Here is a 576,716-nt window from a genome sequence, read left to right on the forward strand (position 1 = left end):
AGAGAATTGCAAACCAGCGATAATATCCATAAAACTAATATTTGGGGGCATCAGTGAATTTATTCTTATTAACCTTTTTCTGCACAATGTTTTATATTTACATACATCAGAGAATTGGTTGGGACTTAGACTCAGCTTCTGAGAAATGTGTAATTACACAGTAAAATCATTTATAAAGTGCTCCAGGAACTTACAGCAATTTTTGTACCATGTATCATAATTGTTTAAGTCACAAATAATAATACCTTTCTGCAATTTTGGTGGGGTGTTTCGGGGCATTAACAGTATGATGGTATTTAACACCATCAGAGGTGCAAATGAATAAATAAATAATGCCTTATGATGAAGTCACTGATGGGTCAGCTATTTTATAACACTCATTAAACCACCTTAGCTGATGTTAAAAACATCCTTTCTGGGAGTAGAAAGCATCCTCATAGCAACTGGAATTATATAAATAATCCCATGCCTATGACTAGAGAATAGCAAAGCTTGATTAAATATCTACTACAAATCAGACCCAACTCCGTGAAGTGGCACTCTAAGCTCATAACCACTACAGTTCATTGTTGTGGTTATAGAGTAAGGAATGTTGGCATATATCCCAACATTTCAAATGGACTAAGAGAGACACTTTAATTTTAGGGTTATGAGTGGAGGTGTGGCCAGGGGTTACACACCCACTCCCAACTCTAAAATGAAAGTTTTTAGATACCTTTATAATAACACAATGAAATGTTTTAGATACCTTGCTTGTAACAATTTATGCAACTAAAATTGCTGTGTGTTGCTGTATCTGTCATGCAGAGAGAACTTGCCAGCATTTCGGTTCTGGACTGCTCTTATGGGTGTGATTAGCCTGATGTGCCATAGAACTGGTACTCTCTGTTATGGCACAAGTGAACAAAAACTTTTTTGAGATAGATAGGTAGAATATACTGGCGCTTTTGACAGAATCCAAATACACCTAGTAGCCGCTATACCACCAAGTGTAGCTTCCCATATACACGAAATACAAATACCAAAAAAGAAAGGTGAAGCGCTACATACAATACTCAAATAAGTCCACACTCTTAGGGGTATTCACTTCCCAAATGATCGTAGGATGGATGGAAAATGAGACAGAATGTTCTGAAAAAGAAATTAGATCCTCATAGTGCAACTCTGTGATTCAATGTATACGTTATAAATTTGTGTATAGAACCACTCACATTCAGTTGAGCTTATAGCCAAGCTCAGGGGTACACACTTTCAGGTCCGTAAAGGCGACCTTTCCCCTTGTTCAGACTTTTCTCCTCGATATGGCTGGAGCTCAAGCGAAAAAATATATAGTATAATACCGTCTATTACCAGTGTACAATATAAAAGGAAATAGGAATAATACTCACAAGCCGAGAGCCAACTATTAGGCTCAATCTCTGCACAATGTGTAGTTAAGGACTACACTCCTTTCAGAGCAGGAACCAGTAGCCCGAAATAACTTTAAAAATATATTTATTAGGTATTATGATCTAAAATTGTAATGGCCAATTACAATATATAAGAAACAATACACTTAAAAATTACTTAGTATACAAATATACTGGGCATAAAGGTGATACTATAGTTGCAATCTCCAGGACGCGTTTCGCCAACACAATGTCGGCTTCCTCAGCTAGGTGCAACAATGTTCCAAGTGTCAAAACTTTTTTGAGACCTGAGCGGGGACTAACCGAAGAGCAAGCTACTGAGTTCCTCTAAGCTTTTGTTCATACTCATAATTCTCATTCTTTGTTCTTGTTCCACTAACTTGGCTCTCCCCAAGTTAAAAGTGTTATCCAGACATGGACCCTGTGCTCATTGTGCCTAGAGTGTTATTAGCCCAGCTCAATTCTGGACTGTCCTTATGACATCAGTTTGATATGGCTTGGAACTGTCTCTCTCTGCAACGGGAGCAAACATGTGAGCAAAAACTACTTTGAGACCTGAGCAGGGATTTACTGAAGGGCAAGCTACTGATTTCCTCCAGGATTTTGCCCACTCTTAGAGTTCTCATATTCTATGTTAAAATAGTTATTTTCTTTTCCGTTTTGTTTATATTGTCTTATTATTGAATATGTATTAAATAAAACTATTTGAAAAGAAAAAAAAGAATTGTAGTTTTAATCCTTCCCAATGCTGGACGGAAGTCTTTCATCATGTGAGCCCCTTACCCTTAAGGACACATGATGGAAAATTTCCGTCATGTACTAAAATGAATGCCAGATCGCAACGGTGATTGTGCAGTTGATGTTGTTGCTGGGTTCCTCTGTGTCCAAAGCAGACCAGCAGCAGATGTTTAAAAACATTTTTTACAAAATAGGAAAAAAAAAAAAAAATCTTTATAACATTATTTAGTTCTTGTTTAAAACATTCAAAATGTTTAGGAAGTTTTGTGCCAAGGAAGTTTTCAGAAGTCTCATAGCAGACTCAGAGGTGACAGACAGTGCCTCAGAGTTTGACGCAGGTTAATGCAGCAATTTATTTTTGCCTGATTCTGCAGGGCCCCCAGCAGAATAGCATTGCACGTGATGCAGATGATTGGGTACTCTCCGATTATTGTACGTCAAATATTCTCTCTTTCACAGCAAATAGTAATTGGCTTGTTAATAATTTTAATTGATGAGTGGCTTATATTTAAAAACAGATATAATTTGCAACCATAAGCAGCTAACATACTTAAAATGAGACATTGGTCAAGTATCAACTTTGTAAAAATATGAAATTGGTGGGTCTCAAACTTTCCCTTTTATTGTTGGGTTATGTGGGTAGTTTGAATTAGCTAAAATGATGGTTAAAACCAGAGAGTTCAAGACTTGCACAAACAATTGAGACATTAGTCTTGGATTGGTTCTTGTGAGGATTACCCCAATGCCTGCGACAGTGGACAGGGCAGGAAAGCCCAGCCAGTTATGATTCAATGGTGGCATTGGTTGAAAGATATTGTCATGATCTTGTGCAGGTCAGATAGGAGACTTTGGCCAGAGTTGTTATTTGAGATTTTATTGGTGCTGACATATTATGAAATTTGAGAAAAAAAAACTGAATTAAGGCAATATTCCACAAAACAGGATACTTGCCACAGAACAGGATACTTGCTAATAATAAAGAAAGTCTGTGATCTCCAGGTAGGGTTGATACAGAGGCAGGCTGGTAACAGTGGAGCAGGGTTGAAGGTAAGTCTGGCGCAGGTTGGTATGGAGCAGGGTTGAGGGTAAGTCTGGAGCAGGTTCACAGGAGCCAGGAACTGAAGTCTTTCAGGCAAATCACCAACTTCAATGTAAAATCCCTGTTGTGAGCAGGGTGTAGCCTTATGAAGCCTCTTCATTAGTCCAGGCAGGTGAGGATGATAAGGTGACCGAGGAGATTAGTGGCTAGGGAGGCCACTAGAGGCAAGAAACAAGTATTACATTAAATAATAACAGAAGAAAATGAAACATGTTCCTGGTTGTCAGGATAGGATCCTGACAGATATACGGCAGTGAGAGAATTAAACTTTATATCACCACCTACAGTACAACAGAACCAAGTACTGCATCCAAGCTTAAGGGCCTTGAACTATGGCAAAATTCAAAAGCCTTTGAGACCCCCAGTTACCTGCTTTGAGTGTGGGGAGCCAGGACACATAAAGGCTCTGTGTCCACATTTGCACAAACTAATGGAATGTGGGTATAATTCTGTAAATGAGGACTTTTGTGGACTGATCTGTTTAGTGGGGAAACAGACTGAAACGTATATATATGATAAAACTGTTTTGTTAAATGGTAAGGCAACTTTAGCTCTTGTGGACTCAGGTAGTGATATTACCCTAGTGACAAGCAGTTTGATTCAGCCTTCTCAATGGACACCAGAAAAGAAGGTTAAGGTACTCTGTGTACATGGCTGCACTGTATCATACCCTACTACTTCTTTAAAAATAGGCTATCTGTGCTAAACATACCCAGTATTGGCAACAGTTTTGCCAAAATTGCCCCATGCTCTTATACTTGGTCAAAATTTTACAGGCTTTGAAAGCCTTATTCAGACCCAGCTTTGAAAGCCTTATTCAGACCCAGTGTGAGTCCATAAGTGAGAGCCCTTTATGTATTTTACCATTTACACACCCTGATGATAAGTGTAAAGGCGCAAGTCAAGGTGTGAAAGAATGGAAGATAAGCATAGGGGCAGGGCTCGAGTCCTGCAGGAACGCATGGGAACGGCGTTCCTGCACTTTTTTCACAGCAGGAACGCCGTTCCCCCTGCAGGCACTCAGGGGGCGGCAAAAAATGCCGCCCCCAATGCCCTGTATTCCCCCTGTAATGGGGGGGCCACCTGATTGCTCCTCTCTCCCCCCCCGGCGGGCGGCTCTCTCCCGGTCACACACGGCGAGGGAGCTGTGTCCTCTCTGCTCCCACTCGCCGCGTGCCGTTTTCTGATGCAGGGAGCCGGAATATGACGTCATATTCCGGCTCCCTGTATCAGCAGACAACCCACGCGGCGAGAGGGAGCAGAGAGGACACAGCTCCCTCGCCGTGTGTGACCGGGAGAGAGCCGCCCGCCGGGGGGGAGAGAGCCGCCCGCCGGGGGGGAGAAAGAAGCAATCAGGTGGCCCCCTTGACAGGTTTCCTAAAAGGTAGGGAGGGTGGGTGGGCAATATTAATAATATTAATTATTTGTATATATGTATGTCTGTGTGTGTCTGTTAGTGTATGTCTGTGTGTGTCTGTTAGTGTATGTGTTTATGTCTGTTAGTGTGTGTCTGTTAGTGTATGTGTGTGTCTGTTAGTGTATGTGTTTATGTCTGTTAGTGTGTGTGTGTGTCTGTTAGTGTATGTGTTTATGTCTGTGTGTGTGTCTGTTAGTGTATGTGTTTATGTCTGTTAGTGTGTGTGTGTATGTCTGTTAGTTTATGTCTGTTAGTGTATGTTTGTGTCAGTGTGTGTGTATGAGTGTACTTACGTCTGTTAGCGTATGTACGTGTGTGTATGAGTGTATGTGCTTCTGTTAGTGTATGCATGTGTATGTTTGCGTCTATGTGCTTCTGTTAGTGTATGCGTGTGTGTGCGTATGCGTGTATGTGCTTCTGTTTGTGTATGCACGTGTGTGCTTCTGTTAGCGTATGTTTGCGTGTATGTGCTTCTCTTAGTGTATGTTTGCGTGTATGTGCTTCTCTTAGTGTATGTTTGTAAGTGTCTGTCAAATCAGTGAGAGTCTGTCATTTAGTGTGTGTGTGACTATTAGTGTGTGTCTGTCAGTGTGTTTGTGTGTGTCTGTCAATGAATTAGTGTGTGTCAGTGAATGTGTGCGTGTCAAATCAGTGACGTCTGTGTGTTTGTCATTGAGTGTGTGTGTTACTGTCAGTGTGTATCTGCCAGTGTGGGTGTCTGTCAGAGAGTGTGCTTAAAGGGACACTATAGGCACCCAGACAACTTCAGCTCATTGAAGTGGTCTGGGTGCAGTGTCCCAGTCCCCTTAAACCTGCAAGTGTAATTATTGCGGTTTCTCAGAAACTGCAATAATTACCTTGAGGGGTAACTCCACCTCTACTGGCTGTCTACCAGACAGCCACTAGAGGGACTTTCGGGTGGTTAGGTGACCAAAAGTCGCCTAACTGATGCTGGACGTCCCCACCCTGTGCATGAGGACATCCAGCATCTGCTAATTACCCATAGGATTTTAACCCCTTCAGTGTTGAGTGGGGGACGGGGGCACTATAGGGAATTATAGTGCCAGGAAAACAGCTTTGTTTAGGTTAGGGGGGTGCTCAGGTATAGTCATGCCTATGGCAGCACAAAATTGAAATACACCACTGTGTGAGTGTCTGAGTATGTGTGCGTCTGTGAGTGTATGTGTGTGCACGCGTTTATATATGCATACAAGTGTTTTGGTTTTTTTTTGGGGGGGGGGGGAGGGGCGGGAGTTCCCACACTTTTTTCCCCAGGACTTGACCCCTGCATAGGGGAACTACAAATGGCTTTGATTAATGATGCTGAGAGTAATGAAGGTGTGGCCTTACCTGGCCCAAGTACTAATTCCACACCTTTAACTAAAACATTTATTGACCCCATGTCCAAACCCTGCAACAGGTTAATATTGAGGACTTGAGGCATTGTCTGAAATCAATTTAGAAGGGAACAAGTTAATGACTTAACATTGAAAAATGCCCATAACCAAATTATATAAATTAATGGTACTAAGGTTGATGGGAAATCCAGAGAGATGTATCCCCATTTCATTGTTAGAAATGACTTACTTTATAGAGTGATCACAGAGGAGGGGCTAGAGATTAAAAAGCTCTTGGTACCCAGATCTTTCAGAAGGAAGGTGTTGGAACCGGCTCATCCTCACTTATTTGGGGGACACTTAGGAGTTGAAAAAACTCAGGAAAGGATTCTAAGGAGATTTTTCTGGCTTGGGGTATATGAAGAGGTCAAGAGGTACTGTGTCTCATGCCCAGACTGGCAACTAGCAGCCCCAAAACCTCAATTAAGGGCACCCTTAATCCCATTGCCAATTATTGAAACCCCTTTTGAGTGAATTGCTATGGATTTGGTGGGACCATTGGAAAAGTCAGCTAAGGGTAATCATTACTTTCTGCTTGTATTGGATTATGACCCACGCTATCCAAGCTATTCCGCTTCGCAATACTGCTTCCAAAACCATAGCAAAGGAATTGCTTCAGGTATTTTCTCAGGTAGGGTTACCGAAAGAGATTTTAACTGACTAAGGTACGACTTTTATGTCCCGACCAATTGAAAGCTCAATTCCAATTATTCCATTAAAAACTTTGAGGACATCTGTGTACCATCCTCAAACTGATGGCTTAGTAGATGTACCATCCTCAAACTGATGGCTTAGTAGAAAGATTCAATAGAACCCTAAAACACATGTTGCACAAGGTTGTAGGTTGAGATGGGAAAAATTGGGACACTCTCTTACCAAACTTGGTGTTTGCTATTTGTGAGGTTCCCCAAACTTCTGTAGGGTTTTCCCCTTTTGAGTTCCTTTATGGTAGACACCCAAGATATAGCGAAGGAAGAATGGGAAGAACAAACAGTGCCAGGAAAGAATGTGATTCACTATGTGGATCAACTCAAAGAGTGCATTACACACATTTCTCCAATAGTCAGGCAATACCTGGAAGAAGCTCAAAAGAGCTAACAGGTTATCTGGGACTCCCATTTGGAAAAGGTAGAAGCCAACATGTTATCTGGGACTCCCATTTGGAAAAGGTAGAAGCAGTAGAAGGTAAACAGTGTAAGGAAAGCTGGTCTTACTGCTAATCCCTCCAAATGTGTAATTGGTTGTATGGAAGCCAAATATCTTGGCTATACTCAGGGGCGGACTGACAACTTATAGGGCCCTCGGTCAATAGGAGATCAAGGGCCCCCCTCCCGGTGCAAGGTCTTTGTGCAGCTGTCATACAGATTTGTGCGCGCTACCCAGCATGGCTGTGTGAGTCATGGCGTCCCCCAAACAGGGCCAGATATACTTTAAAGGGTTAATCCAACCAAAAACCGTGTTTAAATAAAACATTGTTTTTGAGTGGAGTACCCCTTAATAGGTTGCCTTACGCTCCCCCCCTCCCCCCCCCATTAAAATAAAGACAGAAAGCAAATTTAATTAAACACTTCCTCTGTGTTTGTTGGTGACATCACAAGCAGCATCCTCCACATGTTCAACCATACAAGCAGCCTCCAAACACATGTGTTTGGAGGCTACTTGTGTGGTTGCATGTGTGGGATGCTGCTTGTGTTCCTGTATGTCAACATGTTGAATTAGAATTCATTGTTTGACTTGTTTTACCTATTGTACTGCGCTGCAGAATATGTTGGTGCTATATAAGTAATTGTAATAATTGCGTTTGTATGTATAAGGAGGCTGTATGCAGTATTGCCATGCTGGGGATGCTTCTTGTGATGTGTGTGTGTATAAGGAGGCTGTATGCAGTATTGCCATGCTGAGGATGCCTCTTGTGATGTTTGTGTAGGGAGGCTGCATGTAGTATTGAATGTGTGGGAATGCTGTTTGTGGGATTACATGCATACAGTGAGGTTCCTTGTGGGTTTGTGTGTGTGTATGGAGCTGTTTGCAGTGTCGTATGTTAGTGGAGAGAGCTGGTTGTGTTGCAGAGAGTGTGTGGATAGGGGCTGTTGTGTGTGTGGGGGGGATAGGGGCTATAGTAGGCAGCTGGGGGATACTGGGACTGTAGTGTTTGTTTGTGTGATACTAGAGGCTCTACTGTGTGGGGGAGATACAGAGGCTGCAGGATGTGTGTGGATAGTGACTGCAGTGCATGAAGGGGGATATGGGCTATAATAGGTGCAGGGGGCATACGGACGGTGGGGGGATAGCGGCTGCAGCGGGAGCAGTGAGAGATAGGGGCTGTAGTGAGTGCAGGGAGGGATAGGGATGAGAGTGATGAGGACTGTAGTGGGTGCAGGAAGGCATAGCGGTGAGGTGTGTGAAGGGGCATAGGGGCTTAGATGGATAAAGAGGGCAGAGGGGCTGTGAAAGGGGGCTCAGATGGATAAAGGGGCATAGTCACTGGGATGGGTGAAGGGGGCACAAGTGGTGTTATGGGTGAAGGGGGCACAGGGCCTGGGATGGGTAAAGACGGGCACAAGGGCTGGGATAGGAAAAGGGTGGCACAGGGGCTGGAATAGGAAAAGGGGGGCACAGGGGCTGGGATAGGAAAATGTGGGTACAGGGGCCGGGATGGATAAAGGGGCCACAGGGGCTGGGATGGATAAAGGGGGCACAGGGGCTGGGATGGGTAAAGGGGCACAGGGGCTGGGATGGGTGAAGGGGTACAGGGGCTGGGATAGGAAAAGGGGGGCACAGGGCCTGGGATGGATGAAGGGGTACAGGGGCTGGGATAGGTAAAGGGAGCACAGGTACTGGGCTGGGTGAAGGGACACAGGTACTGGGCTGGGTGAAGGGGCACATGTAATGGGATGGTTGAAGCGGCAGAGGTACTGGGATGCATGAAGGGGGGCACTGGAGCTGAGATGGGTGAAGGGGGCACTGAGATGGGTGAAGGGGCACTGGGGCTGGGATGGGTGAAAGGGGCACAGGGGCTGGGTAAAAGGGGCACAGGTACTGGGATGGGTAAAGGGAGCACAAGGGCTCGTATGGATGAAGGGGGGCACAGGTGCTGGGCTGGGTGGGGGGGGGGCACTGGGGCTGGGATGGGTAAAGAGGCACATGGACTGGGAAGGGTGAAAGGGGGCACAGGGGCTGGGATGGGTGAAAGGGGCTGGGATGGGGAAAGGGGGCACTGGAGCTAAGATGGGTGAAAGGGGGCACAGGGTCTGGGATGGGTGAAGGGGGCACTGGGATGGTGAAGGGGGTACAGGGCTGGGATAGGTGAAAGGGGCACTGGGGCTGAGATGGGTGAAAGAGGGCACTGGAGCTGAGATGGGTGGAAGGGAGCACAGGGTCTGGGATGGGTGAAAGGGGGCACAGGGTCTGTGATGGGTGAAGGGGGCACTAGGGTGGGTTAAGAGGGTACAGGTGCTGGGATGGGTGAAGGGGGCACAGGGCTGGGATAGGTGAAACGGGGCACTAGGGCTGAGATGGGTGAAAGGGGGCACTAGGGCTGAGATGGGTGAAAGGGGGCACTGGAGCTGAGATGGGTGAAACAGGGCACTGGGTCTGGGATGGGTGAAAGGGGGCACAGGGTCTGGGATGGGTGAAGGGGGCACTGGGGGGGGTTAAGGGGGTACAGGGGCTGGGATGGGTGAAATGGGCACAGGGCTGGGATAGGTGAAAGGGGGCACTGGGGCTGAGATGGGTGAAGGGGGCACTGGAGCTGAGATGGGGCACTGGGGCTGAGATGGGTGAAGGGGCACTGGGGTGGGTGAAGGGGGCACAGGGCTGGGATGGGTGAAGGGGGGCACTGGGGCTGGGATGGGTGAAGGGGGCACTGGGGTGGGTGAAGGAGGTACAGATGCTGGGATGGGTGAAGGGGGCACAAGGCTGATGGGTGAAAAGGGGGCACTGGAGCTGATATGGGTTAAAGGGGACACTGGGGCTGAGATGGGTGAAAGGGGGCACTAGGTCTGGGATGGGTGAAAGGGGGCACATGGTCTGGGATGGGTGAAGGGGCACTGTGGTGGGTTAAGGGGGTACAGGTGCTGAGATGGGTGAAGGGGGCACAGGGCTGGGATAGTTGAAAGGGGGCACTGGGGCTGAGATGGGTGAAGGGGGCACTGGGGTGGGTTAAGGGGGTACAGGTGCTGGGATGGGTGAAGGGGGCACAGGGCTAGGATAGGTGAAAGGGGGCACTGGGGCTGGGTGGGTGAAGGGGGCACTGGGGTGGGTGAAGGGGGCACTGGGGTGGGTGAAGGGGGGCACAGGGGCTGCGATGGGTGAAGGGGAGCACAGGGCTGGGATGGGTGAAGGGGCACTGGGGCTGAGATGGGTGAAGGGGCACTGGGGTGGGTGAAGGGGGCACAGGGCTAGGATGGGTGAAGGGGGCACGGGGCTGGGATGGGTGAAGGGGGGCACTGGGGCTGAGATGAGTGAAAGGGGGCACTGGGGCTGAGATGGGTGAAGGGGGCACTTGGGTGGGTGAAGGGGGCAGAGGGGCTGGGATGGGTGAAGGGGGCACTGGGGCTGGGATGGGTGAAGGGGGGCACAGGGCTGGGATGGGTGAAGGGGGGCACAGGGGCTGGGATGGGTGAAGGGGGCACAGGGCTGGGATGGGTGAAGGGGGCACTGGGGTGGGTGAAGGAGGGCACAGGGGCTGGGATGGGTGAAGTGGGGCACAGGGCTGGGATAAGTGAAGGAGGGCACTGGGATGTGTGAAGGGGGGCACAGGGCTGGGATAAGTGAAGGAGGGCACTGGGATGGGTGAAGGGGGGCACAGGGCTGGGATTAGTGAAGGAGGGCACTGGGATGGGTGAAGGGGGGCACAGGGCTGGGATAAGTGAAGGAGGGCACTGGGATGGGTGAAGGGGGCACAGGGCTGGGATGGGTGAAGGGCGCACTGGGGTGGGTGAAGGGGGGCACAGGGCTGGGTTAAGTGAAGGGGCACTGGGGTGGGTGAAGTGGGCACAGGGCTGGGATGGGTGAAGGGGACATTGGGGTGGGTGAAGGGGGGCACAGGGCTGGGATGGGTGAAGGGGGCACTGGGGTGGGTGAAGGGGGGCACAGGGGTGGGATGGGTGAAGGGGCACTGGGATGGGTGAAGGGGGCACAGGACTGGGATAAGTGAAGGAGGGCACTGGGATGGGTGAAGGGGGCACAGGGCTGGGATAATTGAAGGAGGGCACTGGGATGGGTGAAGGGGGCACAGGGCTGGGATTAGTGAAGGAGGGCACTGGGATGGGTGAAGGTGGGCACAGGGCTGGGATAAGTGAAGGAGGGCACTGGGATGGGTGATGGGGGCACATGGCTGGCATGGGTGAAGGGGGCACTGGGGTGTGTGAAGCGGGGCACAGGGCTGGGATAAGTGAAGGAGGGCACTGGGATGGGTGAAGGGGGGCACCGGGCTGGGATTAGTGAAGGAGGGCACTGGGATGGGTGAAGGGGGGCACAGGGCTGGGATAAGTGAAGGAGGGCACTGGGATGGGTGAAGGGGGCACAGGGCTGGGATGGGTGAATGGGGCACTGGGGTGGGTGAAGGGGGGCACAGGGCTGGGATAAGTGAAGGGGGCACTGGGGTGGGTGAAGGGGGGCACAGGGCTGGGATGGGTGAAGGGGACACTGGGGTGGGTAAAGGGGGGCACAGGGCTGGGATGGGTGAAGGGGGCACTGGGGTGGGTGAAGGCGGGCACAGAGCTTGGATGGGTGAAGGGGGCACAGGACTGGGATAAGTGAAGGGGGGCACTGGGATGGGTGAAGGGGGGCACAGGGCTGGGATAATTGAAGAAGGGCACTGGGATGGGTGAAGGGGGCACAGGGGCTGGGATGGGTGAAGGGGGCACTGGGGTGGGTGAAGGGGGGCACAGGGCTGGGATGGTTGAAGGGGCACTGGGGCTGGGTGAAGGGGCTGGGCTGGGTAAGGGGGGATATTAGCTTAAAAAAATAATATTTACTTACCTGCTGTCTTACCTGCCAGGGTTCAGCAGATTCTGCAGGACAGGAAGTGATGTAACTTCCCCTCTTTCGGCCCCGCCTCTTCCCCTCACACGGAGCTCCGCAGTCATTGCATGGAGGAGACCTGGCAGGAGCAGCAGGATCACTGCCAGGTCTCAGAAGGTGAGGGTGGAGGGGAGGCAGAGGGGGGAAACAGAAAGAGATAGGTGATAGAATATGTACAATTCTGGCTTGGGAGATCTGTGATCTGATCTCCCCAGCCAGAGCATGTTTATGCAGCCAGCCGGGCCCCTGACTGCCTCGGGCCCTCGGTCCATGACCGATCTGCCCGAGTTGTCAGTCCGCCCCTGGCTATACTGTAGGGAGGGGACCGGTAAAGCCGCAAATCACAAAGGTTGAGGCAATTGAAAACTGACCACGCCCTTTAAGAAAGAAGCAGGTCAAAGCTTTCTTAGGACTTGTTGGCTATTATAGACGCTTCATTCCCCATTTTGCAATGATTTGATTAAAGCAAAGGCACCAGATACAGTGAAATGAAATGATAATGCAGAAACAGCTTTTACAGACTTGCGTAGCGCTTTATGCATGTACCCCGTTTTGGTAGCCCCAGATTTTAAGAAGCATTTCTTTTTGCAAACTGATGCTTCCGATGTAGGCCTGGGGACATTGTCGTACAAACACAGACATACATTCATACAGACAAAGGCACACACAAAAATACAGACACAGACATAAATAAACATAGAGATTGGCATATAGAGACATACATACACAGTGATACAGAGACATACATACGCAGACAGTCATAAAGAGACATACAGACAAAGAACCCTGCACACTGATACCGTGTAAATGCTCCGGCCATCCACAGTGGTAGATGCTCCGTGTCAGGCAGACATCGCTGGATCCACCAGTAAAGTCTTCAAAAGGAATAAATGCAGGCAACACTCCAATAGTAAGGATGGTATATTTATTGATAGGTGAACCACCCCATAGAAAGTGTGACGTTTCGGCTCAGCAGAGCCTTAATCATGCAATAAGGCTCTGCTGAGCCGAAACGTTGCACTTTCTTTGGGGTGGTTCACCTATCAATAAATATACCATTATTACTATTGGAGTGTTGCATGCGCTTATTCCTTTTGAATACATACACAGATCATCATACAGAGACATACAGACTGTATGTCTCTGTATGACGGTCTGTGTATGTACACAGGATGGCTAAAAGATAGATCCCCATCTGTCGTGCAACTTCAACAATGCTTTGAAAGCTGGGGCTCTACCGATTCCCCATGCTTGCAGGATTGTATTTAGCACGGAGCAGTATTTGTGTGTTTGACTGTAAGCATGTGTTTGTATAGAGTATGTTTGTGTGAATGTAGGGGTGAGTTTGTATGTAGTGTTTGCGTTTGAATGCAAGCATGCATTTACGCGTAGTGTTGGTTTTTGAATGCAGGTGTGTGTTTATATATGATTTTGGTGTCTGATACAGAGGTGTGATTGTATGTAGTGTTGACATTTGAATGCAGGGGTGTGTTTGTATGTAGTGTTGAAGTTTGCATGCAGGTGTTTATTTGTGTGTAGTGTTGGTGTTTGAATGTTGAGATGTATGCACATATACACATACACTGCCACACACGCACACACTGTGATACACATACACGAAGATACACACACTGACACACATGCAGATACACATATACACAAACTGATACACATTTAGATAGACAGACACACATATACAGATACACACAAACACTGACAGACATACAGATAAACACACACTGACATACAGACACACTGACAGACATACAGATACACACATACACAATGATAGACATACAGATACACACACACTGACAGACATACACAAACACACACAGACACACTGACAGACACACACACACACACTAACAGTCAGACATACACACACACACAGACACACTGACAGACATATGTACACACAGACACACTGACAGACAGAGATATACACACACAGACACATACACACAGACACACTGACAGACATACACACACGGACACTGACAGACAGAAACACACACAGACACACTGACAGACATACAGGCACACTGACACACACACCCACTGACAGACACACACACACACACAGATACACACACATGCTGATCAAAATATACACTTTTCTAGCCATACACAGGAGGGTGGCTTACCTGGGATCCAGAGTGCTGCCTGCGGTAGTTGGGAGTTGGAGCTAGTCCTGCCCAGCCCCCCTCCTCTCTGCCTTCTCCTGCTCTCTGCAGTCTTCTTGGGAGGAAGTCCTCCCATGGTGATGAGAAGGGGGCCAGAGGTAGCTCCGCCCCTGCTGGGCGCCAGCCGCGCTGTGTGCTATATGTTCATATCCCCGCCCCCTCCACACAGTCCGCGGCACTGCAGGTTAGCGCTCGGCCACGCTACAAGAAGTGACGGGCAGGAGAGGAGCACTGTGCGCTTCACTCCTGTCGGTCACCCGGACATTTGCGCCCCAGGGCCGGTGCACTCTAAGGCGGCCGCCTGTGCCGCATTATGGACGCGCCGGCCCTGTGTGTAAAAGCCTGTATGTTTAAAGTGCTGTGTTTAAACGGTTTAAAACTGGGAACTGGATTAGCTGGCCAGTTGGATAGTTAGCAATACTATTGTTTAGTAAGTCTCCAAGTTGGAGTAGGATTTATTTTCCTACTGCACTATAAATTATAAAGATCAACGGCTGGTGTTACAAGGAAAGGTTCTCGGATATTACTGACATTTTGTGTAGGAAAGTTAATCCCACACTTCTACATGCTTGCTACTCCTCTGCATTTGATCATATTTTTTCCTTCATGTACCATACTACTATTGACTAAAATATGTCTGCTACTAGAGTACATTTAGCTCATATTGGCTAGTTTCCCTGCTGTTTTCATAGAAGGGATATCAGCCTAATCTATATAAGAGCATACAATTAAAATACATTATTGGACTAATTGTATGTTTCTGGTCCTCATGTATTACCAGAACTGAGATTGCTGATATTTCCTGCATGCACTGATACAGTGTATATTCATTTAGATACATTTGTCTGTGTCTAAGGTTTTTTTCCCTACTAACTCATGCTGTATTAGATTGCATGACATTGATTTGTTTACTAATGATTATATCTATTTGATTTTAAACTCACTGTTTAGCAGACTCACCATCTCTGCTAGAAGTAAATGCATTTAATATAGGATATCTATGCATACATATATACCATAAATATTTTAGGAGTTGGTATCTACTCCTGGTTTAATCAATTTGATTGGTTTCATTTTGCTTTTTTCATTTTTGTGTATCTGTATGTCTTTCACTGACAGACACACTTTGACACACCCGCTCGCTAACAGGCACACACTCTGAAATACACATACACTGACATACACTCACTGACTGACAGGCACACACACATTCACTGAGACACAAACTCACTTACTGTCAGACACAAACACATATTCACTGACAGACACATTCACTGACAGATACACACTAACATACACACACTGACACGCACACTCACAAACACACCCATACTCACTGATTTGACACACTTTGACAGACACAGACTCACTCACAGACACTCACTCACTCACTCACATACACTCACTGACAGCTACACACTCATTGACAGGCACACACGCATTCACTTACAGACACACACACACTGGCAGACACGCACACTCACTGACAGACACACACATTCACTGTCAGACACACACACATACTTTGGATGTTTTTCCCTTCGATCATAGCAACATTTTGCAATACATATCTTAGCCAATCAAACACATTACTTTGTAGATTTTGAAAACATCACTCATCATCATATATAAGACACGTGTAACAGCAAATACCCATCAAAATACGAGCTGTTTCCATAATAATAAACTCTGTGAATCTTCTATGTGTACAAAATAGGTTTTCAAAAACTGGAAGTTTTCAGTAATAGGAAAAACGTCCAAGGTTCTCCATACACATTATTTGCTTAAGTTGCTAAAATACTCATGAATCTCTACAGCTTCTGTCATTTGCTTATCTGAAATGTGGCATGTCACATTCTGATTTAATTAATCCCCAGGGAGAGAATGACAAGAGTTTGCCAGAGGAGACACATCGCAGATCATTTTGAAGGTTTAGGGCATCCTAATTGGCTATATGATGTACACAGTTTATTTCTTGCAGACTAAGCTTCGCTGCTATGGCCAAATATACTGCTCCTGTATGAATGTTTTCCTTAAAGGATCACTATAGTGTCAGGAAAAACAAACTCGTTTTCCTGACACTATATAGTCCTTAGGTCCCCCCCGCCCTCAGGGCCCCCCTCCCGCTGGGCTGAAGGGGTTAAAACCCCTTCAGTCACTTACCTTTATCCAGCACCGGGCTCTCTCAGCGCTGGTGACCTCTCCTCCCCTCCGACATCAGCTCCCGGAGGAGCCGAATGCCCATGCGCGGCCAGAGCCGCGCACGCTTTAAAAACGCCCATAGGAAAGCATTTCTCAATGCAATAAAACTGCTATGTTTACATCTGAAGGGTTAAAACCTGGGGGACCTGGCACCCAGACCACTTCAGCTCAATGAAGTGGTCTGGGTGACTATAGTGGTCCTTTAAGTCATTCATGGAAAACAAATCCAATGTTATATCTACAAAGGATTGTTATAAATAGTACACTCTTTAACTTTGCACCCACCCGGGACTGAGATAAGAATTTCAAACTTGCTGTCATGAATTTCTGCTCCTTTCCAGGTAACAATGATATCCCAGATATTAAGTGCTAATATAGTCTATGGCCATTATAGATGAATATATATATATATATATATATATATATATATATATATATATATGGCATGTGTATAGTTATAGGTTCCAAGGTTGTGTGACTGGTTGTGTGGTAATTCAAATATAGGGAATTATAGCGTGGGTGACCGTATAGTTTCGCCAAAGGGCACACTATTAGTTACTTAGTGACTGGTGTAACAGCTGTGTGTGTACGGGAATTCCCTGAGTGTTTTGTTGTGTGCGTTTCACTTAGTAACTGTACCACGTGGTGCTGTTGCCGAGGGAATGGGTGTGACCGTTGGTAGAGTGTTTGTATAGTTTCTGTTGGAAACAACGCTCCATTGTTAAGTATGGGCGCGTCAGATTCGACGATTTTGGATCCCTTAGGATGTATGATAAAGAATTTTAAAAAGGGATATACAGTATGTGATTTTGGGGTAAAGATGTCTCCAGCACGCTTGATTACATTGTGTAGTAGGGAATGGCCTACTTTGGTTGCCGCATGGCCACCACGTGGCAGTTTGGATCCTAATCTGGTACAGCGTGTACACGTGGCTGTATCAGGTAGGCCTGAACTTTACGGCCAGTTTCCATATATTGATTGTTGGAGGCAGGCCGTAAAAGACTCGCCAAAATGGATCCGAGTATGCCACGAGGAACAATGTCGCCTCATGGTGGCCAGGACTCGCTTGTCCACTAAGGCCGTAATTACGCCCATTTTGGACACGCCTCCTGAGTCTGAGATCCCTATGCCGCCCCCTTACTCCTCCTCCACCGGAAGAGGAAGAGGAGGTGCTGCTGGAAACGCTCCTCCCCTTGCCCCGTTGTCCCCACCTACTTCCTCCTCTAGCTCAGAGCCCAGCCCTCTTGTTTTAAACCCTCCCCTCTCAGTACCTACCTCTGTCAACTCCACCTACCCAGATTTGGCGCCATTTCTAGTTCCTGGTCAGGCTCCTCCTAGCCCGGCCCGGAATATTTTACTCACCGACCTCCCCCTCAGTAAAGCGTCCCCATCCCCTTGTCTTACTACCCCTCGACCGGAACCCCTAACTGACGTTCCTAAACGAAGCCCCATACTAACCCGACAATTGACCAGTACCCTACAACCCCGACATTATCAAATGCCACTTCGACTGACACCTGGCCCGACACACATTAACGGTGATGGCCAGATACAATATGCTGATCCAGTATTCGTTTATGTTCCCTTCACAACTACTGATCTATTTAATTGGAAGACCCATAACTCCTCATACACCGAAAAGCCTCAAGCCATGACGGATTTGTTTACCTCCATAGTCCAGACACATAATCCCACTTGGGCTGATTGCCAGCAACTGCTTATGACATTGTTTAATAACGAGGAAAGGACAAGGATAAACCAAGCGGCAATTAAAGCGCTGGAAGAAGTGGCCCGTACACAAAATCAGGCCAATCCGGCAGCATGGGCCGCAGCACATTATCCAAACACTGATCCGGAATGGAATATCAATGGCGCAGATATGGCCCATTTAAAAGCATACAGGGACGCTATTATTGCTGGCATGAAAGCTGGAGGAAAGAAGGCGATTAACATGTCTAAGACGGCTGAGGTATTGCAGAAATGTGATGAATCGCCCAGTGTCTTTTATGACCGATTATTGGAGGCATACCGCTTGTATACCCCCTTTAATCCGGAGGCCCCTGAGAATTCCCGGATGGTTAACTCTGCCTTTGTCAGCCAAGCCTACGGAGATATAAAGCGCAAGCTACAAAAGTTAGAAGGGTTTGTAGGGATGTCCATAACCCAACTAATGGAGGTAGCGAATAAAGTGTACATGAACAGGGAAACAGAGACAAAGAAAGAGGAAGAGCGCAAGATGCGTAGAAAGACAGATATGCTAGCGGTACCTATCGCAGGCGTAGATAGAAGGGAAAAGGAAGTATATAGGGGAACAGTAAGTGGAATGGGGAACCCCTGAGTAGAAATCAGTGCGCATACTGTAGGGAAGAAGGGCATTGGAGAAGTGAGTGTCCGCGAAGGGAACAGTATGAGAGAGACAGACCTAGGGCAGGATATGGTAATTATAGAGGCAGAGCGAGAGGTAGAGGAGGTCCTGGAGGGAATAATGGTAGCAATAGAGGAAGTGTTAGAGAAGACAGGTATTATCCAGCAGCGCAGAGATCCCGCGATAGAGAAGATAGGGACTTTGTAGGATTGGCTGACACGGTCATGGAGGACTATTGATACCGACCGGGCTCCATCCCCCTTGGCCGAGCGGAGCCTATGGTCGATGTATCAATAGGGGGAAAAAGGAGTGCGTTCATGATCGATACTGGTGCTGAACATTCGGTGGTGACTGACCTAGTTGCTCCTCCATCCGGAAGAACAACTGGAAGGAGTGCTGCTAAACCGGTTCTTAAAAGCCGACTCTGTACATTGGGAGGCCACGTAGTAAAACATAAATTCCTTTATATGCCTGAATGTCCAGTCCAACTGTTAGGACGTGATTTGTTGTCAAAACTACAAGCGCAGATAACGTTTCTACCAAATGGAACAACATCTTTAAAGTTCAATGGACCTTCAGGTATAATGACAATATCTGTACCAAAGGAAGAAGAGTGGCGACTTTATACAGCGTTGACTAGCCAAAACCCTAAGAGTGATGAATCCTTGTTTAATATACCAGGAGTGTGGGCAGAGAACAACCCACCAGGACTTGCTCGCAATATCCCACCAATTCGAATCGAACTGAAACTTGGGGTCTATCCAGTGAGCTTAAGGCAATATCATATCCCACAAAAGGCCAAGAAGAATATACAATTGTATTTGGATAAGTTCATACAGTATGGTATCCTAAAATTCTGTACTTCCCCCTGGAACACCCCATTGTTGCCTGTTCAAAAGCCCGGTACAGATGAGTATCGCCCTGTGCAGGACTTGAGAGCAGTCAATGATGCGGTCGTAAGTATACACCCAGTTGTGCCCAATCCATATAACCTGCTTGCTTTAATTCCGGGCGGGGCTACCTATTTCACTGTCTTAGATCTCAAAGATGCCTTCTTTTGCCTTCGAATTGCTGCGGAAAGCCAGTGTATCTTCACATTCCAATGGGAAAATGCGAAGTCAAGACTTACTGGATTTCAAGTCCATCCCAGGAGAGTGTGTACTATTGCAATACGTGGATGATTTGTTGATAGCGGCAGTTACAAGAGAAATATGTCAGCAAGCAACACACGATCTACTACACATTCTCTGGAAGGCAGGATACAAGGTGTCCAGGAAGAAAGCTCAGTTGTGTCAGCCAACTGTCAAGTATCTGGGATTCCATATCTCTGAAGGTCAAAGGATAATGGGGCCAGAGAGAAAAGAAGCTGTATGCCAAATACCAATACCCAAGAATAGAAGACAAGTGCGGGAATTCTTGGGGGCCGCAGGCTTCTGTAGGATATGGATTACCAGTTATGTGATATTGGCGAAACCTCTTATGCAGCTATAAAAGGTACAGAACACGATCCCTTCCTGTGGACCCCTGAACAGCAAAAGGCATTTGAAGATGTGAAGAAGGCTTTGATGAGTGCCCCAGCATTAGGTCTACCTGATCATACACGTCCATTCTACTTATATGTACACGAGCAAAGAAGAATGGCTGTGGGAGTATTGACACAGTACTTGGGATCATGGCAAAGACCTGTTGCATATATGTCCAAACAACTGGATGCAGTGGTCTTCCACCTTGTCTAAGAGCTGTAGCTGCCGCCGCCCTGCTGGTAGCCGAAGCTGATAAGCTCACTCTGGGTCAGGAACTCTACGTGCGAGTCCCGCACGCAGTACAAACGTTGCTAGACTATAAAGGCAATCATTGGTTTAGTAATAGCCGCATGACTAAGTATCAAGCTATGTTGTGTGAAAACCCAAGAGTGCATTTAGAGACTGTTAATACCTTGAATCCAGCTACCCTTTTGCCACAACCTACTGAGAGTCAACATGATTGCCTGGAGGTGATGGATGAAGTGTTCTCAAGTAGACCGGACCTTCGTGATTTTCCTATCCAGAACCCTGATGTCCAGTATTATATGGACGGCAGTAGTTATGTGAAAGAAGGGATTCGCTATGCAGGATATGCAGTGACTACCATAGACAAGGTGATAGAAGCTCGGCCATTGTCAAAAGGAACATCGGCACAGAAGGCAGAATTAATTGCACTAACACGAGCGTTACAATTGTCAGAAGGTTTAAGAGTGAACATCTACACGGACTCCAAGTATGCGTTTTTAACCACTCATGCCCATGGAGCTTTGTATAAAGAAAGAGGACTATTGAATTCAGAGGGTAAAGAAATTAAGTACGCAGCTGAAATATTGCAACTACTGGAAGCCGTGTGGGAACCGAAAGAAGTTGGTATTATACATTGTCGGGCGCATCTGAAAGGAGATGGTGACGTAACCAAAGGAAATCGGATGGCAGATAATGCAGCTAAGCGTGCCGCTGAATCAGGAAGACAGGAATATGTGGAACATATAGCTGCACTTATACCGACTCCACTGTCTCAATGGACTCCAGTTTATACAGCTCAAGAAGAAGAGTGGTTAAAGACAGAAGCTGGGAAATACCTGGAGAACAAATGGTATCAGTTAGAAGATGGAAGAATAGTCATTCCAGCATCACTAGCTGTAGAAATTGTCCAGAACTATCACAACGGGACACATTCTGGAAGAGATAGTATGGAAGAATCTCTCAGAAAACATTTCTACATACCAAGATTGTCCAACTTGACTCAAGCCATTGTACGAAGATGTGTAATATGTGCTAAGAATAACGCAAAGCAAGGACCAGTGAAACCACCGGGAGTCCAGTATATGGGGGGACTCCCTATGTCCGATCTTCAAATAGACTATACAGTAATGCCTAAATCCGTCGGACATCGCTACCTAATAGTAGTTGTGTGTACCTACTCAGGTTGGGTAGAAGCATGTCCTACTCGTACAGAGAAAGCAGGAGAAGTTGGAAGATTCCTGTTGCGAGAAATAATACCCCGATATGGACTACCATGTTCTATCGGATAATGGTCCAGCCTTTGTTCACCAGTGCCTACAACAACTGACTCATATGCTTGGTATTAAGTGGAAGCTTCATACGGCATATAGACCTCAGAGTTCTGGGAAAGTGGAAAGGATGAACAGAACTATTAAGAACCAATTGGCAAAGATGTGTCAAGAAACTCAACTTAAGTGGAATGTTCTTTTGCCTATAGCTCTGTTACGTATTCGTAGTACACCTACCAGAAGGATGGGTCTCTCACCTTTTGAAATCATGTATGGGCGTCCACCTCCCGTACTTGGTAACTTAAGGGGGGATTTGAGTCAGTTGGGAGAAGGAATTACCCGGCAGCAGGTTGTAGAGTTGGGTAAAACTATGGAGGAGGTACAGAAATGGGTACAAGATAGATTACCTGTGAATATTTATCCCCCTGTTCATAGCTATCATCCAGGAGATCAAGTGTGATTAAAGAGTGGAACAGTATATCGTTAGGGCCTAAGTGGAGGGGTCCTTATGTTGTTCTTTTGTCTACCCCTACAGCAATAAAGGTGGCTGAAGTGACTCCGTGGATTCATCACTCCAGGGTTAAACCAGCAGCAGTAGATTCTTGGCAAGCTACACCAGATCCAGAGAATCCCTGCAAGATCTGGTTCAAGCGCATGACTCAGTCGGAGTAACGAGGAGATATTGGGATTACAAGTGTGTTTAAAGAGATCAGTAAGTGAGTGTTTTGTCGGCCATAATAAAGCCAGACCACTCACCCACGTGACATAGCCAGGGTGTCTCGAAGGGACCTCTGTGAAGGGAAGAGAGGACCTGCAGAACTCCATTCCTTGCAGCCCTCACACCTGGAAGCTGAGGTGCCATCGCACGGACGAAGACTGAGGATGAAGACGTCGAAAGAAGTGCTCTTGATAATGTGTATTTTTATGTTTTTTATTATTCTGGAAGGTAGAGGTACCGACACACCTAGCTGTGAGGTTTGCATTAAGACTACTATAACAGGTAATCATATTTCCCAGACCCTAATTTGGCATTCACAATATGAATGTAAAGGATATGTATCAAGGTGTAGATACTTAGGTATAGAGTATAGTGTATGCCATTTAGGAGTAGGCGAACCTAAGTGCTTCAATCCAGAGTATCAACCCCGTACAACCCTCCGGAATGGAGACTCACAAGGGACCCTAATAAATAAAACAGTATTAGAAACCGTACATTCTTCGGGTGTTCTGCTATTTGATGCATGTAAGGCGATATCAAGTGGTAGAAAACCGTGGAATGTATGCGGGGATCTTAAGTGGGAGAGAACGTATGGGTCTAACGATAAGTATATTTGTCCCAGTAGTAAAAATAAGTACGTAAGTCCAAAATGCCCAGATAGGGATTATAGTTATTGCCCATATTGGTCTTGTGTTGGGTGGGCAACTTGGGGACAGACAGTAGATAAGGATATGATTGTTACTAAGTTGCCTACCAAACCATATTGTAAGTCTATGGAGTGTAACCCAGTCCATATACTTATTAATAATCCTGAACAATTTTTAGATAGGTTCGGAAACTTATTTGGGTTCCAGATATATGGGACGGGTTTGGATCCTGGGACAATATTATTTATAGGGATAGAGACCGATACCGTAGCATCCCAAACTCATCAGGTTTTCCATTCTTTTTATGAAGAGATGAGTGTAGAAAATAAGATTCCCCATAATGCTAAGAACCTGTTTATTGATCTAGCCGAGAGTATTGCTGGTAGTCTTAATGTGACCAACTGCTATGTGTGTGGAGGTACTAATATGGGAGACCAATGGCCCTGGGAAGCAAAGGAGGTAATGTATTCTGGTTCTGAGACAATTGAACAGATAACATCTTCTCAAGCCGATTATCAAATGAGTGTTAGAGGTAAATCTGAGTGGCGATTAAAGACCTCCATTATAGGTTATGTTTGCATAGCAAGAAAAGGAATAATATTTAACACATCTGTAGGAGAACTAACTTGTCTAGGGCAAAAAGCTTATGATGATACTACAAAGAATACAACCTGGTGGTCGGCTTCAAATGTCTCAGAACCACCTAACCCGTTTGCAAGTTATGCCAATTTAAAGGACGTGTGGTTTGATATATCTATCACATCTAGTTGGAAAGCCCCAGCAAATTTGTACTGGATCTGTGGTAAGAAGGCCTATTCGGAGTTACCACAGGACTGGGAAGGGACATGTGTGGTAGGTATGCTCAAACCATCCTTCTTCTTGTTGCCTATTGAAACAGGAGAGACTTTGGGAGTTAAAGTATATGATGTGAATCATAGGAAGAAAAGGGGACCCCTAGAGATAGGTACCTGGGAAGATAATGAATGGCCTCCCCAGCGTATCATAGATTATTATGGGCCAGCCACCTGGGCAGAAGATGGTACCTTCGGATATAGAACCCCAATATATATATGCTCAACCGCATTATAAGGTTACAGGCAGTGGTTGAGATAATTACCAATGAGACATCACAAGCGCTCAATCTCCTAGCGAAACATAATACTAGGATGAGGACAGTCGTTTACCAAAATAGATTAGCCTTGGATTACCTATTGGCAGTAGAGGGAGGTGTATGTGGGAAGTTTAACCTAAGTAATTGTTGTCTTCAAATAGATGATGAAGGGCAAGCAATAGCTGAGCTTACTAGCCATATGGTTAAACTAGCGCATGTGCCTACCCAGGTATGGAAAGGGTATAATCCAAGTAGTTGGTTTGGTAATTGGTATGAGCAGTTTGGAGGACTTAAGGCATTGGTAGGTGGAGTCATGCTAATTTTGATGCTGTGCCTTCTCCTACCATGTCTGATTCCTTTGGTAGTTAGGTCTGTGCAGAGCATTATAGAAAATATAGCAGAAAGAAAGGCTGCTGCACAGATAATGGCTATATATAGGTATGAGGCTCTAAATCAGGGAGAACTAGTGCTGGAAGAGGAATGTTGAGGGATTCATGTCATTAGTCGCAAAGTCTGGTCTGGTTCATAGCAACCTGAGGTGTAAGCAAACTATGGTTAAGTGATGCATCTGGAATTTTGAAATATCAGAAGCATCAAAGGGGGGAATGTGGTGGAATCTCAGTAAAAATAAATTTACTAGGACAAGATTGCCACATGGTATGTGCACTTGCATATGTTGATGTACCTGTTAAGTCAGTTACACGTAGCTAAGATACAATCAGTAGTGTAAAGAGCATAAGTAGGAATACAGGATATACGAGTATTTCCCCTCCTCCATTGTGCTGGGCAAGCCATGTGGTCAAACAGGATTTTAGTCTCTATTCGGTTGATTAGATAAGAGTATGTGTAGGTTGAACTGATTATGGGAGGAGCTACATGCCTATATAAGGGACCTACACTGTATGATCAGGACTCAGACTTTGCTGTTTTTTGGTGACATTAGTCCCTCTGAGTCCCGGTCGGTGAATCGAATAAAGAATCTCTTCCTTCCTGAAGAAACCTGTGTCCATCTCTCTGTGCTTGGCTTCCGTCAGTTTTTCCGGTATCACAACTATTTATTTATTTCTTATTCTCAGCCTATTTTCCTCCCTTACTCTTTCTTTCTAGTTCTATGCTTCATTGTGCAAGGTTGTTTACAGTGGCGTACATACAGCGGTCGCAGGGGTCGCAGCTGCCCGTCACTCCAGGGGGCCTGTCCGCCCCCCGTGGGACCCCTGCGACCGTAAGCCCACCACCATGTGTTGCGGCCTCGGCTTACGCGGCAAAACCGCTGGGGCCACGCGTTCAGGGGCCCATCAGGTGGCCCATGCTGTTAGGGCCACCCGATGAAGATGAATTTCCAGGGGGCCCTGGTCAGCGCTGTGGCGCTTTAACAGCGCGACTAAGCTCCCTGTGATGACATCACAGCTGGGAGGAAGTGACTGTCAGTTGCTCTGAGGAAGCCCAGGACTTGGGCGAAACGCGTTTTGCAATCATTCTTTTTTATCCCACAGTGGACTTATTTACTTTATTACTATTTTAGTGGATTTTATCAAGTTTGTTGTTTTTATTTCATTTTACATTGCTGTATATCCACTTTTTACTCTATCAATAAAAGGACTTAGTCCCCAATTCCATATTGGTGTGGACATTCCTTTTTGAGAGTTGCGGAGCACCACCTGCACTTTGGAAGGGAGTGGGATTCCTTCTAACTATCCCACAGGCGTCTGGACTGAGCCATTTCCAATTGGCTCCCTCCTTGTGAGTACTGAGTTATATACTGTATGCTGAATTATTATTATACAGTACAATATTGCACTAGGTGCTTGTACACTTTTATCTCCACAGTTACTCCATCTACCTCAATACCATCATATTTACCCTGAACCGAACCATTCCACCCATTGTATGTATATGATTTTCTGTCCTCTCGTGGTTTTCCTCATATCTCTCCCAACGCTCATTCAGTGTCTCCTTTTCTAATGATACCTTGTCTCCTCGTCCTGTCTCGGTTGGAGTCCCCCAAGGTTCTGTCCTACGTCCCCTTCTATTTTCTCTTTATACTGTCTCTCTTGGCAAACTTATCACCTCTATTGGATTCCACTACCACCTATACGCTGATGACACCCAGATACATCTCTCCTCCCCGGACCTCTCTCCTGCCGTCCTGCAACGTGTCACTGCTTGCCTTTCTTCCATCTCTGACTAGATGTCCTCCTGCTTTCTTAAACTTAAGCTCTCTAAAACTGAGCTCCTTGTCTTATCTCCTCCTAATACTGATCCTTCTCTTTCGCTCTTCCTTCAAGTTAGTGGTATTCACATAAGTCCATCCTTGCAAGCGCGTTGTCTTGGCATCATACTTCGTTCTGGCCTCACCTTTGAGCCTCACATCCAGTATGTTGCCAAATTCTGTAGATTCAATCTTAAAAACATAGCCCGCATCTGCCCCTTTCTTATGCAAGATGCTACCAAGGAGCTTGCCCATGCTTTAGTAATTTCCAGCATGGATTATTATAACCCTCTCCTGATTGGTCTTCCCAAAAGCCGTACTGCACAGCTACAATCCATAATGAATGCTGCCGCCAGACTGATTTTCCTCTCTAGTCGGTTCTCTCACACCTCACTCCTCTGTCAGTCCTTACATTGGCTTCCTGTATCAAGGTACTTATTCACACCTATAAAGCACTTAACAATACTAGCCCCTCTTATATCTCCTCAGAGATCCATAGGTATGTCCCTTCTCAGTCTCTCCGCTCTGCCCGTGACCTTCTCCTGTCCGTTGTTCGCACCAGTACGGCCAACTCGTGCTTGCAGGACTTCTTGCAGAGCGGTTTCCTTCCTTTGGAATAGCCTGCCTACCCCCATCAGACTCTCCCCTAGTCTTCAATCGTTTAAGAAGTACCTTAAAATCCATCTCTTTAGGAAAGCTTATGGCCTCCCAGAGTAACCTCTACCTCACATACCTGTCTCTTGCTCTTTCCTAAAGGGCAGCACTTTACACTCTCCTCTGCTTCACTCCCACCTTACTTGATTGATATTCATGTCCTAATGTGTTCTATACCCCACCTCCTATAGACTATAAGCTTGTTTGAGCAGGGTCGTCTTCAACCTATTGTTCCTGTAAGTTTTCTTGTAATTGCCCTATTTATAGTTACATCCCCTCTCTCATAATATTGTAAAGCGCTATGGAATCTGTTATCGCTATATAAATGGCAATAATAATAATAATAATGAACAATGATGTCACCTTAAAATAGTTCCCATGTGAACATTTCACTTGTGAAGAAAGAAGACATTTGGAGCAGTGGAGAGTCCTAAAGTGCATTCTATAAAATAAATATCATAGAATTAAGCAAAGCATAGTTGGTGAATGTTCTGTTGCTCTGTGGGTTGGCAGAGCACATTACCTATGCAACAATAATGAAGCCCTGGAACATTATGTTAAAATGCATTACCATTAATAGTTTTTTCTTACTATAGGGATAGAACACATTTTGTCCTATTCCAAAAATTTTTAGAGGACACTTTGGTAATAACTGCAATCTTGCAATAATAATCTCAAGGACCTGTTCCTGGTTAATGCTCTATTTAGCAATAATGTAAATCATTTCACTGAACTCCAGTGCCTCCACTAATGAGAAACTGGACACATTTGAAGCTTTCATTTGTAGCAGTGATTGATATTGGAAAATTGTGGTTTGTAAGGAATTACACAACACTAAATATATATTTCAAATGTTAATATTTAGAATTGTGAATGTCACCCATCACTATATTAATAGCAGGGGAATGCAATGTATTTTTATAACTAGGTGGTGATATGGTCACAACTAAAATAGAGTTCAAAACCAGTCTGGAATGTACTCATTCCCTAAGGGGCATTCACTTGTGAACAGCTTTAGCATCATTAATTGGAAAAGTTGTGCTATCATCTTGGGAGTAATATGAGCTACAATGACTAGTATATGCTAGATACTGAATCATTGTATGATGGAGGTTATACTCAGGGCTTTCATCAGACATTTTGGGCCCATTGCAAAAAAGTGCCTGGACCCTCCCTCTAAACACATTCTCCTAGAAATGCATACACATGCACCCACACAAACTTATTGCTGACAGAGAAACACACATTTCCACATAGGCAAACATTTCACACATATACACACAAATATGCATCCAAGATCCAACACACATTGATGCAAACTGCAACACACAAACCCAGATACACACTGCCAGACACACACAGATATACACGGCACACAAATAGATGCTGCCACATGCATACAAAAACACACTTCCACACACAACTAACTTTGAAATATACATTATAAATGTCCTTGCCTCCTTCCTGTTTTCATGTCTGTTTGTAATGTAATGCGTGTAATGTTGCGCAGCATCCTCTGGGAGAAAATGACAGTACATAGCATCAACCCAGGCAATAACAAAAAAAAAAAGAATATTGCTACAGCAAAGAATCACTTTATTGTTCCGTTATTATTTGTTCTCTAATGCTGCTACCTGCAAAAACACTCAGTAACTGTAGTAATCCTTGTCTGGCATGGTTCCTCATCCCCCATCCCCCACCTTAAAAAAATAAATGAAAAAACAAATTAAATAAATAAATAAAGCAAAAACTTACCGGCAATCAGGGGTGGATTGGCCCACTGGAATACCAGGAAACTTCCTGGTGTGCAGGTGCATGACTGCCTAGGGCACTCTGTCCTGAGGAGCGCAATGATCGAGTGACTGGCAGGAGGGGAGCGCACAGCACATCGCTTCCCCTCCTGTCAGTCACAACATATAGCGTGTGTCACGAACGCACCCTACTTTAAGAGTGTGCGCATGGGCGTCCGCAGGAATTTTTCCAGGGGGGGGCATAATTGTAATGACATCTATGCTTGGCCCCTTTTTGACAGTGTCATGAAGGGGAGGAGCATAGTGATTATCACATAATTTGTCCTTCCTGCTCCAATCTCCTTTTCTTCTCCTTCATTTGACAGTCTTCTTTTTCTTCTGACACTGTCTTCTATATTTGGCTCCTTCTGCTCCTTTACCTTTCTGATCCTTTCTGCTTATTTTGCGCCCTTCTGCTCCTTTCTCATTCTGATTCCTTTCTGCTCCTTGCAGACCCTTTCTGCTCCTTCTCCTACTTTAGCTTTGTGCTCCTTGCTGTCCTTTTCTGCTTCTTCTTCAACTTTACCTTTGTGCTCCTTCTGATTATTTCTGCTCCTTTACCTTTGTGCTCCTTGCAGACCCTTCCTGCCCCTTGCTGCCCCTGCTCCTTGCATACCCTTCCTGCTCTTTGCTGCCCCTGCTCCTTGCAGACCCTTCCTGCTCCTTGCTGCCCCTGCTCCTTGCTGTCTCTTCATTTAGCCCCTCCTCCCCCATGCCCCACTTGCCTAATCTATAGGCTGCCCCCCATGCCTCATCTATAGGCTGCCCCCCATGCCTCACTTGCCTAATCTTTAGGCTGCCCCCCATGCCTCACTTGCCTAATCTTTAGGCTGCCCCCCCATGCCTCACTTGCCTAATCTTTAGGCTGCCCCCCCCATGCCTCACTTGCCTAATCTATAGGCTGCCCCCCCTATAGGGGAGTGAGGTATGGGGGGCAGCCTATATATTAGGGCAGGGAGGGATGGGGGGCAGCCTATATATTAGGGCAGTGAGGGATGGGGGGGAAGCCTACATATTAGGGGAGTGGGGGATGGGGGGGGCAGCCTATATTTTAGGGGAGTGAGGGATGGGGGGCAGCCTATATATTAGGGGAGTGAGGCATGGGGCAGCCTATATATTAGGGCAGTGAGGGATGGGGGGGGCAGCCTATATATTAGGGGAGTGAGAGATGGGGGCAGCCTATATATTAGGGGAGTGAGGGATGGGGGGCAGCCTATATATTAGGGGAGTGAGGGATGGCGCCGGTATTGCAGTTAATTTTAAATCTCCCACGAAAAATAGCAGAACAAGCTGAAAAATCCAGGGGGGGGGGGGCAAGTGCCCACCCTTGCCCCCCCCTGCGGACGCCCATGAGTGTGCGTGACATAGTTGTGGAGAAAGGGTTAAAGTTCACTATTTGTCTGCACTAGACCGGAAATAATGACAGAATCCCCTTAAACACCACCCACACTGAAACATAATATTATAACTATTACTATTTTAACGCTGCCACCACCAAGACAATTTATAAATGGGGTGCCTTGGTCCCCCAGGTAAATCAATAATAAAAAACCCACCAAATACAACATCTAAGAAATTGCAACATGCTTATTAGTTTCTTCAGGTAACGTGATTCTTAACCAGACAAAGGTAGAACTTAATAAAGGAATATTTATTATGAGCAAAAAAAATAGTCACAGTGCATACAAAAAAATAGATGAAAAAACAAATGATTGGGGGGCGTGGCCTGGGCTCGGAACGAGATGGCAGCACAGTGAGTGAGCTCCGACCCGCCGGCGTAAAACACAGCCTTTAATCCGACCCCATCAGCATACATGGGACGCCACCGACGAACCGACACCCCCCAGACCCCGAGGGGCTCCCAATCCGGGCACACTCACGGCCCGATGGATGGATTTCTCCAAAACTCGGCCGACATGTGCGAGGAGGCGAGCGGATCCAAGATGGCGCCGACGGAGCCGTCCTCCAGGGAACCTCGTGGCACTACTACACTGGAGCAAATCGGAGAGGAAATCAGATCTATGGCTGCTGCTATGGTCACGAAAGCTGACCTCCTAATGCACACCACGTCCATCCAGGATGCACTACGGGCTGAAATAGCAGGTGTCCGGGCAGAGGTAAATGCACACACGGGCCAAATACAAAACCTAGAGCACTCCCAAGACACACAAGCCACGAGGCTGCAGGCGACTGATATGGCCCTAGCACGCCAAGGGGAGCTATTATTACACATGAGGAGGACAATGGAAGACCTAGACAATAGAGGGAGGAGATGTAACATTAGGGTCCGCGGGGTCCCTGAACCTGAAGGGGAGGAAAACCCTGAAACTACCCTTAATGACCTCTTTCATATGATTCTAGGAGAGGGCGCTCCGCTCACATTCAGATACGAACGAGCACACAGAGCACTACGCCCCAAGTTAGCGGACGGCACCCCAAGAGACATTATATGCTGCCTCAGCTCCTTCCGGGACAAAGATACCATCATGCAGGCGGCCAGATCCCGCCGTGCCTGGGACTACAAGGGCGCGCAAGTTTCCCTCTTTAATGACCTCTCGCCCATCACTTTAGAGGCCAGACGAGCACTGAAGCCTATCACAGCAGCCCTGCAGGAACGCAACATCCAATATAAGTGGGGCTACCCCTTTGCCCTACTGGCACGTCACCGGAATGGCTGGGCCTCAGTCCGTAGAGATCCCGAGATTCCTGGAGGACATGAACTTGCCGCATATCCCTACTCCTGACTGGGTCCTGGGCCCACTAGGAGGGAGACCTCAACAACACAGGGCACATAGGAGGCGAGACAGAGAACCACCGCAAGGCCCAGCACAACGCAGGCGCAACAACCCGGAGGCGCCGGAGTAAGGGGTGTACCCACTACCCCCTGGATATGTCCCCCTGATTCTCACCCCTGCCTGGGGACCCTCCGCGCTCCTTAACCTTCACGACACCTACTTAGACCGCTTGCACCTTCCTACTGCTGAACCTGGGGACTAATCTGGCCTGGCAACGAGGAGGTACCAATTGGGTTATTTCTTCTATTATGATCCGAGACCTGAACACCCGTTTACCAAACGTTAAGTATATGTAAAGAACTTGGGAGGGGGGATAACGGGGGGCACACACTCTACGACACGGACAACATCCTGCGGGTTCATTTGTTCACTGCGATGCAGCGAGATACTTGAATAGGTCTAATGGGGAAAACATTTACCCTGGGGTGTGTCGATACCCACACGCTGCAACCCACCTTTTTGTTTGGGACACATATGCTCTCCCTGATTGCAGCCCTGGACTCCCCACTCCACACCATCACCTATTCAGATGCTCAACGTGGACATACGGTACGGGGCAATGCCCCTCCATACAAGACGCTGGATATACTCGGTCCCGTTTACATACTTATTTGATACTCCACCTTTATGGCCACAGGGCCCGCATGACACTCAGGGACCAGATTACACCCGTAGCCCTACACACTGCCCCTCCATACGTTACAACAGGCACTCACCGGATAGGTCGCAATACCCCACCACACGTTACTCTCGCTCTACCACATGGGAGCGGGGGGGGGATGGTACACATCATACCCCACGCTGGCTTGTGGACAACCAATCTACCACACACAGGGATGGGAGGGTCACGCTCTGCCACTTCCACTGACATAGGTATGAGTGCATGTCATGGATAACCATACAGGTGAATGAGGCTAAGACGTAGAAAAGACACACTCAAGCCATACTTCGGGGACACATGCTACCTCCCAGTAACCTAGAAAGGGTTAGCTGGGAAACATATTGATGTTGTTATATCTGTTATCGCTACATCTATGTGTACACCATTGCAATAATCACATTGCCCCCTGCATATATGTCTACTAAATGTGTTGAGACTTCTCTACCTGTTCCAGACAATACCCCTGACGCCACCGAATAATTTCTTTTCCACCTTAAAATCCACAGTTATCCGGTACGTCTGGAGAGGGGAGAGATCTAGAATACGCTACGACACTCTCTGCCTACCTAGACTTAGAGGTGGCCTGGCACTCCCGGACTTTAAACGCTATCATCAAGCCGCCACTCTGCAACGAATTCTGGAGTGGCATGTAGCTGATTCTCCGAAGCAATGGGTTACCCTGAACAATGGGGAATCACCTTCCGCACTTAAAGCAGCAGTATGGCAAGGAGGAACAGGTAGTCGCACTGGAGAAGGAATAGAGACTCCGACAACACAGACTTTGAAGGCGTGGGACTCGATGCGCAAAAATACGCACGTGTCCCCGATCCCTAGTCCCCTTCTCCCAATAGTTCCCAACTCAAACCTTGCTGGTGGCATCCCAGCCAAGGCCTGGATATTCCTGGAAGAACAAGACTACGTCCCGATTAGAACGGTCCTCCATGGGGGCACTGTTCGGCCCCTCCGCGCATTACTGGCCGATAGACCTAATTCGCCTATGGTATCTCTCCGTTATTTACAACTGACACACTATTATGGGTCTCTCCCGCATAAGGAACGCCTCCACAGGGATCTTACGTGGTTTGAAGACCTATGTCACCGGGGAGACACGCTTGGCAAGGCAGTATCACTACTCTATCAATACCTGCTGGTAGGAAGCACCACGTCAAACAACACGTTCAGGAGACTATGGGAACAACAACTGGAAAGCCCGATCTCGCAACCACAGTGGGACACGGCACTCCTCTGGCAATACAAGAGCTCCTCCAGCTCCCATTATCAGGAAGTCAACTATAAGTTAATATCCATGTGGTATAGAACACCAGTAGCATTACACAGGATATTCCCGACGACACCCCCCACATGCTGGAGATGTCAAGAGGAGAGGGGCACGATCGTGCACATCTGGTGGGAATGTCAACTCATCACCCCATATTGGACCAGTATCAAATATGAAATCAAAACGATGCTGGGAGACGACACGGAATGGTCCAGGGAACTGGCCCTCCTACATATCACCACTCGGTCTATTTCTGGCTATAAGAAGTCCATCCTACGTCACCTACTGAACGCAGCTAAAGCCCTCATACCTGCGTACTGGAAGCGGACCGAGGTCCCCACGGTTGAGGAATGGTTACACAGGGTCGGAGATATACAACTGGCGGAAGCACTACAGGCGTCCCTTGCGGGCAGGGGAACCAGGCACGTGGAAAGGTGGCAGCCGTGGTTCGCATACCAAGCTACTAGGCGATAGACCTCCTGTGAAAGGGGGAAGACTGTGACCCAAACGACAATTAACACTCCACGCCACTGACTATATGGGTAACAGGACATCCACAGCAATAGGGGCACCGCCCTGGACTGGCAGAATCAACATTGTCCCGACGACCTGATACACACGCACACATCCCATGAGGCTTAAAACACAATACCCATTTAAAGGTCCCTCACTTTTACCGAGTCCATGGCGCCGACATGGGCACGAGGTGCGCTCCGTGGAGCTGAGGGGAGGGCCCACTACGATGGCCACCCTAATTCATCCTATTTCTACCTTTCTACTTTCCTATCTCACAATACATAATCGTACTGAAACAATTGACAACAAAGTAATGTAGCGGGAACACTGGATAGCAACATCACTTCGGACACCTTGAGCCGAGAGACACGGGTACTCGCTCAAGGGATAACCGGTTATATTGTCCCGACCGAGAACGTAGACATGCACACTCATCCACCCACTTAATACTCCCTCTGACACATATGCAACACCTCATCATTATATCCAAACTGCCGCCCAGCCTGGTTCTGGCACGATGCACAGTGTTGTTTTGTAGTCAACAAAGTATATGTAGGTCCAGGTAATTCAACTCTTATAGATGCCATGTTACTCTTGATACAACCAATCTTGAACTACACCTTCTCGGCACCATCGAGGTGTAATTGTATTTTTCGTTGGCCTGCGAGCCGATCCTTTCTGTAATCTCTCTCTTTCCCTATCTTAAATAAAACAGATTTCCAAAAAAAAAAAAGAAAAAAAAAATGATTTACACCAACAACAGATAAAAACAAAAGGGATAAAATAACAGAAGTCCTAAACACTTACTCATTTAGGTTTTTAAAGTAAAACTTCTGCCCAGGGGGTCTCCGGCAAGGAAGATGGTAACTTACTCAAAATTAGATTTTGGTCCCAAGCAAGTATACAGACATTTCAGTATCATTGGATATATACCCTGTGGATTACCACATCTGGTCTAGAGGTGGAGTTAAGGCGTACCTATAGAGATAATGAGTGACCACCCCCTTGTGTTCCAGACCAACATCAATCCAAATGGAACCATTTGGTTCTATCTTCTCTTATGAACCTGCCACAGAAATAATAATTGCATCTACGAATTTGTTATTATTTTCACACCACACCATACTTGTGACCCAATATGGCGGACATCACAATTCCTTCCCCTATGGTTAAGTTATGCCAATCATGTTTGGGCTTGTTTAGAAGATGGCGCTTGTCACATTCCAAATATAACAAAATTGAGGCTTAATTATTATTCTGTGGGTAAATATTAATGTTTTTCCTTTGGATTTGATACTGGAACAAGGCTAATGCCCATTAACATATCAAATAAATCCAGTCATCAATTAAAAGGTAGAGGCCATATGCCTGAAACCAGACCTTCAGGCTTTTCAGGTGTAGAATCTCACACTTTGCAGCTTTCACATTCCTATGCAATTTACATTACTCCTTCTGTCGTCTGATCTCTGTGGGGGTCCCAGCTTCAAAAGGAATTAAGGCTATGAATCTTTCACAAAATCAAATGAACCCCTTTTGACATTGACAATATTTCCTCTCTACCAGGTAAGCAGATTATCTTTGCACTACACAAATTACATTAAAGGACAATATTCCATAGGGCACTAATGAGTTATGCACCCTTGCCATGACAGCGAAACCGAGTGGTCCACAGTAGAGGATCTTCTGTATCCTGTACCCAGTCTGACAGGAAGTGCTTACTGAGAGCAACAAACAGCTTTCTGTGAGACCGGGTTGTGGAAACAGAAGTCCCTCTACTGCGGTCCGCCTGGCCACGCTACAAAGAGGAGGTAAGCAGGCCCAGGAGGGGACCTGGATGAGGTAGAGGCACAAAGAGGGGCTGGGGGGTTGTAAGTGAGAGGTAAATGGAGTGGCTGGGGGAAATGAGACACATGGGGAGGCGGGGGAATGACACACATGGAGGGGCTGGGGGAAATGATACACATGTGGGCTGTGAGGGTGAGAAAGACACACAGAGGGGTTTGGGGGGAGACACACAAATGGACTGTGGGGCAGAGACACACAGAGCGGCTTAGAAGGGAGAGAAGTGCTTGGGAGAGGAGAGACAGAGGGACTGGGAGGGAAAGAGACACACAAAAAGGGATGTGAGGGAGGAAGAGACAAACAGAGGTGTTGTGAAAGTGAGAATGAGACACACAGATGGGCTGTGAGGGGGAGAAACCCACCCAGAGAGCTTGTGGGGGAGACACACAGAGGGGCTTGTGTAGAGAAAGAGATTCAGCCCATCTGAAAGACTTCAGGTGGGCTGAAGAAGGGAAAGAAGAGATACACAAGGGGGGGAAATGGGGATAAGACCCACTAGATAAGATAAGACATTAAAAAAGGGAATAAGAAAAATAAAAGGTCCAGAAATTAAAAAGGAGGGTTAAGAGAAACTCTTGAAGAAGCATTTTTTGTGGGGTGGGGGTGGGGATGCATCCCAGAACTAGACTCCCAGAATGGCTAATTTTGCTTCTGTGCATATTACTATGAGAGTGGTCAGCTGACAGTCTCAACAAATGAATGAGCGTCAGGATTTGCATTTAGCTTCTTCAACTCTACAGAAGACGAATGGTATAAACCTTTGTACAAGGGAGACTAGGAGTCTGGTTGGACCAGGATAAGAGGGCAAACTATTGCAAAACCGGGCCAGGGTACTCCTTGCATCATAACTACTGCAGCAGGCAATAGTGGTTATAATGCTTGAAGTAACTCATGAGGTGAGAATTTAAAAAAGAAAAGGCTTGTTTTTCTTGCACTTGTGTTATGCACTATAATATTAATTGTTTAATATGTTCTGTTATGTTATTGATAATTTATATGTGTTTATTCTTCTTATATACCCTCAATGCATGACAACGCTTAAGTTGTTTAGTGAAAATTAAGGGAAGCCAATATCCATTGATGGATCAATTCACATTATCTAGATGGTTTTGAAGAAAAAAATCAATACTGTCAACTTCTTTGTTCAATCATGATGGCAAGAAAAGCATTATGATTAACTTAAGAAGAACGATTCCTCATAATGAGGACTTGAAATTAGATTTTCTTTGATTGGGTTTTTATCAAATTAATTTAAGCTTGCTGACAAGTGTAATTGTCCACATTTGCCCTACAGCAATGCTGATCCTTCCTGTGTTTGAGATAAATCCAGAGGTTACGTGTAGCTAATATTTTCTTGGGCACCATGGATACTGAAATTTCTTCTTAGTAAATGGTACAGAACATGAATGGAATTATATTGTGATCAAAATGACTTCAAGGAAAAAGCCATAAAACCAATGGCAAGGGGCTGTAATACATCAAGCTAGGAGTTAGCTTTTTATAATGAAATGTACTTATTAAATATGATTTCACTTTGACTTGGTATAAAGAAATAAGAAACATCTCCCCAATCAAAATAATTAGTATTAGTAGACCACTATGCTTGGGTTGTCTGTGTATCATTCTGAAGTTTACATTGAAATTCAGATTTGGGGGACTGATGGACCAAAGTAACACGCATCATTAAAGAGAATAGGCCATGGGACAAGGTCTTTTGAATTTAAATATTGTCTCAATCTCAGCAAAACCCCAATAAAACCTCCCGCAGAGCGACTTGAATACTATTACATCTCATTATCAGCTCTGGTGTTAGAGCAAGGATAGCCCTGTGCTCATAACGAAGGAGGACTTGACTGCTGGCACATGTGGTAGGCATGACAACTTGTCAGGGCATTCGGAATCCAAGTCGAAGATGCCTTCTCAACAATTTGTTGTATTTTTCCTACTGGTGTCTTTCCTCATTGTTTCATCACAGCTTGCTGGTAGTTCCTGACCATTGCATTTTGATGGAAAAGGTGTAAAATATGGGTATAGTGACCTGTGGTCTGCCAGTTGCTGATAGCAACAAACTTATGCAAGAGCACATGTAAAATGATAATTGTCTGTTTTGCACTCACCAAAACAACTGACTTGGCAGTCATCTGGGAGTGAAGGGAGCAAGACTCTAAGGCAGCCATATGGGAGTCAAGCACTAGACCCCAAGGAAGCCACCCTTCTGCAGCTTAAAATTAGTCATGCACGAGAATGGCTAGGCAACTTGTGTTTAAATGTTTTTTTTTTTGCGTGAATGTTTACGTGTTGATGTTAGCAGTGTGTATCTGTATGTATGTGTCTGTCATTGTGAAATCTGTGTGTGTGGAACTGTGTATATGTGTTTCTATGACATTCTAGATCTATGCGTGTGTTTATTTCTGTGTGTATGCATGTATTTGCATGTGGGAGTGGGGCAATTTGCATGTGTGTGTTTATGTTTGTGGCAGTGTGTGTCTATGGCAGTGTGTATCTGTGTGTGTGTGTGTGTGATTATATGACTCTTTGTGTGGACTTGTGTACGTGTGTGTGTGTGTGTGTGTGTGGCAATGTTGTTATGTGTTTATGTGTGTGTCAGTGTATATATCTATGTGGCTGGCAGTGTGTATCTGTGTGTACATGTGAATATGTACCTGTGAATTAGTCTGGGAATTGATATTTCTGTGTGTGAGTGTTTGTGCTGCAAGAGCCCAGCCAGTGTTTTTTAGGAGCTCCAAGAATTTTGATAGCAGTCCTGACTAATGGTTGTTTCTCAATGATCTTAAAGCTGTGTTTTCTTTGTGGGGATGATTTATATAGCTCTATAGCATATTACCATGGATGCACATGAATGTGTGATGCATGCTAGTGTTAAAATGTAGGTAGCAATTTAACACAGAAAGTTTAAAAATTTAACAAATATATTTCCTGTTTCAAATGATGTGCAAGTTTAATTGATTTACTTTATTTTACCTTATCTTATTTGATTGAGCTTAGCACACACAGATCCCTGCAATTTCAGTGAGCATTTGAGGAAATTCTCTATGGTAAGAAGAGAATTACCCAGCAAATTTGAGGTGAGGATGCGCTCAACATTTTCCAAAACATTTTTGAAGCCAGTTCTTCCCATCTGTTCACAAACATCCACTTAATGTTGAAATCTCTCTCCATACACACTAAGAGGATCGTGCCAAGAATGCATCTGATATGATTAGGCAAATATTATGAATGGATTTCTGCAATCTGATGTATTTTAAACATATGCCTGGCATTTTTCTCTTACAATTTATTGCCACAATTGTAGATTATGCTAACGCAGTGTACCTATAATCTTATCTTTCTTCGTAGCGGGTATTAAACAGGTAGAAAAAACACAGAAAACGTGACAAATAACATAAGTCAAAAGTTTAATCAAACAATGCCATTCCAAATCCGGTAGGAACTTCATGTAGAGAAACAGAAAGGTGAGTCCGTCCTTCGGAGATAACCAATCACACTGAAAGAAAAAGAAAAAAGTGAAAGGTATCTGAATTGACAAATTGCCTGCATATAATGAACATCAAAGACCTTGTACCAACTATTATGCATGTCATGATAGCAAGAAAACGTATTCTTAATCGTCAAATCTATATAACTGAGATACATAACAATCTTATAAAGTTGACCAGAGACAAAACATAGTGAACTCTACATACTCATACCTACAATTTGAGAGGGAAAAATAGGGTGGGAAATATTCGCCTCCTGTCATTACTAAAATTTTTTTTTTTTTTTTTTTTTTTGTAAATCTTTCTTTTATTGAGGCATAGGGTTATGGTGATACAGAATAAAGAGAGGGAGACTTGCAGGGGTTACACAGGTTAATATCGTCATATCAAGTTACAAAATCTCCAAGAGTTATCCGCCTCATTTTATATATTTTTTTTAAACAAGCTTAAAACATTGAGCCATTCAAACATGTGTGTTATAATGTATGTCTCGGTTATCCTGCTTAATTAACATGACGTTGATACATCAAAACATATTTTGTGTAAAAACATAAAGAGATCGGGCTTTACAATAGTAACACATTAGTTTAAGTACGCTTATGGGTCGTTCGGTGAAGACGATTGTAAGCAAGCTAGAAATAGATGCAATACAGCAAATCAAAGCTTTACATTCAAGGGTATTGTCATGTGGAGCATCTAAAGTGAGTGATTCAGGTTAAAACTGAGCCGTGGAGGCCAAGAAAGGCACAAGTTAAACTGAGACCACAGGATTATAACAGTCGTTTAGTTTAGTTATGCTAACAGATAACAGGTAGGCCAGTATATCGCATGAAATGCCACTTAGTGTCTCGTGCAGTTAAGCCTATGTATGGTGTTTAACGGCCTATGTCAGCCAGACCGGGATAGAGGGTTTACACTGGTTTCAGCAGCCTATTAGCAAGTCGGTTCGCCAGTAGGGGTACCGCTCGAGTGGCCTATGGTTTTTGCACCGTATGGTGGCAAGTAACAGTAGGATATATGTGGGTTAGGAGCCTAACAGAATACACCAGCATAGTCGCATTAGTGTGGGCAGCAAGCAGCTTAAAAATATCGCTGGGCAGGACTGGTTAAAGGGTATACATGAGACATTGGACATATAGAGGAGTCATATATTACATCGCTGAAATATAGGGCAGCATGCATGGTGACTGCCTGGAATAAAAATGTCCCTTCTGTTACTGTATATCGTCCAGTGGAATATGCCTGCTGTGCTCCTGGGTGTATGGGTTCTGTCCGTTGAACCATGGGTCAAGTGTGGTCAGGCTGTCAGGGAGTCCAAAGCAGCCCATAGACAGGTTCCTGTAGGCGGTATCCGGGTTGTGTGGCCCAGAACATGGGTAGGCTTATAGGGGGTCCATATTTGGTGGTCGGTGTGTCTGGTCATCTCGGTTATATCTCGCGCCGGGTGCGCCGTGGTACCTCAGTTGCTTGGTCGTAGGATTTCCCGGCGTTGTGACATTGCCAGCACCATGGGTCACCAGCCTTCGGCCTGGGGCCTTCGTAGGCGCTCGCGCCCTTGCGCCATTGATCCCATCAACAGGATCGTGGGCCCCAGGTTCCGCCGGGTTGCGGTCTGTCCCCGGGGGATATGGCAGGCTGTAGAGGGGATCCTCTCGGTGAGCGCCCAGCCCAGAAGAGGGGTGTGTGGTCCCACAGGTAGCTCCGTCTCCAGGAGTAGAGTGATGCGTGTCAGTGAGTTACCGGTTTTAGATATTGCTGTCCGGTATATGTCACCACAGGTTTGCAGCTTTGTATTCCATGCTGGGTCCTGTCTGTAGTCTGCCTCTGGGTCTGCCGGTCTGGCCTCGCACACGTGGCCGCCGCCATTTTGACTGCGGGTCTCAGGCCTTCTCGGTGGGTAAGTAGTGCCTCCGAGTGTGGTCATAAGGCTTGGACCGGGATCACCCCCCCGGTCCGGTGGGGGGGGGAACAGGGCCGGACCTGCCGATGTGCTGTGCGCTTGATCGGCTCCGTCGGGCAGGATAGCGAGGTGGCGGCCGTCCACCTCACTCACCGCCAGGTCGGGTCCCGCTTGGTGCTGCAGGGATCCCGCCTCCGGGGGACTGGAACTTCAAGAGCGAGCCTCACCCCGACTTCGGTGGTCCGCATACAAGGTAGTTGGTCGCTGGGTGCCCCATAAATCGCGGGTTATAGCGTGTATATCACTCGGTCTGCAGGAGCTGCTCTTCCCTGCGACCGCTCGGCTCGGCGGCCCGGCCCCGCCCCCCTGTCATTACTAAAATTAAGATTACAGGTACACTATGTTAGCATAATCTACAATTTTACCACATGACAGGAGGCTTCATATTTTCATTTTTCATGCTAAGAATTAATTAAAGCAAAGGAGTTATGAGAAGTCTGCTGAAAATAAAACATCCTGAATGTACTCTCGCGCGTCCAATCTGCACAACGCATAATGTTGGCAAGTGTGGCTCCTGCTGAGAAAGCTTGTGAAGCCGCCGCACCCTTAACCGAGTGGGCCCCAAAGCATGGTTCAACGCCGGATAACGATAAAAGCCAGCGGACCCATCTGGCCAGTGTTGTTGTAGACACTGGTCCATGAGGTTTAACGTATGAAATCAAAAGCTGACCCGCCGAAGAGGTTCAGAGAGGAGCTGAGATTTCGATATATCACATTAACGTCTTAACCACACATAGTCTGGGGTCCGCTAGGAAAAACAGGTAAAAAACCAAAGAGGAGTCCAACTTAGTAGGATGGGAAATCGTAAAAGTAACCCCCTCTGAAGTGAAGGAGAAATCGTCGACATCAAATACCCTAACATCTGCCACGCGGTGAAAAGAGACGAGATACAGCAAGAGGGTACGTTTGGCTGAAAGCTGTTTCAGAGAGGTACGAGTTATCCAGCCAATCTCTAAGCAAGCGTAGCACCACATCCACATGCCACAGCTGTGAATATTTTGGTGCTGGAGGTCTTGACAGTTTAGCACCCCGTAGTAACCGACAAACCAATGGATCCTGACACACCGGAACGTGTGCCGCTGAAATAGCTGATCTAACAACGTTGAGGGATTGGTATGACCGACCTAATGAAAACAGATGCGAGAGGTAATTGAGGATTAATGGGACAGGAGCAGTAAAGGAATCGGAATCCCTCTCCAGACACCAACTACTCCAGGTGGACCATGCTGAAATATAGCATTTCCTGGTGCAGGGAGTCCATGAATTCCATAAAAGATCTTTAGCTGATTGCGATAAGCCATGGACTGACCAGGATACCCTGAAATTGTCCAGTCCACTAGGTCCAGCTTCTGATCTAACATGAGGGTTCTCTGCTTGGTCCCGTCAGAAGTAGAGGGAATGATGGTAGGAGAAGCGGAGCATCGTGGGACATCTCCAACAAGTCCGGAAACCATGCCTGACTCTGCCAAAGTGGAGCTATGAGAAGTAGAGATACCCTGTGGGTACGTGCGTGATGGAGCACTCTCGCTATCATGGAGAACAGGGGAAAGGCATATGCCTCGTGACTCGGCCATGTTTGTAGGAATGCGTCCACTGCTTCGCAATCTGGATCCGGGAGTCAGCTGTAGTAGTTAGGAAGTTGGTGGTTGGTCCGGGAAGCAAATACATCTAGAAGTAATGGGTTCTTCCAATGATTCAGTTCCTGGAACACCAAGACATTGAGTTTCCAGTCGCTGTTGTCTCACCAATGGCGTGAGAATCAATCCGCCCTCAGGTTGGTAATTCCCGGTAGGAATTCCGCCTGAAGTGTGATATTGCGAGATAGACAAAACTTGTAAGAGCCTGGGATCTGGCACCGCCCAGGTGGTTGATGTATTGCACCGCCAAGATATTGTCCATGCAGAGCAGAATGCAGGAGTTCAACATGCCTTTGGTCAGGCTGCGGATGGCGAAGGAACCCGCAATCAACTCCAGGCAGTTGATGTGGAGGTCAGTCTCTTCACCCTGCCAAGGAGTCCGCACAGTGGGCACCCCAACCCCAGAGGCTGGCGCCTGACTCTAGGATGAAATCCGGGGATGAGCCAAAGATCACTTTGCCATTCCAGGCTTGCATGTGAGAGTGGGATCCAGTGGTCGTACAAGTGTCTGGAGCGTAGGCATCTCACCTTCAGGCGTTGCATGGCCCTGTAGTGTACTGGTCCAGGAAATATTGCTTGGATGGAGGATAACAGGAGTCCAGCAATCCGAGCGAGCATCATGAGGGGATTCATATCCATCCGGAGGACAAATTTCATCTGCATGTGGATGTGGATTCGCAGAAAATCAGCAAATTGTCCAGATAAACGAGACATTGCACGCCCATGGTTCGAATGTGAGCCATCACTGGCTTCAGCAGCTTTGTGATGCACCACGGAGCCGAGCTGTGGCTGTAAGGCAGACATGTGAACTGGCTTGTTTGTCCTCTCCACCTCAACTGGAGGAAGCGACAACAATCAAAGGGTGACGGGGATTGACAGGTATGCGTCTTTGATGTCCAGACGCATAAGCCAGTCGTTAACGATGAGAAAGTCTTGTAGAAGATGAATTCCTTCCATCTTGAAATGTCTGTATGCCTCGTAATAATTTAGGTGTCATAGATTGATAACCGGTCGGTAATCGCCCGTTTTCTTCTTGACCAGGAAGATATTGCTGAAGAAGCCACCGCCCTCTGACGCATATTGTACTGCGCCCTTTTTGAAGAGGGTGTGGATTTCTTTGTCTACCAGGAGGTCTTGTTCTGCTGACATGTGTATTGGGGGCGGAGGAGAGGCCTGATTGGGTTGTGAGTAAAACTCTATGACGTAACCCTGTACCGTCTGGAGTATCCAGGCATCTTTGGTGATCGTCTCCCAATTCTGTAAGAAAAGAGACAGGTTGCCAGCAGTAAAGTTGGGAACAGGTAGACTGGTATGGGCACTTACCCGTAGTGAAGCGACCACGTCCATGTCCTCTTTAGCCTCTGGCTCTATCCGTGACTCTGTAGAATGAAGATCTTTGAGTCGTGGCCGGAAAGAAGTTGATGATTGTGGGTATGTTCTGGAGTCTGTCCACCAGAAGAGGCTGGCTGCTCGGCTCCCCTGCTGACCATCCCTACCAAAAACACCTTGTCCAGATCGGGCATTAAAGACCTGCTTCAGGAATGCTTGCGCCTTATTTAAGGTCGTAAACAGGCTCACGTGTCTCTTGAGTTTCGGCTCTGAAGGTTTTGCCAAACAATAGGGCTTTAGCTTCTGGGCCGAGTTATTTGGATCCAAGGTCCAATAGCTTGTTTTCTATACGGAGCCAAGCTGATCTGCGCTGTTCGGTGCATAGTGCCGCATTGGAATTTCCCAGTAGGCATATGGCCCGTTGAGCCCATTCACGGATAGCGTGCGGGTCGAGTTGGGTGCCTTGAGAGAGTGCTTAATCCACAAAGTAAAGAATCTTTGCAATAGGGCCGAGCACGTCTAGTATCTTGTCTTGTGTGGCCTTTAGGCCTTTCTCAGCGCCCTTGTGTGGGCGCCATCCAGAGCGGGACATAAAGACCACCACTGTGGCGTTGAATTCCAGGGTGAAGGCCACCTTGTCTTGCAGGAGCAGCCAAGGGCATTTCGAGAAAGCCTGTGGTAAGTCTTACCAGTCTTCATCCTCTGAGAGTGAGTGGTCTTCGCGCCACTCGTCCACGATGTTGAGGTTACTTGGAGGGCCATAGCCCTCCTCATTAGAGGAAGGAGGCGGTGGGGGGACGGGTTCCCATGATTCCGCCCGCTTGGCGCTTGATCCTAGAGGCCGGAGGGCTTGATCCCTTCCAATGTCGCTTGGATTTTGACAGTTCCGATCCCGAGGCCTCCACCAGGTCTGGTGGACCTGCATCTCCATGGGATTGGGGTAGTGCTCGTAGTAGAGCTTTCTCCACCGAGGTCGCCACCGTGGCATTAATCATAGCTTCGAAGTCTTGGGTCGGTTGCGGTGTGTCTTCCATGTCTGGTTCTGTCCTGTGTGTGAGACAGTGACAGTCAGTGGGTGCAATGGTGGCAGGGCAGTTACATAGAGGTGTCAGCCTCCTGGTACAACTGGGGCTCGCCAAGGGTATAGTGGCCCAAATTGCCTGTGAGTGTATAATATTGTGTGCCAATGCTGGAGGGCTCTCTCTCTCCTGATAAACAGGGGGGATACTTTGAGAGATACCTGAGACCTGAATGCCTTGTAGAAGCGGGTGACCCAGGAACTCCCTTGTTTTACTGGGTGCACCACAGTTGTACACAGAGCTGAACCACGTTCATAGATGAGCAATATGCAGTGCATGTAGTAAGCAGAGGCAAGTCAATATCACATAGGAAACTCAGTCCATTAAAATTCTGCCGCAGCAGAACCCGCATATAATAAGCTGGGGTTCACCCCAGGTGGTGTGATGTGATAACCAGAGGACACCCATATTAGTATTTGGCACAATATTGGAAAGACATGGATAGCTGGGGGGTCACCCAAGGTGGTGTGCCATAAAGACCCAGAGGACACCCACAGTAATGTTTGTACTCTTGGTATAGTATATATGTAAATAACCCTGTTAAGGATGACAGTGCATGCACTCAGGCAGCATAAAATACACTTAGTTTCCAGGGAGAAGCCACCTATTTCCTTAGTACGGTTAGTGAATCCTGTATCAATTGTGACCGCGTGATTCCCGATCTGGAATAAAGCAAGGAAATGGCTGCCATGAATCTCACAGTACTAGTGAAATTCAAGATGGCCGCCGCTAACGCGCAACTGTTAGCAAGCCCGCAAAATGCGGGCCCACCAAAAGTCATGAAATAAGCACCCCGGTCTCCCCACCACCCGGCAACCCAAGTCTACTAGCACCACAGCAATATCTCCTAACTGTCCTGCGGCGCCGGCACGACACTAACAGCCGCGACTCCCGCGGTCCGAGAGGGAAGGGGAAGCACTAGTATATGACAGAGGGCTGAGGCTGGATACACGGACTGTAGAAAAGGATACATAAAAATACCTAGGGACAGGTTAAGGGAAAGCCAGGGAACAGAAACAAGTATAGAATGAATAGAAAACAGCAATAGAAATTTCCATTAATAACAATAAACATTAGGGAGAAATAAATACTCTGACCTGTGCCAGGCTGGAGCAGCAAAGAATGCTGAAGTGATGAGACTGTCAGTGCCTTTTATGTATCACCTGACTTTTTTCTGATTGGTTGTTTTGTTTCTGTGCTGCTGGAGATTTTCAGTAAAGAGAGATATGCAAATATGAAGCCTCCTGTCGTGGTAAAATTTGTTTATAAACTTTTATCATATGTTGTTACATGCAAATATATATATATATTTTAAGTGCGCTAATATTTTATTACATTTTGTTATTAAATTCAGCATTGACGTTAGAAAAGTATATCGAGTGAAATCCCTGATCTCAGATTTGTCCAAATAAGAGTCTTATCTCATGCCTATATTTTCAGTTGTTGCAGGAAATGTGCAAAGAAGCATCAATGGCTGAATCCAGCATTTGGGATCCCAATCTCAATTACCATCAATCATGCAGGAAATAAATCATGAAGTCTTTGTTCATTTCGTGACTTTATATAAGCCGCCAAGAGGTGACTCATTGGGAGTCACAATGTTGCCATGTCACTCTCACAGTCTAAAGTCCAGATATATAAGAATTAAATCTCATCTGGAATTAGTTTCCGGTGGTTGCATACAATAAAGAATAGCCATATACATTTGAAGTGTTGTTTAACCCCTTAAGGACACATGACATGTGTGACATGTCATGATTCCCTTTTATTCCAGAAGTTTGGTCTTTGAGGGGTTAGACTGGTGATAGTTGGGTTTTGGCATGGACATCTATTGATGTTGCTACAGCTACTTTACCATATGATGTGTGAAATATACTTGGCAGTACCAGAGCATGGGTCCTAATAAGGCCATTGCCTCAGGTGGCACTTTCACAGGAGTGGAGCTCATTGTGTAGGCTAATAACTTAAGGCAAATCCAATAGGCAAGCAGATGTGATAAGGGGACAGTTGGATGCTGCGGCTCTTTAGCAGCATGGCCTGTCTGTCACGTTTACATAGATTGATATGGAGCGCAACTGCAGATTTCTTAGGATTTAAATTGATGATTAGAAATTTAGAGAACAAAATAGGAATTGTCCTATTCAATATAGGAAAATACAGGTACTGTATCTTTAAATACTTCGCTGTTGGTTCAATTGGAGAAGGCAGCTTCCTATATACATGCAATCTAGCACATTTGGTGTTTGCAATTTTTAGGGTAATGAAGAAAGCTATAGATGAAGTTGTAACAGCAGAGATTCGTTTTAGTTTTAGAGATAGCAGGTCAGGGAGCAGCTGGTGCCTGAATGCTTAACGGGCTTGAGAGCAGGCTGTAGCAGAAAGGCTTGGGGAAACTTGAGAACAGACTAAGGAAGGAATGCTCAGCAGGCTTGAGAGAAGGAAGTTCTTATCACAGATGAAACAATTGACTTAGCTTCCAGAGGGTGAAATTCAGGTTCCGGAGTTCTCCTCCGGGGAGGTTCTTTCTGAGACAGGACGAGAGAAGTCCAGATACTAGCCGTGGTCGAGGAGAGGAGAAGGAGGTTAGTTCGAGTTCCAGTCCGGTTCAGTACACAGGTAGGGTTGCAGAGAGGGTTGAGATGTCTGTGTGTTTGTGTTTGTGTGTGTATGTATCTGTGTGTGGGTATATGTGTGTGTCCATGTGTATTGATATCTGTGTGTCAATGTGAATGTGCATATCTGTGTGTTTACCTGTGTGTGTCAGTGTGAGCATATATGTGTGTGTTAGTGTGTAACTGTGTTACTGCATGTAGCTGCATGTGTGTACTTGTGCATAGATCCCAGAATTCACATTCAAACATCAACACTATATGTAAACACACCACTGCCATCAAATGCCCAAACTACATACAAGCACACTGTTGCAATCAATCACCAACACTACATACCAACAAATTCCTGTATTATAAATGTAATGTTAAATTCCCGGTCATAACCCACACGTGAGAGACTAAGCTCATGGAGCGCATGCAAGAGTCCCAAATGCCCGGCTTATAATCCTACCCCCACCTCTTCAGATAGCAGGAATAACCCAGCGGGCGCAACATGGGCCCATTACACCTACTCCCAATCCGCACGCGACATAACACGCCTAAGTGTCATGCCTTAATTATGATATCCTCTTACTTCCTGGTTCCACGGAGCTTAGCCACACCTCTTCATGACACGGTCTCCCTATTTAATCTGACCGCACCAGCTGATCGACGCTGGATTATTGAACTACTCATGAACCGGCTGCAACATCGTTGTGAAAGCCCTCTGTTACCGGACCGGACTGGAAGACTTCAAGTTCCCTTCACCTTTCCTCATCCACGACTAAAGCTGAACTCTCACCATTCAGGATAAACCGCCTCTGAGGAGATCTCGGGAACCAGTGTTCTATGTGCCGGAAGCTAAGTAAAACCTCTGTGATAAGCGTTGCATCTCAAAGCTGTTATTTCCTGTCTCCAAAGTCCTTCGTTAAAACAAACCCGATACAGCTAACTTCAACTCATACTTTGTCTCAGTTAGCTGCATCTATCTTACTTCAGTTAAAGTCTATGGAACAGCTAACGTAACTTCTTATCACCTAATTAATTACTACTTCTAAAGGACTCTATCTGATTCAGCTATCGTTTACTACTTAAAGCTACAGTGCCTATAATTGTGGACTTCAGTTATCGTTTACTACTTAAAGCTACAGTGCCTATAATTGTGGACTTCAGTTATCGTTTACTACTTAAAGCTACAGTGCCTATAATTGTGGACTTCAGTTATCGTTTACTACTTAAAGCTACAGTGCCTATAATTGTGGACTTCAGTTATCGTTTATTACTTAAAGCTACAGTACCTGTAAATTGGAATTAAAGTCAATACCTTTTACTTTTTATAATAAATATTCAAACTATACGAAATCTGCAGTTGTGTTCCTTCATAACAAATGTTTAGACGTGACAGAATAATCCAGCCATTGTAATGGATCCAGCAGATTTCGATTCTACTATAACTACGCTGAATCAAAGAGTTGATACACTAGCCCAAGGTGTGCAAGACCTGCAAGTTACTAACGAAAGAATTCTCACGTATGTCAGAGATCTACAAACTCATACTCCTCATACTGTTCTGCACTCGGCTAGTGATCCTGCTGTATGTAACCCAGAAAAGTTCTCTGGAGATCGTTCAAAATACAGGGAGTTCCTCAACACCTGCAAACTATTAATTGCTTTGAAACCTCGATCTTATCCTACAGAAAGAACTAAAGTTTGTTCGGTTATTTCCTTTCTAAGAGGTGAACCTATGTCATGGGCCCATTCCTTTCTGGAAAACGACGACCCCATCTTAGACTCACTGGATGAATTTTTTGAAGCCATGTCTCTTCTCTATGAAGATCCTAACAAACAAGCTACAGCTGATTTAACAATCAGAACACTACAGCAAAGAAATAGACCTGTTGAAGATTACATTGCTGAATTTAAAAGATGGGCTGTAGAAACGCAATGGAATGACATCACATTGCGCAACCAATTTCGAATTGGTTTATCTGAAGCTGTAAAAGATGAACTGTCTAGAACAGAACTCCCTACTACTTTGAACGCTCTAATTCACTTATCAATCAGCATTGACAGAAGATTAAGAGAAAGAAAGGCAGAAAAAGCCCTTTTTCATTCTAAAGACCGAAGACCTTTTACTCCCTCAAAAGCTCCAGAAAAGACTTCATTTCATCCTCCAAAGCCTCCTGACAACCCATCCGAACCAATCGAACCTATGGAACTAGGGGTAATAAGAAGTCCTCTCACTCCTGCAGAAAAGAACCGAAGACGTCAATTAAATCTATGCATGTATTGTGCCTCTCAAGATCATCTGGTCTCTGATTGTCCCTTATTAAAACGGACAAAGGCCGGTAGACAAGCCTATACCTCTGCGATCTTCAGTGCACTCCCCTCAACATCGACCACTCCGTTCACACCAATATCCCTTGTAATACAGTGGGATAAGGTGAGAATTGTTACTGAAGCTATCATCGATTCAGGTGCAAATGGAGTATTCATCGATTCAACCTTTGTAACAAAGAATAAAATTCCTTGTGTTCAAAAAGCCATTTCTGTTCCTATTAAAGTGATTGACGGCTCCTTTATCTCCTCGGGACCGATTCTTCATGAAACCATCCCTCTAAAGGTAACCACAAATCACATACATACTGAATTTCTAGTATTTGATGTTATTCCATCACCTCTCTATCCCGTTATAATAGGGATCAATTGGTTAAGGAACCACAACCCTCAAATTTCATGGTCTCCTTTCTCTATCACCTTTAACTCACATTATTGTAAAGAAACATGTTTACAGCAAATTCCTATTCTTCAGATCTCAAAAGAACCAACTATACCTTCTTGTTATTCAGACTTTTCAGACGTATTCAGTAAAAAAGAAGCTGAAACGCTCCCACCTCATCGTTTCTACGATTGTCCTATAGACCTCATACCTGGTGCCCCTATGGATAATTCAAAAGTCGATTGTATTATCAACTGGCCTGTTCCCTCTACAGTAAAAGAATTACAGCGATTTCTAGGGTTCGCCAACTTCTACAGAAAATTTATTAAAAACTTCTCTGAGATGGCTCACCCTCTCAATCAACTTAACAGTAAAAAACATCCCTTCTATTGGAACGAGAAGGCTCAAACTGCCTTCACTGAATTAAAGAGAAAGTTTACAACAGCTCCTATTCTTCAACTTCCAAATCCTTCATATCTTTATGTCCTTGAAACGGATGCTTCGGAAGTTGCAATTGGAGCTGTCCTCTCTCAACACAAAACTCCTCAAGAACCTCTTCATCCTGTCGCCTTCTTCTCACGATCATTATCTCCTGCCGAAAAGAATTATCCTACAGGAGAAAAAGAATTATTAAGTATCAAAGTGGCTTTAGAAACCTGGAGACACCTTCTTGAAGGCGCTCGGAACTCTTTAATCATTTATACTGACCATAAAAATCTCGAATATCTTCACTCCAATAAAACACTGTCTGCTCGACAAGTAAGATGGAATCTCTTTTTTCCCGGTTCAACTTCCAAATCGTCTTTAGACCTGAGTCCAGAAACAAAAAGGCTGATGCCCTTTCCAGGATCCATAAGGACACTAAAATTGAACCTCCTTCGCCTAAAGTCATTGGAATCTTATCTTTTCTTATTGATGACATTAAAGATCTCAGTGAAGATGCTCTCGAACTTCCTAAATCAATTCAATTATCCAAGAAAAACGGTCTCTACTACTTCGAAGACCGGATTTACGTACCTCCCTCTTTCAGAATTAAAGTACTTGAATTTATTCATGATTCTCCTCTGGCAGGTCATCCAGGTATAAAAAAGACCCTTGAATTGTCCAAAAGATACTATTGGTGGCCTCGTCAAGACCAAACTATCGAATCTTATGTCAAATCTTGTCCTGAATGCCAAAGATCCAATCGAAAGAAGTTTTTTGATACAAAAAGACAACCTTCACCTTCTTATAAAATCGGTGATCTTGTCTGGCTTTCCTCAAAGAACATCTCTACAAATCGTCCATCAAAGAAGTTAAGTTCTCTTTTTCTTGGTCCTTTTCCAATAATATCGGTTATCAACCGTAATGTTGTTAAATTGAAACTTCCACCAACTTTAAAGCTACATCCTGTTTTTCATGTGTCCTTGTTGAAGCCTCATCATCCTGACCCTTTCCAAAGAAATGCCACTACTTCTCCTGATCCCATATTGGTCCAGGGTGAAGAAGAATACGAAATTCAAAGTATACTGGATTCAAGGATCCATCGTGGCTCCTTACAATACCTCATCAGATGGAAAGGATATGGAATTGATGAAGATACATGGGAAAACTCCTCTGTCGTTCATGCTGACAAATTAATTTCCAAATTTCACAAGCGTTACCCTTCTAAGCCAAGTCAATAGCACCCAGAGGTTGCTCATTAAGGAGGGGATACTGTCATGCCTTAATTATGATATCCTCTTACTTCCTGGTTCCACGGAGCTTAGCCACACCTCTTCATGACACGGTCTCCCTATTTAATCTGACCGCACCAGCTGATCGACGCTGGATTATTGAACTACGTTCCGTACTCACGAACCGGCTGCAACATCGTTGTGAAAGCCCTCTGTTACCGGACCGGACTGGAAGACTTCAAGTTCCCTTCACCTTTCCTCATCCACGACTAAAGCTGAACTCTCACCATTCAGGATAAACCGCCTCTGAGGAGATCTCGGGAACCAGTGTTCTATGTGCCGGAAGCTAAGTAAAACCTCTGTGATAAGCGTTGCATCTCAAAGCTGTTATTTCCTGTCTCCAAAGTCCTTCGTTAAAACAAACCCGATACAGCTAACTTCAACTCATACTTTGTCTCAGTTAGCTGCATCTATCTTACTTCAGTTAAAGTCTATGGAACAGCTAACGTAACTTCTTATCACCTAATTAATTACTACTTCTAAAGGACTCTATCTGATTCAGTTATCGTTTACTACTTAAAGCTACAGTGCCTATAATTGTGGACTTCAGTTATCGTTTACTACTTAAAGCTACAGTGCCTATAATTGTGGACTTCAGTTATCGTTTACTACTTAAAGCTACAGTGCCTATAATTGTGGACTTCAGTTATCGTTTACTACTTAAAGCTACAGTGCCTATAATTGTGGACTTCAGTTATCGTTTATTACTTAAAGCTACAGTACCTGTAAATTGGAATTAAAGTCAATACCTTTTACTTTTTATAATAAATATTCAAACTATACGAAATCTGCAGTTGTGTTCCTTCATAACAAATGTTTAGACGTGACACTAAGGCCTATGATCCCGGCCCACGGAAAACCCGGATCACTAATACAGGCTTATTAGCCGGGAAACCGGGAATAACCCACCTGACTTAGCACGGCACCCACCAGTGCCACCGATAACACAGCGCTAGACACACAAATATGGGACACACAGAACGCACAGCCCGGGGTATGGTGAACCCTGACAGGCCGTGAGCGCCCAAATAGGCATACGTATTTATATATACACGTGGCGACAAACGTTTAAGGGAGAAACACACCGCAGATCATGAAACAGACTCAAGTTTAATGCCTTATGTTGAAGGTTTATTACTTAACGTATTATATGCACCCCACCAACTGCTCTGCGGACCCATTAACCCCAAGAGCAACCACCTCCCCCAGCATAGACGAAACGGAGGCTCTGAACCAATAATGAAGCACTCGCCCACTTCGGCCCACAAGGCAATCCGCCTGAGCCTCCCGCCAAAATAATCACCTAACACCACCACCATTGAGGTATCTATGCATGGCGCTTGGTGCTTGAGGGCGAGCCGCACCGCATGTTGGGAACCAGGCTGACGTTTGATGCCTGATGCTGGAGGCCTGTACCTCAGTGCGGTGTGTGCTCCCCACCAGATACCCCGCTGACCCATTGGCCCTGGGGGCAGTGACTTCCCCGGGCATGGGGGATGTGGGCCCGCGGGGCGGCGCGCCTAAACTCCCCGCCGACGTGACCACCGGGCAACACCACTGTTGAGAGATCTATTGGCGGTGATCGGCAGGGGGGTGGGGGGGGGGTGAACCGCACTGCGGGTGGTGAGTCAGACTGTGGCTTACAACCTGAAGTCGTCTGTTCATTACTCAATGTACTATGTATACCCCACCAAATGCACTGCAAACCCAACAGCCTTGAGAGTAATAAACTCCCCAAGCATGGAAGACACAAAGGCCCCCACACAACAACAAAGCACCCGCCCAACTCGGCCACGAGGCAACTCGCCTGAGCCTCCCACCAAAAAAAACACCAAATAACACCACTATCGAGATATATATATATATATATGGTGCCTAGCGTTCAAGGGTGAGCCACACCGCATGTTATGTATCAGACTGATGTTTAATGCCTGATGTTGAATGTTTATTATCCAATGTATTACGTGCACACCACCGAATGCTCTGCAAACCCATTAGCCCTGCAAACAGCAGCCCACGCATAGAAGAAACAAATACCCCGACCCAATGACTAAGCACCCGGCCACCTCGGCCCACGAGGCAAGTCACCTGACCCTCCCGCCTAGATGTCCACCAAACAACACCACTATGCCCCAGTCCACTTTGACTAACGACGATAAGACCACACAAGGGCACCTCCCACAACACCCAAATCAGCAGACGACAAACGAGCCCCCAGAGAAAACCCAGGGATAAAACCAGCAAGATCCACGGACCACATCACAGATCATCTTGAATAACGAACCCAGGATTCACCAGTGGGGCAAGAACCCCTTTAGTTGAACCAGGAGATGCAAAGGGGACACCCCATAACACTCCAAGATAGGTACCAATAGGGACATATTACACCGATGGCACACACCGCATCCCAAACCCCCCGCGCATGGGACCAAAACACGTCCCACTCATGCAATGACCAACTCAGTCATGCCCCAGGCAACAAACCATAACGACCCCCAAGTACCATAGGTACCAGACCCCACCACACACCTCCCCACCTCAACGGACACAGACCCAAGGAGAAACAACACCAAACCCCCCCAACAGAACACAAAGCAACGACCATATAAGGGACAAGAACCAAAGGACACTGGAATAATCCTACACGACGGGCAACCAGCTATCGGGGTACACACTCCCCGCACACTCGTCACAGAACCACAGGACGATCTCACAAACCTCCACCCGACTACCCACCGAGCCACACCGAACCAAACTGCACAGCACCCCTACCCAGGGAGGACCAACCAGACTACACAGGGTACCCACCCCCCACCACACCACACGAGTCAGCGAAACATGGCAACCGAAGAATCCCGGGGAGGACAGCGCCTGGAACACCGGACGTCTTCCCCCCGTGACCCCTCACGGATAACACACTCCCGGCACTCTCCCCAACCCAGTTTGGGACAGAGACCACAGAAAGGACACGTAACAAAACAGCAAACACAATCCCACAGACACAACCCCCTCCGCCCACACGACACCTGGCAGTAGCCTAGTAAGACCAGGTATTCCTACCCCACAACCCCTCCCTTTCTTCCCCCTCCTTTCTCTCTCCCTCCCTCCCTTTCCTCCTCTCTCCCCCAGGGCCTTCCCCCCACCTCACCCCCCCTATACTATGAACAGCAGGACACACTTCAATACTCGAACACCTTGAACATGAAAGATGCTGGCCACTCTGACTTGCCTATCAATCAATTGCAAAGGCCTAAACAGTCCCTCCAAAAGACACCAACTCATGCGGTGGGCCAACAACTCGAAAGCAGACATACTCCTACTCCAGGAGACACACTTCACCCAAGCCAAACAGTTTCCTCTCCTGAGCCGACACTATCGGGTGAACCACTACGCCAGCTCCCCAACAGGCAAACAAAATGGAGTAGCCATCATCATACGGAAGTCATGCCCCCTCTCAATCAACCATACCATCGCCGACCCACAAGGCAGATACCTCATGTTGTGGTCGTGACTTAAATATGAATATTAATCTCTTAATACATAATAATTAAGCAATACGGAACAACATTAATATTTTTATAGTTCATGGTATTATGGTCGAATATGTGGATAGAAAATACACAAAACGTTGTAATATTAAATGTATATTTAATATAACTATAATAAATAAACAGATGCTAGCAGAATGTCAATTTACCACAATAATTATACAATACAAAATTACTTACAAAAGGTTACTAAATGTTTTACAAAAGGCTATTACAATTGCTAAATGTTACAATGGATTTATATTACTTACAAGGCCCCAGCCCTTTGGCTGGGGTAAGTCAGAGCTGGTACTACATCTTAGGTCCAGTCAGGTACAGGTAAAAAGAGACAGAGTTTCTCCTACATCTGGTTTTTATTCAGTGTAAGTAGGCTGGCCTGTGATGTCACTGCCAGAAGCACATGTCTTCCTACACACTGCCCCTAGTGGTGCCTCCAAAGCATTACACTAAATATGCTTTATTTATGATGTAAAGTCATTAATTAATCGATACCATTACAAACCACCCTTTGACTTATGTCATAAAACAAGCATTTATAAAACCAGTACATTTTGAATCTTCCCCATTTTAACACTACCTGCCCTACAACAAAACCCACCTTTTGAAGAACGATACCCATTTACCCATTAATTATTACCCATTCACATTTTATTTCTTATATAAATGTTCACCATTGAGCACATGCATTACCAGTTGGGAAACCTTGGCCTAAAGTAGGCACATACCCACCCTTATAATAATGAACAACTCAAACCATGTTTTATTAGATTAACCAATGATATTGTGTTCATGTGAGGATGTGTTTTGGAGCTTAATATAGTATTAGACACCACAAACTCATAACACCTATGAATCATGGCACCGACCGACTCGATTTCTGTAGCCTCTGGCTGGTCTGTGTGCCTGGAATTTTCACAAACATTAGTCCTGGAAACTGGATACTCTATTCTTCGACAGTCTCATAGAACATACGCATAGAGACAGGGATGAATGAAATAATTTGAGCAAACAAGGACGTAGGATTTTTGTATTTACAGTTCATGTGTGCAGGGACTTCTGTGTGTTTGTGGTCAATTGTCACAGTATCCTGCTCTGGCTGTATTATTTTTCCTACTCCCATCACTCGCAGCTTCAGTATTTCTTCTAATAACAGTTCATGTGATCAAGGACTTTTGTGTGTTTGTGGTCACATTGTTTTGTTTTTTCTTTCTTTATACCATTAACCACCATGACGTAACAGTTTCCTGCTCCTGATGCATTTTGTTCCGACTCTCACCACTCTTAGCTGCAATTTTTTTTTTCTCCTTACAGCAACAGTTGAGCACAGTGTCCAGTGCTTCTTCTTAAAATATCCTTGCTTGAAAGTTCTTGAATGAAAACACAGGCAATGACGAACACAAACATAAATGGCAAATAACTGTGCCAATCATCACAAGTACCATTTGATTGTGGTGTCTTAACCATATTTTTCCCTATGGCGTTTGGATAAATACCTACACACCTCTCTTCACATCCAGCACACTCCTGATTCAGAGATAAACACAATATCACTGCTGTATCTACCAATTTAACCCAAACACTCGTTATTACTGCTGCATTTACCAATTTAATCTAAACACTCGTTATCACTGCTGTATTTACCAATTTAATCTAAACACTCGTTATCACTGCTGTATTTAACCAATTTAATCTAAACATTAACCAAAACAATTACATTCCTATTTACCACCCTTCTATTTAAACATGTATAGATAACCCAAAATGCCTACTTTCTCTTATCCCTCTTATCACTCTTCCGTTTTTTTGTTTGTTTGTTTTTTTAACTGCAACCACTCATGCACTTTACACAGACACAAATCAAGCACCTACTGGACAATGGGGTTCCCTCGTTAGAGCCCTCCCACCCCAGTTTGGTTTACACAAAAATACCCCCTGGTCCCTATGGGTCAATTCCCCCCTTTCCCAGGCAAGCATACATACATACAACAATAATACATAAGGGTTTCAATTGCAATACAATCACTAGAAATAAGAGAATAGTATGCACAAAATCATAGCATAGACATGTTAAATAGACAATAAAATAAAACATTCAATAGCTCATCAAAGGTCAACATTTAGACACTGGTCTCCATCTGATATTCTATCTGTGTTCCAATGTCCACCTCTGGTTTCTGCTACATCTGAAAAGGTTAGAAAACAGATCAGGATTACTTTCCTAGTCACTTATAGCGTATACTGCCAAATCCTTTACTTAGCATATATACATATATACACATATAAATAAATTCCTTCAACTTTTAATTTTATAAATAATTTGTTCAACAAGGTAACTTTCTTAATTTTCTACTTGGCTCTTAAAATAAACAATCAGCTAATAGCTGCTCTCTGCATCCTACTTGCAATTCAGGAGTACACAAAACAAATTTATAGCCAGCTTAAACATGTTTAATAACTCTCCACCCTTTGGATAAATTATAGAGGAGTGAACCACAACACCTCTTCCGCCTCTGATGAAAGACTATAGGTCAATATGTCTCAAAGTTCAACACTTCTGACAGCTATGAGTGACTCCCTATTCATTTTTAGCCTTTCCACGGACATGTCTGCACCTCGCGGCTAAGGGCCTGCACAACTATCCACCATTTGGTGGCAGTGGCTTTCCGCATGGGGGTGAAAAGCCCCCTCAAAATTATAGAGGAGCAAACATACAGCAACCTCTTTTCCGGCTCGATTAAAGGTTATGGGCCAATATATCTGCAATTTAACTGCACAACAGCTATTGGGTATGCTCCCCCTTCTCCGGACACGTAATTATAGAGGAGTGAACCACAACACCTCTTCCGCCTCTGATGAAAGACTATAGGTCAATATGTCTCAAAGTGCAACACTTCTGACAGCTATGAGTGACTCCCTATTAATTTTCAGCCTTTCCACGGACATGTCTGCACCTCGCGGCTAAGGGCCTGCACAACTGTCCACCCTGTGGTGGCAGTGGCTTTCCGCATGGGGGTGACCGCCCCCGCAAAATTATAGAGTTGCAAACATACAGCAACCTCTTTTCCGGCTCGATTAAAGGTTATGGGCCAATATGTCTGCAATTTAACCAGTACACTCACGTATCACTTATTGTATATTTCCTGGTCTCTCAGGAATTTCTATTAAATAGCTTATCCCCTTCCCAGGCAATATACAATGAAAACTAGTCACCAAGGGTCTCTATGGTCATGATAGGCCACCCTACCGCTAGTGTAATACGTCCTTATTTTATATATTTCCTGGTCTCTCAGAGATTTTGCATATCCCTTTCCCAGAGCAATATATATAAACTATTACTAATAAGTTACAAAAGGCTACTTATAAGTAATACAGGATTTCAAATACAGGATAGAACTGCACAACAACTATTGGGTATGCTCCCCCTTCTCCGGACACGTATATTCATAGGATGGAAATATTAAAATCAGTTATATAGATGGCTTCTAAAAGAATATACATCTCAATCTGAGCCCATACACTTACTTTGTTAAAAATGCTAACTTGTTAAAATATTCTAAACAGACAAAATAGGACAACAAGGAATTATTTTACCATTTTTTCTGTTCATTTGTTACCACTTCCTGAACACATATCCTGTAGTTCCTTAGTCCTGGATATGAAAGCTGAAAAACACTCCACAAATTGATTAGTTTAGGGAATTACATTTACAAAATAATGCATCCTTTACTATGCAGTTTATTTTCTCATACAGGTAAGACTACCCGCCCCCAACAAGGACAAATTCTCCCCCAGCTGTAACTGAAAAGGATGGTCTCTTACCTCACCAACCATCCCCCAAACATGTGCTTCACTGTTTTGACTAGGATATACACTACATGTTCACACAACTGTTAAATTAAAAAGGTGGTCTTTCCTTCATGAGTCATAATCATATATATATATATATATATATATATATATATATATATATATATCCATACTAATAACTACTAATTTAATTAGTTTAGTCCAAATATCTTTTCAACTAAACAAATCCTTGAATGCCAAACAAATGTAAATTTGTACACAAACAAACAGGGTCCAGTAACCAGCAATAAAAACCTGATGAACAGGTTTAGTGAAAAGTCTTTTTCTATGCAAATGGTATTCACACCATGTGGTCAATGGTGGATTGAAACTGAAACCCACATGGTCAGACAAAAAGTAAAATAGTTTTATTTGTATTTATTTTTTCTATATAAAAATGACCAAAGATTGGTAAAACGTAACAAGCAACACAATAATTCATCACTATGTTCTACAACAAGAGATACCTTAAAAACAAATATCTAATCCCTACTATCTGCATTCATTAAATTAAAACCAAATCATCATTCATTCATCATTACGTATACAGACAGACAATTTACTGTATGATTTAAGCAAAATGCATAACATTTATATTTTCCCCAATATTCAAGCATAATCCTGTTCACAGCGCCATATGTTGTGGTCGTGACTTAAATATGAATATTAATCTCTTAATACATAATAATTAAGCAATACGGAACAACATTAATATTTTTATAGTTCATGGTATTATGGTCGAATATGTGGATAGAAAATACACAAAACGTTGTAATATTAAATGTATATTTAATATAACTATAATAAATAAACAGATGCTAGCAGAATGTCAATTTACCACAATAATTATACAATACAAAATTACTTACAAAAGGTTACTAAATGTTTTACAAAAGGCTATTACAATTGCTAAATGTTACAATGGATTTATATTACTTACAAGGCCCCAGCCCTTTGGCTGGGGTAAGTCAGAGCTGGTACTACATCTTAGGTCCAGTCAGGTACAGGTAAAAAGAGACAGAGTTTCTCCTACATCTGGTTTTTATTCAGTGTAAGTAGGCTGGCCTGTGATGTCACTGCCAGAAGCACATGTCTTCCTACACACTGCCCCTAGTGGTGCCTCCAAAGCATTACACTAAATATGCTTTATTTATGATGTAAAGTCATTAATTAATCGATACCATTACACCTCACAATAACAGGCAAAATCAGCCCGCAACAATACCCATTCACTTCAGTATACGCGCCCAACATACCCACCAGTTCATTCTGGAACACCCTTAGAGCACACCTGGCACTATTCCCCTCCCACCACTCGATCATCGGAGGAGACTTTAACGCCACCCCCTCGCCTACAGTAGATAGACACCGAGCCAGAACCCACGCACAACGCCGACAACCGACGGCAAAAGCCGACAAACTCTTCTCGGCATTCCTCACCCGAACCCACCTCATAGACGCTTGGAGATCTCAACATCCCACAACATTAGACTACACCTTCTTCTCCCATCCACATCAATCACATTCCCGCATAGACCTCATCTTAATATCCCCGGCGATAGCACCCTCGCTCAAAAGCACATCCATCGGCCAGATCACCTGGTCCGACCACGCAGACACTACACTAACATTCACCATCCCAGGCACAGCCCGACCATGGTCATGGAGGTTCAACCCCACTCTCCTCCATTACCCACAGATTCGAACAACGATTGCCCAGGCCATGATCGAAAACTTTGAAACGAACAAAGACTCGGTAGACTCCAAATGCACCTTATGGGCGGCACACAAGGCGGTCCTGAGGGGGACAATAATAAACCAAGCAACCATACATAAGAGAAAACAGCTCGCCCACCTGGAACAAACCCTGGCGACACTCAGAACCCTGGAGACCAAACTAAAACTCGACCCCACACCAGAAGTGACCGCTAAAATTACAAAATGCCAGGCGGAAATCAAGGAACACATGAAAAGGTACTCGACAAAAGCCCTACTGTGGTCCAAACAACTTTTTAAACCATTCTGTTGTTGATTTACTTCTATGCTTTAGTTCATTGTCCTGTTGCAACACCCATCTTCTGTTGAACTTCAGCTGGTAGACAGATGGCCTTAAGTTCTCCTGCAAAATGTCTTGATAAACTTGGGAATTCATTTTTCCTTCGATGATAGCAATCCGTCCAGGCCCTGACGCAGCAAAGCAGCCCCAAACCATGATGCCCCCACCACCATACTTCACAGTTGGGATGAGGTTTTGATGTTGGTGTGCTGTTTCTCTTTTTCGCTACACATAGTGTTGTGTGTTTCTTCCAAACAACTCAACTTTGGTTTCATCTGTCCCCAGAATATTTTGCCAGTACTGCTGTGGAACATCCAGGTGCTCTTGTGCAAACTGTAAACGTGCAGCAATGTTTTGTTTGGACAGCAGTGGCTTCCTCTGAGGTATCCTCCCATGAAATCCATTCTTGTTTAGTGTTTTACGTATTGTAGATTCGCTAACAGGGATGTTAGCATTTGCCAGTGACTTTTGTAAGTCTTTAGCTGACAGTCTAGGATTCTCCTTCACCTCATTGAGCAGTCTACACTGAGCTCTTGCAGTCATCTTTACAGGACGGCCACTCTTAGGGAGAGTAGCAGCAGTGCTGAACTTTCTCCATTTATAGACAATTTGTCTTACTGTGGACTGATGAACAGCAAGGAGTTTGGAGATACTTCTTTGGAGATCGTAGGTCTTCTGAGAGCTCTTTTGTGCGAGGCATCATTCACATCAGGCAATGCTTCTTGTGAAAAGCAAACCTAGAACTGGTGTATGTTTTTTATAGGGCAGGGCAGCTGTAACCAACACCTCCAATCTCATATCATTGATTGGACTACAGTTGGCTGACATCTCACTACAATTAGCTCTTGGAGATGTCATTAGTCTAGGGGTTCACATACTTTTTCCACCTGCACTGTGAATGTTTACATGGTGTGTTCAATAAAAACATGGCAACATTTCATTCTTTGTGCGTTGTTAGTTTAAGCAGACTGTGATTGTCTATTGTTGTGACTTAGATTCCAAAGGGTTCACATACTTTTTCTTGCAACTGTACATATATATTTATATATAATTTTTTATAATTATTTTTATTATTGTTTATTATTATAATTATATATCTGATCCTACTTGATCTCACTTTGTAATCTTGCTAATACAGAAGACATTTATATATATCAAATTAGTGTATTAAAGTACAGCAAAGAAGATCAATGTTTCGACCGTTCAGTCTTTATCAAGAAAGGTCAAAATTTTGATTTTCTTTGCTGTTATTTTTATAAATGACAGCAAAGAAAATCAACATTTTGACCTTTCTTGATAAAGACCAAAAGGTCAAAACATTGATCTTCTTTGCTGTACTTTAATACACTAATATGATTTGTGGAATCCAGTTAGTTCACTCATTTTTTAAATTGGATATATATATATATAAAATGAAAAAATACCGGCACTCCAAGGTTTTCCAATTCAAAGTCTTCTTTATTCTAAAAAAGTACATCAGCGTTTTAGCTCCCCTAAGGAGCTTTCATCAGGACACATAACATATAAAATGAAAAAATGAAAAAGCGTATATAGGACACACAATCAATAAAATAAAATAGGTACTTACAGACCTAGTGGAAATCAGGAAAAAGATCCAAACCGTAGAAACATTACTGAAACTGAGTGAAGAAATCCTCAAATATAAGAATCAACTCATAAAATTCAAACGACAAAAAATGGAGATGGTACAACTTGACTACCAAGAGTCTACTGTTTACAGATGGTTGTCTGGGGAACACAATGGTAAACCGGGGAGATTCCGCAAGAAAATAATAAAGCCAAACATAGCCACTATTGATGTGACATCAGGGGAATCTGCTTCTGAAGGAGAGGGAATCCAGTCTCAAGCTCACACTTCCATTTTTTTAGACAAAGACATGGAACAAAACAAAGTGTTACATTCCACAACGGTCACACGGAACAAGCTCAAACACGGAAAAGGTCCCAGACGTGGACAAAAGGGACGAACCCATTGGTTCCAAAGGCAAACCTCCAATACGCAAGTAGTTCCCGTGTTTAATTTGTCAAAACGAGCACTGACACCTACAGAGATCCATGTACTGAGTAAAGGCCTGTCCTTTATTCCTACATCTCCTTCCAATCAATTCCAATGGGAATTTGGGTTGCTTAAATTTGGCTGTTCTATTAGACTGAAGGACTTTTTCAAAAACTCTCCTTCTCCTTCATTGATTCCTCCGACAGTAAGAACTACATACCAATTCAAATCTCCAAGTACGTTTGACCCCCCTGCCAACCAGATATCCATCAAATCCTTTCTCTCAACAACCAAGTGGGACACTGATGCCATTTTACAGAAACATCGTCCTAGGCACTTTAACCTGTCTAGAGAGGAATATGCCTTGGTTAAGAATTTGGCAGCAGACCCGACAATTGTGATCCGACCGGCTGACAAGGGAGGAGAGATTTTTATCTTGAATTATGATACTTACGCAGAAGAAATAAGACATCAACTGAGTGATACAAAAACCTATATGCGATTGGATGATGATCCTACAAATTCAATTGCAAAAATAATTGAAGATGTGCTAACCTTTGGCCTGCAAGCAGGGCACATAAATTTGGAGTTATTCCAATACCTCCAAAAAAAAAACATCCCCGTACCCCCATAATGTACACTCCCATAATGTACTCCCATAATGTACTACACACATGTAATAATACACTCCCTAAGATACACAAAAATCTGGAACATCTGCATGGACGCCCCATTGTGTCGGCTACCCAGTATATACTGGAACCTATAGCGAAGTATCTCGACTTTCTTTTTAGAGATCCAGTCACATCCTTGGTCACATGTATCAAGGACACTCCAGATCTACTACAAAGTCTGAATGTAGTTGGACCTTTCAATGGTATCCTCAACACCATAGATGATGGGAGTTTATACACCATTATCCCGCATGAAGCAGGGATACAAGCTATGAGGAATCTCCTCACTCACTCATCACATTATCAGGGTACCCCGAGTGAATATGTATTGGAACTCCTAGGCATCGCGTTACAGAACAACTAAAGAAACTGATTGGTACTTACAGATAGCCGGTACCTCTATGGGGGCAGCAATGGCCCCCATGTACGCGAATGCCTTCATGTACGAATACGAGACAAAATATATCCTTGCACGATTTGACCACCAGAGTACCTGTTATTTCAGATTTATCGATGACATTTTAAATTTGTGGGGTGGTTCCAAAGAAGAGGCTCTACAATTTGAATAATTTACCTACACAAGTAAAGATGACTGCTACTGTTGATGAGGATAGCGTCCAATTTTTGGAAGTAGAAATTATGGTCATCAACCAGAAACTAGAGTACTCTAGAGTATTCTTTACTAAATCAACGGATCACAACACTTTACTACACTTTGAGAGCTTTCATCCCAATTCTTAAGGGTAATGAGGAACAACTCTATCAACCAACAATGTGACCAACAATTACATCTCATGTATGAGAGATTCCAATCTAGGGGGTACCCTCGGATGATTTTGGATAAAGTCTTAAATGAAGCAAGAACAGCTTTTTCATCACCTTCCTCTCAACATCTGAAGACTGCTACCACCAGACCCATCTTCCCGGTGCTTTTTAGCACTGCTAGCTCGGAACTGACATCATCTATTTGCAACAACTGGTACACACTGGAACTGGACCCATCTCTTCCCGAGATTTTCCGTCAAAAGCCTATGTTTTGTTATCAACGCAACAAGAACTTGAAGGATTTATTGGTCAAAACTGACCCACAACATTGCTACAGTCCTGTTAAAAAAGAGAGCACAAATGTCGGGTGTATTAGGTGTTTGGGGTGTGTGACGTGCGGTCACATCATCCCTTCTAAAACCTTTACTCAACCCTATACAGGCAAGCTCTATAAATCCAACAGCGCATCCATTGCCGGACTGACTTTGTTATCTATAAATTGACGTGCCCATGTGGCCTTAATTACATAGGCAAAACAGAGAAGGCTATCGTGATGGCAAGTCGGACAAACCAGTGGCCAGACATTTTTTGAAGCTTCGACATCAACTCTCATGTTTAAGATGTGTTGCTATTGAGCATGTTCCCATTCCGGCCTGAGGGGGGACAGAGGTAAACTCCTACTGGGAACCTTGTCACCCAAGGGCCTGAATGAAAAACATTCATTCTCAGTTTTCCTGTAAATAACTTCTCTTTAAGACTATACATTAAATTTGTTTGTACTCTTTGATCTATCTATGGAGGGAATAGGCCACTTTAAAGAACAACATTTTTTTCCCTCATGGTCTAAATATTCGGAATTGTTTCTTTAATTTTAAGGTAGACTGTTAATTTTAGAAGAATAATTATATTTTAATGTACATATATAGGTACTATCCTTTGGGTGTTTAAACAGGACAGATTTTAACCTCAGGGACTTCTAATTATCTTTCTCTTCTTTCACTAATATTGATCGTTCACAATATTACTTTTCCCATTTTAAGGAAATCATAGCTTGCACATAAATAAGCACCCCTCTTTGACTTTTGTAACTATTGAGTATAATCACACATTACAAGTAAGTTCACTTGTTCACTTACACATTAGACTGTGGTGGAATCTCGGTAAAAATAAATTTAGTAGGCCGAGATTACCACGTGGCATGTGTACGTGCATATGCTGACGTATCGATCAGTTGGTTGCACGAGGCAAGATACGATCAGTAGTGTACGGAGCATGTGCAAGAATACAGGATATAGTATTCCCCCTCCTCCATTGTGCTGGACAAGCCATGCGGTCAAACAGGAAGTTAATTCTTATTTGTGTTGATTGGTTAAAAGAATGTGCGGGTGGAGCTTAATATGGGAGGAGTTATATGCCTATATAAGGAGCCTGCACTATTGTCCGGGGCTCAGAACTTGCTGTATTTTGGTGACATTAGTCCCTCTGAGTCCCGATCGGTGATCCAATAAAGAATCTCTTCCTTCCTGAAGAAACCTGTGTCCATCTCTCTGTGCTTGGCTTCCGTCAGTTTCTCCGGTATCATTTGGTGCATTGGCCGGGAAGCTCATCGTTCAACGGTAGCTGAGAGGCAGAGGCGTGAGACGGTCTATCTTTGCCCACGTTCTCTACGGCTGCACCCCTGAACTTCTGCGTGGACCTCCCTTCGTCTCGGCGCCACTGGGCCGTTGTCCAGGAGATCATCGGCCTCTACGTGAGAAGTGCTGGGGTGTCCCCGTCGATGAGTGTGAACTCAGGTTCAGGAACGAGGAGGTAAGATAACTGCTGTTTTAGACGGCAGGACCCACTAGGGGTATACCGATTGTGCGGTAGGCCCAAAGGGGTTTTGAATCTGTGTATCTGCCCCCTCTGTCGGAGGGAAGGAGCGAAGGCGCACCGCTCGATCGAACGCTCTTTAGTCAGACCGTTTGATTTGGTTAGTCAGGCGGGGTTCTGGTGTAAATAGCCCTAGCCGGACACCGGTGTCTTGTCTAGACTAGCGTTCTAGGGTGTATATTACGTTCGCTAGGTCGGAGGGACCGGGAGACTAAGCGGCGCCTGTGTAAATTCGGTTCGCTAGTTCTCATCCTATCTGGGCTAAGTGGGAAGGCGTGTAAATTTGGAACCCACTAGACTTTTGATAGTGCGACTAAGAGGCGCCTGTGTAAATTCGGTTCTCTAGCTCGCTATATATGTGGTGATTGGGCAGTGTGGCTAACCAAAACGGGTGTATATAGTTTTAGGTAGTCCATTCAAGGTACTGGCCAATAGTTTAGTTGGGAATTGTAAATGTGTTAACGATTGTTTTAGTAAAGTGTATATCTTGTTAGATAGCGCGAGCTCAGCCGTCTAGCGAGAGTGTTAATAGTGTGTTGCTGTATTATAGTGCACGGTACCATAACCCTGTATATTTACTGACACTGTATATAAGTACTAATCATTGTCGTCCATTGCATGTTTAACACCATAACCACTAATAATTGTATTGTGACCTTAACTTGTGCTTTGACCTATGCTAACCATACTGTAACCGCTATTTGTAAAAGACGATGTTACTGGGGTGTGTTATAGACGGGTAATTCGTATATAGAGAATTATAGCGTGGGTGACTGTATAGTTACGCCAAAGGGCATAATATTGATTATATAGTGACTGGTGTAACAGCTGTGTGTGTACGGGAATTCCCTGAGTGTTTATTGTTATTGTGTACGTTTCACTTGGTAACCGTACCACGTGGTGCTGTTGCCAGAGGAAACGGGTGTGACTGTTGAATAGTACGCGTGTATAGTATTCGTTGTCGACGACGTTCCATTGTTAAGTATGGGTGCGTCGCAGTCAACGATTCCGGATCCCTTAGGTTGTATGGTGAAGAATTTTAAAAAGGGATTCAAAACTTGTGATTTTGGGGTTAAGATGTCTCCTGTACGTTTAGTTACTTTGTGCACTAGGGAGTGGCCTACTTTGGTTGCGGCATGGCCGCCACGTGGCAGTTTGGATCTAACTCTGGTACAGCGCTTACACGTGGCTGTATCAGGTAGGCCTGAACTTTACGGCCAGTTTCCTTATATTGACTGTTGGAGACAGGCCGTAAATGACTCGCCAAAATGGCTCCAGACATGCCACGAGGAGCAGTGTCGCCTCATGGTAGCTAGGACTTGTTCGTCCACTAGGACTGGTGTTAGGCCCATTTTGGACACGCCCCCTGAGTCCGAGATCCCTTTGCCGCCCCCTTACTTTCCGTTAAGAAGAAGTGACGCAAACGCAGGAAGCCCTGCACCCCTCCCCTCATTACCCTCATCCACTTCCGCTTCCTCCTCCAGTACAGGATCCACCCCCCCTCGTACTAAATCTCCCCTTCCGGAACCAGAACCCACCCCCATTAAAAACGAATATCCTGATTTGGCGCCACTTCAGACTTCCGGTCAAGCTTCATCTAGCTCGGCTCGAAGTGTTTTATTTACGACCTTTTCCCAAAACCAACCTCCCACATCCCCATACCCTACCTCTCCCCGACCGGAACCCATGACTGACGCCTCTCTACGTAGCCCCATCCAAACCCGACAGTTGACTGGTGCCCAACAATTAAAGCACTATCAGATGCCTCTTCGCCTAAATCCCGGGTCAGCTTATATCGATGCCGCAGGTCAAATGGCACACGCTGACCCAGTCTTCGTATATGTCCCATTTACCACTACCGACCTTTTAAACTGGAAGACCCATAATTCCTCGTATACTGAGAAACCACAAGCCATGACTGATCTGTTCACCTCAATAGTACAGACGCATAATCCGACATGGGCTGATTGCCAGCAGTTATTAATGACTTTATTTAACAATGAGGAAAGGACAAGAATAAATCAAGCAGCCATTAAAGCATTAGAAGATAGAGCCCGTGCTTTGAACCAAGCTAATCCAGCAGCATGGGCCGCAACACATTATCCCAACACTGATCCCGATTGGAACGTAAATGGTGCTGATATGGTTCAACTCAGAGCCTATAGAGACGCTATAATTGCTGGCATGAAAGCAGGAGGAAAGAAAGCCATTAACATGTCGAAGACAGTTGAGGTGATCCAGAAAAGCGATGAAGCGCCCAGTGTCTTTTATGACCGATTATTGGAGGCATACCGCTTGTATACCCCCTTTAATCCGGAAGACGCAGACAATTCCCGAATGGTTAACTCCGCCTTTGTCAGCCAAGCATACGGAGATATTAAGCGCAAGCTACAAAAGTTAGAAGGGTTTGCAGGTATGTCCATCACCCAACTAATGGAGGTAGCTAATAAGGTTTATATGAACAGGGATACAGAAAGTAAGAAAGAGGAAGAGCGCAAGATGCGTAAAAAGGCTGATATGCTAGCGGTAGCGATCGCAGGCGTAGATAAACGGGGCCCAGATAGAGGCAATAATAGATGGAGTAGGGAGCCTTTGAGTAGGGATCAGTGCGCGTATTGCAGGGAAGAAGGGCATTGGAGGAACGAATGTCCGCAAAGAGAGCAGTACGAGAGAGACCAACCCAGGGCAGGCTACGGAAACTTTAGAGGCAGAGCGAGAGGTAGAGGAGGCCCCGGAGGGAGTAATGGTTATAGAGGGAGTAATGGGAACAGAGGAAGTGTTAGGGAAGACAGGTATATTCCAGCAGCGCAAAGGTCCCGCGATAGAGAAGGTAGGGACTTCGTAGGATTGGCTGACACGGTCATGGAGGACTATTGATACCGACCGGGCTCCATCCCCCTTGGTCGAGCGGAGCCTATGGTCGATGTATCAATAGGGGGAAAAAGGAGTGCGTTCATGATCGACACTGGTGCTGAACATTCAGTGGTGACTAATCTAGTTGCTCCTCCATCTGGAAGGACTATTACTGTGATAGGAGCAACTGGAAGAAGTGCTGAAAGACCGGTTCTTAAAAGTCGACTCTGTACATTGGGAGGCCACGTAGTAAAACACCAATTCCTTTATATGCCTGAATGTCCAGTCCAATTGCTGGGACGTGATATGCTATCAAAATTACAAGCGCAGATTACGTTCCTACCAAATGGAACAACATCCTTAAAGTTTAATGGACCTTCAGGTATTATGACTTTATCCGTACCAAAGGAAGAAGAGTGGCGACTTTATACAGTGTTGACTAGCCAAAACCCTAGGAGTGATGAGACATTATTTAACATACCAGGAGTTTGGGCAGAGAACAACCCACCAGGACTGGCCCGCAATATTCCACCTATAAAAATTGAACTAAAACTTGGGGTTTATCCAGTGAGCCTAAGACAATACCACATCCCACAGAAGGCTAAGAAGAACATCCAATCCTATCTGGATAAGTTCATACGGTATGGTATCCTAAAATTCTGTACTTCCCCCTGGAACACCCCATTGCTGCCTGTTCAAAAGCCCGGTACAGATGAGTATCGACCTGTGCAGGACTTGAGAGCAGTCAATGATGCGGTTGTTAGTATACATCCAGTTGTACCCAATCCATATAACCTGCTTGCTTTAATTCCGGGCGGGGCTACTTACTTCACAGTCTTAGATCTCAAAGATGCCTTCTTTTGCCTCCGAATTGCCGCAGAAAGTCAATGTATTTTCGCTTTCCAATGGGAGAACGCTGTAACGGGCTCAAAACGCCAAATGACTTGGACAAGACTGCCCCAAGGGTTTAAAAATTCACCTACCCTATTTGGTTCAGCCCTAAGTCAAGATCTACTGGATTTCGAGTCTATCCCAGGAGAATGTGTATTGTTACAATATGTAGATGACTTGTTGATAGCAGCAGTTACAAAAGAAATCTGTCAGCAAGCAACGCACGATCTACTGCACATTCTCTGGAAGGCAGGATACAAGGTGTCCAGGAAGAAGGCTCAGTTGTGTTTGCCAACTGTCAAGTATCTGGGATTCCATATCTCTGAAGGTCAAAGGATTATGGGGCCAGAGAGAAAAGAAGCTGTCTGCCAAATACCAATACCCAAGAATAGAAGACAAGTGCGAGAATTCTTGGGGGCAGCAGGCTTCTGTAGGATATGGATTCCCAGCTATGCGATACTAGCAAAACCTCTGTACGCAGCTATCAAAGGTACAGAGCACGACCCCTTCTTATGGACCCAAGAACAGCAAACGGCATTTGAAGATGTGAAGAAGGCTTTGATGAGTGCCCCAGCATTAGGTCTACCTGATCACACACGACCATTCTACTTATATGTACACGAGCAAAGAAGAATGGCTGTGGGAGTATTGACACAGTACTTGGGATCATGGCAAAGACCTGTTGCCTACATGTCTAAGCAACTGGATGCAGTGGCCAGCGGACTTCCACCTTGTCTAAGAGCCGTAGCTGCAGCCGCCCTGCTAGTAGCTGAAGCCGATAAACTCACTCTGGGTCAAGAACTTTATGTACGAGTCCCACATGCAGTACAGACGTTGTTGGATTACAAAGGAAATCATTGGTTTAGTAACAGCCGTATGACCAAGTATCAAGCAATGTTGTGTGAAAACCCAAGAGTGCATTTAGAGACTGTAAACACCTTAAATCCAGCTACCCTTTTGCCACAACCTACTGAAAGTCAACATGATTGTTTGGAAGTAATGGATGAAGTATTCTCAAGTAGACCAGATCTTCGTGATTTTCCCATCCAGAACCCCGATGTTCAATATTATACCGACGGCAGTAGTTATGTGAAAGAAGGGATCCGCTATGCAGGATATGCAGTAACAACAATAGACAAGGTGATAGAAGCTCGGCCACTGGCGAAAGGAACATCAGCACAAAAGGCAGAATTAATAGCACTAACACGAGCGTTACAATTGGCTGAAGGTTTAAGAGTGAATATCTATACGGACTCTAAGTATGCGTTTTTAACCACTCATGCCCACGGAGCTTTGTATAAAGAAAGAGGACTACTGAATTCAGAAGGCAAAGAAATCAAGTACGCAGCTGAAATCCTACAACTATTGGAAGCAGTGTGGGAGCCGAAAGAAGTCGGTATCATACATTGTCGAGCGCATCTGAGAGGAGATGGTGATGTAACCAAAGGAAATCGGATGGCAGATAGTGCAGCTAAGCGTGCTGCTGAATCAGGAAGACAGGAGTATGTGGGGCATATAGCTGCTCTAATACCAACCCCACTGTCTCAATGGACTCCAGTTTATACAACTCAAGAAGAGGAGTGGTTAAAGACTGAACCGGGAAAGTATTTGGAGAACAAGTGGTATCAGCTAGAAGATGGAAGAATAGTCATACCAGCATCACTAGCGGTAGAAATTGTCCAAAATTATCACAACGGGACACATTCTGGGAGAGACAGTACTGAAGAATCTCTCAGGAAACATTTCTACATACCAAGATTGTCCAACTTGACTCAGGCCATTGTACGCAGATGTGTAACGTGTGCTAAGAATAATGCAAGACAAGGACCAGTAAAGCCACCAGGAGTCCAGTTTATGGGGGGACTCCCCATGTCCGATCTACAAATAGACTTTACAGTGATGCCTAAATCGGGTGGACATCGTTACCTGCTGGTAATTGTGTGCACCTATTCAGGCTGGGTAGAAGCATGTCCTACTCGTACAGAGAAAGCAGGAGAAGTTGTGAGATTCCTGCTACGAGAAATAATACCCCGATATGGACTACCCTGTTCTATAGGATCGGACAATGGTCCAGCTTTTGTTCACCAGTGCCTACAACAACTGACTCATATGCTTGGTATAAAGTGGAGGCTTCATACTGCATATAGACCCCAGAGTTCTGGTAAGGTAGAGAGAATGAATAGAACTATTAAGAACCAGTTGGCTAAAATGTGTCAGGAAACCCAACTTAAGTGGAACGTTCTCTTACCTATAGCTCTATTGCGAATCCGCAGTACCCCTACCAGAAGGATGGGCCTCTCTCCTTTTGAAATTATGTATGGACGACCACCTCCCGTACTTGGTAACTTAAGGGGGGATTTGAGTCAGTTGGGAGAAGGAATTACTCGGCAGCAGGTTGTAGAGTTGGGTAAGACTATGGAGGAGGTACAGAAATGGGTACAAGATAGATTACCTGTGAATATTTATCCCCCTGTTCATAGTTATCATCCAGGAGACCAAGTGTGGATTAAAGAGTGGAATAATGTACCGTTAGGGCCCAAGTGGAGAGGTCCTTATGTTGTTCTTTTGTCTACCCCTACAGCGATAAAAGTAGCAGAAGTGACTCCGTGGATACATCACTCCAGGGTTAAACCAGCAGCAGTCGATTCTTGGCAAGTTACAGCAGATCCAGAGAATCCCTGCAAGATCCGGTTGAAACGCACTACTCAGTCGGAGTAACGAGGAATTATTGTGGATTACAAATTTTATTGTTACAGGTGTGAGTGAGAAGGCCATAATAAAGCCTGTCCGCTTACCAACACATAGTGTATAAGCCAGGAAAGTCTCGAAGGGACACCTGTGAAGACGAGCAGAACTCCATTCCCTGCAGCCCTCACATCCTGGAAGCTGAGGTTCCATCGCACGGACGAAGACTGAGGATGACGGCGAAAGATGTGCTTTTGATTGTGTTTATTTATATGTGTTTTTATATTCAGGAAGGTAGAGGTACCGACACTCCTAGCTGTGAGGTATGCATTAAGACTACGAGAACAGGTAACCATATTTCCCAAACCCTAATTTGGCATTCACAATACGAGTGTAAAGGAGATGTATCGAGATGTAGATACTTAAATATAGACTATAGTGTGTGCCATTTAGGAGTAGGAGAACCTAAGTGCTTCAGTCCGGAGTATCAACCTCGTACAATTTGGTTGACTCTCAGGAATGGAGATCCTCAGGGGACCCTAATTAATAAGACGGTGTTAGAATCCGTACATTCTTCGGGTGTTCTGCTATTTGATGCGTGTAAAGCGATATCGAGTGGTAGAAAGCCGTGGAATGTATGTGGGGATCTTAGATGGGAGAGGACGTATGGGTCTAATGATAAATATATTTGTCCCAGTAGTAAAAATAAATATGTAAGTCCTAGATGCCCAAATAAAGACTATAACTTTTGCCCATATTGGTCTTGTGTGGGGTGGGCGACTTGGGGACAGACAGTAGATAAAGACATGATAGTGACTAAGTTGCCGACTAGCCCTTATTGTAAGTCTATGGAATGCAACCCAGTCCATATACTTATTAATAACCCCGACAAGTTCCTAGATAAGTATGGCAATTTATTTGGGTTTCAGATATACGGGACGGGTTTAGATCCTGGGACATTATTGTTTATAGGAATAGAGACTGATACGGTATCCTCCCAGACTCATCAAGTATACCATTCCTTTTATGAAGAGATGAGTATAGATAATAAGATCCCCCATAACGCTAAAAACCTGTTCATTGACCTAGCTGAAAGTATTGCCGGTAGTCTTAATGTTACCAACTGCTATGTGTGTGGAGGTACTAACATGGGAGACCAATGGCCTTGGGAAGCAAAGGAGGTAATGTCCGGTTCTGAGGCAGTTGACCAACTAATATCTACACAAGCCGATTATCATTTGAGTGTTAGAGGTAAATCTGAGTGGAGATTAAAGACCTCCATCATAGGTTATGTTTGCATAGCAAGGAAAGGAATAATGTATAATACTTCTGTAGGAGAATTAACTTGTCTAGGGCAAAAAGCTTATGATGATGATACAAAGAATACAACTTGGTGGTCGGCTTCAAATGTCTCAGAACCATCTAACCCGTTTGCTAGATACGCCAATTTAAAGGATGTGTGGTTTGATCTATCCATCACATCTACCTGGAGAGCCCCAGCAAATTTGTACTGGATCTGTGGTAAGAAAGCCTATTCGGAGCTGCCACAGGACTGGGAAGGGGCATGTGTGTTGGGTATGCTCAAACCATCCTTCTTCTTGTTACCGATTGAAACAGGTGAGACTTTAGGTGTTAAAGTGTATGATGTGAATCATAGGAAGAAAAGGGGACCCATAGAGATAGGCACCTGGGAAGATAATGAATGGCCTCCCCAGCGTATCATAGATTATTATGGGCCAGCCACGTGGGCTGAGGATGGTACCTTTGGTTATAGAACCCCTATTTATATGCTCAACCGCATTATAAGATTACAGGCGGTGGTTGAGATTATCACTAACGAAACATCACAAGCGCTCAATCTTCTAGCGAAGCATAACACCAGGATGAGGACAGCAGTCTACCAAAATAGATTAGCCTTGGATTACCTTTTGGCAGTAGAGGGAGGTGTATGTGGGAAGTTTAACCTAAGCAATTGCTGTCTTCAAATAGACGACGAAGGGCAAGCAATAGCTGAGCTTACTAGCCATATGGTTAAACTAGCGCATGTGCCTACTCAGGTATGGAAAGGGTACAATCCAAGTAGTTGGTTTGGTAGCTGGTATGAGTGGTTTGGAGGGCTTAAGGCAGTGGTAGGTGGAGTCCTACTGATTTTACTGTTGTGTCTACTCCTACCGTGTCTTATACCCTTAGTAGTTAGGTCTGTGCAAAGCCTGATAGGAAGTATAGCAGAGAGGAAGGCTGCTGCACAGATAATGGCGATATATAAGTATAAGGCTCTAGATCAAGGAGAACCAATGCAGGAAGATGAGTGTTAAAAGATTCACATCATAAGATAAGTCTGGTCTGGTTCAAGGTAACTTGCGGTGTAAGCAAAACTAAGGTTATGTGATGCCTCAAGTAATTGTAAAATATCAAGAGGCATCAAAGGGGGGAATGTGGTGGAATCTCGGTAAAAATAAATTTAGTAGGCCGAGATTACCACGTGGCATGTGTACGTGCATATGCTGACGTATCGATCAGTTGGTTGCACGAGGCAAGATACGATCAGTAGTGTACGGAGCATGTGCAAGAATACAGGATATAGTATTCCCCCTCCTCCATTGTGCTGGACAAGCCATGCGGTCAAACAGGAAGTTAATTCTTATTTGTGTTGATTGGTTAAGAGAATGTGCGGGTGGAGCTTAATATGGGAGGAGTTATATGCCTATATAAGGAGCCTGCACTATTGTCCGGGGCTCAGAACTTGCTGTATTTTGGTGACATTAGTCCCTCTGAGTCCCGATCGGTGATCCAATAAAGAATCTCTTCCTTCCTGAAGAAACCTGTGTCCATCTCTCTGTGCTTGGCTTCCGTCAGTTTCTCCGGTATCAAGACATGTTGAGTGAGAGGGTTAGTTTCCCCTCCCCTTTTCTTTCTGCTTGGAAATCAGCCAAACTGCAGACACTGTCTATATTTAAATTTTTGCTCCATATGAGCTCATACTCTTTACTCTTATTTTATAAGTGATATATTTTTAGTTATTTGTTTTTTTTTCCCTGTGGCTGTGTATCTCCGTTTTTTTGTATATTGTTTAATCTGCCGTTTCCCTCCTAGCCGCTGGGGTGCGCTTCGGTTGCCATGGCAACGCTATGCTTAAACCTAAGGTTGGTAAATCTATTGAAGCTTGTCCCTGATCGGCGCTAGTACATGCGGGAGCAGCCAATGAGACATAGGTGTCTATGGTTGCTCCAGCGACATGACGTGACTGCCCAATCAGGACGCACCATTTGGATTGCCCGATCATGTGACCACAACCCTGGAAGTGCATGCAAGCGTGCAGGCAACGTGAGCGGACCTGGCGGCAGACGGAAATGATGAACACCTGTCTGTAAGTACCTATTTTATTTTATTGATTGTGTGTCCTATATACGCTTTTTCATTTTACATGTTATGAGTGTCCTGATGAAAGCTCCTTAGGGGAGCTGAAACGTTGATGTACTTTTCAGAATAAAGAAGACTTTGAATTGGAAAACCTTGGAGTGACGGTATTTTTTCATTTTATATTATTTAGCTACCAGAGCACCGGGTATTAACCATCTTTGGTTGGAGTGCAGGGGTTAACTATATATATATATATATATATATATATATATCATAAACAATACACAAGATACAGCGCACTCTCCTATCTACTAAACAGCAACTTCAATGTTGACAGATTTTATTAGTTTTTAAAAGTTTTTTTTAAAAACACCTAATCTAGGCAAAAAAAAATAATGGGGATTTAGTTACATTATATGATCATACATTGCATAAGCCTGCCACAACGTCAATGTACCCCATCTTTGACCACTTCCTCCCAGCAGCACTTGCGGCTGCTTTTTTTTTTTTAAAGGGGCCCGGTCGCGCTATACAACGGCCGGGCCCGTGACAACTGTTATGGTTGTCACCCCCTGATGGCGGCCCTGAGTATATTATTAGTGACACTAATCTCTAATTTACCTCACATTAAAGGGACACTATAGTCCCCAGTATCACTGCAGCTTAATGAAGTCGCTCTGGTGTCTTTAGCCTGTCCCTGCAGGCTTTTTAATGTAAACACACACTGTGTGCAGCACTGGCGTTAGTTCATATGGCAGATCATATAGGTGGGGCATTGTGATTTCACATGGGGTGGGGGGGCGGCAAATTTTTCTATCGTCTAGGGCGGCAAAAATCCTTGCACTGGCCCTGGTCCTACTCTAACAGCCTAATGTCTGTTCTTATGAGATTAACCCACTTACTTGTTTTTTTGTTTTTTTATATATACTATATATATAATATAAATATATAATTTCATGCTAACTGGATTTCATAGAATGTAGTACATAGAATTTAAAGCGGCACTGTCATGCCGAACTTACCTTTCCCAAATCGATTCCTCTTCTCTCCCTCTCTCAGGACCTGTTATTCATTTCTTCCTGTCTGCTCTAGTTTTCTTTAAAAATTAAGACAAAGTAGGGACTATTTCTCTTATGGAGGCTTCCATTGTCATGACCAGTGGTGACCAGCGGAGGAGCAAAGTGTGCTTCATTTCCGGTGGTCACAGCAATTTTCCCATAATCCTTAGCTTTCCCACAATGCCTCCTGTCAGTATTGCCGAACGTCCTGTCACTTAGACAGAACGCCGGCAAAACTGCCGAATTGTGTCCTAACAGAATGAGAACAGTTTCTCCATTTGTGTTAGAACGAAATTCGTGACTTTGTTCGGATCGGAATTTCATTCGAATGAATGAAACTCCGATCCTATTCATTGCGGCGACTGCATCTTGCAGCCGATTAGTAGATAACTCCCTAATTCCCATGGAATTAGGGAGCTATCTACCAAAAGGCTGAAAGACCTAAATTGGTCTTTCGGCCACATTTACTAATACTAAGTAAAGATTACTTAGTATTAGTAAATTCTGCCCCTACTCGCTATACCGCGAGTAGGGGCATGGGGGCCATAAATCACAATGGGGGGGCCATAAATCACAATGGGGGGAACCTACTGTCCTCCACCCTGGTCCCCACCCCTGAGCAGCAGGTGGGAGTTCATAAAGATACTGAGGGGGGGAACCTACTGTCCTCCCTCCCCGGCCCCCACCCCTGGGCAGCAGGTGGGGGCCATAAAGATACTGAGGGGGGGAACCTACTGTCCTACCTGCTTGAAATCCATCCAATCACAGTGCTCTGTGTCATTTTACACAGCGTGGGAAAGTTCCAAAGAACTTTCCCACGCTGTGTAAAATGACACAGAGCACTCTGATTGGATGGATTTCAAGCCACCCAATCAGAGTGCTCTGTGTCATTTTACACAGCGTGGGAAAGTTCTTTGGAATTTTCCCACTCTGTGTAAAATTACACAGAGCACTGTGATTGGATGGATTTCAAGCCACCCAATCAGAGTGCTCTGTGTCATTTTACACAGCGTGGGAAAGTTCTTTGGAACTTTCCCACGCTGTGTAAAATGACACAGAGCACTGTGATTGGATGGATTTCAAGCCACCCTATCAGAGTGCTCTGTGTCATTTTACACAGCATGGGAAAGTTCTTTGGAATTTTCCCACCCTGTGTAAAATGATACAGAGCACTGTGATTGGCTTAAACCAACCAATCAGAGTGTTCTTAGCCTAATTGCAGAGCGGGGCAGGGCTTTATAACCCTTCCCCCGCTCTGCAGAGCTCAGTCTGCGCGGAGCCCTCCATGGGTGAAGATGGATTAATTTTTTTTAGCGTTGTTTTTTTTTTTTTTTTTGTCAGGTTTTTCTTGGGGCACTCTGGTTTTTTATTTGGTCTATGGGTATGATGTTTTTTATTTGGTCTTTTTTGGGGCTGAAAAATGAAGATTTTAGAAAAAAGAAGACGTCAAATGGTAAGTTTAATTTTTCTTTACAGGTTAGTTATTTTATTCCCCCTCACTATTTTTAGGGTGAGGGGGGTAGGTAGGGGGTAACTTTTTATGTATTTTTTTGGTAGGGGGGGGGGTGACTAGGGGCTTGGGACAATAGGTCCTCCCCTTATTGTTATTTAGGGCCCGCACCCGCCGCTCAGGGGTGTGGGCCGGGGGGGAGGACAATAGGTCCTCCCCTTATTGTTATTTAGGGCCCGCACCTGCCGCGCAGGGGTGGGGACAGAGGGGAAGGACAGTAGGTCCCCTCCACATTCTTATTTAGGGCCCCCATCCACCGCTCAGGGGTGGGGGCTGGGGGGGAAGACAATAGGTCCCCCGCCTTATTGTTATTTAGGGCCCCCACCTGACACGCAGGGGTGGGGGCCCAGGGGGAGGACAGTAGGTCCCCCCCTTTCACATTCTTATTTAGGGCCCCCACCCGGCGCGGCAGGAGTGGGGGCCAGGGGGAGGAAAGTAGGTCCCCCCCACATTCTTATTTAGGGCCCCCACCCGCCGCTCAGGGTTGGGGGCCGGGGGGAAGGACAATAGGTATTCCATATTTCCATATCCATTTTCTTCTCTCTTTCCTTTGCCCCTCTTCCATATTTTATTTCTATCTGTCACATAAGTTTGCAATGTTGAATAGTGCAGAATGTTTGGCTACGTTTGACATAATACATTTTTGGGGGGATGTTTGTAACTATGCATACCTACATGTCTACATGGCACATTTTATGTACCGTTTAATGTGTTCCTTCATTTCTGTGCTATGCTTTTAAAACATCAAAGATTATACATGGAAAAATAAAGAACATTTCTGAAACGTATCAGTTCTCCTTTAAATTCTAATGTGTTTCCTGTAACTCTCCAAATAGAATTTGTAGGACATATTTGATGATCCTCTTATTGGATCCAGCCACTGCTAGGTTATGTGCAGACACTCCAGATGTTGAACTTTTTTCTGTATAATGTGTGTAATACCCTAAAAATTAAAAAAAATAAGAACGCTGTGCAATAGAGTCAGGGCTAGTGCTAGTTTACACCCTAGGCAAGACCAGCTACTTGCACCACCCCACAGCAAAACTTGCCAACTTTCTGTGTTTCTTTTCCCCTTCCCGAGCCCCAGCCCCTCTCTATGTCTCTCTCATCAGCACCTTTGTAGGTGTTTTTATCCCCTCAGGCCATCTGTGTATCTCTACCCCCAGCCATTTGTGTGTCTCATTGTCTGTCCATCCTCTTTCCCATTCTCCTGCCCCGTCCCCCCACCTGTTTATCTTCATATAGCGTGACAAAACGAACAACCGTGGAGTATCTTCTGTTCTGCTCTGATAGTTCGATTAGTGGTAGCACTGGCCCTGACTAGAGCGTATGTAATTCATTTATGCTTGTGCAGTCATTGCTTGTTAGCTGGTAGTCAACACATTATTAAACACGGAACACATATATTTTTTGCATTGCTCCACTGCATTTCTGCACAGTGTGCCAGCCACAACGAAGAAGGGCATTTGCAACATGCTGTGGAGCATTTACTCAGTGCTGTCAACCAGTCAAACAGTAACAGCATGTAACTGTGCAACAGAGATCTGTTCTCTTGCCCACCAAATCCCAGGGATTAGGTCTCTGTGGAAAATTTACTCAAACATAAACAAGTCACAGATTATTATTTTTTTCAGGAATAGGTGTTAGGAGAGAAAAGATGGGTCAGAAATATCCCTTGTCTAAATGTGTCCAAAGCATGACTCCTGTTCTCTTCTATACTTAGTTTTACATTTTGTGCATATTAAAGGGAAACTGTCACTTATCAGGATATTTAATAGTTTATTTATTCCTATATAGAGCAAATATTTATTTGTGGGTTGTGAAAACTAAAATTAAAGGAACACTCCATACACCTACAGCTATTTAGCATGTTGAAGCTTTTTGTTTGAAGAGTGTATCCTCTTTTTTTCGTTTGAAAAAGTACAGAGTTCAATAGAAATTGACATATTTATAAACTAAACCTATTTACACTCCATCCTACCTGTCAATCAGACAATCTGTTTTACAAATATCCCCCAGGGTGGGCCCTGGTATCTAAGATGGTCGGACGTGTATTTCTGTGGCTTCCATCGACTCACCATAAAAGTGCTTGTTTTCAGCAGAAAATCCTGAAATAGAGATTATTTTTTAGCTGCACCAGCACTACATGCTATACAAGCTTGATTTAGTCTGAAGCATCCTGTGGGTTGCAAAACGCAAAACGCTTCTGTTCTTGAAGCCAGCTTTGCCAGGCAAGTGGATCATTAGGAGAGGTGGCCAAACTTCTGACGCCAAGTGCCCATCACTATAGCTTAGTAGCCCCGTTACTCCGCCCCTCCCCCTTTGGTCCGGTGTGGGATTATTATTATTATTATTTTATTAATTATATAGCGCCAGCAAATTCCGTAGCTCTGTACAATGGGTACAGGGGTTAAGGGCCCTGCTCAATGAGCTTAAATGCTTGAGGGAGTGGGGTATAGTGACACAAAGGGTATAAGTAGGGGTAATGAAATAGGTTGCTAGAAGTGTATACACTGAGAACTTATTTTTGACAGTTGCAGGAGAGGAGTCATGGAGGGGAGGGGGGGGGGGAATAAAAACCTGCTAACAGTTATATTAGCTTTCCTGTAGAAGTGTGTTTCCATGGATGCATGAAGCTGGGACAGGGTGGCTCACTGTTCCAGAGGCAACAGAACTTGCTGCGAGCCCTATGTTACCTGATGTGCACGCGATGCAACATGAACCATGACACCAAACGTCCCTTTGATATGTGGTTCGACACAGAGACTGTCTGGATGCCATGGAGGGCTAGCGGCATTTGGGTGCATACTGGACAATTTTTATTATACCTTTGGTATTGCAAAAGGGAGGTATGCAAGCACGAAGCAAGCAGGCTACAAGAGCGCAATGTGCTATTTTCTTTTCATGTGCCACTTTCTTTTCTTTTAAATGTAAATAAGTTGACTTTTTGCAGTTCTCTAGGCCAATCCCAGCTTAATTATATTTAGATGTCCTCAGTGGTTACACACTCCCCGCCTCATGTAACCAATATTATTCCCATACGCTTCCACTTGCACTGCACAATATACTGGGACAATCTATTGCTACACTTCTACACTTCTTAAATCATTTGCTCAAATTCATTAACTATGTTCAGTTGCAGAACAATCAACCCTTAATAAGGAAAACATGGGTTGGGTTACCCACCTGAGGTAACTTTTTTCTTCTTTGGTTTTTACTGTATGTATTGGGTTGATGTGTACTGTGGTCGTTACTGCCGCGCAAGAGTAGTGGGTGTTTGAGCGCAGGACCTGTTTTTTTTGTATTTTTATTGTATCACACAACTATGTTACAATGCTGCCCAACCCATGTTTTCCTTATTAAGGGTTGATAAGCATGTAGGGGTTTATAAAAAATACCCCTCTCAGTCTCATTAGAGATATTTTTGAAAGAAGCTCAAGAAAGCAAGGTGAAAAGTCAGTGTAGGACCCACCTGAGAGGTCTGCCTTGACGTTGCAGGTGGGCTAAACTCTCATGGCCATTGTAGCAACTAAATAACCTCCATTTGTTTAAAATAGGAATTTGGGAAGAGCGCAGGTAACTTTTTTTTTGGGGGGGGGGGGGGGGGGGTTCTTATATATAGCCTATTGCGAATTTCCTTTTATTTTAATTCTCTAGAGCAGTATGCCAGACGACGTTGTTCACATGTTTCGACTCACCTCTCTCTCACACCCAGAGGAGATGATATCACACATATTTATACTATCCGCTGGAGGTTTCGCTCATTTCTTATATATAGCCTATTGCAAATTTACTTTTATTTTAATTCTCTAGAACAGTATGCCAGATGACGTTGTTCAAATGTTTCGACTCAACTCTCTCTCACACCCAGAGGAGATGATATCACACATATTCAGGGGTCAAGTCCTGGGGAAAAAAGTGTGGGAACTCACCCAAGATATAATAAATGTAGTGTGTTTGTAGTGAGTGCAGAATGTGTATAATGAATGTAGTGTGTGTAGTGAGTACAGTGTGTATAATGAATGTAGTGTGTTTGTAGTGAGTGCAACGTGTGTATAGTGAATGTAGTGTGTTTGTAGTGAGTGCAGAGTGTGTATAGTGAATGTAATGTGTTTGTAGTGAGTGCAGAGTGTGTATAATGAATGTAGTGTGTTTGTAGTGAGTGCAGTGTGTATAATGAATGTAGTGTGTTTGTAGTGAGTGCAGAGTGTGTATAATGAATGTAGTTTGTAGTGAGTGCAGAGTGTGTATAATGAATGCAGTGTATTTGTAGTGAGTGCAGAGTGTGTATAATGAATGCAGTGTATGTAGTGTGAGTGTGTTTGTAGTGAGTTCAGAGTGTGTATAGTGAGTGCAGAGTGTGTATAATGAATGCAGAGTGTGTATAATGAATGCAGAGTGTGTAGTGAGTGCAGTGTGTATAGTGAATGTAGTGTGTTTGTAGTGAGTGCAGAGTGTGTATAGTGAATGTAATGTGTTTGTAGTGAGTGCAGAGTGTGTATAATGAATGTAGTGTGTTTGTAGTGAGTGCAGTGTGTATAATGAATGTAGTGTGTTTGTAGTGAGTGCAGAGTGTGTATAATGAATGCAGTGTATGTAGTGTGAGTGTGTTTGTAGTGAGTTCAGAGTGTGTATAGTGAGTGCAGAGTGTGTATAATGAATGCAGAGTGTGTATAGTGAATGAAGTGTGTGTAGTGAGTGCAGTGTGTATAGTGAATGTAGTGTGTTTGTAGTGAGTGCAGAGTGTGTATAATGAATGCAGTGTATTTGTAGTGAGTGCAGAGTGTGTATAATGAATGCAGTGTATGTAGTGTGAGTGTGTTTGTAGTGAGTTCAGAGTGTGTATAGTGAGTGCAGAGTGTGTATAATGAATGCAGAGTGTGTATAGTGAATGAAGTGTGTGTAGTGAGTGCAGTGTGTATAGTGAATGTAGTGTGTTTGTAGTGAGTGCAGAGTGTGTATAATGAATGTAGTGTGTTTGTCGTAAGTGCAGAGTGTGTATAGTGAATGTAGTGTGTTTGTAGTGAGTGCAGAGTGTGTATAATGAATGCAGAGTGTGTATAATGAATGCAGAGTGTGTATAGTGAATGTAGTGTGTTTGTAATGAGTGCATAGTGTGTACAATGAATGTAGTGTGTTTGTAGTAAGTGCAGATTGTGTATAATGAATGCAGTGTGTGCTGGATGAAGTGTGTGTGTGTGCTGGATGATGTGTGTGCATGTGTGTGTGTGTGCTGGATGGTGTGTGTGTGCTGGATGGTGTGTGTGTGTGTTGGATTATGTGTGTGTGTTGGATTATGTATGTGTGTGTTGGATTATGTTTGTGTGTGTGTGTTGGATGATGTGTGCTGGATGGTGTGTGTGTGTTGGATGATGTGTGTGCTGGATGATGTGTGTGTGTGTATGTTGGATGGCGTGTGTGTGCTGGATGGTGTGTGTGTGTTGGATGATGTGTGTGTGTGCTGGATAATGTGTGTGTGTGCTGGATGATGTGTGTGTGTGTTGGATGATGTGTGTGTGTGCTGGATGATGTGTGTGTGTGCTGGATGATGATGTGTGTGTGTGTGTGCTGGATGATGTGTGTGTGTGTTTGTGTGTGCTGGATGATGTGTGTGTGTGTGTGCTGGATGATGTGTGTGTGTGTGTGTGTGTGCTGGATGATGTGTGTGTGTGTGTGTGTGCTGGATGATGTGTGTGTGTGTGTGTGTGTGCTGGATGATGTGTGTGTGTGCTGGATGATGTGTGTGTGTGCTGGATGATGTGTGTGTGTGTGTGTGTGTGTGTGCTGGATGGTGTGTGTGTGTGTGCTGGATGATGTGTGTTGGTTTGTGTGTGTGTGTGCAGGATGATAGGGGAGAAGCATTTTTTTTAATTCATGTGTGTGTGTATATATTTTTAGTTTATTCCCCCCTCCCTGCTTCTTACCTTGTCAGGGAGGGGGGAGATCGCCGGGTGGTCCGGTGGGGGAGCCAGGCGCTGCACACAGGGCCCATCACACGCTGTGTTCCCTCTCCAGCTCTAACTCTCGCGAGACTCGCCTGTGCGGAGTGTTGCCATGGTAACCCATGGCAACGCTCTGACAGCCGCGGGTCTCACGAGAGTTAGAGCTGGAGAGGGAACACAGCGTGTGATGGGCCCTGTGTGCAGGTAGCAGGGCAGGTCCTGCAGGACTGGGAACGGGAACGGCGTTCCTGCTTTGGAAAAAGTGCAGGAACGCCGTTCCCATGCGTTCCTGCAGGACTCGAGCCCTGCACATATTTATACTATCCGCTGGAGGTTTCGCTCATTTATACTATCCGCTGGAAGTTTACTGTGCTAGCATTTTCCATTATGGATGATGGCATGGGGGGGAGGGATAACATATGCTCTCGTCTTTTATGTAAACCTTTATGTATCCCCATTTTATTTTTTAAATCTTTTGTGTTGCATCAGTCAGTGTCCATTCCTTTCCAATGCCGTCTGTGCCTTACCTCACTCACAATTCATAGGCAGCCCCTTGCAGGGTCATACACACATGCAGATGATGTTCTACTTATACGTGGTTATAATATTCTCTCAATCACCCGGCAAATGATTCATTTTAGTATTATTAGTCATTTACAAGTAGTCTTATTGCATATGTTGATTACGATTTCCTTTTTCACCTAACTATTGTGCATTATTTGTTATAGGCATATTTTTCAAAGCAAATATACAAATCGCTCCTTGCACTCAGGACGTCTGAGAAGGACCCCAAGCATTTTCTTTCGAATTATAATGCCTCTGTGTCATGACTGCAAGTGTGGTCCAGCACGCAGTACTATGTAACATCTACATAGACAGAACAGAAAGGACAGAACATAAACCGGTCCTTAGAATGGCCAGACTAATACATTAAAGACAGAGAATGGTCAAAGGATTGCCGAGGTCAAGGAACCCAGAAATACACAACATAGTTAAACAAGCCAAGTCAGGGAAACCAGAAATCAGAGTAGTCAGGAATAGCCATGGTCAATATACCGGGAATAGCAATAACAGGAGCAGAAAACGCACTCTCGGGAACCAGGACAGGAAACCACGACAGGGCAAAGAACTGGAAAGTTTCAGGGATTTAAATATCCCTCCTTTGACTGTAATTGGTCAGTGGGTGACCTCTGACCCCAGAACGTGCGTGTGCGTCGGCGTTGTGACGTCACACGCACGTTTGTGTGACCCTGGGGGGGCGGAGTCATCGATGGCCGTGACCGCATGGTCGGCGCCATCTTTATTTTGGGCAGGAGGGCCCGGTGGAGTGGCTGCTGACTCGCGGCTGAGCAGGTAAGCTCAGTCTGTCGGCGCAGTCGTGCCGGTCGGGCGCGAACGCACCGCGCGGCGAGCCGGGGGCCGTGACACTCTGCGTAGACAAATGTGACATAAAAATCTGTTTTGGCAATATAATTGCTCATATATTGCATGATATAATAAAAAAACTATTTAAAATAAATACCCCCTCTCCCCCCAATAAAAATGCATAATTAAAGGAATGCATGTTTTCATTGAGGGTATATTTACTAAACTGTGATTATTTATTTAAATTTAATTTGGGCAGTCGAGTTTACCATTTATTATGGAAATCCCCATCCCCTGTATCCTGCAACTGGGAATCTCCATCTTAGTTCTTTGTCAATAAATATTATAAGTGCCTGGCACTCAGCATAGATTAGATGAAAAATGTAACAATAAATATATTTAACCTCCTCATTTGTGATGTTTGCATTGTCTTAACTGGATTATGATTTAATTTGCTAAATCTTTAAAGGGACACTATAGTCACTAAAACAACTTCAACTTAATAAAGCCGTTTGTACATATCGTGCCCCTTCAGCCTCACTGCTCAATTCTTTGCTATTTAAGAGTTAATTCACTTTGTTTATGCAGCCTTAGTCACACCTTTAGGCATGTAACATGCACAGCCTTCCTACACACTTCCTGTAAAGTGTGATCTAATGTTTACACGTCCTTTATTGCATAGTCTGTTTAATTTAGAATGTCTTATCTCTTGAAGTAACCTCCTGTGTGTGATTTAAGTTAAATTTACAAAGCACGTTAAATTAAAAAAAAAATTCATGCAGGCTGTGCATGAAGGTGTGGCTAGGGCTGCATAAACAGAAACTGAAGTGATTTAACTCCTAAATGGCAGGTAATTGAGCAGTGAAACTGCAGGGGCATGATGTATACACTAAAACAGCTTTATTAAACTAAAGTTCTTTTTATGACAATAGTGTCCCTTTAATATAAATGTATATATAATATAAAGAATACCAAGCATCTCATAAAAAGCTAACTCAACATATAGGTGATTTTCAATGTTTTTTCCAATTGTGTAAATTACAGCAAGTGACAGTTCCTCTTTATGGGACATTTCCTCTTACTATTCCATAAGGAAGCATGTTAACAAGACCTAATAATTATATAACAAATATTTTGAAGAACACGTCTCAATTTGTCTCCTAGATCCAAAGATGTCATTATTAATAAATGGTTTCTACAGTTAAAGTCAATTCATATTAAAAATGTAGCAGGTTCCCTGAACTGAATTACGCTGAATTAATCAATAGCCTGTGGGTTTTTAGAAAGGAAATTCTTATCTAGAGATGATTAGGCTTTAGTTTCTGACACTTATTATGCATACTGAAAGATAGTCAGTCTGCCTCATCCAAGCCCCCTCTGTAGCCAGTCAAGTAGGAAAAATCATTACAGTTCTAGAAATTCAAAGGCATTAACTTGACACATAATCCAGTTTGTGTAAAAAAGGAAGTGAAAAACATCCGGATCTGTCAGTTAGTTAGATAAATGTGCTCAAGGCGCATATTATTTTGCTGGTGGACAATATCTGCCATAAATTACATATAAATGCAATATAGTAACTATTATTTTAAGAATGCATTGGGATGAAATGTCATCTTTTTATGGTTTACAGCAGGGCCGGATTAACATAGGGGCTGATGGAGCTGCAGCTCCAGGCCCAGGCCCAGGCCCAGGCCCATGGAATAGGCCCATTTAAAAAAAAAAAATATATATATATATTTTTACATTTTTTTTTTTTTTTACATACTACTCTTAGGTTTGCCACCTGACTGGTATTTTACTGGCACAGCTGGTATTTGAGACTGCCTGTCCAGTGCCAGTATTGCAGTTATACAGGCAATACAAATGCAGGTATTTTTCTCAGTACAAACGGAAATTACTCTGCAATTCCATCACCGGCCAGTAGGGGTCACTGTGTGTGGAGAGAGGCAAGGATAGGAAGTTACAGCATATCCCTCCCTGCCTTTCTCTACTACTCACTGATCCGTGGGGGAGCAGCAACACAGCACAGAGAGTCCAGACAGGAGCTCTACAGCTCAGGGACACTGGGAGAAATGGGGACACTGAGACAAATGGGGACACTGTGAGCCATAGGGACATTGTGAGACACTGAGACATTGGGACACAGAGACACTAGGGACACAGTGTCCCAATGTCTCCCCTATTCTCCCAGTGTCTGTGTCCCAATGTCTCAGTGTCCCTAGTGTCTCAGTGTCCCCATGGCTCCCAGCTTCCCCTAGTCTCCCAGTGTCTGTGCCCCCATGTCTCCCATTGTCCCTAGTGACTCAGTGCCTCCATGTCTCCCAGTGTCCCCAAGTGTCTCAGTGCCTCATGTGTCCCAGTGTCCCCAAGTGTCTCAGTGTCTCTGGATCTCTCAGTGACATGGGGACACAGTGAGACATAGGGACACTGGGAGAAATGGGAACACTGAGACACTGGGAGACTAGGGGACTGGGCGACATGGGGACACTGACACTGTGATACATAGGGACACTGAGAGACTGGGTGACTTGCGAGACTGAAACACTGGGAGCAATCCATCTATACAGCCGAATCAAACTGTGAGTAGTTTGTTGGTGATTTTACAGAATTTTCTCTTATGTCACTCCTTGTGATTTACATCATGTGATGTCACGCATAGGTGAAAGGTGGCAACCCTAACTACTCTTCACATACTCTTGCTTAAAGGAACACTAGAGGGTCAGGAACACAATCATGTATTTCTGACCTTATTATATTAAAACCACAATTTAGCCCCCCTGGCCCCCTCTTGTTTCCCTAAATATAGTAAACTCTTACTTGTATTCAAGTCTGCAACTGCTGGCTCTGTCCCTGTCTGCCTCTGAACTGAAGTGGTGGTCTGCGCAAATTACAATGCTTCCCCATAGGATTGTCGCAGACTGTCAACTAGGCAGATCAGGGGCAGAGCCAGCAAAAGTCAAACATAGCCCTGGCCAATCAGCATCTCCTCATGAAGATAAACTGATTCAATGCATCTCTATGAGGAAAGTTCAGTGTCTGCATGCAGAGGGTGGAGACACTGAATGGCGGTGCTGCACACTAGGCAGTACTGCCCCAGGAGGCACCTCTAGCAGCCATCTAAGGAGTGACCATCAGAGTTATTTTCTCTGAAAAGACAGTGTTTACTGCAAAAAGCCTGGAGGGAATGATTCTACTTACCAGAACAAATACAATAAGCTGTAGTTGTTCTGGTGACTATAGTGTCCCTTTAAGTTTGGAAGCTTAAGAGGGATGCATGAGAACAAAACCTGTGTGGACTGGCTGACAATAAAATTAGTTTAGATAATGCAGGCTTTGGTCTCTCTAACACTGTGGCATGTCCCCTTTTTTCTACACTCACTACATACACTTTTCTCTGTCTCAGACTATATACCAGGAACTTCTGCCTGCTAGTAAGATGATAAGGAGACAAGTGGACATGTGACTGCTAGGGGACAGTCCTTAGAAAGCATGGAGTAGGCGCATCATTTGATGCATTTATGTCAAGCCCAGGGGGCTACCTGCATAGTATGCCCTTAGTTGGACAGCCTGCATGAGTATGTGTTTTCGTATAGCTGCATCCTTTGAGTTTCCCTCCAACACCATCTCCATCAGATACATGATGCTTGGAGGTATGATTGTTTTAGTGTTTTTGGTCGATACGATTCTGTAAATAGGCCCATCATAACTGTCAGCACCAGGCCCACTGTGCTCTTAATCTGGCCCTGGTGACCTACACTGGTATTTCACAAGGAACCTATTGAAGATCATTTGAAAACCAACTATACACAAGAAAGATGTGATTGGACTATTTCAAATCCTAATAATGGACTCAACGATTATGGCATAGCATGCTAGAATCAGACAAAAGATGAGGCAGAAGCTTGTGAAAGACTTTGGATGCACCTATGAAGGTGATGCAAGAAAAGACTTTGCCATATAGTTTATCACTGAATGACTACCACAAGCAGCCTTCTTATGCTGAAAAGAAGTGTTATGCTAATTCTGGACATTGCTATTATGTTTCCAGACAGAAGATGACTGGAAAAAGAAATAAAGGCTGATAACTGTCAACACCCAGTTATTTCTCAAGATGAAACATAGTACTGAGAATACCTGATTGACTATCAAAGCACCTCACAGTACAAGACACAGATTTTATAACATGATGTATTCATATTTGCTTAACCCCTTAAGGACCAAACTTCTGGAATAAAAGGGAATCATGACATGTCACACATGTCATGTGTCCTTAAGGGGTTAAGTCTCTCTTTACTAGAACTCCACAGCAGCACATTAACATAGAGAGAAAAACACCAAAGACAAAAAGTAAGGAATCCATAAAAGGCTCCTCTCAACCAACTATTTCCTCTTTCTTTGCTGCTCCTCAGTCAGTACAGTTCAGAGTACCACTGCCTCCTGTTATATTTGGGTAGCTGTGATTTATTACCGAATTTCTTTGTGTTTTACTGTAGCTTCAACATTTATATTACAGTTTAGATTACTGTTATGATTTCTGTTGCTTGTGCATGTTTCTTAGGCTGTTATTATTTATAATTACTATTGTATTACTGTTGCTTGTGCATGTTTCTTAGGCTGTTATTTATAATTACCGTTTTATTAGTGTTGCTTGTGCATGTTTCCTAGGCTGTTATTTTCTAATTACCATTTTATTACTGTTGCTTGTGCATGTTCTTAGGCTGTTATTATTATATCACTGTTGTGTTAATTGTATCTTGTGCTTTCCTGTGGACGGTCGCCGAGAAGCAGTCGTCCGACCACCTGCCATGCTGACCATCGGGACCGCGGAGTAAGACTCCGGCGGTCCCACGTGTTACTCATGCTGTTTCCCGCCCACCGGCTTCGGCAGCCGAGCGGGAACCCTCTACTTGCCTCCCTGTCCCTCCCCACGCCTGCGCTCGCATTATACCTTCTCAGTCCAAACGGCATGGGTAGGGAGCAGGAGTTTTTTTTTGCTGTTAGCGTGGGAGCGACTGCTCCTGGTCGCCCATCGCCCCGCGACCGCGTGGTCGGACCCGGGGGTGTTCGGCTTTATGCCGGGTTTGCCGCGGCTGACATTCTGTCCTTAAAGGCATAGTGCCTAGTTATATATTTTTGGGTTTCTCAGTTTTCCCTGCTAGTTAGGGACATAACAGCATTTACCTTCTTCAATTCATACATATTATATGTATTTGCAGTGAGTGGGGTGTGTCTGTGCTCAATAAAGTGTTCTGTGTACCACATTTGCATGTCACCTGCATGGGATCCTGCATGTGAACACTTTCCCTGTCGAATGTGGCCCTCTCAACGGAGCGAAGGAAGGCAGTCCTGCTCCATATGGACAACAAACTGTCAGAGCTGGGAGCAAAAGAATTGGGCCCCCTGGCTAAGGGCCTGCTATTCGGGGAGCCATTCATCAAGGAACTGCACAAACAAGTCAACCTATTCACCTCCCTGGACAAAGCCCAGTCCTCCATGAAGAGGGTATTCCGGCCACAGACGTCAGGAAATCTACAGTTTCTGCTTCCAACGCAACATCACTCTACAAGCGGAATATCTTCTGGGGGAACCTGATGGCGGATTAGTTCTCCAGACATTGGAGGGACGCCAGCGATTGTAAACACCTTCGAGCCATCTTCCTCGAACTCACGAATCAGAGGGACCCGTTCACGGTGGATCAATTCGCTTCCAGGACGAACTATCAGATCAAGACTTACTTCAGCTGGCTCCCGGACCCAGCTTGCTCGGCGGTATGGACTTCGCAGGGAGCTTATGCTTTTCCTCCGTTCGCTATGATTTCTAGGGTATTGCTGCAAGTTCGATGTCAGCATGTGTCTTTGGTGTTGCTGACTCCTCTATGGCAGAGTCAAGCCTGGTTTCCGGAGTTCCTGGATCTCTCCCTTTGGGATCCTCTACTCTTGCCGTCCCCTCAGATGCTCCTCTCGGACTCTCGGGGCAACCCGCACGCGCTAGTGAGGGACGGCCACCTGCGGTTGGTGGCTTAAACTCTTTCAGGGGTACCTGGAATGTAGAGGCGTTATCGCAGTCAGCTAAGGACCTTCTCTGGGATTCCTGGGCTCCCGGGACGAGAAGATGCTATCTCTCAGCATGGGGTTCCTGGTGTTGTTGGTGCCTGGAACGGGATACCGATCCCTTTAAAGGCCCTGTAACTAGTGTGCTGAATTTCTTGTCTCACCTCTTCGACCTGGGATGATCGTATCGTTCAGTTTATGTGGCGAGGTCGGCAATCTCAGCGGCACATGTCCCGCTTGAAGGTCTTCCCATCGGCCATGACCCGTTGGTTTGCAGCGAAGGCTCTGGCTCGTTATGTGGCAATTACCGCTCCGCTTCGGTCTTCACATTCCGGCCAGTTGTTGATTTCGTACGTCAAACCCCACAAACCGGTCTCGTCTCCTACCCTAGCTCGGTGAATAAGATGGTTATTGACGTTGGCGGGGGTGAATTCGACCTTTGGTGCGCATTCAGTTAGAGGCGCCGCAGCTTCTGGAGCTTTCATGGCGGGTGCTTCCCTTCAGGACATTATGCATTCGGCGGACTGGTCCTGTGAGGATACGTTTCGCCAATTCTATTTTAGACCGTCGGATCATGCTTCTTTTGCTTTGCTGTTGGAGCGTTAAAACAGCAAATATGAAGCCTCCTGTCATGTTATAAAATTGTAGATTATACTAGCTTTAGTGTAGCTATAATCTTAATTTTATTATTGACAGGAGGCGAATATTTACCTCCCAGTTTCTCCCTCCCCTTGTTTGGTTTGTTTTGACTGATCTACTGTTTATTTGCTGGGTCTCCTGGGCTAGGTTGTTAATCTGGTTATATTCCTAGGGGAGTTGGGTGTTTATCTGGGTTATTGTACTGTCAGTATTTCAGGATGGGAACTCATGTTTTCTCAGAACATTTCATTCACTAATTGGTGTTTTTCGACTCTGTTTATCTCGTTTCAGTTTAATGGTTCGACTACAGTTCTTAGATCCGACTATCCTGCAGGATAAAGGTCAAGATCCCATCCACTGGTTCCACGTTCAATTTCAGATGGCATTCATCATATGTTATATATATTTGTTTCTTCTGTTATTTTTATTAATGGTGTATTGTTCATGTACTTTATTTTGTCGCAGCGTGAAAGAGGAAATAGTTGGTTGGGAGGAGCCTTTTATGGATTCCTTACTTTTTGTCTTTGGTGTTTTTCGCTCTATGTTAATGTGCTGCTGTGGAGTTCTAGTAAAGAGAGACTTAAGCAAATATGAAGCCTCCAGGCATTAATAAAATTAAGCTTATAGTTACACTAAAGCTAGTATAATCTACAATTGTTACATACAATTGGTTAATAGGAAGAAGCAGAAGAAGAGGAATATAGATTTCCTACTGGAGTGAGAAACCATACTGGAACCATATTCTGTAATAATGAACTTTACAATGACATTTGGTGGAATGCGAATTTGAACTTGGAAATAACACATCAATGAAAGAAACCTTGACCAAAGAAACCTTGATGCAATTAATAAATAATAACAAACTTTTTTTTTTTTTGTGCATGAGAATTACAACAGTGCTTGCACAGCCACAATAGCTTTCACAAGCTCTATTTTCATTTGATTTCACATAAACATGGCTTGGAGATATCTTGCACATTTTTTTTTTTAGAATACTATGGTTAGGTATGCATATAACTTCGAGTAACAAGAATAAGTACACTTATGCTTATAATGTGATTTGCAGGTCTTGTGTTACGCCTACCGGAACGTTGGGCGTTTGTGGTAGTGCCCCTGTTAGCCGATGCCCTCTGCTGGGATACTGTCAGTACCCGCTGGAGGTCCTCTGGGTGGCGATTTGATGCGATGGGTCTCTGGGCATGATGGGAGTTGTTGAGGTGGGTCATTGAGCCGGGATATGGCTGCTCTCAGAATGGAGGGTGTTCTAGGTGTAACAGCTCTTGGTTTTGGCGGCATTCTTTTTTTCACCGTTCTGTGCCAGTAGGATGGTAGTTTGGCTCTCTGCTGCCTTCCCGCATTTCTGGGCTGCTTCAGGGCTGTTGGTCGCTGCTGTGGGTGGGGCGGCGGGGTGTGCAGCTTGAGGCAGGTATCGTTGGTGTCCTCTGTCGCAGCCTGAGCTCCACTCTGAGCCAGAAGTCTGTGAGGATTTGTTCCAGGCTGATCAGTGAGCCCTGCCGTGTTGCATGGCAGCAGTCCGGCCGCGTGGTCTCCGCCACCTTTGGCGGGTCTCTCGGCCCTCCGCTCGATTTCCCCTTTGTTGCTGCTCTGTCTGGGAGGACTCCCAGGGGTGGACCGGGATCTCCCCCAGTCGGTCCCCGGGCCGCTCCAGGTTGGGAGCTTGGCCGCCGCTCCCGTCCAGTGCGCTCCAGGCCTTGTGCCCTCGCGGGTATTGCCTGCCGTCTATCGTCCACCCATGGTCCGCATTACCGGTTTACCGTGGGGGCTGATAGCCAGTAAGTCGTTTGGGGTCATTTGCTGCCGCTTATAGTGGATTGAGGGTGCCTTTAGATCCATTTTTGCGCAAATCTGTAGGGAGCTTCAGTCAGGCACGTCTTCCCTCCATGACAGTCAGGCCCCGCCCCCCATAAGTGAAAATTTACCTGAAATACAGTCAGAAACTTTACTTCACTTATCACAAACCTTTATTTATAATGATAAACATGTTCAGTCTGCCAAAACTAAGGTCAGTCAATGGAAGGTAAAATATTATTATGGATTAACCCTTCCAGGTGATATACATGATGAATTTGGAAATTGATAACTTAGGTCACCTATTGCAAACAGGTGAAAAGACGTCAAAGATTCAACATCCATACCACTATATGTATATATATATTAAAATACGTGTGATCAAATATTTTATTTATCTGTTTGTCAAATACCAAGAAAATTTGATTTGGTTTGTGATGATTAAAGGTACATATACCTTGTGGTAATGATCCTGCCACATCTATTGATTGTTTTATCAATACATCATAAATATGATTGTGACGTAATGCCACTTCAACCAGTTATAGTTACAACAGATTCTGATATCTATTGTTATGGAAGTGTTAAAACCACTTATACAAAGGTAGAGATAAAATATCAATACCTTCAATATTGTATCTGAGTGTTTTCTTAACTCCCTTTCAAAAATAATAAAAAAAATTCAAATCACCTTAAGCTCCACCCAACAGCCGCTGGAAAATATACTTAAACAAATAAGATTCACATTGTTAAGCATCCAATCTCACGAACGTGACTTTCCACAATGGCTGTCAGACCTTGGTAAAAATATTTTAAAGAAATTGTTTGGGTGTTTCTGGTATTTTAAGCCACTAATAACTGTAGTTATGATATATTTACTAATTGTAACTTAGGGAATAAGTTGTCTTCTCTCTAATAGGACAAAGAAAGATGAATAAATGTCATGTGTCCAATTATCAACTATTGATTGAAAGATTTTGAATAAAAGAGTATTTTTAACATTTAAAGAAAATGTAATTTTACATACCATTATGAACAAAGGCAGTAAATACTTTGCTGCTTCGAATTATCCTTAGATATCTAAATCATATACAAAGGTGTTTATCTCTAAAACAAAACATTAGAAAGATTAAAGGGACACTATAGTCACCAGAACAACTACAGCGCAATGTAGTTGTTCTGGTGAGTATAATAGCTCCCTTCAGGCATTTTCATATGAAGACTGCCTTTTCAGAGAAAAGGCAATGTTTACATTGTCCCTAGGGACACCTCCAAGTGGCCACTCCTTATATGGCCACTGGAGGGGCTTCCTGGCTCACGGCTGCACAGTAAGCAGCCCTGCCGTTCAGCATCCCCACGCTCTGGAGGTCCTGATTGGTCAAAATAGCATTTGGCCCCGCCCCGTGCTGATTTTAGCCAATCTAACGCTTTCCCTATGGGCTAAAAATCAACCATTTTGGTGTCACAAAGAAATAAGGTGTAAAAATAAGTTTTAAACTTTTATAGGTGGGCTAAGGGGGGGCAAGCCACCTAAATGGTGGGTTTAGCACTATAGGTTCAGAAATACATGTTTGTGTTCCTGACCCTATAGTGATCCTTTAACTATGTTACTATTTCATCTATTATTATTATATAAAGTATAACAAATGTAAAGATTTTTCCACAGATTTTACTTACTTGTTAAAATTTTTAGCACAACAGCACCTGATGTCGTTATATGTCTATCAGTGAGATGTAGAGGTGTTACCAAGATTCCAATACAGCAAAAAAAAGACGTTCTTGAGATACCACTTTGATTTGATTGCTGTATCAACATAACATGTACTATAATGGGATCCATGTCACTTAAGACAATGTCTTGAAAATGCTATCAATTAATTTATTCCTTAAAAGAATATCGGAGAGGGGGGCGGGGCCTGGCCGCCGGCCGGATCAGACACGCTTTGTCTGAGCTCCTGTCTCGGAGCCGAAAAATCGGAGCTAACGGCGGGCCATGGGCACTCAACAGCTTGAAAATGAGAGCACAACATCACCCATGCGATGGAGATTCCAGGGATACCCGATGGGACCCCCAAAGGCACCAAAGTCACACGATCCAGGCCTCACCCAGTTCTCTGGCCGGCGGTCTGCCACCCCCCCCCCTCTGGGCCGGGGGGGTCATCCCGGTCCCCACGGGCGACCACCAACGTACACGGCTGCATTTCCACTCAGGCCGAGCGCTGTGGAACGGACAGCGCGTGCCAAGATGGCCGACCAACAACTCTACGGCATAACAGCGAGCAGCGCACAAACAAGTCTGGCTGTTACCTCGTGGCGGAGAACTACCGACCTCAAGAAGCATCTCCACGAGGCACTGTAACCCGCCAAGACAGCAGCACCACGCCAGACTGCACATATCACCTGAGGTATCGAGGAGATCCCCACCAGCGAAAGGGCGGCATAGGCTGAGCAAAGTGGACTGTGTAGGGGACCGGATCTGACTCAGACCACCCACAGAAGAAGAGACCATACAGACGACAAGCAGATAACTATATAAACTTCTGTGCCTATCTGCTCAACCTCCTCCTTAGATTTTCCACTTGATTTAAAGCGACTAGTACTTAAACCAGCTAGATAGGCATGTCACCTGTGTAAAAGATCCCTCTGTTTAAATCGTTTTTTATGCACATCATAGCAAGATAACATCTGAGACCTTAGCCTGCCTAATTTCGTTACCCGTAAATGCTTTAGTTAACTTAACCATGTCTAGCCAGATAAACAGCCAAGTATGACATGCTTTTGTTTTAAGTTAAATGCATGATTATTTTGGCATGTCATGCTGCAAGAATGAGCAAGCTATTCTTAAGCCATGTTTATACCCAACCTGATGTCAAACCTATGTATACATTAAAAAAAAAAGTGCATTGTTTATCTATTCCCCACTGTAACTAATGTCTTGAAACCTACATATGGATTGCCGTTGGGGTACCATATGTATGCCTGTGATTATTATATGCACTGCAAAAATAAAGAATTAAAAAAAAAAAAAAAAAGAATATCGGAGAGTCTCCAATCTATACACATCATAAACTGTGTAAAAATGTTTCATGAAAAAAAAATATATAAAAAAAAATAAAGACAAATACCAACACCATCACCACTGTGATAACCGATGATGCTGATAGAATATCTGCAACCAATTCTAGCCAAATATTTGGATAGCTGGACTCTACAACCAACACTATATAACTGATACCCGGGTATTTTACAAACACAACCTCCAGCAATGTATCTTAGGAATGTAAACTTCTACAGGCCTTTAGAGACTTTGGATAACAATTCCTATCAGGATCCATGCAAGAATATCTTACTCTGGAACATGATGTCCTTTTTAATTCTTTCCCAGACAAAAGCTTTGCTCATTTTAATCAACCACCTTTACATGCAAAGATCACACTACGGATGCTTTACCGTTACAACTATGATCAAAGACGCTGGGAGCATAAAAACCTAAAGACTGTTGGAGAACTTTGGTTTACTAATTTAAGGAAGAAATACTCTACAATGCCCACAGTTTAATGGAGAGGGTGTTATGGGCAAAATGCAAATATTGTATTTCTCAAACTGTGTAAATTGTCTTTAAGAAATATTGCAAACGGACAAGGTGTTAGAAATGAAACATATTGTTTTTCATACATGTTTCTTTAAGCAATAACCTTTTACCTACTTTCAGTGTATAATATGTTTACGTCATTTTGTCCAAGACGAAATACAATAACAATAATGCATAAACAAGCTTCAAGGCTATGCTACGACTCTTTCAGTACATCATATACTGCGGTAACCCTAAAATGAAGACACCTAAGGTATAAATAGGTGTACTTTTAAATATTAGAGAACACAGAGAGGAGAGATTTGGAGACTGACGCTGCCCCATCTTATAATGACAGAGAGGCTGACATGTTGACATGTTCAGGAGTGTATGTTATTCTATTGCTGATATTGCAAGCATATAGTTTAATCTTATAAACTCTGCTATCAATTATTGTAATGGATTTTATATGTCTATATTTATATTTTTATTTAATACAATATCTAAAAGACACAACTTTATTGCTTCCAAGACAATCCTTATTTTATATTGTATTCTCGATTATTTATATATTTTAAATAGAGGATATCTTACTGACTATATAAAATTATTGCTAAGATATCTGTATGGTTAGCCCTACTACGTTCTATGCTTTAAGATGTTATAGTGGTAAATAGCGGAACCAGCTGCGGTTACAAAGCAAGTCATGTTTTCTCTTCTGTGGTTGTGCAACTTTGAACTTGCACAATATGAGTCTATGTGTCTTGAGGTAAAATTACATGCTTTTGTCTTCATTCCCCTCCCTTCTGTCTTGTGTGTTTATTTTACTTCATTACAGTTCTTTCTTCCATTTTTCTGAGGTGGCTGTCTCCTCCGTCAGGTTTGTGCCATATGGTATACCTTTCCGAGTTCCATTGCTATGTTATGGTTGGGTTTTATGTTGCACTGACATGCTTACTTGGATTTGCGGGATACTTTCCCTGTCTGCCTGATGTGATGACATAAGTTGACTCCATGGTTCATAACCAGGGTACACCCTGTCTTTTATGTTTTTCAGCTTGATGTTGCACGGGCTTGAGCTGCTGGTACATGTTTGCCCCACCACGTTCGTCTTTATGCATTGGACTGCTTCTTGTCTTACTGTTGGAGATACCTGTTTGCTGCAGTTCTGTTTCCTGGTTACTACTGGTCGGTTGCTGATCGGTTACTGTTGGTTCACCAAAGGAAGAGAAAGTTAAGGGGTATGATCCTGGATTATAGGGATGGCTGCTTTTGAGGGGGTGGAGTTTGGGAGGTCTCATATTAGCAATCTTTTTTATTGGTTGTTCTTTGCTGCTGTATATTAAGTAAAGAAAGAGATATACACAATTCTTGTCTCCGTGTCTTTTCGTCATGAAATAGCAAAATCATGTAATTGTTGTCAGTTATTTATCTATACATTAGTTGGCGAGAGCAAGGCATTTTTCTTAAATTAAAGCTTATTATAATTAGCAAGATAACATAAAAACATCCCTAACAACAAAGGGAAAGTCCACAAAGAGGAAACAAACCAGTTATCGGAAGAGAGAGGACAATGGAATAGGTGTAACAATAGCCATTACTGCATTGAAGAGAGGTCTGAATATTTAGTGATCTAGGGGTTTTATAAATTGTTAAAGTGCACTGGAATGTCATAGAGTTGGACCGTCAGGATTTCCATTGAATAGATATACATCCATATGCGTGGGAAGCGGAGCCTTGCGTGTTTTGCTATGGAAAGTCTACCAACTCCAAACATGCATGTGTGTAGCCTTCAGGGCAGTCAGGGCAAAACTTTTAGAATACCTAATAAATAGAGCTAACTGCAGGCCAGATGCTACTGTTCATTCACGAGACAAGCTAATTAAATTGAGAACCTACTGCTTCAAGATCTACACTAGAAGGAATTGCTGGTGCATATGGATTAAGTTTCCATCTCGAGAGCATTTTTCTTTCTTTTTGAAACATTCATTTTTTTCATGTTTAGGATTAGGCTATTAAACAAACTAAACTCAGCTGACACCGAATTAATTCATTCGTGTTGCTAATTTGCAGACATTTTCTGCATCACACTGAATTGACTTTTGTTGCTTTTATGTCTACTACATGACCTTTGAAAAAGCATATTAATAATTTTAAGTAATGTAAAACAACCTCTTTATTTCAGACTGCAAAAGCAATCATCTTTTTGTTTTTCGAGGAGTAATATAATACCAATATTTTATCAGGGCTCAAAGTTCCATTTCTTGCACTACAAGATAAACCCTAGTTAGTTGCCACCACAGGCCTGGAGGGTCCAATTGAATACTAACCAGAGATACATTTCTACTTGCCAAGCTGAATTATGAATGACTTCAGGGTATTTGCTTAAAGACACTCTGCTGCCCAAGTAAAAATAAACAATAAAACCAATCACAATATAGTAAATAAAATCAGGGGCATACCTGGAGCATTTGGCACCAGGGTCAGATCCTATATATGGCACCTCTTCCCCCCCTCCCCCCTCCCTCCCCACACACACCCTCTCTCCCCAACTTTAAAATGTAAAAAAACACCCGCTAATTTTTTTAATGTATTTTAGTGTGGTGTCTCAAAGACCTTCCAGTGGAGTGATGGGGAGGAGAGGCTACTCCTCTCCTTAATGATGCCCCTCTTTCTACTACTGATAGATGTATTTTTTCTTCCACGAGTTGGTTTGCTTGATGTGATACCCATCAGATGGTTTGGTAGTGACTCAGGGATTTCTTTTCCCAGCACGCTTACCCACAGGTTAGATGGGACTGTTATCTGAGCAATGAGGGATATTGCTCGAGATAAAGTATGGCAGGGAGATTGTGCCATACACAAGCTGTGCCTTAGGTTGATTCCTTGGTTTAGGATCAGCCTGTCAATGTGTTAAATTTTTATGATTTTCTTTGTATATATCCTAAGTTATCATGGACCAGATGTTCCAACTAGAGAAATAGAGCCCTTTGAGCTGGCAGATACTGTTAAATTAGGTTAGCATCACTTAACGCCTGTGGGATTAACTCACCTTTTAAAAGGTCCGTAGTTTTGGAATTCCTGAAGAAAAATCAAATACATGTTTGTGCATTACAAGAAACACACTGGATAAAAACTGATAAAATTTATATAAGATCTGTTAAATACCCGCTTATTATAAGTGCGGCTTATAAAAATATATCCATAAATATTAAATATCAAGATATCGACATAGAGTGAAGATATATTATTCTGGTGTGTGAAATGAACAACAAACTTTTTACACTAGTCAATATATATGCACCAAATAAGTCTACTATACAATTTATAAACAGGATTATGAAGAAAATAGATCAAATCAAACAAGGGTGCTATTAATGATGGGAGATTTCAACTGCGTAATAGACCCTCTTAAAGATAGGAAGAACTACAATGGTAAAAGATTAATAAAGGATCTTCAGATAGACTACAAAAATTAATAGATCAATATAATGTGAGGGACATATGGAGAACGTTTCATCCCTTGGAGTAAGACTTCAAATGCTACTTAAAAAACATTTAATTCCTACTCATGAATCAACCTTATTTTGGGGGATGTGGCCATGCTGTATCTTGTTAAAAAGATTGAAATAAGGGATATAACATGGTCAGACCATAACCCAATTATATTGGATTATAAAGATGTATTTGATAGGTTTAGAAGAGACTGGCGATTGAATGATTATATATTATACAAATATCATAATATCGATCAAATAAAAAAAATAACAGAACATTTTTTTGGGGGGGGTAATAATAATAATAAGGGAACAAAAGATACGGTAGTATGGTGCACTTATAAACGCGTAATTAGAGGCCACTTGATGGGGATGGCAGCCAGACTGAAAAAGAAAGAAGGTCCCCCCACTCGAGTTATATATCAGGCTAAATGAATATAAGAAACAGAACAAATTAATACCTTCCATAGAAATGGCAAAAAAACATCAGAAACAGAACAGAACATAAATGTACAGTTAGCCAATAAAATGGCAATAACTTTAGAAATTTTTCAATCTAAATGATATCATAATGTAATAAACCTGAAGCGGTTATGATGAGCAAATTGAAAAAGGAAAAAAATAAGAGAGTGATATCCAGAATTAGGGATAAAGACACATACATAATGGCCCCAGAACAAATAGGTGGAGCATTTGAAAGATTTTATAGAGATCTATATAACCTACCACAGGATTTATTTGGTAATGATGAAGAAATCCAAAAATTCTTTGAAAAGATAGAAACACCCAAAATGCTATCCGACCAAATAGAAGTAGTAGATCAACCTATTTCAGAAATAGAAGTTATCAAAGCAATAAAAAAATTTAAGAATAAACTGCCCTTGGTTCAGATGTATTTACAAATAAATTTTATAAAATTACGAAAGATCAAATAAAAGAAGAACTGGTAAATGTTTGATGAATACAGGAAGATGCCCTGGGAGTTATTGAGAGCAAATATCGTCCCAATCCCAAAACCAGATAAAGATCCAGAACTGATAAGTAATTTTAGACCGATATCATTGATCAACACAGATGTTAAAATTTAAATTGGGGGGGGGGGGAGGGGTGAGCACCGTCCTGCCTAGGGCAGCACAAATCCTAAATACACCACTGAGGGTAGGATGGGCCTTTATGTCAGCCACATTAAAACTATTTGGATTTACAGGTTCATTTTTAAAAACTGTATCGGCTCTCTATGACTCTCCACAGGCAAAAGTCATGGGAACTGGATATACTTCTCACATTTTTTATATCAATAACGGGACAAGGCAGGGATGCCCTTTATCCCCATTGATATATATATATATTAGTATTGGAACCTTTAGCCATTTCTATAAGACAAAATAAAAAAATCATAGGATACAGATATCCGCAAGTGGAGATTAAACTAAATATTTATGTGGATGATATATTATTGATACTAGAGGAACCAACAAACTTCTATTCCAGAAGTTTTAAAAGAGATAAAAAGTTACTCTAGAGTAGCCGGTTACAAAATAAATCTAGATAAATCAGAAGTCATAGTCAAGAACATGAACAAGAGATCAGTTCAGAATCTAATAAAAACTATGGACTTCCAAATGATAAAAAATGCTTGAAATATTTGGAAATAACTATTGTATCAAAGACAAAAGAGTTAATAGAAGCTAATTTTTTACCCTTACTAAAACAAACCAACAAAAATCTACGAGAATGGAGGGGTTTGGGATTTTCGTGGTCGGGTAGAATCAATATATTAACGGCCTATATTTTACCAAAATTGCTCTATTTATGGAGAATGATCCCACTTAATTGCCCAGAAAACTGGTTATCAATGTTACACACTTCTTTTCTAAAAATTGTCTGGGGCGGAATGAAACCTAGAGTTAAAATGAAAAACTGAAAAGCCAGATTAAGACAAGATGGAAACATAGAAACATAGAAACATAGAATGTGACGGCAGATAAGAACCATTCGGCCCATCTAGTCTGCCCAGTTTTCTAAATACTTTCATTAGTCCCTGGCCTTATCTTATAGTTAGGATAGCCTTATGCCTATCCCACGCATGCTTAAACTCCTTTACTGTGTTAACCTCTACCACTTCAGCTGGAAGGCTATTCCATGCATCCACTACCCTCTCAGTAAAGTAATACTTCCTGATATTATTTTTAAACCTTTGTCCCTCTAATTTAAGACTATGTCCTCTTGTTGTGGTAGTTTTTCTTCTTTTAAATATAGTCTCCTCCTTTACTGTGTTGATTCCCTTTATGTATTTAAATGTTTCTATCATATCCCCCCTGTCTCGTCTTTCCTCCATGCTATACATGTTAAGATCCTTTAACCTTTCCTGGTAAGTTTTATCCTGCAATCCATGAACCAGTTTAGTAGCCCTTCTTTGAACTCTCTCTAAGGTATCAATATCCTTCTGAAGATAGGGTCTCCAGTACTGTGTACAGTACTCCAAGTGAGGTCTCACCAGTGTTCTGTACAATGGCATGAGCACTTCCCTCTTTCTACTGCTAATACCTCTCCCTATACAACCAAGCATTCTGCTAGCATTTCCTGCTGCTCTATTACATTGTCTGCCTACCTTTAAGTCATCAGAAATAATCACCCCTAAATCCCTTTCCTCAGATGTTGAGGTTAGGACTCTATCAAATATTCTGTACTCTGCCCTTGGGTTTTTACGTCCAAGATGCATTATCTTGCACTTATCCACATTAAATGTCAGTTGCCACAACTCTGACCATTTTTCTAGTCTACCTAAATCATTTTCCATTTGGCTTATCCCTCCTGGAACATCAACCCTGTTACATATCATATAATGGAGGTTTACATATCATATAATGGAGGTTTGAGTTGCCCAGAAATTCACCAATGTTATCAAGCCAGTAGATTGTTTCACATAATGGTACCACAAAATAGATCCGCAGAAAAGGAAAAATGGCATTCAATAGAGAAATATGGTACTGGGGTGGAGAACTTATCCTCTCTATTGTGGATATTAGATCTCAACAATAAAGCTATTATGGAGGCAAAATCTAAATCACAAGTAATTAAAGATTTAACAGCATGGTGGGATATTTTTCGAAAAAAACATGGATTAAAAAACAAAATAATAGATTAATTACAAATTACAGTGATCAATGATATGCTGGATAATATTAATATTACATTTTGGCAGAGCAAGGGAATAGAAAAAGTCAAAGACATAATAGAGAATTATAAAATTAAGCCCTTCCAGAAAATAAGAGAAGAATTTGGCATCTTAACGAAGGATAACTTTAATTATCTAAGAATTAAAGGGTTTCTCTTAGTACACATGATTAAGAATAGAGAGAGTAAAACAGAAGGGATTTGTCAACTGGTCGAGCAAAAAAACTTTCAAAATATGCTGTCTAAATGCGTTAAAGTTTTATATAAGATAAGACATGATAAACTTTCCGGAGCAATTGATAAGTGAGAAAAAGATCTTCACATCCAAATAGAGGAGGAAAGTTGGAAAAGTTATTTTAATAAATTATATAAACATGTCCAGACTTGCAGTTTAAACTTTCAAATAACTTAACACCAAATCTTTTTAAAAAAATATACCCAAATACATCTGACTGATGTTGGCGGTGCAATATAGATAAGGGTACTCTACTACATATATGGTGGTACTGTCTATACATCTATATCTAATCCAGTAAATATATACAATATATATATATATATATATATATATAATATATACTGGAAAGATATAATTACACTAATTGACCACATCACAGGAAATAAATTGGCAATGGAGCCGGGAATAATTTTATTAAATTTAAACAAATCATAAGTGAAGTTATAGGATTTGATGTTGATTTTGCATATTATCACAGCAGCTAAATTGTTGATAGCACGGAAGTTGAAAAAAGTATTAATCCCATCCATACGAGAAGTAATAGGACAATTAATTTGGCAAGCTAAAATGGAAAGAGGTATTTTGGTGAGCTTAAAAAATCATCATAGACAAATAGAATATTGGAACAACTGGATAGATAAATTAGAACTGGTTTTAAATACACCATAAAGGGCCTCTCAAATAGAGAAATGGATTGGAACTGGGAAAAGGATAAGGGGAATTGCAGATGTAATGTGTAGGAAATAAGAGGGAAAAATAAGGGTTACTCGGGCGTATATTAGAACTTGATGGAATAGTTGATGACAGTAGTTTGACTAAAGAGACTAAAGTGCTCTCTCTCTCTCTCTCTCTCTGTCCACAAATAAAGATTAGGTCTATTAGATATGCGAGTTTTAGTAGGGATAAGAATTTGATAAATAGGATAGGGTTGGGGAGGGGTGAGAGGTAGGGGGAGGAAATAGGGTAATATAGCAGGTAATAAAGGTGTATCCCAATGGTTTATTTCTTTTCTTCTCTCCCTTTGTGGGATATATATATCTGATGTTATATGAACAAAGCAATATTGTATTAATGATGATAGAGTGTCCTTTAAGCTATACACAATTTGCAATAGTGTTAACTGCTATGCAGTGTCAAGGTACCTATCTGAAAAATAATATTAAAAAAGCAACTGTTTTAATGTAAGTAGCACTGAGCAGTGTTTGTGTGTCTGTATGTAAGCATGTTTTTTTGTATGGAGTATGTATGAGTGAATGGATGGATGTGTTTGCATGTAGTGTTGGCATTTGAATGCAAGAGTGCATTTTTCTGTAGTGTGCTTTTTGAATATGATGGTGTTTTTTTCTGTAGTGTTGACATTTGGATGCAGGGTTGTATTTGTGTGTAGTGTAGGCGAAATGCTCAGATGTATGCACATATACACATATACACACACTGGTACACATGCAGATACATAGACACATAGATACACACAAAGGTACACACACGCAGATACATAGAGACGCAGTCATACACAGATACAGAAAATGTGTGTATGCAGTGTGTGTGTGTATAGTGTATGCAGTGTGTGTGTTGTGTGGGATAAGAGCTGGAAAGGTGAGCAGTGTGTATTGTTTGGGTTCCCCCCCTCCATAACTCTTGCCTGCTTACCCCCTTCTCAAACTCTTACCTGTCCCCCCCTCACTCTTACCTGCCCCCCATCCTGTCTCCTACTGCCCCCCCATCCTGTGTCTTACCTGCCCTCCCTCCCTCTCTCTTACCTGCCCCCCCGACTCTTACCTGTGTCCAGGAAGGGGGGACACACTACATTCCCTGGTGGTCCAGTGGCACAGCATTGGTCCCTGGTGGTCCAGTGGCACAGCATTGATGCCCAGAAGTGTCCACCTCTAGCAGCAGCAGGTCCTCTGTTCCCACGATCCATGAGAGTGTTGCTATGGCAACCCTTTACATTTCATATAATTTTAAGGACATCTGTTTCTAGATGGTAGGGGTGAGTCATAATTTACATGTTTTTAAAAAGTGGTTTATTACCATTATGTTTTATATGTTTATTCTTGATGTCATATCAGTTATATCAGTACACGTTATTTTTTACAAAATTGTCCATTTAATTTTTTTAGATAAAAATGCACAAATAAAAAACAAATTGTAAAAGATAAAAGAAAAGAAGAAGAAATTAATAATATTTGGGAGGCTCTAGTCAGAATAAGCACTATTTAATTGTGAGTGCTTCTGTGATGATCAAAGTCTCTGTGATTTATAAATCTAGATGGACCCTGAAGAAAGAGACTGGAAGAAGCAGAGTAGACTATTTTGCCAAAATTGTACTGGGAATTCAGTCCAACAGACAACATTATAGATTAAATGTGTAAGAAAAAAGTTCAAAGTTTCGAATTATATCCTTGGGAACCTAGAGCTTTAAAAGACAGTGGTATATCATAACCTTTCTATATGAGCACAGTGTTATTGTAATGAAAAGGCAGTCAGAAAAGCGTCATGCAGAGAGTTATATGTCACATTTTATCAGAATTTAAAAAATGAACTTCGTAAGAAGAATCTCGGCCTTTTTGTTATACAGGAAAAGAGCCGACACATATAGCACATTTATAGCTAATTGACAGTCTGGAGAGCGGAAGACTTTGCTGTAGATTTTATCATCCCTTTTACTACCAATAACACAAATTGGCTTTTACACATTTTTAATATAAACTATTTACAGTTCATTCAAATGGACATGCCACTGCCCATAGGGGACATATCTAAAGAAAGTTTGCGAAAGCTGCAGCCTTTTGACAGTTGATTTATGGGCTCTCCAGATAAACAAATGGTTTCCATCACTAGCATAGTAATTAACCAACAAAACTATAATTTCACTTTACATTATGCTAAATAAAGCGTTTTGGACCAAGGTCCTCCATTATTATCTTCACTGAGGCACAGCTAGAACAGTGTCACGGTAATATACCCCAACACGCAGGAATAGTTCACAGTCAAGAGACAAGAAACAGTGTTCGTCTTACCGGACCTTAGAATGGCCGGACTAGGACGAGAGAAAGACAGAGTCAGAACAAGCCGAGGTCAAGGGAACTGAGAGACAGCGTAACGTAGAACAAGCCGAGGACTGGTACACAGAGGACAAAACAGCGGATAAGCAAGCAAGGATAAGGAGAGAGCGGAGTCAGGAACAAAGCCAAGGTCAAGCACCAAAAAACCAACTGAACGATACAAGCACTAAAGGGAACTGGACAGAAACCACGATAGGGCAAGGAGCAAGGGGAAACAGGTGAGTATAAAAACCCAAAGGTTCACTTTGATTGGCTCCTGTCATATCCACGCCCCCAAAACGTGAGTGAATGGGGAATGTGGCCTGACAGGGGCCAATGGGAGACTGATTCTAATTTAGTCTCCCACTGTCCCTTTAAGAGCGCGCCCGAGACGCGCGGCGCGCTCTTAGTGTCGGGCGGGACATGTGACCGCTTCTCGCGGTCACTGCCCGCCTGACTGATCCCATCGTTGGCTGAGCCGCGCGCGGCTCGTGCAGGAGCAGGACCGCGCGCGGCGAGAAGGGAGGACCCCGGCCGGCCCCTGGAGAGGGTAAGTACCGCTACAAACAGGCCATCTGATGAATGGTGTTTTCATCACCTATATGGTTTTTTGCTCAAAGGAAACATGTAAGCAATATTTTCCTTTTTTTCCTAATAAATTAATTTAATTGTGGCTTCATATGTAGTTGTTTGAATGTACAAACTTTTTATTCCAACAGTAACCATTATATGTTGCCTTCTTGAGCACTGCCATGTTTAATTATGCTCTTCCAAGAGCAGCACTGATTAAAGATCATTCAGATCATTGTAATGTCTGTTTGATATAATTCATTTTTAAGGCCTGGATAGTATTATAGACCTTGATATGTTTGTAACGGATCCACTGGCACTCCGACTGGGTACCTCCGTTAATGGATGCTCCTAGTGCTTCCTGAGGACTCCAAGCACTCTGGCAGACACCACAATCACCGAATCCAAGAAAACCTTTAAATTCTCCCAAGCATATGAATGCTGTAGACCATTGAATAGGAACCATACGAATAGGCTTGTACTCCTAGCAGTCAACTGGAACAGCATACAATAAATCCTTCCCCCAATAATGAGACGACACATCACTTTGAGGGTAAAACAGGAACTCTGGACTGGCTCATCCAGCCTGGCTTTTATTACACTAATCCACATACAGGCCACACCCAGGGGGAGGCATAAAATAACCAATCACATACATGGTTCAGCCCACACATCCCCTCCCCTCAGATAACATTAAACTCAATTATCCGGTACACTTTTTCAGCCAAGTTCTGGATGTACCCCAAAACCCGGGGGTACACCTTTAAATCCAGCATCGCTGGATAGCCCTTATTCAGGGGGACAACATATCCAAAATTCAAGTAATTCGGATGAATGGTTCGTGAGATATGGGGTTCCAAAGATTTGACCGACCGCATGGGTAAAGTATCCGAAAACAGTTCCATGCATTTTGGCCCTGCGGTCGGTCACAAACAAGGGAATGAAAACAGGCGAATTGCCTGTGTTATAGAGCCTGGAGAGGGTTTGAATGAATTCCCTTGTTTGTGGGGTTCTTTCTACCGAACGGCGGGTCATTCGGTAGTTTCCATACGAATTTCTGGAAGTATGGAGGTCTCAGCGGTGTTTGCCTAGTCAAGTGTCCGATTTTAGTTCCAGACACTCGACGGCAAAACACCGCTGTTCGGTAGTTTAAGATGGCCGCCGCCACGTGTTTGTTTCCCGAATGGCGGCCACCCAGAGGACAAAGACTACATTACACTGATTGCCAATTACCCGTTTGCAACATTGTTGCAAACTGTAATTGGAGGCACACTTATTCCTGGGTGGTCTGGTTGTTCGGTAGTTTCACTCAGTATAATGAATGGAGTGATTCTACCGAACAATCAGTGAATGCTGCATACATATCACCCAGGCTAAACTTAACACATGAATACATATACAATATTACAGGCAGCACACTAGAACATGCTTCACAGTCTTAAAGGGACAGTAGTCCCAAAAGTCCCAATGTGTCCATAGATGCTGTTAAAAGGGCCAGTAGCAGCAATATACCGTACAATATGCCCAAATATAAATCTTTAAGTGTACCAATTTTCCAGGGGCCATAGTCAGCAGGTAAGAGGCAGGCAGCCAGGCCCCTCCAATGTCCAGTTGCGAGGTGGGTTCCGCCACATTTCTCCCCTTTCCCATTTAGACTATCCAGACTCCAGACCTCCAGTCGGTCTGGGGCTCTGATAGTCGGCTGGCTGTCCTTACAGGGGGTAGTTGTCCAGATGGCCCCCTGCCACTCGTGTCCAGTTGTAAGTCCAAGGCTTGGGGAAAAAGTAACCAGGGGGTCCTCTCCCCTGGTTGAACACAGCTGTTGTTGGGGAAAAACGACTGTCTCCCCTTCCGATATTTTGTCTGGCTGTTGTGGACTAGGACCGACTGTCCCTATCCCCAGTGGTGTAGGTGCAGAGACTACGGTCCCATCTGCACGGTTGTGGGGTTTACTGTCTCCCCTTGGTGTGCTAAGCTGCCGCTGGGGAGAGGGGATGACAAACTCCTCTCCCTGAACCGTAGACTGCCGCTGGGGAGCAAGGACGGCTCCTTCAGCTCCCTGTAACTTGGGCACAGAGACCACGGTCCCATCTGTGCTGTTGTGGGGCTTACTGTCTCCCCTTGGTGAGCTGTGCTGCCGCTGGGGAGAGGGAATAACAACCTCCTCTCCCTGAACCGTAGACTGCCGCTGGGGAGCAAGGACATCTCCTTCAGCTCCCTGTAGCTTGGGCACAGAGACCACGGTCCCATCTGTGCTGGTGTGGGGCTTACTGTCTCCCCTTGGTGTGTTAGGCTGCCGCTGGGGAGGGAGGACGCTGCTCTCCTCTCCCTGCACTTTACTGATCCGCCGCTGGGGAGAGGTGGTAGCAAGCTCCTCTCCCCTACATACTTCTATACTCTGTGGAGGGAGACCGACTGTCTCTACTCCCAATACAGTGTCCTGCTGCTGGGGAAAGGAGACTGGGCTCTCTCTTCCCTGCTGGACACTCTGCTGCCGGGGAATGGAGACTGGGCTCCCAATTCCCAACAAATCACACTGCCACTGGGGAGGGAGGACGGCCCCTTCAGCTCCCTGTAACTTGGGCACAGAGACCACGGTCCCATCTGTGCTGGTGTGGGGCTTACAGTCTCCCCCTGGTACATTAAGCTGCCGCTGGGGAGAGGTGGTAACCAGCTCCTCTCCCATTAGAACACTCTGCCCATTGATGATCCGCCGCTGGGGAGAGGTGGTAACAATCTCCTCTCCCATTAGAACACTCTGCCCATTGATGATCTGCCGCTGGGGAGAGGAGGTAACAATCTCCTCTCCCATGCCTACTTTCAGTCTTTGTGGAGGGAGACCGACTGTCTCTCCTCCCAATTCAGTGTCCTGCTGCTGGGGAACGGAGACTGGGCTCTCTATTCCCAAAAAATCACGCTGCTGCTGGGGGGTAGGACCAACTACCTCTGCCCCCTGTAACTCAGCCTGCCGCTGGGGAGGGAGGACGCTGCTCTCCTCTCCCTGCACTTCACACTGCCGCTGGGGATCTGGGCCGACTGCCCAGCATCCCTGTAGGGCCGGTAGAGAGACCGCAGTCCCATCTCCACCTGCCATCTGTGGGTCTTCCCAGGACCAATCCGTGAGGCCCCTCAACATTTGTGAGTAAGGGCCACCTGCTTCCCCACCTGGCAACTCTGGCTGCTGCTGGGGATCTGGGCCGGTTGCCCAGCATCCCGGTGGAGAGACCTTGGTCCCATCTCTACCTGCCTGTTGTGGTTCCTCACAGGACCAGTCTATGAGGACCCCCACTTCGGGTTCCTCCCGCCGCCTCAGGGAAAGACGGCTAACCTCCTCGGATGCAGCCTCTACTCGGCTGCTGTAACGCTCCTGCTGCTGAGCATACTTCCTCTCTTTCGCCAACCGGAATTCTCGGTCCAGCCTTGTGTTTCGCTCAGCCATGACCTGGTTCCAGATCACCCGGCGTGTCTCCATGGGTATATCATCCCCATACTCGGCCACTCGCTGCCTCACCTCGGCCAGCCAATCATCTCCAGAGCCAGAACCTTCCATACTTGTCTGCTCCCAGGGGCGCTGCACGACTGCTAGCGTTGCCCTCAATTTGTAAATCCAAACAGTGTCTCTGAGCTGCTTTACCTCACACTAGGACGCCATCCCACCGCTTGCCACCAATGTAACGGATCCACTGGCACCCCGACTGGGTACCTCCGTTAATGGATGCTCCTAGTGCTTCCTGAGGACTCCAAGCACTCTGGCAGACACCACAATCACCGAATCCAAGAAAACCTTTAAATTCTCCCAAGCATATGAATGCTGTAGACCATTGAATAGGAACCATACGAATAGGCTTGTACTCCTAGCAGTCAACTGGAACAGCATACAATAAATCCTTCCCCCAATAATGAGACGACACATCACTTTGAGGGTAAAACAGGAACTCTGGACTGGCTCATCCAGCCTGGCTTTTATTACACTAATCCACATACAGGCCACACCCAGGGGGAGGCATAAAATAACCAATCACATACATGGTTCAGCCCACACATCCCCTCCCCTCAGATAACATTAAACTCAATTATCCGGTACACTTTTTCAGCCAAGTTCTGGATGTACCCCAAAACCCGGGGGTACACCTTTAAATCCAGCATCGCTGGATAGCCCTTATTCAGGGGGACAACATATCCAAAATTCAAGTAATTCGGATGAATGGTTCGTGAGATATGGGGTTCCAAAGATTTGACCGACCGCATGGGTAAAGTATCCGAAAACAGTTCCATGCATTTTGGCCCTGCGGTCGGTCACAAACAAGGGAATGAAAACAGGCGAATTGCCTGTGTTATAGAGCCTGGAGAGGGTTTGAATGAATTCCCTTGTTTGTGGGGTTCTTTCTACCGAACGGCGGGTCATTCGGTAGTTTCCATACGAATTTCTGGAAGTATGGAGGTCTCAGCGGTGTTTGCCTAGTCAAGTGTCCGATTTTAGTTCCAGACACTCGACGGCAAAACACCGCTGTTCGGTAGTTTAAGATGGCCGCCGCCACGTGTTTGTTTCCCGAATGGCGGCCACCCAGAGGACAAAGACTACATTACACTGATTGCCAATTACCCGTTTGCAACATTGTTGCAAACTGTAATTGGAGGCACACTTATTCCTGGGTGGTCTGGTTGTTCGGTAGTTTCACTCAATATAATGAATGGAGTGATTCTACCGAACAATCAGTGAATGCTGCATACATATCACCCAGGCTAAACTTAACACATGAATACATATACAATATTACAGGCAGCACACTAGAACATGCTTCACAGTCTTAAAGGGACAGTAGTCCCAAAAGTCCCAATGTGTCCATAGATGCTGTTAAAAGGGCCAGTAGCAGCAATATACCGTACAATATGCCCAAATATAAATCTTTAAGTGTACCAATTTTCCAGGGGCCATAGTCAGCAGGTAAGAGGCAGGCAGCCAGGCCCCTCCAATGTCCAGTTGCGAGGTGGGTTCCGCCACAATGTTAAGCCCTTATTCAGATATTTTAAAAACCTCTGTAGTACTCCCTCCTCTCTGGTTCATAATTCAGCATCTTTTACCACTTATAAAGTACCAGGTTGGAATTTCATGAATGGATTGACAAGATATATTGATAGCTGATGGGAGGGCTTGGCTTTGACCTCTTTTCTAATAGAAGACTACCAGAGATCATGAGAAATTAATTAAATACTTTTATTTAAGCCCAAATTACTTGTGAACGAAGTCAAGGACATTATTTCTTTCTTCACTGGCATCTCCAGAGGCGCCTGTGTTTGTGCTCTTTGGATTCTTTCCATCAGCATACTGGATAAAACTTTCTTGGTCAAGGCTACAATTCTGTCTGGAGGTACAATGTAGTTGATTTCTTGGGAGCATCGAACCTAGGCAATCAAGAATTTTTATATGATGATCAGAAAAATAAAATTACCCACCCAACTAAAATTAGTAACAAGTTTACAAAATATTAATTTGGAAAATGATACCATTATTACCCAACCTTCATCAGATAATATAAAAATGTTTTTGTATAAAATTCAGTTGGAACAAATATCTATAGAAAATGTTGAACTTTTATCCAAAGATATCTTATCCCAAGAAATTTCAGAGGCCATTAGAAAAATCTATAGTGATAAAGTGCCTGGACCAGATGGCTTTACTTTTCAATATTATAGAACATTCTCTGATACACTTTTGCCCTATTTGACCAAACTATTTGGCTATTGATGGCATGCGGGAGTTATACCAGAAGAGGCTGTAATAGCCGCCAGAATAGTCACTTTGCCAAACCTGGGAAAGTAATGAGACAATTGTTCTAATTTATGGCCAATCTCATTAATGAATAGCGATATTATATTATATGCTTAAATATTATCAAATCGATTGACTTTATGTGTTTGCCAGCTTATTAACAATTACTAGGTAGGATTTGTTCTGGGCAGACAAGCACCGGATGGAACCAGAAGATTTATTAATCTGATTCACCAAATTAAAATTGATCGGGTGCCTTCTCTCCTATATATGAGAGAGGTGATGGTCAGGATGAACTTTTTTAAGGCCTGGATAGTATTATAGACCTTGATATGTTAAGCCCTTATTCAGATATTTTAAAAACCCCTGTAGTACTCCCTCCTCTCTGGTTCATAATTCAGCATCTTTTACCACTTATAAAGTACCAGGTTGGAATTTCATGAATGGATTGACAAGATATATTGATAGCTGATGGGAGGGCTTGGCTTTGACCTCTTTTCTAATAGAAGACTACCAGAGATCATGAGAAATTAATTAAATAGTTTTATTTAAGCCCAAATTACTTGTGAACGAAGTCAAGGACATTATTTCTTTCTTCACTGGCATCTCCAGAGGTGCCTGTGTTTGTGCTCTTTGGATTCTTTCCATCAGCATACTGGATAAAACTTTCTTGGTCAAGGCTACAATTCTGTCTGGAGGTACAATGTAGTTGATTTCTTGGGAGCATCGAACCTAGGCAATCAAGAATTTTTATATGATGATCAGAAAAATAAAATTACCCACCTAACTAAAATTAGTAACAAGTTTACAAAATATTAATTTGGAAAATGATACCATTATTACCCAACCTTCATCAGATAATATAAAAATGTTTTTGTATAAAATTCAGTTGGAACAAATATCTATAGAAGATTTTGAACTTTTATCCAAAGATATCTTATCTCAAGAAATTTCAGAGGCCATTAGAAAAATCTATAGTGATAAAGTGCCTGGACCAGATGGCTTTACTTTGCAATATTATAGAACATTCTCTGATACACTTTTGCCCTATTTGACCAAACTATTTGGCTATTGATGGCATGCGGGAGTTATACCAGAAGAGGCCGTAATAGCTGCCAGAATAGTCACTTTGCCAAAGCTGGGAAAGTAATGAAACAATTGTTCTAATTTATGGCCAATCTCATTAATGAATAGCGATATTATATTATATGCTTAAATATTATCAAATCGATTGACTTTATGTGTTTGCCAGCTTATTAACAATCACCAGGTAGGATTTGTTCTGGGCAGACAAGCACCGGATGGAACCAGAAGATTTATTAATCTGATTCACCAAATTAAAATTGATCGGGTGCCTTCTCTCCTATATATGAGAGAGGTGATGGTCAGGATGAACTTGCCTTCCTCTTTTATTGATGCGGTTTTCACGCTGAACTGTAGACCATCCGTGGAAGTATATGCATCAGGCCTTGTTTCTGATATGTTCCTGATGTCAAATGGCACCAGACAGGGGTGTCCATTGTCGACATTATTGTTCATTTTAGCTGTGGAACCCCTGACTCAGACCATATGTGGGGCAACTGAAATTAAATGAATTAAAATAGATGGACCTATTAGCTGATGATGTGATTTTATCTCTTGGATACCCAGAATCATCTTTTGGCCCAGTGGTGGACATATTACATGAATTTTAAAATATTGTATTATAAAATAAATTCTCAAACCTTATCATTTCATATTCCAAGGTCAAAGTTGGAAACATTGATGGAAGGATACCAGTTTGATTGGAGAAGGTCTTTTCTTTCTTATTTAGAAATTAATGTGACCCAGTACATATCAGGCATGCATTCATTTGACCTCACCAAGTTGTGGACAGAACTTAGAAAAGATTTGGTAAGATGGTCTGAATTTGAGTTTGTCACCTTGTGGTGTTGGCAATAGGAATTGCCTTCCTAACAGTGATGGAGGTGCAGTGCAGCGGTCCGGCACTGATATACCTGACTGCTGCCACAAATCTGTGCACTGCCACACAGACACACACACAAAGACATACACTGACATACATACTGACATACCCATTGACAGGCATACTGACACACACACACACACAGACACATACACTGACACACACATATACTGACAGACTGTCAGGATCGGGACAGGGATCCAACACACAGAGTACAAACAGTAGCCAGATACGTATACCGGACCTTAGAATGGCCGGACTAACGTAAGTAGTACAGTATAGAATGGTCAAAGACAAGCCGAGGTCGAGGGTAACAGAAGACAGGTAAGCGAGAGACAAGCCGAATCAAGGGTAACAGAGATAAGCAGAGTAAGGTAAACAAGCCGGGTCAAAACCAAAAGGGATAATAGAATACACAAGCACTGAGTGACTAGAACAAGCTAGAACCACGACAGGGCAATGAGCTAATGAAAGAAGCTCTGTTAAATACCCTGTTCAGAGCAGTAACCACGCCTCCGAGGCGTCTTGATTGGTCCTGCAGCAATTGACTGACAGGTCGTTCCGGGGGAGTGTCCTGATGACTACTTCCTGCCTAGATGCTGTAAAAGGCAGTCACTCCCTCGCGGCCGGCCTAGCATGACCGGATAGACCGCGGGGAAGGGAGCCATCAGACCGTCTGGATGGAGGAACAGCTAAGTCTCTACCTCTTTCGGAGGTAGAGACCACAGGTACCCTGACAGTACCCCCCCTCTCAGATACGCCCACCGGGCGGAATGAACCGGGACGAGATGGGAAGCGAGAGTGATACGCCCTGCGGAGACGGGGAGCATGAACATCCTCCTGAGGTACCCAACTCCTCTCCTCAGGACCATATCCCTTCCAATCAACCAGATATTGTACTCTCCCCCGGGAGATTCGAGAATCAATAATAGAGTTAACCTCATACTCCTCCTGACCCTCCACCTGAACGGAGCGAGGAGGGGCTATTGTGGAGGAAAATCTGTTACATATGAGTGGTTTCAGCAATGAAACGTGAAACGAGTTCGGGATGCGTAAGGTATTAGGAAGAGCTAAACGATACGCAACTGGATTGATACGGGTCAGCACCCTGTAGGGTCCAATATAACGAGGAGCGAACTTCATGGATGGCACTTTTAAACGGATGTTCCTCGTGCTCAGCCATACCCTATCACCTGGAACAAAGACCGGAGCCGCCCTTCTACGTTTATCAGCGTGTTTCTTAACCAACATAGAGTTGTGCACAAGGATTTGTCGAGTTTGATCCCACAACTTCCTCAAATTGGCAACATGAACATCAACCGACGGCACCCCCTGGGAAGGAGAATCCGAAGGAAGAATAGACGGATGAAAACCATAATTCATGAAGAAGGGGCTTGAATGAGTAGGATCGCAAACGAGATTGTTGTGTGCAAACTCCGCCCAAGGAATCAAACCGACCCAATCATCCTGGTGTTCAGAAACAAAGCATCGTAAATATTGTTCAATTTTCTGGTTGGTACGTTCAGCAGCTCCGTTAGACTGAGGATGATAGGCAGAAGAAAAGTTTAATTTAATACCAAGTTGAGAGCAGAAGGACCTCCAAAAGCGGGAAACAAATTGGGAGCCTCTGTCCGATACAATTTGAGAGGGTATCCCATGTAGGCGAAAAATCTCCTTAGCGAATATCTCTGCCAATTCGGGAGAAGACGGGAGTTTAGGCAGGGGAATGAAGTGTGCCATCTTAGTAAACCTGTCAACCACGTTGAGGATAACAGTCTGTCTTTTAGAGATAGGTAGATCGACAATAAAGTCCATGGCCAAACAGGACCATGGTTTTTCTGGAACCTCCAAGGGGTGCAGGAATCCACATGGAAGCGTATGGGGTTGTTTGGTTTTAGTACAAACTTCACATGCAGCGATGAACTCCTCAATATCCCTCCGTAAAGCAGGCCACCAGAAGTCCTTAGAGATCAACGCGTAAGTTTTGCGAATACCAGGATGTCCCGCCATCTTGCTATTATGTAAACACTGTAAAAGTTCCAGTTGAAGAGCAGGAGGAACGAAATGACGGCCCGCAGGAGTCTGTTTAGGTGCTAGATGTTGCAACTTAATGATCTCGGCCAGTAATGGAGAATGAATCCTGAGATTCGTATTAGCAATGATATTGCATTTCGGAACTATAGAAGAAAGAACTGGTTCAGGTACAGTAGAAGGTTCATATTGGCGAGATAATGCATCGGCTTTAGAGTTTTTAGAACCAGGTCTGTAAGTCAGTACATAATTGAAGTGAGTCAGGAATAAGGACCAACGAGCTTGTCTAGAGGATAAGCGCTTAGCCTCCCCAATATAGGACAAGTTTTTGTGGTCCGTCAAAATCGTAATAGGGTGTAGGGTCCCCTCCAACAAATGTCTCCACTCCTTTAAGGCTTTAATGACTGCTAACAGTTCCCTTTCCCCGATGTCATATCTGCTCTCAGGCCCAGAAAATTTCTTAGAGAAGAAACCACAAGGGTGTAACGGTTTATCCACCCCTAACCTTTGAGACAGAACAGCCCCAACTGCTGTCTCAGAGGCATCGACCTCAAGCAAGAAAGGCAGAGTCGTATCAGGATGGACTAGAATGGGAGCCGAGGCAAAAAGTTCCTTGAGAGTCTTGAAAGCACCAAGAGCTTCCTTAGACCAGAACTTAGTATCAGCCCCTTGTTTGGTCATATTGGTAATAGGCGCAATGATAGAGGAGTATCCTTTAATGAAGCGCCTATAGTAGTTGGAAAAACCAATAAACCTTTGGATAGCTTTGAGTCCTTTGGGCAAGGGCCAGTCTAAAATAGATTGGAGTTTTACAGGATCCATTTTAAAACCTTCCCCAGAAATCACGTATCCAAGAAAGTCTACCTGAGACTGATCAAAACTGCACTTCTCCAATTTGCAATATAGACCATGTTGAAGCAGCTTGTGTAATACCTTTCTGACCTGTCTATGGTGAGTCTCAATCTCCTTAGAGTGTATTAGTATGTCGTCCAGGTAAACAATAACACAATCATGCTGAAACTCCCTAAGTACCTCATTAATCAAATCTTGAAATACTGCAGGCGCATTGCATAGTCCAAATGGCATTACAGTGTATTCGTAATGGCCATACCGGGTATTGAATGCCGTCATCCACTCGTGACCTTGCTGGATTCTCACCAAATTGTAAGCCCCTCTGAGATCTAACTTGGTGAAGATTTTGGAGCCCTTAAGGCGATCAAATAACTCGGTAATCAGTGGGATAGGATAGGCATTTCTGACAGTTATTTTATTCAAGCCTCGGTAATCGATACATGGTCTCAGCGTGCCATCCTTCTTCTTAATGAAAAAGAACCCAGCCCCGGCCGGAGAAGAAGACCTCCTGATGAATCCCTTTTCTAAATTCTCCCGAATATACTCCTCTAGAACCGAGTTTTCCTGAACAGACAAAGGATATACATGGCCCCTCGGAGGCATAGTGCCGGGTAGAAGCTTAATCTTACAGTCAAATGACCTGTGTGGAGGCAAAGAATCGGCATTCTTCTTGTCAAACACTGCCCTTAAGTCTAGGTAAAGGTCTGGTATTTGTCTTTCTGTGGACTGAGTAGGATTCTCCGGTATGTTAATATTAGCTAATGGAGAAACCTTGCACAAACACCGATCCTGGCAGCCCTGGCCCCACGAGAGTATCTCTCCTAACTCCCAATCGATAATAGGGTTATGTTTTTTCAACCATGGGTACCCCAGAACTATGGGAACGGAAGGAGATGAAATGAGCATAAGAGATAAATTCTCCACGTGTAGGATACCAACATTTAAATCAATGGGTATGGTCTCACGAAAGATAACAGGGTCTAGTAGTGGTCTACCATCTATGGCCTCAACGGCCAAAGGTGTCTCCGTTAGCTGGGATGGGAAATTGTTCTTACTAGCAAAGGCTTGGTCGATAAAATTCTCAGCAGCACCGGAATCTATCAATGCCATAGCCCTTACTACTTCCTTCCCCCAAGTTAAGGAAACTGGTAGCAGAAGCCTGTGATCTTTATAATTAGGAGTAGAGGACAAAATAGAAACACCCAAGGCCTGTCCTCTAGAGAGACTTAGGTGCGAGCGTTTCCCGGGCGGTTAGAACAGTTCGAGAGTAAATGACCCTTGGCCCCACAATACATACACAAACCCTCTCTTCTCCTGTGCTGTCTTTCCTCCTCAGAGAGGCGGGTATACCCTATCTGCATAGGTTCAGTAAGCAAAGATATCGTGGAGTCAGGACTTGGAAAAGCGGGAGCTAACCTAAAAGAAGGTCTCTGGTTCCTCTCTCGAGTGTTCTGTCTCTCTCTTAGACGTTCATCTATACGAGAGATGAACGAAATTAAATCCTCTAAATTCTCAGGGAGTTCTCTGGTAGCAACCTCATCAAGGATTACATCAGATAGGCCATTCAAAAATACATCCATATACGCCTGCTCATTCCACTTGATTTCTGCCGCCAGAGACCTGAACTCTAGTGCATAATCCACCAGTGTTCGGTTCTCCTGTCTCAGGCGCAACAGTAATCTGGCTGCATTAACCTTTCTACCTGGAGGGTCAAATGTTCTTCTAAAAGCAGCTACAAATGCGTTATAGTTATAAACTAATGGGTTATCGTTCTCCCATAGTGGGTTGGCCCATCTCAGAGCTTTCTCAATGAGTAGGGTGATAATAAATCCTACTTTTGCCCTATCTGTAGGATAAGAGCGAGGTTGCAATTCAAAGTGGATACTAATTTGGTTTAAAAAACCACGACACTTCTCAGGAGCCCCACCATAGCGTACTGGGGGGGTAATGTGAGAAGAAGCACCCACTGTGGCTACCTCTAGACCTGAACCGACAGGAGAAACAGGGGTATTACGTATCTCCTCTGGTGGGTTATTGGCACAAGCTAATAGAGCCTGAAGCGCAAGCGCCATCTGATCCATTCTGTGATCCATGGCTTCAAACCTAGGATCAGGAGCAGCCAGCTTACTGTTTGTACTTGCAGGATCCATTGGCCCTGTCGTAATGTCAGGATCGGGACAGGGATCCAACACGCAGAGTACAAACAGTAGCCAAATACGTATACCGGACCTTAGAATGGCCGGACTAACGTAAGTAGTACAGTATAGAATGGTCAAAGACAAGCCGAGGGTAACAGAAGACAGGTAAGCGAGAGACAAGCCGAATCAAGGGTAACAGAGATAAGCAGAGTAAGGTAAACAAGCCGGGTCAAAACCAAAAGGGATAATAGAATACACAAGCACTGAGTGACTAGAACAAGCTAGAACCACGACAGGGCAATGAGCTAATGAAAGAAGCTCTGTTAAATACCCTGTTCAGAGCAGTAACCACGCCTCCGAGGCGTCTTGATTGGTCCTGCAGCAATTGACTGACAGGTCGTTCCGGGGGAGTGTCCTGATGACTACTTCCTGCCTAGATGCTGTAAAAGGCAGTCACTCCCTCGCGGCCGGCCTAGCATGACCGGATAGACCGCGGGGAAGGGAGCCATCAGACCGTCTGGATGGAGGAACAGCTAAGTCTCTGATTTGCAGAGAAATATGTAGATTGGATGGTTCCCCTTTAGACGGAGATAAGGGGAAACTCCCAATCCGACTGGTATTTGAAAAAGAACACTAGTTGTACAAAAAATATATATATACCTTGGGTAAGTACCAAAAAGAAGTGAGAAAGGTATTTATAGGGAAAGCATAGTAACACTAGATAAATATGTATCCTAGCCTAAACAGTGATACACTGTAACTTTATTGAAAAAAACTGTAGAGAGGATACAATATAACTGTGTCCAAGATATGCTTGAGGCCCTTGGAAAAACTCCCCTTTAGTGAAGTGGAGAAAATCTCAGTATCCGAATGACAATGAAGGCATTAGAGTGCTAGGATATAGAGATAAATTACTATTGAGTAATCCACAAAAAGGAGAGAAAAACAATTTGATACCTTAAATACATATAGAAGTTAGATAGATGGGGTAGTAGGGACAGTATAGCATATGCTATACTGTCCCTACTACCCCATCTATCTAACTTCTATATGTATTTAAGGTATCAAATTGTTTTTCTCTCCTTTTTGTGGATTACTCAATAGTAATTTATCTCTATATCCTAGCACTCTAATGCCTTCATTGTCATTCGGATACTGAGATTTTCTCCACTTCACTAAAGGGGAGTTTTTCCAAGGGCCTCAAGCATATCTTGGACACAGTTATATTGTATCCTCTCTACAGTTTTTTTCAATAAAGTTACAGTGTATCACTGTTTAGGCTAGGATACATATTTATCTAGTGTTACTATGCTTTCCCTATAAATACCTTTCTCACTTCTTTTTGGTACTTACCCAAGGTATATATATATTTTTTGTACAACTAGTGTTCTTTTTCAAATACCAGTCGGATTGGGAGTTTCCCCTTATCTCCGTCTAAAGGGGAACCATCCAATCTACATATTTCTCTGCAAATCATACGTAATTACAAGGGTTCAAGCCCATACTTTAGGTGGAACTGGTACCACCGCCCTGACCTCATATACCGGTCCCCAACTCAACAGTTTGTTGGCTAGGGACGACGGGATCCAATACATAGTATCTACAGCTAAGTCTCTACCTCTTTCGGAGGTAGAGACCACAGGTACCCTGACACAGACATACTGACAGACAACCTACTGACACACACATATACTGACATACTGAGACACACAGACATACACTAACAGACACACAGACCTACTGACAGACAGACACACAGACATACTGACACATTCACACTTTTTAAAGCTTTCTCTCAATTTCCTACCTAGAAGGATTGCTGCCCTGGTGTCCAGAGTGGTGGCTAGGACTGCTGGGGGTTGCCAACTGGAAATCCAGACCAGCCCCCCTCCTCTCTGCTTCCCTGGTGTGGTCTCTCCCGTGCGGCTCTCCCATGCTGCCAAAAAGCAAAGGGGCCCGGTCATGCTGTTAAAGGCCCCCGCTCGCGACCGGGCCCCTGCTTACAAACGCCCCCCGGGTGGCCCTTAGTGCATGGGCCACCCGGTGGGCCTCCTTAGTGTGAATCCCCAGGATGCACCAGGGGCCCATGGATGGGGGGGAAGTTGTTGAGGGCAGCAGGACCCACGGGCAGCTGCCTTGGGCCCCCTAGAAGTAAAAGGTCCTGGGGCAGCTGCCTCATTTGCCCGGCATTAAAGATGGCTGGTGTCTATACAGTGCGGCTAATTGTGGGTTTCTGTATGTGGATGCAGTGCTATGTGAGGGGAGAGGGCTGAATGTGGAGAGGGCACAGGGAGAGATAGGAGCTGTAGTTGGTGCATGGGGGAGGGGCTCTAGTGAGTTCAGGGGTATTAGGATCTGTAATGGATGCCTAGGAGTGGGGGCTGTAGTGAGTGCAATAGGTATAGGGGCTCTAGAGGGTGCCTGAGGTAGGGGCTGTAGTGGGTGCAAGGGGGGATGTGGAGCTGTAGTGGATGCATGGGGGTAGGGTATGTAGTGGATGCAGGGGGTAATAGGAGCTGTAGTGAGTACATGAGTGTATAGGGTCTTAAAGGGGGCATGGGGGTACCAGGAGCTGTAGTGGGGGGATATAGGTAGGGACTGTAGAGGGTGCTTAGGTGTAGGGGCTGTATAGGGTACCTGGGAGTAGGAGCTGTAAGGGTGCCTTGAGATAAGGGCTCTACAGGGTGCCTGGGGTACTAGGAGTGGGGGCGTATGGGAAGGGGTTGTAGTAAGTGCCTGGGAGTAGAATTGGTAGTGGGTGCAGTGGGATAGAGGCTGTAGTGGGTGCCTCTGGATAAGGGTACTAGAGTGTCTCTGTGGGTAGAAGCTGTAGTGGGTGCCTGGGTATAGAGGCTTTAGAGGGTGCCTGGGGGGCCAGTGTCTGTAGTGAGTTCAAGAAGGTAAGATCTCTAGAGGGTGTCTGGACATAGGAACTGTAGTGGGTATAGTGATTCTAGTGAGTGCCTGGGAGTAGGAGCTGTAGTGGGTACATGAAGTTAGGGGCTGTAGTGGGTGCCAGAGGTAAAGGGGCTTTAGATTGCACATTGGGGTTGCAGTGGGTGCATAGGGATACTAGGAAGTAGGAACTATAGTGGGGGCATATGGGTAGGGGCTGTAGTATGTGCCTGGGGGTAGAAGCTGTAGTGGATGCATGGGGGTAGGAGGTGTAGAGGGTGTATGGGGATACCAGGAGCTGTAGTGGGGGGATATGCGTAGGGGCTTTAGAGGGTGCTTAGGTGTAGGGGATGTATAGGGCACCTGGGAGTAGGAGCTGTAAGGGTGCCTTGAGATAAGGGCTCTAGAGGGTGCCTGGGATACTAGGAGTGGGGACATATGGGAAGGGGTTGTAGTAAGTGCCTGGGAGTAGAATTGGTAGTGGGTGCAGTGGGATAGAGGCTGTAGTGGGTGCCTCTGGATAAGGGTACTAGAGTGTCTCTGTGGGTAGAAGCTGTAGTGGGTGCCTGGGTATAGAGGCTTTAGAGGGTGCCTGGGGGGCCAGTGTCTGTAGTGAGTTCAAGAAGGTAAGATCTCTAGAGGGTGTCTGGACATAGGAACTGTAGTGGGTATAGTGATTCTAGTGAGTGCCTGGGAGTAGGAGCTGTAGTGGGTACATGAAGTTAGGGGCTGTAGTGGGTGCCAGAGGTAAAGGGGCTTTAGATTGCACATTGGGGTTGCAGTGGGTGCATATGGATACTAGGAAGTAGGAACTATAGTGGGGGCATATGGGTAGGGGCTGTAGTATGTGCCTGGGGGTAGAAGCTGTAGTGGGTGCATGGGGGTAGGAGGTGTAGAGGGTGTATGGGGATACCAGGAGCTGTAGTGGGGGGATATGCGTAGGGGCTTTAGAGGGTGCTTAGGTGTAGGGGATGTATAGGGCACCTGGGAGTAGGAGCTGTAAGGGTGCCTTGAGATAAGGGCTCTAGAGGGTGCCTGGGATACTAGGAGTGGGGACATATGGGAAGGGGTTGTAGTAAGTGCCTGGGAGTAGAATTGGTAGTGGGTGCAGTGGGATAGAGGCTGTAGTGGGTGCCTCGGGATAAGGGCACTAGAGTGTGTCTGTGGGTAGAAGCTGTAGTGGGTGCCTGAGTATAGAGGCTTTAGAGGGTGCAGGGGGCTAGGAGTATGTGGCTGGGAGTTAGCTGCTGTAGTGGGTACCTGGCTGTAGTGGGTGCCTAGGGTTAATAGTAGTTGTAGTGCAGGGGTGTAAGGGAGTATAGGGGCTTTGGTTCATAGGTGGATGGAGCGATAGGAGGTGTGATGGGGCAGTAATGGGGGAGATTACATACTTAAACCATTATTTTTTTTTTTTAATTCTTTATTTTTCCATCTTGACAAATTCAGCGGCAACAATATTGGTTACAGAGATTGCGATATAATACATCTTCTTAACAAGGAGAGTATATGATGCCTTTGTACATGATCTTAGTTTACACAAGTAAGAAACACTTATACTTAAACCATTTTTAATTTTTTTTGTAATTCTTTATTTTCAATGACAGAAAAGGAGAAACAGGTATATGAGCAGTACATAGGTTTACGCAGAAGCCATGATTTGTATTTTACAATGGTTTTGCATTAATACAGAAAGCAGAGAGTATGTTGTTAGGTATAGATGCCACTATGTAAGCTTTCAACTTGTACTGTTTCTTTCTGTCAGGTTTTTTGTTTTTAAAACATAGTACAATCAAGAAAATAAGAAAAATAAAACATAGACTTAACTTTGTAAACATAGAAGGTGATCGTGGGCCGGGGTACCGGTAAACCCGGACCAGTGGTGGGTGGAGGGGAGGGGGGGGGGGGAAGCATCCTGGTTGTCCGTTCTTGTATAGGAGTACGTCTGGTCTGGTTATAGGACTCAACTGTTAATGTAATTTTCCCAGGGTTCCCAGATCTTGGTAAAGGCTTTGGTGGAGCCACGAACTCTGGCCATAAGTTCGTCCATGAGGTGACAGTCCTTGATCTTGTTAATAACTGCGGACACCGGGGGGACGTCTGGCCTTAACCACGTTTGGGCCAAGGCCCTTCTGGCTGCTAGGGTGAGTTTGTTAAGCAGGCGTAGGTCTGATATGGGCCAGTCCTCTACCGGCCTGGCCAGGAGGGACGTCCATGGGTCTATCGTGGTGTGTCTATCCATAACTTGGGAGATTAATGATTGGATTGCCTTCCAGTAAGGTTTAATTTTGGGGCAACTCCACCACATGTGAATATAAGTCCCTTTTTCTCCGCAGTTGCGCCAGCAGAGATCATTGGGTATCTTGTTCATGTGGTACAGTTGCACCGGGGTGGTGTACCACCGGAACATTGTTTTATAGGACTGTTCCTGCATCGTAACGCATATTGAGGTTTTGGTGTTTGCCTCCCATATGTCCTGCCAGTCGGTGCCTTCTAAGGTTTCCCCTAAATCTGATTCCCATTTGTCAGTGTAGTGGAGGGGTCCCCATTCTTGGGTAGAGGAGCAGAGGTGGGAGTATAACTGAGAGATCATACCCCGTTGGTATCGTTCTGCGTGGCAGATTCTTTCAAAGAAGGTCTGCTTGGTTTTGGCGGCTGTTTTTACGGTCCCTAGGTTGGCGTAGTTCCTCAGTTGAATGTACCTAAAAAAGTCTGCTGGGGTTAGGGTAGTTCTGGTTTGTAGGTCCGCAAAGGGGATTATTGTATCTCCAACGTACAGTTGGTGGACCCTTTGTAGACCCGCTCTCTCAAGGCCTTTAAAGTCCCACGGTCGCATACCCGGGGCAAAGGCCCTGTTTCTTAGTATGGGGGTGAGGGGGGAGGTGGCGGAAGTGAATCCGTATTTTATGGCTATTTTGTCCCACAATTGAATAGAGTTAGTGATGGCTGGGCATGATGTTCTTGGAAGTGCCCTGAGTTCCCTGGGTGTCCAAATGTAGAATTGAGGGAGATCTGACTGCATGAGTAACGATTCCAGGTCAACCCATCTTCTAGTGTCTGGGGGGGTATGCCACATCGCTATTTGTGTCATTTGGGCTGCTAAATAGTAAAAGTAGAGGTGGGGGAGGCCTAGGCCTCCTCTCGTTTTGGGGCGATAGAGTATGTTGCGGGCTACTCTGTGCCTCCTGTTTTGCCATATGAAGCGGTCTATTGTCCGCTGGAGTGGTATTAGGTCTTGTTTCGTGACTGGTGTGGGCAGAGCTTGGAATAGAAACAGGATACGGGGTAGGACATTCATCTTGATCGAATGTATCCTCCCAATCCACGATATTGTTTTTTCCGTCCAGGTCTCTATATCTGCTATGAGTTTGGCTATAAGCGGAGTATAGTTTAGGTTGTGGAGCGCTGTGGGGTCCGCCGGTAGTTTTACACCGAGGTACATGAGTGAGGTGGGTGAAATGCGGATGTGGTGCTCTACCGTAATTTGATGAATGGTCGATTGTGTAAGGTGTAACGGGAGAGTGCTGGATTTTTCCATGTTAACTTTATATCCTGATAACTCGCCGTATGTCCGGAGGAGGGGCAGTAGCGCTTGCATGGAGGGAATGGGGTCAGTCATGGTGAGGAGTACATCGTCGGCGTACCCCGAGACCAGGAATTCTTGGTTCCCAATCATAGCTCCTGTTATTTCGGGGTGTTCCCTAATTGCCTGGAGGAGGGGTTCTAGTGTGAGCACAAACAGTAGTGGAGAGAGCGGGCATCCTTGACGGGTGCCATTGCGTATATCGAAGTGTGGACTGTGGGCTCCTGTTATCTTTATTTGTGCGGTGACATTTGTGTATAGAGCTCGCACTGCTGTAATGTATGAGAGGGGTATGTTTATGTGTTCCAATAGCGTGAACATGTAAGGCCAACTCACCCGGTCAAACGCTTTTTCAGCGTCTAGGGAGAGAATTAAGGACGGCGTTTTGGCTGTGGTAAGTGTCCAGATTGTGTCTATGTTTCGTCTGGTATTTTCGAATAGTTGTCTGTTGGGGATGAACCCTACCTGGTCTGCGTGGACCAATTGTGTCAGGTACGGGTTGAGTCGAGTTGCCAATATCTTGGCCAGTATTTTGCTGTCATGATTGATGAGCGATATTGGTCTATAGGCCTCCGGTTGGGTGTGATCTTTGTCTGGTTTGGGCAGGAGTATAATGTGTGCCTGTGTCATGTCTTTAGCGGGGGCTGCTCCATGCATTAGGTCCTGAAATAGGGTTTCCATGTGCAAGAGCAGTTCCTCTCGGAAGGTTTTATAGTAGCTCCCCTCATATCCGTCTGGGCCTGGGGCTTTGTTACTTTTTAGGGAGGATATGGCTAGGTTAATTTCGTCCGTGGTGATCGGTGTTGAGAGTTCCGCAGTAGCTGTTGTATGGAGCTTGGGTAGGTTTAGTCGGGTTAGGAAGTCAGAGGTACCACGATGGGGTCCTGTGCCAGCAGCGTCCCCTGTTGTGGGTTGGTTGTAGAGAGCTTTGTAAAAGGATGTAAAGGTTTGCGCTATCTCTGATGGTGAGGTTTTCAGCTTTCCGTCAGGGGCTCGTATGGATGTGATGTGGTGGCGTTGTGCTCTGGGTCTTAGTGTGCGGGCTAGGAGCGTGTCCATCTTATTGGATTTGTCATAGTATGTCCGTTTGGTCCATGTCAGTGCGCGGGCCGTGTCGTCAATTAGTAGTTGTCTGATGGCTAAGCGTGTGTCTAGTAGGTGTTGTAACGTCTGTGGATTCGAGTCTGTTTTGTGGCGTTGTTCTGCTGTACGTAGGGTGTCTAGTAATTGTGTAAGTCGTTGGGTTTTTAGTTTCTTTTTGTGCGTCGCTATTTTAATGAGGTGGCCGCGGATAACTGCCTTGTGGGCGGCCCACACCATCGCAATTGGGACGTCTGGTGTCAGGTTGTCTGTGAAGTATGTATTTATCTGTTGTTTAACGTCGTCTATGACTTGTTGATCTTTTAAGAGGGACGTGTTAAGTCTCCATGTCCATGGAGTGGGGGCGCAAAGGCCTTCCAGGTATATGGCAATATCGGCATGGTCCGACCATGCTATGGACCCTATCTCTGTTTTTTGGGTTTTTGTGAAGCCGGTGTGGTTGGTTAGGAATAGGTCAATGCGGGAGTAAGTATCGTGGGGAGGTGAATAGTACGTGTAGTCCTTATGACCGGGGTGTTGTGCTCTCCACGCGTCTATGAGTTTTGTATTCTGAATGAAGTGGTGTAGATGTTTGTCTTGTGCGCCCAAGCCGTGGGATCTCATCAGTCCCGGGCGTGTGCTTCGGTCAATGGCTGGTGCCGGGGTGGCGTTTAAGTCGCCCCCTAGGATTAGGATTCCCGTTGGCAATGACAAGACCGCGTCTGACATATTATTCCAAAATTGTAATGAAGGGCTGTTGGGAGCGTAGACATTAATCAAGTGTATAGGCTGTGCGTGTATGTGTCCACAGCTCCCTCACCGCCTCGGATGGGAAGCCGGGGGGGTGTCTCTATTAGCTGGCCAGCAGATCAGCTCTTGCCCTCCCCCCCCCCACTCACACGGGACACCTCAGTGGGCATTTGGGGGACTCACACGGGACACCTCAGTGGGCGTTTGGGGGCCCCCTAAATAGTGCCGCTCAAGGCAAATGCCTAGTTTGCCTTGGGCTAAATACACCCCTGGTGATGTAGAAAAAAACATGAATAAATTGTCTATGTTATTGAATCCCACAAACCTTTATAAGGTGTTAAGACACTGAGGCAAAGACCATTCTAACACTGCTTTTAATTTGTTTGGTCCCATCTGGAACCTCTTTACTGATATAACATAACACAAAAAGTGAATGCTAGCCTGATCAAACAGTCGCTTCTTTAGTTTGCAGTACAAACTGTTCTTGAGAAACATACATAGGATGGTATGAAGATGATATGAACCAATATCTGGTGAGTGAATGAGGATATCATATAGGTAGACAAATGTGAAAGATTGCAGATAATCCCTCATGACATCATTGATAAAATCCTAAAATACTGGTGGTACATTACATAACCCAAAAGGCATGACATGGTGTTTACAGTCTAATTTAGTGAACCATTTAGATCCTTTCAGGCCATCAAATAGCTTGGTGATGAGTTGAATATGATACACATTTTTAAGGGTGAATTTTGAGACCTCTATAATTGATGCAGAGTCTCAAATTGTCAGGATCGGGACAGGGATCCAACACGCAGAGTACAAACAAGTACAGGATACGTATACCGGACCTTAGAATGGCCGGACTAACGTACGGAGAATATAGAGAATAGTCAAAGACAAGCCGAGGTCGAGGGAACGAGAAGACAGGTAAGCGAGGAACAAGCCGGGTCAAGGGTAACAGAGATAAACAGAGAAAGTCAAACAAGCCGGGTCAGAACCAAAGGGATAACAGAAATACAAGAGCACTGTGTGACTAGGCAGACTAGAACCACGACAGGGCAATGAGCAAATGGGAGAAGCAAGTTTAAATACCCTGGCTCGGAAGGGTAGACACGCCTCCGACGAGTCCTGATTAGTCTCTGAAGGATTGAGTGACAGGTCGTTCCGGGTTGGCGTCATGACGTCGGTTTCCGGACGTCATGCTAGAAAAGGAAGTGAGTCCCTCGCGGCGGGCGTTTACGTGACCGGATGGACCGCGAGGAACAGAGGAAACAGCCCGACCGGACGGATGGACGTCTAAGTCTCTACCTCTCTCGGAGGTAGAGACTTCAGGTACCCTGACAGTACCCCCCCTCTCAGATACGCCCACCGGGCGGAAGGAACCGGGACGAGATGGGAAGCGGGAGTGAAACGCCCTGCGGAGACGAGGAGCATGAACCTCCTCCTGAGGTACCCAACTCCTCTCCTCAGGACCATATCCCTTCCAATCGACCAGATATTGTACTCTCCCCCTGGAGATTCGAGAATCGATAATAGAGTTAACCTCATACTCCTCCTGACCCTCCACCTGAACAGAGCGAGGAGAGGATGATGTGGAGGAAAATCTGTTACAGACTAGTGGTTTCAACAATGAAACATGAAATGAGTTAGGGATGCGTAAGGCAGTTGGAAGAGCTAGACGATACGCAACTGGGTTAATGCGAGTTAGCACCCTGTAAGGTCCAATATAACGAGGAGCGAACTTCATGGAAGGCACTTTTAAACGGATGTTTCTTGTACTCAACCATACTCTATCACCTGGAACAAACACCGGAGCCGCCCTTCTACATTTATCAGCGTGTTTCTTAACCAGCATAGAATTGTGCAGAAGAATCTGTCGAGTCTGATCCCACAACTTCCTCAAATTGGCAACATGAACATCAACCGACGGCACCCCCTGGGAAGAAGAAGCCGAAGGGAGAATAGGTGGATGAAAGCCATAATTCATGAAGAAGGGGCTTGAACGAGTAGAATCACAAACGAGATTGTTGTGTGCAAACTCCGCCCAAGGAATCAAACCAACCCAATCGTCCTGGTGTTCGGAAACAAAACAACGTAAATATTGTTCAATCTTTTGGTTGGTGCGTTCAGCAGCTCCGTTAGACTGAGGATGATAGGCAGAAGAGAAATTCAATTTGATACCCAGTTGAGAGCAGAAGGACCTCCAAAAACGGGAAACAAATTGGGAACCTCTGTCAGATACAATTTGGGAGGGTATCCCATGTAATCGAAAAATCTCCCTTGCGAATATCTCCGCCAATTCGGGAGAAGACGGGAGTTTAGGCAGCGGAACGAAGTGAGCCATCTTGGTGAATCTGTCAACCACGGTGAGGATAACAGTCTGTTTTTTAGAGATAGGTAAATCGACAATAAAGTCCATAGCCAAACAGGACCATGGCTTCTCTGGAACCTCTAAGGGGTGCAGAAATCCACAGGGAAGGGTATGAGGTTGCTTGGTCTTAGTACAAACCTCACATGCACCGATGAAATCTTTAATATCCTTCCGTAAATCAGGCCACCAGAAGTCCTTAGAGATCAAAGCACATGTCTTGCGAATACCAGGATGTCCAGCCACCTTGCTGTTGTGGAAACATTGCAACAGTTCCAGTTGTAGAACAGGAGGAACGAAACGTCGACCTTCAGGAGTCTGTTTAGGAGCTAGATGTTGCAGTTTAATGATCTCGGCAAGTAACGGAGAGTGAATCCTGAGATTCGTGTTGGCGACAATATTGCATTTCGGAACTATAGAGGAAAGAACCGGTTCAGATATAGTAGAAGGTTCATATTGGCGAGACAAAGCATCGGCTTTGGAGTTCTTAGAACCAGGTCTATAAGTAAGCACATAATTGAAGTGGGTCAGGAATAAGGACCAACGAGCTTGTCTGGCGGACAGTCGCTTAGCTTCCCCAATATAAGACAAGTTCTTGTGATCCGTTAAAATAGTAACAGGATGTAAGGTCCCCTCCAATAAATGTCTCCACTCCTTTAAGGCCATAATGACCGCTAAGAGTTCCCTGTCGCCAATGTCATATCTACTTTCAGGGCCAGACAGTTTCTTAGAAAAAAAAACACAAGGGTGTAGTGGTTTATCCACCCCTAACCTTTGCGACAGAACAGCCCCTACGCCTGTCTCAGAGGCATCGACCTCGAGTAGGAACGGCAGAGTCGTATCAGGATGGACTAGAATTGGAGCAGAAGCAAAAAGATCCTTGAGAGTCTTGAAAGCAGCGAGAGCTTCATTAGACCAAGTCTTAGTGTCAGCCCCCTGTCTGGTCATATTGGTAATAGGTGCAATAATAGAAGAGTATCCCTTAATGAAGCGCCTATAATAATTGGAGAAACCAATAAACCTCTGAATAGCCTTGAGTCCCTTAGGCAAAGGCCATTCTAAAATGGACTGGAGTTTGTCAGGGTCCATCTTAAAGCCTTCCCCAGAAATCACGTATCCAAGAAAGTCTATCTGAGACTGGTCAAAGCTACATTTCTCCAATTTACAGTATAAGCCATGTTGCAGGAGTTTGTGTAATACCTTTCTGACCTGTCTGTGGTGGGTCTCAACCTCTCTAGAGTGTATCAGTATGTCATCCAGGTATACAATAACACAATCATGTTGACATTCCCTAAGAACCTCATTAATCAAATCCTGAAATACTGCAGGTGCGTTACAAAGACCAAAAGGCATGACCGTGTATTCATAATGCCCATAACGGGTATTGAACGCTGTCATCCACTCGTGTCCTTGCTGGATTCTCACCAAGTTATATGCCCCTCTGAGGTCCAACTTGGTGAAAATTTTAGAGCCTTTCAGACGATCAAACAGCTCGGTAATCAAGGGAATCGGATAGGCATTTCTGATGGTTATCTTATTCAAACCTTGGTAATCAATGCAAGGTCTTAGTGAACCATCCTTCTTTTTAACAAAAAAAAAACCAGCCCCGGCAGGAGAAGAAGATCTCCTAATGAATCCCTTGTCTAGATTCTCCCGAATATACTCCTCTAGAACTGAATTCTCCTTAGTGGATAGGGGGTATACATTGCCCCTCGGAGGCATGGTACCAGGTAGTAAGTTAATTTTACAATCAAAGGTCCTGTGTGGAGGTAGAGTATCAGCATTCTTTTTGTCGAATACTGCTTTTAAGTCTAGGTACAGGGGCGGTATCTGTATCTCTGTAGACTGGGTAGAACTACCTGGTGTGTTAATTACACCCAATGGGGAAACCCTCCGTAAACAATTCTCCTGGCAACCCTGGCCCCATGAGAGTATCTCCCCTAACTCCCAATCAATAATAGGGTTATGTCTTTTTAACCATGGGTAACCCAGGACTATGGGAACAGAAGGGGATGAAATAAGCATAAGCGATAAGTTTTCCTCGTGTAAGATACCAACAGTTAAGCTAACTGGGATGGTCTCACGAGAGATAACAGGCTCAAGTAAAGGTCTACCATCTATGGCCTCAACGGCCAAGGGTGTATCCCTTAACTGGGATGGGATAGTGTGTTTAGTAGCAAAGGCTTGATCGATAAAATTCTCAGCAGCACCGGAATCTATCAAAGCCATGGTCCTTAGTACTCCCCTTTCCCAAGTTAAAGAAACTGGTAGCAGAAGCCTGTGATCTTTATAATTATGCGTAGAGGACAAAATAGAAACACCCAAGGCCTGTCCTCTAGAGAAACTTAGGTGCGAGCGTTTCCCGAACGATTAGGACAATTCAGGCGTAGGTGACCTCTGACTCCACAATACATGCATAATCCCTCCCTTCTCCTGTACTGCCTCTCCTCCTCTGAGAGGCGAGTATTGCCTATCTGCATAGGTTCAGGACATAGTGAGGTAGTGGAATCAGGACTTTGAAATGCGGGAGCTAATTTAAATGAAGGTCTAAGGTTCCTCTCTCGAGTGTTCTGTCTCTCTCTTAAACGCTCATCAATACGAGAAATGAATGAAATTAAATCCTCCAAATTTTCAGGAAGCTCTCTAGTAGCAACCTCGTCGAGGATTACATCTGATAGCCCATTCAAAAATACATCTATATATGCCTGCTCGTTCCACTTAACTTCTGCCGCCAAAGACCTGAACTCTAGTGCATAATCCACCAGTGTTCGGTTCTCCTGTCTCAGGCGCAACAGTAATCTAGCTGCATTTACCTTTCTACCAGGAGGGTCAAAAGTTCTTCTAAAGGCAGCTACAAAGGCATTATAATTATATACCAAAGGCTTATCATTCTCCCATAATGGGTTGGCCCATCTCAGAGCTTTCTCAATGAGTAAGGTGATAATAAATCCAACCTTCGCCCTATCTGTAGGATAGGAGCGAGGTTGTAATTCAAAGTGGATACTGATCTGGTTAAGGAAACCACAACACTTCTCAGGTGAGCCACCATAACGTACTGGTGGTGTAATACGAGAAGAGGCACCTACAGTGGCTACCTCTAGGCCTGAGCTCACAGGAGAAATAGAAGTAGTACGCGTCTCCTCTGGCGGGTTATTAGCACGAGACAATAACGCCTGTAGTGCTAGCGCCATCTGATCCATTCTGTGCTCCATGGCTTCGAACCTAGGATCAGAAGGACCAAGCTGACTGTTTGTACTTGCAGGATCCATTGGCCCTGTCGTAATGTCAGGATCGGGACAGGGATCCAACACGCAGAGTACAAACAGGTACAGGATACGTATACCGGACCTTAGAATGGCCGGACTAACGTACGTAGAATATAGAGAATAGTCAAAGACAAGCCGAGGTCGAGGGAACGAGAAGACAGGTAAGCGAGGAACAAGCCGGGTCAAGGGTAACAGAGATAAACAGAGAAAGTCAAACAAGCCGGGTCAGAACCAAAGAGATAACAGAAATACAAGAGCACTGTGTGACTAGGCAGACTAGAACCACGACAGGGCAATGAGCAAATGGGAGAAGCAAGTTTAAATACCCTGGCTCGGAAGGGTAGACACGCCTCCGACGAGTCCTGATTAGTCTCTGAAGGATTGAGTGACAGGTCGTTCCGGGTTGGCGTCATGACGTCGGTTTCCGGACGTCATGCTAGAAAAGGAAGTGAGTCCCTCGTGGCCGGCGTTTACATGACCGGATGGACCGCGAGGAACAGAGGAAACAGCCCGACCGGACGGATGGACGTCTAAGTCTCTACCTCTCTTGGAGGTAGAGACTTCAGGTACCCTGACACAAATCACCTCTTTCTTTGTGATAAAGAAGAAACCTAAAGAAGGTTGAAAAGGATCCCTTTGTAATGCCTCCTGAGTATATTGCTTTTTTTCAATTTTTATTTATTGAGGTATTGAGCATAAAAATTAAAAAATAATATGCATTGACAGTCAACAGTAGACATCAATATTCGGCAAGTGATGAAGATGTCAGAGAAGTCAGACCTCATTTTCTGTTTTTATAGAGTAACATGAAAATGAATGAACATGAGTTAGTTGGGTATTAGCACAGGATTAAGTATGAATGTGACAGGCCAAGGCTTATACTAATGCAACTAACAACAATGTCAATAATATGCAGGCAGACGACAAGCTAGGCAGGGTTAAAAGTGGATGATCATCTATACACAAAAAAAACTGAGAGCAGAGAGACTTAAATGGAAGCTGAAATGGAAGCTAGTAGTATACAACTTACTGTCATATATAGGCTGCATTGTGTCATATAAGGCTTTCAGAACGTAATATATTTAGGGTGAGATATATTTAGAGAGATGCTGAAGTACGTTATTATTTATTATGTTATGATTTATATAGCGCAAACAAATTCCGCAGCACTTTACAGTGGGTGTACGAACAAACATGTAGTTGTATCCAGACAAGTTGGACACACAGGAACAGAGGGGTTGAGGGCCCTGCTCAATGCTAGAGGGAGTGGGGTAAAGTGACACAAAAGGTAAGGATAGTATCAGACTAATGACAGTTTTAAGAGAGGAATCAGTCGGGAGCTATTAACAGTTAATACGTTTTTTTTATTTTTTTTATTCTTTATTTTTGTTTGACAAGTCAACATATGACAAGGCAGGATATTCCGGTTTAAGCATAAAAACACGTGGTCAAGCATAACACATCTTATTACAGCAGAGGCATTCATTTGGTAGGCTTGATAGACATTGGGTGATACAATACATGCCCAGTACACAAGGCTCTTCATTGGGAGCGCAGACATCGCACATATGCTGTCAATTTTTATTTATAATGCTCAGTGACTCGTTTACAGGTGGCCAGGTGGGAAGGTGGGCTTCTGCGGGCATCCGGTGGTGCCTACCGTATAGCTATCTAAAGGTCTTAGAGTATACCTGGGTCTTGAATTATCTGGGTCTTGATGCGGTATACCTGGGTCTTGATGCGGTGGAGCCGCTAGTAATGTTAGACTAGGGTGGTGGCCCTGCTTGCTTGCTCCGAGTGCAATGTGTCATCTGTACTATGGTACCCATGGCTAACTCCTGCCTTTTTTGTACTCCATTCAGATTAGCTTTGGCGTGTGTAAAAGCCGTACTGGTCCATGGTGCCTACCTGTCTGGCATGTGATTACGTGGGTGTTTGTGCTATTTAAAAGCTTCAGTGAGCTATCGATGCCTATGTGTGCTAAGTATATAAAGAAGTATCGAGAAGGCCCTCGTCTAGAGCGAGTACCCTAGTGAGAAGATGAGTGAGACGTAAAGTAGATAAAGAGGAGGAATAGCAGATAAGAAGAGTGGACCAGGAGCCCGGGCAGGCAGGGGGGGACCCGAGAGGGAGGGGGAAGGGGAGGAAACGGGGGGGAGAGGCAGGAAGGGGAAAAAAAAGTTAGGTGGTGCTTTGGACGGAGATGGAGTGGGGGGGAGAGAGAGATGGAGTTAGGGGAGAGAGGAAGATTGAGCTTGGGGTGAAGAAAGGGAGATGGAGTTTAAGGTAAAAGATCAATATTTCACTTAATGTAATAGATTTCTGAAAGTATTATGCATATATATTAATATATGTGTATTATACTAATATTTACATATGTACATATTATAAGTATAATTGTGTATATGAAGTACTAGTTGTATAATATATACACAAATTTTAATATATGACACACACTATGTACACACTCCATCCCCTATATCCACACTGAATACATCCCAGCAGGAGGGACATAGATGCCCTGACCTTGAGCTGTGTAAGGGGCCTCAAAATTTCTGATGGCAGCCATGCAGGAAGTATATATCCTATGCTGTGATTGGTTACAGAGAGTTGTAAAAGGGTGTGTACACATCATCAAAAATCTCCACAAAGACTGACATTATAAAAGGAGACTAATGAAAGGGTTCCTTGTTTTAAATGACGTCAGAACGAGGCACCAAGATGCTAGGGACGAGTGAGGAACATCATGTTTGCATCTAAACACTAGAGATATCACTTCTGTGATCGCACAGCCACAAAGGAAAGGTATCATGACGAGAAGAAACAGTTCAAAGAAGTTGTACCAACATGAGTGTGCAGATGGATTGTGCTGGGAGCCAAACTGTTTATGTCTCCATGGTCAGTTTTGCATGAGTTTGGATTAGCTTGTTGTTTTTGAAAAAATAAGTCATGACAATCTCATGAAAATTTTCTCTTCCTCTCTCACTGTAGGCGAGTGGCAATTCACTATGTGGGAGTTCGGACCACTGGCAGATCCAGAGACTTATCTCGGGAGGGGCACTCATAGATTATTTAAATATATTATTGTGTAGTTATTTGTGTAGACATGTGGAAAATAAAAGTAGTTACATATTTTTCTCAGATGTGCTTTTTACATCTCGAATGTCCTGTTGGCGACACATGTGATTAAATATTTTCAAAATACATTCAGAGAAAGACAATGGAAGGAGAATAAAACCTATTGAAGGAAAAAAGATATGTTTCTCTTTAATCAAAATGACTTTAATCTCTTTTCAATGGTGTCCTTAAAAAAGGAGGACAGCAAAGAATGGATGAGCTGAAAGTTGTATGATTTTAGAGAGCTTGATAATTTAATCAAGAATCTGCTAAAGCAGACCCAAAGTACAATCTGGTATAAAAGGGAATACTTAATGAGATCAAATGGTTTCGAATAATTTAATTTAATAACATATAATGAATGCTTAGTCCTTAAGTCTAGTCAATCATATTAGCTAGTAAAGTACATTATCATCTCTTATGAGTGAAAAAAAATATTTAATAGAATTATGTATGTAAATAAATGGGACAGTCTCAACACCAAAACCAGAGATGATGTCCTTGCACTGCCACATTTGAAAAAAAGTGCAGTTTTTAAAAAAAATTACAGTTTCCATTTTGCAGTGCCACACGCCCAGGGCCGGATTAACATAGGGGCTAACGGAGTTGCAGCTCCAGGGCCATGCCTATGAAATAGGCCCATTGATTTAAAAAATAAAATAAAAAAATATATATTTTTTTAAACTACTACTCTTCATGTGCTCTTGCTTAAGTATAGAAACTTAAAGGGCCCCTATAGTGCCAGGAAAACAAACTTGTTTTCCTGGCACTATGTAGTCTTTAGATCCCCTGCCACTCCCCCCCCACCACCACCCTAATGGCCCCCCTCCCGCTGGGCTGAAGGAGTTAAAACCCCTTCAGCCACTTACCTTTCTCCAGCGCCATGCTCCCTCGGCGCTGGGGAACTCTTCTCCTCCTGCCGACGTCAGTGCCGAATGCGCATGTGCGGCAAGAGCCGCACTCATTCAAACCGCCCATAGGAAAGCATTACTCTATGCTTTCCTATGGACGTCAGCATCTTCTCACTGTAATTTTCACAGTGAGAATCGCAGAAGCGGCCTCTAGTGGCTGTCAGTGAGACAGCCAATAGAAGCTGGATTAACCCTCAGTGTAAACATAGCAGTTTCTCTGCTATGTTTTCAGCTGCAGGGTTAAAACTAGAGGGACCTGGCACCCAGACCATTTCATTGAGCTAAAGTGGTCTGGGTGCCTATAGTGGTCCTTTAAGAGGGAAGTAGGGGGAAAAAAACTGGTGTGGACTGGCTGACAATGAAATTAGTTAAGGTAAAGCAAATGCTCTTGCTGCATCAGTCTCTCTAATGCTGTGGCATGTTCCCTTTCTTCTACACTCACGGCATTTTCTCTGTCCCAGACTGTACAACAGGAGCTTCTGCCTGTTAGTAAGAAGCCTAGGAAAGGAGTGGACCAGCGAGTGCACGGGGACAGTCCTTAGAAAGCATAGAGCTAGCACATCATTAGATGCATTTATGCCAAGCTCAGGGTGCTGTCTGCACACACAGTATGCCCTTGGTTGGTCATCCTGCATGATTGGCAGGCAGGCTGATGTGCAATTACGCCAGACTGACCATCTAATTCTCCTTGCAGACATGCCACCTTTTTGGACAGGTTTGTCCCTTTGGGCAGTTCTGGTTACATGATTCACATCAGTGACCCACACTCTTATCCCGCCCACCAAAATCCTGCTTCAGTGAGGGTATGAAGATTAAAGCGAGAGATTACCATAGGGTATGTGTTTTCTGATAGCTGTATCCTGTGAGTTTTCCTCCAGCACCATCTCCACCAGATACATGACGCTTGGGAGGTAGAACTGTTTTAGTGTTTTCTGTCAATAAGATTCTGTAATTAGGCCCATCATAATTGTCAGCACCAGGCCCAATGGGTTCTTAATCAAGCCCTGCACACGCCTAATGGTTGTCATTCAATCTGCCAATGGGGACTACAGAATAAAACAGAATCAGTAGGTGATACTATTATATGTCGAGACTCCAGCACCAAAATGCAAAGTATGCTGGCTTCAGAACCAGGTTGTGTAGCCAGCATTTCTCTCTTATAAACCACTACTAGATTTAGTGCTTCTCTATAGAAATTGGCGGATTGTGCTGATCGCCATGTTTGCATCATATGACTGCAATACTTCTCATTGAAAAGCATTTAAATAGACAAAAGCCATCAAGTTTGATGACTTCATAGTTAGAGGATCAGACTGCAGGTCGGAGTCTTTTTTTGCACTGGATTATAGTTACATTCCATTGCAAGTTAAAAGGATTGCAAGCTAAAAGAAACAATTGATAAAGAAACAAAGGGCACTAAAAAAATGTATATATATTTTTTTTATTACACTGTTTAAGTTTTAATAGAATTAAATTGATATGTCTGCCAGTATCTTTACCCACCCTCTCTGGGAATAAGCTTAGTATTTACAGTGAAGGCATACTAATAGTTACTGAAAATTGTTCAATTGTTTGTCTTCTGTTCCAGAAAATCCGAGCAGATTCATTGTATATTAAATAAGAACATTTGACATTTTCTCCATCTAAATATTCTCTTGGTATCATAGAGACCAGATGGTGTGCTAGAAAAAAATATCATTATAATGAAAAAAGTTTCTATGTTAAGCTAGCTAAGTAAATAAATGCTTACCAGAAATAGCTCTGGCCTCCATTCAAACATTAATAAGTCTACGCGTAAGATTTATTTTCTTAAATTCATTTTCTTTAACCCCTTCAGGACGAAGTTAATAGTACACGTTCTGATCAAAACAAAATGTCAAAATGCGCTAAATGTCTGTCCAACTGTAATTCCCCTCTTTCATATTAAGTGCACCCACACTTATTATATATCATTTTGATCAGGAGAGACAGGGCTTTAATTTCTCATGAACTATTCATATATGAAACATAATTTATTATGAATAAAATTAAAAAAAACTGAGAAATTAAGATTTTTTAAAAAATGTTCCGCCTGACATTTTAGCTGTAAATGTCATAAAACTGTTAGCTTTTACTGCAATAAAAAGCACATATTTGTATTCAGCAAAGTCTCACGAGTACAACAGTACCTACTATTAACAGGTTTTACGGTGTTTTGGAAAGTTACAGGGTCAAATATAGCACATTCCATTTTTCAGTTTTTTCACATTGAAATTTGCCAGATTAGTAATGTTACATTTGAGACCTGTAGTAGCCCAGGAATGAGAATTACCCCCATGATGGCATACCATTTGCAAAAGTAGACAACCCAAGGTATTGCAAGTGGGGTATGTCCAGTCTTTTTAAGTAGCCACTTAGTCACAAACACTGGCCAAAGTTAGCGTTCATATTTGTTTTTGTGTGAAAAAAGCAATAAACAAATATTTGGCCAGTGTTTGTGACTAAGTGGCTACTAAAATTGACTGGACATACCCCATTTGCAATACCTTGGGTTGTCTACTTTTGCAAATGGTATGCAATCATGGGGTTAATTCCCTTTCGTGGGCTACCATACAGTTTCAAAGGCAACATTACCAAACTGGAAAACTTCAATGTGAAAAAAATTAAATGCAAGCCTTATATTTGACTCTCTAACTTTCCAAAACACCATAAAACCAGTACATGGGGGGTACTGTCATACTTGAGAGACTTCACTGAACACAAACATTAGTGTTTCAAAACAGTAAAACTTATTACAACAATAATATTGTCAGTAAAAGTGCAGATCGTGTGTGGAAAAAAGCAAAAAACTTAAAGGGACACTATAGTCACCTGAACAACTTCAGCTTAATGGGGTTGTTCAGGTGAGTGCTACAGCTCCCTGCAGCCTTTTTCTTGTAAGCACTGTATTTTCTGAGAAAATGCAGTGTTTACATTGGAAGCTTGGAACACCTCTTGTTGCAGTCAATCAGACGGCCACCAGAGGGACTTCCGAGTTCAGAGGCCCTAAAAAGGCCTCACGTCTGATGCATTCTGGGTGAATACTTCAGACGGGCTATCAGCACACAAAGCACTGTGAACGCGCTTTGTGTGCTGAGGCTGTCAGCACTGCTGTGGGCGTGGCTTCAGCTGACAGCTGAAGCCCGAACCCACAGGGACGCTTTCTGTCCACAATAGTGGTTGAAGGAGGGGGGGACCTACTCCCCCCCAGCCCTAAAATTAAAAATAAGGGGGGGCCTACTGCCCCCCCCGGCCCCTACCCCTGTGCGGCGGGTGGGGGCCCTAAAATTATCAATAACGGGGGACCTATTGTCCCCCCCCGGCCCCCACCACTGTGCGGCGGGTGGGGGCCCTAAAATTAAAAATAAGGGGGGGACCTACTGCCCCCCCCGGCCCCCACCCCTGTGCGGCGGGTGGGGGCCCTAAAATTAAAAATAAGGGGGGGACCTACTGCCCCCCCTGGCCCCCACCCCTGTGCGGCGGGTGGGGGCCCTAAAATTATCAATAAGGGGGGGACCTACTGCCCCCCCAGGCCCCTACCCCTGTGCGGCAGGTGGGGGCCCTAAAATTCACAATAAGGGGGGGACCTACTGTCCCCCCCCGGCCCCCACCCCTGTGCGGCGGGTGAGGGCCCTAAATTTCACAATAAGGGGGGGACCTATTGTCCCCCCCGGCCCCCACCCCTGAGCGGTGGGTGGGGGCCCTAAATACAAAGGGGGGGGGACCCTAGTTAACCCTTCCCCCCCAAAAAAAATTATCTCCCTACCTACCCCCCTCACCCTAAAAATAATGAGGGGGGGACCTTTAACTAAAAACCTGTAAAAAAAAAAAAATGAGATAAAAACCATTCGATGTTTTCTTTCTTGTAAAATCTTCTTTCTTCAGCCCCAAAAAAGGCCAAATAAAAAGCCATAATAACCGACGCAATAAAAAATAATAAAAAAAATAACCCGAGCGCTAAAAAAATAATCCATCTTCACCCATGGAGGGCTCCGCGCAGACTGAGCTCCGCAGGGCGGGGGAAGGCTTATAAAGCCTTGCCCCACCCTGCAGTTAGGCTAAGAACACTCTGATTGGTGGGTTTAAGCCAATCAGAGTGCTCTTTGTCATTTTACAAGCGTGGGAAAGTTCTTTGGAATTTTCCCACGCTTGTAAAATGACACAGAGCACTGTGATTGGATGGATTTCAAGCCATCCAATCACAGTGCTCTGTGTCATTTTACAAGCGTGGGAAAATTCCAAAGAACTTTCCCATGCTTGTAAAATTACACAGAGCACTGTGATTGGATGGCTTGAGATCCATCCAATCACAGTGCTCTGTGTCATTTTACAAGCGTGGGAAAATTCCAAAGAACTTCCCCACGCTTGTAAAATTACACAGAGCACTGTGATTGGATGGCTTGAGATCCATCCAATCACAGTGCTCTGTGTCATTTTACAAGCGTGGGAAAATTCCAAAGAACTTTCCCATGCTTGTAAAATTACACAGAGCACTGTGATTGGATGGCTTGAGATCCATCCAATCACAGTGCTCTGTGTCATTTTACAAGCGTGGGAAAATTCCAAAGAACTTCCCCACGCTTGTAAAATGACACAGAGCACTGTGATTGGATGGCTTGAGATCCATCCAATCACAGTGCTCTGTGTCATTTTACAAGCGTGGGAAAATTCCAAAGAACTTTCCCATGCTTGTAAAATGACAAAGAGCACTCTGATTGGCTTAAACCCACCAATCAGAGTGTTCTTAGCCTAATTGCAGGGCGGGGCAAGGCTTTATAAGCCTTCCCCCGCCCTGCGGAGCTCAGTCTGCGCGGAGCCCTCCATGGGTGAAGATGGATTCTTTTTTTTGCGATCGGGTTTTTTTTTTTTTTTTTTTATTGCGTCGGTTATTATGGCTTTTTATTTGGCCTTTTTTGGGGCTGAAGAAAGAAGATTTTAGAAGAAAGAAAACATCGAATGGTAAGTTGTTTTTATCTCATTTTTTTTTTTTTTTTTTTTTACAGTTTTTAGTTAAAGGTCCCCCCTCATTATTTTTAGGGTGAGGGGGGTAGGTAGGGAGATAATTTTTTTTGGGGGGGGGAGGGTTAACTAGGGTCCCACCCCCCCTTTGTATTTAGGGCCCCCACCCGCCGCTCAGGGGTGGGGGCCCTAAAATTATTGATTGATAATTTTAGGGCCCCCACTCGCCGCTCAGGGGTGGGGGCCGGGGGGGGACAGTAGGTCCCCCCCTATTGTTAATTTTAGGGCCCCCACCCACCGCTCAGGGGTGGGGGCCGGGGGGGACAGTAGGTCCCCCCCTTATTTTTAGTTTTAGGGCCCCCAGCCACCGCTCAGGGGTGGGGGCCGGGGGGGGGACAGTAGGTCCCCCCCTTATTGTTAGTTTTAGAAAGCGAGCTTTCCGCGGGCGGCTGTCAATGCCGCTCTATGAAGAACGCGATTGGTGCAGCGCGAAGCCGCGCATGCGCACCACATTGCGATGACGCTTCTCTTAGAGAAGCGTCCTATTGGGCCCCGCGATTTCGTCATTTTGACGAAAAAGGGGGCGCGGCATGGCTGGGAGGCTGGAACGGAGGTAAGTTTTTAATATAAAAACACTCCGAAAATTATTTTTATTAAATGAAAGTTCATATAAAAGCAAGAAGGAAGGCTGGGGGACCTGCCTTTCTTGCTTTTATATGTTGACTATAGAGTCCCTTTAACTTTTACTGCAAAAATCATCATTGTAATACAATTTATCAATTTGAAACACTAATATTTGTGTTAAGCGAAGTCTCCCGAGTAGTAAAACAATACTCTTCATGTACAGGTTTTATGGTATCTTGGAAAGTTACAGGGTTAAATATAGTGCTTGCAAATAAAATTATCTGCACTTTCTGCCTGGGTTTCCAGGCACGTCAATCAAATTTTAATTAATAAAATCACATAATTATGTTAAAAGATTACTTAAATATACATGTAGAATTTTAATATATATACATATATATGTATTTAAATATTGCATGTATACTTATGTTATCATATATGTAATTATATATATATATATATATATTAATAACAAAATATAGTTAGAATGAAATTACATATGTATATATAATTTATTTTCATTTTTTTTAAATATTTTATTTATTTTTGAATTTTTTATTATTGTAATTATACATATATATATAAATATAATATATATATATATATATATATCTTATATATATGTAACTTCATTCTAAGTATATTTTAATACTAATATATGTACTGATATTAATATTAAAATATACTACGTATGACGTTACATATATATAAGATGTATATGTATTATATATTATATATTTAGTATATATATATATATATATATATATATATACACTTTTAATTTATTTTACAAGTTTAATAATAATTTTTTTTCCACTACCCACCAGTAGGGGGCCTGTATGACAGCCCAGACAGTCCCCCTGCTGGCAGATCCACAGCCAGCTATAGGGGAACATGTGATCGCTCTTTGCCATGTGAGGCTGGCCTGGGCTGTCAGGCAGTCCTTCTGAAGAGGATCACGGTAAGTACCGCAGAGCTCCTGGGGGCTTAAGCCGTTACGGCGTTCTATGCCGCCACAACGGCTTTAAAGCCCATTATAAGGAGAACGGCATAGGATGCCGTAACGGCGTTAAGGGGTTAAACTCAACAACATCCAAAATGATACCAGAAAAATTTACTCTTTTATACAAGTCTTAAATCCTCTTATGTACGTAAAAGATTTCTGACTGATGTTTTCAATTGCATATATAGGCCTCAATTTAATTTGTTTGGATCAGCATTTCAAACTATTGCAATCCATTAGAAGACCTTTCAAATGATTTATCTGCAAAACTTTGCATAGACTTTAATGGATATCATTTAAAAAGTGTTTCTAACAGATTGTGATAATTTGAAATGATGATCCAAATTAATTAAATCAAGGCCATCATGTGGGACAAGGTAAGTCATGAAAATTAGAAAAACAAATTTAAAAGTGGAACTTCAGGTTGGAATTGACCTCCTTTATGTTTAATGAGTTATACAAAAGATGCTTAAAGGGAGACTATAGTCCCCAGAACAACTACTGCTTAATGTGTGTTTGGCCCCGCCCCCTTGCCGATTTTAGCCAATCCAATGCTTTCCCCATTGGCCAAAAATCGGCAATTCTGATGATGTCACAAGGGGACTGGGCAAGTGCCGGCAGACACAAACGGCGCTGGAAATAAGGTGAGTTTTTCATGCTTTTAAGGGGGGTAAGCCACCTTAATGGTGGGTTTTGCACTATAGGGTCAGGAATATATGTCTGTGTTCCTGACCCTTATAGTGTTCCTTTAAAAATGCAAGAATATCTTGCCTGCAAAATTTCTACTTCAAAAAAATATAACAGTGGTGGAATATATCCCAATATAACACCACATTTCTAAAGTCTTACCTAGCTACTACTCTTAATTAGTTGTACAATACCCACAACAGGGTGTATGGAAACTAGTGTGGAAAGATAATATATGAAAACTAATATTTGAGAACTACAACCCATAATTAAAAAATGCACATTGAGTTGACATGCCTGAGAGGTGGAGCTTGCAGCCGTGCTGACTGGTTGCAAAGAACAAAGCTCTAAAATAGGTTTTTTTGCTGCCTTCAAACCAGAATTATCACTGATAGAGTTACTAGAGACAGGAGGAAACCATAGGTTGTTTCTGGCCGAGATCAGATAGATTGCTTTTGTTTAATTTGTCCATTGAAAACAGCTGAAAGTCTGTAAATTTTGACAATAAATCTGATTTTCAGTGGGGTGTTGAATAATTTTGATTACAACTGTACCTCAAGGGAAGCTCACTGACTGCCTCAGCTTGCCTTCTCCACGAGGTAGAATGCTCCAAAATGGCAGTCACACTGTTACAGAGTGGCATTAAATCAATATGGTTCCATGCTAAGCTCCCTGCCATAGCCAGAAAGTATCTTTGAACACTTCTGGGCAACATTGGCAGACCGAGTATCAGCGTCACCTGTCATGCCTCAGGTGGAGGATCGGAGGTGTGAGTTAGGAGAGATGGAATACCTGTCAGTGCTCTTGCTAGCCCTTCTAGGCTGAAGGCCACAACAGCCAGTCCCTGAAGCATCATCCACACAAGCAGAGGACTATTACCTACAAGGCCTTCTGCCATCTCCTGGCTGAGTAGGATTTAGCCTTGAGGAGTCCCAAAATCCATGGTCTGAAGATGCTGACCTGTACAATAGGGGAACAACTCGCTTTTCTCTGGTCTGGCTGTCTCCACCAAAGATCAACCTGCAGATTTTTCATGCATCCCGTTGTCTGGTGTCGGCTGAAGATCGACTCATCTTTATGCCTAAGTCTCACATCGATACAATCTCATAGGACATTATGTGGTAACTGTAATAGATCCCCTATACTCCGGCTGAGTATATCCGTTGTAAGTCTCCCAAATCCCAAGTGAAACAGTGATCAGAGCCCCTGGTTACCCAAACATCAGCCAACACTTGATGAAGGGTACAACAGGAATATATGTTTATTTGGTTACACATGGCTTTTATGCACAGACCCCTACAAGGCAGTGGTGTATTTAGGATTTGTGCTGCCCTAGGCAGGATGGTGATTGGGCTCCCCCCTAATTTAAATTTTCCCCACCTCTTCCTGTCAAGACCACACTTTGACTGACAGACGCACACACTCATTGACAGACGCATACACTCATTGACAGACGCATACACTCATTGACAGACGCATACACTCATTGACAGACGCATACACTCATATACACCTACCCTAATTATCCCCCAGGCACTAGAGTTACAGATAATAAAAAATAAACTATTAAACATACATCTCACACATATAGGAACCCTAAAATAAACCAGGGAAATGTCTTGGGAATAGAAGGCAAAGTATTAATTTCGGCACAAAGTATATGGCCCATAGTCGGTGGGCAGGAGGCTAGCTTCCACACTCTTCCAGGAGTTTGTGGCAAACATCCAGGGTAAGAAGCATTCATCACAGTGACCTATAATTCTACTGACCTGGAGCATAGACTTTTTTCTGTTTGTTTTTTATTTCTTGAAATGAAGAAGTGCAACCCAGTGGGCACAATCTTTTCACTTTTCACAGCCCGTTCCTTAATTAACGCTTAGTCTTGTCTATTGATAAATATATTTTTTTAATGGAAATATGTTGCTCACCAGTTTCAACTTTATCCTAGCTTATCTCTACCATGTCTTTTAATCTGTACCGTTTTATCCATCTTACTAGCTCAATACTTAGACATGCTCATTCCTTACTTAGCTCAATCCTTAGGACGTTTAGCTTGTAAAGTTTTATTTATAACATAAGTAAGAAATAATGCAGCATTCTCAACATGTCATGTTCTATATCTGTCAATATTCTTGTAGTCATCTCAAACTGTACCTCTATGTTTAACACTGCATGAGAAGAAAGTAAAAAAAATAATATTAATTAAGCACAAAATAAGGTGAGATGCCAATGTGTAAAATAGTGAATACACCCCAAAATAACATACCAGCTATGCTTTAATATTTAGAGAATCATTATATTTATTTATGTAAACAGAAATGTGAAAAACATGTTATAGGATAAAGTGTTGCAGATTAAGTTGGCGCTATATAATTACCAATAAATGTAATAATTATAAAAGGCATCGAAATAAAAAAATGCAAAACACAAGTGCGCACTTTTTAGTGTGTAAACGCTTGAGGTTTCCTGCTCCTGTTAAAGGAGCAGTGTAAGCATTGTAATCACTGCACGCTGTTGTAGTGGTATCGTTTGAGCAGGGTCCTCTTCAACCTATCATTCCTGTAAGTTTTCTTGTAATTGTCCTGTTTATAGTTAAATTCCCCCCTCCCCCCTCTAATAATATTGTAAAGCGCTACGGAATCCGTTGGCGCTATATAAATGCAATAATAAATAGTGGTTATGGTTCTATGAGTCTGTGTATACTGTCCCCAAGTTCTAGGTTAAACCATTTTTGAGAGGTTAGACCAAAACCAGGGGGTCTTTGAGCCCAACCCCAATCATGCCTATTTCTAATGCATTAGTTCCACTTACTCATTAGCAATATCATTTAAGTACACATTCAGATTGCACTGACGGGTTGATTGAGAGAAGACATTGTGCCACAGATTCCCAAACAGTGCCCACTGTCTAATAATAGTCTAACAAGAACCTGCAGTATGCTTAGACTGATTAAGACAACTGAACTACAATTACAGAATATAATGTCTATAGTTTACTTCCCTACAAACTGTCCCTATTTAGGAGAAGCAGTCCCTATTTTGGGCCCAAATCCCTCTTTTCTATCTTAATGTCCCTCTTCTAAGTGAGCTCCATATCATCTTGCAGTCCCCTTATATTTATTCATGCCACTCAATGTTTCTTATGCCACCCTTTATGGATTCACTATGGCTCAGGATTTGTCAATATTCACCATAGAACAGAATAGAGAAATCCTTGAATGAATATTAATAAAATGAATAAACTACATTGCCAAATCGTTCTAATTAGTAGTACATCCCTTGTTAAAGATGTCAATACAGAGGATTGGTAATGGTAATCATATATAAAATAGCACAACCAAATCCTTCTAATTAGTAGTAAATCCATTGTAAAAGATGTCAATACAGAAGATTGGTAATGGTAATCATATATAAATAAATAGCACAACCAAATCCTTCTAATTAGTTGGCTACCTGTTGTTAAAGGTGTCAATAAACTAGATTAATAATGTTAAGTATATAAAAACTACATGGCCAGTTCATCTAATTAGTAGACTTGTGTATTTATACAGCATTAGTGGGTTTAATTTAATTCAACATTGCCAGAAAATGCAAGTGTACATATGTGTGAAAATGACTCATCGCTTTATACAAATGATGCAGTACAGTATGCACGTGAATAGATACAATATATTTAATGTGGAAGGAGAATCACTTGTTCTAATCCCAGGCCCTTTCCCTTTAGGTCGCAGGACCAAAATATATATATGTAATGAGAAGGTACTTCGCACATTATAAAGATAATTTAATTTAACAATATTTTTAACCCTGTAATAAGAATAGCAAACATTATAGAACAATTTGCAATTTCATGAGACTTCAAAATCACTGGAAAAAAAGTTATATAAAAGTTGCCAATAAAAATACTGATTTAAAATGTATAAAAATTGTGCAATTATCTGTGCAGGTAATGACAAATGTATACATTTTATTAAATTTGCTTATGCATTTACAGAATTTGTTTTGCACATAAAACAAACCAATCTGTTGAGCAAAGTTAATTGAGCAGATTAAAGTGACACTAGAGTATCAAAACAACTTAATATTTTTTTATTTTTTATTTTTACGTGATAGCAGTACAGTCGGTGAAACATTCTTGTGAATAAGACAGTAACATCAGATACTGAGTGATAACGTTTAACACAATGACATCGTTGCCAATAACAGAGCGTGTGTATATACATTTGGACAATCAATTTAGCCATCACATTTTATGATGAAAAGGCTGGAAGAAGAGATTAAAGAGAAAAATATAGAAGAATGTTCCCTATAATCTGCTTCCATAAGCATAACACTCTTTTACAAGCGAATCACAAGGTGTAGCCCATGATCTTACATGGAGTGCCTGGTGCTATAGGACTGTACTAGCTTGAGGCAATAGTTCAGCCTTCAATGTCACTGAGTACCTTGCCAAAACAACTTCTTAAAGCAATAATGGAGTTATTATGGGAGCTGTAGTCAATGGGCGTCTTTTTACCTGACAAAGTTTTTAAATATTGCATTATACTCCTTGTGGCCCCTACACTAACCTGGAAGGATTGGTTTAGGCATAGGTGATGTTAGTAAATGGCTTGCTTACTTACATTGGGGGGACACCAGAGTACTCTTGGCACCAAAACCTGTACAACAGACCGGACTGGAGTGTTCCTGTAAAAACACTATTTTATTAGACCATGATAGTACTCAGTGTTGTAAGAAGGTTTAAAGTTAATTAAGGTTAATGGGGCTAAGGGTGAAGAAAGTAAGGGTAACTGATGGTTAGGGAGGTACCTGCCCTCACAATGCTGTAGGTGGTAACTCCTATCACTCACAGCCAGGCTACATCTGACTTCTCCCTACTAGTACTGCAACATTATACATTTATACACCCCGTTTGCCAAAGTTAGATATGTGTAATTTGTCTTTAATCTGCCATTCCCATTAAAGATTATTAATACTAGTTTTCTGTGTTATTTCTGTTTATGGGTTGAGCCTGACAACTGTGGAAAGTGACAAATTGGCTAACTACCGTATCTCAGTAAGTACAAGTGGTACATCCTTGTGATATGCTCTTTGGGCCCTTATTGCCTCCAGCTCTCAAAATAATGTTGATTATTACAGTGCAATAGCAATAGTCACCTTCGAGACTTCTATTTAAATTTTTCTATTAGAAATAGAATAGTATGTATTTTAAGGTATAAAATGGTGTTATTTTGACAAAATTCTCTTTGTACAGAAACTACTTATCCTCAAAAGCGTTTGTGATATGCCAGACTGAAAGCCTTATGCTTAAAGGGTTACTCCAAACCCCGTGAACTCTTCTTCTTTTGGACTCTATGTGCAGTATTTCTGTTTGAAACACTGCATATCCAGAGGAATATTAACTTTTGTGTTTGGGCTATTTACACTCTTAGGGCACTTGATTTAGGCAACCCAAAACTCTGTCACTGTGCAAAATTTACATCTCTCATCAGCGTGCACAGTGCACTGACAACAGACATATTGAACTTCTCCTTTGCAGGCATATCCTGTAAGTGGAAGCATATGTCTGCCTGCCACCCTCCCTCCTTAATTAAAGGGACACCCATAGTCACCAAAACAATTTTAGCTTAATGAAGCAGTTTTTTGTGCAAAGATCATGCCTCTGAAGTTTCACTGCTCACCTTTATTTCCATCTATGCAGCCCTAGCCACAACTCTCCTAACTGTGACTGACACAGCCTGCAAGAAAACAAAATGGTTTCATTTTCAAGCAAATGTATCTTACTTTAAAAGATTTTATCTCCTGCTCTGTAAATTTAACTTTAATTACATACAGGAGGCCCTTGCAGGTCTAAATTAAACAGAGTTAGCCATAAAGGAAGTGTAAACATTACATGACTCTTTACAGGAAGTGTTTAGGAAGGCTGTGTAAGTCCCATGTAGGGAGGTGTCACTAGGGCTGCATAAACCAAGTGATTTAACTCCTTAATGGCAGGCAATGGAGCAGTGAGACTGCAGGTGCATGCTCTATACACCAAACCTGCTTTATTAAGCTAAAGTTGTATTCATGTCCCTTTAAATACAGCATTTTCCACCTCACTATACCAGTGCTTGTTTCTTTAAAATAGTTTCCACCCAATCTTGCTCCCAATACACTCATCCCTCTGTGCAAGTGCGCAGAGCCTGCAAAATAGTCTAATCACAGAAGCCTTTGACTCTGGAAGGCCCTTGCTGACAAGAGATTGAAGCGTGGAAGGCAATGCTGGGAGGGAGCTATGCCCAAATTCCAGATAAGTAAAAATATATTTTTCTTAGTTTTTACTGAAAATTACAGCGGGGAGAGGTGACCTACAGAATTGTGCCCAATAGGGCACCTTACATAAGAAACTGATGTTAAAAAAAGATGGTTGGAGTAACAATTTATGGACTTCTTGCGTGCAAAGTTCACAGTATGAGGAGAAAAAGTAAAAAAAAAATGTTTTTTTGCTCTGCTCTTGTTACTCCTTTCAGAGTCTGGATAAATTGCACAACAAAACGAATTGAATTGAGTGGTAAGAAGCAGTCTCAACATGTTAATTGGTACAATAAAGTAAATTTGCCCTTGATTTAATTATTTTGGATAAACTTTTCAGATTATCACAATCGATTAGAAAAAATAATTCTAATAATTTACCTACAGGTGTCACTAATAAAGTCTATGTGATTTTTTTTTTTTTTTTTAAAAGATACATTTCAAAATAATTAAATTGGGGCCTGTGATTGAAAGTAAGATCCATTTTAAGAGACTAGTTGTACTGATTGACTGCATGTGGCAATGTTGGCAATTAAGCTATAGTAAGAAGCTGTTACTACCATGGCTGTGATGTCTGGTGTCTTGGAGCTGCGCTTCATGCTAGGAAAGTTGACCAGACACCATAGATTCCATTTTCCAGTTCCTCCAAAGTTTTTGCCACCAATTTGTAGCACATCAATGTGTATTGTAGAAACACTTTCAAAGATGTCATTATTTACACTACTATATAGAACCCCTGCAGCTTTCCAATGTTCCACAATTGTTTATAAATTACAATAAGAAGCTTTACATAGCTAACAAAAAATGTTGGAACATTTTATGATTCTATAAAGAAATGCATTATGTACATTTTAATAATGAAAAGCTGTGTTAAGTGCTGAATGCATTTGTATGGCAATACCTCAAGTAGAATAACATTATAATTAAAGCCAAATTTTATTTTTATAACGAGCAGTAAAATATACAGTAATTCATATTGCAACAAAAAAGACATCACATACAATTCCAGAAAAATACTAGTACTTCCATTTGTGTAAATCTTGCTGAAATAGTAAAGCCGTTTGCTGAAAATACATAGGTATTTGAAGACATATTAAAGGTCATATTATAGATAACCTGTCTGTAGACCAATTGTGCCAGATAGGATTAGGATTGGATAGCAAGTTGTAGTCCTGGAAAATATATAGGTATAATTATTAATACGTTGGATGCAGAATTTCAATCGCGGTGGGTCTTGTTGGACCAGATCTTGGTTGGAAAGACATTTAATATCCTCCTAAATAAGGATTCATGTTCCATGAGGATTCATTTTGTTTATCAAGAGCTTCTAAAGCTTGAGTCTATAACCCAAATCGTATGTTCCTTTTTTTGTGCATTTTTTCCTATGAATTCTTGAAGGTTCTTTATAGAGCAATACTTAGTGGGCAGAGCTTTTAAATCCTTTCTTTTTATGCATGAATGCCCTAATTTCTAACAAGATTATTTATCTTTGTTCAATGAACTTTTTTCAGGACTACGCACAACTTTGAACTATTTGCGAAAAACCTCTAATTTATCTGTCTTAGCTGTTATTTGGTTTAGCGGAATTTATAGTGTCTAAGTGTTGCCAGGATTATTTTCCTTTAATGATGACAGGTTTAGAGTGCACTATTTTTAACATCTCATTTCAGTGGTTCCAAAAAGCAATCATCCCTTGAACATTCACAAAACATACAATTGCGCTGTCTTTTCTATGCTTTTTTGAGTGGTTGATATTTATAGTATGGTAAGGCATTCTCTAAACAGTATAGGTTATTCAGTAATAATATTTGATACTATTTAGATTTAATAGGATTCATTTTAGTTTTTTTATTATAACTTATAAAAATGAAAATTTCTGTTTTAATGCATTATTTGTTAGCATTTGCATTCAGACTTATATCACACATCTCACACATGTTGAGCTTGCAGAAACACACGAGTAGTAAAATACGCATGCTAGGTCACACACACTACTTACTTGCATTGGAAAAGAAAAACTGGCACGTGCAGAAAAAAAAACATCCTCAAGCTAGCAAAATAAGCCATAACATACCTGTTGCCAGGTAATGCTGAGTGATTCACTGAGATAGAGAAGAAGAGAGAAGAATCACTTCAGCAGGTTCTCCAGTGGAAAGATAAAGATAGAACTCCTACCCTTTGTAGCCAATAATAGACTGGAGACTAACATGCAACACTGTGCCAGCTATCTCCACAGGTGTAGCTAGGTGTCTAAAGTACCAAAGAAAAACATCTTGCACCCCAGACACCACCCTTACTATCACCATAGAATCCAACTCTTATAGAGACACTCAACTGTTCTAAATGTTATTATTTTCAAAATCACTGTTTAGTAGATATATCCTCAATGAAAACATGCATGCATGTAATAATGCGTTTATTTTCATTGGGAGTATATAAAAAATCAGCTCGCAAAATCTGCAGATCTCTTGTCTTCAGCCTTTGCAAACCCTCCACTTCTAACCAAGCCCACACTTTGTGTGACTATCCAATCACAGACTACCCAAAGCAGCTCAATGAGAAGTGTTTGCAAGGCAGGTGCTCTGAGCAATTGCCTACCTACCAGGAAGTAACTGGTTCAGTTGTTTGATTGCAACAGCCAGGGGGTGTAACACGATCAATTTATCAAAGTCTATTAAAATCTGAACTGTTTCTAAAATTAACATAAACCATTTCCACAAGGTAACGTGATTTAGGGGTCTCCATTGTTACTTGAATATCTTAGATTCCCTTAAGCCATACTTTCGCTTACTGAGATTTCCCCTTAAATATATACCTTTTAAATCAACACGGAGGGTGCAGTTATATGGCCACTGAACATAAATGCAAACACATAATGACATGTACATCCACGAAGAAATAATATCTTCCAGGAAAGATCCATCTGCCAGACAAACAGTGTGCCACATCCAAGGCCTCTGAGAAGAAGGAGTAGCACCCCTGTCATATATGCAAGAAATGGGCAAGGCATAAGATATTTAGTACTTTGACTGCATTATCAACAAATATTTTGAGCATTTTGCTAATTTTCAGGACTACTCAATAAAGTTCAATTGAATGAGAATTTTAAACTCAAGGCTACAATAGCCAAATTGAAAAAATTCTCCAAGGCAACTATGCTTCCAGTTCAGCCCCAAAATTTGAAATTTACTTGGAATTCACTTTGAATTCTCACTATAGTAAATAATCCTGTAAGTGTATGAGTTAGATGATGTGACATCTACAGACTGAACAACCAGGGCCGGACTGGCCCACCGGGATACAGGGAAATTTCCTGGCGGGCCGTCAGCACCTGGGGCCGGGCAGACAGCTAGCTGTGCTGGCGGCTGCAGGGGAATCTGTGCTGGCGGCTACAGTGGGAGCTGTGTTGGCGGCAACATTGGGAGCTGTGCTGTTTCTGCTCTGCTCCCCCACCCTCGCGCTCTACTTAATGACGTCATATTCCAGCCCCGGTCTCATTAAGCTGCGCGCTGGGGAGCAGAGCAGAGACAGCAAAGCTCTCCCTGCAGCCGCCAGCACAGCTTTCCCTGCGGCCACCAGCACAGTCAGCTGTCTGCCCTGCCGGTCGCCTACAGGTAGCAATAATGTGTGTGTCTGTTATGGTATGTGTGTGTGTCATAGTCTGTGTCTGTCATGGTAATTGTGTGTGTTTAAAAATAGTATTTTTACTCACGCCGTGCTGGTCTCCCCTCAACTGGCTTGCCTCTATGGCTGAGATCATCAAGCTTGAGGATCTCAGCCAGTCCAATGCTTTGTCATAGGATTGGCTGCAAAACGCTACACCAATCAGCATCTCCTCGTAGAGATGCATTGAATCAATGTATCTCTATAGGGAACATTCAGCGCCTCGAGAGCGTGGAGGCCCTGAATGTAAGTGCTGCACACCGTGCAGCACTGACACAGGAAGCACCTCTAGTGACTGTCTGAGTGACTGTCACTAGAGTTGTCACTAGGAGTTGTCTCTGAAAAGTCAGTGTTTACACTGAAAAGCCTGCAGGGACAGGCTATAGACACCAGAACCACTACATTAAGCTGTGTGTGTGTGTGTGTGCCTGCTAGTGAGTGAGCTTGCTTGCATGTGTGTGTGTGTGTGTGCCTGCTAGTGAGTGAGCTTGTGTTTTTATGTTAATGAGCTTATGTATATCAGTGAGATTGTCTGCATGTGAGTATGCTTACTGTATAATTAAACGTTTTACTCTGAAAGGACCAATATTTTATATTAGAAGAAGCAATATATATATATATATATATATATATATATATATATATATATATATATATATATTAATCATCTGGGGTGGCAAGACATAGTCTTACATATTACATGATGGCTTTGTATCCCCAGTCCGGCCCTGTGAACTACTTCATGTTTAATACGCAACGTTTAACATTTAGAGACTCCATCCTTGAATTCAGAAGAACATGGCTAATGGCTGGCAATCGGTGCAAGTCAACAGATACCCAAGCTTGCGTGGATGCATTTAAAATAATGTCAAACAATTATCCAGCTTAGGTGGGAGGTGTTTTTAAAAGAGTCACTGGGACATAGAAGCTTTCAACAGGTACAACTCCTGAGAAGAATTAAAACTTGTGATATCTTTATAAAAATTTAATGTGCCCACTGTTTTAGGTTCGTATAAGACAAACACGCATTATTAGATATACAAACAGTTTAAAAAGTCTAGTACTAATATTTGGTATATTTGACCAGCAGGTTTGAAGATCAACTTTTGCATAGGGAAATGCCTGTCTCTGTAATACTGTATTTTATTTGCTTATTTTGATGAACAACGTGATTTCTGAGAGACTTTGCCATATTCCATAATTGCATAAATTGCAACTTTTGGCAGGAACCCAAGTAAATGTTCTCTTAGCAGGAGATCTAGAATCAGTGATAATGAGTATTTCCAACACGTACAAAGGAAGACACATTATTGAACAGTATGTCCTTAAAAGCCTGTATAATAAATCTAAATTGTGATGGCACAAGGGTTAAACATTATTGTGGATATTACAGAGATTGAATGAATTATAGATGAATAAATGAGATACATGGTTATGGGAATACATTCTGTATTGATCTCATGCTATTTGAAGACAAAACAAGACTCAGGAGTATATTGTTAAACAGTGGACAGCTGTCATTTCTTTAAAGCATTTTCACTATAAATAAAAGATAAAATCAAAAAATGTATGAGATGGTGTTAGTCTATAAACGTATGTCTTACAAGATAGAATAAAATGTTATAATGTAAAACACAATGTCTTTGAAGGTGCATGTCAGTTATGCTGACTGCTGTCTCTTTGCTTTTATGTATTCAGTGACAGCGTCAGTATGTACCAGCTGTTCTGGCATTGTTATGAGCACAGTCTTTGTCAACTGTTGGTGGGCAAGAGCCTATCACTGCCAAGGCAGTAGAAAACTTGTGTTTGTAATCAAACAAGGGAGAGTGTTCTCAATATATTAGAAGTATAAAAAAAAAATCTCTTACTGCAAGAATTTTGACAGTATACAAGTGTCTCCTAGGATCAGAAATGTAGACACTTTTGCGTTCTGGCACCAACATCTATCCATGATCTTCCAAAATGTTCTCGTGGTTGTCCACAGTCAAACAGGATTATTCACCATAGTGAGAATTCTAAGTGAATTTCAGATTTAATGTAAAAATAGCTGAACTGGAAACATTCTCTAAGTCAGCCAGGGCCGGACTGGCCCACCGGGATACTGAGAAATTTCCTGGTGGGCCGTCGGCACCTGGGGCCAGGGAGACATGTGGGTGTCCTGCGGCCGCATGAAGAGCTTGGATGGCGGCCGCAGGGGAAGCTCTTCTGGCGGCCGCTGGGGGAGCAGGCTGTTCTGTCTCTGCTCCCCCTCCCTCGCGTGCAGCTTAATGAGACCGGAGCCGGAATATGACGTCATATTCCGGCCCCGGTCTATTTCTAGCGCGCAAGGGAGTGGGAGCAGAGACAGAACAGCCAGCTCTCCCAGCTGCCGCCAGAAGAGCTTCCTCTGCGGCCGCCATCCAAGCTCTCCATGCAGCCGCAGGACACCTATCAGTCTGCCCACCCACACAGGTAGCAACAAGTGTCTGTGTCATGCTGTGTGTGTGTCATGCTGTGTGTGTGTCTGTCTGTGTCATGCTGTGTGTGTGTGTGTGTCTGTCTGTGTCATGGTGTGTGTGTGTCTGTCTGTGTCATGCTGTGTGTGTGTCTGTCTGTCTGTCATGCTGTGTGTGTGTCTGTCTGTGTCATGGTGTGTGGGTGTCTGTCTGTGTCATGGTGTGTGTGTGTCTGTCTGTCTGTGTCATGGTGTGTGTCTGTGTCATGGTGTGTGTGTCTGTGTCACGGTGTGTCTGTATCATGGTGTGCGTGTCTGTCATGGTGTGTCTGTGTCATGGTGTGTCTGTATCATGGTGTGTGTGTCTATCTGTGTCATGGTGTGTGTGTGTGTCTGTGTCATGGTCTGTGTCACGGTGTGTCTGTATCATGGTGTGTGTGTCTGTCTGTGTCACGGTGTGTGTGTGTCTGTCATGGTGTGTGTGTCAGTCGTGGTGTCTGTGTGTGTTTTTAAAAATAGTGTTTTACTCGCCTTTTTTTTTTCCAACGTCGTGCTGGTCTCTGCCTCTATGACTGAGATCATCAAGCTTGATGATCTCAGCCAATCCGCACTGACACAGGAAGTGCCTCTTGTGGCCGTCTGAGTGTCTGTCACTAGAGGTGTCACTAGGAAGCAATGTAAACACTGCCTTTTCTCTGAAAAGTCAGTGTTTACATTCAAAAGCCTGCAGGGACAATGCTATAGACACCAGAACCACTACATTAAGCTGTGTGTGTGTGTGCCTGCTAGTGAGTGAGCTTGCTTGCATGTGTGTGTGTGCCTGCTAGTGAGTAAGCTTGTGTTTTTATGTCAATGAGCTTATGTATATTAGTGAAATTGTTTGTCTATGAGGCTGTGTATCAATGAGCTTGTGTGTGTCAGTGAGATTGTCTGGGTCTGCATGTGAGTATGCTTACTGTATAATTAAATGTTTTACTCTGAAAGGACCAATATTTTATATTAGAAAAAGATATATATATATATATATATATATATATATATATATATATATATATATATATATAAACTCAATTATCTGGGGTGGCAAGACATAGCCTTACATATTACATGCGACAATATATGGCGCAATGACTTATGGGGCTGGCATAGATTTTTTTTTCCAGGGCTGCTTTGTATCCCCAGTCCGGCCCTGAAGTCAGCTATGCTTCTAGTTTGGCTACTTTGGCCTTGAATTTGAAATTCACTTTGAATTCTCTTTGCCCTGTAAATCTATATAATTTTTTTTATTATTATTACTGTACCTCTCCATATTGCAAGGTATGAACTCGGGACATGAATGGTCAGACCTAAAGGGATGTGCCAGTGATGCCACTTGTGTCACTGGTGATGCCCAAAATGAATGCACTCCAGGCTGACAACTTACCTGGTTGGCCCCATACAGGGCAGACTATGCACAGAGTGCTGTTGGAAACACCAGGAAACCAATCCAGGACAGCAGAAATGGAGCTCAAATCGGCATGGTCCCACTGGCTCTGTTATTCTTACCCTTGCTGCCTACATAGTATAATTAGGGTTAGAGCTTAGGTGTAGAAACTGGGGGCAGGGCAGGACTGCGAACTAACAGCAGCCTGTGTAGTGGCGGGAGCACTGTGGTCGCACCTGCGACGGGCCCGTCACTCCAGGGGGCCGAGCTGCCCTGCGGACCCCCTGCAACCGGGGTGCCCACGGCCATGTAATGTAGCCCTGGCTCGCGCGGAATGAAATTTGTTATGTAATTATGCATATTGACATATGTATATTTCATATTATTTTTATTTATATATATAAAAAAAAAATTAACTTTATTTTTAATTATTCATTTTTTATAACAATATATATATATAGTTATTATATGTATACGTGTATAATTTTTTATTACTTTATGCATATATTAATATAAAAATACACTTCGTATGACATTATATATGATATACATATTACATATAGCTAAATTATATGTATATACATATCTCATATATATATATATTTTTTTTTTATTTTTTTATTTATGAACATTTTTTATTGTAAAACTTTTTTTAAACTTTATTTTTACTTTTTTTCACCAGCAGGGGGACTGCCTGTCAGTTCAGACAGTCCCCCTGCTGGCAACACTATGGACACCTATTGCGGCCATGTGACTGCTCTTTTAGAGCGGTCACATGGCCCCTGGTGGTCCTAATTTGCAGAGGGTAGACTGTCTGGGCTATCAGACAGTCTCCCCAGACAGAGAAGACCGATCGCTGGCGGGGGAACGGCGGTGATCGAGTAAGTGAATGGGAGGGGGTTAATATTGGGGAGAGGGTTAGTATTGGGGGGGTGGGGGGTTAATACTTTTTTCTTTTTCATTTAATTTATCTTCACTGAGTCCCTCGACCCCTCGAGACATTCAGCATACAGGCAGAGCATCAGAAGCCTGCCTGATGGCTTACGATGCACTGCACTACACTGCCAGGCTCCATGTGGTGAAATCCGGAAGTCATCGCTCCCCACTCGGGGACCTGGCAGTCAGGGGGGTATTGCAGGATGCCTCAAGAAACAGTCATAGTTCCAGGACATTCCTGAACCGATCTGGGTGATTTTTGGATATGTTGTTCACCCAGATAATTTTTTATATTACTTTATTCATATATTAATACAAAAATACATTTCGTATGACATTATATATGATATACATATTACATATAGCTAAATTATATGTATATACATAGCTCATATATATATATATATATATATTTTATATTAACCCCTTAAGGACCAAACTTCTGGAATAAAAGGTTATCATGACGTGTCACACATGTCATGTGTCCTTAAGGGGTTAATTAACATTATTTTTTATTGTAAAACTTTTTTTAAACTTTATTTTTACTTTTTTCACCAGCAGGGGGACTGCCTCCCCCTGATGAGCCTGTGTTTGGTGAAACGCGCGTCGGGGCTCGACATTTGGTCCGGTGTTACATACCTCATATGAACTTTCGTGCTACCTTACACGTTAACTCTGCAGCCATTTCTGCAACACCAAGGACCGCTGGACTTAGACTATTAGATCTTATTCAGCATCCTAGTTTGTTAACCTTTATCTGCACAGGTAGGTGCCCACGAAGGCACAGATTAGAACAATTGTTAGCAATAGCATAGCTTTGTTAACAGCCTAGGTGCCCATGAAGGCACAGTTTATCAAGTACTATTATAGCTCTATTATAAGCTAGGTGCCCATGAAGGCACAGATCAGGATATGAGTACAGACTAGATTGTGGTTTTTAGTACCTCAGCTGGATATTATTTAAACCTTAATCATTTTCATCATCATCATCATCATCATCATTTTTATCACGTTACTAGTAGGGTGCTGACTTATGGCTACATCCTCCACCAATATAATTGGGACCCCGGTGTACTTTATATTTTAAAGCGTGGCTTTCCCTAGGGGGATACTAGCTACGATTTGTATGTCTCTCAGGGCACTTACTTACATCACAGCTCCCACCTCCCATCTCCCAACTATCTTCTAGTTGATTAGACAAATCCCTCATTCAGTAGGGACACTCTTGGCACATTGTAGCCAATTCTGTGTACCTTTTTGATACTTTTGTTACATTGCACTTCTACCTTACGATCTTGCCAGTCAGTTAATCCGGGGCAATAGTATCGTGTGAACTGTACTACTCTTGGGGTGGGGACTTATCTACTAAACCTCTTTTTGTTTTTTGCCCTGACATTGTCTATCTACGTTTTGTTCACTGTCTTCCCGTTTGTATATATTTCTCACGTAGTTTGTCTAGTTGCAGCCACCGTGTCTGCCCCAGGTATCCATTATTGGGACAGTAGTGACTAGCAACTTTGTTAGTAATTGTGTGTGTCTTTAATAATAAACATTTATTTATTAATTTTTATAATTTTCTTACATACTATTTAGGGACAGTCTCCTCTTCTCTCCTTTTGCATTTATCTACTTATGGTTACCCCCTGTGCTGTCCCTTCATTTCTTTATCCATTTTTATAGGGCCAACCCTCTATTGCATTGTGAGTGTATGTGTATTGGAGTTGCATTGTGCTTATCAATGAGCTCTAGTTATTATATATATATATATATATATATATATAAAAAATAGAAAAAAATCCCATGCACTCACGCTTTAATGTTCCTGATATGCCGGGTGTCAAAGCCTGGACTCCAAAGATACATAGAACGACAAATGATAGCTGCTCACCGGTCTTGTTTAAAATTCAAAAGTTTTATTTAATCATATTAAAAATCTGTGACCAACGTTTCAGTCCCCGCTCGGGACTTTCCTCAGGGTCAGACAATAAATGATAGGACAACACATATTGCTTGCAATGTATGTCAATATATAGCCATAACAATGATTGTAAGTGACTCACCCAGGTGCATGGTGTCCTCGGCGTTTCCGCCGTGTGTACTTCCGGGTATGCGCATTAGGTGTCAACTCAGCACTGCCCCCTTTCATCTACGTATCCGAAATTCTGTATTTCAAATAGGAAGTGGGCAGCATATTAACCGTGCGTATGGCCTCAGCTATGCTTCCGGGTGTGCGCGAGCACCTAACCCGTGACTCCACCTCCAGTATGGCACGTGACTGGTATCGTCACGTGACGCGTGCCGTGTCGGAAACGGCAAGCGGGGCGTTGCTAAGCAACGTAGTGCGCATATTACACCGGTTGTATATAAACAAACTCGTGTGTCAGTTATAAGGACGAATGCATGTGAATACGATGTGATGGAAGTGATGTAATATTTGATGTGACATGGTCAGCTAATGAAAACAATAAATATGTATCTAATAGAGACATGTAATATATTTAAGTCAAACTCTATGACACAAGGACTGCATCTCATAGGAGTGAAGCTGTATATGTTATTAAAGTGCTGAAGGAGATACTTTAGCAAGTAATTCGTTAAAGTGATGACGTGCAGTAATTAAAGTGCAAAGAATGGTGCTGGAAACCACGGAGTAATAATGGTGCAAAACTAGTGTGTAAAGAACATAACTCTTAACGTCATAGCCATAACATATCAATTATATCATAAAAATATATAAATACATGTCTACAACGCCCAAATAGAGGTAATAGCCTGTATGTCTAAAATAATACTGGTACTGCATTAAGGGAGCTAAATAAATGAATAATAGGGAATGTTTTCATTCAAACCCCTAGGGGCCACCGTGTCTAACTGATGTATCCAATATGCTTCTTTCTGAATTAGCATTTTGCCTCTGTTGCCACCTCTCTTAGGAGGGGGGATGTGGTCAATACCCACAAATTTCAGGGAGGCTAAAGGATGTCCTTTGTCAAAGAAGTGCTTGGCGACTGGCTTATCACTGAGTCCATCCCTATAGGCTAGCCTGATACTGGAACGGTGACCCCTAATGCGTTCGCATAATTGCGTCTCCGTCTTACCCACGTAATAAAGCCCGCATGGGCATATAAGCTTATAGATGACGTGGGTGGTTCGACAAGTGATGGTGTGCTTGATGTCATATACTCTATTGGTGTGTGGATGATTGAATTTTTTTGATGGAATCATATGTCCACATGTCACACAACCAAGGCAACGAATGCATCCTCGTATGTTGCTCTTGGTTGTCTTGGAGTAACTGGCGATCGGATCCGTGTGCATTAATATGTCACGAAGATTTCTGTTGCGTTTATAGCAAATCATCGGAAGTTCTTTGAAAATCTTAGGAAGCTGATCATCAGTGGCCACCATCTTCCAATTTTCTTTAATCATTGTGGAAACCTGATGTGAAGAATTGTGGAACGTCATGGGGAACACCATCCTCTGTGTCGGTTGCACATTATCTTGATTCGTAGCTGTTTTGGCCTCAGTAAGGGCGTCCTGGAGTACCCGGCTTTCATAGCCTCTATTTGCAAATTTCTGCGTCATAGTATCCAACTGTGCTGCCATCATATTCGGGTTTGAGTTGTTGCGGATCACCCGTTGGAACTGTGCTTTGGGTATCGATCTTTTAAGTGCAATGGGATGAGCGCTATGGGCATGCAGCAGGGTATTTCTATCGGTAGGTTTTGAGTATAAAGAATACTCAATAACATTCTGCCCCCAGGTTAACTCCAAATCAAGGTATTGTGCCTTTTCCGCACTTATGTTGGCCGTAAACCTAATAGGTGATGGTAGATGGTTCAATGTGAATATCATATGTTGTGCCTCTACTTGTGTCCCTCTCCAGATAATAAGCAGATCGTCGATGTAACGATAGTATCCGACGATGGAGTCCCCATATGGCTGTAGGATATGTTCTATTTCGTATGCATACATGTATACATTAGCATACATTGGGGCTACTGAAGACCCCATGGATGTTCCCGCCACCTGGAGGTACCATTGTTCCTCAAATCTGAAGTAGTTGTGATGGAGAATGAGAGAAAGTAACTCCAAAACAAACTCTATAGGTGGGCCATTGTAAACTGGAGAGTTACATAGGACCTGTCGCATGGCCTCTATTCCTTCTGTGTGGGGTATGACCGTGTAGAGGCTGGACACGTCCATTGTAATGAATACCGGTGCAGTGTGGTGTAGTTCTAGGCCCTTGATTCTGTCCAAGAGTGTCCGTGTGTCTTTGACACAGGTAGTCAAGGCCTCTACTGGTTTTTTAACTACATAGTCCAGCCATTGTGCAATGGGTTCTAATATCCCATCAATGGCTGACACTATGGGGCGTCCAGGCGGTCTATTGGCGTTCTTATGTATCTTGGGGATACTGTAAATCACCGGAGTGCGTGGGTGGGCTTTGTTCAAAAATCGATACAGCTCTAATCCTATATAGCCTGCTCTTAAGGCCATATCCAGGACATCCGTAATTTTCCTCTGGATATCTAAGGTAGGATCCCCAGGGAGTGGACGGTATGTATTTTCATCCCGGAGTTGCTGTTTGAGATCTGCTGCATAATCGGTATAGTCCATGAGGACTATGCCCCCTCCCTTGTCCGCTGGGCGGACAACAATGGTGTGATCTTTCGCCAGATTAGCCAGCGACCTTCTTTCTGATTTCGTGATGTTATATTGCACTGTAGTATGTTTCGTGTCAATGTTCTGTGTCATCTTGGCTGTTGTCATAAGAAATGTCTTAATAGAATGTTTATTACTTGGTGGGTCGAATGTTGATTTCAACCTGAATTTGTCGATGTCCGTATCATGGGACCTGATGGTATCTTTGGCTGCATGGTGAAAGTGGTCCTTGAGTCTCATGTGTCTTCCAAATTGAAAAAGTTCGGTGCTCCATTGGAATGGGCTGAGTTTGCTGGTAGGAACAAATGAAAGTCCTTTACTGAGGATGGTAGTTTCTGAGTCACTTAAATGCCTATGTGAGAGATTAAAGATGGGCGTTATCTCCTGAGAGGTGGTTTGCCCCTGGGTGCTACTTTGGCTCTTGCCCCCTCTCCTAATTCTGTGCCTTCTTCGCTTCGTATACGGCTCCTGGTTACTGTGCCCATCTCGGCTACATCTAAAAAAGGTGCCGTGTGTGCTGGGATGTCGTTATCTGACGCCGATTCTTCCGACGTAATGTCTATAGTGGGTATATTTGGGCGTATGACCCTTTTTCGGAAGCGTCTTGGTCTGGGTGGCCGGTCGCCAGATAGCCACCTATAAACACGATGATCTTGGTAGTCTTGCTGTACCCTCTCGTATTTTTTAAAACCAGTAGAGGCCTTGACTACCTGTGTCAAAGACACACGGACACTCTTGGACAGAATCAAGGGCCTAGAACTACACCACACTGCACCGGTATTCATTACAATGGACGTGTCCAGCCTCTACACGGTCATACCCCACACAGAAGGAATAGAGGCCATGCGACAGGTCCTATGTAACTCTCCAGTTTACAATGGCCCACCTATAGAGTTTGTTTTGGAGTTACTTTCTCTCATTCTCCATCACAACTACTTCAGATTTGAGGAACAATGGTACCTCCAGGTGGCGGGAACATCCATGGGGTCTTCAGTAGCCCCAATGTATGCTAATGCATACATGTATGCATACGAAATAGAACATATCCTACAGCCATATGGGGACTCCATCATCGGATACTATCGTTACATCGACGATCTGCTTATTATCTGGAGAGGGACACAAGTAGAGGCACAACATATGATATTCACATTGAACCATCTACCATCACCTATTAGGTTTACGGCCAACATAAGTGCGGAAAAGGCACAATACCTTGATTTGGAGTTAACCTGGGGGCAGAATGTTATTGAGTATTCTTTATACTCAAAACCTACCGATAGAAATACCCTGCTGCATGCCCATAGCGCTCATCCCATTGCACTTAAAAGATCGATACCCAAAGCACAGTTCCAACGGGTGATCCGCAACAACTCAAACCCGAATATGATGGCAGCACAGTTGGATACTATGACGCAGAAATTTGCAAATAGAGGCTATGAAAGCCGGGTACTCCAGGATGCCCTTACTGAGGCCAAAACAGCTACGAATCAAGATAATGTGCAACCGACACAGAGGATGGTGTTCCCCATGACGTTCCACAATTCTTCACATCAGGTTTCCACAATGATTAAAGAAAATTGGAAGATGGTGGCCACTGATGATCAGCTTCCTAAGATTTTCAAAGAACTTCCGATGATTTGCTATAAACGCAACAGAAATCTTCGTGACATATTGATGCACACGGATCCGATCGCCAGTTACTCCAAGACAACCAAGAGCAACATACGAGGATGCATTCGTTGCCTTGGTTGTGTGACATGTGGACATATGATTCCATCAAAAAAATTCAATCATCCACACACCAATAGAGTATATGACATCAAGCACACCATCACTTGTCGAACCACCCACGTCATCTATAAGCTTATATGCCCATGCGGGCTTTATTACGTGGGTAAGACGGAGACGCAATTATGCGAACGCATTAGGGGTCACCGTTCCAGTATCAGGCTAGCCTATAGGGATGGACTCAGTGATAAGCCAGTCGCCAAGCACTTCTTTGACAAAGGACATCCTTTAGCCTCCCTGAAATTTGTGGGTATTGACCACATCCCCCCTCCTAAGAGAGGTGGCAACAGAGGCAAAATGCTAATTCAGAAAGAAGCATATTGGATACATCAGTTAGACACGGTGGCCCCTAGGGGTTTGAATGAAAACATTCCCTATTATTCATTTATTTAGCTCCCTTAGTGCAGTACCAGTATTATTTTAGACATACAGGCTATTACCCCCTATTTGGGCGTTGTAGACATGTATTTATATATTTTTATGATATAATTGATATGTTATGGCTATGACGTTAAGAGTTATGTTCTTTACACACTAGTTTTGCACCATTATTACTCCATGGTTTCCAGCACCATTCTTTGCACTTTAATTACTGCACGTCATCACTTTAACGAATTACTTGCTAAAGTATCTCCTTCAGCACTTTAATAACATATACAGCTTCACTCCTATGAGATGCAGTCCTTGTGTCATAGAGTTTGACTTAAATATATTACATGTCTCTATTAGATACATATTTATTGTTTTCATTAGCTGACCATGTCACATCAAATATTACATCACTTCCATCACATCGTATTCACATGAATTCGTCCTTATAACTGACACACGAGTTTGTTTATATACAACCGGTGTAATATGCGCACTACGTTGCTTAGCAACGCCCCGCTTGCCGTTTCCGACACGGCACGCGTTACGTGACGATACCAGTCACGTGCCATACTGGAGGTGGAGTCACGGGTTAGGTGCTCGCGCACACCCGGAAGCATAGCTGAGGCCATACGCACGGTTAATATGCTGCCCACTTCCTATTTGAAATACAGAATTTCGGATACGTAGATGAAAGGGGGCAGTGCTGAGTTGACACCTAATGCGCATACCCGGAAGTACACACGGCGGAAACGCCGAGGACACCATGCACCTGGGTGAGTCACTTACAATCATTGTTATGGCTATATATTGACATACATTGCAAGCAATATGTGTTGTCCTATCATTTATTGTCTGACCCTGAGGAAAGTCCCGAGCGGGGACTGAAACGTTGGTCACAGATTTTTAATATGATTAAATAAAACTTTTGAATTTTAAACAAGACCGGTGAGCAGCTATCATTTGGCGTTCTATATATATATATATATATATATATGAGATTCTGTGTGTAATGGGGTGAAGCATGTATATATGTGTGTGTGTGAAGGTATGTGGGGAAGAAGTATGTATGTGGGTGAAGAGATGATGTGTGTAAGGGGTGCACTGTGTGTGTATGCAAAGGTGTACTTGTATTGGTGGGCGGTGTACGGTGTTCAGGGGGTGTAGAGAGTGGGATAGGGAAATGCTAAAATAATAATATTCCCATTTTCCTGATCTTACATTGCAGGGAGGGGGTGGCACAATCAGATCTGTGGTGGTTGAGAAGGCTACCTATCCATCGGGTACAGGGGAATTTATGAAATGAGAGCTATCTCTCTTGGAGCTCAAGCACTTACACAGACTGACCCATACAAACTGACCCATACAAACTGACCCATACACATACACACACACATATAGACTGCTCCCCCACACACACTGAGCCATTCATACAGACTGACCCCCCCCCACACACACACTGACCCATACACACACAGACTGAACCCCCCACACACATAAACACACACAGACTGACCACCCCCTCTAGCGACTCCCTGCCTTCTAGTGCCCCATCTTTTCTAAACTTCACCAGCTACACTTAGTATTTGTATAACAGTTCACATCACACTTTAGTAAATAACTCTACGTGACGGGCATTACAGTTCAAAGTATTATCCGCTCTAACGATGCCTGGTTTGATACAGGGTTGCAATGTTCTACTCTGTGTTGTAATGACATGTAATTGTATACTCTATATGCAATATCTGAGCGTCCTGAGAATAATGCTAGATTTTAACTACAAAATAATACCATTAACCTATTTTGTGTACTATATGAAACATAAATCAAAATATATGTTTCTTCAATGCAAAGTAGTTTTAAATACATATCTCTAGCCCAGGATTAGTCCTGATTTGTTTATGTCTATGCTGCGCTGAATATAAAATATAAGTACGGTAGTTTGGGGCCATGGCAAAGTTGGCTATCAAGAGCAGCACGTTTAGTAATTGACTCTGCTCGTTGCCTGCTCGTATTTAATGGCAATTACCGAATAAAGGCTTAGTGTGCTGCCCGAGCACAAAGCAAGTCCCCAGGCGGCGTGCTGTCACAGTTACCATAACAACCAGTCTCTAACATCGAATGGCTAGCGCGGCCATGACAGTCTGACAGGTCCTGCAAGGGTAATAATACACTCCTTCCACGGCTTGCAGCAAAGACCGACACAAATCTATATTCATCAGCATTTAATTTCGTCTTAATAAATTAAGTTTCGAGGAGGATAGGTTACATTTATTTGTTTCCATAATAATGAAAATAATAATAAAAAAGAAAACAAGCTCATGTTGTTAAATAAATATTGTTATTGTATCTGTTTGCAAGACCTGAAAGCGGAAGCGGAAGCAGCATGCTTCCAAGTCCTAAGGAGAGAGGTAGGACATGTGGGTAACTGGGGAGAGTATACTGTGTGACATCCTTGTAGGGACCTGCTAGGACACATGAGGGACAATTCGCATAACTGAGATAGATGGATGTGAATGAAAGGATTATGCAATCAACATTGGATTGGCACCCCCCTGTCCATGTGACATGTATGTTGTAGATATTTTTTTTTGTATTGATAGAGAGAAAGATAATTGGAAGGAATATGTTTTAGCTTAAACGATTTACAACTGATCTTAATTCCATAGAATTAAAAAAAAAAAAAAAATTACTTTATTTTGCACAAGAAAAGCTGTAATTGCAATGCAGTTTACATCATCAAAGAGGTTAAAAGATCAAATTGAACATATCCATATATGCGTACATGAGGCTCCGTTTGTACATGAAAATCAAGTCTTGTCCACATTCATGTCTGGCATTAAAGTGCCTTTATTAACTAGTGTACACTGTGAACCCCTATGTTGCTCAGACATTGTAGGGACAAGTCTGAAAATTGTCTGTATTCCCAAAAATATATTATTCTTTTGCTCCTGCACCCTATTCCCCCCCACACCCAACCCATCAAGGGGTTAAATCAAACTTTTGTTTCACGTACCTGATTCCGACGAGATCACCCAGTACTGGATTGGTCTTCTTCTCCTCCAACGACATGTTGATGACATTAGGCCTTCCCCATAAGAAAGCATCGAATCAAAAAACACCCTGGGCTTGACCCCAAAAATGTTTTGTTTTAAGATAGAAGGAATCCGCACTATTGAAATGCGGCAATACAGGGTGTGAATCCAGAGCAAGACTGCCAAATTCCCATATATAGTAGAGCAGGGCTCGACAAATCCTAGGTGCCAGGTCGACATGGCGACTAGAAATTTCCCTTGGCGCCTGGTATTTGCCAGCTCTTTAGTTAATGTGGTCGCCTTCAAAGGGAGCTTTGAGGCTGAGGTAGTATGGAGCTGGCTGCCTACGCTCAGTACTCTTCCTGCATCTCCTCTCTGCTCCCTTGCGCTGTTTAGTGATGTCGGGAGCCGAAATATGTCACTCCGGCCCCGGCATTACAACAGAGAGCGCGAGGGAGCAGAGAGGAGCTTCAAGTAGATTACTGCTCTCTCGTGCTGGACGAGAGCAGCCCCACTAGACCCCAGGGAAAGATCCACTCAGCTCTCATAAAGGTAGGGAAGCTGAGTGGGTTTCAATTAAAACAAAAATATGAGTGTGTGATACTGTCAGAGTGTGTGTGTGAACCTGTCAGAGTGAGTGTGTGTGAGCCTGTCAGAGTGTGTGCATGCAAGACTGTCAGAGTTTGTGTGTTTAAGCCTGTTGTCAGAGTGTATGTGAGCCTGTCAGCATGAGTGTGTGTGCGCTTAGGTACCTGCCCCCTCCGATCGCATGAGAAAGGTGTTTTTACACACCTTTTTTTCCCACACTATGCCAGTTTTGAGGCGGCTTGTCCTACCTCAATGGCTGAGATTATCAATCTTTATGATCTCAGCTAAGCCAACGCTTTCCCTAAGGAAAGCATTGGGAGGATTTTGTGCATGTGCAGCAAATATGCCAATACGCATCTGTGACGGAACCAACCTCGCCACTGTGAACTGGAGAAGCCTGGTTGCTTGCCTCCTGCCCTGCGACTATGGCCCTGGGCTGTATTAACCCTGTAAGAAAGGTATTTGGGCACAATGGATGTTTGTATGCTGTTCCTGGCCCTTTAAATACTGTGGAGCAGTATTACAACTTTTAAACTGGCACTTCGGATGCAGTCGTAGTGCCGAAGTCGTCGAAGTGGCCGCCATTACAGTCGAACACGTGGCGGCGGCCATTTTAATCCAGTCGAAAACGCGGTGAGCTGTACCTTCCCCTACCCTTCGACACTGCGGCTGGAGACTAAGTCCCGTTCGAAGATTCGAACACACGTTCGAACGGGACTTTGTCATTTCTGGGTGTAAAATAGACCTCTGGTAGACAATATAACACCATGGAAATGCAACCCCGGTTCTACTTCGACACTTCGGCAAAAGTCGAAGTGAGTTCGACGATTCATACGCCGCCTTCGGACGGGACTTTGTAACTTTTCAGGGCAGAAATAGACCGACCGCACAGCCTGAATCTGTGGAACTGTTTTGGGCATGAAAATGTGCTTGCGGTCGGTCATAAAGGACTTCCAGCTAACTCTTTTTAACCCCTGGATGGAATTAGCTGAATTTTGGATATGCTTGTAAGTAAAGTATGCTGATTATTATGTGTTTTTTTAGCAAAATTGAATGTATAGTTTTGGAGTTATAAAAATGTATAAAAATGTCTAAGTTTTATCTTGGAGATAATTGAGTAGATACAGTAAGAAACTCAATTATCTCCCAAGCAGAGGGGAGGGAATATGTGGGATGTAACCGATATGTGATTGGTTAATGCCTAATTGCCTGTGGGCGTCTCCCTTGCAGGGGAGCACTGCATAAAAGCAGAGTACCTGCCATTAAACATCAGAGATCTTCTTGACCCTCAATACGTAGCCTTGTCTCGTTATTGGAGGGAACTGCTATATCACACTGGGGATTACTATGCTCTGCATATTCCCTTGAGCTAATCACTTAACTCTTTTGAGAGTTTGTTCCAGTTACGCTCTCCTGGAGGAGAGGTCTTTCCCACACGGTACTGGATGCTGGAGGTTCATACAGGGTGGAAAGAAGACGTCGAGACTCCAGTTAAGCTACGGCGGTTGTGGAGTCTGCGGTGGTTGTGGTGTCATCTGCAGTGCTGGGAGTCCTCAGGAAGCGCTAGGAGCATCCGTCAACGGAAGGGATCCGTTACAGCATCTCCTCATAGAGATGCATTGAATTAATGAATCTCTATGAGGAACATTCAGCGCCTCCTTGCAGAGCTTGGAGACACTGAATATGGGTGGTGCATACTGTGTAGCAGTGACCCAGGACTCTCTAGTGGCCGTCTGAGTAACTGTATCTAAAGGTGTTACAAAGCAGCAATGTTAAAAATTCCTTTCGCTGCCAGGACAGGCTATAGACCAGGGATTCCCAATTAAATTTTAGTATGCCATCATCATGGAACCCCCCAAAACTATTTTGCGCCGTAGCACAAACCTTTTAATGAGTGGCTTTTTCATTGTTAATTTTAAATATTTTGCTCGTAAACCTTTTAGTCTTTCCTTAAAAAAGGCCAATTTTCTTTGTACTCTGTGTGGTTTTACTCAAAATGACGACATAATTTAGCAAGTACTAACACACTGTTTGGCAATTTTTTTTTTTTGCAAAGTAAGCATTGTGGAAATATACAATGTGACAATCACAACCCTTAAATAGTTAAACAGTTTAAATAAAAGGTGGAATCAAACTTTCCTTAAAAAGGAACTCTGCCCCGGAGGCTTCCTCAATTCTGAAACTACAAATGTGGATCAGGCCCCACTAAATTTTCAAAGACCCAATATAGACAAGTTACATTTTAGACCTGTACCTATTACTGTCATTAAGAAACACCCTAAAAATGAAAAACCAGTCTGGACCTGATCAAATCCTAGCAATGCTGTTGAAATTTAGTGCGCCGGCAATTGCTAAACCCGTCGCAACCTTAATTACCAAATCCTTGGTGTCTGGGTACATACCCAAACTTTGGAAGACTGCAAGAGTAGTGCCTATCCATAAAAAGTGGTGACGCTACTTTGGATTCTAACTATTGCCCAATATCATTGCTCCCAGTATTGTCCAAAAAATCTGTCTATACACAATTATGTGATTATTACTAACAAACTAACTATCTGACCCCTGATCAATTGGGTTTTCGCCCGAATCACTCAACTAGAACTGTCCACTTAAAAGTTTGCAATGGCATCCAAACTGGCATGGAACAAGGAGACCTAACTGGAGCTATTTTCCTTGGTTTTGCAAAGGCCTTTGACACAGTAGACCACGACATTCTACTGCACAAACTTAAAAACTCAGGTATTGGTGATTGTCCGCTAACCTGGTTTCGATCATATGTATCGATCGGATCGCTCACAATATGTGTCCATTTCTGAAAGTGACTCCCTCCATCTCTCAGTCACGTATCGTGTTCCCCAGGTTCTATTCCCAGCCCCCTACTATTCACATTATTTATAAATGATCTGCCTAATGTCTGCAAATCCTCAAATGTACACATGTATGCCAATGACACATTAATCTATGCAAGCAAATCCAATCTACCGCAGCTTGAGGCTGTGCTCCAAGACCAATTCACAGAGGAAGAAAAGTGGATCACAAAAAACAAACTCTTCCTAAAAACTTACAAAACTGTCACAATGATCTTGGGAACAGTACCTAAATTAAACAAGTTACACAATTCCCATCTATCCATCAAAACAAAATCAAATAGCACACTGACCGCAGGCTACTCTTTTTCAAATACTTGGGTATGTTGTTAGACCCCCAATCTATCTTTTGGCATCCACATAGAAAAATTAGCATCTAAACTTTATCCAAAACTAGGTGCCCTGTACAGAAACAAATCCTGCCTAAGCCTTACAGTAAAGGAAAAGATTGTGCAGCAAATGCTGATACCAATCATTGATTATGGGGATGTAGTATATGCACCTGCACCGCAAACCCACCTTAATAAACTTACTACATTGTATAACTAATTCTGCCGATGTGTGCTACAATGTAATTACAGGACCCACCATTGTGACATGCTAAAAGAACTAAACTGGCTGTCACTGGAATCCAGACGCACCCTTCATATTTCCAGCCTTGTATTTAAGAGCTTTTCTGGAAAGCTCCATCCTACCTGAGCAGAATGCTCTCCCCGGCTGTTCCCACCTCCTATAACCTCTGATCCAGTACCAGCACTTTACTTAGTCTACCTCAATACAAAAAGAAAGCAGCCCGATCCTCCTTATCCTACAGAGCACCGCAATTATGAATCGTTTCCCCGCACACTTTCAATTCTTCCCCAAGCCTAAAGTCCTTTAAGAGATCCCTCTCTACATACCTCAAAACAGAATGCAGGGGGCGGGGCCTGACTGCAGAGCGGAGAAGTCGCATGTCGCTGCTGCTCCAGCTCCTAAACGTACATACCGCCGAATATCGACGAACTGAGGCTGTAAACCACCTTCTTGTGACTCCCAAGCGACTGGGGCTACCGAGACCAACGTGTAGACACCAAGCAGGTGGATCTTCACACCGGTTCCGACCCGCCCGAGGTTGAGGCCTACATGCATGGCGGCGGTGGGGGAGACGGCCGCTCTCCCGCCGCTGAAACGAACTACGGGCCCAGCCACATGGCGGGAACATCACGGTCCGCAGGACCTAAACCCTCGCAACCGCAACCCACAAGCCTGGACCTTATATTCCAGCAATTTTGGGATAAGCTGGAACGACTCCTCACAAGGCCCTCCTGGACATATGGAAGCATGACACAGGGGTCGGAGAAGCAGAGACGGATTAGGCCCGTCCCGGGCACTACACACCATCCTGCACCAGCACAGCGCACAGCCTGTCCACCCGGGCCGAGGGTCGTCAGGAGATCAACTCCGCAGCATCGGCCACCGGGGCTTGTCACGGCACCCCAGCAGGGAAAAACTCTGCCTCCATGAGTACCCGAGTTTGTGGCATCAGGATGCAGACCCCACACAAGGCACGGGGCCAAAGGGAAGCCTCACTGTCCTCGCACCGTACCCGCACTCCAAAGTCCATCCAGGTACCAGCCACTACATTGCCACGAGAGGGGATCGGCTGAAGACACTGGCCATGACTCGAGAAGGGGTCTGGGAATGTGCCTTCCACTTGGACCGGCACCTGAGGAGAATCGAGCCGCTGCTGCTGAACACTGTAAATGGACACTACCACAGAACTAACGCTGTATGACTCAATCCAGCTCCTGCCAGAGACTCACATACCTGCGAAAATCCACAGCACACATTATGAGTCCTATAGTGGCAAATAGCCTGAAACGCAACTTAAGTAACTATGCAATGCCTGTTCATTGATATGCCTTATAACATGACAACTTGCCTTACTGCAATTGAGCGGGCATGTATGTTTACTGACACAAGCCTGATGCTCTAACATGCCTTACCACCTCAGACATGCTAAATCAGCCTGTAATACATTTAACTGTATAAGCTTACAACTATGCAGTCATTTTTTTTTTTTTGGCTGCGTTACTTGGCAAGCATGTTACCAACCGGATCATGTGATCCATAGCTTGTATTTTCAAACTAATGAGTCAAGATATACATCAGGCTAAGCAACTGTTTTAGTATATCCTGAACCTTGATGTTTAACCTACTCTGTGCATAGACAGCTCTGGAGGTTGCTACACATGACTGTATGCCCCTCTTTTTCTACATATGTAGAATATTGTCAAAACCTAGCATGCTAATATACAGATCCCTTTGGTATAGCATATCGTTTAAACCTATTAACATACACAGTAGGTACCTCTGCTTGTTTAACAATCAGTTTCTCTGCTTGATGTGCCTTTAGTTAACAGGACCTTATGATCTGTAGCTTGTATCTTCAACATATAGTTTAAAAACCATAACATTTTAAAAATGAGGCATCGCTTCTCTGGAAATGTACCTTAACATTGCTAAACGATGTATCAACCCAATGCTGTAAATCTCTCGTACTTCCCCCCTGTTTTTCTTCTGTACCCCGTCTTATATGCCTTTTAATAAAAGAAAGATTGACAAAAAAAAAAACAGAATGCACCTGTCATGGTTGATTATATATTTCCTACCTGTTCTACGTTACATTTTGTATATATTGTCTATTAATATTGTCAATATTGTCAAATATTATCAATGCCATGCAATGTTTCGTGGACCCAGGACATACTTGAAAACAAGAAAAATCTCAATGTATCTTTCCTGGTAAAACATTTTATAAATAAATAAAATCTTCAAATATAAATACAAAAAACACAATAGGGGTAGCTCTGCTAGGAAAAATGAGAAGAAAGGCACAACATAGTGCTTAACTGTGTTGATTTAAAATCAAAGTTTGGTATAATTGGCCACTCACACTTTAGATGTCAAATTCAAGCCTTTATCATATAGTTGATGATATCAATGTGTGTCTCCTAATTGCTCTTGACTTCAGTATTATTGGACCATAGATGTTGAAAAAATAAAGTGCAAAAATATGTAATGCAAATGCCAATAAAGTGCAAAGAAGATTTGTAATCACTTACATATCAATTGAAAACTGCAATTGTGGTAGTTAAAATACCAGTCCACCAGTTCTACGCGTTTCGTCCCAGCAAGGAAGTTCCTCAGGGACAAGGAGCTGTGCAAACCAACAAAATAAAGTGCAGTAAAAAAAACTCTCCCATCCTTCCCCCTTTTTTAGTCTCCTTAATTGTTTGAAGTTTGTTTCTATTGGTGCCTTCGTCTCTCCAGGTGTTGCTTGTAATCCGTATATGATTTCCTGGTTTCATTTCTGGCTGATGTCAACGCGCTCCAGACGCGATGACGTCATGCGTGCCAGGCATGTGTTCAACGCTCCCATCTATGTGAAGGATTCCTGTATCCGAATCCATCCCTGGTGGTGTAATCACGCTCCATGCGTGGTGACGCCTTGCTTTCCACTTGGGGACCATATTGCAGCATACGTTCTATCCCTGGATCCGTATTGAAACGCATGCGTTCAGTTCTTAGTCTAGGTTTGTGAAAGATAGGGAGAAAAGTAGGGAGATGGTAGGGATTTGATGAATATATTACATAAAATCCTATTTATTTATTTGACATAAAAAAAACATTAAAAGTATACGTTAAAAATATACACAATTCTTTATACACATATAGATATTTAAATCCACATCCATATAAAATGTGCTGGGACAAGAGAAATATCAACTAAATTAAAAAAAATATTTAATCTTTAAAATTGGTTATTCTAAATCTATACATGATTATATATGTAAATAAATCATATATACGAAAAAATCTTAATATAAAAAATGCATATATAAGCTGTCTGTTATTATGTTATTTATATAGTGCCAACAAATTCCGCAGTGCTTGACAATATTATGAGAGGGGGGGATTTAACTATCAATAGGACAAATACAAGAAAACTTACAGGAACGATAGGTTGAAAAGGACCCTGCTCAAACGAACTTACAGTCTATAGGAAGTGCCGCTGTCATCCCAGGGGCCGCCGACCCAGGGGTCCATTGGGTGGCCCATGCTGTCAGGGCCACCCGATGGATGTGGATTGCAAGGGGGCCCGGTCAGCGCTGGGCGCTTTAACAGGACGACCGGGCCCCCTGTGATGACATCACAAGCTGTGAGGAAGTGACCGCACGTCACTCCTCCCAGCTAACACTGAGAGTCGTGCGGTAGGATGCAGAGGGGAACTCTGACTCCCATCCACCTGAGCCGCCACTGGACCCCAGGGAAAGCCACTTCCTTAAAGGTAGGAAACAGGAGGGTGACTTAAACATTTTGTGTGTGTGTGTCTGTCTGCCTGTTTGTATGTATGTATGTGTGTGCCTGTCTGTATGTATGTATGTGTGTGCCTGTCTGTGTATGTATGTGTGAGTGTGTGTGTCTGTCTGTATGTGTCTGCCTGTGTATGTGTGCCTGTCTGTTTTTTTATGTATGTGTGTCTTGTGTGTGTGTGTGTGCTTGTCTGTTTGTATGTATGTATGTGCGTCTTGTATGTGTGTCTGTCTGTATGTTTTGAATATTTTTATTGTTTTCACAATATAAACGCATATATCAAACTGATTTGTAATAAAGCATGTAGTTGCCCGCGCAGGGGCATAAGCATTAGTAAATAAAGGTGTAAACATTTTGTCGCTTACGCAGAAGCAGATTTGTCATTTGCCTGTATAGCTGAACATATTGGTTCATATTGTCAACTGATCTATGCAATTAAATTGGATTATCGCTTCGTGAGTTGATTGTGTACTCTATGCAATCAATTTTCCTTATAAGATCAATGCAAACATTAAAGAATGTAAGTTGTATTCCCACAGTATAGGTTTTCAAGCATCTAGTATTTAGGCTAACGTAATAAAAGGAGCGAGTAAAGGAGAAATTTACATATAAGTAAGAACATTTCCCCCCCCCCCCTTTTTACTGTTAATCTAAATGCTGTATGGTCCGACGTATTGCGCAATTAATCAACTGAGTCTACACTTTGGTGTGTAGTTGTGAGAAGCAAATGTAATTTCTGGTTGAGGCGTGAGTATGCAATTATCTAAGTATTGATCATGCTATTAAATAGGTAAAAGACAGAAGCACCATCTAGGGTAAGCGTTGAACTACACTATTAGCTATATATCCAGTTAATTTAATTAGTTCTACTCTGGCTAAGCCTCATTAAAAACTCAGTAATCAAAAACGAGAAAAGGAATTAAATAAAGGTAAGCCTTGATTTGCATCCCCTTAAATAACACTACCAAAGGAGCAATCTAACCTATGCACCAAAAATGGCACTTCAAGGGTATATTTAGTAATACCGTGCTTAGAGCCTTAATGTGTGTTAACCTTGTCAGTGCCAGTGGCGACATTGCAGCCCCCACTCGGGCACTATGAAGGTCAAGGCATACATAACTGTGGTTTGCTTGGCACATTAGCCTGTTATCCTTTATAAACCAAAAACTCAATTGCATGCATTTTCTCGGTTACCTTGGCAGTTCTAAGAAAACAAAAGGTGCATCGTTTGTTATTTGTAAAGCTTGAAATTAAAGGTACAGACATACCAATATATTGGAGATTGATGGTTATGTTATAGTCTGACATTTCTACCTGAAAAAGGTGAACATAGTTGAGAGGTGCATGTAATTATACTGTAATTGACATCTTGTATGTAACATCTGTATCCTAGCTGCTTGCCTAGAAACTGTGTAAAATAAGAAGCAAATGGTCTACATTAAACAGGCACATGAATCAGAACTACGTGGGTTATGTCCTTGTACGCGGTAGTGCTGCATATCTGATCCACTGACAGGATGGATCATATAGGTCTGAGTTTGGACTGTGGGTGTGCGTGGTGCCCTGTTTGCGTGACATCACATCTCCGGTCAGTTCTTGGCTGGTATCAGTGACCGTCGGCTCTATGTTGTATCTGTCAGTGTGGTTGTAGTGGGTCTGGTTTCAAGTAGCGCGGTTTGAGGTCGCAGCGTTTATGGTGTATATGTTCGGCTGCTTGTGTGTGTTCATGTGTATGTATGTGGTGGCTGGTTGTCTGTATGTTTGTATGTGTGCCTGTCTATATGTATGTGTGCCTGTCTATATGTATGTGTGCCTGTCTGTATGTGTGTGTGTCTGTATGTATGTGTGTGTGTGTCTATATGCGTGCCTGTCTGTATGTATGTCTGTGTGTGCCTGTCTATATGTATATATGTGTGCCTGTCTGTATGTATGTGTATGTGTGTCTTATTTATTTATAAAATATTTTACCAGGAAAGATACATTGAGATTTCTCTCCTTTTCAAGTATGTCCTGTTTTTTTTTTTTTATTTTAAGATAAACTTGTGTGTGTGTGTGTGTGTGTGTGTCTGTCGAGGGGGAATGAGGAGGGGGGGCCACGCATCATTTTCGCACCGGGGCCCCATGGTTTGTGTGTACGCCACTGACTGTAACTTCCATAACTGAGGGCCGTCCAGTGCGAGCAGTGCCGTCCAGAGCGAGCAGTGCTGGTTCCCCTACCCAGTGCAGCTAGGAAGGTAACTGGTCGGTTACAGGGAGCTCCGTTACACCCTCCAATAAATTTTTACTTGTTCTTGTCCCGCAAAATGAAATCTTTCCAATCTTTCCTTTGGACTTTGGTTACAATGTATGGGAACTATATGGTTTTTGAGATGTTTTCTTTATGTGGTTTATATGTTCCAATATTCTGACTTTTAATTTTCTTAAAAGTTTTTAAAGTTCTTCCAACATATTATTCTCATTTTTCCTAGCAGACCTTTTACTTTTTCTGTAAAGTAAGCATTGTGCTTGAGGAATATTTTTATTCCTGGCACTTATTAATCCAAGTTTTAAGGAGCTGCCATCATATTTTCTTTTCTTTGTTTGAGAAGGAGATTGAGTAGCAGTGTGTGCTTTTCTTTGTTTCTTTGACTTGTCACTTGTCTCTGCTATTTGAGGAACAGTAGATTCAGCTATTTTGGACCTGTTTTCTTGATTTCTTGTTGTATTGTCTTTCTCCATATCTATAAGTGTCGAACAGTTAGAAGTAGTAATAATTTTTCTCTCGATAGTTCCTTGTTTTAACTAGATGTCCAAATTCATGGTTGTTGGTTGCTAAAAAAAAAAAAAAACACTTCTCTAACCTGAAAAAATACAGATCTCACTACCCGACTGCAATAGATGCTGTTTTTTTTATAATGCTGTTAGAAAGAACTTAATGTAAGCAGGATTTTGAATCAGTCTTGGAGCAAAAAGATTAGAACACTTTTAAACAGGTCTCACTACCTGACTTTTTAATGAAGCTCCTAGAAAGGAATGAACGTAAGCAGGATTTTGGCTCAGTCTTGGAGTAAAGAGAACACTTTACTACAGATTTCACTACTTGACTGCAAATGATGCTGTTTTGTTAAAAAAAAATCATTTTTGGTATATCACAGATTTCTACAGATAGTACGCAGAAAAAAATACATTTGTATATAAATTTATATTTAACCCCTTAAGGACCGCTGACGGTTCAGGACCGTCAGCGGTAAAACGTGCGTTTGGACCGCTGACGGTCCTGAACCGTCATAACGGTTTTGGGCAACTTACCTGATCGCCGTCGGTCCCACGGCGGCGATCAGCTCTCCTCCCGGTCCAGGGGGACTGCCTGTCTGCCCGGGCAGTCCCCCCTCGGCAGATCAGGACCCCACGGCCATGTGATCACTCGATCACATGACCGCAATAGGGGTCTTTGTATCTGCCTGCAGGGGGACTGTCTGTGCTGACAGGCAGTCTCCCTGCAAGTAAAAAATCATAAAATAAAGTGTAAAAAAAAAGAAATCAGTGTAAAAAAAAATAAAAATATGTGTATATATATATATATGATATATATACATGTATTATATCTATATATACCTATATATAATATATGTATATATATAATATATATAATGTCCCACTAAGTGTATTTTTATATTTATATATACGTATATTAATATAAAAATACACTTATATTTAAATTACACACGAATATATGCAATATATATAATAACTATATATATATATGGTATATATATATTATTATAAAATACAAATAATATGTTAATAAAAATAAATAACAAAAAAATAAATTTTTTTAATAATTAAAAAAAAATTATATATATATATTCAATTTTATTCTAACAGTATTTGATATTGATATATATATTTATATCAAAATACACTTAGAATGTAATGATATATATATCTATGTATAAATAAATAAAAATAATACGAAATATACATATGTCCACATACAAAATTACATTAATAATTTCATAAATATACACGTAGACGTCAAATATATAAATATGTATATATATTAAAATTCTACGTGCATATTTATGTAATATTTTTACCTAATTAAGTAATTTTAATGATTGCAATTTGAGGGACCTGCCTGCCAACCCAGGCCAAAAGTCCAGATAATTTAATTTGCTAGCACTGTGCTTAACCCTGTAACTTTCTATGACACCCTAAATCCTGTACATGGGGGTACTGTTTTACTCGGGAGACTTCGCTGAACACAAATATTAGTGTTTCAAAACAGTAAAACATATCACAGCGATGATATTGTCAGTGAAAGTGAAGTTTTTTGCATTTTTCACACACAAACAGCTCTTTCACTGAGGATATTATTGCTGTGATATATTTTACTGTTCTTATACACTAATATTTGTGTTCAGCGAAGTCTCCTGAGTATAACAGTACCCCACATGTAGAGGTTTTATAGTGTTTGTGAAAGTTACAGGGTCAAATATAAGGCTTGATTTTACTTTTTTTTTTTTTATTGAAATTTGTCAGATTGGTTAGGTTGCCTTTGAGAGCGTATGGTAGCCAAGGAATGAGAATTAGCCCCATGATGGCATACCATTTGCAAAAGAAGACAACCCAAGGTATTGCAAATGGGGTATGTTCAGCCTTTTTTAGTAGCCACTTAGTCACAAACACCGGCCAAAGTTAGCGTTTTTTGCATTTTTAACACACAAACAAATATAAATGCTAACTTTGGCCAGTGTTTGTGACTAGGTGGCTACTAAAAAAGACTGGACATACCCCATTTTAAATACCCTGGGTTGTCTACTTTAAAAAATATGTACATGTTAGGTGTGTTTCGGGGATTTATGACAGATAACGGTGTAACAATGTCACTATTGATACATTTAAAATATATATATATTGAAACAGCAATTTCCTACTTGTATTTATAGGCCTATAACTTGCAAAAAAAGCAATAAAGCATGTAAACACTGGGTGTTTTTAAACTCGGGACAAAATTTTTAATCTATTTAGCAGTTTTTTTCATTAGCTTTTGTAGATAAGTAAAAGATTTTTCAAGTAAAAGTCCAAAAACATGTTTTTTTTTTATTTTTCACCATATTTTATTATTTTTTTTAAATACAATATATGACATAATATAAATACTGGTATGTAAAGAAAGCCCTTCTTGTCGTGAAAAAAACAATATATAACTTGTATGGGAACCGTAAATGAGAGAGCGGAAAATGACAGCTAAACACAAACACCACAAAAGTGTTAAAACTGCTCTGGTCCTTAACGTACAAACATCGCAAAAACAGGCCGGTCCTGAAGGGGTTAAATAAAATTATATGTAAATAATTAAAAATAAAAGGTGAAAAGCACTAATGAAATAACTTGTTTTCAGCTGCAGACTTTTTTTTTTTTAAATCTTTTATTGGATATTTTTTTTAACATTAATCATTTGGTACTGTGTTAGAAAAACTGTGGCGTGGACACGCCGGTCTCATTAATTATGTATGAAATCGAGCTTACAAGTCTCCTCCTCACTTTCCCATGCTTCCCCTCCATATCTGCAGGGGGTCACCCCCCCTGCCCATCCCGTATCCGCAGGCCTGCAGTTCAACCAACAGCCCCACCCTTGTTGGTCTATCAGTCCCCTGGGGCAGCGGTAGAAAGACCGGATAAGGTCTCCTGGTTAAGTATGCAAAAGTAGTAGCGTATGTGTGCACTGTCAGGTTCAACTACCGGCCTATGGGTGTGTGACTAATCCTATTGTTGGTTCCATTGGCTATAGCGTCTACGCATCTGTCCTCGCTATTGTGGTCTCTGCTAAGGGGTTGGGCCTCCACTGTGTGTCTGCAGTATGTGAGAGGGTGCAGTCTAGTGTGTATGGGAGAGCCGTCCTGTTGAGGGGAAATTCAGTTTTGTAAGTCCGAGTGCCGGGGACCTCCTCCCCCCATCCCCGTTCCCGGGTGTGTCCCCCGATTACATGCCCCTTTTTGCAATGTACTCTATCCACTGTCTTCACAACTCAACATGTTTGTCGCTTCGTCCCATCATCAATGCTCTGATAGCCTCTGCTGAGTAAATCTTCTCCATCCGTTCGTGCCATTGCTCAAGTTTCGGGGTTTGTGACCCTTTTTACATTGTTGGCACTTGTGCCTTTGTTGCGTCGATCATGTGTCTCAGAATATATTTTTTTGTATTTTAAAATCGGTTCCGGCATAGAATGTAACTGGAGTTGTTCCATTGTCAAAGGTGATGTTGCCTAAGATTTCCGTAATTTTGGAGTTTATCACATCCCAGGATGGTGTTATGTCAGGGCATTCCCACGATATGTGGCACCTCCAGCATGTTGCTGGGATAGTCGGGAAGATCTGGTGTAGGAGCGCTGGGTTATACCATTGCGACAAGAGCTTATAGTTGACTTCTTGGTACCGGGAACTTACTGAAGATTTATGGTGTAGGATGAGTATCTTTTCCCACTGTGTCTGAGTGAATGCGGTTCCTGTGATGTGCTCCCACTGCCTTTTGAAGGTGTGTCTTTTTGGGTGGTTCCCCCAAAATGGAATATTGGTAGAGGAACGAGATTGCCTTATCGAATTTCGTTTTGTTCAGGCATAGGGTTTTAAATTGTGTGGGGGCTCTGTGGATGGATGGTTTGTCTGGATGGTTTGTCTTTGAGTGAGTTGTAGAAGTACTGTAGTTGCGTGTATCGGAATGAGTGCAGTTGTGATGGGGGTTGATCATTAATTAGAGCTGATAGTGGTTTCACCCCCTTTTCACCCAGAACTTTGAGTATGGTGATGAATTCCTGGTCGCAGAGAAAGCCCCAAGCTTTAGATGTCAATCCGCCGCCGATCAAGCGGTTGTTGGTCAGTGGTGTCATTAAGCTAAGGTTTGGAGAGAAGTGTGTTGCCTTTTGTGTGTTGGTCCATGCTTTTAAGATATGGGCTGCATGGGATGTCTGGTCCTGGCCAACCGGCGCGCGCGTCCGAGCTAACCACACATCTGCAAACAGGTGTGTGTGTGTCTCTAGTAGCCTCATCTAGTTTGATCCATTGATCAAGAATGCGCTGTAGTGTAGAAGCGTGGTGGTATTTCCGTATGTCTGGGAGAGTGAGACTCCCCCAGTGTCGTGGCAGGCAGAGAATTTCGTGCGAGTCGCGGACGACTACCATTCCACATATAGTTTATGATTGCGGATCTCAGAGTTGATAAGAATGTCGTGGGAAGGGACATCGGCAGTGTTTGAAAGAGATAGGAGTCTGGGTAGGATGTTCATTTTTATGACGGCTATTCCCCCTATCCACGAGATATGTTGGTAGTTCCAGGTGCGGAGTTCCTGCAGTATTTTAGTCAGGAGTGGTATAAAGTTGGTTTGATTCAGGTTGTGTGGGTCAAATGTGAGCCAGAGTCCGAGGTATTTTATCTTCAAACCAGTGGATCCAGTACTGTGCGCGTAGGGAGTTGTACTCTCTTCTGGGTACCATAAGGTTTAGGACCTCACATTTTTACAGGTTCAGTTTGGCCCGAGAGTCGATCATAAGTTGTAAAATCTTGCATCAGACATGACACAGAGATTCTGGTTTTCTTGACAAAGAACAGCAAGTCATCTGCGTACGCCGCTGTTTTAGGCGTTGTTCCATTTGTGGTGAAGCCCCTGATGTCCCCGTTGTGTCATATTGCTTCGAGAAGGGGTTCCATTGACAGGGCGAGGGGAGGGCGCCTGAGTTTTGTCCTGCCTAGGGCAGCACAAAACCAGGATACACCACTGCCCGTACCTGTTTCTTGTCAGCATCTGTGAGCGAAGGGGTAGGGGGGTCTCCAAGAATCCACCCGCCCTAGGGAGATACCAAGCCGGATGGGGAAATCGAAACTGTGGCAACTCCCACATGGGGCTCAGTCTGTGCGACCTGTGGTATGGGATCTCATTCCTCTGACTGGGTCAGGTCCGGTCTCCATCTCGCTAGGTCCTTCCCTGTCAGATCCCTGCCACAGCGGCGGGTGGGGTCTTTGTGGCTGCGGCCTTAATTTCAAGGGAGGAAGTATCCAATTTTGGAATGTGATGGGAGGCAGCTCTAACTGTTGTAGGAACGAGGGAATCTCTTCTGGGCTCCGTGCCAAAATCCACTTGTTGCGGTGTGGACTGTGATGCTGAAGGGGAAGCCCCACTTGTAGAGTATGTTCCTTTCCCTTAAGGTGGTGGTCACTGGTCGGAGAGCCCACCTGGCATCCAGGGTCCTTGGAGACAAATCATTCAGTTCCCCTGAAAGTCCAGTGTGAGCGGATTTGAGCCCTCTGCATTATTTGTTCCTTCAAGGGGAAAGAGTGCAAGCAGCATACAATGTCTCACAGCACTCCATCGGCACTACACGGTCTGAGAGCTCTTTCGAATCGGAAGTGATCTAGAGCATCTTTGCGGTGAGTTATGCAGAAGAGCTGGGTAAGGGTTTCTGCTACATTTTCCCCTTCCTCCTCCGACTCCGGGATTCCTCGGATCCTGATGTTGCAGCGGCGACTCCTGTTATCTAGGTCTTAGAGTTGCCGCCGCATGGATAGCAGTAGGGAGGCTTGCCTGTGGATGGCGGTGCCTGAGGCCCTGGCCTGCGTGGCAACCACCTCCGTGTGTTGCTCTACAGTGGCTATGCATGCTTCATGCGCGGCGAGATCTGTTTTCAGTCCTGCGCCCTCCGATTTCAGCGCAGCTTGTAGGGAATAGTGGACTTGCTGGAGGTCGTCCTTGGTGACCATCAAGGCTGTCAGGCGCTTCAGGTGCGCCCCAATGTCTGCCAGAGTCACTGGCTCTCCGTTGGAGCATGTAGAGACTGGGGATATCTGCGCCATCTTGGATGCGAGGGCCTCGTGTGAGGAGCCGGATGGCGTAGCATTGAAGTCGTCCATTGGGCCAGTCTGTGACCCTGCCAGTCTGTTCTTGGGGGTCTGCAGGGAGTCTGTTCTCTTATTCCTCCCCATGGGTGGTCAGTATTAGGGCTGAGACACGCTTTTTGCAGCTTGGTTGTGTGGAGCCGGAGAATCAGGCAGCCATCACACTCGAATCCCAGGACACGCCCTCAGCTACAGACTTTTTAACAGTCTCTACATGACAATAAAAATGAATAAACCTCATGTGCCGCAGTGGGCAGTAATCTCTAAATGGCATTATAAGAAATCATTTTTCCTGTGGCCAATATTGTGAGCTGAGCACCTAGGAGAGGCTTTGATTGCTTCCGCTCTATCAGAAGCAATGTTTTTTTTTTTGTTTTGTTTTTTGGTATATCACGGATTTATACAGATAGTAAGCAGACTATATATATTTTTAAAATAAAATTGTTTGTAAATAAGTTTAACAAAAAAAAGTATGAGAAGCCCAACTAGAGTACGTAACTTGTTTTCTAATGCAGACTTCTAACACAGTCACAAAAACATATCCACAAGATATAATTTTCTTAATTCATATTGTGATCTGAACACCTGAATGCTTCCACTCTCTGTCACCGAGTGGATATGAAATGGCTGATGGAGGGCGGGCTGACAGAGGGCATTAATAAGATTGTGGATGCACAATCTCTGCTGCTTCCGACCTTCCGGGAACAGCAGGAAGCGGTGGCCATCTTGGAAATGCCGGTTCATTGCGAAACCCCAGTTTTGAACACCAATTGGGAAACTCTGCTATAGACACCAGAACAACTACATTAAGCTTTAGTAGTTCTGGTGACTATAGTGTCCCTTTAAGAATTGTTTTTTTCACATTGAAAATGACTAGCTCCTAACTTTTTTTAGCTGGCTCCTAGATTCCAAACAAATTTGTCATGCAACAAAAAAAAAAAAAAACGGTTCAGGCACTGAAGTATGACTAAATAGCACTTTTAATAAAGATCAAAGCATTTAACAAATAGCTGCAATGTTTTGACCTCCAAATGATACCTGATATCCACTTGATAAAGACCTCACCTGAAGATTGAAACATTGCTGCTGCTTGTTATCTGCACTGATCTTCATTAAAACTGTAATTTAGTCATACTTGAGGCCTGGACCATTTCTGTTGCCCCAAAAATAATTTGATGACCACCTACATCTCCACCCCTGGCACCTCCCTAATTCCATTGCCTTCTTGGCACACTGACAGTTACTTACATAGAAATAGACACAGACAGGCATACACAGGTACAAATAGGCACACCTACATACAGGTACCGAAAGACACACAGGCACTTAGAGGCACTCATAGATACAGACAAGCACGCACAGGCATACATATATACACGGAGAGGTGGGGGGCTGTGGAAGAAAAGATCTGGGGCTATTATGGAGTAATGAAGACATTTTTTTTCTTTGGGGGAATGGGTTTTAAAGGTTGAATTTGATAGATTTTTTCCAACCTAGATTAATATGCAAATGCGGACAAAATTGATGTTGCTGAAGTGGAAGGGGCGTTTTCCCTTAGCAATATCTGTTGAAAGGAACTGGACTGGTGGGCCTATGAGGCCCTGGTACATGTCAAACTGCCCCAGCGACATTTCAATAATACTCACATTGTGTTTGTGGAGGATAAACATTGGTGCTCTTTTTCCCTTTTTTTTTTTCTTTCTAAGTTGACAGGTTAAAAAGGGCTTGTAACAGTAATTGACATGAAGCCAATATGGATGCCCAATTCCAAACCAAATTACAGTGGTTTGGTTTTCTAAGTTTCTAATTTTTCAGGCTTCACAACACACACATTAAATACATTGTATAAATAAATATTAAATCAAAATACTGGTAAGGGACAGTTCCCCTGTAGAGTCACTCCCACAATGTATATATTACCATTTTAATGTGTTTTAGAAATAATGCATAGAAATAAATATATAAAAATATACTTACCCCTGAATTTCTTCTTTTCGAGAAATATGATTTTACTCCTTTAATGACCTATTACTGTTGGCTAGACTTACGGAAAAATATGTTGCTGCTGGTATGAACGAGTTGAATGCCTTTTAATCTGCATCCCACAAAATTCCTTGGTCTTGAAATGACTTGTCTTATTCAATGCAGAAGACTCCACTGGTAAATCCCTTGTGGATCGATTCATTGGAGCGCAGATTAGAAGACATTTGAATGGTTTGTACCAGTTGAAACGCATATGTGCACAAGTCTACTGTCTACTGAAGCCTTGCGTAATCCCTGGTCTGTCATTGCTTTCAGTTAGAGAGTTGGTGATATAAGCTCTGAGTTATATCACTTAAGCATGCTACCTAATATCCCATAGGTACTGTGAATACTGCTGACAGAAGACTGATGTTCCTTTCTTGGTGGTCGCTACTCATAGATTTTTTTTTATTTTTTACTATTTTTAAATCTTTTGGAAATGTACATTGTTTCTTACCTCTTTTTTTTTTTTTTTTCTCTCCCTACTTGGCTTTTTTGCATTTGAAGCAAACATTATGCACCTGACTTTATGAAAAAAATTCTAAATTTCTGACAGTTGCTTTTTTGCACTTCGGGTACCTTTAGTGACCCTCTAAGGTTAAAGGGAAACTATAGTGCTAGGAAAACAAACTAGCTTCCTCCTCTTTAAGGCCCCCTCTCCCTTTTCTATGGGGTTTTGTCTATTTGGACAGCCAATAGAGGTGGAGTTAACCCTAGCAGGTAATTATTGCAGTTTCTTAATAACTGCAATAATTACCTGCTCAGGGTTAAGGGACTTGGAACAGTGCACTCAGACCACTTAACTGAGCTGAAGTGGTGTGGGTGTCTATAGTGTCCCTTTGAAGGGACACAAAAAATAATATAATTTTTTAGTCAATATTCTCCCAATAAAACCATGCATGCACTTAATTATGCATTTTTTAAAGTTGGAGGTACAGCTTTCAAATGTGCAGATATCTTGTCTGATACCTTCTAACCCAGCCCACTCTTTCCAATGCAGCTCAATGAGAAGTCTTTACAAGACGGATGCTCTGGGCTATTGCTTGCTACTTGTGTTTAGCTCCACTGAGTAACAGGACCGGTTGTCTGACAGTCAGGGGGTGTAACCAGGTTAAATTATAAAAGTGTAAATTTCTGTTGAAATCTACACTTTTTATAACACTAAAGGCGTTTAGTGTTATAAAACACTATAAGAGTATATATTCTATAAATTATTTTCTGGTTGGTTACAAAACTACATGACAATGAAATAAAATGCAATTATGTTCAACTGGAGTTTTTTTTTTTTTTTTTAACTAGTTTTCCCTGTATACACTTTATATTCCATTTTACCATCTGTTTGGAGAAATTCAGTCTTTGATTGATGCTATTAGACTAAATTTCAAAGCTATCCCACAGTGAACGCTGGTAGTTTAATCAATGTGACTGAGTTACTGAAACATGTGCATGTGCAGAAGCAACAGTATGATTGTAATCAATACTTGAAAATTGGAATTGCACACCACTGGTTTAACACAAATAGTAGAAATTGGAATGTTAGAATGACCATAAACTGTGTAGTAAACTAGCTATTAAACAAATCTAGGTGTTAATTATCAAATGTCCTTTTGCAGTGTGAAACAAAAAAAAAAAAAAAACTAAACAAAAACAAGCATATTCTCTGTAACAATATTTTATTGATGAACCTTCATGATTAAGGCCTCATGGCCGAAACATTGCATCAATTTTCTCATTTAATTTTTTTTATCCACAGCAAATTATTTTCCTTTCACTCTACGTTGTAACACCTGTGGACTCCTGTCTTTACAGAAACACTCCAAGCACTATAGCACTATTACTACGACAGCTTACACCCCCCCTCCCCTTAAGCAGTCAAAATGTTTTAAAGGGAAACTATAGTGCCAGGAAACCAAAGCTGTTTTCCTGGCACTATAGCTCTCTATAGTGCCCCCCCCCCCCCCCCCCCGCTGGACAGAAGAGGTTAAAAATGGCGCTCGTATTAGGATTTCCCCATAGGAAAGCATTATTTAATGCTTTCCAATGGTGGTTGCAGTGACGCTGGAGGTCCTCATGCATAGTGTGAGGATGTTCAGCGTCAGGCGACCAAAAGTCGCCTAACGATCCGGAAGTCCCTCTAGTTGGCTGTCTTTAGAGGAGGAGTTAACCCTCAAAGGTAATTATTGCAGTTTATAAAAAAATAAAAACTGCAATAATTACCTTTCCACGATTAAGGGTGCTGGGACACTGCAACCATACCACTTCAATGAGCTGTCCTATAGTGTCCCGTTAAAATGTTTGATTTCTTACCTAGGGTGGACAATTAAGATTGATTATCTTAGCTAGCGATACCAGCTAGATAGAGGGTGGGTAAAAGGATTTTTGTATTCCTAACTCTATAGTGTTCCTTTAATAAATATTAGTTAAGTGCTATATATATATAGCATTTGAAAATGTAACCCTGACACATCCCTTTCATACAAAATAATATTTCTCCTCAAGTAACTGTTCAGTTAATTTTATAACTAACCAGTTAGTAGAAGAAGAATTAGGCAAGAATATGACTTCTAACTAATTTATTCAGAGCATCACACCATATAGCTGATCATTGAAACCTATGGAGCTGACAGAAATGTGTTTGTCTCATGCTTAAGTAGCACTTAAAGTGGCACTGTCACCCGCACCAAATAATGAGCATTTCATAAAGATAGAATCTTTATTAAATACTAATTTTGACTGTGTTGCAATTTCACTGGAATTCCAAACCAGTCAAGAGTTAGACTGAGACAAAATAGGGACTATTTTGCCTCTGTATATTTCCTCCGCCTGACTTTCTTAAACTCTGGGCGGAGCAACCGAGTCAATCACCAGTGACGGCTGCAGGAAATTGGCTCTGTCTATGGAGGTTCCTATGGTCTTGTCGGATCCTCCATAGACCTCAATGCACATGTGCTAGAAGCTGCAGAGGACTCACTGGAACATGATGGCGGCGCCCGTGAGGGACAGGTTCAGGTAAGTAAATCTCACCTGTACCTGCTCCCTCCTTGCCACTGGACACTCAGTGGGGGTCTTTGCGAATTTAGCAAATTCCTCAGACGATGAAGGTGCCAATATAATCACTCATGCCAATTTACTTCTGTATCCAAATTCCAACTTTATAGTCATCTGTAATTTCTGTAATTTACAGCGTATCAAAACAAACAATAAAAATAATATTTAAGTAGCCAAGCAGATAAGGGAACTGTTAGCATCTTTTCCTCTATGGTGAAAATTAGGTTCCTAAAGTGGCTCTGTCACCTTCCAGGGTCTTAGCATATTTTGCAAGATCCTCGATTGTGACATCTTCACTTGGGGTGTGCAGAGGTGAGTTATTACCTGATGTGTCCCCTGTGGGCACCCCCATTTTCAGTTTTCAGCTCCCAGTACTTAATCTGCCGGGAGCTGGGTGGATTTTATTTAAGTCAAGTCGATTTAAATCGTTAGTCAGTAAGACTCAATTTAGATCAAGATTTTTAAATGTTAAGACTCATTCTTGCTGGTAATTATAATCTTGTATCTTTGCAGCCAGATGAGGATTTCATGTTTAGAATAATAACCTGCTAGATTAGTAAAACAGCTATATCAGGAATGATTTTAGTTCAATAAGTTAATAATTCATATTTGGAGAACTACCTAAATGGTTTTCTTTACTAAAACAATACCTTTATATAGCATATATTTTCTTGTATTTACTTCAACTTCAATGTTTATTAACTGAAGTGGCTCAACAAAATATCTTTAAAATACAATAAAAAAAAACATCAGAAATTTAAACTGAGAATCATCTGGGTCCACATTAAAAACTTAAAACACTGTCTTTTGCAGCTCAATCATCTTCTTTTCCTATTGTTTGCTCATAATCTGGAAAAGAAAAACAGAAGCTCACCTGCCTTTTCGTCCCTCAACTGCTTTCTCAATTTTCTTTTTTTTTAAATTCTTTATTTTTGTAGTGCAAGTACAAGTATACAAGTTGGCAAGAGGTGCCCCAAAAGCAGTCCTCTGGCTTTTCCCACGCTTAACATGCGGGGTACATGCATAACAAGCACAGTTTTTTTTTTATTTAGTCAGGCTTTAACAAGTGGATTAAAACGTAGAATGGAAATATAATTAAGTTAGGACAGTGCAATAACCATGTTATGAACATTCAGATTAATGTGATTACGTATCAGTAGTTATAGAAACATGCTAGAGCTTTAAGAGTGAAAACCATACGTTTGGTATCAATGTGCTGTATTGTCCTGGCCTGGCTGAGCTTGGCAAATAACAATCTGACGGCAAAAGGCAATTTATGCCCTGTCTAGGCTTGCAGTATAGTCGCTGGGTTAGCTATCAGATCTAGGACATATCTTTAAGTTTAAGCTACTCTAGGTGCCTGACAATTTTAAACAGCATATGGATGTCCTACCACATTTTTAAGTGGTGATAGTCAAACAGAGTTAAACATCAGCTTGTAAATGTAGGAGGACGCTACAGTTAGGACAAACGCACCTGTAACATGTATAACGTCAGTTTGGCATTTGTAATTACTACAAATTTTTAAGTGGTGATAGTCAAACATAAAGTAAAACATTGATAAATGGTATAGCAAAAGTGTTCTGTGTTTACAGGCGCTTTGTATAAATTACATCAAGTGCTCTAAAGTGACAGCTGCTCCCACACAAAAACAGGAACTCTCCAATCCTGTCGTAATTCAATGTGAAAAAAATACACTAATTTACATACACAGTATGAAATAGTGAGAGTGTGTAGCGCTTAGTTTAGTGAACTTACTCCACAGGAGATCCCTCAGAGTATAAAGGGTTGATAATCTATTTAAACAAAAATAGAGAAAAATATAGTGCACACTGTGTAAAACGTAGTATCAATACACCACACAATAAAGGACACACTCACGTGGTTTAGAGCCTATTAGGATTGGCTCTGATCACTTGCGCCTTGTGTCCTTTTAGGTGACACACACCTTACTCTCCAAACGAAATTTTTCCTCAAAAGGGAGAGAGAAAGACAGGGGAAAATCGCCCTAGTATTGAAATCTTTAACGTACTCTGGTAGCAAGTTTAAAAGCACATAGGTGAAGATTGCTTCTCACCTGGAAGAGAGCCTGTGACCTGGCTCAAAGTAGATCAGCATATGAGTCCTTTTAGGGATGACTCTTACCCTCTTTGATAGGATGGAAAATGCACCAAATATGTATTCTAATAAAAAACTATTTATTTCACAAATTATAAAATCAACTGATACATACAATATGAGGTGAATCCGAAACGCGTTTCGCCGGTTCCGTCCGGCTTTCTCAATCGGTATTTTCCATCCTGCTTACTTCCTGGTTATAAACCCCGCCTTCCGTCTTGATTGGATGCCGAAAATTTGATGTCATCCAATTACGGGCGTCGCTGCGAGGGAGGGCAGAGTATTTCCAGCTGTATTAATTTATCCCTTAATGCGGACGTCATCACGCACGCACGTATGATCGTGCGGACGGCGTCACTTCCGGGAATGTGAAAGGGTTGTATTTCTCCTGTTGATCTATGAGATTCAATCATTTTCTTCTATACGTGTCACTTCCGGTCTCTTAGGTTCTCTCCTTTAGTCAGTTTATAACAGTTCAAACGTCCATTTTAAGTGATGGCAAAAGTCCTGGAAGACCGGAAAGGTCATCCATAGCATTATAAATATCCTTCAATCCTAGAAATATGCTCATAATGAGCATAGGTGACAGACAATAAAGTGCATTAATGGATTATAAATATAACGAGGTGATACTCCACATCTATACATAGAGGGGGGCATATTACAAGCTAAAAGATTAAAAAATTAAAAATTAAAAAATGCATAAAGGGGGGTATATTAAAAGATTAATAATATGATACATATGTGTTAATGATGTTTTAAGCCACTAAAAATCTTAAAAATAGAAATATAAAATTATCAAAAATGTGCAAAATAGCAATAATCATATAAATAATTTATATGTAAAAATTGTACAAATTATAAAAAGTGGCATAGTTCAAAGTCATCATTAAGACCATATGGTTGCATAGTGTTCAAGTTAAAAATCCATTTCATCTCTGTTTGTCCAATTTGTTTATTGAGATCGCCCCCTCTCCAATTACCTACTATTTTTTGAATTCCCATAAACTCCATTGATTGGGGGTTACTGTTATGTTGATTCTTAAAATGCAGGGATACACTATGATTCAGGAAACCTTTCTTGATGTTTCTGATGTGTTCCTGAATCCTAGTGTTCAGAGTTCTATTAGTTCTACCTACATAGGCTAATCCACAAGGACATGTGATCATATAGATTACTCTGGTTGTGTGGCACGTGATTATTTGTTTTATCTTATAACTTTTGTTTTTATCTTGTGGGTGACAAAATTCACGTAATGTCCTCCTATTGTTGTTGGAGCACTTGCAGGCCACACACATACCACATCCGTAGAATCCAGTTTTTTCTTTGAAAAACTGGTTTCTTAATTTCCTAGATGGTATGTGATTTTTAATCAATGTCCTTCTGAGATTCGGTACTCCCCTATAGACAATCTCCGGTGTATCTGGGAGTATTGAGTTTAATATAGGGTCATTTTTTAGGAGTGGCCAGTATTTTTGGATGATTTTCTTTTAATATACCCCCCTTTATGCATTTTTTAATTTTTAATTTTTTAATCTTTTAGCTTGTAATATGCCCCCCTCTATGTATAGATGTGGAGTATCACCTTGGTATATTTATAATCCATTAATGCACTTTATTGTCTGTCACCTATGCTCATTATGAGCATATTTCTAGGATTGAAGGATATTTATAATGCTATGGATGACCTTTCCGGTCTTCCAGGACTTTTGCCATCACTTAAAATGGACGTTTGAACTGTTATAAACTGACTAAAGGAGAGAACCTACGAGACCGGAAGTGACACGTATAGAAGAAAATGATTGAATCTCATAGATCAACAGGAGAAATACAACCCTTTCACATTCCCGGAAGTGACGCCGTCCGCACGATCATACGTGCGTGCGTGATGACGTCCGCATTAAGGGATAAATTAATACAGCTGGAAATACTCTGCCCTCCCTCGCAGCGACGCCCGTAATTGGATGACATCAAATTTTCGGCATCCAATCAAGACGGAAGGCGGGGTTTATAACCAGGAAGTAAGCAGGATGGAAAATACCGATTGAGAAAGCCGGACGGAACCGGCGAAACGCGTTTCGGATTCACCTCATATTGTATGTATCAGTTGATTTTATAATTTGTGAAATAAATAGTTTTTTATTAGAATACATATTTGGTGCATTTTCCATCCTATCAAAGAGGGTAAGAGTCATCCCTAAAAGGACTCATATGCTGATCTACTTTGAGCCAGGTCACAGGCTCTCTTCCAGGTGAGAAGCAATCTTCACCTATGTGCTTTTAAACTTGCTACCAGAGTACGTTAAAGATTTCAATACTAGGGCGATTTTCCCCTGTCTTTCTCTCTCCCTTTTGAGGAAAAATTTCGTTTGGAGAGTAAGGTGTGTGTCACCTAAAAGGACACAAGGCGCAAGTGATCAGAGCCAATCCTAATAGGCTCTAAACCACGTGAGTGTGTCCTTTATTGTGTGGTGTATTGATACTACGTTTTACACAGTGTGCACTATATTTTTCTCTATTTTTGTTTAAATAGATTATCAACCCTTTATACTCTGAGGGATCTCCTGTGGAGTAAGTTCACTAAACTAAGCGCTACACACTCTCACTATTTCATACTGTGTATGTAAATTAGTGTATTTTTTTCACATAAAGTAAAACATTAGCTTGTAAGCTTATGAAAGAGATTTTTCGGGAGGTTGGAGACAAGTGTTTAGTAATGGTAGGCGGTGTTGGTCCACCGCGGGCAGACTAGCATACGTAAGTGACTCAGCCTAAATATACGTGGTGTATTATGGTGTCCTAACCCTTGGTATGTGTTGTAGAGGCTGGGTAATGTTACACTATAGTCCCTTAAAGCCAATGTTCTACCCTAGAACAAGTATATTCATCAAGACCAATTTATTTTAGTCTATTGTGAGGAACCGTATCAAATGCCTTGGCGAAATCAAAGTAGATCATATCCACTGCAACACCCTGATCTATACTTCTACTTACTTCTTTGTAGAATGCAATTAGGTTAGTTTGAGATGACCAAATTGCATTCTACAAAGAAGTAAGTAGAAGTATAGATCAGGGTGTTGCAGTGGATATGATCTACTTTGATTTCGCCAAGGCATTTGATACGGTTCCTCACAATAGACTAAAATAAATTGGTCTAGATGAATATACTTGTTCTTGGGTAGAACATTGGCTTTAAGGGACACTATAGTCCCTTAAAGCCAATGTTCTACCCTAGAACAAGTATATTCATCAAGACCAATTTATTTTAGTCTATTGTGAGGAACCGTATCAAATGCCTTGGCGAAATCAAAGTAGATCATATCCACTGCAACACCCTGATCTATACTTCTACTTCTTTGTCTGGCAGTTTCACACTGCATTGTGGTTGCTAATTTCCTGTACATCTTTTGTTCCAGGAAGGAAAAATTATCTAATTTCTGTTCAATTGCATACTATGATAATAGCTCCGTCTCACATACCATATTTCACCGCATAATGGTCGCAGATTTTATGCCTATTTCTTCCCCTTAAAAATGGGGGTGCAACCATAATGCGATGTGCGACCATTATGCAAAAGTTTATGGCTTGTGACATTCCATGCGACCATTATGCACAGCTTTTATGAAAAAACTATACACGCAACCATTATGTGATGCTTTCTTTAACTTGTGTTTTGTTTTGGTTTTTATCCTTTATGTTTGTAATGTAGTGATACACAAAATATGATAGGTAACATTGGTGGAAGAATTCCAAAAGTGTGTCAATAAACATTACTTTACAGGATTTAGACATGCAAAATCAAAGTTCAAATTACAGCACTGATCTAAAACTTAAAGTCTCACATCAAAAATAGCAATGGTTAATAAAATCTCTGCTAAGCTACAAGTATGAATTTTAATTTTTTGCTCTTTATTAACACACAAGTGGTTAAGACATTTAACTTAACCTTGACTCAACTGCTCCATAAACAAATAGGAGACAACTTCAAGGTATGCCTGCAGCAGCTCAAACTTGGCAGTGCATCTCTGTGAAGCAACAAAGATTGATGCCATAGAGCTTGAATCTAGCCCTTAACATACCGATAAATAATATGATATACGTTTATGTAACCAGCATTATCATCAGGGAGTCAGTGACTGACATCAGGTGATGTTTTCTACTGTAATAGAGTTTGGCTCATTGGACTCCCAAAACTGAAAAGGATGACCTAGCCCCCTTCACACTCATCTTCAGTGACACTGCATTGAGGTCTGCAGTGCTTGGTGTCATGGAGGCGGGATGCATTTTCTTCCTCTGATATTTTGATATCGGAGGAGGAGAGTGTATCCTGTGTCCATGATGGCAAGGCACCATGGGTCACGGTGTTGTGCTGATGTTGGAGAGTGTGGAGGGGTTGGATATTAGCTCCATGGTATCATGACAGGTAAACCATACTGTGGGTCATGGGATCTCCAACCTTTTGATAAAACCAGTGACCTGATAGACAGTGGGCAGAAACATAGCAAAAAAAATGTCTAAAACTAATTATCTAAGATAATTTTTACCAAAAAAAAATACGTAACTAAACTTTAAACTATTAGTAAACTGTAATCTTGTAGGTGCAAATTTATGATGTATTTTCGTTTTTTCCATTTTTCTTCGTGACAGTTTAGCGAACATTTTTCTGGTTTGAAAAATAAAGTTAACACATTAGTTATTTATTTGTGCATTATAGTGCAAAAAATGGGTCGCAAGAGTATTCTGAGAACGAACAGCAACTAAAATAGCCTGCCCTTCGGTGGATCCCCGCTCAGAACTCAAGCTGGATTTTGCTCATCTTGTGCCATTACAGAGAGAACATATCTGAAGCATATCAGACTGGTCCCACCCATACGGGCAGTCCAGATCTGAAATGCCAGCAAGATCCCTCTGCACGAGAGATACAGCAAACCCAGACGATCGTGTCAGCCTTGGGCAAAAAACGGGGCGCAAGAGTATTCTGAAAACGGACAGCAACTGAAATAGCCTGCCCTTCGGTGGATCCAGTATTACACTTCAGAAAATTGACAACAGTGTTGTGACTTACAATATTTACTAATCTTCTGTGTCCGAAGATTCTGCGCCGGTTTCCTTATCAGACGTGCCATCCTCAGCACCACTCATGTCAGATGTGTTTACTTCGTTATCACTCTGCCACAGTGCGTCATCATCAGTTCCATCTAGGGCATTCGAAATTCCCGTCTTTTTGAAGCTTTTGACGATTGTATTGTGTGGTATAAGGTCTCAACTCTTAATTACCCACATAAATATCAGTTCCAAGGGCGGGTGCTTAATATTTCCAGCAGGCATCAATTGATGATCACCGCTCATCATCCACTCATTGTAGAAACTACGCAGGTGGTCTGTAAAAGGTTTGTTCACACATACATCAAGTGGCTGCAATATAGATATTAGCCACCAGGAATGACTACCTGGTCTGTCTTATTTGCATGGAGAAGTTGCTTCACTTCGTTCACAATGTGACTTCTGAAACTATCTAAAACATGCATAGCTGGCTGTTTCAGTAGTGCGCCCGGTCTATTGTTCCAAACACTTTTAATCCAGTCCACCATGAGTTCTAAGTCCATCCAACCCTTTGGTTGCACTTGTACATGAATTCCACTGGGAAATTGTATTCCCTTAGGCATTGTTTTCCTCTTAAACATTATGTAAGCCAGTAACTTCCCTCGATCAGCTGTAATGGCAAGCATTACTGTGCACCATAATATCTCATTGTCACTGGTTTTCATAGATATATTCGATGATCCTTTTAGAGCAATAGTGCTTTTGCGAGGCATATCGAAAAACACCGGAGTCTGATCAGCATTAGCGATTTGAGCATCTCGGAAGCATCTCGGGAGATGTAGCCCTGATGGCAAACCGGAAGTGACGTTTTGGCAGTACAGACCCGAAGTGACGAAACGGCAATCATAGCCGCAACTTGGAACAGCGGACAATTGCGTATCCTGGACTAGAGATTGGTGGACAAGAGAAGAGGCGGGAAAATGCATTATTCTTAAACCGGACATTGAGACATAAACTGTATACCAATTGAAAAAGCCGACATCAGTGGCGAAACGCGTCTTGGTACGGAAGGAGAGGAAGAGATTCGACTTTTACTGTATTTATTCTCTTTTTTTATTTTATTACTAATATTGTGTTTAATTTTAACTACTTTTTAGTGATAAATAAATACTTTGTGGACATACTTACCTCTCCCTTACATTTTGATCCGGTTGTGGGTAGTGTCACCCTTACAAATAGACACACATGCCAGCAATACTCAGAGCCAGTTAAAAATAGGCTCTCAAGAAGGTAAGCACCTCTTTTTTTTCTATATTTATTGCACTGTGCACCTTGGATTTAGAAAAATCTGCACCCAGAAGTATTTTTTTTCTTTCTTCCATTTTCTTCCTGGAGATCCATATTGGTCAAGAAGAAAGGGGAGGAATAGATTGTAAGAAAACGGTACTGCTGCCTACCTTAAAGGCACGGAGGCGAAAGTGTTTAGAGCCTATACCCATATAAAAGGTTTATATGTTTATCTTCACGAGTTTATCTTCACGTATTAGAAATCAATCACACTTTATCATACAATATTATTCTATGTGCATTTAGTTTTTTCTCATTTTTTACATATATACCCCCTGTCCCACCTTGAGGGGTAAGTCTAAGTTCATAATCTGAGCATGTTGGAATTATATCTATAGCGCTACACTCTTACTAAGTAGTGGGAAAGCTTTTCATACTGACCCACTCTTGGTCATTGTTTTTCTTTTTGTATTTGCATGTTATAGTTGGTTTGTTGGAGTACCCACTGAGTGTTTTTAGCAGCTAAACGGAATTCTTTTACTTTATCAATAAGCACCACTGATTTTCACACCTTTCTTGTGTTTCGATTTGAGAAAGTGAGTATGAAGTTTCCTGGCTTATGCCTAAAACAAATCGATGAAAGTGTTCAACCTTGTCAGTGTAATCAGGTGCCAATTTTTGGCATATTGTGGTTCTCCTTTGTATAGACAGATTGCGTCTTCGCATGAACCTCAGAATCCAGCCACGACTTGCTTTTAAACTGAGTTTTAAGAATGTTGTATTTGCGTATTTGCGTGCTTCCTCCCGTGCCTTCATTTGCAACATCTCCTATGATACACTGCAGCCATTGTTCCGCATTTCGTTCACATACACAAACACTTTATCAATTTGTGGAAACTTCCCTGTTTTAGGACCTCAAAACGCACGTCTAGATAGGTTTGTCTTTTTTAGCTTGGCCAATCTCGCACCAACTTTTCATTTACTGAAAACTATCTTTCTGCAGCTCTGTTTCCATACTGTTCAGCAAACACATGCAGCTTGAAGCCTGCACAATAGTTTTTATATTTACCTATCATCAGAGGATTATCTATCACTGACAGACTAACTGTACAGCTAGCACGGGAAGATGCAAGTCTCACCATTTCACATGCGCAAAGAATTCCACACTCGCATGCGACGATTACGTGATGAATTAGTTTGTGACCAGTTCTGAACGGAAATACAGGGGTGCAACGATTATGCAATGGCAACAAGTATGCAGTGAAATACAGTATGTCGTGTTTTATTTTACGTTACAGAACAATATTTTTGTTATGTTCATTACAGCCTCCGTGCTGTACTAGACTCATTCTTATCTTTTTGGGGAAAACAAAATGAGAAAATCGGGATAGTGAATAAACTCAAAATCTTCTGTATGAGAAGCTTTTGATATGACCTCGCAAGTGACCGGAGTGGGCGTGGAGATCAGCGCAGTATTTGAGGGTTTTAAACATTTTATTTTATTTTTACAGGTTTTGTGGGGGGAGGCAGGGGGCTATTAGTAATGTCCAATAGGGCGTTGTACATCAAAATTAGTTCAATGTCAAAAAGGGTTGGAGTTGGTTAAAGAGATGATCAACACAGCCTCTATTTATTTTATTATTAGCATTAATATAGCGCCAACATATTTTGGAAAAAGGGGTTATTTATAGGTGAAGAAAGTCCTGCTCATACAAGCTTACAATCTATGAGCATTTGAGGTAGAGGGATGTATATCGTTAGGTGTCTTGCCGGCAATCTGGTCTGATTGGTATTTCAACCTGGGTTTCCCAGTTTCAGAACTATATATGAGATGTCAGAAGTTAAAGCACCTTGATGTGATATCTACATCGTGGACTTGCAAATTTACCATGATTGCAAAAGGTGTTACACATCGCTTCAAGAATAAGGCACTGACCGTGCCAGTGATCTTAACAACTGACATATTCTACCTCTTATTGTATTGGTAATAGAGCAAGGAGTGCTTTGACAAAGACTGATGCTATTCTGGCACCTAAAGGAATTAAAATTCATTATTATTCATACAAATGTGAATTGCAATGGTAGGCTCTTGGCAGTGGAGAGCGATGTTTTTGTTTGCTTTTTTGGCACTTTAAAATTATTTTAAAACTGTACCCAAACACCATAAACCACTAGAATAACGCAAGTTTCTTTATTTTTTTAATTTATTTTTTTAAAACTATTTCATTCTATGCAGATAGGTTTAAAATTAATTACATTGGTGCTGCAATAAATTGGTTAATTGAAGCATTCACATAATGAGAAAGAAAAATATTAAAAATATATTTTACCCATCCCTGAGCATAGCTGTGCTGTTATGGTTTCACATGGCGTGGATTTAAATGTCTAAACATTTCAGGAGGTGAGTAAAATGCTTTCCCCAAAATTTACATTAAGATGCACAGGAGGATGGCTAGACATGACTAAGCTTTACTGTGGTTAAGCAGTTCACAAGACAGTCCTTTCAGTTTGAAGACTATTACTTTGTTGACAGTCAATATTTCAACAGAGTTCTGTCAGATTCCATCACCAATTTCAGATATGTCAGCTGGTGTGTGTATAGAACAGGCCTGCACAACCTGAACAGCCCACCAGATTTTTTTGAACTACAACGCCCATGATTCTTTGGATAAAACAGATAGACAACGCCTATGATTCATTTAATGAAACAGATAGCCAATGCCCATGTTTTTTTAATTTTCATGAAATAGATAGCCAGGGAATCTTGGCTGATAGCCAGGTGGTCATGGGATTTGTAGTTCAAAACATCTGGGGGGGCCGCAGGTTGTGCAGGCCTGGTATAGAAGTATTATTGGCTATTATTTAGCAAATGCTTACTGCTAAGTCTTTAAAGATTTGCTAGCAGCAAGAAGCATTGAGGAAGCTCTAGCTTACTAATTTTATGGAAGTTTTCTCGCAGGCAGCTCCCTTCCTATGGAATAGCCTGCCTACCCCCATCAGACTCTTCCCTAGTCTTCAATCATTTAAGAAGTGCCTCAAAACCCATCTCTTTAAGAAAGCTTATGGCCTCCCAGAGTAACCTCTGCCTTACATACCCGTCTCTCTCACTTGCTCTCTCGTAAAGGGGCAGCACTCTACTCTCTCCTCCAGCTCTGCTTCATTCCCACCATATTTGTTTGATATTTCCTGTCCTATAGACTCTAAGCTCGTTTGAGCAGGGTCCACTTCAACTTATTGTTCCAGTAAGTTTTCTTGTAATTGTCCTATTAAATCCTAGTTAAATCCCCTCTCTCATAATATTGAAAAGCGCTACGGAATCTGTTGACGCTATATAAATGGCAATAATAATAATAATAATAATATTGATAATATTGATTTAACTCTTCCAAGATATATCAACAAATATACTTTTGTTTAACTTGAACCTGTCACATGCATAGGCGTTAGGTGTACTTAAAGTGCACTTGTTATTTGTAAACGTATGAAAAACAGCTTCACCTTCAGGTAGGTGTAGGTTGAATATATACAGTTGTCATCAAAATTATTCAACCCCCCCCCCCACCCCCCCATTTAAAATCTGGTTTATTGTCAAAATTTACAGACTTTCAGCTGTTTGCAATGAACAAATCGAACAAAATAGCTAAACATAGCTAAACACAATGAATACGTCAAGTGGTTTCTCAAAATGCAACTGAAAATGAACCTTATAATGATTTCTCCAGTCTCAAAATGTTTCACCCTCCTGAAAAGAATCACTTACAAGGGCACAAATATGCAAAACAGATGTTGCCTCAAGCACACCTGATGCAACTAATCAAGGGCTTCATTAGTTGCACCATCGTGCTTGAGTTAGAACACATGAAACACTGTAACTAGCTAGGGGTTTGTTGGTTGTCACATTTGATTGCGTGTTAGAAAGTATGGTTCACAAAGTTAAAGGATTACTATAGGGTCAGGAACACAAACATGTATTCCTGAACCTATAGTGTTAAAACCACCAGCTCTGGAACTGGTGCTCTACAAAGTACAAAAGATGTTTGCAATGAACGGGTTAATTCATTTTGAGACTGGAAAAGGTGTTATAAGTTGCATTTTCAGTTGAATTTGAAGCATTTGTGTTGAGCTATTTCAATAGATTTTGTTTGATTTGTTCATTGCAAACAGCTGAAAGTCTGTACATTTTGACAATAAACTTGATTTTCAATGGGGGATGAATAATTTTGATTACAACTATACATTGTTCTGACAAGGGACACACCCGAGCACCATAACATTCCTTGGATAATGTAAGAAAGCCCCCTTATATCTAACTTTACATAAAGTCATATAACTACAGTAATTTTCAAAATGTGTCATTGAGAAGCTATGGTTCTCTTTGCTCATACATGTACTTGTACAAGATTTGAGAGGGTTTTCTGTAAGTTGTAGTTCTGCCAAGTGAACTACAGGTTTCAGAATCCCTTATTCTCCATAACCACAGGGAGTGCCCCCTTAAAACGGGGGCTTAGAAAAAATAAATTAGCTATGGGCAACTGGCAAAGTCTGGCCTAGTCCTAGGGGTCACAGATCTGTACTCCCAGACACATGCTGCCACATATGTTTGTACTCCCAGGCACACCTACAACTACAGGACACCGTACACCAACACAGCTGCACACTACTAAACACCTAATGCAACAAGAGGACATATAAGATGGACGTGTTCCCATCACACTCATAGTATTCACCTCTCATCCTTCCCAGGATCTGTAGTCACAGCCAAACTCTTAGTGGTAGATCCCCAGACTTTTAGCCTTCTCCACCTCAGCAAGTAAGGGTCCAGCTGTAGCCCTGATACAGAACAGGCTACCAGCAATCAGGGCTATACAGCGGTATGCCCCAAACTCTGACATACTGATACCGGAGAAACTGACGGAAGCCAAGCACAGAGAGATGGACACAGGTTTCTTCAGGAAGGAAGAGATTCTTTATTGGATCACCGATCGGGACTCAGAGGGACTAGCGTCACCAAAATACAGCAAAGTCTGAGTACTGAATACATAGAGTACATTCCTTATATAGCACTGTAGCTCCTCCCACAATTAACTACACCCACACATACCCTTAACCTATTTAATAAATAGAGTCTAAACTCATCCATCCGGTCTAACCACGTGGCTCATCTGATACAAAGGAGAGGGACGCGTAATTCCAGTTCTTACATTCCTGCACCTGGTCAGTACAGTGATAACAGTATCTTAGCTACGTGTAATTAACTAACTGATACTACAAACACATATACATACATATGCCTTGTGGCAATCTTAGCCTGCTAAACTTGTATTTTACTGGAATTACATCACATTCCCCCCTTTGATGCCTCTGATATTTCACAATTACTTGAGGCATCACTTAACCTTGGTTTGCATATACCTCAGGTTACCATGAACCAGACCAGACTTATCTTATGATGTGAATCTTTTAACACTCATCTTCCTGCATTGGTTCTCCTTGATCTAGAGCCTTATACTTATATATCGCCATTATCTGTGCAGCAGCCTTCCTCTCTGCTATACTTCCTATCAGGCTTTGCACAGACCTAACTACTAAGGGTATAAGACACGGTAGGAGTAGACACAACAGTAAAATCAGTAGGACTCCACCTACCACTGCCTTAAGCCCTCCAAACCACTCATACCAGCTACCAAACCAACTACTTGGATTGTACCCTTTCCATACCTGAGTAGGCACATGCACTAGTTTAACCATATGGCTAGTAAGCTCAGCTATTGCTTGCCCTTCGTCATCTATTTGAAGACAGCAATTGCTCAGGTTAAACTTCCCACATACACCTCCCTCTACTGCCAAAAGGTAATCCAAGGCTAATCTATTTTGGTACACTGCTGTCCTCATCCTGGTATTATGCTTCGCTAGAAGATTGAGTGCTTGTGAGGTCTCATTAGTAATAATCTCAACCACCGCCTGTAATCTTATAATACGGTTGAGCATATAAATTGGGGTTCTATAACCAAAGGTACCATCTTCTGCCCACGTGGCTGGCCCATAATAATCTATGATACGCTGGGGAGGCCATTCATTATCTTCCCAGGTGCCTATCTCTAAGGGTCCCCTTTTCTTCCTATGATTCACATCATACACTTTAACACCTAAAGTCTCACCTGTTTCAATCGGTAACAAGAAGAAGGATGGTTTGAGCATACCCAACACACATGCCCCTTCCCAGTCCTGTGGCAACTCCGAATAGGCTTTCTTACCACAGATCCAGTACAAATTTGCTGGGGCTCTCCAGGTAGATGTGATGGATAAATCAAACCACACATCCTTTAAACTGGCATATCTAGCAAACGGGTTAGATGGTTCTGAGACATTTGAAGCCGACCACCAAGTTGTATTTTTAGTATCATCATCATAAGCTTTTTGCCCTAGACAAGTTAATTCTCCTACAGAAGTATTATACATTATTCCTTTCCTTGCTATGCAAACATAACCTATGATGGAGGTCTTTAATCTCCACTCAGATTTACCTCTAACACTCAAGTGATAATCGGCTTGTGTAGATATTAGTTGGTCAACTGCCTCAGAACCGGACATTACCTCCTTTGCTTCCCAAGGCCATTGGTCTCCCATGTTAGTACCTCCACACACATAGCAGTTGGTAACATTAAGACTACCGGCAATACTTTCAGCTAGGTCAATGAACAGGTTTTTAGCGTTATGGGGGATCTTATTATCTATACTCATCTCTTCATAAAAGGAATGGTATACTTGATGAGTCTGGGAGGATACCGTATCAGTCTCTATTCCTATAAACAATAATGTCCCAGGATCTAAACCCGTCCCGTATATCTGAAACCCAAATAAATTTCCATACTTATCTAGGAACTTGTCGGGGTTATTAATAAGTATATGGACTGGGTTGCATTCCATAGACTTACAATAAGGGCTAGTCGGCAACTTAGTCACTATCATGTCTTTATCTACTGTCTGTCCCCAAGTCGCCCACCCCACACAAGACCAATATGGACAAAAGTTATAGTCTTTATTTGGGCATCTAGGACTCACATATTTATTTTTACTACTGGGACAAATATATTTATCATTAGACCCATACGTCCTCTCCCATCTAAGATCCCCACATACATTCCACGGTTTTCTACCACTTGATATCGCCTTACATGCATCAAATAGCAGAACACCCGAAGAATGTACGGATTCTAACACCGTCTTATTAATTAGGGTCCCCTGAGGATCTCCATTCCTGAGAGTCAACCAAATTGTACGAGGTTGATACTCTGGACTGAAGCACTTAGGTTCTCCTACTCCTAAATGGCACACACTATAGTCTATATTTAGGTATCTACATCTTGATACCTCTCCTTTACATTCGTATTGTGAATGCCAAATTAGGGTTTGGGAAATATGGTTACCTGTTCTCGTAGTCTTAATGCATACCTCACAGCTAGGAGTGTCGGTACCTCTACCTTCCTGAATATAAAAACACATATAAATAAACACAATCAAAAGCACATCTTTCGCCGTCATCCTCAGTCTTCGTCCGTGCGATGGAACCTCAGCTTCCAGGATGTGAGGGCTGCAGGGAATGGAGTTCTGCTCGTCTTCACAGGTGTCCCTTCGAGACTTTCCTGGCTTATACACTATGTGTTGGTAAGCGGACAGGCTTTATTATGGCCTTCTCACTCACACCTGTAACAATAAAATTTGTAATCCACAATAATTCCTCGTTACTCCGACTGAGTAGTGCGTTTCAACCGGATCTTGCAGGGATTCTCTGGATCTGCTGTAATTTGCCAAGAATCGACTGCTGCTGGTTTAACCCTGGAGTGATGTATCCACGGAGTTACTTCGGCTACTTTTATCGCTGTAGGGGTAGACAAAAGAACAACATAAGGACCTCTCCACTTGGGCCCTAACGGTACATTATTCCACTCTTTAATCCACACTTGGTCTCCTGGATGATAACTATGAACAGGGGGATAAATATTCACAGGTAATCTATCTTGTACCCATTTCTGTACCTCCTCCATAGTCTTACCCAACTCTACAACCTGCTGCCGGGTAATTCCTTCTCCCAACTGACTCAAGTCCCCCCTTAAGTTACCAAGTACGGGAGGTGGTCGCCCATACATGATTTCAAAAGGAGAGAGGCCCATCCTTCTGGTAGGGGTACTGCGGATTCGCAATAAAGCTATGGGTAAGAGAACGTTCCACTTAAGTTGGGTTTCCTGACACATTTTAGCCAACTGGTTCTTTATAGTTCTATTCATTCTCTCTACCTTACCAGAACTCTGGGGTCTATATGCAGTATGAAGCCTCCACTTTATACCAAGCATATGAGTCAGTTGTTGTAGGCACTGATGAACAAAAGCTGGACCATTGTCCGATCCTATAGAACAGGGTAGTCCATATCGGGGTATTATTTCTCGTAGCAGGAATCTTACAACTTCTCCTGCTTTCTCTGTACGAGTAGGACATGCTTCTACCCAGCCTGAATAGGTGCACACAATTACCAACAGGTAACGATGTCCACCCGATTTAGGCATTACTGTAAAGTCTATTTGTAGATCGGACATGGGGAGTCCCCCCATAAACTGGACTCCTGGTGGCTTTACTGGTCCTTGTCTTGCATTATTCTTAGCACACGTTACACATCTGCGTACAATGGCCTGAGTCAAGTTGGACAATCTTGGTATGTAGAAATGTTTCCTGAGAGATTCTTCAGTACTGTCTCTCCCAGAATGTGTCCCGTTGTGATAATTTTGGACAATTTCTACCGCTAGTGATGCTGGTATGACTATTCTTCCATCTTCTAGCTGATACCACTTGTTCTCCAAATACTTTCCCGGTTCAGTCTTTAACCACTCCTCTTCTTGAGCTGTATAAACTGGAGTCCATTGGGACAGTGGAGTTGGTATAAGAGCAGCTATATGCCCCACATACTCCTGTCTTCCTGATTCAGCAGCACGCTTAGCTGCACTATCTGCCATCCGATTTCCCTTGGTTACATCACCATCTCCTCTCAGATGCGCTCGACAATGTATGATACCGACTTCTTTCGGCTCCCACACTGCTTCCAATAGTTGTAGGATTTCAGCTGCGTACTTGATTTCTTTGCCTTCTGAATTCAGTAGTCCTCTTTCTTTATACAAAGCTCCGTGGGCATGAGTGGTTAAAAACGCATACTTAGAGTCCGTATAGATATTTACTCTTAAACCTTCAGCCAATTGTAACGCTCGTGTTAGTGCTATTAATTCTGCCTTTTGTGCTGATGTTCCTTTCGCCAGTGGCCGAGCTTCTATCACCTTGTCTATTGTTGTCACTGCATATCCTGCATAGCGGATCCCTTCTTTCACATAACTACTGCCGTCGGTGTAATATTGAACATCGGGGTTCTGGATGGGAAAATCACGAAGATCTGGTCTACTTGAAAATACTTCATCCATTACTTCCAAACAATCATGTTGACTTTCAGTAGGTTGCGGCAAAAGGGTAGCTGGATTTAAGGTGTTTATAGTCTCTAAATGCACTCTTGGGTTTTCACACAACATTGCTTGATACTTGGTCATACGGCTGTTACTAAACCAATGATTTCCTTTGTAATCCAACAACGTCTGTACTGCATGTGGGACTCGTACATAAAGTTCTTGACCCAGAGTGAGTTTATCGGCTTCAGCTACTAGCAGGGCGGCTGCAGCTACGGCTCTTAGACAAGGTGGAAGTCCGCTGGCCACTGCATCCAGTTGCTTAGACATGTAGGCAACAGGTCTTTGCCATGATCCCAAGTACTGTGTCAATACTCCCACAGCCATTCTTCTTTGCTCGTGTACATATAAGTAGAATGGTCGTGTGTGATCAGGTAGACCTAATGCTGGGGCACTCATCAAAGCCTTCTTCACATCTTCAAATGCCGTTTGCTGTTCTTGGGTCCATAAGAAGGGGTCGTGCTCTGTACCTTTGATGGCTGCGTACAGAGGTTTTGCCAGTATCGCATAGCTGGGAATCCATATCCTACAGAAGCCTGCTGCCCCCAAGAATTCTCGCACTTGTCTTCTATTCTTGGGTATTGGTATTTGGCAGACAGCTTCTTTTCTCTCTGGCCCCATAATCCTTTGACCTTCAGAGATATGGAATCCCAGATACTTGACAGTTGGCAAACACAACTGAGCCTTCTTCCTGGACACCTTGTATCCTGCCTTCCAGAGAATATGTAGTAGATCGTGCGTTGCTTGCTGACATTTTTCTTTTGTAACTGCTGCTATCAACAAGTCATCTACATATTGTAACAATACACATTCTCCTGGGATAGACTCGAAATCCAGTAGATCTTGACTTAGAGCTGAACCAAATAGGGTAGGTGAATTTTTAAACCCTTGGGGCAGTTTTGTCCAAGTCATTTGGCGTTTTGAGCCCGTTACAGCGTTCTCCCATTGGAAAGCGAAAATACATTGGCTTTCTGTGGCAATTCGGAGGCAAAAGAAGGCATCTTTGAGATCTAAGACTGTGAAGTAAGTAGCCCCGCCCGGAATTAAAGCAAGCAGGTTATATGGATTGGGTACAACTGGATGTATGCTAACAACCGCATCATTGACTGCTCTTAAGTCCTGTACAGGTCGATACTCATCTGTACCGGGCTTTTGAACAGGCAGCAATGGGGTGTTCCAGGGGGAAGTACAGAATTTTAGGATACCATACCGTATGAACTTATCCAGATAGGATTGGATGTTCTTCTTAGCCTTCTGCGGAATGTGATATTGTCTTAGGCTCACTGGATAAACCCCATGTTTCAGTTCAATTTTTATTGGTGGAATATTGCGGGCCAGTCCTGGTGGGTTGTTCTCTGCCCAAACTCCTGGTATGTTAAACAATGTCTCATCACTCCTAGGGTTTTGGCTAGTCAACACTGTATAAAGTCGCCACTCTTCTTCCTTTGGTACGGATAAAGTCATAATACCTGAAGGTCCATTAAACTTTAAGGATGTTGTTCCATTTGGTAGGAACGTAATCTGCGCTTGTAATTTTGATAGCATATCACGTCCCAGCAATTGGACTGGACATTCAGGCATATAAAGGAATTGGTGTTTTACTACGTGGCCTCCCAATGTACAGAGTCGACTTTTAAGAACCGGTTTTTCAGCACTTCTTCCAGTTGCTCCTATCACAGTAATAGTCCTTCCAGATGGAGGAGCAACTAGATTAGTCACCACTGAATGTTCAGCACCAGTGTCGATCATGAACGCACTCCTTTTCCCCCCTATTGATACATCGACCATAGGCTCCGCTCGACCAAGGGGGATGGAGCCCGGTCGGTATCAATAGTCCTCCATGACAGTGTCAGCCAATCCTACAAAGTCCCTACCTTCTCTATCGCGGGACCTTTGCGCTGCTGGAATATACCTGTCTTCCCTAACACTTCCTCTGTTCCCATTACTCCCTCTATAACCATTACTCCCTCCGGGGCCTCCTCTACCTCTCGCTCTACCTCTAAAGTTTCCGTAGCCTGCCCTGGGTTGGTCTCTCTCGTACTGCTCTCTTTGCGGACATTCGTTCCTCCAATGCCCTTCTTCCTTGCAATACGCGCATTGATCCCTACTCAAAGGCTCCCTACTCCATCTATTATTGCCTCTATCTGGGCCCCGTTTATCTACGCCTGCGATCGCTACCGCTAGCATATCAGCCTTTTTACGCATCTTGCGCTCTTCCTCTTTCTTACTTTCTGTATCCCTGTTCATATAGACCTTATTTGCTACCTCCATTAGTTGGGTGATGGACATACCTGCAAACCCTTCTAACTTTTGTAGCTTGCGCTTAATATCTCCGTATGCTTGGCTGACAAAGGCGGAGTTAACCATTCGGGAATTGTCTGCGTCTTCCGGATTAAAGGGGGTATACAAGCGGTATGCCTCCAATAATCGGTCATAAAAGACACTGGGCGCTTCATCGCTTTTCTGGATCACCTCAACTGTCTTCGACATGTTAATGGCTTTCTTTCCTCCGGCTTTCATGCCAGCAATTATAGCGTCTCTATAGGCTCTGAGTTGAACCATATCAGCACCATTTACGTTCCAATCGGGATCGGTGTTGGGATAGTGTGTCGCGGCCCATGCTGCTGGATTGGCTTGGTTCAAAGCACGGGCTCTATCCTCTAATGCTTTAATGGCTGCTTGATTTATTCTTGTCCTTTCCTCATTGTTAAATAAAGTCATTAGTAACTGCTGGCAATCAGCCCATGTCGGATTATGCGTCTGTACTATTGAGGTGAACAGATCAGTCATAGCTTGTGGTTTCTCAGTATACGAGGAATTATGGGTCTTCCAGTTTAAAAGATCGGTTGTGGTAAATGGGACATATACGAAGACTGGGTCAGCGTGTGCCATTTGACCTGCGGCATCGATATAAGCTGACCCGGGATTCAGACGAAGAGGCATCTGATAGTGCTTTAATTGTTGGGCACCAGTCAACTGTCGGGTTTGGATGGGGCTACGTAGAGAGGCGTCAGTCATGGGTTCCGGTCGGGGAGAGATAGGGTATGGGGATGTGGGAGGTCGGTTTTGGGAAAAGGTCGTAAATAAAACACTTCGAGCCGAGCTAGATGAAGCTTGACCGGAAGTCTGAAGTGGCGCCAAATCAGGATATTCGTTTCTAATGGGGGTGGATTCTGGTTCCGGAAGGGGAGATTTAGTACGAGGGGGGGTGGATCCTGTACTGGAGGAGGAAGCGGAAGTGGATGAGGGTAATGAGGGGAGGGGTGCAGGACTTCCTGCGTTTGCGTCACTTCTTCTTAACGGAAAGTAAGGGGGCGGCAAAGGGATCTCGGACTCAGGGGGCGTGTCCAAAATGGGCCTAACACCAGTCCTAGTGGACGAGCAAGTCCTAGCTACCATGAGGCGACACTGCTCCTCGTGGCATGTCTGGAGCCATTTTGGCGAGTCATTTACGGCCTGTCTCCAACAGTCAATATAAGGAAACTGGCCGTAAAGTTCAGGCCTACCCGATACAGCCACGTGTAAGCGCTGTACCAGAGTTGGATCCAAACTGCCACGTGGCGGCCATGCCGCAACCAAAGTAGGCCACTCCCTAGTACACAAAGTGACCAAACGTACAGGAGACATCTTTACCCCAAAATCACAAACTTTGAATCCCTTTTTAAAATTCTTAACCATACATCCTAAGGGATCCGGAATCGTTGACTGCGACGCACCCATACTTAACAATGGAACGTCGTCGACAACGAATACTATACACGCGTACTATTCAACAGTCACACCCGTTTCCTCTGGCAACAGCACCACGTGGTACGGTTACCAAGTGAAACGTACACAATAACAATAAACACTCAGGGAATTCCCGTACACACACAGCTGTTACACCAGTCACTATATAATCAATATTATGCCCTTTGGCGTAACTATACAGTCACCCACGCTATAATTCTCTATATACGAATTACCCGTCTATAACACACCCCAGTAACATCGTCTTTTACAAATAGCGGTTACAGTACGGTTAGCATAGGTCAAAGCACAAGTTAAGGTCACAATACAATTATTAGTGGTTATGGTGTTAAACATGCAATGGACGACAATGATTAGTACTTATTATATAATGTCAGTAAATATACAGGGTTATGGTACCGTGCACTATAATACAGCAACACACTATTAACACTCTCGCTAGACGGCTGAGCTCGCGCTATCTAACAAGATATACACTTTACTAAAACAATCGTTAACACATTTACAATTCCCAACTAAACTATTGGCCAGTACCTTGAATGGACTACCTAAAACTATATACACCCGTTTTGGTTAGCCACACTGCCCAATCACCACATATATAGCGAGCTAGAGAACCGAATTTACACAGGCGCCTCTTAGTCGCACTATCAAAAGTCTAGTGGGTTCCAAATTTACACGCCTTCCCACTTAGCCCAGATAGGATGAGAACTAGCGAACCGAATTTACACAGGCGCCGCTTAGTCTCCCGGTCCCTCCGACCTAGCGAACGTAATATACACCCTAGAACGCTAGTCTAGACAAGACACCGGTGTCCGGCTAGGGCTATTTACACCAGGACCCCGCCTGACTAACCAAATCAAACGGTCTGACTAAAGAGCGTTCGATCGAGCGGTGCGCCTTCGCTCCTTCCCTCCGACAGAGGGGGCAGATACACAGATTCAAAACCCCTTTGGGCCTACCGCACAATCGGTATACCCCTAGTGGGTCCTGCCGTCTAAAACAGCAGTTGTCTTACCTCCTCGTTCCTGAACCTGAGTTCACACTCATCGACGGGGACACCCCAGCACTTCTCACGTAGAGGCCGATGATCTCCTGGACAACAGACCAGTGGCGCCGAGACGAAGGGAGGTCCACGCAGAAGTTCAGGGGTGCAGCCGTAGAGAACGTGGGCAAAGATAGACCGTCTCACGCCTCTGCCTCTCAGCTACCGTTGAACGATGAGCTTCCCGGCCAATGCACCAAATGATACCGGAGAAACTGACGGAAGCCAAGCACAGAGAGATGGACACAGGTTTCTTCAGGAAGGAAGAGATTCTTTATTGGATCACCGATCGGGACTCAGAGGGACTAGCGTCACCAAAATACAGCAAAGTCTGAGTACTGAATACATAGAGTACATTCCTTATATAGCACTGTAGCTCCTCCCACAATTAACTACACCCACACATACCCTTAACCTATTTAATAAATAGAGTCTAAACTCATCCATCCGGTCTAACCACGTGGCTCATCTGATACAAAGGAGAGGGACGCGTAATTCCAGTTCTTACATTCCTGCACCTGGTCAGTACAGTGATAACAGTATCTTAGCTACGTGTAATTAACTAACTGATACTACAAACACATATACATACATATGCCTTGTGGCAATCTTAGCCTGCTAAACTTGTATTTTACTGGAATTACATCACAATACCTCTCTATTTTAAAAGAGAGGCCTGGTCAAACTAATATGGTTGTATGCGAGTCACATGAAAGTACTGTACTTTAAAAAAAAAAAAAAAAAAAAAAATTACATTAAGGTTGCTTCTTCTGCCCCTGTTTTGGTATTGGGAAAGTGGTAGAACAGCAACAAGCTGTGTTGTATTTTTCTACAATGCATTTTTTTTTTTTTTTTTTTACAATTCTTAATTTTATCTTACTTCTGTTGCCTACACCCCCTACAGCTGGCTCTCAGAAGAGTTAGAACAGTCATTTATTTTGTTTCAGCTGAATTTGCGTAGGGAGCACAGGTGAGAAATACATCAAGAGAACATATTAGGTGGACATGTTCCCATCAAGTCCCCCCCCCCCCCGGTCCTTAAGAAAGCATGGGGATATATGTGTATAAAAGACATGATGCATTGATGTGAACATGGTAGCAAGCAGGTGATATATCTGTATGAGGACATGTCTTCAAAGGTGCAGGTACAAACATGGGATCATGGTTGCAAAGGGAGGATAGGCACATAGAAGAAAAGGAACACAAATATGAATGAGAACATTCACCCAAAATACATGTATGGTACTTGATCATGCATGCAGAGGAACATGGCTGGAGACTTGATTAAGGAATAGATTGGAGCATAAATAGGAACAAGAGTGTGGTAGAACAATTAAGGATTTACATTTTTTATTTTTTAATTACAATTTTGCATTGTGGATGCAGAAACTATTGTGTTTATTCTCCAAAGAATGAATTGTCTGAAATTCAATGTAAATTCAAAGTGAATTTCATTTTTAGCCGAATTGAAAACATGACTGCGAGAATCTTTATTAAAAGGGTGAAATTTACTTTAAAGTCAACAATGTATAAAATATTTTTATAAATGCAACTTTAAAATGGGCATCTGCAGAATTTATGGTATTTGCAGCCTGAATGTGCAGAACTGTTTAACACAGTGTGCATGCATTTTTAAATTTTATTAGTTTGGGTAATTTTAAACATGGTGCCTTGCACTTAATGTATTATTGTTTTTTTTAATGTATGTGTATATTATATAGATACATATATATATATTCCAAATATATTTTTTTCTTTTTCTTCCTTCATTTTAGAATGGGTTCTTCAATTTTAGCTCTCGGTGTTTGTAACTCCTGCCTGAAAGGACGGTTGAATGGCTTTACAAGACCTAAAAACTGGAAGTGGGCTATTGATTTAGGAGCTTTAAGAACTATTTATAGTGAAACTGGAAAATGGGAGAAAGAATATGGACTAGAGACCAGAAAAAAAGTTGAAAATTGGTGGCGCCACAGAATAAAAGATAATTTCACTAAAATTAATGAAGTGGATGTAAGTATTGATGAACCATGTGCAATTCAAGTGATATACAGGAAATATAATATGCAAATTAAATTAAAGTATTATTATTATTATTTTTTATTGTTATTTTTGTTGTGCATAGATATAACAAACATCCTTGTAATGTCCCAACAACATAAGCAAGATTATTGTAAAACACAGCATAGCAGTCACGGGGCATTAGAAAGTTCTGCCCACTTTTTAAAGTAAGTACATGTATGGTAACAGATTAGACCTACAAGTCTAAACTTGAGGCTTAAACTAAGCTTCCCCATGTAGTTAAGCAAAACAGTTAGAAAACATACTTGGCAAATAAAAAAAGAAGAAAAACTGCTGAAATTGCTATCAATATCCCGTCCCTGCATCTGCAAAAAAAAAAAATCTAAATCAAAACAGATATAGAAAACGGGAGGAAAATAGGAAAAGATGGTGTCCACTAAGAGCATGAGAATATTTAAAGCGAAGGTAGGCCTATGCAATACTTGGATTTCCAGGTAAACTGACCCCTAGAATCGGGAACCACCAATAAAGTTGAAAGCTAGCCAAGAGTAGTGATTAGGCCAAGCTGAGGCAAGTCGCCCCTGCCCCAGGCTAGTGTAGTGGCCCGCATTTCTAGGCAACAGACCTGGTAGCTCTATGAGTCCCAAGTCCCTCCTTTACAGGGAGTAGCAGGAGGACCCAGTCTTGCATCCAATGCTTTGGGGTTATACCCCTGTTGGCCTTCAGCCCATGTGGGCTATCGGTATGAGGGACAGGAGCTAGAACAGGCATTAGTCCCGGGTGGGACCTCCCTCCAGATGCATCCCACTTTGCTTCTCACTCTCCAGGGGCAAACACGGTGTAGCTGCTAAGCGCTGCTCCAGTTTCATCAACAAGCATTCCAGGGTGCTTGCACCAGAGCTGTATTGACGCTTCTGTATCAATATATTCAAACATAAAACAATATATATACCAGTAAAGGAGGACCTTTTTGTGACACATTCAAATATATATTTTATAGAATCATATACTTAATAGGGTAGGTATCACACATCAATATGAGGTCCCTAAATTACAACACAGAAACACAACAAACATAGTGTAAATTATAAAAACATATGTAGTTGAAGGGTAGAGTTGAAATCTCAGTCACATGGCATAGAGTTGCATCAGGCTCTGTAATAAAGGCTCCAGGGTGCCACTTATGGCTACAGGATCCCGTTTTCCAAGAACAGGATACCGGACATTAGCTAATTCCACCACAGGTGTATTTATTAATGCAAGATAAAAAACAAACAAATAAACCATATAAAGAAAAATATTTAGATAAAAAACAAACTGGATCAATGTCAGGCCCTCCCGGTGTGTAGATAGCGCGGTCGCCATTTTGGTGAGTGTGAACAACATGACCAGAGGACAGACAGGAGCAGGGGTCGTGAGGAAACACAGCAAGTATTAGCTCCATGCAGACGTGGGAGATCGTACACTTCTCCCATCTTGCTTATAATCCAGTCCTCATGGCGTCATCAATAAAGCTCAGCAGACTGCACTGTTTAGATCCGGTCCAAAGCACCCGGTCTGGTAAAGACAATAAGTTAGGGTAGTTTTCCCAATACCCTTTCACCCTACCCTGCACACTACGAAAAACCATGACAGGAATCGATACACATGACCGGCCAGGGATCGATCCGGACATACCTGGGAGGTATGTCTTAATACTACTCCATTCTTGAGAGCCATATGCTCGCCCTCTGCCCCCTGGACACGCCTAGACACCACAGGAAGGACCACAATAGGAGACCATATGGTTCTTGGGAAAGGCCCAACGTCCTATTGGGGGGTGATAGGAGGAATTAGGGGTGAGAGGTCAAACAATTTAGGCAGCTTAATGGCCTCTGAATGTTCAATGTACATAGGCCGGGAAGGCTCCCGCCTGCCTGACGTTTCTACCTACCTAACACAATTGCGGCAGGTCTTCCTGCCTTATTACTGAGGCGGGCCTGCATACCCATAACTAAGTTTATTTCTGTCTTGCTTTGTATGCTTATTGTGAACTCTGTCATACCAACTGCTGCCACAGACCCAGGGGAACTATCGTACATTTGTTTGTTTTTTAGAGACCTTTTTATGTTGGTACCAGGGAGATCTGTGCATCTCGAATGATCTACTGTTATATTGCTATACCGTTTGTTTGAAACCTGCGCGTTTCTACGTAATTATTTTCTTAACTTTCTTTGAAACACTTGAAAATTCTAAATAAAAAGAGATTCTAAAAAAAAAAATAAGTTAGGGTAGTTTTATGCCAGCTAGAGGTGTCATTAGGTGCTCAGAAGCTATGGCAAGATGCTTACTTTCACTCCACTGAGTTAAACCCTGCCGTGCAGGACACTTCATTGGTTGAGAACATTTTCTAAGTGCCCTCCGCCAATCAGTGTGGCTCTGCAGAGCTGCACTTAGCTCAATGGAAGGAACTTCTAGGAGCAGCAAGCAAGCTCCCTACAGGATCCAGGTAAATTGTCAATCCATTCTTAAATGTTTTAACTACGTAGTAACTGGATATAAAGGTCAGAGGTAAAGGACTGATCCTTAAAAATAGTTATGTTTGAGTTTGTTATTATAGGTTATCTTCTAAAGGAAAGAAAACGATTTCCTCTGAAGATGCAAATGCAGCTTGTTACTTAATCAGTGTTGTTCAGTATTTTCAAGTATTTGTAGTTAACCATTCCTTGAAACGGTACAGTTGATGAGATACAATTGAGTCCTGATATGAACTCCACGGCTGCACAATACCTAAGCAGCACCAATGTTATTGGCATTTTTCGTGTTTTTTTGCCTCACAATCTGGAATTAACATGGATTGTTTGAGGATTTGCGTCATTTTATTTACATTTTATTGTGAAGCAAACAACAAATGTGACAAAATAACAGAAAAAGTCAATGTGCACAACTATTCACCCCCATTAAGTCAGTACTTTGTAAAGCCATCTTTTGCGGCAATCACAGCTCCAAGTCGCTTTGGATAAGTCTCTATGAGCTTGCCACATCTTACCACTATGACTTTTGCCAATTCCTCCTTGCAAAACTGCTCCAGCTCCTTCAAGTTGGATTGAACAGCAATCTTTAAGTCTCACCACAGATTTTCTATTGGATTGACGTCTGGGCTTTGACTAGGCCATTCCAACACATTTACATGTTTCCCCTTAAACCACTCAAGTGTTGCTTTAGCAGTGTGTTTGGGGTCATTGTCCTGCTGGAATGTGAACCTCCATCCTAGCCTCAAATCACGCACAGAGTGGTACAGGTTTTGCTCAAGAATATCCCTCTATTTAGCACCATCCATCTTTCCCTCAACTCTTACTAGTTTCCCAGTCCCGGCTGCTGAAAAACATCCCCACAGCATGATGCTGACACCACCATGTTTCACTGTGGGGATGGTGCTCTTTGGGTGATGTGATGTATTGGGTTTGCGCCAGACATAGCGTTTTCTTTGATGGCCGAAAAATGTTACATTTTAGTCTCATCGGATCGGAGAACCTTCCTCCATACATTTTGGGAGTCTCCCACATGCCTTTTCGCAAACTCAAAACGTGCCATTTTGTTTTTGCTGAAAGTAATGGCTTTCTTCTGGCCACTCTGCCTTAAAGCCCAACTCTATGGAGCGTACGGCTTATTGTCGGGTAGGTGGCCGCCTCTTGGCAGGTTTGATGTTGTGCCATGTTCTTTCCATTTGGTTATGATAGATTTGATGCTGCTCCTGGGGATCATCAAAGATTTGGATATTATTTTATAACCTAACCCTGACTTGTACTTCTCAACAACATTGTCCCTTACTTGTTTGGAGAGTTCCTTGGTCTTCATAGCAGTGTTTGGTTAGTGGTGCCTCTTTCTTAGGTGTTGCAGCCTCTGGGGCCTTTCAGAAAAGGTGTGTATATGTAATGACAGATCATTTGACACTAAAATTGCACACAGGTGGACATCATTTCACTAATTATGTGACTTCTGAAGGTAATTGGTTGCACCAGAGCTTTTTATGGGCTTCATAACAAAGGGGGTGAATACAAACGCACATGCCAATTTTCTGTTTTCTATTTCTAAAAATAGTTTTATGTATATATTTTTCTAATTTCACTTCACCAACTTAGACTATTGTGTTCTGATCCATAACATAAAATTCAGATTAATAAAACATTGAACTTACGGCTGTAATGTAACCAAATAGGTAAAAAGTCAAGGGGGGTGAATACTTTTGCAAGGCACTGCGTTAATAAAAGTAATATTATAAGGCAGTGATGGCGAACCTTTTTGAGCCCGAGTGCCCAAATCGCAATACATGCCAACTTTTTTCCCCTCAAAGTGCCAACATGGCAATTAAACCTGAATACTGAGGTTTAAGTTTAGAAAAAACAACTCGTACAGTTGTCCGAACTAATTAACATCTTTTGTTTTAAAAGAAGAATGTAACAACAGAGTTCAATTATATAAATTTTAAATAATGATATAAATAATAGATAAAATTAAGCTTATATTTATTTGTATCTCCAACAAATGCAATACATACACACACACTGCTGAATAGTCATAGACTGCTGAACACATTCACACACCGACTACTGAATACATACACAAACCGAAACACACACAGACTGCTGAATACACACTGACAGGCCCGGACTGGCTGAGGCCAGCGGGGAGATTACAGGATCTCCTTTGCCGGTCTATGCAGGGTCGGCACTATCCGAGCGCCGGCCTTGCAGTAGTCCATGACGGGCCAGTGCGGAGATCAAAGATCTCCCTCACTGGCCCACATGTAGTGTGATGCAGTTGCCGGCGGGGGAGAGAGGGAGGGAGACAGCAGAGGAATCCGGAGGAGCTCTATTTTGCAGCTCCACTGGGTTCCACTCGCGAGATTCAGAGTGTTGCCATGGCAACGCTGTGGGTCTCGCAAGAGCGTACTCTAGCCCCACAGGCTTGAGTTCATTCACCACTAGCACCACCAGGGATGGCAGCAGCATGATCCCCCCTCCCAGGCTAAAGGTAAGAATGAAGGGGGTATAATCACTCACACACACACACACACACACACTGCACGTTGACACTCACTGCACCCTCACTCACACACACTTCACCCCTGACACAGCACCCACCCTCACACACACACTTTGCACCCCTGACACTCACAGCATCCTCACTCACACACACATTGCACAACTGACACTCACAGCACACACACTCACACATACACACTGCACCCCTGACATTTACTGCTCCCTTACTCACGCACACTGCACCCCTGGCACTCACAACACCCTCACTCACACGTACGCACACTGCAATCCTGACACTCACAGCACCCTCACTCTAACACACACACACACACTGCACCCCTCACACACAGCACCCTTACCTACGCACACTGCACTCCTCTTGCACACACATTACACCCCTAACACACACACACACACTGCACCCCTGACACTCACAGCACCCTTACTCACACACTGCACCTCTGACACTCAAAGCACCCTCACTCACACACACACACACACACTGCACCCCTGACACTCACATCACCCTCACTCACACACACACTGCACCCCTGACACACACACACACACACTGCACCCCTGAAACTCACAGCAGCCTCACTCACACAACCACTGCACCCCTGACACTCACAGCACCCTCACACACACACTGTACCCCTGACACAGCACCCTCACTCACTCTCACACACACACACACACACACACACACACTGCACCCCTGACACAGCACCTTCACTCACACACACTGCACCCCTGACACTCACAGCACACTCACACACACACACTGCACCCCTTACACTCACAGCACACATACACACTTCACCCCTGACACTCACAACACCCTCACTTACACACACTGCACCCCTGGCACTCACAGCACCCTCACTCACACACACGCAAGCACACTGCACCCCTGACACTCACAGCACCCTCACTTTAACACACACTGCACCCTCACTCAAACACAGCACCCATCACTCAGACACAGCACACAGACTACGCCCCACACACACTGCACTCCTCTTGCACACACACTACACCCCTAACACACACTTCACCCTAACACACACACACACACTGCACCCCTGACACTCACAGCAGCCTTACTCACACACACACACACACACACACACACACTGCACCCCTGAAACTCACAGCACCCTCACTCACTCACACACTGCACCCCTGACACACACACTGCATCCTCACACAAACACAGCACCCATCACTCAGACACAGCACACACATTGCACCCCTCACACACAGCACCCTTACCCACACACACTACACTCGTCTTGCACACACTACACCCCTAACACACACACATCACCCTAACACACACAGCACCCTCACACACACACTGCACTCCTGTCACTCAAAGCACCCTTACACACACACACACACACACACACACACACACACACTGCACCCTGGCACTCACAGCACCCTCACTTGCACACACACTGCACCCCTGACACTCACAGCACCCTCACTCTCACACACACACATAGCACCTGTTGGTCCGGTGGTGGTAAGTATGTGCCTGGCTGCAGCTCTCCTGTCCTCCTGCGCAATGCTGTTTGGAGCGTTGCCATGGTAACGTGCGGCAACGCTCCACACAGATTGCTCGCAGGAGGACAGGAGAGCTGCTTCCCAGATCCCTCCCCATGCCTCCAGGTCCTTCTGACACGAAAGCAGAGTAGGCGCCTGACGTTTTGGGCAGGCAGGTGCCTACTCTGCATTGCTGCCGACCGTCGTCAGCGCCCCCCTCCCCCGGCAACCTATGGCTGCGTGCCCACTGAGAGGGCTCGGCGTGCCACCTGTGCCATAGGTTCGCTATCACTGTTATAGGGGATAGGAAATATTAACATACTCATTTCAAAACATCACTGCCCAAACCACATAGTACTAGTGCACAGTGTTTCTCTGCAATATACATTCATTATTTATTATGTTCATTTTTTGCAGACATCAAAGCAAAAGTTTTATGTGTTGTCAATGTTTCCGTACCCTTCGGGAAAACTCCACATGGGTCACGTTCGAGTTTACACCATAAGTGATGCTGTAGCCAGATTTCAGAGGATGAGAGGAATGCAGGTAAAGTAAACCCAGCAAACAGTTTGTGTAATGAGAGGTTTGTAGGGGAAAAGGTTGGTGAGGTCCTGGGATTATGCAATTGTTTTAACTTTCAGACAAATTATTCATTTTCCATGTGAAAATTCTTCCTTTGGTAAAAATGTATTTGTGATGGTAACAATGCATAACTAATTATGTAGGAATAGGTACATGCCAGTGCAAAAGGAAGGATTGTTAGCTTACAGTCTAGCAAGATATGGAGATAATTATGTTTCAAAGGTAAGAGGTCTTAAAAATAAAAAATAACTGCCATGGTACTACCCACTCCCACCTGCTCTCAAATACACATACCATGCATTATGGAATGCCATGCCTATCATTTGTCACTGGACAGCTGCAAATATTCACTTTACATTTTCTTTTAAAAAATAAACACATGTGATCTTCACTTATGTATATAAATATATTTAAGTTCTGTAAACTAAGGTTTCTCTTTAAGTGCACCCATACATAGTACAGTTAGGTCTGTAAATATTTGGACACTGTTGACCAAAATAATTTCCCAATACAGTTAAACAATGAGTATGGGCTTAATGTGCAGTCTACCAGCTTTAATTTGAGGTTATTTACATCCAAATTGGAGGTAGGGTTTCTGAGTTACTGCTCTGTAATATGTAGTCCCCTTTTTTTTAAGGACCAAACGTAATCGGAAAATTGACTCAGTTGCTGTTTCGTGGACAGGTGTGGGCTATTCCTTTTTTAATTTTTCATAATTTAAGCAGATGGTATGGAGTGGATTCCAGGTGTGGCATTCATATTTGGAAGCTGTTGCTGTGAACCAACATGTGGTCAAAAGAGCTCTCAATGCAAGTGAAAAAGGCCATCCTTGAGCTACAAAAGAACGCAGTGGTAAGCTGTGCAACACAAAAAGACCTGGACATCCATGGAAAACAATGGTGGTGGATGATCGTAGCTCCTTTCCATGGGAAAGCAAAACCCTTTCACAACATCTAGCCAAGTGAAGAACACTCTCCAGGGGATAGGTATATAATTATCCAAGTCTACTATGAAGAGAACACATCACAAGAGCAAATACAGAAGGTTCACCACAAAGTGCAAACCATTCATAAGACTCAAGAATAGAAAGGCCAGCTTAGACTTTACCAAAAAAAAACAAAAAAAAACTTCTAAAAAAGCCAGCCCAGTTCTGGAACAGCACTCTTTGGACAAATGAAATTAAAATCAACCTGTACCAGACTGATGGGAAGACTAAAGTACAGAAAAGGCTTGGAATGACTAAGTGTATAGGCATATATTGTCTACTGAGATTGGACAGTGCTTCAGTTTCTAGATGGAAAATGACCCAAAACATACTGCGAAAGCAACCCAGGAATTTTTTAAGGCACAACAGTGGGATATTGTGCAGCGGACAAGTCAATCACCTGATCAAGTATGCATTTTACTTGCTGAAGACAGAACAGAAAGACCCACAAACAAACAACTTGCAGTTAAAGGGACACTATGGTCAACTACAGCGTAATGTAGTTGTTCTGGTGAGTCAGTCCCTGTAGGCTTTTTAATTTAAACACTGTCTTTTTAGAAAAAAGACAGTGTTTACATTTTCCATAGGGACACCTCCAGTGGCCACTCCTCAGATGGCCACTGGAGGTACTTCCTGGATGTGTAGCACTGATGTTCAGCATCTCCCTCTCTGAACTTTCCCCATAGAGATGCATAGATTCAATGCATCTCTATGAGGAGATGCTGATTGGCCAGGGTGGTGCTTGGCTCTGGCCCTCCTCCTTGGCTGAGATCATCAGAATTGACAATCTCAGCCAAAAGATTGTATTAAAAATGGTTGAAATTCCTAAATGTTTCAAACAATATTTATGTTCAACCCTTTGAATTAAAAAAGTCTGCACAATTGCATCTCGGTTGTTTCATTTCAAATCTATTGTGGCTTGAAAAAGGTATGCCTCTCAGAGCTTTCTAATTGCTTGGTGGCACCATCCAGAGCAGTTGTGACTGATAAAAAAAAATATTCATATAAAAGGATGAAATAATTAGTACACAGAGGGAAAATGCATTGAATTTAATTCAGAAAAGGCTGCAATGTTTGTAAATTACAGTGGAGACTGTAGATACCAAAATAGTCAAATTATACAAAATAGTCAAGACTGGCCTTGGCTATATAAGGTAAAAAGAAGTGAAATAATAAAAATTATAGTTGTGTGTAAAAAATGATAATGGTGCATATATCTAACCAAAAAATCATTTATTCTTATAAAACACAATATAAAATAACCATAACGCGTTTCACCGCTGGGGCTTTATCAACATTTTGATAAAGCCCCAGCGGTGAAACGTGTTATGGTTATTTTATATTGTGTTTTATAAGAATAAATGATTTTTTGGTTAGATATATGCACCATTATCATTTTTTACACACAACTATAATTTTTATTATTTCAACTATTTTTCCTGGCATTTTTATACTATATATCCTGAAGTGGGGATTATACCACTAACGCTACCTCAAAAGTGCAGTGTGACCTGCACTTCTTTTGTGAGTATATTTTATCTTATTTTATTCATCACCTCAAAAATACCATCAGAGAGCACTATCTACTGTTTTTATCTTCTTCTTCTGAAAGTTGGACCCAACCCCTGGAGGACAAGCACCAACACATCCTGTAAGCGGGGATTATTCCGCTATATGCCTACAAACCCAGAGCTGGCTATAGCTCATCTAAATGTGAGTGAAATACATATGATTTAATACTACTACATTTACTGTTATACACTCCGCACGATTGGTCCTCTCTTCTTGTGTCTTCCATATCACGAGACGGTGTGAACCACTACAACAAGAGAAGTCACCCCCACAGCGGAATTAGAGACTTGAACCATTTGACCTTCTGACACTCATTGGAACTTATCTACTATTATTATTATTTTTATCATTATATAGTTTTTACTGATTATTTTTTAACTTTGGCGCAACCTTTCTCTGTTTTTTACCTTGTATTCCTTGTATAGAGGGTTAGAGGGTTACCCTCTATAAGGTCGCTGCCTGTCCTATATATTATTAGCGCTAACCTACACCCCTTTTTCTGGCCTTGGCTATATAGTTAGAAAATTGTCATCTGTCTTATAGTGAACATTGGGCCGTGGAGGACACATTGTATATTTATTTTTGAATTTCAAGGGACTTGAAAGATCTAAAGGGTTCAATTTCTATATTTAATAAGATAGCAGTAAATGTCACTGGGAGAAGTACTGTGGAATTGTGGTGCTTTAATCATGGAAACCAATATAATATCAGAAACCATCATTTGGTTTCATTCACGTTAAGAACTTTACTCCGCAATCACTTTTGATAAGATCTGATCCTGTGAGTTTAAGGTAAAAGGGACACTATAGTCACCAGAATAACTACAGCTTAAAGGGACACTATAAGCATCGAGACAACTTCAGCTTATTGAAGTGGTCTGGATACAGTGTCCCTATTAACTGAAATGTTTACATTGCAGCACTAAGACAGCCTTTAGCGATTGTCTACCAGACAGCACTAGAGGCGCTGCCGGAATTATACTGGACTTTTGGTCCACTTACTGACGCTGGACGCTCTGTACGAGGATATCCAGTGCCAGCTATTTCCCCATAGGAAAGCATTGATTCAATGCTTCGCTTTGGGGAGGCCTAATGCTCGTGCGCATTAGTGCCCCCTTGTCAAGTGACGCCGGAGTAGGCAACTCAGACGACCACTAGAGGCGCTTCCTGGGTCAGTGCTGCACAACCCATGCAGTGCTTCTATTATAATTATATTAACATGACATACATACCTCTTCCCTTCTATCTGACTTTTGCTTAAAAATTATTTATATATATTTTTGTTTTCCTCTCAATGGAATGCAATGCAGTAACAGCTACATGGTACAAATGTATGAGTTCTTTGTATGATATATTATAATATATATTATATAAATAACTCATACATTTTTACCATGTAGCTGTTATTGCATTCCATTGAGAGGAAAACAAAAATAGTCACAATATAATCCCGTGCTGACAAAACCCACAGCTTTTCTAAATAAATTGCAACAGTTGTTCTAAGAACCATCAATGCTTGACATATTAGTTTGATGCTATAACAAATGAACTGCAAATTCATCTTGTCACAGTGCTGACCGTGCCAATAAAGATTATGTTTTACAGCAGTTCCTTTATATTTTCTGGCTCTTAGGAAGAATAACTAAATAATACTATACCTAGTTTGATAAGTCCCTCTACGCCAAAGCAGCTTTAGAAGCCACAGAGGCTATAGTAAAGTATCTGAGCTCCTTAATCCCCATCAAATATGATTGAAATTCAGGTATAAAAAAAGATAATATATTGTGCGGGAGAAGTTCATTCATTAAATGTAGAATCCCTCTATTTCTGAATGGAAATCAAATGTTTACAGTAATAGCTCTTAAAACAAATAAATAATCTATTAATAATAGAATGGCTATTGATGGTGCCACCCCTGCCCTCCCTCCCCACCCAATCATAATCTTTGTTGTTGCTTTAAAAGGTAACTACATGAGGGCAGTGTATTCATTTCTTACATTATTGTTTCTGACATTAGCAGCCCAGGATTTAGGGATAAAATATCAGTAAAATCTGGACCTTGTGTTGCCCTTGATAAGACAATGAAATGTAGAGAATATCTAAAACCAAATTCAGCTACATACATTAATTGTTGGAAAAATTTAATATAACAAACCATGAGAGGTGAATCGATTTAAATGATAATCCTCTTATGTGATATGTGTCAAAGTTCATTGAGGGAGCACCCAAAACAAACATTTTTACTCTTAGCATTATTTAGGAATGGAATCACATTGTTTATGCAGTCCTAGCCTAACCTCCCTTTTCTTAGACTCACACAGCCTTCCTCCACATGTCCTGAAAAGTCATTTTTCAGCTTCCCTAATTGCACAGTGTGTTTAATTTAGAATTTATCTCCTGCACTAATACCTACCCACTAGATCTTGCTTCTGTTGTGATTAAAGGGTTACTAAAACACTGTTTCTGAGTAGAGTAAGTCTTCCAGACCTGCCTCTCTGATTAAATGTTACAAAGCTTAAATAGGAGCAAAAACAAAACTAAAGCTAAAACTTACCTCCATTCCAGCTCCAAGTTCTGCCTTCAGCCTGACCCTCCTCTACTGACCTCATTCGCCCTGATCCTGATGTAGGATGAGGATAGGTTGAGTAGAGGACATAGGTGGCAGGGGCTTTCAGGATGCGTGCTGACGTCAGACAGCCTGTCACCAACATCATGCGTGCTGATGTCAGACATGCTAATGACTCCCCAGCGATTCTGCCGGAGCAAGCAAGTCAGTTAAACTCTGTATGTGTGTCATTTTGTAGCAAAATGCAGCATACACGTACTCTAGACACTGAAGTTGTCATGGTGCTTGGAAGTTCATTTAACAGAACAGGAGATAAGAACTTATCCCGCTGTGCGATATGACTGAAAATCAAACCTTTTTTTTTATTTTTATGCAGGCTGTGGCTAGACCTGCATAAATAGAAACAAAAGCAATGTGTGACAAAACCCAGATATTTGCCTTTATTTTGCCTTCCCAGGAGCTGATCTCCTCCTCAGTTAGGGAACTCGTTTTAAACGTTGTTTTTTGCCTTCCTCACATTCAGTATTATATATTACCGAACACCAACCACCCCCCATGCTCAATAACCCCTTAAGGACACATGACGTGTGTCATGTCACGATTCCCTTTTATTCCAGAAGTTTGGTCCTTAAGGGGTTAAGTACAAAGAAAAGTTCTCTGACTTTTGTTACACAAAAGCAGGCAGTGGGATTGGGTCGTCCAGTGTCTGGAACTCTGATGCGGACACTCTACGGCACGAACACCAGTGAAACTACGTGAACGCCTGCAAGCCAGGAGAGTGCTGTTTGGTAGGTTTGTTCGTATGGACCTCACGAACAAACACAACCAGTGAGCCAGGGTAACCGTTCACCTTTTCATGCGTTTTGGAACTCCCGAACAGGACCGACCGTTACCTCTAAAACTATGGAACTATTTTGGGCAGGTGCCTCGCAAGCGGTTGGTCAAAACCTCACCCCGGTGGGGATTTCGCTGTGTTCGTGGGATCTGAACGCTTTTCGGATATGTTGGGCGCTAAGATACAGGCTATCCGGGTATGTATGAACTATGGGGGTTCCTTTATGCGAAATATGTATTTTTGTGTGTTTTCTATAATTTGTCATTTTATGCTTAGTCATGGTGACATGGCATTTTGGGGACATTTTGTGGGTGTGTTTATGTGAGTGTCATGTTTTCTGTGTCCCTGTATTGTATAAAAGCAGGCCATTGAGCCTGGATTAAACAGATAGTTTTACTCCTTCATTAAGTCTAGACTAATGTTTGGGGGATTGGGAGCTATATTCACAACTAATAACTACTGCGCTTGGGACTTGGGAGATTCTTCACGGATGTACTCAGCTGGAGTACTAGGATCCGTTACACAATGTAACTCCTAAATGACAGAATTGAGCAGCGAAACTGCATAGTCATGATCTTTACACTAAAACTGCTTCATTGACCTAAAGTTGATTTGGTGCTTAGAGTACCCCTTTAACAGTTAGCAATGTATAGAAAATCTATTTTATTGTAATAACAAAAGAGCTGTTGCAGGAAACAAATTTGATTGGTGGTCATGATAATAAAATGAAGCATGCGTCATGTGTGATGCCAAGCGGTATTTTTCTCAGTGAGCGGTGGCATCCATTTACAATATTTTCTTAGAAACTTGAAGTTGACAATAGAAGAGCATGTTAAGAGACATTTCTTAAATGTATTATTAGTTTCAACAAATTATCAGTAACGTGATACTTCATAGCTGAAAAATCTTACCACATCTAGAAACACATATTCTTGGAGGAGTAAATTTTAGGTTGGGTACGGGTAGAATAAGGGTATCTTCAATTATTTCTAGCACAGACTGTATGGTGCTCTCTATATCAATCTACAAATCATTCTTGAAATAACTGTGGCTTTTCTTTTAAAAGCCTTTGTACAGTGGAGGAGACAGGTGGGGCAGGGTTGGAGCACTTGACTTTGGATTGTTAAATTGGAAACAGGTCAATGTTAGCATTTTGCAAGCTGCATACATTAAAGTTATTTATATGCAAGAGACATAAACACACTCTCTCCAAATAAATATGAAAGCTAAAGCAGCTAGGTAGTTTTTTTTTAGTAAGTAGCTGTGGAAGCTAGAATTGCAGTAAAAGGGCTGAAGAAAATGCTCGATATCTTTTTGTACAACAAAAATCAGAGAAGGTTACTTTGTATGGATTTTTTTTATGTTGTTATATATATAAAATGGAATGCTTAATATTGGATCAATTTAATATTTTTGCCTTAGCTTTTCAAATGAGTTAATATTTTTTGATATATTTTTAAAATAATTTTTTCAAAATGTTAAAAGTAAAAAATATTTCATATATAAAACAATATATTAATATATTAAAAAAATATATGTAAAAATAAAATAAAAATATATATTTATTTAATAATTCGAAACAGCTTATTTAAAAATCCAGGCCATGGTAAGAAAGCCCATAGTCTTGACCAATTTTTTCCAATGTCCACTAGGTCATTAATCCAATGGGATGGGATGCTTTTGGACTGCCTGCTGAAAATGCAGCAATTGAACATGGATTGCAGCCGGATACATGGACGAAGAGGTAAAAATGTCATCTAATGAATATTTTCTTTTCTTTTAAAATTCATTCAGACATAATAAGAAACATACAAAAGACATGTTAAGTCACATGAAGAACCATTCCAAGTTCAATATAAAAGTAGTACAGTCAATAAGAGGGTGAAAAATCCACAAAAAAGCACCATCTGCAATAGCAACCAAAGAAAGGAATCAAGAGGATTAAGTAAAGGTTGAGTGATAAAGAGGGAAAAAAAGCAGAGGAAGCTAGCTTGTGGCTTAGACCCAGGTAATGTCATGGACGCTATCCATAGTGGGAGACCGCATCCAATCGTTCAAGTATTATTGCTCAGATAAAACTGCCCGGTTCTCCAGCCCTCCTCATACCTGTCAGACTGGCCCTTAAATGCAGCCATACGTTCCTCCATCTAGCAAATTTCTTCCATGTGGTCCAGTCAATTCTGATGCAGCCAGAGCACAGGGATCAGGGATTTGGTAGTGGTTATCAAATGTTTGGAGAGGGTTTTTTATGTTTACAGATGGGTAGTTTAGTACAGCTTAAGAGCGTGTCTGCAGGATGAAATTACACTGCCTTATCCACCCATGTGGTCATCATTATTGTAGACCCTCCTCCACTAGAAAACTAAAATATATGAATATGCAGGCTGAGAAGATATGCAATAGAGGCCTGACTGCCCCCGGCCTCTCCAGCACCAGTCTGAGGCTTCAGAGAAGAATTTGTGTTTTTTGTGGAGCGTCATACCAATTCGTTACTATTTTATAGTTATTTCCATGTAGTAACCATGAAACGCAGTCACTGTCTCCCATGAGAAGAAGGTGATTTTGTGTGCATTTTTTTCATTTAGTGTATTTAGAACTGTTATTAAAATGTGGGCTATTAGTCTACCACATTTGAAGGAGTGTTTATAGAATAAATGCTGGGATTTCAGAAGTTAGTGCCACATTTGAAGATAGTGTTTCTGCGTAAGTTCGAAAATTCATTACTAACAAGGAGGCGCTCGTGATAGTGTGGATCCCATAGTGGTTTTATTGTCGAGTTTCAAGATCTGTAATCCTGCGTATGATAGCCCACATCTTCTCTGACAGGATATTTTTGCTGTGTGAGCATTAAGCGCAGTTGGACAACACATTTCTGTGCTTACCACAACACTATCAGGGAAATGTCTGACCCGTAATGGGTGACAAAAGAGTTCATAATTTCTTGATCCAGAAGTATGGACTCTTTTAAGAGACCGATTTTGTATTAGTCAAAACAAAGGAGCGCGCATGCGTATGGATGCCGGGGAGTGGTCCGTATCGTGCACATATATTGGTGTCTTGGGATACAGATAAAAACTCTTTATTCAGAAATATGAAATCTTTTCTGGTGTAAGTGCCATGCACCATAGAATAGTAAGTGAAATCCATGCCCTTTGAGTGCCCTCCAACAAACGAAGAATTCAAAGGGAATTGCATATTTAAGGTCAAAATAACTAAACTGTAAAAAATATCTATGTCAACTATGTTTTCAGATTGGGTACTCTGGCCCTAATTTTACTTACTTGGCGAATGCGGTGAAACGGTATGACACTGCTACCTCAAGGGGGTATTGAGTGCCGTATCCATTGGGATGTTTAGATCTGCTCCTGCAATTAACATACCCTCCTTGAAGTCAGCCAGCTCATTTACGGTAGCCACTAGGAAGGCATGTTGACCCAAGTTTGGGGGCATGGTATAATGTTAGAAACTAATCTGTCCCTTGACAAAGAGAAACCAACTGTCAGGATTAGCCTTCTGGCCTAGTAGTGTGAAAGGAATTGTTTGTGAGCATAAAATTGCTACACCTGCATTTTTCGTTGATGCATTTGTGGCAAAGTATCCCAAGGGATATGCATTGACTCACAACACAGGCTCAGAGCCTTTCTGGAAGTGTCTTTCTTGTGTCATCACATGACTCTTGGAGTAGTCGAGAACGACGTTCAGGAATATTGAGTCTTCTCTTTGAAAGGGCTGGCAGAAATGTTTGGTTAAACGTATGCAATACATCAAATTAATAAAGGTGTAAAGGGGTGGGTGGTGGAATAGGAAAGGAAGAGAGGGAAAAACAAAACAGTAGACAAAGTAAAAGAAATTTGATTTCACCAAATGGGGAACCACAACTGGCCTCACGGATATCACAGTGCTAAACTGAAAAAAGGAAAGAATTAGCAAGCAACATGCCTTTCCCGTCTGACTCTCTTATTTACAAGCAGCCCACCCATAAGCTCTCTCAATATAACAGTCTTATATCTGATAAAACAAACAACACCCTCCCCCCCAAAAAAAAACCACACAACAATAAATGCATAAAAGCCCCAATCTCCCCCCTCCTCCCCATCCTGTCCCCCCTACCAACTCCACTTCCCAAGGGCAGACCTTGTGTGACATCGTAACAATATGGACCACTAAGAATAGTAAATGTAGTGTATTGCATGGCGACTATGGGGAGCCACGCAAGCCATAGTTAGAGCCACTGGTTATGTAGCAGTTACTACTGAAGTAGCAAGAGATGTATTCCCACTGTTATGAATGTTCAATCTATGACTTAAAGGAACACTCCAGGCACCAAAACAACATAATCTAAATTAAGTTATTTTGGAGCCAGGAGGCCCCTGGAGGTTAAACCGTTATCAAATTGTTTTTTTTTTTTTTATTCTTTATTTTTGTTGTGCATGGTATAACAAATAGGCTTGGTCAGCCACAACAGCAGTCACAAGCAGTCATAACGTGATATATGGGTATACAGCACAGTTTTAAGTTTTGTAAGAGAAAAAATAACACATTAGTTGAACATATATGGCATAAGAGTGTCAGCACATTTTCATATTTTACAGTAAAAACAAGTTATTCTAAAAGATAAAACAGGCTAGTAACATGTGAAGGTCTGTAGCCTTACTGGGTACAGACTAGTTTCGCTTGTCTAATGTGTGGGTCTTGGTAGAGTCATCAAGCTTGTTGCGCGAAACATGCTATGGTTCCAGCATATGAAGTATTTACTTGAGACATTCAAACATTGCCTAATTGGCTGAAAATATGATCGCGTTGTCTACTGGCACAGCAAACTGTGTAGCATGGTGTTAATAGTTATTGTAAGCTCCGTTTGTTTAATTGATAAGCAGTATCATTGGTAGGTCTCCTAATACATGTGACTGATTCTAACTTTATGACCTGTCGATGGACGGCACGGGTGTAATTTTAGATGTGTACTTATGTGTCACATTTAGCTAAGGTCCCGTGGGGTTTTGTGAGGGCCGGTGGTTGTCTCATGTGTGGTGGGATACCCTTTTGGGTATGTGTGGGTTGCTGGTATCGTGGCGTGTGGTTGGGACTGTTTTCAGAGCATCCTTAGGTAGTCCCAAGCGAGGCAGCAGGTCGTTCACTTCCCGTGAGTCCCGAACAGGGTATGCTACGGTGCCATGTTGGACCTCCATATGTTGTGATTTCCATCTGTATGATATGCCTTTGGCTCTGAGCAGGGATGTGAAAGCTTGTAGCGACCTTCTCCATGCCATGGTATATGCCGAGAAGTCCCTATAAAACGAGAGCTGCATTCCCTCAAAGGTGTAAGGTGAATGGTTCCGGATCGCTCCCATGACCGCTGATCTATCCTTGCTGCTCTGGAACCTCACCAGTAAGTCCCTTGGTGCCGGGCTCGGTGCTTTTGCCGATTTTGGCAGGCGGAACATCCCCTCTATGCCAACCTGTTTTGCCTGCTTGGGTGGCAGCAGCGCTGCGAGGAGTCGCCGCAGCATGTGTGGTGTCTCAGTCTCCGAAGTCTCCTCCGATATACCTCTTATTTTAAGGTTGAGACTGCGCCTCTGGTCTTCCGCTGCCGCCAGCTTCTGATCAGTCCTAGCTTGATGAGCCTGCAGGTCCTGCACAACCCGTTGAAGTTGGGCTGTATGCTGGATATTTTCACAGGTCTCATTCTCTATGGTCCCCATGCGGTTTGTTAGGCTTCGTACCTCTTGTCGCAGTTGGGCCATGTCGGCCTGGAGGTTCTGCCTAAGTTCCGCGAGGAGCTCCTTCATAATTGTAGTCGTTACTGGAGCAGAGTCTGGTGGAGAGGTGGAGGGTTTTGTGGCCTGCCGCTCCACTGTGCTCCTCTCTGTCATGCCCAGGGAAAAATCATCGGAGATGTCTGTATCTGCATCTGAGCCGTCGGCCATCTTGGGCTCCCCTCCACTCCGGGCCTGGCGCCACAGGTCGCCGATATTCATGCCCATATGTGGTTTTTTGGATCGTAGCTTTTTGGTTTTCTTCCCCATGACCGGTGAGTCAAGTCTTGGGGTACTTTTCCGGTAGTTTGGGGTGGTAGAAATCCAATATTGCGGCAATACGGGCGTTCGTCGCTCGGAGCCTTAGTGACATGCGGCTGCTTGGATCCGTGGCTTGTTATCAAATTGTTTAACCCCTAAGTGGCCTCCAGCAGTGGTCTCCACACCTCACCTGGCGACATCCGGTACTGAATTTTGAGATTCAGGAAGCACAGAGTGTCACTGGGCATGGGCACTGCTGATTGGTTAAGAGTGGCCAACTGATTCTCTGAGGAAACCATTGACTCACGATTCACTAAACTGGTTTGCAAATAAACTTACCTTTTGCAAGACATGCCTCCTAAAGAATGTTTATTAAAAAGTTTAGAACCATTTAAAGTATTAGGAATACTAATGCAAAATTGTAAAACAAATCAGACCCACCATGGTTAATTTATGGCATTAAATAATACGAATGCCATGTAAAATTGTGGCACACTTAGATCAGAAAATTAATCTCCTCTCTTTACTAAAATTATCATGCCCTTGTTTGCCACTGTAGTGCCAGAGCCATTTTGTTTCCAGGGCACAGAAGTGGATTAAGATTGAAAGCCTTAGATTGGAAAATCCATATCTGTATTCTGAATAATGACCCTGCAGTATCAATCTATTTAATATTTGCAGCACGGCTCCCGGCTGTTGACTTGTATATGACTACACTCTATGCCCCATAAGCTGTAGTTGCCTTGGTCCTTAATGTTCCTTTCATATGTATTATGCGAATGCCTCTCCAATCCACGTACATGTGCACAAGCAGTGGCTTCTGTGATTTTTCAGTGCTCGATGTCTTCTTCCTCAAGGTTATGCAGTAAAATAGGTTCTGTGTACAATGTTTTAAACTCCTGTTTGAAAGATTCACAAGGTTGTGAGCATCTTGAGGACAATGCCGGCACTTTTCAAGATGTTCATCAAACCCAGCGTTTGTGTTTTTAGATATTACATTTAAGTAAAGACATTCATATTTGCCTGTGGGTGACCAAAATAATGTTAAATGTTTCATAATTTGTAACTAGCAGATACTTTCTGTTATTTTATAATGGTATCTGAGAAGTGGACAAGGGTTGTAAAGGGTTAAGAATATTCATTATACATTCTTATCAAAGGGACTTTTTAGGTAAATATTACTCTTTTAAAACGCGGTGTGCTGTAAGGACAGATGGACCATCACAAAACTTATGTGGTCTGTGTATTAGATATATCCATTGAGCAGGGCTGCATTAACATGCCAGGTGCCGTAGGCTCAGAATTTTAAATTCTTAGGGCAAGGCGTGATCTTTTGCAAAAGAAAATATATGGTCAAAGGGAGAAATTGCATTTTTCTACAAAGTGCCCAAAGTGCCCAATAGAGAATTTTAAGTTGCACCTTGCTCCCCCTCAATCAAAAAACCCTGCAAATGTAGATAAAGCTGGTTTAATTAATTTATTAACTGGACATTGCAGGCGTAAAAACCTATAGTTGTGTAAAATATATATGCATATGTGTCAGGGTTATTCACCAAACAAAGAATTCAAAGGGAATTGCATATTTAAGGTCAAAATAACCAAACTGTAAAAATGATCTATGTCAACTATGTTTTCAGATTGGCTACTCTGGCCCTAATTTTGAAATTCACTTTAAATTCTCACTTTAGTTAATAACCCTCTGTGATTATAGTGGGTGTTGACGGTTCCTAGATGCATGCAGAGTTAAAGATTAGAAGATACCGGTATTACAAGTGGTTAGTTCCCTTTTGGCCATTTAGGACCGCGGTCTCAGCCTGTAGGGAATAGAAAAGGTGATTTTACTTACTTTTTCTCCCTCGCAGCGCCGGTCTTCATGCTGCCATCTCCTGGCTGAGATCATAGAGATTCAGCCAATCCAGTGCTCTCCTATAGGAAAGAATTGATTAATGCGGCAAAACTGGTTATATCTATTATATGGTCCCTGTGAGCAGGACCAGATTTACTTGTCAGGCACAAAATTCTAAGGCGCCATCTGCTTCCCAACCCCCAAATAAGGCAGATAAAGTATGATTAATTCATTACCTGGACATTACAGGCCTAAAAACATCTAATAAAAAAAAAAAACAACCTCCAAAACATATTCATATTTGACAACTGCATAAGTATCATCATATTTCTGCACTGCTTGTAGTGAATTTTGCCTGAATCTGTGAGTATAACGAGTGTATGCCCTGTGTATATGCATGCAGAGTTAAAGATAAGGTTATAGGTGGATATGGTTAAGGAAGATTTAAGGTTAGAGAGGGGCTTATGTTAAAGTAATAGGGTGTTTAGTATTTAATAGATTAGTAAGTTAAAGGGACACTATAGGCGCCCAGACCACTTCAACTCATTGTAGTGGTCTGGGTGCAATGTCCCTGTCCCCTTAACCCTGCAATGTTGATTATTGCAGTCGAGGGAGATCAGTCCTAGAATCAGGTAAATATAGTAAGGGTTTTAAGGCTTATTGAGTTTAGGATTAGAGTTGGGTTAAACTTAGTATTTCGTACATAAGGTGTTTATTTTTTTTAATTGGAGTTAAACATAGTATTACTATGTTTAACTCCAATTAAACATAAGCACCCAGACCACTTCAGCTCTTTGAAGTGGTTTCGGTGCAGTTTGTTTAACCCTTTATCTCCTGGAGGGGAGAGGCCGCGAGGGAGGGGCGGGACCAGAGAGGACTATAGTGCGAGGAATACAGGTTTGTATTCCTAGCACTATAGTATCCCTTTACGGTGTAAATATTTATTTTTAGGTTTAGGCTTTTAATGCTGGCTTTTCTTTTATTTACAAAGTACTCTCCCTCCTATGTCTTTTGTAGACCAGTCAAATTAATCATATTACAACTGCAGTAGTATTTATACAGTGTGTATCAGGTAAAATGTCCCTGCTTCTCCCGCAAGGCATATTCTGCAAGAGAGGTTACAAGTGGGCAGAGTGATCCCTTTCTCTTCCTTTCTAGATCCATACACAGACACTGGAGGAGCTCCTCTAAAACTGTTCCTGCAGCTCTGCTATTAAGGTTGACTGGGCTACAAATGACACTGGCCAACGCTTCTGCTACTTATATTTTCCCACCAGCCTATTTAAAGAGACACTCCAGACACCATAACAACTTCACCTAAGTTAAGTTTTTATGGTGCCTGGAGGCCCCCAGCGCACTCTTACCTCAAGGGGTTAAATCATCCCTGTGTGGTTTAACCCCAAAGTTACCCTTCAACGACGATCTCCTCCACTCCTCCCCAGCAGGCATCTGGCTTCTGAAATTCAGGTAGTGCCACTGGGCAGGGGCTCTGCTGATTGATGGAGAGTGGTAAGCTGACACTCTCAGACAATCAGGGACTCCGGATTCACAAAACTGGCTTGGAAAAGGTAGGGCACATAACATAACACCCAGACCACTTCATGCAGGGGCATGATCTACACAGCAAAATCACTCCATTAAGCTAAAGCTGTTTTAGAGCTTGTATTGTCGCTTTAAGTTTTGGAGGGGTTAAATTTAGGGTTGGGGAAGGGTGTATATGGATTTGAAGGGTTCTTTGCACAGTACTCACTCTTCTATTGCTTCTGTAGTCCTGTAAGCCTCCTAAGATTGCTGTTAGAGCTGCAGGAGCCTACTAAGATTGTTGCAGGAGCTATTGTGCATTACTTATTGCTGTCTTATGTGCATCACTGCTCTCCTATATTATAAAGTGTTCATCACTCTGTCATTTCCTATGATATATATATAGTGTGCATCACTCTGTGCTGTCCCTGTTCCCCCTTCAAGTGATCTCTTCCACTTCCTGTCCAGCCTCACACACAGATACTAGAGGAGCTGGAAAACACTTAGTTTTATATCCTCAGGTCTCAGTAACTGTTCCTGCAGGTCTGCTATGAAGCAAAAGTTATGTGGAGTAGAGAGGACGCTGCCAGGGCTTATCCTTACTTCTTATCACCAGCCCACTTAAAGGGAACCTGTAACCATTTACCTTTGCCTCTGCTCCCCCGCCGCAATCTCATTAGAGAGGTCCACCTGAGCTCCTCCTCTGGTGTTCTCTGGTCCGTCCCTGCTTGAGGGCACTTCCCCAAGCAGGGGTGCTGACACACTGACTTAAATGTGACTTATTGACTTATGCCGGTGTCTGCACGGAGTGAAGTTGTTTCTCTCAGTTCCTACACTAGCCCCGGCTTGGGAGTTTCCATAGCAACTACAGTGCATGTACTCTCTACTGCTACCCTTTATGAAACAATTCTTTGACATAGAATTGATTGACAGGCGTGGAAAAAAAAAATTTTAAGTAGATTTTTCTCCCGATCCATACATTGCTAATACAATGTATAAATGGAATTGAATGTTCTTTTTAAAGAGCTATAGTTGTTTGGGGCTCTACAGTTGCCATTTCAGCTCAAAAAGGTATAATATAAGTACTGAAAACAGTAACTGCCTACAGGACATGTGCCTACTCTACAATCTTGCATGTGTGTTGACAGAGATAGAGAAATATTGATTAATTGTAAAGCACAAGTTGTTACAAGAATGAATAGTCCAGTTAAACAGTCTATGTTGAAATTAAGCATGCATCAAGCATTTAGCAGGAGGACAAAAGTTCTAAATCTTATGAAAATTTAAATTCCTAGGGCAAGGCGTGATCTTTTGCAAAAGAAAATATATGGTCAAAGAGAGAAATTGCATTTTTCTACAAAGTGCCCAATAGAGAATTTTAACCACCAGATACTTCCCAATTATATAGCTTGGTATAGTGGCTCTATTCTCTATTCTGTAATAGTTTTGTTAATGATAACTTAATAGTAAAACTCCTATAGACTTTAGTAATTACTTAATAGCCAAGGTATTGTCTGGTGAGAGAATTCTGAGACTGGAATGCGGATTATTCCCTTGATGAACTAACAATTTACTGGAAATAGTTAAATTAAAGAAATACAGAAATAAGAATTGTTTTTGAAAGTTTTCCATAATGCTAACATGCTGCTCAATGTCTCTTTTGGCAGGTCTGAGATCAGAATAGGGAACAGGTGGATAAGATTGACATGTCCAAGATGCAATTAGCATCATGGGTGGTGTGTCATCTCCCAAAGGGGAATCTTGACATGCATGTATTGTTGAGCACACTACATTTAAACAGTACATTATATAACAGACCTATTAAAACTGTGTGTGTAGCTCGTGATGAGCAACATGATTAACTTATGTGTTATTGTTTTCAGTCATATAGTGCAAACATACACTGGTCAGCCACAAAATTAAAATCACTGTGTCACGGGTTTGAGAGTCTATTGCTGTTATTCCTTCATTCTTCCATTAGTCCTAATTCCAGATGTGCTGAATATGGTGAAAGTATTCTCTCTGTGTAAAGTTTCCCCAATATAATGGACATAACCAGTCGTATAAAAAGTATATCCCAGAATAGCCCCGATTTGAGCGCACAACATATCCAAAAAGCACGCAGATCGGTTTGGTAAAACGAAAGTTATGTTTGTGCATATATGAACTGGCTGCCTGGTAGAAGTGGTATTGTCAACTCCAAAAGGGTCAATTTGACTGTATGCGAGGTCAGAGCCCACAACCCAGATTCCTTTCTGAAGCTGGGACCCCAGCAGAGCTGCTCTGGAAGGTGTGAGTAGTCACACCTAATTGGCCTGGAAGTCTGGGACATAATTGGGTCAAGACATAATAAATTAATTTCCTGCTGGACACCAAGACACATAGCACAATAGCTTTTACATAATACAATTAACACAAAAGCTTTCATCCAGCTCAACATTTTACATAATAACGCAACATTAACACAATGTACCCCCATATCCTATGTATCATTTTAAAGTCTGTGAACAGGCCCGTGGGCAGGAGGCTAACTGTTATGCCTCTCCGGCAGGCGTTGGCACGGGAGTTGATGCAAGTGGGAAGTGATGGCTAGCCCATCTGGTGCTATCACACAGAAGAGCTACTGTAGCTCAAGTTGCTTACAAAGGCCATGATAGAAAGGTGTCAGAAAACACAGTATGCTGTGTATGGGGCTGCTAGCCACAGACCGGTCAGAGTGCCATGATGAGCCCTGTCCACTGCCGAAGGCATCTTCAATAGTGAAGTGAGCAACAGAACTGGACCATGTAGCAATGGTTGCCTGATCTAATGAATCACGTTTTATTTAGATCAGGTGAATGACCGAGTGCATGTGTGTCATTTGCCCAAGAAAGAGATGGCAGCAGAATGTACTATGCAAAAAAGGTTGGTTGGTGGAGGCAGTGTTCAGCTGTCTAAGGGCAATGTTCTTCTGAGAATCCTTGGGCCCTGGCAATTAGTTATCTGGACTGCCCGTACGGGTGGGACCAGTCTGATATGCTTCAGATATGTTCTCTCTGTAATGGCACAAGATGAGCTAAAACCAGCTTGTGATCTGAGCAGGGACCCACCGAAAGGCAGGCTATTTCAGCTGCTGTCCGTTCTCAGTACACTTTTGCGCCTTGTTTTTGCTCTCCTGGCAATTATGTGGATGTTACTTTGACACGTACCACCTATCTAGAGATTGTTGCAGACCACGCACACCCCTTAAGGGCAATGATGTTCATTGATGGCTGTTGCCTCTTTCAGCAGGGTAATACACCCTGCCACACTGCAAAAATTATTCAAGAATGGCTGTAAGAACATGACAAACGTCCCCAGACCGTGATCTGATTGAGCATCTGTGGCATGTGTTGGAACATCAAATCCAATCCACGGAGGCCACACTTTGCAACTTGTGCTTGTAGGACTTAGAATCTACTGCTAATGTCTTGGTAACAGATACCACAGGACAAGTTCAGAGGTCTTGTGGAGTCCATTCCTTTACGCATCAGAGCTGTTTGGCAGCATGAGGGGGGGCCAATATGATAGCAGGTGGTTTTAATGTTGTGACTGATCAGTGTATTCTGTAGCAATCATAGAATGGGGAAACTTAACAATGACTATTGACAGAGACAAGAGGTGAATAAAGCCCTGCACAGTCACAGTCACAGTCACAGTCACTTTGTATGAGCTTCATACAAAGTGATCATATGATTTGAGGAATTTGCTTGGTAGTAAATGTGAGTAAACCATCAGTAATTGCAGTTTTTTGCAATTCATGGTTAGAGTTAGTTCTAGACAGTTGTGATATGCAGGTCTTGGTTAGCCCTCCAGTCTCCGTTTATAATTCTTGTCCATTTTGGATTAGATTGACATTGATCGTGTGGAAGTAACATTTATGCCTGAATTGAAGAGGCTCAACAGAGGGAGGTCTATGGAAGTCTTGTAGGTCCCTGTTTTCTCTCAAGCTGCTGCCAAACAGTTTCACCGATAACTAGGGGGTGGCATCTATAGCCATTTATATATTATACCCAGTACACAGAGCTGTAGTGGTTATGGTGCTTAGAGTACACCATAAATGAAATATTAAAAGGACAGTCTAGACTCTCTTACCATTACAACATGCTAAATATCCATAACAAATCATACAAGATTCAGGCAGTATTCATTGGTAGATTGTGTCAGAAGATGACTCTGGTATGATAATGCAGAGGTAGGAATATCTGCTTTATCAGACTAGCTAGACCAGAAGAAACACAGCGCTACACTTAGCAAAGTATTTATCAAATAATTTCACAGATAACCTTTGGGCAATGCTTGGGGATCCCTGGCACTGTAACTAACTACTACATTAGTAGCTCCGGAGGTTATGGTGCCTCACAAGTCCCTTTAATACAGTAATCCTATGTTTCTTTTTCAGGTAGAACTGGGACACACAACAATATACAACAATTCTTAAGCAGCTTTGGACAGTAGTTATTCTTATAAGAAGCTTCCAAATTGTTTTCAGTGTATATGAAACATTTTTGACGGTATCAGATGCAGATTTGTAACATTTTGTTTCCACGTTTTCTTTCTTTCAGTAATATTCGGAATATGAGGGAGCAACTTGACAGAGTAGGACTCTGCTTTAGCTGGGATAGGGTAAGTAAATGTATTCAGAATTGAATGAAATAGCCCTCTACTAATGCAAGCCAAGGCTGCTGATTGCGTTAATTTTGTACATATTAAATCAGGATGGGAAGGATTTCAAGCAGGGTGGCTGTCAGTGATATCTTGGGTTCCTTCTTGGCATGAAAGCTTTAGCTTGGCACACATGCATTTCTAACTGATCTATGTGAGTGTCCTGAAAGTTGGTTTTCCACTGACTTTATTCATTCCTTTGCTAAGATAATGCTATTTTGAGTACAGAATGTATACCCAGGATCTGGTTTAGTCAACTTTAGTTAACTCCTCAATTCCCTGCCACATCCTTTCCAACTGTGCCTACATGTTTTATACTTTCTTTTAATCAGCTCTGTAGATTTTCTTTGTAGTTATCTCTAGCAAAATGCATTCTATTAAAAAGTTAAATATGCCTATTTTTTAAGTGAAGGTTATGAAGACCAGCAGATTTTACTCCTATACTGCTAGGAATAGCCTCCAGTTGCCCGTGATAATGTCTTCCTAGAAGTATTTGTAATTAATATTCTGTTGGAGAAGACTGCCTAGTGTAAAGCATATATTGGTGTTGTGGGATCAGTAAGTTAGTGGAAATGTGTTCATTGCATACTAAAACAAATGTGGATACGTGGGATACCATGGCACTGCTCTAATTTGATGGTCTCTATGAGACCACCTGTTTGAAATAGCGGAGTATTACTCGGCTATTTCATTGGAAGTAGTGCAAGATGATAGTACATATGTAAAATAAGAGGAGAGGAAATAAAACATATTATATATGTTATTGGTTTTCATGCGATTAAACCTTCTAAAAGCAATCAGGAGGGTCCAGGGTAGATAAAAAAGTAAGTACTCTTTTTATTAAAGATAAAAACTTAAAAAAATACACTTGACGCGTTTCCCCAAATAACAGGCTTTATCAAAAACACTTTGATAAAGCCTGTTATTTGGTGAAATGCATCAAGTGTATTTTTATAATTTTATCACATTGTGCAGCACTGCCCCAGGGAGCATCCTAGTAGCCGTCTGAGTGACTGCAACTAGTGGTGCCCCTAGGCCCATGTAAACAGTGCCTTCTCTCTAAAAAAAAAAAAATGGAGGGACAGGCAGTAGACACCAGAACAACTACATTAAGCTGTGGTTGTTCTTCTGACTATAGTGTCCCTTTAAAACCTAAAATGGAAACATTACCATTCCTGGAGAATAGCATTTTTTTCACTTGTAGGGTTAAAACTAGAGGAGCATGGGACCCAGACCACTTAATTGAGATGAAGTGGTCTGGGTGCCTATAGAGTCCCTTTAAGATAGTGGTAGTGTGAGATGCAGAGAGCAAGTTGGGGGCTATGTTTAATGTAATAGGTAAGGTGTGCGAGTATGGAGTATGAAGGGTATAGTAGTGAAAATAATGTACCATATTTTACAACATGCTTGTTAACATTACAGTTGTGCATGACTTTTGGTCACCAAGTGAAATAAATATTTCCAAACATTGATCCCCATTGTCATGTCTCAAACACCTTTTATCACAAACATCTCTTCATCTGGGCACAGTTTTCAGTCTGTGCCTTTCCATGCCTCAATCCAGTCCATCTGAAACCAATTTACAAGCCCCCTCTATAATTCTAAATCCACTAGTTCCTTCCTGCTTTTCTTGTCATCATCCAAAGTTAGTGCACTATCCATATTATTATTTAAACATGTAAGTTCAGCTCTGTCTTTGATTGCCTAAAGTAATATGAACAAGTATATTTCTACTCAAGTTCCCAGCTCAATGTTTTAAATAGGGCATACAATGTCTAATTAACCAGTTCATTGATGGATTTAATACTTGACCTTTAAGTGGCTCTTGATAAACACTAATCAATGTGAAGTTTTACTGGTGATATGTAAAATGACATTTCTGACTCTTAATTTGTCTCCCAATTATAAACATCTTGACATTTTTATAATATATAAATAATATATTCAATACATAGGGAATGAAATGAATACAAAACTATGAAGTATTCCTGAATGTTTTGGGGAGGCGGGAATCACATAAATGCTTATCCAGGGACATTTTGACTGCAATTCAACAATGGATTTTAAATTCAGGTACAGAACGTATTTCAGCTGGACTAAACACCACTGGAAAGCTGAAATCCAGACCGAGTGCTGGAAATTTTGGCACAGAAGCTGGATTAAAAAGGATCCAAACTATTTGGTTGCTGAGAGCACTAGCAGCCAGCGGGGAAATAATAAAAAACAAAACCTTGGCAGAGTTTAATCATAATGTGATATTTGCCGGTGGTTGCGTGATTCACCAGGTCCTCAGATAACACTGATACACATATTTTATATATTGGCATCCACCCTCCTGTTAGCTTACATTTGTGTCCTGGATGGTGGCTTACTTGGTTCTCAGGTCCTGGCAGAGGCTCGTGGGAGTGAGCATGCAGTAGCAGCTCACTCCAGCCTCTCCTCTGCCCCCATGCTGCTGTGTGCCTTTGCTGACTCCATGCTGCCTCCATTCCTCCTGTGCGGCTCTCTGTGAAGCAGGGAGGAAGTGACAGACTGTCCTCACCATAGACATAGAATACATAGACGCCGCACGTCTATGGCATTCTGTGCTGAGCGGCAAGGAATGCGGCAGCCATCTTGGACCCGTCGCCGCTCTACTGAAGCTATTGAAGAACACTTGGAAAGCCCATCTCACTAAAGGTAAGTGAAGGACTTGGGGCACTTATAGCCCTTAATGCCCCTACACCTTAATACCCCTACCCCATGTCATTAATGCCCCTACCCCTAATCCTTAATACCCCTACACACACAGTGTTAATACCTGTGGCGAAAGTAACCTCACCACTGGTTTTTGGAGGGGCCTGTTTGCCAGCCTCCTGCCCTGCGACTATGGCCCTGGCATGTATTGCTTTTTTAGAACTGTATTTGGGCGCAATGGATTTTTGTATGCTGTTTCTGGCCCTTTAAATACGTGGGAGCAGTGTTACAACTTTTAAACTGAAGTGTCGAAGTGGTCGAAGTGGCCGCCATTCGACAAACAAACACGTGGCGGCGGCCATTTTAACTTATTCGAACGCGGTCAGCGGTGTGTGCAGCCAAATCTATGGAACTGTTTGTGGCTACCCAAATGCACGAACACCGCTGACCCGTACCTTCTTCGACACTGCGGCTGGAGACTAAGTCCCGTTCGAAGATTCGAACGCTTGTTCGAATGGGACTTAGTCGTTTTCTCGGTGTAAAATAGACCGACCGCACAGCCCTAGGAGAGCAGCCCCTGACGAGTGGGTAACAGAGCTCAAGAGACTGGTATGGAAGGAGATTTTGCTGGAGGATGCCTACCAGGCCCTCTGGTGGTATACAGTGCAGCATACCCCCGAGATGGAGGAGCTCGACAGGCCTGAGGGGGACGAATACGATGGTCCTGGTCTACTACTGGATGCCATGGAGGAGGAGCCTGATTTCGGCAGCACAGAGGATTTTCGATTTTGGGACATCCTTGACTACAGGATGGGCATGCACTATTGGCCTCTCGACTGCGTGGTGAAACCAGACATGATGCATCTGGCAACCATGGAGTGGGAACTGGAGCAGGCCTACCAATGCCTGCTTTGCGCCATTCAGCCCCAGTCTACCCTGCAAGCAGAGCTAGATAACTGGGTAGCAGAACCAGGTCTAGAGCCCTTCAGCTGGAAGGATATCGTAGCGGTTTACTGGGAGGAACCCCAGCCGGCAGGTAGAGATGGGACCGAGGTCTCTCTACCAGCCTTACAGGGATGCTGGCCAGTCGGCCCAGATCCCCAACCGTAGAGTCCCAGGGAGCTGAAGGTGTCATTCTTCCTCCCAGCGGCAGTGCGAGTTACAGGGAGCTGAAGGTGCCATCCTTCCTCCCCAGCGGCAGTGTGTATCCCAGGGAGCCGAAGGTGTCGTCCTTCCCCCCCAGCAGCAGTGTGTCCTACAGGGAGTAGAGACAGTTGGCTTGTTCCTGCTTCGCTCTCTTGGAGGAGAGGTTCACCCACTGGAACCTGGAGCCTTGTCGTAGGTCCAGGGTGGGTAGGAGACGGCGAGACCCCAACCAAGCTGCGGCGGTTCGTGGGGTCTGCGGTGGTTGTGGTGTCTGCGGAGCGCTTGGAGCCCTCTGTAAGCGCTAGGAGCATCCTTCAACGGAGGTACTCAGTCGGGGTGCCAGGTGATCCGTTACAATACCCCTATCCCTAGTCCTTAATACCCCTACCCCTATGGTGTTAATACCCCTACCCCTACAGTGTTAATACCCCTGTGCTGGGGTAGGGGTATTAAGGACTATGTGTGCTGGGATTGGGGTATTAACACTGTGTGTGTAGGGGTATTAAGGATTAGGGGAAGGGGCATTAATGACTAGGGGTAGGGGTACTAAGGGGTAGAGGTATTAAGGACTATAAGTGCCCCAAGTCCTTCACTTACCTTTAGTGAGATGGGCTTTCCAAGTGTTCTTCAATAGCTTCAGTAGAGCGGCGACCGGTCCAAGATGGCTGCCGCATTCCTCGCCGCTCAGCACATAATGCGGCGTCTAGGTATTCTATATTCTATGGTCCTCACTTCTTCCCTGCAGGCTGATAGTACATGGGCTGGTCGGCTCTTAAAGGGCCAGCACCCCATAAGAACCCTGTTTAGTGAGTAGTATGGGGCATTCGCGGCATTCAATTTGAAAAAGTAGACAAACCAGGGTATTCAAAATAGGGTATGTCCAGTCCATTTTAGTAGGCACTTAGTCACGAACCTTAGTCAACATATTTGTTCACATTTTCACAAATAAACTGCATTTTCACTGAATGTATTATTGCCATTATATGTTTTTCTGCTCTCAAACACTCATATTTATGTGCAGTGATGTCTTCCGAGAACAACTGTACTCCAAAACATTTACAGGTTTTATGGGATTTTGAAAAGTTGCAGGATTATATATCAGGTACTGGCAGTGGCGTACACACAACCCATGGGGCCCCGGTGCGAAAACTGATCCGTGGGCCCCCCCGTGCGCTTACTCTGTGCGGGCTGGGGCCGCAACACATGGCGGCGGGCACCGGGTCGCAGGGCTGCGACCTGTGTGACCGCGGTATGTACGCCAGTGCATGCATAAACACATACACTTAAAGGACCACTACAGACACCAAGATCACATCAGCTCAATGAAGTGGTCTGGGTGCCAGGTCTCTGGTTTTAACCCTGCAGCTGAAAACATAGCCGTTTCAGAGAAACGGCTATGTTTCACTGAGGGTTAATCCAGCCTCTAGTGGCTGTCTCATTGACAGCCGCTAGAGGATTTTCTGCGATTCTCACTGTGAAAATCACAGTGAGAAGACGCTGAACGTCCATAGGAAAGCATTGAATAATGCTTTCCTATGGGCGGTTTGAATGCGCGCGTGGCTCTTGCCACGCATGCGCATTCGGAGCTGAGAGGCGGATCGGGGCAGAGAGATTCCCAGCGCCAAGGGAGTCCGGCGCTGAAGAAAGGTAAGTGCTTAAGACACACACACTCTCATGAACAGACGCACACATTTACTGACAGACACACACTCAGTGACAGACATACATACACACTCACTAACAGATGCACACAAACTTACTCAGTAACAGACACACACACTAACACACACTCTAACACACACACACACATTAACATACACTCACACACACACACACTAACACACACAATCTAACACTAACACACACTCACACTCACAAACACACACTAACATACACTCACACACTAACACACTCACACTATAACACACTCTAACACACTAACACACACTAACATACACTCACATACACTCACACACACTAACACTCACAAACACACACTAACATACACTCACACACTAACATACACTCACACACACTCACACTCACAAACATACACTCACACTCACAAACACACACTAACATACACTCACACACACTAACACACTCACACACACTCACATACACTCACACACACTAACATACACTCACACTCACAAACACACACTCACACTCACAAACACACACTCACACACACTAACACACTCACTAACACACACACTCACACACACACACACAAACACTAACATACACTCACACACACTAACATACACTCACACTCACAAACACACACTAACATACACACACACTCACTAACACTAACATACACTAACACTCACAAACACACACTCACACTCACAAACACACACTCACACACACTAACACACTCACTAACACACACTCACACACACACACACTTAAATACACACACACACACTAACATACACTCACACACTAACATACACTCACACTCACAAACACACACTAACATACACACACACTCACTAACACTAACATACACTAACACTCACAAACACATTTTTTTTAAATCCCCCCAGCCTCCTTACCTGTGGGAGAGCTGAGGGGATTCCCTGGGGTCCAGTGGTGCTGCTGGGCTCCTGGGGGGCCGGTCACCCGGCAGGCAGTCAGGCTGGCCGGTCCTGCGGGCGCGCGAGGGAGCACTGTCTCCTGTGTGCTTCCTCTTCAGCTCCCTCGCGCGCCGCACTGATAACGGAGCCGGAAGATGAAGCACCTAGGAGACAGTGCTCCCTCGCGCGCCTGCAGGACCGGCCAGCCGGGTGACAGCAGGGCCAGCCTCGGGGGGCCCTGAGGTGGCCGGCTCTTGGGCCCCCCAGGAGAAGAGGCTGGCCCAGTGACATACATACCGGGGTCGCAGGGCGGCCGGGCCCCCTGGTGGGCCGGGCCCGGTCGCAGCCGCGACCCCTGCGACCCCGGTATGTACGCCACTGGGTACTGGCCATTTCAATCTTCATATGTGGAAAGTTTTGGGGTTTTTGTCGCCTTTGGAACATTATGGCAGTCTGGATAATACCATTTCCACCATTATGGCATGCCATTTTCAAACGTAGACAACACAGAATATTCCATATGGCATGTTTTGAGATGTTTAGTCTAGGCCCCATATAGTAGTTATACTTTGGTTTATGTTTTTCACACCCATGAATTCCATTTTCACAGAACATTTCTTAATCTTGAAATGAGTTAGTGCAATAAAGCCTCACTATTTTGATTTCACATTGTCTCACAAATATAACAGTAACCCCATGTATCAGTTGTCCTGTTTTTTGGGGAAAGTAACAGAGTCTAATATTTTAGATGCTCTTTACAACTTGGCAATTTGACAACTTGATGGACTTGAGAGGACTGGCGGAGCTCTAGCCAGCAACTCCCCCTGGTCCTCTTGCGGGATTCTGAGCGTTAACGCAGTTACTGCGGCAATGCTCAGATCACGCGAGAGTGAACTCTAGCCTGAAGGCTAGAGTTCACTCTCACCACTGGACCACCAGGGAAGGCAGCACCCTCCATGGCACCACGGCACCCTCCCATGGACCCCGTCTTCCCACCCCCTCCCAGGCTAAAGGTAAGAAGGGGGGGGATATAACCTTTTTTTTTTTATATATATTATTGAAGGTCTATGTGTATATATTTTTATTTTCAGACGTTGACCCTGTAAATTAGAATTAAAGTCTGGAGTCTGAACTATCAGAGACAATCCCAGAGACCAGAGACTGGAGGCTAGCCATTTGGCTTCAGTGATTTTCTATCTGTTTCTGACTTCTTAGTTTGGGAGCACGTTAATGTACTGCTACTTTTTCATTTAGTTATTATTGTTTTTTTGATGTATTACTATTTTCAATGTAGTAAGATTTCCAGTTGATACTCTTGTGTCTGGATCTCCTATCCAGCAGTTTGAGTATTTTTTTGCAGTTATGTTTTTATGCAGTAATATAATGGTTAATAAAGCCAAAGGATTCAGGTACCTCGAATAGCAGATATTGTGGTTACCAGAAAAGATGCAGTAGAAGGTATGTATCCTACTCAGACCATGCAAATCACGATCTCTAAGAAAAAGAAAAATGGCTGCTATGAATGATTTGCAAGATCCAAGATGTCCACCATTCACACTCAAGCTGCGGGCAAGGCCTGCAACCATATGCCCACTGGTGCTAAACAATAGTGTGCCCCGTGCCCCCACCAACCCCAGTACTCTTGACAAAAGCTCCCAAAGGACACCAGAAAAAAATGATTGGGGCACTGGCAGCTACGATGCATGATCAGAGAGAATCAGGCCAGAGGAGCAACAAGTTCCAGGACTGAGGGAGGAAGCACAGGAGGGATGAGAGAGAGAGAAGGGGGACCAGAAAGGCGCTTAGGATGGCAGAGGCAAGGGTACACCAAGAGCTAGAATAATGTAACAACAATATAAACCAAGAGTAAAACAGTTATACAAAATTAGCAGATAAATACAGTCATAAGAGAACAAAATACTCTACCTGTGCACAGCAGGAGCAGCAAACAAAGAGGAGGAGTTAGAGTGCTGAAGGCCTTTTACAGTCTGTATTTATATTTGTTTTTGTTTTTCTTGTTAAGATCTGTGCTGCTGGAGTTTAGTAAAGAGAGCTGAATGCAAAATATGAAGCCTCCTGTCATGTTGAAAAATTACAAACATGTGGCTAATATAATGGGTATAATTTATGGAAATGGGCACAAGTGGAAAAAAAAGTTTGTGAATCACTGCTTTAGACCCAGTACTAGATAATAAGGTATACTTCACTGTTGTGTATATATTATTAGTTTATTATTATTGCTATTTATATAGCGCCAACAGATTTTGATAACACATAAGCTGAAGTAAAGGTTTCACAGTTCAAGGCATAAAAACATACCAAAAGCTAATGCACTTGGAAGCAAGCTTAGCTACAGCGAGCCTTACAGAAAGCTGTCTAATTACTATTTAAACAAATTTAGCTTTGCCTAAGGAACAATCGAATAACAGAAATATTAAATCTGCTTAGTTAATCATCACAAATTGTACTTTAGTGGTTATTTTAATAATCTGTTTATAGGCCCTTTGTTTATTCTTTGCTTTATAAATCTCATTGTGCTCATCTGCCTAAAATCGCTTTTAAAAGAGAAACGTGTAATCACCATGTAATCACCATTTGATCTGCTTCTTATATTTCTTCACCTATGAAAAATATCCTTATATACAACATCTCAAGTAGTCACTTAAAGGACTATAGTGCCCTGAGGGTACCTTCATCCTCATGGTCCCACTCCCGTGGCACTGAAGGGGGAGGAAGGGGTTAATCCCTTACCTTTTTACCAGCGCTGGGCTCCCTCGGTGCTGGGACTCTCCTCCCTCTTCTGACGTCACCGGCTGAATGCGCATGCGCGGAAATAGCCGCGCGCGCATTCAGCCAGTCTCATAGGAAAGCATTCTCAATGCTTTCCTATGGACGCTGGCATCTTCTCACTGTGAAAATCACAGTGAGAAGCGCGGAAGCGCCTCTAGCGGCTGTCAATGAGACTGCCACTAGAGACTGGATTAACCCATATGTAAACATAGCAGTTTCTCTGAAACTGCTATGTTTACAGCAGAAACAGGGCCGGACTGGGAATTAAAAGCAGTCCTGGAAAAAAATATTTACCAGCCCCATAATGCATCGCGCCAGCATAGTGTGCAGATACAGAGTTAGAAAAGAGAACTTAAAATTAAAAACTATTACTCCAACGTAAAGAAAAGCACTCATAGGCTTCAAAATAAACAAAAGTGCTGATTTATTTTAAGCAGACGTGCATGTAATTAATGTTTCGGTCCAACTACCTTGACATATTAAGGAAAGCTTGGTAATGGGACTGAAAAAGTGAACGTATGTACGGCACAACTGTAAAAAATTTACGTTATCTTATTTATATTGAAGTCCTGTGCGCTTCACTTTAAATATGTTATTGTAAATATAAAAGGCATATATATATATATATATATATGTGTGTATATATGTATATATATATATATATGTATGTATGTATATATATATGTATGTATGTATATATATGTAAATAACTAATACACACATTAATATACATGTCATATACCATTGGAGGATCCAGAGCCTGATCCCGGGAGGGGAAAAAATCCATGTACAATAACCAGTACTGCTCTGTGTAGTGGTTATGGTGCAAGGAGTGCCGGGACCCCTTCACAGAGTAAGAAGTCAAACCGTTTAAAACCCCTTAAGGACACATGACATGTGTGACATGTCATGATTCCATTTTATTCCAGAAGTTTGGTCCTTAAGGGGTTAAGAACAGTTTGACAACTTACCTGGGGTCTGCTGGGATATGGGGCTGTAGTAGGGTATAGGAGCAGTGGTGCAATGTGTGAGGGGTGCAGTGTGTGTGTGAAAGGTTCAGTGTATGTGTGTGTGTGTGTGGGGGGGGGTGTAGTGTGTGAATGCGTAGGGTGTGTCTGGAAATGTGTGTATGGGGGGGCTGTGAATGTGTGTGTGGGGGGCTGTGAATGTGTGGGGGGGCAACGTGTGCATGTGTATGGTGTGTGTGTGGGGGTAGTGTGCCTATGGGCCTAGAGTTCACTCTCAACACTGCGACCACCAGGGGAGAGCATCGTGGGGGGGGGGGGGGGGGGGGGAGGAGTCTCCCCTCTCCTTCCCAGTCTCTCTCTTCCCCCTCTGCCTTTCTCCCCCTCCCCTTGTGTGTGTCTCTCCTTTCCCCCTCTGTTTCTCTGTTCCCCCTCCCCTTGTGTCTCTCTCCTTTCTCCCTGTCTCTCTCTTCCCCCTCCCCTTGTGTGTCTCTCTCCTTTCTCCCTGTCTCTGTCTCCCCCCTTTCCCTGTGTCTCTCTCTCTCCCCCACATCTCTCTTCCCCTCTGTCTCTTTCTCCTCCCTTTCCCTGTGTCTCTCTCCCCCACATCTCTCTTCCCCTCTGTCTCTTCCCCCCTCTCTCCCCCACATATCTCTTCCCCTCTGTCTCTCTCCCCCCTTCCCATGTGTCTCTCTATCTCTTCCCATCTGTCTCTCTCCCCCACATATCTCTTCCCCTCTGTCTCTCTCCCCCCTTTCCATGTGTGTCTCTCTCTCTCCCCCACATATCTCTTCCCCTGTCTCTCTATTCTCCCCCCTCTGCCTCTTTCTCCCTCCTTTCCCTGTGGCACCCTCACTCCCCCTCTGTCTCTCTATTCTCCCCCCTCTGTCTCTCTATTCTCCCTCCTTTCCCTGTGGCACTCTCCCTCCCCCTCTGTCTCTTTCTTGCACCCCCCCTCTGTCTCTTTCTTGCACCCCCCCTGTCTCTTTCTTGCACCCCCCCCCAATTCTCCCTCCCCTTCTGTCTCTTTCTTGCACACACCCCTCCCCCATCTGTCTCTTTCTTGCCCCCCCAATCTGTCTCTTTCTTGCCCCCCCATTCTCCCTCCCCCCTCTGTCTCTTTCTTGCCCCCCCATTCTCCCTCCCCTTCTGTCTCTTTCTTGCCCCCCCATTCTCCCTCCCCTTCTGTCTCTTTCTTGCCCCCCCCATTCTCCCTCCCCTTCTGTCTCTTTCTTGCCCCCCCATTCTCCCTCCCCTTCTGTCTCTTTCTTGCACACACCCCTCCCCCCCCAATCTGTCTCTTTCTTGCCCCCCCATTCTCCATCCCCCTCTGTCTCTTTCTTGCCCCCCCATTCTCCCTCCCCTTCTGTCTCTTTCTTGCCCCCCCCCATTCTCCCTCCCCTTCTGTCTCTTTCTTGCCCCCCCCCCATTCTCCCTCCCCTTCTGTCTCTTTCTTGCCCCCCCATTCTCCCTCCCCTTCTGTCTCTTTCTTGCCCCCCCATTCTCCCTCCCCTTCTGTCTCTTTCTTGCCCCCCCCCCATTCTCCCTCCCCTACTGTCTCTTTCTTGCACACACCCCTCCCCCATCTGTCTCTTTCTTGCCCCCCCCCCAATCTGTCTCTTTCTTGCCCCCCCCCAATTCTCCCTCCCCTTCTGTCTCTTTCTTGCACACACCCCTTCCCCCCCATCTGTCCTGAGAGGAGTCAGGGGGGGCAGCGCGTTCCACGATACAGCCTCGCCGGTCCGCCGGCACTTCTAATGCTGGGGGCTGAGCCTGAAGGAGGAGGGAGGAGCATGTCTCTGTACCATGCTCCCTCGCGGTTCCTGTGCTGTGAATTGTGGGAACCGCGAGGGAGCATGGTACAGAGACATGCTCCACCCTCCTCCTTCAGGCTCAGCCCCCAGCATTAGGAGTGCTGCCGGACCGGCGAGGCTGCCACCCGGTCCGGCGGCTCCAGCGTGCAATGCGGCCACCGGCCGACCGGCCGGCCCCCTCAGAGTATGTGCCACCGGACCGGCCACCCGGTGGCACATACATTGCCAGACCAGCCCCCAGGTGCCGCGGCCCACCGGGAAATTTCCCGGTATCCCGGTGGGCCAGTCCGGCCCTGAGCAGAAAGGGTTAATCTTAGAGGGGCCTGGCACCCAGACCACTTCATTAAGCTGAAGTGAATTTCAAAATTAGGGCCAGAGTAGCCAATCTGAAAACATAGTTGACATAGATCATTTTTACAGTTTGGTTATTTTGACCTTAAATATGCAATTCCCTTTGAATTCTTTGTTTGGTGAATAACCCTGACAATAATAGCAAGCTGAAATATGCATATATATTTTACATGAATATATGTTTTAACGCCTGCAATGTCCAGTTAATGAATTAATTAAACCAGCTTAATCTAAATTTTCTGGGGTTTTTTGTTTGAGGGGGAGCAAGGTGCAACTTGGAATTCTGAGCCTACAGGCACCTGGCATGTCAAAGGACCACTATAGTGCCAGGAAAACATACTCCCGCCGGGCTCTAAGGTGAGGAAGGGGTTACAATCTTACCTTTATCCAGCGCCGGGCTCCCTCGGCGCTGGGGAATCTCCTCCTTCTTCTGCTGTCATCATGTTTAATTCTCAATGCTTTCCTATGGACTGCAGCATCTTCTCACTGTGAAAATCACAGTGAGAAGCGTGGAAGCGCCTTTAGCGGCTGTCAATGAGACAGCCACTAGAGGCTGGATTAACCCTTTTGTATACATAGCAGTTTCTCTGAAACTGCTATGTTTACAGCAATAAGGGTTAAACCTAGATGGACCTGGCATCCAGACCACTTCATTAAGCTGAAGTGGTCTGGGTGCCTATAGTGGTCCTTTAAGGATTAAAGATTAATTTCAAAATGTGTGTGTGTGTGTGTATATATATATATATATATATATATATATATATATATTTATTTTTGTGGTCGGAACTAAATAGTATATGTAACAGTAGAAGAGGTGATAAGTTGGTAGTGTTGTGCCGAAAGCCAAGGTACAGGTAGGCCTGTAATAAAGAGGGCCCACCAAGGAAAAAGGTGTAATAATTGAGTTAATTGAGGGGAGCGGTGGGTGGGGTCACCTGTAATGAAAACGGTACAGGTAAGCAGGGGAATTGAGTGGGAGGAGTTTTATAGGACAAACTCCTCCCACAAATCCAGGCCTTTGGTCTTAAACTTGTGATCGGAACTTACTTGTATATGTAACGGTAGAAGGGGTGATAAGTTGGTAGTGGTGTGCTGAAACCAACATACAGGTAGGCCTGTAATAAAAGAGGTTAAAAAGGTATTGATGAAAAACACACTTTTTTGTATAATTATAAAGCTAGACCTGAGCTCTTTCTCAGGTTGCAGAATATATGTATTGTAGACAGAGGATTTCCATCTACCCAATCTTTTGATAATGTGAACTGGTGTGTCCATGCTGGAGGCGGAGAAAGCAGCCCGAAATTTAAAGGAATGTCTGGGGTTATGACCCAATCTCAGCAACAAGGTCCAAACTTAAAAAACAAACTTGGAGGTGGTAAGTGGATGCAAAGGAGAGTTAGGTGGGTAGCTGTTGCGTGTAGGTAGCAATGTATCTAATATTTTAACAGGGCACCAGCTGTTGTCTGTAGAGAATAGTTTGATTGTGGATGGATGGTTAGTCTGGGTAGTTTTGGATGTTTGTAACGTGAGAATGTAGTGATTCTTGTGTTTGACAAGGTCAAATAACTTGACCTGACTTCAGCGTACCACTGTGATATCTCTGGGCCTTAAAAAAACGTAGAAGGCAATTTAAACGACTACCTTAATAACGGCATTAGCGTGGCTATCGAACAGTTTGATATCCAGCAAATCGGATAGGCTCCTGAATATAGACCCGTCTATGGGTAGTCTAATGGTTGTAGGAGGACACCACTGTTTTGTTGATGCCTTTGAGGATGGTTTTGATGGGATACGAAGAAAGAAAGGTGTAATTGGGAAATGTGGTGAGGACATGATGTAGTATTCCTGTAAGATACAGTTTAATGGTGTTATATGCTAGTTTTAGGTGTAAATGGCAGAAAGAGGCAAAAGCCACCATGGTCTCGATGGAGTAGTTTTTCTGCAGGTGGAACTCCAAACTAAATCTATGAAAAACTGATAATGTCCTATTGTTGGGGTTTAATATTACACTGCTGGGCAAAGCTTTCTATACACCTCACTTTTGGACTGAACGTTTCAGTGATACACAGACAATGTGTTTCAAAGTGGGCTACTACCAGTGTATTAAGGGTCAGGCAAACATATTTATAGACAGAAAATACAGCAAAAGTAACATGACAAGATTACATCAGCTAAACACAATATTGCTCATTCAGCAACCAACAACATGTATTTCTGGTAGCGATGTTAAAAGGTTATTTCTCTGAGGGTCTGCTAGTGACCGTGCGTGTATCATCAACTCAGTTAGTCCATACCCAGCTCTGGAAATGCCGGGATTCTGGACGGTTGTTCGTTGGTGGAAGGATGTAACTTAAATAAAATCCTGAAAATTAGATCGGGACAGTGCGTCAGCTGCGGTGTTAGTCACTCTGGAGATGTGTTCAAAAACCAGGTAAAACTGCAATCTGGTGGCAAGCCAGGTCAATTTGTGGACCAACCGCATGATGGTCAAAGAGGAGGAGCGCCCTTTATTGACTATCTCGATCAATCATGATTCATGATGCCATTTCCTTTCTTAGTATTATTATTATTATTATTATTATTATTTTATTATTTATATAGCGCCAACAAATTCCGTAGCGCTGTACAATGGGTGGACTAACAGACACATAATTGAGATCAGACCACTGGACGTACAGGAACAGAGGGGGTTGAGGGCCCTGCTCAATGAGCTTACATGCTAGAGATGATGAGGTCCCATGAAATTATTTGTGGGAGTAGACCTATCCATTTTTTTGAGAGGCAAAACATATATATGAGAATATTACTTGTATGTGTGGAATTTCTAGTTTTGTTTCTTCTTTCTCTGGATATTTTATGAACCTGGGGAATTGTGTTTTCGTCTGTGCTTAACCCCTTAACCCCTTAAAGACACATGACGTGCCTGACACGTCATGATTCCCTTTTATTCCAGAAGTTTGGTCCTTAAGGGGTTAAGGACACATGACATGTGTGACACGTCATGATTCCCTTTTATTCCAGAAGTTTGGTCCTTAAGGGGTTAAAGGACTACTAAAGGCATCCAGACGTCATCGCTTCATTTTACTGACGTCTGAGTGCAGTGCTCCTTTAGTTTGTTAGTTTTGTAAAGCTATGCTTTTTAGTAGATGCAGCAAAGAAGGGTTAAATAAACCTCTAGTGGCTGTCTATCTGACAGCCACTATAGGCGCTTCCACTGTAAGAACGTAGTCTCTTGTCCTCTCTTATAGGGCCACACTCCTATTGTGTTTTTATACCCAACCTCCTCTAGATTGTAAGCTCATTTGAGCAGTGTCCTCATTAACCTATTGTTCCTGTAACATTTTGTCTCATTTATTGTTGAATTCCCCCTTTCTGATATTGTAAAGTGCTGCGGAATATGTTGGCACTATATAAATGCCAATTGTGTAATAATCATAATAGTCAAACTCATTCCTACAGCTAACCTTCAATCAGAGCTCAGTGCTGTTGCACATGCACTTCTAGTCCACAATCCTTCTCTACGAGGAGCAATGGATTGGACTTTTAGAAGTAAAACCGTGAGTTTAAATAAAGAGAAGAAAGCTAGCATTGGGAATACGTATATTCATTACAGTGTTCCTTGAACTAAAATTAATTGTAGATTGTGGTTACCTTTATGGTAACAGTTGGTATTATCATTTCAGGATGATGGCATGTTTAATGATATAGTAATCAGTCCACTGAAATACTTTATTCCACATATCCCCAGCCTTTTTTATTTTAATCATACCTGGACATAGCCAATTAGGATGTAATCTCATAAAAAAGAACAACTTGGTGTGAGTTGAAGTAAAGCTGCTGTATTTATCCCTTGCTGGGTTGATATGAAAGCATTTTTTGCACTTTAGGATGCTAAGAATTCAGCCTAGTTGTTGACAAGTTATGTTTTTGCATTGGGCAGAAGGAAGAAATGGATAAGTTCACTTAACATTTTTATTAGCATACACAGAGCCTGTTGTTTTCAGTGTGCTGCAAAATAATTTAGACAGAAAGGACTAACAGTCTTGTCTTTCTATTTTTCACATCTGAATGCCGCACGCGCGCATTCAAACCGCCCATAGGAAAGCATTACTCAATGCTTTCCTATGGACGTCAGCATCATCTCAGTGTAATTTTCACAGTGAGAATCGCGGAAGCGGACTCTAGTGGCTGTCAGGTAGACAGGCACTAGAGGCTGGATTAACCCTCAATGAAAACATAGCAGTTTCTCTGAAACTGCTATGTTTACAGCTGCGCGGTTAAAACTAGGGGGGCCTGGCACACAGACCACTTCATTGAGCTGAAGTGGAGTGAATAGTGGAACCAGCGCTTATGAAATGTAATAGTAGTGAAAATAAATATATCTTATATCAATTAGTATAGCTGCTAGACATTCAAATATTCCTTTCAATATAACATGTACAAAATAAATTAAGAATGTAGCGCTTATATATAGGAAAATTAATCACCTTTTAGAACTTTTAGGAGCAAAGTTTCACTGTCAAGCCAACAGGAAAATATCTATAAAAAATAATCACATATAGTATAGATCACACTTATATGAGATAGTTAATATTATTATATGATGTGCACACTCACAAACAGAGAGCTATAGACCCAGCTCTGGTTTGGATAGTTTCTGGGTCCATATAGGTGACCCACCCCTCAGTCGGAATATAACTATCTTGTAACCCTGGATTAGCTAAATTACTATGTATAAATGAGTGGTGAGACCAAAAACGATAACGCTTCCCACAATTTGCTACATATAGAAAAATTTGTAATGTGCATCACCTGGATTTGAAAACATAATTTCTCAGAATTTCTGTGGCAGAGGTGGGTTCTGCAAAGGTGATGCACAACAGTATTTTTTCTGTCTTCTGTCTTTATCTGTCTTTCTATGTGCATTGCGCGTGTTTGTGTAAATAAAGAGAGGGAGAGGACAGTAGTAGCAGTAACACAAATAAAAGGTATATTGCATGAATGAAATAAATTCAGTTTTTTAGAATGAAATAATAGCAAAGAAGATAAAAGGCAGTTTTGCTTTAATTTGAGAATTCCAATGAATAATAGCCATTTTGGTTCACCCACTCCATTTCAACCCAAAGAAGTAGTTTGGGTGTAGTGCCCCTTACAATGAACAAAAACATTTAAGTTTTTAGGAAACTGCAATTTTTACATTGCAGGGTTAATTTCACCTCTGATGGCTGTCGGTATGATAGCCGCTAGAGGTGCTTCTGCTGCACTGACCGAGTATATTTCAGTCACGTGATGCGAAAGCCGACTCGGCTGGTGCATTAGGTCCCCAATACTCCTCTATAAGGAGCATTGGATTGGACGTTGGCAGAGGAGTCCATGCCTCGGCAAAGGAAAAGGGTAAGTTGAACTTTTTTTCAAATTTTTATGGTGAACATCGGGGACACATGAATACACCTAGAAAACAAAACCCTATAGCATTAGGAATACAGATTTGTTTTCCAAACCCTATAGTGTTCCTATAATTGGACCAATTAACATCATATTAAACAAAGTCAGCATTTGGTTAGCAAAGCAAAGAGGGAAGCCCCAATAATTGTAGGTTGCATTTTAACCCCTTAACGCCGTTACAGCGTTCCATGCCGTCGCGGCTTTAAAGGGCTTTAAAGCCGTTGCGGCGGCATAGAACGCCGTAACGGCTTAAGCCCCCAGGACCTCGGCGGTACTTACCTCCGCCGCGATCCTCTTCTGGAGGGCTGCCTGACAGCCCAGGCAGCCCTCCTCCGGCAAGTGAGGCCCCCGGGGGCCATGTGATCGCTCTCAAAGAGCGATCACATGGCCCCCTATAGCTGGCTGTGGATCTGCCAGCAGGAGGACTGTCCGAAATGTCAGACAGTCCCCCTGCTGGTAGGTAGTGTAAAAAAAAAAATATTAGACATGTTTAAAAATAAATTAAAAGTATTTTTATATATATAATATATGTATATATATTATATATATATAATATATATATACATATTATATATATATGTAACGCCATACATAGTATATTTTAATATTAATATTAGTATATATATTTGTATTAAAATACACTTAGAATGACGTTACATATATATAATATGTATATATTTTATATATATAATAGATGTATACACATATATTATATATATATATATATATATATATATACACATATAATTACAATAATAAAAAAATAATAAAATATTGAAACAAAATTTAAAATAACTTATATATTCATATGTAATTTCATTCTAACTGTATTTTGTTATTTATATATATATATATATATATATATATATATATATATTAGTAACAAAATACACTTAGAATTACATTCTATATATATCTATCTATATATAAAATACAAATAACCGCAAATATATATAATTACATAAAAGATTACATTAGTATACATGTAGAATTTAAATACCTATAAATGCATATATATTAATTACATAAAAGATTACATTAGTATACATGTAGAATTTAATTACCTATAAATGCATATATATTAAAATTCTGCGTGTATATTTAATCTTTTAACATAATTATGCCATTTGATTAAAATTTGATTGACATGCCTGACAACACAGGGAGAAAGTTCAGAGAATTTAATTTGCAAGCACTATATTTGACCCTGTAACTCTCCAAGACACCATAAAACCTGTACATAGGGGGTACTGTTTTACTTGGGAGACTTTGCTGAACTCAAATATTGGTGTTTAAAACTGGTAAATTGTATTACAACAATGATATTTTAAGTAAAAGTGATGTTTTTTGCATTTTTTTTTTACAAATGAACGGCACTTTTATGGTCTATATTATTGTTGTAATATGTTTTACTGTTTTAAAACACTAATATTTGTGTTTAGTGAAGTCTGCCGAGAATAACAGTACCCCCCCCATGTACAGGTTTTATGATGTTTTGGAAAGTTAGAGAGTCACATATAAGGCTTGCATTTCATTTTTTTTACATTGAAATTTGCCAGATTAGTTATGTTGCCTTTGAGATCGTATGGTAGCCCAGGAATAAAAATTACCCCCATGATGGCATACCATTTGCAAAAGTAGACAACCCAAGGTATTGCAAGTGGGGTATGTCCAGTCTTTCTTAGTAGCCACTTAGTCACAAACACTGGGCAAATATTAGTTTTTTGCTTTTTTCACACAAAAACAAATATGAACGCTAACTTTGGCCAGTGTTCGTGACTAAGTGGCTACTAAAAAAGACTAAACATACCCCACGTTCAATACCTTGGGTTGTCTACTTTTTCAAATGGTATGCCATTATGGGGGTAATTCTCATTCCTGGGCTACCACACCGTCTCAAAGGTAACATTACTAATCTGGCAAATTTCAATTTGAAAATGGAACGTTCTATATTTGACCCTGTAACTTTCCAAAACACCATAAAACCTGTTAATGGGGGGTACTGTTGTACTCGTGAGACATCGCTTATTACAAATATGTGCATTTTTTTGCAGTAAAACCTAAACCTATTATGACATTTACAACTAAAATGTGAGGCGGAACTAAAAAAAATGTTTACTTTTTAAAAAATTTCTCAGTTTTTTAAATTTTATTAATAATAAATTATGTTTCATATATAAATATTTGATATGAAATGAAAGCCCTGTTTCTCCTGAACAAAATGATATATAATAAGTGTGGGTGCATTTAATATGAAAGAGGTGAATTACTGTTGAACAGACATATAGCGCAAATTCCAGTTTTTGTTTACGTTTTGTTTTGATCAGAACGTGTACTATTGACTCCGTCCTGAAGGGGTTAATTAAGGTCCAGTCTCACTTGATTGTGGTTGTAAACAATGCACAGTGAGAAAAACGGCTATTTATATTCTTTAACCCCTTAAGGACAGATGACGGATATATTCCGTCATGATTCCCTTTTATTCCAGAAGTTGTGTCATTAAGGGGTTAAGCAAATTCAATAGCCCTTAATTGTAATTGTGTGCTATTATCTAGGAAATAAATTCTGAGTTTATTTTCAAGCATTGCATCTCACTAATGAACTGCATCTAAATATAGTAAATTGGACAGTTTAGGTAGTGGTTACTGTTGATTTTTGCAGAGCTATGAATAGGCAAGCATTGTGAATATTGAGAAGTATTTAATCTCTGTCTTACATTAAATTTATGTTTTCTGTTTTGTTTTCCAGGAAATCACCACTTGTTCAGAGGATTATTATAAGTGGACTCAGTACTTATTTGTTAAGATGCATGAAGCAGGACTTGTTTATCAGAAAGAGGTAAATTACATATGGAAATTCATTTCTTCACCATCTGCATTTTTATAATTCAGTATGTAAATGATACACTTTTCAACTCATCCTACAAGGTTGGGAAACTAATTAAAGGAATACTCCAGGCACCGTAACAATGTATTTTCTTGGCATATGTTACTGTGCAAAAAGGTCTTCTGTCTGTGTATTTCTGTGCACATACATTTGATTTTTGCTATATTATTCTGTAAAGAACCCTTACCAACAGATATGGAAACAAAATCTCTCTATATCAATCTATAGACCGATTTGTAAATTGTAATTTGTAAGTTGAGCTATGCACGTCCTGATTGTAGTCCCTCCGTGGCTGCTATCAGTTTGTGCAGCAGTTATAAACACATGTTGTTATGAATATAACGGCAGTCAAGGGTTAAACTGCATATTCCCTAAATCCATGCTGAGCAAGGATTTATGAGCTATGCTTGGTACTCACACTGACAAACAATGGGAAGACTAGGATCCTAATCTGAGTAGAGCTGACTGCAGGGAGCTGCACACGTTGGAACTACAAAATTGTTGCTAGAACACTTAACTGTTTTACTCTCCTGGTTCAATCTTATAAATTGAAGACTGAACTTAGATGTTAATATGTATATGATTGTCCATTTAACTCCTTAAGAATCAAATGTTAAATGTTGTTTTTATCACAATACAGTTTCTAATCACAATGAGCCGTGTGGATTTATGGACAGAAGACTTATCAAAGTGTTCTGTTTAAAAAGTGGTCTTCCTCCTTCCCCAGTTTTCTCCATCGCCACACTGGTCTCACTACAGCTGGTGGCGCTGGATATCCTCACACTTTGTATGTGGACGTTTAGCGTCTTCCAAAACCCCACAGGAAGGCAATGATATATTGCTTTTCTATTGGGAAGGGAAGGGCTAATACCGTGCTTATGATGTCGGAGGAGGCAGAGAGTTAATGTAGTGGTTCCAGTGTCTACAGCATGTCCATGCAGGCTGAGAAAAGGCAGTTTTTACATTGCTGTCTAGCAAAAACCTCTAGTGGCAGTCAGTAAGACGGCCACTAGTGATGCTTCATGTGTTCTGCATCTCCACGGTCTGCATGGAGACGCTGAACGCTCCCCATAGAGATGCATAGATTTAGTGCATCTTGATGAGGATATGCTGATTGGCACAGCGCAGCCTTTTGCGTCAACAGATTCCAAGCGCTTTCCAATATTATAAAAGGGAGAGATTTAACCATAACTAAGACAATTCCAAAAAAAACTTATAGGAACGATAGGTTGAACAGGGCCCTGTTCGAACAAGCTTACAGTCTATAGTAGTAGTTTTTTTTTTTTTGTCACACACCAGTGTTCTAATAATCAAATCCTAGTGTCTTGCAGCCATAAACATACACACCATCCGAAATAGCATAAGTCAATGCACACATCTGGACCAATACGCAATGCATATTCACTTCTAAATAGTTATCTTTTTTGTTGTTAATAATTTCTTCGGCAATCGTTTTTACATGTTTCAAATTCAGTTACATATGTGCGAATACATAAGGTTTGCCTGATACTTTAAAATTATTTGCTATCATAAAAAAAAAAGGTATTAGCTTCGTATCACTTGAAATGTATGATTAAAGCCATACGTTATATTTGGTCGTAAACTATAAGTTACACACAAAAGGACCGTTAAATGTATGCCTTCATAAATGGGAGTCTGGCTTGCAAGCTGGGTCAGAGGTTATTCTCAACAGGCCTTCATCCATCATTCTTAACAAGAACCATATGTGGTGATCTTTGGTATACAATGGAAGTCTGTAATACTATCTACATCCTGTGTCTGAAAGAAGTTTGAAATTAATTAATTTCAACTAATTCAAAACTTATAATATTCAGATATGTAAAGTTCATTAAATATATTTCATTTTCCCCGTGATGCTTTCATATTATCAAAACATCATAAAAGCTTACTTAATTTCCTTATTGGATTTTAACTTTGTTGTCAAATTGACATCTGTATTCAAAGTCAACCATTGAAGACTGTATGCAATTTACTCTTTAACACATGACAACTAAAGAAGAACAGTAAGGGGGTTCAGCTGCCTGTATTACTTTTACACCGAGTCCAAGAATGAAGGGGGTCAAATGCGGGCTGTCTGTTTCACATACAATTCTAACTCTTTCATTTCTGGACTCCCCCTAATTTATCTAAAAACAAAATTACCTCGAATTTTTTTTTCACAAATTCATTAATTAACCTTGGGGTTATTATGCTGTGCAATTGTATACAGTTTAGTCCATGAAATAATGTCCTCTCCAATCGAATCCACGAGAACAGTCTTTTGTCCATAATGTCCTTTGAAAGTCCAAACAATTGTTCCCTTTTTAAAAATCATACAGGTTTTTGTCCATGAAAAACATTATTGGTTCTGTAATGAAAAACAGATGGCAGCTAACTATTCTTATACATTAGTAAATTTCATATACATTAGTAAGTTTATTTTACATTGATCACTAAGCACAATAATTGATTTATTACATTTTGTACCAACGTTTGCTTTTTGAACCTGTATGACAGTTTGTCCTAATTTTTAATTTTAGAATAACATAAGGACCTTCCCAAATTGCTTTCCAGAGACCTGGTGTTTTAAATTATTTTACCATCACATTATTCCCTGGTTTAAACTTATCTGCATAGTTCCCCTGTGTTACATATTTAACACATAGTTCACCATAAGAGCCATATTTGAAGCAGCAAACGTCAAATGTTATTGCAGCTGTTCCTGCAGTACCTTCAACCATTCAGCATGTTTTGCTGCAACTTTGGAAGTACTTGGAACAAAAGGTTCATTAGGGAAAGTGATTTAATGGTTCTACCTGTCATTAACTCATGAGGTGACACTTGAGCTTGGAGTTGCACGAATAGGCATTAATACTCCTGGTAAATGTGTTACCCAATTACTCCCTTTATCTTTTTTTTTTTCCAATTCTTTATTTTTGAAAGTGCATTTTTAATTACATATGTCAGTAATACCAAAGGTTATTACAGTAGAAGATTATTGGTGACATTTTGGTGACAGATTCAAGATGCATTGCACTTTTTTTTTTTTTTTTTAGATTAGAAATTCAAGAGTTAACAGAGACAGGCGTAGTAAAATAAAAGAAAACAATAGGTTATTCATGCTGCGTGGAACACTTTAGCTTGAGATAATATTACTAGGTTTGGTCATAAAATGCAAGTAAGTACCATTGTTACAGACAGGCTTGTCATGCCCCAGAAGCAAGTAGAGCCTATAATGCATATAAACATGGTGAGGGCACTTGATGGGACTTGCATATTTTGTTTAAATGGTTAGTTACTCATGGGTTAACGTTTGCTGGAGCTGGCTATTTTCTTTTGCCATTGCTATTGCCAATAGCTTAAAGGGAAACTCCAGTGCCAGAAAAACGATCCTTTTTTCTGGCACTGGAGGGTCCCTCTCCCTCCCACCCCCCAATCCCCGGTTACTGAAGAGGTTAAAACCCCTTCAGTGACTTACCTGGGACAGCGGCGAAACACAGTAAAGGAGTTTAAGCATGCGTGGGATAGGCATAAGGCTATCCTAACTACAAGATAAGGCCAGGGACTAATGAAAGTATTTAGAAAACTGGGCAGACTAGATGGGCCGAATGGTTCTTATCTGCCGTCACATTCTATGTTTCTATGTTTCTATGTCTCCGCCTCCGCGACGCTCCTCCTTGTGAATACGTCGGCCGGTGGGCGAGACTAATCTCGCCCACCGGCCGAGGAGACCTAATGCGCATGCAGGAAAGCATTGAAAAATCATTTCAATGCTTTCCTATGGGGTTTTGAGCGACGCTGGAGGTCCTCACACAGCGTGAGGACGTCCAGCGATGCTCTAGCACAGGAAACCTGTGCTAGAAACTAGGAAGTGACCTCTAGTGGCTGTCTAGCAGACAGCCACTAGAGGTGGAGTTAACCCTGCAATGTAATTATTGCAGTTTATGAAAAACTGCAATAATTACACTTGCAGGGTTAAGGGTAGTGGGAGTTGGCACCCAGACCACTCCAATGAGCAGAAGTGGTCTGGGTGCCTGGAGTGTCCCTTTAACAGTTTAAACTGTGCTATCACATGCTGCAGAAACTACAAGAAGGTAAGCTTAGGTTGAACTATGGGTTAAGTTAAGCTTAGTGCTTATGGTTAATAGGTTAACCCTTTCAGGGGACCTATGTTATGGCGTTGGATTGGATATCTTAGGGACCGTGTCTACATTTTAAACTTAACTTTGTAGTCCAGTATTGAAGAGCTATCATATACTTAGAGTCCTGAGAGAACTTGCTTATGATGTAGGAACACCTCAGCAGCAGGCAATTGAATACCCATGGAAGGATATCCCATGGAAGGATATCCATGGAAGGATGTTAGGCAGGCTCTGTACCCTCAGTGAGGGCAGAGCTGTTTCCTCAAGTCCTCTCTGCCTGGGGTCTGTAGTGTGGATGTGTAAGGCTGGTATGTCCCCCTGTGATAAGGAGTTTGCCTCTGACGCTATCCTCCAGCCGTTGGTGTCCTCCCCCTGCGGTCTGGCTGTGGAGGGTCACTGTGCTGTTGTGGAGGCGTTGCGGGCCAGATCCGTGGGACGGAGCGATGAAGTGCACTCTGTGTAAGTCTTCTGGAGGGTTGTCTGATGGGTCTGCGTAGCTGGGTCTGTGCTTTGTGTGTCAGCTTGTAGCCGCTCCCGCCTTTTCGCCGCGTGTGGACTCAGGGCCTTGGTAGCTGTTTAGCCAGAGACTGAGGCTAGGTGTCAATGTGTATTGGGCTGCTCCATGCAGGTATGCAGGGCCCGGTGGATTTCGAGGGGATTGCATCCTCTTGGGAGCCAGAGGTGACAGTGTGGGTCAGCAGGGTCACTGTGCCGCCATTTTAGATGTGGCTCCCGGTCTGGTCTTCGTTTTGGCTTCCGGTTGGGCTCCCGAGAGCTCCGGTGAAGCAGGGGCTGCAGGGCGTACAGGGTGTGGGCCGGGATCACCCCCACCGGCCCAGGGGGGGAGGGCAGGGCCCGGTCCTCCCAGCTGAGGGAGTCTGGCTGGATATCATTGGGCAGGATAGCGGGCGGCAGTCATCCGCCTCACTCACCGCCTGAGTAGGCCTCATCCGAAAGGAACGATGCATATCTCTCCGAGGGACTAGAACATTAACTGCAAGCCTCTCCCCGGGTCCAGTGTCTCCTCATGTGCCGGCCCACCGCGGTAGGTCGTCAGGTAGATCCAAAAGTGCCTTATTGTGGGCTAATAAGTCGAAAGTTGCTGGAGCTGTTGTGCCATGCGGCCGGCCAGCATGGCGGTCAGGCCCCGCCCCCCTACTCCCTTTATCTTTAAGCATTTTTTTTTCTTTTTTCTATTTAGATTATAATGTAAATTAATTCATATAGAGTACACTGGTCTTTTACCAAAGGTACTCTATGCAATTTTGGTTTCTAGTATTTAGGTCTTGGATTAAATGAAACACCCCTGCTCTATATTTGTACACCTTTGTTCTACCTTGAAGTTATAACATTAATTTTGCAGGACCTTAAACAGTTTTTCTGTACCCAAATGCCCTGTGTACAATGATTGAATAAATCACTAGGTACAATGGTACAAATGCTTGTGTTTCATTATGTTTAGCCTCGTACAAGCCAGTTTCAGTATCTAGATCCATTGTTTCTAGACTGAAATTTACATCCTCATCTCCATTTTGCCTGAACTTTAACAACAAAAGTTAAACCTTTTTTTTTCTCTGCATAATTAAACAGTTCTGCCGGAATACCTGCATGTTTTAAAGCTTTATCCTGAGAATCAACCATTTCACTTTTTTTCTCCATATTGGGAGGTGAAGTGTTAATGCTTTAACTTCATAGCTGCTGTCACTGATTATATTCACTGGGTCATATACTGTTATTTCTAGATCTTTCTTTACGGACTCTAATTCAGCTATCTGAGCAGAATTCAGCTATCTGGCAATCTGTATCTTTGCATTCCTTTGGTTTGATCGTCATGTATGGCATTACCAGTGTGATGTAATCCATCAACATAAAATCTCTTTCCATCCACATACAAACAAGAAATCCCTTGTATTGCTTGTTTTTCAAAGGGAGATCTGGATTCTATTTCAGTTCCTTTTAACAACTCAATGATTTTACTATTATCATGACGCAAAGTCATGATTTTATTAAAGACACGGAGGCGAGTTTTATGTTGCACTCTTTCTTTAATTCCCTCAGCAGCAAAAATAATTGAAAAAACAGGTATAAATATCATAATGACAATGTCCGCCTAATAACATGACCATCCAATCAGCGACATCCTAATCCTATAGTAGGCGGAACATCGATGACCATTTCCTCTTTCTTGCAAATCCTGAAGAATAACTCAAACTCGGAGCAGGAAAAGCAAACAAACCAAACGAGCCGGAACAGGGCATGTGATCCAGAGAGCCATTGCAACAAAGTCACGCTAAAAGAAACAAGAAAAACATGGTAATGTCTTGAAATCATGGATTGTCAGCATATTTATAGGCCTAATCACCTGACTAGTCAATGACAATGACTCTTAAAGGTAATAAGAAGAAACTATCAATCTTAGGATAACAATGACAAACAAGGTCCCTTAATTAACCCCTTAAGGACCAAACTTCTGTAATAAAAAGGAATCATGACATGTCACACATGTCATGTGTCCTTAAGGGGTTAAACTACGCCCTATAGCAATGCAGGCATGTGCTGGCATCAATACAGCCAAATTGAATTTACCATGGAGGACAGGTCATTCAAGAATGAACAAGAGGTTTGTAACTTACCTTGTCCCATACCCGAGCCATCCAATGGCGGGTGGGTGGGATAATTCTCGCCTCGGTGTCTTTAATAAAATCATGACTTTCCGTCATGATAATAGTAAAATCCTTGAGGCTCCTATTATGCTAGTTCAAAGCTGTGATATCAGATTGGGAGTCCGGGAGGAGCTGTGGGTGATCTATAGCCATCTCCAGTAAAGGAGGAAACCAGGGCTCTGATTGGCAGCCAGATCAAAAGATCTCTGGTGGCTACCACGTCATCAAATTTTCTTTTATTCATTTTACCTTCAAAAACACTCGTATTGTAAAAAGGTCCTCTCTTCTCATAATATTTAGTCAAATTGTTAATCAATTTGGCTAATTTGAGAGTATCCAGGTGACCCCTTCCTTGCACAATTTCCCAATTTCTTTTCTATGTCTTTTCTTCTCTCCTACCCTTCTCACAACTTAACCTCTGCACCATTTCATTATCAACTTCCGCTTTCAAAGTAAAATCCAAAGCTTTCTGATTTTTCAACAACATATCTGTAGCATTCCCCAGATTAGCAATATGTCTTTGCAATTCTTAGACATATGATACATCGTTTTATGGGTTCTGTCTAACAGATCAGTCTGATTCTTATGCACTTCTTTAATTATATTTCTTCAACATGACTAAATACTTTCAACAACTGCCGAGAGTCCTACTGAGTTTTTGTTTCAACTATGTTGCATCCAATCCAATAAAAAGTGAGCCTAGAGGGGCAATTTCCCTTCTTTAAACAACTTTTGAGGAGATTTCACAGTTTTGCTAGGGGCTAGGGAGATTACTAGACCTTGCAACAACACATATATTTTTCAATTGTTTTTACAACACATTTCTTTTGTTTTGATGTATTACAAACATAACAATTGTAGCAGAGCCCTAGTCCTAGCAGGGACTTTCCTCCGCTGGGTACTTCAACATATACTCAGGAACAAGTAACACACTCCAATGGAAAAGCCAAACACAGTAAAATAATCCAGGAATCTTCCACCTTATCGCAAGCAACTGGACGACACTCAGCTCTGAGGATATAACTGAATTTTATTGTCACATACACAGCTTTTATGCCATCTCCCATGCAAGGGGTTTCACAGGCAGCAAATGCAAGGGTTTCAATCCCAGGATCCCTTGTGCCTGAGCGATAATTGCCTGAGTAAACTCCTCCAATTTAATTCTCTCTCGAACACAAAAAATCCCCAAAATATCCTGTACCCCAAAAGTCCCAAAAGGAACCCCACCCGATCTGAGTGACCAACATATCCAAGAACGGGAACGGCATTGTGTGGAAGATTTGACCGGCCAGACACAAGGTGTTCCAGGTGTTCTCCTGAAAATAGTTCCAGGAGAATTGGTGCCCTGGCCGGTCTCTGTTCGTGAGGTTCCTGTGCGAAAACCATGCAAGGGAATCTCTTGCTTTCCTGATACAAATTCTCCTCCTGTTCGGTACTGTATATATACCGAACACCGTTCGTGTAGGTGGTCGGGAACAGGAACGGGCAGATATTGACAGTTTACCGATGTTCACGCGAGTGCCAAGCCGAAAATAGTTCCAGGCACTCGACTGGGAACTCACCGTCCTCTACCCACCCTAGACCTATGACAAGGCTCAAGGTTCCAGTGGGTGAACCTCTCCTCCAAGAGAGAGTAGCAGGAACAAGCTCTTAAAAGAGTTTAGTAATAATAATCCCTGGGGAGTATAGTGATGGCAATCCCCAGCGTAGATGCTGCCCTTTCCCCCACACATGAGATGAGGCTCTATGTTGAGGGTAAACCAGGAACTCAGTAGCTCTGAGGGTTTATTGAACAGCTTGGTCTTTTATACAGTTTTCCCCACAAGGTTACCACCCAGGTGGACATTGTGGGGCACAGAGACACAGGAACAACAAGCCAATAAAAACATAGTTTTACATTCAGTCACTCCCATACAGTGTACACAATCCCTCCCCTCTGCCTGTGATATAATTAACGAAGACAATGGACTAACTCAATTAACTGTAAGCAGAAAAAACATACATTTTTACAAACCCCAAAAAGTACCCCAAAATACAACATATCCCCACATCCCCTGATAACCACGATCTGGGTGAACAACATATCCAAAAATCACCCAGATCGGTTCAGGGGTTCAGGAATTTCCCGGATGTCTTATTTTGCCCCACCGTGCACATGGTCCCATGCCCAAAACCGTTCCATACACTCGACGATGAATCACTGCTGGACATTTTAAGATGGCCGCCGCCACATGTTTGAATTTGTTCCAGTTAAAAGTCCAAGGGGCAGAAACTGTAGTTTTGAACATGGGTTATCACAGGGCCCATAGTCCCAGGGCAAGCAGGCCACAGCGGTAAACTATAAGTTACCGTATATACTCGAGTATAAGACGAGTTTTTCAGCACATTTTTTGTGTGCTGAAAAACCCCAACTCGTGTTATACTCGAGTTAATGTCTGTATTATGGCAACTTACATTGCCATAATACAGACAAGGGACTGTTGGGGGCTGGCAGAGAGCGTTTACTTACCGCTGCTGTCAGCTCCCTTCTCTCTCCTCCGGTCCGGTCAGCTCCTACTGCAAGTCTCGCGAGAGCCGCGGGGTCAGAGCTTCGCCCGGCACTCACACCGCGAGACTTGCAGAGGGAGCTGACCGGATCGGAGGAGAGAGAAGGGAGCTGACAGGAGCTGCAGGAAAGGTAAGTAAACGCTCTCTGCCAGCCCCCTCCACTGAACAGCCAATGCCACTGGACCACCAGGGAATGAGAGCCCCCCTCCCTAGCCAGCTAACAAGCAGGGAGGGGGGACGAATACAAAATAACATAAAAAAAAAAATATTAAAATAATAATAATATCAAAAAAAACTAATAAAAATGCCCACCTCCCACCAAGGTTCTGCATCACATACACATACACACACTGCACTCATACACACACACTGCACTCATACACACACACTGCATTCATACACACACACTGCATTCATTATATACACACTGCATTATATACACACACTGTAAATAAATATTCAATTAATATAATTTTTTTTGAATCTACTGTATATACTCGAGTATAAGTCGAGTTTTTTAACAATTTTTTTGTGCTGAAAAACCCCAACTCGACTTATACTCGAGACAATGTCTGTATTATGGCAATTTACATTGCCATAATACAGACAAGGGGCTGTTGGGGGCTGGCAGGAAGCGTTTACTTACCTTTCCTGCAGCTCCTGTCAGCTCCCTTCTCCTCCGCGCCGGTCCGTCAGCTCCCCTGTCAGCTCTCAGTGTAAGTCTCGCGAGAGCCGTGAGACTTACACTGGGAGCTGACAGGTGAGCTGACCGGACCGGCGCGGAGGAGAAAGGAGCTGCAGGTAAGGTAAGTAACAGCTCGCTGCCAACCCCCCTCCTACACAGCCCATCCACTGGTCCACCAAGGAGTGAGAGCCCCCCTCCCTGCCATGTATCAAGCAGGGAGGGTGGACGAAAAAAAATATAAATAATAATAAAATAAAATAATATTTAAAAAAATAATAATAAAATAAAAAATAATAATATAACAAAAAAAATTATGAAAATAATAATTTAAAAAAAATAATAATAAAAATGCCCACCCCACCAAGGCTCTGCAACACATACACAAACACACACTGCATCACACACACTCACACTGCATTCATATACACACACTGCACTCATACACACACTGCACTCATACACTCACACTGCACTCATACACTCACACTGCACTCATACACTCACACTGCACTCATATACACTCACACTGCACTCATACACACACTGCACTCATACACACACACTGCATTCATACTCACACTGCACTCATATACACACTGCACTCATACACACACACTGCATTCATATATACACACACTGCATTCATATATACACACACTGCATTCATACACACACTGCACTCATATACACACACTGCATTCATACACACACACTGCATTCATACACACACACTGCATTCATTGTATACACACACTGTAAATAAACAATTAATATAATTTTTTTAGGATCTAATTTTATTAAGAAATTTACCAGTAGCTGCTGCATTTCCCACCCTAGTCTTATACTCGAGTCAATAAGTTTTCCCAGTTTTTTTGGGTAAAATTAGGGGTCTCGACTTATATTCGGGTCGACTTATACTCAAGTATATACAGTACACACAAAAGTACCTTTAAATTAATGCCTTCACAAATGGGAGTCTGGCTTGCAAAGCTGGGTCAAAGGTTATTATCAACATGCTTTTATCCATCATTCTTAACAAGAACCATATGTGGTGATCCATGGTATACAATGGAAGTCTGTAATACTATCTACATCCTGTGTCTGAAAGAAGTTTAAAATTAAATTAATTTCAACTAATTCAAAACTGTAAAAGCCAGCCCTGCCTGAAACCTAGTATCTGGTCATTTTGCCTGTTTGGTGTTTCCTGCCAGATCTTTGATTTGCTACTGACTGATTTCCTGGACTCTGACCTCTGCCTGATTTACCGACTTTGTTACTCCGCTACCAGCCCTGACTTCTGCTTCTCGCCTGACCCTGCCTTTAGATTTTCCCTTAATCTGTACTGTGTTTTGGATTTTGCCTGCTTCCTGTGCCATCTCCTGCAACTGGGCTCCAACGCCTGGTAAACTGTTCCATAAGTCCCTAGGTGACTGTTACTTAATGACCAGATCATTACCATGGAGCCCGCGGAGATGTTGAATGTCCTGACTACCCTCACACAGCAAGTGACCCTCCTGTCCCAAACCGTAAGTGAATTGCAGCGTGATTTTGCTGATTTAAAGGGGGGGTTGAACTCACTGCTCCAGCATCCCAGTCGGGTTCTCTGCCATGACATCCACCAGGGGGTTCCTTAAGTCCCTAGGTGACTGTTACAAGTATTATGATTATTATTGCTGTGGAGATCTTTTATACACTTAGACACACCAACAATATTGAGTTCCTAGACAATAGGAACATAGAGAGTTGAGCCCGATGTAGCGACTGCCCCTCTAAATATGAACACATGGGAGTTAGAATAACTTATTATTATAAATTAATTATTAGATGAACACGTGAATCTACACAATTCTAAATTTCAGATACAAAGGTGGGGTATTTCTTCTCTTTTCTGTCTTTAAGAGACTCTGGATTCTGGACGAGTAACTGATCATCGTAGATATTAGTCTGTATGACAATTTCCCCTAAAATTTGCCCCAGGAACAGCAATAGCAAGACAGGTCAGAATATATGCCAAGCATTGCAGTGCAGGGATATCAGGAGTAAAATCATTATCTGGTACCCAGTCATCTGCACCATGGACAGCTCCAGGGGCATCAGTGCATTCTGCTATCACCCCTTCAGTATCAGGCAAATAGTCCCAGTCACCCACGTCTTTCTCTGGGTCTGTTGCCTGTGAGTGGGCCATTATAATTCTATTAGCCTCCTCGGCAGTAATCTTCCTAGGCATAGTTTGCAAATTTAACTTTAATGAAATAAAGTCTTTTTTGTTGTTAAACTTTTGTTTATTACTTTTAACTACTAAGAACACTAAACGCTAAATAAAGGGGGTGTTGACACATTTTAATCACGTTTCCTTTACAAGATCACTTTGTATCACACTGATCCATATTATAAGGTCCTTATCAAAATGTCCTCTGTATACAGCTGCTGACGTTAAATAACTAGGCCATTCTAGTCTGACATAGGTAACATACTGTGATGACAGAAAATGTTGGCTCTTGCAGAGTTAATACAATTTATTGCATTTTAAAAGTCAGAGACCAATTGACTTTTTTAAAGCATAGTTTGAAGGCAGTAGCATATTTGTTGAAGTAGAATAACATTCATTTATATTCATCAAATTCGTCTTTTGCACTCACTATCTAGGTAAAAGCAGGTCAGCATTATAAGAGCCGGGATTTACTTGGTTGGGAATGTGCTCTGAATGTTACCATCTAGCTCAATAATTTGGTCTGTTAAGCATAATTTTTAATTGAGATTAAACCAATTTTGCCAACGTTAGCAAGTATTTAATATGTACTATATTCTTTGCATTTCAGTTTTTTCCTTTTTCCTAGTGAAATTATAATCATATGTCCTTAACAAAGAGTAACTTAAGAACCATGATTTTTTTTCCTCTGGTGCATTATTTGCTTATACCCCCTAATACTTTGCAAGACATTTTGAAAGGAACAAATGATTTGGCATAAAACAGGCGCCTGTGAACATCTATATTCAGACATCACTGACAAAACAGTTTCTACAGTACATTTAGCTACAATCATTTATTGTTTCTACTTCTAAATTAAGTATGATTTAACCAAGATGCTGAAGTCAAACTCTTTGTTTATTAGCATGATTGTTTTATTTGTGAAAGCATTTTAGTTTACCATATGCGTAATTAACCCATTGTGACTCAGAGGTGAGCAGCTAATAAATTGAAAACCAAAGTAACGAGCCACTCTCCGGGGCCTGGGCATCGCCCCCAAATACATACAATGGGTAGAGGCGCTCTACAGTGCACCGACGGCTAGACTCCGCATCAACGGGGCCCTCACAGACCTGTTCCACATCCGCAACGGAACACGCCAAGGGTGCCCCATATCCCCCCTGCTCTTTGCACTAACCCTGGAGCCATTCCTTAACAACATCAGAGGCAACGAGGCGATCCATGGACTCAGTATAGGCCGATCACACCACAAAGTCCTGGCATATGCAGATGACCTGCTTTTCATTATACAACAACCGGCCACGACTCTACACACGATCATGACTGAATTCGAAACATATGGCAACGTCTCCAACTTACGCATCAACTACAGCAAATCAGAAATCATAAACCTCAATGTTAGACACACCCAAACGCAGACGCTCAGACGCCGCTTTCCCTTCCGTTGGTGCGCCACCAAGATGAGATACCTAGGGGTATGGCTCACATCGAACCCAGCGGATCTCTACCACCACAACTACCTACTGCTTTTCAAAACCGCGCAGGCCGAACTTCAGGCCTGGAACACCTATTACATATAGTGGCTAGGCCGCGTCAACGCGGTGAAGATGACCCTACTCCCTAAATTCCTCTTAGTCTTCCAGATGATACCAGTCGCAGTGCCGAAGAGCTTTTTCACATCCATCCAAGCGGCAGTCCGTCATTTCATATGGAAGGGCAAGTCCCCCCGAATAGCCCACTCCCAATTGACACTCCCTAAACTCAAAGGGGGACTGGCTCTTCCCGACTTCAGGAAGTATTACATTGTGACCCACCTCACCCGAATCATCGGTTGGTCGACAGGACCAAGAGACAAGCTATGGGTTCAACTTGAAGCGGATAGCTCTGATTGCGAGCTTAGAGCCCTACCGTGGATCACCCCAGAAGCGAGCCGACGCACCCCGCACGCGAACCCATTTGTGAAAGCCACCCTCCGCATCTGGCACCAAAACAGCCCCAAATACTACCTCACTACAAACCCGAGCCCTCTACTTCCACTCAGGAGAAACCCAGAATTCCCGGCGGGAGACATGGGACCCACCCTGAGATTGAGGACCGACACCACAATACCCCGAATGATAGACGTACTCACACCCCCTTGCTCTATAAAGCCAATTGCAAGGGAACAACTACAGAGATATGCACACTCGATCCCACAACGACCGAGCCTTACGTGGGATTGTACAGAGTTTGAGTCCCTGTGCCTGTCGGAGGCACCCCCCCCGAGAGCGATCTCCCAGATCTACACCACACTGACGACTGGACGATACCTTCTGGCACCACCATGCATTAGGCGCTGGGAAGACGACCTAGACGTAACACTCACGGACGCAGACTGGGATAAGATCATTACACTCACCCAGAAGACCCCAGGGTCGGCGAGGCTCCAAGAAAATTTGTATAAAGTATTTACGAGATGGTACATCACCCCAGCAAATCTACATGCTAGAGACAGCACGAAACCAAACACGTGCTGGCGATGCGGAAAGGAGCCAGGATCATTCGTCCACCTGTGGTGGAACTGCTCCCTCATCCGCCCGTTCTGGGAAGCGGTGGGCCGAGTGCTTAACGAAACCACAGACGAAAACACCCCAGTGGCACCAGCACCTTTTCTACTACACCATACAACAACACCCACACCGGCATACAAGCGATCAGTGATACCGAGGCTCCTCAATGCAGCGAAAGCAACAGTCCCAATCTTCTGGAGGCAACCATGCACCCCCTCACTCAAGCACTGGGTGGAGGAGGTGGAAGACACCCAGAGATTCGAGGACCTGAAGGCAATGACAGCAAACGCTAAAGAGAAACATCTTAAGAGATGGTTCTACTGGCTAAGACACATCGCCTCGGATGACTTTGTGACGCTCTTGAATGCATCTGAACGCTGAGAGGAGCACACGGGCAGCGTGTTGGGGGAGACCACCTGGGGCACCGGCGGAGTAGATCTCCCCGGAACAGGGACAGGAGACAAAGAGTGACCGGATGACTAAGATACCCACCTGCCCCCTCTTCTTCTTCTTCTTCTCCCCCTCTTCCTCACCCTCTCTTCCGCCCCACACAAGTACCAGACTCCCACCTTACACGACCACAACCCCTAGAGGGTGACACACATGCACGCAGACGTACGAACATAAACCATACCCCAACTAACGACATAACCTACAATTTCGACCAAAGCACAACTCCATACACTACCTACTAGCACACCAAGACTCAGAAGAGATGCTACAGACCGAGCCACAAAAACGCTCTTACTATCCCAAGCAAATATGAACAGGTGACACCGCCAATACCAGAACAAATATCGGCATTAACCACCTAGACACAAGAAACAATATACTAATGCAATGGTCGCACCCGTTGACAATTTCATACCAGATGTACAATATGCAATGCCTCTGCGCAGGCACCAAAAGGACTAAATGTGATGTATATGCTGTGACTACATAGGTGAAAAGAAAACACAATCACAACAAACTAGCCAACACAAGACTACTACAAATACCAACTAGCACAAAGCTACTCCGCAAGCTAGGTACCACAAAGCACCTACACAAACCAGCTAACGTGAGGCGACTATACAAACCAGATAACAAAAAATATCTACACAAACCAGTTAACACAAGGCAACTACACAAACCAACTAACACAAAACAACTACGCAAACCAATTAAAACAGGACAACCACACAGACCCAAATCACACCAGGTTATACCCGCCTAGTCAATGTATCTTGAAGTACGCAGGGTACACACCTGCTTAATTAAACTACCGTATATACTCGAGTATAAGCCGACCCGAATATAAGCCGAGGCCCCTAATTTTACCCCAAAAAACTGGGAAAACGTATTCACTCGAGTATAAGACTAGGGTGGGAAATGCAGCAGCTACTGGTAAATTTCTAAATAAAATTAGATCCTAAAAAAATTATATTAATTGAATATTTATTTACAGTGTGTGTATATAATGAATGCAGTGTGTGCGTATGAATGCAGTGCGTGTATGAGTGCAGTGTGTGCGTGTATGAGTGCAGTGTGTGTGTGCAGTGCGTGTATGAATGCAGTGTGAGTGCAGTGTGTGTGTATGAGTGCAGTGTGTGTGCGTATATATTAATTGAATATTTATTTTCAGTGTGTGTATATAATGAATGCAGTGTGTGTGTATGAGTGCAGTGTGTATGAGTGTAGTGCGTGTATGAGTGCAGTGTGTGTGTATGAGTGCAGTGCGTATGAGTGCAGTGCGTGTATGAGTGCAGTGCGTGAGTGCAGTGTGTGTGTATGAGTGCAGTGTGAGTGCGTATATATTAATTGAATATTTATTTCCAATTTCAAAAAGGGGCCAAAATTCCTGTGGACGTCCATGTAACCAAACAACACATGCTGGAGAAAATGGTGACGATCTTGGCGCATGAATGCAGGCAGTGGGAGTTGGTCGTTGAGTGTCTGGAACTATAAGTCAGACACTCGACCTCGTGAACACAGGTAAAATCACACAACCGCCTACTTCTTTCCACGACAAGCCAGGAGCGCGACGTTCGGTTTGGATTCTTTGCACGAACAAGGCGAACAATCAGTCGCTACCTATGAGCCATGGGAACCGTTCGACAGTTTGTTTGTATGGAACTCAATAAAGTGACCGACCGCTACCACTCTTTCTCTGGAACAAATTTGGGCAGACGCCACATTGTGCTGTCGGTCAGAACTTTACCCCGGTGGCGATTTCCGCTGTGTTGGTGGGATCTGAGCACTATTTGGACAACTTGGGCCCTCAGATCCAGACTATCCGGAGATATAATATTTGTGGGGGTTCCTATATGTGTTGTATGTATTTTTAATATTTCATGTATCATATTTTGTAACTCAAGTGCCTGTGAGATGATTAGTTTAAGCAAATTACACTAAATTATCTACCAGACACAGAGACTCCTGGGCGTGTTTTGGGAGTGTCCTATACGTGAGTGCTTTTCTATGTTACTGCTGGAGACTCCCTGCTGGGGATTTGTGTATGTAAGCTGGCCACTGAGCCATATAAACAAGTCTTCTGGTAGTCTTCATTGAGATTAAGTAGTATGGATGCTTATAATGTCCCTTTAACACAATGTATTGAGTACAAATATTAGCTTACATTTAGTCTACAAAAACTACTGCTACTTTAAATAAATATCTTATATTTTTTTCAATATATTTTCATAATAGGAAATTATGGATGCCAAAATACAAAATACAATAAAGTGTATTATACTAACTATTAACAGACTGATTATTAACAGACTGATATATGATAACAGACTGATCTTGGCATTCTTGAGCATCGCATACCAGATCAATTCACAATTAAATCTAATCTCCATTCTGTGTGTTATTCAAAATCCTCTAGAAATTTGACCTGGAAATATTATGTAGTCACATATTTAAAGCTACCAACAGTATGCTTGAGTTATAAATGTGCAGCTAGGGAGTCCAGATCATTGGTCTATTGACACCTCCGTGTTCGTATTGTTAAATACTAGACACAAATTATCTTTGGCCAAATCACAACTATTAGATTGGGTAGTCCAAATGTCGTCCATTTGGTGGTTTGGCTCTTTCGAATATCGTCTGTACAAAATATTCGGGCAAACTATTCAAATGAACCAAAAGGACACAACAACGGGCAAATCAGTGTACTGCAATATATATACATAACATATATATTTATTGAATAGTAATACTATATTTTTTGTCTGTCTCCTAACCAACAAACATCTTTGTTTTCCACATTAATCATTAAATGTTTTGGAATCACAAAGGGAACTGAGAATCACAAATCAAACAAACATGCTCGTCCATTGCTCAAGTTGTTTTTGGTCGTACATCCCGATGATGCTTCTGAGTTATGGAATTAGGACGACTTGCCAATCGGACAAATTGCAGTTTGGACGAAATTGAATGTGCAAGTCTATGAAATAGTATTGATGTCTGTTCTCAAAATGCATGCTATTAGCAAAATGCGCATACTTTGTAATTTCAACCACATTTGCACTGATATTCAGTTAACTTTCAAAATTAGCTGTATCTCTTTCCAAGTTTGCTAAGTCTCTTGTTCACAAACAAGAATTACCCTCATTCATTCCCTTGGTCCTCCTGACAGAAACCAGAGACATTTCACTCATAACTCTAAGACTCCCTAATCCCAAGTCATTCTAACAATGGCCAACCCTAAATGTCCCCTTAACAGTGCTCTTACCTTAGCACCTCTTTCTTTTCTTTTCTTTTTTATTTATAGGGAACCTTAGAGGAATCTTTTAGCCAAGTAGGAGAGACTCTGGCTGAATGAAAGAGAATTTTCAGTAGCAAATTCAATATGTAGTAAATATTGGCTATTTCAGAGGCTAATGCCACTGAAATAGCCAATAATACACTAATGCCACATTAGAGATAACATTTCCTGAGAGAATTTTCCAATGTTTAGTGATTATTTATCCTTTTATTTTCCATATAAACCATCACTTTCCTAAATGATTTACGTTTACTGGCAAACACTTATGTTTAGCAGGGTTTGCTACATATTGTCTTAAGAAAAAAAAAAAAAAACTGTGAAACTCGTTTTGTCTCTAATTCTTATTCATGTCAGTGATTTCTATAGTACCAAATGACACTTCGAAGAAAGGGTCCATATGGTCCCTGGCTCTGATTCTTTCTATGACATGGCACTTTAGCCTGTCAGTCCTGAACCTAGCCTTCATAGGGATTTCCTTGACATCAGTGGAAGCCGTGCAATGAATACTCAAGCCACATTTTTGATTGAAAATGCTCAAAACACAAACTCCTGATGCAGTGAAGCAAATATTAAGAGGCTTACTGAATATATAAATATATATTTCCCTGCTTCTTTTAGAACCCCTGTGCTCAATGAACCAAAACAGAAATCCATTTTGACTGATAAGCAGTGAGTGATATTGATTGCATTAATATTTCACTGCGTGATATGAAATTGCCTCTATTCATTAGCCCCAAACATTACATCTTTACATTATGACTTACGGTGCAAATGCAATATTAATTTACATTGACAGTCCATCCCTAAGTAGTCTCTGTTTTTTCTGTTCCATGGCTGGTTGTAAAGTGTGTAAAGGTGTGTGAAATTAAAAATCTTTAAGAGGTAGCCTGTGGTGTATTACCAAACTCTATAAATTATTATGTACACATACACATATAAACTCTTGTCCGTCTACTTTAACAAATATTTATTCAGAGACAAACAACAACAACATACAAATAATGACACACAATCTAACTAACTATACCAACAACAACAAGAGCAACAACAACCTAACTAACAATAACAACTAAATCTTATAAAATCACCAGATCCCACTCACAGTTCACCATGATAAAAATTAGCCCATGTCTGCTTAAGGGTCTGCTTAGTAGCACAGCCAAGAAGGAACAGAAAGGAATGGGGATAGGGGGGAGTGGTTATCTCTTTCCTGACCTGTAAAGGTATCAAATTACCATATCAAAGGTAAAGCTTATCCCACTGTGAGAAAGGCATACATGAGCTTGGTCACATGACCCCTGGTCACCATATTAGTTTGATGACAGAATGTCACCACATAGCCAACATGTTATTTTCTTTTCTGTTAAAGGGTTACTCCACCCAAAATACATATTTTCATAAACAACTGTTTATGATTAAAATAACCTTTCCCCTTATTGTCCGCCTCCTCTCCCCCCCAAAAAAACAAAATAAAAAGCAGAAAACAGCTAAAACTAAGTCCAAGTTCTCCACCAGTTTGGTCTTCCTCCAGTGACGTCAGCCCCCTCAAAGGAGAGAGAGGAAAGAAGGTCTATAAACATTGACTGCAAGGGTGAAAGGGGTTGCATGGGGGTAATGCGCCAACCCCAAGGGATATGTGGTGCCAGTATGCTATTGCGTGCTGGCATCAAACAGTTCTGCATAGAACTAACATTAACCACCAGGATAGAAAAGGAGTCAAAGTTGGATCAGCGCTAAAGTGCCACAAATATGAGGATATATAGAATATAAATAGGCAGCACACCTACAGAAAAGGCAGTACCCTCCAAACCCTCATAAATAGTTAAAATAGAATAAAAGAAAAATAAAAGAAAGTATTTATATAAATAGTAAGCATAAAATAATTACAAATAAAAGTCCAGAGTAATAGTCCACAATAAGAGAAGTTCCTGTAGGATAACGGTGTGTCGTCTCGGATGTGGGTTGTATTTTTCAGTGCGCCATATGGAAAGAAGAACAAAAAGAGAGGAAATCCAATGGTACAGTACGTAGATATAAATAGATGTATTAGAGTATATAAGTATTACTCACAATTTCCAGAGCTAAAATCCAGCTCTGGTATGAAATGCGTGAAGTGGAATGATCCCCACTCAAGGATATATGGAGTAACAGCTTGAGATTCAGTGGTCCAACGTTGGCTTCAGCCGGAAATAAAAAGATAAAATATATAGTGCTCTCTGCTTAACTGGAGTATAAATTAAAAGAAGGTATAAAATGTACTCACAGTATATTGAGCAGGCTTATACTGCTCGGTGTATAGCGTTTGGGTGGTATAATCCCCAACTAAAAAATATAGATAATATTAATATATAAAATTATAATAAAAAATATGATAAAAAATATAATAAAAATAAGCAGAGAGAGGGACTTGTAAAAATATAAAAATTATAAAAATTGCAAAAATTATGTATTATAAAAAGTTAAAAAGATCAAAATCTATATTAAGACCCTGTGGGGCAAGGGTCTTTACATTAAATGCCCAGTCCCTCTCTCTGCATATTTTTATTATATTTTTTATTATAATTTTATATATTAATATTATTATCTATATTTATTCTATTTCCAATTTTATATATACATATACTTCTACTTTTATTTCATTTTTACATTTTTGTTACATTTATTTTATATGAATTCATGTTTGTGCTAACTCTAAGCTGTATTTAATAATTTTATACATTGCATTATATGAATTAGTATATACATTAGACTATCCCACATAAAAAAAAATGTAATCCCAGTTCTCCCTATTTGGGGGGTTTATTGCTGCTGTTCCTGTTCCCTCTTATGTTGGGATCCCCCTTTTCGGGCCTTGAACCTATGGCCCGTTTTGTTGCTGTGCTGGCTTGCTGTCTGCTCGTCTATACGAGCAGACAGCATACTGATATCCTCCTGCTCGCGATCACTGAAGGGGCTCCTCCCCTTAAGTGACGCGACCTGCCCGGCCGGCCTCGCATACGTTTCACCATACGGTGACGCATGCGTTCCATGTGTCACGTGACGCGGAAGTAATCCTAGCCGCGCGTCACGTGACCTTTTTTAAACATAGATTCTTACCATATTAGCACCTCGTTATTCATATTTATATATATATATATTTAATGTGTACATATGTTTATATACTATTTGTATTAATACATTTCTATTTTGTTATGTAGCTTAAAATTATGATTACGATGACGTCATTTTGGCGGGAAATTTTAAATTTCAATACAATGATATATATAAAGCATTGTAAGTCAAGTGTATGTTTTTTCATTATACTCTACTTGAAGAAGCCTTTTGTTGGCGAAATGCGTTTAGAGTTTGTTTTATACATTTTACTATTGTTATAATAAAGGAATTTTGGCCCTAAATATTTTAGTTCCCATTTTCCTTTTTTAGTTATCTATTTTACCTTAACCTGACTTCTTTGATTTTACCATTTTAAAGACCACGCGAAAAGAATCCTCAGGTGGGGATTATACCACCCAAACGCTATACACCGAGCAGTATAAGCCTGCTCAATATACTGTGAGTACATTTTATACCTTCTTTTAATTTATACTCCAGTTAAGCTGTTACTCCATATATCCTTGAGTGGGGATCATTCCACTTCATGCATTTCATACCAGAGCTGGATTTTAGCTCTGGAAATTGTGAGTAATACTTATATACTCTAATACATCTATTTATATCTACGTACCATACCATTGGATTTCCTCTCTTTTTGTTCTTCTTTCCATATGGCGCACTGAAAAATACAACCCACATCCGAGACGACACACCGTTATCCTACAGGAACTTCTCTTATTATGGACTATTACTCTGGACTTTTATTTGTAATTATTTTATGCTTACTATTTATATAAATACTTCTGTATTAAAGGTGCACCCTTTCTTTTATTTTTCTTTTATTCTATTTTAACATCAACCACCAGGCTATTTAGTTTCAGGCTGGCTAATTATGCCTCTATGATGCTGCTGCATCCATCCGCAGAGGGGTTAATCTCCATATGTTTAGCGTTTCAAAGTTAAACGCTGTGCATACATGCTCCAGACACCATGCCCACTTGGAATCAATGAAGTGGGCATGGTGCTTGGAAAAAACATTTTACTATATCTTTTGTTCTAGTTACCTTTGTCCAGACGATTTTGTTTTCCAGCTGAAGAGAACAAGATTGGCTTTGTATGATCTTTATAACTAACCTGGATTTTGATAAGCAAAGGCAGAAAGTCACCTACCATGAAGCTAATGTTGCTGTAAATTAGTTAGAACCCTAACATTAAAAAAAAAATTAAAAAACAAATTACCGTAATCTTTAAATGTCATAAAAATATGAATTGCACTGTTTTATTTTGCATTTCCGAAAAATGGCATTCCCATTTGTTGAGTGGTGTGTTGTTGGTCAGTTCAGCTTGCCAAGAGAAATCTTGATTTGTATTTGTAAGCTGACATTATAATGAACGAGCCCAGGAGAACATTTGTTTCCAGTTATTGTTTCAATGGATGTATGTTTGACGGAGCATCATGTTCTCTTGCAGTTAATTAAAAAAGTTGTTTTTGTCCTTTTGATTGCTCTTTCTCATATTTTTATGTGTGATAGCTGTTTTAGGAAGACTTAATTAGTTTGTAATAGATGTTAAGACTTCACTGAAAGCAGTGTGTTTATGGAAAGCTGGCAAGGCACAGAAATTTGCAGGGATATATTTATTGTCTTGGATTTGTTCACCAAAAACATAAAATGTTTATATACACAAAACAGCTTATGCATTGATCAGGCTTCAAATGACACTTCAGCCTCTGAAGCACATCAACTTGTTAGCTACATAACTTCTCTGGCTTACGTTATAAAACTGCTAATTTCAAGAGCAATACGAACTTTCTAAAAAAAACCTTAGTAACAACTGGCTTTCCTGCACTACGAACTATAATGCAAACTGTGATTGAGACAATGAGAAGGATCAGTAATGATGACTTCACAGGAGGCAGAACGGCATTGCATTGAGGAGACTAGAATAAAAATTACCGGTAGCTTAATTAATTTTAAGTCTTGCAGTGCCTAAATTTTTTGAGGGGTAGTTATCAAATGGGATGCTCCAAAAAAATATTTTTAATACATAACTGAAAAAATAAACATGAAAAGCTAAATGTATCATGTGCAAATATTAGGACACCATTTCAATTTTCAGAACTTTAATTGTTGAGATTAACTAATTAGACCTTCATCATAGTATAGTGATAAACTTAAATTATTTGTCTCTTGGAACCTCTCTGAGTGTTATGCTTACTCTCCTACCATGGGCTTTTCTGAGCTTATTGAGGATCTGAATAACTGACTCTTATAAATTAGTGGAAGGATTTAAAAGGATATTTAAACATGTTCTATTTCAAAAATGTTATTAAGAATTAGAAGTGAAAGTTAAGAGAAACTGTTGAAGTCAAGACGAAATCTGAAAGAAAATTTTCTAATAGACATGCATATAGGCCAAGCATGTCAAACTGAAAGGCTAACATGGGCCAAATAAACAAGGTTTAATTTTATGTGGGCTGCAATAAAACAAAAACTTAGAAAAGTACAGTATAAAAAAGTTGCCTGGCACTGGATGTCGTCACAATAGTAGGGCTTCAAAGTAAACAAAAGAGCAAATTTATTTTAAGAAGACTGCATTTGCATATAACCAATGTTTCAGTCCAACTACCTTGACATATTAAGAAAAGTTTGGTAATGGAGCTGAAATGGTAAATGTATGCTGTTGCACAGCTGTAAAAAAACAAATGACGTTATCTTGTTGATTTTGAAGTATGTTCTTTCACTTCAAACTTGATGATCTCAGCCAATCCAATGCTTTCCAATAGGAAAGCATTGTGGCAAAAAGCTGCGTGGCTAATTGGCACCTTTATGGGGCGCATTCAGCGCCTCCATGCAGACCCAATCTAATACACTGCCCCCTCCCCCATTCTAATACACTGCCCTCCCTCCACTCTAATACACAGCCCCCCACCCAATTTGATACTCTGCCCCTTAATCTAATACACTCCCTCCCCTCTGAATACACTGATCCTCCTCCTAGCACTCTAATTTAATACACTGCCTTCCCCCCAAATTTAATACACTATCCCCCTCCCCTTTTAATACACTACCCCTCTCCCTCCACTCTAATACACCTCCCACTCTTCTACACTGCCCCCCCCTACCTCCCCAGATTAATACACTGCCCCCTCTACTCAATTGAATACATTGGCCCCCTCCATCTCCCAAATTAATACAGTGCCACCTCCCTAAAATGAATACACTGCCGACACCCTCCCACAATTTTTAATACACTGCCCCCCCCTCTTTCAAATGAATACACTGCCCTCCCCTCCACAATTTAACATACTACACAGGAAGGTCTCCCAAGCCCCTCTTCCACTACCTTAAGATTATCCACCCGTCCTCCAGTTCCAGCCTTGCTCTTATTTGCTCAAGCAGACCAGACGCTCCTCTGGCACTGAGAGCAGGAGGGAAGGGGGAGTGGGTGGCCTGCAGGAGCATGCGATTGGCCGTAAGAGGGAAGACAAGAATCAGACAGGAAATATCATTCCTGTCTTGTGGCTGGTCGCAGCCACAACACAAAGTGGCTCTAGGGCAGGTGGGCCGTAAATATAGCCATTGTGGCCCTCATCCGGCCCCGCAGGCTGCAAGTTTCACATGCTTGATGTAGACTATTTAGGAAAGCAAAACAAGAGCTCTCTATCACAGCAAAGTGTCTGCAGGAAGATTTAGCTGGCACTTGATTAGTGAAACACTAATCCACTATGCAGCACAATGTTTGTAATATGAGGGCTAAACCCCAACACTCAAAGAGCAATGAGTATCCTATATTATAGAAAAATGTATGACTGGTCTTTAGTCTGGCTGGGCTTAATGCATGAAAGTAGAGTATATAGTCTGCAAGTAGACAAGAGTAATGAAGGACTGGCCAAGTTTAAGGATTAGAGACAATCATGAGAACGGTTAAACAGAGCAAATTCAGAGATACCAGAGGTCAAAATAGTTGGATATCAGAGCCGGGTCAAAAATCTAAAGCACACACAAGTAAAAATGTACTCTCCGGTAATAGAGACTATCACAGGGTAGAGGGGAGTCTTCATTTTAGCCTTATATAGCCCATGACTGTATAATTTGGCGTGTGTCAATAATGATGCCAAAATATACAAAACTTTTGTACTTTTAAAGATGTGTACTGGCATGATGTCGGAAAATTACTCGGGCATCATAGCATATAATGGAGTGCCTATATAGTTACATAGCTGAAAAGAGACTTGCGTTCAGCCTTCCTCACATTTGTTTTTTTGCTGTTGATCCAAAAGAAGGCACCCAGTTTGAAGCACTTCCAATTTTGCAACAAACTAGGGGAAAAAATCCTTCTTTACCCCAGAATGGCAGTCAGATTAATTCTTGGATCAAGCAGCTATTACCCTACATTGAAAAATTATATCCTTGAATATTCTGTTTTTACAAGTATGCATCTAGTTGCTGTTTGAACATCTGTATGGACTCTGATAAAACCACTTCTTCAGGCAAAAAATTCCACTTACTTATTGTTCTTACAGTAAAAAAAACCTTTCCCTTGCCTTAGACGAAATCTTCTTTCTTCCAGTCTAAACGCATGACCTCGTGTAAAGTCCGGTTTGTGAATAGATTTCCACACAATGGTTTGTATTGGCCCTTGAATATATATCGAGCAGATCAATATCAATGTCTGAATGACGTTCGGCCTTAGTATTGAAAATACCTTATATTGAAAAATTACACAAAAATGACACACTATGTCAATACGCTTGCATTTGTGCCCAGAGTACACTGGAGTCATGACAGTACAATGGTCGTGCATAAGCAGAACAGGACATGTTAGGGAGAATGCAGGCAGCATGATTTTGAATTTGTTGAAACTAAGAAATAGAGTGTTTTGGAAGGTCAAGTAAAAGAGACTTACAGTAAGCAAACTTTTGTAAAGATGAAAATGTTGGTAAGGAGTTTTGCAGGAGAGAAGGTCACTAGTAGGCAGATTGCATGAATATTCAAAAGATGAAAGTGGCAGAGAGAAGTGACAGTGTGGTTTTTCACAGAATAATGAGGGGTCAAAGATGGTTGTGAACTCTAGGTGAGATAGTGAGAGGAGTGGGATGTGGAAAGGATGTAGTAGGCAGGGTGAAGTTAAATGGACACTACAGTCATTCAGATCACTTCAGCTCATTGAAAAGGTTTGGGTGCAGCGTCCATGTCCCCATTAGTCCTGCAATGTAAATCATTGCAGTTTTTGTGAAACTGCAATGATTACTTTGCATGACTAAGGCTGCTTTTAGTGACTGTCTATCAGGCAGTCACTAGAGGCGCTTCCGGGATTTAAATAACTCTAAGTCCCTTAAACGATGCTGGATGTTCTCACGCTCTGCATGAGACCATCCAGCATCAGTAAGAGCCCTAGGGGAAAGCATTGATGCAATGCTTTACTATGGAGAGGGCCTAATGCTCTTGCAGCGCTCGCCACGTATGTGGATTATGTCCTCCTATCGACTGATGTTGGAGAAAGCGGAACGCCAACCGAGCACCAAGGGACATCAGATAAGTGAATAAAGTTTTTCAACTCTTTATTAGTAGTGGGGGGGAACAGAGGGCACTATAGTGTTAAGAATACACTATATAAGAATACTTTTAAAGGTGCATTGAAAAAGATTATTTCAGTTTCGACTGACTTCATATGTAGTAAATGTACAGACATCCGTTGGGCAACATCAGAGAGGCAAGCTGAGAAGTGGACAGAGAGATTGTGTGCAAAAGAAAGGACATAGAAGATCTGTAAACAAATGAGCATTGAAGCAATGTGAGGATACTATATAATAATATAGGGTTGTGAATACACTATATAAGCAAAGTTCTGTTACACCGCACCTCCTTCCAATGTTCATCTAGGAGCATGCAGCAAAGTTATTTTGCCCAGCACCTCCTTCCAACGTTCATCTAGACTCTAGACGCATGACCCCTTCTTCTTGGTAGCCTGGTGGAACACCTTACTTCTGATATTTCTTTTTATAATAGGATATTGCATTGAAAAGCAGATTCCTGATGTAAAATTTAAAATAAAACATTATGATTCTCACTTTTAGTGACTTCTCTTTAAACTCCATCTGGTGTGACCTTGTTTTGAAAGAATATTCCAAAAGCTTTGTTCAGCATGATACAATTCAAAAAGTGTCTTTACTGGGCCTGATATTCTAAAGTCCTGGCCCCCTGAAAGTTCAGTTTTCGTCAGGTCAGTCCTTATTTTCAGGTCCTGTCCAGCCATTCCTACTTTGTCCCCTGTTGTCCTGTTTTTGGGGACACCAGTGAGCTTTCCCCAACAAGCATAGCAAAAACACATCTAAGGTCACTAGGACCTTGCAGAGCTTACTGAACTTTCTGCCTTTGGTGTGCCACTCTCCTTGATTGTAAGGCAGCCTGGTATGCATTCATACCAGGATGACCTGTCAACAGGGCCGGCACGTCCTATAGGCGAATTAGGCAGTCGCCTAGGGCGCACCGGCCTGGTAGCACTAGATTTGGGAGACAGGCAGGAGGGAAGCGCACAGCTAGATCTCGTGAGACAGATGGTCTGCAGCTCTGCACATAGCGGAGCTGCAGACCTGTGTCTGCGATTGGCGCTCTCCAGCCGGCAGACTGGAGGGGCCTCGCACCCGGTGGCATACAGAGCAAGCTGCCGGGCCCCCTTCTGTTGTCGGGTCCTCGGTCACTAACCGAGGACCTGACACAGTCTGCCCTAAGGCGATTTAGGTGGCCGCGAGGCCTTAGATGGCTGACTAAATTGCCTAATTAGAGAGCCGCTCTAACCACAGTCTAGCACCTGGTATATATATATATATATATATATATATATACACACACACACATACACATTACGTGGCACAAGGACTTATGGGGCTGGCATACATTTTTTTTCCAGGGCGGCTTTGAATTCCCAGTCCGGAACGGCCTTGTATCCCATTTATCACACGTTAAAGGGCCACTATAGTCACCAGAACCATCTACAGCTTCATGTCCCTGCTGGCTTTTTAATGTAAACGTACTGCCTTTTCAGAGAAAAGACACTTTGTGCAGAACTGACATTGGCCCATATGGCAGATCATATGGGTGGGGCATTGTGATGTCACATGGTGGGCAGAACATATGAGGGGGGGGGGGGGGGCGGCACACTTTTGTTTGCCTAGGACGGCAAAAATCCTTGCACCTACCCTGCCTGACAATTATGGGGAGACCAACCACTTACCAGAGAGGCCTACCCTCTTTTGGGCATTTTCAGTGACACGAATCATGTTGCTGGCTAAATATTAAATGCAAATTTCTTGTTTTTTCAGGCCTTAGTTAACTGGGACCCAGTGGACCACACAGTACTTGCAAATGAGCAAGTGGATGAAAATGGATGTTCATGGCGCTCTGGTGCAAAAGTGGAACAAAAATATCTGAAGCAGTGGTTTCTTAAAACAACTGTGTTTGCAAAGGTATGATCCTAAAGGAAAGCTTACTGTGCATTTAATTCGAAAACCATAATTAAAAAAAAAAAATACTTTCCAATCAGTAGAACTTTGTTGAATTTGTTTTAATTTTAAAATGTTGTAAAAGAGTAATTTTAATGTTTTAACATGTAAAATTAACCACTATAACGTGGGCTTTAGGAAAGTACGCACTGTGATCATATCTGATAAAAAAAAAAAAAAAGGAGTAAACTGTATTCTTTGTATGCAGTAACATAAAACACTCATTTTTGTATGCAGTAACATAAAAGGCTCATATGACTACTATATTTGTGTGCCAAATAAATGACAGCAGTGACAGTGTGGGAGGGAGCCGGGGGGAGGGGGCAGTGTGGGAGGATGACCATGGGGAAGGGGCAGTGGCAGTGTGGAAGGTTGAGAGTGGGGAGGGTGGCAGTGGCAGTGTGGAAGGTTGAGAGTGGGGAGGGTGGCAGTGGCAGTGTGGGAGGGTGACAGTGCGGAGGGGGGCAGTGACAGTGTGGGAGGGAGATGGTGGGAAGGGGGCAGTGTGGAAGGATTGCAGTGGGGAGGGGGCAGTGACAGTGTGGGAGGGAGATAGTGGGGAGGACGGCTGCGATAGTTTGAGAGGGAAACTGTGGGGAGAGTGAGAGTGAGGAGGGGAGCAGTGGCTGTGTGGGAGGAAGACAGTTCGGAGGGGGCAGTGTGGGAGGATGACAGTTGGGAGAAAGCAGTGACAGTGGCAGTTTGGGATTGAGACATTGGGGAGGATGGCATTGATAGTGTGGGAGGGAAACAGTGGGGAGGGGCACAGTGGCAATGTGGGAGGTAGACCGTGTGGAGGGGGGCAGTGACAGTGTGGGAGGATGAAGTTGGGGAGGGTGCAGTGACAGTGTGGGAGGGAGACAGTAGGGAAGAGGGCAGTGATAGTTTGCTAATGCAATGGTGGGTAGGGGGGCAGTCTGTTGTGCCTAATCATTAAATTCATGAACGCCAATATGCAAAAAGTAATAATCAATACATACTAAGGTTTAAAACGATATTGGCGGGCACACAACCCAGTTCGAATGAGTATCTTGAACTATAGGAAAGAGAAATCACAAAGAGACGAAGTTGAATATCGGAATTCACACCACACTTTATTGTCCACAAAGGGACCCAATGCAAAGTAAGTTTTACTCTCATTTAAGTTGTCGCATGCATTTACTTCAAAACAGCTCAGTATCTAGATATATCAGCTTAAGTATACATCACCATTAGAGGGGTTTGGTTGTCTCCTCGCTGCACACAACTGGGGGAACTCAGGCAGTCAGACTTGGAGGGACCCTCTCTTCTGGGAACAGCAGAGACCAGCAACACGCGTCTGTATTACTGGTGGGTAGTTCTCCAAGGGAGTGCCAAATTCCCTCAGTCTTATATACCTTTTTCATGGACAGTCTGTACTTCCACCAATGTTCCTCATCAGTGCAGCTCAGCAAAGACCTTGCACAAGCAGCTAGATGGGGCTGGCCAGGCTGTTCAGGACCACCAACAACGCCATGTCAGGTCTGTGCGGTTCATTATCTCTTATCTATAAGTTATCTCTGTACTATTCTTGTGATGGTACGCATAAGTCTTCAAACAGTTTTAGTGCTGCTGTGTATTAATAGCTGTGACATCCAGGCCTGCATCTAGTGATACTGCCTGTGTGTGCTTATGTGCTTACCGGCGCCATCTTAACTATCTATAAAAGTTTGATTTGCTCAATAGTGATCAATCATTCTTAATATGTAATATTATTATCACACATTCGCAGTGGGGAGGGGGGCATTAGCAATGTGGGAGGATGACAGTGGTGAGAGGGACAGTGGCAATGTTGGAGAGTGACAGTGGGGAAGATGACAGCGGCGAAGGGGACAGTGGCAGTGTTGGAGAGTGACAGTGGGGAGGAGGGCAGTGGGTGAGGAAGACAGTGGGGAGGGGGAAATGGCAGTGTGGGAGGATGACAGTGGGGAGGGGGCAATGGCAGTGTGGGAGGATTAAAGTGGGGAGGGGAGCAATGGCAGTGTGGGAGAGTGACAGTGGGGAGGTGGGGAGTGGCAGTGTTGGGAGAGTGATAGTGAGGAGGAGGACAGTGGCAGTGTGGGAAGGAGACAGTGGGGAGGGGGCAGTGGCAGTGTGGGAGGATGACCGTGGGGAAGGGGGCAGTGGCAGTGTGAGAGTATGGAAGAGTCACATACATACAGATTAGGACACTCACACATATATACAGATTCGTACACTCACACATAAATACAGATTAAGACACTCTCAAATACATACAGATTCAGACACTCTCACATACATACAGATTCAGACACTCACACATAAATACAAATTCAGATACACACATACATACAGATTCAGACACTCTCACATACATACATACATACATATTCAGACAGGCACACATACATACAGATTCCGACACTCTCACATACATACATACATACAGATTCAGACATTTAAACATACACATATACATACAGATTCAGACACTCACACAGATATGCAGATTCAGACACTCTCACATACATACATACATACATACATACATACATACATACAGATTCAGACATCATACATACATACATACATACAGATTCAGACAATCATACATACAGATTCAGACACTCATACATACATACATACATACAGATTCAGACACTCACACATACATACAGATTCAGATCTCCACGCATCTCCACGCATACATACAGGGAGTGCAGAATTATTAGGCAAGTTGTATTTTTGAGGATTCCTTTTAGTATTGAACAACAACCATGTTCTCAATGAACCCAAAAAACTCATTAATATCAAAGCTGAATATTTTTGGAAGTAGTTTTTAGTTTGTTTTTAGTTTTAGCTATTTTAGGGGGATATATGTGTGTGCAGGTGACTATTACTGTGCATAATTATTAGGCAACTTAACAAAAAACAAATATATACCCATTTCAATTATTTATTTTTACCAGTGAAACCAATATAACATCTCAACATTCACAAATATACATTTCTGACATTCAAAAACAAAACAAAAACAAATCAGTGACCAATATAGCCACCTTTCTTTGCAAGGACACTCAAAAGCCTGCCATCCATGGATTCTGTCAGTGTTTTGATCTGTTCACAATCAACATTGCGTACAGAAGCAACCACAGCCTCCCAGACACTGTTCAGAGAGGTGTACTGTTTTCCCTCCTTGTAAATCTCACATTTGATGATGGACCACAGGTTCTCAATGGGGTTCAGATCAGGTGAACAAGGAGGCCATGTCATTAGATTTTCTTCTTTTATACCCTTTCTTGCCAGCCACGCTGTGGAGTACTTGGACGTGTGTGATGGAGCATTGTCCTGCATGAAAATCATGTTTTTCTTGAAGGATGCAGACTTCTTCCTGTACCACTGCTTGAAGAAGGTGTCTTCCAGAAACTGGCAGTAGGACTGGGAGTTGAGCTTGACTCCATCCTCAACCCGAAAAGGCCCCACAAGCTCATCTTTGATGATACCAGCCCAAACCAGTACTCCACCTCCACCTTGCTGGCGTCTGAGTCGGACTGGAGCTCTCTGCCCTTTACCAATCCAGCCACGGGCCCATCCATCTGGCCCATCAAGACTCACTCTCATTTCATCAGTCCATAAAAATCAGTCTTGAGATATTTCTTGGCCCAGTCTTGACGTTTCAGCTTGTGTGTCTTGTTCAGTGGTGGTCGTCTTTCAGCCTTTCTTACCTTGGCCATGTCTCTGAGTATTGCACACCTTGTGCTTTTGGGCACTCCAGTGATGTTGCAGCTCTGAAATATGGACAAACTGGTGGCAAGTGGCATCTTGGCAGCTGCACGCTTGACTTTTCTCAGTTCATGGGCAGTTATTTTGCGCCTTGGTTTTTCCACACGCTTCTTGCGACCCTCTTGACTATTTTGAATGAAACGCTTGATTGTTCGATGATCACGCTTCAGAAGCTTTGCAATTTTAAGAGTGCTGCATCCCTCTGCAAGATATCTCACTATTTTTGACTTTTCTGAGCCTGTCAAGTCCTTCTTTTGACCCATTTTGCCAAAGGAAAGGAAGTTGCCTAATAATTATGCACACCTGATATAGGGTGTTGATGTCATTAGACCACACCCCTTCTCATTACAGAGATGCACATCACCTAATATGCTTAATTGGTAGTAGGCTTTCGAGCCTATACAGCTTGGAGTAAGACAACATGCATAAAGAGGATGATGTGGTCAAAATACTCATTTGCCTAATAATTCTGCACTCCCTGTACAGATTCAGATCTCCACGCATACATACAGATTCAGATTCTCACACATACAGATTCAGACACTCACACATACATACAGATTCAGATCTCCACGCATACATACAGATTCAGATCTCCACGCATACATACAGATTCAGATCCTCACACATACATACATACATACATACAGATTAAGACATTCACGCATACATACAGATTCAGACACTCATACATACAGATTCAGAGAGAGAGAGAGAGATTTGAGCCTCTTGCACTCCTACTCAAAATAAATTATACCAGGTGCCAAGTCCCAATAATATAAAAAATATCAAAAAATTACCGGCACTCTTGGGTTTAGTTCATCCAATTTATTGTTGGTCAATTCAAGCAAAGTCAACGTTTTAGCTCCCGATCGGAGCTTTCATCAGGACACAAAAGGCCTATATATATATATATGTGAAATAGAAAATTGCCGGCACTCCTGGATTTATAAGCAAAAATATTTATTTTTACGAATGTCAACGTTTCAGTTCCTAGCTTGGAACTTTCATCAGGACACAAAGACTGATCATACAAATGAATGGCTCTTATACAGAACAAACAAGTAAGTTAATTACTAACCACCCCCAGCTGCTCGTCAAGTTGGTTGGTCTGGCTGCTCCGGAGCTTAAGCTCACATCAAAATCACCTGAGTGATTCCCCACACGTCAGAGGCATGGTCCACATAAGGTATATCCGGCATTGCTGCGTTACCAGGGCAACCGCCGATGATCTTCGGCAATTGGCTGCCCATACACCCGCTGATGGCGTAGGGAGATTTACTCCACACTACTTTGGAGCCTCCGCCCACCTATCACGTGTGTCGGGATGTGTATCCATAGCTACCGGAGCACACCAATCACATCCCAGTACCCTCAAGAGGGGGTGACAGGGCTAAACTATTATTACAGCGGGAAACATTTTGGATCCTTGAACTTAACACAGTATGCCCAAAGGCACAGAATGAAAAGTGCTCCCATGCACCATTCCTTTAATTGGTGTATCTTTGTGTATTAGAACCTATATTGTTTTGAACCCTGAAACAATTGTGTATATATAGCTATAGCTGTTTTTATTATTATATTTGTATTTTACCTGTATGCTTTTTTATATATATATATATATATATATTTAGATCTGCTTTTGTTAACCTTATCTTTCTCCTACCACCCCTAATATTTGGTTCATTTTAACCAAGGTGATAGCATATTTTACAAGCCTTAGTGTAGTACCTTATAGGAAAATGTTTTATATTATATCTTATGGTATATATTTTTTTTCACAAGGCACTTTATTGGATCCTTGCTTTCTAGATCGTTTCATTTTTGCACATTTTAGTTTATGCACTTTATACAATGATTTAATGCATTTTTTTTTTTTTACTACATTATATAGTTGCATTTTTTATTTTACGGTCATAGCAAACGTCAGATTTAGTATTGTTTAATATATATAAAATATTAATCAGCATTTTCCTTTTGTGTTTTTGTTTACCAATATATAGTAGTACGTTAGAAACGGCTTACTTTGGGAATCTGCACAAGTCATCCAACACACTAGCTAAACTTATAATTTTATCATATCTTGAAAGACAACTGTGAATGTATTTTTAAACTGAAATGTCCTCTTTTAATTAATATGATCAACGTTATTTTCATCTCTGAGACTTTTCTGACTTTCTCTTTAATTTTGATATGTTATTTTGCATTGTTCATGATACACTAGTTAATAATGACGTCCTTATACCCACCTACAACAGTTAAATATGTGTCACTCTGTGCAATACTCTAATAAGTCAAAAGTAGAATAGAAACTAGTTTTACCAATTACTAATTTCCAAATTCATCCTGTGATAGCTATGGAATAAAGAGCTAATCCTGCTAGGAATTAGACCTGCAACTCTGAGGTTTAAATAGTTTCCACTAGGTAAAATCTACTCATCAAGAAATTATACAAATTAGACATTTCTATACATCATAACACAATATTGTCATATAATTAAGAATAATGCATAGCAATAATTGCTAAGTATATTTTCTTTAACATTAAAACAGGTTATTTTGTTTATTCAAATACAAGAATATCTTGATTCTATTTCTACTCTTTTCTTACTATGCTGTGCATGTTAACCTAAATAAAAGCCTTTATGTTTCACAATCCATAATTTTTTACCTTTTTTTTTCCATTTATTTTAATTTATTTTCTTTTATACATTTTATTAGTTTTCAATATAGAAAAAAACATACATATTCCATTATCTTAATTCATATCAGAAATTACACATATATACTAGACATTTTTATTTATTTATTTATTATTGCTATTTATAAAGCGCACACAGATTCCGCAGCGCTGTACAATTAGTTGAGAAACGTACAATATACACATACAAATACAAGGGGTAAGAGAGCCCTGCCCGTAAGCTGATATCTAGCCATTGGAGCTCTTTTATACAAAGTGCTTGGCTAGATGGCCCGTGAGCTTACAATCTAAAGGAAACCATGGGGATTTGAGACAAGAGGTAGCAGGGGAAGTTCGGAGGTGATGGCTGAAAGAGTTAACAGAGAGAAGCTATTGGTAAGATGTTAGGGGAATGAAGAGGTAATTGGGTGAGAATCTCAAGCAGCTGGGGGAGCATGCTATATCTTTAAGGGGAGCCTGGGTGGGAAGTGGGGAGAAAAAATGCAGTCTTCACTGAGTTGATTGTGAAGTAAGGCCTGAGGAATAGGGATGGAACAGTCATATGAAGGTATTTACGACTGGGGAGGGGAAAAGGGGAGGGGGGGGGGGAAGGGGCAGAGTAGGCATGTGTTATAGACTATTGAAAAGTTTAGCAACCAAATTCTATCACCCAAAATATTAATAACTGTCTACATGAAATATTGGTCGGAATCATTAAATGACAGTGGTACACACTGCATGCACATAACATTACAGTGGCAAACTACAGGTATAAATTGTAACAACTCTATAGTAACATATGAGAATATTGTAGCAATCCAGTAATACGGGGGGTGGAGTATCTTCCAAGCTTCAGTCAGTACCTGAGAGTGATGGGTGTTTCTGCAGGATGGTAAATGCAGTCTTCACTGAGTTGATTGTGAAGTAAGGCCTGAGAGTGATGGGTGTTTCTGCAGGATGGTAAATGCAGTCTTCACTGAGTTGATTGTGAAGTAAGGCCTGAGAGTGATGGGTGTTTCTGCAGGATGGTAAATGCAGTCTTCACTGAGTTGATTGTGAAGTAAGGCCTGAGAGTGATGGGTGTTTCTGCAGGATGGTAAATGCAGTCTTCACTGAGTTGATTGTGAAGTAAGGCCTGAGAGTGATGGGTGTTTCTGCAGGATGGTAAATGCAGTCTTCACCGAGTTTATTGTGAAGTAAGGCCTGAGAGTGATGGGTGTTTCTGCAGGATGGTAAATGCAGTCTTCACTGAGTTGATTGTGAAGTAAGGCCATAAATATGACATAAATATATACATACAATGTGAAGATAATTGAAATATCCATATTCCCTTAATGATATATATATATAAGGCTCGGCCATAGGAGGAAGAGGAAGAAAAAACTTTTAAATACTTATGTCAACTGAACTCTACTCTGGGTCTCACCTCCCCTATTCTGACATCATCTCTACGACTTTTATCCAGTTATCCCAGATGTGATATTTTTTTGGGTTAACACAGAAATTAGATGCAATCTTGCGTTCCATTTTGCACTGAAATTTAACACGTTCTCTAATTTGTGGCCATAGCTCGACCTTAGAAGTTTTCCTATTTATAGCAATATAAAACTTAAATGCCATCAACATATTTATCAAAACCATCTTTTATTTTTCGGTAAGGATGGTAATTTTAGATGTAATATCGCCATCTCTTGTGTCCACACTTATCTCAGTCCCAAGAGCTTATTAATATATATAAAGTGTATCCCAGCCTGATTTGATTAAAGGGCAATCCCACCATATATGTAGTTCGTCAGCATTCCTCGAACCACATCTCCAACAAAGGCTTTTATCTTGAGGTTACATCTTATTTAATTGTTGTGGTGTTAAATGCCACCTATTTACGATATTATAGTGGGTTTCCATTATGTTAAGACAGTGGACTGATGAATATACTGTTTGTAATTCAGCGTACCACATGTGATTCTATCTCTTTTTTTACATCTCTAGTCCATCTATCTGTTGCCTTAGGAATAATATTCCCTTTAATAGCTTGTAATATGCCAGTACATTTTAAAGTAATTTTGTACTTTTTCCCAATTAAATACTATTGTTTAATTTATCCACAATTTTATTTGAAGTTTTCCTATGTGTTAATGTCTTTTCAAAACGACTAATTCTAATAAAGTTAAATATTTCCTGCTGTGGTATATTATAGGATTGTTGTTGATTTTGAAAAAGGTTTTAAGACCTGATTGATTCCATAACATAGACATTTTATTAATGCCCTGCTGGGCCCATACTGACAAATCCGGATTCTCTATCATATTCATCAGATGAGTAATCGGGAGAGATGGTAAAATTGTATTATTTAAGTTTACCTCTCTTTTAAAACAATTCCAAAAATTCTATACATTTTGTAATATTAGATTTTCTACCCCATTATGATGGTTCTTCTTCATACATTTAACTGGAGATAGGTATCTGATCAGGTTAATAGGTGATTTAATACTTTCCGCTTCTATCTCATGCCATCATTGTGATTAATAATTGTCTAAATGCATATGCATTGCATGCATTAAAGAAGAGGCTCTATAGTATAGATCAGGGATGGCGAACCTGTGGCACGCCGGGCCCTCTCTGTGGGCACGTGGCCATAGGTCGCCGGGGGAGGGGGCCTCTGGCGCCAGTTGGCAGCAATGCAGAGTAGGCACCCGCCTTCCCAAAATGGCAGGCACCTACTCTGCTTTCGTGTCGTGAGGACCCGGAAGCAGGGGGAGGGATCTGGGAAGCAGCTCTCCTGTCCTCCCACGAGCAGGCTGTGTGGAGCGTTGCCATGCGTTACCATGGCAACGCTCCACACAACATTCTGCACCCGGGAGGATAGGAGAGCTGCAGCCAGAACCTGTCCTACATACTTACCACCAACGGTCCACCAAGGCTGGCTGTGTCCCCCCCCTCCTTCACCAAAGGTAAGAAGAAGGGAGGGGGGATAAGAAAAAAATATATTTTATTAATACATTTGCTACCTGCAGCACCCCCGCACTCCCCCACAGCCCCCCCCCCCCACACACACACAGCACCACCACACACACGGCACCTGTCTCACACACACAGCACCCGTCTCACACACACAGCACCCGTCTCACACACACAGCACCCGTCTCACACACACAGCACCCCTCTTACACACACAGCACCCCTTTCACACACACAGCACTCCCCACACACAGCGCCCCCCCACACACTCACAGAACATCTCCCACACAGACAGCACCCCTTTCACACACACATAGCACCCCTCTCACACACACACACAGCAGCCCTCTCACACACACAGCACCCCTCTTACACATGAGCGCCCCTCTCACACACGCAGCACCTCCCCCCACGCAGCACCTATCTCACAAACACAGCACCCCTCTTACACGACAGCACCGCACACACAGCACCCCCTAACACACACACAGAATCCCGCTCACACACACAGAGCACCCTTCGCACACACACACAGCACCTCTCCCCCACACACAGCATCCTTCCACACACACAGTACACCTAGCACACACACAGCACACCTCTCACACACACAGTGCCCCTCACACACACAGCACCCCTCTCACACACACAGCACCCCCCCATACACACACATCACCTCCACACACACACAGCACCCCTCTCACACACACAGCACCCATTGCGGACTGTGTGCATGTATGCAGCGGACTGTGTGTATGTATTCAGCAGTCTGTGTGTGTGTCAGTGTGTGTATGTGTTCAGCAGTCTGTGTGTGTGTATTTTATGTATGTATTGCATTTGTTGGAGATACTTATAAATATAAGCCTAATTTTATCTATAATTTAAATTTTGATTCCTTTGAGTTGTGTGTAGGCAGGGCCCCAGTGCACTGCTTTGTCTGGGGGCCCATAATGTTGTTAAGATGGCACTGGTGGATGGGTGGGTGGGATGGAAGGCTGCGAGGAAGCACTGACTTTCGTGCTGTTCCAGCACTGCTCCCTCCGCTGATGCCGCCGGGAGACAGGAAATGACGCCAAACAGGCACCGCCGCCTGATTGATGTCATTTCCTGTTTTCCGGCGGCATCAGCGGAGAGAGCAGTGCTGCTCCCCCACTCCCACGCCCCCTCACGGCAGCGGGAAGGAATCTGATCCACAGGTTAGGGAGCCTGTGTGGAATTCAAACATGCACCAAAAAAAAAATTAAACATTATTTATGTGCTTGGAGGGAGAGGGGGATATGCTGGGGTAGCGAAGGGAAGATGAAAGGGGAGAAAAGAGGAAAATCTGGGGGAGAGAAGAGGAGATGCTGCGGGGAGAGAAGAGGAGATGCTGCGGGGAGAGAAGAGGAGATGCTGCGGGGAGAGAAGAGGAGATGCTGCGGGGAGAGAAGAGGAAATGCTGCGGGGAGAGAAGAGGAGATGCTGCGGGGAGAGAAGAGGAGATGCTGCGGGGAGAGAAGAGGAGATGCTGCGGGGAGAGAAGAGGAGATGCTGCGGGGAGAGAAGAGGAGATGCTGCGGGGAGAGAAGAGGAGATGCTGCGGGGAGAGAAGAGGAGATGCTGCGGGGAGAGAAGAGGAGATGCTGCGGGGAGAGAAGAGGAGATGCTGCGGGGAGAGAAGAGGAGATGCTGCGGGGAGAGAAGAGGAGATGCTGCGGGGAGAGAAGAGGAGATGCTGCGGGGAGAGAAGAGGAGATGCTGCGGGGAGAGAAGAGGAGATGCTGCGGGGAGAGAAGAGGAGATGCTGCGGGGAGAGAAGAGGAGATGCTGCGGGGAGAGAAGAGGAGATGCTGCGGGGAGAGAAGAGGAGATGCTGCGGGGAGAGAAGAGGAGATGCTGCGGGGAGAGAAGAGGAGATGCTGCGGGGAGAGAAGAGGAGATGCTGCGGGGAGAGAAGAGGAGATGCTGCGGGGAGAGAAGAGGAGATGCTGCGGGGAGAGAAGAGGAGATGCTGCGGGGAGAGAAGAGGAGATGCTGCGGGGAGAGAAGAGGAGATGCTGCGGGGAGAGAGGAGGAGATGCTGCGGGGAGAGGAGGAGGAGATGCTGGGGGGAGAGGAGGAGGAGATGCTGGGGGGAGAGGAGGAGGAGATGCTTGGGGGAGAGGAGGAGGAGATGCTGGGGGGAGAGGAGGAGGAGATGCTGGGGGGAGAGGAGGAGGAGATGCTGGGGGGAGAGGAGGAGGAGATGCTGGGGGAGAGGAGGAGGAGATGCTGGGGAGAGAAGATGAGATGCTGGGGGGAGAGAAGATGAGATGCTGGGGGGAGAGAAGATGAGATGCTGGGGGGAGAGAAGAGGAGATGCTGGGTGGAGAGAAGAGGAGATGCTGGGTGGCGAGAAGAGGAGATGCTGGGGGTGAGAGGAGGAGGAGGTGCTGGGGGTGAGAGGAGGAGGAGGTGCTGGGGGTGGAGAGGAGGAGGAGATGCTGGGGGTGAAGAGGAGGAGGAGATGCTGGGGGTGAAGAGGAGGAGGAGATGCTGGGGGTGAAGAGGAGGAGGAGATGCTGGGGGTGAAGAGGAGGAGGAGATGCTGGGGGTGAAGAGGAGGAGGAGATGCTGGGGGTGAAGAGGAGGAGGAGATGCTGGGGGAGAAGAGGAGGAGGAGATGCTGGGGGAGAAGAGGAGGAGGAGATGCTGGGGGAGAAGAGGAGGAGGAGATGCTGGGGGAGAAGAGGAGGAGGAGATGCTGGGGGAGAAGAGGAGGAGGAGATGCTGGGGGAGAAGAGGAGGAGGAGATGCTGGGGGAGAAGAGGAGGAGGAGATGCTGGGGGAGAAGAGGAGGAGGAGATGCTGGGGGAGAAGAGGAGGAGGAGGAGGAGATGCTGGGGGAGAAGAGGAGGAGGAGGAGGAGATGCTGGTGGGAGAAGAGGAGAAGGAGATGCTGGTGGGAGAAGAGGAGAAGGAGATGCTGGTGGGAGAAGAGGAGAGGAAGATGAGAATCTGGGGGAGAGGAAGATGAGAATCTGGGGGAGAGGAGAAGGAGATGCTGGGGGGAGAGGAGGAGGAAGATGTGCTGGGGGAGAAGGGGAGAGGAGGAGGAGGAGATGCTGGGGGAGGGGAGAGGAGAATTAGTTTGGACAACTGTGTGAGTTGTTTTTTCTAAACTTAAACCTCAGTATTCAGGTTAATTGCCGTGTTGGCACTTTGAGGAAAATGTATTGCGATTTGGGGGCTCGGGCTCTAAAAGGTTCGCCATCACTGGTATAGATCAATGTTTGGCATCCCAATCCCTCCCTGATCCTTGTTAAAGTGTAATAAATTTGCCCCTATCCTGGTTTTTTTTTTATTTAACCAAATATATTTTGAAAAGGCGGTATGTATCATCTTCAGCCAAGGTGTAGGGATCTTTAGGGGAACCATTCTAAAAAGATATATAAATTTAGGTACAATATATGCCTTTAAAGTATTGGTCCTTCCCCACCAAGAGATTTCCAGAGACTTCCATGTTTTTAAGAGATGATTAGTTTCTCTCAAAAGAAATAAAAAAATTACTTGCAAATCCTTGGGATTAGCTGTTATATTGATCCCTGAATATCTATATTTTTTCTTTATCCATTTGAAATTAAAGTTACTATCAAGAAGTTTTATTTCTTGTTTGTCCAAATAGAATGGCATTTCCAATGTTTTATCTACACTGCACTTTATATTACTTAATACATCTATTTGTCTCTCTTTGCACTTGTTATATCTTGAAACTATGTATACATTGTGGATAAATCTTTTGCGCCTATTGATGCACCATTTATAGACTATCCCCTATGGAGTAGCACTTTTGCACTGTCACTTTAAGATCTTGTACTCTATACACTTTATTATTTATATTTACATATATTGTTATTGAATCTCTGCACTCATTGATGCACTGTTGACACTTTCACTTATGGAGTAGTACTCCTGCACTGTCACTTTAAGACCTTGGACTGTATACACTTTATTATTTATACCTACATATATTGTCATGTCTATTGATATTGGGCTTTAATATGTGTCCAAAGAGTACGCATTAATTTTTGTTTGGAGTTTATATATATAATATGCCTGGTATACGTTTAACCCCTTCAGGACGGAGTCAATAGTGCATGTTCTGATCAAAACAAAATGTAAACAAAAATTTGTAGTTCCGCCTCACATTTTAGCTGTAAATGTCATAATACTGTTAGCTAATACTGTTAGATTTACCCCCATGATGGCATACCATTTGCAAAAGAAGACTACCCAAGGTATTGCAAGTGGGGTATGTCCAGTCTTTTGTAGTAGCCACTTAGTCACAAACACTGGCCAAAGTTAGCGTTCATATTTGTTTTTGTGTGAAAAAAGCAAAAAACTAATATTTGCCCAGTGTTTGTGACTAAGTGGCTACTAAAAATGACTGGATATACCCCTTTTGCAATACCTTGGGTTGTCTACTTTTGCAAATGGTATGTCATCATGGGGGTAATTCTTATTCCTGGGCTACCATACGGTCTCAAAAGGCAACATAACCAATCTGGCAAATTTTAATGTGGAAAAAATTAAATGCAAGCCTTATATTTGACTCTCTAACTTTCCAAAACACCATAAAACCTGTACATGGGGGGTACTGTTTTACTCAGGTGACTTGGCTGAACACAAATATTAGTGTTTCCATGGTAACTTGTATTACAACAATAATATCGTCAGTAGAAGTGCCGTTCATGTATGAAAAATGCAAAAAACTTCACTTTTACTAAAAATACCATTGTTGTAATACAAGTTAACATTTTGAAACACTAATATTTGTGTTCAGCGAAGTCTCCTGAGTAAAACAGTACCCCCAATATATCTGTATATATATATTTGCGGTTATTTGTATTTTATATATAGATAGATATAGAATGTCATTCTAAGTGTATTTTGTTACCTATATATATATATATATATATATATATATATATATATATATATATTAACAAAATACAGTTAGAATGAAATTACATATGTATATATAATTTATTTAATTTTTTTTAAATATTCTATTTATTTTGTTATTTTATTTATTTATTATTGTAATTATACGTGTATATATAAATATAAAATATATAGATGTATTATATATATAATATATATATCTTATATATGTAACGTCATTCTAAGTGTATTTTAATACTATATTAATATTAAAATACATTACGTATGACGTTACATATATATAAGATGTATATATATTATATACCGTATTTATCGGCGTATAACACGCACTTTTTCTCCCTGAAAATAGGGAGAAAATCATGGGTGCGTGTTATACGCCGATATCCCACATTTACTTACCTGTCTTGAAGTGTGGGCCGGCTTCACAGCGCGCACCGCGGTACTGGAACTTAAATTTCAGGTTCCGGTTTCCGGCGGGACTGAAAGGAAGTGTGCACACTATTGTGTGCACACTTCCTTTCAGTCCCGCCGGAAACCGGAACCTGAAATTTAAGTTCCACAACCGGCGGGACTGAAAGGAAGTGTGCACACAATAGTGTGCACACTTCCTTTCAGTCCCGCCGGAAACCGGAACCTGAAATTTAAGTTCCAGTACCGCGGTGCGCGCTGTGAAGCCGGCCCACGCTTCAAGACAGGTAAGTAAATATGGGACAGAGGGAAAGTGCACTAGGGGACACTATGGGAGGGGGGACACACTATGGGAGGGGCACTATGGGGGGTGGAGAATACTATGGGAGGGGGGAAGAATACTATGGAAGGGGGGAACACTATGGGATGAGGGGGGAACACTATGGAAGGGGGGGAGAATACTATGGGGGGGAGAATACTATGGGAGGGGGTGAAGAATACTATGGAAGGGGGGGGAACCCTATGGGATGAGGGGGGGGGGAGAATACTATGGGAGGGGGGAGAATACTATGGGAGGGGGGAGAATACTATGGGAGGGGGGGAAGAATACTATGGAAAGGGGGGGGGAACACTATGGGATGAGGGGGGGGAATACTATGGGAGGGGTGGAAATTTCCTGGAATTTCCTTCTGAAAAAGAGGTGCGTGTTATACGCCGGCGCGTGTTATACGCCGATAAATACGGTATATAATATATACTTTATATTTATATATAAATACATTTAATTTATTTTAAAACATGTTTAATCATTTTTTTTTACACTTCCCACCAGCAGGGGGACTGTCTGACATTTCAGACAGTCCCCCTGCTGGCAAATCAGTAGCCAGCTATAGGGGGCCATGTGATCGCTCTTTGAGAGCGATCACATGGCTCCCAGGGGCCTCATTTGCTGGGGGAGGGCTGCCTGGGCTGTCAGGCAGTCCTCCAGAAGAGGATTGCGGTGGAGGTAAGTAAATCTGACCTCCTGGGGCTGCAAGCCGTTACGGCATTCTATGCCGCCGCATTTAATGCGGCACGGCATAAAGCACCGTAACGGTGTTAAGGGGTTAATCCAGTGTCTGTATTTAAAATGCTAGTTTTCAGACACTCAGAACCTATCATTTTTTTGTCAAAAGCTCTTTTGGTAAATGATAGCCCTTTTTATGTATATCAAATGTTGTAGTAATATGTAGAATAAAAGCTGTACAATTCGTATAGCGGGGTCGGTGTGCTCCGGTAACTATGAAAACGCGTCCCGAGATACGCGACAGATGGGCTGAGTAAATCTTCCTACATTGTCAGCGGGCGTATGGCGGCCAATTGCCAAAGATTATCGGTGGTTGCCCTGGTAACGCAGCAATGCCGGATATACTTTATGTGGAGGCGAACCATGCCTCTGACGTGTGGGGAATCACTTAGGTGGTTTTGATGTGATCCTGAGCTCCGGTGTTCCGGAGCAGCCAGACCAACCCACTTGACGAGCAGCTGGGGGTGGTTAGTAATTAACTTACTTGTTTGTTCTGTATAAAAGCCATTAATTTGTATGATCATTCTTTGTGTCCTGATGAAAGTTCCAAGCTAAGAACTGAAACGTTGACATTCGTGACATAAATTATTGCTTACAAATCCAGGATTTCCCGGCAATTCTCTATTTCCTACATACAAGTGTGGCTTGGCAACTAGTATAATTTGGCTGGAGGTAAGAGTGCAAAAGTTTAGACTGTTCTATATATATTATGACACTTTGGGCTGTGCCGCAAAGGTTAAAATAACTTAAAATGTCCAGAAATACAACAAAAAAAGGAAAATAAAATAAAAGACCTTGTAATTCACACCAAATGGTGTCTTTGCTGTATGTTCAGAGGTGAGATACATTCCCAAAACACAAACATTACATCCCTTACAAATTCACTCTACATCCCTTACACACATATAATACATTCCCTAAAGACAAACCACATCCCCTATACATACACAAACACACACACACACACACACACACACACACACACACACATAAAATCCCATATACTCATGTGTGCTGCACCCCTTATACACGCAGTCACTACAGCTCCTTTACCAACACACTTCATACCTTATGCACTTATTGTGTAGTTTATTGAAATTACAGTACTGGTTGTTTTATTTTTTGTTCTAAATTTCTAGTTGAACTTCTTGTCTTGGGTACATCTTATGTCCCGGTGCATATTATATTCTAAAAAATCCAGTATATGTACAAATATACGTTATATATTTGGTAGTACAATACAAAGAATATATTTGGTATTATACAGGTGATACTCAAAAAATGTGAATATTGTGCAAAAGTTCATTTATTTCAGTAATGCAACGTAAAAGGGGAAACTAATACAGTTACAAGAAAAAGTATGTGAACCCTTTGGAATGATATGGATTTCTGCACAAATTGGTCATAAATGTGATCTGATCATCATCTAAGTCACAACAATAGACAATCACAGTTTGCTTAAACTAATAACACACAAAGAATGAAATGTTGCCATGTTTTTATTGAACACACCATGTAAACATTCAGAGTGCAGGTGGAAAAAGTATGTGAACCCCTAGACTAATGACATCTCCAAGAGCTAATTGGAGTGAGATGTCAGCCAACTGGAGTCCAATCAATGAGATGAGATTGGAGGTGTTGGTTACAGTTGCCCTGCTCTATAAAAAACACACACCAGTTCTGGGTTTGCTTTTCATAAGAAGCATTGCCTGATGTGAATGATGCCTCGCACAAAAGAGCGCTCAGAAGACCTAAAATTAAGAATTGTTGACTTGCATAAAGCTGGAAAGGGTTATAAAAGTATGTCCAAAAGCCTTGCTGTTCATCAGTCCACGGTAAGACAAATTGTCTATAAATGGAGAAAGTTCAGCACTGCTGCTACTCTCCCTAGGAGTGGCCGTCCTGTAAAGATGACTGCAAGAGCACAGCACAGACTGCTCAATGAGGTGAAGAAGAATCCTAGAGTATCAGCTAAAGACTTACAAAAGTCACTGGCAAATGCTAACATATCTGTTAGCGAATCTACAATACGTAAAACACTAAACAAGAATAGATTTCATGGGAGGATACCACAGAGGAAGCCACTGCTGTCCAAACAAAACATTGCTGCACGTTTACAGTTTGCACAATAGCACCTGGATGTTCCACAGCAGTACTGGCAAAATATTCTGTGGACAGATGAAACCAAAGTTGAGTTGTGTGGAAGAAACACACAACACCAAAAGAGGCACAGCACACCAACATCAAAACCTCATCCCAACTGTGAAGTATGGTGGTGGGGGCATCATGGTTTGGGGCTGTTTTGCTGCGTCAGGGCCTGGACGGATTGCTATCATCGAAGGAAAAATGAATTCCCAAGTTTATCAAGACATTTTGCAGGAGAACTTAAGGCCATCTGTCTACCAGCTGAAGCTCAACAGAAGATGTGTGTTGCAACAGGACAATGACCCAAAGCATAGAAGTAAATCAACAACAGAATGGCTTAAACAGAAGAAAATACGCCTTCTGAAGTGGCCCAGTCAGAGTCCTGACCTCAACCCGATTGAGATGCTGTGGCATGACCTCAAGAAAGCAATTCACACCAGACATCCCAAGAGTATTGCTGAATTGAAACAGTTCTGTAAAGAGGAATGGTCAAGAATTACTCCTGACCGTTGTGCACGTCTGATCTGCAACTACAGGAAACGTTTGGTTGAAGTTATTGCTGCCAATGGAGGTTCAACCAGTTATTAAATCCAAGGGTTCACATACTTTTTCCACCTGCACTGTGAATGTTTACATGGTGTTTTCAATAAAAACATGGCAACATTTCATTCTTTGTGTGTTATTAGTTTAAGCAGACTGTGATTTTCAATTGTTGTGACTTAGATGATGATCAGATCACATTTTATGACCAATTTCTGCAGAAATCCAAATCATTCCAAAGGGTTCACATACTTTTTCTTGCAACTGTATATGAGATAGACGCATTACATGCAAAGCAAGATAGTTCAAGCCGTGATTTGTCATAAGTGTGATGATTATGGCTTACAGCTAATGAAAACCCCAAATCCTCAATCTCAGTAAATTAGAATATTATGAAAAGGTGCAATATTCTAGGCTCACAGTGTCGCACTCTAATCAGCTAAGTAAGCCATAACACCTGCAAAGGGTTTCTGAGCCTTTAAATGGTCTCTCAGTCTGGTTCAGTAGGAATCACAATCATGGGGAAGACTGCTGGCCTGACAGTTGTGCAGAAAACCATTATTGACAGGGAAAGCCTCAAAAGGAAATTGCAAAGAAAGTTGGATGTTCCCAAAGTGCTGTATCAAAGCACATTAATAGAAAGTTATGTGGAAGGGAAAAGTGTGGAAGAAAAAGGTGCACAAGCAACAGGGATGACAGGGTAGCCTGGAGAGGATTGTCAGGAAAAGGCCATTCAAAAGTGTTGGGGACTTTCACAAGGAGTGAAGAACCACCACACACAAACGGATCCTGGACATGGGCTTCAGATGTCGTATTCCTCTTGTCAAGCCGCTCCTGAACAACAAACAACGTCAGAAGCATCTTACCTGGGCTAAAGAACAACAGACCTGGTCTGTTGCTCAGTGGTCCAAAGTCCTATTTTCTGATGAGAGCAACTTTTGCATCTCATTTGGAAACCAAGGACCCAGAGTCTGGAGGAAGAATGGTGAGGCACACACTGCAAGATGCTTGAAGTCCAGTGTGAAGCTTCCACAGTCTGTGTTGATTTGGGGAGCCATGTCATCTGCTGGTGTTGGTCCACTGTGCTTTTTTTTTTTTTTAAATGTGCAGCGGGGGCGGAGCTTACCATGCAGCAGGGGCGGAGCTAAAAGCGCCGGAAAACTGCTGCAGGGGAAGCAGGAAGGAGTCCCTGCTTCCCCACCAAACAGTCACCAGGAGCTGCACTGCCTCCACAATGAACTCCACAGGTAACTGTGGGATTGTCAGGTGAGTGTGACTCTCTGCCTGTGTTTATTACTGTCTGTGTGTGTATGACTGTCTGCCTGTGTGTGTGTCTGTGTGTATGACTGTCTGCCTGTGTGTGTGTCTGTGTGTATGACTGTCTGCCTGTGTGTGTGTGTCTGTGTATGACTGTCTGCCTGTGTGTGTGTGTCTGTGTATGACTGTCTGCCTGTGTGTGTATGACTGTCTGCCTCTGTGTGTGTCTGTGTGTATGACTGTCTGCCCCTGTGTGTGTCTGTGTGTATTACTGTCTGCCTCTGTGTGTGTCTGTGTGTATTACTGTCTGTGTCTGTGTGTATGACTGACTGTCTGCCTGTGTGTGTCTGTGTGTGTGAGACTGTCTGCCTGTGTGTGTGTGTGTGTGTGTGTATATGACTGTCTGCCACTGTGTGTCTGTGTGTATTACTGTCTGCCACTGTGTGTCTGTGTGTATTACTGTCTGCATCTGTGTGTGTGTCTGTGTGTATGACTGTCTGCCTCTGTGTGTATGACTGTCTGCCTCTGTGTGTATGACTGTCTACCTCTGTGTGTGTGATTGTGTGTATGACTGCCTCTGTGTGTATGGCTGTCTGCCTCTGTGTGTATGGCTGTCTGCCTCTGTGTGTATAGCTGTCTGCCTCTGTGTGTCTGTGTGTATGGCTGTCTGCCTGTGTGTGTCTGTGTGTATGACTGTCTGCGTGTTTGTCTGTGTGTATTACTGTCTGCCTCTGTGTGTGTCTGTGTGTATTACTGTCTGTGTCTGTGTGTATGACTGACTGTCTGCCTGTGTGTGTCTGTGTGTGTGTGTGAGACTGTCTGCCTTTATGTGTCTGTGTGTGTGTGTATGACTGTCTGCCTGTGTGTGTGTGTGGATGTCTTCCTGTGTGTGTGTATGGCCGTCTGACTCTGTGTGTGTGTGTGTGTGTGTCACATACAACCAATACACGCATATCACACACTGTTAATACACCCATTGCAAATATCACACATAGCATACATATCACACACAGTCATCACACCTACTATCACATACACAGACAACACAAACATTACAGCATACATGGATGACGGGGGGGGGGGGGGGGGGCGCTGTGAAGATTTTTCGCACAGGGCGTCAAAATGCCTAAGGCCGGCCCTGACTGTGCTTCATTAAGTCCAGGGCCAACACAGCCGTCTACCAGGAGATTTTGGAGCACTTCATGCTTCCTTCCGCAGACGAGCTTTATGGGGATGCTGACTTAATTTTCCAGCAGGACTTGGCACCTGCCCACACTGCCAAAAGCACCAAAGCCTGGGATTACTGTGCTTGATTGGCCAGCAAACTCGCCTGACCTGAACCCCATAGAGAATCTATGGCATTACCAAGAGAAAGATGAGACATGAGACCGAACAATGCTGAAGAGCTGAAGGCCGCTATTGAAGCATCCTGGTTTTCCATAACACCTCAGCAGTGCCACAGGCTGATAGCTTCCATGCCACGCCGCATTGAGGCAGTAATTTCTGCAAAAAGGGCCCAAACCAAGTACTAAGTCCATATGCATGCTTATACTTTTCAGAGGTCCGATATTGTTCTATGTACACTCCTTGTTTTATGATTGCATGTAATATGCTAATTTACTGAGATTGTGGATTTGGGGTTTTCATGAGCTGTAAGCCATAATCATCGCACTTATGACAAATCACGGCTTGAACTATCTTGCTTTGCATGTAATGCGTCTATCTCATATATTAGTTTCCCCTTTTACGTTGCATTACTGAAATAAATTAACTTTTGCACGATATTTACATTTTTTGAGTATCACCTGTAAATTGGTTTAAACTAGGTTAAATAGAACAATATATTAAAGCAATGCAGAAGTAATTATAGTGCTTCAAGTGTCCTTTTTACCACTTGGTTAAAGAAAAAGAAATTAAACCGTTTTATTATCATTATTTTTAACCAAGTTCTAGCACTAAATCACTTTTGCTTTATTTTAAATAGAGATCCTGTATTGTACACATTGAAACTACATATTCTCAGATAATAACGTATTTAGTTTTGAGATCTTAGCCAGTGACTGCCTTCTGAAAGGCAGTCAAAGTGGATGATTTGCTTACATTTATATATTGGTTGGATATGAGCATATACAAGTGCCTAATCCAATTATCTATTTTAAAACGAGTGTGAATATCTAATTATAAGCCTTATTGTGAGAAATATTTGTAATGGCTACTCCAAACGTATATTGATATAAGTGAGAGCAACTTCCAGCATTGTGATTTTAATCAGCATCTTTGAATTTTTGAGATTCTACAGCAGACATCACAAGTTGCCATGACGACTGTTCTCTACATTTGGGCTTTGATGATAATTTCTGTGTTTTGAGGAGTCTTTGTGATTGTCGGCAATTGTTGGACCCTGAGGAATACAGTGAGATTCCTCCCAATGACAGCTAGCATTCCCAGCAGCATAACAACATTTAACACCAACAGTGCCGAACGTGCATTGTCTACAACACGTACTGAGATAACTGGAAGTGGAAAGTAATTTTTGAGCGCACTCTGTTCCAACTGTTATTCTAAAAGGATCAGAAAAAAAAAAAAAAGATTTGTAAAATTTTTTTTTTAACAATGGCATTTTAAAAAATAGGATATGTTTTTCTAATTGAAATATTTTACTTTTGACAAACAAATTAAAATAAATATTAAAATATACACGTAAATCAGTGTGCAAAATCTGACATTTTAAATTTTTCAAATCTACTTAAAGACCTAGGAAGAATGAGGCACAATATATAGATATATTATGATGAGGGAACCAATTTTGCTAAAGTACCCATAATTTAGGCATGTTGCTATTGTTTTTAAAATCAGAGATATAATTGTTTTGTTTGTTTTAATTCATAATTCACATCATACTGTGACATACAACTATGCTACAATTTATATGCTTCTGGTGATACTTTTGTGGAAACTGAGAGGGTACAGGTATCTCTGGGAGTTTAATTAAACATTCAAATATACATTAAAAAAGACACAAATGGTAGCACAACAGGCAACTAACCTAAAGCAGTGAGAAGTGATATAAGATGGAAATTGAGGGCAAGCAATTTGCAGAGAGGGTCAAATTACCAGTGTAGAACATTGGGGCAACTGACATGGAAAATATAAAGTGGTGACAGAAAGTGAGTTAAGAACTTAAAGGAAAAAAAGGAGAGTCAAGTGATATGGCAAAGGAGAGAGAAACAGAGTAATGGTGTGTGACAGGAAAAATAACCGACAATGGCAAAAATATACTTTTTCTTTTAAATACATTCTAGCTCTGAACATAGATATTCCTTCACACGGGCCTCTAAACAAGAGCAAGCCTCTGTTATGAATGCCCCAATAAATCTCCTCAGTTTGCCAAAGTGCTTTTGTGAAGAGTGTGTAATTTTTTTCCCCATAAAATAAAAGTGGCAATTTTGATGGGCATTAGTACTTTTGTAAATGACCCCTGCTACACCTACTTAGCTGTCAATAAGACAACCCGGAGGTGTTTCTTTCCGATAGTTTAGCTCTGTGGAAATAGCTTGTATTTCTCTGCAGCATGTTTCCGCAGTTTTTCAGTTCCTTAGCGGAGGGCTTATGGCCTCAATGGACTGTGTAAGCGGTGAGTTATGTGTTTGATATTTTACTACACGCTGTAAGTGAATGGGAGTTTTAGAATTCTGGACAATTGATGCTGGTTGAGTTGAGCCACTACGTCTAATGGTTTGGCCATTTAAAAAAAAATGTTTTCTAGGGGTGAAAGATTGGTTATTGATTTGTGTTCTTAAGTGTTAGTTAGAAGTTTTAGCACATAGCACTAAATAATCAAGATTTTTTTCTTACTTGTAGTCTGCATGCACCAATACTATCTAATTCAAAAGCAGTTCTTAAACTGGGGATGGGAATGATGAAGAGATTACGATAATTGAGTTGATTGATTAGTGGATCGATGGGTTGAGGTAAGGGACAGGGAAGATGGGATGGGGAAGTAGCTGGAGTGATGAATGGTTTATGAGAATATGAGTAATGTAGTTATGGGGCATGGATGAGTGAGGTAATGTGATGAGACTCATGAGGGAATTAAACTATATATAGGTAACTGATGGTTGATCGAGAGATCTGTGTGGATGGTGGTTGTGAGGGGATTAGGGGATGGAGGATGTGTTGGTTGGTTAAAGGTTTATGAGGATATAGGCATTAATAAGGATCGGGGAAATAGGGTAATGTAATTATCACTAACAGGGATGAGGTGATTAGGAGACGGTGGGAATGTATTTAATTGGGACTATTGGGCAGAAGTGACAAAGTAATTAAAGAACCTTATAATGGAGCTTAGCCCACGGAATAACTACATTTAGAGCCGACTCTGGCCTCGTGCATAGTAAGACTGAAGGTAAGCCAATACAGTTAGCTTGCCAGGGTCTTCACTGATCTCTAACCTTCTACTCACTTTCCTCCTGGAACCTGTGTTGTGTGAAATAAATATTTAGAGATTATACTATTTAAAGGAATCATCAGCAAAGTTTACATAGCCAAGTAGACAGGGAATGTCAATAATTCTCATTTAGCAGCATTTTATATTTATATATTAAACTCCAATCCAAATTGACATAACCTTAAGACTTTCACATTCTATGTGACTTTTGCCAGTTTGGAAAATGTAAATGTATTCATGTTAGATAAACATCTAGTCACACACAAAGTATTTTAAACATGTTAGAATGAGGTGAACAGTGCAATGTTTTTTGTTTTTATATTTTCATTTAAATATGTATATTTTTCCCTTTCTGGAAAACATGGTTTAATATACGCCTGTTCGTAGTTTTGTATTTCAACTCAAGTTCAGTTTATTGACCTGTGTGTCTTAACCAATCTGTTTATCATGTATGTTATTCCAGGCTATGCTTGATGCTCTGGCTGATATTCCAGCGTGGTACGGTGTGAAAAGTATGCAAGCTAACTGGATTGGGGAGTGCACAGGCTGCTTTTTCGATTGCATGTTAAAGGTAAAGTAATTGTGTATTTTTTTTCTTTTAGTACTGCACTTTTTGTGTTTGCTTTGCCAATGCGCCCAGATTAGACTTGACATTTTTAGAATCTTTTGCAGAACTCACACTACATAAAGGAGCGTTAAATATATAACCATTGTGTATTATAAACAATGGATATATCGCAGAACACAAGTGCATAGATTTCAACAGCTTTTTGAATGTGGATTTTTCTTTTGTTTATGTTGTTCAAATCAAAATTCCCACATTCAGTAGAGTTGACTTTAAGTCTAATATACAAATTATTTTGATTATTAAATTTTTTTTAATTGTAAAGCAATACAGCTAATGACTTTATTGTTCTTTATTAACCTCATTGTTACCTGTGATTGCATATATTACTTCAAAATAGTCATATTGGAAAATTGTCTTTTGACTTCTGTTACGAGTGGAACTGCTGCCTTGGGATGAAATACGTATTCTATAAACTGATGGGGTGCGGGAGACCCTAGTCCAGAATGAGAGGGTCCTAATTGTCTTTTCTTAATGAAGGAGAGGTCTGTTTTAAGCTGCAGAATAATTCCCTAATATACACAGTTGCGGTCAATTTGATGTAATATATACATATATGTATATATATATATATATATATATTTATTTTGTTTGTCTTTTTCTTATTGCATTATCTATATAATAAATTAAAAGCAGAAGGTTGGGAAGAAGGAGCGACTGGCAAGCTGTACACATGCTAATAACGACAAGTTTCCCTAAAAATATTTGCAGAAATTAGCCTAATTCAACTTCAGGTCTGCAGCTGACTTGATCACCAAACAGACACACAAAAAATCAAAGAAGGATTCAACAGGATAGTAAAGTGCTATTGGTGAACTTGGTTCTCATTGAACTAACAGAGTTATCTGAGGAGGAGGATGGGACTCTGGCACTTACCTCTCTGGGAAGGGACATGTGAGACTTCTATTTGGGGACCCTAAAACCTCATACAATGCTTTGTGACATTTGCCAACTATTTGCAATGGACGTTAAAGGTTTACTTCCAGCATCATAATCACTAGAGCCCTCACATACCTGTCCTTTGCTCTTTCCTAAAGGGCAGCACTCTATTCTCTCCTCCAGCTCTGCTTCACTCCCACCTCTTCAACCTACTTCTCCTGTAAGTTTTTGTAATTGTCTCATTTATTGTTAAATCTCCCCCTCTGATAATATTGTAAAGCGCTACGAAATATGCTGGTGCTATATAAATACCAGTAATAATAATAATACCACTACTGCCTGCTGCAGTGGTTATGATGCCAAGAGTACCCTGTCTCTGTTTCCTGGTAATGATGGGAATAATTGCAATGGTTTGCCCTCATCCCTGGGGGCTGACTGGTCCTACATTGCCGAGTGATGACTTCTGGCTTCTGTAGGGCTGCAGAAGTCGATCACACTGGCCATTCATTGGCTGAGAGCATATTCTGTACATATTCATATAGGAAGTCTTGTTCTGGGCTGATTAATGACACCCGGTTGACACTGCTGGAGCAAAGGGCAAACACTCCGTATGTGCAGTGTTTCAAAGTAAATGTTGCACATACAGACTTTAGACACCATGACCAGTTCAAATCACTGAAGTAATTATGGTACTTGAAAAAAAAAACAAAAACCTTTAAGACGATCACACATTGCATTAATGTATCTGAAGATGTACAGGATGTAAAAAATCATCACAAGCATACTCAAATGGATGATCTTCGACTACTAATTGATATATTCAGTGGTATCAATAGGAAATGCAGTGTTAAGTTTAAATGTTACTCCCACTGAAAAAGCTTGATTGGATTATTTGCGTAACCAAATTGTCGAGGACTTCTGTTTCAACCCCCCCAAGATGTCCTGGTGTGGTTTGTCTCTCACACTGACAAAGAGTACCATTATAGAAAAAGTCTGCAACAAATTTCCTTATCACTTCGAGACTTACGATCTTCAAGTCTACCAGCATTTGTGCTGATTGATGCTCAGATGGTGAAAGTAACTTCCAGACATCACCAAGCTTTTGCTGGATTCCAGTATCCCCTATTGATAGGGCTCACATTGCTTTCTCATAGCTACTAAGGATTGGCAACGGATCCAGATTTCCTCCTACAGCAAGGCTGACGTCCTTGGCCGGGCTTGGAATACCAGTTCCTTTGACAACTAAGGCAGCTCACAATTGGAATGTGAACGCTGTTGAGGTTTCTGTACCCCAAAAAGCACCAGATAGAGAATGGGTTCTTCATTTGACTTCACTTTTTTTCTTTACTTTTTTTTATTTTGCTTACATTTCACTACCTAATTGACGATTATGTTATTATGGTTACCTATTTGATTCCACTAAAAACAATTTGCACTCCACCTGAAGCCTTTGTTGTAAATTACACCTCTTGAGAGTTAAACAATTGACATTATACTAGTTCTAGTGGGTTTCTGCAGCTTGTTCATTATAGAAGTTCCAAGTGCTGGCATTTGTTCTTGAAGCTGAACACCTAATGTTACGAACCCTAAATTTTACCAAAGCAGAGCTATGATTTTCCCATGGCAGCTATATTGTTTTTCTTAAAGGAACACTATATTGTTTGGAATACAAAGCTGTATCCTTAACATGATAGTGCCCACCCTCCCTATGGAGGTAAAAATAAACCTTTAAACAGGCTCCTGCTCTGCCAATGCCAACACAATCCGGGAACAGTGCAAGCACATTAAGTTTTTTCCCCATAGCATGGCATTCAAACAATGCTTTCCTATGGGGATTTTCAGCACACTGGGTATCCTCATGCTAAGCGTGAGGACATCCAGCATTGTTTCATGTAGTCAAACCTTGTGTAATTGCAGGAAGAACCTTTTAGTGGTTAGTTCTTGTAGACAGCCACTAGAGGCAGTCTTAACACTGCACTGTAAACATTGCAGTTATCTAAAACTGTAATGTTTTACATTACATGGTAAAGGGAACTGGGACTCTGCACTCATACCATTTTAATGAGATGGAGTTGTCTGCGTGGCTATTGTATCCCTTTAAGAATATGTTGCTTTTATAAAAAAAATAAATATATATATATATATTTAGAAGCTCACTGGATGTTAAGAGTCAAAATTGGATCAGCGCTAAAAATGCCCCAAATATGAAGGTGTATAATAGATATAAATAGGCAGCACACCTATAAACAAGGGAGTACCCTCCAATCCCTTATAGATAGTTGAAATAGAACAGCAAAAAACAAAAGAAAGGGTGCGCCTTTAATACAGAAGATTATGTATAAATAATAAGCATAAAATAATTACAGATAAAGTCCAGAATAATAATAGTAAGGGAAGTTCCTGTAGGACAGCAGTGATTCGTCTTAGATGTAGGTTGTATTTTTCAGTGCGCCATATGGGAAGAAGAACAAAAAGAAAGGAAATCCAATGGTACAGTACGTAGGTATAAATGGATGTATAGGAATATGTACGTTTTACTCACAATTTCCAGAGCTAAAATCCAGATGATGGTAAAATCAAAGAAGTCAGGTTAAAAGATAAAATAATAGTAACTGAAAAAAAGGAAAAGTAGCAACTAAAATATTTAGGGCCAAAATTCCTTTATTATAACAATAGTTAAAATATTTAAAACAATCTCTAGACGTGTTTCGCCAACAATAGGCTTCTTCAAGTAGAGTATAGTAAAACAAATGTTTTTACTATACTCTACTTGAAGAAGCCTATTGTTGGCGAAACGCGTCTAGAGATTGTTTTAAATATTTTAACTATTGTTATAATAAAGGAATTTTGGCCCTAAATATTTTAGTTGCCACTTTTCCTTTTTTTCAGTTACTATTATTTTTCTTTTAACCTGACTTCTTTGATTTTACCATCTTAAGAAAACGCCAAAAGAATCCTTAGGTGGGGATTATACCACCTAAACGCTGTACACAGAGCAGTATAAGCCTGCTCAATATATTGTGAGTACATTTTATACCTTCTTTTAATTTATACTCCAGTTAAAGCAGAGAGCACTATATATTTTATCTTTTTATTTTCGTCTGGAACCACCGTTGGACCACTGAACTTTAAGCTGTCACTCCATATATCCTTGAGTGGGGATCATTGCACTTCACGCATTTCATACCAGAGCTGGATTTTAGCTCTGGAAATTGTGAGTAAAACTTACATATTCTTATACATCCTTTTTTTATATACGTACTGTACCATTGGATTTCCTTTCTTTTTGTTCTTCTTCCCATATGGCGCACTGAAAAATACAACCTACATCTAAGACGAATCACCTCTGTCCTACAGGAACTTCCCTTACTGTGGATTATTATTCTGGACTTTATTTGCAATTATTTTATGCTTATTATTTATACATAATCTTCTGTATTAAAGGCGCACCCTTTCTTTTGTTTTTTGCTGTTCTATTTCAACTCACTGGATGTTAGTTTACTTTTTATATAACAATATATGTTTGTGGTATATCTTACATACCTGTTACAAATTTCTAGAGCTTGCCTATTGCTCCTCTTTCATAAGATTTATACCTTTGTTAGATATGCAATTGTATGATGCTTTAGTATTGCCTGCAGCCATAATATGATGTACACTTAAGTTAAACTTTAATTTTAACAGTTGGATAAAGTGGAAACTGGAGAGAAGATTTTTGCATATGCTTTTAATCCAGAGACTATTTATGGGGCGTCGCATATAGAGATTTTGCCAAACCACAGACTCTTGCAAGGAAGCAGTAGTCTAAAAGAAGCCCTAAAGGAAGCATTCTCAGCTGGTAAAGGTGAGATAATCACACCTACACAGTAAGATCAAATAAATTGCATGTTCTGCCTTGTCGTTATATTTGTTTTCCTTTTTAAAACTATGTCTCTGATTTTATGAAAAATATAAACTAGTCTGACTCTGAGTAATATAAATATATATAAATAATATTCCAAAGCAAAATGTACTAATGCTTTTTAGTAGCACACCATGAGCAGATCTCTTGTCCTGTATCACGTTACATTTGTCGGACGGAACACAATCTTTGTGTCCCCCCCCATGCTTTAGTAATTTTCATGTACATGTTTAGCATTTCCCTCCTTATTACCCAAATCCAACTCAATTTGTAAGGTCACCTAATCATCCAAAGAGAAGAACGATACGTTTATTGGCTATGGATCTTCAATTGGTTCTAAATACTGCAGGCAGATTCTGGGTAAAAAGAAGGTTGCACAGAAAATCTATTATCTTTGCAATCTTAATAAAATGTTGAATTATTAATTTATTTTCATGCTAAATTTTTGATGATATTCAATTTCTTTTAGCAACTAAGCGTACAGCTTGGACTATAAAACTCTGTACACAAAAATGTAACAATAAGGATAATGAATCCATGAAAAATAGGCATCCTAGCATGAATGTATTACGGTATTAAAATAGTTAAGAGTCAGTGGCATCCACCTTTATTACCTTGCTCCGTTTGATAATTTAGTAAAAACCATATTAAATGACTAATCTGATAGAGAAACCCACGGCATGGCTTTATCACTGTGGGTAGAGATTCTCTCTAAAAGATCATTATGCACTTCGATTTCAGCACAGAAGGATAATTACCCCATAGACAAAAGAAAGTATAATGAAAGACTGGTATTTTAGACTGTGTGTTTCAGATGGAAATCCCATTCAGGTTTCAGGGCTACACATAAAGCTACACATAAGGCTGCTTGTGATGTCTGTATTTTATGGTGCCTAATTTGTTTCTACAGATTGTCTCACCCGAGTGTCAGCAGTGAATCTTTTCACAAGGCAGGAACTCCCTGTTGTCATATCACGGAAATCTGAATTTGAGGGCTATCTAGACACAAAGATTGGTGCGTAATTATTTCAGCAATTTCTGTATATGGTTTTATGTCACTAAATTGTTTCCTTTTTGTTGTAGTTGTGACAGAAATGAGAATTTAAATTGCTCCTAGAAAAAGGAAATGAGTGAATGGCGCTTACACAATTAAAAAACAGACAAAATAAACACAGTAATGGAGTGAGAAAGGTGTTCCCCAACACCCTAAAGTCAAATAGTAAAATAAAGGTACTTGAGGACAACAAGTGCCAAATACACACACCACTCCCTGTGTACCAATGGTACCAATAAACAATGGCCAAAAATAATTAAGAATACTTATACATGTGCAGATGTATGCAGATAATATTCCATGTAGTAGGTTCCTACAACAACACAAAAGAACAGTACATAGTATAGACTGTATACACAAATAAATGAGTATAAAAGTAATTGGATACACTCACAAATTCTAGAGCCGTGTCAGGCTCTGTATATAATGCCCAAAGGTGCCTCAAAAGGCTATGTGGAGGATCTTGAATGGTGTCCCCCAAGACTCAAGAAAAAGCAGCAATGATGATGTTAAAAATAAACAAATTTATTACAATAAAGGTTAAAAAGTAGACTGTGCAGGTCCCAAATGGTGACACACAAGCTCACAGCTATGCAGACACGTTTCAACTCAGTCCGAGTTTTCATCAGTGCATAAAAATCAACCAGCTGCTGTTCCTTTTGAATTCGCCGCTTCTATGGCTGCTGGTCACGTGGACGGAAGTTCGGCTGACTGGCGTCTGATGTCACTTCCGGTATTTTCGGCGCTAATTCCATCAGTTTGATTCAGTTCAGTAAGGTAAAGAAGAAAAAGTCAGAAATCAAAACATTCCTTTGCATTTTCACTTCAAACCTTCATTAGTCCATATAAAAGTATCCCATAATATATTGGGAAGACACAGATGTTGAATGTAGCAATACGAACATCTCTAAAAAGTTACCAAGCAGGAGTGAATTTGATTCTAGTAGGGTTATTCACTAAAGTGAGAAGGGAATTTAAATTGAAAAAGGTCAGAGCCGCTGAACTGAAAAAATTATCTGTGTCAGTTATGCTTTCAGTTTAGCTAGTTTGGCCTTAAATATGAAATTCACTTTGAATTCTTACTTTAGTAAATAACCATGCTAGTAAGAGATTGAGAGTAATTTATAGTTGATAGAATTGGGAATATCATGTTCTGATTAAATAACATGCATTCTTATTTCATACAACTCCACAAAGACTACAAATTATCTACAATGCCTTGCATTAGTATTCTCCACCCAATAGATGGGTTCCACTTTAGCATTCAACAAATAATAGGGAGTGTGGTCACTGCAGTGAGACACAACAAACTTGTGGAGTTTCTCTGGACTGATTAGAATAAAACTGAACTTATTGGCCTTAGCCCAATATGCTTTAGTACTAAAGATGACTTAGTACCCTGCAAACGTTACCCCCCACAGAGAAACATAGTTGATAAACCTATGAACCGGAACGTATTAGCATGGTCTAATGACTAGTCAAAACCTTGATCTCAATCCAGTTGTGAATCTGTAGCAAAATGTGAAAGTTGATGTTCACAAACAGACTCCATTCATTCAGACAGAAGCTTAGTAATTTTCTCAAGATTGGTGGTTAGAAAGATTGAGGATCCAGATGTGCAAAGTAAATTACCTTTTGGGAGAGGAATACTTCAAAGGTTATAACACACAAATGTAATTATTTTTTTCTTTAATTAACTTTTGTGCCCTTATGTATCTATATATTTTGCACCTTCAAAGTGATGTGTAAATCAAATGTAATAAAATTAGGGATAAATCGATTATCGGTTCTGACAATTACTAGAGCATTTTATCGGTAATCTATATCGGTCCTGTATTTTGCTGATATTACTGATAACTTATTTACCTCTCCCAATCACCACACGCTGTCTTCAGCATCCAGAAACTTTAACCGCCAGCGATGTCACCACTTTCTGTGAGCATCACATGCAGAGCTCAGCAGAAGGACAGTGAATAATCAACTGTAATGTACTGAACTGACTGACAGAGTGATAGGAGTGTGATTGCTATGAGCATTCACACTCCTATCCGTAACAGCACTTTACATGCTGGAATCTTACAGATCCCAACACGTACTCGCTGCCTGAGAGTGCTAGGAGTGTGATTGCTGTCAGCGTGTTCAGTTAATGCCATATTTGTGTAGAAATTCTTTTACTTTTTCAAAACTTAAATGTACAGAATATCGGCACCAGTTTTGCCAATCAATCTAAAAGGCAACCGATAAAATTATACTGGTCGATCCCTAGATCGAGCAGTCCAGGATGTAACACAACAAAATTTAGATGTACCCAAATAGACAATACCTATGCAAGGCACTGTAGAGAGATTCTAAGTGTGTGTGTGTATATTATAAGATATGCCATACAGAAACAAATTTGTCTTGATGTTTTACTATTATTTTTCGCATTAAAGATAGCCTGCTTTCCAAGCAGTATCGGTGTATAGATTATGCAAAAGCTGTGTTGCCAGTGCTTTTTGGTACACCTTACACCATTACATCGTACACCACAACCGTTTGCATACAATTGGTAGTTTCGGTTGATTTGGCAAAAACAATTTACTGAGGTAGCAAACAAGGGACTAGAGTGTAGAATGAAAGAATGAGTTCAACTACACACATTCTGACTTTTTGTTTCCTAACTAAGATCAGGTATGACTAATTTCTTCATCCTATATGTGGCTTGCTGGTAAATGTTAATCCTTTAAAGGGATACAAAATGGAGCATCTCAAAGCCAAAGTACTTTCTTCACTTACGTATCACCTCATACCATGGCTTTCCAGCAGTGATTTCTGGGAATGCCAACCATATTTTACAGTTTGATTACTTCCATAAAGATAGCAAAATAACTACCACCTGCTTAACTCAATTCACTTAACATTGATTTTTGTTTTTTACTTATGTGCTCAAGAATATTGAAGATCCAGTTTTATACATAGACATTCTTGCTAAACTGTACAGTATTTATTGTTGTTAGCATTCATTTTGCTGTCAATATAGAACAAAAAAGAAGCTCCTCATCCTGAGACTTTACAGTTTACTAACCAGCGTCTGCACAGTAAATCCCTTGAAGACAGCTTGCATTGCTAACACAAAGCCTACACATAAAAACATTTTGCCATAACTGAAACCTCAGATTTATCAGGGTCTGTTTTAGAAAAATAACAAATACATCTGCTGTGATAACATGTAAGATTTCCCTTGAAAAATAAAAGACCTAACCCGCATCCCGCAATGTATTAGGATTATCCTGACCGTTTTCATTATTACACTATAAATATTTGGAATCCTCTATGACTGTAAACATTTAGAAGGGCTGTCAGTTTATTCGTTAACTCTGATTGAAACTGACTCGACTACATGAAAGTGTTGTGTAGTCTTCACTATTGATCTAAATACCTTCCAAGTAGCCTCTGGCACAGTCTGCTCAATCTCTTGTGTGCTTGTATGCAGAGTATTTATATAGTTTTACACCTAGACTTTAAACAGACAACATAGGCACACATGCCACTTCATTCAATGAAGCAATTTGGGTGCAGTGCCACTGTCTGGACATCCTCATGCGCATTGGGACCCAAAATTGCTGTGACGTCGCAGGACGAGGAGACCTAGTTAACCTGGATTTAAGGTAAGTAAAAAAGGATTTTTCACCCTATACACGTTGGACGTTGGGTGTGGGGGACCTTATAAGTTAAGGAAAGGGGCACTTTAGCCTTAGTAATACAGGTTTGTATCCCTAACACTATAACATAATTCAGGTTAAATGTTCTTATAATACTTTAAAGGGACTCTCCAGGCAGAGGACTTTACTCACCTGGTTCCAGCGCCGGGAGCCTCGTGAAGCCGCGCCCCCTATTTCGTCAAAATGACGAAATAGGCGGGCGCGAGCAGGGGCAATCAGACGCTTCCATTTGGAAGCGTCATTGCTCCCTTGTGCGCATGCGCGGCTTTGCCGCACATGCGCACATACTTCAGAGGGCGGCATTCATGCCGCCCTCTGAAGTCCTGAGCGCACTACCGCGCATGCGCGCGGTGTGCGCGGCTGCGAGCTGAGCTGACTGACAGCTCAGCTCGCGGTCTTTGCCCGCCCCCCTCCTCTGCTGACAGGCTGGAGAGAGAAGGCGCGCACACAGTGCCTTCTCTCTCCTGCACACGTCAGACGTATTTTAATACGTCTGACGTGTACAGGGCCTTTTTAGGGCCCTGCATGATAGGAAGGCCCTCTGGTGGCCGTCTGAGTGACGGCCACTGGAGGTATTCCTATTAATCAATGTAAACACTGTATTTTCTCTGAAAATACAGTGTTTACATCAGATTGCCTGCAGGGAGCTATAGATCATACCTGAACAACTACATTAAGCTGTAGTTATTCAGGTGACTATAGTGTCCCTTTAAAAACATTTTACCTGAACCATGATCCCCCTCCATAGTTTTTCAATCTGAGTCAATTAAACAGCTGGGTTTGTTTTAACTTAAAACCTAAATTGTTAGCACGATTCATTAGGTTTAGAACTTTTAACTTTGTCTTGTTCCTTTTCTCTAATTAATGGCATATAGTTCATCCATTTGTGACAGTCTTAGAACCTCTGGAGTTGGCAAGTGACAAAAAAGTCCAGATTGAAATGACAAGGATGTACAAACTTTTTTTCTTCCAAAAAGTAGTTTATTTCATTTGTGATACATAACAACCTCTACTTTTCATGGCCAGGTATCCCCAGCACTAGTTCGGAAGATGCAACTTTAGCTGATAAACTGGGACTGTCCTATATCAGAGTTATTGAAGCAATCAACGAAACAGAGAAAATTGTAAACTCGGGAGAGGTCAGTTCAACAACTTTTCTGTATTACGGTCACAAATATGGGTTTAGTTGAAAGGATTAATAAATATCAACCCATAAATTATTAGACTTTTATTTTGTTTGCAATGTATTAATATGTTTATAAAATTCTAGAACTGAATGACATAAAGGTACATTTTCTACCAACTTCATGGCAATTTCAATTTAACCTATCAAAATTTACAAGGCAGTAAATATAGAATTTAGCAAAGGGATGCATTATATACTTATTGGTTTTAGGAACTGGTCAGCATCAGAACATCCTGTACCTGCAGGGTTCTCCTGCTCCACCCTGTCACTCAAACTTCTACTTACATTTCTGTGCCACCCCAGTGGGATGGAAGATAGATTTTACTGATTTAAAGATATTTACTACAAATCCCACTGACATCCATTTACTATGTATCCAGTGACTCATTAATATAATATTATATAATTAATATAATGAGTCACTGGATACATAGTAAATGTTTAACCTGTTGTTAAGTTGTTTCTATTTCCTCACACACCATTCACTACTTACCGTATATACTCGAGTATAAGACGAGTTTTTCAACACATTTTTTGTGCTGAAAAACCCCCACTCGTCTTATACTCGAGTCAATTGTCTGTATTATGGCAATTTACATTGCCATAATACAGACAAGGACCAGGGGCTGGCAGGAAGCTGTAACTTACCTTTCCTGCAGCTCCCAGGTCAGCTCCCTCTGCAAGTCTCGCGAGAGCCGTGGGGTCAGAGCGTTGCCACGGGTTACCATGGCAACGCTCCGCGCGGCCGTGAGACTTGCAGAGGGAGCTGACCTGGGAGCTGCACGGACCAGAGGAGAGAGAAGGGAGCTGACAGGAGCTGCTGTGAAGGTAAGTAAGAGCTCTCTGCCAGCCCCCCTCCTACAGCGCATCCACTGGACCACCAGGGAGTGAGAGCCCCCCTCCCTGACCAGCTAACAAGCAGGGAGGGGGGACGAAAAAAAACAAAAAATCCAAAAATTATAATAAAAAAAATGTAATAATAATATAAGAAAAAATAATAATATTAAAATAATAATTAAATAATAATAAAAAAATGCCCACCCCCCACCAATGCTCTGGATCACACACACACACACACACACACACACACACACACACAAACACACACACTGCACTCATACACACACACACACACTGCACTTATACACACACATACACTGCACTCATACACACACACTGCACTCATACACACACACTGCACTCATACACACACATTGCACTCATACACACACACACACACTGCACTCATACACACACACTGCACTCATGCACACACTATAAAATGTAAATAGAATAGGGTGGCGCAAAAGTATGGAGAAAAAGATAATTAAACAAACAAATGCAGCAACCTACAGGGGAATCTGATATAATTCACCAAATAAAAGATAAACAATAAAAAATAGGTGCGCAAAATAAATATATAGGATAGCTAAATTGTACAATACAATGTGCCAAGCATGCAAAAGTGTCATGCAAATATGTGCATAAATGCAGATATATAAATATATTGGAAAAACACCACATATATGTTAACTGTGCAGGTTAATATACACAAATATAAAGAAAATATATACTTGCACAGGTCTGCTCAGGTTGTCCAATCTAAAACATAAAAAGATACAGACCTAGTGCAATATTTTTGAGGTGAATAAAATTTGAAATGAAGAAAATTCCACACTCACAATTGTGGAGTGGTTGAAGTACCACTCCAAACTATCAGACTTCAGGAGGATCAGCCCCTTGTGATCGTGGGATCCAGTAGATGGACAGCTGAAAGCACTCACTTGATGACCGGTTAGGTGTAAAAGCAAAATTCCATTTATTCAGACATCAAAAAGAATGATTAAAATTGAAATTAAAATTAAAAGTATGCTCCTGCCGCTGGTAAGAGTCCAATAAGTCCAGAACTACGTTGGGAATGAAACAAAGTAGTGGTTCTCTCCTCTTCTTGTTACTGGCTTGTCATCGGCTCTCCCATCCAGCGCAGTTACTTCCGACCATTGGCATCCACCTTCTTAAAGAAGGTCTTGGTTTTTAATGTGTCACCCGCTGCATAGATATTCAAGTCCAAAAAATCAATGGTTGAGGGGCTGATGTTGTGAGTGAGTTTAATTCCCCAATCAAGTCTGCAATACTAGCCTTTCTAAGAATATCACTGCTCTCTTTCCATGTGTATTTTTATATGTATATATCTGTATTTTGTTACAATTGTGGCTAAGTGGATGGATACATTATGAATACGTGTTTAATATAACCTGGAATTGAGTTGCGATTTATAGATTGATTAGTACCACATAATGAATCTGATTAGCGCCGTCTGCAAATAGCTTAGGACCGCTAATTATATGGATGCTATTTAAGAGACGCTGAGAGCTGTTCGTATTTACGCTTGAGAAAGCCCAAAGAGGCGGGGCGAAGTCGGAAGTAACTGCGCTGGATGGGAGAGCCGATGACAAGCCAGTAACAAGAAGAGGAGAGAACCACTACTTTGTTTCATTCCCAACGTAGTTCTGGACTTATTGGACTCTTACCAGCGGCAGGAGCATACTTTTAATTTTAATTTCAATTTTAATCATTCTTTTTGATGTCTGAATAAATGGAATTTTGCTTTTACACCTAACCGGTCATCAAGTGAGTGCTTTCAGCTGTCCATCTACTGGATCCCACGATCACAAGGGGCTGATCCTCCTGAAGTCTGATAGTTTGGAGTGGTACTTCAACCACTCCACAATTGTGAGTGTGGAATTTTCTTCATTTCAAATTTTATTCACCTCAAAAATATTGCACTAGGTCTGTATCTTTTTATGTTTTAGATTGGACAACCTGAGCAGACCTGTGCAAGTATATATTTTCTTTATATTTGTGTATATTAACCTGCACAGTTAACATATATGTGGTGTTTTTCCAATATATGTATATATATATATATATATATATATATATATATCTATCTGCATTTATGCACATATTTGCATGACACTTTTGCATGCTTGGCACATTGTATTGTACAATTTAGCTATCCTATATATTTACTCATACACACACACTGCATTCATACACACACTGCATTCATACACACACTGCATTCATACACACACACTGCATTCATTATATACACACACTGTAAATAAATATTCAATTAATATAATTTTTTTTAAGATCTAATTTTATTTAGAAATTTACCAGTAGCTGCTGCATTTCCCACCCTAGTCTTATACTCGAGTCAATAAGTTTTCCCAGTTTTTTGGGGTAAAATTATGGGCCTTGGCTTATATTCGGGTCAGCTTATACTCGAGTATATACGGTAGTTTTTTCCCCATTGGCTATTTGTTCCTTCTAAATACCATCTCTATGGATCTCTTTCTTTCTAATTTAGACACGACAGACATATCTTGTTCGATATCAAATGTATTTCTATAAATATAGATATATAGCCAGAGCATATTTGTTTTTTTAAAAGTCATGAAGTGTTTAATGCAGAAAGAAATACTGTGTATCAGAAACTGACACTCACTGCACAGTCCGAAATATGTACAGAACAAACATAGTCTGTCTCAGAAACACTGTTTGAATCTCAATCCAAATTCATTGACGATGTCTCAGAAGGCAAAAAGTCAAACACAGTCACAGTTGCTCTTTCAACTAAATCTAGTCAAAGTATTTAGAAAATGTCCCACCTTACTATTTTATAGTCACTCTCCCGCCTACCTAAAGCTTGGCTTGATTTGTCAGTCCTGTATTACAAAATCAACATTTAGTGGCTGTCCTTTAACGTTAGTTATGATTACATTGTGTCACTGGAAAGGGGACACTTGAAACATGAATGCACGGGCCCCCTGTGTATGATTGAGAATGGAAGAGCTCATTACCAAAGGAAAAAATCATCCATAGATATGAAAAAGTATTATGCAAACAATCACATTGTTTGTTTTCTTAATTTTTAAACTTTGCTTGTAAAAAACAAATATCTGATTCTATTATGGAACTTTCTAGTTCACAGGTTTGACTAGACAAGAAGCATTTCTTGCCATTACCCAGGAAGCACAAAAAAAAGGAGTTGGCGGACACCTAACTAGTGACAAATTAAGGGACTGGCTGATATCGAGGCAGCGTTATTGGGGCACTCCAATCCCCATCATACATTGTTCATCCTGTGGAACTGTGCCTGTGCCTTATGATGACTTACCTGTGGTCTTGCCTACTTTGTCTGCTTTCACAGGGAAAGGAACTTCAGCTTTAGCTAGTGTCTCAGAGTGGATAAACTGCAAATGTCCCAGGTAAACATTGTTCTTTTCAAGAATAGTATAGAACTTGAAACACTAGACATTTATGTTTGTTAAGGAACTTCAGAGGACCCCCAAGTTGCATGAGCAGATTGGACCCTGGTTGTGTAGTCATCAGAACAGCTAAAGCTTAATGTAGTTATTCTGGTGTCTATAGCCTGTTCCTGCAGGTTTTTTAATTTAAGCACTGCCTTTTCAGAGAAAACTAACTTTTACTTTTCTAACAGGGGGGCAAAGGACCTAAACAATGTTATTAGAACTATAGTTTGTTTTCCTGACACTATAGTGTTCCTTTAAAGTAAGTAAGCCAGCCCTGTAGTTTATTTACACTTTTCCAGGCAATTAGTTCAGAATCCAAAACCTGAAAGGTAACCTTTGGCGCCCCAGGTGTTGTGGACTACATTTCTCATAATGCTCTTGCATTCATAATGCTTGCATAGCATCAGGGGAGACGTAGTCCCCAATTTCTGGAGTTTCAAAAGTTGTCTACCCCTACAATATACCATACCATAACATACCTGTACATCAAATATATTGACGGGACATTAGCATATTATTAGCATAATATTTATTTCTAAATTATCTGTCATCTTTTCTAAGGGTGGTTATGGTTTTACTACTAAAGCATATCAGGAAAAACTTTAAATCTTAATATGTGTACCTTGCAAAGACAGAGACAAAATAAATTAATAATGATTACAGTAACTTAATATATCACATGTAGGAAATGGAAATTAAATACTTCTCAATTATACAATTTTTTTTTTTAAATAATTCTTTATTTTTGTAGTGCATGAAAAGATGTAGAGGCAGGTCTACGGTAAATTGAGAGGAAATAAGCATTTGTTGCGAGAGATAGTAGTAATACAGTATGTCAGAAGGTACATTGCACAGGGTTTTTTTATATACTAAAGACGAGCTATTAAACCATGTACTTGCAATTGAACATGTATATTTTATTATAAGGCTAGTTATGGCTCATAAGGTAGCTGAACATTATACTACGGACTTATTAACATCCCGCACCCCTGTGCAGCGTGTATGGATGTAGGTGGACTGGTAGGGTAAGGGGCTTTGGTTTCAGGTAGCATGTTGTCATAATGATTTGCCATACTGGCAAGGTTTTGCTAAGAGTCCCTCAGAATGGGTCAATGGTGGGCGCCCTTATCATCCGCCTTAGTTGCCAGGGCTGGATGTGTGGGGGTTATTCAGTTTACTGTGTAGCATACTATTTCCGACCCCTAACCATAAGGGAGTCGTGGGGGGTATGGGTTATTAAGCCAAGCCATTTGGCTTGGGTTAGATCTGCTTTCTTGGGATGTGAGGCCTACTCACAGGGTCCCTGGACTTTACAGGTTTAGTTTTAAACATCTTAAAGAGAACAACTTAAAAGAACATAATAGGCAGAAACAGAAACAAAAGATGCATGACGATTCTGTCACAGTTAAGGTAACTGCCTCCTTCCTTATTTCTATTCGTGGATAAATGGAACAGTCCTGTCAGGATCCCATGTGTGTGGTGATGGTGTTACAGGGGTTGGAGCCCTCTGTGTTAGGCCCAGCGACTGGAGCAAGGATGGAGGTGAGTTTAAGAACGGTATTGTCCCGTTTAACCGCTAGGGTTCGAGGTAGGAGCCATCTGTAATCCACTTTCACTTTGCAGAGGTGTGTGGTGATCTGCGTCAGCGATTTTCTTCACCGAAGTGCGGGTGATGTCTTGGAAGAAGGTAAGCCGGGAGGTTTCGAATGTATATGGGGTCTTGTCCCTCACTGCTGTTAGGATGCACTGTTTGTCGATTAGAGAGTGGCATCTCACAATGAGATCCCTTGGGGCTGTTGGCGGGGCCTGCTTGGCTTTATTAATTCCAATCATCATATTCAAGCTTTTTGGCTTGTGTGTGTGGCAGGAGCTCAGCAGTGAGTCTTCTCAAGTAGTGTGGCATTTCAGTTGGACCGATATTATCCGGAATTCCCTTGATTTGAATGTTTTTCTGTCTACTGCGGTCCTCTATGGTATCCAGATACTAAGAAAAGAATAAAAAATCCTAGTGTGTAACCCAACTAGTTTCCCAACACACGCTAAAACACCTGTGTGGTAACCTCTCTGCCCACACTAACACAATTTATACATACAGATACGGTAGGCGGAGTGTGATTGGGTCTTGGGTAGACAATGTTGAATGATGTAAAGATAGGTAATAAGGTACACTGTAAAAACAAAAGATGTAACAAAAACCTAGTGCAAACAGCGTAAGTTACATTTAAATGGTAAACTTGGCATCTTTAGTCTTGTACTCAGAAGGAAAGAGCCAGTAATGTTAGGCTCAATATGAATGCCTGTGGAAATATCAAAAGGGATCCCACTCCCTTCCGTTCACCTGCCGCTGATTCGTTCTCTGGGTCTTTTGATAAATTCACTTAAGCGGTAGTAGAGTTATAAAATATTATTTTAATGGTAATATAATAAAATAAGAATAATACTTATAAAGTCCACATTTGGGACTTGGATACTCTAAGTACTGGTATCCAGTTTAATTTGGAATGCTGTGTTAGCAGACTGCAGACTTGTGTCCCCCATGCTGCTCAACTCTTGTTGTATGTCTATTATGTCCTCTTCCGAGGCCTGATCTCTTATGGTCACTGCCTGTATCTCCGTCCGAGACAGGTTTATATCAGTATCGAACATGTGTTTCATCCCTTGCATTAATTGCCAGATGTCGCATTTAGTGGTTGGGGCCAGGTCATCAACCTCTGCCTGTGGTGATTGTGGTGTGTGGGGCTTGTTTCTCTGGGCTCATCTCCTAACTGTTTGTTCCAGTGTCTGGGTCATGTCCAGTTGCCATTTTGTGGCCCGTGAGGTCATTGCAGTAGGGTCCCAATATCTTAGGTGTCCTTGGGAGCTCCCGTTTGCGTTTTTTGGGATCTTCTCCCCATGGTGCTGTTGGCAGGTAGCTGCCGCTCGGTTGCAGGTGGGGTCCGGTAAGCAAAATCTTGGAGCCACTCCAAAGCCAGCTTTGGGGCGTCTGCCGGTAGGAGGGCGAGGTAGGCATGACTTTTGCAGCAAGTTTTTCTGCCCTTTTGCAGGTTTACTGAGGACTATGATCCATTTCATCTGAAGGTCACTTCAAGCATTATAGGGACACTATAGTCACCTGAACAACTTCAGCTTATGAGGTTGTTCAGGTGAGAACCATAGCTCCCTGCAGCCTTTCTCATGTTAACACTGTATTTTCAGTGTTTACATTGAAAGCTAGGAACACCTCCAGTTGCAGTCACTTAGAGTGAACCAGAGGGACATCTGAGTTGATGGAGGCATAATATGCCTCCATCCACTCAGATCTGCTGTGCATGAGCATCCTGTGATTCAGTATCTCCTCCCACTGCATGCAGACACTGAACTTTCCTCATAGAGATTCATTGATTCAATTCATCTCTATGAGGAGATGCTGATTGGCCAGGGCTGTGTTTGAATCATGCTGGCTCTGCCACTGATCTGCCTCCTTGTCAGTCTCAGCCAATCCCATGGAGAAGCACTGTGATTGGATCAGGCTATCACATGTCGGCAGACTGCTTGTTTTTCATGAGTCTAACAGCATGCAGATTTACAGCTTCTGGCTGGAATACAGTAAGATTTTTACTATATTTATGGAGGCATGAGGGGCCTGGGGGGGGCGCTAGATGGTCGTGTTCACACTATAGGGTCAGGAATACATCTAGTTGCACTGGTGACTATAATGTCCCTTTAAATGACACGTCTAGTCATTTGTTCTAGGACTTTGGATCATATTGCCACCTCAGTACTTTTGATTTTATCCAAATTATGTCTTTCCATTAATATCCCATCCAAAACCCCACCATTATATAAAACTATATCCTATGAATATATTATAGCCATTAATAACGAGACATTGAAAAGCTATAAGACAGTATTGGATGTATGGGAAAATTAGCCTAACTATTCACATGCATTAACTGTGCACCCACCTTTTCTCGTTCTGCCCCTTATCCATCTGTTCTTGTTTGCATAACATGAATTAAATAATTCAGAAATGTTAAAAAAAACTGGGTTTCTGCGAATTTAACCATACAGCAGGTTATTTTCAGGGTCTCTCATCTCTCACTTCCTTTAGAAGCTAGCCGGCATGGGTTTAATATTCATGAGTGTATGCATGTGTGTATATATGTAAGTAATTAAATATATATGTGTATATATATATATATATATATATATATAATTTAGCAAAATCCAGATAACTTTGTGCATACATATTAATTTATGTTAATTATTGTACCATGAGCTTTAATGTACGTCAAAGTTTTCTCGATGCCTGGAGCATTCTTTTAAGCAAAAAGTCTTTAAATAATTAGATTTTTTTCCCCTCAGTAGTTTTAAATAAATAGAATTTGTGTTTATGAGGTTTTATTTCTGCTGCTATAGTAACAGAAGTTTCTAACTTATTGCTGTACTCGCCTTGTGTCAGTTTGCTACAGGCTAGAATGTATTAAGTGTATATGTGTGCATATATGGAAAAAAATAAGAATATAATAAAATATATATATATATATTTGTAAAAAGAGTGAAAGAGCATGATAATGAATTGTAAAACATTAAAACATATATGATTAATTATTTCTGTACAGGGCAAAACGATCTGTAATAGTGATCATAATTTCAATGCATTTAAATGTTTTCTTTTAATACATTTGGCTGAATAGCTTTAACCTTGCCTGTATATGAAAATGTAGGGGACTAAAAACAAGTAAAATAACATATGGTTTTATTCTGGTCAACACTATGATCTGATATTAAGTTTATTTTCAATATAGTTTTACAGGAGAAATTGTCTTAAAGTTTATATATGACTATTTGTTGTTTCAATCCTTTTTGAATAAAAAATTGCACATACTTGCTTTATATTTAGGTCATGACAGATCACACTTGAAGCAGTTTACTACTGTCCTTAATGTGCCGTGTTATATCATATATCTCATACATCTCACTTGTTAATTCCCTAGAGTAGCATCAAAGTGGAGTGAGATTTTCTTAGATTATAAATAATAAAACTTAACATATTGATAGCCCTGGGTCACTCAGTTCGGTTTTCTTATTTGGACAATTGTACTTTATTCGCATCCCTGGAGGCTGAAAGAATAGGAAACTACTTGGAGCCAACAAAACTTAATACATTTAATATATTAAAGAAATTCAGATGTCATTGTGTTATAATGTCATACTTTAATCATATATAGATTAGAGTTGCAGCAAATGTGAGGAGCAACATTTTATCAATCTTGAATCCCTGTTTGAAAAATAATACTTTTGTCTCTCTGGACCATGTGTGAGGGAAACAAGTGATTTCTCCATCCAAGATGTAAGAAAAAGCATATGAAATTGATTTGGCCTGCATCCTGAAGAAAAAAACAAAACAAAAAAAACTGATTATTTCTAATTTTACAATTGTTAAGATTTACTGGTACATTTAGCAATTGATGTTGTGCTGGATATATATATATAATTGGACTATTTTGCAAGCGTGAGTGCAGGGGATTAATTTATTTCTCTCTCTCGATATATGTCAAGGATTTATGTCAGGATTTATGTCAAAAATGAACATCAGTCTTTATTGATGTTGGAATAAAGACTGATGTTCATTTTTTACATAAATCCTGGGAGTGCTGATTTTTTTCTGGCTATATCTATTTAGTGCAATCGAGCATCGGGTCTGCAACTGAGTAAGTTGGAGTGCAAGGTTTCTTTTTCTTTTATATATATATATATATATATATATATATATATCGAGAGAGAGAGAAATGAATTAATCCCCTGCACTCACGCTTGCAAAATAGTCCAATGCCGGGCGCAACGCCAGAGCTCCAAAAAATATAAAATCCAACAAGTAAGGCTGCTCTCCGGACTTTAAAATGAAAATTTATTAGATAATGTTAAAAATAACGACCAACGTTTCGGTCCCCGTTCGGGACCTTCTTCAGGGTCAAAAATTACAACAAGATATATTTTATTTCCAGGCTAATCATGGCAGCATATACACATGGGTTAGCTCCTCCCCTTACAGCCGATAGGACAGGAAAACCACCAAGGTTTTAAAAGGAGGCTCCATCCCTAAGGTCCTCAGTCTTTTTCCTGTCCTACAGCCCTTAGGACGTGAGCAATTTGCTCCCTTAACTTACGGACATGTATGTTTTTTATCTTCATTACTTTATTTGCCTGTTTTACTGTAGTACATTATGCAGTTGTGCTTTTATGCTGTGATGCATTTAAGCTTTGATATCTTTAAACTAGTGCATTATACAGCTGTACCTTATTTTTAAGATTGTGGTACATTATGCGGTTGTGCTTTTGCTAGGAAGCATTTAACCCCTTAAGGACCAAACTTCTGGAATAAAAGGGAATCATGACATGTCCCACATGTCATATGTCCTTAAGGGGTTAAGCTGTGTTGCATTTCAGCTGTGTGGCATTTAAAACTGTTTCATTTAAATTTGCATTTAATACTTTTGCATGTATTGAAACTGCAGTACATTTGGAAAACTGCAGTGCATTTGAAGACTGATATATTTAAAACTGTGATACATTTTGAAAACTGTGTTACCTTTTATATCTTGAGGCCTTTAGACTGTGGTGCCTTTAAACTTTGACTTTTTGCACGTGGTTGCCTTTTCAACTCCCTTGCAGGCACTTTTGTTATCTATTTTGCTTCCCCTCGGTCCCAGTGATTTATTCCCGGTACCCTGGGTGTTTAGGGGCCATGTAGGCTTCAGACAGAGTCCTCTCCCTGGTCTCTAAACAGCAAACACACTCGGAATAGGCCCACATGTGTGCAGTTTGTGCCTTATTGGGCCTAATACAGATGACTTGCATTGTGGGAATACAAGTTGTGGCAGCCATCTTGGATAAGGGCAATTGCCAGAAAGTGCCTAAAATAAAGGGAAAAGTACAGTAAACCTACCACACTTATCTGGTAAGTATTTGCAGTGTCTCCAGACATGGATAAGTGCTGTCTTCAGCCTGTTTTAAAGCTGTTTCGCTGGTTTCTTATAGAATTTAACAGTGCACATTTTTTCTTAATACTTACCACAGGTAATATTTAGTTATTATTTGTCAGGTGTCTGATTCTTCACCAGGATCTGGTTATGAGGTGAAAACAGTGGAAGGAATCGGTTATGCACTGACTTCCTCCAGAAGGTTGTCGCTTCAGCATGACCTATCACTGTGCAGCCACATGACATGCAGGCAGGGCTTACAAAGTAAGTTCCAGAGGCCTTAGGGGTAAGAAAAGAGGCCAGGCTTTACCCTGTGGAGGAAGTTATTTCCAACCCCAGAACTACACCACCTAAGTTGCACACTTATGGATCATAGGTGGACGCAGACCTATCCAAAATTTTACGCCTACCATTGCAGGAGGCCAGCCAGCTGTGACTTCCGCTGCTGTTTCTACAAACATGAAATATGTGATTAAAGATCTCAAGGCTACTATGGAGAGAGATATTAAAAGCCAAGATTGAAGAGGCAGTCTGAAGTCTTCAGGTTACAACTGACTTCTTCACAGAAACTTCCCTAGATGTAACTAGGATATTCTCTGGATCAAATGGCTTTGTCTATAGCAGCTAGGAAAGCATTATGGTTCTATTTCTGGGATGATGACTCATCCTCCAAGTCTGCCCTCTACACCATTCTATTTGAAGGGGTGGTGCTGTTTGGGGAAACTTTGGATAATTCCATTGAAAAGGCGAATGAGGGCTGCAAGATATTGGTACCTTAGGATGGAAGTTCCAAGGATCCCAGCTCCTCATAGTCATAGTCAGACCGGAGAACCTCCAGTGACCAGTATTTCTGAGATACATGGAGCTACTGGCCCTGCAGGGAATACTCCAGAGGTGACTCATGGCAGTTGGTAAACCTGCCTTTCAAGGTTCTAATGGAGCTATAACGCAGTCGTTTTGCTCTTCAGCAATGAACATATCTCCTCCGGTACTAGGAGCCTCATTTTTCTGATCACACATACCTGGGCTCATCATACTCTGGAGGCTTGTGTGGTATCCATGGTCCAGATTGATATAGACTGGAGTTTTTTCTTAACGGGCACAGGAGTCCCCATACCAACAGGAGTATTAAGACCAATGAATCAAAAGGTAAAGCACTGAAGGAAGAAGCCTTCTGGACGAAGAGGTGATATTTTTTTTTAGGTCCCAGAACAAGAGCAGTTCCAGGGACAAGTTTCGCCTCTCTTCTGGTGCTTAGAGGAAAAGCACAGGAAAGCCTACATTGGACATAAGAGGGGCCAACAAGAGGCTGAATGTCAGAGTCTTCGGGATGGAGTCAAGCAGATCCATATCTCAAGCAATCTGGAAGGATAATTTCCTTACCTCTATATATCTCAAGGATGCTTATTTTCAGTCCAATCTGCAGAGATCTTCGGCATTAGCTCAGAAGAGAACCTACCATTTGGCCTCAATGTGGCCCCAAGAATCTTTATATGTGCTTATAGTGTTATTGAGAGTCCAGAACTCCACCTGGTTCCATTAGCTGGAGGATCTACTTCTGATAGCCTTAGACCCTCAGAAGGCAGGCACACAGAGGTATATAGTTCTTTCATAACTCCTAAAGTTTGGCTGCTTGATGAATATCAAGAAAAGCAGTTTCAGACCAGCTCAGTGGTTGACATTCCCGAGTGGAAAATTCTATGCTCTGCTTTTCCCTATCTCGGGAACAGTTCCACAGATTGTAAAGGTTTTCTCTCCCAGTTTATTCATTTCTGCTTGGTAACAGCAAGAAAATAGATACAACTACTAGGAATCCTGGCTTCCACCAGCAGACTTGTCAGATGGGCCCAATGGCATCTCTGGATTCCTTACAGATCCTTCCTATCTTGATCCAACAAGAGAAAGATTATTGGAGTCAGCCACTTACTATGTCCCCCATCAGTGGAGTTACACCTTCCCTGGCAGCTGAAAGAGGGATTAGATCTCTGAGTTTCCTGTAACAGAACCTCATTGGTCGATTATTAGCTCGAATTCCAGTTTTTATAAGATTGGTTGCACAGTGTTTGGAACATGTTGCACAATATTTCCATTCATTTGTATGGAACTAAGAGTCATTTTCAAGGTTCTTCTTCACTTCAGATGCTTGCTGAAGAATGAGTGGGTCCAAATTTGCTCAAAAATCAATGCAACTGTATCCTATATTTACCAAGATGGGTATCACAGATACGTATTGATGGAATTCCAGCCCATAATCAGGGCACAGAAGAACAACCAGTGGCTCAGAATACAATGGCTGTTTGCTAGAGCTGAATAACTGTGGACAAGGTGGATTGGCAACCAGGTCCTGACGTATCCTCAGGGTTGACGCAGATTGTCTGATACCCTACATAGATCTGATGGCCATTTCTTGGACCTACCAGGTCCAGAAGTATTTTTTACATGCTAGGACCAGAATGCTCAGGTTCAGGATACACTGACTCAAATTTAGAATTTTAGTCTGATGTACATATTTTCCTGTTTTCGACTTTCCTAAGAAGGCAATGCAAAAGGTGACAGTGGAAGACCGTGTCGACTCAAATTCCTATGATGAATAAGATGATTCTGGAACCTCCAAGGGAAATTCCTGTATGTCCAGACCTATTACAAGGCCCCATGACACACCAGGATCCTCAAGTTCTGGTGTTGATGCAGGGGTCCATATTAGTATAGGCATCCCTGAGACGGTCATTGAGATCCTCTTACAATCCTATACAGGCTTTACTAAGCTTGACATGCTTTTGTCTGTTGGAATTACTCCTCGTTCAGGCCTTGAAAGGTTCTGTGTTATAACACTCTAGAGGAGCACTTAGCTGCACTTTGCTTCATATAGGCATTGATTGAAATCATGCCTCCACTGAGTGTGGTGAAGCCAATACGTGACGTACCACTGGTCTCACGGGCCCTGACTGAACCATTATTCGAACCTCTAGAATGAGCTTCCATGGTGGTAGCACAGAAAGTGCTGGTGGCTGGTACCCCAGCAAGGAAAATGGGTGAACTCCAGGCTTGATCCTGTGAACCCCCTTTCACTACTTTTCAACAGATATGGTCATCTTGCATTTGGCATCTGAAGATCCTGCCTATGGTGAATGCTTATCTAGGTCATTCTCTACCTGTACTGAAGGGTACCGATTGAGCGTTGATATCCCTTGTGTTTTGCTTCATGTAAGCAACAATTGAACTCAAGCCTCCGCTGAGGGTGTTGAAACCAATATGTGACGTACCACTGGTCTCACAGACTCTGACTGAACTTCTAGCAGGAGCTTCCATGATTTTAGCCCAGACGTTGCTGTTGCTGGTGACTTGTACCTCAGCAAGGTGAATGTGTGCACTTAGCTGCACTTTGCTTCATATAGGCATTGAATGAAATCATGCCTCCACGGAGTGTGGTTAAGCCAATGTGTGACGTACCACTGCTCTCATGGGCCCTGACTGAACCATTATTCAAGCCTCTAGAAGGTGCTTTCATGGTGGTAGCACAGAAAGTGCTCGTGGCTAGTACCCCAGCAAGGAAAATGGGTGAACTCCAGGCTTGATCCTGTGTACCCCCATTCACTGAATTTCAACAGGATATGGTTGTCTTGCTGGTAGCACCAGAGATCCTGCCTAAAGTGAGAGCCTTTCAATGCCATTCTCTACCTGTACCAAAGGATTTGGGGCATTCTCCACTAGTACTGTTACAGCATCTCGTGGGCTTCCATGGCAATGGTCTCTGCTGAAACTTTGTAAAGTTGGCATTTGGACCTCTTTGAACTAGTTTGTCCTGCATTACATATTGGACATTGAAGTAATTCGTGAGGCACAATTTGGACGTCACGTCCGTTCTCTACCTGTGCTGGAGGGTATCAGGGCACTCTCCTCTCATGCTGTTGCAGCATCATGGGTTGCCATGGTAATGGTTTCCGCTGACACTTTTTGTTAGCTAGCATTTGAACCTCTTTAGACACGTTTGTCTGGCATTTCATACTGTTCGTTAAAACAGTCTATGATGCACAATTTGGTACTCAAGTACTTAACTCAGTTAATTCTTCTATCTATGTTGAATTATTCTGATTATTTGATTGGCTATTCTGTCCCTCCCTTTGTAAGCGTGGGTATTCCCCATGTGTATATGCTGCCATGATTAGCCTGGAAAATGGAAAATTTATTCATACTTACCGTAATTTTCTTTTCCTGGCTATTATTCATGGCAGCATATACTTCCCACCCATTAATGTCTCTATTTATGTACTGTAGAGCTTGTAAACTGACTGAGGACCTTAGGGATGGAGCCTCCTTTTAAAACCTTGGTGGTTTTCCTGTCCTATCGGCTGTAAGGGGAGGAGCTAACCCATGTGTATATGCTGCCATGAATAATAGCCAGGAAAAGAAAATTACGGTAAGTATGAATAAATTTTCCATTATATCTATTTAAAAGAAATAACACTAAAAAGACAGAGTAATTTCATGCACGGATGGATGGTAGTATATAGGTGATATGTAATTATATCTGAGATTGCAATTGAGATTTCAGTGAAAGACTCAGACAGATATAGGTCATGTTATTTGTAGTAAATAATTGCATTAAACATTTAAACACAGAATAAGTAGAACACAGAGGAAACAAAGAAAAACACACAAAATAGAATGGCATTACAGAGTCACAATACCTTAGAGCAGGGGTGTCCAAAAAGTAGATCCCCAGATATTTTAAAACTACTGCAAAGCATCATGGGAGTTGTAGTTCTACAACATCTAAGGATCTACCTATTGGGCACCCCTGCATTAGAGCATACCTCCCAACATTTCAAATGGAGTGTGTCCAGGGGCAGAGCTCTTCTGAGAAATTTTAGGTGACTTACTCATAACAATTAATGCAACTTAAATATAATATAGCACAATAATAATGAGTCTAATTTACACAGACATTAATTGCAGTCTAACATTACTGTGAGTATTATTGCTGTAAAGCACTGCTATAAACTCAACAACAATATAAAGCTCCTTGAAAAGAGGTATATTTGGATAAAAAAAGAGACATAAAAATTTGGGCCCGAAATATGGACTGACCCCATGAAGTAGGGACACTTGGGAGTTTTGCCTAACCGTGCAGAATATAACTAATGATATAAACGTAAACACCAGTAACAAAACAGAAAACAGTGTTTGTAGATTAACAGGGATGGAAGAAGGGAGAAAGGGTAGATTAAGGTGAATGGGAAACCTGTATGGGAACATGCAGTGTACAAATGAGTATTCTTATTTCTTAAACTGGATTTTAATAATGTATTTCTGGTCTTATCAGATGTATGGGAGCAGCTGTAAGAGAAACTGACACAATGGATACGTTTGTTGATTCTGCTTGGTACTACTTGAGATATACAGATCCACATAACTCTGAAAGGTAAATGTTTGCTTTAAATCCACAATGCAATTTAGCACTTTGTTTTGGATTCTGATCTATAAACTCTAGAACTAGAGATGTATTTACTAATTTAAGCAGATCTGTTACTTGTCATTATTTTGCAAATATAGAATGTTTAGGAAATACTGATCAAGACTGTTGGAACTACTTTGTCTTATGGACAATCCTGAGGTTGACAAGAGGCAGAGCAATTTTGTACAATCATAGCAATTAACACAAGTGATGTATTTGGGATTAAGGCATTGTCTATAGAGACTCCTGCAGTCTCGTGAGATGCTGCATAGACCTCAGTGGTTTACTCTTGCGGCTCCTGGCAAATGAAGCGCCAGGAGCTTAAGATGAAGATGGCAGCAGCCGCGAGGGATAGCTTGAGGTAAGTAAAACATACCTTCCCATGCACTCACCACACCCAAACCGCATCTGTCACTTTCAGGGGTCTTAACAACAGATCCACTTAAACAAATTGTGGTGAACAGAATATGTTATTGCTAAATTTAAACAAAATAGAGTAAAAAATGTCAAACCAGAGTGCTGCAGTACTTACAGGCACAATCGTGCCATACATAGACTTATAGAGTTATTCACTAAAGTGAGAATTGTTGAGAATTCAAAGTGAATTTCTAATTTAAGGTCAAAGTAGTTAAACTTGAATCATAGCTGACTAGCAGAATCCTCCTAGTTTGACTATTTTGTCCTTAAATGGACAATATAGTCAACAAAACAACTTTAGCTTAATGAAGCAGTTTTGGTGTATAGGTTATGATTCTGGCAGTCTCACTGCTTAATCTCATTCGTTAGGAGTTAAATCACTTTGTTTATGCAGCCCTAGTCACACCTCCCTGCATGTGACTTTCACAGCCTTCCTAAATACATCCTGTAAAGAGTCATCTAAAGGTTTACACTTGATTGCAAATTATGTTTAATATGTAATTTCTTATCTCCTGCACTGATAGTAGCTTGCTAGACCTTGCAAGAGCCTTCTGTATGTAAATAAAGTTAATTTCACAGCGCAGGAGATAAAAACTTTTAGATTAAGTTACATCTGATGGAAAATGAAACAATTTTGTTTTCATGCAGGCTGTGTCGGTCAAAGCCAGGGGAGGTGTGTCTAGGGCTGAAAACAGAAATAAACAGAAATAAAAGTGCTTTAACTCCTAAGTGGCAGTAAATTGAGCGGTGAAACGTCAGAGACATGATCTATACACAAAAACTGTATCATTAAGCTAAAGTTGTGTTGGTGACTATAGTGAACCTTTAAATTCACAGATTTTACTATTAACATGACGTAAAGTCATGATTATATTAATGACACAGAGATGAGTATTTTCCCTCAGCAGCAAAGAAAAAATATAACATTGAAACGGTATGATGACAATAAATAGCATGAGAGGTATATCTTCCTAGCGACAGGAACAGCCAATCAGCTTCTACTCTCCAGCATAATAGCGATAATGCGTAATCTACTGCCTCTTTCTTGCAATCCCGAACAAGGACAAACGTGTCACAAAACAGGGGAACACCAACAAGAAGAGTATGCTAGTAAAGGTGCTATGTCAAATCAAGCTGGAAGAAAGAGGAGAAATATGGTAATATCCGAGTATAAAACTGGATGAATTCATAAATCATACTATCTGACATCAAGTTTAATTGTACGATATTAATTAGGAGTAGTCTCTACTGAACTGTAGACACTCTCTAATACTTACCGTGAAGTCAATTTACCTAAATCCACTCAGTCCTCGGGTAGTAGGGAGGGATAATACTCGCCTCTGTGCCATTATTAAAATCATGACTTTAAGTCATGTTAATAGTAAAGTCTGTGAATTTTATCAAGACACAGAGGCTTCTATTATGTAGGTTTAAAGCTGGGAAACTACAGTCCCCCGCAAAGTGTTGAATAGGTGTAAAACCAATCGAGGAGGCCTTACAGGCCATCACCCCTCGAACCGAGTGAGGCAAAAATAGTGAAATATCAATGCCAGCCAGAGACATAATCCATTTGACCCAACGAGCCAGGGTAAGAGTAGACACTGGCAAATGCGGTTTCTGGAAGGAAACTAAGAGTTCGTGTTTCGATGGGTTTTGTAGTGAAGAAGTGCGACGTTCATATGTTTGCAGGCATGCGACCGGGCATAAGAATGGTCTGTCAGGAAAGAATGGATACAAAACTACCGTATATACTCGAGTATAAGCCGACCCGAATATAAGCCGAGGCCCCTAATTTTATCCCAAAAAACTGGGAAAACTTATTGACTCGAGTATAAGACTAGGGTGGGAAATGCAGCAGCTACTGGTAAATTTCTAAATAAAATTAGATCCTAAAAAAAATATATTAATTGAATATTTATTTACAGTGTGTGTGTGTATGAGTGCAGCGTGTGTGTATGAGTGCAGTGTGTGTGTGCATGAGTGCAGCGTGTGTGTGTGCATGAATGCCGTGTGTGTGTGTATGAATGCAGTGTGTGCAGGGCCGGTGCAAGGATATTTGCCGCCGTAGGCAAAAAAAATTTTGCCGCCCCCTCCCCCCCCATATGTCCTGACTTCCCCTCCTCCTCCCTCAGTGGTCCTTACCTCCCCACCCCCGTGTTCCTTCACCCCCCCCCCCAGTGGTCCTGACTCACCCCTCCCCTAGTGGTCCTTACCCTTCCCTCCCCTAGTGGTCCTTACCCTTCCCTCCCCTAGTGGTCCTTACTTCCCCCTCCCCTCCCATAGTGGTCCTTATCCCACCCCCTCCCTCTCATAGTGGTCCTTATCCCCCTTCTCCCTCCCAATAGTGTTCCTTATCCCCCCATCCCTCCCATAGTGGTCCTTATACCCCCCATCCCTCCCATAGTGGTCCTTATCCCACCCCTCCCATAGTGGTCCTTATACCCCCCTCCCTCCAATAGTGGTCCTTATCCCCCCCCCTCCCTCCCATAGTGGTCCTTATCCCCCCCTCCCTCCCATAGTGGTCCTTATACCCCCCTCCCTCCAATAGTGGTCCTTATCCCCCCCCTCCCTCCCATAGTGGTCCTTATCCCCCCCCTCCCTCCCATAGTGGTCCTTATACCCCCCTCCCTCCAATAGTGGTCCTTATCCCCACCCCCCTCCCTCCCATAGTGGTCCTTATCCCCCCCCTCCCTCCCATAGTGGTCCTTATCCCACCCCCTCCCATAGTGGTCCTTATACCCCCCCTCCCTCCCATAGTGGTCCTTATACCCCCCTCCCTCCAATAGTGGTCCTTATCCCCCCCTCCCTCCCATAGTGGTCCTTATCCCCCCCCTCCCTCCCATAGTGGTCCTTATACCCCCCTCCCTCCAATAGTGGTCCTCACCCCCCCCCCCTCCCATAGTGGTCCTTATACCCCCCTCCCTCCCATAGTGGTCCTTATCCCCCCCTCCCTCCCATAGTGGTCCTTATACCCCCCCTCCCTCCCATAGTGGTCCTTATCCCCCCCTCCCTCCCATAGTGGTCCTTATACCCCCATCCCTCCCATAGTGGTCCTTATCCCCCCCCTCCCTCCCATAGTGGTCCTTATACCCCCCCCTCCCTCCCATAGTGGCCCTTATACCCCCCCTCCCCTCCCATAGTGGTCCTTATACCCCTTTTTTTGTTATTAATTTTTTTTTATTCTTTATTATTTTTTTATTATTATTTCTTTTTTTTTTTTTTTTTTTCGTCCCCCCTCCCTGCTTATACCCCCATCCCTCCCATAGTGGTCCTTATCCCCCCCCTCCCTCCAATAGTGGTCCTTATCCCCCCCCCTCCCTCCCATAGTGGTCCTTATCCCCCCCCCTCCCTCCCCATAGTGGTCCTTATACCTCCCTCCCATAGTGGTCCTTATACCCCCCTCCCTCCCATAGTGGTCCTTATCCCCCCCCCTCCCTCCCATAGTGGTCCTTATCCCCCCCCTCCCTCCCATAGTGGTCCTTATCCCACCCCCTCCCATAGTGGTCCTTATACCCCCCCTCCCTCCCATAGTGGTCCTTATACCCCCCTCCCTCCAATAGTGGTCCTTATCCCCCCCCTCCCTCCCATAGTGGTCCTTATCCCCCCCCTCCCTCCCATAGTGGTCCTTATACCCCCCTCCCTCCAATAGTGGTCCTCATCCCCCCCCTCCCATAGTGGTCCTTATACCCCCCTCCCTCCCATAGTGGTCCTTATACCCCCCTCCCTCCCATAGTGGTCCTTATCCCCCCCCCTCCCTCCCATAGTGGTCCTTATCCCCCCCCCTCCCTCCCATAGTGGTCCTTATCCCCCCCCTCCCTCCCATAGTGGTCCTTATCCCACCCCCTCCCATAGTGGTCCTTATACCCCCCCTCCCTCCCATAGTGGTCCTTATACCCCCCTCCCTCCAATAGTGGTCCTTATCCCCCCCCCTCCCTCCCATAGTGGTCCTTATCCCCCCCCTCCCTCCCATAGTGGTCCTTATACCCCCCTCCCTCCAATAGTGGTCCTCATCCCCCCCCTCCCATAGTGGTCCTTATACCCCCCTCCCTCCCATAGTGGTCCTTATACCCCCCTCCCTCCCATAGTGGTCCTTATCCCCCCCCCTCCCTCCCATAGTGGTCCTTATACCCCCCCTCCCATAGTGGTCCTTATCCCCCCCTCCCTCCCATAGTGGTCCTTATACCCCCATCCCTCCCATAGTGGTCCTTATCCCCCCCTCCCTCCCATAGTGGTCCTTATACCCCCCTCCCTCCCATAGTGGCCCTTATACCCCCCCCCCTCCCCTCCCATAGTGGTCCTTATACCCCTTTTTTTTGTTATTAATTTTTTTTTATTATTTATTATTTTTTTATTATTATTTCTTATTTTTTTTTTTTTTTTCGTCCCCCCCCCCTGCTTGATATATGGCAGGGAGGGGGGCTCTCCTTCCCTGGTGGTCCAGTGGCAGTTCAGTGGGGGGGAGAGGGGGGCTGGCAGAGCTGTAACTTACCTGTTCTGCAGCTCCTGTCAGCTCTCTCCTCCTCTGCGCCGTCCGGTCAGCTCTTCTGTCAGCTTACACTGTAAGTCTCGCGAGAGCCGCGGCTCTCGCGAGATTTACACTGGGAGCTGACCGAGGTGCTGAACGGACGGCGCGGAGGAGGAGAGAGCTGACAGGAGCTGCAGGAAAGGTAAGTACAGCTCTGACAGCCCCCCTCTCCCCCCAGTCTGTATTATGGCAATGCAAATTGCCATAATACAGACCTTGACTCGAGTATAAGCCGAGTTGGGGTTTTTCAGCCCAAAAAATGGGCTGAAAAACTCGGCTTATACTCGAGTATATACGGTATCTTCAAAGAAGTTTTCGTTTTTTGAGATATATCGAAGAGGACACCTTCCGGAGTATATGAGCAAGCAGTAATATCAAGAGCTCTGACGTCAGAAACCCTCTTGCAGGATTTTAAACAGAGAAGCATGACTAGTTTCACTGATGGTTGTTTCAGAGATAGTGAGCCATTAGTCGGCCAGGATTCGAAGAAGTTGAGGATGATAGAAACGTCCCATAAAACCGAATAACGTGGTAAGGGAGGATGAGCAAATCTTTTTCCGCGGAGGAGCCTACATACCATAGCATGGGCGACCTACCGGGGTTCCATCCAAACCTTTGATGTGCAGCAGAGATAGAAGAACGGTATAGGTTCACTGTTCGATAGGCCTTACCATCATCGAAGAGTGAGGTGAGGAATTGGAGGATCGAAGTCAGAGGAGCCGATACGGGATCCATGTTTCGTTCCAGGCACCAACCATGCATTCTGCTCCAATTAGACTTATAAGCCTGTCTCGTCCTGGGTGCCCATGCACCCTTGAGAAGACTGATAGTTGATTCTGAAACATGTTATAATGAGAAAACTGACTGGGACATAGCAATACCAGGGTACTCTTTATATAGAAAAGACAGAGAAGGCAAGAAAGGGGGAGGGGTGGTCCTGTATGTGAAGGATAGCATAAAATCTAGCCTAATAAAAGTTAGTGAGGCGAACATAGAGTCTGTTTGGTTACGTTAGAATTTGGAGATCACACAGTAACTCATGAAGGTGCGATTTACAGGCCCCCTGGCCAAATAGAAGAGTTAGATAATCTACTAGTTGAGGAAATAGCTAAAATGACAATGAAGAAGGGGGAAGTTATCATCATGGGTGACTTTAATCTTCCTGATGTGAAGTGGAAAACCAAAATAGCTGCTTGTGCCAGGAGCACACATATTCTAAACTCCCTACTGGGATTGTCTCTAAAACAACTCATTGAGGAACCAACTCGTAAGGAGGCCATACTAGATTTAGTGTTAACAAATAGAGATTTGGTATCAGATATTACTGTAGGTGAAAGTTTAGGATCCAGTGATCATCAGTCAGTGTGGTTTAATATAAGAACAGTGACTGAGTCACACCACACAAAAACAAACGTTTTAGACTTTAGGAAAACAGACTTTTCTAAAATTAGAATATGCATAAAGGAGTCCTTGTCAGACTGGAGCAGTTTAAATGGAGTACAGGAGAAATTGAATTATTTAAAAGTTGCACTGCTGACAGCAACAGAAAATTGCATTAGGCTTGTCAGTAAAAACAAAATATTTAAGAAACCACGGTGGTACTCTGCAGATGTGGCCAAAATAGTAAAAAAAAAAAAAAAAAGTTAGCATTTAGTAATTATGAAAAAAAAACAGATTGAGAAAGACAGACAGATCTATAAGATTAAGCAGAAAGAGGCTAAGCAAGTTATAAGATGCCCCAAAGCACACACAGAAGCGAAAATAGTACAGTCAGTAATTGTAGCGGTACTTACCTTATCCGGGGGCCGGACGCGGTCCTCTCTTCAAGCCGCGCGCGGTCCTGCGGCTGCACGAGCCGCGCGCGGCTCGTCCGACTGTTCAGACAGGAAGGCGGGCAGTGACCGCGAGAAGCGGTCACGTGTCCCGCCTGCAGCTAAGAGCGCGCCGCGAATCTCGGGCGCGCTCTTAAAGAGACAGTGGGAGCCTAAATTGCAAAAAGGCTCCCATTGGCTCCTGTCATGCCAATCACCCCATACACTTACCTGTTGGGGGAGTGGAAGTGACAGGAGCCAATCACATTAGTTTGAAGGCTACTTATACTTACCCTTTTCCCTTAGTTCGTTGCCCTATCGTGGTTTCTGCTACAGTTCCCTTTAGTGCTTGTTGTGTTCAGTTGTGTTTCTCCGTATTTGACCTTGGCTTTGTATTCTGACTTCGTTTTCGCTTTATCCTATTCTGTACTGTTTGCCGGCTTGCTGATTCCTGTGTACCAGTCCCCGGCTAGTTTTCGTTTACGCTGTCTCTTTGTGCCCTTGACCTCGGATCGTTCCTGACTCTGTTTTATCCTATTACGTCGAGTCCGGCCACTCTAAGGTCCGGTAGACGTATCTCTCCTCTGTACTGTCTTCTGTTAGGCTGGATCCTGCGTGTAGGGGTATATACTCGTTACATTACGATAGGGCCATGGACCCCGCAGATTTAGCTCAACAGATGGCGACCCATGAGGCTAGATTTGTAGAGCAGGATCACCGTATGGATCAAATAGCTCAGGCTCTCCAGACGCTCTTAGCTAGAACCATTCCAGCAACCGCACCTAACCCTCCTGCACCCCTGCTTCCTGAAGCATCGACTATGCCTAACGCTACAGCACATTTAACGCCTCCTCCTAGGTATGGAGGGGATTCTAAGACATGCAGAGGGTTCATTAACCAAATAGAGTTTCATTTTGAAATGTATCCACGTTCATTTCCCACAGAGAGGTCTAAAGTTGGGTTCTTTATGCACCAACTTACCGACAAAGCACTTGAATGGGCAAACCCTATTTGGGAGGCTAATGGACCTATGGTGCATAACTTTCACAGTTTCCTAACAGCTTTTCGCAGAACTTTTGATACTATGAAAAGGTCTAAGAATGCCGCTAGAGCATTAATGAGGGTTAAACAGGGTTCTAGGTCTGTGGCTGATTACGCTATACAGTTTCGTACCCTTGCCTCACAGGTCGATTGGACCAATAATGGGTTAACTACGGCCTTCATGGAAGGTTTATCAGACTCTATATTGGATGAGGTAGCAGCTAAGGAGCTTCCTATTGCCTTAGAGGACCTTATTGACTACCTCATCGATATAGATAATAGGATTCGTGACAGGCTCTATACTAAGAACAGGAATAGACGTTTTGTTACACCTATTCAACCCAGAGTTAATATACCGGAGAGTGTTAAAGTATCTGAAGAGGAACCTATGCAATTAGGGGTTGCCAAACTCTCAGATACTGAGAAATTACATAGGAGAAGGGAGGGACTCTGCCTATATTGTGGTAAGAGAGACCATATGGTAAAGGAGTGTCCTCTGCTCCCGGAAAACTCTCGCACCTAAGACCTTATAGGGGACTGGCCTTGGGTGTGATTTCTAAGTCTCCTACATTGCCTCCTAACCGACTGCTTCTCCCTGTTTCTTTACATATGGGAGAGAGTTGTATAGTTGAAAACATAGACGCCCTGGTTGATTCTGGGGCAGCCGAGAACTTTATAGACTCTGGTTTTGTAAAGAGAAACAATATTCCCATCAGAGAGAAGGAGATACCCTTGGCCGTTGAGGCCATAGATGGTAGACCATTGATATCTCCTGTTGTTACTCACGAGACTGCACCGCTACACATGTACACAGGGGTTCTACACTATGAAACCATTCGGTTCCAGGTCATCACCTCTCCCTCTTCACAGTTGGTGTTAGGGTATCCATGGTTACGTGCCCACAATCCCATTTTTGACTGGGAGACAGGGCAGATAAAATCATGGAGTGAAGCCTGCCATGAGTCATGTACTATTGAAGTCACGCCTGTGAATTCTATTAACGTTCCTACTGTTCCTCCTTTATCTACGACAATACCCTCTCAGTATTTAACTTTAAAGACGGTCTTTGATAAAAGAGAGGCTGACAAATTACCGCCTCACAGACCCTACGATTGTGCTATTGATTTGTTGCCTGGTACTATACCTCCTAAGGGCAGGGTGTACCCCCTATCGGTTCAAGAAAACCGTGTCATGGAGGAGTACATTAAAGAGTCATTAGACAAGGGATTTATTAGAAGATCCTCTTCTCCGGCTGGAGCGGGGTTCTTCTTTGTATCAAAGAAAGAAGGTGATTTAAGACCTTGCATTGATTATAGAGGTCTTAACAAGATCACCATCAAAAATGCTTACCCTATACCTCTAATAACAGAATTGTTTGACAGGCTCAAACATGCTACGGTATTCACCAAATTAGATCTTAGAGGAGCATACAATTTGATACGTATTAAAAAGGACCACGAATGGAAGACAGCCTTTAACACTCGGTCAGGTCATTATGAGTATACCGTCATGCCATTTGGGCTTTGCAATGCCCCAGCAGTGTTCCAAGAATTTATTAATGATGTCTTAAGGGACTTTATTCACTCATTTGTTATTGTGTACTTGGATGACATTTTAATATATTCTACTGACATTCACGCTCATCACAGACATGTTACAACAGTTCTGAAGACCCTTCTTGCTAATGGTCTTTATTGCAAATTAGAAAAATGTCTATTCGACCAGTCCGAGGTCCAGTTTTTAGGGTATTTGATTTCCGCCGAGGGTTTTCGGATGGATCCCCAGAAGCTCGCTGCAGTCATAGAATGGCCTCTGCCGCAAGGTCTGAAAGCCATCCAGCGTTTTCTGGGTTTCTCTAATTATTATAGACGTTTTATCAAAGGTTTTTCGTCTATAGTAGCGCCTATTACTCGTATGACTAAAAAGGATGGCAATACACGTGTCTGGTCTACTGAGGCACTTGAGGCTTTTGACTTTCTTAAAACTACGTTCGCCTCTGCCCCTATTTTACAGCATCCTGTCCCCTCATTGCCATATATACTTGAGGTTGATGCTTCCGATATAGGGGTAGGTGCTGTCTTATCCCAAAGAGAGTCTCCTGACAAGCCATTGCATCCTTGTGGCTTCTTTTCTAAACAAATGTCCAAGGCAGAGAGGAATTATGATGTGGGTAATCGCGAACTCCTTGCTATCATTTTAGCACTCAAAGAATGGAGACATTTGCTAGAAGGAACTAAGGATCCTATTCTCATATTTACAGATCATAAGAACCTATCCTACCTTAGCGAAGCTAAAAGATTGTCTTCAAGGCAGGCTAGGTGGTCACTGTTCTTGTCTCATTTTAATTATATAATCACCTATAGGCCAGGTGACCGGAACACCAAAGCGGACGCTCTGTCCAGACAATTCGAGACTATTGACAAACAGGAGATTGATGTCACTCCTGTCATTCCCCCAGACAGGATAATAGCAACTACTATATTGTCTATTTCCTCGTCCCTCTTGCAGGCCATACAAGCGAAACAAGGCATGGCACCCAGCGAGAGGCCTAATGATAAATTGTTCGTTGACATTCCCGAGAGACGGGATATTCTGTCACTTTATCACGATACTAAGACTGCTGGACATCCTGGTATTTCCAAAACAGTGTCAGCCGTTTCTCGGTATTTCTGGTGGGATACCTTACGTAAGGATGTTACTGACTATATAAGTGCTTGTACTACTTGTGCATGTATGAAAACCTCTCGTAGAGTTCCTTGTGGGCTGTTGCATCCATTGCCCGTTCCCGAGAGACCTTGGTCTAATCTATCAATGGATTTTATTGTTGAATTACCCCCTTCGAATGGTAACACAGTCATCCTAATGATAGTAGATCGGTTTTCCAAAATGGCTCACTTTGTGTCTCTTCGCAAGTTGCCCACTTCCAAGGAATTGGCTCTTATCTTCGCTAGAGAAGTGTTTCGATTACATGGTATTCCCTTATCTATTGTATCCGATAGGGGTAGCCAATTTATTTCCAGGTTCTGGAAAGCCTTTTGTTCGGAGATGGGTATTTCCCTCTCATTTTCTTCCGCTTACCATCCCCAGTCTAATGGAGCTGCTGAACGTGCCAACCAGTCTCTTGAGCAGTACCTCCGTTGTTTTGTGTCTCACCATCAGGACAATTGGTCTGACCTGCTTCCTTGGGCTGAATTTGCTCGGAATAATGCCACTCATGATTCTTCCGGCAAAAGCCCTTTTTACGTTGTCTATGGCCAGCATCCCGTTGTTCTTCCGGCTGCATTCTCCTCTCAGGGCATGCCAGTTCTGGATGAGCATTTGGCTGGTTTGCGTAATACTTGGGAGCAGGTTCAGCGTTCTTTGGTGGACTCTGCTGCCCGCCAGAAGGCTCAGGCTGACAAGCATCGCAGAGCGGCTCCTTCCTATGTTGTGGGGGACAGGGTTTTGCTTTCCACACGGAATATTCGCCTCCGGGTGCCTTCTATGAAATTGGCTCCCCGCTTCATTGGTCCTTATCGCATTATACATAAGGTTAATCCCGTTTCTTATGCCTTGGGTCTACCTAAGAATCTGCGTATACCCAATGTATTTCACACCTCTTTGTTGAAGCCTTACGTACGCAACCGCTATACCCGGCATACTCCCCCTCCCCCTCCTGTCTCTGTGGAGGGTCATGAGGAGTTCGAAGTATCTGCTGTTATTGACTCTCGTTTTCTTAGGGGTCGGCTTCAGTACTTGGTACATTGGAAGGGTTATGGGCCTGAGGAGCGCAGTTGGATTTCTGCGGATGCTGTTCATGCTCCCCGCCTTGTACGTTCTTTCCATTCGCGTTTTCCTGCCAGGCCTGGTCCTGCCCGCCCGGAGGGCGTGTCCTCAGGGGGGGGTACTGTAGCGGTACTTACCTTATCCGGGGGCCGGACGCGGTCCTCTCTTCAAGCCGCGCGCGGCTCGTCCGACTGTTCAGACAGGAAGGCGGGCAGTGACCGCGAGAAGCGGTCACGTGTCCCGCCTGCAGCTAAGAGCGCGCCGCGAATCTCGGGCGCGCTCTTAAAGAGACAGTGGGAGCCTAAATTGCAAAAAGGCTCCCATTGGCTCCTGTCATGCCAATCACCCCATACACTTACCTGTTGGGGGAGTGGAAGTGACAGGAGCCAATCACATTAGTTTGAAGGCTACTTATACTTACCCTTTTCCCTTAGTTCGTTGCCCTATCGTGGTTTCTGCTACAGTTCCCTTTAGTGCTTGTTGTGTTCAGTTGTGTTTCTCCGTATTTGACCTTGGCTTTGTATTCTGACTTCGTTTTCGCTTTATCCTATTCTGTACTGTTTGCCGGCTTGCTGATTCCTGTGTACCAGTCCCCGGCTAGTTTTCGTTTACGCTGTCTCTTTGTGCCCTTGACCTCGGATCGTTCCTGACTCTGTTTTATCCTATTACGTCGAGTCCGGCCACTCTAAGGTCCGGTAGACGTATCTCTCCTCTGTACTGTCTTCTGTTAGGCTGGATCCTGCGTGTAGGGGTATATACTCGTTACAGTAATTAAGGGGGATAAAACATTTTTAGATACATAAATGAGAAAAGGAAAGTAAACCAATTAGTTAGATTAAAAACAAAAGAAGGAAGCTATGTAGAAGAGGATAAAGGTCTAGCTGATTGCCTCAATTATTATTTTGCTCAGTATTTACAGATGAAAATGAAGGAAAGGGGCCTCGGTTAGGAAAAAGGACAAATTAGTCATTTTGTTACATGTGAGTTTACAGAGGAAGAGGTTCTTTTTCAACTCTCAAAAGTAAGGACAAATAAGTTGATGGGGCCTGATGTGATACACCCAAAGTTATTAAAAGAACTTAGTGGTGTACTAGCAAAACCATTAATTCATTTATTTAACCAATCATTGTTAACAGGAGTAGTCCCAGAAGATTGGAAATAGCGATTGTTGTACCCATTTACAAGAAAGGTAGTAGGGAGGAGTCGGGCAACTATAGGCCAGTAAGCCTTACTTCAGTAGTGGGGAAAGTGATGGAAACCATGTTAAAGGATAGGATTGTTGAACATCTAAAAACACATGGATTTCAAGATCAGAGACAACATGGGTTTACTTCAGGGAGATCATGCCAAACTAATCTTTTTTTGAATAATCAGTTTTTATTAAAGTGTGGATAAGATAAAGTTTAGGCTCGCAGGCCCGCAGTAATAACAGAATGCAAGAGTACAATGTAAAAACAGTGTATATCCATAAAGAAATTACTTTCAGAGACCGAGTCAGTTTCATTTTCAATATCCGTTTACATCAAATCTCATGTTTCAGTTGTAACCGTGTTTCTGTGCGGAAATTGCAATGCTATGTCGCGTTAATACCGTGGTTAACCAAACAAGTCCATCAAGAACTAGATTAATGTGAATTTCCTTGAATTTGCGCGCCTACAAACTATTAGTATCATCAATTCTTGTCGATAAGTGTGAAAGTGTGACGTGTTGTGTTGAGTTGTGGTATGACCCAAAGGGTCCGTTCATAGGTGGTGGTAGTGTGTTGGCATGGCACAGAACAACTTATTGTAGATGGAAAGAAAAGAAAATGGTACGGTTCCAATTAAGTCTAATTATAGTTTATTAAATATCCCCTCCAGTTGTATGATCTTACGGATATGTTGCCCCTGTTCGTACTGTGGCCATCTTTACTTAGCGTGACAAATCTAGTGAGGGTTATATCTTGGGTTATTATGGCGGGACCTCCCCCCTCGCCATTTTGTGAATTCCCCTGTGACTCGAATGTTCCAACTAACGACCAGTCTATGTCCCTGGCTAGTCTGTATGTTGCCAGGCCGTTGTGCGTCAGGGATGGTGTGCGAAGGAGGCTGCTTGGTAGGTTGCACGTATTGGTGGGGGTAGGGAGTGTGTGTGTTCCAGGTTTCCTCGTAAGGGGAATAATGTTTCGCTGTATGTGGGTAAGGGGTGTGGAGATGTGGGGTCGCGGTATATGTTTGTTGGTTGATTCAGTAACACCCCTACAATCTTGTGTATTGTGTTTCCGTCGGGGTCCTAATCAGCTGTTTTTGTCTTGTGTTGTATGGTCGGAGTCATTATGGAGACTAGGTCATGTCGTCGGTTACCTAGCATCTGTCCGGCCGTGACCGCCATGGTAGTGTTAGACCCGTCTTGTTACCCCCCCATAACCGTGGAGATATTGGGGGTCCGAGTCCTGCTTCTGTATTTTGTGAGGGCTCGTGACCCGTCACCTTGTTGCATAGTCTGTGTAGGGATAATGTTTGAACACGTTCTGGCTGGTTATTTGTGTGAATGCCATCCAAGGGCATCCTTTTTAGTTTGACCTATCCGTTTTAATCCCCTATCCGGTCAGGGTGGTGCGGTCAGTGCGTGAGGTGTGGTGTCTATGACCGTTAGCGCCATAGGGTGGCTATAGGTCGCAACGTATGGTATAGGTACGTTGGCCAAACTAATCTTATTTATTTTTTTGATTGGGTTACTAAAATAATAGATCAGAGTGGTGCAGTAGACATTGCTTTTCTAGGTTTCAGTAAGGCTTTTGACACTGTTGCACATAGAAGGATCATCAATAAACTGCAATCTTTAAGTTTGGATTCAAATATTGTTGAATGGGTTAGGCAGTGGCTAAATGACAGGCAACCGAGGGTTGTTGTCAACAGAGTATATTCGAAGCAAGGTCTAGTTACCAGTGGGGTACCGCAGGGATCTGTACTTGGACCCATTCTCTTTAATATTTTTCTTATTGATATTGCAGAAGGTTTTGATGGTAAGGTATGTCTTTTTGCTGATGATACAAAGATATGTAACAGGGTTGATGTTCCAGGAGGGATAAACCAAATGGCAAATGATTTAGGTAAACTAAAAAAATGGTCAGAGCTGCGGCAACTGACATTTAATATGGATAAGTGCAAGATAATGCACCTTGGATGTAAAAACCCAAGGGCAGAGTATAGGAAATTTGATACCCTACTAACCTCAACATCTGAGGAAAGGGATTTAGGAGTAATTATCTCAGATGACTTAAAGGTTGGAAGACAATGTAATAGAGCAGCTGGAAATGCTAACAGAATGCTTGGTTGTATAGGGAGAGGTATTAGCAGTAGAAAGAGAGAAGTGCTAATGCCAAACAGAACACTCGTGAGACATCACTTGGAGTATTGTACGCAGTACTGGAGACCGTATTGATACTCTAGAAAGAGTTCAGAGTATCTAAGCTACTAAGCTGCTTCATGGATTGCAGGATAAAACGTACAAGGAAAGGTTAAAGGAACCTAACATGTATAGCTTGGAGGAAAGACGAGACAGGGGGGATATGATAGAAATATTTAAATACATAAAGGGAATCAACACAGTAAAGGAGGAGACTATATTTAAAAGAAGAAAAACTACCACAACAAGTGGACATAGTCTTAAATTAGAGGGGTAAAGGTTTAAAAATAATATCAGGAAGTATTACTTTACTGAGAGGGTAGTGGATGCATGGAATAGCCTTCCAGCTGAAGTGGTTAACACAGTGAGGGAGTTTAAGCATGCGTGGGATAGACTTAAGATAAGGCCAGGGACTAATTAAAAGTATTTCAAAATATTTGGCAGACTAGATATGCCGAATGGTTCTTATCTGCTGTCACATTCTATGTTTCTATCTCCCTCGATTGACCAAGGTCCCCTGAAATCAGCCACACCATGAGATGTAGCAGGTCTTGGAGAACCAGGGAATTTGACATTCCGTCTGGATCTTGAAGGAGGCAGTCAAGTGATGGGAGACGACATGGTAAGTCGATAGCCATCTCTAGAAGAGGAGGAAACCAAGGTTGGGACAGCCCCAAGGGCGTCACAATCACCAGAGTCCCCAACTGGCGTCGTAGTTGCAGTAGGCAACGGAAGGTCAATGCAAAAGGAGGAAATGCATAGTTTCTTGCGGACAACCAATCTTGGGCGAAAGCATCCGTTGCTATTGCCGTTGGATCTGGTCTCCAACTGAAGAACCTGGGAAGCTGTGTTCAAGCAGGAAGCGAAAAAAGGTCTTTGTCCAGCGGACCCCATAAATGGTGGATATTCTGGAAGACTCTTGAATCCAGATGCCAATCGTTGGAAGTGTCGTGAATACCAATCCGCCGTGGTGTTGAAGAGGCTGGAGATATATTCCTTGGTAACTGATATGCCCTGTGCCAGGTAGAACTGCTAAAAATTCTGTGCCATGTTCGCCAGGACCTTTAATTTCCTCCTAGATGATTGATGTAACGGACAGATGATAAATTGTCCATCTTTAGGAGAATATAGGACTGTGCTTGAGTTGAGGAGAAGCTGCAGATAGCGAATGAGCCTGCCAGAAGTTCCAGACAGTTGATATGGAGAGTCGATTCGTAATCAGACCATCTGTCACAAGTAGAGACATCTCCACAACAAGCACCCCAACCGTGTAAGCTCGCGTCAGATTTTGCAGTCTGGTGCTGCACAAAAGATGGCACGACCATTCCATGCTTCCATGTGAAGAAGCCACCATTTCAGCTTGGTTTTAGCTTCTGAGTCCAGAATTACCATATCTGTGTAGGATGTGCCTTCCCTCAGATGGCTTGGTAGTGAAGAGGGCCCTGAAAAATGGCTTGTATGGAAGCTGCCAGGAGATCGATCATTCTCGCCAACTGTTTGAGAGTAAGTTGGGAAGCTGCCAGTGTGCGCCTGATTTTCTTCTTGATATTGGACAGCTTTGACATCGGAAGATGCAGGGTCTGAAGAGTAGAAGCTATGATGAGACCCATAAATTCTATGCGTTGTGGTGATGGATTTTTACCAATTGATTAGGAAGCCTAGATTCTGTAGCAGATTGAAAGTCCAGTAAAGATGAGTTTTGAGGAGTTGAATAGACTGAGCCATGAGGATGATGTTGTCTAAGTATATTATCACCCGTATTCATCAACTCCGTAACAGCGCGATCACGGGCTTCATGAGTTTGGTGAAGCACCACAGGGCTGAAGACAGCCCGAATGGGAAACATGTGAACCTCCATTTCTTTCCTTGCCAAATGAATTGCAGCAAATCTTGGTGTTGTAATGCTATAGACACAGCGAGGCAGGCATCTTGTAGATCCAACTTTGCCATCCAATCTGATGGTTGGAGAAGATCTCACAAACAATGTATACCTTCCATCTTGAATAGGTGATAGGTTACATAAGCATTGAGCTGTCTCAAATTTATCTCTGGGCGGACACCTCCGCCTTTTTTGGCAATCAGGAAGATGTTGCTCACATAACCTGGAGTGGACATTGGAATTTCTATGATGGCTTGTTTGCACATCAGATCCAATATTTCCTTGGTGACAAGGTCTGCATCTTGTCGGGAAAAAACAATTTCCCTTACTAGGAAATATTGCACTGGCAGAAATAGGAAATCTATGATATAACCTTTCACACTTATTAGTATCCACATATCCGAAGAAATGAGAGACCATACATGGAAAAAAAATAATTAGTCTGCCCCCACTACCTATAGGGAAGAATGTAGATTGAGAGGACTTACCATAAGGTCGTCGTCCTGAATGGGCGCCTCGTGGTCCACAGGCAACCCAGGGTCGACCATGTTCTGGAAAGAAGGCAGGTGGATTGCGGTGTTCCAAGAAACTGGCCAGCCCTGTATAGGAGCCTCGGTTCTGCCTAATCGAACTTCTGGTAATATGCCCGGACAGACTGTTCCTGGCTCTTCCTGCCCCACCAAAAGCCTTAGGGTTATATACTTTGCACATACTTGATTGCGTTTTATCTACGGCAGTGAATGTGTGTATGAAAGAACCGAGTTCTTTGACAAAATTGGCACCAAATAGGAGACCATTGGCTTGAGCGACACGGCTCGTTCAGAGCCATATTGACCAATTTAGTTTACATTTTTAAAAGTATAGATTTGCGACGCTCTGTGGCAATCGATGTATTGGCATTGGCAATTAGACAAATTACTCTTTGAATCCAACCACATATGGTGGCACAGTCTAACTCTTGGTCATCTTTGACCACTTCGAAAATCTTGGCTGCCGGGCCCAAGATATCCAGGTCCTTATCCTGGCAGTTCCGTAAAGAGAAAACTAGACCCTTATTGGATTTCCAACCCGTCTTTCCGAGAAATTGTATTATTTTTGGATCAACTGCGGGTGTTCTGCAAGCGTCCTCTGTGACCTTAGGGTGTGGGCATTCTGCCCTCAATTTGTTTCTTATCCAAAGGCTTGCGCACTTGTGACACACTTGTGACTATAAATCTGGCTATGTGGTCTGAGGGAGACCATTCTGCTGACCATGGATGGCGCAGCTCATCAGGGTCAAATAGGGATTCGCCATGGATATACCTGTGTCACCTGAAGCTCCATGCTTTAAATCAGTTTTAGCAGGTTTCACTAAAATAGTATCCTGGGAAGGGTCAGATTCCTTGACTCCAAAGTCTGAACCAGGATCCGATGGATCCCCTGAATCATCCATATAGGACTCCTCCTCAATATCGCCAAGATCTCACTCAGAATCTAATTGGGCTTTTGCCCTCTTCCATAATCTAGCCGATTTTGCCCGGGTAGTGGGTCTTTTGTGTGGTGGCTGAATAGTCGCGCCATCTGTGACAGTTGATGAGTGCTTAACTTTAGCAAGGGCTTTGCGGCCAGGATGAGGCTGCACAGGAGTCGTTAAAGGCAATGCCTGGGTAGTAGTCGGGTGAGCCTGAATCAAGGCTTGTGCAAATGTATGTGACAGGGAATCAGGGAAACTGCACTCAAACCCTTCATCTAAGGGATCCTTGGGTGCTAGCCGGATCAGTCCCAGTACCAGAGGACCAAAAGTATAAGTAGAAAGGTAGAAAGTAATCCAGGCACTCCAAAGTATCCCAAAAAAGGCAACTTTTATTGGACCCACGAACCAAAAAACAACGTTTCGACCCTAAGGTCTTTGTCAAGCTACTAAACACTTACATAGCAAGCAATATATAGGTGTACAGATAATTAACAAGTGACAAAACATGTCATATAACAAGATTAATGAACCACAAAATCAATCAATAGTTATTAGCCATTATACTTTATCCAATTATTATCCAACACATCAGGGGTGTCAACCCTCATAGGGCAATTTAACTAATTAATAATTCAACAATTTAGTTATACAACATCTTAATTATCAGGGATATTGTTTAATTAAGCACATTTCGTAAATACTAATGATGCCGGAACACATCCAGTTACTTACATTTCCGGATCGGTCACATGATCGTAACCATGTGATTACGCCTAACATGTAGGAACATATTTCCGGGTTGATCATATGATCAGACCCGTCCGGATCGTAACTGGAGCGCATGTGCAATCATGTTAATTTCCATCCGACCAATATAAAACTGGGCTCAGGGAGGTCCAGAAAACACAAGCAATTACATAGACAAATAGCTAAATCAAATTTAATAATTCAATAAATATACAAGCAAAGTATACCAAGAATAAACAAATGTATTAATACTGTAAGAAATAAGTAATAGTATAATTTAAAATACATCAACTATACTACCAAATATTAAAAACAGATAAAAATTCTAAAAGGTTTAAAGAGATTTAAAAGATCCCACAGTTAAGAGAACCGTGGGACCTGGTGTTACTTAACTGAGGGAGCAGCAAAGAAAGAGGAAGTAGATTACGCATTATCGCCTATTATGCTGGAGAGCGGAAGCTGATTGGCTATTCCTGTTGCTAGGAAGATATACCTCTCATGCTATTTATTGTTATCATACCGTTTCAATGTTATATTTTTTCTTTGCTGCTAAGGGAAATAAGGAAAGTGCAGCATATAGGAGCCTCCATGTCTTAATAAAATTCTTATTCACTTTGAATTCCTGACAATGTTAGACATATAGGCCCCAATTTAATATTTTTGGATAAACCTTTTAATTTACTTTTTCAAAATATTAAAATACAAAAAAACATAGCATACAAACATATATATATATATATATATATATATATATATATATATATATCAAAACATATAAAAACATTAAAATAGTATTCAATTATTACTTAATATTAAATGTTTGTCTAAATATTTTTTTTTTTTTTTTTTATGAATCAACCATTTATTTTCTGAAATAATATTGAAGCACAATAAATACACTATTAATTCAGTCTCTATCGCATTAAGTATGTTCATATTTAGCAGTTGTTGGTCAGCGTTTTTCATTAAAGAGCACTTTGTAAAAGCATGGAATGGAGTGGTAAACCTTGTGACCCAGAGGACATACTAGATATAGATTGTGGATTGCGACTCTTAACATTCTTATATGAATTACAGTCTATACAGTGGCGTACACACACACTCCATGGGGCCCAAGTGCGAAACTGATCCGTGCCCCCCCCCCCTACCGTGAACCTCTCCCCCCTGACTGTGGGCCCCTCCCCCCCGACACATACATACAGACACAAACACATACACACACCCCGACAGACACATACATACATACACACATGCAGACACATACATACAGAGACACACACGCATACACATACATACAGAGACACACACGCAGACACATACATACAGAGACACACATACACATACATACACACAGACACACATACATATACATACAGAGACACACATGCAGACACATATATACAGAGACACACACAGACACATACAGAGACACAGACACACACATACATACACAGACAGACATACATACAGATACACACAGACATACATACACACAGAGACACAGACACACACATATACACACACACACACACACACACACACACACAGAGACACAGACATACATATGGATACACACACACACAGACACAGACATACATACAGATACACACACACATACACATACATACACACAGATACACAGACACAGACATACACACATACAGAGACACAGACATACATACACACATACAGAGACACAGACACAGACATACATACACACATACAGAGACACAGACGCAGACATACATACACACATACAGAGACACAGACGCAGACATACATACACACATACATACAGAGACACAGACATACACACATACAGAGACACAGACACAGACATACATACACACATACAGAGACACAGACATACATACACACATATACATACACAGACATACATACACACATACAGAGACACAGACACAGACATACACACATACAGAGACACAGACACAGACATACATAGACACAGACATACATACACACAGACATACACACATACAGAGACACAGACATACATACACAGACATACATACACTGGGTCCAGTGGTGGCTCAGCCTGATGGGAGTCAGAGTTCCCACTCGGACTCCCTCCTCCTTTCTGTTTCCTCCCGCGCGGGCTCTCAGTATGCTGGGAGGAGTGACGTGCGGTCTTGTCTAAATATTTTCAATCATTTGAAAAGCTTATTTAAAACTATTAAATAGGGGCCATAGCTGAGGCGATGGCATTGGGTACCTTGGAGTTTTCTGTTTTGCATCATCAATCCCGTTAAAGTTTTAACTAACTTTAAACTTTGCTATTAGCTTTTGCTTGTAATATCCATGTTAATTTATTATTCCAGGTAATGGATATAAAAAAGCTATTTATTTATTTATTTATTTATTGCTTTAAACATAATTTTTTCTTTGTGTATGTAATGGATAATTACATTTGCAAAGCAAATATTGCCTGAGAAAATTAAAAATAAAATCAAGTCACAGTCTAGAGGATAGGGTGGAATGACAGGATGAGCTGGAGGCAAAAGAGAAAAAAATAAATAAGCCAATAAACTACTAAAATGTAGCACTTGTTTTGCTTGATGAGAGTCATATACATATTTTCTCTATTTTTCTATAGATCTGAGCTGCCTAATTGATAAATAACCAGATGCTATAGAACTAAAAACTCCCATGATGCTTAGCCATTCTTTAAACCATCTGGAGATCTATATTTTCAGCCATCCTACTATGCATATTAGAGATTTAATTAAATCTTAAATAATTACAATGTACTATTTTCTTATAGTGTTCTACATTAAGGCATCTATGCCAGTAGTTATTAACTGTATCTTTTCTTACTTTTTTTTTTTATTTCTCTTCAGGCCTTTTAACAAGTCCTTGGCTGATTTCTGGATGCCAGTCGATTTGTACATTGGTGGGAAAGAACACGCTGTGATGCATTTATACTATGCACGCTTCTTTAATCACTTCTGCAATGCTCAAGATATGGTGAAACACAGGTGAATATTAATACAGAATATATTATTCTTCCATCAAGTAATCAAAGGAGTACTTTTCCTTTTTAGATCTATCTGCATCAGTTTTTCTATTATAAACAACTTTCCACTGAGCATCTATTTCTGATACTCACATTTTATCATACTTATACGTGCAAACATGATCATAGTTTGCGATATTAAACTGTTTAAATTTACACACAGATAACTCCATTAAATACACCAATATGCCAGTGAATGGAAACTAGTATATGGTACACATGTGTACAATAATAGTGTTGTTTTTCAGGTATTGCAAATTAGTGAGTAACAGGTAATTAACAATCAGTCTAATTTGTTTATATCGAGAGTAAATTAAGGAACACTTCAAACACATAAAGCACTTCAGCTTGCTGATGTGATGTATGTGTGAAGGGTATGTCCTCTATGTTTTATTTTATAAATGTGAGGCTTTCAATAGATATTGGCGCTTTTACAAATGAGAGCTGGTACACCTTCCTGGCTGTCAGTCAGAAATTTGGGAGATGTTTCTCCAACATTCATTTTTATTGGGTGTTGTGAGACACACATGCAAAGATTAGCAGTATGGCTTGCAAAATCCAATAACACAGTAGGCACTGGGCAGGAATGCCCACTGTTGATAGTATGCTAAGAATATACATGTCAAACAATTACAGCAAGGTCCACTTTGGTGTTCACATTATTATTATTATATATAAAGTGCCAACAAATTCCATAGCTTTGTACCATAAATACACTAACAGACAAGTATTTGCAACAAGACAAGTTGGTCTCACAACAACAAAAGGTGCCAAGTGCACTGTTTAAACATGCTTACAATATAGGGGAAGTGGGATAAAGTCAGGTAATGGCAAGATGTACTTCATGGGGAAAGCAGGTTGCTAGAAGAGTTTATCATTTATTTTTTTGGATGACAAGAGTGGAAGTAAAGTTGTGTGGGGAGGGATAACAGTTTAATTGATATGCTTTCCTGAACTCGTGTACATGTAATGGCAATCTCTCCAAAAAAAATAATTGTTTGGTATGTTGGATTTCCATATATAGGTGAGATAATAATAGCAGTTGATGCCGTTGCTAGAGGTTGCTATACAGTAAGTTGGAGGCTTAATGTGTAGCTGCACATACTAGATAAAAGAAAATATACAAAGCAATACAATTGAAGTATAAGAACACACAAAAAACAATAATGGTATAGTATATTTGAACACCAAAAATGGGCTAATGACAAATTACACTCACAGAATGGAGGTAAATGGCAGGATGGAGGTAAACGCGTAGGGCGGAGAGACCAAGGAAGCACCTTTTATTGTTAATTCTTTATTGTATTTTTATTTATTTTGTATCGGTTTAATTTTGTGTTAAACCCACACGGCTTCTTCACAACTTGCCCTTGAAACTGAAGGGACCGTGGCACTGGAGAAAAGCCTGAGTGTGTGATATGCTGGATTGTTACCGCTATCTTGTGAGTGCAATCTAAATAACATTTATGTCATTGATTATATTGGTGCACTATATTTGCGTCTCTCCCTCTAAATTAAGGTTGAAAATGAAGAAAATTTAGCTCCTCTGAATCCAAAAGATTCTTATATGCCTGCCATTTACCTCCATCCTGTGAGTGTAATTTGTCATTAGCCCATTTTTGGTGTTCAAATATACTACACCATTATTGGTTTGTGTGTGTTCTTATACTTCTAGATTGTATTGCTTTGTATTCTATTAAGAAGATTTGAGTGATCTTCTTACAATCTAAAAAGGGTAATTTAATTTTTAATATATTTTCCCACTGGGGAGCATGCGTGTTATACATTTTTTGTATTATTTGTATAAAAGAAAACATGCCAATTAATTACTTGCATTATATCTCTTGTGGTATATCTATCAAACTGTTAGGTGAGAAAAGAGGTTTGCATCAGCTATCCATTAATGATTATTATTTATATAGCGCCAACAAATTCTGCAGCGCTGTATTAATAAGTTGCTAGTCTCAGAGCCTTGAATCCAAACCATGGGAGGATACCAGTTCTGTGTACCAGATGACAATATATTATTAAGCACCATATGTTGGGTAGTTGGTCCCTACTGTATCAATGGTTTAAAACAATGGATCCCATGGGCCATATACCCTACAGTATAAAAGAAAATCTTGCATATTAGCAGATAACAAAACTGAGGTAGATTGCCATTTTAACATATATTAATGAGCTTGCATTTTTAGTTTCTAAGCTAATTTATGGATTTCAGTGGACACTGTAGGCACCATAACTGCTTCATTTCATTGAAGTGGTTATAGTGTCTGGTGTTTCTGGCCCTGTTCTTCTATTTAAGAATAAAAAGACAGATATGCTTTTATGTCTTATTAAAAAAAAAAAAAAAAAAAAATAGGCTTTAATGCCTATTTAGCTTCACTTATCCCAGATAACATTTTTTTTTATTATTCTTCTCCTGGTACTTTTTACCATAGGTCATGGATTACAGATTCTTTTGTGCTAAACTTCTTATCTCACACCGTGCAGAAATTCGAAAACATAGAAAGCTTTGCTGCTATTCACCCAAGCTGATTTCTGTTTCTCTGAATACATAATGCCTTTTCAATCTGATTTCTAAAAAGAACTGGGAAGGAACATTACTTCCTCAGGAAGATCTTCATACCACACTCATATCTGTCAATATTTAATCTGTTTTTATTTTTAATGGTTTGTAATCAGGGACAGGCAGTGGTTTGGGCCCCCGGGCAAAATATAGGGACCCGGGCCCCCTGCAGATCAATATATGTGCTGGTGTAGATGTACCGTGTATTTGATTGTATGTGCATGTAACGTGAATGTATGCTTCTGTCTGTATATTCACTGTGAGCCATGGTGTAATTATATATGTATGTCTTTGTGTGTTGTGTCAGGATATGTGGCATTAGAGTTTATTTAAAGGAAAACAAAGTTGATGGCCCTCGGTGCTGTTTCAGGCGCCGCACTTGTCTGGTGGGGGAGGGGGGGAGGGGGGGAGTAATGTTTACCACTAAATCATAGTAGTAATCACGTGGATGTAGGGGAGGGTTAGAAGTCATAGCATAGGATGCAGGTTTATAAAGGCCATAGCGGGTGCAGAGGTTAATAGGGGCTTTAATGAGTGCAAGGGGTAATAGGGGTTTTAGTGTGTGCAGGGGATAAACGTTGCAGTGGATGCCAGGGGCATAGAAGCTGTAGTGGTTATATGGGCTTTAGTGGGAACAGGGAGTAGTAGAGCTTATAGTGGGGGTAGGGGTGATAGGGGCTATTGTGAATGTAGGGGAGGGATAGGGGCTGTGATAGGTACTGGGGAGGGAAGGGGCTGTGGTAGATACAGAGAGCAATAGATGCAGTAGTGGGTGTAGGGGAAATGGGCTGTAGTGCATGCATTGGGTTAATTGGGCTTTAGTTGATGCAGGGAATATAGGGGCTGTAGGGTGTGCAGGGATTTTTAGGGCTGTAGCGTGTAGGGATGCTGCAGGGGTTAGAAGGGCTGTGTAAAATGACACAGAGCACTCTGGTGGATTTCAAGCCAACCAATCAGAGTGCTGTGACAGGTCAATGTAGAGACTTACCTGTCAGTCTCTTCATTTACCTGTCAGAGCACTCTGATTGGATGGCTTAAAACCACCAATCAGAGTGCTCTGAGCCTAATTGCAGGGCGGGGCAAGGCTTTCTAAGCCTTCCCCCGCCCTGCAGGGCTCAGTCTGCGCGGAGCCCTCAATGGGTGAAAATTATTATTTTTATTTATTTTTTTTTAAGTGCGTTGGTTATTATGGATTTTTATTTGTCCTTTTTTGGGGCTGAAAAAAGAAGATTTTAGAAGAAAGAAGACATCAAATGGTAAGTCTATTATTTTTTTTAACAGGTATTTAGATAAGTATCCCCCATCATTATTTTTAGGATGAGGGGGGTAGGTAGGGGTAATTTCTATGGGGGTAGAGGGGTGACTAGGGGTTTGGGGACCCCTAGTCACCTGGGGGGGTACATTTTTATTTAGGGCCCCCACCCGCCGCTCAGGGGTGGGGGCCGGGGGGAGGACATTAGGTCCCCCCCTTATTGTTATTTAGGGCCCCCACCCGCCGTGCAGGGGTTGGGGCTGGGGGGAGGACATTAGGTTCCCCCCGTATTTTTATTTAGGGCTCCCACCCTCCGCGCAGGGGTGGGGGCCAGGGGGAGGACATTAGGTCCCCCCTTATTGTTATTTAGGGCCCCCACCCGCCGCGCAGGGGTGTGGGCCGGGGGGGGGAGGACAGTAGGTGTCCCCCCCCTTATTGTTATTTAGGGCCCCCTCCCACCGCCAGGAGTGTGGGCTGGGGGGGAGGACAGTAGGTCCCCCCCCTTATTGTTATTTAGGGCCCCCACCCCCCTCCCACCGCTCGGGGGGAGGACATTAGGCCCCCCTCCTTTTTGTCATTTAGGGTCCCCACCCAACGCGCAGGGGTGGGGGCCAGGGGGTAGGACATTAGGTTCCCCCCCCCAATTTTTATTTAGGGCTCCCACCCTCCACGCAGGAGTGGGGGCTGGGGGGAGGACATTAGGTCCCCCCTTATTGTTATTTAGGGCCCTCTCCCCCACCCACTGCTCAGGGGTGGGGGCCTGGGGGGGGGGGAGTACAGTAGGTCGCCCCCCTTTTTGTCATTTAGGGCCCCTACCCGCCGCGCAGGGGTGTGGGCCGGGGGGGAGGACCGTAGGTCCCCCCCCCCCTTATTGTTATTTAGGGCCCCCACCCACCGCTCAGCCACAGGGAGTTGCCTGATCTATTACAGACAGCTCTCATTCTGTTTATCTTTCAGGCACACTGAGAGGCAGCCTAGTGGGGTCTTTGGAAAGGCCCCATTAGCTGTCTCTCTGTGTGCCATGCTGGGACCGGAAAAGGGGAGATTGCATTTTGTAACAGGGGCCCGCGGAGTGCCATGCAGGCTGGCTGGGGAGATGTTTAACTCCCCAGCCCAGTTGCTACTTAACTGCACAGCAGGGGGGCCCTCAAGCGCCTTAGTCCATGACCGATTTGCCTGAGTGCTCAGTCCGCCCCTGTTTGTTATGTGAACCTATCAATATTAATAAACATACATTTTTTTTGTTATTTAAAAGTGTATATGGTTGTTAGAGAAGCCAATCCAAGGATGGAACATCGCTCAGCAGTTAATAAATCAAAATCCTTTTTTTATCCTTTACAGGGAACCTTTTCAGAAGCTCTTAGTTCAGGGCCTTATTAAAGGTCAGACATATAGACTTGCTTCAAGTGGGAGATATCTGAAGAGGGAAGAAGTTGATGTTAGTGGTAAGTGGCCAAATTATGTATAATACAAAAGAAATACCAATGGTAGAGCATTAATTTTAGTCTCAAATCAGTATCAAATAGTGCAATTGTTACAGGGTAACACTGAAGAAGCCACGCACAGAGAGTCGGACATAGGTCAGTTCAGGAAGTAAAGGTCTTTTTTTCTCACCGATCGGATCTCAGCTGAACTCCTGTTCAAAAGGTCTGAGCCCTGAGCACATGGTGTAGAGGCTTTTTATAAGCTACACATCCCCATCTGTACCCTTACACCAATCAACAAACAGGATCACCTTATATGGACAGGCAACATGGCCCTTTTAGGAGTATGGAATGTGGTTTCAGTTCTTGCACATGCTCAGTACATTAATGACAGTATGTTAGCTACATGTAACTAACTAACAAATACAACAGATACTTGTACTTGTATATGCCACATGGAGATTTTAAGCCTACTAAATTTTGGGCCTAGCTGAAATCCCATCACACAATTACAATACAATATTATGGGTTCATGCTGCTCTGCACAAATTGTATTTCCACAATGCACCATTTTTTTGATTTTCTTAGATTACTTTGCAGCTGTATGAATAAATTTGTGAAATATTTAAAATTGTAAACATTCATTTTATTTTCCCCTTTGTTGCTTTAAACTAGCATCTCTTCAGCTGCTAATATGTCAATGCATCCAGTTTCTGTTAGGAGCCAGTCAGAGTGAAGCAGTGAGAATCATTACTTTGGCATTATCAGAGTTTATGTATTATAGATCTGGCACCATATAACCGTAAGCACAAACAGATTCTGCAAATTGAATCCCTGCTATAAATCAACGAGCCCTTTCTGTGTCTAGAGACCAACAACCTTTACATCAATATCGAACAAACTACTACAATTGTCTTCTCTTGCCAGAGATGGCCCTACGAAATCCCCACCAGTATCACAGGCTAAGATTTAAGTAAACTTATGGCCACTCACACCTGTATGTTTTGTACTTTTGAAATTCCTTGGTACTACTGGAGTGAATCATCAGTGGGAATTGATAACCTTTAAATGTTTTTAGCACAAACACCATGACCACTTAAGTGGTATGAACTGGCCATGGTGCTTAAAGTCTGTACTCTGACTCTCATCAGGCTGAGCCCCCACTGGACCCCAGGGAAAGTCACCCTCCTGCAAAAGGTAGGAAACAGGAGGATGACTTAAACATTTTGTATATGTGTGTGTTTGTATGTGTCTGTCTGTGTCTCTGTATGTATGTGTCTTTATGTGTCTGTGTGTGTGTCTCTGTATGTATGTGCCGGTATATATGTGTGTCTCTGTATGTATGTGTCTGTATCATACAGACACATAAATACAGAGACATACACACACACACATACATACAGAGGCACACACATACACATACAGACACATACATACACACTGTATGCAGGGCTGGCACGTCCATAAGGCAGCACCGGCGGGGGCGCAAATGTCCGGATGGCCGGCAGGAGGGAAGCGCACAGTGCCACTCTCCTGCTGGTCACTTCTTGTAGCGTGGACGAGTGCCAACCTGCAGTGCCGCGGACTGTGTGAAGGGGCGGGGATATGAACATGTCATATCTCTGCTCCCTCTGTAGAACACAGCGCGACTGGCGCCCAGCAGGGGCAGAGCTACCTCCGGCCCCCTTCTCATCAGCATGGTAGGACTTCCTCCCAAGAAGACTAGAGCTGTGAGAAGGCAGAGAGGAGGGGAGCTGGGCAAGACCAGCTCCTCCAACTACCAACTACCTCAGGCAGCACTCTGGATCCCAGGTAAGCCACCCTCCTGAACCCACAAATTAGGAAACAGGAGGGTGGCTAGAAAAGTGTATATTTTGACCAGCATCTGTGTGTTTGTGTATCTGTATGTCTGTGTGAGTCTGTAAGTCTGTCTGTGTGTGTGTCTGTATGTCTGTGTTTGTCTGTATGCCTGTCAGTGTGTATCTATATGGTGTCAGTGTGTGTGTATCTGTATGTCTATCAGTGTGTATCTGTGTGTTTTTCTATATGTCGGTCAGTGTTTGCGTGTATCTGCATATGTGTGTGTATCTGTTTGTCTGTCTATCTGAATGTGTATCAGTTTGTGTATCTGCATGTGTGTCAGTGTGTGTATCTTCGTGTATGTGTATCACAGTGTGTGTGGCAGTGTATCTGTATATGTGCATACATCTCAGCATTCAAACGTCAACACTACACACAAATAAACACCTGCATACAAACGTCAACACTACATACAAACACACCCCTGCATTCAAATGTCAACACTATATACAAACACACCTCTGTATCAGACACCAAAATTATATATAAACACACCCTTGCATTTAAAAACCAACACTACATATAAATGCATGCTTGCATTCAAATGCAAACACTACATACAAACACACCCCTACATTCACACAAACATACTCCATACAAACACATGCTAACACACAAATACTGATCCGTGCTAAATACAATCCTGCAAGCACGGGGAATCGGTAGAGCCCCAGCTTTCAAAGCATTGTTGAAGTTGCACGACAAATGGGGATCTATCATTTAGCCACCCTGTATACATACACAGACATACATATACAGACCGTCATACAGAGCCATACAGTCTGTATGTCTCTGTATGACTGTCTGTGTATGTATTCAAAACGAATAAACACGACAACACTCCAATAGTAAAGATAGTATATTTCTTGATAGGTGAATGACCCCATAGAAAGTGCGACGTTTCGCTCAGCAGAGCCTTATTGCATGATTAACGCTCTGCTGAGCCGAAACTTATAACTATGTGTATGTCTGTATTTCTTTGTATCCCTGTGTCTGTATGAATGTATGTCTGTGATTGTATGACTGTGTTTGTTTGATTGTGTGCCTTTTATGACTGTGTGTCTGTATATCTTTGTGACTGTATGCCTGAATAACTATGTCTGTGTGCTTGTATGGTTGTGTGTCTGTATGTTTGTGTATTTGTGCATATATGTGTTTTGCCTGTGTCTATGTCTAATAAAACACTAATGGGGGTAAGAAATTTAAAAGGGGGGCTACGAAACACAGAGGTGAAGATGCATTTTTCTGGGGGGTGGGGGGAGGCGTCAAAAAGCAACTTCGCCTGTGTAGTCAAAAATCCTTGCACCGGCCCTGACTGTATGTATGTGCCTGTATGTGTGTATTTCTGTTGGGGGTTGTGTGTGTATGTATGTATGTATGTGTATGTGTCTGTTGGGGGGGCTATACCTCCCCGGGTCCTCTCTCCCTACCCTGCCGGCTGCCAGCATTACACTGCTAGCGGGCCGGAGAGGGAGATCTCTGATCTCCCCTCCGGTCCTGCAGAGCCGGCCGGGAAGAGGAAGTCCCGGTTCCCTGTGCTATCATCATAGCACTGGGAAAATATCTTGCGGCTCCCCTGTTTGGGGACCGCTGGTCTAATCCAATGTGGAGAATTTGGCACCTGATGTGCATGCGCAGCAAATAAACATTTTCCTATGGGGGTTTCCAGGTTATGTGACAGAATTTTACTCGGACAGTGCCGTGGAAGTACCACTCAGAGGCTGTCAGGAAGACAGCTACTGGAAGTGACAATGTAAACATTTTAGTTTCTAAAAAAACTGCAGTGTTTTACATTGCAGGGCTAAAAGTACAGGATGAAAGTATCCAGGCCAAATCATTGAGATCAAGTGCCCTGATGGGCTTAGTGGTCCTTTAAGCAAATAAAATACTTTACCTACACATAGTAGCGCTGAATGACAGTGTTTCCACAACACACAACACAAAATATGCAAATACTAACTGCATTGTTGCTTTTTAGAATTCATAGTTACATGTTATAGGTTCCCATAGCAACAATAGCAGCTATTGAAACATACCAGTAATCTAGATTGACCATTTCTGAGATGCGTACCCCTACTTTGGTGTTAATATACTTACATGGGTGTACAACAGAAAAACAAAAAACAACTGAAATGTACAGAACATGTGGCAAAGCAGCACAATGGGTTAAAGGCATACTTTGATCTTGTTCTGAAATTAATCTAGCAGATGTGACACCTTGTAAAATACCTATGCTGAGGGGAGTAATCATAATATGACCTCATCCCTGGTAGATTCATTATACAAAGTAAATCCTTGCAGCAATCCTTGCCATTACCTGGCTTTCACACTTAGAAACTGAACTTTGTGCCAAATCCTGCAACAGCAGTGACAGATATGTGCTAGCTCAGGTTTAGATCTTGTCTCAATTCCTTAGTCTGTCCATTGTGTAACAGCCCTTAAAGCGTCAAAGCCATTGTGCTGATGGGGCAGGTAAGGTGGTGCAAGGTCTCTGCTACATCACTGAAACATTATTTTACATTTACATTTATTTAAATTTTTGCAAATAAAGCATTTACTGTATTATAGAAACACATGCCATCCTACTTGCTTATATAATTGTATATTACTAGACGCCATCTAAAAAAGACACACAAAGCTTTTGTCCAGAATTATATTATAAATACATGATTGATGTGGTTGCCTGGATCTGGTTCTGCTTTTTTTCTTTCCATTTCCCAGTTTTAAAATTCTTTACGTCTATGCTTTAAGGTCCAGAACCAACTCACGCTGAGACAGGGGAGAAACTTCACATAACATGGGAGAAGATGAGTAAATCCAAGCACAATGGAGTTGACCCTGAGGAAATGGTACAACAATACGGCATTGACACTACCAGACTCTATCTCCTCTTCGCTGCTCCTCCTGAACAAGACATTTTGTGGGATGTGAAAAGTAAGCAGAATATAAAAATAAACTAATGCCTGGAACATTGTCACAGGCATTTATTTAAAGCCTAAAGGTTAGCAGCATCTTTTCTTAAACTGGATTATTTTATACATGTCTTTGTATTTATTCTTAGCTAAAATTAGATAATTAAAGGAAATCTTTCTTTTCTCTTTTCCAAAAGCGTGCTATGCTAATTTGATTTTGCCCTCCACTAATTCAACTTAAAATGGAATAGGCACCTTTTTATTGCTGACTGTTTCTCTTTTATGCTCTCCAGTAAACCTTTTTTACTTTGTCGTGTTGCAGCATTTGGCCACATTTCTTTCTGCAATTCACACTTTTACTTCATGATAGCTAGAATGCATAGACAAAGGTCACCTTGCTGTAGAATAATGAAAGGCGCCATTTTAATTTTGTTAATTCAAATAATTGTAAAGGTCAGCAATACTTCCAAGACAAACAGTTATGCTCTGGATGTTTTAAATGGACCAAACTTTATCTCCTTGGTGACACAGGAGAGATTGTATAATTCACTATTTATGAATATTTCCCTTTGCCTTTTCTAGTACAGGGTCCCTGTACCTGAGCATTAACACATGATGTTCATATTATTCATCTTGTGTGTTTACAATAATATTGTGGTAACGTTATTATCATAGAATATTTGCTAAAATATATTCGATGTAGTCACCCTACCGTTGAGACTACAGATTAGTAGAACTATAGTCTGTCACAAACTTACCTTTACCTGGCGCCCGCGCCGCTCCTCTCCTCCAGTCATGCGTCCTAAGGACATTAGCATTGATAAAGGGCATTTGCCTGAAACTTTGTCCTTCCAATAAATATGGTAGCACATGGGTGTGCACTTTAAATACCAATGCTAATGTCCTTAGGAGTAATGTGCAGCTGGTATTTAAAGTGCACACCCATGTGCTACCACATTTATTGGAAGGACAAAGTTTTGGGCGAATGCCCTTTATCAATGCTAATGTCCTAATCTCTCCTAAGGACATTAGCATTGATAAAGGGCATTCGCCCAAAACTTTGTCCTTCCAATAAATATAGTAGCACATGGGTGTGCACTTTAAATACCAGCTGCGCATTACTTCTAAGAACATTAGTCTATGTCCACATTTATTGGAAGGACAAAGTTTCGGGCGAATGCCCTTTATCAATGCTAATAATGTCCTAAGGACATTAGCATTGATAAAGGGCATTCGCCCGAATCTTTGTCCTTCCAATAAATATGGTAGCACATGGGTGTGCACTTTAAATAACAGCTGCACATTACTCCTAAGGACATTAGCATTGATAAAGGGCATTTGCCCAAAACTTTGTCCTGCCAATAAATATGGTAGCACATGGGTGTACACTTTAAATACCAGCTATGCATTGCTCCAATTTTTTATGCTTTGGTCATTACACTGGAGGAACTACAGTGGGAGTTTTTTGCTGCACGGTTGTATACTTGTTATTTTCATATTGAATCAGTGTAGGCAGACATCCTGCCTCTACTTCTTGTATATATAGTGATAACCGGTTAAGGGAGAGAGCCCAACAGAGGAATCGTGTTAGACGTCCTCCAGTTGCTATATCTTCTAGGGCCTCAGTACCTGATGTTTCTTTGTCTACGGATACTGAGCACATGCAACTAGGGGTGACCAAATTGTCTGAGGTAGAGAAACAATATAGTAGAAAAGAGGGGCTCTGCTTATATTGTGGCCAGAAAGGGCATCACAGATTTACTTGTCCGGTGCGTCCAGAAAACTGTCGCACCTAAATTCGCTCAGGGTACCGGCCTTGGGTGTGACATCAGAATCCCCCTCTACTGCCTCATAAACGTCTACTCTTCCTTATCACCTTAACTTGGGGAGAAAAGTCTATAGATGTGCTAGCGCTCATAGATTCTGTAGCAGCTGATAACTTTATAGACCAGGTTTTTGTCAGGACCCACTTACCACACCTAAGAAAGAAGGAGACACCTTGGCCGTTAAGGCCATAGATGGTAGACCTTTATAGTCTCCATTAATCACTCATGAGACAGAACGATTGACTATACGTTCTAGTCTGTTGCACACAGGGAATATAAGGAAATAACCTCTCCTTCTTCCTCAATAGTACTGGGTTATCCATGGTTATGTCTGCTTAACCCCAGTATTGACTGGAGACAAGGAGAGATCATATCATGGAGTGATATATGTCAGGAGAGATGCATAAAAAAGGTTACACTTTTTCATAGCATTAATGTTCCACTGCTCCACCACTGTCTACAGACATACCCTCCTCTTACATACACCATAAGGCGGTATTTGATAAGAGGGAAGCAGACAGATTGCCACCTCATAGGCCTTATGATTGTGTCATAGAACTCCTACCTGGTACTATGCCACCCAAAGGAAGAGTTTATCCTTTGTCCGTCCAGGAGAGTACTATTATAGAGGAATATATTAGTGAATCTTTTGGAAAGGGCTTTATACATAGATCTTCCTCTCCGGCTCGGGCTGGTTTCTTTTTCGTATCCAAAAAAGAGGGAGATCTATGCCCTTGTATAGACTATAGAGGGTTAAACAAAGTTACGGTAAAAAAATGCATATCATATTCCCCTTATCACAGAGCGTTTTGACAGGTTAAAGGGGGCTTCTGTTTATACCAAGCTGGATATGAGGGGTGCATACAACTTAATACACATAAAAGAGGGGCATGAGTGAAAAACCGCATTTAACACCAGAAGTGGGCATTATGAATATGCAGTCATGCCTTTCAGCCTATGTAATGCTCCGGTGGTTTTCCAAAATTTAATCAATGACGTCCTTAGGGACTTAATACATTCATGATAGTGTGCTTGAATGATATTTTAATATATTCCCCTGACCTGAATACACATCACGTACATGTTTCCAAGGTTTTACAAACACTTCTCGACAATGGTCAGTATTGTAAGCTGGAGAAGTGTTTGTTTGGTCAAGCTGAAGTCCATTTCTTGGGTTATGTTATCTCAGCCTCTGGATTCAGTATGGATCCCAAAAAACTGTCAGCTGTTGTTGAGTGGCCTTTGCCTCAAGGATTAAAACCTATCCAAAGGTTCATAAGGATCGCAAACTGTTATAGGCGGTTTATTAAAAACTTCTCTACCATTATAGCCCCTATCACAAACCTCACTAAGAAGGCCGCCAATCACTATGCGTGGCCGCCTGAGGCAAGGGAAGCCTTTGAGAGTTAACTTTTGTTTTCGCTCCTATCCTCAGACATACTGACCCTTTACTTCCTTTTATATTGGAAGTCGATGCTTCTGAGGTAGGAGTAGGAGCTATCCTTTCCTGATCCAGAGGTCCCCTGATCAATCTTTACGCCGTGTGGTTTCTTCTCTAGGAAACTCACACAAGCAGAACAAAACTATGATATTATATATTGGGAATAGAGAACTATTGGCCATGATTGTAGCCTTAAAGGAATGGAGAAATCTCCTTGAGGGTTCGAGAGATCCCATCATTGTGCTAACGGATCAAAAGAACCTTGTGTACCTCGTAGAGGCTAAATGGTTGAATTCCAGGCAGGCGAGATGGTTTCTCTTTCTGTCCAGATGTTTTTTTTTTTTTAATTACTTATAGATCTGGACCACGCAATGCCAAGTCCGATGATTTGTCCAGGCAGTTCGATGTGAGTAAATAGGAGAAACCAGAGGAGTGTTACATCATTCCCCAGAAAGGAATCGTAGCTACAACAGTTCTTTCCTCTTCGGGGTAAAATGCATCATATCTACTCAATCTGAGTCCCCTGAAGGCAAGCCTCAGGATAAATTGTTCATTACCCCTACTGTAAAAAGGTAAATAACTGGTAACTAAAATGGCATATTAACTTGGGCAGCTACATACATATGTAAGCGACTTAAGAAGAAAAAACAAAAATTAAATAAAATAGTATGTGCACTCCTAAACAATTTATAAAACCAAAGGAGACTGTGTCTATCAAAAAATAAATTCTTTAATACAAACTAAAATCAAAATTCACAGAATATCGCAAAATCCTTGCTCCTCACACAATTAACACTAAGTTACTAGTGATAAAGCAAATCTCATATACTCAATATTCTCCTACGAACAATAAATAAGCAATTATAAAAAAATCACACTCACAGCTTGTTATGGCTGCTGATATTACTTATATGATAAAAAAAACTCCTACCAAAACACCTCAGGCCAGGAAAAATTACAACAGTTTCAAAGGATGAAGCAACGTGTTGCAGCCTGGCGTGTGAGTCTCTGGTGTATCAGTTTATATCAAATATAAATCAAAAGATATACTAATACAGGATAAGTATAATCACACAAGCAATGGTGGTAAAACGCATGTATGAGAAAAAGGTTAGAGAACAAAGACCGGCAACATAATAAAGTACCTCCATAACAGAGACACTGTATATAATATAAAGAATACCGTTACCCCTACTGACAGACAAGAAGTTATGTCTTTATGTCTTGACAGCAAACCCGCTGGACACCCTGGAATAACCAAGACCACTAATCTTGTAGCTTGTGACTTTTGATGGCCTTCTCTATAGAGGGATATCAAAGACTTTGTGCTTGCTTGTAAAATAAAAAATTGCAGCTAACAAGACCATTCACAGGATACCATGTAGATTGCTCCAACCTTTACCCATACCCACTAAACCCTGGTCCAACTTCTCTATCGATTTTATAGTAGAACTTTCTCCTTACAATGGACATACTGTCATACTTCTCATAGGTTTTCTAAGATGGCACATTTCATACCCCTGAGGAAACTCCCCTCCTCTGCTGAATTGGCTAGGATTTTCTCCAGGGATGTATTGCGTTTACATGGCAAACCGGAATAAATTGTACCTGACAGAGGTAGTCAATTTGTTTCTTGCTTATGGGGAGGGCCTTTTGCCCGGAGATGGGTATTAAATTGTCCTTTTCCTCTGCTTACCATCCTCAGACTAATGGAGCTGCCGAACGTGCCAACCAGTCTCTTGAGCAGTATCTAGCAGTTTCACATCACCAAGATGATTGGGTTGACCTGCTTCCTTGGGCTGAGGTTGCTCGTAATAACGCTGCTCACAAATCCTCTGGGTTCAGCCATTTTTACACAGTCTATGGCCGGCATCCTGTTGTTCTTCCGACTGCATTCTCCTCACAGGTAATGCCAGCTCTGGATGCGCACATAGCTGGTTCACATAGGACTTGGGAGCAGGTTCAACAACTATTGGCTAAGGCTGCACAGAGACAGAAGGTACAGGCAGATAGTCATCTTCGTGCAGCTTCTTCCTATGTGGTGGGGGATAGGGTTTGGCTTTCTACCCGAAACATCTGTCTCCGTGTGCATCCTGCGCAAAGTAACCCTGTATTGTATGCCCTAGAATTACCTCATGCCTAATGTCTTCCATACCTCTCTGTTGAAACCTCTAATCTGTAATCAATTTACTGGACCTCGCACTTCTCCACCTCTTGTATCGGTTGAGGAGTATGAGGTTGCTGCTATCCTTGACTCTAGGTTCCTGAGGGGTAGTCATACCCATTGGAAGGGGTATGGCACTGAAGAATGTTCCTGGGTCCCTCAGGTTGATATGCATGCTCCAAGGTTGGTCCGTTCCATTTATCAGCGTCACCCAGGCAATCCTGGTCCTTCTCCCTCCGGTGGGTGTATCCTCCCAGGGGGGTACCTTTGCCCATGCCGCTCCTCTCCTCCGGTCATGCAGCCAGAATGCACCGCGTGGCTGCATTGTCTTAGTCCTTGGGCATTAGTTGGGGATCTTTTTTACTACAGAGAGCAGGCACTGTTTAGTAGACATGCCCCTTCTTGCGGTATAGCAAATAGGGGCAGATTAATTACTAATACTAAGTAATCTTTACTTAGTGTTAGTAAATTTGGCTGAAAGACCAATTTCAGTCTTTCACCCTTTTCGTAAATAGCTCCCTAATACTGTAGGCACAAATAGGATCGTAGTTTCATTCATTCTAATGAAATTCCAATCCGAACAAAAAGTCTTGAATTGCGTCCTAACACGAATGGACAAACTGTTCTCATTGTGTTAGGACAAAATTTGAACGCCGAATGAAGCAGCAGGAGGAGAGGTGAGTATTGTGGAAAATTGTTTTAACCACAGGAAATGGAGAGGGCTTAGCTCCTCCCTTGGGTCAAAGCTGGTCCAGCGTAGGAAAAATACATAAGACAAAATAGTCCCTACATTGGGGACAGGTAAGGTCGACATGACATTGACGCTTTAATAATCTTAAATTGTGATTAATAATTTCCTCTGAATAATGTATGTATTTATTTTTAAATCTATAAATAGTAATAAACACGAAAAAGGGAAAGAATTCAGCGCTAATTAACCCACAATTAGTAGAGGTAGGTAGCAACCCAAACAAAGGAAAGACCCTCAGGTCCTTCAGTGGATAAACACAGATAGAGAAAGAAATATATAAGGGCTGCGCCAAAATGAAGGAAGGTAGTCCAGTAAGATATCGCTAGGATACCGGTGGATAGTCGTGTATACTTGATTAAGTTTCTTGATAGAGGTAGGTGCGTCTGGTGTTGACCGTTCAGTATATGGAAATACAAGAGAGGTAGAGGCGACCAATGGTGCAGTATGTAAAATTCAAAGTGCAGTAAATAACAGACATAGAGAACTCACATTCGGTAGAGCTATGGCCAGCTCTGGTGTGAATTGCGTACAGCGGTATAATCCCCGCTTATGGGATATGTAGGGGAGGGGTCTCCATCAACACCGTCTGGTAGTCCAAAGCTCGGAAAAGAAAATAGAAAGCAACAATAGTGCTCTCAATTGTGATGGGGTTCAATGTGCAATAGGTAAAGAACTCACATTTGAGGGAGCTATGGCCAGCTCTGGTGTGGATAGCGTACAGCGTTATAATCCCCGCTTATGGGATATGTAGGGGCAGTGCGTCTGTCAGCACCGTCTGGTAGTCCAAAGCTCCAAAAGAGAAGAGTAAAAAGCTACAAAAGTGCTCTCAATTGTGATGGGATAAGAGAGTAAAATAAAAGATAAAATAATACTCACAAAGGTAGAGCAGAGGTACTGCTCTATAAATAGGCATTGGTGGTATGATCCCCACCTGGGATCTCTTGAGGCACTGGAACAGTAAAATTGCCAGTGGAAGTAAAAGTAACCAGGAACGTTTAAAATGCCAGGAATAAGTAAAAAAGTTAAAAGTGCATAGAGAGTGCAATAAAAAGAGGGTTGGTATGGTGAGGTAACCAAAAAACTTTTATTGTTCTAAAATACACATTAAAATACAGGAGTAAATAACCATAAACGCGTTTCACCATAAGTGGCTTCTTCAGAATGGAGTAAGAATAATAACCTGGCAGGGGATGTTTAAATAGGGCTGTGGTAATTGAGAAATTGCGCCAAAAGTGTGATTGGCCAATCAGAGACAGTTTAGGAAGTAACAGATAAAAGTACATATTAAAGTATTTAGGATTAGAAATATAAGTGACAAAGACATAGTCATCAAGCCGGCAGATAAAGGAGGTGGGATTGTCATTCTATCTAGCAAGATGTACATTACTGAGACACAGACAATTACACGATACTGAAACATACGACAAACTACCCTCTGACCCCACCTCTACCATCCAAATCACCCTATCCACTTTTTTACAAAGAGTCCTAGACTCAGGCATCCTAACAAAACACGAATTTAACTATCTTAACATTAAATACCCTAAAATTCCCGTTATATACTTTCTACCTAAAATACACCAAAACACCAATAATTCCCCTGGCAGACCGATTGTGTCAGGTATTAACTCCTTATTATGCAATTTATCAGAATACATTGACGTACTCCTCCAACCATCCGTTAAATTAATGCGCTCCTACTTAAAAGACTCTATGTCACTATTACGTTTTTTAGACAATTTTAAATGGCAAACCAACGACATTTTAGCTACATGTGATGTACAATCTCTGTACACCATTATACCCCACCATATAGGATGCCAGGCGATCAGAGACATCATAGAATCCCTCCCGCCCAAATCGATTTTATCCTAGAAGATATCAGCATTATTCTAAACAACAATTATTTTTGTTTTTTTGACTCCTTTTACCTACAAAAACAAGGCAATGCGATGGGTACAAGGTTCGCCCCAAGCTATGCCAACCTTTTTATGGCCGACTGGGAATCCACGGCCATATGGGGAAAGGCACGCCTGGTGTACGAACCTTGTTACTTATTTTAGATATATCAACGATTTATTTTTTATTTGGGACGGCACAGAAGCTCTTTTTAACTGTTTTATCCACCACCTCAACATTAACAATAGAGGCATCATCCTGACCCACGAAACAAGTAATGAATCTATCAATTTCTTAGACCTCAACATTTTGTTAAAGACAACACCATTCACACCAAAACATTTTTTTAAAAATCTGTGTCAACACAGCTATTGAAAGATCAAGTTGCCATTGCAAACCTTGGTTAGAAAGCGCCCCTCAAAGCCAATTTTTACGACTTAGAAGGAACTGCTCACAAATAGAAGATTTGAACACACAAGCCAATATTTAAAAAAAAAAAATTAATTGAGAAAAATTACTCACCAACCCGTCTCAACACCACCATAAACACCATCACCAATAAAGATAGAGCAGACCTCCTAACCTACAAAACCCAACCTTCTACTAACTCCTTGCCTCTTCCTTTAATTTTTAATTTTAATAACAAAAGTTTCCATATCAAAAAAGTTATCAAAAAACACTGGCACCTCTTAAAAGAAGATGAAATATTGAAAAATATTATACCAGACAAACCAAATGTCGTTTTTAGAGGTACTCCCAATTTTAAATCCATTGTGACCACAAATTTTACTAATGAAACTAAACCTGTTATTAACTCTTCTATGCCCAATGCCAGCGTTTTTTACAAATGTAAAAGATGTATTGTATGCAAGGACACAGACCCTTCTGTCCCCTCCAAAACCACTAGTTTTAAATCCAATATTACCAACAAGACCTACAAAATCAAAGATGTCATCAGCTGTGACACCAAAAATGTCATCTACCTGCTGGAGTGCCCCTGCGGTCTCCAGTATGTAGGTATGACTACTAGAAACCTTAAAGTGAGACTGAGTGAACACTGTAGGAATATTAAAAAAGGCTACCCTAATCACTCTAAACACTTCTGCACACATAACGACACAAAACTTCTTAAATGTATTGGCATAAAAAAATGTGTAATACCATGGAGAGGTGGTAACATTAAGAATATACTTGGTGAAGCCGAGATGGAATGGGTTTTTAATTTAAAACTTGTACCCCATCTGGCTTAAATGTTGATTTTGATCTGTTTAATTTTATTTAATTTTATATATATTCTTATCTCTTACTTTTGGTATACTACTACCTTTACTAATTTGCACCCACTGCTTTTATCCATTATGCCTGTAATTGTATTATTTACTCCTGTACCAATATGCTCTATACTGATCTGCTATATGCCTTTTATGTATATTCCTCTCTATGCTCCCCCATTCACTATGCATCCTATCCTCTCATGCATTTTATGTATATGCATCTTCATTCATATGTATTTCATATATGTATTTATTATTTATATCTATTATTATGGTTATTTTATTTTTATTTATTCATATATTTTTTATTTATATTTATTTTCATCCTCTTTTCCACCTTCTCCCCCTCTTCCCCTGCAGCCCCACCTTCCTGACGTTCGTTTGCCGATACCCTCCACTTAGAGGTTCGGCATTAATGTATTCATACTCATGCGTGGTTGGCTCTTCTCCCCTCCCCTCCCGGTCCACCCCGCCAGCCGCAATATGGCCAACGGCACCTGACTGATCGCATGACGCGATCAGTCACTCCTACCCTCTCCACCACGCCCCCCTCAACCACGCTATCGAGCGTGACTAAACTACCATCCCCATAATGCCCTGATGACCGGGACATCCACGTCACGTGACCATCATATTCACACTTTGAATTTTACATACTGCACCATTGGTCGCCTCTACCTCTCTTGTATTTCCATATACTGAACGGTCAACACCAGACGCACCTACCTCTATCAAGAAACTTAATCAAGTATACACGACTATCCACCGGTATCCTAGCGATATTTTACTGGACTACCTTCCTTCATTTTGGCGCAGCCCTGCCGATAATTAGACTTCCAGACGATACGCGGTCAATCTTTTGCATCAGATTTCCCAGAAATCTGTATGGAAGTTGGTTTGGAGCATAAACATTTACTAAAGTGTACAAAATGTCGTTGATTCGAACTATCACTATCACTATAAGAAACCTACCGCCGAGGTCCGCCTCCTCATGTATCAGCTCATATTTCAAGCCACTTGAGAAAAAAATTGCCACCCCTCTTTTCTTGTTCTTTCCTACCAAATTAGATCTATGGACTACTGGAAATTTTTTGTAGTTCCATAATTTGGACGTAGAGTTAACCCAGTGTGTCTCTTGAACAAAACCAATATCTGTTTTACTGTCAGTCAATAATTTATACAGCCTCTTTTCTGTCCTGAGTTTAAGCCCCTTGCGTTAATAGATAATATATTTAGTGACATCCTACCGCAACTCTCCCCACACCCTCTTCCCCTCTATCCTCCCCTCAAGTAGCATCCAACACACAAATCCACTCATACCTTCTCCAGTCGGTCTATGTACCTACACCTCCTGGAGAAGCTCAACCTCCAACTTACTATTACAACATTCATTCCATAATATGAAGTTCTATTTATAGTCTTCATATTTAACCCTGCTGCCGTCACAGTACCCTGGACCAGAATAGTGGGCATTTTTATCTTTTTCTCTTTCCCCCCTTCCCTTCTCTCTTTTCTTCCCTTTTTCTTAAATATTACAATATTATTTTCCTTTATCCGTAATGTACAGTATCGACCCCAGGGTAACTCTTTATTTTAACTAGGACAGCTTCATCTATCCTCATAATTTTATGTTCAAATTAATCTCTTTCCCTCACCCTTTTATATTCTCCCTTCTCTTTACCTTGCCTTCCCCTTTGTGCACTCTTCATACACTATGTATTAAACTTGTGTTTATTGTAAAACTCAATTCCATTATTTCATACTTTCCCTTACGTGCCTTTTCATGCAGTATTTATTGTGTTTGTAGTTATTGTGAAGCTCACTTTCATTCATTACATACGTCTAATTTAAATTGTGCATCTATATATATGAGTTGTACTTTAAGCTCTTCTTCCCTACATTACTCTAGAAGTGAATCTACATTTATTTAACTATATAAATATTTTTAATTATTTTCTTATATCTGTGTTCACTAAAGCATTTCTTTTTTTTTTTTTTTTTTAATTCTTTATTTTTGGCAGTGCAGTAGTATGTACATCTTTCAGTAATGACAAGGATAAGATACATTAACAACAGGTAATAGACAGTATTGGTGTGTACATAGTTTAAAGCATACTGCACTGGTATTTTAAGGATAAAGTAGTGAAAAAACAATATTCAAGAACAAAGTGGTAACATATCTCAGTTTGTACATCAGTTGGTCATAATCTTTCTGTGATCGTGTTTACTGAGACTATGACGGCGGTCGGCGCCGCATTAGCTGAGGCAGAGATAAACCTAACATATTAATGAAAAGGTAATATAAATAAAAACAATTCTGGGCATAATGGCAGCGCAGTAGTAAATATATCATTCGATAATGACAGGGCTAAGATGCATCAACAGCAGGTTATATACAGTATTGGTGTGTACATAGTTTAAAGTATACTGCGCTCGTATTTTGAGGGTAGAAAAGTGAAAAACAATGTTCATGAACAAGGTAGTAACATGACTCAGTTTGTACATCAGTTGGTCTTAATCTTTCTGTGATCGTGGTCACTGAGACTATGGCGGTAGTCGGCACCGCATTAGCAGGGTCAGTGATAAACCAAACTTATTAATGAAAAGGTAATATAAATAAAAACAATACTGGGCATACTGGCAGCGCAGTAGTAAATACATCATTTGGTAATGACAAGGATAATATACATCAGCATCAGGTGATAGACAGTATTGGTGTGTACCTTGTTTAAAGCCTACTGCACTGGTATTTTAAAGGTGAAGTAGAGAAAATCGAAATTCATGAACAAAGTAATAACATAACTAATTGATAAAAAAGTAATATATATAAAAACATTAATGGCCATTTAAATGTATCCTACATTCTGGGTAAGGATGTATTATTAAGAACATACTTGGTGTTCGACCGTGAGATCCTATGTGAGTGTGCAGACAGAGTAGGGTAAACATGTGTGTCCTTACATAGGAGAGATCCACCCCTGCGTTGCCGTTTGGAGCTTATGCTTGCCTGAAGGGGCTCAACTATGTCCCGGCGGGGGGGGGGGGAGGGGGGGTAGGGGGGCATTAATAGTGTCAACCACTAGGGGGGGTATCGGGAGTGAACTACTGAAGCATCTAAATTGAAACAAGCTAAAACATTTCACATCATATCAAAAGTTTGTGTTTGTAGGAGTCATAGGTAACATAAAGTAAGGTTATCTTTGATGGTGGGTCAGCGGATCAGGAGAAAGCATTGAACGACTCAAGTTGGCGAACTGGCCGGTGATGATCTCATAGTTTCCCTCGGGGTGAACTCCTTTACGGTAGCCGGGTTAATTCTGGACAGTCCCGGCCGCTCTGCAGGTGCAGCTTGGAGTAAACCCGTGGACGTTAGGAGTGAAGCCAGTTCTTGATAGCTCTGTGCTTTATGTGTGGTCCCTTGGTAAGTGAACGATACCGCTCTCGGGTTCCCCCAACGGTAGGGTAGCTCTCTGGAACGGAGGTGGTGCAATAACGGTTGTAATGATTTCCGCCAGGTAAGGGTGTTCTTGGTGATGTCCTGAAAAAACGTTAGGCTGCTGCCCTCAAACGAGAAGGGAGTTTTGCCCCTCAATGCGGCCAGGAGTGCTGCTTTGTCTGCCATGCCCTGAAACCGCAAGATGAGGTCTGCAGTGGCAGTTGCTGGAGCTCTGGTCGGCTTCGGCAGTCTGAACAGCCCGTCAAGCCTCAGGGACTTCGTCTGTTTTGGCGGGAGCAGGGCGCCCAGAAGGCGCCTGATGTAGTGGGGTAGCTCGGTGAAGCTGACTGAGTCCGGTATGCCTCGGACTTTTAGATTGTGGCGTCTCCTCTGATCCTCCATGACATCCAGGCGGTCTGCTGTGCCATGTTGCTGTTTTGCCAGTTCAGCTACTTGTTGTTCCACCTTTGTTAATCTGGAGTCCTGGGTGCTCGTACAGGCCTCCAGCTGGGTTATTTTTGTCTTTGCCCCTTCTATGGACGTTTTGTAGCAGGCCATGTCAGCAGAAAGGTCCTTGCGCAGCTCAGCCAGCATTTCCTTAATTTGGCTCGCTGTGACCGGGTCTCCGGGTGTCTTGGGCTCTGTAGTACGGCTTGGCGTTGGCCCGAAGGACGCAGCCTCCATGAGGTCTGTGTCAAAGTCGCCTGATGAGTACGAAGCAATATCTTCCTCCAGCGCCATCTTGGACCATGCGGCCTGCTGCGTGTTCCGCAGCATTTCGCCGATATCTCGGCCGGGAGGGCTTCTGTCAGCCTTTGGTTTTTTTAGACTTTCTGCCCATATTACTCCTTGCTTTTGCGGTCGGGTTTGCAGATATTTTGCAGGTATTTTTCCCCCGATTAAGGTCAGTGAAGATAAGTTGGAGTCGGAGCTCACAAAGATGCGTTCGCTCCGTTGCTCTGCTGGCTCCGCCCCCCCCTCACTATAGCATTTCTAAAACATTCCCGCCATTTCTACCCCATTTCTGTACCTTTGAGTTATTTTCTAAACTTATAAGTGTTATACACCTCTTTTTCCTTTATTTCGTGCATTCTAGGTTAAATTATGTGACTATATAAATATATATAAGTTATATTTTTAAACTCTGTAGTGTGTTACTCTAAGGCATTTCTATATCTACATATGTTGAGATCTTCATAAGAGAAAGGAGGGAGAGAAAAAAATAAAAATAAATAAATACAAAAAAATAATTCAATTTATAACTAAAGGGTGAGTTTCAGAGATATCATCTTCTGTTTTAGTGCCGTATTGTCTCTTAAGGTATATTTTTGTTCTTTAAAGAAGACCATGATTGCCGTCGGGAATAGCCACTTAAATCTTATCTCCAAATTCCTAAGAATTGCCGTTTCCTCAGAAAAAGTTCTTCTTGCTTGTCTGGTTTTTTGGGATAAGTCCTGATATACTTTTAAGTGTCTCCATTCTTCAGTGTCTAAGATCCCGTTTCTTATCTTCTGCATTACTTGATTTTTTTACCCAGAAACTAGAGAAGCAGATCATAACATCTCTTGGATAGGACTTATCGATTCCGTTTGGTCTGGACAGTCTATGAAATCTTTCAAAGATTTCAGGGCCCAGCGTCTGTCGAGATAACATTTTTGAAAAGAAGCTGTCCAGATACATATATAAATCTTCTTGTGTAATTGATTCTGGTATGCCTCTGACTCTTATGTTTTTTCTCCTAGAGCGATCTTCTAGATCTGTTGCTTTAGTCTCAATGTCATGCAGTCTCTTCTCTAGCTGTAAATTAGATGTTTTAATTTGTTCGTATTCCTCTTGTACTTTTTGTAATGTGATTGCCTGATTAGAAAGTTTCTCAGAGAGGGTGGCAATTTCCGATCTGATATCTTTAGTGTTATTTTCAATATCCGTTTTGATATTTTTATGAAGGTTGTCCAGCATTTGCGTTAGAAATTGTTGCGTCAGACCCTGTGAGTTTTCTGGCAGGTGAAAAAAATCATCCTCTGATATATTTGATTTTTGATGTACAGAGAGCTGAGTATTTTCTAAAGGTAAAGATTTTCGTTGTCTCTCTGATTCTGTATATGCCGTTTTAGGTGAGTAAAATGTACCAATTGTTGCCTTCTTTTTTTCCATATTTTGCGCTTTCTCTTTTTTGGGAGGCATATGTAATGGTAGGACTCTTTAATTAAACTTTGCACCGCAGAAGTAAGCTAATATGTATTTCTTAACGCAGATATTCTCTCTTTTCCCTTTCCCTTCTTTTTTCTTTTTTTTTCCTTTTCCCTTTTCTTTTCTTTATATATTGCAATTTACTCCTCCGGACTTTCTTGTTTAGGAGGGGTCCTGGACTCTCCCCTTTCCCCCTTTCTCTCTCTCTCCCCTTTTCCTTCTCCCTTTCCTCTTCACTACGCCTCCAGATCCCAAGAGACTGTCCCTTTAAGTTATCTCTTATTGATCAGATATGGGATAGAGGTCAAAGTCAAATATATGGAGAAATATAATTTTTACTCACAGATATTATTTAGTACTCACTGGGACCGCATTCCTTCCCATCTGAACGCTGCCAAATCAACCTTCCATTTACCAGACGAAGATACCGATACCGTCAAGCTGAGGATTGTAGTATCAGTTCTTTTAGCAACTTTGTAGCAGGCTTTGTAACAGACTTTGTGGCAGGCTTTGTAGCAGACTTTGTAGCCGCTTTATAACAGCTTTGTTGCAGCTTTGAGATACCTTCAGCTACTCAGCCGCATATTTGCCTCGCTGCCTTCAAATTGTTTTATTTTGCGCCGTTCTGCCTGGCGTCCTCGCTGCCTCACTTGCTTCATTAACCCACTTCCTGGTCCGTGAAGGTGCGCGTACGCACCTACGTCACGTATTGCCCGCCCATCTAAGCCCCAACAATTACTTTTTTCAATTACTTTTATGCACAAATAAATCTATACTTGGACCATATGTGAGCCTGATCATTTTCATTTGTTTTACCTGAACTATAACCTTATACACATTGCCCTAACATTAAACTATGCATTGCTTCATACACTTCAAAACATTTTTTTGAAGATCCTACAAACTTTAGAGATGTAGTGACGGTAAGGTATTAGGTGGTTGCTATGGGAGCAGAATAGTACAAGTTGATGCCTCTTAAATCATTGGTGTCACCTAAAAATTCTGCTGTTTCTGAAGACCGTTAATAAGATATTTAATAAGACAGATATGAGTCACTGTGTATGTAGATCAGCATATCTTTGGTCACTTGTTTTATAACTTGATTAAAAGTAAAGATTTTAGATAGGAAAACCTAAACTTACTTTTTGTATGAAATTCTAAATTAACATTTTCTTTGAATTCCTAGTTGTAACATTTTGTTGAGGAAACTTATTTCTACTGAGATGCATAAGTGTATTGTTTTTTAGTAGATTATATTAATTGTATAATTACATTATAAGCATTCCACAAACTCTAGCCTTTGAAGACTTATGTAAATCACTCAGCTATTCATACAGTGATGATTTATTGATATAAAGAGTAATTTTGGACACATTTCTTAAAGTGTAGTTGTCACCATTGAAGCCAGTGGAATGTTCCTGCATGAACTATTTTTTTACAAAACCCCATAGTCCCTTTTGTATACCATACTTGAAGGGGAGGTGCAATCGAAAATAAATATGTAATTTTTGTTTTTGTTTGATCAGTTTCAGTTTTTTTATCTCCAAAAGTTGCCTGCATAAATACCTATTTCACTCCTAGAAACGTTAGTAACTGCTCTGATGTACATAAAGAAAAATAATGAAATATAAATATTTATATCTCTTAGCTGATGCAATACCTGGGGTGAGAAGGTGGCAGTCTCGACTCTGGTCGTTAACCAGCAAGTATATTGATGCCAGGAATTCGTCAACTAAACCGAGTCCTCAGCTTCTCAATAAGAAGGATGTAGCAGAAGCCCGAAAAATATGGGAATACCGAAACCTTGCTGTTTCAGAGGTTAGAGCGTGTAGACCAAAGAGTACTATTGAGTTTCTGACCGACACTTATAGCATGCTAATATTCACACTCTTTAATTAACACCTTTCTGTAATATAAATATATATTTATTTCATTTTGAAGGATATACTCATATTACTGTGTACTTCCATAGATCCACCATAAGAGGACAGTTTCTCGAGATTCTCACAATAATGTTAATTAATAATATAATGGCTTTTTTCATTTCCGTTGATATGAAAATCAGGAAGAACACAGAGACAAGCTCCAACTAATCTACAATGGTAGGATTTAAGTAAAGCAGATAAATCTTTGTGTTTTAATTGCATTAGATCACAATATCTTTGAGCAACAAAAGCTTACCTGAGCCTAATCTTTCCATAATAATAAGTAAGTTTTTAGGACCACAATTATCTTAAGATCTTCTAAAACTATCCTTGGTTGTTCACAAACCAATATTTAGATTTCTCTTTAACCTCGGGTTTACACTATTATTATTATTATTATTATTGCAATTTATATAGCGCCAACAGATTCCGTAGCGCTTTACAATATAATGAGAGGGGATTTAACTATGAATAGGACAATTACAAATAAACTTACAGGAACAATAGGTTGAAGAGGACCCTGCTCGATCGAGCTTACATACTATCACAGATGGTAGTAGGTTCTCCCCGAAATATTGTTATTGGAATGGGCAACACATTTACTATCTGAAAAAAATAAAAATGAAAATCATATAGAGAAAAAAACAGCTGTCTGAAATCATATTAAAAGTAATTTTTATTTAGCATTAATTATATTTTAAATGACATTGATGATTACATTTTATGTTTAAAGGGATAGTCCAGGCACCCAGACCACTTCTGCACATCGGAGTGGTCTGGGTGCCAACTCCCATCATCCTTAACCCTGCAAGTGTAATTATTGCAGTTTTTTATAAACTGCAATAATTACCTTGCAGGGTTAACTCCACCTCTAGTGGCTGTCTACTAGACAGCCACTAGAGGGCACTTCCTGCTCTATAGCACAGAAAACCTGTGCTAGAGCGTCGCTGGACATCCTCACGCTGTGTGAGGACCTCCTGCGTCGCTCAATTCCCCATAGGAAAGCATTGAAAAGCATTTTCAATGCTTTCCTATGGGGAGCTCTAATCCGCGGCAGGTTTCTCCGGCCGGTGGGCGGGATCAGTCTCGCCCACCGGCCGACGTAATGCAAAGGAGGAGCGGCGGCGGAGGAAGAAGCAGCAACATGGGACATGTCGCTGCCTCTGGTAAGTGACTGAAGGGGTTTTCCCCACTTCAGCAACCGGGGATTGGGAGGTGGGAGGGAGAGGGGACCTGCAGTGCCAGGAAAACGGATTGTTTTCCTGGCACTGGAGTTTCCCTTTAACAATCATGTGTAAGATACATTTAAAACATTGGTTTTGGTAGAGAAATATATCACTGCCCCACATCTCCACGTGTTATGTTTCTACCTGCCATTATCTCAGCTAAAACAGACATGCATCACGAATGCTGTTTATCCCCTTAATGCTTTAAAACCCTTCAAAGTGTGGTAATCCTAAACTTAAAGGGACACTGTAGTCACCAGAACAACTACAGCTTAATGTGTTTACCTTATTGCCTAGTACTCATCTAGTGGCAGTCACTCAGCCATGAGAGATGATTCCTGGGTCAGTGCTGCATAGTGTCCAGCACTGACATGCAGCGTCTCCACACTCTGCATGGAGATGAGTAACACTTCCCATAGAGATGTGCTGATTCAATTTGCTACACATGCGCAATAGCCTCCCAATGTTTTCCCGTGGGAAAGCACTGGATTGGCTTAGATTGTCAAATGTGTGATCATCAAATTTGATAATCTCAGCCACGGCGAGACTGGCACTGTATGGGGAAAAAAGGTAAGTAAATACCCTTTTTAAAGGGAGGCAACTAAACTGTGATTTTAACATTATAGAAAAAGTCATTACAAAATACAGATGTGATGTATTTAATTTTTCTCTTCTCCTAAATTCATTATCTTATTTTGCTAATAGCTTTTGTTTCATTCTCGATATCCTGTAAATATGCATGTCATATTATTTTAGTTTTTTTTTTTTTTTTTTTTTTTGTTTTTTAATAGCCATTTATATTTTGGCTTTACTGAACCTTTACTGCCTGGCAATACAATGTATTTTGCGTCACTGGAACCTTGATAACATCTGTACTTGTGGATTGTGTTCATTCCACCCTGATGATTTTGTTTGAGAGGCTTTCACCGAAAGCACGACACAAGTCCCCCTCAAATACAACACACTTATATACCTGTGACAAAGAATAAGCCCTTTGAATTTAACGTCTGCAAAAATCTGAAAGCCTAAAAGGGCATTTTTTTTGTTTGTGTTACCTAGGTAACCAGCTACTTCTCGGAGGATTATATGTTCAACGCAGCTATTTCCCAGCTAATGAGTCTCAGCAACATACTCTCGGTAAGTGCATCTGCAGGCTCCAGCCCTCCCTTCTTTTGAAATGTGTGATTGTGACCTGCAATTGCTAAGATTGTGACTGTGAGGATTCCTCTTTTCTTTCCTGAGCTTGCTAAGGAGTAACAGATTGTTTGGTTTTTCTTTGATGTTCACAATAAGAGCAGATTCTGTAATAGTGCATTATCCTTCAAACAAACAAGGCACATTTTATTATTAGGTCTCTGCCAAGGCTTTCTTATATTATTAAAAGTATTCCCTGTGTGTTCAAAGTACCGTGAATGAAAGAGTTTTTGGGCTGGTGGCCACCGACTATAGTAACTGACTTTAAAAATGCAATGCTAGTAAAGGGGATGCATGTTACTGACATTTGTAGGAAGCCGTAGCAAATGTACTTGCAAAAGATCTGGCTTTTAAGTAGGACACAGTGGGAATTTTTTTTTGATTACCAGTGAAAATAATAGAGGACTCATTGAAAACTAAACAGAGAAGGCTATAAAAGTAGAAACTAGGCAGAAAAGGACACATTAAAATATGGCTTGTGTTTTACAGATTGTTTAATACTAGAACATTAGGATGAAGGTTGGAAAATAACATTATGTTAATGGGAGTAAAACAATAAAAGGGTACAATCTTTATTATACATACTGTTTGGGTAGTGGCATGGGGTGTACAGATCCAAACAAATACTAAGCGTCAGGATGTGGACTATTGTTAGAGCTGTATCAGGGATGCAGAAAACAATTATATCACTTGTTAGGGCAAAAAGACTCCAAACCATTTTGCTTTGATTGTTGATGATGAAAGACTCCATTACCTGTATTTGTTAAATAGTTGATTATCTTAACAACTAACAATGGCCACATCATCCTGCAGGTAACCCTTCTCTGACCAATAGGAATATAAAAAAAAAAAGCAAAAATACTTTGTTTTGTCATCATTAGAAAGATGTTACGGCAAAAAAGGAGCACCAAGAAAATCATCAATACACTTCAATAAATTACCTGGTGCCAAGTGGTCCGCCAGTCCAACAAGGGAGGCAGGGTGTGTGTGCTAAACTACAAACCAGACTATTCACATTCAGGTATAAATTATCGTTAATTCCATTATGTGCAGAGTGCAATGTAACATAAAAGGAAAAACACAAATGAAAACCGCTTGACATGTTTCATGCTATATGCACTTAGCTATAAGCTTATGCGTCAAATGATTTTCTTTTGTGTTTTTCTTTATATGTTAGTTTGCAGTCTTCACTAATGTAAAACATAGGTTTAATACTGGAATTCTGTTTGTCTGGTTTGTCATTTAGTGCACCTACCCTTCCTTACACGTGGCACGTATCCTTCTCATTAGAAGGATGTCGAGAACACGTGCACATCTGGCATTATTGCAAAATATAAGCTAGAAAGTAATTGCTTGCTCAGATAACCATGAGAAAGTGTAAGCTTAGTAACCTAATTACCGCAGAAATAAGTGTGTTAATATGTTTCATACTTACTTCCACAGCACATGTCGCCCCAGTAAACCTATCCAGGCCCACCATCAGGGAATACAGGCAGTACTCTGGAATTTGGCCCATTTGGGCACTTAATGCAGTATATTGGTGGTCATGGTGACTCCCTTTCTGTTTGCTTGGCATTGCCATATCACATCCTCTCCATGCTTTAATAAAGCCATGCGGGAGTCTAAAAGGAGCCATACAGTTACTACAGCCCTGTTCCCAAAGGACACAGAGAAAATATCCTCACACCGTGTTTTTGTACATGCCTGTCTGGCAGTGTGTGTTTTGGCAGTGTGTTTCTGGCACTGTCTATCTCTTGGTTTCTGTTTGTATTCTGTGTATGTGTCTGAGGCCAGTCTCGAACATTCAGAAGACTGGCAACTGAATTGTCTCCAACCTGCCAATTTGTCTTCAAGCATTCTCACTGATTTCTGTTTCTTGAAATATTTCTAAAGAATCACCAAAAGTCCAGGTTTTATCAATAGCCCCAATTGGAGCAGAACTATGTAAAACCTATATCCTGGATTATACGAGGGAACCACTGAAATGGTTTATGTGACAAAATCTATTTTATTGAACACTTTATCTCTCTATCTTTAAAATAAATAAATTATATATACCGTATATACTCGAGTATAAGCCGACCCGAATATAAGCCGAGGCCCCTAATTTTACCCCCAAAAACTGGGAAAACGTATTGACTCGAGTATAAGACTAGTGTGGGAAATGCAGCAGCTACTGGTAAATTTCTAAATAAAATTAGATCCTAAAAAAATTATATTAATTGAATATTTATTTACAGTGTGTGTATATAATGAATGCAGTGTGTGCATATGAATGCAGTGTGTGTGTATGAATGCAGTGTGTGCGTATGAATGCAGTGTGTGCGTATGAATGCAGTGTGTGCGTATGAATGCAGTGCGTGTATGAGTGCAGTGCGTGTATGAGTGCAGTGCGTGTATGAGTGCAGTGCGTGTATGAATGCAGTGCGTGAGTGCAGTGTGTGTATGAGTGCAGTGCGTGTGTGTGTGTATGAGTGCAGTGCGTGTGTGTGTGTATGAGTGCAGTGCGTGTGTGTGTATGAGTGCAGTGCGTGTGTGTGTGTGTATGAGTGCAGTGTGTGTGTGTGTGTGTGTGTGAGTGCAGTGTGTGTGTGTGTGTGTGTGAGTGCAGTGTGTGTGTGTGTGTGAGTGCAGTGTGTGTGTGAGTGCAGTGTGTGTGTGTGAGTGCAGTGTGTGTGTGTGATGCAGTGTGCGTTTGTGTATGTGTTGGTGGGGGTGGGCATTTGATATATTATTAATTATTTTTTTAAATTTTTTTATATTATTATTATTTTTTGTATTATTATTTATTATTTAAATATTATTAATTTTTTTTTTTATTATTATCTTTTTTTTTTTCGTCCCCCCTCCCTGCTTGCTAGCTGGCCAGGGAGGGGGGCTCCTTCCCTGGTGGTCCAGTGTCATTGGTAGTTCAGTGAGGGAGAGAGGGGTGCTGGCAGAGCTGTACTTACCTTTACTGCAGCTCCTGTCAGCTCTCTCCTCCTCCGCGCGGTCTGTGCAGCTCCCTCTGTCAGCTCACACTGTAAGTCTCGCGAGAGCCGCGGCTCTCGCGAGACTTACACTGGGAGCTGACCGAGGTGCTGAACGGACGGCGCGGAGGAGGAGAGAGCTGACAGGAGCTGCAGGAGAGGTAAGTACAGCTCTGCCAGCACCCCTCTCCCCCCAGTCTGTATTATGGCAATGCAAATTGCCATAATACAGACTCTGACTCGAGTATAAGCCGAGTTGGGGTTTTTCAGCACAAAAAATGTGCTGAAAAACTCGGCTTATACTCGAGTATATACGGTGTATATATATATAATATGAACATATGAGTGAGCAAGCAAACATATTTATTTTATTTCTTATAGGATTTATATTCAACTGTAGGTTATAACAGAATGGCACAATCACAAAACAAAACATAGCAACAAACAAAAAAATTAAATGACCCCTGTTCAAAAGTCTGCATGCCCTTAGCTCATTTTTGTTCAAGTATCGTCGTATTGTTTTCCTGGAAACAACCACACCGTATTGGAAATTAACCTTTAATTGCCATTTTAACCTGTGTGTGTGTGACCTTGTGTGTCTGTAACAAGGCAAAACATTCAAGGATATGTAAACTTTTGATCAGGAACATTTGGGTGATTTCTGTTATCATTATGATTTAAAAAGGAGCCAAACAACTATGTGACAATAAATGCATGATCAGTCACATTTTGAAAAGCAATGCCAATATTTCACAATTTCTGCCAGGGTATGCAGACTTTTGAGCACAACTGTATATATATATATATATATATATATATATAATTTTTTTTTTTTAGTTAAATGGGTTCCTTAAAGGGGGGCCCACCATAATAATTTCAGTACTTTAAATTGGTTATAATACCTGAAGTCACCTGGGGCTGTCCCCTCCATTCACCGGTAAATTATTTTTGAGTAATTTATCACTGAGGGTGGGTCACTGGCCAACCAAACCTGGCCCCTACTGGATGTATGGCTGAGGCATTTCCTTCTAGTCTTACCAGTTCATACCAGGAATAAGTGTGATAGCCTGAAAACAGTCATCTGACATTCTCAGCAAACACAGTGACCCATTGCTGCTCATGCTAATGTTTCCTCATTGGCCCAAGCAGCAACAGAAATTAAGTACTGCTGGGCACTCTTGTTTAACATTAAAACATTGAAAATAGTTTCATGGTGAATGGAAAGATAGTGCCAGGGGACTCAACACACTATAAGCACTTCAATGAGCTGAAACAGTTAAAGTGCCTACAGTGTCCCTTTAATTCACCTTTTGGCCGGACTTCTAAAAGCAGCCGCTTAACCCTTCTTTTTTCATCAATACTAAGGGGATTGGTCTGCGCTGTGCCATTCCATAAAGAAACAAACTTAATCAAATGCTTCTCTGTGAGAGCTGTGATTAGCTGTGCTCATGCTGTGTGTGAGGACGCCAAATGTGAGTGCCTTAAAAAAGCACCTATAGTGACAGTCAGACAGCTACTAGAGGAATGGTTTAGGCAACATTTAAATATTGCCAGAAAAACTTGAACTTGTATTTTTTTTGGACCAAAATCACTTTACTAATTTTGATGCAAAAATTTATGCAAATGGCTGCAATTTGACATAATATTCCTAACACAAAACACAATCTCCACAATAGTTTTCACTGTTTAATAGTGCTGGTAAAGATTTAAATGAAATTCAGTGGTATATCAGTATCAGACATTTGTATTTTTATGCAGTCGTATCCGATACAATTCTTAGAGTGACGGTTACACGTTTTAAATGTCTATTTTATATTGCATAAACAATGCCAATAATCATAATATTGTTCACATCAGTATTTTATCAATTACTGTATATTCTGTAATTTCTCTACCCATTATAGTGTGGCAGTAATCATAGTCCTTTTCACATCATTATTTTGTCCATTATTATATTTTCTGTAGTTATATTTTCCATTTTAGTTTTATGAAGATAATTGAAAATATTCACTCCAAATCAGCAAACTTTCTGAAAATATAATGGCCTTTACTTTGGTTTGTTTGTATTAAAAGAAATCTGCTACTGACCATAGTTCAATTCTTACAGGCAATGTATTGAGAAAACACTGAGAACATCAAAGTTGAGTGGTTAGCAAGGTAATAAAGCAAAGCAGCGAGTAAAAGATATAGGATTATAATATCAACTTTATGTTCTAATTAATATACATTTGACTCTCTTGCTCTATGTACAATCAGCAGTAAGGTTAGGGTAAATGTATGCTGGATATATAGGCTGGTGAGATACCCCAGTGGGCTAATGCATCATCAGTAAAATGTGTTCTACCCTTGGGGGTTTGAAGTTCAAATCATGGCAGAGTTGACTCAACCCTTTATCCTCCCAAGGTTGATAAAATGAGCACCATTAGATTGGGTAATAGTTTCACCTGGATTTTGGGCAAAATTAACATTCCCAGGATGTACTTGGAAACCAAAGTAATCTGAATGTACCGTTCCTGGTCAAGTACTTTGTTATTATTATTTGTCAAGTAACTTGGGCACATCGAGTCTTCTGGAACTTGTTCTTCCAAGACAGATTTGCAATAGCCCTCTTGAGATCAGTAACTATGCACCTACAAAATGCTTCCTATTTTTCTGGAATCTCACACTTTAATGATATATATCATTCAAGATAATTCATATGCATTTTGCCTCAACTTGCTGTCATCAGTGCTACTAAGCTCTCCCATGAGCCAAGAAAGAATACAGTTATTACACTGGTAATTCTAATTTACCAGCTAAAGAAACACAGGAAACAGTCCTTGATGGCTCTTATATAAAACTCATCAAAGAAGAAAATGTTGGATTTTTTTTCTTTTTTCCTCCTGTGCCACAATTTATAAAGATCACGTATCTGGCCTACTATAGCATAGAATAACATATAACTGTCGTATGGACTTCTTTCCCTAATTTAGCTGCTTGGATGGCACTCCACAGGAGTGTCATCTGAATAGCTAAATTAAGGAGAGGAACTGGTGTTCTACCTTACAAGAGTCTGCAAACTTGGCCTCATGCATTAATAAGCCAAGGGCTCTAATTATCGCTTCCCAGGATATCAGCTTTAAATAATCAGTCATTATGCTAGAAAACATTGCGGCATGGTGTAGACTTATTTCCTACTTATCTGAGCAAGCCCTTACTGGTATATGTGTAACTCCATAGATTGCTTTTGTGATTGAATCCTTTTGTTATATAACAGGCATAATAACATGCAGTGATGGTTTGGGTTATCACTCGAACTCATGTTGAAGCCTAAGAGGTAATCCTCCAGTAAATGAGTGTTTATTCCCACAATGAAGTGAAGGGTTTCCTTAGCATGTGTGAAGTTTATTGCTGTAAAATGTCTATGTGTACTTTAAAGAATGATGGGACCATAGAGGACAGTAGTTTTTTTTCTTCATTTTTTCCTCTGAACGCTTGTCAGTGGCGTACTTCATTTCAGTCTAGCTTTGTCTCTCATATTACTTTTTGAGCAAAGGTTAGCATCTGACTGACAGCTGTATTAATGTCAAGAAACTGAAAGGATACTCAGCAAGGTACAGGCTGCAAACTAATGCAGAGTCAGTCCAAAAGGAAGAGCAATGATTTTGAGACAACTGTCTAACCATTATAGTACGTCATTTTGTTTATGTGATTTAAATTTTTATCCAAGTGCGTCAATCTTAGTGTTCTGTTTAGTGGCTCTCTGACTAGTGTTTGACACTGATGCATCATTATTAGTCTTTTTACTAGCTACATTTGTAATCAAAATAGTTCAACGCCAATTGAAATTCAGGTTTATTGTCAAAACTTAGAGTTTCAGCTGTTTGCAATGAACAAATCAAACAAAAGCAATTGAAATAGCTCGACACAATTAATGCTTCAAGTGGTTTCCCCAAATTCAACTGAAAATGCAACTTATAATGACTAGTTTTTTTTAGTTATACATAAGAAAGCATATGGATCATCATTTAAAAAAAAAACATGAAATAATTACATTCCACACAGATGGGCAGGGGGGGACAAACAGACACACAGATGGTCTGTGGGGTCTGGGAAGACAAAGAGACAAATAGAGGGCCTAGGGGGCCACTACAAAGAAACACACAGGGGAGAGGGGCTGTTGGGGACAAAAATACTCACAAATGAGCTGTGGGGGGACAAAGAGACAGACAAAGTGGCTATTGGAACTAAGAGACAGAGGGCTGGGGAGATAAAGAAACACACAGGGGAGATTTGGGGGACAAAGAGACACAAATAGAGATTGGGAATAGACAAAATAGGCACACAGAGGACTGGGGGCTGTGTCCCCTACCGCAGAGGTGCTGCACTAAGGGACACAGAGACATTCAGAGGGGCTGGAGAAAGGGGACACTGACACACACAGAGGTGCTGGAGAAGGGAACACTGACACAGACAGAGGGGCTGGGTACGATGACACCCACACAGAACCAGGGAAAAAGAGATATGTAAATGGGCTGGGGAAGACGCACACAAAGAGGCTGGGGAAGAGATACACACAGGTGCTTTGGAAGGAGAAAAAGAGACACACAAAGGTGTCGGGGGAGAAAGAGACACAATTGGCTGGGGAAAGAATTATACACACAAAGTTGGCAAGTTTTGTTTTGGGAGGGTGCATGTAGCTGGCCCTGCCTAGGGCACAAAATATTCTAACACCGGCCCTGCTTGTAAGATGGACTTGTTTGAGAAATAAAAGTGAGAGATTAGCCTCCTGAGGGTTTTCCTCCAGCTCCACCAGATAGAACACTGCTTTAGTGTTTTCTGTCTACATGATTCTGTAATTGGGGCCATCATACTTGTCAGCATCAAGCATAATAGGCTCTTAATTCAGCCCTGGCTGCATTTATTTATTTTTCCATTTATAATCTTTATTAATTATCAACATAAAAAAAAGGAAATCAGCAATGAATACTTGTTACCAAAAGGATATACACAGTTTTGTGTTAAGTATGCATAAGGTTTTCATATAATTTGTCAAAACTGGATATACCCAAAAAACAAGATAACAATTTTTAGTAAACATTCATTATTGATGCTTATGAAACCAAAATAATACTACAGCATACCACAGTTCAGGCTCCTATAGTAAAACACTAAATATTAAACATACAGACTTGGACAAATACAAGACATACAGAAGACATTGGCCAAGATAAAAATGTCAAACACTTATACCGAGTGCATCGAGTACATGGATCCTCACAGGGGAAGCCAGGGTTAACAGTAGGAAAAACAAATCTAGCTCTCTGTTACACCTTTTCTTCTCTCCAAGAAGAAAAATGGGGCATTGACTAGTAGTAGTAGTAAATAATATTCAAAATTCTCTTATAAATGTAACAAAGAGCTCAACTCATATACAAATTTCCATTTTTAATTGAAATTCGAGTTGTTCTTTAACTAAAAGCCAAGATGGAGCAATAGGTGACCTCCAGTATATTGCTATAATTTTTTTAGCAGCAGCCAATACGTGAACTTACCAAAGGCCTGTCTAATATTAAGCTGTAGAAGATATAACTCCGGATAGAGATCAATCGTCTTGGACGTTAATGCATGAATCTTAATTTTGATAATATTCCAAAACAGCTGAATAGGATGGCACTCCCACCAGATGTGTAGAAATTCACTTTTCTGAACCCCCCCATCTCCAGCAGTTGTGTTCCTAAGCAAACCTACTCAATCTGCTTGGGACCAGATATCATCTGTTTAAAAATGTACAATGACACTCCACCAAGTTAAGACAGTGTATATTTTTGTGAACCTTACATAATGAGTTCCTCCATTCTTCGCAACTGGTTTGAATATTTCACTCTGTTTCCCACTTTCTGATGAAAGGCTTAATGGGCTTCTTAGAGTCTTTTCTAATCAAATCTAAACAGTCTGCCACTAATTTCGTTTGTGTCGGCTTATAGAGTAACTTTTCAAAGATACTTATTTTATTAGATTTTTCGCTAATTAAATAATTTTGGCAGAAGCCCTTTAATCTCACATAAGTAAACATCTCTTTGCTATGTAGATTATAATCAGTAGAAAATAAGCTTTCCCTTGATTAACCAAAATAAATAACTTACGTTGTTGAGATGTTGTTCGCCCTGGGTCAAAGATTTTTAAATTTTATACCATATCTTCATTTTAGCACTTTCCAATTGAGTGGCAATGGCATGTGATAAATTACAAGCTTTCTGATACTCTATAATTGGGGGACCCCCACACCACCTAGTTTAACTGTTAAAGCTAGATGATTAGAATGAATTCTTGGGGGTTTCTCAACCATAAAATGTAATAATTAGTAATTATGCTAAAGTCATCTAGCTGTCAGGGCAAAGTAGTGGTACCAGCCAAAAAAGGTATATCCGTTTTGGGAGGATAAAAGATTTTACTGTATTTAATCCTACCCCACCATGAGATCTCAACATGTTTGTAACGGATCGACGGGCACCCTGACTGGGTACCTCTGTTGAAGGATGCTCCTAGCGCTTCCTGAGGACTCCAAGCACTGCAGCAGACACCACAACCACTGAACCGGAGAAGCATCCAAATGCTCTCAAGCATATGAATGCTGTAAACATCTTAACAGGAAAAGCATACAATCAGCTTACACTCCTGGCAATCAGCATACAATCCAATTCCCCCAACAGCGAGACAACACTTCGTTTTGAGGTCAAGCAGAATTGACTGTACTGGCACATACAGCCTCTTTTATTCACAATCCACAAACATAGTAGTGCCCACAGGGTTTTAAAATACAACCAATCAATCCATACAATACACACAGACACTCCCACACAAAATCCTCCCCTCTGCCTGTGATATGATTACTGAACACGATGGGTAATATAATTATAACAGGCAGAGAAATACAGTTTTTACAAAATATGCATGCCATTCACATAAAACATACATTTTCATAATTAGCATGCTTGAAATATACACATACAATCAGGGCAAACGTTTCAGGGGTTAAAAGGTTAAGGGAAAGTCCTATTTGACCAAATGAAGCATAGCTTTTCTGCCCAAAACCAGTTCCACAGAGTCTTCTATCCTGGAGATAATTGGGAAGTAATCCAATTATCTCCAAGGACAGAGGCAAAACTCCATTAGCCACATGGTAGCAAAATACAATAAAATACAAAAAAATATATAACTGTGCAGCTATTGCATAAAACAGGTACATTCAACATATCCCCAGATAGCTTATATCTGAGCGCACATTATGACTGAATGGCGCTCAGATCATTAAGGATACATACAGTTCAATTGCCATCGAGCCAAAGTCTTTCACATAGTCTTTCGTTACACGAATGGGCTCCATGGCATAGCTATCTGGGGTAACACTGCTCACATAGGGAAAGTACCGAATGACCAGGTTTTCGGGTCTTTGCAGGGGAAAATCAAGCATTTCAACATGGGGCTATAGTCACAGGGCAGGAGGCCGACAATCAGTCTTCTCCAATGCCCAGTGGCGAGGCTGGTTCCGCCACAATGTTTTATCCATTTATTCATTCATTTAATTTTTTACCTGTAGATTTTAACAGTGATCCAAAATTAAAGGAACTGTATAGGCAATAAAATGCATTTCTTTTTTACCTGCTTCCTGTATTTCAGCCAGACTGTCCACCAATGACCATGCTCCAGTGATTCTAGAATCAGTAATGACACGCCCACGCTTTCGTGGTCCGACACTAAATAAGGCAGAGCACAGCTACAGGAATTTTCATCCTGTACTCTTTCTCTGATCATTGATCTGCACACACTGGACCACAAGTTTCCTGTCCTGGTACTGATCTGTCACATTCCCTGTAGCAGTCCTGTGACTTTCCCAGAAAAAAATAACTGCCTGTCGATGCCTGCTGTACAGGGTTTTGGGTGTTAAAATTACACATAATCAGTGAATGTGTGGTAAAAATAAAGGAGATAAATACCCCAATATCATTAAATCTTTAAAGATCATAAGCATTTGCCAGAAAAAACTGGTTCAGGTGGTGTCACTTTAAGATGTAATGTCCCAAACTTGGTCCTGATGTTACTCCCAGAGATGAAGCTTGGTCCTCAGAGTGTATGAATTATGGAGCAAGCAAACATCAGATTAGAAGAGTAAAAAAATCACATTTATTAACAAATAAATAAAAACCTTACATTAAGGTCTTGCAAAATCCTTAAGGTTTTTATTTATTTGTTAATAAATTTGATTTTTTTTTACTCTTCTAAGGTATGCCACCGGGTGTTCCATGCTGTCGTCTCCCACTTGGCTCAACATGGCTCCCAACCCAAACATGGAGGCATCTGTGTGGACAAGAAATTGTTTAGTGTGGTTGGGTGCTGCCAACACAGGAGCCTCACTCAATGCCGCTTTAAGTTTCTGGAAAGCGTCCGCGCACTCTGGGGTCCAGGTTACCTGTTTTGGTAGGGCCTTTTTGGTAAGGTCGGTGAGGGGTTTGGCCAGGGCGCTATACTCTGGGACAAATTTTCGGTAGTAACCGGCCGTCCCTAAAAAGGCTCGTACCTGGGTTTTGGTACGGGGTTGGGGACAATTAGCTATGGCCTCTACTTTAGCCGGCTCCGGACGCTGCCGACCGGAACTTGCCCTGTGGCCGAGATACTGTACCTCGGCCATGCCTACATGGCATTTGTCAGGTTTCAAGGTGAGCCCTGCGAGGTGAATTTGTTGGAGTACCCTGGACACGTGACCCAGGTGGTTCTTCCATGTGCGGCTATAGACGGCAATATCATCTAGATACGCACATGCGAAGTCCTGGAACCCCTCCAAGAGCCTATCGGCCATCCTCTGAAAAGTAGTCGGAGCATTCTTCATCCCAAAGTGCATAACTGGTACAGCCCAAATGGAGTGACGAATGCTGACTTGGGAATGGCCGCAGGCTCCAAGGGGATCTGCCAATACCCCAGGGTAGTCAAGTAATTCCCCCCCAGCCAAAGCTCATCTATTCGGGGCACAGGGTAGGCGTCGGTTATGGCGCGATCGTTGAGCCTCCGATAGTCTACACAGAAGCGCATGGTGCCGTCGCGCTTCGGTACTAGTACTACCGGCAAAGCCCAAGGACTTTGTGAGGGTTCTATAACCCCTAGCTTGAGCAAATCTCTTATCTCAGTGAGCATATTTTCACGTACTGCCTCAGGGATACGATATGGCTGCTGCCGTAACGGTGTTTCTCCCTGGGTTTCTACACGGTGTACCGCAGCGGAGGTATTGTCACGGTTCTCATCAGTTAGACAGACAGCCAGACGTGGTCGCTCCTGGAGTTCCCAACAGGGGACTTGAACCGGGGAACTTCTCAGTCCTAGTCCTGCTTTCTGCCTCTGAGCCACAGCAGCTTTATACAGAGACTACTGATTCCGGTCCTGTTCATCCTGGCATGGCTACTACACCGGGGGCTGCACCTTGACTTGGCTGTGTCTCACCTGACTCTTATCAGTCATCAGCAGGGTATTTAAACCCAGCCTCGCCCTGTGCTCAGTGTCAAGTCTTTGATCCTGTGATCCTGTTTCGTACCAGTGTTCCTGTTTCATCTGCTTTGTATTATTGACCCCGGCTTCTGACTACGTTTATCCTGACCTCTGGCATCCTTTGACCTCGGCTATTCCCTGACGATCCTGCTGGTTCAGTCCTTGCCTGTCCTGCGTATTGGTACTGCATCCTGCACAGGCCGGGTGAATTCTTACCTAACCACCTTGGCCTGTGGCTATCTGCAAGGGTGAGCATATCTGCGCTGCAGACTCCCAACTCAGGTAAGCCCCTGACAGGTATAGCCTGGTATGGCCGAAAACATTCCTTGGTATCCATGAAGCAGTTGAGATGCCTCACCTTTCTCTAAGGTGTTTAGGTTTTGACCCAAGCTTACTTGGTCAATAGTACACGGGGAGGTGTCTAATAAATCAGGAAGGGCAGTCCCTCACTATCTTCAGTAGCGGGGGCACATACGGCACCCACATCTTCCGTTCTCTCGAAATAGGGCTTGAGCATATTCACATGAAAAGCTTTGGTCAGCCTTTCATCTGAACATTTGCTCACAATATAAAGGGTCCCTGCCAGGCCGCCTGCAGCTTGTCCTTCTTAGCGGGTCTCAGGGCCAATACTTTCTGCCCTAGGTCTAGTACCCTATCCCTGGCTCCCCTATCGTACCATTTTTTCTGGCATTCCTGGGCCGCCCGTAGGTTCTCCCGAACAGATCCCGGAACTCCAGAACATACTGGACGATAGGCACTCCCCCCTCATCTGTTTTGCCCTCCTAGTGCTCCCGTACGAGATCCAGTGGGCCCCGAACTTTTCTCCCGAACAGGAGTTCGAAGGGGGAAAACCCAGTTGATGCCTGGGGCACCTCGCGGTAGGCAAACAGAAGATGGGGAAGATACCTATCCCAATTCCTGTGGGACTCTGCAAAGGTTTTTAGCATCTGTTTGAGCGTGCCATTGAAATGTTCACAGAGTCCATTAGTCTGGGGATGATAGGGAGCGCTAAATAGGGGTTTCACTCCACAGCTCTGCCACAATTGCTGTGTCAGGATTGCCGTGAACTGAGTCCCCCGATTGGACAAGATCCCCTGGGGGAAACCTACCCGGGAAAATATTTTAACTAGGGCCTCTGCCACGGTCTCTGCCTCTATGTTCGTGAGGGCGACCGCTTCTGGGTATCTAGTGGCGTAGTCCACTACAGTAAGAATGAACTTTTTGCCAGACTGGCTGGGTCGGCTGAGAGGTCCTATCAAGTCCACCGCTACTCAGTGAAATGGCTCTTCTATAATGGGTAAAGGGTGGAGTTTGGCTTTTTGGTGGTCACCTCTTTTCCCTATGTTTTGACATATGTCACATGTCCTACAATAATATTTAAGATCTTGCGTGACGCTAGGCCAGAAGAACGTTTGGGTCAACCGGTCCCTTGTCTTTTTAACCCCTAGATGTCCGGCTAGGGGAATGTCATGACTGACATTTAATAACTCAGCCCGAAACTTACTGGGTACTATTAGCTGTCTTTTGGTGACCTAAGTGGCCCCGTGTCCCACCCCTCCTGTCACTCGATACAGTAATCCCTTATACCACTCGAACCTTTCGTGCGTGCTGTCCCCTTGGGTAACGTCTACTGCCTTTCTATACCCTTCTAGTGTGGGGTCTGTTCTCTGCTCCTGTTCAAAACCCTGTGGCGTATCCCAGAAAGTGGAAGGGGGGTCGGGTAAAGGGGGTATTTCAACTCCTACCTGGTTTTCCTCAGAGTGCAGCGGTGCTTCCAGTCTGGCTTGAGCTCGGGTGGTAACCGGGTATGCTTCTGAAGTAGTGTCCCGTGCTAGTTGGGAGGTTAAACAGACGACGTCATTCCCCAATAAGACCTCGGCTGCATAATGCCGACCTCCAACTGTTTGGACCCAGAACCCCAGTCGACAAGGACGTTAACTGTAGGTAGTTTGTGTATGGCACCCCCAGCCACCCTTACGGCGACTGTGCGCCCGGTGCAAGTTTGAGCCTTGACCGTGTGGGCTTGTACCACAGTTAGAGTAGCCCCAGAGTCTCTCAGAGCTCGGGCCCCCACGCCATCCACTGTAATCCATTGGCGGTGGTGGTCCCGGTTGTCGCCCCCAGCTTTCACTGGATTGACCTTGTGTAAAACACTCCACTGCTCTTCTTGGCTAGGGACGTAGGTCGTGCTTTCCTGCTGCACACAATGAGCGACTGCCCTGGGTTGTTGTGGTGGTTGCCTTTCCCAGCTTCCCCGGTTCAAACGAGGGCACTGGTTCTTGTAATGTCCAGGTTGCTTACAATAATGGCACACTGCAGGGGGTTGAGGTGTTACTGCTGGGCTTGGTGGTGGGTTGCTTATGACGGCTCTAGGGGGTGCAGAGGTTGCTGGAGCCGGGTAGTTGGGCTTAAAAGTTGGTCTGCTCACCCCCTGTTCCCTCTTCCTGTTGTCCTGGTATTCATCCGCTAGTCTGGTGGCTTCCTCCACAGTTTTAGGCTTTCTGTCTTTTACCCAATCTTTTATATCGTCTGCAGTATGATTAAAGAATTGTTCCAATAGCATGAGCTGTAAGGCATCCTCCAGGGTAGTTGCTTGGCAGCCCTGCATCCAATTACGGGCTGCCCTGTGTAGCCGAAAACCCCATTCAGTATGGGAATCTCTCCCTGTCTTCCACAATTCCCGAAACTTTTTCCGGTATGCCTCAGGGGTTACAGCATATCTGGCCAACAAAATGTCTTTTACTTTGCTATAATTGTGTATTTCCCCATCAGGTACTGCTCGCCACGCCTCTGCTGCTCTTCCTGACAACTTGCTGCTAAGTACTGCAGCCCATTTGGGGGAGTCTAATCCCTCCAGTGCACATTGACGTTTAAAGTCTTGCAAATAACTGTCAATTTCCATTTCATTGTCATTAAAAGTTTTAAATGCTGCATAATTTACCTTCTTTGGTAGGTCATTGGTACTTCCCGGGGAGTGTAGTAAATCCCCCTGTGACGGTCTGTCTCGGTCCTCTCGCTCTTTTTGCGATTGCCTGGCTTGTGCCATGACCTGCAGAACTGCCTCTGTAGATGGATTGGGTCCCAAAACACTGAGCATCCATCTGATATCTTTCTGCATCGCGGTTTCTTCCTCGTGCTCCATTTCTGCATTGCTGGTTCTGTCGCTCTGCATTCATTCTGCAATTAACGTGGCTTTTTTCTTGTTACTTGCCACTATGCCTCGAGCTTCCAGTAAATCCTTTAGCGTGGTTCTCTTAAGTAGCTGGTACTGCTGAGCCATTCATTCCCTTGCTTGGTTCGGGACATCCATTCGGGATTCGAATCCCTCCGCTTGCCACCAGTTGTAAGGAAACCAGGTGAACCGCCAGAACCTAGTGTATATAGCTCTACGTTCGGTAGTTGAAATGGACGAAATCCATACGAATTACAAATAGGTTTACAAGATTATTCCCTTAGTAAAGCATACGAATCCCCAAACATCAGCTGAAGTCAAGAAGAAGGGTACAAAAAGAACTGGCTTTAATTAACACACACAGGCTTTTATGCAAGTCCCCATGCAAGGGGACATCCCACAGGGAGGGACACAGTATAACCAATCACGTACAGCACAAACATACAATTCCCTCCCCTAGCCCTGGAGATAATCAAGTCTGATAAAGTAATAACTTGATTATCTCCAGGCAGAAAAATCTCAATTTTCCCCAATATCTGGAACACCCCTTTATACATGGGGTATCCCCAGAAATAATATGTCCCCTGATAGCCCCTATCTGGGTGACCAACATATTCAAATTTCACCCAGATCGGTTCAGGGGTTCTCAAAAACTATGGAAGTCTTCTGTGACCGGTTCACCGTGAGTGGGCTGCCCAAAATAGTTCCACAAGTTTGAGTGGTTTTGCCGGTCACTTCAGTAAAAGGAGAAAAACAAACAAAGTACCGAATGGATTCCCCTGGCTCCTAGCAGCGATTGTTCCCCTCATTCGTATGCACAACCGTACCGAATAGCGCTCTTCTAGCTAATCGGTACATATAGATCCAGCGTTCGTGTGTTTGAGGCCGGGTTCGGGAAGTCGAGTGTCCGATTTTAGTTCCAGACACTCGACGACCAAGTCCCGCTGCCTTTGTTCGTCTGAAAAAAGATGGCCGCGGTTTTCTCAGCCACGTGACGTTCGGTAGTACGAACGCTGGCCGCACACGTAGAGGGTTTTATTGAAGCAGACTTTGAAGTTAAATGAGCCAGGGGGTGGCCTTTGTTCGGCAGTTACATCTACCGAATGGAGAATGAAGAAACAATGCATAAAAAGGATAATTTCTTCACACACACACAGGCACACAATATAATACATAGTAATTTGAAGACACAATGTTTCTCTTTAAAGGACCACTATAGGCACCCAGATCACTTCAGCTCAATAAAATGGTCTGGGTGCCAAGTCCCCCTAGGATTAAACCTGCCTGCTGTAAACAAAGCAGTTTCAGAGAAACTGCTATGTTTACTTTAGGGTTAATCCAGCCTCTAGTGGCTGTCTCATTGACCGCCGCTAGAGGCGCTTCTCACTGTAATTTTCACAGTGAGAAGACGCCAGGGTACATAGAAAAGCATTGAGAATGCTTTCCTATGATACTGGCTGAATGCACGCGTGGCTCTTACCGCGCATGCGCATTCAGCCGATGATGGGGAAAGGAGGAGGAGAGTCTCCAGCACCGAGGGAGCCCGGCGCTGGAGAAAGGTAAGTGTTTAACCCCTTCCTCTCCATCCAGCCCGGCGGGAGGGGGACCCAGAGGGTGAGGGCACTATAGTGCCAGGAAAACGAGTATGTTTTCCTGGCACTATAGTGGTCCTTTAATGATTATATTTTTACATCTGTTGTTGATACTTGCATCCTTGACTAACAATAAGGACTTTTGTGCAAACCATGATTTTCCTATCCGGTTGTATTTGAAGAGCTATTACAGAGTTCTGTGTTAGAAATATTTCGTTTTCAGCTCTCATTATTTGCTGTGAAAATAATCTGTGATGGCGCTATATTAAAATCCATTTATAATCTACAATTATGAAAATAACAAGCGAAAATAGCATACAGTGTTTGCCATTTTAAATTAAGCTTCAAATCTTCAAATTGAAAGAAGCTAAGCTTAATTAAAGTCCTGAAATAATTGGACAACTTTTTAATTGCACAAATGAATTAACATATATGTTAAACATATGGTTATTCAAGCCGATTGCTTGCTTGTTGGCTTAATTTAAAACTGCTTGGTGAAAAGTTGAAACAGACTACCGTAAAATAAATTTGGGAAAGGTCTTGCTATTCTAGATCTTCAACAGCTTTCTGTGTATTTCATGTATTTTAATTAGATACAGTGGATGTTAGCTGAACCACAAAAGAGTAGATAATCAACACAATTAATCAGTGAACACTATCAAATATAACCCATCATCATCAAAGTGACTATGTCAGGATGGCCTGCACTCAGAACTCAAATGAAGAATGCATGCAAGTACCAAGCAATAAGGGATTCCAAAGTGCCACAAAGGCAAAAAGAGAAACAATATAATCGCATGCCACCGGTATTATACTCACCCATCACATCCCAGACCAGTTCGGGAAGAGGACATAAAAGGGGCAAAAGTTCTACCACCATAAACTTCTAGTCTACGATGAGGGAGAATACACCATTGAAGAAAACTCGCTTTGTTTCATGATCTTCCTGTCAACTTTTGTCCAATCCTAGCAGCCATTGCAAGTGACAGCTGTGGGATTAAGGCATCGTCTCATTGTGAGATGTGATCTATGGAGGTTCCCGCAGTCTCATGTATCCCCTACTGGTAGGTGAAGGGCTAGAAGCTGAAGAGGATTCCCTGGTCAAAGATGGTGGTAAGTATACCTACATTCTCCTCCACTCCGCGCCCACCAGACACTAATTGGAAATGTCATCTTCTGGAGTCTTTGCAAAATATCCAAAGACCCCAAAAGTAACAGATCTGATTTAATAGCTGTGCAGGAGCTGTGATAGTTCAATAATCACTAATTGCCAATCTGTTTGCCAGCTCCGCTACAGTGAAGCACTGATTGATACACCTCGGTGTCCTGTTTCGAACAACCTAGAATGTTAAGACTTGGGACTTCATGTTGTCAATCCAACAAACTGAATTCTTTACAGGGCAAGTGTGACATTGGAAACCTGTACTCAGGTTTGTTTCGTTATGTGCTAGAAGGTGCTCCATTTTAACAGGACATTTTCCCCGAAATAGTACATTTTAACTTGGCTCATGATAGGGTTATTTCTAGCGGTGTAACTATAAACCACTGGGCCCCAGTCTGAAAATTGCCCCGGGGCCCCCCATGTGTCTCATTCCCTATCCCAGTTCCTCCATGTGTCTCATTCCCTCCCTACCAGCTACTCCATGTGTCTTATTCCCCCCACCCACTACTCCATGCATCTTATTTCCTTCCCCAGCCCTCACTTTGAATTCCAAACAATTCTTACTTCAGTAAATAAACCTCATCTCTCTTTTAATCTGTTTTTCTGTCTCTAGCCCTCTATCTCCCTATGTCGCATTGTAAGATCAGCGTGAATAAATGGTTGTATTGTAAAAGTGTCCGATTGTAAGGGTAGATTTCCATGTTATTACTCAGAGTCCTTGACTGCAGTGGATACAGTTTTGAATATCGAAGGCAATATATTTACAGATTGCAGAACCGGAGTTGCATTAAAACATGGGTAATAATGTTGATGCACCAAGTGGAGAGACTAATTAACTGTCCTTATTATTAATGTTATATATGGATTGACAGAATTGAAACTTTTCTAAATAATATAATCTGTATACCTCATGTTCAGTCTCCTTGAAATGTCCATAGCTGTAGATAATAGACCTTACAATTCCTTTGTAAATACAGTATTGTGTAGTTTTCAATGCTGTGTGCGAGAAAATGACAAAGCAATGAAAGCACTGGTATATGATGTAATTCTGATCTTTCATACTCACTTAGCACACTCCTCCAGTTTCCATAGAAAAATTTTCAGCTATGAAAATGAAAATCACATGCACAACGTTAATTATATATTTTTTTATTATTTTAGTTGATACAAGCGTTCATAACCTCATTTAATACTAAAACTTGTTCATTTTCGTTTCATTTTTTTTTAACTACTTTGGGAACAAAATGTGACGAAAGGACCAATCTGGGCACCATAACAACATCATTGCAATACAGTTGTTATGGTGCTAGAAGGTCCTGGTCGCTGGCTTACCTGAAAGGGGTTAAACTGTTAACGATTGATTTAGAACCACCATTTTCAAGCCACCACCTGACCTCTCTGCCCCTGTACTTCTAATTCATGTTGGAGGCTTCAATCAGGATACAATAGGTTGGGAGTGCCAGCTGCTACTACCCATTGAGAAAAGAGAGTGAAAAAGGTACGCTGGCACCTAGGACCTCTTTACACCATAACAACTTAATTGCGATTAATTTGTTATGCTGCCTGGATCACCCCTTTAATTTACGTGAGCAAATGCTGTTGAAATTATCTTCTTTTGTTTGTGAAAACAATGCCCCCTAGTGTATAATTTTTCAATGACTATCTCTTTCTGAAAAAAGTTGTTCTTCCCAACAAAGCATGCAACCAATTATTCTAACAGAGTATTGACTAAAGTGCAAATTGCAGTGAATTCAAAGTGAATTACAAACTTAAGGACACAATAGGCAAACTTGCATCCAGCTCAGGTAGTTTGGCCTTAAATATATAAAATATAAGATATTCTAAAACACTTATTGTACTATAATTGTATTGTTTATTTCCAATAGTCCATAATATTTTACAGCACTCTGCAATGTGGGGAATAATGGTTACAAATTAGAAAAACAAATTACATACTACCTATGTTTAAAGGGACACTCCAGGCTGAAATTAAGCATTCTTTTGTAATGCATTTGATGTATTAACATAAAAAAGAATGTACTTAAAGGCAGGGCCGGACTGGGAATTAAAAGCAGCCCTGGAAAAAAAATATTTACCAGCCCCATAATGCGTTGCGCCAGCATAGTGTGAAATACAGCGTTAGAAAAGATAATTTAAGATTAAAAATTATTACTCCAACGTGAAAAAAGCACATATAGGCTTCAAAAAAAACAAGAGTGCAGATTTATTTTAACCCCTTAAGGACCAAACTTCTGGAATAAAAGGGAATCATGACATGTCACACATGTCATGTGTCCTTAAGGGGTTAAGCAGACGTGTCTTTGCATATAACCAATGTTTCAGTCCAACTACCTTGACATATTAAGAAAAGCTTGGTAATGGGACTGAAATGGTGAATGTATGTAGTGCACAACTGTAAAAAATGACGGTATCTTGTTTATTTTGAAGTCCTGTGGGTGCGCTCTTCACTTGAAATATGTTATTGTGCTGGAGTATGCACCTAGCAACAAGACTGGGCCAATATCTGCTCATTACATATGGTACATATCAATTACATTTCTCTGTGTATTACGTATATATATATATGTACATTAATATATGTGTAAATATAATAGGCATAATTATATATATATAACTAATACACACATAAATATACATGATATATATATACACACACACACCAGTGGCGGATCCAGAGCCTGATCTCGGGAGGGGCACTTATAGATTTAAAGAAATAATCCATGCACAATAACCACTACTGCTCTGTGTAGTGGTTATGGTGCCAGGAGTGCCGGGACCCGCTCCCAGAGTAAGTAGTCAAACCGTTTAAGAACAGTTTGACAACTTACCTGTGGTCTGCTGGGATATGGGGCTGTAGTAGGGTATAGGAGCAGTGGTGCAATGTGTGAGGGGTGCAGTTTGTGTGAAAGGTTTGGTGTGGGGGGCAATGTGTGTGGGGGGGTCTGGGTGTGTGTATGGGGCTAGAGGTCGCAGTGGTGAGAGTGAACTCTAGCCCGTAGCTCCAGCGCTAGAGTTCACTCTTGCGAGAGCTGGAGCGTTACCACTGTAACCGCGGCAACGTTCTGTACTCGCGCAAGAAGGACCCGGAGGAGCTGCAGGCTGAGCTCCCGGGTCCTCTCTTCCTCCCTCCCCTGCTGGCTGCCTGCATGGTGCCTCCAGAACAGGGAGGGATATCTCTGATCTCCCCTCCAGTTCGTGAAGGCACATGGTGCTTGGACAGTGCCAGCCTTGCATTGGCCAGCAGGGGAGAGCATCTGGGGGGGAAAGGGCAATTGCCCGTTGCCCCCCCTGGATCCACCAGTCATATATATATATATATTTTTTTTCTTTCTCCCCCTCACTGCTCCTCTGTGTCCATGTCACCCCTCTCCTTCCCAGTCACTCTCTTCCCCCTCTGCCTCTTTCTCCCCCTCCCCTTGTGTATCTCTCTTCCCCTCTGTCTCTTTTTCCCCCTTTTCCCTGTTTCTCTCTACCATCTCTCTATCCCCCTCTTTCTCCCCTTGTGTCTCACTCTCCCTCCCTTTGTGTATCTCTCTCTTCCCCTCTGTCTCTTTTTCCCCTTCTCCCTGTCTCTCTCTCCCTCTCTACTATCTCTCTATCCCCCTCTTTCTCCCCTTGTGTCTCACTCTCCCTCCCCCTCTGTCTCTCTCTATTCTCCCACTGTCTCTTTCTTCCCTATCTCTGTTTTATTTTCCTCCCTCCCCTTGTGTCTCTATATTCCCCCCCTTGTGTCTCTATATCCCCCCCTTTTGTGTCTCTATATTCCCCCCCTTTTGTGTCTCTATATCCCCCCCTTTTGTGTCTCTATATTATCCCCCCTTTTTGTCTCTATATTTCCCCCCCTTTTGTGTCTCTATATTATCCCCCCTTTTTTGTCTCTATATTATCCCCCCTTTTTTGTCTCTATATTATCCCTCCCCTTTTGTGTCTCTATATTCCCCCCCTTTTGTGTCTCTATATTATCCCCCCTTTTGTGTCTCTATATTCCCCCCCCTTTTTTGTCTCTATATTATCCCTCCCCTTTTGTGTCTCTATATTCCCCCCCTTTTGTGTCTCTATATTCCCCCCCTTTTGTGTCTCTATATTCCCCCCCCTTTTGTGTCTCTATATTATCCCCCCTTTTGTGTCTCTATAGTCCCCCCCTTTTGTGTCTCTATATTATCCCCCCTTTTTTGTCTCTGTATTATCCCTCCCCCCTTTTGTGTCTCTATATCCCCCCTTTTTTTGTCTCTATATTATCCCCCCTGTTTTGTCTCTATATTATCCCCCCTTTTTTGTCTCTATATTATCCCCCCCTTTTTTGTCTCTATATTATCCCCCCCTTTTTTGTCTCTATATTATCCCCCCCTTTTTTGTCTCTATATTCCCCCCCTTTTTTGTCTCTATATTATCCCCCCCCCCCTTTTGTCTCTATATTATCCCCCCTCCTCCCCCCCCCATCCCCTCCTCTCCTCCATTTACCTGAGAGGAGTCAGAGGGGGCCGGCCGCTTTCCACGCTGGTGCCGCCGGGCACTTCTAATGCTGAGGACGGAAGGAGGAGGAGGAGGAGGGAGGAGCATGTCTCTGTACCATGCTCCCTCGCGGTTCCCACAATTCACAGCACAGGAACCGCGAGGGAGCATGGTACAGAGACATGCTCCTCCCTCCTCCTCCTCCTCCTTCCGTCCTCAGCATTAGAAGTGCCGCCGGACCGGCGAGGCTGCCACCCGGCCTGGCGGCACCAGCGTGGAAAGCGGCCGGCCCCCTCTGAGTGTGCCACCGGACCGGCCACCCGGACCGGCCACCCGGTGGCACATACCTCTGCAGCCCCCAGGTGCCGCGGCCCACCGGAAAATTTCCCGGTATCCCGGTGGGCCAGTCCGGCCCTGCTTAAAGGACCACTATAGTGCCAGGAAAACACTCGTTTACCTGGCACTATAGTGCCCTGAGGGTGCCCCCACCCTCAGGGACCCCCTCCCGCCGGGCTGGATGGAGAGTAAAGGGTTAAAACTTACCTTTATTCCAGCGCCGGGCGGGGAGCTCTCCTCCTCCTCTCCGCCTCCGATCCTCCCTTTTGGCTGAATGCGCATGCGCGGCAAGAGCTGCGCGCGCATTCAGCCGGTCTCATAGGAAAGCATTTACAATGCTTTCCTATGGACGCTTGCGTGCTCTCACTGTGATTTTCACAGTGAGAATCACGCAAGCGCCTCTAGCGGCTGTGAATGAGACAGCCACTAGAGGATTTGGAGGCTGGATTAACCCTATTATAAACATAGCAGTTTCTCTGAAACTGCTATGTTTATAAAAAAAAAGGGTTAATCCTAGAGGGACCAGGCATTCAGACCACTTCATTAAGCTGAAGTGGTCTGGGTGCCTAGAGTGGTCCTTTAATACAATTTGCAAACAATGTTTTTAAATACTTTTTATTTGTACGTTTCTCTCTGACAAGCTGTAAGCTGCACTAAAACTTCAACCAGCTTCTGCTTAGTAATAATTGCGAAGTGAAATGCAGGTCAGTATTTTAATTCACATTTGTCTGTACAAGGGTACCGCTATTAAACAGTGTTTTCAGATCACAGTCACTCTTAGAACTGGATTATTAAAATGCTATTTAGTAGAGAAAATATTGCTATAACATTGCAAACTGAAATGCCCAATACAATAGCAGCCTCCCCCAAACACACACACACACACACTGATCCCCAACACAGACACTTACATACAAAATTAATTATAAACCTTCCACTATAGACAGAATTCATCTGGCCCCAATATTTAAAGACGGGGATCGCAGACCTTCCCACAAACAGTTATCCCAATTCCATCTTTCTCCTTTGTGCTGGGAGTCCACCATGATGTGCAGCTCCAGATGCTGCGCCTCTCCTCTACCCCTACTCACAACTGACAATCAGGGGAGGGGTAGGGAAGCTGGAACTGGGAGCAGGCAAGCAAACAACTTATGGTCAAAATGTGTCAGCTATGACAATTTAAATCACATGCACAACGTTAATTATATTTTTTCATTATTTCAGTTGACACAAGCGATTATATCTTCATTTAAAAAACTACTACTTGTTTATTTTAGTTTCATTTTTTAACTACTTTGGAAAAAAATGGAATGATAGGACCAATCTGGGTACCATAACAACATCATTACATTTTGGTGAATTCCTCTCTACACATAAACATGCACGTCCTTTAGATTGTAAGCTCACAGGCAGGGCCCTCTACCTTTTATATCGGTTTGTTTATATTGTATTGTCTTTGTTCCCAATTGTACAGCGCTGCAAAATATGTTGGTGCTTTATAAATGCCATTAACAAATAATACCATTTAAATATGGCTGTAAAATCACCTTCTAGTAGACATACAGAGAAAGGTAAACAGCAGGACAGAGGGACGTACAAACATGTGCAGGTTACTGTCATGTCTTTGTATATCCTGTCCTTGTCATGCTGCCTGCTGATCTCCCTTTTTTATGAATGGTGAGCTACTGATTGGCTTAGAATGCTGCTGACCGCTCTGGACAATCAGCCAATTTCAGAAGCCGAATACCGCTCTGGGAATTGGAGATCTGGCGCTGGAGGCAGTGTTTGGGGTTAAACGCTTTGAGAACAGTTTAACTCCTTCTGGTAAGAAAGCGCCTAACCTCTGGGCACCATAACAACTTAATTGTGATTAAGTTATTATGGTGCCCGGAGTGTTCCTTTACGTTCTTGTCACCTTTTGGCATCAATCTGCTGATTCCTTTCCTATGCACATATAGAAAATATTATTTTTTTAAGGGAAAGTTCAGGACTTTGTATGGTTCCAAAAATGTTTAGGCCTAATGTGATGAATGTTATAGAACAGTGATGGCGAACCTTTTTGAGCCCGAGTGCCCAAACCGCAATACATGCCAACTTTTTTTTCCTTAAAGTGCCAACACGGCAATTAAACCTCAATACTGAGGTTTAAGTTTATAAAAAACAACTCGTACTGTTGTCCGAACTAATTAACAACTTTTGTTTTAAAAGAACACAACAGCAGAGAGTTCAAAAATACAAATTTTAAATAATGATATAAATAGATCAAATTAAGCTTATATTTATTAGTATCTCCAACAAATGCAATACATACACACAGAGACTGCTGAATACATACACAGTCTGCTGAATATACACACACAAGACTGCTGAATACAGAGACTGCTGAATACACATACAGACAGACTGCTGAGTACACACACACCGACTGCTGAGTACACACACACCGACTGCTGAGTACACACACACCGACTGCTGAGTACACACACACCGACTGCTGAGTACACACACACCGACTGCTGAGTACACACACACCGACTGCTGAGTACACACACACCGACTGCTGAGTACACACACACCGACTGCTGAGTACACACACACCGACTGCTGAGTACACACACACAGACTGCTGAGTACACACACACAGACTGCTGAGTACACACACACAGACCGCTAAGTACACACACACAGACTGCTGAGTACACACACACAGACTGCTGAGTACACACACACAGACTGCTGAGTACACACACACAGACTGCTGAGTACACACACACAGACTGCTGAATACACACACAGACTGCTGAATACATACACAGACTGCTGAATACATACACAGACTGCTGAATACATACACAGACTGCTGAATACATACACAGTCCGCTGAGTACACACACACAGACTGCTGAATACACACACACAGACTGCTGAATACACACACACACACAGACTGCTGAATACACACACACACACACAGACTGCTGAATACACACACACACAGACTGCTGAATACACACACACACACACACACACAGACTGCTGAATACACAAACACTGCTGAATACACGCACACACACAGACTGCGGAATACATGCACACACACAGACTGCTGAATACACACACATACTGCATTGAGGGGTGCTGTGTGTGAGGGGTGCTGTGTGTGTGTGTGTGTGTGAGTGTGAGGGGTGCTGTGTGTGTGAGTGGTGGTGTGTGTGAGGGGTGGTGTGTGTGTGGGGGGGTAGGGGTACTGTGTGTGTGGGGGGGTAGGGGTACTCTGTGGGGGGTAGGGGTACTGTGTGTGTGGGGGGGTAGGGGTACTGTGGGGAGGGGGAGGGGTACTGTGTGGGGGGGTTGGGTTACTGTGTGGGGGGGGGGGGGGGGTAGGGGTACTGTGTGGGGGGTAGGGGTACTGTGTGTGGGGGGGTAGGGGTACTGTGTGTGGGGGTAGGGGTACTGTGTGTGGGGGGGTAGGGGTACTGTGTGTGGGGGGGTAGGGGTACTGTGTGTGGGGGGTAGGGGTACTGTGTGTGTGTGTGGGTAGGGGTACTGTGGGGGGTAGGGGTGCTGTATGGGGGGGTAGGGGTGCTGTATGGGGGGGTAGGGGTGCTGTATGGGGGGTAGGGGTGCTGTATGGGGGGTAGGGCTGCTGTGTGGGGGTAGGGGTACTGTGTGGGGGGTAGGGGTACTGTGTGCGGGGGGGTAGGGGTGCTGTGTGGGGGGTAGGGGTACTGTGTGTGGGGGAGTAGGGGTACTGTGTGTGGGGGGGTAGGGGTGCTGTGTGTGGGGGGGTAGGGGTGCTGTGTGTGGGGGGGTAGGGGTGCTGTATGGGGGGGTAGGGGTGCTGTGTGGGGGGTAGGGGTACTGTGTGTGGGGGAGTAGGGGTACTGTGTGGGGGGTAGGGGTGCTGTGTGGGGGGTAGGGGTACTGTGTGTGTGGGGGTAGGGGTACTCTGGGGGGGTAGGGGTGCTGTATGGGGGGTAGGGGTACTCTGTGGGGGGGTAGGGGAACTGTGTGGGGGGTAGGGGTACTGTGTGGGGGGTAGGGTTACTGTGTGGGGGGGAGTAGGGGTACTGTGTGGGGGGTAGGGGTGCTGTGTGGGGGGTAGGGGTACTGTGTGTGGGGTAGGGGTACTGTGTGTGTGGGGGTAGGGGTACTCTGGGGGGGTAGGGGTGCTGTATGGGGGGTAGGGGTACTCTGTGGGGGGTAGGGGAACTGTGTGGGGGGGTAGGGGTACTGTGTGGGGGGGTAGGGGTACTGTGTGGGGGGTAGGGTTACTGTGTGGGGGGGTAGGGTTACTGTGTGGGGGGGGTAGGGGTACTTTGTGGGGGGGTAGGGGTGCTGTATGGGGGGTATTTAAGTAATAAAATTAAAAAAAATAAAGTATATTAAATTAGTCCCCCCCTTCCTCCTTCTTACCTCTAATAAAGGAAGGGGGGGACACAGCCATCCCTGGTGGTCCGGTGGTGGCAAGCAGTCTTCCGGGTTGGGAGGCAGGAGAGGGATCTTTGCAGCAGCTCCCCTGTCCTCCCGCGCGATGCTGTGTGGAGCGTTGCCATGGTAACGCGCGGCAACGCTCCACACAGCTTGCTCGCGGGAGGACAGGGGAGCTGCTGCAAAGATCCCTCCCCTGCCTCCCGACCCGGAAGCAGAGTAGGCGCCTGCCGTTTCGGGCAGGCAGGCGCCTACTCTGCATTATTGGCGAACCTATGGCCGCGTGCCCACAGAAAGGACCCGGCGTGCCACCTGTCACCATCACTGTTATAGAATAAACTGACAGCCAAATATCATTACAAATCGTTACTGCTTAAGCACAATAATAGGCAGATTTGCAAAACGTTTTAGACTGCTCACAAATAACCAAAGCATGCCAAAAGCTGTAACTTTAATAACTGAAAATGTATATTACGTAAGTCAATTTGGAGATCCTCAAACTCTAAGGTAATTAGCCTTAATTTAGATATTGGATTAGTTTGGACGTTTTCTTTTTTTCTCTTTCTTTTCTTTCAAGTGAGCGGCACATCTGGACATAAAGAGGTTAACTAATGTCATACGGGAAAGATGTTACATTGCACATGCAGTTCATCAAAATAAAGCATATTGCTCTGTGAAATGGCAGTGAGAGTAACTAGTCATTAGTGAAATATAAGTTTATTAGGTTGCCTAGAAACCTCATTATTTGATAGATTTCCGTATAGCAGTTGGAGCTGTAGTATATTTTAGAATAACCACTGTATAAATAGTTTATTGAGTTTGTGAAATATATTCAGCTATGAATACTGATTGCATTTGCACACCTGTCTTTTGTGTTTTATTGATCAACAAATGAGTGAAATGTGAGATGTGTACCGCATTGTGATGATGGAGATGGGCTTTTTTTCCCTCTTTCTTCTTGTTTAGATGATTAGATTATTATTATTTATATAGCGCCATCAGATTCCGTATTGTTGTACAATGGGTGGACTAACAGACATGTAATTGTAACCAGACAATTGGACGTACAGGAACAGAGAGGTGGAGGGCCCTGCTCAATGAGCTTACATTCTAGAGGGAGTGGGTTATAGTGACACAAAGGGTAAAAGTAGGGGTACGAAGTAGGTTGTTAGAAAAGTATTCATTACGGGCTTAGTAGGTAATTTTTGACAGTTGCAGGAGAGGAGTCATGGGGGTGGGGGATAAAAACCTGCTAACAGTTTAATTGATATGCTTTCTTGAAGAAGTGAATTTTCAATGATTTTTTGAATGAGTGGAGACTGGGTGAAAGCCTTTTGGAGAAGGGAAGGGAGTTCCACAGAAGAGGTGCAGCCCTGAAGAAATCTTGGAGGCGAGCATTAGAGGTGGGAGTACGGACAGAGTATATATGTAGGTCTTTGGCAGGAAGGAGGGGCCTCTACGGGACATACTTGTGTATTGAGGAGGATAGGTAGTGTAACGGAACTGCTGGCACCCCGACCGGGTACCCTCCGCTGACGGATGCTCCTAGTGCTTTCCGAGGTCTCCAAGCACTCTGCCTGACACCATAACCACTGCAGACCCCACGAACAGCCGCAGCTTGGTTGGGGTCTCGCCGACTCCACCCACTCTGGACCCAAGACCAGGGTCCAGCTTCCAGTAGGTGGACCTCTCCGAATTCCAGAGAGCAGGAACAGGAACAAGCTCTTAGCAGAGCTCAGCGATTATACCCTGGGGAGTATAGTGATTATAGCAATCCCCAGAGTGTAGTTCTCCAATCCCCCAAACATGAGCCGAAACTTCATGAAGGTACAAGATGATCTGAGGTGCTGGCACACCCAGTCTGGTTTTTATTACAATCTTTGCCAATACAGGACCGCCCACAGGGAGGTATAAAACAACCAATAACATCTCAGTTACAACCCACAGATTCCCTCCCCTTATCCTGGGAGGTAACCCAATTACACATACAGTTAAAACATACTTTTTACCCAACTTTCATAACTCTAAAACCATACATCCAATCTCCATAAAAATTACATATTCACAATCAATCCATTCAGGGGAACAACATATTAAAAAATGACCAGTGATTCAAAAGTTAAGGGAAAGTCCTTTGTGACCAAATTTTCTGCCTAAAACAAGTTCCACAGAGTCTCCTTCCTGGAGATAATTGGGAAGTAATCCAATTATCTCCAAGGACAGAGGCAAAACTCCATTAGCCACATGGCAGACAAAGGACAATAAAAGACATAAAAATACATACTGTTACATTTATCACATAGAACCTACACATTTACAATTTACCGAACACATAATAGCATACATAATATTGAAGACAGCCTGAATGCAATCTGCTACACAGTCTTAAAGGGACATTGTTCCTAAAAGTCATAATATGTCCACGGATGGTTTTTAAAGGGCCAGCAGCAGCACCATACAAATCCAATATGCCTAAATGTTGCACCTGAAGGGCCAAATCTCCCAGGGACCATAGTCAACAGGTAAGAGGCTGGCAATCAGGCTCCTCCAACAGCCAGGGGTAAAGGGCATCTTGTCACCAATAAACCCAGTGACAAAAGGCATTTCGTCACAGGTAGGTTGGAGCAGCATTATGTAGGGTCTTGTAAGCAAGCACTAGAATTTTAAATTGAGCCCTATATCTAACTGGAAGCCAATGCAGAGCCGGAACGCGTGTGAGGTGCGAGCAGACAGGAAAATGAGCCTCACTGCCGCCGCAGCGGTGCAATCTGGGAACATGTAAGACCACTGTAAAGGGTATTACAGTAGTCAAGGGGAGAGAGAACAAGAGCATGGACCAGCACCTTAGCCGCATCCGGGGTTAAATAGGGGCGGATGCGCACTATGTTTTTGAGATGGAGGTGACAGGATTTGGCGATTGATTGGGTATGAGGAGAGGTTGAAGTCCAAAAGAAAACCGAGGCAGCGAGCCTTCGAGATAGATGTGATGGTAGCGCCGTTGACTTGGAGGGAGGGAGGGAGAGAGACAAGGGAGTAGTAACACTTGAGGGAGGAAAGACCAGAAGTTCTGTTTTTGGACAGGTTGAGTTTAACCCCTTAAGGACCAAACATCTGGAATAAAAGGGAATCATGACATGTCACACATGTCATGTGTCCTTAAGGGGTTAAGGAAGTGAGCAGCCATCCAGCTGGAAATCGAAGAGAGGCAGTCAGAGATATGAGTCAAGATGGGCGGAGGGAGATCAGGAGAGGACAGGTAGATTTGCGTGTCATCCGCATAGAAATTATAATGGAAGCCAAAGGAATTGATGAGTTTACCAAGGAAGGCTATATAGAAATATAGTATAGATAGAGAACAGTACACTGCCTCCCTTAGTGTACTGTTCTCTATCTATACTGCCTCCCTTGGTAAACTCATCAGTTCCTTTGGCTTCCATTATCATTTCTATGTGGATGACACGCAAATCTACCTGTCCTCTCCTGATCTCTCTCCGCCCATCTGGACTCGTGTCTCTGACTGCCTCTCTTCGATTTCCAACTGGATGGCTGCTCACTTCCTTAAACTCAACCTGTCCAAAAACAGAACTTCTGGTCTTTCCTCCCTCAAGTGTTACTACTCCCTTGTCTGTCTCCCTCCAAGTCAACAGCGCTACCATCACCTCTATCTCAAAGGCTCGCTGCCTCTGTGTTCTTTTTGACTTCAACCTCTCCTTCACCCCTCATATCCAATGACAGAACCTTGGGGGACGCCGACAGAGAGTGGTTAGGGGGAAGAAGCAGAGAAAAAAACACTGAAAGAGCGCTGGGAGAGAGCAGTATCCCGTAGACCAAAATTAAGGAGAATGTGAAGAAGCTGTTGATGACCAACAGTGTCAAAGGCAGCAGAAAGATCAAGGAGAATTAGGATAGAGTAATGGCCGCGAGATTTAGCAGCAATTAAATTGTTGGATACTTTGATCACAGCCATTTCGACAGAATGACCAGCGCGGAATCCAGACTGAAGGGGATCAAGCAGAGAATTGGATTTAAGAAAGTCAGTCAGGCTGGTGTACACAACTCTCTCGTGGATGAAACTGTCTCTATCCTGTCTCTATCCAGATTCATCTTGATTAGATGAAACTGTCTCTATCCTGTATATTTACAGGGTTTCTAGGTGAGCCTGGAGTACTGTTTCATAAGCAACATTCTGAGTTAAACTTGTTCCCTGCATCTCCTGAGACCATGTGGCGTACCAAAGATGGCAGCAGCGCTGAAACTCTGACTTCACCAAACAGGCCAGAAAGCCTGGATTGAGTGCAACATTTCGAACAAAGGTTTGATCGGCTAGGTTTGATGCCAGGAGTTCTGGAACCATATAACCTGCCACTCCAGCGCTTTCACCTCACCTGTCACACTGCAGACTTCAGCAGCATCTCCAGCTCACTGCTCCTCTTCTGGACTGGAAGCTCCAGTGGAGCCGTGCATCCATGGGGTGTGTCGAAGCCCCTTCTGACCCACGGTCCTGCCGCATGAACCGAAAGGAACCTTGGACAAGAGGCACTGGCTCCTTCAACTTCTTGGGTTCGAGGTGGTGAAAAGGCCTGGGATTACATACTGAACTAGTGGCACCAGGGCCGCCATCAGGGCATGACAACCATAACAGTTGTCATGGGCCCAGCGGTCCTGGGGGGCCCCGAGCCCCACATACTGCTGCAGTAAGTAATGGCTGAGCTGGGGAGTTAATCTCCCCAGCCAGCCTGCACTCAGCAAGGGGCCGCACAGCCGTCCGCGGGCCCCTGCTGCTACTAATCATCTCCTCCGTGCAGGGCACACCGAGGGACAGCTATAGGGGCCTTCCAAAGACCCCACTAGGCTGCCCCTCAGTGTGCCTGTCTCCAAACACAGCCTCACTGAGCTGCCTGTAACACTGCTCAGGGCAGCTCCCTGCGGCTGGTTCTGCAGGAAGTGACATCACCAGTCACAGTGAGCTGTGCGGAGCTGCCCTGAGCAGACTTACAGGCAGCGTGTCAGCATTGTGAGGTTCCTACAGAAGAGGACCACCAGAGAGGTAAGGTTTGGGAGGGTTTTGGGAGCCCCTACCCCCCCCCTTGCTTCCACTGCATCCCCTACCCCCCTTGCTCCCACTGCATCCCCTACCCCCCTTGCTCCCACTGCATCCCCTACCCCCCTTGCTCCCACTGCATCCACTACCCCCCTTGCTCCCACTGCATCCACTACCCCCCTTGCTCCCACTGCATTCCCTACCCCCCTGCTCCCACTGCATCCCCTATCCCCCCTACCCCCACTGCATCCCCTATCACCCCTACCCCCACTGCATCCCCTATCCCCCCTAACCCCCCTGCTCCCACTGCATCTCCTACCCCCTTGCTCCCACTGCATCCCCTACCCCCTTGCTCCCACTGCATCCCCTACCCTTTGCTCCCACTGCATCCCCTACCCCCCCTCTTGCTCCCACTGCATCCCCTACCCCCCTTGCTCCCACTGCACCCCCTACCCCCTGCTCCCACTGCACCCCCTACCCCCCCTGCTCCCACTGCACCCCCTACCCCCCCTGCTCCCACTGCACCCCCTGCTCCCACTGCATCCCCTACCCCCCTGCTCCCACTGCATCCCCTATGCCCCCTGCTCCCACTGCACCCCCTACCCCCTGCTCCCACTGCATCCCCTACCCCCCTTGCTCCCACTGCATCCCCTACCCCCCCTTGCTCCCACTGCATCCCCTACCCCCCTGCTCTCACTGCATCCCCTACCCCCTGCTCCCACTGCATCCCCTACCCCCTGCTCCCACTGTGCGCAATGGTAGGGTTTCACTTTTGGTAGTGGCTAGTGGGCTACCCAACTGCTCCCACTGCAGCTCCTATTACCCTTTGCACCCACTACAGCCTCTATTCCCCCCTGTACCCTCTGCAGCCCCTTCCACTCACACCCTTTACAGCCCCTTCCTTTCGGCACCCTCTGCAGTCCCTACCCCTTTGCACGCACAAACATAAAGGGACACTATAGTTACCAGAACAACTACAGCTTAAAGGGACACTCCAGGCACCCAGACCTCTTCTGCTCATTGGAGTGGTCTGGGTGCCAACTCCCACTACCCTTAACCCTGCAAGTGTAATTATTGCAGTTTTTCATAAACTGCAATATTTACATTGCAGGGTTAACTCCACCTCTAGTGGCTGTCTATTAGACAGCCACTAGAGGTCACTTCCTGGGTTCTAGCACAGGTTTCCTGTGCTAGAGCGTCGCTGGACGTCCTCAGGCTGTGTGAGGACCTCCAGCGTCGCTCAAAACCCCATAGGAAAGCATTGAAATGATTTTTCAATGCTTTCCTATGGGGAGACGTAATGCGCATGCGCGGCATTTCCACGCATGCGCATTAGGTCTCCTCGGCCGGTGAGCGAGATTAGTCTCGCCCACCGGCCGACGTAATCACTAGGAGGAGCGTCGCGGAGGCGGAGACAGCGGCGAGGGACATCGCCGCTGTCCCAGGTAAGTGACTGAAGGGGTTTTCACCCCTTCAGTTACCGGGGATTGGGGGGTGGGAGGGAGAGGGACTCTCCAGTGCCAGAAAAACGGATCGTTTTTCTGGCACTGGAGTTTCCCTTTAATTTATATTATACAGCTTAATGTAGTTGTTCTGGTGAGTATAGTCTACCACTGCAGGGTTTTTGCTGCAAAGACTGCCTTTTCAGAGAAAAGGCAGTGTTTACATTGCTGCCTAGGAACACCTAGGCGCTTCCTGTGTCAGTGTTGCAAAATGTGCAGCACTGACATTCAACATCTCCATGCTCTGCATGTCGACGCTGAACGCTTGTCATAGAGAAGCACATAAATATATGTGCACAGAGGGCCCCCTGCTACCTGTACGACGAAGAGGGGGCCCAGCAGCAAACTCTGTCCTCCTTTCCAGCTGCTCTCTGTCTAACTTTCCTGCACCCTGCGGCTGCCAGAGCGTTGCCACGGGTTACTATGGCAACGCTCCGCACAGCACTCAGGCCTGTCTCGTGAGATTTAGTCAGAGAGGAGCTGGAAAGGAAGACAATGTGTGCTGTTGGGCCCCCTCTTCAATGTACCGCGGCTGGCTCCCTCCACCATGCCACTGGATCAACAGGAAATGCGATCTCCCCCCTCCCTGGCACGGTAAGAACCGGGGAGGGGGGAATAAAATTGAAATATACACAAATAAATAAATAAAATAATACTCCCCTTCCCCCCTATTTTACACACACACACTGAATCCTTACAAGCACACTCTGCACTACACACACACACACACACTACATTCACTCAACACACTCTGCACTACACACACACTACATTCACTAACACACTCTGCACTACATTCACTAAAACACACTCTGCACTACATTCACTAAAACACTCTGCACTCACTACAAACACTACATTTACTAAACACACTCTGCACTACACACACACACACTACATTCACTAAACACACTTTGCGCTACAGACACACACTACATTCACTATACACATTTTGCTCTACACACACACACTACATTCACTATACACATTTTGCACTACACACACACACTACATTCACTAAACACTCTGCACTACATTCACTATACACTCTGTCCTACATTCACTATACACTCTGCACTCACTACATTCACTAAACACACTGCACTACACACGCACTACATTCACTAAACACACTTTGTACTACACACACACTACATTCACTAAACACACTTTGCACTACACACACACACACACACACACTACATTCACTATACACACGTTTCACTCACTACAAACACACTACATTCACTACAAACACACTACATCCACTACAAAAACACACACTCTGCATTCACTATACACACACCTGCATTCACTACACACACACTCTGCATCTAATGCATGCATACAAACATTACATACATTACACAAAACGTACAATCTGCATCCACTATACACACTGCATCCATGACACACATACCGCATCCACTATACACATTCTACATCCACTATACACACTGCATCCATGACACACATACCGCATCCACTATATACACACACACACTTCATCCTTGTGGGCGGACTCGGGGCTGGCCCCGGGGGCCCAGATCTTGAGCTGTGTCAGGGGCCCTAAAATTTCTGATGGCAGCCCTGAGTGGCACATCTGCGATACTCGCTGAACTATCTGTATTGGCCTATTTGTGGTATCGGTTGAAGGGAGAATGCGGCATGCTTAAATAATCAAGCAACTATCCCCTAACACTGCAGTGTTGTGTGTTTTTTGTATGTTTATTTTATGCTTAGTTCTCATTAAGTATTCCTATCTCATCAGTATTCCTATCTCCAATGACATAGTATGTGTTATGACTTTACTTCATCTACATTTAATCTTGTTCATGTCTTGAAGGGCTTGCACTGCTTTCAGGTGTTATTCCTGTATCTACGTAGTCAAAAAAAAAAAAGTAGCCTGACTCATTCAACCTTATTTTCCACCCCTCATGTCTAGTTCATACTCATACCACAATGACACTCTTGTGGAATACCCTTTCAGGCATGTTAGCTCAGCATGACGTTAATTACTTTTTTAAAATTGTGCTATTGTTTTAATGCCATGTTTATTTATGACATTACCAGGTCTGCGTTAGCCATTGTGGCATCGCAAGCTTCACTGTAAAAACATGCATAACAAAAATAAAGAATTTATTTAAAAAAATAAAAATAAATACACATCCACATGTTCACATTGTTAGAAAACTGTAACGGAACACTATAGTGTTAGGAATGCCAATGTGTATTTCTAACGCTACAGCGCCTAGTTACATAGCTGAAAAGAGACTTGCATCCATCAAGTTCAGCCTTCCTCACATATGTTTTTGCTGTTGGTCCAAAAGAAGGCAAAAAACCCAGTCTGAAGCGCTTCCAAAATTGCAACAAACTAGGAAAAAATTCCTTCTTGACCCCAAAATAACAGTCAGATGTCTCCTTGGATCAAGCATCTATTACCCCACTAATTAGAAATTATATCCCTGTATGTTATGTTTTTGCATCCCTGTAAGTTGAGTGTTTTGATTCCTTATACAAAGTAAAATGTACATTTGCTTACCTTATCTCTTATACCGTGGTGCTCTGTCCACAACTGGCCCAGCCTCCTTGGTTGAGATCATCAAGATTGATGATCTCATCAAATGCAATACTTTCACATAGGAAAGTATTGGGTGGGACTAACGTGCATGAGACCATCTAAAAGAAATAGCAGCGGGTTACTCTAAAGCGATTTCCTCTGAAGCGCCTTTAATAACTGTCTGAGTGACAACCACTAAAGACATTTGTGCCCTAGAATGTAAACATTGCCATTCTGCAGAATGGCTTTGCTTCCACAAAGACCATTTTATTGAGATGAAGTGGTCTGGGTGCCTATAATGTCTCTTTAATGTCTATACACATCGCAATATTTAGCTTTCTGTTGTACACACTAACAGAAGATGGAGACACAGTATTGTACTGATGAGAAATGGAGACAAATGTCCTAACTATAGTTAATGTCCATATGTTTTTCATTTATTTTTTTCCCCTCTAGCAATCCAGTGCACGGGTTGTCGAACACAGTTCGGAGTTTGAGGATGCTTTAGCAAGTCTCTGTATTATGATTGCACCCATGGCTCCACACCTGGCTTCAGAGTTATGGAAAGGTATATTTAATTGTATAGACCTTATATAAAAGCAAAATATCAGTTCTAATAGTAATCCAATGTTGTTGGTATAATTGTATCTCTTCTATACCCACCATCACTCACCATTTGAAATGTCCAGAAGAGGGAACGGTCATTTTAGGAGGTGTGGCTGGAGGTGTGACCAGAGGCAGGGCCTTTCTAGATGACATTGTGTCCAACCTATGTAGCTCAACATTTATTTTACAGCTAGACCAAGCTATGCTAGTTAACATGCACTAGTTGCTAAAACTATTAATTGTAGTTTAAAGACAGATCATAGTACATTTTGTTTCTAAGAAGAGCTTTTATGCACTTATATCCACCAACAATTTGGTGCTTCTAGAAAAGAGGGTTATTAGGATAGAAAATGGGTTATTAGGATAGAAAATGGGGAGAGAAGAGAGAGGGGTCCAGGACCAAATGTTTTGTTTCTTTTAAAAAGGGATACTTGGGTGGTGTCCCTATCAATTCTAATATTGGAGTGAATTTTAGACACCCAATTGACCGTTTAACCCCTTAACGACCGAGGACGGTTCAGGACCGTCATCGGCATTTTTGCATTGCCGACCGATGACGGTCCTTAACCGTCCTAACGGTAAGATGTACTTACCCGATCGCCGGCCTTCCCCCCGCGGCGATCGGCGGTGCTCCCGGTGTGGGGAGACTGCCTGCAGCCCAGACAGTCTCCCCATGGCAGATTATGACCCCTGTGGCCATGTGATCGCTCAACAGAGCGATCACATGGCCACAATAGGTGTCCATGTGTCTGCCTGCAGGGGGACTGTCTGTGCTGACAGGCAGTCTCCCTGCTAGTGTAAAATCAAAGAAAAAATAAAGTTAATGTTAATAAAAAAATATATATATTATATATGTGTGTATATATATATATATGATATATAGACATATATATCTATATAATATATATCTATATATATATATATATATATATATATAATGTCATACTAAGTGTATTTTTACATTAATATATACATGTATTAATATAAAAATACTTATAATTAAATGACACACGTGTATTTATATTATATATATATATTAACTATATATATTATATATATATATATATATATATATTGTATATATATTTTATTATAAAATACAAATAAGTAGATTAAATTAAATAAAAAAATAATAATAAAAATTAAAAATTATATCTATATGAAATTTTATTCTAACTGTATTTTGATAATAAAATATATATATTTATATCAAAATACACTTAGAATGAAATTGCATATATAAATAAATAAAAATACGAAATATACATATGTCCATATACAAAATTACATAGATAATTATATAAATATACACGTAGACTTCAAATATATAAATGTGCATATATATATTTAAATTCTACATGCGTATTTATGTAATATTTTTACATAATTAAGTAATTTTAATAATTGCAATTTGAGGGACCTGCCTGCCAACCCAGGCCAAAAGTCCAGAGAATTTAATTTGCTAGCACTGTATTTTACCCTGTAACTTTCTATGACACCCTAAAACCAGTACATGGGGGGTACCGTTTTACTCGGGAGACTTCACTGAACACAAATATTAGTGATTCAAAACAGTAACATATCACAGCGATGATAGTCATACACAAACAGCACTTTTACTGATGATATAATTGTTGTGATACATTTTCCTGTTTTGAAACACTAATATTTGTGTTCAGATAAGTCTCCTGAGTATAACAGTACCCCCCATGTACAGATTTTATAGCGTTCTTGAAAGTTACAGGGTCAAATATATGGGTCAAATATTTTTACACTGAAAATGGCCAGGTTGGTTACGTTGCATTTGAGAGCGTATGGAAGCCCAGGAATGAGAATTACCCCCATGGCATACCATTTGCAAAAGAAGACAACCCAAGGTATTGCAAATGGGGTATGTCCAGTCTTTCTTAGTAGCCACTTAGTCACAAACACTGGCCAAAATTAGCATTCAATTTAGTTTTTTACTTTTTTCACACACACAAACAAATATGAACGCTAACTTTGGCCAGTGTTTGCGACTAGGTGGCTACTAAAAAAACTGGACATACCCCATATTGAATACCCTGGGTTGTCTACTTTAAAAAAATATGTACATGTGGGGTGTTATTCAGAGATTTATGACAGATAATAGTGTTACAATGTCACTTTTGATAAATTTGAAAAAATGTATGTTTTGAAACCGCAATATCCTATTTGTACCTATAGCCCTATAACTTGCAAAAAAGCATGTAAACACTGGGTAATTGAAAACTCAGGACAACATTTTGAATCTATTTAGCAGTTTTTTTTATTCGCTTTTGTAGATAAGTAAAATATTTTTCAAGTAAAAGTCAAAAAACATGTATTTTTTTCAATTTTTCATCATATTTTTTTTTTTTTTTAAATTAAATTACATGAGATTATATAAATAATGGTATGTAAAGAAAGCCTTTTTTGTCCTGAAAAAAACAATATATAAATTTGTATAGGAACAGTAAATGAGAGCGCGGAAAATTACAGCTAAACACAAACACCACAAAAGTGTAAAAAGAGGCCTGGTCGCAAATGTACAACATCGCAAAAACAGTCCAGTCCTTAAGGGGTTAAACAGTTAGTAGAGCGGTATTAAATACATTTAGCTTTGAAGTATTCTTATATTAGAAATGGATATGATTAAAGTATATGTCTGGTCCAATTTTTTCCATCTACATCTATAGGCATGGCACATGTGCAGCATAAACTGTGTACACAGTACAATTGGGATGCTGATGTCCTCCTTCAACCATGGCCTACTGTTGACCCCGAGTATCTTCGCGTGCCTGACACTGTGGCTGTATCTGTATTGGTAAGAATTTACCATACATAACACTGTAGTATGTTTTTTTTGTTAGTACTATTTATTTGTTAACATTTCATTATTATAAGACAATATCCAGTTGAAAAATTATTGTGTTTTAGGCAATAATTGTGGGATTTGAAGTATTTGTTCAATGTAATTATTAATTTGATACATTTGACATATGGATAATATATTGAGGAGACAATAAGATACCCCGTCTTTTGTCCATTGGAAGCCAGGGCCTAGTGTACCTAGAATAGACAAGTTTTCATTTATTACAACTCAATATAGACATATTTTACCTATCTGCAAAATAAATAACTGCCTCTACAGGATTTCCACTGAAGTTCCAAATGGTTGAGTCTACAGATTGTTGTATAACGATTTCATAAAACTAACTGATGCTTTGCTATTAAAATTTCATTTGAAAATAAGGTCAGCAGATATGTGGATTACATGTATGGAAATTGCAAATTCATCAAAAGCCAAATTTGATCCTTAGTATATTGAAGTGGAAAATCTCTCATTTGTACCTTCTACCTCTTATATGAAACCAATAATTATGGTATGCCAATTTAAATATTAACATATAAATGTGATAGCTAATAACTACATGATTACTCCTTTCTGTTTCTTAATGTTATATGAACTCAAATAGAAAGTTGCATTGATCATTTCTCACTAAAGATTACACTGTAAGATAGATCACGCTCCCTGCATCTTTATTAGAATATATCTACTCAATATATTTAAAGGCACACTCCAATCACAATAACAACTACAGCTGTATTGGTTATGGTGCCAGGAGTGCAACGGGACCATCTACTGTTAGTAGTCAAACCGTTTGAAGCATTGTCCACACTTCCACTACTAAATTAAAGATTTTAGTTTATGTCTGTAAGTTGTCTCCCTTTACCAGTAGAACAAAGTGTTTTAGCAGTATAAAAAATACTGCATTGCTGAATATGCACAGCTGGTTCTACCAGTGCATGTGGCACTGCATTTTGGGATTGAGGTGCATGTCATATATGAGTGGAATGTGCACTGTTTAGACTTTAGAGAGTCATTCTTAAAATGTGTAACCAAACTGAATTTGTGATGGAAGCAAATATTGTACTCACTAAGAAAATGTATGTTGCTTTTTCTGTAGGTTAACAACAAATCCTATGGTACAGTTGCTATACCTTACAACGAATCCCAGGATTTGAAGACTGTGCAAGACCTGGTGCTTCAGAGTGCCCTTGGAGAGGCACACCTTAAAGGGCGCATTATTAAAAAAGTATTCCTCTCTCCACGGACAGCCCTAATCAGTTTCCTTGTAGAATAATAAAGCTTCAGCATGTGGGAGGAACTGTAGTAATAATAAGCTGTGTTAAGCGTGATGCTAAATTACTCAAACGAAATTGGTGCTGGGAAAATGAAGAATCTACACTTCTAAACACACACACTGTATGCACAGGGCTTATTGAAGATATTATAAAACGTAATGGAAATTGCGAACAAACAGTCATATCCAGAATGTTTTATTACAGAAAATGATTTTGTTTCTGAGAAGCTAATGAAATGCTTGAAAGTACAGACAAGGCAAATGTGTGTATAGTGTTGTACTCTCATTAATGGGCTTTTCCTGATGTATTTCTTGCCACTAAGGATGTTGACACATCTGCCTGAAAAAAAATTCACTGTGAACGATTTCAGAACTGTGCTGAAAGCAGTCTGCAGACAACCCTTACCTATACTAGATACATTTGAGTTTTTCGACTTACAAGTGAGGATTCTGCTCTTGTTCTTAAAAATACTTATAAATACAATTTAAAAAAAATTTAATAGTAAGCCAAACAAACAATGCATAATCATTGAGAAACATGTAGAGAAAAACTAAAGGATACAATACTTTCCCTGATATGATAAAGGAGGTCAGGTTATTCATCCATGTACTCTAACACTTGTCAATCATTAAGTGTCTGTCGAACTTTAAAATCAAGGATTGACAAGGACCCCCACAGGGCCAAAAAAACATTGTTGAGCCTGTCTGCCTGCTTCACTGTATTGCATCAAAGAATCCATGTATTAAAAAAATACTTGAAAAAATTACCAAATAACATCACAATGAAAATACATATCTAGTGCCGGTAACTACTGGTGCACAAAGAGCTAGCAGAGCAGGATACAACACTTTCCCTAATACACCTTTACCCATCTAAACAAAAGGATTCATGCCTTGCTTTTCCCCTCTAGCATTCAAAATGGTATCTCAACAATATTTGAATTTAACATAATGGCCTGAACCCAGTCCCTTTCACAGTACAACTTAGTTTATATCATTAGACTAGTCTGTAGTTTATCATACACCAAAAGGAATAAATATAGTCCCAACATAATGTAATGTTTTGTTTTTTTAGAGACAGATATTTTTTTAATCTAACACAAGATCATAGAAACATTGGGAAAATGGCAAGATAGAGAAGAAATGTACACTGCTACTTTGTTAACTTGAGTCGAACATTACAATTGTGATCATAAAGTATGCTATGCAGGCCAGCATTGTTTGAAACAAGTCATCCTATAATATAGTTGTAATTTTCTTAAAAGAATTCAGAAATGTAATTGTTTTTTTTATTTTTAAATGATGTCCTTTAAGGCATGTGCATCAAGAATTTCAAGATTAAACATTGCTAAAATGATGGAAGTTCGGCATTGATTTTCTGACAATATTGATCACATAATCAGTCTCTTATCGGTCTTCCTGTATAGATCTTTTCACAAGTGAACGTTCTGTATATTACCTAAAAGAACCAATTTCTTGTAGTTCTGTTTTCAAACAATGCGTGCATAATGTGAAAAGCTTATAAAAGAAATACACATTAATAGCTTCATTTCTTTTCCATCAGGGACTTTGTTGTTGCCAAGTTGTAAAAAATGGTTTCACTATTTTCATAAAATGTAATTATTTGCACTGCTTGTATTCCCGTTCCTCATTAAGTGTTAGCATTTAAGTAAATAATGAAATTATAGAATGAATGCAAATTGTATGGCATGGACCATCTGAGTATTGTATGATAAAAGGAAGATGAGTAAAATTTGTGGAAAAAAAATTATAAAGATCGAGAGATATCTTCAGAAAAGGACAGACAAGATACATAGGTTTGCATATAAAAAAAAGCTACATATGGTAGAGTTTTTAAAATGTTGAATGTTGTGATATGAGGTGCAAATATAAGAAAACCAACAGAAATTGCAATTCAATGTACTTAATAGAAAAAAAAGTTGAAGGAAGCACATGGAGATAGAGAAAAAAATATTTCATATTTTATCCTTTTTAAATTCGTCCAAAGTAAGAATTCAATTATATTAATCAATTTCCAGGATGTTGTAACTCTTAATAAATACATTTAAAAAATCCATAGATTCTGCTCTAATTAGCTTAGACTGGGGGGGGGGGGACTCCCTTTACATATCACATCTACAACTCAACCTAACCAAATGCAGATACTAATTAAGGAGCCCTTTACTCATGGAGGTGGTAATATTGACTAGATATATCAAGGTATTTTGTCATTTATGACCACTTGCCATTTTACCTTTACATTTACTGGTAGGTAATCCAGACTTCTCTTCTGGGACAGTACACATGTAATATAAAATGCCCCTATAAAGCAATCTCTATGCAATATGCATGGAGACTTAGTGGCAAGACGCCAATGGAAAAGCTTCACAAAGTCTTATAAAGAATAAGGAAACTCTGATTTCACAGAGCGACATTAAGAAGCACTGTATAGATTATTGTAAATAGCTTCTATAACCTGAATAGCCCATTTAATGCAATTGCTCACTTAAACGCATAAATACCATTGTACACATTTTGTATATGTACAAATTATGTATGTACAATTAATTAAAAGCCCTTAAAAAGGGAGAGAGTTTGAGAAAAAAGAAAGGAGGAGAAGAGAGGGAGAGGAGAAATTAAAGAGAAGAAAGAAGAGGAGGGAGGAAAATGGAGCGAAAAAAAGAAAGGGAGAAAAAAAGAAACAAAACTATAAGAATTAGAAGCTAATTTGGAAATACAAAAGATCTTATTTAGTACTTAATCGCATGGTTCTAACCAGGAATGCTCTAAATATTGGAATATCCTCTAAACGGCAAATTCTATGATATAATAGATTTTTCAAAAAAAAGGGAAAGGGAAAAAAAGGAGAGAAGGAGGTAAAGATAAGAAAAGGGGAAAGGAAGAAGAGAAAGGGAAAGAAAAGAAGAGAAAAAAATGGGGGAAGGGAGGGGAAGTAGCTCCCCAAAATGAAAAATCCTTAATGCCTGACAAAAACAAATCTATAAATCTGTTTTGTTCTCCTAAAGCTCCAGAACTAAGTAAATCAACTCAGGGAAAATCATTTGAACTAAATAAAGATCAATCAATTCTCTCAGAAGAGAAATCACAAGAAGAAGATCATGTGACTAGTCCGCCCCTTTCTCAAGATTCCTTAATCTCTATGATGGATGAACTTTACAAAAAAATAAAAAAAGATTTGGATCTGAACATGTTGGAACTGAGAAATTAAGTAACTAGCATAAGTCAAAAACTCTCTAAACAAGCGGATCTATTAAATAAATTTCAAAGTGACTTCATGGAACAACAATTCTTAGACAAAAAAGATAAATTATCAATGGGGCTTCCCAACCAAACTAATAATAAATTACGAAGGCAGAATGCACAATTAGATGGACCCAATGCAAGCAAAAGAAATGAAAAGGTGGAATATTTAACATAGCAAAACCAAGGATGGTTTCCATAAGAACTTACATTTTTTTGGTTGTGGTTTTTTTTCCTCTCTCTCTCCCAAGAGAAAGAATTACAGAACCTTCCCATAAAAGCATTTGTCTTAATAATCTCAAAATTTCATAACAACTTGAATTGTTAATCAAACTAACTATAGTATAATAAGGAGAGGCTAGGTTAAAAGACAGATTTATATTTAATTTCTTGATTTTATTATTTAAGAAAAGAAGAAAGAAAGAAAGGGTTTTCTTTTTTCTCTCTCCTTCACTATTCTTTAGGAAGATGGGACTAAAAAGGAAGGGACACGATGTTAAATCTAAAGATTAGATTTTTCATATATGGAAAAGCTAATATAATGCAGTGGAATTATACACATACTTAGTAAGATTATGCAAATGGTCTTACTAATTAAGCATACAATATGTAAGAATAAAGAATACACAAAAATATAACTGGCTTTAAATAATATAATGGATTTTGAAAGGGAAGGGGGGGAAGGGGGAGAGAATTATAATTTTTTCCCTCATACAGTGTATTATAAGGAATTTGGGGTTAAAAGGAAGGGACTTGATTAGACTTGTTCCTTATATGGAAAAATAATATAAAGTAATGGAATTATATACAATATACTTAGTGCGACTATGGAAATGGTCTAACTAATTATACACTCAACATGAAAGAGTATACGAATATATCACAATTAGAACCTTAATTTGCTTTACATAATATGATAGATTTTGACACAATCTACAACATATAACATTTAGAAAATAGAATATAACAATTTTTATTGTTAGATGATCAAAGATTCACACTAATATTCTTACTTATTGCACTTACAAGATAAATATAATTAGTAAAACATAAAAAAAGTTTTGTTTGTTCTTCAATTAAAGGAAACCATATAAGGACATGTTGAAAAAATAATAAGGTCTAATATGGAAAGAAAAAGAAATATTAACGGAAACAAAAGCACTTATAATTTAATAAAATATGATGGAAATAGGTACACCTTAAGTGTGGCCTAAAATGGAAATAGGTCAGATCGGAAATGTGTTTTCTGTTCACACTTGGTGTTTGAATAAGGTATAAATGGTGTATGAATGTAGAGTATAAGAGAAGTTATTTTTCTTTTCATGTATTAAATTAATTTTATAATTTTTCAGAGGGAACTAGTGCAGGGAAGAGCATATTGGTTTGAAGAACATGAGGCTCTAATGAATAGAACAAATATAAATGACACTTAATTTTATATCAATCAAAGCTCGGGGATTGACTACTGCATATAAAAGAGGTCAGTTGTATCATACTCTGTCAACATTTTATAGACGTAGCGTATGTTCAAGAAACGCATTGGAATGATCCGACTAAGAAATTGTGGAGATTTTCCAGTTATCAAATTTGCAAATATCTTTATTTGAACAAGAGAAAATAAATAAAGATAATCCAAATTCAAACACTTCCTAAAAAATTATTCAAAATCAAATTAAAATCAAACTTAAAAAAAAAAAATAGAAACTTTGGGATTTTAAAGCAAAATTGGAATCTAAATAATAAGAAAATTGGCAAACTCCTCCCTTATAAATTAAAATATAAAAAGAAGAATAATTGAATATCTAAAAAGATAAGGAATAAAACTCTTTTATCCCCTAAACAAATTGGAGAAGCATTAAGATCCTACTATCATACTCTATATTTAAGTATCATACTTTATAATTTAATACCAATGGAAATGAGGAAATACAAGATATCAAAGAATTTAAAAAAAAAATGTAACTTACCTAAAATCAACTCAAAAAATTTAGAACAATTAACCCCTTAAGGACCAAACTTCTGGAATAAAAGGGAATCATGACATGTCACACATGTCATGTGTCCTTAAGGGGTTAAATAAACCTCACTCTATTTTTAAGATCCAAAATACAATAAAATGACTGAAAAATGCCAAAACCCTAGGACCAGATGGATTCTCAGCAATTTTTTATAAAATACTTAATAACATAGTTTCTCCTGTGTTACAATGCATTTATACAGAATTCTCTATTTGCAAAAGTATTATAAAAGATTTACTTCAGGCAAATGTTCTCCCAATCCCCAAACCTGGGAAGGACATGACACCCTGTTAAATTATCACCCTATATCACTGATCAACTTAGATATTAAAATATTTTTAAAGATACTAGCGGAAAGACTGAAAATGATAATTCCCGAGATTATCTATAAAGATCAAACAAAATTTGTCACAGGAAGAGATATAGCTGATAACACTCGGAAATTTTTAATATAATAGATCATCTAAAAATCACAAAAACACAATCAGCCTTCATAGCACTTGATGCCGAGAAGGCTTTCGACAGGGTGAACTGGAAATTCCTGGGTTTGGTGATGGAGAACTTTGGCCTGACATGTTTTTCAAAGAGAGTACAATGTCACTTTATACAAACCTGCAACCTAGAGTCATCTGTCCATAGTGTCTTAATGGTTTGATGTCCGAAACGGCACCAGACAAGGATGCCCCCTGGCGCTGTTCCTGTACATATTACCCATAGAACCACTAGCACAATTAGACAAAATGATAAGATCGAAGGTATACAATTTTTTTCAGAACAATATAAAATCACTTGATAAGCAGATGATGTTTTACTAACCCTATCCAATTTATCGCACGTGTATTAAACTTAATTTCAGAATATAAATGAAACATGAACAAAACCCAAATAATAACTTTTAATATGCTTTCAGAACAACGGAGGTATCTAAAGGATAGATATAACTGGAATTTTCAAAACGACAATATAGATTATCTAGGCATTCAAATTGGATCAAATATAGATACAATCATAGAAGATAATTACATGAAATTATTATTTTCATATAATATGTTAACTAAAAGAGTAAATAAATGTGGAATAAATTTCCCCGATATTATCGAACTACATGACTGTACTATGTTTACTTATTTTATGAAATGGGATAAATTTTATCAGTTTAGATTCAAGCTGGAAAATTATGGAAATGAAATCAGAATTAAGTACGTCTTTATTTTATCTGGCTTGGATCGGCTCTGAACATTATAAAAATTTTAAATCCTTAAATAAGATAGTAAATGACACAATTATGTCCCATAATATATATATAAGAAATTGGGTATATTTAATGAACTAGTTCTTACTGCACCTATTGAAGTTCTCCAATTTTATATTAAAGATATAAACCTATCTAAATGGATAGAATGCAATATTCGGAAATTTAAGGATCACTATAGGGTCAGGAACACAAACGTGTATTCCTGACCCTATAGTGTTAACACCACCATCTAGCCACCCTGGGCCCCTCATGCGTCCATAAATATAGCAAAATCTTACTGTATTCAAGCCAGAAGCTGTAACTCTGCAAGCTATTAGACTCCGATAAACAAACAGTCTGCTGACATCATCCGAAGTGGTAGCCTGATACAATCACAATGCTTCCCCATAGGATTGGCTCAGAGTGACAGAGAGGCAGATCAGGGGCAGAGCCAGCATGATTTAAACACAGCCCTGGCCAATCAGCATCTCCTCATAGAGATGAATTGAATCAATGAATCTCTATGAGGAAAGTTCAATGTCTGCATGCAGAGGGAGGAGATACTGAATGTTTGGATGCATTTTTGGCAGACATGACTCAGGAAGGATCTCTAACAGCCATCTGAGGAGTGGCCAGTGAAGTTATCACTAGGCTGTAATGTAAACACTGCATTTTCTCTGAAAAGACAGTGTTTACAGCAAAAAGACTGAAGGTAATGATTCTACTCACAAGAACAAATTCAATGAGCTGTAGGTGTTCTGGTGACAAATTGCCCCCCAAGGAAAAATACAATTATTTATAGATATTCAAAAAAATTTGGATTACCTTTACAGGAATGGCATAATTATGCCAAAATAAAACATCTGATTGATTATCAGGCTTTCAAGAAACATCCAGAATTCGAAAATCTTACTAGTAATCATTATAAAAACAAACAAATCACAAAAACGTTTTTAATAAAAAATAAAAAAAATCGAAAGGATACAGAGAAACCAAAATCCATAATTAAATGGAATAGAGACATAAATAAATATTTTACAATGAACAAATGGGGAGACACATTTATTAGAAATAGAAGAACAACTCATAGTCTTAGCCTACAATAAACTTTCTTTAAAATCACCCACAGATGATATCTCACGCCACATAGAATTAAAAAATTAAAAACTAGATATTCAGAAAAATGTTGGCGATGTGAAAAAGGAAGAGGTGCACTTTATCACATGGGGTGGGAATATGAAGATTTAGCAGGAATTAAGAAGCCTATTTCCAACATATTTATACAGCTGGGCATATCCCAAACATTTAGGTTTTGCCAAATTGTGACTCTGAACAGAAAACCTTACTTATCCATATTATAATGGCAACCAAACTTATAATAGCCAGAACATGGAAAGTTCCAACAGCAACATCCAACATTTAGGTTTTGCCAAAGTGTGACTCTGAACAGAAAACCTTACTTATCCATATTATAATGGCAACCAAACTTATAATAGCCAGAACATGGAAAGTTCCAACAGCACCATGCTGGTTGAAAAAATAAAATAAAAACAAACATTTATTATCAAAGACAGATGGAAGAGGTATTTTATAGAAATTCTGGTAGGCTTTCCCAACATAACGAAATATGGGGGAAATGGATCACTCTATCCTAGAGAAAAAAGAAAATAATACCCAGAGAAAAATAAATAGTCACACAAAATATAAAACATACTGGCTCTATTTGAACATATCATTCTATCTTAAGAATGCCAGTATACCTTCATGATCCTTAACCACAATACTTTCTCACGCCTTCTCTAATCTCCCTCTTCCTTCAGCTTCTTTTTTGTTTTTGTTTAATGTGTTATAAGTATGAATGAATCATTGGAGTTGGGCAAAACATTATCTTAGGGTAATGCACTTAGAGATATATAAATCCACACAAATAGCCCAATGTTCGTTATATATGTAACTTAAAATTGTGTCAATATTTTGGTATTGTCATTGTATTGTATTTAATGTAATGTCACTAAAATCTAATAAATATTAAACATAAGAAAAAAAAGATGTTTACCTCTTCCGTAAACACTGACTGTCTACATTAGATTTCCAAAACATCATCTCAAATAGAAATTGGATATTTATGTGTGCCTTTTTAAATTTTTGTTTTCCTTATTGGTCCCTACTGATATGCTGGGTGAAGTGCTGAGGAGTGTGAGAGCTTGCTTTGCATATCAGCAAGTGAGAGGGACACAACTAATGGCAATAGCTGCAGACAAGCATGAGCTGTAGCTGCAGAATAGAAGGCACCTGAGCAAATGTGTAAATATTTCTGTTTGTGTATGTGTATCTGTGTGTGTGTTGCATTCCACGGTAACTGGAGAGGTGAGGACAAGACTATCTGTGGCAGTTGAAATGCTGTGAAAAAACACAATTTAATAGATTTTATATTAATATACAATATAAACAATTATAAAAGCTAATGTAAGATACAATACATAATATTGAGTTGTGTGTTGGAGAAAAAAAAAAAATAGCAGTTCTGGAGAATCCATAAATCACCCGCCTTCAGTCTCATGATTTATGATATCCCCCAAAGGGTATTATTTTCCCATAACACAAGGTAATGAAGTAGATTCTCACATTTAAAGTGGGAATAATATAGTTTACGAAATGAACGTCCAGTGTAATCAATAAAGTGTAGAATTCACCAATATATGGTACTTTGATACAGCAGTAGCTAAATAAATACATGACTTCTAACATTTTCTTTTTTCATTTAAAATTGTAATTTGTAAGTAAATTATTTAGCACTTAAATACATTGTGAACATGGATCTATATTATCCCATGGGCAGTACAAATCCAAAATACGTTACGGCTTGTAGGAACATTTTAATGGTGTAAGTCAACTATACAATCACAGACCTGCGCAAAGAATCAAGTAATGTAAATATGCTAAATATGTCCATGATTGCTAAATTATTAAAACACACTGAATGAACGACTGCAATATCTTAACACATTAAGAAATGTGTTGGTGTTGTTTCCACTGTATATAGTAATGTAAATGTAGCTGGTCTTTAAAATAGTTTGATATCTTACCTGGGGTCTGGTGGGTGCCACATCCCTCCTCTACATAGCCTCCAGGAGTTTAAGCTTCAGTTAGCTTTCTTGGGTTGAGTCTTGCAGCTCAATGACCGAGAGTGTGTCAATAAACCTACCTCTGGTGGTACCTGAACTTCTGTTTCACACATTCTACTGTTGCACACTGCTTGCTAGGCATGTGCATGGGAAAACATTTCGGTTCGGCATTCCGAAATTTGGGATTTTCGCAATTCGTGACTTCAGCAATTCGGCACTTCAAGACTTCGGCAACTTCGGCAATTCAGCACTTCGACACTTCGGAAATTCGTCAACTTCGGCATTTCGGGACTTCGGCACTTCTCTTGCAGCCGCTCGGTAGATAACTCCCTAATTCCCACGGTATCAGGGAGTTATCTACCAAAAAGGCTGAAAGACCTAAATTTACTAACAGTAAGTAAAAATTACTTAGTAATAGTAAATTTTGCCCCTACTCGCTATACTGCGAGTAGGGGGCATGTCTGGTAAACAGTGAGCAGCCTGTGACTGCTCACTGTTTAAAAAGAAAAAAAGTGCCCCCCCCCCGGCCCCCACCCCTGAGCGGCAGGTGGGGGCCCTGAAAACGAATAAAGGGGTGGACCTTATGTCCTCCCCCTGGCCCCCACCCCTGAGCGGTGGGTGGGGGCCCTAAACAAGAATAAGGGGGGGGACACCTAGTGTCCTCCCCCCTGGCCCCCACCCCTCAGTGGCGGGTGGGGGCCCTAAATACTAATAAGGGGGGGGACGTTAGGTCCTCCCCCCTGGCCCCCACCCCTGAGCGGCGGGTGGGGGCCATAAATACTAATAAGGGGGGGGACCTAAGGTCCTCCCCCCTGGCCCCCACCCCTGAGCGGCGGGTGGGGGCCCTAAATTGTAATAAGTGGGGGGACCTAGTGTCCTCCCCCCTGAGCGGTGGTCGGGGGCACTAAACTAGAATAAGGGGGGACCTTATGTCCTCCCCCCTGGCCCCCATAGCGTGGAAAAATTCCAAAGAGCCTTCCCCTGCCCTGTAGAGCTCAGTCTGCGCGGAGCCCTCCATGGGTGAAGATGGATAATTTTTTTGGGCGCTCGTGTTTTTTTTTTTTTTTATAATTGCGTCGGTTATTATGGTTTTTTTATTTGGCCTTTTTTGGGGCTGAAAAAAGAAGATTTTAGAAGAAAGAAAACATTGAATGGTAAGGTTTTTTTTTTTTTGTTTTTTTTTTACAGGTACTTAAAAGGTCCCCCCCTCATTATTTTTAGGGTGAGGGGGGTACGTAGGGGGTTAATTTTTATTGGGGGGAGGAGGGGGTCACTAGGGGTTTGGGGACCCCTAGTCACCTGGGGGAAAAATTTTTTAGGGCTCCCACCCGCCGCTCAAGGGTGGGGGACGGACCATAGGTCCCCCCCCCTTATTAGTATTAGGGCCCCCACCCGCCGCTTAGGGGTTGGGGCCAGGGGGGAGGACACTAGATCGCCCCCCTTATTCCAATTTAAGGCCCCAACACGCCGCTCAGGGGTGGAGGCCAGGGGGGAGGACATTAGGTCCCCCCCCTTATTTTACTGTAGGGCCCCCACCCACCACTCAGGGGTGGGGGCCAGGGGGCAGGACATTAGGTCCCCCCCTTATTCTTATATAGGGCCCCCACCCGCCGCTCAGGGCTGGGGGCAGGACAATAGGTCCCCCTCCCATTATTTTACATTAGGGCCCTGAGCGGCGGGTGGGGGCCCTATATAAGAATAAGGGGGGGACCTAGTGTCCTCCCCCTGGCCCCCACCCCTCAGCGGCAGGTGGGGGCCCTAAATACTAATAAGGGGGGGGACCTATGGTCCGCCTCCCTGTCCCCCACCCTTGAGCTGCGGGTGGGGGCCCTAAAAAAATCCCTCCCCCCAGGTGGGGGCCGGGGGAGGCAATAGCCCCTTAGTTTGACGCGCAAGTGGGGGCTGCTCACTGTTTAAGAGACATGCCCCTACTCGCGGGCTGCTCACTGTTTAATAGACATGCCCCTACTCGCGGTATAGCGAGTAGGGGCATAATTTACTAATACTAAGTAATCTTTACTTAGTATTAGTACATTTGGCTGAATGACCAATTTAGGTCTTTCAGCCTTTTAGTAGATAACTCTCTAATACCGTGGGAATTAGGGAGTTATTTACTTATTCATTCCTGTCATACATACAAGTAACTTTTTATATGAATGTATGTTACTTGATTGTTGTAAGTGTTGCAAATGCTTACAGCTGAATCCTGGCTATGTTTGTATACTTTTTTTTTTAAATTGTATGCAATGTAACATTCTTCTTCTTTCACTGGGTAAGTATATTAGTACTTAGGCAGTACTTTGCTTCGGAACTTCGGCAACTTCGACAGTTCGGTAATTTCGGAACTTTGGGACTTCGGCAATTCGGACATTCGGAAGTACCGAAATGAATTGCACATGTCTACTGCTTGCTGTGCTGCTATGGGTCCTATTATCCTGCGGTGATTCTAAAGGGGTTTTCTATTTTATTCTTAACTAATGATTATTCTGATCTGTCTGAACTTATTGCTACCAGCAAGCAAGAGTCAATCAGGTACAAAGCCTCCCTATCTGAGGAGGGCTATCTGGCTGCTTTTGGCCCCTTTGTGGTTCCTGTAATCTTGAAGGTAACTTGTCTGATCTTGTTTTGCTGTTATTTTGATCCAGCATACCTGACCATGTTCTGCTATCCTGTCCTTTTGTACCTGACCCAGCCTGTTTGCCTTCTGCCTGATTTCATGTTCCAGTTCCTGGCTTGGCTGACTTCCTTTGTCATGTACCAGTCCCTGGTATGTGATGAACCTGTTCAGATCTCTCAGATTGATAATAAGTCATAGGTCTCCTGATTTTTTTTTTTGACCAGAAACATGTTGCTTATGAAGACCTGTGGGCCAACAACTCTTTCGATCGCACCTTTGGCGAATAGATTGTTGAGTTCGCTCCGAAGAGTCATCTCGTCTAACAATGACATCTTGATCGGGATAGGAGGAGATTTTTGTATCGGTTTGTCTGAAAAGTCCAGGTGGAACCCGGACACAGTCTGAAGGATCCAAGGATCCCGAGTGAGTTGAGACCACTGTTGGAAAAAAGGGTTAACCAGCCTGCAATAGGAATATGAGAATAAGTAAGGTCCATTACCTGTAGCAGTGCGACCGCGGAGGGAAGCAGATCCACGTCCTCGGATAGCTCCGCTAGAGGGGAAAAACTGCCTGTGGTGGAATCGGGTATTGCCCGAGTTCCAATGGTCTGTGGGTCGAGGCCTGTAGCCTGTGAAGGTGGCTCTGCCAGTCGCTCGGCCTCTGTAGCGACCAGCTCTCCCAGAAAAACGTTGTGTGCGAAACACCTTGCAGTTGGAGGATTGCGCTTTAGTTAGCGTAGTAAATGCAGAGACGTGTTTACTTAGTTCTTTTATGAACTTGTCTCCGAATAACATGCCTTGAGCCTCTAGACGAAGTTCTTTAATGCCCAATTCGGCAAGCTTGGCATCGATTTTATAAAGGACGGCCTTTCACCGTTCCATCGAGATCGCCACGTTGGCATAGCGTAAAAGGCATAAAGCCCTTTGTGCCCACTCTCGCACCATATGTGCGTCAAGAGTGCCACCTGATAGAGCCTCGTCTGCTATAATGAAAATTTGTATAAGCGGGCCCGCCACATCCATCAGTTTATCTTGGGTGGCTTTCAGACCCTGTTCTAGACCCTTACGGGGGTCTTTCCCTGACTTGGTCAGAAAGGTTACAAGGAAGGGGTCGAATTCAGGTGTCATGGCCACCTTGTCCGGGATAATGGGACGTGGGCATTCTGCCCTCAATTTGGCTCTCACCTCTTTTTCTAAAGGCCGATGGAGCCGCATTCTACAGTATTTGGCAATGTGGTCCGGGGGTGTCTGTTCGGCAGATCTAGGGTGCCTGATGCATCTAGGCTCAAATAAAGGGCGGCCAGAGGTGTCAAAATAGGTGTCATCTTTTAAGTTAGGATCAGATGTTAGGTCAGATTCCAAATGGAATTACTGTTGATTTGGTATGAGGGAGGGCTCATTAGTGAAATCAGAAGGGTAAAGGTCTCGGGATGTCTTATGAGGTGGAGCATCGTTATCCGAATGTTCTGCATAGTATTAATCTACCACCTGAAGATTATAATTAGAGGTTGAACCCTCAAGTGGGTCAAAATCATGTTGGGAGACAACCTCCCTGGGTTTAGAAAGGGAAACTCTAGGGTGTTTGGCAGGCGCTTTGTCTTTACCGGCGGTAACGCTATCGCCCTTCCAGGGGCGCTTGCGAGGAACTTCATCCCGGTCTGAACCATGAGACTCCTCGGAGTCTGACAGCTGGGTAATAGTCGCCGTAGGGGCTGGAACTGACTGCTCGCGGAAAGCCGCTAAAGCTTGGGGTATAGAGTCGGCAATTGCATTGTACAGCCATGCCTTAAGTTCAGCAGAGACAGCTGGATCTGGTAAATCCGACACAAAAACAGTAAATATTTATTTATTTATTTTTGAATGTGCAGACAACTATTTACAAAGAGGCGGTGGACTTTAAACAGGAGTTGTAAAATACATAAAGAATTAACCTGTTAGACAAGTGGGGTTCATCCACAGTATATCAGTGGGGTTCACCCAGAGAAAAGAAAAAGGACAATATAACGTCCAACATTAATAACAGGTATGTACCTGTGTAATCATATAGGGGGTTACCCTGTATAGAGGCAAAAGGGGGTCACCCATAAATAGAGACTAGAGGGGGTCACCCTCAGAATATAGGCTAGAGGGGATCACCCTCAAAATAATGCAAGGGTTTAAGGCACTTGTTTTTGTGTTTTGTGAATCTGTAACAGAAAAATTGATATTTTGAGTTGTGGGTTTGTATACCTATAAATAAATAAATAACCAACCGTCTGGGGCTTTAAGAAGAAAAACCATTTACTTACCTACCGGCTGGATCGCAACCACAGATCAGGAGCTGCACGCCAACAAAATGTCAGTGATCTGATTAAACTGACAGAGCACAATCTAAGAAGGATGTTATATTTAGGAAGTAATATAAAGTTGTGGGCTGACTGGAATGTCAGCCCTCTAAGAGTACTAAAAGAGGAAAAACACTTCACAATTTAAATAAATAATAAATTAAATGATTATTGACAGCTATTAAAATTAAGTTGTAAAGAACTAGTTTCTGGTGTGAATTACATCCAACAAGTCTTTTACTGTACATACAGTGATGGTGAAGATACCGCGACACATTCAAATGAACATTAACATATATATTATACTGAAATTTTTTTTTACTACATTTGAAAAGGGAGGGAGAGAGAGCGAGAGAGCGAAAAAAAAAGTCAATAAATAGAACTGGCCCATAAGTTGGGGGAAAATGTAAATTTCCTATAAAAGTTACAAGTATGAGCTAAGTTTATATCATGTTAAAATAAAAAAAAAATAAAAAGAACGTGGCAAAATATTGGACTCACACACACACATACATAGTAATTACTTAACAGTAAAAAATATATATAATTATAGCTCCATTTAAGTAAGCTACCATATTAGTAAGTAGATCTATATGATGTAGACTTAACTAAAGTAATTAAATTAATTCCAATCTTATTTGAAAAGCTGTACCTACCAAGATATGTTAATGGTATTAAAATAAAAAGGTCTTGATTTTCAAAAAATATTTTGTAGTTTTTTTTCAAACTATCTAAATGATCATAATCATAAAATAATTTAAGTACAAACTTGTGATTTTTACACTCAATGCATTTAAGCATCCTGTCTCCATTATTAGACTATTATTTAAAACATAAATGACCTCAGCTGCCTCAGAAGATCTTTGCAAATCGCTCAAATAAAAAAAATCATTGTGACATGGCAAGAGTTATACACTCTGCACATTCAAATATCCTGTTTCTAATGTTGGACTATTATTCAAAACATTGGAATAAAAAAATAAAAAACAAATAAAAAAAAGCGATCGGGGGGCGTGGCCTAGCAGCGGAGCGGAATGGCTGCCTAATCTCTGAGCTCCTCCGTACTCGCCCTGCAAATCGCTAGAAAGCTGCCCCAAACGCAAATATGGGGAAACACACTAAGGCTGGGGGTACCCCCAAACCAGCGGCCACCCGCCCACCTGCAATCCAGGCATCGGTCAGGCAATACATGACCACACAGCCGGACCCATCTTCCCAGGCCTCCGCTGAGGCCTTCCTGTACTCGGAGGCCTCATCCATGAGCCCGAACTCCCAGGTCGGCGACGCGAGCGGAGAACCCACTGAACACCCGCCGGCAGACTGGATGGCCCTGCTGAGAGCACTGCCTACCAGAGCTGATCTGACCCAAGCCACATCGGCCCTCCATGCCTCGATCCGGGCCGACCTCCAACTGATGAGAGCGGACATGCAGGGTATGGCGGACCGCATGGCGCGGCTGGAAGAGGAACAAGACAACCTCACTGTGGCCCACACAACCACGGAGTCCACGCTTCTCAGCCACACTGCCCACTTACAAGCCATGGCGCGCCATGTAGAAGACCTCGACAACAGGGGCCGCAGAAACAACCTGCGGATCCGAGGCCTACCTGAAGGCGAAGAACCCTCAACCCGGCTCACAGACACACTTACCTCCTTATTCAACGACCTTCTAGGCCGTCCTACGGACACGCTGATTGACTTTGTCCGTGCACACAGGGCATTAAGACCCAGAGGCCCTGAAGGAGCGCCGCCAAGAGATGTTATATGCTGCTTAACTATCTTCTCCCTCAAAGAAGACATACTACAGGCGGCTCGTAATGCGGGATCCATTACCCACGAGGACCACCCGATCCAGATATTTCCTGATCTCTGCCCGGCCACATTGGGCTACCGCAGGGCCCTGAAACCCCTCACTCGAGCCCTGACGGCTCAGAAGGTGAGATACCGATGGACTTTCCCGACCGGCCTAATTGCTCACACCCCTAATGGTCCCATGCCGGTACGCAACCAACAGGACCTGCAAGATCTCACCATTGAGCTCCAGCTACCACCTTTCAACATGCCTTGGCCGGACCCATTAGACTTCTATGTAGGCCCACCGAGGCCGACACGAGACGACCCACTGCCACAAAGAAGAACTAGATCTAGACAGGAGACGGCGCGACCAGTCGGCAACACCCGCTGAGTTCTACGGCTCCTAAGAGACTTTGAGACCCACAGTTTGAGGTACCTGCCTATGAACAATAACCCGCTGGGGAGCTTCCCATAAGGTATCTCACAAACCACACTGAACTGCCGGTCTCCCTCTCTTGTTACACTTTTGGGTGGGGGGCTGAAACGGGGGATTTGATGACTCTGCGGCTTACGCTATGCCTCGACCGCCACTCAGAAGGGGAACATTCTCTTAACCGGCTGCGTTGCCATAGAGGGACTGACATTGCCACACCACCAACCACGAGCCGCAGAGACGGGGAGACTCGGTGCCACCGGCACATTTTGTGACTACTAATAATGGTGATATAGGGTCTTTGTCGGAGGGCCCATCCTCCCCCTCTATTGAAGTGGATGGGTATATACCATGGGGAAGGATAGGCAGGAGGGAAACACAACCACCACACACACGCCTGACGCCAGAGCTCAGGGCCACAACACGACACGCCATCCAACTAGACACGCCATGATGCTCGCACACACGACTCACAAGGCTAGAAGCCTGGTCCACACGACATGCATAATCTTTACGATACCCCACTCACAAGATCACAGATAACCTAGGGGCTAGAGTATTTTTTGGGCGGGGCGGGTAGGGGGTAGCCAGAGGGGCCTTCCACGTGGGAGTTTTTCTTTCTTTTTGTTGTCACCGCTGTAGGTGACCCCACGGGGAAACACCTCGTTTTTTTTTTCTCCTTTCCTCTCCCCTCTCTGAACCGGGACCCCGGAGAGAGACCGGGTATATCCGAGAGGCATTCAGTAACCAGTAGGCCACGTTCCCACCTGGTCGGGGTGTCAGGTAGAAAGGCAAGGGGACTCGACCGAACCGCTAGTACGGACGGGACGACTCCACCTCGGCCTACACCCGAGCCATTATTTTGTATAGTGTTGTTTTATTGTTCATTGTTTACTTATTGTTTACATAGTGTTCATTTTATTTTTATTTTCTTTTTTGTGTCGTCTCTGTATCTAATCCTAGGCGCTCAAAGTCCGGCTGCGGTGTCCGCGTGGGGACTCGGGAAGGGGCCTCATCAAGGACCACCCGTCCAGGTAACACCCTTTCCCTGTACCTCTGACACGCTCCTCCCCTGAACCCACCCACCACCTGAGTGGTACTGCAAACCGTAGGCCCACCATTTATCTGCCCGCACTACCCCTCCCAGAATAGCCCATAGGTACTCCGTCATGCAGAACCCGAATCCGGTAACCAGAGCAGACATCAACATTGTCTCTATTAATGCCAAGGGCCTTAACCAACCTGAGAAACGATCACAGGCGCTCCGCCACTTTCACAGCCAAAGAGCCCACATAGTATTCATACAGGAGACACATTTCAAGGAAGGTCTGACACCTAGAATGACTGACAAACGGTTCGCCCAATGCTATCTCAGCAACAACCCCTTAGGAAAATCCAAGGGCACGGCCATCCTCCTTCATAAATCCCTACATTTCACACCCACAGCAACCATGAAAGATGACTGGGGAAGGTATATATGTGTTAAGGGAACGATTGCTGACCGTACGTACACGCTAGCCAACCTGTATGCTCCTAACACTGCGCAACACCGTTTTCTGACTAAATCACTGAAAGCCATCATGGCCTTCACGGAGGGTTGTCTGATCATGGGAGGAGACCTAAATGTGGCCCTACAACCGAGCCTAGACACCTCTACGGGCACCTCGACGATACCCAGACATGTGTTGACCACTATCAACAAAACCCTTAGAGACCAACGCCTGACCGACTGTTGGAGAGCGACACACCCTGATGACAGAGACTTCACCTTCTATTCCAATCCAAACAAGACGTACTCCAGACTTGACTACTTTTTCCTACAACACTACTACCTGACTGATGTTAAGTCTGTGACGATTGGGACAGCGACATGGTCCGACCACGCACCACTCACCATGACGCTAACGTCTCCCCTCTATAAGCCGACGTGCCGCAACTGGCGACTGAACGAAGCCCTACTTAACGACCTAACAGTAGCCACGGAATCCCGAACCGCACTTACTCAATACTTCACTGACAATGTTACCCCAGATGTGACACCCCTCTGTGTGTGGGAGGCCCACAAATGCGTGATACGAGGCTACTTCATAGCCAAAAGCGCAGCCCTGAAAAAAGCAAAGGCTGCCAGACTGGCGACCATAATCACGGAGATACAGGTGGTGGAAGCCAGGCACAAACTTACACGGCTCCAGAGCGATGGTGCCAAGCTACTGACACTACGCAGGGAACTGGCATCCATCATGAATGCCTACCACCAAAGGGCGCACCTGCGCACCAAAGCCTTCTTTCACACACACGCCAACAAATGCGGGACCTTGCTGGCCCGTATGATCGCTAAAAAGAGAGCAGAATCCTACATACCTAAAATTCGTGATAAAGAAGGGCGACTGAAACATCTCCCGGGAGACATGGCGGCGGCAATACGGGAATATTATGCGGAGCTTTATGCCATACACCCCGACAGGGAGCCACCACGCCAAGGTGACGCCTTACCAGAAACTAGACAATACCTACGCACACGCATACATAACCGACTTCCCAGGGAAGCTACGAATGCCCTTGACGAACCGATCACGCCTCGCGAGTTAGCCTGGGCCATAAAAGAGTCGAAATTGGGCAAATGCCCGGGCCCTGACGGTCTCCCCACTAGATACTATAAAAAATTTGCTGACGTGTTATCCCCACATCTCTTGACTGCCCTTAACACCTTACGTGACGGAGCCAGCCTACCCACACAGACTCTAGAGGCCAACATCTCCCTAATCCCAAAGGAAGGTAAGAACCCGGAACTCTGTGCGAGCTACAGACCTATCTCCCTACTAAATTGTGACCTTAAACTCTTCACAAAAATACTAGCCCGCAGACTACAAACCTACCTCCCTGATCTCATACATAGAGACCAGGCAGGGTTCACGCCCCAGAGAGAAGCAAGAGACAACACCATCAGGACACTAGATCTCATCCACAAGGCACAAGACAGTCGGGAGGGCCTCCTCTTGCTCTCCACAGACGCGGAGAAGGCCTTCGACCGCATAGATTGGGGCTACATGCTGGCGGTATTGGAAGAGATAGGTCTGGGCCCGCACATGATGAGCTGGATACGAGCACTATACTCCAAACCCACAGCAAGGGTATGCGTGAACGGACTGTTCACGAACCCGTTCCCCATCCGGAACGGCACAAGACAGGGATGCCCCTTGTCCCCATTGCTGTTTGTACTGGCACTGGAGCCCTTTCTTAACTCTGTCCGGGACAACCAAGCCATAAAAGGGATACAGATAGGGCAGACGAGACACGTAGTGGCTGCCTTTGCAGATGATCTGCTGTTTTATGTCACTCAGCCTGAAACATCAATGCCAGCAATTATGGCAGAGTTCCAGCTCTACGGCCAATTATCGAATTTTAAAGTTAACCTCGCCAAATCTTCGGTTCTGAATGTCTCGATCCCACCCAATAGAGTTGCAGCCCTGAAGCACACGCTCCCATTCCAATGGTCTGACACTACTATAAGATACTTAGGCACCTCCATACCAAGAGACCTGTCACAAATATACACCGCTAATTTCCAACCCCTCCTAACCACAATACGTAGAGACCTGGAGGAATGGACTAAAGTTCGCCTTTCCTGGTTTGGACGCATTGGAGTGTTGAAAATGAACATCCTGCCCAGGCTGCTCTACTTGTTCCAGACACTGCCAATTCACATACCTGAGGCGTACTTCTCAACACTGCGCTCCATGGCACTCAGATTCACATGGCACAACCTACAGGCACGGGTCAAACACGACACTCTCACATTACCAAAACGGAAGGGCGGCCTGGCCCTCCCAGACTTCCAGGTTTATTACAAGGCAACCCATCTCCAGAGGGTGATGGAATGGTCCAAATCGGAGGTCCACAAGCTATGGAAGGAAATAGAGTCAGACCAAATATCCAGACCAATAGGGCTCCTACCGTGGCTAGATCACCACCAGGGCAGACAGCTGGCTAACCCACACCCGCTAATTAGAGCAACCTTAATGGTCTGGCACAAAGTGGGGACACCCTCCTCCTTCACCACGCCCATCTCACCACTCTTACCCCTGACGCATAATGACGCCTTCCCACCTGGACTAGACGCAGGCCCGTTCCAACAACTGTTAGGAAACTCACTACCCAGACTCTGCCACGCTACCACCAATGGCACGATACGGACTCTTGAGTCCCTGCTGCCCGTGGGGAGACCAACGTTCATGCTGCAGTTTAGATACAAACAACTATCCGCTTACCTACTAATAGTCACCAAAGACATCCATGCCCACAGGCCGCTCACAGACTTTGAAAGGCTCTGCCATGACCCAAACCCACTGGCCAGGGGACTGTCCACACTCTACAGCCTCCTCATGGACGCAAAGAGACTTCCCCCACCGAGCTTCATGAGTAAATGGGAAACCGACCTGGGAATTACACTCTCGCCAGCCCAATGGGAAAAGATCTGTACCCTGTCCCTTCACTGTTCAACATCCAGCGGCATACAAGAAACGGCCTATAAGGTACTGTCTCGCTGGTACCGCACGCCACTGGCCACCCATTCCTACGACCCAACCGCCACCAACAACTGTTGGAGATGTGAGAAAGCCCTAGGCACTCTCTTCCATATCTGGTGGACGTGCCCCCTGATACGACCCTACTGGGCAGCGATCCACACGATCATCACCAAATTTTCTGATACTCCCCCCCACTTAGACCCAGCAGCCTTTCTCCTGCACCACACCTCCACCCGTAGCTCAGCTTACAAAAAATCTCTAACGATCAGGATCTTAAATACAGCCAAGAGTCTCATTCCCTTATACTGGAAACAAAAGACCCCACCACCTGTGTCGACCTGGTTTAAGCGCATGGAAGAGCTAAGGGCACTAGAGGAACTCACCTCACACGCAGAGGGGAGGGAACAGTCGTATATGACGACCTGGACACACTGGATACTGACCACGACGAAACCTGACTTCCAGACGCTTATCACAGACTGAGTAGACATCAGAAGGGACATGACCCGAGACGATGGGTAGGGGTGACAAGGAAGGACCGACAAGACAGCGCACGTCATACATAAAGCTACCACTGACAGACGTTAACTCGACAATTCTGACCCTAACAGAGACGAAGGACCACATAAACCTAAAGGGAAGGGAGGACGCTTTCTCAAACGCTGAGGGATCCCACCCCCCCCATTTTTTATCCCCCCCCCCCCCCCTCTCCCCCCCTCCCCCCCCCCCCTTCCCGGGTGGACTTGCGGGCCGCGCAGCCGGACCAGGATACAGCAGACCACAGGTATGCCATTAAATGCTCAACTACACATGTTCCGACCTGGAAACCTGCGCGTTTCTCTGCATTACTTTACCGACACCTCAGAATCGCTAACAATGTGCCTTATTACCTGTATCTGCCAGTTGTTGGAAACCTGCGTGTTTCACTGAACCACACTTGAGACGTTTACCTTTATTGTTATTTGCAAATTTATTCTTGAAAATCTGAATAAAATTTAATTCACAAAAAAAAAAAAAAGCGATCAATTAAGCAGATAAGTATCAGCAAGCAAAATGACCTTAACTGCCTCAGAACATCTTTTACCAAATTCTTCAAATAAAAATAATTTTTAATTTGGTAAGTGAAAGAAAAAAATTAAACCGTCTTGTACAAACTAGATGAGAAGGTTACATATTTTGTCCTTAAAGGAACACTATAATCACCTAAACAACTTTAGCTTAATGAAGCAGTTTTAGTGTATAGATAATGCCTCTCTTTTACTGCTCAATTCACTGCCATTTAGGAGTTAAATCACTTTGTTTCTGTTTATGCAGTGCTTGTCACACTCCCCCTCACTCTGATTGATACAGCCTGTATGAAAAAAAAAAAATGAAAAAAAAAAAAACTACAAATCAGATGTAATTTACCTTAAACAATTTTATCTCTTGCTCTGCAAATTGAAATTTAAACACATACAGGAGGCTCTTGCAGGGTCTAGCAAGCTATTAACATAGCAGGGGATAAGAAAATCTTAATTAAACAGAACTTGCAATAAAGAAAGGATAAACTTTAGATTACCCTTTACAGGAAGTGTTTAGGGAGGCTGTGCAAGTCACATGCAGGGAGGTGTGACTAGGGTTCATAAACAAAGGGATTTAACTCCTGAATGGCAGAGGATTGAGCAGTGAGGCTGCAGGGGCATGTTCTATACACCAGAACTGCTTCATTAAGCTAACATTGCTCAGGTAAATATAGTGTCCCTTTAACTTCGGCACAGCTTCCTCAGAACCTCTTGCACTGTCAATGCAATGTGAAAAATAGAACAATATTTTTCAAAGAAACAAGTAATCCACTATAGGCACCCAGACCACTTTAGCTCATTGAAGTGGTCTGGATGCGTAGTCTTAGGTCCCTTAACCCTGCAAAGGTATTTATTTTAGGTACTAATAAACTGCAATAATTAAATTTGAGGGTTAACTCCACCTCTAGTGGTTGTCTGCCAGACAGCCACTAGAGTAGGGTTGCCCGAAAGGTAGATCCCCAGATGTTGTATAACTACAACTCCCATGATGCTTTTAGAATGTGTTTAGAATGACAAAGCATCATTGAAGCTGTAGTTTTAAAACATCTGAGAATCTACTTTTAGGGCACCCCTGCACTAGAGGGACTTTCAAGTTATTAGGTGACTTTTGGTCCCCTAACTGAAGCTGGACGTCCTCATGCTTTGCACAAGGACACCCCTGTCACCAGAAATTGTATAATGCTTTCCTATGGGGAAAATACTTATGTCAGCGTGGCCATTGCCAGAGGAGTGAAGGTGGAGTCCGAGCAAGCGCCGGGGACATCACTGGACTCAGGTAAGTGACAGAAGGAGTTTTTAATCACAAGGGAGGAGGGAGCTACAGTGCCAGGAAAACAACTTTCCCTTTAGGTAAAAGGTTTAGTCAATTCAGCAAAGGTTTACCGCAGTAGGCAAACAAAAAGTAAAAAATAATGTGGAAGTATACAATAATAAGGAATATTCATTCAGTATGCAATCGAGGTGGAGAACTCCATGTCCAGTGTTTCGGAAAGATTTGTTTGTTTATTTTTTTGAAGGTTTTGCAGACGTAGGCGTTTGAATATTCCAAATAGTTATGATTTGGGGTGTGCATTTCACCTGTCTGACCTTCATGTGGAGCCAACAGCTCCAATGGAAAGCTCCATCTGTAAGGAATATTATTTGCTTGGAATTCCTTAGTGACAGGAGCAAATTTTTACGTTTAAATAAGGTAGAAACTGAAATAGCCTGGAAAATTTTAACTGTTGATATTCCCCTGGCAAACTAAAATGGCTTGTTGAATAGCTGAAAGAAACAGCTCTTTAAAAGGACACTATAGTCACCAGAACCACTACAGCTTAATGTAGTCGTTCTGGTGTCTATAGCCTGCCCCTGCAGTCTTAGCACTGTAAACACTGCCTTTTTAGAGAAAAGGCAGTAGTTACGTTGTTGGCTAATAACATCTGTAGTGGCAGTGACAGACAGCCACTTGAGGTGCTTCCTAGTCCAGTGCTGCACTAGCATTCAGCGTGCAGACGCTGAGCGCCCCCCACAGAGATGCTGATTGGTGCAGTGCTGCCTTTTGCTGCGCGTGCGCATTAGTCTCCCAATGCTTTCTAATGGATGTGGTGTGGGAGAAAGGGTGAGTAAAATCACCTTTAATCGCCAGAGAGAAGGGAATAAATGGTGTAATTCAGCACTATAGTGTCAAGGATATTTTCTCTTTTATATAAAATAAATGTACTCTATTGATGGTATCCCTTGGAGCTTATGGAAGAACTGATTTTGGCTTAGGTAGTCGATGGCATCTATCAAGATCTAACAGTTTACCAGGAGTTGGAGCCCAGTTGCAGGAGATGGCACAGGGAGGAGGCAAAAAAACAGAAGCGCAGTACAGATGAAGGGGAAATCTAAAGGCAGGGTCAGAGAAGAAGCAAAAGTCAGGGCTGGCAGCGGAGTCGGTGAAGCAGGCAGAAGTCAGAGTCCAGGAAATCCGTCAGTAGCGTAGCAAAGATCTGGCAGGAAAAAACAAATAAACAAAATTACTAGATGCTAGGTTTCAGGCAGGGCTGGCTTTTACAGCCTGCTGATTAGATGCAGCTGACCCTAATTGGAAAAGGCTTGCAGGTGGATCAGCACTGCTCAATCCAGGCAAGGGGTCAGAAAGCAGAATAATGCAGACAGAGTCTGCAGGACTCGTGGGTGTACCGTGACAATATCCCTGTCAGTATAATTTGGCAGAACCAAATAAAATATACTTTGAATATAAAAATCAGTTTGGATTGGCTGATGGATTATGTACTTCTGTCTGTCCATTTTGTGTCGATCCGGGGGGCTGCTCTAGAATGCTAAAATGATATTTCCCATAATACGTGCTTTACCATCTTTTATATTACATGATATTTTAGATTAAAGGGACACTCCAGGCACCCAGACCACTACTGCCCATTGGAGTGGTCTGGGTGCCAACTCCCACTACTCCTAACCCTGCAAGTGTAATTATTGCAGTTTTTTTATAAACTGCAATAATTACCTTGCAGGGTTAACTCCACCTCTACTAGACTGCCACTAGAGCAGGGATAGGCAACCTTCGGCTCTCCAGATGTTGTGGACTACATCCCCCATAATGCTCTTACACACATAATGCTGGCAAAGCATCATGGGAGGTGTAGTCCAAAACATCTGCAGAGCCGAAGGTTGCCTATGCCTGCACTAGAGGGAACTTCCTGACTCATAGCACAGGAAACCTTTGCTAGAGCGTCGCTGGACGTCTTCACGCTGTGCATAGGAAAGCATTGAAAATCTACATCTGGAGTGCCAATGGTTGCTTACCACTGCTGAAGTGTGTTATGCTAGTATAAGGGTTAGGGGAGCTTTAACTATAAGAGTAACAGTGTTGGCAACAAATCTTGGCAACAAATAGCGGCAGGTACCACTGATGAGTTCTGGGCAGAACAGGATGTGATTAGGGCCTCCAGACTGTAAAGCGGTGATCTTTTGTTATCTGTTCAAAAATGCATACATTTAAACATTTCAGAAACCAGCCCAATGCATCACTGACTTCCTATACTTATCCTTGACTGTAAAAATATTCTTACATTTTATGTTTCTGTATGTCTTCTGTGATTTTCATAAATTTGCACTCTGTCCCTTTCATTTCTATTGCATTTGCATGCCTGTATTCACTGCTGATTAAAGTATATGCAATTGAATAAATTAAAGGAAGCTGGTGCTAATTTTGATCCTACAAAGGACCATGTTTCTAAATCTTTTCTTTTTTCTGGTGGTGGAATTTTGGTAATTGTAATTCTCATAATTATACAAATTAAGTACTATGAAACTACCACTCCAGTGGTGCTGTGAAAATGTACTGATAAACATCATTGCACAAAAATGGTGATAATAAATTATCTTTATGCAGCCTCCAGTCACTTGAAGAGTGAGAATCAGTGTGAGGAATATAAATGTGGGGTAAATTAATCACATTCAGGTTCAGCATTGCACTGAATAGTTCATGAGCTGCTGTTTAGACATTGCATATATTTTTCTTAAAATTTTTTACAACGCATAGCAATGAACCAGAGATTATTTTCTGGAAAGTCCACATTCTAATATTTCTTTTAGTATGATTGACACTTTCAGTCGCCTAATGGTTCCAACCCTCAGTCCACGGGTTCTTTACCCAAAGGCCACTCAGAAGCCAGATCTGTTACCCTTAATCACTTTAGTATGAAGGTCTCATATTCTCAGTCTTCAGGGCACTTATGTCTTTTACCCAGAATCATAAAACCACCTAGCCTCTTATGCCCTGGCTTATTATCCTCAGTTTCTAGTTCTCTAGTTATGTGTATTCGCTTACAACTCTTAAAGTTAGGATCTAGATGTAGATTTTTCAAGTCTTTCCCTATATAACATTGTTTACTCCAATTGTCGTGTTCTCCCTTGTCTTAATGTTCTATTTATTATGTTAATGTTAGAAAAAGGAAGGCACCATGGGTGCTGAGTCCCCACAAGGGGAATAGAGTGTGTCTACAGGACTCAAGAAGGGGGTAACCCTTGTATTTATACAAAAGAGAGAAATTGCGACCTAACGTCCGTTTCGGCGCTGTTAGAGCGCCTTTGTCTCAGTTTCACTTTACACAACTAAGCACATTCTATGGTCTAGACCCACCCCAGTGTATATAGTGGTTTTGGTATTTTTAGTTTTATTTGTTGATTTATTTTCTTTTGGGGTCATGTTTTCAATGACACCCGCAATTAAAGAATTTTAGACTATTATTTTGAAGCAGAAACAACTTCTACAGGACTATATGTTTTGGCGTTCCTGAAGCTTTTTAGCCAAGGCTTACGCCCATCTCCTTTTTCATTATGTTAATGTTACCTACTTTCAACCTCTGTTCCACCCTCCCACTGGTCTGAAACTCTCTCTGCTTTTCCTCTGTCCTGTCTCTCTTCATTTCTATTTATCTCTCCATCCTTTCCAGTGCTTTTCCTGCAACTCTTTGTCTTTGCCTTTCTTCGATTGATGTCTCATTTTGATTTCCACCAAGTTAATAGAGCACTCCATTGGGAAAAGAAGGGTAACAAGAAAAATGTCTGTTTTGGGGGTATACATTTTATACTCAAAAATATAATTTGTTTGTAATTCCTTAGTGAGAGGAGCAAAGGTAGCAACTGAAATATCCTGGAAAAATGTCAACTGTTGATATTCCTCTGGCAAAGTAGAAAGGAATGTTGAATAAAAGATACAGCTCTTTTAAAGGACACAATAGTCACCAGAACCACTACAGCTTAACCCCTTAATGACGAGTGACGGACGAGGTCCGTCACTCAGGGGAAACCCTTAACAACGAGTGACGGACCTTGTCCGTCACGCAGCAAATTAACCCCAGATCGCCGCAATCGCAACGATCGCGGGTTTAATAGTGCTCCGGTCTGCCTCTGTATTAGAGGCAGACCGGGAGCACCGGATCGGGCTGTCCCAGCACATGTGCTCGCTCTGACAGCATGTCAGAGCAAGCACATGTAATTAGTATACTCACCTTCCGCCTCCCTGCACTTCCGGGTTCACTGTGAAGTGCAGGGAGACAGATCAGTGCTGATCCTGCCCCCTTGTTGAAAAAAAAATAAAGTTTTAATAAAATACCATCCCCCTTTACCCTTTTTTATAAAACATTAACCCCTTCCCTGCCAATTTATCACTGACTGATCAATTGGCAGGGATTGTATTTTACTATGATCTGATTTTTTTTAACCCCTGAGGGTTAATTCTTTTTTTTTTTTAACCCTCAGGGGTTAAATTTATTTTATTAATTAATTTAAGTATTTTAAAATTATATATTTAGCTAGCTGGGGAGGGTGGAAGTTAGTGGGGAATTGGGGAATTTGGTGTTAGGCTAACTAGGGGTTAACGTTCAAAAAAGTTTTAAAATAAGCTTTAAAATGTTAAAAATTAAGTTAAAAAAAGTTTAAATAACGTTTAAGTAAAAAAATGTATTTACCCAGTCCAAATAAAAATTAACCCCTTCTCTGCCAGTCGATCACTGCCTACAGTATTATACTGTGATCTTTTTTTTTTTTTTTAACCCCTGATGATTAACTTTTATTTATTTTTTAACCCTCAGGGGTTCAATTTATTTAATTAACTAATTTAAATATTCTATAATTAAATATTTTGCTAGCGGGGGTGGGTGGGAGTTATGGGAAAATGGGGAATTTACTGTTAGTGCTGCTTACTGCTAGTTAGGGGTTAACGGTAAAAAAAAGCTTAGAAAAATGTTAAATCTGTAAAAAAAAGTTTAAAGAAAGTTTAGGAAAGTTTACAAAAAATAATAAGCGAAACAAAAGTTTAAAAAGTAGTTTTAAAAAGTTTAAAAAGTTTAAAAAAGTAAAAAAATACATTTAAAAACGCTCATTACCACTACACCTGGAACAAACTAGAGAAAAAATGATCCCACGCTAAGGTTAAAAATATGCCTTTTGAATTACCCCAGGGTGTATTCTTTAATAAATAGTATGTGTTTGTGGGGAAGTTTCAATAACCAACCATCTAAACTACTCCAAATTGGAACATGGACACATCGTAAAACTTCAAAGTTAGAAAAAAACTGAATCTCAAATGTGCCCCTTCAACATCCACATATACCTGGCATATACCTGGCAAAGGTACATACAGGGGTATTTTTGTACTCAGCAGACATAGCTGAGCAACATATGAAGTATTATACAGTGGTAGCACACATAAGGTTTGCAAAGTATACTGTGCAAACTCACTTTGTGTGTCAAAAAGGCAGAAAAAACGCTTATTACCACTACACTTGGTACAAGCTAGCGGAAAAATGATACCACGCTAAGGTTCAAAATATGCCTTTTGAAATACCCTGGGGTGTCTACTTTAAGAAATGGTAGGCCTTTGTGGGGTAGTTTGAATTTAAAACCTGCGAAGATGCTTGGAAATTGCACCTAGGCCCAGCGTTAAAATTCAAAGTTCGGTAAAAACTGATATGGCTTGGTCTCCTATATGGCACTGTAGCTTCACGAAATAGTGCCAAAGACATTCATTGGGGGTGTCTTTTTACTCAGAAGACTTAGCCGAGCATAATTTGGGGGTTTTGAACTTAGTGGCACATATGAAATATACAAAATGCCCAGAAAAAATGCAATCCGTAAAAATATGCCCACAATTATTTTTTACCACATACTTTGGCATATATTGGTGAAGAAATGGGGGCATGCTAAGGCACAATATGCACCTTATGAGATACCCTGGAGTGTCTACTTTTACAAATGGTAGGCCTTTGCATGGGCGTAGGAACCGGGGGGGTTGGGGGGATGCATCCCCCCAGCAAATCATGCGGGGGGGACAGGTAATAGATAACTCCCCCCCAGCTCCGTCGGACGCGGGTGCCCTCAGGCTGCGCGCGGCTCCATCAGGGAACCGCACGCACTGCAGACTGGGAAGGGGAGGATCTCCCCGGGCTCCCCCTCCGTGCATGAGCGTCGGGTGTCACGTGACTACCCGGCACTCAGTCTGACACTGCACCTGCCTCACGTCCAGAGGTCCCCCTGCTATGTCAGGTAAAAGGGGGGACAACAGTTTGTAGAGGGGAGAGCAGAGCCGGTCACCTCTGAAAAGAAAAAAAAACAGCTGCCTGAGCATTTTTTGTGTTAATTAATGGAAGGGTTAAAGAAGGGGGGGGGGTAGAAAAATTAATGTAAGCGGTTAGGGGGGCTTCTAATATGGATGGGAGGAAGGGGCAGGTAGAAAAATTATTGGAAGGGGATAGGGGGCTACTAATATGGATGGGGGAAGAGGGGTAGGTAGAAAAATAATTGGAAGGGTTTAGGGGGGCTACTAATATGCATGAGGGAGGGGTAGGTAGAAAAATAATTAGAATGGTTTAGGGGGCTACTAATATGGATGGGAGGAGGGGTAGGTAGAAAAATAATTGGAATGGTTTAGTGGGGCTACTAATATGGATGGGAGGAGGTAGAAAAATAATTGGAAGGGGTTAGGGGGGCTACTAATATGGATGGGGAGAAGGATAGGTAGAAAAATAATTGTAAAGGGTTAGGGGGCTACTAATAAGGATAGGGGAGAGGGGTAGGTAGAAACATAATTGGAAGGGTTTAGGGGGGCTACTAAAATGGATGGAAGGAGGGGGAAGGTAGAAAAATAATTGGAAGTGGTTAGGGGAGTACTAATGTGCATGGAAGGGGTTAGGGGGGTACTAATATGCATGGAAGGGGTAGGGGGGTTTATATGCATGGAAGGGGTAGGTGGGGTTCTTATGTGCATGGAAGGGGTAGGGGTGGTTCTAATATCCATGGAAGGGGTAGGTGGGGTTCTAATATAAATGGAAGGGGTAGAGACGGGTAGTAAAATGTATGGAATGCACTTCTGAAAGTGTCACTGAATGGCAGTTAGGAAATGTGGTCACCCTAAGTCAGGGGCAGTATTACACAATCTGTATATGTATAAAAAAATATAAAAAGTAATCTGCAAAGTACAAAATGTTTGTGTCATATGTGCTAAAAATTAAGCTAGGAATGTGCATTTTTTTATTTTTTAAAGGGACACTATAGTCACCTGAACAACTTTAGCTTAATGAAGCAGTTTTGGTGTATAGAACATGCCCCTGCACCCTCACTGCTCAATCCTCTGTCATTTAGGAGTTAAATCCCTTTGTTTATGAACCCTAGTCACACCTCCCTGCATGTGACTTGCACAGCCTTCCATAAACACTTCCTGTAAAGAGAGACCTTTTTGGGCTTTCTTTATTGCAAGTTCTGTTTTATTAAGATTTTCTTATCCCCTGCTATGCTAATAGCTTGCTAGACCCTGCAAGAGCCTCCTGTATGTGATTAAAGTTCAATTTAGAGATTGAGATACAATTATTTAAGGTAAATTACATCTGTTTGAAAGTGAAACCAGTTTTTTTTTCATGCAGGCTCTGTCAATCATAGCCAGGGGAGGTGTGGCTAGGGCTGCATAAACAGAAACAAAGTGATTTAACTCCTAAATGACAGTGAATTGAGCAGTGAAATTGCAGGGCAATGATCTATACAAATTGTATCTCAATCTCTAAATTGAACTTTAATCACATACAGGAGGCTCTTGCAGGGTCTAGCAAGCTATCAACATAGCAGGGGATAAGAAAATCTTAATTAAACAGAACTTGCAATAAAGAAAGCCTAAATAGGGCTCTCTTTACAGGAAGTGTTTATGGAAGGCTGTGCAAGTCACATGCAGGGAGGTGTGACTAGGGTTCATAAACAAAGGGATTTAACTCCTGAATGGCAAAGGATTGAGCAGTGAGGCTGCAGGGGCATGTTCTATACACCAAAACTGCTTCATTAAAGCGGCACTGTCATGCCGAATCCCGTTTTTTTTTTAACCCGCCTCCACTACATCCAATTGACCCCCTAGTCACCCCCAAATGCCCCTAAGCCCCCCAGATTACCTATTTTTAAATCTGTATCTTCTGCCCCGATCTCTATTCAGGGCGCCGCCATCTTTGTGTGGGTAGGTGAAGTCCTTGTGGGACACGTCATCTACCCACACTAGACAGACTGTGAGATTCCCGCACATGCCCAGTGAAACACCTGGACATGCGAACGGGAATTTCATCTATTCATTCATTCATCAGACAGACGAATGAATGAATAGAAAAAATCAGACGAACAAACTAACACTGTGTATCAGTGTTCGTTTGTTCGATCAGTTTATTACAAGGAGGGAGCTACCGACGTGCAGCTCCCTCCTTGTAATATGTAAAGACAGAAGCGGTGGGGAGCTGTGCTCCCCACCACTTCATAAGCCCCCCAGGTCCCCCCCTCACTCTATGGGGGTTAATATGACCCCCATAATAGCACAAGGGAGATTAAAATCTCCCCAATGCCCCTACTCGCTATACCGCGAGTAGGGGCATGTCCACTAAACAGTGAGCAGCCTGTGGCTGCTCACTGTAAAAACATAAATGGTAATAAGGGGGGGGGGGACCTACTGTCCTCCCCCCTGGCCCCCACCCCTGCGCAGTGGGTGGGGGCCCTAATAAAACAATAAGGGGGGGGGGACAGTAGGTCCCCCCCCCCCGGCCCCAACCCCTGCATCTTTAACCCCCGCGCAGGGGGGGGGGGGGTTATTAGGTGTTTTTTTTTTTTTTTTTACAGTGAGCAGCCACAGGCTGCTCACTGCTTACTAGACATGCCCCTACTCGCGGTATAGCGAGTAGGGGCATATTATTTACTAATACTAAGTAATCTTTACTTAGTATTAGTACATTTGGCTTCAAGACCAATTCAGGTCTTTCAGCCTTTTAGTAGATAGCTCCCTGATACCGTGGGAATTAGGGAGTTATCTACTAAGCGGCTGCAAGATGCAGCCACAGCAATGAATAGGATCGGAGTTTCATTCATTAGAATGAAATTCCGATACGAACAAAGTACCGAATTGCATCCTAACACCAATGGAGAAACTCTTCTCATTCTGTTAGGATGCAATTCGGCAGTTTTGCCGGCGTTCTGTCTAAGTGACAGGACTTTCGGCAATACTGACAGGAAGTATTGTGGGAACTGGGAGGAAAGCTAGGGATCATGGGAAAATTGCTCTGACCAGCGGAAATGAAGCACACTATATCCTTCCTTTGATGGAATAAGCACCCTTAATTTAATTAATTTTAATTATTAATCTCTCTGTACTTCATATGAATATATATGCCTTGTGATAAGGCCTGATGAATTAATGTATAATTATTTCTCCTTCATCACCTATAACTCAGCTTAGAAGCTGTTGACTTTATTATAAAAAATAAGTCATAAAAAATAAGTTATAACTGTAATGATTTTGGTAGAAAGTACCCTACATTAAGGCCTAGAATTCCACACGGGAGTACAGAGAGTAATTATTTTATATATCCAGTGTGTGACTCACACCCAACTTATGTCTTATTTTCTTTATTATTTATATGTCACTCTACAACCCCAAATAGCGTATCGTCCCCTTTCGATAGTGTTCTATAAATAACATGAATTACATAGAGTAATACTTAGTATCAGCATATGTCACTTTAGAGTTAATTACTATCGTATTTGAGTACATCAGTACACGGCACTTAGAGTGGAGATTAATCACACATTTGTATATTTTCACCATAATTTTAAGTTTTTTTTCATACAACAATGACACACAAATATTTAAGTGTTTGCATGTTGAGCTCAGGATAATTAAGAGATATATATTTAGACCATATAATTTGGTCCATTCATGGAACCATGTTCCCTTTAAAAGTATTTGATTATACTAGAGATGGAAGTTCACATTAGATTTCACTTAGTTTAGATTAGTACACATAGATCATAGACTATTTTGAGTATGGTCTTATATTTCTAATATGATGATTAGCACATATCGTCTGATAAGATTATATGTATTCATGTAACCATGGTGATTGACACGGCACTGCAAATGCCTTGAAATGCTTTGTAAATAGTTGCCACTTAGGCACTTTAGTAATTTAAGTAATTTCTCACACTATAAACTTCACAGTATATTCACTTCATGCACCCCACTGATCTAACTGGGTACAAAGCCAGGCTCTATACTCTAGGTGTATACACGTAACCATGGTGATAGGCACGGCACAGCCGATACCCGGAAGTGCTCTGTGTGGAACTGCAACCTAGGAATGTGAGTAATCGAGGCAATCTTCCACACTACAAACTTCGTAAATGGATACACATTTATTTGATGCACCCTATTGATTTAACTGGGCACATAGCCAGGCTCTAACTTATGCTATTCAGCAGACATAGATCGTAGTGTGGCGATTTGTTGATATGTCACCATGGTGATAGGTGGTGACGGGGTCAACACAGACACACCGGAAGGGGAAGTATCGAGAATCACACTTGCGCACTGGGGAACAGACCACGCTAATACACAGGTGGTGGAGGTTAGGTAAGTTAAGTATCTCCTATTTAAACTGAATGTTGTTACATTGTATTTTGTGTCCTGATGAAAGTCCACAACGGTGGACTGAAACGTCGACCCACAGACATTTCGGAATAAAAGGTTTTTACTTTTTATTAATTACAAAAGTCCTTGAGTGCTGGCTTTTTTTGATGCAGTATACATTTGTGTAGCCGAGCACCGGGCAGACACGCTTGGATAGCTGGAGTGCAACTCCCATCAATCTTTGTATGTATTTTGCCCTATAGACACTAGGGTTTGGTTTATGCACCCGCTCCATTGCTTCTTTTTTTGAGCAATTCGTGTCATTGTCGAGTTCATTCACTTTCATGGGATTTTTTACTTTTTTTATTTTTTCTTCACCCGTTTGCTGAGGCATTTTTAAAGTGATAAATATTAAAGATTTTTTATTTTTTATTTTTAAGACGGATCTGCTTATCTCCACTAGAGGCTACTAAGGATATTAATATATTTGGATATATAGCCAGATGGATAATAATTTTTTTGTTGAAGCTGGGGCCACAGCGCCACAAGCCCTGATACTTCAGTTTACTGAGGAGGAAACCAATGACATACTGTGGGAGGTTACAACAGCTACACTACCTAATACTACGACGGTGAAAGATGTTTATTTCCAATTGTTGAAATTAAAAAAGAAAGAGATTGATCTAGACCTGCATGGTCTGTTTCTCTCAGACTATCACCGGGCCAAACAGATCCCACGGGGATTCCGTGTGAATAATATTCCCACTATAGGTCGCCTGAAGGCTCACGTTTGCAGAGACTGGACGGCCGTCCTAAATAAGTGTTCCCTGGACCTCATGTTGGTCATTATTAAAGACGTAAAGGATGACTTACAGAATATTTCCAACAAGATCCTAGAACTAGAAGATCAACATGCAATACTTTTAAGCTCACCAGAGGGTGTCTCCCTGAAGTTGAAATTGACCGAGGAAAGCCTGAAATATAAAAACCAACTGATAAAATTTAAAAGACAAAAGCAAGAGAGAGTCCAGCAGGACTATAAGGAACACCAAGTGTATCGGTGGCTCTCAGGCGATAGGCGCCCTAGACCAAGGCGCATGAGAAAACGTATTGTTAAGCCAAACATCAACACCATTGATATTACATCTGGTGAATCTGGCTCTGAACAAGAAAATACCCACACCCATAAGACGGACAATTTTTTAGCCCTAGGGATGTCACAAGACCAACAGGGCACGGTCACAAGGAGCAGACACAAGAACGTAAACGAGGGAACACAAGGAGAGGCCAGAAAGGGCACTTACATTGGTCTCGGAGGGAAACCTCCGATACGACCCTGACTCCAGTATTCAACCTTTCAAACAGAACATTGACAGACCCGGAATTGGACATCCTCAGTAAAGGACTCTCTTTTATTCCTACCTCTCAGCCGAACAAATTCCAATGGCAAGTAGAAATGTTTAAATTTGGCAGAAACCTCCGGCTCAAGGAATTCTTTGGGAAAGACAATAAGCGGCAACAACAGATTAATCCGACATCTAGATTTAAAATTAAAAGTTCATTTGATCCCCCGACAAGCCATCCTGCCATTAAGACCTTCCTTACATCTTTGAAGACAGATACGGATAGAGTCCTCAAGGAACATCGAGTTAAACACAGCAATTTTTCTAGAACCCAACATAAACTCATACAGGGTCTGTCCAGCGATCCATCTATCGTGCTGAGACCGGCGGACAAGGGAGGAGGGATAGTGCTTCTTAACTATAAGGACTATGCATCCGAAATCAATAGGCAACTAGCAGATCGTAACACATATACCCCTTTGAAACACGATCCAACTATTGAAGTCATGCATAAGATTGAAGAGACTCTCATCACTGGACTACGAGCAGGCTATATCGAATTGGAACTATTTAATTTTTTGAAGAAGAATAATCCCAGAACGCCAATCATTTACACACTGCCAAAAATACATAAGAATCTGCAGTCTCCCCCTGGGCGCCCGATAGTCTCTATTGATGGGGTCTTAGAACCGATTGCAAAATATCTCGACTTCCTATTCAAAGAACCAGTGGAGCATCTTCCAACATGTATAAAGGATACACAAGATTTGATTGGGAGACTAAAGAAAATTGAACAGATCCCCACGGACCTAGTGCTGATTACATTAGACGTACAGAGTCTTTACACCACCATCCCTCACGATGGAGGTATAGATGCCATGCGACAAATACTTTGTGAGTCTCCGTTCTACAAGGGTCCCCCCATAGAATTCATCATGGAACTGCTTACGCTTACTCTACAACTCAACTATTTTAGATTTGAAACTCGATGGTATATGCAATGCTCGGGAACATCGATGGGCGCAGCAATGGCGCCAATGTATGCGAATGCATACATGCATATATTCGAAAAAGAGTATATTCTCTATCCATATAAAGAACAGATTGTACAGTACGTACGTTTCATTGATGATATCTTGATCCTCTGGAAGGGCTCTACTATGGAAGCCGAACAGTTTGTGAAGGACATCAACGACTTACCTTGCCCTATTAAAATCACGGCTAATATAAATGGCAAAACTGTACAGTACCTGGATCTGGAGATTTTCATCGAGAAGGGCAAAATTGAATACCAACTGTATTCGAAGCCCACAGATAGAAATACAATACTCCGGGGGGCGGGGCCTGACCGCAGAAGGGAGCAGACGCATGTTGCTGCTGCTCCCGTAGCTGATCCGATTTCAAGCCGATTCTCGACAAGCGGAGGCCGCGACTGACCTCAACCTGGTACCCACTCGACTGGGGAGCCCGAGACCTGCCGTTAGACACCACAAACGTGGATTTCGGCAGCGGGCCAGAGTCCCCTGATGTTGCGGCCTACAAGCATGGCGGCGGTGGGAGAGACGGCCGCTCTCCCGCCATCCACGGACACAGCAAAACTAAGCCTGAACTCCCGCTCCCCCCCCTACGGACCGGCGGGGGTTATCCCGGTCCTTACTAAGGCAACACTCTCGATCCAACGACCTGCAGCTACCCACTTAAGCCTGGGTTCTGAACACTCCAGACCCGGCAACATGGCGGATGCAACCTTACTCAAGAGGCCAGCGCCCACAAGCTTAGACCTGGCATTTAAGCGGTTCTGGGATAAATGGGAGCAGCTCCTCATGAGACCCTTCCTACCGTCTAGGAACCCGACTGGAGAACCAGTGAAGCAGAGGAACAGTGGGCCTACTCAGGGCTACGCTCACCCTCCTGTCTCAGCAAAGACCACCGGCCTAACACCCGGCCTGAGGGTCAAAGGGAGATTACCTCCACGGCATCGTCCACACCGCCGGAGGTCCAACCGCCGCTGGCGGCGCAGAACCACCAGGGATCTCCGTAGCGCCCCAACAGGGAAAAACTCGGCCTACAAGTACATCCGAGTTTGTGGCACCGGGATGCAGACCCCACATGAGGCCTGGGATCAGGCGGAGGTCCTCACATCCGTGCGACACACTGGCACCCTGCGGATCCGGCCAGCTCCACACACCGTCACACTACGCAAAGGGATCGGCTGAGGAAGCGGGCCGGGACCAGCGACCAAACCAGGAGCTGTGTACCCCATTAGGACTGATCCACGAGGCCCACGACACCGTATCTGCCAAGTTTCCCCAACCCAGCGATTTCTCCCAGGTCCCAGTATGGCAAAAAGCTGGACTCATTCATATTCTAGCTGTACAACACTGGGGCACCCACTTGCCATAACGCAGAGAACTTAATGTAGTATACATACAGGTTTTTTTTTTGTTGTTTCTCTTTTTTTATTTTTCTACCTATAATGTGGACTTTATGTATATCTTGAGCTTTACAATGTCCACCCTGCATGGATAAGGGCTTACTCTAACTGACATTAAGTTTCCCATGTCTGCATAGTTAAAATTAGGCGGCATTCCTGTATATCGCCCGACTGACAACCATAGCATGCATGTAAATAACCTTAAATGATACTAAGCCTACCTACGCTTCAACAAACGTGTAATTAATATTGGCTAATGACTATAATAAGCGTAACCAACATGTTTAGAGCACCCTTGGATGTATGCTGCTTTGCCCTAATGGCAAGTGGACATGTCTCACAGCGCTAGCTCGCTTAACAAATTAGCCTCTTGACATAACATTTATTGTACTAACATAAGCATTGCCTCAGTATTATTTCATTGAGGATCTGTGGGTGCAGAAGCGACAAACTACACTGTTGAAAGCCTTCACTTAAATCGCCTCACTTACAGACGCCCCACATGATAATACTCTCTAATGCAGAGCTTTTACTCGCTGTACCGCAACTTCTTCTAGCTTGTTTAAAACTCGTCTCTACCTAGCGACTCATACAATAAAAATAAAAATAAGGCATTACCACTCTGGAAATGTATGTAACTATGTTTTCAATGTTTTACCACCAAAGATATGTATTACTTTTGCATCTCCTTCTTTTCGTTCTGTATCCCTCATATATGCCTTAATAAAAGAAAGATTTACAAAAAAAAAAAAAAAAAAAAAAAAGAAATACAATACTCCATTTTTCAAGTGCGCATCCAGTACACTGTAAAAGATCATTACCATACACCCAGTTTCTCCGGGTCTTCCGGAACAACTCTTTAACCGAACGTGTTGAGAAACAAGTGGAGATTATGTACAACAAATTCCTTACGAGGGGATACAATCGGCATACAATTGATATAGCGCTGAGCAAAGCTCGTTTGGAAGTTGGCAATACTACGAGTACTCAGACACCATTAAAAGCACCTAGATTGACGTTCCCGATGAAGTTTAATTCGGCTAGCACCAAATTAGCGCAAGCGGTGAACAGAAATTGGAATACCTTGACAGGAGATCCAACCTTACCAACAATCTTTACTCAAAAACCGATGTTTTGTTATAAAAGGGAAAGAAATTTGCGAGACTTGTTAGTCCGCACTGATCCAGAACAGAGTTATCTGCGAGATCAAAGTCAATTTCTTAACCCAGGATGTTTCCGCTGCCTAGGATGTGTCACGTGTGGGCACTTGATCCCCACAAAATCATTTCTTCATCCACACACCCAGAAGAAATATCTGATCCGACATCGCATTTCGTGTAAAACTGACCATGTTATCTACAAGCTGTCATGCCCCTGTGGATTGAATTACGTGGGGAAAACGGATACACAACTTTGCGAAAGAATTAGGGGGCATCGTTCGAGCATACGGACAGCAATCAGGGATGGCCACACGGATAAACCAGTGGCACGTCATTTTCTTGAACAGAAACATCCGCTGACAACTCTCAAATGTATTGCCATTGACCATATTCCAGCGCCCAGGAGAGGAGGAAATCGATCTGTAGCACTACTACGCAAAGAGGTCTTTTGGATCCGAGAACTTAACACATTGGCACCGTTAGGTCTCAATGAAAAACTGTCCCATATATCCTTCCTTTGATGGAATAAGCACCCTTAATTTAATTAATTTTAATTATTAATCTCTCTGTACTTCATATGAATATATATGCCTTGTGATAAGGCCTGATGAATTAATGTATAATTATTTCTCCTTCATCACCTATAACTCAGCTTAGAAGCTGTTGACTTTATTATAAAAAATAAGTCATAAAAAATAAGTTATAACTGTAATGATTTTGGTAGAAAGTACCCTACATTAAGGCCTAGAATTCCACACGGGAGTACAGAGAGTAATTATTTTATATATCCAGTGTGTGACTCACACCCAACTTATGTCTTATTTTCTTTATTATTTATATGTCACTCTACAACCCCAAATAGCGTATCGTCCCCTTTCGATAGTGTTCTATAAATAACATGAATTACATAGAGTAATACTTAGTATCAGCATATGTCACTTTAGAGTTAATTACTATCGTATTTGAGTACATCAGTACACGGCACTTAGAGTGGAGATTAATCACACATTTGTATATTTTCACCATAATTTTAAGTTTTTTTTCATACAACAATGACACACAAATATTTAAGTGTTTGCATGTTGAGCTCAGGATAATTAAGAGATATATATTTAGACCATATAATTTGGTCCATTCATGGAACCATGTTCCCTTTAAAAGTATTTGATTATACTAGAGATGGAAGTTCACATTAGATTTCACTTAGTTTAGATTAGTACACATAGATCATAGACTATTTTGAGTATGGTCTTATATTTCTAATATGATGATTAGCACATATCGTCTGATAAGATTATATGTATTCATGTAACCATGGTGATTGACACGGCACTGCAAATGCCTTGAAATGCTTTGTAAATAGTTGCCACTTAGGCACTTTAGTAATTTAAGTAATTTCTCACACTATAAACTTCACAGTATATTCACTTCATGCACCCCACTGATCTAACTGGGTACATAGCCAGGCTCTATACTCTAGGTGTATACACGTAACCATGGTGATAGGCACGGCACAGCCGATACCCGGAAGTGCTCTGTGTGGAACTGCAACCTAGGAATGTGAGTAATCGAGGCAATCTTCCACACTACAAACTTCGTAAATGGATACACATTTATTTGATGCACCCTATTGATTTAACTGGGCACATAGCCAGGCTCTAACTTATGCTATTCAGCAGACATAGATCGTAGTGTGGCGATTTGTTGATATGTCACCATGGTGATAGGTGGTGACGGGGTCAACACAGACACACCGGAAGGGGAAGTATCGAGAATCACACTTGCGCACTGGGGAACAGACCACGCTAATACACAGGTGGTGGAGGTTAGGTAAGTTAAGTATCTCCTATTTAAACTGAATGTTGTTACATTGTATTTTGTGTCCTGATGAAAGTCCACAACGGTGGACTGAAACGTCGACCCACAGACATTTCGGAATAAAAGGTTTTTACTTTTTATTAATTACAAAAGTCCTTGAGTGCTGGCTTTTTTTTGATGCAGTATACATTTGTGTAGCCGAGCACCGGGCAGACACGCTTGGATAGCTGGAGTGCAACTCCCATCAATCTTTGTATATATATATATATATATATATATATGTTACATCAAATTAAAGCCCTTTCTGTCCTTTAAAAAACGGTATATAATATGCGTCGGTGCAATAAATTAGTAAAATGCAAATTGCAGTTGAACGCAAACAGCAAAAAAATGCTGTTGTCATTAAGTGAAAGACAAGCTTCTGCAGCTCTGTCCTTAAGGGGTTAATGTAGTTGTTCTGGTGTCTATAGCATGTCCCTGTAGTCTCAGCACTGTGAACACTCCCTTTTTAGAGAAAAGGCAGTGTTTACAGTGCTGGCTAGTAAAACCTCTAGTGGCAGTCATTCAGACAGTCACGAAAGGTGCTTAGTAGTCCTGTTCTGAACTAGCGTTCAGCTACTCCACGCTCTTCATGGAGACATCGAATGCTCCCCACAAAGATGTATTGACTTAAATCACACTCTCTGTAGATGAGAAAATGCTCCTCCAAATCTTCAAAATTAAATATAATAACTGATAACACAGAATCTACAGATATATAATAGAAATACAATATATAGAGCAGCATTGTATACACAGCAATGCTGAATCTGTATATAAAATACTCAAAAATATGAATGCTATGAGGCATATCTTCAACTTAAAGGGACTCTAAATGCACCCAGAACCCTCTTGTTTTAACCCTGCAACTGAAAACATTGCCATTTTGACGTGTTTACTTAATAGTAAAAAGGCAAAAAATTAAGTGAAGAAAATCCTTCTCTCACAAAAAACATATAGCCACAACTCCAAAATTAAATAAGCATAGATATACTGGTTTTCAGGGCCGCCATCAGGGGGTGACAACCATGACAATTGTCACGGGCCCAGCGGCCCTGGGGGGAGCGGCGAAACTGCCGCAGGTACATCTGCACCAGGGCCCATCAGGTGACCTAAGCACTCAGGGCCACCTGATGGGCCCTATATCTTCAGGCCCCTTTAAAAAAGATTGCAGCTGTATGTCAGTATGTATGTGTCTGTGTGTGTGTATGTCTGTATGTGTGTGTGTATGTCAGTATGTAAATATGTCAGTATGTATGTATGTCTGTGTGTGTATGTCAGTATGTATTTGTGTATTATGTATATATCTATCTATCTATCTATCTATCAGTATGTATGTATGTCAGTATGCATGTATGCCAGTATGTATGTATGTATGTATCTATCTATCTATCTATCTATCAGTATGTATGTCAGCATGCATGTATGTCTGTGTGTGTATGTCAGTATGCATATATGTCAGTATGTATGTCTGTGTGTATGTCAGTATGTGTATATGTATGTATGTATCTATCAGTATGTATGTGTGTATGTATGTCAGTATGCATGTATGTCTGTGTGTGTGTGTGTATGTCTGTATGTATGTGTGTATCTGTATGTGTGTGTGTATGTCAGTATGTAAATATGTCAGTATGTATGTATGTCTGTGTGTGTATGTCAGTATGTATTTATGTATTATGTATATATCTATCTATCAGTATGTATGTATGTCAGTATGCATGTATGTCTGTGTGTTGTATGTCAGTATGTCTGTATGTATCTGTGTATGTATGTATCTATATGTATATGTGTGTATGTCTGTATGTATGTATGTATGTATGTATATCAGTATGCATGTGTATGTATGCCATTATGTATGTATTTATGTGTATGTCTGTTTGTATGTCTGTATGTCAGTTTGTATGTATGTCCGTATGTATGTGTGTGTTTTAGTATGTGAGTATGTATGTACGTCAGTGTGTGTGTCTGTATGTCAGTATGTGTGTGTGTATATGTATCTCCTTATGCATGTGTATGTGTCTGTATGTGTGTGTGTGTGTGTGTGTGTGTGTCAGTATGTCTGTATTTGTGTATGTCTGTTTCAGTATTTGTGTATCTTTCTTTGTGTGTGTCTGTGTCCTTTTGTGTCTGTGTGTATGTATTCCTGTGGGCGGGATTTGTAGGCGGGCACAGACCTTGAGCTGTATTAGGGGCCCCACAATTTCTGCGAATTTTCATCATACTTATAGCAGTTCAATAGGTGCAATAACAGGGTTACCTTCTCGGTGCTGGAATCTTCCCAGTAATCAAATGATACTTCACACAGGACAAGTTTGTTGATCCCCACTCATAGGGAATCCCCCAAAATACATCAGGAAGAAATCAAAGAAAAAAATGCACATTTATTTAAGTTAAAAAAGAAAATACATATGGCAAGACACTAAACACAGAAGTCCTCATGTATGTTGTATTGGTCCAAGCATGTGAAAATGAAAAAAAAAAAGGTTGCGATTGAACAAAGTATAAAAAGTCCAAAACTTGAGCATAGGACCACCTGCAGCTGCTGTATAAGGGGGAGACCACCAAAGAAGCCGACCCTAAAGAAAGATTAGAGAAGCCCTGGACGCGTTTCGCACCCCTCTGAGCACTTTTTTCAACATATTTTTCCGTTTCACACACATATATGGTATTATTTTTTTTCATTAGTGATTTAATTATTTCACTGTTCCTAGGTGCATTGCTATTTTTGTTATTTCAACTATATATGTCATTTTTAATAAAGATAATGTTTAGCCTCTTGCCCTGTCCTTAGAACTTCTGGTTCCCCCAGTTTCTTGTAAGGGCTTTTAACTTTTTTGTTTTGTCCTTTTTTTGCTTAACATTTTATCTTGCCTATTTAAAGAGATATAATTTCTTACATTAACTTTTATTTTGACCACAGTCAAGCCTGTCCACTGTTAAGTGAGGTGCATCATGAGACAGCTGATCCAGCTACAAGAGTGCTCACAATGTGTCACTTTTTGTCATTGCTGTCAAATGAAGGAGATTTCAGTCTGGAAAGTTTTCTCAGTAATGCTGGAAAGAAAGTGCATGATTTATATTGAAATTGGTACTGGGAACATAGCTAGTGTCCCATCTAGTGGTCACTTATAAAATCACTGACTTATTATACTCAAATACAGAGGGGAAAAGGGCATGTCTCGGTAAAAGTACATTTCATTTTATTTTCATAGTAGATCCATTTTTGTATTTTTTTTTTTTTGATCCCTAAAGAGCCAATCCATGCCTTTATTATAATATGATCTTTTAGTGCCATTTGTCAGCAAGATTATTGGAATCTTCAACCACCCACTCACCATTTCCACCCCGACAAAAACAAAGCGTTCTAGTCTGTAACAAGGAGGTATAATGCTTCAACTGTCTGTGGCAGAGGAAGCTGCAGTGCAAGTGGAAGCGGAAACACAAGTTGTTGGAGCATGAAAAGGATGTCGAAAACAACATTTGCCTCCTGGATGTTTAATCGTATGTAACGGCATGCTGCTAACCCCACTGAATGCTACCAAGAGTGGTAGTAGTGTCAGTGGAGGCAGCAGTGGTGGAGGTATCAGCAGTCCTCATGGTTTAGGAAGAGGTGTTTCACCTCTCAGATGCCATGACATTTTTACTGATGTTGAATTGGGGGAAATGTCCCTCCCTCAATTTTGGCATGGGATTAGTATGTGAAATTGATGTGGGTTTGTATTTCCTATTACCTTCTAGAAGGTATAATGCTTGAACTATCTGTAATAGGAGGAGCTGCAGTGCCAGTGGAAGCAGTATAACGGACATGCTACTAATACTGCTATCCTGAGGCTGTGTACTACTAATTGTGGTGGTGGTGGCTTGGGATTAGTGTGTGACATTGATGATGGAGGCTTTGCATTTATTATTACAATAAATTAAAGGGACACTAATCACCAAAACAAGTTTAGCTTAATGAAGCAGTTTTGCTGTATAGGTCATGCCCCTGCAGTCCCACTGCTCAGTTCTCTGTCATTTAAGAGTTATGCAGCCCTTTTTACACCTTTCTAAACACTTCCTGTGAAGAGTCAACTAATGTTTACACTTCCTTTATTGTATTTATAATTTTGTATCCGCTGCACTGTTAATAGCTTGCTAGACCCTGCAGGAGCCTCCTCTGTGCGATTAAAGTTCAATGTAGAGAGCAACAATTTTAAGTTAACTAAGTTACATTACACTGATTGAAAGTGGAACCATTTTTTTCATGCAGGCTCTGTGAGTTACAGCAAGGAGAGTTGTGGCTAGGGCTGCTTAAACAGAAACAAACGTGATTTAACTCCTAAATGGCAGAGAATTGAGCAGTGAAACTTCAGAGGCATGATCTACACCAGCGTTTCCCAATTCAAGGGTTCCGCGGAACACTTATTGCTGTTCCGCCAAAAATTTTTAAAAAAAAGAATGGCCACGGGTGGTGAGGGAGCAGGGAGCAGTGATCTCCTTGCTCAGCTCCCTTGCACGCACAGCAGTGATGCCAGAGCTGGAATATGACATCACTCTGGCTCCGTCATCACTAGGAGGCGAGAGAGCTGAGCATGGAGATCAGAGCTCACTGCTCCCTCGCCGCCCGCCTCCACCGCTCACCTGTCTGCCAGACCTTCCAACCGCCAAGCTGCAGCCAGCCCCACTGGACCACAGGGACTTCATGCCAGCACTCCTAATGGTAGTCAAAAAGTGTGTGTGTCAGTCTGTGTATCTGTGTCAAGGTTTATGTATGCGTCACTGTGTACATCTAAGTGTGTGTGTATGTGCCAGTATGTATCAGTGTGTTTGTATGTGCCTGTGTCTGTGTATCTGAGTGTGTATCTGTGGGTGCAAGTGTGTGTATGTCACTGTGTGTATCTGAGTGTGTGTGTTTGAGTGTGTGTGTGTGTGTGTATTTGTGAGTCAAGGTGTGTGTATCTGTGTGTCAGTGTGTATCTGTGTGCCAGTGTGTGTGTATATCTATGTGTCAGATACATATACACACTGACACAGAGATACACACACTGGTGCATACAAACACAGATATACACACCTTGACATACAACGGCACATGCAAACACAGATACACACCTTAACACACAGATACACACTGTGTGTCAAGGTGTGTGTATCTGTGTGACACTATCTGCCAGTGTGTGTATCTGTGTGTCAGATTCATACACACTGGCACGATGTTGATACACTATGTCAAAGGGTTCCACAGGAAAAATTAATTGGGAAACCCTGATCTATACACACAAACGTCCTCATTAAGCAAAACTTGTTTGGTGACCAGGGCTGCCATCAGAAATTTTGGGGCCCCTGACAAAGCACAAGGTCTGGGCCCCCCCTCCCCCGCCCCCTCCCTCCCGGGCCCGCCCACGCCCTACCTAGTCTGCTGACAATGATGCGGGACTGAATGTGGTGTGTATAGTGGAAGTGAATTAGAATGTGTGTAATGGATGTAGTGTTTGTGTGTATTAGATACTGTTTGTGCAGTGAATGCAGAGTGTGTGTTTGTGTAGCGGATGCAGTGTGTATAGTGAACGCAGAGTGTGTTTGAGTAGTGGATGTAGTGTGTGTACAGTGATGTAGTGTGTGTTTGTGTAGTGGATGTAGTGTTTGTATGTACTAGATGAAATGTGTTTAGTGGATGCAGTGTCTGTAGTGGATGTAGTGTGTGTATTAGACGCAGTGTCTGTGTATAGTGAATGCAGAGTGTTTCAATTTGTGGTGGATGTAGTGTGTGTACTGTGAATACAGGATGTTTGTGTAGTGGATGCTGTGTGTACAGTTAATGCAGAGTGTGTGTCAGTATAGTGAATCCAGAGTGTGTGCATAGTTTAGTGAATGCAGAGTGTGTGTTAGTGTGTAATGAATGCAGAGTGTGTGTTAGTGTGTAGTGAATGCAGTGTGTCAGTGTAATGAATGTAGTGTGTGTGTTAGTGCAGTGAATGCAGAGTGTGTGTAAATGTGTAGTGAATGCAGAGTGTGTTAATGTGTAGTGAATGCAGAGTGTGTTAATGTGTAGTGAATGCAGAGTGTGTTAATGTGTAGTGAATGCAGAGTGTGTGTTAATGTGTAGTGAATGCAGAGTGTGTGTTAATGTGTAGGGAATGCAGAGTGTGTGTTAATGTGTAGGGAATGCAGAGTGTGTGTTAATGTGTAGGGAATGCAGAGTGTGTGTTAATGTGTAGCGGATGCAGAGTTTGTGTTAGTGTAGTGAATGCAGAGAGTGTGTTAGTGTGTAGCGGATGCAGAGTGTGTGTTAGTGTAGTGAATGCAGAGTGTTAATGTGTAGTGAATGCAGAGAGTGTGTTAGTGTGTAGCGGATGCAGAGTGTGTGTTAGTGTAGTGAATGCAGAGTGTTAATGTGTAGTGAATGCAGAGAGTGTGTTAGTGTGTAGCGGATGCAGAGTGTGTGTTAGTGTAGTGAATACAGAGTGTGTTAATGTGTAGCGAATGCAGAGTGTGTGTCAGTATAGTGGATGCAGTGAGTGTGTTAGTGTGTAGTGTATGCAGAGTGCATGTTGTATTAGTGAATGCAGTGTGTGTATTGTATTAGTGTATGCAGTGTGTGTGTGTTGTCAGTGTATGTAGTGTGTGTGTGCTGTGTCAGTGTATGTAGTGTGTGTGTGTGTGTTGTGTCAGTGTATGCAGTGTGTGTGCTGTGTCAGTGTATGTAGTGTGTGTGTGTGTGTTGTCAGTGTATGCAGTGTGTGTGTGTGTTGTGTCAGTGTATGCAGTGTGTGTGTGTTGTGTCAGTGTATGCAGTGTGTGTGTGTGTGTTGTGTCAGTGTATGCAATGTGTGTGTGTGTTGTGTCAGTGTATGCAGTGTGTGTGTGTGTGTGTGTTGTGTCAGTGTATGCAGTGTGTGTGTGTAAATGTGCTGGGGTGTGGGGGAGGGGGGGGGGGCCTTTTAACATAATTAAAAAAAAAAAAAAAATTAAATTGTTTCTCCCCCCTCCCTGCTTACCTGTGTCTAGGGAGGGGGGAGATTCCATCCCTGGTGGTCCGGTGGCATGGTGGGGCCCCCCCGGCTTCCCAGTTACCGCAGAGGGGGCCCAGGCAGCACACAGCCTCTTCTCTTCTCTCCTCCAATAACTCTCGCGAGACCCGCGGAGCGTTGCCATGGCAACCGGGTCTCGCGAGAGTTATTAGCAGAAACGAGAAGAAGAGAAGCTGTGTGCTGCCTGGGCCCCCTCTGCGGTAACTGGGAAGCCGGGGGCCCGGGGCTGCACACATAGATAGCGATATTCGCTATCTATGTGTGCAGAGAGGGAAAGTGGGGCCCAGGACTGCCAGAGCAGTCCGGGCCCCCCAGGGCCGCCGGGCCCGTGACAACTGTCACGGTTGTCACCCCCTGATGGCGGCCCTGTTGGTGACTATAGTGTCCCTTTAAGTAAGATAGATAAAGTATTGTGTAACACAACATGGGTTGGTGCTCAGTGGATTTCCTGCAGTTATATTATATTTCACTTAAGAAATCTTACACTCAAAGTTGTTTCAAGTGCCTATGGCAGAAGTGGCTGACTAGAAACAGCAGAATGATAAACCTAGTCTCACACTAGAATCAGTGTCCAAGGCTAGGAAACAGTAACTTTCCTTTCCTTTGTCATTGACAAACTGCACAGTCCCAAAAGAAGTCTTGAAGTTTGGCATCCCATGCTGCTCCGGTCAAGCTGAGTGTGGCATGCTCTGCTACCTCCGAATCAGAGGCCACATGGCATTCCTCAGCTCTACGTACAGGACGTGTTCTGCACATCAATGGTCTCACTCGATTTCCGGCTCTTCTTGGAAACCTCGCTTCACCTACAGGAATCCTTAAAGTTACAGCACCCTGTAATTTTAAGTCTATTTAAAGCTACATTTTCTATGGTCAAATTATTGGGACACATCTTCTTAAGTCACTCCCCTTTGTTTGATTTGGTGCAAGACGATGATGCTGCCCAATAGCTTTGGGGTTATCCCCTTATCCCTAAAGAAAATTATCAATGTGGATCAATCGTGACAGACCAAGCATAGGTTATGTCACAGTGGTCCAGACTGACAAAGCATCTATGAGAGAGACTTCAAAATTAAATGATACCCCTGAGGGGACACATGCCTACTATTCATTTACAACTTGTGAGTGCTCTACCTCCTATCCCCCTTGCTTAAATTTGTAACTGTGTTACACATTTTTTTATTTTTTATTTTAATTATTTTTTACCTAGCAGGTTGTATATTATATATTAATATAGAATATATATCATCCAGATCACATAGCTTTCTTTTCTTTTATATGTCTTTACTGCCTGCCAATTTCCAATCTCCCATTTAAAGTTGTTTCAAGTGATCCAGGAAGTTGCCATTAGCTAGATAAAGCATATAGCTAATCAAATCTAGTCTCACACTAGAATCAATGACCCAGGCTATCCCTTACTCCAACACAGTCACACATGCACAGCAAGGGTAAACACACATGATAACTACTAATATATCTCCATGTCACAGTAACTGAAGTCTATCTATAAGTGCTTGGAAGCACATTTGGTTTTATTACTCAGTTTTCCCCTCTATTGTTTTTTTTTGCCTCACAGTTGTCACCGGGTCTGTAAATAAAATCAACTTTTATTTGTTGTCCCCTAACCATCAATCATCTTTTGATTGGTACCTCTTATTTGGACAGGACATCCAACCTGCATGTTTGGGCATACCTCTTGTCCATCATGGAAAACTAAGATGCTTATTGGCCCCACCAACATAAAAATAAAACACCTCTGTTTCATCCCCCTTTTTGCTTAGAATAAAGAACTGAACCAAATAGGTTCAAGCTCATGCAAGCTGGCTCCCCGAAGATTCTGGCATGTTGTGGCTCAGAAAATCAGAATATCACCAGATCGATTTAAATTTGTCAGAACTTAAACTTAAGAAAATATAAGTTAGCCATGATAGGGGCAGCAACCTACAGATGCCTTGTCTGCAGCACAATTTTCATGTTCATACATATATTATTTAGCATTGTAATTTTATTTTTATGGGGAAGAAGGAAAAAAATATATTTTTCACTAACCAATGTCGCATTCACCAAAATTGTCTTGTTTAAAAAATGTTTATGTCTTGTCCACCCAATGTAGAGCAGAATATGTTGTTTATAAGTTGTAATAATAATGGTGTTCTTTCTGATCCTTTTACTGTTTGGAGAAAGCAGAACTGAATTCTGAGTTCTTTTGTATAGATGAGAGAATGTTGTGCCTTCAAGCACCCAAGATTTAATTCTGAACCTGTGACCTACAGTAAAAAGTTAGACAACTTTGCTTTTTTACATTAAAGCTATTAAAATAATGATGATGATAAAGGCACATTTTAAAATCCCACTTTGATGATCTTTCAGACATGTCATTTTGTCATACTTTTTGATAAGGTGTCTGCAACATCATTAAGAACATTTTGATGATTGCTCTTCAAACAGTTGTCTTTCCAGTGATGATTAAAACAGCCCTAAAAAAATTGGAAGGGGTTTAACCTTGGCAATGTGTAGTCCTGTGTGTTTATTGTCGCAGTTCAGGCAAACAGGTAAAAATGAATTTCCAAACTTTCGTTAATGATTTGTTTGTAGTACATATAAAAAAAAGTGCTTTCCCTTGAGCATCCTGCTGTCAAATCTTCCATAAAAGCCAGATAGCTTTCAAAACCAGCTGTGCTCAAATCATGATGATTCATGAAAAGAAATCTAATAAACTTTATGAACAGAACTAGAAAATGCATTTAATTGTTTAACTGAATTTCACAATTTAATTGTTCTTTAATTAAAACATTATATTTTTGCAGAGTAGGGTAGAGCGTGTGTTTTTAAGGTAAATTTAAAATCAAAGGAATTTCTAGGGTCAGAAAACACTCAGGGCTTGAGGCCAAAAATAATTTGGTGATCATTTCCTTAACTCCCCCACCTGGACCCTCCATATACACCACACCATAGAATGCCTTTTGACACATTCACAGCTACTTACAAACACAGGCACAGACATATGCACACAGACCGGCACAGACAGACAGACATAGAGGTACACAGGCAATGCAACCATTAAGGTTGGTGTCACCCAGAGATGCAATAGCTCATGGTGTCACCACCATGCACCCCCTTCTATACCAGTATGTATGTATTACTAAATATACCAGTAATGCAATGGCAATAGTTGGATATGCACGCAGGGGATGTAGATTATGCACGAAGAGATGTAGAGAGTGCATGCATAGGATGCACTGTGTGTGCAGGGGAAGCTGAGTGTGTGTTCAAGGCAGTGTGTGTTTGTGTGTAGGGGAATGTAGGGGAATCATATAAATTATTCCCCTGTTCCTTCCTTTTTACTTTGAGCCTGGGAGAGGAGACATACATATAATTGGTGGTACAATGTGGAGAACTTCTGGTATCACCCTCTGCCACGTGCAGACCTGGTGTAATGACTCTTGCAAACTTCTGACTCATAGTATCAAAGTTTTGCAATGGTAACCTACTATGAATGATCCAGGGCTTGTTGGAGCCATTAGACCAGGCCTGTGTCTGGAGAGGGAGACACCAAAAGCACTTTGCTCCCCCCTATCCTTGCAGCTCTCCTCCTAAACTCATGGAGCAGACAGGGCAAGGACAGGAGAGCCAAAAAGATTTGTAAGTCCCAGGAAAATTACCTCCTATAACAGGTTTGAGGTCTAGAGAAATGAAAACCTAGAACAGGATTTTTTTGAAGCAGAAACGAGGACGAACAAGTTCCCTATAAAAAGGACAAGGAAAATAAGTTTTGGGGATGTAGTGAGGAAAACAGAAGAAAAGAAAAGAGGTACAATCGGTAATTCCGATGGGTATCAACAAAATCACTCACATCCCCTAAGTAACAATGAAATACAGGTTCTTAATAAAAGCTTAAAATTTGCACCATGGGGCATTTTAATCTGTTCTCTGCATATATTGATCTCATGAAATATGGCCGGAGATTAGCTATTAAAAAGGTTTTTTTTAATACAAATTTTAACGTGGAACAAAAGGATAGATGAGACCGATATTTTTAAACATACAATTTTTCACAATAGATCAAATTTGAATCCAAGTTATCTTAAACATGTAAACAAAAATAGTAGGCACTCACTATAAATATATAGGATAGCTGTGGGCTGCAGTAACCAGTACAATGATTCCCAGACCTTGTGAGTAATAGGATATGAAACAGAAAGATGGTAGGAGACCGCGCCGCAAATAGTATGCAAATATATATATATAAATATATACATACACAATTCTTTTGGTGATTGTACACACAGTTGACCTCAAAAAATAAAAACAAAATGTATACAATAGTGCAGTACAGTATAGTTGGTGAGAAGTAGTGAGATAATCTTATGTGATAGCACTCACATTTGTTAAAGCTAACTTGGAGCTCTGCCGTAATGCACGTGGACGGAATGATCCCCGTCTAAGGATATATGCAGATATAGATGTCTTTGTCATCTCAAATAGGGTGCAGTGTGCAGGACATATATAGTAAAATACAGAAAGATACCCCTATGGTGAAGTAAGTACTGTTGAATATGAAAGAAAAATTAAGTAATGTACTTACTTGCTAGAGCAGAACTTGCTCTAGTGTATACAGCATGGGTGGTACAATCCCCACCTAAGGATATAATGGTGCCAGGAAGTAAAAAAAAAAAAAAATAAGTAAAATGTAATAAAATTTACTATTTATTTAACAAAAAACTAAAAACAATAGTAGGTAACTTCAGAAGGTTCCACTGATGCGTTTCGCCCATCCAGGGCTTCTTCAAGAGTGTAATGGAGTCCTCATAGGTTCAGTTTATATATATATATAGTCTGATATTAAAATAACTTCCTGGTGTGTATAATTGGTGGTGTCAGGCTCACTTGAATATTATGAATAGATTTGGAACACAACTGCAGATATCTGATGTTTCTTTAATTAGATAATTTGGTTTTAAGTAAACAAAGATATTGATACTGTAGCTTTAATTATCAGCGTAGTTAGGCAAAGCAAGTAGAAGCAGATTAAATTGAAGCAAGAGTTAATACTGATACTGTAGCTTTAAATGTCAGCGTGGTTAGATGAAGCAAGCAGAAGTAGTTTGCAATTTCAAGAAAGCAATTAGTTAGTCCATGAAAAATGACTGCTTCCTGGGAGTAACAATGAGGCAAGTTTGCAGGAAGGATTGTTAGTTGTAGCAATAGAAAGTAAGACAGACTTGCGTGTAGGATAAATCCGAATTAGCACTGAAGATTCTACTTAGCTTTTGATGAGAGTAGTTCCAGCCTGCTTTTAGCTTTTCGCTAGCTGGGGAGGATATTGAGCATGCAGGGGTGGTCCGTGATACAATCCAAGGTCGTGGTGAGAAGAGAGGGAGTCAGCGATATCCAGTCCGGGTCGGTACACGTGTAGAGAGAGCGAAGAACTTCAGCCGGGTATGTGATTGCGGTTGTAACCTTTTTCAATAATCCAGTAATTTAGACCTGGCGCGGTCTCCCTAAGTAGCGCGGGATGACCGCGTCAGAAAAGGGGGGCGTGGCAAGGCTCCGGCTACCCGGAAGTGTCAGGGTATCGGAGATACCATCAATTAAGCTATGACAGGTGGCTTCCTGTAACCACCCTGGAATGCACGTGTCCCACCGGAAGTGATGCGGCGTTATCGCTGGAATGCACAGATCACCACACTGGATAACGCTGCGTCACTTCCGGTGTGACGCGTGCGTTCCTGGCAGTTTCCAGAAGTTTGGTCCTTAAGGGGTTAAAGGCACTTTTGGATAGAGGAAAAATGGAGGATATTTTGAAACCAAAGGAAAATGAATTTTTAAACATTAAATCATTGTCATGATCCTATCCTGACAACCAAGTTATTATTCTGTTTATTTCATGCAATACCTGTTTCTCGCCTCTAGTGGCCTCCCTAGCCACTAGTCTCCTCAGTCACCTTATCTTCTTCACCTGCCTGGACTAATGAAGAGGCTTCATAAGTCTACACCCTGCTCACAACAGGGCCTTCACATTGAGAGAGAGAAGTTGTGTTCTGCTCCTGGCTCTAACTGAGATTTGTTATAATCTGATAAAGACCTGTACCTAACTCAACTGAATCCTGACATCCTGCTCCAACCTTACTTACCTGCAACCATCTTGATTCATCCAATTCTACCCTGCTTTATTTCTAAACTGGACTTTGGTTTCATATTGTTTTTCCTCCCAACCTGCATGGATATTAAGGACATTATTATTTACAAGTATCCACAAACACCCTAAATCTACAGTTTTGTTTATAATCCAAAGAGGCTGATTACCTCCATTACTTTGCTTCAACCTGTTATACTTTATCCCTTTATATTCCTGTTTAGTTTTTACTAATTGTTTTCCTATTTCCTGTATTCCTGTTTTGGATCATATTGCCTAAACCTCTATTTCACCTTCTACTTACTCACCTGTAATTCTGTTTTCCTCCTTTATCTTTATTATTCCTTTTCTCTGTTTATCTTTTTTTTATTGTTTCCTTTGTTTGAACCATGCCTGTAAAATCAAATAAACTACCTGAAGCAAACCCCGGCATAAGTCTCCTGTCTGACCTGTGCAGAATCATGACAATCATCTAGAACAGTGTTTCCCAACCCAGTCCTCAAGGCACACCTACCAGTCCAGGATTTAAGGATTACCCAGTTTTGTCTAAGGTGTTTTTTCTTTTTTTTCTAAAAACACCTTAGACAAAACTGGGTAATCCTTAAATCCTGGACTGGTAGGTGTGCCTTGAGGACTGGGTTGGGAAACACTGATCTAGAACCCCAGTTTTCTATATCCTTCCAAAAGTGCACAAGGACCTTGACAACCCACCTGGAAGGCCTGTCGTTTCGGGGATTAGCTCTATTTCTAATAATATATCTAAGTTTATCGATTCCTATCTCCAACCAGTGGTCTTTAAAACAAAGTCTTTCCTGAAGGACACAACGGATGTCTTGAGGATGTTGAAGGACTTTGAGTGCAAAGAGGGATACCATCTGGTAACCTGTGATGTTATTTATCTATATACATGTATACCACATGATATAGGATGTGAAGCGGTTAAATATTTCTTAGAACAGGATCAGACATTACCATCTGCACAAATTAATTTTTTAATAGAATGTATCAGATGGACTCTGGGTAACAATTATTTTTGGTTTGATTCTTCCTTTTTTTTACAGTAGAGGGGAACGGCGATGGGCAGTACTTATGCACCCAGCTATGCAAACATTTTTATGGCACATTGGGAGAATTATTTTATTTATGATGAGCATAGTTGGGTTCCACAGGTGTGAGCCTATCGTCGCTATATTGATGATATGATTTTTATTTGGGAAGGCACAGAATCAACAATCATTGCAAATTAAAACAGATTGGAATCAGATCAGTCGTCAGTGTCACAGCCCCAGTCCCGCAGTTTGAAGCTTTTCAACTAGTCACAGCATGAGTATCTCAGGTCTAAGCTGTAGAGTGACTGAGCACTTTCAAGAAGATGGTCGGAACGTGCACAGAAGTTATTAAAACTATTAGTGACAGACAGCACAGTGTTCTGTGTTAGAAATGTCACCCTTGCATTGTCAACCCTGATCTTTCCATTGCTTAATCAGCCCTTAGGCAGTCACTGGGGCTATTGGGGGAGAGAAAAAAAACACCAACATTATATACTTACATTTGGCAGGGGCCAGAAGTTTCTGAGCTCCCTCTGTGTGCTCCCTCTGTGTGACTTCTAAGAAGGCTTCTTGCTTCTCTCTTCTCTGGACACTCTAACCCTGTATCAATTAATGATGGCTCCTAAATAGAGAGGGAGTAGTTGGCTCTGTTGTTTGAATGGCAACGTAATGTAAATTTAAAAAAAAAAAAAATCCTTCTTAAAGGACCCAAGGCATGTGCAAAACCTGCTTAAACAGGGCGTATTTCAAACCAGCCCCATTTTCTTACATGTCTAAATGCTTTCAAGTAAGCTTCTCCAAACATCTGGCAATGAGGGAGAGGTGCCCTGCAGAACTGAAACCTTTTACAGAATTAAATAATTAATTTACTTCCCATATTTTTTGGCTTACCATCCTCACTTCAGAAAATAATCTTAAAGTTTCTAAACAGCTGCAAATACCCCCCCCCCCCGAAAAAAAATGGTGGGGCGCTGCCCCAAGTGGACCTATAGACGAGCCTCCATGCAGAATTACACATTTAAGGTCAAAGAAGCTGAACTGGAAGCTAGCTTATAGAATGTTTCCTGTTCGGATTTTAACATTGAATGTGAAATTACTTTTGAATTCACTTCAAATTCTCTCTTTGTTGAATAACCAGGTGAGTGTACAACTTTCCTAGCCATTTGCAGCCTGTCCAAGGAGTCTGAAGCTAGCATGCTGTGTGTGCTGGATGTGCTGACAAAAATAATCTAAATATGAAAAGGTATACTGCATTTCTGTTTGTTTTTTCTGTTGACATATGTTTTAGAATCATATATTGCAGAGGTGGGAGTTTTTTTTTTTTTTTACATTTTTACATTTTCTTAAAGAGAAACTGACTTTTCTTATATTGATATAGTACTCTTTCACTCACCCCAATAAATGCTAATGAAGTGCTACACTCCCAGGAAGTCATCTTTTTCTCGTGTGCCATATACTCAAATGTCAACTCAGGCATAGCTTTCATGGAATGCATAATGTTGGTATAACACGAGGATAACCAGTCAATATATTATTACTATAATGTTTACATCGCTAACATAATCCTGTAGCACTTTACAAAATGATAATGACAGAGACAAGGGGTGAAGGCCCTGCTCTAACAAACTTACAATCTATGAGAAAAATAATTATTATTTATAAAGCATCAACTAATTCCCCAGGGCTATATAATGGGTGGACTGACAGACACGTAATTGTAGCCAGACAAGTTGGACACACAGGAACAGAGGGATTGAGGGCCCTGCTCAATGACCTTACATGCAAAATGGAGTGGGGTAAAGTGACACAAAAGGTAAGGGTAGGTGTAGATCAGTAGGTTGCAAGAATAGTATTCACTTTTTTTTTTATCACAGTTGCAGGAGAGGAATTGGAGGCTGAAGGAATTGAGGCTGGGTATAATTCTAAGAAAAAGGGAAGCGAGTTCCACAGGAACGGTGCAGCCCTAGAGAAGTCTTGAAAATGAGCATCAGAGGTGGGAGTACACAGAAGATAGGCGTACGTCTCCGGCACAGGGTAGGGGCCTAGGTGGGATATACTTGTGTATTAGGGAGGATGGATAGATTGGAACAGCATTATGTAGAGATCTGTAAGCAAGTACCAGAATCCTAAATTGGGCCCTATATAGCCAATGTAGGGATTGACAGAGGGGGAGGGAGTAGGGGCGGTGTAACGGATCGCCCGGCACCCCGACTTGGTACCTCCGTTAAAGGATGCTCCTAGCGCTTCCTGAGGCCTCCAAGCACTCTGGCAGACACCACAATCACCGAACCGATGCAGCATATGAATGCTATAGACCGTTGAATAGGAACCATACGAATAGGCTTACACTCCTAGCAGTCAACTGGAACAGCATGCAATCAATCCTTCCCCCAATAATGAGACGACACTTCACTTTGAGGGTAAAACAGGAACTCTGGACTGGCACATCCATCCTGGCTTTTATTACAAGAGTACACATACAGGCCACACCCAGGGGGAGGCATAAAATAACCAATGACATAGATGTTACCTCCCACACATCCCCTCCCCTTAGTGTGACACATAATCCCATTATTCATACAGTTTAAAATATACTTTTTACACAATATTTATAACTTCAAAACCATACATCACATTCACACAAAATTACATATCCACAATCAATCCATTCAGGGGAACAACATATTAAAAAATGGCATGGATCAGACCAGGGGTTCAAAAGTTAGTAAAGTATCTTTTAAAACCCCTAGCTTTCCAGCTCAGATGGGTTTTTACAGAGCCTTCTCTGTGCTGGAGAAGTAATTCAATTATCTCCAGCATAGAGACAGACTCCATTGAGCACATGGGAGCACAAAGACAGTAAAACACTTTAAAATACATAAATTCACCTTTTACACATAACACGCAGACATTTCACCTATCCCCAGATAGCTGGGATCTGCGCGCACAAAACTACCGAATAGCGCGCAGATCCTACTCACACAGTTCACTCGCCACGGAGCCGAAGTCTTTAACTACACGAATGGGCTCCATGGCATAACTATCTGGGTTAACACATTCACATAAAGTCTGGTCCATAGTCCAAAGGCAAGAGGCGGGCAAGCAGCCCCCTCCAAGGACACGTGGCGAGGTCGGTTTCGCCACACTTCTCCCCTTTACCCCCCAGACTAACAGGGTATCTGACCTCCTGCCGGTCAGTGCCCTGGTTAGTCCAGCAACCCACCCATGAAGCACAAACAGCAGTACCTCCCACCCACAATAACTGATTACTACACCTGGGTAGAGGAGAATTTTGTCCAGGTCTAGGTGCCTCACCACGGCTGTGTGGGGGACTGGTAGTCTGCCTTGGTGGGTTGCTGAGTGGGCAGAGACCAGCGGTACTCTGCCCTGGTGCCAGCGCTACCACTGAAGTAGCCTGATTGGAGCCTGGTTGTGGGAGGGGGAGACCGGCCGTCTCCCCTCTGGGTACACAGCTCTGTGGCTGGGGGAGAGGACCGACCATCCTTACCCCTTGTGCTGCAAGTGCAGAGACTACGGTCCCATCTGCATCGTTGGGGGGTGTAACATCTCCCCTTGGTGGGTTAGGCTGCCGCTGGAGAGAGGGTGCAACAAGTTCCTCTCTCTGCACTGTAAGCTGCCGCTGGGGAGAGGGGGTAACAGGCTCCTCTCCCTGACGCTCTCTCTGCTGGAGGGGAAAACCGACTGCCTCCCCTTCCAATACCTTGGCTTGCTGTTGGGACACAGGACAGACTGTCCCTATCCCCGGTGGTGCAGATGCAGAGACTACGGTCCCATCTACACCGTTGTGGGGCTTAACATCTCCCCTTGGTGGGCTAGGCTGCCGCTGGGAAGCAGGACCGACTGTCCGTACTCCTTGTAGCTTGGGCGCAGAGACCCTGGTTCCATCTGCGCCAGTGGGGAACTTAGTGTCTCCCCTTGGTGGGCTAAGCTGCCGCTGGGGAGAGGGGGTAACAAACTCCTCTCCCTTAACCGTAGACTGACGCTGTGGAGCAAGGACGGCCCCTTCAGCTCCCTGTAACTTGGGCGCAGAGACCACGGTCCCATCTGCGCTGGTGTGGGGCTTACTGTCTCCCCTTGGTGTGCTAAGCTGCCGCTGGGGAGAGAGGGTAACAAACTCCTCTCCCTTACACACTTTCAGCTGCTGGGGAGCAGGGCTGACCCTCTGTACTCCCTGTAGGCAGGGCACAGAGACCACGGTCCCATCTGCGCTGGTGAGGGGCTTACTGTCTCCCCTTGGTAAGCTGGGCTGCCGCTGGGGAGGGGGAACGAGACTCTCCCCTCCCGGTAAAACATTCTGCCGCTGGGGAGGAAGGATGGCACCTTCAGCTCCCTGTAACGCACACTGCCGCTGGGGATCTGGGCCGACTGCCCAGCATCCCTGTAGGGCCGGTAGAGAGACCGCAGTCCCACCTCCACCTGCCATCTGTGGGTCTTCCCAGGACCAATCCGTGAGGCCCCTCAACATTTGTGAGTAAGGGCCACCTGGCAACTCTGGCTGCTGCTGGGGATCTGGGCCGGCTGCCCAGCATCCCGGTGGGCCCGGTGGAGAGACCTTGGTCCCATCTCTACCTGCCTGTTGTGGTTCTTCACAGGACCAGTCTATGAGGACCCCCACTTCGGGTTCCTCCCGCCGCCTCAGGGAAAGATGGCTAACCTCCTCGGATGAAGCCTCTACTCGGCTGCTGTAACGCTCCTGCTGCTGAGCATACTTCCTCTCTTTCGCCAGCCGGAATTCTCGGCCCAGCCTTGTGTTTCGCTCGGCCATGACCTGGTTCCAGATCACCCGGCGTGTCTCCATGGGTATATCATCCCCATACTCGGCCACTCGCTGCCTCACCTCGGCCAGCCAATCATCTCCAGAGCCAGAACCTTCCATACTTGTCTGCTCCCAGGGGCGCTGCACGAGTGCTAGCGTTGCCCTCAATTTGTAAATCCAAACAGTGTCTCTGAGCTGCTTTACCTCGCACTAGGACGCCATCCCGCCGCTGCCACCAATGTAACGGATCGCCCGGCACTCCGACTTGGTACCTCCGTTAAAGGATGCTCCTAGCGCTTCCTGAGGCCTCCAAGCACTCTGGCAGACACCACAATCACCGAACCGATGCAGCATATGAATGCTATAGACCGTTGAATAGGAACCATACGAATAGGCTTACACTCCTAGCAGTCAACTGGAACAGCATGCAATCAATCCTTCCCCCAATAATGAGACGACACTTCACTTTGAGGGTAAAACAGGAACTCTGGACTGGCACATCCAGCCTGGCTTTTATTACAAGAGTACACATACAGGCCACACCCAGGGGGAGGCATAAAATAACCAATGACATAGATGTTACCTCCCACACATCCCCTCCCCTTAGTGTGACACATAATCCCATTATTCATACAGTTTAAAATATACTTTTTACACAATATTTATAACTTCAAAACCATACATCACATTCACATAGTAAAAACAAAGAGAACGTTACCTGCGCTCTGGCCTAAATCCCCATGTGCGTTTAAACAAAATGGAGGCTCTTTAGTTGTATTCCAATGGCCATTTGAATATATAAGCTCACCAGCCACGTCAAGGCAAGCCTCAATAGGTGAGTCCATTAGATATGCTGATATCAGCCAAGAATCTCCAGTGAGACATATTTCAAACCACATTCCTATGTTACATATATGATATACATCAGAAAAATGCTTAATTTAAATTCTCATTTTAAACACTTTTAAAACTCACACCTAATATACAGTTTTTTAGTGTATTAGTGCTCTAGTAGAGACACAATTTGTAAAATAACAAGTGTTTAACAAAACATAAAATTAAAAACCAAAATTGCACAATTTAGACCCAAATAGTAGGTGTGGAAAATCGCCAATATAGCTCTATTCCAGATTTCCAGTGTCATCCTAGTTTATACAATCTTTTTAAGTCACTGTTTTGTACCTAAATCCTAAGTAGATCACAAACCATATTTAGAATAAAATAGATAATATTTGGAACTATTTACAGACACATCAGATTGGCAGCAAGGAGCCCTCAGGCCGGCCCAGTTAAATAAACCCCCTTCAATTTTAATACACACTCTTTTCTGCTAAAGTCCCAAGGAAGACATGTACTAGTCTAATACGATCTATGCAGTTTTGTATTTAAAAAAAAAAAAGGAAGAAAAAGTGGAACACAAAATTATTCTATCAGGTTAGAAATGCTTTAACTATGTTAATGGTCTCAGGCGCCACTTCAAGGTGAAATGTGGAATTGCATTAAATAATGACAACTGTGTCAAATCAACAGGGTTAGTTTGTGAGGTAAGAATTGCCAGAAATTCCAAGTAAATTCAAAGTGAACTTAAAATAGAAGCATAGCTGAACTAGAGAATGTTTGGATATTTTATCCTTAAATTTGAAATTCACTTGACATTTCTAGCAATTCTCACTTTACTGAATAACCTTATAAGTATCCTTTCAAACATTCTAAGATAATCACCCCAGTTTTTATATAAATAAAAAGATACTCATGTTTAGAATTACTCTTCCATTTTCATACCTGCATATGCAGGACTTTTCCAAGGCTGCCCCTTTATTATGAAATGTGTTGCCTCAACACATTTGGTTCTTCCCATCTCTACAGCCTTTCAAAGAATCCACTTCTTCATACAAGCATATTTGTTCACCCCTGAACTCCTCATCCCTTATAATCTTCCACTGCTGTCTCCAATGCATTGTGCTCCTAACTCCTTCCCTCCGTGTATTTGTCCCTCATCCTTTTAGATTGTGAGCTCATTAGATCAGGGACCTCTTCACCAACTGTTCCTGTGCTTCAAATGTATTTTATTAGAATTGTTTGCCTTGTTTTATCTATTGAACAGCGCTGTGGAATATGTTGTAATTGTCCCTACAGTTGCTGTAAGTATCAAAACAGGATAATTTAACTCTGTCCAGACTGGCTCAAATGCTATGAGTTTGTTGACAGCTTTGTAAACGAACTGTTCAATGCTTGCACCCACCCAGATTACCATAGTGGGTAAGTGCAGGTGAGGGTTTGAACAATGTGTGCCAACAGCACCCTACTCTGTATACATTCAAAGTATGCAGCATAGATTCTTCATGTGTCTGGTACAAAGAGGGAAGCCACATAGCTGCAGTTTTTTATTTTTGAAAAACAATATATATATATATAGAGAGAGAGAGAGTAGCACCTGCCAAAGATGGGGTACATTGGCGTTGTGGCAGGCTTATGCAATGTATGATCATATAATGTAACTAAACCCCTATTATTTTTGCCTAGATTAGGTGTTTTTAAAAAAAATAAAATAATAAAATCTGTCAACATTGAAGTTGCTGTTTAGTGGATAGGTGAGTGCGCTGGATCTTGTGTATTGTATAACTTGGCCCCCAGCAGCATCCCATTTATGCATGTGCAGCCTCCCCCCTGTTTCATATATATATATTTGGGAGTCTAGCCAACTCCTTGGTTTTGCACCCCTCCCTCTCACAGGTTTCTCATCCCAGGGCCCTATTTAGCCATGTACTGCGGAGAGACCCAGATGGATTTTTTCTCTCCAAGTAAGTGGCTTAATCTCATAAGGGCAGACATTAGGCTGTTAGAGTAGGACCTGCCAAAGATGGGGTACATTGACGTTGTGGCAGGCTTATGCAATGTATGATCACATAATGTAACTAAACCCTTGTTATTTTTGCCTAGATTAGGTGTTTAAAAAAAGAACTAATAAAATCTGTCAACATTGAAGTTGCTGTTTAGTGGATAGGTGAGTGCGCTGGATCTTGTGTATTGTATGTATTGTATAATTTGCCCCCCAGGAGCAAGTATGTCCAAGTATGTCCTGGGTTCACAAAACATTGCATTGATACAATAGGGTACAATAAAATACAAAAACAATATTAATACACAATATATACAAAATGTAATATAGAACAGGTAAGAAACATATAATCAACTATGCCAGGTGCATTCTGTTTTGAGATATGTAGAGAAAGGATTTAAGGCTTGGGAAAGATTTGAAAGTGTGCGGGAGATCATTCCATAATGTAGGAAAAGGAGGATCGAACCGCTTTGCTTTGTATTGAGGTAGACTAAATAAAGTGCTGGTACTGGATCGGAGGTTATAGGAGGTGAGAGCATTCTACTCGGGTAGGGTGGGAGCATCTCAGAAAAGCTCTTAAACACAAGGCTGGAAAGATGAAGGGAGCATCTGGATTCCAACGGCAGCCAGTTTAGTTCTTTTAGCATGTCACAATGGTGGGTCATGTAATTACATTGTAGTACAAAGCGACAGAACAAGTTATACAATGTATTAGGTTTATTTAGGTGAGTTTGCGATGCCGGTGCATATACTTCATTCCCAGAATCAATGATTGGCATCAGCATTTGCTTTACAATCTTTTCCTTTACTGTAGGGCTTATGCAGGATTTGTTTCTGTACAGGGCACCTAGTTTTGGATAAAGTTTTGATGCAAGTTTTTTTATGTGGAGGCCAAAAGATAGATTGGGGTCTAACAACATATCCAAGTATTTGAAAGAGTAGGCTGCGGTCAGTGTGCCATTTGATTTTGATGCATAGATGGGGATTTTGTAATTTAGGTACTGTTTCAAAGAGCATTATGACAGTTTTGTCAATGTTTAGTAAGTGTGTTTTTTGTGATCCATTTTTCTACCTCTGTGTACTGGTCTTGCAGCACAGCCTCAAGCTGATCGGATTTGCTTGCATAGATTACTGTGTCGTCGGCGTACATGTATACATTTGAGGATTTACAGATATTAGGCAGATCATTTATAAATAATGTGAACAGTAGGGGGGCGAGAATGGAACCTTGAGGAACACCACACATGACTGGGAGAGAGAAGGAGTCAGAAATGGACACATATTGTGATCAATCCGATACATATGATCGAAACCAGGTTAGCGGACGATCACCAATACCTGAGTTTTTCAATTTGTGCAGTAAAATGGTGTTGTCTACGGTGTCAAAAACCTTTGCAAAATCAAGGAAAATAGCTCCAGTTAGGTCTCCTTGTTCCATGCCAGTTTGGATGTCATTGCAAAATTTTAAGGGGGCAGTTGTAGTGGAGTGATTCAGGCGAAAACCTGATTGTTCAGGGGTCAGATAGTTTAATTGTTGGTAATACTCATATAGTTGCGTATGGACGCATTTTTCTAAGATTTTTGACAATACTGGGAGCAATGATATTGGGCGATAGTTAGAAACCAAAGTAGTGTCACCACTTTTATGGATAGGCACTACTCTGAGTTTTCCAAAGTGTGGGTATGTATCCAGACACCAAGGATTCGTTTATTAGGGTTGTGACAGGTTTAGCAATTGCTGGCGCACTGAGCTTCAACAGCATTGCTGGGATTTGATCAGGTCCAGACTGGTTTTTCATTTTTAGATTAGATAGGTGTTTCTTAATGACACCAATAAGTACAGGTCTAAAATTTAACTTGTCTATATTGGGTCTTTGCAAATTTAATGGGGCCTGATCCACATTTGTAGTTTCAGGATGTGTGTTATTTGTATATTGTTTTTCAAATCACAGCAGTTTTAAGCAACTGTGTGCAAGGAGCCTGTGTGGCCAAACAATCAGAGTAGCTGAGGAATCATTGTCATTTTTTTATTTAATTGTTTATGTATTTAAGTGATGTAGGGCTCCCTATGGCATGGAGGAACTTTAGTTTCTGCTCCCTGCAGTGTTTATTATTGGGATTATGCTGGAGACTGGGCAGAGCTCTTTTCTTTGTTTGGTATGTCCTTTTTTGCTGTTTCAGCACAGGTGCTTTGTGCAAGAAAAGTGGAATACGATGTTACAGACACAAGTTAATAGGATACATAAGTGGACTTTAATGGCGAAGACATCCAAAAGTGTATGGAGAAGATGGCTGTGTGAACGAGCTGCTCCTCGTGGCCCCAGCATATACCGCTTCAACTAAGCGCACCCCACACGCACTCACCTCAACATGGGGCGCACTAAAAGGCAGTCAGAGCCCCAGGGTACCCCGAGACCAACGGGATCCGGGGCAGAGCCCTCTATCCGCTCCTTCCTCGTCACTCCACGAGACTTTGCGTCCCAGCCGGAAATGGAGGCCGCAACTGAGACCGCGACCCCCGCCGGATTTTCCCCGGCTTCATCAGCCTCCCCAGAGACACAGGGCACGCTAGACGGGGACCTGCGCGCCCTCCTGCCCAATTTACTAACCAAGGCAGACCTGGACGCCCTCTCCGACCGCCTCAGCAGAGTCATAAGGGAGGAACTGGCCCAGGTAAGGGCAGATGTAGCCTCACTAGACACACGCCTTACTGTCACAGAGACTGAAACTGGCACCCTCCGGTCTGATGCAGACCTCGCCCGCACCTCCATTACCAACTGTGAATCCAGCTTGGCCCACCTGACCACCTGGGTAGATGATCTGGACAATAGGGGCCGCAGACTCAATCTAAGAGTGCGGGGGGTGAAGGAGGGGGGCCCGACAGAGAACCTGCCAGAGCTCCTACGCACAGTGTTTAGCCATGCCCTGGGGGGACAACAAATTCACAGACTGGGCCTGGTCAGAGCCCACCGCGCTCTGCGCGCACCTCCTGCGCCCGGTGAACAGCCACGGGACATTGTCTGCTGCCTTGACAACTTTGCCATGAAGGAAGATATACTGCGCGGCGCACGCCGCATGAACACAATCCGCATAGATAACCAGCATATATCCATATACCAGGATCTCTCCCGCTACACCCTGCAGGCAAGAAAGGCTCTCAGACCAATCACCATGGCGCTTCAAGCAGCAGGTGTTCCCTACAGATGGGGATACCCCTTCTCGCTATCCGCACGCAGAGGATCAGACCTCCACGTCATAAGGTCCCCGACAGATGTCCCGGGATTCCAGCGCTCCCTTGGGCTCCCGCAGGTGCAGGTTCCGAACTGGCTGACCCACCAATTCATACGCCAAGCTACAGGCCCTCCACCACCACCACCGAGCAGAGATCAAGGCAGGAACAGGCCCCAACGTGACCGCCCATGGCACCCGGACCCAACAGGGCCCGAGGAATAAACACCGCAGCAGCCCTATCACGACAAGAGGTGACGAAGCACCAACGCGACCATCCATCACTCCATGAACTTGTGAGTACTTTCCATTGACTGGGGACATTGTCCAGACACACGCTACACCACAGGGGGGGAAATGGCATGCACCTTGGGAGGGGGGCACGTGGGGGACCGGGACACAGTCACACATGGAAGCTAAACCTACACAGGGACACAAACGCCACTACGGGCGGAAAAAAGACTTCAGGCCTTCAGAAACAGTGAACATTGCAAGAGGCCTAGAAAAACTGACCTCAAAGGCACCAAGGGCCATCCAGGACGCTTCACAAATATGAGACATAACTGCTATAATTTGGCGGGAAGAGGGGGGTGAAGGGGATGTTATTCACTGCACAGACACGCGACCCCAACAGACATACGACCCTAAGGGAGGGACGGGGGGGGGGGAGGGGGGAAAAAACAAGGGGAAAAAAAAATGGGGGGGGGAAGGGAAAAAAAAAAAGAGGGGCAAAATGATACGACAATAAAGATAACGACACGTAAAGGGGGGAAGAGGGGGGAGGAGAAAGAGGGGTAAAAAAAAAAGGGGGGGGGAAATAATAATAAAGGAGAAAAAGAAAACAAAAAAACAATAAATAAAAATAAAAAAAAATAAAAAAAGAAAAAAAGGGGGGGGGGAGAAAACAGGACAACATGGGGAAAAAAGAGAGAAATGGGGGAAAAAAAGGGTGGGGAAGGGGACAAGGGAGAGAGCGAAGGAGAACACATAAGGTGTTCCCCACGCACGAAAGGGGGGAAGGTAAAGGGAGGGGAGGGGGGAGGGACGCACAGGTCGCTAAGGCGAGAGGGTGGGAACGTATAGACAGCTCTGACACATCGGGCGGGGGAAAAATAGGACGAATATGAAGACAGGGGATAGGATCAAAGGGAATACACAACCACAGACACCACAACGCGACCAGGCACCCCGGAGCAGACGTGAGGTGGAAAACACATGACTGGAACAGGCGCAGACACCTCCACCCTTAGGGTTTAATGCACAGGCGTATGACCCGAATGTAACTAACAGCACTGCACGGTGAAGCTCACCAACGCGACACACGCACCGCTCCACCTATAGGACCACCAGACCCACGCCCACAGGCCCCCCCCACGGAGACATGACCCAATCCCGCAGCGACCCACGGAATACTCGCACTCACACCCACACCCCGCAACCCACACAATGGAATACGACCAAGGGAAGATCGGAGACATGGAACACACAAAACAGGCTGGACACAGATGACATGGCGCATAACATGCCCCACGACCCACACACATAGGGGTAGCTTACCCAGACAGATAAAAGGGCCTACACGAGCCACACCACCACACTATCAGTCAAACACTGGTCATTGCCTCGGACGGCTAGACAGACGGTTGTACCCTATACCCGACGCTATTCAAGGCCGACGGAGACCATCCCCCCCGTCGACCAGAAACCGGTACGGGATACCCGAACCCCCCACAGGGTAAGGACTAGAAGCACTCCCACTTAGGCAGAGTGCCCACTGTCCAGGAGTGGGCCCGGGCCTCAGTTCCACTGAGCCTTTGGTCCTCACTACCAGGACATTAGTCCACTTACCAGATCTAATACTAGGTCACATTAGGACCAACACCGACACGCCACAGTGCACACACACATACACACCCCTTTTATTTCTTCTTCTCCCTCACCCTCTTCTTTCACTTCCTCCCCCCCTTGCCTACCCCCTCACGCCCCGATCCCTCCCCACCCACCGCTGTGGGTGTCACAGATGGGCGCCCAAGGGACGCAAGCCCCGGGGACTGCCCGCTACATCAAGGAAAATCTGAACGTCATCTCGTACAACGTCCGAGGCCTCAACATACGGGAAAAACGCTCCCGACTCTTACGAGATCTGAAACGATACCACACATCCGTAGCGTTCATCCAAGAGACGCACTTCCAGGAGAACCGTACACCATCCCTAAGAGACCGCAACTACCCACAAGGACTCTTCAGCAACAACCCACTGCGCCGCACACTGGGCGTCGGTATCCTGTTCTCCAGGGGGACCCCATTCGTTGAATCAGACACACTTCGCTGCCCTCATGGCAGATACATCTTTGCGAAGGGGACCATACACGGCCAGACATACACCTTTGCGAATATTTATGCGCCAAATGCTAACCAATACAGATTTCTCCGAACGACGCTGACCACCCTGATGGGATTCACGGAGGGCACAATGATTATAGGCGGAGATTTCAACCTACCGCTCCATCACCAAGACACTTCGGCAAACTCCGCTCAACAGGCACCCAACAGGCACGCGCGAACGATACAGCTCCTACACCACCACCAACTCACGGATTGCTGGAGAGCACTGAACCCCACTGCAAGGGACTACACATTTTATTCCACGACTCACGCCACCTACACCAGGCTGGACTACTTCCTCCTGCCATACCACCATCTACCCCTCCTCGTAGAAGCAGAAATTCTGCCCATGACATGGTCAGACCACAACCCCATTCGGATAGGACTCAAGTCACCCCTGTTTCGACCTCGCCAGGTCTCTTGGCGCCTCAATGAATCGATCCTTGCAGACCCAATCCTGGTCACAACGACAAAACAAACTATCCAAGACTACTTTCGCAACAACGAAACCGAAGACACGACGCCCCTGATGTGCTGGGAGGCACACAAAGCAGTACTCCGTGGACATTTTATTGCGCACTGCTCGACACGGAAAAAGGCACACAACAAACAAATACAAGACCTCAACAAGGACATAGCGGACCTGGAATACCACCACAAACGGACAATGGACCCGTCCACATACCGCGATCTGATTCTCAAGCGAACCCAGCTCACCGAACACCTGAACCGAGCAATTCAACGCTCCTTCCAACAATTCCAACATCTGGTATATGAACACGGAAACAAATGCAGCAGACTCCTAGCAAACCTGCTGAAACAGCGCAGAAATCACCTATATATCCCCAAGATTAAAAACACTGACCAACAAATGTGCCATCTCCCGGACCAGATCGCAGCGGCGTTCACCCAATACTACGAAGACCTCTACAATCTACAAGGTGTCGCACAGGCTAACAGGGAACCCCGCAAGACAGAGGCCATTCATGCATATCTTGAAGCAGCCGGACTGAAACAGTTATCTACCCCAAACCGGGATGACTTGGAGGCCCCTATAACAGTAGAAGAACTGGCGTACGCGATCAAAAAAGCAAAGACAGGGAAAGCACCAGGGCCAGACGGACTGCCGCTACAATACTATAAAACCTTCCTACCAGACCTCCTGCCGAAACTACATTCAGCTCTGAACTCAATTCTAGACGGCGCTACCCCCTCAGCCCCATTCACGGCAGCAAACATCACCCTCCTCCCGAAAGAGGGTAAAGACCTGACATCCTGCGCAAGCTACCGCCCGATATCGGTCCTGGATGTGGATGTCAAACTCTTGGCGAGCGTGCTGGCCAACCGATTGGCACCACTACTCCCGGACCTGGTCCACCCAGACCAGACTGGGTTCATCCCCGGAAGAGAGGTCCGAGACAACACCATACGGGCACTGAACCTGATCTCCGTAGCAGCGCAATCTGACCAACAGACCCTGATCCTCTCCACGGATGCCGAAAAGGCTTTTGATAGGGTGGACTGGGAATTCCTCTTCGAAACCCTCCGGAGCCTGGGCATCGGCCCCAAATACATACAATGGGTAGAGGCGCTCTACAGTTCACCGACAGCTAGACTCCGCATCAACGGGGCCCTCACAGACCCGTTCTACATCCGCAACGGAACACGCCAAGGGTGCCCCTTATCCCCCCTGCTCTTTGCACTAACCCTGGAGCCATTCCTTAACAACATTAGAGGCAACGAGGCGATCCATGGACTCCGTATAGGCCGATCACACCACAAAGTCCTGGCATACGCGGATGACCTGCTCTTCATTGTACAACAACCGGCCACGACAATCCACACGATCATAAATGAATTCGAAAAATACGGCAAGGTCTCCAACTTACGCATCAACTACAGCAAATCAGAAATCTTAAACCTTAATGTTAGACACACCCAAACGCAGACGCTCAGACACCGCTTTCCCTTCCGCTGGTGCACCACCAAGATGAGATACCTAGGGGTCTGGCTCACACCAGACCCAGCGGATCTCTACCAACACAATTACCTACCACTTCTCAAAACCGCGCAGGCCGAACTTCAGGCCTGGAATACCTACTACATGTCGTGGCTAGGCCGCATCAACGCGGTGAAGATGACCCTACTCCCTAAATTCCTCTTCATCTTCCAGACGATACCAATCGCAGCGCCGAAGAGCTTTTTCACATCCATCCAAGCGGCAGTCCGTCACTTCATCTGGAAGGGCAGGGCCCCCCGAATAGCCCACTCCCAGTTAACACTCCCTAAAATCAAAGGGGGACTGGCTCTTCCCGACTTCAGGAAGTATTACACTGCGACCCACCTCACCCGAATCATCGGCTGGTCGACAGCACCAAGAGATAAGCTATGGGTTCGACTTGAAGCAGATAGCTCCGACTGCGACCTCCGAGCCCTACCGTGGATCACCCCAGAAGCGAGCCGACGCACCACGCACGCGAACCCATTTGTGAAAGCCACCCTCCGCATTTGGCACCAAAACGGCCCCAAATACTACCTCACAACACACCCGAGCCCTCTACTCCCACTCAGGAGAAACCCAGAGTTCCCGGCGGGAGACATGGGGCCCACCCTGAGACCGCGGACCGACACCACAATACCCCGAATGATGGACGTACTCACGCCCCCTTGCTCTATAAAACCACTTGCGGACCTGTTTCCGGACCAAAGGCATACCTTCCTCCACACTATAGCAAGGGAACAACTGCAGAGATATGCACGCTCGATCCCCCAACGACCGAGCCTCACGCGGGATTGTACAGAGTTTGAGTCCATGTGCCTGTTGGAGGCACCCCCCCTGAGAGCGATCTCCCAGATCTACACCACACTGACGACTGGACGATACCTACTGGCGCCACCGTGCATTAGGCGTTGGGAAGAAGACCTAGACGTAACGCTCACGGACGCAGACTGGGATAAGATCATAACACTCACCCAGAAGACCCCAGGGTCAGCGAGGCTCCAAGAAAATTCGTATAAAGTCTTCACGAGATGGTACATCACCCCAACGAATCTACATGCTAGAGACAGCACGAAACCAAACACATGCTGGCGATGCGGAAAGGAGCCGGGATCGTTCCTCCACCTATGGTGGGACTGCTCCCTCATCCGTCCGTTCTGGGAAGCGGTGGGCCGAGTACTTCACGAAACCACAGACGAAAACATCCCAGTGGCACCGGCACCATTTCTACTACACCATACCACAACACCCACACCGGCATACAAACGATCAGTGATACCGAGGCTCCTCAATGCAGCGAAAGCAACAGTCCCAATCTTCTGGAGACAACCATGCACCCCCTCACTCAAGCGCTGGGTGGAGGAGGTGGAAGACACCCGGAGATTCGAGGACCTAAAGGCAACAACTACAAACGCCAAAGAAAAATACCGTACAAGATGGTTCTACTGGCTAAGACACATCGCCTCGGATGACTTTGTGACGCTCTTGAATACATCTGAACACTGAGAGGAACACATGGGCAACAGGTGGGGGGTGGCCATCTGGGGCACCGGCGGAGTGGAGATGCCCAGAACAGAGATGGGAGACACACAGAGACCGGCTGACTAAGATACCCGCTTGCCGCCAAGCCGCCAAGCCGCCCCTCCCCCCCCCCTTTTTTTTTTTTTTCTCTTCTTCTTCTTCTTCCTCTCTCCTCCTCTTCCCCTCGTCCTCTTCCCCACCCTCCCGTCCTCCCCACACACATACCGGACTCACACCAAACACGACCACAACCCCTAGAGGGAGGCACACAGACATACAAACATAAACCAGATCCCAACTAACAACATAACCTACAATTTTAACCAAAGCACAACCCCATGCACTGCCTACGAGCATACCAAGACTCAGAACAGACGCTACGGACTGAGCCACAAACACGCTCCCACTATCCCAAGCTATATAGAACGGTTGAAACCGCTAACACCGGAACAACAGTCAGCATAGACCGCCTAGACACAAGAAACGATATACTAACATACTGGCCGCACCTGCTGACTAGCCGGGTACAATTTCAAACCAGATACACAACGTGCGATACCTCTGGCAGGCGCCAAACCACTGAAGGCGACATATAGGCCGGGACCACGTAGGGGACAAGCACACATAATTACAACAAACTAACCAACCCAAGATTACTACAAGTATCGTCTAGCACTAAGCCGCTCCGCTAGCTAGCTACCACACGGCACCCACCCAAACCAGCTAACATGAGGCGACTATCCAAACCAGAGGACAAAAAAAAAAAAAAAAAACTATATACACAAACCAGTTAACACAAGACAACTGCGCAAACCAATTAAAACAGGACAACCACACAGACAAATATTACTTTGGGCTATACCCACCTAGTTAATGTATCTTGAAGTGCGCACCTACTTAATTAAACTAAATACGCATGTTCAATATTCTTGTTTCAAAGTTACCGCCTCTGCGTAGGCGACCGTATGCTTTTACAATACTGCGTTTGAATTCCACAAACAGAATGTGATGACAATAAAACCGATTTAAAACAAAGCCACGTACCGTGAACGAAAATGTTAAGCTAAACTGTCCTCTGCGCAGGCAACCAAATGTCTACACTGTTTTAAACCAATGCTTAAGCCCCTGCGTGGGCAATCACTTGCTTCTCTATTTTAAAAGTCAGTTTGATACATGCATTTATATTGTGAAAACAATAAAAACATTTAAAACAAAAGTGTATGGATGAATATGATCAGTTTTTGGTATGATTGAATGATGAATGTGACTAGGTGAGTTGATAAGTGGGACAGGACTGTGAGCGGGTGTTGGAGGGCAAGGAGGCTGCCTGTGATGTAGTATCTTTGTGAATGGGGCTGTAGTGTAGTATGTGTGTGCGCGCGCATGTAAATTGGGGCTGTAGTGTGTGGAGTAAAATTGGGGGTATAGTGTGGATGATTGGGGTTGTAGTGTGTGTTTAGAGGGAAATTGGGGCCGTCGGGTGTGTGGGAGGTGAATTGGGGCTGTAGTGTATGTTGAGAGGGAGATTATTATTATTAGCATTTATAAAGCAATGATAGAAGGGGGATATTAAGGTGAAGACGGCCTTCCTCAAATGAGATTTTATCAATGAGGATTTGAGGTAGGAGGATGTTGCCCATGGAAGCTTACTGGTGATGGGGTCTCAGTTCTAAAGCATTACCACTCCTCTAACCAACCGATACAGGAAGGGTATTTAATTTGTGGGATAAAGTCTGTGGTGTGGGGGATAGAGACTGTAATGTGGAGTAATGTTAATACACACATGCACTTACACTGTGTGATACACACTTAAGCACAAAAATTCACAATGACTTCAAATTCAAACAAGCATTCACAACAAACACACACGTACATAAACAGTTACATTAAAGTTACATGTAGCAATTCATTTAACCATTTGAGTGCCCCATGGTATGGCTCACTGGCACTCATAAGGATAATGCATAAATATACCTTAAATGGAAAACGGTGCCAGGCTGTTATCAGTCCATCGCTTCTAACATCGAACTGACTCATATCAAAATAGTTCAGCACCCCAACTCACACTCATCTGTCATGACAGGCACACAAATGAAAACCCATGTTACTTTAGCAACCTTTAATATGTTTCCTGACACGTTCAGATTGCTATTAATGGGAAAAAAAAGCAACTTATTGAACATCAATTCCATCTTGTGTTCAATCACTTCAACACCTGCAATATATGAATTGAAACGCTATTACAACACCTTTTTTTTTTTTTACAAGTCTAGGACATACAATAGCTTAGAAAAACATAGGCAGCATCTGGCATGGTTCTTTTAAGGAGTCTATAGAAAACAGATAATTACAGTGTAATCATCAGAAGTAAAATGGTATACTGTAAAGCGAAATGTAGAAGAAAGGATAGAGTGTAGAAGCAAGGCTTGCCTTGTTTATACTATAGGCAGACCAAAATTACATCTGGGAATTGTTAATACACAGAATAAAATATGCACCTATTAATCAGAACATTATTGTTTTTTGGCAACGTTACAAACACTAGCTACTATCGTTTTCAATTATTGTAATCAGTCCAGTGAGAGGAAGGAAAGACCGCAGAAACTGCCATCCTGCGGATGTTTACTATATTGTAGATTTGTTTCTTTTACAAATTATCCTAATAACTATTTGATTATTTTTTCCCCTCTGATTTTTTTTTTTAAGATTACATTACAGATAGAAAAAGTCTGCCATTTACTTGTAAATCAAATGTTGTTGAATTTTCACAATAGTTACAGTTAGAACAGAATCAGATGAAGATACAAAAAAAAAATAATTAAAATAATAATAAGAGGGAGAATCACCAAGACTCGCAGGTCTCCTGTCTTAACTTACTTATACGGTCCTCGCAGGGTCTCAAATGAAGTTCTATGAATTTTGCAAACATCAGGAGTGTAACAAATCAACTTGTAACATTTATACTTTTAAAAGCTATTACAGTCCAGAGTACCAGCGAGGTTCCTGAACACTTTTTGCAGAAATAGGCAGTGGCCTATTTCCTGCTGAAATAGGCTACTGCCGTCAGGGAACATTATTGTACGTGTACGTGGTCTGCAACAATCTCTAGGTAGTTGGTACATGTCAAAGTAATGCGAAGGAGGGGGCGTGGCTAACCACGTAGCAAGATGGCTGCATGAAAAGTTGCTCCGGCACAAGGGCACCTAATCCAGCACAATCCTAAAGAATAAAGCTGCATCTAATACCACAGCACAACAATGTCCCACCATAGAAGCAAGAAGAGCTCGGTGAAACCGGACAAGCTCAATTTTTTCAGCCAAAAACAGACTCCTGCGACCCTGGCTGCACAGGCCTCAAAAGCAGCCGGAGATCCTGAATCGGACGACGGCATGCACAGCACCGACATGGACGTACAATCAGACACATCAGATTACAAAAGCCGATCTTATGGCAGCCTTGGAGGTCCTCTCCAATAAATTAATCACTACATGGCAACACACGGCAGACTCAATGCGGAAGGACATCCAGGAGCTGGGAAAACGAACGTCGCACATGGAGGACAAATGTGACGAATTTGCCATGGCACACAATGACTTGGCCTCAAATGTGCAACACATGGTGGCAAAGATCACCTTGGAAGAAAAAATGGCAGATATGGAAAATCGCTCCCGCCGAAATAATTTACGCCTGAAAGGAGTTACTGAGGATATCGCCAACAACGATTTACCGGCATATGTACGTAACCTCCTGCACGCTCATGCCCCAGAGATACCTGCGGACATGCTACTAGTTGGTCGAGTGCATTGTATCCCGAAACCACGTCACCTCCCGCAAACGGTACCAAGGGATGTACTACTACGAGCCCATTACTTCCACATACAGGAACACATCATCCGTGGAAGCAGAATGAGAGCCAAGCCACCGGCTGAATACCCCATGGTCAATATATACGCGGATCTATCGGCTGCTACACTAAAGAGACGAAAAAACTTCCACCAAGTCACCAATACATTGAGATCACATGGCATAAGATACAGGTGGGGATTCCCTACACAACTGGTAGACACGAAGGACGGAGACACGACGGTGATGAACACCCCTGAGGAAGGCCTGAAGAAATTGCAGGCCTGGGGCATGCCGGTGGAACCTACTGAACAGCCCACACAACAAGCAGGGACACTTAAACCGTAATGGAAAAAGGCTCATGAGAAACATTAAAACCAGCTGAAATACTGGTTCGCAGGCAAAGTTTATTGCATAACTTGTTTACAATGGTATATAGTGTATTTTTTTTTTTTTCCAAATTCTTTATTTTTGAAGTGACATTGGTATTTCTGCGTATAACACATCATCAGTTACAATACAAGTTCCTTTGTTGACAATGGTATTGGTACAGTTAACACTGGAACATGCCGCATCCGCGGTTTAGGTATATTTTCCTGAGTTGTTAGTGTTAGCCAATTGGTGTCACAATTATACATTATATACATTGTACATAGAAATCGTACAATGAGAAACGATAATAAACATAAAGGGCTAACAACAAAAAGAAGGAAAGAACATATTAGAGGTGCACGCTATATAGGTATCTAAGTATAATCGGTTACACCATGTATTATCCAGCCCGGAGGTACGAGCCACGTAGCCCAGACCTGAGTTCTGAGCGTGGGGTATCCACCTCTGGAACATCAAACACTGCTCGTTGGCCGGATGCTCAATGAGTAAGTCCTCTCGCTTCTGCTGATGAGTGGACTTAGTCTGTAGTCCCTCATCATCTCAGGTATGAAGTAACCGAGGGGGGGGTGGGTAGTCTGGGGGAGGGGGAGGGGGAGGGGGGGGGATCCCCATGGTGAGCGTCGGAGCGCCGTACAGGAGGAGATTCACTTATTACCAGTCAAGTGTGGTAGCGGTGTAAGGCCGTGTATCAGTGGAGTGGTCTTAGTGTGGTCTGCTCATGAACCCCAGTCACCCGCCATCCACATCTCCCAGGTTTTTTCGTATGTTTTTATGTTACCCCTCACTCGTGCTGTGAGGTCGTCCATGACCCGTATGTCCTTTATTTTAGGAATTACTGCAGTCACCTGGGGGATTTCTGGTTTAAGCCATGCCTGTGCCATGGTAAGTCTGGCCGCTAAAGTGATTTTATGAAGCAGTTTTTGGTGCTTCCTAGGCCAATCGTCTAGAGTTCTCGAAAGTAAAAATACCCATGGATCTATAGTTATGTGCCTGTGGAATACTTGTTGTATTAGGGTCCCTACATCTCGCCAGAAGGCCTGTGCTTTAGGGCATTCCCACCACATATGGATGTAGGTCCCCTTATGGCCGCACCCTCTCCAGCACAGGTCGTCTGGGGTTTTCCCCATGCGATACAGTTTTGTTGGGGTTGTATACCACCTCAGCATGGTCTTGTAGGCCTGCTCTTGTTGGGTGACGCATATCGAGATAGATTTGTTCACTTCCCAGATCTCCCTCCAATCTGTACCCTCTAGGGTCTCATTTAAGTCCGTTTCCCACTGTGTGGTGTAGGGGAGGCTACCCCAATCTGAGCTGTTTGTGCATAAGTGCGCGTATAGGTTGGATATCAACCCCTTTGGGGGGTTTTCTTTGAGGCACATTCGCTCGAAGCCTGTGAGTGTGGTAGTTGCTGCCGTTTTTGCTAATTTATGTTGTGCGAAATCTCTTATTTGCAAGTATCTGAAGAAGTCTGGGGGGCCCAGCCTGGTCCTTTCTGTCAACCTGTCGAACGTCACTAATTGGTTCCCTTCATATAAATGTAGCGCCCTCTGTATCCCTGCCTCCTCTATGTTTTTAAAATCTTGGGCCCTCATACCCGGTAAGAACGCTCTATTTCGTAGCAGGGGCATCATTGGGGAAGGGGCCGAGGTTAGTTTGAATTTTATGGCCGTGGAGTCCCATACCCGTAGGGAGTTTAGTATGGCTGGGCAGCCTGTGCGTAGAATCGCCCTATGTTCTCTGGGTACCCATATGTAGAATTGGGGCAAGTCGGCTCCTGTGAAGCCAGCTTCAAGGTCAGCCCATCTGCGGGTTCCCGGCGTTGAATGCCACAAGGCCACTTGTGTCAATTGTGCCGCTAGGTAATAGTTGTACAGATGGGGTAACCCTAACCCCCCTCCATCTTTGGGTCTGTATAGGACGTTGCGGGCCACTCTGTGCCGTTTGCGCTGCCATATAAAGTCTCCGATAGCTCTCTGTAAGGGGGCCAGGTCTTTTTTGGTGATGGGGATGGGGAGGGCTTGGAAGAGGAAGAGGAGCCTGGGGAGTATATTCATTTTGATTGTGTGCACTCTCCCTATCCAGGATATGGGCTTATCTGTCCATTTGTCAAGGTCCGCGTCCAAAGTCTTGATAAGGGGGGTGTAGTTAGCTCCGTACAGCTTTCGGGGATCAGCCGTCAAATGTATCCCTAAATATTTAATCGCGGTGTGTGTTATGGGTATGTGGTGGTGATTCCTAATGTGCATCGTGTCGTTTGCCGTCATGGCTATTGGGAGGGCAGTGGATTTCGACAAGTTGACTTTATATCCCGAGAGGGCTCCATATTCTGCTAGGTCCCTGTCTAGAGCCGTCATCGAGGATTTTGGGTTCGTAAGGGTGAGGAGGACGTCGTCCGCATATCCCGAAACTTTATACGTTTGGTCGCCCACAGTTATTCCCTCTATGGCCTTGTTCGTTCTGATTGCTTGTAGCAAGGGTTCTAACGTGAGTACGAATAGGAGGGGGGATAATGGGCAGCCTTGGCGTGTGCCGTTATGCAGGGTGATAGGGGATGTCTTGGCGCCAGGGATCCTTATGAGTGCCTTGACGTCGGTGTACATGGCTTGGATCGTTTGTATATATGTATCTGGGAATTGGAGATGTCGTAGAAGTTCAAACAGATATACCCAGTTAACTCTATCGAACGCCTTTTCGGCGTCAAGAGAGAGAACGAGCGTAGGAGTTTGTGCAGTCGTCTGTGTCCATATAAGGTTGATGTTACGTCTGGTATTTTCGAACAGTTGGCGGTCGGGGATGAATCCTACTTGGTCGGGATGTACTAATCTATGTATGTGTGGGGCCAGTCTGTCTGCCAGTATCTTAGCTAATAGTTTTACGTCGTGGTTGATCAATGATATGGGTCTGTAATGTTCCGGGTATGACGTGTCTTTTCCCGGTTTAGGAATTAATACTATGTGGGCTGTTGACATATCTGGGTCGGGACGTCCGCCCCGCATCAGGTGATTAAACCATTCTAGCAGGTGGGGTATTAGTTCCTCCCTATACGTCTTGTAATAGCTGCCCTCATAGCCGTCTGGGCCCGGGGCTTTATGTCCTTTAAGTCTCGTGATGGCTCTGTCAATTTCGTCTGCTGTAAATTCGTCCCCTAGGGTTTCCGTGAGTGCAGGGGTCAGTTTCGGAAGGTTGAGTTTATGTAGAAATTGCCTAATCTCGTCTTGCATATGCGGGGTCTTGTCTGCGTCTGTGGGTGTGTGGTTGTATAAAGTTTTATAGAATTCAGTGAATATTTGAGCTATGTCTGTGGGTGCCGTCTTTGTCTGACCTTTGCGGTCTCTAATTGCCGTGATATGATTTTGTTTTGGCCTCGGGCGGAGAGTGCGCGCTAAGAGCGTGTGCATCTTGTTGGCTTGTTCATAGAAATTTCTCTTGGACCAGGTCATTGCTTTAGCTACGTCATCTAGTAGGGTTTCCCTGATGTGGCGCCTTGTAATTTGTAGGGCAGTGAGTCCTTCGGGGGAGGGGTTGGTTTTGTGTCTCTGTTCTTGGGTGTGGAGGTCGTGTAATAAGGATTTTAAGCGCGTCGTTTTTCTTAACTTTTTTCTGGTCGCCTCTCTAATTATGACACCTCTGATGACCGATTTATGAGCGGCCCATATGGTTGCCGGGGTCAGGTCATGAGTGGTGTTTAACTGGAAATATTCTACTATTTCTTTGCGAACCGTCTCTTTGATATCTGGGTCCTGTAGAAGGGAGGTGTTTAGTTTCCAGTTCCATTGGGTTCCCGCGCACAGACTGCCCAGTTCTATGGAAATGTCTGCATGGTCAGACCAGGTTATAGATCCTATTGATGTCTTGGTGGTTCTTTGGATGGTTTGGCCATTAACTAGAAAAAAGTCTATTCGGGAGTAAGAGTCGTGGGGCGTTGAGTAGAAAGTATAGTCAACCTCCCCTGGGTGTTGGGCTCTCCACGCGTCTATCAGACCTGATGAGTTTATGAAGTCGTGTACCAGTCTATCTTGTCTCCCTCTACCGTGTGAGCGTGGTAGGCCCCTTATGGTCCCCCTATCTGTAGCTGGGCACGGAGCAGCATTAAAGTCTCCTCCCATGATAATCATGCCGTGCTGTAGGGCTCGTAACTTGTCAGACATTTGGTCCCAGAATTCTTTGGTTGGTTCGTTAGGTGCGTATATATTTATCAGGTGTATGGTGTGTGCATACAATGTCCCGGATAGTATTATGTATCTCCCGTCTGAATCTAGATTGACTCCCGTGACCCGTAGTGGGCAGCGTTTGTGTATCAGTATCGCAACACCGTTGCGTTTGGAGTGTGCTCTAGCCTCATAACCCGTGTTGTAAATGTGATCTTTGAGTGAAAACCCTAGAGATTTTGGGAGGTGAGTTTCTTGTAAGAAGGCTATATCTGGGCCTAGTCGTTTAAGTTCCCTGTAAAGGAGTCTGCGTTTTTTAGGGGCGTTCAACCCTTTAACGTTTAGGGAGTTAATTCGTGTAGTCATGTTGGTGGGTGGGTTGCGTGTATGCGAGCTGACTTACGGGTGTTGCCTTCCAGCCGTGTCTTTGGGGTGTCCCAACTTCTAGTTGCCTTGACCTCTTAGCCTGAGACGCTCCGGTCACCATGAGGGGGGAGAGGGGGGGGAGGGAGAGAGAGAGGTTATTTAAATTGCTGCGCACATATTTACAAAAGCAAATACAAATACAAATACAAGTAACGTAAAATAAACAAAGTAGAGAGATAAACCGTCTGGTCTTATCCTTTGCCAGACTCGTGTGGGGCGTCTGCATCGGTGCTGCTGGCCCATAGAAAGAAACTGGGTCCATAGCACCGAAGCAAGGTCCCGAACTGGTACCAATTTGGCCTATAGGCCCTGTGATACATGCATGAGCGTGGCTGCTGGGCTGTCTCGTCACCCTGGCAGACTTGCCCGCTGGTCCGTGAGTTGCTCTTGTGGACTTTCCGCTTTCCGCCTCTGATATGTCTGGGCAATGTTCTTTCGGGGCATCTCAAACACTCTAGAGACTCCTTGTGTCTGGAAGAGGGGCAGTGAGCCTCTCAGCTCACAAGTGTATGCAAGCCCTGTCTTCGATCACAATTCCCCTTGTCCCCCCCATACCCCCCACTCCCCACCCCAACTCGGCTGGGATCAAGTGTCCGGTAGGTCTGCTGTCTTTAACAATAAAGCTGTGGATCGCCTCTGCCATTTGTCTGGGTATTCTATCTCAGTTCGGTAGTTTTGTTGCAGAAAGTGAGTTCGTGGATGTGGGCAGGATCTTGAATGGTTCCATCTTTCTCCATGACCAACTTTCAATATATTTTCGCTTGTTCCCTAGATTATTTTTGTTATTTTTGTTTGTTTTTGTTATTTTTTCATTTTTCTTTTTTTTTTTTTTTTGTTGTTTTTTAAATTTTTAAGGTTGTTAATTAATGAGGAGGCTATCATTTGGCATCCGTTGAAGACTTATTGCCTGTTTAAGTACATTCTTGAGAGAGTAATGTCCCATTTTTTTTTTTTTTTTTTTTTTTTAAACGGTGTTTTTCGTATAATACTAACAATTTCGGGGTGCGTTAGGGGGGAGAGAAGGGGGTGATCCAGGGGGGGGGGGGGATGGGGGGAAAGATCGTCCATTGAGTCTCTGTGTACCTCACCCTTCCAAGGATGCGCGTCCATGTGGGGTAATTCTCAATGGCAGGGAGCAAGATTAAGAGCGGTCAGAGCCGAGGGCCGCCTTCCTCATTCTCCGGCTGTATACCACTCCCTGGGTAACTGCTGTAAGTCCGTCGGGATTGCGGTCTGCCATTGTAGATTTTGCGGGGCCTGTATATCTAGTGCGTGGAGGAAGGCTGTTGCGTCCCCATCAGGCGCCAACATCTTCGGCCTTCCATTTTTGAAGGCCATGAGCTTAAACGGGTGTCCCCATGCATATTTTATGTTGTGGTTTCTGAGCAAGTCCGTGATCGGTCGCCATTCCTTGCGTCTCTGGAGAGTCTCTGGGGCCAGGTCCTGGAATAAGAGAATTTTAGTCCCCTTATAAGAGACTGGGCCTTCCCTGCTGCACTTCATTACGGCTTCTTTTGTTTGAAAGTTTTGGAAGCGCATTATGACATCTCTCGGCTGTCTAGTGTCAATTTTCCTGGCGCCTAGAGCTCTATGTACCCGGTCTAGATGCCATAGTTGGTCGGGGATGTTAGGTGCAAGGGGTTTTAAGATTGCGAGCACTATGTCCTGTAGGCTCCCCTCCCCCTCACCTTCAGGTAGGCCTCTCAGCCTAATGTTATTTCGGCGTGAGCGGTTTGCTAGGTCCTCCAGCGCGGCTTCAGCAGCTCCCAGCCTCGTGGTGAGGGAGTTTACCTGGCAGGTAACCTCGTTATGTGCTCTGACGGTGGTCTCCTGCCTCTGCTCCAGGATGGCCGTGCGGTGCCCCAGTGCCGCGATCTCGGCTTTTACTTCTGCCGTGGTCCTATTGATCTCGCCCGCCAGGAAAGATTTTACCTCTAGCAGTTGAGCGATGATCTGGGAGGTGTCCCCTTTCGGTGAGCTGGGACTCCGCGGGGACTCCGGTCGTACCGGTGCCGACGGGGTCTTAGGGCTGTGTCGGCCGCCATCTTGCTGCTCCGGCTGTGCCGCACGGGAGGCCGCGAACATGTCTGCCACAGACGTACCCGTTTCTGTCAGCTTCTTGTTTATTTTCCGCTGGACCCTTCTATCCATGCCGGTGCCCAGGGTGAGTTTTGCGGTGATTTTTGCTCGTTTGTTAGCTTTTGTGTGCTTTGGGGCCTAATGTCGGCGGGAGCTTAGCTTACATGCGACCGCTCGGCTTCGTGGTCAGGCCACGCCCCATATAGTGTATTTTTATGTTGCTACACCTATGTGCCAGGCCCACGTGCACCAGACACTGGCAGGTACATCCCTGTAGAATCTGCAAATACGGCCTTAGTGGCAGATTTAGTAAACAAGCCCTCGGTCAAAACTCTACTCAGGGCGGAAACGTCCAGGCCTTAACCGGCGCCCTTATTCGAAGCACGCACAATACGACCCTACACTCAGGCCTCTGCATACCTAGACACGTGAAAGATGCAGCGCAACATAGTAGAATACGAAGGTGCCCAACAGCCACGCTAATGGAGGAAAACCTTCTCTTGTACCCCCCAGATGTGGTAAGCCCACATAAAGTCTCTGAAAGAGACACCCTGTACATAGTTCATACACCCTCCCCAAGTTGCTTTCCCCTAACCCAAAATTACCCATGGTCGGTCACAAACCACCAAAGGAACTACAAAACACTAGACCCATATCTCTACCCATTTACCCGCATGATGCAACTCCATAACACCAAAACATTTGATTTAATCTATACAACAGTGACACAGAACCCCCTCGCTCAACACGGGGTACACCACTGGCACATGCATATGAGACCTAAGGATCTTAACTACATAACCCATACAAAATATGAAAATGCAGACTATTAATGCATGCGGACTGAATACACCACACAAAAGGAGACTCTTGGTAGACGAGGCAAACGCACTAAGTCAGATATACTGTGCGTACAAGAGACACATTTTGTACACAACAGAGTGCCCAGCTTTGCTGGCAGAGACTACCCCACGCAATATCACTCAACATACTCATCTAAATCAGGAGGCGTTTCATTTCTCATACACACTTCAGTATCATTCGAACTTCTACACCTCAAAAAAGACGCACAGGGCAGATATCTTATACTACACTGCAAACTCAATGACACCCTGTATATTTTGGTGGGAGTGTATGGACCAAACAATAACAAAGACATTTCCTACAGAAGGTGCTAAACAAACTCCCCACCACCCACCAGTCACCACAATCATATACGGGGATCTAAACCACATACTGCAACCCCGACTAGACACTACACTGTCAGAAGCAAAACACTGTGCAAACAGGCCACGGCAATTGTGAAACTCCTCTCAGAAGACAATCTATATGATATACGGAGGACATAACATCCAAATGATCAAGAATTCACATTTTACTTTTCTGTACATAAAACATACACTAGAATAGACTTTATCTCAGGCGATATGTTATCGAATGCTACGCATAGTGAGATAGGTAATATAGTATGGTCCGACCATGCCCCAGTACAACTAACCTTAAGAGACAAATTCCAATCCCGAGGGACGACACCATGGCGCCTAAACGATACTCTCCTACCCAACCCAGAATTTAAAACCAAACTTAATGAAGAGATAACTTCATTTTTTACCCTAAATGTAACACCCGACGTCTCATTAGCCACAACATGGCAGGCACATAAGGCAGTCATCCGCGGTCTCTTGATTAGTCAAGCATCACACCTAAATAGGCAAGCCAGGAAAGAGTATATCGATCTTCTGAGATCACTTAGGGACGAAACGTCCGCGCAAATTCTAGGCCCATTGTTACGCTACTAGGGGTGATTTGGGTTGGAACTCAACTGCAGCTTGTAAACTCCCTAATTACAATAGTAAAGAAATGGAGAATCCTTAAGTATCAATACTGTAGCTTTAAGAAAAGAGAGAATCACTGGTAACTTGATTCAACCGAAGTTTTAATAAGAGTTAAACTTAAATGAATTGCATTTAGGCACTAATCCAATAATAAGAATTGCAAGTAATTCAACAACACAAAGTTCAGTATTAAGTATTTCTTCAGAGATGCATTAAATAACTTTAGTTCATAGAGATGCATTAAGTAACATTAGTTCATGAGAATAATCTTCAATAGGAACAATAATCAATTAGCTGAGAATAGTTGCAAAGCAAGAACAGTTCATAGTGAATAAGCATGATGGGAGTTGTCCTTCATGAGATTAGTAACTTGTAGCAATGAATATATTTGCAGAGCAAGAAACAGTTCATAGTGAATAAGCATGATGGGAGTTGTCCTTCATGAGATTAGTAACTTGTAGCAATGAATATATTTGCAGAGCAAGAAACAGTTCATAGTGAATAAGCATGATGGGGGTTGTCCTTCATGAGATTAGTAACTTGTAGCAATGGAAGTATTTGCAATGCAAGAAACAGTTCATAGAATAAATGATTTTGTAATCAATTAGCTGAAAGATATACTTAAGGTTTATATGGGTAGTCCTCCAATAGTCCAGACATATTGTCCACTTGTAAAGTAGCAAAGTTTCCTTTCTCCAGTAATCCTTTATGGCTTGCAGCAATCCTTGCATTTGCTCAAAGGCTGGAAGGGTTTGTCTGGTGCAGGTTTCCCAGTAGCTGAGCCTATGGAGCTCCACAGAGGCAACTCACACGTTAGCTCAAACAATCAATCACCAAGCACCCTCCCTCTGGCCCAGTCTCCCTAAATACTGTCAGAGCTGTGTCAGAGGGGGGTGGAGTCAGGCTCCTCACTGCTGAGAACTTAACCCTGAAGTGTTACTCCAGGACACCCATCCCCTTCCACACAACAGCGTATAGACCAGCTAAAGGGGAAATTGAATGACATACACCTGTGAACTACAGCCACCATGACACATAGGTTGAAACTAACAACATACACCCAGGGTAACAGGGCAGAGAAAGCTTTGGCAGCACTCCTGCGGCAGAAAAGACAAAATGCAAAAATACCATTCCTCATAAACTCTTTAGGAAACAAAATGTATAACCCACACGATATAAATGACATGTTGGCGGACTATTATGATACATTGTACAACCTACAAAAAGATGAACACACACACCAACCACTCGCAACGGAAATTGACACATTCTTAAAAGAAGCTCAAATACAGCAACTCTCGCGGGTAGACCAAACCCTACTAGGAGAACCCATCATTCAAAGCAAAATCGCACACACAATCAAAGCCCTCCCAAGAGGGAAATCGCCAGGCCCAGATGGCTTTACGAATTTGTACTACAAGACCTTCTCACATATCCTAACCCCCAAACTGGAAAAGCTATACAACAGTATTCTAACCACAGGCGCTAGAGAGATGCTGCTAGCCCACATAACAACACTACCAAAACCAGGAAAGCCACCACATAAATGCCAGAATTTGCGCCCTATATCGCTACTAAACATAGACTTAAAAATATTGGTGAAAATCTATGTAAATAGGCTGGGAGACATCCTACCAGCACTGATACGAGATGACCAGGTAGGGTTCGTCCGAGGTAGGCAGGGCTCGGATGGGACCAGGAAACTAATCAACATCTTACACAAGATCCAGAAAACAGGGGAGCCCAGTGTGGCACTGTCATTAGACGCAGAGAAGGCATTTGACAGGCTACACTGGGGGATACCTAGAAGCAGTGCTGCGAAGATTTGCCTTCCCCAAATGCTTCATTACACTGGTCTCTGCGCTATACGATAATCCGACAGCAAAAATAGCTAACGGAGGCTTTACCTCCAAGCCATTCCACATCTCAAATGGGTCTAGGCAGGGCTGCCCACTCTCACCTTTACTTTACATACTAGCACTAGAACCTCTAGCCCAACACATAAGAGACTCACACGACGTCCATGGGATACACATAGGGGGGAAAACACACAAGATTACCCTGTTTGCCGATGATGTAATGCTTACACTGTCCAAACCTGATACCTCCCTGCCACAACTCCAAACTATACTAACAAGATTTAGCAACTGCTCATACTGTAAGCTTAATATCACTAAGACACAGGCTATGGGCCTCAACATTACTAAAGCACAACTTACCCACTTACAAAGCAAACATACATACGACTGGAGACGTGACCACTTAACCTTCCTTGGAATTGACCTCATACCCGCAACACAAAAGCTATACAAGGCAAACTATATAAAACTACTCAGGGCAATTAAACAACAGCTACAAAGCTGGAAGGGGAAATATTTCTCGTGGACAGGCAGAATAGCGGCGGTGAAAATGATGATACGCCAAGACTACAGTACCTTTTTAGAACACTCCAAATAGGGTTGTCAAGGCAGTTTTTCAAAGAAGCCCAATGCTCCTTAAATCAATTCATCTGGGGAGGGAAAAGACCTAGAATAGCGGCGGAAACCATGTACAGGCCCTTCAAGGAGGGTGGGATGGGGGCAACAGACATCACAAGATATTATACAGCGGCCATGATGAGCACACTCATATCCACTTTTCACCATACAACTCTGCCAACATGGAGTCAAATAGAAGCAGCACACACAGACGGATTCTTGATGTCCATATTAGCTTGGATGCCCAAGCACAAAAGACCGAAATATAAAAATATATGCCCTACTACAGCAGCGACACTCCAAATATGGGACAAATTCATCAAAAAACTCTATCCCGACACACATATATCCCCGGCATTACAAATCCAAGCGTTCCAAATCCTTATTCCGGGATTTGACCACGGCCTATGGTATAAAAATGGGGTCACATGCCTATCCCAAATAACGACAAACGGCCGCTTAATAAACTTCAACTCCCTAACCAAACAATGTAACCTCCCTTCTAGGGCCTATTTCTTGTACCTACAACTACAGTCATGGGCGAGAAAACACATTGACATAAGTATAGCACAAACACAGAACTACACACTGACTGAGATAGAAAAAGTGTGTATGGCTCAAAAGCCACCCCAAAAAATGCTCTCATTCCTGTATAAAATGACCAAGAAATACGAACAAGCAGGGAAACTAAGCTTCATGAGGGCCTGGGAAAAAGATTGAAACCAGACTATACCCAACGAAGTATTGTCAAAGACGCTAATGGCACACAAGAACCTCACACTGAACACATCTCATATTGAGACCAGTAGGAAAGTGTTATATCGCTGGTACATGGTACCCAGTAGGCTACACAAACTTGATCACAATAAGTCAAGGTCCTGCTGGAGATGTCTGGAAGAGCCGGGGTCAATGCTCCACATCTGGTGGACTTGCCCAGAAATTGAGACCTTTTGGGAAAGCATCTCAGACATAATAACAGCATCCACTGGTAATGTACTACCGCACTCACCAGAAACATATCTACTATTAGCATTGCCACACGAGCTACAAAAGGTTGATCTATACCTAACGTATCACACTATCATTGCGGCGCTAATGACTATAAGTAGGGCATGGCTGAGCAGGAACCCACCAAGCATTCAGCAGTGCCTAGATACAATAGACACCACCAAAATATATGAAATAGAGGCAAGGCGACTGAGGGCCGCAAACAAAACTTGGCCAACAGCATGGCAAAATTGGGAAAAATGGCGACAACAGCGCCAAATACACATGTAGTTCCGATGCAAAACACTACTCAAAAACACATCCTAAAAATAACAAACCGATCTCTCTTACCTTCCCCCCCTCCCCTACTTTTATAACTATGGTAACACCTCGTCGCAGAGACTTGGTGAGTTGACTAAAAACCAAGATGCAGTTACAGGTTACAAAGTTACACAGTTATGAAAGTTATGATGGTGTAATGTGTCTCCTCAACGATATGTTGAGGATAACTACCATCCTTGATGTGGGATGTACAAATACAATATGAAAAAATGTTTAATTCTGTAACTGTACAATTTGTATAAAACTGTCTAAAACTCAATAAATAATATTATACAAAAAAAAAAAAGTAATGCGAAGACCCAAGGTTTCCCAGCAGAACATTGCCCAGAGCATAACACCGCCTCTGCAGGCCTGCCTTCTTCCCATAGGAAGATTTCTCTTTCCCAGGTAAATGATGCACACCCACAGAGCCATCAACCTGATCTATACGAAAACGTGGTTAATCAGACCAGGCAAACTTCTTAGATTGCTCCATGGTCGAGTTCTGGCACTTAGACGCTTTCGGCACTGGACAGGGGTCTTCATGGGCACTCCGTTCTGTGGTTATGCACCTTTCTATCATGGCCAGCATTATATTTTTCAGTAATTTGAGCTACAGTAGCTCTTATGCATGATTGGGCCAGGCAAGCTAACCTTTGCTTACTATGTGCATCAATGAGCTTTGGGTGCCCATGGCCCTGATTCCAGGGCCGTCTTTAACATTGATTGGACCCTGGGCATGCATTTGCTTGGGCCCCCTGGATCCTGCCCCCCCGCCGCCCCCTGCCACCCCCCCTTTCCTGCCCCCCCCTCCCCCGCCACCCCCTCTCCCCCGGAATGTATTTGTGTGCAATGTTAGATGGGATGTATGCATTTCCACACGCATATACACACAAACACTGACACAAACACAGTGAGATACACACACCCAAAGTGAGATACACACAGTGAGACACACACACACACAGTGAGATACACACACACACAGTCAGACACACAAACAGTCAGACACACACAGTCAGATATACACATACACACATACAGTCAGATACACATACACACACAGTCAGATACACACACAAACACTGAGATACATACACACACAGTGAGACACACACACACATAGTTAGATATACACACACACACAGATATACACACACACACAGATATACACACATATAGTCAGACACACACATTTAGACACACACATACAGTCAAATATACACACATACAGTCAAATATACACACACACAGTCAGATATACAAACATACAGTCAGATATACACACACACACACAGTCACACACACACACAGTCAGATATACACATATACAGTCAGATACTCACACACACACATACAGTCAGATACACACAGAGTCAGATACACACACACAGAGTCAGATACACACACACAGTCAGATACACACACACAGAGTCAGATACACACACACACACACACACAGTCAGATACACATACACACACACACAGTCAGATACACACACACACACACACACACACACACACACAGTCAGATACACACACAGTCAGATACACACACACACACATATCAATTTACATAGTTTAGCCACCCTCCTTACCTTTACAGAAGTGTGGCTTCCCTGGAGTCCAGTGGGAGCTGGATGGCTGAGATTGATTGGAGTCTTCTTCTTCTTGGTCTGTACCTTCTCTCTTGGTCACCTTCTCTCCCTGTATGCCTCCTCCTCCCCAGCGGCACTCAGTTAATTGGGAGGAAGTGACCTCACAACACTTCCTCCCAGCAGGCCGGAAGACAGGGGCTCGGTCTGGAGCTCTCTTAAAGGGCCGGGGGCCCTTGATTACCTCACCTGCAGCAGCCCACTGGAATATTTCTTAGTATCCCGTGGGCTGTTCAGACCTGGCTGCGGGCAGGGGGCCCACAGGGCAGCTGCTTTGGGCCCCCCAGGAGCAACAGGGCCCGGGGCAGCTGCCCAGTTTGCCCCTTGTTAAAGACGGCCCTGCCTGATTCTAGTTCACTGGTTGTCCTTCCTTGCACCACATTTGGCAGGTACCAACCACTACATTAAATAAAACAAGGGATTTATAGCACTTACAATAATGTTAGTGGGTTAATGTTAGTTAGTAGTCTCTTCTTTCTGGCAATAGCTAAGTGTCAGGATTACTATTGGTCCAGCACGCAGAAATAGTATCACACCTAGGACTAAGGATAATGTATAACCGGACCTTAGAATGGCCGGACTTAACGTATCCAAGAATAGTCAAAATACATGCCGAGGTCAGGGATACAGAATGAGACACAACGATGAAGGAAAGCTCAAAGTCAAGGATACCAAAAATCAGGGAAGTCAAACAAAGCCAAAGTCAAATACCTGAAATACTACGATCAGAAACACTCTCTCGGATAACCAGCTAAGGGAAACCATGACAGGGCACTGATCAAAAGGCAATTTGGGTTTAAATAACCCTCCTAAAGCTGTAATTGGCTGCATGTGACCTCTGACCCCAAAACGTTCATCCACGTCTATGATGTGACGTCTCACGCACCTAGGCGCCATCTTTGAATTGGGAAAAGGCTTTTTTTTCTTTATTAGAAACAGAACGGCAGTGGCCGGCGTCTCTGTTAATGCCACACACGCCGGGGACCGGGATGGAAGGAGGTCAGGTTTGATCTGCCACGGGTAAGGTAAGTGTTTGTTATTTCTGTCGGCATGACAGTCAGAAGCCAACGGCACCGGGACAGTACCCCCCACTTGAAGACCACCCACCGGGTGGGCAGGACCAGGCTTGAGAGAAACTTGGCCTGAAAATAACTAACTTGCGGCCAGCATGTATTTCGGAAGTCGGGACCCAAGAACGATCGGCAGGCCCATACCCCCTCCAATCCACTAAATACTGTAAGGAACAACAAGAAAACCTGGAATCACTTATGGAGGCAACTTCGTGCTCCTCCTGTCCAGAAACGAGGGGGAACCACTGGGACAGTATACCTATTGCAAATAAATGGTTTGAGTAAGGAGACATGAAATGAATTAGGTATACGCAAGGAGGCTGGAAGAGCCAGAGAATAAGAAACAGGGCTAATTCACTCAACAACACGAAATGGACCAAGAAATCTGGGGGCAAACTTCATGCTAGGAACTCTTAGTTTGATGTTATGCAATGATAACCACACCCTCTCACCCACCTGGTAAATAGGGTGGGCACCCCGCCGTTTATCAGCATTAAATTTGAAACGAGCAGCCGCAGTCTCAAGAGCGGAGTGAACTTTGGACCAAGTCTCACGAATAGAAGAAAGGTGATCATACAGAGCAGGGATAGCAGTGTCAGAGAATACAGCTGTCAGAACAGTAGGATGATGACCGTTATTGACAAAAAATGTACTATGTCCAGAAGAGTCATGGGTAGCATTGTTACTGGGATACTCGTCCTAGGGCAGCAATTCAGACCAATTATCCTGTGTGCTAGTAACAAAACAACGTAAATGCAGTTCCAAGGATTGGTTAGCCGTACCATTGGTTTGGGGATGGTAAGAAGAAGAGAATGACAATTCAATACCCAGCAAATTACTAAAAGTTCTCCAAAAACGAGACACAAACTGAGAACCCCTGTCAGACACAATATTTTGAGGGATACCATGTAGTCTGACAATGTCGCATATAAATATCAAAACCAGATCTTGTGAAGATGGCAATTTTTTGAATGGAATAAAATGAGCCATCTTGGAAAAGCGATTAACCACCATAAGGATGGAGGTATAACCATTAGAACTCGGAAGTTCCATGATTAAATCAATGGACAAGTGGGACCATGGAACACAGTGTACAGGAAGAGGATGCAACAATCCACACGGAAGTTTATAAGGAACCTTAAAAACTGCACATACAGAACAGGCCTCCACATAATCTTTGATATCTTTCCTGAGTGAATCCCACCAAAAAGATCTCACAAAAGAGGATATGGTCTTATTAATACCCGAATGCCCAGCAGTCACATTGTTGTGGAATACCCTCATCACCTCCTTTCTTTCAGGCAACAGAATAAACGATTTATCTAGGGGTTTATTGCAGGGTGCCTGGGATTGAGTCGCCATGATAGCACAAAGCAGAGGGGATGACAAGGTAAGAACAGTGGAAGCAAGGATACATTCAGGTGGATAGGGGATGTTTCTTGTTCTTGTTCTGATTCAATGTCAAATTGCCTAGATAAGGCATCAGTTTTAACGTTCTTGGGACCAGGTCTGTAAGTGATAATGAAGTTAAAGTGAGACAGGAACAAAGACCATCTAGCCTGTCTAGAAGACAGTTGTTTAGCATCACCTATATGCCAAATTTTTGTGATCCATTATGATCAGAAGGGAATCCTTGGAACACTCTAAAAGATGTTGCCATTGTTTAAGCGCTAGTATAATGGCCAACAATTCTCTGTTACCAATATTGTACTTACGCTCTTCTGGAGACAACTTTCTAGAAAAGTACCCGCAAGGATGTAAAGGGGTATCCAGACTTTCCCTTTGAGAAAGAACAGCCCCTAGCCCTGTTTCGGAGGCATCAACTTTCAGTATGAAGGATGTACCAATATGTCAGCAGATATGAACAATTTTTTAAGAAGCTCAAAAGCCTCTCTAGCTTCTTTAAACCATATAGTACAACAAGCCCCCTTCCGTGTCATATTGGTGATGGGGGCTATTACAGAAGAGAACCATTTGATGAACCTCCTGTAATAATTAGCAAAACCAATAAACCTTTGGATAGCTTTTAAGCCATTAGGTAATGGCCAGTGTAAAACAGCCTCTAGTTTACAAGGATCCATTTGGAAACCAGAGGCTGAAATATTACACCCCAAAAACTGCACCTCAAGTTTCAAGTTTGCAATAAAGCCCATTTTCAAGCAAAGTTTGCAGTACTCGTTTGACATGTTTATGATGAGTCTGGAGGTCGGGGGAATAAATAAGGATATCATCCAGGTATACTAGGACAAAAGAATAAATATAGTCTCTGAGCACATCATTAATAAAGTCCTGAACTTTCCTCAGGACATTACATAAACCAAAGGGCATGACAAGGTACTCATAGTGCCCACTTCTAGTGTTAAATGACGTTTTCCACTCATGATCTTCCCTAATTCTTACCAAATTGTACGCACTCCTAAGGCCAAGTTTAGTAAATATTTTAGCACCCTGGAGTCTGTCATACAATTTGGTGATAAGCGGAATAGGATAGGCATTTTTTATGGTGATCTTGTTTAATGCCCTGTAATCGATGCATTGACGTAATTCTCCATCTTTTTTGGATACAAAAAAGAACCCTGCTCCAGCAGGCGAAAAATGACTTACGTATGTAGCCTTTAGTTAAATAATCTTTGATATACTCTTCTATGATTCTACTCTCCTGTAGGGATAAGGCATATCACCGGGTAGCAGATCTATGGAGCAATCATATGATCTGTGAAGAGGTAGAATATTGGTCTGACTCTTACTGAATGCCTCTTTAACCTCCCAGTACTGTATGGGAATTTTGGAGGTCTGAGGTGTCGCAGTAGGCAAAGTGACAATGCCCACTCTCTTAGTGATGGTTAACATGCATCTCTCTTTACCCCATTCCAGTATTCCCCCCTTAGCCCAGTCAATATGAGGGTTGTGCTTGATGAGCCATGGAAATCCTAATATGATGGGACACGAAATAGAAGCAATTATCTGAAATGTTATGTTTTTCTTGTGTAAAGCTCCTATACTAATGCTAATAGGCATGGTTTCGTGGGTAATCAGAGGTTGAGAGAGAGGTCTCCCGTCAATAGCCTCAACGGCTAGAGGAGATGATCTCTCCTTGATTGGTTTGTAATGTTTCTTAACAAAATACATGTCAATAAAGTTTCCCGCTGCGCCTGAGTCCATCAGGGCTTTGTATGAAAAGCTTTTCTTGTTGTAAAGAGCGGTGATGTCAAGGAGGAATCTACTTTGGTTATTACCAGAGGATGTATCCATCACACGTAAGACCTGTCGCGTTAAGGTTCTTAGGTGCGGAAGTTTTCGGGACGTATGGGGCAAGCATCTCTCATATGTCCTTTTTGGTTAAACAAAGACCCATCTTTCTCCTATACTGCTTCTCTGACAGTCTAGTAACCCCTAACTGCATAACTTCGGATTCAGACTGTAGAGAGAGGCCAGGGACAACAGGTTTGGAGAAACGAGGTGCCAGTGACATAGTTATACGTCTGGTTCTATTTCTGGTAATTTTCCTGGTCCTAATTCTGTTATTGATCTGCATCACATATGTGATGAATTCATTTAATCTCTTAGGCAGATCTTTGGCAGCAATTTCGTCAAGAATAGCCTTGGATAATCCTTCTTTAAATGCAGAGATCAATCCACTATTAGTCCATTCTACCTCAGAAGCCAAGGTACGAAATTCTATGGCATAATCGGAGATAGACCGGTTCCCTTGTTTGATACGCATTAGGGCAGAGGAAGCGTCATCCTCCCTGCCTAATGGTTCAAATGTTAATTTGAATTCCACAAGGAATTCCTGGTAATTATAGGCTATACTCCTATTACACTCCCATAATGGATTGGCCCAAGTTAAGGCTTTACCCTTATGTTGGTTCATTAAGTAACCAAGATGTGGGGTAAAAGGAATATAAAAACAACCAATAGTGCTCACTGAAAAAAAGCGGTTTCAAAATAAAATGAAAAAAAGAGGGGAACTCACAAAACGAGAGCAAAATTGTATAATCCCCACAAAGGATATTTCTGGAGTCCCCTTGGATAAAATCTTCGTAAAGCAATTAGGAGGGGTCCAAAGTAGATAAAAAGTATACTCTTTTTATTATATAAAATATAAAAAATACACAGCATGTCCTGAGGAAAGTCCCGATCTGGGACTGAAACGTTGCCGATTTATGGCACTTGTATCCACTTTTTAATGTAAGAAATAAAAGTTACATTTTAATTGGAGGATGTGAGTGTGGATCATCTATTGGAATACAGATTTATTTATATATATATATATAAAACCAGGGGCCTGCACTCACCTAAACATGCATAAATGGGGTGCTGTTAGGGGGCCAATTTATACAATACACAAGATCCAGCACACTCACCTTTCCACTAAACAGCAACTTCAATGTTGACAGATTTTTTTATTTTTTTTTTTAAACACCTAATCTAGGCAAAAATAATGGGGTTTAGTTACATTATACGATCATACATTGCATAAGCCTGCCACAACATCAATGTACCCCATCTTTGGCAGGTCCTACTCTAACAGCCTAATGTCTGCTCTTATGAGATTAACCCACTTACTTGGGGAAAAAAATTCCATCTGGAGCTCTCTCTAGTGCAAGGCTAAATAGGGCCCTGGTATGAGGCACCTGTGACAGAGAGGGGTGCAAAACCAAGGAGTTGGCTTGACTCCCAAATTTAACGCGTTTGCCCTGCGTTAAAGATGGTCCTGGCTCCCATATAATCTCAAAAGATAACATGGACCTGGCAAACTGAATTGGGCAAGCCCTATATTGACCATGTAACTTTCCAAAACACCATAAAACCTGTACATGGGGGGTATTGTTATACTCGGGAGACTTCACTGAACATAAACATGAGTGTTTAAAACAGTAAAACTTGTCACGACTATGAAAAAAAGCAAAAAAGAAATATGAACGCTAACTTTGGCAAGCGTTTGAAATATAAAAAAAGAAATGCTAACTTTGGCTAAGTAGCTACTACAAAAGACTGGACCCCATTTTGAATACCCTGGCTTCATGGGGGCAGCCTACAGATCAGGGAAGTAAGGGATGGGGGGCATCCTACAGATCAGGTAAGTGAGGGATGGAGAGACAGCCTACAGATCAGGTAAGTGAGGGATGGGGAGACAGCCTATAGATCAGGTAAGTAAAGGATGGGGAGACAGCCTACAGATCAGGTAAGTAAAGGATGGGGAGACAGCCTACAGATCAGGTAAGTAAAGGATGGGGAGACAGCCTACAGATCAGGTAAGTAAGAGATGGGGAGACAGCCTACAGATCAGATAAGTGAGGAATGGGGAGACAGCCTACAGATCAGGGAAGTGAGGGATTGGGGGCAGCCTACAGATCAGGGAAGTGGGGCATGGGGGGGGGCAGGCTACAGATCAGGGAAGTGAGGGATGTGGGGAAGCCTTCAGATCAGGTAAGTGAGGGATGGGGCAGCCTACAAATTAGGTAAGAGAGGCATGGGGGGGAGGGAGGCAGCCTACAGATCAGGTAAGTGAGGGATGGGGGGCAGCCTACAAATTAGGTAAAAGAGGCATGGGGGGGAGGGAGGCAGCCTACAGATCCGGTAAGTGAGGGATGGGGCTGAGGGGCAGCCTACAGATCAGGTAAGTGAGGGACGGGGAGACAGCCTACAGATCGGTTAAGTGAGGGATGGGGCAGCCTACAAATTAGGTAAGAGAGGCATCGGGGGTGAGGGATGGAGGCAGCCTACAGATCAGGTAAGTGAGGGATGGGGGTGAGGGGCAGCCTACAGATCAGGTAAGTGAGGGATGGGGAGACAGCCTACAGATCAGGGAAGTGAGGGATTGGGGACAGCATACAGATCAGGGAAGTGAGGCAAGGGGGGCAGCCTACAAATCAGGAAAGTAAGGGATGGAGGGCAGCCTACAGATCAGGTAAGTGAGGGATGGGGGCAGCCTACAAATTAGATCAGAGAGGCATCGGGGGAGGGAGGCAACCTACAGATCAGGTAAGTGAGGGATGGAGAGACAGCCTACAGATCAGGTAAGTGAGGGATTGGAGACAGCCTACAGATCAGGTAAGTGAGGGATGGGGAGACAGCCTACAGATCAGGTAAGTGAGGGATTGGAGACAGCCTACAGATCAGGTAAGTGAGGGATGGGGAGACAGCCTACAGATCAGGGAAGTGAGGCATGGGGAGACAGCCTACAGATCAGGGAAGTGAGGCATGGGGAGACAGCCTACAGATCAGGGAAGTGAGGCATCGGGGGCATCCTACAGATCAGGTAAGTGACGGATGGAGGGCAGCATACAGGAAGGGTCAGCAAGGAGCAGGAAGGTAAAGTAGGAGAAGGAGCAGAAAGGAGAAGGAACAGAAATGAGCAGGAAGGGACATCAAGGAGCAGAAAGGGTCATCAATGTGCTGGAAGGGACAGAAGGAGCAGAAAGGTAAAGTAGGAGAAGGAGCAGAAAGGAACAAAAATGAGCAGGAAGGGTCTTCGAGGAGCAGAAAGAGTTAACAAGGAGCAGGAAGGGTCTGCAAGGAGCAGGAAGGGTCTACAAGGAGCAGAAAGAGTCAGGAAGGGACAGAAGGAGCACAAAGATAAAGTAGGAAAAGGAGCAGAAAGGGGCAGCAATGAGCTGGAAAGGGAAAAAGGAGCACAAAGGTGTGATGGACCCTCTGCCGACAGATGCTCCTAGTGCTCACCAAGGACCATCAGCACCGCACCAGACACCATAAGCACTGCAGACCTCACAACCGCCGCAGCTTGGTTTGGGTCTCTGTCTTCTGCACACCCTGGACCTACGACAAGGCTCCAGGTTCCAGTGGGTAACCCTATCATCCAAGAGGGTATAGCAGGATCAGCTGTAGAGCTCTTACAAGAGCTAGTAGAATCCAAGGGAATATAATGATTGTAGCAATCCCTGTAGTGGTTATAACTGTTCCTTACAACACGCGGCAAGGCTGCGAGTTGAGGGTAAGAAGTCTGACGGTTTATTGGTACAGTTTGGATTTATATACAATTCCTCAGGCCAGGGGAACACCCCCTGGACCTGATGGGGCACCGAACTGCAAAATGTACAGACCAATAAAAACAATGTAACAAGAACGACACTCCCACATACAGAACACAGTCCCTCCCCTCTGCCTGTGATATAATTAAGGCAGATAATGCTTTAACTTACATAGCCCCAGGCAGAGAAAACACAAATTTTTATAAAGTACCATAAGTACTCCAGAAAGGGCGCCGCCCAGCATATTTAAACGCCGGGTTTTGAAGAGAGAACAAGCTCCTGACGAAGTCTGTAGAGAGACAAAACGCGTTGAGTATATTCACAGCTGCGAATGGACCTCAGCACAGCAGTAGTGCAAAAACTGTATCCTTCATCCTTTGGATTGGCAACCTGTGAGGGAAGCTCTGTGGATGCATAGAGACTACGACTGCAAACTGATCCACCTGGGGTATAAGCCTATTTTAGATAAAAGTGCTTATGCACAGATTGATTCGATTCAATTGTGCCACGATATTTGTGAGTGTCCATTATTTGTTTTATCAATTCTTGTCCATTAAGTTTGATGTTTTCTTTCATTTTCATGTGAGCTCTTCATGCTCATCTTCTATATGGTAACTATATGTACCACATATGTTGTGACAGTGGCGCCCTATACTGTATTTTGACTTAGTTAATATATAGTTTTCTTTTGCACTGGAATAGTGCAAATGATGCATGTTCTGAAAGTCTGATATAAAACCTTCAAAAGGTGGTGGTGCAACGACGCACCAGCCGCTAGGGAGCCGGATGCCGTCGTGCCCCTAACCAAGGGCGCTCTTAAGGAGGAATCCACACCTGCTAACGACAACAACAATCTGATCCACCGTGCCAAGGTAGTGGAAGAGACCGCAAGAGCTCTGTAAGCCACATAGTGAGATAGGGCCACCACAACGCAGAGTTTAGGAGAATCACGGAAATATGGGTAGAAGATAGCCATCGAGTCCAACTTGGTACGGCGAGACACGAGAAAGTAACCCCTTTCGGAGAGAAGGAAAACGCTTTGACATCAAATGCCCGGACGTCGGAGACCCGACAAAAGGAGATGGGGCATAATAGTAGGGCAAACTTAGCCGATAACTGCCATAGGGAGAGGTCCTGGTTATCAGGCCAACCCTGGAGAAAAGCTAAGACCAAGCGTACGTCCCAGAGGGAGGTGTACTTAGGTGTCAGAGGGCATGACAGTCTGATTTCCCTGAGGAGTCTACATATTAAACAGGGTCCTGACCGATAGGAGAACCTGGAAGAGACACATGAGATTGCCGACCTGGCTTTGTTAACCGAACAATACGACTGTCCCTGGTCAAAGATTGAGATAGAAAATTCAGAACGCTGGGGACAGGTGCTGTAAAGGGTTCGGCACTCCGTTCCAAGCACCAATGACACCAAGTGTCCCCCGCAGATAAATAGCATCTCCTAGTCCACAGGGTCCCAGGAATCCCAAAGGAGGTCCTTAGCCGAATGAAATAGTTCGTCAACATTCCAGGTTTCCCGGAAAGAGTCCAGGCCACCAAGTGAAGGTGGCCGTCCACCATAAGGGGATGAGGGTTGCCCTGTGAGTCCGAGATTAGCGTCTGCGTGGCTGGGAGCAGAAGTGTGACTCCTGATGTGACAGTTTCAGGAGTTCCGGAAACCACGCCTGGCCTTGCCAAAGGGGAGTAAGCAACACTAATCATACTCGTTAACGACGTACCTGTAGCAGTACCCTGGAGATCATAGCGAATGGAGGAAATGCATAGGCTCCCTGAGATGGCCATTCCTGAAGAAAAGCATCCACCGCCGTGCAAGTTGGGTCCGGGAGTCAGCTGAAGTATGTCGAAACCTGGAAGTTCGTCCTGGAGGCGAAAAGATCCACCGTGCACGGGCCCCTCTGACTCTTAATGTCGAGGAAGATTGAGCGATGCAGTCTCCAATCGATGGCGTCCCTCCAATAATGTCTGGAGTACCAGTCTGCCGTCAGGTTCGTCACCCCCGGGAGATACTCCGCCTAGAGAGTGATGTTGTGCTGGAAGCAGAAACTGTTAATTTCCTTCATCACTTCCGGGGCCCCTCCTAGGGGGTTGATATATTGCACCGACGAAATGTAGTCCATCCTCAGCAGAATGCAGCAATATGAAAGGTGGTTCACCAGGCTCCATATTGCGCACGATCCCACAATCAGCTCCAGGCAATTGATGCGACACTCAGATTCCACATCTGACCAGGGGCCCCCCATGGAGGCGGTCGCACAAGTGGCTCCCCAACCCAAGACTCGTGTCTGACTCCAGCACAAAGTCTGAGGTTGGGCCGAAGATCTTCTTGTCGTTCCAGGCTGACATGTGCAGCAGCCACCAGCGAAGTTCGACCTTGACATCCGGTGTGAGAGAGAGCAATTGGTCGTAGGAGGGCCTCATACAAAGGAAACAAGCTTTCAGGCATTGCATGGCCCTGTAATAGAGGGGTCCCAGGTAGATAGCCTGGGCCGATGCGGAGAGGAGACCCACTACGCGAGCTAGCCTTCGGAGCAGGATCTAGTCCCGACGTAGGATCCTCCAGATTTCTTTCCGAATAGTGGAGATCTTGGACTAGTGGGATAGCGTGAGGTCCATGGAGGCCACGGGAGAAACACGTGGAACCACTGGAGACGTACTCGGTCGGAGGAGGCAGAAGGGAAGAAGCCCCCAAGACTCCCGACTGAGAGAACTAACAGAAGGCAAACACACTTACAAAAAAAAAAATCACAATTGATAAACACTCACTAAAAGGGAGTAATATCAGATAGCCAGAATAAGGCCAGAGAGGCCTAGTGGAGGCAATAGTGAACAGGATAGGTTAAAAAAAAAAAAGGGAGAAGACAGAATAGAAAGGGTAAGAAATGAAAACAATCCCCCTAAATAAACTTCCAATGAGGCAGAAATACATTTAAAATTCCACAGCCATCCAAAGAGCTAGAGGCAGTGGTACTCTGACCTGTACTGATGCGGAGCAGCAAAGAAAGTGAAAGTAGTTGGTGGGGAGGAGAGTTTTATTGTATCTTACTTTTTTCTGATTGGTTGTTTCGCTCTGTGTTAATGCACTGCTATGGAGTTCTAGTAGGGTGTTAATGTAGCAAGTAGGATATAATGATGATTTAAAAATAAATATATATTAAGTGTCATTCAGATTCCTCGTGGTCCAGAGGGCTGCATATCTACCAAATTCAACGGCCAATAGATGAGAGACTCTCTTGGCGTTCTAGCAATTACACTTAATGTGATTGTTGCAATGGATAAGCACTGTCCACTGCATACACTCCCAGACTGACACACACACTAACCAATACACACTGACCGACCTATACACACACACACACAAAAAAAAAAGGCTGACCCCCAACAAACACAGACTGACGCTTCATATATCATAATGGGATGCCCCATGTAGTCATGGCAAAGCTGTGTAGAGCTGCAATACACACAAAAAATACAAAATAAATCCCCAGCACATTCCTTCCTGGCACAGGGTCTCTAGTACCAATGTGATTAGACAAAGTTAATACTAAAATGTATAAGACATGGCATATTTAATACATTATTTGATCAAATGTATTAGCAAACATAACCTCAGTGCTGTAAAACAAAATACATGCCTATTACACTGCATTTCAGTTTAATATTGTTGAAATTAATAGTTCATTAACAAAACAGTATATCTTAATATATACAAGTTTTTATATACGTTTGAAAAATTGTATATTTGAGATGTTTTGCGATATATATATATATATATATATATATATATATATATATATATTTGTGCTCGGAATTTAATATGTAATGGATAATGTCAGAGATAAAAGTTGGTTGTGGTGTGCCGAAACCAACGTCCGAGTGGGCCTGTAAATAAAAGAGGGCCCACCAAGGAGAATTGTATGTTCTAAGGGTGCTGGTGGGTGGGGAACACTTGAACTCGAACGTCAGAGGTGAGTAGGGGCTGGGTGTTTAAGTAGGGGACTTACTCCTCCCACAAATTCAGGCCTAATGGCCTTTCTACTTGTGCTCGGAATTAAATATGTAATGGATAATGTCAGAGATAAAAGTTGGTTGTTGTGTGTCGAAACCAACGTCCGAGTGGGCCTGTAAATAAAAGAGGGCAAAGAGAAGTTTGAAAAAACACACTTTATTGCATTTGTTTACATGACTAAATTCCTGAAGGCTTGGCGAAGTTCTCTTTCTGGTCGTGGAATATACGTATTGTATATAGAGGACTTCCAGCGACCCAGTCTCTTTATGATGTGGACCGGGGTGTTAGTGCTAGAAGCCCTTGTAGTTGTAAGAGTGGTGAGTCTGGTAAGTGCGTGCTATAGGTTGACTGTAAGAGGTCTAGTGTCTTAACTGGGCACCAAGCATTGTCTGTTGGAAAGAGAGGAATAATAGTGGGGTGTAGGGACTGATTAGTTTTGGTAGATGGGATTGTGAGAATGTAATGGTCGTCTACTTTAGTGAGTTGTGAGGTTTTAAGGCTGTGAGTGGTATCTCCTTGACAAACAACGGTAAATTCCCTAGGTCTTAAGAAGCAATAAAAAGCTAAATAGATAGCAGATTAGTGTTGGGATCCAAAGGGGATTCGTCAAGGAGTGCTAAGTGATCTAAAGATAGGCCCGTCTATAGGTAGTCTGGTGGTGATAGGTGGAACCGATACTTTAGAGATCCCCTTTAAGATTTTCTTGATGGGGTATGATGACAAAAAGGGGGTGTTGTTAGGGAAATTTGTGAGGCGGTGATGCTGCACCCTAGTGAGGTATAATTTAATTGTGTTGTGGGAAAGTGTAGGTGGCAAAAAGAGGCAAAAGCCACCATAGTTTGGGTTGAAAAATCACCCTGTAATCCGAATTCAGCTGTAAATTTGTTGAAAATGGTAAGTGCCCTACTGTAGGTGATAGTAGTTTTTGGTGATAGTGCTTGGTGCGTAAGAGTCCTAGCGTGGTGCATAAGTGCGTTCAATCCAATATTAACTCGTGAAAAGTCGGTGTTCTGGATGGTTGATGGTGGGCTGACGGGAGTGCCTGGAAAAACACCTGAAATTGAGATCGAGACAGAGCGTCAGCAGTCGTGTTGTGAATACCCGGGATGTGAAGGCAAATTAAGTGGAAGTGGACGGTTGCTGCCAACCAGGTCAGCTTGCGAATCAGTCGCATGATGGTAAGAGAGGAAGAGCAAGCTGACGAGTTGTCGGAATAACACTTTACTGCCTTGCCGGACCAGAGGTGACCCCAAGTGTGTGCGGCCACCACAATGGGGTAAATTTCAAACAGAGCTGAAGTTTCTCTAAACCCCGGCAAGGCATCCGTCTCAGCTGGCCAGTGACCCCTAAACCAGTGATTACCAAATATAGCTGCAAAACCTGTGTTGGATGCAGCGTCAGTGTAAATGCAGGGAGAGGAGTCAGAGAGCGGGAATAAACATGGAGATACCGTTCCATTGAGTCAAAAACTTCCCCCACATGAGTAGGTCAGCTTCGGCGTGATGGTCCAACGCAATTGGGCAGGCGTCTGGTGCCCCGTGAAGCAGACAAAGGAGCCTGGACACAAAAGATCTACCCTGCGGAACGATGCGCATCGCGAAATTCAGGGACCCCAATAAGGTCTTAAGTTCTTTCCTGGTGCATACATCATTCCGCAGGAACATATCTATTTCCCCTCTCAGGCGGACCAGTTTTTCAGGGGGAAGGCTGGCGCGGAAGATACCAGAGTCTAGTTCTATCCACAAGAAAGTGAGTTTAGTAGTGGGGCCAATTGTTTTAGCGGGAGACAAAGGTACCCCGAGGGTGGAGAAAAGTGCAGAGGTGCTGTGGATATCGGTGGGTGTGCATGTGCTTGGTTCTATGATGAGGAAGTCATCCAAGTAGTGAATGACGGCGTGACACCTAATAATGTTCAGAAGCAGCCAGCATAGAGTTTCTGTGAAAATATCAAACAGCTTAGGGCTGCTTCTGGACCCAAAAGTGAGTTGCGTGGAAAAATAGTACCTGTTTTGCCATTTAACACCGTGCAAGTGCCAAAGTGATGGGTGCATGGGCAGTAATTTGAACGTGTTGGTAATGTCTGTTTTACTAAGCGTGGCTACCGGTTGAAATTATGGTTTGTATAGCGTTGTCTATTTTTACATATTGTAGTGAGAATTCTTTTGCGGGAATGAGTGCGTTGATGCTAGGAACAAAAGAAGAGTGCGGTGCCGATAAATCAATAATCATGCGCTTTTTATTTGAATATTTGATGTACATCTATACCAATAGGGTTAGTGCGCCAGGAGGAAAACGGTGAGGAGGTGAAGGGGCCGATCATGAAACCTTGTGCTATTTCTGTGGAGAGGAGAATGTCCGTGGCCTCCGGGTCTAGGCAGGCTGATAGGAGATTGGGGCATTCCAGTATCCCTGAGGGAATGGCCACGAGACCCGGGAGAAAGCCCTGGGTAAACCCTGTTATTAAATACTCCACCAGACCCTCTGTCCGCCTTCCTGTTTATGGTGAGGAGTGGAAGAGGATTGAGGGGTGGGAGTGGGGGTGGATGGGTCGGCCATAGAAGGGCACAAATCAGCCAAGTGGGTTGCATATGGCGCAGGACGGGGGCCTCAGACCAGCGAAGTGGCGACAAAATAGTTCTGTATCCATCTGACATCAGTTAATTCTTACATTAAACTGTTTCAGATGTGTCGCCGCTTTAGCTGATATCGATTTATGATAATCATAAAAAGATGAACCCCCATACTTAACACCCAAATCCACCACTTTATGGAGATTGAGGTCCAGTTCCTCTCTCCTGTGGGGATATACCGAGCAGATGACATCACGGTATATCCCGAAGGCCAACACGAAATTGGGAATCGACAATTTTTTGTTGAGCCTTGGGTCTCTGGTTTTAAGAACCACCGAGATATCGCCCAAATTATAAGCCCTGTTCTCCAGTACGTCTTGGGAGGCAATAAGTAATGACACCAGACACACGTCCTTCCCATATAGGATTTCTTTCCTAATGGAGTCTGGGACGGAGTGAGCTGGTGACAGGAAAGGCGACGTGACTGGAGCAGGAGCTGGAGGGGGAAGTGTAGGGATGGGTGTTGGTGCCATAGGTACCGCCGGGATAGGGGCTGGAGGATAAGGAACGTTACCTGGGGAGGCTATGGCACTTTCCACCTTGCTTTACCTGCTGTTTAAGGTCTGTAGGTTGGCCAGGATTGCTGCAAGGGTGTCCTGGGTGGCAATGCCAGCGCCAGAAGGTTGACTTTGAGAGCTTGTGCCTGGCCTAGGCTCAGTGGCTTGGTTGGTTAACAGTCTGTATAATTCCGCCTTTCGGGCCGTAGCAGGAAAGGGGATGCCCCTAAGCCTAAGTTCGGTCGTGATTTTAGGTATAGTCCATGTTCTCAAAGACGTAGGGGTAGAAGGGGCGAGAGATACTCCTGGGGATTCTGGTATGATAGGAGTGGATATTATATCCTCATCAGACACCTCATTCATGGGAGATGTATCTTGCGACATTCTAGAAATGAATTAAATGAGTTGGATTTAGTATGGGCGTCTGAGAAAATTTATTTCAAGGGGTGGGGGGAGGGGAGGTGAACTGGACTGTAAGGTTACTGCCTAAGCGAAAAACTTAACTTAGACTAGTGACGGATGAGACCCTGCTAATGCCAAGTGGCGGTGAGAGGCTCTATCTATGATTTGGGTGAGGTGAACTACGTTGCCACAGATGTGGTGGCGGGATGTTGGCCTCTCGATGACAGTTAAAAGGTTCAAAACGTGTGGCCGTGGAAAGTGAGGCCCTGAATATGGCCCTATAGAAGAGCGAATGAGGCGTTTAACTATGATTTGGGCGTTGGGCCGTACCTCCGTGTTGAGTAGTAGGAGTTTGTACATGCCTCGATGAGCTAGGTCTGCCGCCCAGACCCTGTGAGCCAGTTCACGTACCATTTATGAGATAAATTGGTGAATTTATGTGATGGTAGGATACTAACCTTGATAGTGATTATACCCGGGGATTTGATCTTTGAGTATATATGGAAGACAGGCCCAGCAGTTGTTGATATTGCCAAAGAAGCCTAAGGGGTTTGAGACAGATGTAGATCTGTGAGCGTGGCGTATGAGCGCCTCATGAATTACTGGGGGGCATAAATGAGTGATACGAGAGAGTGGCAAATGAAAATGAAGGCTGACTGCGGCCTTAAAACAGAAACTGAAGTAAATAAATACTGAAGTGTTAAAGAAAAAAATACTATACCTGGATATAAGGGATGAGAACCAGGGTCTAGTGATTTTTTAGGAGAAGCAAAGCTTGTTTGATGTTTATGATAGAAGAAAACTTAGGGTTTTAAGACAGATTTAAATCTGAGCGAGCGTGACGTATGAGCGTAGTGTGTGAAGAAAAGTGGAATAATAAATACTATACCTGGATTAAGAACAAGAATCAGGGTTTGCCATATAGAATGAGCAAACCGGTTGGTGCTATTGTAGAAAGAGAACCTGGATTTTTTGAGGAGAAGAACCCCTATTTTTGCAAAATTTTTTAGTCGTATTACAAAGTGGAGATCAAAGAAAAGTTGTTTTTTTAACAGGGCTGAGCTTAACGTAACGGCATAGTATAGTATTGTGTGAATAGTTATTACGTGGTAAAGCTCCAAATAAGTATGCTAGTAGCTGGGTATGTGATTTTAATACAACAGTATGAATGAAAGTTTGTAGACAATAGTAACTTGACTTTCCCTCATAGAATGCAGTATAGTTTTTATTATTAGCATGTTTACTCATGGGGGGGGGGGGGGGGGTGCTGTTGGCCGCCCGAACCGGAAGTGACGCGAACCTGCAGACACACGCGGACCGGAAGTAGAACAAGGAACACTTGAACTCGAACATCAGAGGTGAGTAGGGGCTGGGTGTTTAAGTAGGGGACTTACTCCTCCCACAAATTCAGGCCTAATGGCCTTTCTACATATGAAACCAAAAGGGCTGCACTCACCTGAACATGCATACATTATAGGGTGCTGCTGGGGCCAATTTATACAACATACAAAATCCAGCACACTCACTCATTAACTAAACAGCGATTTCAAGTTTCATAGAATGTAATTAGCAAAAAATAATGAGGGTTTAGTTACAGCATATGATCATATATTGCATAAGCCTGCCACAACATCAATGTACCCCATTTTTGACAGGTCCTACTATAGCAGCCTAAGGCCTGCTCTTATGAGATTAATGGGAAATACTTCCTCCTGGGACTCTCTGCAAGTCAAGGCTAAATAGGGTCCTGGAATGAGGCACCTGAGACAGGGAGGGGTGAAAAAAACCAAGGAGTTGGCCTGGACTCCCAAATATATATATAAATGAAACCAAGAGGGCTGCACTCACCTGAACATCCATACATAATAGGGTGCTGCTGGGGCCAATTTATACAACATACAAAATCCAGCGCACTCATTCACTTCACAGCAATTACAATTTTTATAGAATTTAATAGTTTTATTTAAAAACACCTCACTTAGGCAAACAATGTCATAAGAGCAGGCATTAGGCTGCTAAAGTAGGACCTGCCAAGAATATGGTACATGATCATATAATGTAAATACCCCTAGTTTTTTTTTTGCCTACGTGAGGTGTTTTTAAATAAAACTATTACATTCTATGAAACTTGAAAAAATGCTGTTTAGTAAATGAGTGTGCTGTATTTTCTATATATATATACATATATATATATACCGACTAAAGAAATCATGAAGTACAATTTTCTTCATTACACTACCCTTTCACAAATTAAGGGATATATGTACGGAAGGAAAAGGAAGGCAGTGTAGCGAGTGGGATATAAGATAGATAGATAGATAGATAGAGATAGATAGAGATATATCTAAAAAACATATCACAATTGGACATCCTTGCTTATGATGCAAGATAGTAAACAATATTTTAAAATGACTTCCACTTTAAGAAAATAAGCAAAAGACTAGTCAAGAGGAGCAGTGGAAGGGGAGAAAGAACAAAGAAATCTGTAACTGTCTGTAATCAATTAATTGTAACAACCACTGCCTTCGGACCAGTCAGATAAGAGAGAGCATCTATTCCTAATATATGACTCTTAGATTTTAGTTTTCTTTAGGTTATGGTGACAAAGATGCTCTGTTATACCCTACAAAGCTTCAAGCCATGGGAATATAATGTAAATATATCCACTACTTTTTATTTTACTGACAATGCATGTAAATGCTTTATAATTTGTTTTATCTAAAAGCAATCAGGATAATGGAGTGAGGCATGATGGGATATTTCCATGCAAATAAGCCAGTGATGCATCCAAGCAATGACCCTCTGACGTTAACCAGATGGAGATGTTAACTCTTTTGTAAGCAAGAAGCCTGGAAATACGTTTCACTACCAAGTATTGCCTGAGCCACAGATGTGCAAAAATAATTAGGAAATGGTTAATCTTTTCACGGCTTTGTGCTGGGAATATGAATGGAGAATTCTAATCATACTATTGTGCGATCTCAGAGCCAGAGATATTTGAGGAATTTCTTTACATGCAGACAATGCAATTGTGGTTAACCCCATTCTTCTTCACAAAAGGACAAGCCTGTACAGCTTTCTAACCAATAGAGCTAAGCTAATGAGCTAGAACAAATCTCACTAGCTTGCACAGAACTAATGGGTTAAATATATGCATAATTTAATGACAGATTAAGCAATTCATATTAGAGCATTTATTCAGTTATATGATTTTTTTATTACCACTGAGTGATTATTCATTATCTGCAAAAGAAAAAAGAAAAAAGAGAGAGAGAGAGAGAGAGAGAGAGAAAGTGCACTTTCTTTTTCTGTTCTTGTTATGTAATATAAAATAGCTAGAAAATATATGGGAATAGTAGTTAAAAGAAAGCTCTAACCACCATAACAACTACAGCTTGTTGTATTTGTTCTGATGCAAGCAATCTTTGGAGAAGTCCCTTTGGTTTTCATTAAACTTTTTGTTTGTTTTCAGCAGTTCAAATAAATAAATAACCCTGCCCTTCCAACACTCAAATCCCAGACATATAATCTATGTCAGTGTATTTAAATGTTCTCATAAACAATTCCTAGATTTTACTAGTAGCATGACGTAAAGTCATGATTTTATTAATGACACGGAGGCGAGTATTATGCTTCTCTTTCTTTAATTTTCCCTCAGCAGCGAAGAGAGAAATGAGTGAAAAGAGAAAAACATATCATTAACATATATACATATTCAACATATTCCACAGTGCTACATAAGGGAACCTCCCCCTTCCAGTATATAAGGTGTAGCACTCTCTTCCTCTTCCTCTTTCCGTAGCGATCCGAAGACCAGTAAACCGAACCAGAACTTTGAACTTGAACTGTAATCATGGGAAGTTGAACATATCTTCCTAGGGAAATGCGGAGTCAGCCTTGAAGCTCCTGTCAGTTCCATTGGTTTGTGGAATCATGCTAAAAAGGAGAGGAGAAATATGGTAAAATCTCAACTGACAACTGGGTGTAACATATTCTAGTATTTCTAGTAACCTTTACTTCTGAAAAGGAAAAATAAATGTCATATCAAATTGACATGATATTAGATATGCAACAGTTATGATCAAATTAAGCTAATGTCAACTATGCCTGAAGGAAAAGGTGTCACAGCGTCCACAGAAAAACAACGTCAATTAGGTTAAGCATAACGTAATAAACTTGGGCCAGGAAGACCCATCCTAAAAGTATGAGGGTAAGTCGTGAGTCAGTCTAGAGTAACAGGCTGTAAAAGAAAACATACCACTACTTCCAACCCAGGGAGGGAGGGAGGGAATAATACTCAAAGAAAAGAAAATGTTACTTGCGCTTTCTCCTTAATCCCTATGTATATTTAGACAAATGGAGGTCATTTAGTTGCTCCAATGGCCATTGGAGGGATGCCCGCCTGCCAACGTCAAGGCAGACCCCCCTAAGCGGGTCCTAACACTGACCCTTCAGCCTGCTTCCTTGAGCTTCTGGCAAAGATATCTCTAATGAGACAGAAAGGGGTATTTTTTATATACACTTTACTTATTAACCCTTAATAGGGAACACATGGGATGGGTAGCAGCATTGTAACCAGGGAATAATACTCGCCTCCGTGTCATTAATAAAATCATGACTTTACGTCATGCTACTAGTAAAATCTAGGAATTTTATTAAAGACACGGAGGCTCCTATTATGCTTTTTTAAAGCTGAGCTATAACCTTATCTGAAAAATGTTTTATCGGTCTAAAGTAAAAATTCCTGAAGGTGGATTCCGTAGACCAATCTGCAGCCTTCAGAATGTCTTCCAAGCGGCATCCGGCTGCTGATGCTTTTGAGGCCATGGCGCCCCTAACAGAGTGCGATGAGAAAACTGAGACGTCGATCCCGGCCGTAGCTAGCAGCCATTTGATCCATCGTGCCAGCGTCGGTGTGGATACAGGTAGATGAGGTTTCTTCAGGGAGATGAACAGAGGGCCGTCATTGGACGGGCGTAGTGTAGAGGTGCGAGACTCGTACTCTTTTAGGCATGCTATTGGGCATAAGTTAGGCAAGCATGGTATTCGTGGATAGAAAACCTGTTTGGTGGCCGACTTCATTCTCCATGAGATATCGAACGACACCCCCTCCGGGGTGAATGTACGGGCTCGCCAGTCCAAGGCTCTCACATCTGATACCCGTTTACAGGATAGTAGGCAGAGCAGCATAAGTAGTTTTGCCGATATTTGTTTAAGTGAAAGTTCCACGTTTGTGGGCCAGCCATCTAGGATTCTGAACACACAGTTGACGTCCCAGAAGGATCCATATCTGGATGTGGGGGGACGTGAGAAACGGACTCTCTTGAGCAGGCAACAAATTAGAGGATTTTGCCCTAGTGGGAGGCCGTCCACCTGGTCATGTCCGGCTGAGATGGCCGAGCGGAATACATTGACCGCGCGGAAGGCCTTGCCTGACTCGAACAGGTGTGTAAGGAAATCTAGTACCGACTTCACAGGGGCTGATACCGGATCCAATGATCGTCCCAAGCACCAATTGGCCCACTGTCTCCATGCCGCAGCATATGCTTGCCGTGTACCAGGTGCCCATGCGTTTGCCAGGAGTTGCATAGTCGTGTTCGAAACCTCTGTGATCTCCCAGGGTCCCCGGAAAGGAGCCATGCCATGAGACGGAGAAGGCCCTGTTCCACTAGGGAGTGGTTCTCCCCATCTGGGCTGGTCAGTAGAGATGGATGGTCCGGTAGTAGCCTTGGGTGGTCTATCGCCATCTCCAGTAGGTGCGGGAACCAAGGTTGAGATCTCCAGCACGGGGTTATCAGGACCAACGAGCTCTTGAAGCGTCGGAGGTGCGCCCTGCCCTCGGACCAATCTTGGAGGAAAGCGTCTGTCGCTATGGCCTCTGGGTCTGGTCGCCAGCTGCAGAACCTCGGTAGTTGTGTGTTGAGTCTGGATGCGAACAGGTCCATGCTCAAAGGTCCCCATAGGGATGAGATCTTGCGGAATACGCTCGGTAGCAGTCTCCAATCTCCCGAGTCCCTCAAGTAGCGGGAGTTCCAGTCCGTGGTGTAGTTGTCCAGGCCTGGGATGTGTTCCGCGGTAACGGACATGCTGTTCTGTAAGCAGTAATTCCAGAAGTCTCTGGCCAAAACCGCTAGGATGCGGGACCTGGTTCCCCCTAGATGGTTTATGTATCGCACCGCTGAGACATTGTCCAGCTTGAGCAGAATCGAGCATGAGATGCCTTTGGGTGATAGACTGCGAATGGCGAACGAGGCCGCCAGCAGTTCTAGAGAGTTTATGTGTAAGAAGGACTCTTCCGTGGACCATCTGCATCCTGTGGATATATTGCCGCAGCGTGCGCCCCAACCATGTAAGCTGGCGTCCGATTCGATCACCAGATCTGGAGTGGACCCGAAGATCGCCCGGCCGTTCCAAGCCTCCATGTGGGTTAGCCACCAGTTCAGTTCCTCCCTCGACTCCGTGTCCAGGGAAATGTGGGATTCGTACGAGTGGCCACTTCGATGGCAGGCCGCTTTCAGTCGTTGTAACGCTCTGTAGTGTAGCGGGCCTGGGAAAATCGCCTGGATAGAGGCTGCCAACAGGCCGATGACCCGTGCCAGTTGGCGCAGGGATATGTCCGGCCGTTGCATAAGTTTCCTTATTTCCCTCTTGATGTTGGACATCTTCTCCGCCGGGAGGCAGAGAACTTGTAGTACTGAGTCGATTCGGAATCCGAGGAATTCCATTTGTTGAGAGGGGATCAGAACCGATTTCTTCCAGTTTACAAGGAAGCCCAGGTTCTGTATGAGGTGTAGGGCCCACCCTAAGTGCTCTAGTAAGAGGGATCGAGTCCCGGAGAGTATGAGAATGTCGTCCAGGTAGATGATAAGGCGGACCCCGTGTAATCTGAGGAAGGCCACCACCGGTTTCAGTACTTTTGTGAAGCACCATGGGGCGGAGGACAGACCGAAGGGTAGGCATGTGAAACGCCACTTCTTGCCTTCCCAGCAGAACTGGAGTAGGTTCCTGTGAATTGAGGCTACGGGGATCGTTAGGTAAGCATCTTGCAAGTCTAATTTGACCATCCAGTCTCTGGGTAGGAGCAGGTCTCTGAGGCAATGAATGCCTTCCATCTTGAAATGGCGGTATTGTATGAAGGCATTCAGGGTCCGTAGGTTGATAACCGGGCGGACCCCGCCTCCCTTTTTGGGCACTAGAAAAAGGTTGCTTACGAAACCTGGTGTGTCTAGAGGGACTTCCTCTATGGCCCTCTTTGTCTGTAATTCTCTGATCTCTGTAGAGATGAGGTCTAGGTGTGCAGTCGGCATGTGAATCGCCCTTGGGGGAGAGGTCTGAATGGGGGGAGCAGTCAATTCTAGGTGGTAACCCTCTAACGTTTGTAACACCCAACTGTCTGACGTGATCAGGGTCCAGGCCTGAGTGAACAGGGCCAGTCTGCCCCCTACCCGTATATGGGAAGAAAGGGGAAACATGGTACTCACCATAAGGGCGTTTTCCCGTGGGTGCTCCTCGACTGCCGCGGGTATGCCAAGCCCGTCCTCGTGAGGGGAAGAACGGGGTGAAGGACCGTTCCTGGGTCGGTCTCTGTTGGCTGAAGGAGCCTCTGCCCGGTCTTGAGAAACCCCGGGGGTTGCGGCCGGGTAGACGGCTCCTACCTCTACTGGCCCCGCCAAAAACCTTTGGGCTAAATACCCGCTTGATGGAGGATTGGGCCTTGTCCAAAGCCGTGAAGGTCTTAACGTAAGACCCTAGGTCCTTTACGAAGGACTCCCCAAATAGAAGGCCTTTTGCGGAGGCACCGGGCTCATTGGAGGCCATGCTCGCGAGCTTGGGCTCAATCTTAAGCAGGATGGCTTTCCTGCGTTCTGTTGACATAGCCGTATTGGCGTTACCTATCATGCATATTAGACGTTGGATCCATCCGAACGCCACATCAAAGTCTATTGGAGCCCCACTAGACTGAGCCGTTTCTAGCAGCTCATAGAGTTTGGTGACTGGGCCCAGGGTGTCGAGGAATTTGTCCTGACAGTTGTGCATGGAGTAGTCCAGGCCCTTTTTGGGTTTCCAACCCGTCTTGCCCAGGAACTGTACAATCTGGGGGTCTACCTCAGGGGTCTTGGCTACCGCATCGGGTATGATCGGGCGGGGGCATTCCGCCCTCAGTTTGTTCCGACCCTCCTGTGAGAGGGATTTGCGGTTCCTAAGGGCCAGGTACCGGGCTATATGGTCCGAAGGCTCCCATTCACCGGAGCGAGGGTGCCTGAGGTTGTCTGGGTCAAATGCCAGGGCATCTTTATCGTCAGAGGTTAGCTCTGCATCATGGGCCCCTGAAAGGGCTTTGGTCTGGGTTGGCTTGGAAGGGAATTGTGTCCCCGGGAGGTCATCGTCCCCTGAAACCTCGTCCCCATAGGGGTCCGAGAACTGATTGTCTGACTCCTCGTCCCCATCCTCGTCCGAATCGGACAATAAATCATGGGCACGCGCCCGTTTCCATTCTCTGGCCGCCGTAGCCCGGCCAGTAGCTCTACTGCGCGGTTGTTGCGCGCCATCATCGACAGCCTGAGGCGTGTCATTCAAACCAGGCTTTACCTGGGTATGGGGGTGGTCAGCAGTGTGTCTACGTTTGCCAGGTGCCTTGCGCCCTGGGGTAGTCCCTTCAGGGGAGATGGGAGAGAGTCCTGGCCCAGACTGGGAAGGGAGGGCCTGCTTAAGGGCCTGGGAGATGGACAGGGAGATGCTAGAGGACATAGCTCCCATGGCCGAGGAGATGGCCTTGTTGATGGAGGTGGACATAGTGGTGTCCAGGAGGCTTTGGAACTCCTCAGAGCCTATAAGGTTGGAGTCAGCCTGGGAGTCAGAAACTGTGGTACCCCTAGGGGGAACAGGGTGAGGAATTAAATCACCACAGGCAGACTGCATGATTACAGATAATATAAAGCAATATCTGAGACTATAGGACAGAGATAGGTGCTGGATTGCTTAACCCACGCACAAAGGACAGAGCAGGAGAGAAAATACCCGGTATAGGAGCAGGAGCAGGGAGCATGCAGCCTCCACGGAGCAGCGAAGCAAAAAACGCCGAATAATGGGGCTTTAAAATGGCCCGCCGGCACCACCGGCGACAGGAAACCAACAAAATGTCCGCCGCGCGTGTTCCGCGCATGCGCAGAACGTGCTCGCGGCGGAACCGGCGAAGAGAAAAACCGCTGGGGTAAGCCGCCGGCGGGATTCTAAGGGTGCCGAAAACGGTAAGGGGGGGTGGGGGGAATTGCCAGGGGCACTCGAAGAGCCCAGGGACCCGGGTGGAAACGGGCCGGGTCAAAACAGCCCAAGGGGAAAGAGGGGCAAGAGCCCACCCCAAAGGATAGAATAAATATAGTAGTGAAATATATGATAGGAATAAATGAATCAGAAAAACAAGCCCTGCAGAAAAACTGCAGGCAATGTAGATACAAATGACAATAGTATTATATAGTCAATGAAGGTACTTAGCTGGTCTGAGGGAGCAGCGAAGAAAGAGGAAGAGGAAGAGAGTGCTACACCTTATATACTGGAAGGGGGAGGTTCCCTTATGTAGCACTATGGAATATGTTGAATATGTATATATGTTAATGATATGTTTTTCTCTTTTCACTCATTTCTCTCTTCGCTGCTGAGGGAAAATTAAAGAAAGAGAAGCATAAGGAGACTCCGTGTCTTTAATAAAATTGGTGTCTGTCTTTAAACGTAAAATTTATTATGGTTATGGACAGTCAGTAAAGACATTGGGAGAGATTTAGGATTTAATAAGTTACATTTTAGCAGATCATTTAAGTCTTTGCCTTTAAGATTTCAGATATATTGTCAAAGCCTGCATCTTTACATATTTCGATACATGAGAAATCTGTTATCTCCGTTAAATGTAAAACTAATTATGGTTTTGGATTTATCTAATGGACAGGACAGGACAGTTAGTAAAGTATGCCTACTTTGGAATAGTATCAAAATTTAGCAGGTGCCTCTATATTAACTAAGTTTAACATCTGCTGCTGTTTATAAAATGAGCAATTTCTCGTATTCACACGTGTCCAAATTTGGATGACAATTATGTGCTGTATGTCCTGGGTCCAATTTGAACCGATAATAATATAACCTCATTATATCTATGGTGGCAGAGGAACTGGACTTTTATGGCTTGATTTATTAGTGTACATAAAAACAAGTGTAAGCAAGAAAATAAACGCATGCTTTTATTTCCATTAAAAGACACAGAAGATGTACTAGTCTGACTCCCAGTTTTAGGAAAGTTGATACAGTATGTTGATCAAAGGGAAGCTCAATCCCCGATCATTTTTAAAAAATAAATAGAGTACACATGCAATGTCAGTTAGTCAACCCTTAGGGTGAGTAAGAGCTGTGAAACATAGCAAGAGCAATTCACTGAGTTCTTCCTAAAGAGGACAATGGGACTGTTTGCAAATAATTTTTTGTACCAGTTGTTAAATAGGTAAAAGAAACTAGCACTCCAAAAAGAAGTAAACTGGGAGCCATCTGTTAGGACCTCCTTACAATAATTCTTAGCAGAAAGAAAATAAATAAATGAGCGACAACTTTAGTATAAACTGCAATGTTAAATTTATTCCACCATTTCTATTCAGGAAGCCCTCTAGTGGCTGTCTCGTAGACAGACTTAGAGCTACAATGTAAACGTTGCAGTTTCTCTGGAACTGCAATTTTTAACCCCTCAAGGATGGTGGGCGTTCTATGCCATCTTTTTTGGGGCGGTCCTAAATGCTGACAGGCGGCATAGAAAATCCCTGCCGATCCCACGCCAGTGGTCACGACCTGGAGTCTGCCTGGGAGCTCAGGCAGACCTACTCTGCCTGATACGGTTCCTCCCGGCCATGTGATCGCGGGATCCTGCAATCACATGGCCGGAATAGCCGACTTATGCAGTGCCTGCAGGGGGCCTGTCTGAGCTATCAGGTGGTCCCCCTCATGCCTGTAAAAAAGTTTTTAACAGTTAGTTAAAGTTATTAAACATTTTTTACATTTAATAAAAAGTACTTAGATCATATATTTATGTATATATATATATGATCTAAGTATTTTTGTATACACATACATCATTAATAAAAGTGTATTTTAATATTAATATACATAGAATTATATATATATTAATATTAAAATAAACTTAGAATGATGTTATATATATATATATATATATATATATATATATAAAAATAATCAATAAATAAATTGAAAAAAATTAATAATAAAATAAATTGAAAAAAAATACACCAGTTTTAATTTGTTCTAACTGTATTTTGATATTAATATACATATATTAAATTCAAAATACATTTAGAATGACGTTATAAATACATATATGTATCAATATACATATAGCTCATTGAGCAGGGCCTGTTAGTCCACCCATTGTACAGCGCTACAGAATCTGATGGCGCTATATAATTAATAAAATAATAATGTATGTATCTATATATCTATCTATAGCTACATAAAAGTAAAAATAATGTAAACAATATATATATATATATATATATATATATATATATACATATATACATTCGAAGCTTGGGCTTGTCACCAGTGGGGTACCTCAGGGATCTGTACTTGGACCTATTCTCTTTAATATTTGTATTAGTGATATTGCAGAAGGTCTTGATGGTAAGGTATGTCTTTTTGCTGATGATACTAAGATATGTAACAGGGTTGATGTTCCAGGAGGGATAAGCCAAATGGCTAATGATTTAGGTAAACTCGAAAAATGGTCAGAGTTGTGGCAACTGACATTTAATGTGGATAAGTGCAAGATAATGCATCTTAGACGTAAAAACCCAAGGGCAGAGTACAGAATATTTGATAGAGTCCTAACCTCAACATCTGAGGAAAGGGATTTAGGGGTGATTATTTCTATTGACTTAAAGGTAGGCAGACAATGTAATAGAGCAGCAGGAAATGCTAGCGGTATGCTTGGTTGTATAGGGAGAGGTATTAGCAGTAGAAAGAGGGAAGTGCTCATGCCATTGTACAGAACACTGGTGAGACCTCACTTGGAGTATTGTATGCAGTACTGGAGACCTTATCTTCAGAAGGATATTGATACCTTAGAGAGAGTTCAGAGAAGGGCTACTAAACTGGTTCATGGATTGCAGGATAAAACTTACCAGGAAAGGTTAAAGGATCTTAACATGTATAGCTTGGAGGAAAGACGAGACAGGGGGGATATGATAGAAACATTTAAATACATAAAGGGAATCAACACAGTCAAGGAGGAGACTATATTTAAAAGAAGAAAAACTACCACAACAAGAGGACATAGTCTTAAATTAGAGGGACAAAGGTTTCAAAATAATACCAGGAAGTATTACTTTACTGAGAGGGTAGTGGATGCATGGAATAGCCTTCCAGCTGAAGTGGTAGAGGTTAACACTAGTGATGTCGCGAACACTAAATTTTCGGTTCGCGAACGGCGAACGGGAACTTCCGCAAACGTTCGCGAACCGGCAAACCGGGCGAACCGCCATTGACTTCAATGGGCAGGCGAATTTTAAAACCCACAGGGACTGTTTCTGGCCACAAAAGTGATGGAAAAGTTGTTTCAAGGGGACTAACACCTTGACTGTGGCATGCCGGAGGGGGATCCATGGCAAAACTCCCATGGAAAATTACACAGTTGATGCAGAGTCTGGTTTTAATCCATAAAGGGCAGAAATCACCTAACATTCCTTAATAACAATGGATATGGATTGACACCTGACATATGGATTGACACCTTGACATATGGATTGACACCTGTCCTCAGAGACCCTGATACACACTGACACAGAGCAGAATAGAGATTGTTCCCCCTACATAGGGTCACTTGGCAGGTATGGATTGATACCTGTCCTCAAAGCCCCTGATACACACTGACACATAGCAGAATAGGGACTGATCCCCCTAGATAGGGTCACTTGGCAGATATGGATTGACACCTGTCCTCAGAGCCCTTGATACACACTGACACAGAGCAGAATAGAGACTGTTCCCCCTACATAGGGTCACTTGGCAGGTATGGATTAACACCTGTCCTCAAAGCCCCTGATACACACTGACAAAAAGCAGAATAGAGACTGTTCCCCGTCCTCAGAGACCCTGATACACACTGACACAGAGCAGAATAGGGACTGTTCCCCCTACATAGGGTCACTTGGCAGATATGGATTGACACCTGTCCTCAAAGCCCCTGATACACACTGACAAAAAGCAGAATAGAGACTGTTCCCCGTCCTCAGAGACCCTGATACACACTGACACAGAGCAGAATAGGGACTGTTCCCCCTACATAGGGTCACTTGGCAGATATGGATTGACACCTGTCCTCAAAGCCCCTGATACACACTGACAAAGAGCAGAATAGAGACTGTTCCCCGTCCTCAGAGACCATGATACACACTGACACAGAGCAGAATAGAGACTGTTCCCCCTACATAGGGTCACTTGGCAGATATGGATTGACACCTGTCCTCAAAGCCCCTGATACACACTGACAAAGTGCAGAATAGGGACTGTTCCCCCTACATAGGGTCACTTGGCAGATATGGATTGACACCTGTCCTCAAAGCCCCTGATACACACTGACAAAGAGCAGAATAGAGACTGTTCCCCGTCCTCAGAGACCATGATACACACTGACACAGAGCAGAATAGAGACTGTTCCCCCTACATAGGGTCACTTGGCAGATATGGATTGACACCTGTCCTCAAAGCCCCTGATACACACTGACAAAGTGCAGAATAGGGACTGTTCCCCCTACATAGGGTCACTTGGCAGATATGGATTGACACCTGTCCTCAAAGCCCCTGATACACACTGACAAAAAGCAGAATAGAGACTGTTCCCCGTCCTCAGAGACCCTGATACACACTGACACAGAGCAGAATAGGGACTGTTCCCCCTACATAGGGTCACTTGGCAGATATGGATTGACACCTGTCCTCAAAGCCCCTGATACACACTGACAAAGAGCAGAATAGGGACTGTTCCCCCTACATAGGGTCACTTGGCAGATATGGATTGACACCTGTCCTCAAAGCCCATGATACACACTGACAAAAAGCAGAATAGAGACTGTTCCCCGTCCTCAGTGACCCTGATACACACTGACACAGAGCAGAATAGGGACTGTTCCCCCTACATAGGGTCACTTGGCAGATATGGATTGACACCTGTCCTCAAAGCCCATGATACACACTGACACAGAGCAGAATAGAGACTGTTCCCCGTCCACAGAGACCATGATACACACTGACACAGAGCAGAATAGAGACTGTTACCCCTACATAGGGTCACTTGGCAGGTATGGATTAACACCTGTCCTCAAAGCCCCTGATACACACTGACAAAGAGCAGAATAGGGACTGTTCCCCGTCCTCAGAGACCCTGATACACACTGACACAGAGCAGAATAGGGTCACTTGGCAGATAAGGATTGACACCTGTCATCAAAGCCCATGATACACACTGACAAAAAGCAGAATAGAGACTGTTCCCCGTCCTCAGAGACCCTGATACACACTGACACAGAGCAGAATAGGGACTGTTCCCCCTACATAGGGTCACTTGGCAGATATGGATTGACACCTGTCCTCAAAGCCCCTGATACACACTGACAAAGAGCAGAATAGGGACTGTTCCCCCTACATAGGGTCACTTGGCAGATATGGATTGACACCTGTCCTCAAAGCCCATGATACACACTGACAAAGAGCAGCATAGAGACTGTTCCCCGTCCTCAGAGACCATGATACACACTGACACAGAGCAGAATAGGGACTGTTCCCCCTACATAGGGTCACTTGGCAGATATGGATTGACACCTGTCCTCAAAGCCCCTGATACACACTGACAAAAAGCAGAATAGAGACTGTTCCCCGTCCTCAGAGACCCTGATACACACTGACACAGAGCAGAATAGGGACTGTTCCCCCTACATAGGGTCACTTGGCAGATATGGATTGACACCTGTCCTCAAAGCCCCTGATACACACTGACAAAGAGCAGAATAGAGACTGTTCCCCGTCCTCAGAGACCATGATACACACTGACACAGAGCAGAATAGAGACTGTTCCCCCTACATAGGGTCACTTGGCAGATATGGATTGACACCTGTCCTCAAGCCCCTGATACACACTGACAAAGTGCAGAATAGGGACTGTTCCCCCTACATAGGGTCACTTGGCAGATATGGATTGACACCTGTCCTCAAAGCCCCTGATACACACTGACAAAGAGCAGAATAGAGACTGTTTCCCGTCCTCAGAGACCATGATACACACTGACACAGAGCAGAATAGAGACTGTTCCCCATACATAGGGTCACTTGGCAGGTATGGATTGACACCTGTCTTCAAAGCCCCTGATACACACTGACAAAGAGCAGAATAGGGACTGTTCCCCCTACATAGGGTCACTTGGCAGATAAGGATTGACACCTGTCATCAAAGCCCATGATACACACTGACAAAAAGCAGAATAGAGACTGTTCCCCGTCCTCAGAGACCCTGATACACACTGACACAGAGCAGAATAGGGACTGTTCCACCTACATAGGGTCACTTGGCAGATATGGATTGACACCTGTCCTCAAAGCCCCTGATACACACTGACAAAGAGCAGAATAGGGACTGTTCCCCCTACATAGGGTCACTTGGCAGATATGGATTGACACCTGTCCTCAAAGCCCATGATACACACTGACAAAAAGCAGAATAGAGACTGTTCCCCGTCCTCAGTGACCCTGATACACACTGACACAGAGCAGAATAGGGACTGTTCCCCCTACATAGGGTCACTTGGCAGATATGGATTGACACCTGTCCTCAAAGCCCATGATACACACTGACACAGAGCAGAATAGAGACTGTTCCCCGTCCACAGAGACCATGATACACACTGACACAGAGCAGAATAGAGACTGTTACCCCTACATAGGGTCACTTGGCAGGTATGGATTAACACCTGTCCTCAAAGCCCCTGATACACACTGACAAAGAGCAGAATAGGGACTGTTCCCCGTCCTCAGAGACCCTGATACACACTGACACAGAGCAGAATAGGGTCACTTGGCAGATAAGGATTGACACCTGTCATCAAAGCCCATGATACACACTGACAAAAAGCAGAATAGAGACTGTTCCCCGTCCTCAGAGACCCTGATACACACTGACACAGAGCAGAATAGGGACTGTTCCCCCTACATAGGGTCACTTGGCAGATATGGATTGACACCTGTCCTCAAAGCCCCTGATACACACTGACAAAGAGCAGAATAGGGACTGTTCCCCCTACATAGGGTCACTTGGCAGATATGGATTGACACCTGTCCTCAAAGCCCATGATACACACTGACAAAGAGCAGCATAGAGACTGTTCCCCGTCCTCAGAGACCATGATACACACTGACACAGAGCAGAATAGGGACTGTTCCCCCTACATAGGGTCACTTGGCAGATATGGATTGACACCTGTCCTCAAAGCCCCTGATACACACTGACAAAAAGCAGAATAGAGACTGTTCCCCATCCTCAGAGACCCTGATACATACTGACACAGAGCAGAATAGGGACTGTTCCCCCTACATACGGTCACTTGGCAGATATGGATTGACACCTGTCCTCAAAACCCCTGATACACACTGACAAAGAGCAGAATAGAGACTGTTCCCCGTCCTCAGAGACCATGATACACACTGACACAGAGCAGAATAGAGACTGTTTCCCCTACATAGGGTCCCTTGGCAGGTATGGATTGACACCTGTCCTCAAAGCCCCTGATACACACTGACAAAGAGCAGAATAGGGACTGTTCCCCCTACATAGGGTCACTTGGCAGATATGGATTGACACCTGTCCTCAAAGCCCATGATACACACTGACACAGAGCAGAATAGAGACTGTTCCCCGTCCACAGATACCATGATACACACTGACACAGAGCAGAATAGAGACTGTTACCCCTACATAGGGTCACTTGGCAGATATGGCGTGGTCGTGGGAGGAGGAGGATGACTTTCACCTCTTCCCCTGTTAGATTCCCGTTGTGCTGTGACATCACTCTTATATGCTGTGTAAAGCATACTTTTAATTTATTTTGCAAATGCTGCATCCTTTCCGACTTGTAATTCAGTAACATTTCCGCCACTGTCTGCTTTTCCCGGGGGTCTAGTAGTGTGGACACCCAGCACAGGTCGTTCTCCTTCAGCCTTTTTATATGAGGGTCCCTTAACAGGCACGATAGCATGAAAGACCCCATTTGCACAAGGTTGGATGCCGAGCTACTCATTTCCCATTCCTCCTCCTCACATAGAGCAGAATAGGGACTGTTCCCCCTACATAGGGTCACTTGGCAGGTATGGATTGTCACCTGTCCTCAAAGCCCCTGATACACACTAACAAAGAGCAGAATAGAGACTGTTCCCCGTCCTCAGAGACCCTGATACACACTGACACAGAGCAGAATAGGGACTGTTCCCCCTAAATAGGGTCACTTGGCAGATATGGATTGACACCTGTCCTCAAAGCCCCTGATACACACTGACAAAGAGCTGAATAGAGACTGTTCCCCGTCCTCAGAGACCATGATACACACTGACACAGAGCAGAATAGAGACTGTTACCCCTACATAGGGTCACTTGGCAGATATGGATTCACACCTGTCCTCAGAGACAATGATACACACTGACACACAGCAGAATAGGGATGTGGAATAGCACCTGGGGAGCTGGGGGGTGCCGTTGATGTGGAGCAAGACGCAGCAGTAGAAGAGGACTCAGCCGAGGAGGTTATGGAAGAGGATGGAGAAGGAGGAGTAGAGGAGATGGCAGCAGGCCTGCCTGCAAGTCGTGGCGGTGTCACCAACTCCTCTGCAGAGCCACGCATTCAATGCTTGGCAGCCGTCAGCAGGTTTACCCAATGCACAGTGTAGGTGATATACCTGCCCTGACCATGCTTTGCAGACCAGGTATCAGTGGTCAGATGGACCCTTGCCCCAACACTGTGTGCCAGACATGCCATTACTTCCTTTTGCACAATCGAGTACAGGTTGGGGATTGCCTTTTTTGAAAAGAAATTTCGGCCAGGTACCTTCCACTGCGGTGTCCCAATAGTTACAAATTTTTTGAACGCCTCAGACTCCACCAGCTTGTATGGTAAAAGCTGGCGGACTAGGGGGGCGTGTCCTAACTACTGAAGCGAGAAGTCGCCATGCGTACGCCAGGCATACCGTACGCAACATACAGGAGGCAGAGGGAATCCTGGGGCAACTGGGTCTCCCCCCGGACTCGCTACTTACAACGAAGCCTCCAACAAACTCCACGCTCCCTCCATATTGGGGCAACGCCGAGGCTCCAACATTTGTCCCTGGAAACCTAGCCGGGACATCATGCACAACTTGAATGGAAAACGGGACTAACAGGTCAACCCTGCTTATGGAGACTCTCAGGTCATTGATCGTGTCAAGAGGAGGGGAACAACTTCAAAAATAGATTCCTGGCAAATTCTTAAAAAAAACACGTGCAAACATGAATCCGGAAAGTACAGAAAGTACAGTGCTTAATCGTATTGGTATACTAATTTCCAGTATATCTAAAAATGTTTTACATATTTTCTGATTTTAATTGCCATGTGTACCTTTCGTATGCCCATGTGAAACGTTTTACCATTTAGGGCCCGAGTGGGGTCATTTAAACAGATCATACCTCGAGTGCAGAGTGCGTTTAATCCGACTCGTTAATGTTAGTTATTCACTAAGCTTAGTGAAAACATAGTTGGCTTAAAGATGTTTTCGATTCAAGTTCTTGTGCCCCACAGTTCAAATTAACATTCAAATGACAATTCAGGACTGATGACACAAGTGAATAGCCCTGCCAATGTCGTCTCAGAATTTTTTTGTTATCTAAGAAGAAATAAAAATGCATATGAACAAAAAAATGCTGGCGGGCTAATAGTTCGGACAAGCCAACTGTCACACGCTGGGCAAGGGGGTGACTTTCTGACATTGGCTTCTTACGCTCAAACATGTCCTTGACAGACACCTGACTGTGGGCAGATGGGTGGGAACTGCTCAAGGCGAGAGACGGAGTGGCGGATGGTTGAGAGGGAGCAAGGAGGACAGCAGTGGTTGACGTGGCTGAAGATGCTGGACCATGAGGAGGATGGCGGCTTTGAGTTTGTGTGCTGCTTGTACTCATGTGTTGATCCCATAGGCGTTTGTCATGTGCCTACGCAAAGCAGTTGTACCTAGGTGGGTGTTGGACTTCCCACGACTCAGTTTCTTTTGGCACAGGTTGCAAATGGTATCCCAGTTGTCACAGGCAGACACACAAAAAAAATGCCACACTGCTGAGCTCTGCAATGATGGCATTCTGGTGGTGGACACAGCATGCGTTGATTGGCGTGTAGTCGGGCTGACCCCGGGTGCCGATGCATGCTGTCTGACTATGCCACTAGCTCCTTGCGACAACCTCCCCCTGCTTCCAACTCATCTCCTCCTCCTCTCTGTCTCCCCATCTGAACTTTCCCCCTGTTCTTCTTCTCTTCTAGCGGGCATCCACGTGACATCCATGGACACATCGTTATCATCAACCGCTTCACTTGTATCTGACAACTCAGCAAAGGAAGCAGCAGCGGGTACAACATCATCATCATCACACCGTACGTCCATGTGTGTAATGCTTCCTGCCTGAGACATAGACCAGATATGAGTGGCACTGTGCAGTGGCAGAGGTTGGCAGAGTACACGCTGTAGGCTTGACACACCCGCTTAAGGACAACTAACTGCTATTCAATCTATAACAGTGAAAAAAGTGTTTTGGTTTTAAATGCACGCTATTGTGACACCAGATATGAGTGGCAATGTGCAATGGCAGAGGTCTGCAGAGTACACGCTGTAGGCCTGACACACCCGCTTGAAGACAACTAACTGCTATTCAATCTATAACAGTGAAAAAAGTTTTTGGGTTTTAAATGCACGCTATTGTGACACCAGATATGAGTGGCAATGTGCAATGGCAGAGGTCTGCAGAGTACACGCTGTAGGCCTTACACACCCGCTTGAAGACTACAAACTGCTATTCAATCTATAACAGTGAAAAAAGTGTTTTGGTTTTAAATGCACGCTATTGTGACACCAGATATGAGTGGCAATGTGCAATGGCAGAGGTCTGCAGAGTACACGCTGTAGGCCTGACACACCCGCTTGAAGACAACTAACTGCTATTCAATCTATAACAGTGAAAAAAGTTTTTGGGTTTTAAATGCACGCTATTGTGACACCAGATATGAGTGGCAATGTGCAATGGCAGAGGTCTGCAGAGTACACGCTGTAGGCCTTACACACCCGCTTGAAGACAACTAACTGCTATTCAATCTATAACAGTGAAAAAAGTTTTTGGGTTTTAAATGCACGCTATTGTGACACCAGATATGAGTGGCAATGTGCAATGGCAGAGGTCTGCAGAGTACACGCTGTAGGCCTGACACACCCGCTTGAAGACAACTAACTGCTATTCAATCTATAACAGTGAAAAAAGTTTTTTGGTTTTAAATGCACGCTATTGTGACACCAGATATGAGTGGCAATGTGCACTGGCAGAGGTCTGCAGAGCACACGCTGTAGGCCTGACACACCCACTTTAAGGACACTGACTGCTATTAGCTTACACTGGAAAACTTTTTTCTTTGTAAAAGCACGCTATAGAGACACCAGATATGAGTGGCAACTGTCAAAGTACACTGGCAGGGGTCTGCAGAGCACACGCTGAAGGCCTGACACACCCGCTTTAAGGACACTGACTGCTATTAGCTTACACTGGAAAACTTTTTTTCTATGTAAAAGCACGCTATAGAGACACCAGATATGAGTGGCAACTGTCAAAGTACACTGGCAGGGGTCTGCAGGGCACACGCTGAAGGCCTGACACACCCGCTTTAAGGACACTGACTGCTATAAGCTTACATTGGAAAACTTTTTTTCTTTGTAAAAGCACGCTATAGAGACACCAGATATGAGTGGCAACTGTCAAAGTACACTGGCAGGGGTCTGCAGGGCACACGCTAAAGGCCTGACACACCCGCTTTAAGGACACTGACTGCTATTAGCTTACACTGTAAAACTTTTTTTCTTTGTAAAGGCACGCTATAGAGACACCAGATATGAGTGCCAACTGTCAAAGTACACTGGCAGGGGTCTGCAGAACACACGCTGAAGGCCTGACACACCCGCTTTAAGGACACTGACTGCTATTAGCTTACACTGGAAAACTTTCTTTCTTTGTAAAAGCACGCTATAGAGACACCAGATATGAGTGGCAACTGTCAAAGTACACTGGCAGGGGTCTGCAGAGCACACGCTGAAGGCCTGACACACCCGCTTTAAGGACACTGACTGCTATTAGCTTACACTGGAAAACTTTTTTTCTTTGTAAAAGTACGCTATAGAGACACCAGATATGAGTGGCAACTGTCAAAGTACACTGGCAGGGGTCTGCAGGGCACACGCTGAAGGCCTGACACACCCGCTTTAAGGACACTGACTGCTATTAGCTTACACTGGAAAACTTTTTTCTTTGTAAAAGCACGCTATAGAGACACCAGATATGAGTGGCAACTGTAAAAGTACACTGGCAGGGGTCTTCAGGGCACAAGCTGAAGGCCTTACACACCCGCTTTAACCCCTTAAGGACACATGACATGTGTGACATGTCATGATTCCCTTTTATTCCAGAAGTTTGGTCCTTAAGGGGTTAAGGACACTGACTGCTATTAGCTTACACTGGAAAACTTTTTTTCTTTGTAAAAGCACGCTATAGAGACACCAGATATGAGTGGCAACTGTCAAAGTACACTGGCAGGGGTCTGCAGGGCACATGCTGAAGGCCTGACACACCCGCTTTAAGGACACTGACTGCTATTAGCTTACACTGGAAAACTTTTTTTCTTTGTAAAAGCACGCTATAGAGACACCAGATATGAGTAGCAACTGTCAAAGTACACTGGCAGGGGTCTGCAGGGCACACGCTGAGGGCCTTTCACAACCGCTTAGAGGACACTGACTGCTATTAGCTTACACTGGAAAACTTTTTTTCTTTGTAAAAGCACGCTATAGAGACACCAGATATGAGTGGTGGCACTGACTGGGCAAATGGGCACAGTATCCACTGTGAGCCTGACACAGAAGCTGGCAGGCAACTAACTGCTATTCAATCTATTACAGTGAAAAAAAAAATCTTTTAAAATGTCAAGCATAAGCTATTGTGAAAACAGATATGAGTGGTGGCACTGGGCAAATGGGCACAGTATCCACTGAGCCTGACACAGAAGCTGGCAGACAACTAATTGCTATTCAATTTATTACAGTGAAATTCTTTTTTTCTTTTTAAATGTCAAGCTTAAGCTATTGTGACACCAGTGAGTGAGTGGTGGCACTGGGCAAATGGGCACAGTATGCACTGTGAGCCTGACACAGAAGCTGGCAGGCAGGCAACTGCAATTACATTACACAGAAAAATAAAAGCAGACTGATGTTCTAGCCCTAAAAATGGCTTTTTGGGGTGCTGTTCTTACAGCAGAGATCAGATGAGTCCTTTAGGACAGTAGTGGACACTGAATACCCTAGCCTAGCTATCAATTTCCCTATCTAATCAGCAGCAGCTACACTTTCCCTCCTCTCACTAAGCATGCAGCTTCAGAATGAATCTAAAATGGATGCTGGGAGGGAGGTGGGAGGTGTGGAAGGGAGGGTCTGCTGCTAATTTGCTAGAATGTGTCTGCTGACCGTGAGGCACAGTGTCAAAGTTTCCTCAATGATGACGAATAGGGGGCGGATCGAACCGCCCATGTGTTCCCCCGCGGCGGCGAACGCGAACACGCTATGTTCGCCAGGAACTATTCGCCGGCGAACAGTTCGGTACATCATTAGTTAACACAGTAAAGGAGTTTAAGCATGCGTGGGATAGGCATAAGGCTATCCTAACTATAAGATAAGGCCAGGGACTAATGAAAGTATATAGAAAATTGGGCAGACTAGATGGGCCGAATGGTTCTTATCTGCCGTCACATTCTATGTTTCTATGTTTCTATAAATATATTTATATAATATTTTCACATAATCAAGTAATTTTATTAATTACAATCTGAGGAATCTGCCCGACATCTCAGGCAGAAAGTCCAGAGAATTTGTCTCGCAAATATTTAACCCTGTAACTTTCCAGGATGCCATAAAACCTGAACATGGGGGGTACTGTTTTACACGGGAGACTTCGCTGAACACAAATATTAGTGTTTAAAAACCGTAAAACATATCACAACGATAATATTGTCAGTAAAAATGCATTTTTTTGCATTTTTCACACAAACTGTACTTTCACTGATGATATATTTGTTGTGATACGTTTAACGGTTTTGAAACACTAATATTTGTGTTTAGCGAAGTCTACAAAGTAAAACAGTATCCCCCATGATCAGGTTTTATGGTGTTTTCAAAAGTAACTGAGTCAAATATATGCTTGAATTTCATTTTTTTCACTTTGAAATTTGCCAGATTAGTTATGTTGCCTTTGAGATCGTATGGTAGCCCAGGAATGAGAATTATCCCTATGATGGCATACTATTTGCAAAAGTAGACAACCCAAGGTATTGCAAATGGGGTATGTCCAGTCATTTTAGTAGACACTTAGTCACAACTTTTGATCACAATTTGTACAACTGCCTCAGTCCTTAAGGAGTTAACATTGCTGCACTAAGTGCAAAATGGGCACTGCACCCAGACCACTTCAATAAGCTGAAGTGGTCTGGGTGCCTATAGTGTCTCTTTAAGTCTAAACCTTTAACTGTTTCGATATATCGTCAAAGCCTCTATTTTCAAATGTTCCGAGATATATCAATATATGTGTCTTTAAATTTAAAAGTGTATTATTGGTTGGATTAAACTAGTGGATTGTCAGCAAAGATATTGAGGGATTCTATGAGTGGAGTTTAGACATATAATCTATGTCAGTTTATTTAAATGTTCTGATAAACAATTGGTGTCTGTCTTTAAACATAAAATTTATTATGGTTATGGACAGTCAGTAAAGACATTGGGAGAGATTTAGGATTTAATAAGTTACATTTTAGCAGATCATTTAAGTCTTTGCCTTTAAGATTTCAGATATATTGTCAAAGCCTGCATCTTTACATATTTCGATACATGAGAAATCTGTTATCTCCGTTAAATTTAAAACTAATTATGGTTTTGGATTTATCTAATGGACAGGACAGGACAGTTAGTAAAGTATGCCTACTTTGGAATAGTATCAAAATTTAGCAGGTGCCTCTATATTAACTAAGTTTAACTTGTTTTTAATTACTGAGCATAATGAACAGTAGGGATGAGCATGGGGAAAATTTTCGGTTCGGTTCTGCATTCTGAAATTCGGGACTTCTGCAATTCGGAACTTTGGAACTTCGGTTCGGCACTTCGGCACTTCGACACTTCTGCACTTTGGCAACCTATTGTCCTCCCCCACGGCCCCCACGCCTGAGCGGTGGGTGGGGGCCCTAAATAAAAAATATAACCCCCCAGTTGACTAGGGGTCCCCAAACTCATAATCACCCCCTCCCAAAAAATGAATTAACCCCTACCTACCCCCCTCACCCTAAAAATAATGAGGGGGGACCATTAACTATGTAGCTGAAAAAAAAAAAACTTACCATTTGATGTCTTCTTTTTTCTAACATCTTCTTTTTTCAGCCCCAAAAAAGGCCAAATAAAAATCTATAATAACCGTCGCACCTTAAAAAAAACCAGAGCGTAAAAAAAAAAAAATCCATGTTCACCCATGGAGGGCTCCGCGCAGACTAAGCTCCACAGAGTGGGGGAAGGCTTATTAAGCCTTGCCCCGCCCTGCAGTTAGGCTCAGAGCTCTGGTTGGCTGGTTTAAGCCATCCAATCAGAGTACTTTTACAGGTAAATGAAGAGACTGACAGGTAAGTCTCTACATTTACCTGTCACAGCACTCTGATTGGTTAGCTGGAAAACCAGCCAATCAGAGTGCTCTGTGTCATTTTACACAGTGTGGGAAAGTTCTTTGGAATTTTCCCACGCTGTGTAATTTGACTCATAACTCTCAAATTGGTTACTTTCAATTAATCAATCAGAGTGTTGTTATGAGTCAAATTACACTCATAACTCTCTGATTGGTTACTTTCATTAAACCAATCAGAGTGTTGTTACGAGTCAAATTCTTTTATTACAGGCCTACTTGTTTGTTGGTTTCGGCACACCTCAGCCAACACTGCATCTTCTAACATATTCCATAACCAATGAAATTCAGAGCACAAATATATATATACATATACACACACATACACACACTTTACTCATATATGCATATTACACATTCTCACTGATACACATCCGATCAGCCACAACATTAAAGCCACCTGCCTAATATCATGTAGACCACCGTCATGCTGCCAAAACAGCTCTGAAGTATCGAGGCAGGAATTCCACAAGAGGTGTACTGAGGGTCTTTAGCGGCCTTGGCGAGGATCTGTATTGGTGTGCCATTCATACTTCAGCACCCAATCATGAAAAAGTAACAATTTCATTTTTTGAGGTTTTTTTTTTTTTATCAATTTCAATAATTTGTTATTGTCTGCATTTCCATTACAGATAATGGTTAGGTTGTACAGTCCCTTTAAATTGTATTGAATCAAAAACATATATTGCAAACAAGCATTGCACTCAAATTGGATTGGAAACATGTGGTATCAAATGAAATGTATAACTTGATGCTTGATGGGACTCATTTTACATTTTACAAGGTGCTGTTCCACATAGCACGACTCCGGTATAATTACTCCACCATGTAAAGGGGAGCTGAAGAAACAGATCTAGCATTATATTTTGTTTACTAATACTCCCTGTCCCATAAAAAAAAAATATGATTGAAAGTTACAGGGTCCTGCCAGTCTCCCAAAGCCCTCCAATCTGTATAAAATCACTGCAGGAGATCTTCTATAAACCCTCCTATCTACTTGTGCACATGAAATCGCAAAGCTCCATATTCAGTGCTTTCCCAGTGAATCTGTGTTATCAGCCTCAAATCATAAATATATATTTACACACACACATATTTATACTTGTGTGATGATAATGATGTGCCAGAGGAATGCTTGTCGACCTATTGCAAGCATAGTAAAGGCACATCACACCTTATGACAATCATTATACCTTACTGCAGTGATGTATCCTGGTTTTGTGCTGCCCTAGGCAGGACAAAACTCAGGTGCCACCCCCCCTGCGCCACCCCCACCCAACCCTCCCCCCCTGCCCCACCTTCTAAATACACACACATACACACATTCACTGACAGATACGCATACACTAGCTAACAGACAAACACACACTGACTAACAGACACACACACTAACAGACAAACACCCACTTACTAACAGACACACACAAACACACACTAACAGACACACACTCACTCACTAGCAGACACACACACTAACAGACACACACACACACATACACACAATAACAGACACACACACTAACAGACACCCACTCACTAACAGACACACACAGAAACACACTAACAGACACTCACTCACTAACAGACACACACACTAACAGACACATAGACACACACTAACAGACACACACATACACACAATAACAGACACACACACACACACACTAAGAGACAAACACAAACTCACTAACAGACACACACAGACACACACTAACAGACACACACTCACACCATATCAGTTCCGGACTGGGGATAAAAACCAACCCTGGAAATAATTGTATACCGGCCTCATAGAATGCATCAATATGCCAGCCCCATATCGTCTTATTTTCTTGTTCGTAAAAGGCAAAATCATAAATTTTAAAGCGCATTTGAAGAGTGTATTATTTATAGATAAGACTGATATCTACTCTTGCACAGGACAATATATACCCCCTTTATGTAAACAAGGTTATATCTCACACACTGCCCTGATATATACCCCATGCACAGGGCAATATATAGGCCCCAGTATATACACAAGGTTATTTGAATTGCCCTGTGCAGGCATGGGCGTAGGAACCAGGGGGGATGGGGGGGACGCATCCCCCCCAGCAAGTCATGTGGGGGTGACTGGTTATGGGGAAATCCCCCCCAGCTCCGCCGGTCCCCCTAATGCTGCAGCCACCCGAGCGCTCTGTAAAGAGCCTCAGGCGGCTGCAGCTTTGCCCGGGCTGGTGCGTCCATGAGGGCGCACCGCCCGGGCGCAGCATGAGGAGAGGGACTAACAGGAGGGAAGCGCTTAGCGCTCCCTCCTGTCACTCCCTCACTGTATGGTCCGCCGGTACAGGGAGCATCTGTCTCCTGTACCCGGCCGGACTAACAGGAAGTGCACACTGAGTGTGCACTTCCTTTTAGTCCGGCCGGGTACAGGAAACAAAAGCTCCCTGTACCCGCGGACCATACAGAGCTCGGCCACGCTACATCATAGGTAGGGGGCAAAGAAACAGGGAGGGAGGGGGGGGAAGAGAGTAGGGAGGGGGGAAGAGAGTAGGGAGGGAGGGAGGGAGGGGGGGGGAGAAAAAATAGAGTGACAAGGGAGGGAGGGGGGAGGGAGAAAAAAGAGAGTGACAAGGGAGGGAGGGGGAGAAAGAAAGAGAGTGACAAGGGAGGGGGGAAAGAGAGTGACAAGGGAGGGAGGGGGAGAAAGAGTGACAAGGGAGGGAGGGAGGGGGAGAAAGAGTGACAAGGTAGGGAGGGATGGGGATAAAAAAGATAGTGACAAGGGAGGAAGGGAGGGGGAGAAAGAGAGTGATAAGGGAGGGAGGGGGAGAAAGAGAGTGACAAGGGAGGGTGGGGGCGAAAGAGAGTGACAAGGGAGGGAGGGAGGGGGAGAAAGAGAGTGACAAGGGAGGGAGGGGGCGAAAGAGAGTGACAAGGGAGGGAGGGGGAGAAAGAGAGTGACAAGGGAGGGGGAGAAAGAGAGTGACAAGGGAGGGAGAAAGAGAGTGACAAGGGAGGGAGGGGGAGAAAGAAAGTGACAAGGGAGGGAGGGGGGAGAAAGAGTGACAAGGGAAGGAGGGGGGGAGAAAGAGTGACAAGGGAGGGGGAGAAAGAGTGACAAGGGAGGGGGAGAGAGTGACAAGGGAGGGAGGGAGGGAGGGAGGAGAGAAAGTGACAAGGGAGGGAGAGGGAGAAAGAAAGTGACAAGGGAGGGAGGGGGAGAAAGAGAGTGACAAGGGAGGGAGGGAGGGAGGGGGAGACGGAGGGAGAGAGATTGACATTCATCACACACACACACACACACAATCATGCAACCCTTACACACACAGAAACATACAATGCATTCCTTACACACACTCAATGCACCCCGTGCACACACACACACACACACACACACACAATCATGCAACCCTTACACACACAAAAACACACAATGCATTCCTTACACAAACTCAATGCACCCTGTACACACACTCAATGCACCCTTTACAGACGCACACACTGCATCCCGTACATACACAGAAACACACCTTGCAGCCCTTACACATACAAACACAGATTCACACAATGCATTCCTTACACACACATCAGGACATCCCCTACACACTCCACCCCCTGTGAACAAACTCATTGGTGGAACATGAAGGTGGACCCTGGGACCCAGACCTTGAGCTATGTAAAGGGCCCCCAAAAAATGGAGCTGCTTCCCGTTCTCCCAGAACATTGATTTTTGTGACCACAGTTACAAACAGCCTCCAGAGAGCCTGTTCTAAACCAGTGGAGCCAGACTGCAGCTAGAGCCCGTCATCATCCTCATCTGGTTGTAAGTAGGCAATCTAGCATATTATTCGTGGCACTAATCTCTAATTTACCTCACATTAAAGAAACACTATAGTCCCCAGAACCACTGCAGCTCAATGTAGTGGTTCTGGTGTCTATAGCCTGTCCCTGCAGGCCTTTTAATGTAAACACGGCGGCACTCCAGCACTGGCGTTAGTTAAAATGGCAGAAAAATAATTGGAAAGGGTTTGGGGGGCTACTAATATGGATGGGAGGAGGGGGGAGGTAGAAAAATTATTGGAAGGGGTTAGGGGAGTACTAATATGAATGGAAGGGGTAGGGTGGGTTCTAATATGCTTGGAAGGGGTTAGGGGGTACTAATATGCATGGAAGGGGGGTACTAATATGCATTAGGGGGGTAGGGGGTTAATATGCGTGAAAGGGGTAGGTGGGGTTCTTTTGTGCATGGAAGGGGTAGGGGTGGTTCTAATATTCATGGGAAGGGTAGGGGTGGTTCTAATCAGGAGGATCCCGGCGCTGAATCCGGGTAAGTAAAACCCCTTCCCTGTAGTGACCCTTTAATGTTATTATTTAATCATTTATATAGCGACTGCAAATTCCGTAGCGCTGTACAATGGGATAAACAACTCCTAGTTTACAGAATAAGAATATACCCGGCGAGTAAAAATGCTATCCCCCACAGATTTTTTAGGGTTCCTACGCCCCTGTGTGCAGGGGTATATATCAGGGCAGTGTATGAGACATAACCCTATTTATATACTGGTGGCATATATTGACTTACCTCAAACACACATATTACACTCACAGGACCTGCCCTAGGACTTAACCCAGCACTTTGATTGCTCTCATAGGATTTGCCCCAGCTACCACCCCAACATTTAGATTGCACTCACAGGACTTGTCCTAGCACCCAGGACTTACTCCAGCACTGCGATTGCACACACGGTGAGTCACTTAGGAGAAGTTCAACTTTATCAAGCACCACAACCAGTCCTTTATATCTGTGAGATCTACTAGAACATACTCTGCATGGCGTAACCTCTTTGTCACCCCTCAGCCACTCTGTGTGTCTCTTTGTCCTGC

At 42.8% G+C, this 576,716-nt stretch overlaps 1 protein-coding gene across 1 annotated transcript; it reads left to right on the top strand.

Annotated features, from left to right (window-relative positions):
* The first annotated feature begins 171,599 nt into the window (after positions 1 to 171,599).
* Positions 171,600 to 442,254, top strand: LARS2 (leucyl-tRNA synthetase 2, mitochondrial). Its single transcript, XM_063452103.1, has 22 exons — positions 171,600 to 171,666; positions 218,559 to 218,793; positions 225,795 to 225,923; positions 233,569 to 233,660; positions 245,884 to 245,944; positions 266,504 to 266,593; positions 295,605 to 295,748; positions 320,434 to 320,541; positions 325,159 to 325,318; positions 326,286 to 326,390; positions 331,157 to 331,269; positions 335,310 to 335,593; positions 347,924 to 348,022; positions 369,942 to 370,079; positions 375,280 to 375,383; positions 379,974 to 380,156; positions 396,764 to 396,933; positions 399,326 to 399,403; positions 436,671 to 436,782; positions 439,517 to 439,644; positions 440,789 to 441,770; positions 441,802 to 442,254. Exons 2-21 carry the CDS (start codon positions 218,560 to 218,562, stop codon positions 440,963 to 440,965), a joined length of 2,709 nt encoding a protein of 902 aa, XP_063308173.1. The 5' UTR covers positions 171,600 to 171,666; position 218,559; the 3' UTR covers positions 440,966 to 441,770; positions 441,802 to 442,254.
* Positions 442,255 to 576,716: the final 134,462 nt, after the last annotated feature.

The sequence above is a fragment of the Pelobates fuscus genome, chromosome 4 (assembly GCF_036172605.1).
Source record: "Pelobates fuscus isolate aPelFus1 chromosome 4, aPelFus1.pri, whole genome shotgun sequence".
In the NCBI taxonomy this organism is placed as follows: domain Eukaryota; kingdom Metazoa; phylum Chordata; class Amphibia; order Anura; family Pelobatidae; genus Pelobates; species Pelobates fuscus.

Bases quoted from the DNA above. Each gene is read 5' to 3' on its own strand.
- LARS2 (XM_063452103.1), top strand. From the start codon at position 218,560: ATGGGTTCTTCAATTTTAGCTCTCGGTGTTTGTAACTCCTGCCTGAAA. The intron at 325,319-326,285 runs GTGAGATAATCA...TTGTTTCTACAG, and splicing joins AGCATTCTCAGCTGGTAAAG to ATTGTCTCACCCGAGTGTCA. The intron at 375,384-379,973 runs GTAAGTGGCCAA...CTATGCTTTAAG, and splicing joins GGAAGAAGTTGATGTTAGTG to GTCCAGAACCAACTCACGCT.